This window comes from Telmatherina bonti (assembly GCF_933228915.1).
Source record: "Telmatherina bonti genome assembly, chromosome: 8".
Taxonomy (NCBI): domain Eukaryota; kingdom Metazoa; phylum Chordata; class Actinopteri; order Atheriniformes; family Telmatherinidae; genus Telmatherina; species Telmatherina bonti.
In genome coordinates this window covers 34681244-35204347 of record NC_136626.1, presented here as the reverse complement: position 1 = coordinate 35204347, position 523104 = coordinate 34681244, and the positions used below count along the sequence as shown (strand labels likewise).

The following is a 523104-nucleotide window of genomic DNA, read 5'->3' as shown; positions in this document are numbered from 1 at the left end:
TAAGAGATGGGGAGCAGAAAATAATGATAGACAACAAGAGCAATTTCTATACCGCTAATCAAACTCAGGTTTTTATTCTGTATTTACATTCAAATCTGCCTTAAATGGATTTTTAATTAAGGAAAATTTAAAAGAAAAAAGGTAAAAGAAGGAGGAGATGCACTGCTATAATTACATGTTAACGATCAAAAGTAACTCTTAAACATGAATACGTGAAAGAAGTTTAGTAAATCTCCTTCCAGCTGGGGATAAAAATGTTTTTTGTTTTTTCATCTGACTCTTATCTGTGGTCAGAATGGTCTGAACCCATTACAGCCACCCGTTGAAGCAGTCGCATTGTGAGGCGGATTGTTCTGGATGCTGATTGTATCACGCCTGCGTGGCGGCAGAGGCTCCATCCAATATTTACCACCAGGAGTCTGCTGGGGGTGAGGAGGGCAAGGCCACGTCCCACGTGTCCGACTGGGGAGCAGATTAAAGTGTTCTGAAAAGCCGCAGACTGCTGCCCGCAATGAGAAAAATAATAATGTGGACATGGCCTTCCCTTTATGACAGTAACAACACATTCTCCTGGGACCAATCTTTTTTTATCAATTTCAAAGCGTGAAAAACAGCACACACCCAAAGCCCTGATTGTGTGAGAGGATGTATGGAGTGTTTATGATGCTTGTGCATCCTGAAGGTGGAGATGACAAAAGCAGTCGGACAAACTTATGTTACTATCCGACATTTTTCTTCTTTTCTTTTCTTTTTTTTAAGTCCAAACAGGTACGTTGTATGTTGCTTATTTCTTTGAAAATGAATGAGGCACATCTTGTACCCTCCAGAAAGTCCTTGGATAAAAGACACAGCTGGAAGAAAAACATCACAAAAAATGAAACCATGATGGGAATAAAAAGAAAAACTTTTATTTCTTACAGGAAGCTAATTGAAACTTGGTTGTACTCACTTTACTTCGGGAAAAGTCACTTAAATCTCATTTCTTCTGATGCTCAGTTTGACCTCCAGCATGTCCACATTACTAGATGATGCTCGCATGTGATTGGCTGATCAGACATTTCAGGTAAACTATTGATGAATGAAGTCAGAAGTCTGTTCATACCAGCTGAATTAAGCACAACTCATGTATACATTATTATTTTCATGTTAATCAGTGGGTGTTAATTGGACGTAATTCACTCTTCAAAAGTCCTGCTCGCCTGCTTTTATTTTTAATTTGTTTCTAAATTTAATTAATGATTAACACCATATTACTGGTGGTATTTGGAAAATATAACAATCCTTTTAACATTTGGATTTATTAGATTTTTGTTCCCAAAAGCAAATGTAAAGTTGAACTTTATAACTTAGATGAAGTTGCACAAAAAGAAACCTTTTTATCATGTTTTGCAGGGAAAACTGAGGCGCTCTGATGTCTGTGCACGCTCCTAAATGGCTGAAAAAAACAATGAAGACATTTACAAGACAAAAGCTGAACATCTCTGTGAGATCTCTTCACACCAAACACAAAAGCACTTTATCCTCCCCTCATAGCTGCGATCACAGAGCGCCGCGAAGTAAACAGAAAGCACGGTGAAAGAGTATAAATAGACGCTGTTATTCTGCACCATCTAATAAAACAACATCATTTTCCTGACAATGCTTTCCAGCTCTTTTTAAAACAAACACAGCGAGTCAATGCAATCTTTTGTCTCGCCTGTCTTTCTGTTCTATTATTGAAAAGAATTGTTGCCCCAGATCTACAGAGGAACTCACATGCTTCAGATTAAATTGGTCACCATAATCAGGCTACAGATTTTAATTGTAAAAGCCTCCGCTGGCACTGTTTTCCCTCTTATTCTGTCCTCCTTGACAAAAATCTGACAGTGGCTTTGCATGGCAAACCTGTTTAATGAATGACTAATCCAGAAAGAGCGCATTATGGCAAACTGTCAAACGCACATTGTACCAATATTAACTTGAATTTACATTATCATCCTCTGGTAATGCTGGAATATTTGGATTTCCATTAATGTATGGCCTTTCTGTGTGAAAAGCAAACAGCAGTGAACCAAATCTGTTTTTTTTTTCCCTTCCTTTGCCTGGATGTTGGTGTTAACACCATACAGAGGAGCTTTCTTTATTGGGATGACAGCTCCAAGGCTTCCCCACTCCTCGCAATCAAGCTCACAAACAAAAGACCCCACTTGAATTACTCAAAACCTCTTCTCAAGCAGCAGAGCCAAACTCCTATTACACCATTGTGCTGGTGCTGTAAATCAACAGGAACAAAGCGGAGGAGCACAATCACACGGGCCGGCACCGTCGTCCTTATAAAACATCCTCCCAAAGAACAATGAGTCAGACACTCATGTGAAAAGTATTTTCCTCCTCCAGTTATTTATTGTGTTTATCCTTTAGCTCTCTATTCACATAGTTTATATTTTTATTATCCCATTTCTGACATGGCAGACTCAAAGCCGCAAGACATCCAAAAAGCAGACATTCAGTCTTCTCTGGGTGGGCAGGGACCACAAGAGCCAGCAAAAGGCAAAGCTGCAGAGGAAATACGGATGCACACAAGGATTTATGAGCCGAACGTTGAGACTCCTGCAGACCCGATGTCAACAGCTTCGACCCTTTCAGTCAGACATTCAGCCCTGATTTAAAGAAAAACACTCAGGTATGCAGAACAGCTGCAAATTTAAACAACATCAGCGCTAAAATCTGCTTTTCATCATTACACCACCTTTAAAATGAATTTAATCATCACATAAATCAGAATTTGTCTCCAGAAAATATCACACACTGAAAACAGTAACAGTGAAGCAACAAACAACAACACTGCACAATTTAAAATTTAACATTGTACATTAAAAAAAATAAATAAAAATAAAAGTAAAAAAAAATTAAAATACACAAAGAAAAAGCTCAGGTCAAGTTACATTAAGGCTTGCTCATCCAATAAAAGGGCCGAAGGAGAATCATCATCATCAGGTTTACTGTTTCAGACATGTTGGGAAACGGATTAAATTAGATTCTTTGATGATGTTTTACTTGAGAAGGTGGCGGTGTTTGGACAGATTCAAGTGTAACTCTTAAATCAGCTGCTAAAGATTCATTTTGTTTTGTGTAAATTGATCTGCACATAGTTTAACCCTTCATGACATGAGGGTAAAACTTATGTCTCTGATGTTTGTTTTTATTGTGATTATTATTTCATCCATGACTTTTGTAATGAGTACCTGACAGGTAATATCTGTGTATCTGTAGACGGACGCAGCCTGTAAAACAGGAGAAAAATACAACATTTAAATTAGGAAATCATGTGAATTATTTTCCCAAAGACAAACAAAGTTAACACTTACCTGCAAATATACCTTTTTTTTTTCTCCTGTGCTTCTGCAAAATGAGAAAAAAGAGAAGATTAAAGAAATTTACTCCAAATCTACATGTCTGTTGTAAAAACATGTAACTGTAAAAATACATAACACTTCCAAGTAAATTTATGTTCAATTTATCATAATTTCACTTTAATTACCATAAAGCATAATAATAATGTCATAATTTCATAAAAATTTAAAAAAACAAGTGAAAAAAAAGTGAAACACTATAATTCAGGTTTGATGCCATTAAACATTTGTTATTTTATTGTAAATATTTTATTCTGTCATATCGTGTTTATCCAGGACAGAGGTCTTCTACTCGGTGCTACGAAGGTCGCAATCCTGCTTTTCAACGTCTCCCTGCTCCAACACACCTGACTCTAAGTAATGACTCATTGTGCAGAACCTCATAGGCTGTTGGATCCATTTCATTAGTTTAATATTTAATCTATTTAATCTGAATCAGGTGTGTTGGAGCAGGGACACAATAAAAACCTGTAGGACTGCCGGTCTCATGGGACTGAGCTGAACAGACTTGGTCTACAAGTTGAAGAGGCGAACGTGGGACTGGAAGACCCAGTTCCAGGTCGTCGGACTGGCAACGGCGGCGCGTTGAGCAAAGATCTAAACAGTGATTTATAGGTGATTTGATTGGATTGATTACGCGTTGCATTCAATGTAAAAGAAAAAAGCTGAAATGAAAATTATTCCAGTGAAAGGAAAGGCACTAAGTCTATAATATTAAATTTTACTCCCATTACAAATTTGTTTATTTACTTGCTTGTTTGTTTGTTTGTTTATTTAGTTATTTATTTAGTTAGTTAGTTATTTTTTAGTTTTTTGTCGTACTTTCCTGCCCAGCTACCAAAACATTAAAATTTTATGTTGTTTTTTTGTTTTTTCATGTTGGGGGGGGGCTCATATAATAATTACAGAGGCAGAAGAATTATTCGACCACTCCTGTTTATCAAACTTTCATTTTTATTTCTAAAGCCTGGAACAAATAACAAGGTACGTTTGTGTGGAAAACAAGGGCTTAATAATGTTTTTCTTTGGCTGTATCCAAACAAGGCTTTAGGCAGAGATGGCCGGCAAACTAAAGGAAATATCGAACCAAAACCAACAAATGGAGATTCCTCCACACAAGACATCAGAATCCAACTCTCCTCTGTTGTTTTTCAGCTTTCAGCAGAAAACCTTTGTTCTGATTTTCTGTGAAGACAGCAAAAGGAAAAGATGTGGGTGACTTTGAACACATCTCTGTTAAAACCTTTGTCACAGCTCAGGTGTCAAACTCCATTCCTCGAGGGCCAGTATCCTGCAGGTTTTTGTTGTCTCCCTGCTCCAACACACCTCACAAGTTCATAATTAGGTTGACAAGAAGCTGCTGGGTCCATTTGATTTGAATCAGCTGTGTTGAAAGATACCGGCCCTCGAGGACTGGAGTTTGACACCCCTGGCCCCAGGACATTCAGCTGATTGTATTCATGTGAATTTTACAGGCTTATGTCTGACAATAACGACACATAAAAAACAAAAAATTACTGTTGTGAAACAATGTCTGCTAATTTCAAAGTTTTGCTTTGTTTTTGTGAATACTGTGATTTGGGCTTTTGACATTTTTTTCTTGTCACGTCGTAATTCTGTACCTTTCTCTTCACTCCTTTCTTTCTTACATTTTTAACTTTATTTATTTTTTTATTTATTCATTAGAAAGAAAGCATTGCCATATCAGTACTGACAATTATAACAAAAAGAATAATTAAAATATTGAGAATATCAAGGGCAGTCAGATTATGTCACACAGCTAAATATGTCAGACTGCTGTTCTGTGTTATCCTGCTGGACAGGACGGGCTTAAAGCATAGAGAAAAAGGGGGAAAGAAAGAAAAATAATTTCTGTATTTTCAAACATGATCCAAGCAGGATTTCCAGTTTGAAATGAAGAACAATCTGCTGTTTTAGACGAGCTATTAACACCCTTCATGACAGATCCTGTATTATCTGTGTAAGTAAACGTTTCGTTGCTTTAAACCATCATGATGTGTGATTGATGTGAACAAACCAGGACCAGTTGTTTCCCGCAGCATCCCGAGGCTGAGGATCTGCAATTAACTTTTTTTTTTTACTGTGTTGATGCTCATCAGTGGAAGTAATGAAAAGAGAACATTCAAAGTGACTTTTTCCGTATGGAGAGGGCTCAGAGACGAGACAGGATGCAACACGGATGCAGAATTTGCCATCATTAGGAGGCGCCAAAGTGTGAAAATCTACCATAATCGATATTAGATCTGTGTGGGTTTGTGTGGTGCTGATGAGCAGAGTGAGCGTCTTCGTTATGACGGACGGCAGCGTTCAACGATATCTGCGAGTTCAGCGGTGCGTCGCTTCAACTCAACTCCAAGCTGTTTGGTTTTGAAGAAACGCCTCCATCCTGACGAGACCGGCCTCCTTTCGGTCAGCTCTTCTGTCTGCAGTAAACAGGAAATACCTGAAGAGTTTAATGTGGATGGAAAAGGCTGTGAATAAGTCGCTGTGACCAGATTTCAGCCCCAACTGGCACATTTTTCATGCACAAACATCCAATTATCAAAGGAGAACTGACACACAGTGAGGTTTTATTCAGCTTCTTACTGCGTACAGTTCAAGTAAGACTGTCCATACAGACTGTAAACGGTGCGTTATAGTGCTGTTAGCTCGTGGTAGAAGACTGTAAATATTGGTTATTATAACCTGAACTACTTGGTTAATAATGCTTGCACTTATTTCAGTATGGAGGCAGCTTTTCACTGGTCACACATAATGAGGAAGGAGCAGGTGTGGAAAGGACATCCGTAAGCCCGAGACAAGCGAGAGTGGTGCTGAGGAGACGGAGGAGCAAAGCAGCCGGTTCTGAATATTACTGACCCAGCACTTGGGAAAGGCAATGCACAACAAGACGAAAAATGAATGCTTTATAGTTGGAAAATCCTTTCACCCTCTCACATTCGACAGATCAGATTAAGAGAGAGGTTTAAGAAGATTTTGACACGCACAAAAAAAAATAAATAAATAACTTCTGAGCTACGGGAGAGGGGGGGGAGGTAGGGAAGGTGGTAGGGAGCAGTTTGTAATTCAGTGGCTTCAGGCAATTCATCACAGAAATTGAGTTTCTAATGCAGCATCTTGTGAATCCCTTTTGCCCCGTCAACGTTTTAATACATTACATTGAGAATGTGAATCGTGTTTTTAAATTTGGCACAAACTGCACAGCTTCTCCTCAGCTCACCCTTTACTGTAGAACACATCCTATCCTCACACTACACACACATACTGTACAGCGTGCGTACATGTATGCATCATACTGGCATTCACAACCAGCGTTTATAGACCCAGCAGGCAGAATATTCCTCATGTTCTGCAGTTTAATACCAAAATTCTTGCTGGGAAATATTCTTACATCTAATATTAAATGTGGATTTTTGCATAAAAACACAACAAAATGTCATTTTTTATCACTGAAGTAAATGAAGATGAAGAAATTTCTGAAAAAATGCAATGCAATAATAATAATAATAATGATGATGATGATAATAATAATAATAATAATAATAGGCCCAAAGCCAGCTGGGATAGGCTCCAGCTTCCCCGCGACCCTGAATTGGAATAAGCGGTTCAGAAAATGAATGAATGAATAATAATAATAATAATAATAATAATAATAATAATAATAATAATAATAATAATAATAATAATAATAATAATAATAATGGCCTTATGCATAACTGCAGGGTTATTTCCATCACCGTTTGCTCCATTCAGTGGCTTTCAGATAACTCGTGCAGTTCTGTCACTCAAAATGCATCTGCCTAGATTTTCACACACACTGAAACCTGAGAGACATCTCTGTACCTTCCTGTTTGTTGCACATTTCTCATATTCTGTTCAAGTTTTTACCTGTTTATAAACTAAGAGGATAATTTACAGAGATGTTACAGAGGAGAAGCTGACACACCTAGCGTCGACTGCATGTGTTTTCTAGCTGCAGAGCATCCGACTAGCGATGAAGAGCTAACTCAAGGATAGCGCTAGTTTATTTTCAATACATCATGGTAATATTTTAATCCCCATAATTAGAACGGCTGGGAATTCAGGACTGAGCAGCAGCTTTTCCTGTCAGTCTGAACTTAAGTTGTTCGCTAATGTTTTGTTTGCTCAGCAGCTAAAGTGGCCGCTGAACAGGATCCATTCAGACAAAGTTTGATATGTTCAGCTAATTTCCACTTAAAATTAAAGGAGTAAGTTTGAATATGCTGAAAGAAAATACTGACCATCTAGTTAAATTCCTTGTGAAATATCCACTCAAAGTTCAGCTTTGTCACTTTAAATGTAGCAACAATTAAAACATTAATATGCATGCAATCCTCAAAAAGTTGGGACAATGTGTGGAATATAAATAAAAATAAAATGCATGCACCGCATGGCTCAAATCTTCAGCCTTCTATCCTGAGCTGCAGGAGATGACAGTGGAGAGAAAACCTCCATCAGAACCAGAACCAGAGAGGTTGGGGGCTCTACAAGCCAGGGATTCTTACAAACAGGTTACTTTAACCCTTTACAGGGCAAATGACCCTGTTTGTACTCTTCACTGCACATAAAAACACTTCCGTATGCTACATTACATCATCCAACCACACTGAGTTCTGCTTTCAGGCCAGGCTACATCCCAGGTCAGCCTTCAGCTCATACATTAGACAAGCTGTTGTCTAATGTATGAGCTGTGGACTGACCACTTAGTAGTCTACAAGTTTTATTTTAAAAAACAATCCAAGTCTCATGATGTGTTCCACTATAAATACTTTAATTACAACCTTTTCTATGGTGTTTTTCGTTGGAATAAAGTATTAAGCAGATATTTTCATTTTGATGACACATATTTTTTTTATTTATTTTTTTTTAATCTAAAAAGATGAAGCATAAACACAACTTTCACCTCTGAAAATGGGACATCTAGTGTTTATTTAGTTTTCCTCCAGAGGTATTCTTAGTATTAAAAAAAAAAAGAAAATGTCTGAATGTTAGACAAGTCTGTCAGATGACAAAAGTCAACAACTTCTCATAGATGAAAGCTGCCCCACAGAGGACCCTCTCTGGTTATCAACGATCAATACTCACATTAGGGTTTTCTCTCACATACTTGATTAAAAGCCACAACAACACATTTCACTTCCCGGTCCTCCCAACTCTAAACTCTTCCTGAGGTATGCCTTCTTTATTGATTTGTTGTTGTTATTTCTTTTACTTTGTAGCTTTGGCTAATTAATTGTTTGCTATTTACTTTTACAGTCTGAGAAAATAGAAATTAGAAAGGAGCATCGAAACACAGAGAGATCCACAAACACAGACGGACTGGTGATAGAGATGGAAATATCACAAACTGACTAATTAATCTAATTAGTTAGTTAGTTAGTTAGTTAGTTAGTTAGTTAGTTAGTTAGTTAGTTAGTTAGTTTTGTTTTGTTTGTATCAGTCACAATCAGTTTGTCCATTTAAAGAAAAAACAATCAAGTAAAACAAAATAGGCAGAAGCAAAGCTTGTATGCCTGCTTTAGATAGGTAAACGTTTCCTTGACGAAACTTGGAGCATCAGTCAACTCCAATCTTCTCTCATCCTGAACGTTTATTTTCTCTTCCTGAATTCCAGAGATGCTGTTGCCAAATATTGTGACAGCAACGAGTCACAAAAACCATGAAAACAAGTCGGTTATCATGAGCAGATCAGACATCGCCACAGATTAGAGCAAGGATCCTTGACCCTGGTCTTCTACCGCCAGTGTCCTGCAGGTTTTAGAAGTTTTCCTGCTGCAACAAACCTGATTCAGACTTATGTGCAGAGCTTGACATCAAGTTCTGCACCACCATGCTAATAACCCACTGATGTGAGTCAGGTGTGTTGCAGCAGGGAAACGTTTAAACCTGCAGGACCCGGTTCTGCTGTGGTCCATGAGCGACAGGATGTGCTGACAAGCAGCAGTGTCTGCTAGAAGTTAGAAGTATTGCTGCTAAACGTCCAGGAAGATGTAATACTGTGATTCAGGTGGATATTTAGCTCCATTATTACTCAGTTCAACATGTTCTGAGTGGCTTCATTCATTCATTCATTCATTCATTCATTCATTCATTCATTCATTCATCATCCAAACCGGTTCGTCTAAGCTGGAGCCTATCCCAGCAGTCTTTGGGCGAGAGGCGGGGTAACCCTGGACAGCTCACCAGTCCATCACAGTGGCTTAATTCAGTTTAGGTTTATATTCATATTATCTTACTTGGTCATTTAAGAACAGTATTTAGAAAATTCAAGCAACAAAGTCAAAAGCTTTTTGTTTAAATACATGCAAATTACCATAGCTGTCATACAATTCAGCTGGATGCTACTAAAAGAACACGCTAGCTCTGACGTTGACCATGTGTTTTGGTCGCTGTCCAAGTACAACTAGCATGAAGCTAGCTAGCTAGCAGCGCTAGGAGTCATACGTAGCAACATGCTAACACTGAAATAGATTTAAAATAATGTGGGGAAACCATCTTATAGCTATTTAAGCATTTCTCGACAGCCAATCAGCTTTGCTGAATCTGAGCAGAAAGTAAATCTCTGAAACTTCAGATTTAACCTGCCGTCACATCATCAGTAACCAGAAACCAAGAGCTGTTGGAAGTACCATCTAACTGCCTCCACCATGTTGGACTAGATTTCCAGTCTTCTCCATACCTTCTTCTTCCCATCATTCTGGTCCAGGTGGATGTTAGTTCAGCTTCTTTAGATTCCTCTTGGTAAAGTCTAATCTGGATTTTTAAGTCTTGATTAACTCATTGGCTGCCAGTCATTGTTATAGTAAGTAAGTAAGTAAATGGTTATTTATAAAGCGCCCTTCAAAACAAAAATCACAGAGCGCTTCGCAACAAAACACAAAAACTTTAAAACAACATAAAACATTGAGGAAAAAAAACACTAATAAAACTAATTAAAAGCAAGTTTACAAAAAAAAAAAAAAAAAAAAAAGTGTCTTTTAAAAAGAGATTGCTGACTCAGATGATCTCAGGCTGAGAGGTCCATAAAGCGGGGGCCATTGCTGCAAAGGCTCTGTCACCTTTTAGTTTTGAACCGCGTATGTAAAATAGCCAGCAGACCCTGTTCAGCACATCTCAAGGATCTTCTAGGTCCGTACACACTCAGAAATAGAGGTGCCAGCTTGTACCTAAAAAGGTACAAATGCTTGTCGCTGGGGGTGTACTCTTTTGAGAGACATTCCTGTACCCTTCAGTTCTGGTCTATTTTTGTACCTTATCAAGTTCAACCTCACCTTATCAAGTTATGTTTTTTATGTTTTTCCCAGCATTAGGCCTGGTCCATTCCACTTAGCAATATTATCTTATCTTTAATCTAGAAATAATCTTCAAAATCTCAAAATACTGTATGTATGGCTTAAAAGGTCCCTACTATTACCCAGTGCTTGGTCATGTAGGGTTCTGTAAGTTAGAACCAAGGTTTTAAAGTGTACTCTGTAAGTAATGGGCAGCCAGCTGGGTCAGTAGCGCGGCAACAGGGGTGAATTTTGATGATCTAGTAAGTAGCCTTGCAGCGGCATGGTGGACAATCTGAAGACAGCCCAGTGATTTCTTTGTAAGGCAAGTAAAGGTGGAGTAGTTGAACCTGGTGGAGAAAGCAGATGTCACAGACTGTGAGTTAATAGCTTGTGGTAAACCTCTATTTGTCTTCTCTTTATGGTAGATGTAGATACTGATGCACCTGTTTTCTGAAGAGTTCTTCTCTTTGGTGGATTTTGTGCAGAGATTTTTCATCAATATGGATAAAGTCCTGCAAACGGGCACTTCTGTGCTCCTGCATGGACGTCCAGACTTATTTCAGCCTCATCTGTCTGTGTCATTTTAAACAGAAAACAAATACATATGGCACCGCTGGAATCAACTCCAGACCTGCTGGATTGATGATGAATTAATGAGAGAACAGCCGATGAAGCACATTAAACAGCTTTAAAGTTACTTTTGGTTCCCTGACAAAATGCAGTAATGGTTTCACCCGAACCTCCAACCCTACAGAACTGTAATTCCTAAACCTTTCCTCTGATATGGATGTAAATACTAAAGCTGAGTCTGCACTTAAAGCTCATTTTGAAGAGATGACTGTATCGTGAATGTTGTCGTTTCCCTTTCGGCTCGTCCCTCTGAAGGAGTCACCACAGCCAATCATCGCGTGGGTAAGTCGGTTCCCCACTGGATGCCCTTCCTTACACAACCCTCTCTGCATTTGTCCAAGCTTGGGACCAGTCCTCAGAAAACAATCGTATCCCCCTCAGGGCTGGACCAGCATAGAGGAGCAGGACCCAAACAGCAGACTGTCACAAGACAAGTAGCTCTACCTCCCCATAGATGACTGTATCCTCTGTAAACCTCTGTCAGCTTCCAAATACAGGATATATGTGGACCTGACTGTAAGTTATGATGGTCTACCACCATCATCAGAGTGTAAACCAGAACCGATCCCCTACTACTCCATCAAGCTTCGCATACTGCACCCTGAAACATTCGACTCAGCTTTCTGAACTGGCTCGTTCATCTGGATTATTAAACCGACGACATTTTATGTCTCATGTCTCTCTAACGCAGGGTGTCCTCGAGGAGGTTTTTTTCTGTTGTTTCCCTGCTCCAACACACCCGACTGAAATGAACGGGTCATTGTGAAGAAGTCGACAATAAGCTGTTTGATCCATTTGATATGATTCAGAAGTGTTGGAGCAGGGAAACAATGAAAACCTCTTTAAGGGCTGGAGTTTGAGACGCCTGCTCTAATATCTCCATGGCAGCAGTAGATGTGAGTTTGTGTTGGAGAGATGAACAGTCATTTCCAGTCTTAGTATAAGGTTCCTCCCAGTGGGAGAACTGGAACAACCACAGGCCCAGTTCACTTTTAGTTCCTCCAACAGAGATTGTCTTGAATCAGCCATTATTCATAATTCTTTTTCTTTTTTTTTTTAATACAAGTAGCAGTTGTGCACATACAGCACTGCTAGCATGTCTTCTTTCTGTGGAGTGTGCCACTCATGCTGCTCCGCGAGGTAAAGTGCACAACGAGCACATTCGCTTCAAATACGCTACTATCATTTTCAGAGTGGGGGATCATAATATTCAAATCCGTATTTAACCTTTCAAGGCAGGAGGATTATGCAGCAAAGTCTCCATTCCGAGCCGTTTCCTCGCCCCCTACTCCCCTGCCATAATAATGATCATTATCATCATTGTGTGAAAAGAGGATTATCATATCGTTATATAAACCCAGGAACACCCCTACTATTATGAAGTAATTTCACTCTCATCAGTGGACCGGCACTGTGTATGACAGTCAGCTGGGCTGTCGCAGGTGACCATGGCAGTCTTCCATCACCCTGAGCTGGCAGACGCTGCACTGAAGGAGGATAGGAAGGCGGTTTCATTTTAACCCTGAAATGGAGACGATGTCAAACAAAAGTTTAATTATTTCTGCGAGTGTTTTCCTTTGTTGATGGAAAATAAAAACCAACACTTTCAGCAGAGTGAGTCATTTATTGTTTTTCTACTGTTTAGCCATCAAGCTAATGATGTTGGAATGAGAATTTCTATTTTTTTTCTCACACAGTTAGATAAAAATTGGTCACATAACAATTGCAATGCAGCCATTTTCATTTCTGGATTTTTTTTTTATTACTGTATCTTATAACCAGTGGCTAAATAGATTTTGTAAATTAGCTGCATGTGCTGCTAAATCCTGCTCTATTTGTCATTTAATAAGTTAAGGTGAGATCCAGTCTGGCAGCCACTAATCACCTTTCAGACCCAAACGCTTCTGGTCAATGTTTTGCTAATTAAAGCGGTCATTTTCTTCCCAACGCTAGGATTGTACCGGACCTGCACAGTACATCGCTGTAAGTTTCCAGCTTGTCTTTTATCTGAACTGATCATATAGGCTAGTTGTGAATGTATAGCACACACACAAGATAGTGTGAATCCTCATAAAAATGAAGCCACAGGATGGATGCTGTAATGGGCCCAGCTTTGCTTCATGTGCGTTTAACATGCATGAAAGCTTCTGAGTTACATAAATAACACAAAATGTCTCTAAAACACTTCTGTCACTGTTTAGTTTGATGCAATATTACTTGGATAGGGTCAGAAAAATACCACGGTTAGGGCTTAAATACATTCTTTTTACAAGGCAGCATCATGAGTGCTATTTTCCTGGTTGGCTTCAGGTCAGGTGACTTTATTCGTACCGTAGCTAGAACTGGTTTGCAGTTTGGAGTTGGCGTACCAACATTAAAACATCTGACACATCAGACATCATCATCATCACCAGACCTCATTTAAGATCCTTCAGGTCTGATCAAAAGATATAGCTGGAAAAAAAAACACACACAATCACATCTTCTTAAGCATAAAAAACAGCACTTAAAATCAGGGGTTGCCTCGGATACAAACACAAGACGTTTCTTCAAAGATTTATCATTTACTGGTCGGTTTAGACAAAAACTTCACTTGAAGAGGGTTAAAAGTAAATTAATTTATACTCCATTTTTTATTAAATACATTATTTTTACAACATGGAGTCACAACATTCATGTTCTCCAACGTTAATAATTTCCGCCTGCTTGATCAAAGTCCCACTGAGATGTATTATGGATGTAGGAACACAACTTTCAGAGATCAGTAGTCAGTTCTTAAATATGTTATTTAACTAAATCTGTTCAAGAACAGTCAAGAAGATTCCAGTTTAGGTCTTATAGATCAGCGATTACCAACTCCAGACTTCTAGACCGGGTGTCCTGCAGGTTTTACATGTTTCCTCGCTGTAAAACATAATGTTTCTCTCACAGTTTGCTGTCAGGTTCTGCACAAGTCTGGAAATGACAAATAATTTGATATAAATGTGTTGCAGCAGGAAAACATCTAAAACCTGCAGGACACCTGGTCTAGAAGTCTGGAGTTGGTGCTCGATGAGATAAATCACCATTTCAGTTCAGTTTAGTTTCACTTTGTTTAAATAGCGCCACTTCACAGCAACACACACCTCGGGGCATTTCACAGAGAAAATACACACAAATCATTAAAGTCCAATAAGATGCGGTCCAGTTCAAACCCAGATAGTAAAGCTGAATCTTGATCAGAATAATTGACTCTGGTGGAAAGCTGCTCTCAATTGTTCTTACATTTCAAATAAGCAAAGAATAAGAACAAAAAAGAGAGAATTAGATTAAAAAAGAAAACATAAATACAAAGTAGAAATAGAAGATAAAATCTGCAGCTTCCCATTTTAAAAGAAGAAACTCCCAGTAGCACCAGACTCAGGGACTCAGACACCTAACGGAGGGTGAGATGGGAGGACAGCGACATGGGAAGGACTGGACTGGTCCTGATGTTCAGAGGTTACCATCAGAGCTCCTCTCTGCCAATCCTCCTCCCATCGTTGGATAAATACCACAAATCCTGAAACCTTTAGCTGTAAGAGACAACTTTCAAGTGACATTTGACAAATCTGCACAGTCAGTGTAATAAAAACAAAACTAGTGAATGATTTAAAGTTATAAACTGCAGAATATCTTTTACCCTTGGAAACGTGCAAAGCGCCCCGTTTATGACGTATTCGCTCCTCATTGCAGCTAGTTTGCATATGGAAGCAGCGTCTTTCCTTAAAGGGACACTAGCACCATATTGTGGATAAAGTCAGCATTACTGGACTCTGATTACAAAGACCACCTCACGCTAGTGACAAGAAAGCAGGCACTTTATTCAACGTGTGCTTTTCTTTCACTTTTCCCGTCTAATTATTTACACTGTGCCGCGTGTCATTTTGACAGTCAATAGCAAGGTCGGTCCCGTCACTCCCAACAACCCCAATGTTTCTGCTCCTCCGTAGGTACCGTTTTAAACATATGGACTCTTTTAATTAAATCATACTTTGACTCAGTCCTTCTCAGTCTTACTGACAGCAAGGTCATTAAACTATTAAAGGGAGTCACGGGCAAAATTGTTGTGAGCATACTGAGGCAGGAAAGGTTAATTAAATGGCCATTGCTTCTCTTTACCTCAAGCAAAGCAGCATTCTTCCTTCCCAGACAGGCCAGTATGAGAGAATGTGGCTTTTTTTTCTTGCTTTTTTTTATATTCAGGACAAGATGTGTGAGCATGCTGCGTTTTTTCCTGAGCTGAGGTGAAATAAAAGGTTTTTCTTTAAGAATAAAAAGAAAATCTCCCACAATGCTGATAAAAAAAACAAAAAAAACAGTGACCTCTCCCTGCAAACTTTGCAATACGGTAAAACTAAGGAAACAAAAGCAGAGTGAAAGAGCCTGTGTGTCTCCCGTGGTTAAGGACAAATCGTTTTAAAGTACCTTAGAGATAAAATACAAACGCTTTCAGATACTGTGCACATACCTTCCTTATTACCATTTTTCCAAAAGGGTTAGGGCTTGTTACATTAAGCTCATTTAAAATAATTAGCATATATTGGCATATTAGTCATGTTTTCATTCTCTTGTGTCCTTGCAAAATTCTTTCCAGTTAAAAGGCGTACAGAGTACAAAACATTGTATGAAAAACACCTACCTACTGTATATCTACATATTCTTGTAGCTTAAGATATTTTTCACTGAACAATCTTTTCTTCGCTCAGATTTTGCAGCGTTACATAAAAGACGATCTTTCCTTTTCAGAATCATTACAGCATTTTTCTCCACGCTGCATCTTCCTGGTTTAGATTTTGCGGTAGATTGCAGACAAGATGGAATCTGTATTGTGGCTACAATCATTGCTCTCTATTATAACCACCTTTGCATCAGACAATACAATGAATTAACTGTAGACAGCTCTGATGGGTTTAACAACAGCTGGAAGTGATACTTTTCAGATCTGGAGAATTTTATCTTCTTGCTACCTGCTGCAGGAATTCCACAACAATGCGCCGGTGTTTTGTCTTCAAGTCATCTTCAAAAGCTCAGCACTCTTTTAATCTCCACCTTCAGTACTGTATATATGCTATGCAGACAGACACTGGTGACATTTAGCTAAGTGGGATTTGAAAAAGAAACCTAATGAAAGATTTTCCTGCATTGCACATTGTGTTGGTTGTAAAAGTACAAATATGTTCCCCGAGATGATGACGTCACGTGTGTACACTAAACATGACAGAGTTTCCTAAAAGAACACTGGAAGAAGTATTTCATTATATATTAGGGGTGGGAAATGGATTAAAAAAAAAATCTCATTTCGGGAATTTTTGCTTCACAATTTTAAAATCTTTTTTTTTTTTTTTTTAATTCGTTCAAATAAATAAAAATAATCTATGAAAAAAAATGTGTCTTTTTTTTATTTTTTTTAATTGATTTTTTTTTACTTGTCATTTTGGGCATTATAGCAACAGAATGATGGTCTGGTTAATGTGTTGTTTTTTTCCTTATTGAATTAAGAAAGATGACGAGCAAAAAAAAGTTTTGTACTTTTTTTTTGTTTGTTTTTTTGTCTACAAAAACCAGCAACATCGAAGAATCGTGAGAATCACAATTTAAATCGAGTCAGCACCCAAAAATTGTAATCAAATCTAATCATGACAAAAGCATCTCGTTGCAGCCCGATTACAGTAAGAGACTCTGTAGGCTAACAGGGAATTTTATATAGAGGCCTTTATTTATGTATTTATGTATTTATTAACTTATTTATTTATTGACTTATTTATTTATTTATTTAAATATCATTTAACTGTTACTTTTGCATTAAGTTTCACACAGTGCACCACCCCAACCCGCCAATAGATGCTTTTTTTTTTTTTTTTTTGCATCTTGTCTCTTCTTTGAGATCTCGCCAGCCAGTAAAAGTCCATCCCATGTGAACCTTTGTGTTATTTCTTGTTCTGTCACCGTCTCCCTTTTGTTTCCTCCCTTTCCTATGACAGTGTTTACTTGCATTTCTTAGCTGGATCAGCCATAGAGCGGCTTTAAAACAGCCGCCGCGTTGATATGTAGTTGCTAGCGTGTGACGCTGTGGTGTAAAGCAAAATATAGCGGTCACATGATGTTAAAGGACGGAAAAAAGTTTTGTGAGGTGTGGTTTAATCCTCGGATGCTGCAGGGAAACAATGGTATTAAAATCTGTCCCAAACATGAAATGGCATGGGTTTGTGTGTGTGTGTGTGTGTGTGTGTGTGTGTGTGTGTGTGTGTGTGTGTGTTTATGTGGATGCAGCAGTTGTTTCATTAATTACATGTTTTTATATGTTAAAAACCAGATTCATGACCCAAAAATAAATTTGTATTAAATCTCCTCTTTTTGTTCGTCTCAATCTTTCATCATCAATAATTATTTTTTGTTTCTTCTAGGTCCACCGGACCAGCACCACGTTTCTGGTTTTCCTTCTGCACGTAACTTCCTTTAAAGGGGTCCTATTCTGGTATTTGGAGTTTTCTGAGTTTTCTACAGTGTTACAGTGTTGAATCCTCATCAGACATGTGAACGGCACTGTTTTTTATCACCTAAACGCATGTTTGAGTTTGAGTTCCAGCACGCTCTCCATTCGGTTTCCGTGGCGACGAAAAACGCGTCGTTTTAGAGAGTTTTTTCTACTTCAAAATCCTTGTGACGTCCCGGGGGATAAGGTTCGGTGATTGGTTACTTCTACTGGTTAACAAGGGCATGTACAAATACGTCAGGCGGGTGGAAAACGTGGGATAAAGTTATTTCCAACGATGGCTGGTGAGTTTACCAAAGAGAGACATCCTGCTGCATTCGTTGCTGTGGGTTGCTGTTTTCCACTTCGTTTTCAGGCTCTGATTCAGGTTCCAACATGTAGGGCTGCATGCTATGTGTTGACATTGTATTTTGTTTAGTTTTATTGAGTTCATATCAGCCTAATCCTTCTGTTTATGAGATGTTACAATGACGGTGAAAGCAGGTGCGGTGCGCGCTCCCGATGTAGTACAGTGGCGGGAGGCGGGGCTTAATGCGGAAGAGTCTCAATCCACTCGTTTTGCCCACAGGCTGATCTGACAGCCTACGGAGAGGGTCAGTCTGAAGTAAATAAAGCCATTTGTGACAATAACTCCATCAATCCCAGCCCTTCTGGTCTCAGAAATAAAAATAACTTAGCCTGAAATGCACAGAATAGTTCCACTTTAAACTTCACTCCTCATTGAGCTGCACTTAGTTCAGGCAGCTCATAAACGCCACAAACACACGATGAATGTATGAATGATGCATCGTGGCATAGAGCTCAGGGGAATGAAGCACTGCCATGACAACTTACTGAATGTTTGATTTATTCAACACCTGCTGATATGTACAGTAAGTTTTCATTTATACACACGACAAAATGAATTTTAACCTGCATTTAGTGGGTTGGAGGGGGTTAAATTTTCAGTGGGAAATTGCAAGCTGGAAAATCAAGCTGCAGGATGTTCCATTTGACTGGGAATTTCAGAAACAGGCTGTGGGAATCCTAAGGGGATGATACTACAAGAACACCATCTCCTCAACCTGTAAGCACTTAGGAACCGTAAGCTTCGATTTCCACTCAGGGTTTGCAGGACAATATGACCAACAACTTTCTACCTAGACAACCTGGAACTGACTGCACACGACCGGTTTCACAGGGCTGCCAGGAGGCCTGCCAGGACTGCACATGACATGTGTTCATGTAGAGGAACCAAAGAGTCCAGGTTGTGCCTCCAGCAGGTGGAGCATATCAAACGGTGGAGAAGACGTTGAGAACACAGCGCTGATTGATGCACCGATAGGTCAACAGTTCCTGGTGGAGGCAGTGTGATGGTGTGGGTCTCCATCACTGGGAACACAAGGCTTGTTATCATTGCAGGGAGATGTGGAGATGATTCAGCAGCCAGTGACTCCTTATCTCCACAGCCTGGGACCAAACTCCCCAAGATGACAATGCTGGACCCCACAGAGCAGGTTGATCTGAGTCCACATCCAGAGGAGGAAGACCTGCCTGCAGTCCCGACCTCAACCTCAACAGATGTGGGACCAGTTTGGGCTGCTGTTGGTACCAGAGTGACCAACACAACCACACTGACCCGCAGTGTGTGACCAACCTGGTGACCAGCATGAGGAGTTACCAGGCTGGTGTGGACGTGTGTGGATCTTCCTGGTGATCCTGAAGCTTCTGTTTGTTAAATGACCAACATTTCCTAAGATTTCAGTCCTTCGATCTAATAAATACCAAACTGAAGTCAACAGCTGAATCAGCTGTTTGGCTGAGTAGATCTGGCAAGTTCTCCATGGACACAACCCACAGACTCTGCTGCTCAGCCATTACATGCATTTTCCTTACAAATCTGCCTCCATTTCAAAGGCAAATAAACAGATTTTCCAGAAGATTTACTGACAAGAAACATTCCTACAACAATAAATTCATCAAGCAAACAATCATCTTATTATTTATGCTAAGTTAACCATAATAACAACAAGTATGTGCTGTCATATGGTTTGTTTGTTGTTAAAATATTAACAAACCTAATCTGAAAAGCAACAAATCCATCTAAGGTCTAACCATCGTCACATTCTCTACAGCCAACCATTAACTTAGTGTCTCAAGTCCAGCGTTTACATCATCCAGTGTCCATAATGAACCTTAGCTTACAGTCAATGAAGGCTGTCTCTAAAACAGCTGGTTTTGGTATGAAAATAAAAGTATGACAACATTTGTAAGTTTATATGATGGAAGATATGAAGACTTGTTCTGTGTAAAATGGGATTCAACCAGTTAAGAAGGATCAGCTCAAGACATTAAGCATCATCTGGGGGGTTCAGATGACATGTCAGAGCTGATGTTCAAGTAATTAAAGAGAAGGAAAGTGTTGGACCCAGTTATTAGCAACAAGACCATGTTTAAGGGACAGTGTGGTAGTTAACGTGGTCATATGGAGAAGATGAAGTCAGCAAGGCCTCAGCTTTTGTGCCCACATGGCATGCAGGCATGATCAACAAATTACTTTGTCAGAAGGAGGTACCAATGCTGCAAACAGCAGCAGCGCAGCTGAGGAGCCATAGGCTGAGTCTGAACCTCCAGTTTTATCTGGAACGCATGAGAGGAGAGTCATGGATGCACTAAATTAACATTAAACCACTTTGGATGCCTTGAAAAGCCCGATAGAAATCTGATCCATCGTTATCATTATTAAATCTGGTTTATAATCTTGTCCATGTTAAGTTGCCACTGCAAGAAACTTCTGGAAACACACAGGAAGCTGATGAGTTTTCCTCTTTTTTTCCAACAATCAGTGTAATTCATTTGTTTCCTTTTTATCCAGCTGCTCTCTGAAGCTGAAAAAGAAAACGCGATCGCGTGTCAGCTTCCTATGAGCATCGTCTCCATTGTTAGTTGTGAATTGGGCCAAGTTAATGTCAAATAAAATTAATACAGCTCTCTCAAACTGTGAAAACATGATGTTCCTCATTTATAATTACCAGTCATAGATGTCAGTTTTCAGAGTTCTCTATGTTTCAGGCCTGGTGTGATCTGTCTGACTTTATATGAAGAATCTGCAACATTTAATTCAATATAAGGACAAATAAAAAGAACCCTTCTCATTTTTTTTTAAACTAATTCCTGTCAGACTACAGTGTTAAATTCATGTTTAAATGAAAAATTATGCAAATTTAATTGAGGTTTTCAACAACTCTGATTGACATTTAAGTTTTTCAGCTAGCCTTTACTTTATTAGGTCAACTTTCTGGTACTGATCAGGACCCCTTTTTGTCTCAATTCTTGGTGTCATAGAAACGAGGTAATTGAAACATTCCTAAGAGATTTTGCTCTAAATTGACATGAAGCATCACACAGTTGCTGCTCATAAATGATGAGAATCATCATTTATGAACGGGAGATTCACGATGAGAATCTCCCGTTCCACCTCATCACCATGAGAATCTCCCGTTCCATCTCATCATGATGAGAATCTCCCGTTCCACCTCATCACCATGAGAATCTCCCGTTCCACCACCACATCACCATGAGAATCTCCCGTTCCACCTCATCATGATGAGAATCTCCCGTTCCACCTCATCACCATGAGAATCTCCCGTTCCACCTCATCATGATGAGAATCTCCCGTTCCACCTCATCACTATGAGAATCTCCCGTTCCACCTCATCACGATGAGAATCTCCCATTCCACCTCATCATGATGAGAATCTTCCGTTCCACCTCATCACCATGAGAATCTCCCGTTCCACCTCATCATGATGAGAATCTCCCGTTCCACCTCATCACATTGAGAATCTCCCGTTCCACCTCATCATGATGAGAATCTCCCGTTCCACCTCATCATGATGAGAATCTCCCATTCCATCTCATCATGATGAGAATCTCCCGTTCCACCACATCATGATGAGAATCTCCCGTTCCACCTCATCACCATGAGATCTCCCGTTCCACCTCATCACCATGAGAATCTCCCGTTCCACCTCATCATGATGAGAATCTCCCGTTCCACCTCATCATGATGAGAATCTCTCGTTCCACCTCATCATGATGAGAATCTCCCGTTCCACCACATCATGATGAGAATCTCCCGTTCCACCTCATCATGATGAGAATCTCCCGTTCCACCTCATCACCATGAGATCTCCCGTTCCACCTCATCACCATGAGAATCTCCCGTTCCACCTCATCATGATGAGAATCTCCCGTTCCACCTCATCATGATGAGAATCTCCCGTTCCACCTCATCATGATGAGAATCTCTCGTTCCACCTCATCATGATGAGAATCTCCCGTTCCACCACATCATGATGAGAATCTCCCGTTCCACCTCATCATGATGAGAATCTCCCGTTCCACCTCATCATGATGAGAATCTCCCGTTCCACCTCATCACCATGAGAATCTCCCGTTCCACCACATCATGATGAGAATCTCCCGTTCCACCTCATCACCATGAGATCTCCCGTTCCACCTCATCACCATGAGAATCTCCCGTTCCACCTCATCATGATGAGAATCTCCCGTTCCACCTCATCATGATGAGAATCTCCCGTTCCACCACATCATGATGAGAATCTCCCGTTCCACCTCATCATGATGAGAATCTCCCGTTCCACCTCATCATGATGAGAATCTCCCGTTCCACCTCATCACCATGAGAATCTCCCGTTCCACCTCATCATGATGAGAATCTCCCGTTCCACCTCATCACATTGAGAATCTCCCGTTCCACCTCATCATGATGAGAATCTCCCGTTCCACCTCATCATGATGAGAATCTCCCATTCCATCTCATCATGATGAGAATCTCCCGTTCCACCACATCATGATGAGAATCTCCCGTTCCACCTCATCACCATGAGATCTCCCGTTCCACCTCATCACCATGAGAATCTCCCGTTCCACCTCATCATGATGAGAATCTCCCGTTCCACCTCATCATGATGAGAATCTCTCGTTCCACCTCATCATGATGAGAATCTTCCGTTCCACCTCATCACCATGAGAATCTCCCGTTCCACCTCATCATGATGAGAATCTCCCGTTCCACCTCATCATGATGAGAATCTCCCGTTCCACCTCATCACCATGAGAATCTCCCGTTCCACCTCATCATGATGAGAATCTCCCATTCCACCTCATCATGATGAGAATCTCCCGTTCCACCTCATCACATTGAGAATCTCCTGTTCCACCTCATCATGATGAGAATCTCCCGTTCCACCTCATCACGATGAGAATCTCCCATTCCACCTCATCATGATGAGAATCTTCCGTTCCACCTCATCACCATGAGAATCTCCCGTTCCACCTCATCATGATGAGAATCTCCCGTTCCACCTCATCATGATGAGAATCTCCCATTCCACCTCATCACCATGAGAATCTCCCGTTCCACCTCATCATGATGAGAATCTCCCGTTCCACCTCATCACCATGAGAATCTCCCGTTCCATCTGTTTAACTAAGTGTTTAAACAAAACCAACTTGTGCTAGATGCTCTTTTTATATCCAGTCCTGGCACAGTTCACAGACTGCTGTCCTTATTTTACATTAATTTGTTTTCTTTTTTTCTAGATAAACATAAATTCATGTCTGTAAACACAAGAGACGGTTGTGACTGAACTTGTCAGGTCTTCTGTCTTAATAAAACAATCTGAACACTTTACTGCAGCTTTAGTGAAACTAACATGATTACATCTAAGTGTGCAAAGTGTTTTGTACCTGGAGCAGCTGCAGTTTGCACATCCACATGACTGGTGTTATGTGTGTTTGGATTCTTGCTGCAGCTGTTATTGGACCATTTCTAGAAGCTGTATTTGTTTTAAACCTCAAACACCTGAATGAAGTGTCTGTTACATTAATTATGACTGTGATTAAGCTCCACAGATATGGCTATACAGTTGTTGTTTCAGGGTTTTCCACTAGGATTCTTGGCCCTTCAGGGTTTCCATGCTGTTGGCTAACTTCAGCTATCTGATTGGTTGGTTTTGGGGAAGTGTTGGCGGCACTGCTGAATGGCATACAAGTGGCCTTTTCCAGAAAAAAAGTTCAAATAATTAGGTTTAAAAAGAAACTCAGGATTAACTCAGGCTGAAGGAACTCTGAGTTTTCAGCTCCAGATCAGTAGACCTTTTTTTCATTGGCCGGGCTTTAAAGGATTAAACAGTTCTAAAAACAATAATAATTTTATTACAGGCGGTCCTTGGATTATGCGGTTCTCGACTTACATTGTTTCGGCTTCATGACGCTCTTTAAATAAATGTAAATCAAAAAAAAAAAAAAAAAAAATAGAGCAAGTTTCAAAGTTACGAGGGTCCAGATAAGCTCTTGCGAAGCGTGACATGGAGGCTGAGACTACGCCTCTGCACTGTGTTTCTATTGTTATGATGTATAATAGAAGTAATTAGATAGTTATTTAGTTATCCAGGGGGCAGTATGGGGTATATAAAGAATAAAAATCTGACTTACATGGAATTTCGGGTGACGTTGCAGCGGTAGTAATGGAAACTCGTTCGTAAACTGAGGATCGCCTGTATTTATTTCCCTGTTGATTGTTTTACTATTTTTTTCCTCTGTTTCTTTGTCTATTGATGCATAGCACATTGTTTCAGTTGAGGCTGAGTTGAGTTGTTGATTACCATGGTAACAGACTCAGGTTAGAAGAACTCTTTCTGGAATGAACTGATCTCAGGTACAACAGATCCAGAGCTTCTACAATCCCCGTCTTACCGGACCCCCGATGGCCCATCACGTTTTCTGTTTTGTGTCAGACTGTCCCTTTAGGTGAACTCTGTACACTCGATATACTCCACAAATTAAAATTATCCATCCATTTTCTGGCGCATATCCGGGGTCAGGTCGTGGGGGCAGCAGCGTAAGCAGGGAAGCCCAGACTTCCCTCTCCCCAGCCACATTTGCCAACTCTGCGGGGGGGATCCCGAGGCGTTCCCAGGCCAGCCGAGAGATGTAATCCCTCCAGCGTGTCCTGGGTCTTCCCCGGGGTCTCCTCCCAGAGGGATGTGCCTGGAACACCTCACCAGGGAGGCGTCCAGGAGGCATCCTGACCAGATGCCCGAGCCACCTCAACTGGTTCCTCTCGATGCGGAGGAGCAGCGGCTCTACTCTGATCTCCTCCCGGATGACTGAGCTCCTCACCCTATCTCTAAGGGAGAGCCCGGCCACCCTGTGGAGGAAACCCATTTCAGCCGCCTGTATACGAGATCTGGTTCTTTCGGTCACGACCCACAGCTCATGACCATAGGTGAGGGTAGGAACGTAGATCGACTGGTAAATTGAGAGCTTCACCTTCTGGCTCAGCTCCTTCTTCACCACGACAGACCGGCGCAGAGTCCGCATTACTGCAGACGCTGCACCGATCCGTCTGTCGATCTCACTCCATCCTTCCCTCACTCGTGAACAAGACCCTGAGATATTTAAACTCCTCCACTTGAGGCAGGACCTGACTCCCGACCCGGAGAGGGCAATCCTCACTCTTCCGGCTGAGGACCATGGTCTCAGATTTTGAGGTGCTGATTCTCATCCCAGGCGCTTCACACTCGGCCGCGAATCGCTCAAGCGAGAGCTGGAGATCACGACCAGATGAAGCCAACAGGACCACGTCATCCGCAAAAAGCAGGGACCCAATCCTGAGGCCACCAAGTCGGATCCCCTCAACACCTCGGCTGCGCCTAGAAATTCTGTCCATATAAGTTATGAACAGAATCGGTGATAAAGGGCAGCCTTGGCGGAGTCCAACCCTCACCGGAAACGAATCCGACTTACTACCAGCAATGTGGACCAAGCTCTGAGATTAAAATAAGATCAAATTAATTTTACATGCATGCTGTAGCCATAAATTTCCAGGCACAACTAACAGTTTATGATCTTGTTCCACTGTATTATTAATCTGCAGCCACAGATCAATATATTTTCTATCAGTGTCACCAGACAGGCTATGTAGTTATCTTATCCTAAATCTGCACCGTCTTCCCTTAAAGTCCTGTTTTCATCAAGTTCTGATGTTAGGAAAAGACTGCAGGATTTAATTCCTCTCTTTTCCAGCCTCAGTCCTGTCTGCAAAGGTTGTGTTAAAGGGCTCTGTAGAGCTTCTGGAACAATCCTCTTCCCTGCCGCCAGGCCGAGGACGAAAAACTCACAAGCTCAACATGTTTTTGTTTGTTTTACTATCAGATGAACGATCAGATTTCATTTTGCTGTCATGGGGATTGAACATGGAGCTATTATGTGTCTGATGCTTCATAACCTGACTTTGTCATGAGTGATGTGGTCTGATCACAACTGATGAAAACATCTGAAAACATGACTCAGCATTTGCACTTGGTTTGTTTCAGACATTCATAAAGCTGCTTTAATAAATGTTCTCCTATGAAAATATGTATCATGATGATTCATGACAAAGTTGCTTACAGAAAGCAGATTTGTCATGTTCTTCTCACTCAGATCAGTGGTTTGGTTCCACACATGAATCCTTTCCAACCTGGTTTCTGCTTGGTGACAGAAAGGTGGAGAACGTTAGGAAATTAACTGAGCAGCACAGCGGAGCGTGAGCAGTTCAGTCGGGTGCGTTTGTGGATCGGGGAAGTCTAACTCTGGTCCAAAGTCATCCTGCAGATTCTGCATGTTTATCTGCTTTAATAAACTCAAATAAATGGGTCAACAAACAGGTTTGAGATCAGTTCTATAACAATTAAATTAATGTTTGTGTCTGTTAGATGTTTTAGTTTCAAAGATCCATTCCAGAGTATGATTCCTACTGAAATGTGAGCGAAAGGACCAAATCTTATTGTACCTGAACGGCTGGAGCAGATTACCATGAAAGTAAAAATTACTATCAGTACAAGTTGATTTTCCAGAGACTGATCTGACAGATATTTAAAGGACCTTTGTACTCGAACCGGCCCTTTTAAAGAGCAAAAAACAGCGAGTCTGTGAAACAAGCAAAGCTCAGCATAATTTCCCGCTACAGCGTGAAGAAGAGCCTGATAATTTACTGGGCCTCAGCGCTCATAATTACATACAATGAAACCTGCCACCCGTCTCTTTCTTAGCCAAGGGACAGTGGTCAGAGTGAGGGACTTAAATGTGAGGAGGTAAAATTGCCTTCATTGCTGCCCTGGCATTACCCATGCAGATCTTTATCAGTAAGCCCGGTGACTCTATTGTGACTATTTTGCTGGCCTTACAATGGCTTTCTGTGCACCCATGCTAGCAGGAGATTGACTGAAATTATATTCTCTTCATGCTTGGCTAGGTTGCAGCTTAGAAACAAGCTGCTTATGGAGGCTGGGGAAGATTGCTGATAATAGGAGCTTCACATCCAGCTGACCTTTTTCCTACTCCTTTTCTCACCTCTTTGGCAACAGCTCAGTTGCAGTGGCAGGAGAAACGGAAACAACCTTTTTCTTTAGAGGATGCACCATCTAAGACAGGGCCGAGGTGCGGTGGATGACAGAGGTTTGCCTCCGTGTTACTGAAGGTTTAGGTATCCGGTAGGTCTAATGGGGATTGGTTGGTGTTCCTCATTATTTGTCACTTTCCACATGTACCTGCAGAGCTGGTTTTCAGGCTTCTGGAGCTCCACCGAGCTGCTTGTCAAAACATCTGAAAGTCCTTCATTTCATCTTTATGTCATTGGACATCATGAAAGTTTTCCATTGCTTCAGAGTAATTTCTGTGTTCTGTCGGAAAGTTTAAAAGTCTGTTTTCTCCATGAGACTAATCAATGCTTTTCATAAAGCGACAGAGCTGTTTGGTCCCATTACATGATTTATTTGGTTTGTGCATGTGGAAAAACTCATAACTAAATCTAGTAAACATTACTGTGAATTCAGTCTGATGTAAAGTACAAGTTTGGTCATATTATAATATTATTAATCCATTAAACTGAAAAGAATTTAATGTTATCACAGTTCTGCCACACATAGTTGATTTAACACGATCACATCGTTCACAGCTAATTACAAAAAGCAACTAAAGTATTTCTTATTTCTGAACTCTTTAAATGAAAAAAAAATATAAACATGCTTGAAATTTACATGTTCAAGTACTAATTAATATAAATATCTAACCAGCCAATCACATGGCAGGACCATCTAGTCATGTAGACATGATAAAGATGACTTGCTGAAGTTAAAACTGAGCATCAGAATGAGGAAGAAAGAAGATTTAAGTGACTTTGAACGTGACATGTATTTCAGAAACTGCAGCTCTACTGGAAATTTCACACACAACCTTCTCCAGGGTTTCAAACATTCATTTATGTTTATCGTAAAAATGCAATAAAATTAAAGTTAAATAAGAATACCTGTGATGAGTGAAGGTGCCAGGACCGGATATATAAAACAGTCCTCTACCAAAAGCTTTAAAAAAAAAGACATTCCTCTGGTTCCAACCAAGATCTGCAGAAAATCATCTCTGAACACACAACACGTCCTGCCTGGAAGCAGATGGCCACAGTCACCAGATCTACATCCAACAGAGCAGCTTTGGGATGAGGTGGAACGGGAGATTCTCATGGTGATGAGGTGGAACGGGAGATTCTCATGGTGATGAGGTGGAATGGGAGATTCTCATGGTGATGAGGTGGAACGGGAGATTCTCATGGTGATGAGGTGGAACGGGAGATTCTCATCATGATGAGGTAGAACGGGAGATTCTCATCATGATGTGGTGGAACGGGAGATTCTCATCATGATGTGGTGGAACGGGAGATTCTCATCATGATGTGGTGGAACGGGAGATTCTCATGGTGATGAGGTGGAACGGGAGATTCTCATGGTGATGAGGTGGAACAGGAGATCTCATGGTGATGAGGTGGAACGGGAGATTCTCATCATGATGTGGTGGAACGGGAGATTCTCATCATGATGAGATGGAATGGGAGATTCTCATGGTGATGAGGTGGAACGGGAGATTCTCATGGTGATGAGGTGGAACGGGAGATTATCATCATGATGAGGTGGAACAGGAGATTCTCATGGTGATGAGGTGGAACGGGAGATTCTCATGGTGATGAGGTGGAACGGGAGATCTCATGGTGATGAGGTGGAACGGGAGATTCTCATCATGATGAGGTGGAACGGGAGATTCTCATGGTGATGAGGTGGAACGGGAGATTCTCATGGTGATGAGGTGGAACGGGAGATTCTCATCATGATGAGGTGGAACGGGAGATTCTCATCATGATGTGGTGGAACGGGAGATTCTCATCATGATGTGGTGGAACGGGAGATTCTCATGGTGATGAGGTGGAACGGGAGATTCTCATGGTGATGAGGTGGAACGGGAGATTCTCATCATGATGTGGTGGAACGGGAGATTCTCATCATGATGAGATGGAATGGGAGATTCTCATGGTGATGAGGTGGAACGGGAGATTCTCATGGTGATGAGGTGGAACGGGAGATTATCATCATGATGAGGTGGAACAGGAGATTCTCATGGTGATGAGGTGGAACGGGAGATTCTCATGGTGATGAGGTGGAACGGGAGATCTCATGGTGATGAGGTGGAACGGGAGATTATCATCATGATGAGGTGGAACAGGAGATTCTCATGGTGATGAGGTGGAACGGGAGATTCTCATGGTGATGAGGTGGAACGGGAGATTCTCATGGTGATGAGGTGGAACGGGAGATTATCATCATGATGAGGTGGAACAGGAGATTCTCATGGTGATGAGGTGGAACGGGAGATTCTCATCATGATGAGGTGGAACGGGAGATTCTCATGGTGATGAGGTGGAACGGGAGATTCTCATCATGATGAGGTGGAACGGGAGATTCTCATCATGATGAGGTGGAACGGGAGATTCTCATGGTGATGAGGTGGAACGGGAGATTCTCATGGTGATGAGGTGGAACGGGAGATCTCATGGTGATGAGGTGGAACGGGAGATTCTCATCATGATGTGGTGGAACGGGAGATTCTCATCATGATGAGATGGAATGGGAGATTCTCATGGTGATGAGGTGGAACGGGAGATTCTCATCATGATGAGGTGGGACGGGAGATTCTCATCATGATGAGGTGGAACGGGAGATTCTCATGGTGATGAGGTGGAACGGGAGATTCTCATCATGATGAGGTGGAACGGGAGATTCTCATCATGATGAGGTGGAACGGGAGATTCTCATGGTGATGAGGTGGAACGGGAGATTCTCATGGTGATGAGGTGGAACGGGAGATTCTCATCATGATGAGGTGGAACGGGAGATTCTCATCATGATGAGGTGGAACGGGAGATTCTCATGGTGATGAGGTGGAACGGGAGATTCTCATCATGATGTGGTGGAACGGGAGATTATCATCATGATGTGGTGGAACGGGAGATTCTCATCATGATGAGATGGAATGGGAGATTCTCATGGTGATGAGGTGGAACGGGAGATTCTCATGGTGATGAGGTGGAACGGGAGATTATCATCATGATGAGGTGGAACAGGAGATTCTCATGGTGATGAGGTGGAACGGGAGATTCTCATGGTGATGAGGTGGAACGGGAGATCTCATGGTGATGAGGTGGAACGGGAGATTCTCATCATGATGAGGTGGAACGGGAGATTCTCATGGTGATGAGGTGGAACGGGAGATTCTCATGGTGATGAGGTGGAACGGGAGATTCTCATCATGATGAGGTGGAACGGGAGATTCTCATCATGATGTGGTGGAACGGGAGATTCTCATCATGATGTGGTGGAACGGGAGATTCTCATGGTGATGAGGTGGAACGGGAGATTCTCATGGTGATGAGGTGGAACGGGAGATTCTCATCATGATGTGGTGGAACGGGAGATTCTCATCATGATGAGATGGAATGGGAGATTCTCATGGTGATGAGGTGGAACGGGAGATTCTCATGGTGATGAGGTGGAACGGGAGATTATCATCATGATGAGGTGGAACAGGAGATTCTCATGGTGATGAGGTGGAACGGGAGATTCTCATCATGATGTGGTGGAACGGGAGATTCTCATCATGATGAGATGGAATGGGAGATTCTCATGGTGATGAGGTGGAACGGGAGATTCTCATGGTGATGAGGTGGAACGGGAGATTATCATCATGATGAGGTGGAACAGGAGATTCTCATGGTGATGAGGTGGAACGGGAGATTCTCATGGTGATGAGGTGGAACGGGAGATTCTCATGGTGATGAGGTGGAACGGGAGATTATCATCATGATGAGGTGGAACAGGAGATTCTCATGGTGATGAGGTGGAACGGGAGATTCTCATCATGATGTGGTGGAACGGGAGATTCTCATCATGATGAGATGGAATGGGAGATTCTCATGGTGATGAGGTGGAACGGGAGATTCTCATGGTGATGAGGTGGAACGGGAGATTATCATCATGATGAGGTGGAACAGGAGATTCTCATGGTGATGAGGTGGAACGGGAGATTCTCATGGTGATGAGGTGGAACGGGAGATCTCATGGTGATGAGGTGGAACGGGAGATTCTCATCATGATGAGGTGGAACGGGAGATTCTCATGGTGATGAGGTGGAACGGGAGATTCTCATGGTGATGAGGTGGAACGGGAGATTCTCATCATGATGAGGTGGAACGGGAGATTCTCATCATGATGAGGTGGAACGGGAGATTCTCATGGTGATGAGGTGGAACGGGAGATTCTCATGGTGATGAGGTGGAACGGGAGATTCTCATCATGATGAGGTGGAACGGGAGATTCTCATCATGATGAGGTGGAACGGGAGATTCTCATGGTGATGAGGTGGAACGGGAGATTCTCATCATGATGTGGTGGAACGGGAGATTCTCATCATGATGAGGTGGAACAGGAGATTCTCATGGTGATGAGGTGGAACGGGAGATTCTCATGGTGATGAGGTGGAACGGGAGATTCTCATTATGATGAGGTGGAACGGGAGATTCTCATCATGATGAGGTGGAACAGGAGATTCTCATGGTGATGAGGTGGAACGGGAGATTCTCATCATGATGAGGTGGAACGGGAGATTCTCATGGTGATGAGGTGGAACAGGAGATTCTCATCATGATGAGGTGGAACGGGAGATTCTCATCATGATGTGGTGGAACGGGAGATTCTCATCATGATGAGGTGGAACAGGAGATTCTCATGGTGATGAGGTGGAATGGGAGATTCTCATCATGATGAGGTGGAACGGGAGATTCTCATCATGATGAGGTGGAACGGGAGATTCTCATGGTGATGAGGTGGAACGGGAGATTCTCATTATGATGAGGTGGAACGGGAGATTCTCATCATGATGAGGTGGAACAGGAGATTCTCATGGTGATGAGGTGGAACGGGAGATTCTCATCATGATGAGGTGGAACGGGAGATTCTCATGGTGATGAGGTGGAACAGGAGATTCTCATCATGATGTGGTGGAACGGGAGATTCTCATGGTGATGAGGTGGAACGGGAGATTCTCATCATGATGAGGTGGAACGGGAGATTCTCATCATGATGAGGTGGAACGGGAGATTCTCATCATGATGAGGTGGAACGGGAGATTCTCATCATGATGAGGTGGAACTGTATGATGTTGCACGTTAATGTGGAGAAAAATAAATATTCACCCCCTGCAACTTGGTATCAAGTAGCCTTTAGTTGTAATCACAGCTTAGTGGACAGCTGGACTTATTGCACATCTGGACTCTGTAAGTTTGCTCCATTCTTCCATCGGGTCCCCACGCAACCTGACAAGTCCAACTACAAATTCTGTATCTGACTTAGATCTGGGCCTTGACTTGGCCACTCCAGAACATCCATCTTGTCGTCTCATTTAGCTGGATGCTTTTCGTCACTGTCTTACAGTAAAATAAATCTTATTCCCAGCTGCAGTCCTCCAGCAGATGGCATCAGATTGTCTCCCTTCATTTTGCTGCATTCACCTACCATATACTTTTACAAGCCTTCCAGCCTTCCTGCTGCTGAGAAGCATCCCCACACCATGATGCTTCTGCCACCGTGCTTCACAGTAAGGATTGTGTGTTTTGTGTCCACTAAACATAGCGCTTTGTCTGAGGGCCAAAAAACTCCATTTTGGTCTCATCAGACCAAAGGACCTTCTTCCGCTTGACCATGGACATGTCCTTTGGCAAAATCGTGTTGAGATTTCATGAGTTTTCTTCAACAGTGGCTTTCCTGTTGCCCCCCTCCCCAAAAGCTTTTACTGGTGAAGATGCAGAGTCTCTCCCATCTCAGCTGCTGAAGCTTGTAACTTCCTCAGGTTTGTCATAGTTGTCCTGGTGGGCGCTCTCACCAGTCTTCTTCCTGCACGATCACTCAGTTTGTGGGGACGGCCTGGTCTTGGCAGATTTACACATGTGCCATGTTCCTTCCACGTCTGAATGATGGATTTCACTGAGCTCCAAGGTGTGTTCAATGCCTTAGAAATGTTTTTGTATCCATCCTCTGGCTTTAGGCCTCACACACTGAGACAGACGCGAATAAACAACACAAAATTGTAAATAATTCAGAGGTGGATTATCGACTTTTCTGTTTATAAACAGAAAAATTGCTGCAAATCTGTGAGAAAATTATGAAAATTCAACAACAAACTTAGAAGGTTTATTCCACATAAAGCCACAACAACAATGTGGTGATGAAAGTAAACAAAGCAGCGCCGGGTTCAACCTGTTTTAGAGAAGAGAGGAGAACTTGGGGATTTTCATCGTTTAATCCAGGATCTGAAGCGGGACCACGACCACTTCAGGACGGACTTTAGGACGTCCATGGGGCAGCTGGAGGATTTGCTTCAGCAGCTAGCTGCTCGCCAGACGTTCGGCCATGAAGATACAAAGTCTGAATGAAACGGCATCGAAAGTGACGCCTGCAAAACTCGCAACCACTGATCGTTCAGTTAACACGCCTACTCTGATTGGTCGATTAGATATCTATTGGATACCAATATTTAAAAAAAAAAAAAAATCAACCTCACTTCAAAACCATAAAACTAACACTGCTGAAAGGAATTTTGTTACTGATGTGGACGCTCACAATGATTTTACTCTGATCCGATGGAAAATATTGCAGTGAAATTATTGTTATGAAATATTCAGAGTAGGTGTGTGAAGGCCTTTTGACTTCTCGATGATGATCCTGATTTTCTTCCAGTCTTTTATCTTGGTGTTTTAGTGATAAGCAGGAATACTAATGAAGATGGATCTTCCAAACACAGGTGATGATTTATCCTGCAGTCATCTGAGACACAGTCATTGCACTCAGTTGACCTCCGTCCGACTAACTGTGAGACTCGTAGCAGCTGACTGAATGTTTGTAGAATTTAGGGTGTCACATTAAAGGGGGTGAATATTCATCCAATCGCTCATTTTACGTTGCATATTTTTTTTAACTGTCACTACTATGTAGAAATAAGTTTTCAATTTGATATTAAAGAACGTTATTTACTTTTTTTGTCATAGAAGCCAAATTATGAATCACATGACTGATTTACAAAAGCAATAAAAGAGTAAAAACATTGCAGGGGGAGGAATGCTGTTTATAGACACTGTATGACACCAAGAATTAAGGCATTTCTGTAAATAGAGGCCTGTGAGTGTGTATTATCTGTCATAATTATCGGAATTCCCTTTGGGCATTAATAAAGTATTTTCATTCATTCATTCATTCATAATCAATTAGTTTACTTTTTTATTTTGAACAAATGAAAGAAAAAAAACTGTGGGCAAGACTTTAACGCGTTAATTACAATGAATTAATTACAGAAACATTAATACATTTTAAAAAATTATGCATTTTAATTGCAGGACCTGCGTTAGAGCCCACGTTGCTGGTACGCCGATCACACTGATGCACACGGTACCGCGGCAGCTAACTAAGCCACATTGGTGCTATATTTAGTAATGTTTCAGACCGTTCAGTGACAAAAGGAGCATTAACAAGTCTAGCATCCTTTTGGTGGTCTTTTAGTGAGTAACATTAAAAGAATGTTTAGTTTTATCTTCTCTGTTAACAACCTCCCCCCCCATATCCACACCTAAACCTACCTGTGAAGCTGCTTTTACAGTTAAAACATCCCAACAATCCCCATGCCTGCTGGTGCAGTTAGCTCCGTTAGCTTTAGCCTGGTCATATGCATAATAAAGATAAATGTATTTATGTCCATGAGGCTGAAGCAGTGCTTTTCTGAGCTACTTTTTCTTTCTTTTTGTCTTTTTTTTAGAAAAAAAACAAAATTTGAGAGAATCCCCGCTTCTTGAGGGACCACTGCATACATACAGTCGTCCTAAAAGTCGTAGTAGTTATTGTTTTTAAGTCTCCAGTTATATGACTGACTGCTGTAAATTCAGCCTTTTCTTTAATGAAAGGGGATGAATACATTTGTGTGTATGTATGTCTACAAACACAATTACTTTACTTACTTTATTGGTGGAGATGCTGCTTACATCTCTCTGCATTTTTGGTGATGTTTCATGTTTTTCTCTACGAATCAACTTTAGATCCACTCTGTCAAATCTTCATCTAGCTACAAGAATTTTGCTCAAAATCTGAAAGAGTTAAACCGAGTCTCACATTTTTTTCCCCCCTTTTAGATAAAAAAAGAGGAGGAAGGATAGAGGTGATGCAGAAGATAGCTCTGGCCCTCATGTGGGGGGCAGTAGTTGCAGGGGATATGTATATCTGCAGATAAAGCCTTCTGTTCCGAAACAGTATTTGCCAGGCCTTTTTAGATACACATCAGCTGTGAAGCCATGGGTCCAGCCTTCATTATACTGTGTGAATCTTCCCTCATTTAGCCTGGATAGCATCTTCTTTCTTCCACCTCCAAATACCCCTATCCACATTCTCATTCGCTCTGCACAGCTAACAAGCAAGATGTTGCTGCTGATGGTGGCAATATAGCTGGAAACAAATGTCTTTGTTGGCTCTTTCTCTCAGACCCCCTTAGTCGACTTTTTTCTTTCTTCTTTTTTTTTGGCAAACCTCGAAAGAGCCGGATAAACGAAAAGGTGCTCAAGGAGACGACACAAAACAGGTGGACAGAGGTGCAAAGACCCCCTCCTCAGAAGATATGGAGGTGAGATAACCTTCAGAAGTTATCAGAAGAGGGAGAGAAAACAATGAGGCACAAACATATGAAGCAGGGTTTTTTTTTTTTTAAAACAATACCTCTAGAAACGTGTGTTTTAGTTCACAAAATCCTGCTTTTAGCTGTGACTTGCTAAAGCTAAGAGGTGTGTAGTAATCCTGCTGATGAGCACCGTTCATAAGGGTCGCGGGGAGCTGGAGCCTATCCCAGCAGTCAGGCAGGAACACCCTGGACTGGTCACCCAGATGACCATCATCACATCTGTAATTACAGATGCTCAGTGCATCTGTCATCCTGCGGGGTTTTCACATTCCCAGACTCGCTCAACAAGCCGTGAACACCTACATGCAGGCCTTTGTAAGCATATTTTATATGATTAAACATCCAGAGAAGGACCAATCTGCTTAAACAGGCAACTATTCAAGCTTATGTGTCCAAACAAGACGGCTGTCCACAGATTTAAAAGCTCGCTGCACAGGTCAGAAGACTCCCTCTCGTTGGAAAGATGCTCCCCCTGACACCATATTGACATTGTTTCCTTGTGAACACAAGGCCTGGGAAGCGTAAACATCAGCTCGCTAGGCGTGCACTTGCGCTGATGTTAAGATGGGACCGTACCCATATCAGATTTCCGTCATATTTCTCCGGCTGACTAGACTAAGCACAAGTCAGTGGTATGAGCCGATAAAGGGTGTCTTTCACACAGCAACAACACGTACCAGTGTGCTTATCACCTCAGTCCCTAACATGCAATCACAACGAGGACAGGAGGAAGATTGTTACATTTGTTGATTTGTATTTTGTTGGGGTTTTTTTTCTTTTTGGACTGATAAAGATTGTGGAATCTGAGCAGGAAAAGCTCATCTCTGCGGGCATGAGCCGCTGCTGAGGCAGGCCTAGATCTGTTCCCTTATGTCTTAATGGAAATAAAATGCTTTGTGGGCTGGAAACTGGAGAAAAGTCAGAAAGGTGAGAACCGAAGCAGATGGAGCACAACGAAATACTGACAATTAGCTAAAAAAAAAAAAGAGAGAGAAGGAGCTTCAGAAAGGTGTTTGGCTGCATCTGAATTCAGGCTTTTCAAAGGAACAAGGAGACAAAGAGAGAAGAAAATACTCTGAGTATCATGCATGTCTTTTTTCATATTTATCATTTATTAAAAGGCATTTAAGAGGTTTTCTGCAAGCTGCTCAGGCTCATTCAGTCCTTCAGCTGTAATGGCAGCAATTAAAATATATAAGTTAAACTTTTAAAGAGCCTTTTCTCCTGCATGAAAAACACTGTGCAGCAAAATGGTAATAATATATTCATCCCTGGGTAAACATCCCTGCCATGTCCTTTATAAACAACGGTGGCGAACAAAATGAAAGTGATCATTTCTCTGCCTTTGAGAATTCTCTTCTTTTAATTCTGACAGTAAACTCGTGGCTGTTACGGGGTGTTAAGTAGGATTTAAAACTTGTCAGACAAGACATGTTTGAAATTGCTTTAAATAAGTGCACTGTGTTGCTGTCAACCACAGGCTTAGAGGGAAATATCCCCTACAATTGAAGCACTCATCTGGGCTCACAGAGCTGTGCCCCAGCAACCGGCGCCAGATTCTTCCTCCCCTCTCCGGCTGGAAGCGCTGTGAGCCGGCAGCACACCCTGCTGGATGAGGGGGGACCGTCATGTACAGGCTTCTTTCTTCTGCACGGATGACTGGGAATCGTGACTTCTGCCAATAAAACAGCCTTGCATATCTAAAAAAATCTTTTGTTCACCATTTGGAAAGTTTTTCTTCACATTTTTGGGTGATTTTTGTCCTTATTTCCACCTCAACCACAACATGTTTTAATGCATTTACACAGAGATCCAAACATGGTGAAATGAGTTATTAAGCCTCATGAAACATATGATTAGCCAAGAATTTTCCTACATATTGCAGTAAATGTAGAGTTACTGAGGTGAGTAAACACCAGACGTTTTTAAACTGAGCCTTGATTCCTGCAGGTCAGATTTAGCAAATATCTATTTATTAAAACCAGCCAGCAGCTAAAAGTTGTCATAAAATAGTGCAAAACTGTGTAGACTGTGAGGACTTATAGCTGATAATGTGCCAGTAAAAATAATAATAACATATCGAATTAGAATCGTCTCTATTATAGGACATAACAAGGCATATTTGACTATTTTCTAATATAAATGTATTTAACAATCTCACTCTTATATTACAGAGATTATTTAAAATGTTTACTAGCTGCAACCCCTATCTTAAAACTGCACCTTGTTTCCTTTAATTTCCTGCAAATGCTCATTTAACACCATCTAATCTGCTGTAAGCATGAAGGAGGCCACGACAAGGCCGCATTAATTTCCCCTGCCTGCTGCAGGAAAGGGTTAAATTAGCTGTCATCGCACAACTTTGTGCATCTGAGCAGCAACTTGGGCTGCTGGGTCTCATATTGCTTGTATGAAAAGAGGAGGGAAATAAAAGAGCAGGGTTGTGATTTGAGGGACTAAACCTCCGCAGCACCTTGTCCTATGATCTGGCACACTCTCCTGCCAAGACGAGTCTTTATCATACAAAGGGATTAGATTGCCCAGTGTAAATGCCTTCAAGTTATTAGCACCTTCTTATACAAAGTATAACAGCAAACCCAAAGACATTGATTGCAGGGAACAGTTCAAATATGATTTCCTTATAGCTATTAATATGTATGCCTTAAATAGAAGCACACCGCTAAGCAGCTTATGATATTATGAAAAGAATGTTCCCTCAGGGGCATAATATGCCAGCAGTGACAGCAAGGAGAGATTCGCATTTACCCAGATTGGCTGTACTTACGTCAAGCATTCTCAGAGCTTGTGGGAGGGAAGATGGGGCAGTGGCAACAGCTCGCTTTCGATAAGCACTTACCGTGAATAAAAGACAAGCATGAAAGTGAGGTTTAGCCTCTTTAAAGATTCCCGACCAAATGTAGAGGCAGATAGGGCAGGTGCCTTTGGTTCCGGACGTGATTAGCTGTCTGTGCAGCACTGTTCCCACAGAAATGAGACACAGCAGAGACATTGTCCAAGCTTGTCCAGGTGGGGGACCTGTCATCCCAAACCAGAGCTTAGCAGTGCTGTGCTTGGAGCGAAAGATTAGGACCCACAAATTCAGATTTGTCTTCTTTTTTTCAATGAATCCTTAAGTCAAAACATTTTTTTTTCTTTTTCTGCTTCTGGTTGCCTCGTTTTATTTTATTCAGCTCTACCTTCATATTATATCGATTATAAATGCATGTCTTTTGTGCTTTCTGATGGCTTCATAAGCTTCTGCTACACACACGGTTTTAGATGCAAAAAACTGTGTGTGTAGTCTTTATCCTGCTTTGTTGAGACAGTATAATACACACCGACACTGATCTATAGAACTGGAATAATGATTTCAGCTGAGAGGGGAATGATTCTTCCAACACAAATCTGAATATCTGATCATAATGTTTGATTTGTTTTTGAGTCAGGACAAATTCAGAAGCTAAACGTGGAGAATTGTGGCTTCATTCAGGTGGTGTCACTGGTTAAATATGACAGTAGAAACTAGATCTCTGCTAAAGAAAGAAAGTTTCTCCTCCTTCTCTCGCTCTTTTTCTCTCTATGAGGTGTTTTTCTGTCTTCTCTTCTTCTCCATTCTCTTTCTGTCCCTCTTTTATCCTCTCTGGTCCGGTCCAGCAATACAAAATTTGTAATATAAAAAATTATGCAAAATAAACAGAAAAATAAAATAAGAACCCAGATTATCAAGGGGACCATTATATCTATGATGCTTCCCTTGGCAAAGTAAATTTATCCAGCAGAACACAGCATCCAGAAAATCATTCTGCCTGCTTAAATACTGGACAAGACAAAAAATAAATAAATAAATAAAGTTTCTCAGGTATTGTTTTAATGGGAGGTCTATAGAATATTTATTTGAACATTCTGAGGGAAAAAAAACAGGTAAATCACTTTACCTTTTTTTAAGGTAAAGTGATCCCTTAGCGAGGCTTTAAGGAGCGATGTGTCAGACTTACTGCTTCACTGCTCAGAAGATATCTGTGAAGGATTGGTTGAATTATTGATCAGTACCAATGAGTCAATGACTCAAGTTCACCTTCCATTCCATACAAGTAGAGACAAGACCCCCACCCCCCTCCAGCCTAGTGCCGCTGGGGGTGTACATGTTTAACAGAAGCATGAAAAACTCCTTCATTAGACAGCATATTACATTTAATTATCTTTTCAGGTTGGTAGAATCATATGAAGTTTATAAATCTCAGTCCTGTGTCACCGTGTTGCTCACGACGTTCTGGATGATTAATAATATCGATGATGCATAAAACCTTCGTGGGTGTGACATGCCGGCTTTTTGCAGTGAGGCATCCGATGCGACTGTGAGTGTAAAAATCCAGATTATTATGACAACGTGCACTATGTGAATTATTATCGGGTCCATTAACAATTCCCATGAAGCAAAATATTAGGACGAGACGTGCTGCTGAAGTAAATGTAGCAATACCTGAAAAAACTGCATGTCAATGTACTGCTTTACTGTATTTCACCATGACAGATTAAACACATGCTTGAGTGTTATTTTAACCACTTAATATGAGGTTGGGTGTTATTTATCAAACCACCAGCTTCACCGTGACATTTCAGTCCAGAACTGAGTCCTACAAGCTGTTTGTTTTATTTTTTAGAAGAAATGTGACTTCATTTTACTCTAAGTTACATTTACAGCACAGACATCATCGAGACTTTTACCATCTCTTTAGAAAGCACATCTAAATATTTATTTTCAGTTTTCAAAAGGTTTTCCATCTGTATCTACTGAAACACATGACATTAACTGTACTTTCTACAGCTGTTTACAGAAGAAAAACTCTTTTATGCAGAATATGTCACATCAGTCTCTTCAGAAACAAAGAGATCATTTCAACAAATGGAAATAAAGACAAAGTCATTTACATCTAAGTGACATCTAAATAAGATACAAAGTATGGTTGCATAATATTGATGCACAATACAAATATTAACCTTGAAAAAAAAATAAAATAAAATAATAATAATAGAATAAAAAAAAGAAAAAAACCTTGAAAATATGTCATCATTTCATCTTGACAATAACAGTGTGACCCAGTGATACATTATAAGAATGTCATTGTCTGTCCTTCACAATGCATAGCTGCAATTATATATATATATATATATATATATATATATATATATATATATATGTATATATATATATATATATATATATATATATATATATATATATATATATATATATATATATATATATATATATATATATATATATTCTCAGGCAAGCTCCTCTCTGTACTATGTATCAATGTATGGGTATACTTACAATTGCAACCATTATCTGAATTGTTTTCTTGTGCTTTATCTTTTTTTTTTTTTTTTTACCATTTATATTTATTCTTATCTCTATTTTATTCCTGTGTTTTTTCCTGTGAATTCCCTTTTGCTTCTTTACACAGTAAATATCTCCAATGTGGGTCAAATGAAGAAATCTTGAATCTAGCCTGAAATGAGCATCACATAAACCGTCCAGACGGAGAAATTGTGCCAGCGGAACTTGTTTCAGGTCACTTTGAGGGAAGTTGGTTCTGAAGGTTTCCCAGATCAGTGAGCGTTGCAGTAAAGCTGTGTAGCCTTCAGCATACCGGCTAAATTTCAGACCTCTGTTAGCAGCCAGGTGTTTGATGTGCCACTAAAAGGCTAAAGGCTGAAGTGAGGGAGGTGATGAAAATGTGAACAAGCAGTTTAAAAATAACACCAGCAGACATGTTAGGAACCATTTCTAACTGTTTATGAGCAAACCAGCACGTTGTGTGATTTAAAAAAAACACATGGACAAACAGCCATCAAGTCTGCTGCATATGAAAGCACATAAAATCCAGTTTTCTAATATTTACTGTATAACTGCAGTTTCAGAAATTCAAGCACCCATAAGCTGTGTATGCCAATTGCTAATGTTAGTTTCAAACAGAAGTAACTCATTGTGTGTATTTCTACTGTATAATTCTGTTTTTTTATGTTTAGAAGATTAATTGTATGCTAAATTGTTGGCATAGCCTGAACATTTCAGAGATAACTTGATTAGTACACAGAAAAGATTCTGTGCTACTGCTATCAGACAAGCTAACTGGGCAGCTAACTGGACTCCATTTTGGAAGATGTTAGCAGAGGTAGTTGTAATTAAAGGTAAAATTATTCAGAAAAAATATTATTAACAGAACTACAAAACAGTGATTAACCTCTTCCTTGATATTTGTCACACAGCAGTTTCTAGCTAAGATTTGCTAACAGTAGCTAGTAAACCATACATTTTAAATAGTACGTGAGTTCCCCTTCATCACTATTATGGATCATTTCAATGCTAAAAACTAAAGATAAAGAAAAAAGAAAAAACAAACTCTGTTTGCAATACTGATCTCTGCATTTCAAAATTAAAAATATAAGTGTCAAAAGGGGCTAGCTAACTGGATTATATTTCAGTTACAAACAACCCAGACACCACTAGAAACATTAGATAGATAGATAGCTAGATAGATAGATAGATAGATAGATAGATAGATAGATAGAAGTGGTGGGAAAATCAAATAAAAACAATAAAAAAATCTGGATTTTTTTTGCTTCACAATTTTAAAATCAATTTTTTTGTTTGATTTTTTTGTCTGACGGCTCAATAAAAATACCAACACTTCGTTAGCTAATTTGCATAAATAAATTGGTACATAAAGTTGTAATGGATGATGCCGTGGAAAGCAATAACATCGTAGAAGACACAAAATTGACGATTTGAGACCCTAAATATGTCACATTTTCAGTCTGATCATGGAGCAGAGGTAATCGCCTCCCGCTGCATAAGGACCAAGCCTCTTCTGACTGCTTTTGGATGCAGGAGGAGCACGTGCAGCGATACCTGCATTCACATCAGTCTCCAAAAGCCTCCAATAAAAGCAAAGAAAATCAGTATATTGTTTGTCGCTTTTCGGAAAATAGTGTCTGAAAACTTGTTGAATGTAGCGATAAAGTTGCTAAGTTAGCTACACTGGTTGCAGGATGAACGCCGCAGGTAAGTATGAAACCAGTGATGTCTGAAACAGATGTACTTGTATGCAAACAGAGCATAAATAATCACCTGTACATGAATTTATTATGGCTGTTTTGTGTATTTTACATTTGTTAAAAACCATAATTTTTTCCAACAATGAACCATCTGACCAATGAAAGCTCACCGACTAGAAGAATATGATTGAAAGTTGTGAAGAGAAGACGTGTCAAGCTTGGTTTCTTTAATAACACTGCTGTCTTAAAATTCACCAAATGGCAACCCCTATTTTTGCCATGTTTGTCATTTTATTCACAACCTAAAACTTCAGAAATGGCCTCATTTTGAGCATACCGCTGCCGCTATTAAATACACGCAGTAGAATTGTTTGTATTTGGTCTGAAAAATGTGCTTCAGAGCAGAGTAAAACAGGCAAGTGGCAACAATGAATGATGTAAAATCACAGGTTACTTTGCATTGAACCTGCGTATTTAATGACCCACCCAATCTGCTGCACATTTCTAGACCCAACTAAGCCCGCGGACAACCTGCAGGTCAGCCTTTGCATCACATGCTTTGCCTGAACATAAAACGCTCGCTCTCCCAGGGCTGCAAAAAGAGAAAGACATACGTTGGTTTGCCTGTTTTTACAGATTCTTCTCAACAACCGTGTTATTGGTAAACAAATTCAAAGTGGGGGTGGTTTATAGCAAAAATGAAAAGTTGTCATTTCTGTATTTTGATGCAAAAGGTTCAACAAGGTTTAGAGTGTTGTGCATAGACTGTTTATAAAAGATGGGCGAGGCCTCCGTGGCATCACCCGAAAGGTTTCTGAAGAGCTGAACTAAAGTTAACTGGGCGGTTCCTACCTTCGCCATCTTGGCAGCGTCACGTGTATCGTCTCTCCCAGAAAAAACAAAAGTGGGCAAAAAAAGGTAGAGCTGAGAGGGGGGCTGTGAGTGTCATGGTGGATGATTGACATCTGGCAAACTCTGAATTTCTGTAGCTAAGAGCTATCCGAGCTATGTCGAAGCGAACAGGAGCTATCCAGCTAACAAACCATGGTTGCTCTACATTCCTCCTTCTTGCAGTGGGATATTGGGTACCTGTCAATCGAAAGGACACGACTTTAATTGATGTCGAACTTTGAGATTAAATCACTTCTGAATGGGGGATTTAGAAAAAAAAATTCACTCCCCCCACAGTTGTCACGAAGGTACCCCTGACCTATGAGACTTTTAAAAAAAAATGTACCAGGCTGTAAACATGGTTATTTCTGTTGTAAACATGTTTATTTCTGCTGTAAACATGTTTATTTCTGCTGTGAAGTTGGTCTTTTTAACATGGGAGTCTATGGGGATTTCCTCTGTTTTGGAGCCCCTAGTGGCTGAAGGGGGAACTGCAGGTTTTAGCTTCACTTTTAACCTCCGGAGTTTCCTGCTTGGTGTTTTGTGTTGTTTGAAGAAGTATGAAGATCTATCATGGAAGGTATTAAAGCATCATAGGGAGTTCTGAAACAACTTTGTTCTTCACCAACCTTAAAATGTCGAACAAATAAGAACAGGCCTGGAGTTTTTGAATGCGCCCCCTAGTGAAAACGTCCGGGAACAAGCAAAGCACACGTGTATGACAACAATTACAGTCATGACGAGCTAGCTTCCTACGCAAAATGTGACGTTAAAAAACAAGCACAGTCCCAGATTAACCCAGTTCACATACTGGAAAGGAAAAAAGAAATAAAGTATTTACAAATGAGTGTAAATGACAGAAGCTGCCACTCACACATGCACAGTTAGGAACTGTGTCATAAAAGAAATGTCAGCATGCAATTTCTACTGTCTGACTCACTCTATTTAGTCACAAACATGAGCATATACTGTAAGAAAACCCTCTTTTTTTCCTATTCTTCTAAAAAACAGATACTGGATATTTGCCAAAGGTTTTACGTTGACACGACATATTTATTAGGGATTACTGCAGCCACCGTGGTGTGTGTTTCTCTGAATGAGCTGCAAAAACAGCATTTTCCTTCACAAGGCGGCGTGAACCTCCATTAGAAGGAGGCTATAAATCTGCCTGATGAATGTCTGCACTCTTTGAACAAACTGAATCACACAGTGGCCACTGTTTTACATAACGTCATTACTCATAAAAAAAAAAACATCCATTTCACTTTAAATGCAGAGAATTTAATGAAAATATATTTGGTGGACTTTCAAAAGTTACACTTGGAATTGGTCAGAAGAGTTTATCAGCAGCTTTTACAGCAAATTTATCACTTGGTCCTTTAACATATGAGTTCATTTAAAAAGTAGACCAACACTTGTGGATATATTTTCACTGTACTGGGTGAAAGCATGTTTGCTGATTGAAAATTAGCTTTTATTATGTGCAAAATGATACGATAATGTCACATTTGTGCATGTCACAGTGAAACTCAGCATGATAACCGTATCAACACACACTTATTTAATCAACACAGCTGACATGGACATCCAGCGAGCATCTGCCGTGCGTCTTTTGCAATCTATTTCCAAATAAATATAAATATATATACACATATATATACTCCCAGGACATGGAACAGCATTAGCTTGTAGCTGTCACCCCTCCACCCACACACACCCACTCCAATTTAGACGGAGATAACTCATCATTGAAGCCATTTATTCATGCATCTACAGTGCTGAAGCAAGTAAAAACACATTATGGTTTTCTTGTTCACTGCTTAACCTTTCATTTTAGTGCGACCACGCTACGATTCCTCCGCCAGGAGTACCGCTGTGTGTTCTGCACATGCAGTTCCAGCCAGCCCTGCTAAAGCGCGGGTGACCAACAGCGAGGGCTCCAGGCGTTCAGGCTGATGTGCATACTTGTAACCAATCACATCTGTCACGGTTTGCAACATTCTCCGGGGTCAGATCAAGGCACATTGATATTTCATGTGGCCTATTTCTACTGAGCATGTCGCAAATTATACAAATTTTCACATCATAAATGTGGTCTCCGGCAGAATTAGAGCGGTCATACTTCTTCAATTTTTCATCTCGAATATCAACATAAAATGCACAGCGGTTGCAGGTTGCATTATCTGATGCAGCTGCTTACAGGAAAAGCAGGCGGGCCGTCGCAGCGTGACCCCGGCTGTCCGGTTAAATGTCCACACAATCACGGCTTCGCAAAGTAGCCCTTCCCGGGTCAATCCTCCTTGTTGTGGAAAATAACTAAATATGATAATACGCACATTGATTTGGGACTAAAGACTTCCTAAGCAGGCCTGAACAATGATCACACCATGACCCTAATATTTATTGACTCAATTATCCTTCTATCTCCACATTTTTGACCGTACACTTGGACTACTTATTTGTCCTGCGTAAAAGATGAAAGCAGGTGAAAAGTGTGGTGAGGAAAAAATGAGGGATTGGAGAGTGTCAAAGAGTTTCATTTAGAAGAGGAGGGAGGTATTATGAGCACATTTATCCAAAATTGGAAAATAATGAAGAAAGATTAAAGCCCTCCCAGTATTTTAGATGTTCCAAATGGACAACCAGTCCTGTACTTGACAATGGGCCACAGAGACTTCCAGACACCATTATGTGCCACAAATGAGAGAGAGCGACAATGTGAAAGCCTTTTTGCAAGATAGAGGGAAGGAAACTTGAATAAGGTCTACTTTTTGCACATCTCCTTTCATGCATTTCTGTGTTGTGGTTGCAAGACGGGAGATAAGTAGTCAGTGTCTTCGATTAAGCAGGAGGTATAAAGGCTTTTCCTTCGCACATTAGTAGGACTGTTATTAGTATCAACACGGACAAGTGCAGCAGCTCCGGCTAGGCTTGTCATGCTGACCTCTTATTCCTCTTTTGCCCGGAAAAACATGCCGCTAACACAAACAAACAAATAGACTTGTGTATTCAGTCGCTGCTGCCTCTGATTGGCTTATAAAAGCTGAAAAATCGGCTTTATTGACTGTTTTCTATTGCACTTTCATGAATGAATCGGCTGGTGTGAACTGCAGGTGCAGTTTCAGCTACACCTGACAGGTTGAGGATTTTGTTCAGGGGAGCCAGATGAGAACTACAGCCCCCCATCACCTTCACCTAAGCTGAGAAAATACAGACAACCAGGTCACAGAAATTCTGTCACAAGTTATTGGGCACCTAAGAGTGTGGGAAATCCTACGGTGCAATATTATTCTCTGTAAATCTCAAACTGTGAATAACACAAGCCAAGCAATTTAAGCAGGAAGGTCATAGCAAAGTAAAGCAGGAAAATTGCCAGGAGAAAAAAAAACAGGCTTTCTGAGAGAGTGAAATAGATGAGAGATGAAGGGAGATGAAAAGTTGACGGGCTACCCAGGCAGGTCTACAAAAAGTAATGAATATCCCTTGGTGTGGAGCGATTTTGAGGAACTGTCATTCTGAATGAAGTGAGATAAAAATTATATTTCACCCAGATAAAAAAAAAAACTAACCATTACAAAAGTAGAAAGGACATATGTCTGCCTGATGCTGCCCTTAATCCAAGACAAGGCCTGACAGGCTGCACCATCAAATGTCAGAGCCGGCGGAGCATCAAAACACTGTGATTATACAACACATGTGGAAGACATGAAGACACAGCATTCTGTGGGAAGACACCGACTTTATGGAACAGGGAATAAAAATCCGCTGGGATTGGACAATTCCAGCTTTTTTCTGAGAAAAAGTAAAAGAATCATTAAAAATAAGAAGTAATTATAAGCATCAGTTCAGCATGCAGGTTTTTTTTTTGTTTTTTTTTACTGGTAAGAAATTTGCTTGCATGAAGTCCTGGGATGTAAAATGAAATGGGAGGGCAGAGAGATGTTGGGGGGGTGTGGAGACGGGGGGGGGTTCTACATACAAGGTTGCATCTTTTTTTTTATCAAACAGCCCAAAATAGACGAGAAGACGTTTAAATTTGCATCCCAGCTGTAACTGGTCAAACATGGGAGCCGATCTGTGAATTCAGGCAAACTTTTTTGTTCCTTTACCCCCTCCTTCCCTTTTTATCAGTTCAACTTCTTTTGTTCTGCACAGAATGAACTGAGCAGCCATAGATTTCTGCCTTGTGTTGTAGAAAATAACGTGTCCTTCGCAGAAGAATACACTCATGCTTCTCATTCCAAAGTCTTAGTGCTTTTTCCTTGAATAAATCATCCACATCTATTGAATCCTTTTCATTCTGCTACACAAGCCCACCATTCAGAGCGGAAAGAAAAGAGTCTGAATTACTTGGAGCTACAGAGTTACCTTGCATAGAGAGGAATTAAGAACCATTTGCCAATATTGTGGATCAACTATGTCGAGAATAAAAGCAGCATTCTTGTGTTACCTGGATGGGGAATATAGCCACAAAGGACTTCAGACAAGGACCAGCATACAATCCACGGACTGATTTTTACTTCAGGGACCTTGGACTTTTCACAACAAACAGTTTCCAGCAAAGACAAGCATAAAGGGAAGCATTTGAATAGTCGTTGTATTACCCTCTTGCCCTTTGTCAGGAAGAATGTAGGCTGTTCTTTGTATGTCAATGGATGACCTCAATCTTATAATTTATCACTGTGGTGCTGCAAAGTAAATAGCTGCCTTTGGAGACGGTTGTTGTGCATTGTTCATGAGCCGCTTCACGCGGTTTATAATTCTGAAAGTTTTCTTGCATATTTGTGCGGCGGGCACCTTCACCTGCCCTTGTCTGTTGTACAATGAGCTACTAATGCAGAATGGCTTGGATAACAATGACGAGCATGAAATAAATAACGCGGAGACGGATGCATGCTTCCTTCCTTCCACGTGCTCCAGAGATGTCTTCAACATTTTCAGCTTCTGGTTTCAAATAAATCCTTCAGGAAGGTTCAAAGGGAATTTGCAGGTCTGATGTTTGTACATGAGTCGCCTGACTAACTCCTGCACTCTTAAAGGTGCCCACACTCCCACCTGAGTGACACTCACTTGAGCTCTGCTCCAGTTTCCAGGCCCTCTAACAGCAAGATAAGACTCTTATCGCCTCCAAGAGCCAAGATTTGGCCTCAATCCAAGAGAACCAGCGGAGCAGGAAAACCACTGTCTAGACACTTATAGTGAACTAAAAGCAACAATGCTCTGTTTGACAGGAAACACTAAAGGGCTGTCGCTGAGGCTCGGCAGGTTGTGGAGCCTGTCGTTCAGACAATGTCATTGTGCGAAGGCGCTTCAGCAGATCCCCTTTGCTGCCATCATTTTTCATCACCAGCTAGCATGAACACGTTTCCGGCCACAGCTGAGGAGATGTGATTCAGCAGCGGATCAGACTCTGGAGAGCTCTACAGCAAACATACATGATGAGCCAAACACATTTACATAACTGTGTGGTTTTCTTCGTTTTAAACCAACTTTCACGTCCTTTAAGTGTTTTTCTGTTTCCCATTTTGCTGCTGAACACACAGTCCAGGGGAAAAGTTTGGACACATTTAGTTATCAAATGCAACAGATAGTTGTGTCCTTTTGACAGGTGTTGTGCGTAAGCCCCGTCATGGAGTCTGCAGACTCTCAGCAGTTTTTGGGGGGTTTTCAGGTTTTTGGAGACACTGTCTCTGTTTGTTGCTGTTCAGCTTGAATCCAGTAAGTTCACAGACATCATCACAATCCAGCTAAAATTTTTAATGAAATGGAATTAAATCAAAATAAATGCTGTTGCATGTGAGCTAAAATGATAAATTCCCATCTAACCCACACATGAAAGCTCCGCCCTGTTTCCTGCAGGCTGCGTCTGATTGGTCAACTGCTAGGAGTAGTTATACTGAGCAGAGAAGGTGGGCGTGGCTTTCTTCTCGTGAACGTGCACAACCTAGAGAAGATGACCAATCACTGAGTCCCTCCCGGGACGTCACTAAAATTCAAAGTAGAAAAAACTTTCTAAAACCAATAGTTTCCGTATCCATGGAAACTAACGTAGAGAGTGCTAGAAAACTCAAACTTCTGTTTAGGTGATAAAAACGGCGTCGCTCACATGTCTGATGAGTATCCATCACTATAACACTGTAGAAAGCTCAGAAAACTGGAAATAGCATCATAGAGTCGCTTTAAATGAACAGAAATTTAAGTCATTTAGAGTTGATTGATAACTGATGATCAAAATGTTATAAAAGGAAAAAAAAAACAGCAGCCTATATGCATCTTCTGACCACGTTTAAAATATTTTAAACAAATCACATAAATTACCTAAATTACCTACATGCAACATGTTGCATGGTGCTAAATGTAAAGAAAATATTAAGCTACTGTAAATTGTTTTTTCTTTCTTAAAGATGCAACATCACCCAGACTTGTTAATATTGTTGCTTATAACTTTATTTGAAGATATTTTCTGTATGTTATATCTATAGATTCCATCTGTCTGGGACCTACATGGCCATAAGTAAACAGAGGAAAAGGAAATTAAGAGCGTTGTCATCTGACTTGATTCAGTCTAACCTGGAGTTTAAGCCTTTTTCAAGTTTGGGCAGACTTCATGTTAAACCCCAGGAAAACTTGACAATCATCAGGTTTCTATTCTTTTCTGGACAAATTCAGCTGAACTTGCATCCCATTCTCACTGCAGCGGTTATCAATAACCTCCTGAACCCTGAGGTCCAACATCTGAGGGGATGTTGAGAACAGATGGTGCAAAAAAGCCCGTTTTGGACACGTGTGCTAAACATGTCACATTTTCTTCTGCTCGGTTCTATAAGAGCTGACCTGTGATGAATCATCTTCATTTACTCTTCCCCAGTTCCACACATGATGATGTTTACACATCACATGCAGGTTCTTCATGGGTTTACCTTTTGTTTTTTAGCACCAGGCACAAAAGGAGCCAAAGGTTTGGTAGAAACGTGATCATTTCTTTAGATTTTATTGGACTGAATTCAAGTCAGATGCGATTCAACAAGCGATAGTCGTGTTGCGTTCGATCTTGTCTGAACATCAGGTTGTCTGTAGTAAGGTTTGTCTAAAAACAAGGCTGAGCAGGGGGAGATAGAGACATCAGCCGGCTGAAGCATGCGGGAATACAAGGCTGTACATGATATCTAACACCTTTCTACATAAAAACACACCCAAAGTTTCCCTCTTTCTTCCTCTTTGTGTTTCGCTGGAGTGGAAAAGCAACAAAACCCAGCTGTGCAGCAGCAGCGGTGAAGCAAGCAGTGCCTTGAACTCAGAGGAGCAAACACCTTGAAACTTTCTCCTGCAGTTTCCACTTTGTTTTTCATCTCCACACATGGCAGAGGAGCTGCTTAGAAACACAAAGTGTGGCTGTGAAATGCAGGAGATTGTTGTCTGGAGCCATCCCACTGACAGTCATGTAGATAAAATGCAAACATAACGACGACCTGAGTGTGAGGAATATGGATGGTGATGACAAGTTGCCTTTTTGTTTACATTTTGATGGAATTAAAATATATTTAAATGAAAGGAAGGCAACAGATGACCCCTACTGGTCCATATAGCGACGGCTTTAACCGTGGAAGTGCTGACACAGTCAGAGCAACATAAACCTGGTGTGGACGGACTGGTTTTACACCAACCATGTAGAATGACCTCAAAGCAAAATTATTTACATGTTTTTTTCTTTAAATTTAGCAAAAATATGCCGTAGCTAAGCTAACGTAGCGGCTGGCAGCCTCTGCAGTCCACCAGAGCTCCAACCTGGACCCACAGCCTGACACCGTCTTCTTTATTTATCCTTCTTTTGCAACTAAATTATAAAGATGGAAGCATCAAGCTATCATTTTATAATTTATGAATAATTCATCTCACAGTCTGAAACTTAAGTACACTGTGTTATTTTCCCAACATGCCTGATGAACCTTTTTTTATTCAGTACTTTAATTTCCCCAGGATTTCTCTGGATTAAAGAATAAATGTCTAAATATAAAAGTTATATTATTAAATCATATTATGTTATGTATGTGTCAGCAGAATAAAATGTTCAGTAAATTATGGTCTTTTAAAATCACATGCAGCATCACATATAGTAACAATTTGCACTGCTAAATGTATACTCTTGTTTTCATGTGGAAGTTACCAGAAACTAATGATCAAAAATTAACTAAATGTGTTTTTTTTTTTTTAACAAAAATAGGATGAGAAATATAATAAATTAAATATTTGGATAAAATGCTCATTGTGATTTTCCATTGAAATAATAAAAACAACTGAAAACAGGTCAGGTACAGTAAACATTTGCATGGTTTATGTAGTTGTGCAGCTTTGTTCGGTGTGATGTTTTGGTTGAGCTGAACATTAAATCCAAGTCTGTCAGTGCCATCTAGTGGATCGACATGTTCCCTCCCCTCCTGTTGGCTTTTCATCGACACAGGCTCCATAAATATCTGAATGTTGATTATGATTACTTCTGCTGAGGCTGGGGGGGGGTGTTAACCTGGAAATGGTCCTCTGTGGGAGCACAAGAAATATTCAAATGCTCGATATAAGCATGTTGTAGGCTTTATTAAAGGAAATGAGCAGACAATGAAGGATATAAAGAAGTTAAAGTTATGAATAACAGTAAGATGATAAAAGCCGTCTGTTATTGATGTGTTTGCTGGAGATGCAGCTGATGCTGAATGACGTTTTGATCTTTTTAACTGTATCGAGCAGAACATGTGAAGTGTGTGTGTGTGCTGCTGTGTGTTTGTCAGGTCTGCTGAAGCCTGGCAGCTTACCTGACCATCAGGCAGGTAAAACATCCAGCATTACAGGCTTGTTGTCCTGGCTAAAATACTTTCCAAAGTGTTTCAGAAATTACTTTTAGATCAGCTTCAGGAGTACATGACGACCACCGACACTCAGTTTGGTTTTAAACTGAAGCAAACTACAGATCTTTCTGTATATGTACTGAAGGAAATTGCAAAAAAAGAAATAATACTACAGTATTCGTGTGTTTTCTGGAAGTTTCCAAAGTATTTGAGAGTTGATCAGTGTGAAGTGTTTACCAGTATGTACAGGAGTTTTACAGTATTGGTATTGACATCAGCTGAATGGAACAGCTGCGTTTCACAGAACAAAAAGTCAAGTCAGTGCACTCTTCTTTTCTACGGCCTTTGGTACACCTCGGCTCTTATACTTTTTATTATTTTATTTATTTCAGTATCGTTATTCTAGTTTAGGTTTTATTGGTCTATTGTTGTTATCTTATTTGTGATCATTTTATCTGTATTTTTTTGTTCTGTGAAGCACTTCGGGGCTGTTTTTAAATGTGCTACATGGATAAGTTGAATTGAATTGAATTGAATTGACGGCTGCACAGTGGAATAGTGGTTAGCACTGTGGCCTCACAGCAAAAGGTTGCTAGTTTGATCCCCAGCTGGGGCGAGGTTTGGTCAGTGGCCTTTCTGTGTGGAGTTTGCATGTTCTCCCCGTGTATCCATGGGTTCTCTCCAGGTTCTCCAGCTTCCTCCCACCATCCAAAGACATGCATGTTAGGTTGATTGGTTACTCTAAATTGCTCCTAAGAGTGAGTGTGAGTGGTTGTTTGTCTCTGTGTGGCCCTGCGATGGACTGGCGAGCTGTCCAGGGTGTACCCTGCCTTTTGCCCAAAGACTACTGGGAGAGGCTCCAGCTTCCCTGGGATCAAGCAGATAGGATAATGAATGAATGTATTTGTAAGTAAGGAGATGTAACCCCGCCTGCGTGGGAATCACGCCTCTCCACACGCGGTTACTCTGCGTTGTGTTTGTGGTGTTGCGGTGTAAGGCGGAGAGACCAGTCAGACAAAGGCGGCTGTCTATTTGTGGCTCGGACCGGGTCGTTTATTCATCGCGTCGTATCGGCGGCTTCACCCTTATGACGGGACACAATACACATAAACTCGAGATCAAAATGTAATCATAACAAAGACTCACAGTGGGCCGACAGCCCAGCAACCTACAAGAGCTAATGTTGTAGCCGACATGAAGCTAGCGAGAGCCACAGCCAACACATTTATGCAAACACAAATAAAATTAACATTTTTAACCCTGAACATCTTGCTGAACATCGCATATGCGTGTTTAAATACCCCAGCCTAACAGGCTGCCAGGAGGATAGGCTACCCATCACAAAACATCCACATTTTAACAGAGCATTATTTCTGCTGCTCACCTTATGACGGGACACAATACACATTAACTCAAGATGGCGCTCCTACGGAAGCATACTAAACAGTCAGGGCAAACGACTAGACAGTATCAGCGCGCCATCTACCGGCCTTCTTAGGCAACTGCCCTACAGAGACATTTCAAAAGCGAGTCTGCATAATTTAAATTCATCTCATTTAATTTAAATATTCTGTATTTCATTTCATTTAAATAATCTGAATTGAATCTAATTGAATAAATCTGAATTTAATTTAAATATTCTGAATTTAATTTAATTTAATTTAATTTAATTTAAATAATCTGAATTTCATTTCATTTCATTTCATTTAAATAATCTGAATTGAATCTAATTGAATAAATCTGAATTTAATTTAAATATTCTGAATTTAATTTAATTTAATTTAATTCAATTTAATTTAATTTAAATAATCTGAATTTAATTTAATTAATTTTAATAAATCTGAATCTGATTTAATTTAATTTAATTTAAATAATCTTAATTTAATTTAATTCATTTTAATAAATCTGAATTCAATTAAAATATTATGAATTAATATAATTTTTTATTTAATTCAGTCAATCTGGATTTAATTGAATTGAATCAAATTGAATCAAATTTCTATTAACTGATGGGGTTTAACAGAGCTCACGTTGTCACCTGTGCTTTTTACATATACATGAATGATCTCAGTAGAAAATGAAATGAATAAAGTGGGATTGTCTGATTGATCGTCCAATGCATGCAGACAGCGTGGTTATTCTCCCCACAGTGCTGGTCTGCAACAACTGCTGCAAGTTATGCCGTGCAGTATGACATCACGTATGATTCTGAAAAGAGTGTTGTCATGATTACCAGAACCAACCAGACATTAAAATGTCCTTTTTTTTATTTAGCAGACCAGGAGTTAAATGTTGTGAACAAAGTCGGATACTGAGGGCATATGATCAGAATATATAATCAGCTGTGCTGTGAACTGTATTCACAAGCAAATATGTTTACATGCAAGTTTAATATGTGTGTGAAAAGATGTGAAAATAAAGCTGGGCCACCTGTTGACGTCACATTATCCATTGTTCGACGTCCATTATAGTCTATTTCCTTTGGCAATGTTTACCACAGACCAATAAAGCCGTGTAGAATCTGAAGAGTATTCAGTTTTATTATAATAGCAACTTGTCAGTCCATTTAAAACGTGTTTAAACCACCAAGCAGAACCTGCTCTGGCAGTGATACACTTATCCTTGTCATGCAGCAAGAAAAACAATGTTATTTAGGGATTTATGTTTAATAACTGGTTAAAATGTGAATAAATATTCCAATTAAGAACTAAATAGTAGTTGCTAACATTAACAATAAGTCACACTGTTATTTTTAATTGTATAATTTTTTCTATGCTTTCCGTAGTGCGGTCTTTCTGCTCTCGGCAGTTTTAGAAGTGATGTTCAGGCTGTGATAAGTCCTGTTCAACTGGTAATGATGGATTTCTTTACAAATGCTTTCAGTGTATCCGAACAAACAGAACTACAATCCCACTTTGCTGAAAACCTACTTCTGTAAGTTCAGTCCAAAAGGATCAACGTCAACAGTGTACCCAATGTCCAGCCTGCGACATCATCAGCAGGTGCCGGGCCCCGGGAAGATCTGGTACCTACAGCGCGACTCTATGGGGATATGATCTGTTTTGGAGCCCCGAGTGGATGAGGGAGGAACTGCAATTTTTGGCTCTTCCTCATAGACTTCACTTTTAACCGCCTGAGGTTGCCGCTTGGCAGCAACACTGCTTATAAAAATTAAATAAAGGATACCTGCTTTCATGTTAACACTTCAAGGCCCAACCCAGGAAAAAAAACAAAGAAAGTCATGTTTTTATATATATGTATATATATATATATATATATATATATATATATATATATATATATATATATGTATATATATATATATATATATATATATATATATATATATATATATATATATATATATATATGAGGTTTTTTTTGGCCCTTTTACAAAATGTATCATATTTAGCATTTATAACCATGTAATATGTCAGATTTGTTACTTCTGATTCCTGTTATCTGTGTGGGGATAGAAGGCAAGAGTCAGAAATTGCTTTTTTTCCCATAAAGTGATGCAAATGTGCCAAAAACTGTATCAAATATGTTACATTGGGCTTTAAAGGGTTAATGTTCTAGCATTTTCCTTTTGACAGATTTGGTCAGAACACACGGCAGCACCATCAAGCACGGTGGTGGAGGGTGATGATCTGGGCTTGATCTGCAGTCACAGGACCGAGACAGGTTGCAGTCATCGAATGAACTCCTCCCAACAGGAACATGAGACCTTCTGTCGGAAAGCTAAAGTCTGGCTGAAACAGGCTCAGGCTATTTATCCTAACTAAAGCAGCAAATCTGCAACAGAATGACAGCCTGGCAAGCCAGATTCTCTCTCTGTACCAGCGCAGAGTCTGGGGACTCACTCGTATCAACAGATTTCTAGGGCGGGACCAAAGACTGTATAAAAAAAGATTCTTTCTGAAGAGCTGAGTTGAAGCTCGGTGGGCAGTTCCTACTATCGCCATCTTGGCAGGGGAATGCATGTCTTCTCATCTGGAAAATACAAATATTGTCAAAGAGGCAGAGTTGAGAGGGGGGCTGTGAGCGTCATGGTGGATGATTGACATCAAGTGAACTCCAAGCTTTCTGTAGCTAAGAGCTAACCGAGCTAACCAGGAGATAACAGGAGCTAACCAGCTAACAGAGGTAAGCGGGCTAAAGCTAAGTCACGTTGTTAACCCGCGAAAAACCACGGTTGTTCTACGTTCTTCTTACTTGAAGCGGGAGATTGGGTACCTGTCAATCAAAAGGAAACACCCCTAAATATGTCAAACTTTCAGATTAAATTACTTTTAAACAGGCAATTTAAAAAATTAAAAAAAAATTCACTCCCCCACAGTTGTCATGAAGATAAACCTGACCTATTAAACTGAAAATGGATTTTTGTACCAGGCTGTAAACATGTTTATTTTTGCTGTAAACATGTTTATTTCTGCTGTGAAGTTGGTCTTTTTAACATGGCAGTCTATGGGATTCGCTTTGTTTTGGAGCCCCAAGTGGATGAAGGGGTCAACTGCAGTTTTATGCACTTCCACGTAGGCGTTTAATCGCAGAAGGTTGCCGCTTGGGCGGGACAAACAAGCGCAGAGTAAACCAATCAGAAAAATGGTGGATGTGACGTCAGTAAAGCAGCAGCCTATAATGTCCAGAAGTGTTCAGAGGGAACACAACAGAAGAAAATAGACATGGCGTAAAAACATTTGATGTGTTCCTGGTCATTTAAAACATGATTTGCGGCAAGAAGAAACAAACTCCAGCTACGTTAGCGCGCCATCTTGAATGTTTTGATGAATACAAGGTGACACGAGGCAAGAGTCTCCTCAGATTAACCAATCAGAGCGGCCGGTTTGTTTAAGACCGATGCAGATCTCTGTGAAGGGGAGCGACTCCAGACTCAGTAGCTCTGTAATGAATATATAGAGCACTCCAGTTTGGCATGCCAGGCTAACAGAATGACTGAAAAAGAAAAGAATGACATCTTCCAGTTGTTTGTTTATGAGAAACAAATCAGTTTTTAAATTCTTATTTTGTTTAAAAACCTCTCAAGTGCAGAAAAATTCTTAATCTTTCACCAGCCATTCATCTGTAGGAAACTTTACAACATCGAGCACAAAGCAGAGCTGCAGGACGGAATTGTGGAGCTGTCATCCTAATTTTTAAAAAAAGTGGGGCCTTATCATGTTATAACGTGATAGTTTTATTATAAAAACGTGAAACGTATCATGTTATAACATGATTGTTTTATATAAAACGTGAAACATATCAAGTTACAACATGATAGTTTTATTATAAAACGTGAAACATATCGCATTATAACATGATAGTTTCATTATAAAGCGTGAAATGTGTCATGTTATAACGTGATAGTTTTATTATAAAAACGTGAAACGTATCACGTTATAACATGATAGTTTCATTATAAAGCGTGAAGCGACTCATGTTACAACATGATAGTTTTATATAAAACGTGAAACATATCAAGTTACAACATGATAGTTTTATAATAAAACGTGAAACATATCGCATTATAACGTGATAGTTTTATTATAAAACGTGAAATGTGTCACGTTATAACGTGATAGTTTTATTATAAAAACGTGAAACGTATCACGTTATAACATGATAGTTTCATTATAAAACGTGAAACGTATCATGTTATAACGTGATTGTTTTATATAAAACGTGAAACATATCAAGTTACAACATGATAGTTTTATTATAAAACGTGAAACATATCGCATTATAACGTGATAGTTTTATTATAAAACGTGAAATGTGTCACGTTATAAAGTGATAGTTTTATTATAAAAACGTGAAACGTATCACATTATAACATGATAGTTTCATTATAAAACGTGAAACGTATCATGTTATAACGTGATTGTTTTATATAAAACGTGAAACATCAAGTTACAACATGATAGTTTTATAATAAAACGTGAAACATATCGCATTATAACGTGATAGTTTTATTATGAAACGTGAAACGTATCATGTTATAACGTGATTGTTTTATTATAAAACGTGAAACATATTGCATTATAACGTGATAGTTTTATTATAAAACGTGGAACGTATCGCATTATAACGTGATAGTTTTATTATAAAACGTGGAACGTATCACGTTATGACGTGATAGTTTTATTATAAAAACGTGAAACATATCAAGTTACAACATGATAGTTTCATTATAAAACGTGAAACATATCGCATTATAACATGATAGTTTTATTATAAAACGTGAAACATATCACATTATCACGTGATAGTTTTATTATAAAAACATGAAACATATCAAGTTACAACATGATAGTTTTATTATAAAACGTGAAACATATCGCATTATAACATGATAGTTTTATTATAAAACGTGAAATGTGTCACGTTATAACGTGATAGTTTTATTATAAAAACGTGAAACGTATCATGTTATAACGTGATTGTTTTATATAAAACGTGAAACATATCAAGTTACAACATGATAGTTTTATTATAAAACGTGAACCATATCGCATTATAACGTGATAGTTTTATTATAAAAACGTGAAACGTATCATGTTATAACGTGATTGTTTTATATAAAACGTGAAACATATCAAGTTACAACATGATAGTTTTATTATAAAACGTGAAACATATCGCATTATAACATGATAGTTTTATTATTAAACGTGAAACATATCGCATTATAACATGATAGTTTTATTATAAAATGTGAAACATATCAAGTTACAACATGATAGTTTTATTATAAAAACGTGAAACGTATCAAGTTACAACATGATAGTTTTATTATAAAACGTGAAACGTATCACGTTACAACATGATAGTTTTATTATAAAACGTGAAACGTATCACGTTATGACGAGATAGTTTAATTATAAAAACGTGAAACGTATCATGTTATAACGTGATTGTTTTATATAAAACGTGAAACATATCAAGTTACAACATGATAGTTTTATTATAAAACGTGAAACATATCGCATTATAACGTGATAGTTTTATTATAAAACGTGAAATGTGTCACGTTATAAAGTGATAGTTTTATTATAAAAACGTGAAACGTATCACGTTATAACATGATAGTTTCATTATAAAACGTGAAACGTATCATGTTATAACGTGATTGTTTTATATAAAACGTGAAACATATCAAGTTACAACATGATAGTTTTATAATAAAACGTGAAACATATCGCATTATAACGTGATAGTTTTATTATAAAACGTGAAACGTATCATGTTATAACGTGATTGTTTTATTATAAAACGTGAAACATAATTGCATTATAACGTGATAGTTTTATTATAAAACGTGGAACGTATCGCATTATAACGTGATAGTTTTATCATAAAACGTGGAACGTATCACGTTATGACGTGATAGTTTTATTATAAAAACGTGAAACATATCAAGTTACAACATGATAGTTTTATTATAAAACGTGAAACATATCGCATTATAACATGATAGTTTTATTATAAAACGTGAAATGTGTCACGTTATAACGTGATAGTTTTATTATAAAAACGTGAAACGTATCATGTTATAACGTGATTGTTTTATATAAAACGTGAAACATATCAAGTTACAACATGATAGTTTTATTATAAAACGTGAACCATATCGCATTATAACGTGATAGTTTTATTATAAAAACGTGAAACATATCAAGTTACAACATGATAGTTTTATTATTAAACGTGAAACATATCGCATTATAACATGATAGTTTTATTATAAAATGTGAAACATATCAAGTTACAACATGATAGTTTTATTATAAAAACGTGAAACGTATCAAGTTACAACATGATAGTTTTATTATAAAACGTGAAACGTATCACGTTACAACATGATAGTTTTATTATAAAATGTGAAACGTATCACGTTATGACAAGATAGTTTAATTATAAAACGTGAAACATATCACATTATAACGTGATAGTTTTATTATAAAAACGTGAAATGTGTCACGTTATAACGTGATAGTTTTATTATAAAAACGTGAAACGTATCACGTTATAACATGATAGTTTTATTATAAAAACGTGAAACGTATCATGTTATAACGTGATTGTTTTATATAAAACGTGAAACATATCAAGTTACAACATGATAGTTTTATTATAAAACGTAAACCATATCGCATTATAACGTGATAGTTTTATTATAAAAACGTGAAACATATCAAGTTACAACATGATAGTTTTATTATAAAACGTGAAACATATCGCATTATAACATGATAGTTTTATTATTAAACGTGAAACATATCGCATTATAACATGAGTTTTATTATAAAATGTGAAACATATCAAGTTACAACATGATAGTTTTATTATAAAAACGTGAAACGTATCAAGTTACAACATGATAGTTTTATTATAAAACGTGAAACGTATCACGTTACAACATGATAGTTTTATTATAAAACGTGAAACGTATCACGTTATGACGAGATAGTTTAATTATAAAAACGTGAAACGTATCATGTTATAACGTGATTGTTTTATATAAAACGTGAAACATATCAAGTTACAACATGATAGTTTTATTATAAAACGTGAAACATATCGCATTATAACGTGATAGTTTTATTATAAAACGTGAAATGTGTCACGTTATAAAGTGATAGTTTTATTATAAAAACGTGAAACGTATCACGTTATAACATGATAGTTTCATTATAAAACGTGAAACGTATCATGTTATAACGTGATTGTTTTATATAAAACGTGAAACATATCAAGTTACAACATGATAGTTTTATAATAAAACGTGAAACATATCGCATTATAACGTGATAGTTTTATTATAAAACGTGAAACGTATCATGTTATAACGTGATTGTTTTATTATAAAACGTGGAACGTATCACGTTATGACGTGATAGTTTTATTATAAAAACGTGAAACATATCAAGTTACAACATGATAGTTTCATTATAAAACGTGAAACATATCGCATTATAACATGATAGTTTTATTATAAAACGTGAAACATATCACATTATAACGTGATAGTTTTATTATAAAAACGTGAAACATATCAAGTTACAACATGATAGTTTTATTATAAAACGTGAAACATATCGCATTATAACATGATAGTTTTATTATAAAAACGTGAAATGTGTCACGTTATAACGTGATAGTTTTATTATAAAAACGTGAAACGTATCATGTTATAACGTGATTGTTTTATATAAAACGTGAAACATATCAAGTTACAACATGATAGTTTTATTATAAAACGTGAACCATATCGCATTATAACGTGATAGTTTTATTATAAAAACGTGAAACATATCAAGTTACAACATGATAGTTTTATTATAAAACGTGAAACATATCGCATTATAACATGATAGTTTTATTATTAAACGTGAAACATATCGCATTATAACATGATAGTTTTATTATAAAATGTGAAACATATCAAGTTACAACATGATAGTTTTATTATAAAAACGTGAAACGTATCAAGTTACAACATGATAGTTTTATTATAAAACGTGAAACGTATCACGTTACAACATGATAGTTTTATTATAAAACGTGAAACGTATCACGTTATGACGAGATAGTTTAATTATAAAACGTGAAACATATCGCATTATAACGTGATAGTTTTATTATAAAAACGTGAAAAATATCAAGTTACAACATTTATAAAGTTTGGCTTCATGTTTGGGTTGAGAAATGGTGAATTTTTGCTGCTTTTGAACACTTTGGATTACATTGTAATAAATATGTGTACTTTAAGATACATTTTAAAAGGTTTGGGTCTGTACAGAATGAAGAATGAGTCCTGTCCTCTTGACATGGCATAATTTCTGATTGATCAACGATGAATAAAGACTGCATCATTTTAGCTGCATTCAAGTGGTTTTACGTTTTTACAATAAAAATCATCGTGTTATAACATGATACGTTTCAAGTTTTTACAATAAATTATCATGTTATAATGTCAAAGGGCCCCCCACTTATTTTTTCATTTGGATGACAGCTCTGTTCAATTCATCTTTATTTGTAAAGCGCCACTTCACAACAATGTTGTCACAGGGCACTTTACACACACAAATCAACATACACATTTCATACATACACCCAATTCATACATACCCCATAACAGAAACCAACTGATCGCATCGAGTCATGACTTCGATGCAATCCCCCATCCTGAGCTGCACGCGGCGACAGTGGGAAGGAAAAAATTCCCCTTTAACAGGAAGAAAACCTCCGGCAGAACCCGGCTCAGGGAGGGCAGCCATCTGCCTCGACTGGTTGGGGTGGAGACGACAGGAAAGACAGATCAACATGTACCACTGCACTTAATCAGGAAGACCTGCAGAAAAAAGGAGAAATAAGTTAGAGACGGCAATATTGGCATTTATTTACACATAAATACATTAGAGAAATGGAGCGAGGTACTTCTCAGTGCATCAGGTGACGTCCCCATGCGACATAAGTAATGGTTGGCCAGATTCTACGCTCCCGTACCGAAGAACATTGTGACAAAAACAGTAAAATTGTGTTTTAATGTAAATTATGTTACGGCTACAAAGGACAGCAGTATTTTGCCAACTGTTTGCTTTCTATTAGTTACATAAAGCCCTGAAAGATTTATTGTCTACTCGCTTAGGTTTGCTTAGGTTCATGGATGCCCTGATGAAGGGAATGAATGAACTAGAGATAAATAATTAACACAATAAAAAAATAGATCATACAAGGAATAAAGCAAAATAAATAGTAAATAAAATCAATAACACCAAAATTAGAACCAAAATATAGCACCCTGACCAGAAGCAGACTCACACTGGGTTAAAAGCCAACGAATAAAACTGGGTCTTAAGATGAGTTTTAAACATGAACTATGAAGAAGCTTTTCTAATGTGGGGCGGGGGGGGTGATGGTGGAAATCAATGTAGCTGTTGTGGAAAGTAAGATGTTATGTTAGCAGCTGGATGTACCTCATAAATGAACCCGGGAGTGTAGCTCTGATAGAACCCAGCATATGTGACAAAACTACACTGAATCAGGTGGATCAGGGGATTTTAGCTGTCTGCTAATACAGTAAGTGTGTTGGAGGTAAACATCACGTCCCACAGAAGAAAACCCAACCATCAATCAACAACATGAAGCTTAACCTAGACCTCACTGTTGGGCCGCCTGATGATCAAATATAGTGAAAGGAATTAGTACAAGAATAGCGAAATACAGATGACCAGAAAACCTGAGTAAACCTTCTGGTTTGGAAAAGTAAATTAAAGCCAGAAGCTGCATTTCCAGACCCACATATGGTAATCTCATTGAGTACACGTTGAGTTTGAAGTTCGTCTCTGGATTCCAGGTGAAAGAAGGAAAAAGAAGATGGAGAAAGAAAGTGAGACAAGATAAGAGGCGACTTGGCTCTTTCATGTCATAAGATGCAGGAGTAGATGGCAGCAGAGGCAGGTATTAAGGCGACAAATGCTCAGAGACACAAATCCACCGCTCAAATGTTTCTTTCATTTTTAAAATCAAAACTGCAGGACCCTCCGGGCAGCCTGGATGGGCAAAGAGCTACCTGAGGCCACCTGGATCCCGCTCCCAACAAGCTCGCCAAGTGAATTTCCCTTAAATCACCTGCTATCTTAATCTGACAGCCAGACTCGATTACAAGGCGTAAAAATTGCTTTTCTCGCCACCAGCAGTCGTTGGGAAATTATCTTAATTGTGTCGTGATTATGCCTCAAAGCTCTGGAGAGAGCTTTGCGATGCTCCTTTCAAACACAGCGTTGAAAGTGTGCCCGTATCAGCTCTCAGGGGAAGAAGGGATGAGAGCAAAACACGTTTATCTGCTCTCGTTTCTGTCCGTTCGAGTGTTTCACAAACATGTTCCCATGGGAACCGCAGAAAGGGAGGAGGATTCAGAAAGGCAGGTCACCTTTCAGGAATAACAGGTGGGGTTTTCAGCAACTACCTGAACAAAGTAAGTTCATAATTAAAATTAGAGTCAATCAGTTAGGATCATTTAAGTCAGGGGGGAGGAGAGGGGGGGATGCTGGTGTGAGTTCCTGTGTGGAGGTAATTAAATGGGCTGCGTTTGAGGCTGACATGCTGGAAAGATGAAACAATACGAACACATCTCCTTGGGCTCAGGAATTTGAATAAATCCTTGTTTAAATGAAATTTTAAAGTACAGATTATTAACTGAGGAAAAATAATCAGCTGATTAACAGTAAATACAGAAAAAATAATCAGAGTACACACAGTACTCATTAAAAATACAGACATGTTCAGTTAAAATGGACGGAAAGAGAAATAAAGGATTTATTCAGGTTTAGCAGGGGTGTCCAGCTCCAGTCCTCAGAGCCACAATCCTGCAGGTTTTCCATGTATTCCTGCTCCAACAGACTCAGACTAATCAGTCATTGTGCAGAACTTCATGTTGGATCCATTCAATGGAAGCCAGGTGTGTTGGAGCAGGGATACATGGAAAACCTGCAGGACAGCGGCCCTCAAGGACAGACTTTGGACACCCCTGAAGGTGTGTCTTACTTACCAGATAAAACTTGACATGACTGTAGATCTCAGATCAGCTGTGATGCTAATAAAAAATAAAGTTTGCTTTATTTCAAATGAAAACTTGTCAATGAGTGGATCAGAACATTAAATAACATCACTCTTGTGTAAAAAATAAAAAAAAAAGGCTGCAGTGTTTCATCATCTCACATGCTGCCATGAGTGAAGGAAGCTCCTCCTCTCTACAGAGAACCTGATAAACTATGTTAAAGCAGAATTATGCGCAGTGGTAACTTCTCCTTCAGCCTAACAAGCAGAGACACCATCTGTACGTAGTGTACAGAACGACACCTCTTCTACAATTGCTCCATTGATTCTTATTGATTCTTAACACCATCACCTTAGTAAGGTCCACCTGTTCAACTGCTTGGTAACGCAAACATCTAACCAGCCAATCACAGAGCAGCATCTAGTCACGGTGAAGACGACTTGCTGAAGGTCATACTGACCATAAAAATGAAGAAAGCAGATTTAAATTACTTTGAACATGGCATAGATGTTGGATTGAGTTTATATCTGGGATTTTCTCCTAAAACCATCTCCGTTTACAGACATTTAATAGAAAAAATGCTAACAAATGTAAAATAAAACAATTTTGTGGTAGGTGAGGGTGCCAGGACTCGGTATAAAAGCCAAAAGCTTAATTTTCTTAAAAACCTTAAATGAAAAACAAACTAAGACATCCCTCTTGTTCCATCCAAGATCTGCAGAACATCATCTCTGAACACACAACACGTCCAGCCTGGAAGCAGATGGTCTCCAGCAGCAGAAGACCACAGCGGGTTCCTCCTGTCAGTAAGAACAGGAAACTGAGGCTACAATTCACACAGACTCACCAGAACTGGACAATAGAAGATGGAGAAACGTTGCTGGTCTGATGAGTCTCCAGTTCAGCTCCACATTCACATGGTAGGATCAGAATCTGCTGGAAACATCATGACAACATGGATCCATCCCATTCATGGATGATAAAGGGTGCTTTAAGTGGAAATGGGATGACACACAGGTCATGTTTTTTTTTTTTTTTAATATATTTACAACATAGCTCAAACAGTCCTTAAGCGACAAGTTACTAAAAACCAGTGATACCTCCAGGGCCGAATTAAAAGTGCAGAGGCCCCTGGGGCCAGTGTTCCAGGGCCCCCTTCCCCACCGCAACATTGTGAAAATTGTGAATGATACACTGTGAAGCATTTCTAACATCTCTCAGCCAGTGGTACCAGTAGCAATACACTAGACACTGTGGTAACTATCTGGCTTTTATGTACATTTTGTTTCATGTCCAAACTGCTGGTGTTTGCCCTACGTGGGCCCCATAATGCCAATTGGATAATCCAGCTATGGATACATCCCTGCAAACTGGGTAGATCAAGCACACCAAGATAGGCGAATTATTTGGTCATATATCCGGACTGCTGGGAAGATATAAAACACGACTCCATCCCCTGCCAGATACATGCACGCAATTGTCATTTTACATTTCCTATATAAAGATCTCAGATATGAAATTGCATTTGCAGGCTTTTCATCCTACATCAGCACCAGTGTCAGCACTAATAAGGCCAAAGACGTCGTGAAATGCTGAATTTCTGAGTGTGGTTCACATTTTTCCCCCCAAAAAGACTCATTCCACAGCAGGACATTTTCTATTTTTATTGACTTTTTGGACATTTTTTTTCCAGTGTCATCCATAACCGTTCATCTCAATGGTGTTTTGCATATTCTTTCATTTAACACTAGAAGGATACAAACCAAAAGGTAGGTTGATGATGGACGTTAACTTAGCAGCCAGCAAGCTAAACGTGCACTCCAAGCAAAGTTTTATCCATAGCCACCATGACGGGACAGAAAACTGTTCCTGGGGCTTTTAAAAAAGGGAACAAACACGCCTTTCCAGCTGGTTAAACGCACTTTGACATCATCGCTACCTGGTTTGTATCCATCTAGCTGTAAGGCTGATAAAAAAATAAAATAAACAAAAAGAAGGGACATTGCTATTGAACAGAGGATTCTGCATAGCAACTGGAAGACAAAAGAACTGGACACTGACCCAATATGGAGGCTGAGTAACACAGGACATCACTAGACAGTTGGCACACAATGGTCTGCTGTTTTGCTCACAGTCATTCTTCTGTAGAGTAAATTTACTTCGATGGTTTAAAAAAAAAAAAAAAAAAAAAAAAAAAAAAAAATTCATTCAACAATTAGTGAGGTTTGATGCGTTGGAGCTCTACGCCTAGTGTTGTACGAGGTTTAGTTGTGGTCATGATCTCCAAGCATCTGGCAGTTTGAGTGGGTGCCATTCTGCAGTGGCTAAAAGCAAGCCGCTCCCCCCGCTTTGCACGGTTTAACCCATTCATAAGGCTACAAGTAGGTGCCACTACTTGATCATAGTCACAGAAGCCCAGTTACAAGCAGATGGAAGGACATTACATAGAGCCACCACTAGTGTGCTTTGGGGCTGATGACTGACGGTTTACACTCAGCTACATGGAAAGAGCAGGAAGGGGTGGGTTACTGAAACAGCTGGCCTCACTGGTGAGGCATAATATCTGAACGGCAGGGATTCAGTCCCTTTACCACCTCCTGCAAAAGGCAACAAAGATAAGGGCAGCTCAAATGAAAGAACCAATGTCTGGCCACCACAATTTGGTATAACAGTTCAAACCACGATGAATTGTCAGGTCTGGTCGATGTTGAAGGATCAGTCTGTTGCAGACTGCTAGATTTCACCGCAACACCTGTCACTTTTTAAGCGTAAGACTGTGTTTAATGCAGATACAAAGCTCACAAGTCAATTACAGTATCTGAAAGCACTTAGACTGATGACTCTGGAGGAGGAGACCAAGATAAACAGAGAAGGATGACATTCTCAGAACTGAAGACTTTGAGGGTCAGCGGTCAGTCCATGCCAAGGTTGGGATGATGACAGGGTAAGATTGTGACCGGTTTAACTCTGAGCCGCTTGTAGCAGCAGTTTAGAAGCGCTTGGGTCCCCAGGGGGAGGTCTTGGTTGCTACCGGGGCTCCAAAACTTGGGAAATCTTCAGAGCTACTCACATCCGGGGCCTGATGGTGAAGACAAACAGGGATCAGTTTTTAAAGAAAGGTGCAACCCAGTGCCATTTTCAGACCATCCTTGCAGGTAAACTGACCTTCTCATTGGTTGAAGCCCAGGGAGCCTCTCTCACCACAAAACCTTTGGACGGGCCACGCTGTTCGTCCATGGAAGCAGCGCTACCACTTGGTGGCCTCATGTAAGCCATCTTCGCCTCGTTTTCAACAACATCTACCATCTGAAGGCAAACGCAAGGTTCATAAGCTCAGATTGGTCAACATTTGGGAATTTGATGCTTTGTGTGTAAAGAGGCTTACATATTCCTCTTCTAGGTTTAGGAGGTGGTCAATGGCTTCGTCCACAAGCTCAGGGCGACCAATGACTGTGACAAGGTTTGGGTCTGCAGCTCCACTCTGCGGAAACCTGAGATCAACCTATAAGACAGATAGAAAGATGGAAAAGTGGATATTTTCCTAAATAAAACCGATTGAATGGGAAGAGGTTTCCATCTTTCCCCTAAAACTGCATCTATGTTGGTCTGAGGAATTCTCCGACTGCGACTTTGTAGGTTCCGTGGCCAGAGTGGCTAACAGACGGCAGTCAGCAGACATCCTCCAACAAGTTGAGAATTTATTGTGCAATGGTGCATGTTGTCTTAAAATACATAGAAAACCACAATGGAAATTATTACACTCATTACATTTTACCCACTAAACATAACTGAAATCAAATAAACCTAAAGTAATCTAACTTGCACCCTGCTACCTCAATATCGGCTCTCGCAGACAAAATGCCCACCAAAAATACCCTCACACCTGAACATGGCCGCCCCCAGCATCTTCCACCTTTCTAAATAATGTCTTAGTCATTCTTTCCCCGTTACCACAGATAACTCTCTAAACGGTTTCCCCATCCCCAAACATCTGGTACAATACATATCCTATAAAAGTCTAACCAATTCCTGTGACACAATACAACTCCCCCCCCCCCCCCTTATGATGAGCAAGTCAAGAACACTAGCAATTCATTAACAAAGCAAAGAGAATATTAAACCAAATTATTTCTATTGGTCTGCATCTTTATGGTTGTATATTTTAACTACTCAAATACAAAACACAAACAAACCCAGGATAGTTGGTGTCTGCTTACCACTGAGAAGATAAAGAAAAGTATCAGTTACTCAAACACAAAATGGTTAGCTGTTTTTGTGTCAAGCAACAGTGACAAGTGGTGGCACCTTACCCACTTTGTCACAGACTTTATCAGGGTCCAGCCAACAACAAAACCAAAAGCTGGTAATTCCAGACCTGGAAGGAGACAAGCGCGTTGCCAAAACATTGTATAAAAGCAGAAGACGGTCCTTCCCATCTGTGTTTTTGTCACTGATAAAGCAAAACTCTGCACTCGCTAACACGCCATGTTACCTAAAACAACCACTGGCCAAGAAGATAAAGCAGTGAGGAAGAAAATCCAGTTGGTTTGGCCAGGACAGAAAACAACTCGTTCACTGATCAACACCAAGTTTACACAGACTGAAAGTTGGATTTGACTTAAACGTTTCAGCAGAATCTGTTGAGTTGGAGCAGCAGGAGAAGCTGCCAGATGGCCGTCATGTTCTACATCACGTCATCTTTGGCCTGCTGACTGGACAGTTTGCTTTCACACTGCAAGCGAACCGCACCAAGGTTCACTTGCACATGCACCGACGGACACCGCTGGTTTCAGGAAAACCAGAGTCTCCTTATTCAACTCCACACAATAGACCGTATAGGAAAGATGGACGGAGTTTTCGGCGGTAAAAAGTCTGTGGAAATGTACAAAACTGCAGTTCCCCCTTCATCCACTAGGGGCTGCAAAACAGAGCGAATCCCCATAGACTCCCATGTTAAAAAGGCCACCACCAAATTAACACTTCTGTCAGCAGTTACTTAGTGACGAGGCGATAAAACCAAAAGCAGTTTGGAGTGGACCGCTTAAAGCTGGGGCAGTCAGGTTGGGCAGCTTGTAAGACATGAAAGTGCCTCACCTTAAACTCATCCATGATCTTGCGGATGCCCTTCCCACGAGCTCCAATAATGCGAGCATGGACCCTGCTGTCCAGGGTGATGTCCTCAGAGATCATCTCCTCCAACTCGTCCACGATAGCCTGGATGGCGTCTCGTGCAGCTATGGCTTTGTGCTCATACCCTGTAATAGTTATCTGATCCTGCAGACACAACAGTTTGTTTTAATTCCTCACCAACACCTGAACCACACCGGTACCCGGTCGAGTTTATACCTGGTTTTCATCGTTCTTCTCTGGGAACTGGATGTTAACATCATGCTCCGTGCGGATGCTGGTAATAATGGCACCCTTGCGGCCTATGATTTTGGGGTGATACTTGGGGTCCACAGTGATGGTCAGCTTGAAGTTCCTGAGTGCCTGCAGAGGGTCAAAGTGGAAACATGTTGGAGTTTCAGGCTGTTTCCCCCCATAGTGCATGTTCATCCCTCCTACTGAAAGTAGGTGATTAAACATGTCCTGAGCTCAGTCCTGGACTTCAAGTTATTCTGAAGCATATTTCTCCACATGATTACAAGTCATCAGAACAACTATGTAAAAATATTAAAGGGCTGAAGTATATGTAAGAAAACCCAGACTAACCCGATCTTCCTGCTCTGCTTGCAGTTCCTTGACTCGCTCCAACAGGCCCTCTTTAGCCCGGTCCAGGTGATTGGCCAAGCCGGTGATTGCAATTTTATCAGACTGCTGTTCAGGACCAGGCACTTGAATATTTACCTGGAAGGAGAAGATGAGGTTGCATCAACATGACACGTCTTCTGCAAACCTTGTTGCAACATTAAGTTTGTAACACACCTCAAATTCATCCATCATCTTACGAATCCCGCTTCCCTTCTGTCCAATGATGTATCGATGAAGCTCAAAAGGCACTTCCACCTCAATGGTGACGGGAACCAGGGCCTACAGGAAGAGAAGCCATTAGGAGCTGATCTGAGTTGTAATAATTCCAGTTTACTTTTACGTACCTTCAATGCTTCCACAGCTGCCTCGCAGCGCTCTTTTCGGCCAGAAATCACGATCACGTCACACTTCTTGGGTGCGTTTGGATCGACTGGCTCCTTCACTTCACCGTTCGCCTCCCCGTTCTCCTGAACTGGAGCTTCTGCTGGAGCAGCTGCTGAAATGCAGAGGTTAAATAAATAAAATAAATCCTTCAGGATTTTCCACTAGAGGGAAAAATGTGTTACTCAAATTATCTTTTTTTTTTTAAATTATAACTAGAGATCACCCCTTAAACTCATCTGCCATGTTTGCACACATTCATACCCAGAACAGTCAGCAGGGGGCAGAAGTATCCATTAAAGCAGGGCACTATAATCTTTAACAGGACCAGAGGCCTGTACAGCAAAGCATGATTAGCATACCATGGATAACTGTTACCTAGGTAACATACAGGACGTGAATAAGTGATACAACATCTTTGATCAGTGCATGCTCAGTCGTGTTTGAAGAAGCCTCTGATTGGTCAGACACTGCAGTTTCTTCCTTTCCGTTGTATTTTCCAGTCAGTTCTCTTGAGTCTTAGCACGCCGTCTCAGGACGTTTTGTCCTGGAATCGCCATAACGCACAAGTAGTTATTCCATAAAGCCATGGAACAAAAACGGCGACAAGTCTTCATTTCTTCACCATAAAAGCTGCATCCGAACTCCCTTCTGTTGCGTGTCATCTCATGAGTTGCACACCGGTGTCGACAGGAAATTGGACAGCCATTTTCCAAGAGCTGACTGGTCAGAGGTGGTGCCTTCATGCTCAGTTCCTCATCTAGGACATACCCTGCTGCGGAGCAGGTTAGTTGCTCAATACAAGTTACCATGGTGATTTATCTTGGTAAGAAGTGAACAAGCATCGTAGCACGGAGAAACTTGGGTTAACCTGAAAGGCTACAGGTCTGATGACAGGTTTCTCAACCCTGATCCTCAGGTACCACTGCCCTGCATGCTTTAGGGACAACCCTACTTTAAACACCAGAGTTAAATGAGTGGCTCATTAGTAGGCTTACAAAGAACTTGGTGAGGAGGATCATCAATGTGACTCAGGTCTGTTGGAGTAGGAACACATTGAAGGCATGCAGGGCAGTGATACTCGAGGACCAGTATTGAAGAAACACTGGTCTAGATACAAACATTAAATTTTTTAATTGAGTCTTGTTTGCAGTTTCATAAGTCAGAAGCTGCAAGTTCATCTTCATGCTCTGTGGAATAATTTAATCTCAGTCTGATTTCAAGCCTTGTAGGTTTCATCATCTAATGTCTAATTAGAGACAGTTGGTTCAAGGCTGGGACAACTAGAGCCGACTGTCCAGGAAAAAATGCAGCTGAAGAGGATTCATCACATCCTCTACACAACACAGTTAAGAAAGTGTGTTCAGTTTGAGACTTTGGGCACGTTCACATCAGCCTTTTTCATTCAAATCTAAGTGTTTGCTTGGAAAGTCGCTTCGTTTGGGGAAATGTGAACACGCCAAACAAATTCTGATTTAGACCAAAGAAGCGACTCGGCCCACCTACAAACGCAGGTCTCGGTCCGTTTCAAGCAGCCCAAATACAGAAAGCGGACTACAAAAAGGTCCCTTCCTGCATGTAGCGTAGCATTGCATTGTGGGTAAATCCATAGCGATGGCGTTAAGGGTCCTCTGCCTCGTCTGGTGTTCATACTGCGTCCATTGTTGCAGTGTATTTCTGCAGTATACTTGCATAAGACACAATAAAAACCCAAAACAGCCATAGTTTCATCTCCATGTTTAACTCCGTTTTCTTCTTCACACTGGTCTTGTCCTCTCCTCTGCTAAATACTAGTGCAGCGCCACCTCTGGTGGGAATGAGGATATAATATTATTCTAATGGTTTGGCTGGTTTAATCAAAGTGCAGCGTGAACACGATCTCGGTCTGCATGGATACACCCCCCTACAACTGAGCCGGGTCCCCGATCGGACCGAGTCTAGCGGACTATCCTGATGTGAACGCACCCTTTGTCAAGTCCAATACAAGACAAAAGCACCAGAGATCATTCCTGCCAGCAGCATCACCCCCAGAACAAGATAACGAGTTAACAAATGTGATCTTCAGGTAAACAACCCTGGTTTGATTGCCGAGACTAAAACTCGTAACTCGCACCTTGAGGGTCCTCCCGTTCTGGGAATTTAATCTGCACATTGTGATCTCTTGTGATCTGCTGAATCCGCGACCCTTTCGGACCCATGATAGAACGGTGGAACTTCTGAGGAATCACACACTCAACCGTCACTTGAGCATCCTGGAAAATCGAGAACAAACAAGTTAGAGTCTAAAAACATGAATAAGACTAAAACCATCATGGCTGAAACTTTATATACGAACCAAGTCCTCAATAATCTCCAGCATTCGCTTTTTAGCAGCCTCCACACACTCTTTGGCTCCTTTGAGGGTGACCTTTTCGCTCTGAGATCCTGTGCGAGGAAAGCTCACCATGACGCCGCCGTACTCGTCAGCAAGGTCCCTGAGAACCTGACCACGGCGGGCCACAAAGTAGCGATGATGCTTGGGGTCCACGCTCATCGTGTCCTCCACAATGTTGTCCTGCAAACCAAGCAGTGAGCATTTTTGAAGAAATCCGGGTGCAGTTTGACCGTTTCAGAAAGTCATTTCGAGCCTTACCAAACTCTTGATGAGTTCCTCCAGCTCCTTCTGGGCCTCCCGCACCGCTTCCTCTGTGCCGACCACAGTGATCAGTTCCTGGTCTTTGTCGTCAGGTGTAGGGAAGATAATTCTGGCCCCAGTGCTGTCACGCACCTTTCGGATGTTTCCACCACCTTTTCCGATGAGAAATTTGTGGTATTCTGGCTTTGCGTGCAGCTCGGCAGTGTGACTCTTTGTTTGCTGAAAAATAAAATGTTTACAGAGAAAGTTTATCATCAGGACAAAATCTTACCAACGATTAGATTAAAGATGCTTTAAATAAAAGTAATTTGTAGCTCAATTTCTGATGCTATATTACCCATTTTTACCCTCATCGATCTCTTCACCGCTTTAAAACATTTTCCCAGGAACGAAGAGATGAGAGACTAAGAAGCTCAACTTAACGAGAGCCGCAGATACAGCAGCATGGGACATGTGTAGCACAGAAGATGTTTGTACACACCAGGAAGCAGCAATGCTAACATGTAGCATAGCTACATGATGGGGAGAAACTCAGCTGAAAGAATACCAAGCACTTGACTGTCCTCATTACAGCTTCTGATCATTTGTCCACACAAACACAGAGTCATGTGAACGTCATGAGACTGCTGGTTAAAACAGACGTCTGTCTCGTCACGGCAGGACAGAAAGAAGGAAGCTGGCAGCCACAATCACTAGGGTTGTGACAATATGCTTTTGTCCCAATTCAATTCAGATTTTTTGGGTGGAGATTAGATTTAAATTGCAATTCTCATAATTCTTTGATATTGCTGATTTTTGTAGGCTTAAAAAGAAAAAAGTGGAAAACTTATTTTTGCTAATCATTTTTCCTAATTTTGATGAGGAAAATACAACCCAGTAGCCAGACCATCATTCTGCTGCTATAATGCCCAAGAAGACAAGTTAAAAGATTAAAATAAAAACAATTTTTACAACAACAATTTTTTAAAAACTATTTTTAAAAGCTGTAAAGCAAAAACTTTTTTTTAAAATTTGATTTTCCCAACCCTAACAATCACACATCATGTCTTACTTTTACCGTTTTTATTCCAGCTCAGAAACTCAGCTAATGTGTCTCCTGTGACTCTGCCTTTGTTTGAAATCATGAAGGTCCTGCCGGTTTCCATGGAGATGAAGGAGGTTTTACAGTGAAGTATTTTCTCCTCCTATCATAATCTATCTTGGGCTTCATGTCTTTCTGGGTCTTGGTAGTCTTTCTAAGGTGAATATGGGGTCTATCCCTAGATTCTCCTGACTCTGACCTTTGATAGAGATGCCCGTCATGACTTCCTCAGATGTTAATTGGCGTAACACTTCTATTAAAACATCTGGAAACTGTTCAGGACACTTATTTGACCTTCTACTATAACACAGCTCCTCAGGCATTACTTTACCACCGGACCAACTGGGATGCCATCTTCTGGTTTTTACTGAGAGTAATGTGGTTTTATTTTAGGAGGAGATAACTTTGACAAGTTCTGTGTTCCAGTAAAACATATGATTCTGACTCGCCTTTAGTACTCACATGTCTCTGCTTTCTGTAGAAAGCAGGATAATACATACATCTCTTGTAGTTGTGAACATATTCATGTATTTTTGCATAAAAATCCTTCATCAAGAAGGTTAATGCATCAGAGCCAACCTTTTCCTCTGCCAGGGCCAGAAGTTGCTGCTTGGCTTTCTCCACCTCCTCCACAGGGCCTCTGATGGTGACCTTATCAATGCCTGAGCCCTCTGTGGGAAAGTGGATGTGCACGCCACCACACTCCTCCATGATGGAGCGCACCAAACGGCCCTTCGACCCAATCAAGGAGTTGTGCAACTTGGAGGGGATGGACACATCGACTTCTGTGATGTTAGCCTGGATGCAAGGACATTCATCAGACAAGCCGTCCAGACGTAAACGGCACGTCGAAGAGCAGGAAGATGCAACATTCAGGTGTGTTTACCAGCTCCTTCTGGATGGCCAGGATACGGTTACGTGCCACTTCACAGTTTGCCTTCTTCCCAGTGATGACAATCATCTCAGAGTTGCTGTTCTCAGCAGGAAGGTCTATTTTGGTGTTTGTTTCCTCTCGAATCTAAAAAGAAAGGATTGTAGGAATCAGATCTCAGATTGTCTGATCATACTGCAGGACTTCTGGTAAACGAAGCAGCACCTTCTTAATATTTGATCCTCCTTTTCCAATGATGTTTCTATGAAACTGCTTGAAGATGGGGACAGAGACGGAGTAGCTGTTCTCCACCTGAGCAGAGAAGTCGCTGAAGGTTAGAAGTCAAACGCCGACTGAGCAGCATTTAAGAACCGACACAAGCCGTCAGGGTTTACCATCTCAGCCACCATCTTTTGCATGAATTTGGAACATTTCTCCACTTCAGTTCGCGGACCCCGAAGCTGGACGATGTCACTTTTCTGCGCTGGGTCCGGGAAATTGATGATGACCTGGAACAAATATTATAAAGTCAGTTTTTTTGGCTAAATGAAAAACCAAAACGTCGACGGGCACCAGTTAGTTCCAACTCACCTCTGGGAATTTGTCCCTCACTTCTTTTATCTTCTCCCCTTTTTGGCCGATGATGGCTCTGTGAAAACGCTGTTCAATGATCAGGTCCTTTGTACGCTCATTCTCCTGCCAGACAAGATGTTCAAAACCATGTTATTATGGAAATGTGACCAACATCTAACCAGTAAACTCAAACTTGTACCAACCATGCGTGACGCAAGCTCAAGCAGCTCCTTCTTGGCTTCCTGCACACCTTGGGGATCGCCCTCGATCCGGATCAGGTTGCTCTTCTCGTTGTCAGGGGGGATGCGGACAGTCACCTTGTAAAGCTCTTTAATGCGGTTGACTGAAGATTGAAGAAGAAAATAAAGTTGATTGTACTGATGAAAACTGCGGTCGGATCGTGACAGAAACACTTACTGTTAACGCCTCCTTTTCCAATCAGGTGCCGGTGGAATTTGGGATCGACGCTGATCTCTGTGTAGTCCATTCGGTTCACCTGTCCAGTTAAAAAACATTTTAGTCATTCACCTGGATGCTGAAGTGTCATCTTGACATCAAACCTTTTGTGATGAACTTTAAACCAGTTTCTGAAAAAGACGACCAGTTTGTTTCAGAGGTCGAGAACATTTTTATCGTAAAACTTTACTCTTATGTGTATTTTGTATTTTGTAGGGGTGGGAAAATCTAATCGAAAATCGGGATTTTTTTGCTTCACAATTTTAAAATCGATTTTTTTGTTTAAAAAAAAAAAAAAAAAAAAAAAAGATTTTTCTTTTCAAATAAAAATGCATTACAAAATTTTTGTCATTTTTATTGATCTTTTAACTTGTCTTTTTGGGCATTACAGCAGCAGAATGATGATCTGGCTACTGGGTTGTTTTTCCCAGTTGAAATCAAGAAAAAGGAAGAGCAAAAAAAAAAAAAGTTTAAACATTTTTTTTGTTTTTAATCTACAAAAAAATAGCAATATCGAAGAATTGTGAGAATTGCAATTTAAATCGAATCGGCACCCAAAAAAAAAATCGGAGTCAAATCAGGACTAAAAGCATATAGTCACAGCCCTACATGTTATTGTTCCTAAAGGGACTGACCAAATCACACTGCCAGTCAGGATAAATAAAGTTCAGTCCTACACCTGTACTCACCAAATCTGTAACAATGGCTTCAATCTGACTCTGCACTATTTGCACATCTTTGGTTGGACCCTCCAGGGTGATCCTGTCTTCTCCTTCGGTGAACTCGATGTGCACCTAAGTGCAAAATAATCGAAATAAAAAGTTAATGCAACAAGAAAAAAAGCTTTTTTTTTTTTTTTTTTTTAACAGCACGATAATAAAGATAATTGAGACCTTGGGCATCTGCTGGGTAATCTTGGCCAAGTTCTGCCCCTTCTTGCCAATAATGAAACGATGAAGCCAAGAGGGAGCCGACACCGAGGAAACATTGTAACTGTTTGCCTGCAAATGGAAATCACTTTAATTCACTTCACTTCACCTCCTTCCTTCTGATTGAACGTGTCAGGAGCTCCTTCTACCTTGGCGTAGACTTCAGTGAGGGCCTGACCCAGACGGTCCGGCTCCCCGCGAAGGATGACGGTTTCTGAGCTGCTGTCAGAGGGTGGGATCTCAACCGACACACCAGTTCTCTCCAGGATCTCCTGCAGGGTGTTTCCCTTGGGGCCAACCACATACTTGTGCTGAGACTTCTTCACCTCCACCGCAATGGTGGTGGCATTCTTCTTCTACAACAGGAAGGACGGATTGGGAACTCGCCGCATGTGACGTTTTAACACATATGTGAAAAACTCAGATTGTTTGCGTACCTTCTCCTCATAAATCTTCTTGATCATAGCCACAGCAAGGGCCACCTGCTCCTTCTCCCCAGTGATGACAATCTCCGTCTTATTCACACTCGGAGGGGGGACGTTGATGCGGGCACCGGTTTCCTGCATCATCTCTCCAACCAGCTTATTGTAGGCACCGGTAATGAAGGGGTGGTACACCTTGTCGATGTTTACCCGCTCCACCGCACGCTTGTCCTAAAAGCAAGATGAAAGTTTAGTAAGAGATAAACGGCAGCATCAGGAGAGCATCAAAACGAGGATGTTCAGTCACCTGTTCTGCAGAGATCAGCAGGATCTCATGCTTGGCCTTCTCCAGACCCTCCTTAGTGCCAGAGATCTTGATCTGGTTGCTGGGGTCATCGGGTCGTGGGATCTGGATTTTGGTGGCGGTTTTGAGCTCCAGCTCCTGAAGCTTCTCCCCATTTTTGCCAATGACAAAACGGTGGTGCTCCTTGGGGATGGCGACAGTCGCTGAGGCCTGTTAGTATTCAGAAAGACAGACAGTTGTAACGCCGTCCTGAAAAACCAAGTTTCAGAAAACAGAAGACCAACAAAGGGAATCCCTTCACCTGAGTCTGCAGTCGGGACACAATCTCCTTACGGGCCTTCATCACAGCATCCAGCTTCCCAGAAACCATGATGGAGAGACCCTGATCTTTGGCCAAGGAGAGTTCCAGATGGGCTCCGGTCTTATGCATGATGTCCACACAGACCTTTGCTTGGTCTCCTTCCCCAAACTGGTTGATGTCCTTGTACTTGCGCTCCTCTAGCGGCACATGGAAAACCTTTTTCACACCAGAACAAAGAACTGGATTAGGGGCCGAAACCAACTAAAAAAAAGAACCCAAGCAGATCAGAATAATGAATAAAAGTAAAGCTTGTCACAACATCAGGGTTCATACTACATGTAAATGATGGTGGCGCACCAAAACAGCAAAATGAAAGCCAGATGTTACAGGTGTTTTTCTAGATGTTAAATGTAACTTCTACTGTATGAACGGATCCATTAAAAAAAAAAAAAAAAAGTGACACTGCTCTGCAAATAACTACTTTGAAGCGGGGGGGGGGGGGGGGGGGGGGGGGGGGGGGACACTGGAGTCTCAACTTTCGTCCGGCTTGCTCAGAGAGGCAGCAAAGAGCTGACAGAGTGGAGAAAAGGGAGACGGAAAAGACTGAGGAGGAAAGAGGAAAAGTTTGACAAATATTCCGCTGAAGCCTGTGAAAATGTCCCGAACCTTAACGTAACGTTAGAAACATTAACGCTTCGCCTTCACACGTTGTTCCAGTGACGTTCCAGTTAAACTGGATTTATACCGATGCAGCGTCTTTAGGTTTCGAAACACAGGAGATGTCCAGCTGTTATCTGTAATAACTGGTTGCATTTTCAAATGAGTGAGCTGATATAAAATTAATTTCAACGGAAGGATGAACCCGAGGGAGTCATGATGCAAGATAACCGAAAGGTTCCTGATTTATCGTGACTGAGGTTCTGAGGAACAGAAGGGACAGTGAAGTACTGATGTTAAATATCAAACGTTAACTGTGTAGTAATATGGATGTCAGGCTTGTTGTCCGTTTACTAAAACAGAAGTGAAGGAGTGGTGGGAGATTTTCAAATAATCCTGGGTTAAATCCTGAACATCTGTTTAAACTCAATCCCAGGTGAAGAGGTGAAGAATCCAGTCAACAACTGGTCATCACTACTGGAAGTCCAGAGAGAGGTCACATGATGAGGCTAGAGTAGATTACCAGCTGAATTTAACCATCATTAACCTGGAATGAAACGTGTTGCTAATTCTGCAGATCTGTGATTCTTTTCCCATCTGGTTGATTTTTCCAACAAGGTGACTGGATGCACCCAGGATGATTGAGTCGTCACCTCACTGGGAGTTCAGGTCTGGAGACTGTGCTCCAGTCAGCGTCCTGGCTGCTCATTCTTTAGATATTATAGACATATTGTCACTGGGTATGGCATGGCGCCGCTATATCCTGTAACAAAAAACCTTCCTTCAAGGTCCCTTCCATGCCAAAACTACTTTTTACCAAATCACCAGCAGACCATCCCACTACCTCCACTGTGTTTGATGGTACTGAACCCTGTTCCAGCATCTTTTCATGTGTTCTCAGTCTTACAGTTCATTCCAACACTGAAAGGCCAATTAATGCGATTTATTCAGTGTGGTCTTATGGGTCCACAACCCCTTCATCCACTGTCCAATGTCGAGGCTCCTTCTTCCATATCAGTCTTTTCTTATTGGCCAGTCTGAAATGTTGCATTTTCTTGGTAATTCTGCCATGTAGTCCAGCATCCTGAAGTCTCCTCGTCCCTGTTCATGCCGACACCGGTGTTTGACAAGTAGGAATGTTTGTAATTTATCGTCACAAATGCTCCACCGCAGTAAGGATTTGCCATCCCACAATAAAGACAAACTCCCATTAGATCACGTGTATATGTCTGCAAAACACTGATGACGTAGGTGTGGACGTGACGCTTGCAACCCAACACCTGTGGGGTATTGACAAACATGGCAAAAGGAGAAGCGGACACGCCGGTTAGCAAAGAGTTCATTCCTCGATGAGGCGCTACCATCTCCGTAATCTGCAACTGGTTGGTGTTCAGAAAGTCGATCACGGAGCACAAATTTGCAAGGTTTGCAGACAAATAGTGCCAACGAAGTACAGCAACGCCACCGATTTATTCCACCACCGCAAGCACAAACCGGCGTTGTGCCATAAAGGGATTGCCTGTGAGAAACTGATTAAAAGGTCGCGGGAGAGCGTGCAGCTGTTAAATCCATGTCTATCAGATTCTCTCTGTGTCTCCACTCTGCTGCTGTTCCTCTCACCACAAAACCGATGTGACAGGTGACATCAGGCCCATTTTAACAGAGAAAGTTTGTTTTTGCTGCACGTTCGTGCTTTAACTCAGTGTTTTTCCAACCAGTGTGCCGTGGAACATCAGGTGTGCCATGAGAAATTATCTGAAATTGGTCAAAAAAGCAGCTTTGTGTTCATTCAACAGGCCCCGGTGAAAGATAATAAAATTCCTTTTTCTTGTGTTTATCTGATTTATTTCAAGACACTTTAACAGGATGGATTTTATATTAAAAATATAGACTTTAGAAAATTGTTTGTGGTACGCCTAGTGATTTTTTAGTGGGAAAAAACTACCTTGACTCAAAAAAGGTTGAAAAACACTGCTTTAACTGATTAACAAGTGAAAGACATGAAACAATATTCATGCATGTTGCTGCTTCACTCTTCTTGTTTTGCATTTGCCTTATGCTTGTTTGTGTTTAGGATGTAAAGACCAAATAATGTGAATTACTCATTACAGAAAGTTTTATATGGAGAAAGCTACAGTATCATTCATAATGATGTTAATGCATTTTTACTGAAAGAATCAATGATTGTGCATTTCTGTCAATAAAATGAGGAATCTTCATAAATCCTCAAATGGCTTTATTTCATTCAAGAGTCAGCTGTTACCAACATCCACCCCCACACCCTCTTAAGGTGGAATTTGACCTCAGAAATTGAGTGTCTCCCAAAAAGTGATTACAGCTTATACATATCTTAAATAAAAACTATTTTCATTTACATGGCTGCAGTTCATATAAGAGAATCATATTATACAGTTTTTGGGCCAACTACTTCCTTATGTCCACCCCCGTGTCTTTTAAAAGGTGGAATTTGACCTCAGAAATGAAGTATTTAGTGTTATTTTGGGGATTTATTGGGAAAAAAATTAGTCTAAATTTATCTACCATCATTTTTATCGTTACCATTACAAAACGGCAGGAATTATCGGGTTACATTTTTTAGACCAAGTTGCCAAATTGACAAGTATCGGGCAGCTGAGGACCTGTAAGACATCTTTGTCTTTGACTGCGCTCTCAGATATTTGTCTTCTTGCAGAGTTGTGCATCAAGGCGTCCCCTTCCGTTTCCTTCCTCGTACGAGCCTGTTGAACGGAGAACGTAAACCGCACGAACAGAGATTTTACAGTTATCTGCACTGAACGGAGTTCCTTAATAAGCACAATGACAGACTGGCAGGTGTCTGAATAAATTTCTCCATTTTTAACCTGTAAACAGTCAAACTGCTGGTGCCTCAGATACTAAACTACTATAAAGAACGCCATGCGCCATTATTAATACTATGAATCTTTACTGTAACTGTCAATGAATTCCTGCTATTCTGGTATTTGGAGTTTTCTGAGCTTTCTACAGTGTTACAGTGTTGAATCCTCAGACATGTGAACGACACTGTCTTTTATCACCTAACCTAATGTTTGAGTTTGAGTTCCAGCACTCTCTCCGTTTAGTTTCCATGGAGATGAAAAACGCGTCGTTTGAGAGTTTTTTCTTCTTGGAAATCCTTGTGACGTCCCGGGGGATAAGGTTCGGTGATTGGTTACCTTCTACTGGTTAACAAGGGCATGTACAAATACATCAGGCGGGTGGAAAACGTGGGATAAAGTTATTTCCAACGATGGCTGGTGAGTTTACCAAAGAGAGACATCCTGCTGCATTCGTTGCTGTGGGTTGCTGTTTTCCACTTTCAGGGTCTGATTCAGGTTCCAACATGTAGGGCTGTATGCTATGTGTTGACATGGTATTTTGTTTAGTTTTATTGAGTTCATATGAGCCTAATCCTTCTGTTTATGAGATGTTACAATGACGGTGAAAGCAGGTGCGGTGCGCGCTCCCGATGTAGTGCAGTGGCGGGAGGCGGGGCTTAATGCGGAAGAGTCTCAGTCCACTCGTTTTGCCCGAAGGCTGATCTGAGCCTACGGAGAGGGTCGGTCTGAAGTAAATAAAGCTCAATCCCAGCCCTTCTGGTTTCAGAAATAAAAATAAATTAGCCTGAAATGCACATAATAGTTCCACTTTAATACTATGGATTTTTACCGTAACAAATAATTTCCTAAACATTATTGAGCCTCAGACAGATTAAGTTGAATCAGCAGCCATACCAGAAAGATGAGACGTCTACGTAAAAATGTAGATCAGACATTAAATATGATTTTATGAATTTTTTGGGGACTTGCATATAAAAAAATTTAAAAAAAACAAACCTTTGAAAGCGACCCAAAAAGTTCTGTTCGGTGATGTACTTCAACATAAGGAGCTCATCCAAGTTGTATTAATGAGAACAGAGCTCCTTTCTGCTCATCCAAATGTTGGCAAGTTCTGCTTGTGTGCATGTTCTACCGATGCACATCATAATTACACCTGAACAGTCACTTCCAATCAGTGTCTGAATTATTCCAACCTGTGCTATACTGTTAAGATATTTTAGCATAATTAGACATGTGTATGCATTACATAGAACCACCCAGGTCCATACTCTACAACAAATCTGTTTTTCCTGACATGATCACGTCGATGCAACTAGAACACATAAAACCAAATCAAACATGCAGTTTCAGTCAAAGGTTTCGAACTGATGAGGTTTTCACCAAACTAAGTGTACAGTGCAGCTACCTTCATGGCAATGAAGCCAGGCAAAATCCAAAATTACAGGAATAGTTTTAGAACACCTGAAACTGGGAATGTCCCAATCCAATTGCATGATTAGACTCAAACAGAACCGGATGTTCGATTCCGATCAGTGACTGGTAAAGTATGCGGGGAATGTAGTCACATTGTATTAATCTTCTCTAAAATATTTCAATACAAATTGACAAAAAAAGATTTTTTTTTAAAAAAATCAGCTTAGTAGGGGTTGGAGAAAAAAAAATCGTTTAATATAAAAATCTGCCATTTTTTTGGTTTACAATTTTTAAAAATAGATTTTTGTGGTCAAATCAATCCCCCCCCCCCCGATTTTTAAATGTTTCTATGTTTAGATGCACGATAGAGAAGAAGTCACTGCTTTTCTCCAGCAGGGGGCGACATGTTTCTCTTCAACTGTCTAGTAGCATGACGTTTTATCTGAAACGAATAGAACAGAAAACAACAACCTGCAAAACAGAGAGAAAAATCCTCCATCACATTTTAAGTCAAAAGTGTGGACAGTTTTAGGATTTTTTGCTTCAAAGCAGAGCTGGACATGTCGCATACTGCGGTAAGATGACTAGCATTACTGCCCACCTAGCCAGACGGCATCCTGAGGTAAATGTAGAGCTAAAATCCAAACGCAGCAACAAGACAACAGACACTCAAAGCAGCATTTTTATATGCAGTTCAAGCTCCTAAAACAAGAGTAGAAGTTCAAACAGTTGGTTCAGAAATATGGCTGCCGAATAAATGTTACAAACGGACTGTTGAGACAGAGATATATATATATACATACATATATATACACACACACATATATATATATATATATATATATATATATATATATATATATATATATATATATATATATATATAATTTTTTTTCAAGTGGTCTAAAAATCGGAAATACTTACGAATCGGCACCAAAAAAGTTTTTTAAAAATCGAATCGTGAGAAAAGCGCATAGTCTCAGCCGTGAAGCTTAGCATTTATTTATTTATTACATTTATATGGGCAGCACATGCAGCATGACATCACTTTGATGCAGCGACACCGTTGGTTTGATGCCGTAAAGCGAAGCAAAGGACACCACAGCAGAGGTGTGAGCGGTGCAGATGCTGAAAAGTGCGTCACATCATAACAATGAGGCACTTTTAGTTGTTTACACGCCTGTTGCGTATTAAGTCGAGCTGTTGTACGTTTCCTTTGTGATCAGACATTTTTATTTAATATAATCCTTCACTATACAAAGAATTCTTACATTAATACTTAAATGTTAAAAAAAAATTTCAATTTTCTGCACACAAAAGGGAGTTTTTTCCTTCCCACTGTCGCCAGTGTGCTTGCTCAGGTTGGAGGTCCAACTCAATCTGTTGGTTTCCTTATATAGGCTATTATGAATTGGCTTTCGTTGTGTTTTTTGTTTTTTTCCCTGTCTGTAAAGCGTCTTGAGATGGCATTGCCGTGATATGACGCTATATAAAGTTGAATTGAATATTGCTTGATTTTTATTGATCAAGCTCCTGAAGTGTTCAATGGAAATAAGATGAATAAAACAAATTTTGAGGGGCATCTTGTATCAGCTTCTTTGCTCTTTTATACATTAAAAATTGAAAAAGTATCAGATCAGGACTCGATCAGTCGAAACCTAAAATCAAAAATGTCTCAAGAGGAAAATAAATAAATAGATAAAAATCTGATCAGGACATGTCTACCTAAAAACACAGCCATATTAAAATTAATTTTTAAAAAATCGGATTCGGTTGGCTATTTTTGAAAACACAGCTTAACATCGGTGAGAAGGCTTTAATTTAACTCCACTTACATGCAGGTGTTGATATGAAACAAAATGACGTGTACCTGGGTGATGATGGAGGACTTGAGGGGGCGAATCTTTGAAGTCCAGGCATTGGTAGTTTCCTGGGTACCCTCATTTGACGCCACCTTCTCAGGCAGAGGTGGGAAAGCTTCCTTGTAGGTAGGAAGGGCATCCTCCTCCTCTCCAGCACTGGGTCCTGCCACAGCACCTGGACAGAAAAATTCCAACATGAATGCTTCAGTTGCATTTTGCACATCAAGCACAGCCTCAAACATTTACACACACACACACACACACACACACACACACACACACTCACCCGCATTCTGCTCTGGCAAGAGCCCACTGCGATGCTCGTTGAAGCTTTCCTGCGTAAGTACAGCGACTGAGCTCATGGTTAAAATCCCACGTCAACAGAGTCCGAGTGTGTCACTGAAAGGAAAACAGGCATCATCTCACAGGTGGAGCAAGAGTGGAAGCAGCAAATAGAAGTGCATTAAATCCAAAAACACAACTCTTTAAAAACCACGTTGCTAAAATTCAGCTGGTTCACATGAGACGTAAAACCAGCTCATTTTTTAAAATTCTGCATTCCTGTTATAGCATTCTGGAGATGGAAATGACGTTCTCTACCAACACCAGAGCAGGAAAAATACTCCGGCTGCTCCTTGCTGTACAGTGAAAGTTTCTAGATTCAGCTTCCTGACAGAGTTTTTAAAAAAAAAAAAAAAAAAAAAAAAAAAAAAAGCTGGTTGACATGTTTTCCAACACACACCCTGTTTGCTAATGGAAGTCTGGTCACCTGTGTGTGTGCGAGCGCGCGCATGTATATTGCGTGTGGCATCAGGGAGCAACACAAGAGTAGCCATGACACACCGTCAATGTCTTGATCATGATAATGATCAAATGCAATCATTACATGTATTAAAATGAGCTGCAACGCTGTTTAAATAAAATAAAATAAAAACAAAAAAGGCGCACTGAAACTTTTGCTGGCAAGGTCAAACTACAAAGTTAGATGCACCGGTGCAACCAATGCAGAAAGTTAGCCTGGAGCCCTGAACGGGGAGGAGAATGATGATTTCAGGGTTGCAGCTACAGTGCACCTTGTGTATTAATTCTGATTGTGCTTATTGACCTCAAACTGGTTTTATGGGGTACACTGCGCTCTAAAAAGCTGTAAAAATGTTTTCGTACGACTTTGGTAAGCTACGAAGCTGCATCACTATGGGGCATTATGGCTGTCAGCAGCCTCTCTGAGTAATGCGTACGGCGTCAACGTACTTTACTGTGTGGGACCATGGAATAGGTGCATTAAACAACATGGACCCGTGCATTCCGGCACAGTTTTAATGCATTACACAGAGTCTAGAACACCACAATGTACAGATCCCAGTTGTTTTATCTGCTTATACCCCCATGGTCCCACACAGTAAACGTTTTATAGCAAAATGTTTATTTCTCTTTTCCAAAACCTGCTAAATATGCTTAACTTTAGGAACTATTTTATGTTGGTCTCCATGTAGTTTTTATGCAAAACAACTTGTCAGGCTACAGCGAGTTTGTTTTATTCACCTGTCAAAAGCCAGCTGATCTGAACCAGCTGATTACCGTGTTGCTATGATGACACCCGCAACAGAGTGATATACAGGTGATTTAACATGCTGAACTACGTGTGCATTCGAAAATAATGCACGCCAACTGGCATTAGAATCAATGAACATGATGCACCTTGTGTTTGTTTATTAAAAAAATATATATATTGATATTAAAAGATCATTGATATCATTGATATTGCTCCTTTTGGTCCAATAAAAATACGGTAATATACAAGTCTTACATGTAACAGATACAAATACTTCATATCTAAAAAGATAAATACTTCTTCAGGTGTGCGTCTCTCCAAACCTTTGCTAGAAAATAAAGTAAAATTCAAGGTGGTGCATTAATTTTTCCCCAATTTGTTGCTTATAAAGCTTAGTTTTGCACACATTCATGGCTGTCCTTGTCACATTATTTAGCAGGAAAGAAAAAAAGTCACATGCTCAGGCGGCATAAAAGCTTATCATACCTGGACTTTGGGATTTTTACTCTTATCTAATCTACCTTTATCGAAGAGAGTCATGGTTTAATTCAGTAAATCAGCGTGTTAGCACTGCATTACGGCACAACCAAGATGAAAGAAATAAAACCTTCATACCAGAAAGAAAACCACTAGTGTGAGCAAGCTGCAGCAGAGTTAAATTAATTTACCTACACGACACTCAACTGTGTTCAAGTCTCTGTCAGTGCTATTCTAAGAATTGTAGCTAGGTGAAGGTTAAGAGGATTTCCCCCACTGACCCTTCTCTATGTCCACACTGGATAGGATTAAAGTAAAAATCCACCCGAAGTCCTCTGGAAGGTCTTTGTACCACACGATTACTTCCAAGAAAGACGACAAGGGAAACCGTCTCATGTAAACACTGAGAATGTTGCGTTGCAGCCATTTAGAGGGGGTTGTATGAACGCCATGTCCAACGTTTAGTTAAACTTGATATCATGGTTTGTCTGGTTGGGAAGGAAACACAAAAATTTGCAGTTTTACCCCCAAAATTCAGCTGAAAAGGTTTTTAAAAAAAAAAAAAAAAAAAAAAAAAAAAAATCTGGTGTCAGAACGAGCTCATGTTTTCGTTTTCCAGGCAGCTGAGGGGGGAGTTTGTTTTCAGCCTCAACATGGTGGTAGTAATCATAGTCTTCCTCTGCTCTCCGCACGACACAGAACGTCCTTTCACTGGCCTCCTCATCAGGCTTTATAAACCCAAGTCTGCTCTGTACAGTCATTCATACATTCACTCTAAGGTTAAAGCATCGTTCTGTAAGACTTAACAGAAATATTCACGTGTTTTTTTTTTTACATTTTCTCTGGATTTAGACTTTGAAAAAGTTAAAATTAAAGTGCATGCAGAACAAGTTATTTGGCAACTTAAACTGACATTTGTTCAAAAATATGGTCCAGAAACAAAATATAAAAAAGTGTCACCCACTGCCGCTTAATTCAACAAAAATATGACAGTTTCCATGAAACCAGTTTGGCTTTCTTTAAAACGCAGCCTTGTACTTTGAGACCTCTGATTTCAAGCTTTAATGATATGATTAGACGAGGCGGGCACACATACATTTATGACCACTCCAAACAATGTCAACACATGGGAAGATAAACAGGCTTGTGTGTTAGTTTCCTCCCCACGTGCTCCAGGAGTGTGTTTGAACAGGAGCGCTTAGCTATGTGGTTAAAAGTAGCTTTACGCATCTACAAATATTAGCAAAGCCGGTTATGGTAAAAGGAAAAAGATTTACACAGACTGCAAATGGTTACTAGATGGGTTAAGTACAGTTATGGTAAATGGACTTGTGCTTATAGCACTTTTCCAGTCACGCCGGCTCCTCAAAGCGCTTTACACTTCATGTCACAGTCACCCCTTCACACCTCATACACACACACAGGCACGTTTGGGGGATAAAGCAAGGTGTTCTGCAGAATAACACTTCAGCATGTCATCTTTCAGTGATCTTTTTGGTTGAAAGACGACCGCTCTTCCTCCTACAGCTACAGACGCTCAGCCAAGTTAGACTTAAGTTAATCTGCACCAATGTTTCCTGGACTAATAAACACATTAACACCTACCAGCTAAATGGTCAGTTACCAGATAATCCGTCCTGTAAAAATGCAAGTTCCCGTCAGCCTGCCAGCTTTTGCCTGAAAAGCAGAGAGAAAAACATTAGTTAAGCAGAAAACAGCTGGGGGTCTTACTGGATCTCAGCAGTCTCAGTGGGCAAAAAAAAAAAAAAAAAAAGTGGTCCAAGCTGTGGCTTCCCTGCAGTCTGACATGGACTTGGATAGAAAAGTAAATACACAACAGACTCCTGCAGACAGTAAACTCACATGTAACAAAAATCCCAAAAAAATTTTCGGGTCAGGTTTGCTAATCTCCTTTAATATTTGTTTTACTGCAACATAAAAGTTGAAGTAAATGCGACGACTAGTCAGCATTTAACAGTTACACAAATGATCTCACATCTGGGGGGGGGATACAAAAAAGCCCACTGCCAAAGATGGCTATGAATGTCTTTACTGTAAAACAATACCAGTACACATTACACACGCATACAGTCATGTGAAAAATAGGCCGCAGTTAGCCAGTTTTAAAGACCTGTAGGGGATCAGATATTTGAAAAAACATGATCTGCCAGCAAAACCTTAAATAAAGGCCAGTGAGGTTTACCAGTAAGGGGTGTGTGGGTGGGTGTGTGTGTGTGTGTGCGCATTTGACAGATTAACACAGAGCTAAGGGCAGTCATTCCCGAGATGCAACTTGTACATTTCATAGTTGCAGTTTTAAGATAAGTAGCAAAAACAAAACAAGCAGGAACAAAGTAAAACAACAGAAAGGATTACAGTCAAAAAAGTCGAAGCCCGGATAGTCTCTAAACATCTGGCCAGCATGACTGGACACCACCCTTTTCTACAGAAAGACAAATAGTTGAACAAACTACTACGGGTAGATAAGTTTTCCCATTTAAGCTGTAGCACAACTAACAGCGACTTGCTCATTAAACCTATACTGACACTGACAAAACCAGTTCCATCAGCATAGATGCAGCTTGCTTTCTAACATCCAGGTGCTGTTGTGTAAGGCAGTGTTTTTCAACCTTTTTTGGGGCAAGGTACACTTTTTTTTTTTCCCCACAAAAAATAATAAATAAATAATAAAAATTACAAGGCACACCACAAACCAAAGGGGTTATGTTTTTTTTGTTTTTTTTTTTAAAGTTCATTTTGTCAAAACCTCTTAAATAGAAATCAGATAAACACAAGAGGGAATTTTATTATCTTTTCACAGCAGAGGCAGATGGCCACCTGTCCTTGAGTTCTGCTGAAGGTTTCCTTCCTGTTACAGGGGAGTTTTTTCCTTCCCACTGTCACCAGTGTGCTTGCTCAGGATGGGAGATTGAGTTGGAGCCTCCAACTAAATCTGTTGGTTTCCTTATATAGGCTATTATGAATTGGCTTACATTATGTTTTTTTCTCTAAAATGTTTTGAGATGGCACGCCGTGATTTGACGCTATATAAATAAAGTTGAATTGAATTTTACTGGGGTATGTTTGAACACAGAGCTGCTTTTTAGACCAATTAGGGGAAAATGGCTAATTTCTCAGGGCACACCTTATAATCTCCAGTGTGCCACAGCACAGTGGTTGGGAAAACACTGGTGTTAAGGGGTGCGTAACTTATCTAGTGATATAATGCATTTCAAAATGCATAAATGGTTATGCATGCTCCAACTATGGGATGTTTGCAGGCTTCCTTCCAGTTCAGTGCAGTGGAGAGGCCACCAGTGACAACACGTGGCCTGTTCAATTTTAACCGAAACCAATGAAGCCCTGATACTTCAGCAGCAATATGCAAATGGCTTACAGAATACCAGCACGGTAAAGCCAAGGTGTTGAATCACCTGGTCACGTGCGCGGTTCTGTCAACAACAACGTGTTCTTGTTTAAATTAGCACATATTTAAGTTAGCTACGTGACACTTAACGCTATATTCTCCAACACTGACTTGTTCTGCATGCTAGTGAAACTCAAAGAGCCTGACAACCTTCTGGTCTTTAAAACATTACAGCCAAATCCCAGCTTACAGACTTAAGCAGCTAGTTAGTGCAAGCGCTAACTAGCTAACACCAAGTTAACTAGCTGCCAGCTGACACTTAATGCTAACAGTCACGTTGGCTAACCTTCTTCAACCTTACATATAATGTACCCAGACCGAGTAAAACTAGCATCATCTCCACTGGCAAGGACACAAAGATAACGTTAAATATACGTGTCATTAGGAAGAAGTGCTAGATCACGTGGGGGTTTATTAGCTTGTGAGCCTGTTAGCTTGTTAGCAAAGTTGCTAAAAACTTTAAGTGTGGTGCGCGCGACTGTGACACGTAGCTCCTTAGCTCAGTTAGCTTGGACTACTTAAAGACCCACACAAAACTTTACGTTCTACCTCGTTTAAAGTTAATCCCCTTGACTTATCGGTTTATTTAAACTGAAAACCATTAAAATAACTCTAACACGCATAGTCTCTGGACGTGTCACGTTTATATGATTTTGTTAAAGTCAGCACGTTGAGGTAAAGTAAGAAAGTTGAAGCCTGACTAGCGTGCTAATGTTAGCCAGCTCCGTTAGCAAGCTAAGTCCACGTAGGCAGACAGCTGAGCAGGGGAGGAATGACACGGAGTCAGGCCAGAACACACGGGAACATTCAGACAAACTGGCCTCAAACAACTATCACAAGGTCCGTTAAGGAGAACCACGGAAGCTGGACGCAACGGGAAGAGAGTTGTGCTCGACTAGAAAGGAGAAAGTACTTACTTATTTTATGTTCTCGTCTGCCCTGAAGGTGCAGAAGCTGAGATGAAATTCCACTGGCGAGAAGGTGGGAGTGAAGCCTGACGGATATATACCACTGCTGGCCACCAATCATGTCCTCCAACGTCACGCCAAACACTCTGGTTTCACATAACTTATTTTCATCTCCTGAAGCGACTGACCCTCATGCAACTTCTACACTTTGATCACACACTGCTAGAAATTATCATTCTGTGTTCCGTCGATTAGAGATTTCATTCATCCTAAAGTATAGATATGTAAAAATCACATTATCCTCAATAATTTGTTTTTTAGATGACTACTGAATAGCTTTTATTTATTTTATTTAAGAAAATATTAATCTTCCAGAGGGCTGCACGGTGGCGCAGTGGTTAGCACTGTGGCCTCACAGCAAGAAGATCGCTGGTTCGATCCTTGGCTGGTTTGGTCAGTGGCCTTCCTGTGTGGAGTTTGCATGTTCTCCCCATGTATGTGTGGGTTCTCTCCAGGTACTCTGGCTTCCTCCCACCATCCAAAGACATGCATGTTAGGTTAATTGGTTAATTGGTCACTCTAAATGGCCCCTAGGAGTGAGCATGAGCACAAGCATGAGTGTGGTTGTTCATCTCTCTGTGTGTGGCCCTGCAATGGACTGGCAAGCTGTCCAGGGTGTACCCTGCCTGTCACCCAAAGCCAGCTGGGATAGGCTCCAGCTTCCCCACAACCCTGAATTGGAATAAGCAGTTCAGAAAATGAATGAATGAATGAATTAATCTTCCAGTTTTATGCATGTGGAGAAATACAACATCCAAAGTCTGTAAATGATATATACATGCAAAGGTTTTTATTGCACTCAGCAGATAGGATGCATTGCCCATGTAGCTTCTGCACTTTGATCACACACTGCTGGAAATCAGCAGTCTGTGTTCATCCATCCATCCATCTTCTGCCGCTTATCCGGGGTCAGGTCGCGGGGGCAGCAGCTTAAGAAGGGAAGCCCAGACTTCCCTCTCCCCAGCCACATTTTCCAACTCGGCGGGGTGGGGGGGGGATCCCAAGACGTTCCCAGGCCAGCCAAGAGATATAATCCCAGCGTGTCCTGGGTCTTCCCCGGGGTCTCCTCCCAGAGGGGCGTGCCTGGAACACCTCACCAGGGAGGTCCAGGAGGCATCCTGACCAGATGCCCGAGCCACCTCAACTAACTCCTCTCGATGTAGAGGAGCAGCAACTCTACTCTGAGCCCCTCCTGGATGACTGAGCTCCTCACCCTATCTGTAAGGGAGAGCCCAGCCACCCTGTGGAGGAAACTCATTTCAGCCGCCTGTATATGAGATCTCATTCTTTCCGTCACGACCCACAGCTAATGACCGTAGGTGAGGGTAGGAACGTAGATCAACTGGTAAATCGAGAGCTTCGCCTCTGGCTCAGCTCCTTCACCACGACAGACTGGCACAGAGTCCGCATTACTGCAGACGCCGCACCGATCTCTCTGTCGATCTCATGCTCCATCCTTCCCTCACTCGTGAACAATACCCCAAGATATTTAAACTCCTTCACTTGAGGCAGGACCTGACTCCCGACCCGGAGAGGGCAATTCACCCTATTCCGGCTGAGGACCATGGTCTCAGATTTGGAGGTGCTGATTCTCATCCCAGCCACTTCACACTCGACCGTGAATCGCTCAAGTGAGAGCTGGAGATCATGACCAGATGAAGCCAACAGGACCACGTCATCTGCAAAAAGCAGGGACCCAGTCCTGAGGCCACCAAGCCGGATCCCCTTAACACCTCGGCTGTGCCTAGAAATTCTGTCCATGTAAGATATGAACAGAATCGGCGATAAAGGCCAGCCTTGGTGGAGTCCAACCCTCACCGGAAACGAATCCGACCCACTACCAGCAATGCAGACCAAGCTCTGACACCTGTCGTACAAGGGGGTCCGGTACCCTATTCTCCCAGAGTACCCCCCACAGGAGCCCCCGGGGGACACGGTTGAACGCTTTCTCCAGGTCCACAAAGCACATGTAGACTGGTTGAGCAAACTCCCATGCCCCCTCCAGGACCCCAGATAGGGTATAGAGCTGGTCCACTGTTCCGCGACCAGGATGAAAAACACACTGCTCCTCCTCAATCTGGGATTCGACTATCCGGCGGACCCTCCTCTCCAGGACCCCTGAATAGACCTTACCAGGGAGGCTGAGGAGTGTGATTCCCCTGTAATTGGAACATACCCTCTGGTCCCCTTTCATATCCTCCTGACTCCCAGGAAAAAAAATGTGTAACTACAAATGTCCACTGTGGAGGACATTGCTTGAACTTTTAAATATTGTGGTAAAATATAGCTATATTTATCTAAGAAACAATTTTATGTGTTTATAAGATATTCAATGAAAAATATAACTACAAAATTTCAAGTAAAAATCAGCACAAAGAAAAGTATTATGCACTTTTGCTCTTCCCATAAAACATGCTTGTTGCAGTGGAGGCCATTTTTGTCCTCCAAAGAGGACAAATTTGAACTACAGGTAGTCAGGAGGTTAAAAAGGGGGACCACCACCCCAGTCTACCAGTCCAGCGGCACTGTCCCCGATGTCCATGTGATGCTGCAGAGGCATGTCAGCCAGGACTGCCCCACAGCATTAAAGAACTCGGGGTGGATCTTATCCACCCGCCAAGGAGCTTTTTAACCACCTCAGCAACTTCAGCCCCAGAGATAAGAGGGGACCCCTGAGTCCCCGAGCTCTGCTTTCTCATTGGAACGCATGTTGGTATGATTGAGGAGGTCTTTGAAGTACTCCCTCCACCGACCCACAACGTCCTGAGTTGCAGTCAGCAGCTCCCCATCTCCACTGTACACAGTATTGATGGAGCACTGCGTCCCCCTCCTGAGCCGCTGGATGGTGGACCAGAATCGCTTCAAAGCCGTCCAGAAGTCTTTCTCCATGGCCTCACCAAACTCTTCCCACGCCCGAGTTTTTACCTTGGCAACAGCCGAAGCCGCAAGCCGCTTAGCCTGTCGGTACCCATCAGCTGCCTCCAGAGTCCCACAGGCCAATAAGGCCTGACAGGACTCTTTCTTCAGCTTGACAGCATCCCTCACTGCTGGTGTCCACCAACGAGTTCTGGGATTACCGCCACGACATGCACCAACGACCTTACGACCACAGCTCCGGCTGGCCGCCTCAACAATAGAGGCACGGAACATGGCCTATTCATACTCAATGTCCCCCGCCTCACTCGGGACATGTTCGAAGCTCTGTTGAAGGTGGGAGTTGAAGCTCGCTCTGAAGGGGGACTCAGCCAGACGTTCCCAGCAGACCCTCAAGAAACGTTTGGGCCTGCCAGATCTGACCGGCTTCCTCCCCCACCATCTGAGTCAACTCACCACCAGGTGGTGATCAGTTGACAGCTCCGCCCCCTTCTTCACCCGAGTGTCCAAGGCATGTGGTTGCAGGTCTGATGATATGACTACAAAATCGATCATCAAACTGCGGCCCAGGAAATCCTGATGCCAGGTGTACATATGGACACTCTTATGTTGGAACATGGTGTTCGTTATGGACAATCCATGACGAGCACAGAAGTCAAATAACAAAACACCAGTTGGGTTAAGGGGGGACCATGCCTCCAAATCACTCCCCTCCCGGTCTCACCGTCTTTGCCCACGTGAGCTTTGAAGTCCCCCAGCAAAACTATGGAGTCCCCAGAAGCAGCATCCTCCAGCACTTCCTCCAAGGACTCCAGAAAGTGTGGGTACTCTGAACTGCTGTTCAGTGCATAAGCACAGACAACAGTCAGAATCCGTCCCCCCAACCGACGGCGGAGGGAAACTACCCTTTCATCCACCGGGATGAACGGTAGTGCAGGCACCAAGCCAGGGGCTGATGTGAATGCCCACACCTGCTCGGCGCCTCTCACCATGAGCAACTCCAGAGTGGAAGAAGGTCCAGCCCCTCTCGAGGGTACTGGTTCCAGAGCCAAAGCCATGTGTCGAGGTGACTCCAACTATATCTAGCCAGAACCACTCAACCTCGCACACAAGCTCATGCTCCTTCCCCACCAGAAAGATGACATTCCACGTCCCTAGAGCCAGCTTCTGAAGCCGGGGATCGGACCGCCAGGGTCCCCGCTCCTTGCTGCCACCCAGCTCACATTGTACCCGACCCCTACGGCTCCTCCCACCGATTATGAGCCCACGGGAGGTGGGGCCCATGTAACCCTTTCGGGCGGAGCCCAACCGGGCCCCATCGGCAAAGGCCCGGCCACCAGATGCTCGCTCTCATGCCCCACCCCCAGACCTGGCTCCAATACAGGAATACAACATCCAAAGTCTGTAAACATAATATAGACATGCAAAGGTTTTTATTGAACTCAGCGGAAAGGATACATTAAAAGAAAAATTAACAAAACCACAGACAAAAATTCAGATTTGGTACAATGATTTTAGGTCATTATTAATCCTGCACCATACCAGGTTTTTTCAGTTCAGTCCTACATGTCCTACAGGCTTTATGTGTGTCCCTGCTCCAACACACCTGATTCACCATGCAGAACTTTGTGGGCTGTTTGATCCATTTAATTTGAGCCAGGTGTGTTGGAGGAGGAAAACAGTGAAAACCTTTAGGACTGTGCCATGCTGGTATGGACATGGTCAGCAGCAACACTCAGGTAGGCTGTGCTGGTTAAACCATGTCATGTTGGTACTAAGGGGACCAAAGTGGGACCAGAAAACCTCCCCCCATCATTCCACCAGCAGCAGCCTGAAGCGTTGATCCTGACGGCAGGATGGATCCATGTTGTCATGATGTTTCCAGCAGATTCTGATCCTACCATGTGAATGTGGAGCTGAACTGGAGACTCATCAGACCAGCAACGTTTCTCCATCTGCTCCATCTGCTGCTGGAGACTGTCCAGCTGGATATTTTCTCTTCTTCAAACCTTCTCTGGAAACACTAGAGATGGTTGTGTGTGAAAATCCCAGTAAATACTCAGACCAACAACCATGCTGCGTTTAAAGACTCTTAAATCTCTTTTCTTCCTCATTCTGATGCTCAGTTTGACCTTCATCAGGTCATCTTCACCATGTTGCTGCCTTGTGATTGGCTGATTAGATGTTTGCGTTCACAAACAATTGATTTGGGGGCTCCTGACTGAGTTGATGGTGAGTATATGTCACATCATTCAACCAGACTCGCATTTTTTTTTACAAATAAGTGACTTTGCTGCTTAAAGCCGACATATATAACTGCACAGAAAATCGTTTTTATCTTCCCAAACAATGGATTACACATATTTCCCAAATCTGTTGGTTCTGGTTCATTTGGGCGTAAAATCTCAAAACAGTTTGAAAACTGCGTAATGTTACTAAAAACTACCACAAGAGCCAATAATTTTTGCAAGTACTTTTACTTTTAATACTGCAAGTACATATAAAAGAAAGTGCTTTTGCTAGCATACAGTATTGTCTGTTTACTTATACCTTTACTTTTAAGTACAGTGTTTGAGTTCTTCCTCCTCCACTGCTACTTTTACATTGACCCTGTGAGTGTTTGCATGGTTGTTTGTCTCATGTCCGTAGTTTATAGGTTGCGTGTAATTGTGCTCTCTTACAGTGATGCAGTGTTGTGTTAGTTTGTGAAGTGAAAGTTCTTAAATCATATGACAGCAAACAGATAATTTTTTTTTTACTATTATTATCTTAAAACATAGCAAATAAATAAACTGTGGCCTGTACAGAAGTTTTATTAACATATCATTTTGATTAAATGGTTCCAGAGCAGATAAACTCAATTGCACTCTTTTATTCCACATTAGTGATGAACAAACATGCTTTACAAGACAGAATCATCAGAAGAAGTTTATCTTTACTATGTGCAGCATGCAAAGCAACATCTGGATGGGCAACGAACGTTTAGGAAAGAAAGAGAACAGATTAAGTTGTGAAAGTGAAACTGAAAAATACTGGTTTCTACCACCGGACAGTTGTGTGATTTTATGAAGCATTGGTTTGTGTCAAAGAAACAAAAAGCTGACGACCCATACTCTGTAAGTCCAGAATATGAAAAGCCTTTATTGGAAGTAGCTAACATACGGAAATAGTTAACATTGTCTGATTCGTCTGGATTTGTCACCATGATGAAGTTGTCTGAAAGATAGACTCACATTTGACTGGAGAACACTGATATGCAGAGAAGGTCATGATCTACTAAATGATTGCAATATAATCTCATAGAAAAAAAATCTAAATTTTTGACAAGTGAAAACCATTTCATCAGATGGTGAAACAGTCTTTTCAAGTCCTTTATTGAATAAAAATAAAACAAAACCAGTGCATCAGTAGGTTTTAAGTATAATTTATTTCTTACTTTAAGAAGAAAATGTCTTAAAACCAGATAAACTAAACAAGATATTCATTATAAACTCAAGAAATTCTGTTGATAGTAAAGGATTAGATTTATACAGCACTTTTAACCCATTATTAATTCACTCCAGTTTACCAGTCTGTCTGCCTTCAGAGAGGTAATTGCAGTTCCAAATCCCAGCCAGCGACAAGGATCAAACCAGTAACAATCCAGTTACTGAGCAAGCTGCTAGTAGCTGAGCCACTGCCACTACAACCGTACTGTCTGCATTGTCGTAGAATCACTTCTTCAGTTCTTATTTAGTTGCTCTTTTTTAAGATCTTTTAAGATTTTTTTCTCCCAAACTGAAAAAGAAGCAAAAATTATATTGGCACATTGAAAACAAGTTTTCACTGATCCAAGTATTAAACCTATATAAAATAAAATATAAATGTATAAAATATAAATGAATGAGTTTATGAAAACAATGTTCTTATTAAAACAATACAGTAAAAAAAAATTACATAATTTGGTGGTTTTTAAAATAAATAGAAAAATATATCCTTGATAAATAAGAAATAAATCGATAGAGCATGGGCTTCAAAAATAAAATTTAATTTAATTTTAAAATTAGTTTTAAGATATTAGTGATAAAACCTGGAAATGTTTTTTAAAGACAATATTTTAAAGTGCATTAGAATTATTATAATTATGACAATATAATCATTATAATTATTATAATTATTATTAGTATTATTATTATTATTATTATAAGTAGTAGTAGTAGTAGTAGTAGTAGTAGTAGTAGTAGTAGTAGTAGTAGTAGTAGGAGTAGTTGTTGTATTTCTTTATAACGAGAAAAATATGTTTGCCATGTGTGAATTTGTGCTGGGAGATCTTGAAAGTTTTTTCAAATTTGATAAATGAAATTGAAAATAAAACAATTAATAGTACTACTAATACTACTACTACTACTACTACTACTACCACTACTACTACTAATAACAATAACAATAATAATAATAGTAATAATAATAATAATAAAATTTAAATTGAACATGCACGTACAAATTTTAGCATTTAGTAATTGAGTAAATCGTAGATCGACTGGTAAATCGAGAGCTTCGTCTTCTGGCTCAGCTCCTTCTTCAGGTATGGTATGGTATGGTATGGTACGCTACGGTACGGTATGGTATGATATGGTACGGTACGGTATGGTATGGTATGGTACGGTACAGTATGGTATGGTATGGTATGGTATGGTATGGTATGATACGGTACGGTACGGTACGGTACTGTATGATATGGTATGGTATGGTACGGTATGGTATGGTATGGTATGGTATGGTATGGTACGGTACGGTACAGTACTGTATGGTACGGTACAGTACGGTATGGTATGGTATGGTATGGTACGGTACAATACGGTACGGTATAATACGGTACGGTACGGTATGGTATGGTACGGTATGGTACGGTATGGTATGGTATGGTATGGTATGGTACGGTACAGTGCGGTATGGTATGGTACGGTACGGTACGGTACGGTATGGTATGATATGGTATGGTATGGTATGGTATGGTATGGTACGGTACAGTGCGGTATGGTATGGTATGGTATGGTACGGTACGGTATGGTATGATATGGTACGGTACGGTATGGTACGGTACAGTGCGGTATGGTATGGTATGGTATGGTATGGTATGGTATGGTATGATACGGTACGGTACTGTATGATATGGTATGGTATGGTAGATATGGTATGGTAGATATGGTATGGTATGGTATGGTATGGTACGGTACTGTATGATATGGTATGGTATGGTAGATATGGTATGGTATGGTATGGTATGGTACGGTACGGTACAGTACTGTATGGTATGGTACGGTACGGTACGGTACGGTACAGTACGGTACGGTATGGTATGGTATGACAGCATAACTAAAGTGAAACCACTCTTAAATACAAGTTCAATCACTAAGGAAGTTTTTTAGTCTGATCTTAAAGGTAAAATAAAGGTGTCTGCCTCCTGAACTGAAACTGGGAGTGGGTTCTACAGAGAGGGGCCTGATAGCTGAAGGTTCTGCCTCCCACACACTTAGGAGCCACAAGTAAACCTACAGTCTCAGAGTAAAGTGCTCTCTTTGGAAAATGTGGAACTATGAGAGCTTTAATGTACATTAGAGCTTGGTCAATAAGAGCTGTAAGGAGAATAATTTAACATTTTTTTCTGGGTGTACCAGGAAAAATCTCTGCTAGTAGTTTTAATGCACTTATAGAAAGTTTAATGTCACTTTGGTCAGTAATGTTCACACAGCTAAGTGTCAGACTGAGCACAGTTTACGGTTAGATCCCTCCAGTCAGGTTTGACCAGTCTGTTTTCCCTGCATGTGTGTCATTGCTCAGAAACAAAGCAGTGTCTACATTTCACAGATTTAAAGTTAAAAAATAAAGGTAGTATCAAGTTCACAATCGGTGCTCACTCATGCACATCAGCTGCAGTGATCAAACCATGAAATTGTGTATTACACTTCATGAGAATAAGTTACACATACAGTATTCAGTATTCATACTCCTTGGACTTTTCCACATTTTGACACATTACATGCCACAAGCATGAATATATTTTATTGGACTTTTATGTGAATGACCAACATAAAGTGTCTCACAATTGTGAAGTACAATGAACACTACACATGATTTTTCACAAATAAAAAACTGAAAAATGCAGTGTGCAAAAGTATTCGGCCCCTGTAAGTCAATCCTTTGTGGAACCACCTTTTGGTGCAATTACAGCTACAGGTCTTTTGGGGTATATCTACCAGCTTTGCACATCTACAGACTGAGATATTTGCCCATTCCTCTTTGCAAATCAGCTCAAGCTCAGTCAGATCAGCTGGAGAGTGTTCGTGAACGACGGTTTTTAGACCTTGCCACAGATTCTCGATGGGATTTAGGTCTGGACTTTGACTGGGCCATTCTAACACATGAATATGTTTTGTTTTAAACCGATCCATTGTAGCCCTGGCTTTATGTTTAGGGTCATTGTCCTGTTGGAAGGTGAACCTCCGCCCCAGTCACAAGTCTTTTGCAGACTCAAACAGGTTTTCTTCTAAGATTGCCCTGTATTTGGCTGCATCTAACTTCCCATCAATTCTGACTAACTTCCCTGTTCCTGCCGAAGAGAAGCACCCCCTGAGCATAATGCTACCACCACCATGTTTAACAGTGGGGATGGCGTGTTCAGGGTGAATAGGTGTTTGGTTTCCGCCACACATAACATTTTGTATTTAGGCCAAAAAGTACCATTTTGGTCTCATCTGATCTGAGCTCCATGGCTTTTGGCAAACTGCAAACTGGATTTCTTGTTGTTTTCTTTTAACAATGGCTATCTTCTTGCCACTCTTCCATAAAGACAAGATTTGTGGAGTGTATTATGTATATTGTATAGTGGAGTGTATAGTGATGAAGTGGATGGTTAGTGTATAAAGTGTTTTTCATCATCATCTTTATTATCTTGTCCTGATATGTAAAACGTTACTAGTGAAAATTATTTTAAATTGCATGTCAGGAGTATTTCAATTCCTGTGAGTTGGGTGAATGTATGTTCTCTTTTATAGAAATTAAGAGTTATAATTGCAGATGCCATCATGTACGGGCTTGTTGGAGTGTGGCAGTGGGTCACCGAAGCATTCCTCCTGAAACCTGTTGTACTTTGCATGTTTCTCCTGAAAGTTTCTTAAAGCCCTTCATTTTTGCTTTGATATCGGTACAATTAAGCTGCATCTCTTGGTTTTATCATAAGTTATCATTGGTTTTATCATTACTGTGACAGCAGATGTCATATATATTACATGTATATACAGGGTAATGAACAGGTGTGGTGATTCCTGTTCCCTGGTGGGCGTGGTCAGCTGGGACCTGGAGGCACAGCTGATCCACATCTCAGCAATCAACGCACCACCTATTTAAGACCAGCTCTGCCTGCTATCCAGCGCCAGATTGTTGATTGCCCTGCGGTAAAACAGCTCTCGGCCTCAGCTTACGTTGTTTGTGCTTGACCTTGATTCGTAACCTGTCCTGTCTTCCTCCTGCCAGTGAAAGCCTGCCTGCCTGCTCGTTCGTTTGCTCCCCTGCCTGCCTGCCTCCTGATGCTCGCCGGTCTGCCAGTCTCTGAAGGTTCCGCTGGAAGAATTCACAGGAATCTGTGGGAAATCAATAAATCTCTCTCTATACTCAAAGTGTCCGCTCTTTGGATCCTACTAGCCCCTCACCTACAACAACAGGATATGAAAAACAAAATATAATGCAATAAAATCTACTGCGTCTCAAGAGCACTTCTTCTTTTAGATATAATACAGAAACATCACAGTCTCAGATTATTACACAACCATCTGTTGGACTAATTTCATTACATGTGGACACTGTGAGGAGCTCCTGGGCTCTTACAGGATAATAAACACAGATCAAAAGATGCTTTGGAAAACAGCCAGGTCTGTCAAGAGTCCATCCCTAACTATTCTGTATGGGTACCATCGTTTTCTCCCTCTCATATCTTGCACACAACATGGCTATATATATATATATATATATATATATATATATATATATATATATATATGCTACATATATACACATATATATGTATATTTATATATATATATATATGTGTGTGTGTGTGTGTGTGTGTGTGTAGGTGTATAGTGAAAAGAAAGTAAAACAATTTTAAATGTTTCGTTCTTTAATTAGAGGGCAGTGGGCTACCATGTTTCAGCACCTGGGGTTCAGAGCCTCACTCAGGGGCTGTTGAAACAAATGAAACTTTGTTTAGGAAGCACTTTTCATGAAATAAAATGTAGCACAAAGTGTTTTACAGATTTAAAAGTGATTAAAACAATAACCTATTTGATTGAATTACAGCAATCTGTCTTCATGGGTAGGAGTCAGTATAATATAGACTGGCTGCTGCAGAAGCCATGGTTCATACAGGACTTCTAAACCATCTTCACAATATTATAGTTAAAATGTGTCAGAAGAAAAGCCCAAAATCATTTCTAGCACTGGATAAGCCACGAAACGCTGTGAAGAACATTTGACAGCAAGAGGAAAAATATCAGACAACAGGGATGTTGACAAGGACTGCATGTCAACCCAAACAGCTCAAAGAGACCAGGTAAAAACTGGTCTGGGAGGTTGCTTAGAGACTTACACTGAAGCAGCTGCAGGAAGGTCTGGTAGCGATCTCCATGTGACAACAGGGTAGGGTCCAACCCCAGCTACAACCTGGAATGACATAAAACCGCATGAAGCATCTGGAAAATGTGCTCTGGTCTGATGGGACACAGGTTGAGCTTACTAGTCACATTCCAAAAGAAAAAGCACTTTGCATCACAAATCATGAACACACTCACAGTGAAGCATGGTGGTGGCAGTATCATGCTCTGCTGTTGCTTTCTCCAGCTGGAACTACACTTTAGTGAAGGTGGAGGAAGTTCTGACCAGTTCTAAATATTAGTTACTTTTGGTCCTAAACCTTCAGGCTGCAGCTGGAAATCTGAAGATGAAGAAGAATTTTGCGTTTCATCACAACAATGACCTCAAACACGCATCCAGATCAACAAAATACAACTTCATCAGAAGAAAATAAAGTTCTGAAGTGGTTCAGGCAGAGACCAGAACCTGAACCCATCAGAAGATCATCTGAAGAAGACTGGGAGCAGGAGATGTCCTCACAAACTGACAGGTATGGAGGAAACCGGTGAACGTTGTCTGGTGAAAAGCTTCCATGTGGGTAGACTCCGGCCCAGGAAGACTGAAAACTGGGATTTAGGCTAAAGCACTTCAACAAAGTGGTACTTTGCAGCATACTGCAAAGTACTACATACTGCAGCAAACTGGTGCAGCCAGTTGTTGTTTAAATTTTACTTTTATATATTTTCTCATCACAGATTTAACAGTTTATTTTTTTATCATTCATCTTATCAATATTATATCTATTTCCATCTTTTAATAATTTGACATGTTTAAGAATTATAAATAACCAATGATTGATTGCTTGCTTGCTTGATTAATTGATTCTCTTTTTCCAACAAAAATGGACACAACAGATTAAATAAAAAGTAACATCTTCCAAAAAAGAAGTTTAAAAAAAAAACAGGATGAAGCAACAACTTGTTTATTCCTGCCCCCATCCCGCCGGCCCCCTCCCCTACATGATAATCAATACTTTATCTTCCTTACAGTTGCTACATAAATCCTTTAATTATTAGTTAAAGAAAGAGAAATAATGAATACAGAAAAGAATAAATTAATATACATATGGATGCATACATACTCATGTACACATTTGTATATATAAATACATGTGTACACACAAATATGTACATACACATACGAATGCCCACATACAAGTACATATGTACACATGCATGTATCTTTACACATACATCTACATTCTGCATACTCTTACGCGTGTGTATATGTTCACACATACAATACATATACATTCATATTTATTGACAAGTATGACTTCATGTACACATTTAATGTACATATATATATATATATATATATATATATATATATATATATATATATATATATATATATATCATCTTTATATTTTTTAATAACTTTTCTTTCATGTTTTTCTTAAACTGAACAATGTTTAGTCAGACTTACATGTCCATTACAAATAAAAATCACCAGGGATCCACAAAACCGCCAAACATTTAATCACAAGTATCTCAAACTGAAATATACAGTGTTGCACAATAATATGAGAGTAACTTGCACAAGAAGTTTACGTGAACATGTGTACATCTCGACATCTGTCGTAATAAAGAGGCCTGAACTGACTCATAATACAAACTGAAGTTACATCTAAAAATATAAAAGATATAACAAGTTACTCCCCTGCTTTGTAAATGTTTTACAGTTTTTACATCTCTTATATTGACCTAATTCAACCTGGGGGCCAGATGGACCCTCGGAGAGCCAGTTTTGGCCCCTGGGCTTCATGTTTGATATGTGTGATCCAACATAAGAAGACATTTACAACCATGTGGAAAATCTCTCCTTGTCATGTCTACATGTTTGACTGAGTAAATAAATAAATAAATCACAATCACTAACTTCCTGATGACAGTGCGTCTGATGTTGAACTGACTGAAACCAGTATAAACCAGTATGAACCAGTAGGGGGCGCTCCGCTACAAGATGAAAATCTTTTGATCTTTGAGTCATTGAACTTATCAATATTTGAGTCTGCGTAGGAACTGTTTAACTAATCCTTCAATATGTATGTGACTAATGGTGTAAAAATGGCCTAACTGTGCAGAAGGTCTCGTGGTGGTCGCGCGCACTTTGTGCAGCTGTTCACAGCTATGTGTGTGTGTGTGTGTGTGTGTGTGTGTGTGTGTGTGTGTGTGTGTGTGTGTGTGTGTTAAATGTTGATGTCTTTTTTGTGGTTAAAGGGAATTTTATCCCTACTTGATACAATCTCCACGTACACGACCAGTGGGCCCCAAATTTCAGTTAAATATCACAAAAGTCAAACTTTTTCTGTCGTCATGGTGATTTTAAAACATTAAACTTCGACGGATGGCGACTTAAAAGCTTTCCTCCTTGTTTTTTTGTTTGTTTGGTTGGTTGGTTTTCTTAAGGAACAACGCCGCGTTTTCCGTGGAAACATGTCTTTTCTCTGTCCGTGGAAGAATATATTTAAAGTACAAGAAGGTAAATCTTGGCCCCGCGGCTCAGCCAATAGCAGGACGACGGGGACCACTTCAGCCAATTGCAGGACGACTGGGACCGCTTCAGCCAATAGCAGGACGACGGGGACCACTTCAGCCAATAGCAGGACGACGGGGACCACTTCAGCCAATCACAAAGCAGTATGTGTGCGCACTCGTTCGGGCGACGACGACCATGGACTGGAGTAGTGACCTACTCCGTGTTTCAAACTTTTAGCGTTTTTCTGGCCTTTTGGGGCAAAACGGTGAGTTTATTTCTGCTTTACGTGGCATGTTTTGGTGTTTTTTTTGTTTTAATATTGTTATGTGATGGGGGTGAAAACTAATGTAAGGGTTCAAACTTCGGTTGTGTCGGAGTTTCGCTCCTTAAAACGAAAATAAACTTCGCCTCGGTTATTTATAAGCGCCTGTTGAATGGCCTCACCTTCATCTCATTCGCTGTAAGAAGGTGGGTTTTATGGATTGCAGCTCGCACTGACTGAGATATGTAAGCAGAAAGTGGGAACGCAGAGGTTTCAGGACGTTTTCTCTGCAAAGTTTCCCTCAGACTGATCATAGGTTTATGCAAATAATCCCTACTGGCCATGTGAATGTGTCCACAAACTGCTTCACACAGGCAGGCTACTGTTTGCATGCAAAAAGAAGACATTTTCTGTCCTCATAATTTGCATTGATTTGTTACACCTTCTGTGTCTGCAGGAGGCAGCAGCTCTGAAGTGGAATGGGGGAAATAGAGGGTTCCTATCGGGTCCTGCAGACCCCTGGAACAAGACTGGGAGCCCAGTTCAACGCTGGTATCAGCACTCTGGAACCAGGCCAGAGTCTCAGTGCTAACATGGTCGGTGGGAATAAAAGACATGAGCGAGGCCTTCAGATCCGTGTGCAGGGACTGGATGACTCCCAGGAGTTCTTTGACATGGATGTAAGTTTAAACAATTGCAGGGCCTCGTTGTGCCTCCTTCCCCCTCCTGTCTTGCTGTGGATGAAGCTGCTGTTTGGGACACAGCAGGACACATGACATCTTCCAGGCCTTGGTTATCCTGCTTGCGTGTGGCTTGGGTTGGTGACAGCTGCCACATGGCTTTGGTGCTGAAATCCTTTCCTCCTTAAGGCTTCTTATTAGGGCATCTTAGTGTAATTCAGTGGAGCACTTTAAAGTTTCTTGGCTGTGATTTCTAATAATACGAAGAGTGTTGGTTTTCCTGACCTGCTGTCACACGTAGAGATATCACTGCTGTTTTCTTCTTATTAATCATGTATTTTTCTCTCCTAATTTCAAATTTGTCTTCTGATTGTTTTTAAATTTTTTAAAAAGTCTCCTTTTTGTCCTTTTAAAGAATTTCTTAGTTTTTTTCTTCATTATTTCTGTTTAGTTTTTTGTCCAATTTTCTTCTATATGTTTTGCCCTTTTTTAAAAGTTTTTTTCTTTTCAAATTTTTCATTTTTCATTTTTTTTTTTTTTTTAAATGTTATCCCTTTTTAAATATTTTTTCTTTGAGTATTATCCGTCATGTATGTTTTGTCTTTTTGTTTGTTTTTTGTATTTTTTGTTTGGTCTTTTTTTTTTCAAAAAAGAAAAAACTTCAGGTTTTCCTTTTTTCTTTCATAATTTATGTTGATTTCATTTTTTAATAATTGCCTTTGTTCATATTTTATTTTTTTCTCAATTTTTCCATCACATTTTTTTAGTCTTTCTCCTAAATTATTGTATTTTTTGTCTTTATAATTTTTTTTGTTCTGGTTTTTCTTTTTAAAATGTATATATTTGTTTTCAATTATGTCCAACCACTATTTTTAGAAAAAAAAATCAAACAAATTGCAGGCACTAATATTTTTTTAATTATTTAATAAAATTAAAAAAACAATATTTTATTAATCCTGTTGGGGAAATTGTAAAAAAAAAAGACTGTCCTAAATATTTTCCTTTTCATAGTGACCACTCTACCGGAGAGTTGGCTTCCTGTTTCGTAATTGCTTTGGGTTTAAAAAACTTTAACGTCCACTGCTTTTCCTGTTCTGACTTGCCAAGTTGCAGCGGGACTCTTTCAGCAGGCAAATAGGAAGCAATAAGGAAGCCACTATATCAGAGCGCGTTTCCGGCTGTTTCCTGTGGCGAGAATATCCACGTGCAGCGATTAAACACCCAACTCAATGGCTGACTGAAGGAGAAGCACACTAGCTGCTAATTGTGTTAGAATAAACAGGCAGTTTATTTATACTGGGCTATATCTGTCCTAAATCCTTGTGCAGCCACAACAATAACTGCTCTGGCAGATGCAGTTTGGGAGTACTGCTGAGACAGACATTTCATAATCTTATGCACCATATGTTGTTTCAGAGTCTTAAGCTAGTAGCAGATACAAGTTTCACAGTGCATGCATATGGATACCTGTGTTTCAGTTCACACAGACATTAGTGTGTGTGTGTGTACATAAAGTTTAAAGAAAATATTTCACCTCGAGTGCTGAGGGAGGGCTGAACTTGGCTCTGCAGAGTGTTGATAGGAAGGCAGAAATATGTGGATGTAAAAGGAGAGTGATGGCAGTCTTGTTGTCAAGCAGACTGTCGGCCGAGAGCAAGACGTCTCTCTGAGAGGCTCTGTTGTTCAGCAGCAGTTCTTCCTATTTTTTATTCATTCATTCTGAGGAGTCGTGGGCTGCTGGGAGAATAGTGTTAATGTGTGCAGAACAGCTGCATTTCCAAACACATCAGCTCTGAGTGTTCATGGTTTCATTCAGAGGAACCAACATAACGCTGCTTTATCATTTCACCACAGTTGCATCAAACGGGTATGAATCAAGCTGCAATCGTTCCCACATCAAAACTGTACGCTTTTCTCTCTCTCATGGAGAACGTATGTAAATATAGTGAGAAATGTGGAGTGTGAGGCGTTTGCAGTTTGGTTGTAGCCTCAAAGTGACTCCCTGGCTCCACTTTTGGAGTTCTGTTGCTCAGCAACCCAGAAGTCTTTGTGAACACCCCTCTCGGTGGAAGGTGGCCCTTTTCTGTGCTTGCAACACACTTTGTCTCATCTTTATTCTGTGTTTTCACTGTTGCTGTAAAATGTGTTTTATTGTTGTATTTGTAGATGGTAGAAACACAAATTTGGAGGTGGTCGTTGCAAATGTGCAGCTAAGTTAACCCGTAAAACTCCGAACCAGTTGTAGCTAGATACTGCTTTTTTTTTCTTCTTTTTTTAAAAATTAACTTTTGTTTTGTCAAATTTAACGTGGAAAGTCAACACTCAGACATTATTTTTTCAGGACAGCCTCAGCTGTCAGATTCTGAGACTAAAATGATGTAAAATGAACGTATGAATAGATATAGCAGCATAAAAAGCAACCAGAAGATAAATTACACACAGATCAACAGTGACCAAGCCTTTTGTCATCTGCACATCAAATAGCCACGTTTACGTGAGTTTTAATTCCTCTTAAACTCTGAATAAAAGTTAATTTAGCTTTAAACTGGCGGATAATGACCATGTAAACACATCATTCCCAATGCAAAAGTCAATTCAGAACTTAATTCCAAAGTAAGTAGTTGGTTTGTTTTCATTTTAAATCAAAACTGATTAATTCTCCGTCATGTAAACCTTAATTTCCCTCTAAGTTAATTCTGATTGTTCTGCATTCTGTCCCATCCCGATGACTTACATTCCGCGTGTTGTTTTGCCTCCCGTCTTTGGTCGTCTATCTTCCTTCTACTTCTCAGTTGCTTAAAAAAAGTGAGGTAGTATGCTCGCGTCGAGATGGTGCTTCAAAATTCTATTTTAAAAAAATGGCGAACATTGTACTTTTTATGTAGTTTTCTACTGAAAAGACTAGAAGCAGAAAGCGAACTTTGTTTCCTGTAGACGTCCGTACGTCACGCCTGCCCTCTGTCCAATCAGAATCCTTCCCAAACCGCTGATCTAAAGAAGAATTAAACAAGGACGTGTTTCCATGTGAGCCTCAATTCTGAATAATTTCCATGTGAACATGTAGAATACTGTTAATTTGGAATTATTTAATGCTGAATTATAAATTCCAAATTAAAGAAACTTCATGGAAACATACCCATTCTCTCACGTCTGAAACACACACAACACACACTGTTACCATGTTTCCACACGTCTTCCTGCTACTATCTACCTGCTGTCCTCACTGCAGCACCTCCACCTCAGCTGCATCACAAACCTCTTCTTTGCTTTATTCCAGCCATAGAGGATCATTATTTTCCTGCTTTTCTCATCACTTGTTGATCTTTGGCTGCTCCTGATTGGATGTTACTGTCAGTTTAAGCTGTTTATTCTTAAACTAATATCTGTGGCCTCATTTATAAAGCTGTCGCACAAAACCCGTCGGACGCCAATTATAGTCAACTTGGATTTATAAAAACATAACTTGGCGGTAAAATGTCGCCAACTCTGACCCTGCCGTACGCACAGAATCTGGAGAAACAGGAAACGGCGACATCTACGGCAGAAAATAAAATGAAAGAAATGGTCTGAAATTTCAGACAAGTGTTCCAAACCAAATATAAACTTTTACACAGAATGGTGTAGATTAACAGCATATGCAAAAAATAAAGAAAGTGCATGTTTGATATTTTCCACATAAAAAATCTTCAGATATCAGATATGCAATAAGAACATCCACAACTAAAATATGATGTGAAACGAAGTCGTTCTCCATGGTTCACACAAGAAGTCGTCCAGAAGCTGCTATACTAATAAAGTTATAAATGAATAATACAGGGGCTGTAACGATATGCTTTTGTCCCAATTCTATTCTGATTTTTTAAATTTAAATTGCAATTCTCACGGTTTCTTGATATTGCTGTTTTTATTTTTTATATTAAAAACAAAACTAAAATGTATAAAACTTTTTTTTTTGCTCATTTTTATTGGTTTCAATGAGCAAACAACCCAGTAGCCAGACCATCATTCTGTAAAAAGATCAATAAAAATAATAAAAATGACCATTTTTAAATGGATTATTTTTATTAATTTGAAAAAAAAGGTTTTTAACAAAAAATTGTTTTAAAATTGTGAAGCAAAAATCCTGATATTTGCTTTTTAATTGAATTTTCCCAGCCCCTAATAAGTACTGTGAAATTGACATGTTCTTCGTGGAGAATTGCCCATCATCCGGCGGATCAGGGTGTTTCCTCCACCTGCAGATACAGAACATGAAGTGATGGTTGGATATAAAATGCTCCCCAATGTGTAAAGGCGCACTGTGTCTTATCTGTCCCTGCTGGTGGACATGGAGACTCTGGAGTCAAGCCCGTTGCTGTTCAGGGCAGCTCACGCCTTTTCCCAACCCAGAACGCAGAGTAACAGGACTATGTGCGGCACAGCCAGACACGCCGTGGTGTAGCGGCCATCAGGCAGATGGAGAGCAGGCGGAGGTGCCTCCATGCTCAGGAGGAAACCTGTTGTACAGCTGTGCAGAAAGTGGAGGCGCTACATAACATGGTACTAAATGGTAACGTGTCGCGTTCACCTGCGATAAGCGCTGTTGTCTCCGACCTCCAACCATCACGTTGGAACCAAACCGCTGCTTTACGTCTAGAAGTGATGCAACACATCAGAGGTGGAGAATTCGGATTTATTCACAAGATTTTTTTTTTGTGTCGTTTCACGCCTGCTGGGGGGCACAAGGAACCCAGCAGGGACACAGGAACACCAGTATTTTCCCAGGAAACAAACTGGCGTCAGAGACGTCTCATTTTATAATGTAAAAGAAAGGATTAAACACCTGCAGCATCATCCGGGGCCTCCAGCGCTTTTGGTTCATGCCTGTCCACGGACTCGCTCATTTTCCCCACCAGTTTATAATCTGCGAGAGTGGGCAGCAGCCCCCCCTTCCCCTCAGGCGAACATCCTCCTCCTGTGGACGAAGATGCACGTTCTCCTTACATTTTAACGTCTGACCACTTTCTGGACAAGTCCGGTCGTCTGTTGACAGCATCTGTCACCTCCTCAGCCTTTCAGGCGGTGGAGATGTCCATCCAGCGTCCAGAAAATTCAATATTTTCACATTTTCACAACATTATCAGGATTTCCACCTCATTCCAGAAAATGTCTTTTGCTTTTTCCTGCTGAGCATCATGGAAAGGAGATGGATTAATGTTTATCAGGGGCGGCGTTCGCCTGACCTCTTACAGCCAACATGTGGGCGTGACGAGATGCTCCCTCACGTGCACAAAATTTCGTGTTGATCCTGATTTATAAAGCGGAACAGACATGCGCACTGCTTCATAAATCAGGCAGTTTTTTTGTGCCACGTTCCCTGTTTTCCGTTCGTACGCCACCCGGAGTCCCCGTTGCTGCGTACAGGTTTATAAATGAGGCCCCTGGCTTGTGACGGTGTGGTTCAGTGAACGCTGATCTCTGATGCGGCTCCAGGTCACCGGACCCTCACCTGGTGGGCCGCGTATTGGCCTGATAGTGTCAGACACAACAGGTGTGTGAAAGCGTGATGTCATGCCGGTGTGATGTAACCTCTGTAACCCTGTGATGTGACCTCTTTTCATGATGACGAAGAGGAGGAGAATGGTTTGTTTTTTCTTCTCAGCATGTGACTTTAAACCATTTTTTTTGCCTTTTAAGCACCTGCTTTGTCTTCTTGCTGAGTTGTACACGAAGCAGTGATTCTTCAGACCAATCGGTGGATTGATGTGAGTGAGGCTCCGCCCTTTAGGGTCGGCTTGGCAGAGTTCGGACCCCGGGATAATGGGTTGGCTCAGATATGTTGGTACCCTTCCCTACTTCTGTCTGTGGAAATGCAAAAAGCCAACCTGGATCTGTTGGTGGGAACGGGGCTTTATTGGTCAGCTCCATCACAACTTCCAGGTCAAAGTAGAGGTTACCTAGCAACATGGTGGTGGTGGTGGTAATCTTTTATTGATGATGAAAATGTGATAAATAATGGTGTCGTTGTAGATTTACCATCTAGAGTCTCTGAATAAACACAGCATGTTGCGGCTGGATTGTAAACCTCCTGGACGGGACAGAAATGCTGGAAAACATCCGTAGATGTTTCCTCCATAGAGTTACACAGTAAATTTTTGACATTTAAAACGATTGCGGTGGAGTTTCTAAGAGTTAAACAGGATCAAATCTTCTGCACAGTTACCTGACATGGCTCGTCGTCAGCGGACATTTGCTTGCATGGCTCCCAGCCACAGACTCCTCCTCCCACCGCCAGCGCAGGAGAAAGCTCAGCCTTGTGGTTTCTGGACGGGGAGGAAGGTCCATCGTTGCAGGGAAACACAGGCTTCTTTTATCCAGCACTGCCAGCCCCTCCGCTGGCCTTAACTTCCAGCTCAGGGCTTGCAGAATAGGCCGAGGGTGGGATGGGGGGGGGGGGGGGGTAGAGAAGAGGAGCAGTTTTTGGTGTTAAAAGAGCAGTTCAGAGGGGGCCAGGACAAAGTTTGAGCTGGGGGTGTGGGGGAGGGGAGCCTTGTTAAAAGTTTGGTCGAGGAATTCCAGCCTGTCCTGTCGGAGAAATCACTCTTAGATTCTTCTGTTTGAGACGCAGTGAAGACTTGTGTAAATCAGAGCTAGTTTATATTTAAAGTCTGCTGGGAGTGAGAGGCTACTGGCTGAAGTGGACACACCGATAATGTTCTTTTTCTTTGCTGTGGAGGCCAGATAACGATGGAAAGCCTCTAGTTTACACGGCTGACCTGAGAACATTACAAGGAAATGGTGTTTATCTGACAACAAATGCTGCTACCAACCGTCCACAGGCATCGTCTTCAGCAGAGAAGGATTCAGTCGCTGATGTTCTTTCATTTTGAATTTATTCGGAAATAATGTATTCTCCTACAAGTTACGATGTTTAAATTAAACACGTCCTCACTTAATTCCTCTTTGGAGCGGCGGGTTGGGAGGGGTTCTGATTGGACAGAGGGTGACGTGACGTATGACGTATACCGGAAATAAACAAAGTTGGCTCCCTGCTTCTCGTCTTTTCAGTCGTAACTTGTAAAAACTACATAATAAGTTCCAGTTTCACCACTATTTTTATTCTAAATGTGAAGTAGCAGCTCAACACCAGCATACTACTTCACTTTCTGCAGCAACTGAGAAGGAGAAGAAAGATAGACCACCGAACACGGGAGGCAAAACAACGCGCGTCATCGGGACAGGACAAGGTAACGAGCATGCTCAGAACGACCGGAATTAACTTAGAGAGGAATGAAGGTTTACATGACAGAGGAATTAAATAGTTCAGAATTAAACTGCGAACAAACCAGACACTTACATCGGAGTTAAGTTTGATCCTAAGTAGAAATTTGCATTAGGAATTAAGTGTTTACATGGTTGTTTTTTTTCATTAGTTTAAAGTGGAATTAACTTTTTTCAGAATTAAAGAGGAATTAAAACTTCCTTGAAAACGCATGGAAAGTCACCGTTAAGTGGAAGAAAAGCAAAGATGTTTGAAATGTCCCTTTAGATACATGTTAAAGTGGCCTTTTCTCATGTATATGAGCAGGGATATCTGTATAAAGTAGATCCCGCTGTGACAAATACAAGCCCCAACACACCCCTGCTGTCAGGAGGTTCTGCTGCTATTCGCTTGTAGGTTCCAACCATGCTGAACCAGTCTTGCAAGTCACACCCAGGCCTTGGATTTTAACTGGGTTCAGCTATATCTGCGATCAGTGATGTTTCTTTTTTTTCGTTTATACTCGTTTTCATTCTTGTTGCACAAGCGGAGCCAGTCCTCCCCCACAGCTTGCATCTTGTCAGGCTCTTGTATTATTCCCAAGCATTCACACCACCACCAGGAGAAGATTTGTCTCCCAGAGAAACATCTGTTTGTCATAATCCCTGCTGCTGCCGAGGCTTGATTGGGCGACCTACTGACCTTCGTTACAGCTCGGAGATGAGACCGTGGTCTGAACCACAAGTTGGGTGTGAACAAACCAAACGTGATCTCACGGTTGCATCACAGACGAGCCTCAAACTAAAATAACTTGCCGAGTTTCTTCTTTTTTTATGACACGTGGCTACAGCAGAGATTAGATTTACATGCCTTTTAGTAGTTAAAACTTTAAATATTGGACAGAAATATACTAAAAATCTCTTCTAATCATGAGTGACTATTGGAAGGATTAATTATGTCAGGTTCTGGATCAACATTATACTTTGTCAGTTTTACTTTTCATAAAAATGTCTGGATTAATGCTCAACCGTCTGATTTTATTCCAGTAAACATTTTACTTACTAGTCAAAACGAATCGGATGGAGATGGTGGCGTTGGGGCGCTTTTACGTCACCTTAAAAGTCTGATATCTGGGACACTGACACTGATTTGACACATCTACATGTACTTCTGCAGTATGAAAGTCAGATTTCTCAGTCCAATTATCAGATTAATTTTGGCGTTTCTACACAATGCTGTGACTTTTTCTAAACATTTCATCTCTGTTGAATTTAGCCGTGCCTGCGATCTAATATTAACTGCTTATTAAGGAGCTAATAAGCTGCAAAACAGAACAAATGTCAATTTATTTCTTCATTTACAGCCTTAATGTCCTGCTGATGCACATTATGGTTTCCTTTTGTGTTTCTTTTAGTGAAATACATCAAAAGATGCAAGTAACACTTTTGTACATGCACAGATTAATGATAAAAAAACCAACTAAATAAATCAGATATGCAGGTAACCTGGACAAATACATCAGAATATTGGGAGGAAATCTAGATGTGTTAATCTGATTTCCCTTAATCAGATAACTGCTTTATCTTATAAAGCATAATCAGATTTTAATGTCTGTATGACCACTAGAATTATCCAATAACTCCAGAAATCAGGTGATGATCAGATCCTGGTGTTCATGGAAACAGGTTCATTGTGTTTTTAGTTTTCGGGCACATTCAGACGTTGGACATTGACTTCCAGAGATGAGATCTTGCCTGAATGGAAAGGTGCTAACACTAAGTGGCCTCTAAGGGCACATCAGCCTTTCTGATCCGAATCAGAGTCCTTTTGCACGGAAAGTCGCTTCATTTGGGGAAACGTGAACATGCCAAACGAATTCTGATTTGGACCAAAGAAGCAGACTTGGTCTGCATACAAACACAGGTCTTGGTCTGTTTCTCACGGTCCAAATACAGGAAGCAGACTACAAAGAAGTCCCTTCCTGCATGTGACATAGCATTGCATTGTGGGTAAATACAGACCCTAACAATGGCGTTAAGGGTCCTCTGCCTCGTCTGTTGCAGTGTATTTCTGCAGGATACTTGCATAAGACACAATAAAATATCCAGAGGAAACATAGACTATATATGAAAGAACGACAGAGCTTTAGTAACGTCAACGAGGTTAAATTACTTTTAAACGGGCAAGTTAGAAAAAATTCTCTCCCCCACAGTTGTCATAAAGATAACCCAGACCTTTTAAACCTAAAATGGATTTTTGATCCAGGCTGTAAACATGTTTATTTCTGCTGTAAACATGTTTTATTTCTGCTGTTAACATGTTTATTTCTGCTGTAAACATGTTTATTCCTGCTGTGAAGTTGGTCTTTTTAACATGGGAGTCTATGGGGATTTGCTCTGTTTTGCAGCCCCTAGTGGATGAAGGGGGAACTGCAGTTTTAAGCACTTCCGCATGGACTTCACTTTTAACTGTCGGAAATTGTCGCTTGGGAAGGAAGAGTTTTCTTTTTCATTTATGATTTGTTGTCTTTTGCTAAATACTAGTGCAGCGCCACCTCTGGTGGGAATGGGGATATATTATTCTAAAGGTTTGGCTTGTTTCACCACAGTGCAGCGTGAACACGATCTTGACCCGCATGGATACACCCCCCTACAACTGAGCCGAGTCGCCACTCGGGGCGACTATAAAGAGCTATACAGGGTCAGCGTAAAATCTGTTGTAAAATCAAAAACCCAGAGGACAAAAAGGGCGGATTGTCCCGTGGACGGCGGGCTGATCGGTTCGGTATTTTCCACGTTGCATCCCTAAATCGGGATGTTTCATCGCAGCATCACAGCAGTTGTCTGCCTCGGTGGATCTTAAATTTCTCGTTTATCTCGAACAAATTTCATGTTTTGTTGAATTTAAATGCAGAAAGTAGCCTGCAGTCTTCAAATTCTGTTTTGAGTTGACATGTGAACATACAAAAAAAAACACGTCTGTAGCATTGTTGCAGATTTGTGGCATAGATTTTGTTTGCATTGCTAAAAGTATGTGCTTTAAATCATTCAGAAGCCTGGCTATTGATGAGATGTGATCGACTGATTTCCACCACATTGACGTACTTTCAGCTGACTCTTCCTCTCAGTTTTAGCTGTGAAGTGGACAAAGTTGTATCAGAATCTCTGGAAAATTGTTAGTGAAACAACTTGAGGATTAAAAATGAAAAGGAGAAATGAAGGAGCATACAAGTAGCCCTGTTAACAATGTTTTATGACCTACGAGGTGTGTCTGTGTGTATTTCTACGCAGCCCTCTGCTTGCATTTATATTGTATATTGGTTTGGAGACACCCACCACTGCACAGGTATGAGGGCGGTAATGTTGTCAACACTTCCTAGCAAACACATAAACAAGTGATATCCTCCTCATCCTTCAGCTTTTTCGGTTTCACCAGAGGATGAAGACGATACTGACCTTACTTTTAGACGTACATTGTTCTCATCATGTTTGTGTCTGAGGTAGTGCAGCAAACTGCTCGTGTTTCCACCTCTGGCTGCACATTTTATTCAAACCAAAGTATTTCCAGACAACAGATGTGGATTTTTTTCATTTGTCATGTTCAGCTTCAACAAACACTAAAGTGGATTTAGTGGTGCAGCAGTGAAAGGGTCCCCCCTCAAACACATTCAGAACATTGTACAAACTGTTTAATCCTCAAACTCCAGGGCAGTTTTTTGTTGTTGTTTGGTCTGCTTGTTTGTTTTAATGTGAAACTGCACGGGGAAACTGGCTCTTTTTAACCCCAGTCAGCATGCAGACATGCTTCAGCCTCAGCTGTCAGATTATGAGTGTAAAATTATGTAAAATGAATGTATGAATAGATACAGCTGCATAAAGAGCTAAAAGAAGAAAACAGAAAACATTTACTGTAGAAATACACAGATCAACAGTGACCAAGCCTTTCCTCATCTGGACATCACTCTCTCACGTCTGAAACACACAAACAGCACACATTGTTTCCATGTTAGGACTGGGCGATGAATCGGATTTTAATCTCAACTACGATCTGGGTTTTCAACGATGATAAAAATAAAAGGGTGTGATTATTTTCCTCTCTGCAGTTTCCTCTCCTGCTGTCTTCAGCTGCTAATCGAGCGTCTCTGGCGTTGCAGCGCTGTGCTGTAAACTCCTCCCACAGCCGCTTTGCTTTCATTCAGACACTGTTGCCAACTTGGAGACTTTCTCGCTAAATCTGGAGACTTTTTTTGTTAAAAGCGACAAATCTAGCAGCTTTTACTGGAGTTATTAGAGACTTTTCTGGTGTTTTGGCGACTGACTTGAAGGCACATATTGTTCTGCAGTTACTGTAAGGAAGGAGCAGCGGGAGCCTCTCCCGTCCTAAAGCACTCCCAGGCGGCCAGTCTCAGTCGGCTCCGGCTGCAGGTCCATGTAGAATAACTGCAGTAGGTTGTGGAAGTTCACCTAAACATAGTTTATACCATTGTCAGCGACAACTGGCTGCATTATTTTCCTATACATAGTTCAGCGAGTTAAATACTGTAATATCCCTCTGTTACGGGGCGTTACCATAGCAACGCGTTAACCGGCTGGTTCAGATCAGCCGTCTTTTAACAGGTGAATGAGAGAAACGCGCTGCAGCCTGACAGCGGTTGTTTGGCATAAAATGTACATCCAGGCCAACGTAAAATAGTTCCTATATAAGCGGTAAAAGCAGATTAAACAACTCGGAACCGTGCATTAGAAGGTTATAATGCACGACACGGAGTCTAGAACACCACGACGTGCAGCGTTGTTTAAAAATACTGGATAATTGTGTTAAATAATCGAGATCTTGATTTCAGTCAAAATAATCGGGATTTTAATTTTTGCCATAATCGAGCAGCTCTTCTTCTTCCTGCTACTATCTACCTGCTATCCTCACTAAAGCACCTCCACCTCAGCTGCATCCCAAACGTCTTCATGGCTTTATTCCCGCCATAGAGGATCATTATTTTCCTGCTTTTCTCATCACTTGTTGATCTTTGGCTGCTCCTGATTGGACGTTACCGTCAGTTTAAGCTCTCTGATTGGTTGACAGGAAGTGGCTTCATTATTAATTCTCGGTAAACATAAAGGCCTCACAGAAACATGACAGTGAAAATGTGAGAACTGATGGTGTCATCATGGATCAGTCATTGTTAATATAGTCTGTGAATAAACGCTACATGTTGTGGTTGGATTGTAAACCTCCTGGATGGGTTATAAATGCCTGGAAACTTCTGCATACAGTATCCATCAGTTAACTCCAAGACTTACACACTACTGTTCCTGAGAGGTTGTTGACAATACAGAGGCACTTGAAGCTGTTGGCGATCCAGCAGCGATTTTAACGGTTCTCATGATGTTTTCAGTTTAAGATGAATTCATGGAACAAAAGCAGGTTTCAGACTGAACCAGTATACCCAGTGCTGCTGTCTTTTTAACTATTCTGCATGTAGTAATACCAATATCAATGCTGAAATAATATTTCATGGAGTCCTGATCTGTCTAGCTGGTTCGTCACATACTTTCTGTGTTTGTGCAGCTGAGAGTCCAAAGTTGTACCTTGCCAGCTGTCTGGCTGCTCTTAATCCTCTTTCCTTTGTATGCTGTAGTAGATAAAGCTGATTGTATACGTTTGTTCAGCCTGTCCCGTCAGCCTGCCGTTTCTCCTGAAAGTTAATGACTAATATAAAGGAGAGGCCTCAGATTCAGTCAGTTCATGGCTATGAACTTCTTTCATTTAATCCAGCTGCCTTTATGTATTGCTTGACGGTGGAAGCTTATTGCTGTGTAACTGACTGACTCTGGTTACATGACTCTGCAGATTAAACCTTAAATCTGCAGTTTTTTTTTTTTTTAATTTTATAGTCGATCACAACCGATTGAGATGCACGTTGGACATTAACCTAAAACCTTTACTCATTAGAAATGGGTGTGAAGTCCTGAAAGTGTTTTGTTAATTCTATTCTCCAGTCATTTGGCTTTTGTCCTGATTCAATTCCTATTTTTTTGGGTGCCGATTCGATTTAAATTGCTATTCTACTGATTCTTCAATATTACTAATTTGGTAGACTAAAAACAACAAAAATTGTTGTTTTGATCGTCATTTTTCTTCATTTTAATTAGAAAAAAATACCCCAGTTGCCAGTCGGGCTGTGACGACATGCTTTTGTCCCGATTTGATTCAATTCCGATTTCTTGTGTGCCAATTCTATTTAAATTGCAGTTCTCACAATTCTTTGATATTGCTGATTTTTGTAGATAAAAAACAAAAAAGTGTGTAAAACTTTTTTTTTTTTTTTTTTTTTGCTCGTCATTTTTGTTGATTTCAATGAGGAAAAAACACTATAGCCAGACCATCATTCTGCTGTTATAATGGCCAAAAGATAAGTAAAAAGATCAATAAAAATAATAAAATTGACTAAAACTTTATGAAAGATTTTTATTTATTTGGAAAAAAAAATTGTGAATCAAAAAATTCCCAATTTTTCAATTCAGTTTCCCCACCCCTAGAAGCCAGACCATCATTCTGCTGCTATATATACATCATGCTATAATATATTAAAAACGGCAAACAAAAATTTGTAATTGGTTATATATATTTATTTGGAGAAAAAAAATTTAACAAAAAAATATTTTAAAATTGTGAAGCAAAAAATCCAGATATCTGATTTGTTACGGTTCCACCCCCCCCATACCTAAATGTCACCATGCAGCAGCAGCATCAACAAAGCTCCGCCAACAGCTCCGTTTCTGGTTGTATTGACTTTTTACTGACTAAATCTTGTTGGTTTGTGACGTCTCAGATTGGATTGAAAGCAGTGACTGATGTTGCGGCTCGTCTTTGGCTCGGACTCCGCGGAGAGTCAGATTTAAGTATTTCGTCACACCGGGTCTGTAGACATCAGCTGTAATCAGATACTGTGACTGTGTGGAAAAAGAGGCATTTTACAGCAGATTCCTACTTTTATGGACATTCTCAGTTGGTATCACCTGTCATTTAGATTTTTTTCCAGAAAGCAGAACATATTGCATCAAAGTAATGAAAAGATTAACTAACAGTAAATCTCCTGGTGCTCTGAGTCGCAACGCTTCACTCGAGCCGATGCAAAGCGTTTCTTTTTTTAAAAGGCTTTTAAAAATACTACTTTACATTACAACCAGATGTTTGAGGCTGTAATTTTCTCAAAAAGACACAGGCTAGGATTCCAACCTCAACTGCAGTGTGTTCTTCGTATATAGTAATTAGTCCTTCGTTTAGTGAAAACAAACCCCGGAGTGCTGAGAAGGTAAAGCTCTGCAGATTTCCAGCCTGGGATTTCGCTGCAGAGCTGTTCAGTAGGACGCTTTCTTAGCAGTTCACCCGCTCGTCATCCGTGTCCAGGAAGCTATTTAAATCGACAGATGGGAACGTGCACAGCCGTAAAACAGACTGCAGACCGTTTCAGGCCACAGACTTTCTCCCTGCTCAGCCTGATTAAAGATCTGTTGGCGGTGGTTCGTCTCTGAATCAGCCATGTTCTTTCCCCACTTCAACAACAAGCATTAATGTTGCAGCAGATGTAAGAAAGGCCTGGAAAATTCTCTTGTCTTGACAAAGTTATAAAAAGGATTCAATCTATTGTTTTTCTCCTCCCTCTCCCCCTCTCTCCTCCTCTCTTTTTGTTTTTAGCCCAAAGCTCTTGGACAGGTCCTCCTCTCTGACGTTTTCCACAGAGGCAACCTCATGGAGAGCGATTACTTTGGCCTCGAGTTTCAGAACATGCAGATGAACTGGGTATGTACGCCATCAGCACACGCTGAACGCCGACACGCACGGGAAAGGTCAAAGGTCACAGCTTATTGTCAGCACATGACCGCAGCCAGAGAGCAGCGAACACTCCGAGTTGCTGCTGTTTAGCTCTCGGCTGGTGTTGTTTTCACTGGACATGAAAGCGACGCGATCGCAGACGAATATTTTTAACTCGTCTGGCACAGATTTCTAAACTCAACTGTTGGACTCACCGATGTTTTCTTCTTCCAGAAACATAAGAGGAATGTAATACCACCCAGTAGTTTTTAGAAACCAGCTCCAGAGCTATAAAACTCACCTCTGGTCTTCCTTAAAAAAGAACCCTTTGATACGTCCAATGTCTCTTTTTTTTTTTAATCTCTGACTGTAACACAAAAGCTGCATTTGGTCCCTGTGAACATAAACCAGAGTAACATTTATTCAGCATTATATTACGACGGTGTAAACATACTGTAAAGTGAGTAGAAGCGTTATTTCAGAGTGGAAACATCACCTAATGTGAATTTCTCTGCATATCTAGGATGTTGCGCGTACCTCCGTCAATCAGGCCCAGATGTAGCGTGTTATTAGAGTGAGGCGGTGGAAACACTAGTTATAGCAAGTTGATGATTTGTCATTGCTTTATAAACCAAAGAGGGGGGGTTGATAAGACCTGTGGTTCTTTCTTTAGGTTTGGCTGGAACCCACCAAACCCGTTGCAAAACAAGTCAGACGTAAGTACGCTGAAGTTTGGGCTCATATGGCAGCTGATGGAATGTGAGCGTGCATTTATGAGCTGCTTTCATGTCTTCAGGACCGGCCAACACACTGTTTAGACTGTCGGTGAAATTCTTTCCCCCCGACCCCGGTCAGCTGCAGGAGGAGTACACCAGGTCGGTGACTGTAATTTCCTACTGGATATTGCTTCCATGCCTCTGTAGAGGAGCTTTAAAACTAAACCACTTTTATTCTTCCTGTCAAAAGTTCACCATTTCCAATTCTAAAGCATTTATTATAAACTCCTGTTTATAGTACAGGCTTGTCTGTTCCTGAGTTAAAATGTAGTGGGATTTTTTTTTCTGATGGTTTAGTTAGTTGAGTTTTGCAGACATTTAAATGCTCTGTTGTGTTTAAATAAATCTGAAACTAGTTTACTGCTCATGTGGGGAAAGGGAGACCAAAGTGACTCATTTAGAAACCTTCCCCACCTTTAATGTGACCTAAAACCTGAGAAACCAAGAGAACATCACAAAGCATCAGGAGTGGGGATCATTGGATCTACCATGGAACACAGTGGAGACTGTCAAGCGACTTGGACAAAAGCTGGTCATGGAGGGGCCGACTGCATCACGGAAGGAGCTGCAGGAAGTTCTGGTTGTGTTCTACATGAGACAACAATCTCACACGTTCTCCGTGTGTCTGGGTTACGGGGTGGGGTCGAATGTAGAAGCCTTTTCTGACCAAGAACAACAGAGCTCCACTGATGTGATCTGGGTCTTTTTTGTTTGTTTTTGTTGACAAGGTCGTGCAAATCATGCAGGATGATGAAACCAAAGGCTGAACTTGCCCATAAGTCCAGAAGAAAAAATACTTTGCATCACCAAACGAACAGTTTACCCTTTGAGAAGCATGGTGGCGGCAGTATCATGCTGTCTGGTTTTTTTTCTCCAGCTGGAACTGCAGCTTTGGTGAAGATGAAGGAAGTTCTGACCGGTTTCTGCTGGAAAGCTGAATGTGAAGAAGAATTTTACCTGTAGCTTGACTACATTTATCATGTCCGTTTTAATTTATGAACAGGTTTTTCTTTCAGACAAAGGCTTAGAAAGAAGATTTCATTCTTTCCCTCAACATGTTTAGACTGTTAGCTGCAGTCAGGAGCGACCTGGCGGATCTCAAGCTTGGTCTCATCTCGGAGTAAGAGCTTATAAACGACACCTGTCGGGTGAGGCTTCTGACAGCTGTGATGGGTCGTTTGCCTGAAAGAAACATTTTTATGCATGAAGAATTTCACCTTCAACATGACAATGACCCCAAACAAACATCTGGTTCGGGTTCGCCTGAAGAAAAGGTTCTGGAGGGGTCCAGCCAGAGACCAGAACAGAAGAAGGGCTGGCCTGCAGAGCAAGTGATGCCCTTACAATATGACAAAATGTTTCATCCTGATGGACTCAAGAACTGTTGCTCAAACCAAAAGGTGTTTCAAGAAAGTATTACTTCAAGAGTACTACTACTACTACTGCAACCTGGTTACTTTCCAATGTTTTCTGCAGCATTGAGGAAATATTAGCAAAGTAACTGAAAAAGTTATGGATAGATTTTGATCCAATATTCAGGAAATGTCAGAAATGGAATAAGGGAGGAGGTGATTAGATTTTAAAGCGGTCTGGATCATCATCTGGAGAAAGGACTCTTTACAGCGGGGAGATGGGATCATTTTGTCACTTTAGCGTCTAAGAAAACAAATGTGCAGAATCATGGTGTGAAAGATGTTAAATACACCAACAGCTCACCCAGGCTGCAGCTGGGAGAGAAAATATCATAAACTTCAAGACTATTATCACCATTTGTTTCATTTGTTACAGTTGCATTAGGAAACTTTCTGACCTTAAAACTCCACGTCCCGGACTTGATGATGACGAAAAGTGACATCTATCATGTGCATTTCTAGAGCCACGGCTGAGAAACCACCTCTATAAAACCTTTACATCCAGGACGATGCAACGTTGCAGAAGAGTTTTACTTCATGGTATAAACACAAGAAACGCAAGAAGTTTAAAAGAGACTAAACGAGTCATCCTGAGATCATCTTCTGCTGGCTGGAGAGAGCTAACAGGTCAGGGAGGATGCAGGATGGAGGCTGGGTTAGCCGTCGATAGGGGGGCTTGTCACGGGAAAAATGGTAAAAGTTCTGTCGTGTCTTTAAGGCCCAGTTCTGCAGAAGACTGATATCCAGCCGTCACTTCATGCAGATATTGCAGCAACCCCACCAGAAATTGTGTGGAGTCGTGTATCTGACACACAACCTGCAAAAGGAAACAACCAGAGAAGAAGAAGATGGTTTAGAAAGTGTGTGTGCTGTTGGGCCTTGTGGGGTTTTTATCAGGTGAATGACCTGATGGCCTGGCGGAGGTCTGCGCTCCCAGAATGCTTCTAGTTTTCTACATGTCCTTTTAGAATTGGTTTTTATTTGCATTTCCCGATCAGAGGTCACATTAACGGTGAGAATTAAGGTTTTTAGATAATTAATCGTAGTTAATTTCTTAACAAAAACCTGGAATTTTAAGTGTTTGTATCCACAATAAACTGCTTATTTCATACACTAAACTTTCACTTTCTTTTCTTCAGGTATTTGTTCTCCTTGCAGATGAAAAGAGATCTGATGGAGGGCAGGTTGATCTGCACGGAGAACACCGGAGCCCTGCTGGCGTCTCACCTTCTTCAGTGTATGTTTTTATTCGTGATTTACATGATTAGCTTCAGGTTTTTCTTGATGTAGACGATGCATATGTTGTTAGGGAGTAAATACTTTAATTCACCTTATTGCTTTAAAAGTAAATGTTGGATGACTGATATGAGGAATAGTTTAAAGTCACTGCAAGTCTAATGTTCAAAAGATGTTTTAGTAAATAGAAACTCATGTTTTCCTCTTTTTAATGTAAACGCCAGCGGAGATCGGTGACTATGATGACGCGGCAGACAGGGACTTCCTGAGGATAAACAAGCTGCTGCCTTACCAAGACAAAGTGCAAGAGAGAATCATGGAGTTCCACCGCCGACATTTGTAAGTCGTTTTCTTTCTGGTCTTTGTGACGCTGTCTTTACATTTCTGGTCCAGGTCTTCATCGTCTGATTGCACCTTTTCCTCGGTTCCTTACTTCACCGAAGCGTTTCTGATGAAACATGGCGACTCTGATGCCGTTAAATCAGACATACCGGTGGACTTTATGCCATCGTTGCCACAGAACAGACTCAGACAGGAGCTTCTGTATTTCTCTTGTGCAGCTTACAGGAGTTGATTACCGTCTTCACATGATCATGTTAACTCAGTTTGCTGTGACGCTTACATATCCCTTAGTTTGACCCCGCTTAATGCGGTGTCCGTAACACCTCATCTAGTTATTTTTTTCTTTACGAGTCATGTGTTTTGACTTCTTTTTTTTAATGTAGGCACACAGTCTGAAACTTCAGCATTGCAGTGTTGGCTCTTGGTGTTTGGGCAGAAAAATAGAGAAAAAGCCTGGAACTGCCATCTAAAGCAGCCCCAGGTTATCTCGGTGACTCAGGTTAATGAATCTTTATGCAAAACATGACAGCGTTTTGGATAGATTTGATTTAAACGGGATATGTTGTAGCAGGGAAGCATCTAAAACATGGAGGACCAGTGTTGAAGAGCCCTGATCTAAAGCAATGGCATCTCACTGCATCTACAGGCTGCATTTGACTGCAGGGTCTAATAATCACGGCATACTTAGGCTTGTTTATCATGTTTGAATGGAACTCGCGACATTACTGGACATGGATTCTATTCAGCTTTATTTGTATAGCTCCAGTGTTCAATAAGTTACTTTACCAACATAATCAGTTCAAGCCTTTTCATTTGTGATCCAATAAAAATAAATTACATTAGTTCAGCTCTGAATGACTTTGTTCATATAAAATAGCCTAGCTAAGGAAGACCAATGGAAAATTCCTCCATTCCATCCCGACCATGCACAGCTCTCATATATTCAAGACATGTTGTCTGACAAACACGTGTCCTCAAACTTCATGGAGTATAGTTGAGTATCTTCTGTTTAGAAATGAAAATTTACGCAACGCGCTGTCAGAATATTACCAAAAGGAAGCATGCGCAACATGAAAAGTATCAGTCCAAATACAGAACTCTGAGGAACTCCAACGGCTTTTTGAAGCTTTTCTCCTTCGGTTTCTTTTTCTAAAACTCTAAAATTCGCTGTTGTTTGTGTCAAACCACGCTGTCTTTACCGGAAATGAACTGGTCACATGACACACACACACACCCACCTCACGTCACGTCCGGGGACACGAAAATGCTAAAAAAGTGTTTCTATTACACTTTGTGATATGTTTCTATATTAAAACATCCAAAAAAAACACCTCATGAGAGTGTAAAGACTTTTTAGCGATATTTGAGACTTTTTCCGTAATGTGTTTCCAATAGTAGTTTTTTCTTGCGATGTTTAATTTTTGCGCAACTCTAGGTGTGATGGAAACGCACTCATTGGATGGCGAGTAATTTCCCCTGTCATTTGCCGTGTCTCAAGCCCATAATTGCAGCTGTCCAATAACAAATATTCTACTCATGTGATATATTGTATGGTGACCAAACTAGTGATTTATTCCTTGAATAGCTCCGCCCATCAAATCAGTGTTGCACCCAGGCATTGTGTTGTCATTGACGCTAATCAGAGCCAATGTACAAGAAAACCTGCATTTATTTTATATGGAAATGAAAACCGCTTTTACTCTAAAGCTACATACTTTGGTCCAATAAGGGCTGCACTTCAGCAGGTTTTCCATGTCACCTTGCTCCAACACACCTGATTCAAATGAATTGTGTTGGTTTCATCCAATGGGAATATATTGAAAACCTGTTGGATTGCACCCCTCGAAGGACCGAACTGAGTCACCCTGGGCTAGATACTGGTGGATGTTATCAGGCTTGCAGTCAGCTGGACAGATTCTATTCTATTCTATTCTATTCTATTCTATTCTAGTCTAAAGTCATTTAGCAGACCCTTTTATCCAAAGCGGCTTGCATACACACTCATAGCCCGATAGGCACATCGGGGGGCAACTTGAGGTTCAGTGTCTTGCCCAAGGACACTTTGGCACATTGTCAGGGGAAGCCTGGAATCGAGCTCCTAACTTTCCAGTTGCAAGCCAACTGTTCTTCCTCCCAAGCTCCAGCCACCCATGAAGAAAGATGGTGACACGCAGATGAACCAAACCAGTCGATGTGTCATATTTGGCATCTAACATCAAGGTTGATGATAATCTAGTTGTTGCTCTGACCAAGTAAGATGGTTACCGTGGATTTTTGTTTGAAAAGTGACTGGATTGTAAATTCAGACCAGCATGCCTAATTGCAGGGCTGCGTATATGAAAGTTGCCATTAACTACATGTGGCTGCTTCCAGTCTTCAGCACACCTCATACTCACCAGGCCATTATGGCAACTCAAAATCACAGTGTTGAGAATTTATAATGCAGTGGCACGTCCTTGCTCTTTTATGTGGTCACTGATGAGCTGACTTTACTGAGACAACCATGTGTTCTACCAATACAACCACATGAAGGCTTCCTCCAGTTTTCCCACCTTCAGCCTCCTTGGAAGCACAGTGCTATCTGATGGCCAATAGAGGCTCTAATTAGGCAGCTCTGAAGACCTCAGCTAATCTCTTCCCTCTGTTGGTTGTGTGGAAGCACAAGCAGCGAGTTCGCTGGTCTAATCCCTTCACTTTGGCCAGTCTATTAGCCATACGGCCAGTGGGGCAGGGGAGGGCTGTAAGGAGATTTTGCCGCTTAAAGGATGAACAAATTTAGAATGGAGTGATGATTGGATGGATATGTCTTCCTAACATGCTGTTTGGTTGTAATCACATGGTTTTAGATAATGCGTAGGATTTAAGGTCACACTCTCTGGCACCCAAATCACAATATCATGTTGCTTTATTATGTATTTTGTGTGTGTGTAATCTGTAGATTTACAGTTCCCAGTATCAGCCACTGTTCAGTTTTCTAAATGAAAACCAGTCAGCCTAGGTGCTGTATATTCACAGTAAAACCCTGTGTTTCATCCAAGAGTTTAAAAAAAAATATTAAACTTATTTTAACATTTTTTGGCCAAATTTAGGGGACAGGGGTAGAATGAAAGCAGAATTTTCAGATTTTATTACATGGTTTCAACAATTTGAGCTCAGTTTCATGACCTGAGAGCTGTTAAAATATTTTCATTAACCACACAAGGTCCACTATAATTTACAGTCTTTCTGTTTTATGTCTCAGTTTTTGTTGTTTTTTGCAACAGAACCCTTTTTTAGACCCCTCTCCTCAGTGATACTTGATCATAAATCTGTGCTTTTGTGATTGTACAGTCGCTGACAGATCTTGGTTCATTTGATTGGCTTTCATTGTTTTGTATAGTTTGTGGAAAACTCAGGTTTTAAAAGTGGCCTAATAATTAACCCTCTACCCGTCACATCATTCCACGAAGAGGGCAAGTTGCAACCCGCTGAGTGTTAATGGCATTTCTTCTGTTTTTGTTGAAATCCAGTGGTCAAACTCCAGCTGAATCAGACTTCCAAATCCTGGAGATTGCCCGTAAACTGGAAATGTACGGCGTCCGCTTCCATCCAGCAGCTGACCGGGAGGGTACCAAGATCAACCTGGCTGTGATTCACATGGGGCTTCAGGTTTTTCAGGTGATGACTGTTCCTTTACCTGGTGTCCTCTGTGACTGAACACCCCCACCCCTAATGGTGTTACCAACCATTATGTGTCTTTTTCTCTCTTAGGGCAACACAAAGATTAATACTTTCAACTGGTCCAAAATTCGCAAATTGAGCTTCAAGAGGAAACGTTTCCTGATCAAACTCCACCCGGAAGTCCACGTACGTTTTCATGTTTTCATCTTGGCTGTTGTATCTGCTGTGAAGACCTCCAGATTACTGTGTACTTTTTCTTTTAGGGTCCTCATCAAGATACCCTGGAATTTATGATGGCCAGTCGAGACCAATGTAAAATCTTTTGGAAGATCTGTGTGGAGTATCACTCATTTTTCCGTTTGTTTGATCAACCACAACCCAAATCCAAAGCAATCCTCTTCACCAGAGGGTCTTCCTTCAGATACAGGTATTAACTTGGCACCAGCAACTACATACGTGTCCTCTTTCTTTTTTTTAATAGACTTTCAGGCTTTTTTTTGTCTAAAATGTTGAATATGTTCATGTTATTAATACAAAACTCTGTCTGTCAGTGGAAGAACTCAGAAGCAGCTTGTGGAATATGTCAGGGAAAATGGAGCAAAGAGGACCCCCTACCAGAGGTGAGTGTTTGGAAATATACTTAGCATCCACTTTTATCAGGTCCTCCTTCCAGCGCTGCGTTGGCTCATCCTGAACTGCTTTAGTGTCAAAGGTTTAACAAAATTTTGGAAAAATTACTCTGAGATTTTGTTCCATATTGGAATGAGGCATCACGAAGTTGCTGCAGATCATGATGAGAATTTCCCGTTCCACCTCATCATGATGAGAATCTCACGTTCCACCTCATCATGATGAGAATCTCCCGTTCCACCTCATCATGATGAGAATCTCCCGTTCCACCTCATCATGATGAGAATCTCACGTTCCACCTCATCATGATGAGAATCTCCCGTTCCACCTCATCATGATGAGAATCTCCCGTTCCACCACATCATGATGAGAATCTCCCGTTCCACCTCATCGTGATGAGAATCTCCCGTTCCACCTCATCGTGATGAGAACCTACGGTTCCACCTCATCACGATGAGAATCTCCCGTTCCACCTCATCATGATGAGGATCTCCCGTTCCACCTCATCATGATGAGGATCTCCCGTTCCACCTCATCGTGATGAGAACCTACGGTTCCACCTCATCACCATGAGAATCTCCCGTTCCACCTCATCATGATGAGAATCTCCCGTTCCACCTCATCACCATGAGAATCTCCCGTTCCACCTCATCATGATGAGGATCTCCCGTTCCACCTCATCATGATGAGGATCTCCCGTTCCACCTCATCGTGATGAGAACCTACGGTTCCACCTCATCACGATGAGAATCTCCCGTTCCACCTCATCATGATGAGACTCACATTCCACCTCATCATGATGAGACTCACGTTCCACCTCATCACCATGAGAATCTCCCGTTCCACCTCATCATGATGAGACTCACGTTCCACCTCATCATGATGAGACTCACGTTCCACCTCATCACGATGAGAATCTCCCGTTCCACCTCATCACGATGAGAATCTCCCGTTCCACCTCATCATGATGAGGATCTCCCGTTCCACCTCATCATGATGAGAACCTACGGTTCCACCTCATCATGATGAGAATCTCCCGTTCCACCTCATCATGATGAGGATCTCCCGTTCCACCTCATCATGATGAGACTCACGTTCCACCTCATCACGATGAGAATCTCCCGTTCCACCTCATCATGATGAGGATCTCCCGTTCCACCTCATCATGATGAGACTCTCCCGTTCCACCTCATCACCATGAGAATCTCCCATTCCACCTCATCATGATGAGAACCTACGGTTCCACCTCATCACGATGAGAATCTCCCGTTCCACCTCATCACCATGAGAATCTCCCATTCCACCTCATCATGATGAGAATCTCCCGTTCCACCTCATCACCATGAGAATCTCCCGTTCCACCTCATCATGATGAGAATCTCCCGTTCCACCTCATCACCATGAGAATCTCCCGTTCCACCTCATCATGATGAGAATCTCCCGTTCCACCTCATCATGATGAGGATCTCCCGTTCCACCTCATCATGATGAGGATCTCCCGTTCCACCTCATCACGATGAGAATCTCCCGTTCCACCTCATCACCATGAGAATCTCCCGTTCCACCTCATCATGATGAGAATCTCCCGTTCCACCTCATCATGATGAGAATCTCCCGTTCCACCTCATCATGATGAGAATCTCCCGTTCCACCTCATCATGATGAGAATCTCCCGTTCCACCTCATCACCATGAGAATCTCCCGTTCCACCTCATCATGATGAGAATCTCCCGTTCCACCTCATCACCATGAGAATCTCCCGTTCCACCTCATCATGATGAGAATCTCCCGTTCCACCTCATCATGATGAGAATCTCCCGTTCCACCACATCATGATGAGAATCTCCCGTTCCACCTCATCATGATGAGGATCTCCCGTTCCACCTCATCATGATGAGGATCTCCCGTTCCACCTCATCGTGATGAGAACCTACGGTTCCACCTCATCACCATGAGAATCTCCCGTTCCACCTCATCATGATGAGAATCTCCCGTTCCACCTCATCACCATGAGAATCTCCCGTTCCACCTCATCATGATGAGAATCTCCCGTTCCACCTCATCACCATGAGAATCTCCCGTTCCACCTCATCATGATGAGAATCTCCCGTTCCACCTCATCATGATGAGAATCTCCCGTTCCACCACATCATGATGAGAATCTCCCGTTCCACCTCATCATGATGAGGATCTCCCGTTCCACCTCATCATGATGAGGATCTCCCGTTCCACCTCATCGTGATGAGAACCTACGGTTCCACCTCATCACCATGAGAATCTCCCGTTCCACCTCATCATGATGAGAATCTCCCGTTCCACCTCATCACCATGAGAATCTCCCGTTCCACCTCATCATGATGAGGATCTCCCGTTCCACCTCATCATGATGAGGATCTCCCGTTCCACCTCATCGTGATGAGAACCTACGGTTCCACCTCATCACGATGAGAATCTCCCGTTCCACCTCATCATGATGAGACTCACATTCCACCTCATCATGATGAGACTCACGTTCCACCTCATCACCATGAGAATCTCCCGTTCCACCTCATCATGATGAGACTCACGTTCCACCTCATCATGATGAGACTCACGTTCCACCTCATCACGATGAGAATCTCCCGTTCCACCTCATCACGATGAGAATCTCCCGTTCCACCTCATCATGATGAGGATCTCCCGTTCCACCTCATCATGATGAGAACCTACGGTTCCACCTCATCATGATGAGAATCTCCCGTTCCACCTCATCATGATGAGGATCTCCCGTTCCACCTCATCATGATGAGACTCACGTTCCACCTCATCACGATGAGAATCTCCCGTTCCACCTCATCATGATGAGGATCTCCCGTTCCACCTCATCATGATGAGACTCTCCCGTTCCACCTCATCACCATGAGAATCTCCCATTCCACCTCATCATGATGAGAACCTACGGTTCCACCTCATCACGATGAGAATCTCCCGTTCCACCTCATCACCATGAGAATCTCCCGTTCCACCTCATCATGATGAGAATCTCCCGTTCCACCTCATCACCATGAGAATCTCCCGTTCCACCTCATCATGATGAGAATCTCCCGTTCCACCTCATCATGATGAGAATCTCCCGTTCCACCTCATCATGATGAGAATCTCCCGTTCCACCTCATCACCATGAGAATCTCCCGTTCCACCTCATCATGATGAGAATCTCCCGTTCCACCTCATCATGATGAGGATCTCCCGTTCCACCTCATCATGATGAGGATCTCCCGTTCCACCTCATCACGATGAGAATCTCCCGTTCCACCTCATCACCATGAGAATCTCCCGTTCCACCTCATCATGATGAGAATCTCCCGTTCCACCTCATCATGATGAGAATCTCCCGTTCCACCTCATCATGATGAGAATCTCCCGTTCCACCTCATCATGATGAGAATCTCCCGTTCCACCTCATCACCATGAGAATCTCCCGTTCCACCTCATCATGATGAGAATCTCCCGTTCCACCTCATCACCATGAGAATCTCCCGTTCCACCTCATCATGATGAGAATCTCCCGTTCCACCTCATCATGATGAGAATCTCCCGTTCCACCACATCATGATGAGAATCTCCCGTTCCACCTCATCATGATGAGAATCTCCCGTTCCACCTCATCATGATGAGAATCTCCCGTTCCACCTCATCATGATGAGACTCTCCCGTTCCACCTCATCATGATGAGAATCTCCCGTTCCACCTCATCATGATGAGAATCTCCCGTTCCACCTCATCATGATGAGACTCTCCCGTTCCACCTCATCATGATGAGAATCTCCCGTTCCACCTCATCATGATGAGAATCTCCCGTTCCACCTCATCACCATGAGAATCTCCCGTTCCACCTCATCATGATGAGAATCTCCCGTTCCACCTCATCACCATGAGAATCTCCCGTTCCACCTCATCATGATGAGAATCTCCCGTTCCACCTCATCATGATGAGAATCTCCCGTTCCACCACATCATGATGAGAATCTCCCGTTCCACCTCATCATGATGAGAATATCCCGTTCCACCTCATCATGATGAGAATCTCCCGTTCCACCTCATCATGATGAGAATCTCCCGTTCCACCTCATCATGATGAGACTCTCCCGTTCCACCTCATCATGATGAGAATCTCCCGTTCCACCTCATCATGATGAGAATCTCCCGTTCCACCTCATCATGATGAGACTCTCCCGTTCCACCTCATCATGATGAGGATCTCCCGTTCCACCTCATCATGATGAGGATCTCCCGTTCCACCTCATCATGATGAGGATCTCCCGTTCCACCTCATCGTGATGAGAACCTACGGTTCCACCTCATCATGATGAGAATCTCCCGTTCCACCTCATCATGATGAGGATCTCCCGTTCCACCTCATCATGATGAGACTCACGTTCCACCTCATCACGATGAGAATCTCCCGTTCCACCTCATCATGATGAGGATCTCCCGTTCCACCTCATCATGATGAGACTCTCCCGTTCCACCTCATCACCATGAGAATCTCCCATTCCACCTCATCATGATGAGAACCTACGGTTCCACCTCATCACGATGAGAATCTCCCGTTCCACCTCATCACCATGAGAATCTCCCGTTCCACCTCATCATGATGAGAATCTCCCGTTCCACCTCATCACCATGAGAATCTCCCGTTCCACCTCATCATGATGAGAATCTCCCGTTCCACCTCATCATGATGAGAATCTCCCGTTCCACCTCATCATGATGAGAATCTCCCGTTCCACCTCATCACCATGAGAATCTCCCGTTCCACCTCATCATGATGAGAATCTCCCGTTCCACCTCATCATGATGAGGATCTCCCGTTCCACCTCATCACGATGAGGATCTCCCGTTCCACCTCATCACGATGAGAATCTCCCGTTCCACCTCATCACCATGAGAATCTCCCGTTCCACCTCATCATGATGAGAATCTCCCGTTCCACCTCATCATGATGAGAATCTCCCGTTCCACCTCATCATGATGAGAATCTCCCGTTCCACCTCATCATGATGAGAATCTCCCGTTCCACCTCATCACCATGAGAATCTCCCGTTCCACCTCATCATGATGAGAATCTCCCGTTCCACCTCATCACCATGAGAATCTCCCGTTCCACCTCATCATGATGAGAATCTCCCGTTCCACCTCATCATGATGAGAATCTCCCGTTCCACCACATCATGATGAGAATCTCCCGTTCCACCTCATCATGATGAGAATCTCCCGTTCCACCTCATCATGATGAGAATCTCCCGTTCCACCTCATCATGATGAGACTCTCCCGTTCCACCTCATCATGATGAGAATCTCCCGTTCCACCTCATCATGATGAGAATCTCCCGTTCCACCTCATCATGATGAGACTCTCCCGTTCCACCTCATCATGATGAGAATCTCCCGTTCCACCTCATCATGATGAGACTCTCCCGTTCCACCTCATCATGATGAGACTCTCCCGTTCCTCCTTATCCTAGATGTTCTAAAGATTGAGATCTTGTGACAACCCCCCCCCCCCCCCCCCCCCCCCCCCCCCTGTGTGTTCAGAGATGATGCTCTGCAGATCTTGGATGGAACCAGTGCTTACTGGACTTCCTGTTGTCTTTCCATCATCTCCAACCAGTCTGTCCATTCTCCTCTGACCTCTGACATCAACCAGACATTCTGGTCCAGACAAACTGCTGCTCGCTGGATATTTTCTCTTCTTCAGACCTTCTCTGGAAACACTAGAGATGGTTGTGTGTGAAAATCCCAGTAAACACTCAGACCAACAACCATGCTGCGTTCAAAGTCACGTAAATCTCCTTTCTTCCTCATCCTGACGCTCAGTTTGACCTTCATCAAGTCGTCTTCATCATGTCTACATGACTAGATGTGTTGAGTTGCTGCAGTGTAATTGGCTGATAACAGTTTTAACAAGCAGTTAAACAGGTGGACTTGATAAAACAGATGCTGAGTTCTTAATTTTCCTTTTTTAATCCAAATAAAAATCGTTTCATGTGTCTCTCTGACCTTCTGGACTCTTCTTTTCTGTTTGTGGTTCAGGAGGAACAGTAAAATAAGAATGTCTGCTCGCTCCTTTACATCAGATGTGCCAAAACCGGTAAGCAGAGCCACGATGTGAAACGGAAACTTGGCATGAATTTCACTGATTGACAAGCTAACCTCTTCCTCTTCTATCTTTTTCTTCTCTTCTTTCATTCTGTGTTGTCCTTTGTCCTTTATGTGTTTTTTCTTCCAGAGTTTGTCGTTCAATGACAGTTTTAGGGCTCCATTCTCTCCTTCCTCCTCTGTGTCCTTCCACCCAGCTCACATGTCCGGCGTTCTTCCACGAACAGAGCTGCAACCTCAGCCCCAACCTCTGTCCACATTGAACCTGTCTCCAGCACCTCCCCAGCAGCAGCAGCAGCTTCAGTCCCTTCTGCAAGCTACTAGACCCCCCAGCCCTCCGAAGGAAGACCCTGTCAAGGCTGCTCCCCCATCAAACTTCTCTTTTCAAGGTGCCCCTAGCAATCAGGCAGCAGGACACTGCAGCTCCTTGTTTGTGTGTGTAGAGAGCAGCACTTCCCAAATGCAACCCTCCAGAAATGGCAATGAGGATAATGAGCATGGGGGGAGAAGGAGCACCGGGTGCTCAGTGGGAGGGGGTGGAAGGAAAAGGAAGGGGGTTCTTTCACCTGAGGCTTTTGAAGCAGAGCTTTTGTGCACAAAGCAGAATCCCATGTTCTCCATGTGCAGCTCGCCGCTGCAGGTCACAGAGGAGTTCATCGACGATGACCCCACTCAGATCTCTTTTTACGGCGGGGGGGCCGAGGCCTATTCTTACAGGCTTAATGATAAACTACATCAGTTTGATTTTGTGGAGGAGTCTGACCTTAGCAAGGACAGGATGTTTAGTGTCGGAATCGAGGACATGAACGGGAACCCCAATATGTTCCCCGACAGCCTTGTCGGCCACTCTGAGACCAGCTCGCTGGTTAACAACCGCTCAGAGTGCAGCTCCTTGGACAACCTGGGGCTGAGCTCGGCGGGCGAGTCCATGTCGGTCGGTTACGGAGGCCCCGACTCTTCCTCGCTTCGCCTGCCGGGGTCTGACATCCAGTCGGAGGCCAGCTCCATGGTCAATTTCCCAGCGTACTCGGTGCGCTCCGAGAGCAGCTCCGCCGTCCAGTTCAGTGACCTGGTGGAGCAGATGGAGCAGCTCAGCTGCCCGCCCACTGCCACCGAGGGCTCTGGCAACGGCAGCTCAGATTCAGACTCCGACTGGGGCTCTGACAGCGTCCTTCCTCCTGAGCAGAACCTGTTTTATAGCAATCCTCTGACCGGGAGCAGCGGGATAGAGAACTTCCTCCTTCAGTGCCACGACCTGCAGACCCTGGCGCTCTCAGACCCGTCTGCATCCCCGCATGTTCAAATGTAAAGTCCTTAGAGCACCTGAAGCCTTAATCCAGGGTTGTCCAGTTACAGAGAACATAGTCTGAGTGGTTAAAAACATTTCACGATGTAGGAGGGATCAGGGATCCTCATACAGATACTCGAGGACCGGTGTCCTGCAGGCTTTCCCAGTGTCCCTGCTGCAACAGACCTAATTCATATCAATATGGTTGTAGCAGACACATGCAGAGCTTGTCAGAGTCAGGTGGGTTCCAGCAGCGATGCTTGGAAAACACAGCCGGACACCGGTCCTCGAGGATCCCTGATGTAGTTTAGTCTCTTCAACACATCAGATTATTTTTAGCCGGCGTTCAGCCATCTTGACGGTTGTATCCACGTTGTTTCTGTGCACTATTTTACGGTTTGAAGGCATGTGCATGTAGATGCTGCCAGCTGGAATAACATGGACACAAACATCCACTACTCTGACTACTTGGTTTCGAATCGGAGTGATATTCGTCAACGCCATATCTCTTATATCTCAGAGAAAATCTTTAACATGCATTCAGCTTATTTCCTGAGCAAATGCCAACTTTGAAGCTTTATATATTTTTATACATATTTTTCCCTGAAACAGTGTACAGATCAGTATAGGAGCATCTTACTGTGTTTACATCCCATCTTTGTGTACATAATACAGCCATCTTTGGAAACAATCGCCATTTTACTTTGGATTCCCGCACATTATAGTGTCAATTTAAACTAAGTATAATAGGTAAGGAGGCTTGTTAATGAGGTCATTTTTTATTATTCATAGTTAGAATTATCCATTGATCCATTTGTGAGATAAAAGAAAAACAAATCCTAACATACAAACTTGCTTTATTGTCATTATTACCATTAGAGGTTTTTATATCTCATTTATTACATGGATTTTTCCATTTGATGTCTGTAATCTCAGGGTAAAAATGAAACCAGTAACTTTCCTGCTTCAGTGATTCTTTATGGGCCCCTGTCATTTAAAAAAAAAAAAAAAAAGGAACAAAAACTATGAAAACAGGCCATCCTGGAGTCGGTTTCCATTTTCACGTCTGCACCCCGCTGACACCTGCTGGCAGAGACCGGTGTCTGCAGTTCTGGCATCCCGACCGCCAGTCAGCTGCTTTGTTTATTCTGCTCGCGGTGTCTGAAAAATTCAGCATAAAAAAAAAAAAGAAACTGCAAAAATCCCCACATCTGGCTCGAATGAACGGTGTTGCTTCATATTCAGATGAATCAAAGAATGTAAACAGTGCACTCTTGAGCCATTTGGTGCCCTCTTGACTCGTTTATTCTCAATGAATGTATCATCTTACATCTCTGCAAGGCTGCAGGAAACCATGTACACTCACTTTTTTCTGCTTCATGAATAAAAAGTAGAAGGAAATCAAACTTTTCCATTTCCAGAAAATGCTTCTGGTTGTCACCATGTCCTGCTGGTACAACCTCTTGTCTCTTTTGCACATTAGATATGAATAACTTTGGCGTGTTTGGCATAGGAGCGGCTGCTTTGCCCTCACTAATTTATTGATATTTGCCCGTCTCTCCAGACCCTCGCAGACGTCGGTGGTTTTCTCTGTTAGATTCTGGTGTCGAACATGGTGATCTAATAGTTTGTACAGTTCAGGTCAGGTGGCTTTTATTACTCGGCTGATGTCATCTCTTCTTCTGGACAGTCTGGACTTGCCGATTTTAAATTCAGACTTTGCTTTGATTTCACAGAGTTTTCTGCACTTTTAGTTTCCCTGTCTGCAGCAGTTGCACCGCGTCGCCTCGTAGCACTTATCCCAGTTTCTCATGCTTTACTCTCAGGTGTTTTTATGTGTGGGGGGCATGTATTACATGGGGAATCACGCCAGCGGTCCCTCATCTGTTCTCATTGTCATTTTGAAGGCTGGCAAAAGGCCAGAAACACAGCAGAAGTGGATTTGCAGCGTCTCTACAGTCTCATGTGTGGAACGTTACTCCGACTCAGATGCCTTCTTTCTGCCATGTGATTCTTCCCACTTTCTACTAAAGCTTAACTAATGACGGGCTGATAACTAGAACCAGCTAACTGCACTTAGGCACCAAGTAACCATTACTTAATCCTGAACATGTGTATTTGCTAATTACAAACCAACCTGTACTTAATGTTTGTATGTTTTGCTCTTAAGAATAAAGTAATTACTTTTGGGTACCATAACTGTCAGACTTAAACTTCTTTTTGAGATGGAGACCGAGGTTAAAGGTGCAGAAGTGATGCAAAGCTTTTAAACAAGCCCCGGCGGTCTTAGAAGTGGAGAAGAAATTCAGAGAAGGGGGTAAAAAAAACCCAAAAAAACTTCCCAGTGAAGAACTGTGAATGGATGTAATGTTTTTTTTCTTTTGGTTGAAATAAGGTGCAAATGAAACTCTAAAGGAACCCGTCTGGATCTTCTCCGTCATTCTTAGAGATATCTGAAATGATTTAAAGTCCTGTTTTTGTTCCTTTAATAATGTCCCCCCCCCCTTCAGGACCCAGTTAGCTGTCCAGTAAACAAACAAGGCGGCGCGCAGCAGTTTTCTCTCTGTTTGAGGCCGCAGACTTCCATGCTGGTGGGTGGGAGGGAGGGTGTGGGGCTGGGGTGGACGTGTACATCACATTCCTCAGCCTAATTCCAGCTGAGTGTGTGTGCGTGTTTCCAGTTTGGTCAGGCCTCGTGCCAAGCCATTCCACAGCAAACCCCCGTCCGTCCCGCTGCCTCCCAGCCCGACATCCCGTCGTCTCCCCCCCCCCCCCCCCCCCCAAGCTCGTGTCGCTCCCTGTAAGGCACTTTCAGATAAACGATTAACAAGCGTTTGCCCTCCAGACAAGCTGCATTCCTGTTAAGTCTTTCCGAGAGCAATTATATCCGGGTCGAGTAGAGAGCCGTCTGTTTTTGTTTTGGGTTTTTTTTTCCCTTTTTTTCAGGCTTCCCCCTCAGTTTTCCCCCATCCTGATAGAAGTGGAAGAGCAGCTGTGGTGATGCTTGTAGTGTTTTTTTTTGTTTTTTTTTTACTTGAGTAGAAAAGTTGTGATATGATAGAAAGTGTTGAAACAGACTTGCTGAGGTCAGATTTGCAACCTGGATGTCTCGTGTTTGACGGTGTTGTGCTGCTTTGTTGTCCAAAAGAAATGAAGTAAACATGCTGGGGGGGTGAGTTTCAGGCATATCTGACTTTTCGCTGCCGGTTGCAGAAGCATGAATCTGCTGCTGCTTGTCTGTTTACGTGAACTCACACGTTAAAGGATCACGTTTAGCCGGTTTGAGGAGAAAGTTTACCTTTCACCTTCTTTCTGCCTGGATAACTGAACCGCTTCTTTCTAGTTTTCTAATTTCTCCTCTTCTCTCCTAGATTCAGTGGTGGACGGTCTTCAGCTTTCGCCTTTCAACTCCAAGGATCCCCTCTGCCTGTCGCCCTCCTTCCAGATGTCCACCCTCAGCCTGCCCAGCCAGGCGCCGTCGCCCCTGCAAAGCCCCATCCTGAGCGAGGTGGGCAGCAATGCCAGGCTAGAGGAGGATGAGGAGGGCAGGAGGAAGGTACACTGCGTGCATGCCCACCCTTCCAACCCCCCACCTCACAACCACAAAGCACATAGATTTAGTTTATCATTATAACTGGACAGGACGTTTTGTCAGGACAGAGGAGGGAGGGAAAGTTGTGTTGTTTAGCATTTTTCCTTTCAGCGTTTTTAAGTCGACGTCCATCTGTCTGTCTCCGCTCAGCGGTATCCCACCGACAAGGCCTACTTCATTGCCAAAGAGATTCTGACCACAGAACGAACGTACCTGAAAGACCTGGAGGTCATCACCGTGGTGAGTTGTTCTTTTCACGTTTCATTCAACACAAATTCAGTCTGGGTTGCACGGTGTTATAAACACGCAGCAACCAAAACCATCTTGGCTTCAGGACATTCGTTATGACTGCAGAGCGGCATTTAGGAAACAGCATCCAGCGCTCGCAGCTACCACCAAATGTACAGCTAATCAAAAAAAAAAAAAAAAAAATCCTTATCAATGTGACGTCACCATTCAGCACAGTTACAACACAAAATAGATCAATGACAAAAAAACAAAAAAAAAAGTCACTTCTATACACCCCACCATCATGTTCGGCCAGTTTGTCGCTATGGAAACGGATAAAAACTAGTTTACTGTAACTGATACAGAGACAGATTTCTGCATTAACGCATTTTAGATGATTTGATGAGGATTCAGGAAGCTACTATTCAATTATTCAGGTTTTTCATGCATCTTTTTTCTCACTCTGGATGTTTTATACAACTTTATACTCCATTAAAAGAACCAAACAAATGTGTCTCCACCATTTTTTATTTATCTAGAACCATAAATAAATCCAGCACATATAAAACATATTTTCATATTAAGTTCAGTAAAAGGTGGCAGTGGCTCAGGTGGTAGAGCAGCTTGTCTTCTGAGCTGACGGTCTGCAGTTTGAGTCCTGCTGCCCTACGCTGCTGCAGCCGCGAGGAGACACAACTGTTCTCTGAGGCCCGGATAAATGCAGAGGGTTGCATCAGGACGTGCACCGGCAGTAAAAAAAACAAACAAAAAACATCATGTGCCATTTCACCTGTGCAATGATTCGCTGTGGCGACCTCTTCAGAGGGACAAGCTGATGGGAACAGTGGGCTCCTTTAACTGGCTGCAACGGAGCTGCTGTCACGGTTCTAGTTTTATTATTAGGTTTTATTCTGACTTGAAACAGCTTTCATATGCAGTAAAACTGCTGGCTTCCTTGTTAGCTTCCTTCTGGCTATTGTCTATTTTTATTGCCTGTAATGTTTTTGCATTCATATAATGAATAATATGTGTATGTACATAGTTATTAAGTGATTAAGGGGGTATTTAATGATAAAACTCCGACTTATATGGAATTCGGGGGTTACACCGGTTTGTAGGAACGGAACTCGTTCGTAAACCGAGGACCGCCTGTGTGTGTGTGTATATAATATAATGTGTGTGTATATGTATGTATAATATATGTATGCACTTGTGCAGATTTTGAGTGGAATTTGTTAGATGAAATGATGAAATTTAGAACATTTTCTGAGAAATGCTTGTAAATGAAAGCGCTGGTTTGTGTTTTCGCTGCTCTCAGTGGTTTCGCAGTGCAGTGATCAAGGAGAACGCCATGCCCGAGGGCCTCATGACCCTCCTCTTCTCCAACATCGACCCCATCTACGAGTTCCACCGTGGCTTCCTGAAGGAGCTGGACCAGAGGCTGGCTCTCTGGTAGGTGGGATCTGATGCTGTGACCCTCCTGACTCATGATTCAGTAACAAGAACTAAATGTCTTTACTTTCTACAGGGAGGGGCGCTCGAACGCTCATGTGAAGGGTGACTACCAGAGGATCGGTGATGTGATGCTGAAGAACATGTCCTCTCTGAAGGTAACGGTTTACCGACATATGAAGCAATGCCTCCTGTTTGGCTGAAACAAACATGGTCCTGTTTGCTTTGATGGGCAGGAATTCACCAGCTATCTTCAGAAGCACGATGAGGTGTTAACAGAGCTGGAAAAAGCCTCCAAGAGGCTGAAGAAGTTGGAGACGGTTTACAAGGAGTTTGAACTGCAGAAGGTGTGCTACCTGCCCCTCAACACGTTCCTCCTCAAGCCCATCCAGCGCCTCATGCACTACAAGCTCATCCTGGAGAGACTATGCAAGCATTATTCCCCGGCCCACCGCGATTATGACGACTGCAAAGGTGAGCATTTAACCTCCCGTCAACAAAGTGTGACACTGATGATGATCAAGGCCGGATGATGTGCAGTTTATGGACCATTAAAACCCAGATTATCTTTTTTTTTTTTTTTATCATAAACTCAGTCTATTTAGCAAGCTGGTGAGTTTTTGGACAAAACTTGAAGGAAGTGCCTCAGGACGTATATTGTGTCCACCTATTGTGTGAAGGTGGGCTGAACCAACTTTCATGTTTATTTTTTATGTAAATGGAACTTAAATCAAATCAAACACCTTATCAAACATTAAATCTGTTAAATCAGGGTTACTGACCTCATTAATATTTTAGATATGTGTTGTAAAATATGGACATGAGATCGGCTTTATTGGGGATAAATCAAACTGTAACATGCAAATGATCCCTGTTTTTTCCAGTTCTGCGTCCCTCATGACATCATAGAACCATTGTACATTATTATGATGTATGTTGTCCCAGTTTGTGTATGTTTATTTCATCTAAAGTAAAACATAAGAGTATATTTTATATCTGTATAAGTATTTGTGTGTAGCTCCAGCGATTTGGTGACATTTTTACTAATTTGAGACACGCTGGGCAGATGTGGAGGTTTGAACCAGGCAGTACAGGACTAGTTATACCGAAGCACATCTCTTACACTGAGGCCTTGTCCACGCGTAGCGGGTGTCTCACAAAACAAAGATATTTTCCTCTGATTTGGCCTGTCTTCCACACCAAAACACAGATTTATGCATAAAAAACGATGGTTTTAAAAAACTCAGGCCAAAGTTAAGATGTGTGAATCCTCTGTTTGCACGTCTGCATATGGACATACAACCGGGTTTTAGATTCTGAAACATGACCGCCACAGAAAATGTTGTGACGCAACACGTGCTACTTTGTTTACATAACCGAGGGTCTTGTTCACGTCTCTTCTTTTATAAAACATAAAACACAAAGAAGTTCTGCAGAACTGACAGCTTTTTTTTTTTTTTTTTTTTTTTTTTTTTTAAACTAGTCGGCACCATCAAACTTTCACCAACAACACAGACTTCCTGTTTGGCCTTTTCAAAATAAAACCGTAGGCACACCTCTTACTGAAGACATGAACTCTTTTGCATTTCCAGCAGCATGAACGTCCTCAAAACTGTGATGGCGTCATGTTGTTCATGCACTTGTCTTTGTTTTCCACATCAACTACCAACAGCAAAGGACGACATTAAGGACAATTATTTTTAGAGGTGGGAAATTAAATTAAAAAATTGAATATCAGGATTTTTTTTGCTTCACAATTTTAAAATAATTTTTTTTAGTGAAAAAAAACTTCTTTTTTTCCAAATACAAAAAAATAATCCATAATAACATTTTTGTCATTTTTATTGTTTTTTTTTGTTTATTTTTTTTTTATTATTGTTGATCTTTACTTGTTTTCATGGGCATTATAGCAGCAGAATGATGGTCTGGCTACTGGCTTGTTTTTTTCCTCATTGAAATCAAGAAAAATGACCCAAAAAAAAGTTCTCTTTGTTTTTATTTTTGTTTTTAGTCTACAAAAATCAGCAACATTGAAGAATTGTAAGAATCACAATGTTGAATCAAATCAGCGCCCAAGAAAATCTGAATCGTATCGGGACGAAAGCATATCGTCAAAGCCTTAGTTATTTTCCACCACCTAACAGATCACGTTGGAGGCATGTTTCCTGTTTTGCTTTGGAAAAACGAGGTGGTGAAGCCGAGGCAGCGATGGCGACCACGGGTCTGAAGCTCCCGACAGAAAGAGATGAGTCACGAGACTCACGAGATGAGTTGGGTAAATAAAAATGCCCCACAAAGGAAACTAAAGAAAGAAACTAAACCTAAAAGTCAGGAATATATTTGCTATCAGTAATGCAGTACAGGACGAGCGCAACTGAAGCACACCGCTTCCACTGAGTGCTTTCAGTCAGAGCAAAGATCTAAAGGACGTCTTGAGTCAGCGTCCTGCAGAGAAACAGAGGAAACTCTGGCTCAGGAGGTCTGGAGTTTCTGCTCCCTCGTCTAAAGTCACAGAAGAGTCTTCATGCATTGAGACCAAATGTTTTCCCTTCATCAGCGTTTGGATTGTCGTTGTTTCCTCACAGAGGCCCTGAAGGAAGTGGCAGAGATAGCCACGCAGCTTCAGAGCAGTCTCATCCGGCTGGAGAACTTCCAGAAGCTGACGGAGCTGCAGAGAGACCTGATCGGGATCGAGAACCTGACGGCTCCGGGCAGGGTTAGTGCACCGCCACGGATCCGGGGGTAGAGGGAGCAGGAAAACCGATGCTGACAGTTTCTGCTGCTTTTTGTAGGAATTCATCCGGGAAGGCTGTCTGTACAAGCTGACCAAGAAGGGGCTGCAGCAAAGGATGTTTTTCCTGGTTAGTACGCTGACAAAGGGAGGTCCAGCTTCATGTTTGTACAGAAACAACTCCTCATGTTTGTCTTTTTCCCTCTTCAGTTCTCCGACATGCTTCTGTACACAAGCAAAGGCGTCACAGCGACCAACCAGTTCAAAGTGCACGGACAGCTGCCGCTTCATGGCATGATTGTGAGTCTGTTAGGCGTCCCTCTTCAGCCTGAGTCAGGCCGGCGCAGGCCCCCCCCTCTGACCCTGTTTACTCTGTTAGGGGTGACCTAGTGGTGAAACGGCAGCAGTTAGATCAGGATGTAAAACATACTGAGCATGTTTGGAAGGGAGGGCACAGGTGTCTTAACTCTGCATGTCTCTGCTTCATTCCTGGCTGCAGCTCATAGTGCTGGACGCACCGGTAAGTCCTCTGAGCTCTGCCAGCGGATGCCAAAACACCCCCACCCCCCCTTCTCCCACGCCTGCATAGACCAAGCTAAACCGCCATCCTGCACATTGTTAAACATGCTGATAATCTGGTCATTCTGCAGCTTTCCCTGCATCTCAGTGCTGATGGGACACAAGTCAGACATGCTTATCTGTCTTTGATGTGAAAATGAACAGATCTGTAACGGAAAAGAAATCCTCTCCATGCGGAGATGCTGCAGTTTGCCAGATCTCTGTGTGGAAACTGGATTTTTAGTGTTCCCATCTTTTTGTCCCTGATGTTAAAACATGTCGAATGTTGGAGGTTCATAACTGTTTCTTCCAATTTCTTTCTTCTTCTGTGCTTTTCTTCTTCTTCTCTAGGTTGAGGAAAGTGAGAACGAGTGGTCGGTGCCGCACTGTTTCACTATTTACTCTGCTCAGAGGACCATCGTAGTGGCTGCAAGGTGAGCACAGCTTTGCTTTTACTCATCCACAGAGACGCTTTCAGCAAATCTAAAATGTGTTTATTCTGATTAAAATGATCACAAAGTCTCTGTACGAAACAAAACACCCCAAATTCACCTTAGAGACACCATGAGGACCCAGATAGTTTGACAGGAAGAGACAATACTTCAATGTAAAACCTCCTTCATCTCCTTGGAGACTAGCAGGACCTTCATCTCCATGGAAACCAGCAAGACCTTCATCTCCATGGAAACCAGCAGGAGTTTCATGGTTTTAAACAAAGGCAGAGTCACAGGAGACACATCAGCAGAGTTTCTAGAGCTGGAATTAAAACAGTAAAAGTAAGACATGATGTGTGATTGTGGCTGCGAACTTACAGAGTTTCTGTCCCACCGAGACGAGACAGACGTCTTCCAGAGTTTCTGTCCCACAGAGACGAGACAGACGTCTTCCAGAGTTTCTGTCCCACCGAGACGAGACAGACGTCTTCCAGAGTTTGTCCCACCGAGACGAGACAGACGTCTTCCAGAGTTTCTGTCCCACAGAGACGAGACAGACGTCTTCCAGAGTTTCTGTCCCACCGAGACGAGACAGACGTCTTCCAGAGTTTCTGTCCCACCGAGACGAGACAGACGTCTTCCAGAGTTTCTGTCCCACCGAGACGAGACAGACGTCTTCCAGAGTTTGTCCCACCGAGACGAGACAGACGTCTTCCAGAGTTTCTGTCCCACAGAGACGAGACAGACGTCTTCCAGAGTTTCTGTCCCACCGAGACGAGACAGACGTCTTCCAGAGTTTCTGTCCCACCGAAACGAGACAGACGTCTTCCAGAGTTTCTGTCCCACAGAGACGAGACAGACGTCTTCCAGAGTTTCTGTCCCACCGAGACGAGACAGACGTCTTCCAGAGTTTCTGTCCCACCGAGACGAGACAGACGTCTTCCAGAGTTTCTGTCCCACCGAGACGAGACAGACGTCTTCCAGAGTTTCTGTCCCACAGAGACGACACAGACGTCTTCCAGAGTTTCTGTCCCACCGAGACGAGACAGACGTCTTCCAGAGTTTCTGTCCCACAGAGACGAGACAGACGTCTTCCAGAGTTTCTGTCCCACCGAGACGAGACAGACGTCTTCCAGAGTTTCTGTCCCACCGAGACGAGACAGACGTCTTCCAGAGTTTCTGTCCCACCGAGACGAGACAGACGTCTTCCAGAGTTTCTGTCCCACCGAGACGAGACAGACGTCTGTAGATTTTTCAGCTGAGTTTCTCCCCAACATGTTGCTAAGCTACATGTTAGCTTTGCTTCTTTCTAGTCAGTAAAAAGACCGTTTTTACTGCATGCATCCCATGCTGCCTCTTTTCAGGGGGGTCTAGTCAAGAAGAACTTAAAACGGTTGCATCATGGAAAAGAAAACAGACTAAATTTCTATTTGTAGACATGAAAGCAGACCCCTCCAGTACGTTGTCCCAGACGGACCACTGGTGTTTAACAGCAGAGACGTACAAGCAGTGTAATAATGTAGACGACAGATTTACCTCCTTATCTGTTTGTTTCAGTTCAACTTGACTCAAAACATTACAGACGGATTTTCATTAAATTTTCAGGACTGGTTGGAAATGTGAAAAGGAAGAACTGGTTTAATGTTGGTGCTGATCCGGATCACCGCTTGGATCCAGGAATTTCTTAAAGGATTCTTTAACATTGTGACAAAGGGCCATTTTTAACATTTCTGCACGTAATTCCAACAAAAATGGTCGGCGCTCTTAGGAAAAAAACAAAAACAGGACAAGCTTCTAACTGGTTGTAAAATAAATACAGAGGTGGCAAATCCTGGTCCAGAAGGTAAAAGTCCTGTTCCGACCCGTCACCAAACCAGCTCAATTTAATGAGCAGAGTTTATTTACCAGGTAAACCAGCCTGTTAGTGAAAACACCTGTTCTAAATGTACAGGTAGATCCAGAAATATGGCAGGACTTCTACTTTTTGCCACCTCTGAATGTATGGAAGACTGATCCAGGTAAAGGAATCATTCCGGATAATATGATGCAGAATATGAAAAAAATATGGCGACTGTGGAAGTTTCATCGTAGGAAGAGAAGAAATTATTACAACACGGGGAGAACTGTGGTGCTTGGCAGATGTTGGCGCTCTCCGAGTGCTTTTTCTAGTTTTGTTTTACTTACTCCTGCAAGTGATGTGCAAGTCTGGATGTGAGGAAACCATAGACCGTACATTAACCGCCTTCAGCGGTTAAAAGTGAAGCCTATGCGAAGTGCATAAAACTGCAGTTCCCCCTTCATCCACTAGGGGCTGCAAAACAGAGCAAATCCCCATAGACTCCCATGTTAAAAAGACCAACTTCATGGCAGAAATAAACATGTTTACAGCAGGAATAAACATGTTTACAGCAGGAATAAACATGTTTACAGCAGAAATAAACATGTTTACAGCAGAAATAAACATGTTTACAGCAGGAATAAACATGTTTACAGCAGAAATAAACATGTTTACAGCAGGAATAAACATGTTTACAGCCTGGTTCAAAAATCCATTTTAGGTTTAATAGGTCAGGTTTACCTTCATGACAACTGTGGGGGGAGTGAATTTTTTTCTAACTCACCCGTTTAAAAGTAACTTAATCTTGAAATTCAGCATATTTAGGGGCGTGTCCTTTTGATTGACAGGTACCCGATCTCCCGCTTCAAGTCAGAAGAACGTAGAACAACCGCAGTTTTTAGCCGGTTAACAATGAGACTTAGCTTTAGCCCGCTTACCTCCGTTAGTTGGTTAGCTCCTGTTATCTCCGGGTTAGCTCGGTTAGCTCTTAGCTACAGAAAGCTCGGAGTTTGCTCGATGTCAATCATCCACCATGACGCTCACAGCCCCCCTCTCAGCTCCACCTCTTTGCCCATATTTGTATTTTCTGGGCAAGACGACACGCATGCCCCTGTCAAGATGGCAATGGTAGGAACCGCCCACCGAGCTTCAATTCAGCTCTTCAGAAACCTACGGGTGACGTCACGGAGGCTCCGCCCATCTTTTATATACAGTCTATGGAGAAAACGGAGCAGCGCTGTAGATAATCTGATTTCTGTTTCATTCAGGATTAAAAGGATTTACACCGTCATGTAAACCATTTTCCACTCTGACATGCGCTCTCATTCCAGCTCCAAAGTGGAGATGGGGAAGTGGATTGAGGACCTGAACATGGCTATCGACATGGCCAAGAAGTCTCAGGAGAAATCCAGCATCTTCCTGGACGCTGGTCTGACGGATCGCTCCAACCGTAAGAAATCCTGCTGAGCTCCTCCGCTTCTCTCATCGTAGTGGAAAAAGAAATTCCTAAAGATACAAGCAGCCCGACCGTACAGTTAATCCCTGTCCTCCACACAACTTCCTGTTTCCCCCTTCCTCCTCCTCCTCCTCCTCCCTCAGGGTCGTCCGATGAGGTTTCTCTGGAGCAGGAGTCGGAGGATGACATGAACTCCTCTCACACGTCTCTGGACAAGCAGACGCATCACCGTGCCAACACAACCATGCATGTGTGCTGGCACCGCAACACCAGCGTGTCCATGTCTGACCACAGCCTGGCTGTGGAGGTACTCCTCCTCAGTGACAGCCACACACACACACACACACCCACCAGAACAGAAGACCGAAGCAGTCCACACACACTCTCACGCTGCACAGTTTATCAGTCGCTCCACAGAGAGGAAATCCTTCATCCTTTACTTTAAACTCTGCAGGTTTCCTTTCAGGCTCTTCTCCCTCCCTCCCTCCCCTCTTCTTGCCTCCCCTTTTCCAGGAAGTGTAAACTCTGTTCTTGCCAGTGATGTGCATGTTTAGAGACGTCTCTCACCGCTGACATGTTGTCTCTGCAGACCTGGAGGACTTTTCTCTCCCCTCCCCGTCCCCCTCCGCTAAGCTAACACGCTAACACTTTCTCTCTCACTTTCTCTTCACCCTCTCAGTCTTCGGCTCTCCGACCGCCTCTCCGGAGCTTCCTCCTCGGTATCTCCTCGGTCAGGGACAGCGACCAAACACCATCACACACGTTTGCTGGTACCGAAACCAGAACCTGTCTCTCACTGATTATCTGCGCATGAACCAGGTACTACGGCCGGAGGAAGAACCGCTTCCCGCGCAGCCGCGTGAGGCGTAGGTAGATGGAGAATCAAAGCAAAGCTCCGGTGTGCGAACAAGTCGTTACCATGGAGATGCGTTAGCGTTGCAGGAGAAGATGGCAGCTGTGGAGGGGTTTTCAGGTGGACTGTAGCGGAGGTGGAAGCTGTCCATCATGGACTCTGGTCTGGATGTTTGCGAAGCCGTGAATCCTGACAGATACTGTCTCATCAGGCTCCATGTGATCAATATGTGATGCAACGTGATCAGCGTGCCGTGCTGGCAGCTGATGGAGGCGTTGGGTGGGAGACATCAGCAGGTGGAGGTCCTGCTCGCTGCTTGTTGATCTGATTCATTAAAACGATGAGATAACACAGCAGTCAGACGTAACATTAAGACCACCTGCCTGACATCGATGAATTGACCCACAAAACGGATCCGATCAGCCGGTTTGTGAGGATGTCTGGACCCTCATTGATCAGCTGTAGTCCTGTTTTTTTTGCAACCTGTTACCTGGATTCTTTATTTAATTTACTAAATAATAATAACAATTAGTACATAAATTGTAAATTAGTAACAGAAACGCAGCTGAAGTAGTTTTAAAACTGAAAAGACTCGTTTGATGGAACCGATCGCATGTTATGATCAGGCAGCTGATCACAGCCTCAGATCAGATGCTGATTCTGTTGTGCTGCAGATTTTTATTAACGACCGTTCTGGTGACTGTCCAAGCAGGCATGTGGTCCCGATGGGAGACAAGTCAGACATCTCTGAACCCAACGGCACCAACCATGCTGGTCGTTTCTTTCACCATCAGCCGAGGTTAACCACAGATGATACGGCGTCCAAGTTTCTTCAGCTTTTATACGTTTCATTTCATGAATGCAGTCTCAGAGGTTTGTTAGGTTAATTTATCTCCTGTCTCCTGTCGGAACGGAGCTTCAGGTGTATTTTTAATGAGTGTTAACCTGAACCTGAGTGAACTGAACATGTTTAGTTGGCAGAAATGGATTTCCTGGTTTACTGAAAGTGTTTCTGAATCTAAGTGGGCTTGACTGGGACCAATCAGGTGTGATTTCATACCCATCACTGCGCACTCGACTGGCCTTTAAACAGGGATGTTTGAGCCTGAAAATATGATCAGCTGAAGGCGTTCATGTTAGGGCTGTGACGATATTTGTCCCGATTCAGTTCCGATTTTATGGATGCCGATTCGATTTAAATTGCGATTCTCAAAATTCTTTGATATTGCTGATTTTTGTAGATTAAAAACAAAAAAAATTATAAAAACTTCTTTTTGCAAATAATTTTTATTGATTTCAGTTCGGAGAAAACAACCCAGTAGCCAGACCATCATTCTACTGCTTTAACGCCCAAGAAGACAAGTAAAAAGATGAATAAAATCAATAAAAATGACAATTTTATTTTGGATTAATTTTATTTAACTGAAAAAAATCTATTTTTAAATTGTGAAACAAAAAAAACCCGATTTTCGATTTTTCGATTAGATTTTCCCACCCCTAGTTCCTGTGCATGCTGGATAAAGGACGGCACTGGAGTGGCTGCTACCTGGACATATGGGCTCTGTGGGGTCCATCTGGATCTGAACTGGTTTTCTTCAGACCTTATCACCTCTGGTACATACAAACTGGTCTGTACTGGTCTGGAAGGGGGTATGTGTCTGATAGGATCCGTGTTCGAGCCAGGATGCAGTTTTTCCAGCAGGAAACAGAATCACAGGCGATCCTCGGTTTACGACCGAGTTCTGTTCCTACGCCGCGGCGTAACCCCAAGTTCTCCGCAAATCAGATTTTTACCCTTAAATACTCCCAAAGTACTCCTTTAATCATTAAATAACAAAATAAATATACACATTCTACATCATATTAATGGAAAAACAGTACAGGCAACTAAAATAGACATTTCTATTAGAATAAACTAGATCTAAACACACCGAGGCGTCTCCTCCGCCTCTGTGCCATTCGTTGTAGGAGCTTATACAGAACCTCGTAACTTCAAAGCTTTTTTTTTTTTTTTTAAATTAACATTATTTAAAAAGTCAAAACGATGTAAGTGGAGAAGCGCGTAACCCGAGGACCGCCTGGATTCACTTCACCTGCTGGTGGTCGTGATGGAACGGCGGTCTGGTGGAAGGCGTCTGTCACAGGCCAACTTCGCTGCATGGTTCTGTGTGAGATGCTGTCAGGTACGTCGTCTTCTGGGCTCAAACCAAGCGGGTTGGCTCAGAAGTGGCGCTGAACCCGACCTGGTTATAAACATCCAGGTTGTAGAGCAGCGTGTGCAGACACCAAGAACTTTTCTTCAGCAATATCTTCTTTATTTCAGCAAGACGATGGTGGTACTGCTTGTTTCAGACCAGCATGGCTCACTGGTCCATGTCCCCCCCTCCAGTCCAGACCTCCTTCCACTGGAGACATGCAGCCAAGCACTGATTCCCCCCAGTTCCTCTTTTCTTTTTGTTCTTTGTCTTTTTCTTTATTTTAAACAGTCTGGTTTGTACGTCACACCCCGACGTAGCTGGAAACGGCATAACAGCATGAAGCTGAAAGAAAACATTAATAATGTTTGTTTGTGTTGATAGTATCACTTTGTCCTTCCCAGAAATACGTCTCTCTCTCTCTCTCTCTCTCTCACACACACACACACACACACACACACACACACACACACACACACACACACACACACACACACACTCAAGTTTCCGTTTCAGTTTGGACCAACCTAAAGAAACAAACACCATTTAAAAATAACTAGAACTAATAAAACGAACTAAACACAAAACCTCCAGCAGTTCCTCGTTACAATCAACCAGAAGCAGTCATGGCTGATGAATGCTGGTTATTTAGGAGTCCAGCTTTAAGTTTTTTTCTTTTAAAAAGACGCAGGTAAAAGCTGAACACATCAAAAACTTCTTTTCTTCCAGACACACATCAAACTTTCGGCTCCTTGTTGATCTTTGGCTGCTCCTGATTGGACGTTACCATCAGTTTAAGCTCTCTGATTGGTGGAAAGTTTGACATTAAATGGCTTTGACACCATTTATGGGTCAAATAGTGGTTGCTTAGCAACAAAATAATGATAGCCATCTCTTTTTTAGAACAAAAATGTGAGAAGTAGCGGCATTATGGTGTGGATTTACCGTACAGACTGTCTGAATAAACAGTACATGTTGTAAACATCGTGGGAATGTCTCCTTCATAGATCACATCCAGGAAAAAACATCACATCACCTTCATGTTAGAAACAGAAAAAGATTCTCCAGACACAGTTCTGACATTCCAACCAGGCGTCTGGAAAGCCAGAAGGGAAATAAAGGGTCATTATTCTGACAGAAACAAAGTGAAATGTTGCTGATTATCTCGTACGGAGGGACGTGTGCGTGTAGCGGCGAGTAGAATCAGACCAGACCCAGATGCTGTGGAACTGGACTTTAACAGGCCAGCGTTTGGTTTGGAGATGGCTCTGCGTACGAGACAAACTCTCCTCCGTGACACTCACACAGCTTTAGTTAAAAACACAGGTTTTTATGTGCGTTCCATGTTTGTAAAGTGTGTCCTCTCCTGGTCCGGACAGAACCAGCTGTCGGGCTACCTCCTGAGGAAGTTTAAAAACAGCAACGGCTGGCAGAAACTTTGGGTCGTGTTCACCAACTTCTGCTTGTTCTTCTACAAGACGCACCAGGTCAGCCTCCTCCTGTCCGCATGTTCCTAAAAGCTTCTGCGTGAAAACGAGTGTCTGAGGCGGGGTGTTTGTCCGCAGGACGACTTCCCGCTGGCCAGCCTGCCGCTGCTCGGCTACACCGTCAGCACCCCGGAGGAGTCGGACAGCATCCACAAGGAGTACGTCTTCAAGCTGCAGTTCAAGTCCCACGTTTACTTTTTCAGAGCGGAGAGCGAGTACACCTTTGACAGGTACGTCTGAAGTTATTTTACTCTGACGATGTAGTTCACACACTCACTACTGGTTCTAAATACAGTAATCTGATCAGCCAATCACATGGCAGCAACTCAATCATGTGACGGATGAGTAAGAAAAGATCTGGTAAAGATAATTAGTTGTTTTTGGCTGAAGAGGTCAGGAAAGAGCTCCAGGCCGGGATTTGAACCTGCAGCCGCTGCGTGGAGGAGCAGGAGTCTCTCTTTAACTATTTTATCATAATAAATATGATGTTTATGCCCTGCAGTCTGTCCTGCCTGCAGGTCTGTTTACATGGACAGTTTATTCCAGCTGCATCTCACACTGTGTTTTTCTGAGTTTTCCTCCATGTTTCCAACATTTCACCGACAAAAGAGGCAACTTTCTGGTTTTTCTAGACACACTTTGGCTGCATTCAGGTTGTTCCGTCCTCCACCAGAAACGAGAACGTTGTTCTTGCTCTCAAGGCTGGAAGAAGAAGAGAAATTCTTCTACGTCTGATCCAGTCACCCCCAGGAGAAGCTTCCCTGCAGGCTGCGATGCTTTATGTGCAATGAACCTGTTGTTTCATATTCAGCGAGCAGCTTGGTCCACGGCAGGGCGTGTTGTGCATGCGGCTTCATCCGTGTGTTTTAACGCCACATGTTGTAAACATGTTGGTACTTTCTCAATCAGCTGTTTTATCAAAACAATCCTTTTTACCTGCAACTTCCTGCTTTTCCATTTTGACCACGCCCACCTCAAATGTCCAACCAATCACACGATACTTCTCAGAGCTCCACAAGAAAAAAGTTCTGCCAGTCGAGAACTGTGTTTAAACACGTCCACAAGAAGAAAATGACGTCATTTTCTTCTCGTTGTTCTGGGCCTCCAGAACAAGAAAGTTCTCACGTCTCGTGGAAACAAGTTTTATAGTCCCTCCAGAGCGTCACGTTTCTCATGGCGTCGCCACTGCATGCTCCAGATTGGTTCATAGAGAATTGGCGCTCATTTATTCCATACCTGATGTGCAGTCTGATGTTCAGCCTGTCTGCAGCGAGGTCAGTCTGTCTGTCTGTCTGCAGCGAGGTCAGTCTGTCTGTCTGTCTGCAGCGAGGTCAGTCTGTCTGTCTGCGGCGAGGTCAGTCTGTCTGTCTGTCTGCGGCGAGGTCAGTCTGTCTGTCTGTCTGCAGCGAGGTCAGTCTGTCTGCAGTGAGGTCAGTCTGTCCGTCTGTCTGCAGCGAGGTCAGTCTGTCTGTGTCTGCGGCGAGGTCAGTCTGTCTGTCTGCGGCGAGGTCAGTCTGTCTGTCTGCGGCGAGGTCAGTCTGTCTGTCTGCGGCGAGGTCAGTCTGTCTGTCTGTCTGCAGCGAGGTCAGTCTGTCTGTCTGTCTGCGGCGAGGTCAGTCTGTCTGTCTGTCTGCGGCGAGGTCAGTCTGTCTGTCTGTCTGCGGCGAGGTCAGTCTGTCCGTCTGTCTGCGGCGAGGTCAGTCTGTCCGTCTGTCTGCGGCGAGGTCAGTCTGTCTGTCTGTTTGCGGCGAGGTCAGTCTGTCTGTCTGTCTGCGGCGAGGTCAGTCTGTCCGTCTGTCTGCGGCGAGGTCAGTCTGTCTGTCTGTCTGCGGCGAGGTCAGTCTGTCTGTCTGTTTGCGGCGAGGTCAGTCTGTCTGTCTGTCTGCGGCGAGGTCAGTCTGTCCGTCTGTTTGCGGCGAGGTCAGTCTGTCTGTCTGTCTGCGGCGAGGTCAGTCTGTCCGTCTGTCTGCGGCGAGGTCAGTCTGTCCGTCTGTCTGCGGCGAGGTCAGTCTGTCTGTCTGTCTGCGGCGAGGTCAGTCTGTCTGTCTGTCTGCGGCGAGGTCAGTCTGTCCGTCTGTCTGCAGCGAGGTCAGTCTGTCTGTCTGTCTGCAGCGAGGTCAGTCTGTCTGTCTGTCTGCGGCGAGGTCAGTCTGTCTGTCTGTCTGCGGCGAGGTCAGTCTGTCTGTCTGTCTGCGGCGAGGTCAGTCTGTCCGTCTGTCTGCAGCGAGGTCAGTCTGTCCGTCTGTCTGCGGCGAGGTCAGTCTGTCCGTCTGTCTGCGGCGAGGTCAGTCTGTCTGTCTGTCTGCAGCGAGGTCAGTCTGTCTGTCTGTCTGTCTGCAGCGAGGTCAGTCTGTCTGTCTGTCTGCAGCGAGGTCAGTCTGTCTGTCTGTCTGCAGCGAGGTCAGTCTGTCTGTCTGCGGCGAGGTCAGTCTGTCTGTCTGTCTGCAGCGAGGTCAGTCTGTCTGTCTGTCTGCGGCGAGGTCAGTCTGTCTGTCTGTCTGCGGCGAGGTCAGTCTGTCTGTCTGTCTGCGGCGAGGTCAGTCTGTCTGTCTGTCTGCGGCGAGGTCAGTCTGTCTGTCTGTCTGCGGCGAGGTCAGTCTGTCTGTCTGTCTGCAGCGAGGTCAGTCTGTCTGTCTGTCTGCAGCGAGGTCTGTCTGTCTGTCTGTCTGCGGCGAGGTCAGTCTGTCTGTCTGTCTGCGGCGAGGTCAGTCTGTCTGTCTGTCTGCGGCGAGGTCAGTCTGTCCGTCTGTCTGCAGCGAGGTCAGTCTGTCTGTCTGTCTGCAGCGAGGTCAGTCTGTCTGTCTGTCTGCAGCGAGGTCAGTCTGCCTGTCTGTCTGCGGCGAGGTCAGTCTGTCTGTCTGTCTGCAGCGAGGTCAGTCTGTCTGTCTGTCTGCGGCGAGGTCAGTCTGTCTGTCTGTCTGCGGCGAGGTCAGTCTGTCTGTCTGTCTGCGGCGAGGTCAGTCTGTCTGTCTGTCTGCGGCGAGGCCAGTCTGTCTGTCTGTCTGCGGCGAGGTCAGTCTGTCTGTCTGTCTGCGGCGAGGTCAGTCTGTCTGTCTGTCTGCGGCGAGGTCAGTCTGTCTGTCTGTCTGCGGCGAGGTCAGTCTGTCTGTCTGTCTGCGGCGAGGTCAGTCTGTCTGTCTGTCTGCGGCGAGGTCAGTCTGTCTGTCTGTCTGCGGCGAGGTCAGTCTGTCTGTCTGTCTGCGGCGAGGTCAGTCTGTCTGTCTGTCTGCGGCGAGGTCAGTCTGTCTGTCTGTCTGCAGCGAGGTCAGTCTGTCTGTCTGTCTGCGGCGAGGTCTGTCTGTCTGTCTGTCTGCGGCGAGGTCAGTCTGTCTGTCTGTCTGCGGCGAGGTCAGTCTGTCTGTCTGTCTGCGGCGAGGTCAGTCTGTCCGTCTGTCTGCAGCGAGGTCAGTCTGTCTGTCTGTCTGCAGCGAGGTCAGTCTGTCTGCAGCGAGGTCAGTCTGTCTGTCTGTCTGCGGCGAGGTCAGTCTGTCTGTCTGTCTGCGGCGAGGTCAGTCTGTCTGTCTGTCTGCGGCGAGGTCAGTCTGTCCGTCTGTCTGCGGCGAGGTCAGTCTGTCCGTCTGTCTGCGGCGAGGTCAGTCTGTCCGTCTGTCTGCGGCGAGGTCAGTCTGTCTGTCTGTCTGCAGCGAGGTCAGTCTGTCTGTCTGTCTGTCTGCAGCGAGGTCAGTCTGTCTGTCTGTCTGCGGCGAGGTCAGTCTGTCTGTCTGCAGTGAGGTCAGTCTGTCTGTCTGTCTGCGGCGAGGTCAGTCTGTCCGTCTGTCTGCAGCGAGGTCAGTCTGTCTGTCTGTCTGCAGCGAGGTCAGTCTGTCTGCAGCGAGGTCAGTCTGTCTGTCTGTCTGCGGCGAGGTCAGTCTGTCTGTCTGTCTGCGGCGAGGTCAGTCTGTCTGTCTGTCTGCGGCGAGGTCAGTCTGTCCGTCTGTCTGCGGCGAGGTCAGTCTGTCCGTCTGTCTGCGGCGAGGTCAGTCTGTCCGTCTGTCTGCGGCGAGGTCAGTCTGTCTGTCTGTCTGCAGCGAGGTCAGTCTGTCTGTCTGTCTGTCTGCAGCGAGGTCAGTCTGTCTGTCTGTCTGCGGCGAGGTCAGTCTGTCTGTCTGCAGTGAGGTCAGTCTGTCTGTCTGTCTGCGGCGAGGTCAGTCTGTCTGTCTGTCTGCAGCGAGGTCAGTCTGTCTGTCTGCGGCGAGGTCAGTCTGTCTGTCTGTCTGCGGCGAGGTCAGTCTGTCTGTCTGTCTGCGGCGAGGTCAGTCTGTCTGTCTGTCTGCGGCGAGGTCAGTCTGTCTGTCTGTCTGCGGCGAGGTCAGTCTGTCTGTCTGTCTGCGGCGAGGTCAGTCTGTCTGTCTGTCTGCGGCGAGGTCAGTCTGTCTGTCTGTCTGTCTGCGGCGAGGTCAGTCTGTCTGTCTGTCTGTCTGCGGCGAGGTCAGTCTGTCTGTCTGTCTGTCTGCGGCGAGGTCAGTCTGTCTGTCTGTCTGTCTGCGGCGAGGTCTGTCTGTCTGTCTGTCTGCGGCGAGGTCAGTCTGTCTGTCTGTCTGCGGCGAGGTCAGTCTGTCTGTCTGTCTGCAGTGAGGTCAGTCTGTCTGCAGTGAGGTCAGTCTGTCCGTCTGTCTGCGGCGAGGTCAGTCTGTCTGTCTGTCTGCAGCGAGGTCAGTCTGTCTGTCTGTCTGCAGCGAGGTCAGTCTGTCTGTCTGTCTGCAGTGAGGTCAGTCTGTCTGCAGTGAGGTCAGTCTGTCCGTCTGTCTGCGGCGTGGTCAGTCTGTCTGTCTGCGGCGAGGTCAGTCTGTCTGTCTGTCTGCGGCGAGGTCAGTCTGTCTGCAGTGAGGTCAGTCTGTCTGTCTGTCTGCAGCGAGGTCAGTCTGTCTGTCTGCAGCGAGGTCAGTCTGTCTGTCTGTCTGTCTGCAGCGAGGTCAGTCTGTCTGTCTGTCTGCAGCGAGGTCTGTCTGTCTGTCTGCAGCGAGGTCAGTCTGTCTGTCTGTCTGCGGCGAGGTCAGTCTGTCTGTCTGTCTGCGGCGAGGTCAGTCTGTCTGTCTGTCTGCGGCGAGGTCAGTCTGTCTGTCTGTCTGCAGTGAGGTCAGTCTGTCTGTCTGTCTGCGGCGAGGTCAGTCTGTCTGTCTGCGGCGAGGTCAGTCTGTCTGTCTGTCTGCGGCGAGGTCAGTCTGTCTGTCTGTCTGCCGCAAGGTCAGTCTGTCTGTCTGTCTGCGGCGAGGTCAGTCTGTCTGTCTGTCTGCGGCGAGGTCAGTCTGTCCGTCTGTCTGCGGCGAGGTCAGTCTGTCCGTCTGTCTGCGGCGAGGTCAGTCTGTCCGTCTGTCTGCGGCGAGGTCAGTCTGTCTGTCTGTCTGCGGCGAGGTCAGTCTGTCCGTCTGTCTGCGGCGAGGTCAGTCTGTCCGTCTGTCTGCGGCGAGGTCAGTCTGTCCGTCTGTCTGCGGCGAGGTCAGTCTGTCCGTCTGTCTGCGGCGAGGTCAGTCTGTCCGTCTGTCTGCGGCGAGGTCAGTCTGTCCGTCTGTCTGCGGCGAGGTCAGTCTGTCCGTCTGTCTGCGGCGAGGTCAGTCTGTCCGTCTGTCTGCGGCGAGGTCAGTCTGTCTGTCTGTCTGCGGCGAGGTCAGTCTGTCTGTCTGTCTGCAGCGAGGTCAGTCTGTCTGTCTGTCTGCAGCGAGGTCAGTCTGTCTGTCTGCAGTGAGGTCAGTCTGTCTGTCTGCAGTGAGGTCAGTCTGTCTGTCTGCAGCGAGGTCAGTCTGTCTGTCTGTCTGCAGCGAGGTCAGTCTGTCTGTCTGTCCGCAGCAAGGTCAGTCTGTCTGTCTGTCTGCAGCGAGGTCAGTCTGTCTGTCTGTTTGCGGCGAGGTCAGTCTGTCTGTCTGTTTGCGGCGAGGTCAGTCTGTCTGTCTGTCTGCGGCGAGGTCAGTCTGTCTGTCTGTCTGCGGCGAGGTCAGTCTGTCTGTCTGTCTGCGGCGAGGTCAGTCTGTCTGTCTGTCTGCGGCGAGGTCAGTCTGTCTGTCTGTCTGCGGCGAGGTCAGTCTGTCTGCAGCGAGGTCAGTCTGTCTGTCTGTCTGCAGCGAGGTCTGTCTGTCTGTCTGTCTGCAGCGAGGTCAGTCTGTCTGTCTGTCTGCGGCGAGGTCAGTCTGTCTGTCTGTCTGCGGCGAGGTCAGTCTGTCTGTCTGCAGCGAGGTCAGCCTGTCTGTCTGTCTGCGGCGAGGTCAGTCTGTCTGTCTGTCTGCGGCGAGGTCAGTCTGTCTGTCTGCGGCGAGGTCAGTCTGTCTGTCTGTCTGCGGCGAGGTCAGTCTGTCTGTCTGTCTGCGGCGAGGTCAGTCTGTCTGTCTGTCTGCGGCGAGGTCAGTCTGTCTGTCTGTCTGCAGCGAGGTCAGTCTGTCTGTCTGTCTGCGGCGAGGTCAGTCTGTCTGTCTGTCTGCGGCGAGGTCAGTCTGTCTGTCTGTCTGCGGCGAGGTCAGTCTGTCTGTCTGTCTGCAGCGAGGTCAGTCTGTCTGTCTGTCTGCGGCGAGGTCAGTCTGTCTGTCTGTCTGCGGCGAGGTCAGTCTGTCTGTCTGTCTGCGGCGAGGTCAGTCTGTCTGTCTGTCTGCAGCGAGGTCAGTCTGTCTGTCTGTCTGCAGCGAGGTCTGTCTGTCTGTCTGTCTGCAGCGAGGTCTGTCTGTCTGTCTGTCTGCAGCGAGGTCAGTCTGTCTGTCTGTCTGCGGCGAGGTCAGTCTGTCTGTCTGTCTGCGGCGAGGTCAGTCTGTCTGTCTGTCTGCAGCGAGGTCAGTCTGTCTGTCTGTCTGCAGCGAGGTCAGTCTGTCTGTCTGTCTGCAGCGAGGTCAGTCTGTCTGTCTGCAGCGAGGTCAGTCTGTCTGTCTGTCTGCAGCGAGGTCAGTCTGTCTGTCTGTCTGCGGTGAGGTCAGTCTGTCTGTCTGTCTGCGGCGAGGTCAGTCTGTCTGTCTGTCTGCGGCGAGGTCAGTCTGTCTGTCTGTCTGCGGCGAGGTCAGTCTGTCTGTCTGTCTGCGGCGAGGTCAGTCTGTCTGTCTGTCTGCGGCGAGGTCAGTCTGTCTGTCTGTCTGCAGCGAGGTCAGTCTGTCTGTCTGTCTGCGGCGAGGTCAGTCTGTCTGTCTGCAGCGAGGTCAGTCTGTCTGTCTGTCTGCAGTGAGGTCAGTCTGTCTGTCTGTCCGCAGCGAGGTCAGTCTGTCTTTCTGTCCGCAGCAAGGTCAGTCTGTCTGTCTGTTTGCGGCGAGGTCAGTCTGTCTGTCTGTCTGCAGCGAGGTCAGTCTGTCTGTCTGCGGCGAGGTCAGTCTGTCTGTCTGTCTGCGGCGAGGTCAGTCTGTCTGTCTGTCTGCGGCGAGGTCAGTCTGTCTGTCTGTCTGCGGCGAGGTCAGTCTGTCTGTCTGTCTGCGGCGAGGTCAGTCTGTCTGCAGCGAGGTCAGTCTGTCTGTCTGTCTGCAGCGAGGTCAGCCTGTCTGTCTGTCTGCGGCGAGGTCAGTCTGTCTGTCTGTCTGCAGTGAGGTCAGTCTGTCTGTCTGTCTGCGGCGAGGTCAGTCTGTCTTTCTGTCTGCAGCGAGGTCAGTCTGTCTGTCTGTCTGCGGCGAGGTCAGTCTGTCTGTCTGTCTGCGGCGAGGTCAGTCTGTCTGTCTGTCTGCGGCGAGGTCAGTCTGTCTGTCTGTCTGCAGCGAGGTCAGTCTGTCTGTCTGTCTGCGGCGAGGTCAGTCTGTCTGTCTGTCTGCGGCGAGGTCAGTCTGTCTGTCTGTCTGCGGCGAGGTCAGTCTGTCTGTCTGTCTGCAGCGAGGTCAGTCTGTCTGTCTGTCTGCAGCGAGGTCTGTCTGTCTGTCTGTCTGCAGCGAGGTCTGTCTGTCTGTCTGTCTGCAGCGAGGTCAGTCTGTCTGTCTGTCTGCGGCGAGGTCAGTCTGTCTGTCTGTCTGCGGCGAGGTCAGTCTGTCTGTCTGTCTGCGGCGAGGTCAGTCTGTCTGTCTGTCTGCGGCGAGGTCAGTCTGTCTGTCTGTCTGCAGCGAGGTCAGTCTGTCTGCAGCGAGGTCAGTCTGTCTGTCTGTCTGCAGCGAGGTCAGTCTGTCTGTCTGTCTGCAGCGAGGTCAGTCTGTCTGTCTGTCTGCGGTGAGGTCAGTCTGTCTGTCTGTCTGCGGCGAGGTCAGTCTGTCTGTCTGTCTGCGGCGAGGTCAGTCTGTCTGTCTGTCTGCGGCGAGGTCAGTCTGTCTGTCTGTCTGCGGCGAGGTCAGTCTGTCTGTCTGTCTGCGGCGAGGTCAGTCTGTCTGTCTGTCTGCAGCGAGGTCAGTCTGTCTGTCTGTCTGCGGCGAGGTCAGTCTGTCTGTCTGCAGCGAGGTCAGTCTGTCTGTCTGTCTGCAGTGAGGTCAGTCTGTCTGTCTGTCTGCAGCGAGGTCAGTCTGTCTTTCTGTCCGCAGCAAGGTCAGTCTGTCTGTCTGTTTGCGGCGAGGTCAGTCTGTCTGTCTGTCTGCAGCGAGGTCAGTCTGTCTGTCTGCGGCGAGGTCAGTCTGTCTGTCTGTCTGCGGCGAGGTCAGTCTGTCTGTCTGTCTGCGGCGAGGTCAGTCTGTCTGTCTGTCTGCGGCGAGGTCAGTCTGTCTGTCTGTCTGCGGCGAGGTCAGTCTGTCTGCAGCGAGGTCAGTCTGTCTGTCTGTCTGCAGCGAGGTCAGCCTGTCTGTCTGTCTGCGGCGAGGTCAGTCTGTCTGTCTGTCTGCAGTGAGGTCAGTCTGTCTGTCTGTCTGCGGCGAGGTCAGTCTGTCTGTCTGTCTGCAGCGAGGTCAGTCTGTCTGTCTGTCTGCGGCGAGGTCAGTCTGTCTGTCTGTCTGCGGCGAGGTCAGTCTGTCTGTCTGTCTGCGGCGAGGTCAGTCTGTCTGTCTGTCTGCAGCGAGGTCAGTCTGTCTGTCTGTCTGCGGCGAGGTCAGTCTGTCTGTCTGCGGCGAGGTCAGTCTGTCTGTCTGTCTGCGGCGAGGTCAGTCTGTCTGTCTGTCTGCAGCGAGGTCAGTCTGTCTGTCTGTCTGCAGCGAGGTCTGTCTGTCTGTCTGTTTGCAGCGAGGTCTGTCTGTCTGTCTGTCTGCAGCGAGGTCAGTCTGTCTGTCTGTCTGCGGCGAGGTCAGTCTGTCTGTCTGTCTGCGGGGAGGTCAGTCTGTCTGTCTGTCTGCGGCGAGGTCAGTCTGTCTGTCTGTCTGCGGCGAGGTCAGTCTGTCTGTCTGTCTGCGGCGAGGTCAGTCTGTCTGTCTGTCTGCAGCGAGGTCAGTCTGTCTGTCTGTCTGCAGCGAGGTCAGTCTGTCTGCAGCGAGGTCAGTCTGTCTGTCTGTCTGCAGCGAGGTCAGTCTGTCTGTCTGCAGCGAGGTCAGTCTGTCTGTCTGTCTGCAGCGAGGTCAGTCTGTCTGTCTGTCTGCGGTGAGGTCAGTCTGTCTGTCTGTCTGCGGCGAGGTCAGTCTGTCTGTCTGTCTGCGGCGAGGTCAGTCTGTCTGTCTGTCTGCGGCGAGGTCAGTCTGTCTGTCTGTCTGCGGCGAGGTCAGTCTGTCTGTCTGTCTGCGGCGAGGTCAGTCTGTCTGTCTGTCTGCAGCGAGGTCAGTCTGTCTGTCTGTCTGCGGCGAGGTCAGTCTGTCTGTCTGCAGCGAGGTCAGTCTGTCTGTCTGTCTGCGGCGAGGTCAGTCTGTCTGTCTGTCTGCGGCGAGGTCAGTCTGTCCGTCTGTCTGCAGCGAGGTCAGTCTGTCCGTCTGCCTGCGGCGAGGTCAGTCTGTCCGTCTGTCTGCGGCGAGGTCAGTCTGTCCGTCTGTCTGCGGCGAGGTCAGTCTGTCCGTCTGTCTGCGGCGAGGTCAGTCTGTCTGTCTGTCTGCGGCGAGGTCAGTCTGTCTGTCTGTCTGCGGCGAGGTCAGTCTGTCCGTCTGTCTGCGGCGAGGTCAGTCTGTCTGTCTGTCTGCAGCGAGGTCAGTGTGTCTGTCTGCAGCGAGGTCAGTCTGTCTGTCTGTCTGCAGTGAGGTCAGTGTGTCTGTCTGTCTGTCTGCAGCGAGGTCAGTCTGTCTGCGGCGAGGTCAGTCTGTCTGTCTGTCTGCGGCGAGGTCAGTCTGTCTGTCTGCAGCGAGGTCAGTCTGTCTGTCTGTCTGCGGCGAGGTCAGTCTGTCTGTCTGTCTGCGGCGAGGTCAGTCTGTCTGTCTGTCTGCGGCGAGGTCAGTCTGTCTTTCTGTCTGCGGCGAGGTCAGTCAGTCTGTCTGTCTGTCTGTCTGCGGCGAGGTCAGTCTGTCTGTCTGTCTGCGGCGAGGTCAGTCTGTCTGTCTGCGGCGAGGTCAGTCTGTCTGTCTGTCTGCGGCGAGGTCAGTCAGTCTGTCTGTCTGCGGCGAGGTCAGTCTGTCTGTCTGTCTGTCTGCGGCGAGGTCAGTCTGTCTGTCTGTCTGTCTGCGGCGAGGTCAGTCTGTCTGTCTGCGGCGAGGTCAGTCTGTCTGTCTGTCTGCAGTGAGGTCAGTCTGTCTGTCTGTCTGCAGTGAGGTCAGTCTGTCCGTCTGTCTGCAGCTAGGTCAGTCTGTCTGTCTGTCTGCAGCCAGGTCAGTCTGTCTGTCTGTCTGCGGCGAGGTCAGTCTGTCTGCAGTGAGGTCAGTCTGTCTGTCTGTCTGCAGCGAGGTCAGTCTGTCTGCGGCGAGGTCAGTCTGTCTGTCTGTCTGCGGCGAGGTCAGTCTGTCTGTCTGTCTGCAGCGAGGTCAGTCTGTCTGTCTGCAGCGAGGTCAGTCTGTCTGTCTGCGGCGAGGTCAGTCTGTCTGTCTGTCTGCAGCGAGGTCAGTCTGTCTGTCTGTCTGCGGCGAGGTCAGTCAGTCTGTCTGTCTGCGGCGAGGTTAGTCAGTCTTTCTGTCTGCGGCGAGGTCAGTCTGTCTGTCTGTCTGCGGCGAGGTCAGTCTGTCTGTCTGTCTGTCTGCGGCGAGGTCAGTCTGTCTGTCTGTCTGCGGCGAGGTCAGTCTGTCTGTCTGTCTGTCTGCGGCGAGGTCAGTCTGTCTGTCTGTCTGTCTGCGGCGAGGTCAGTCTGTCTTTCTGTCTGCGGCGAGGTCAGTCTGTCTGTCTGTCTGCAGCGAGGTCAGTCTGTCTGTCTGTCTGCAGCGAGGTCAGTCTGTCTGTCTGTCTGCGGCGAGGTCAGCCTGTCAGTCTGTCTGTCTGCGGCGAGGTCAGTCTGTCTGTCTGCGGCGAGGTCAGTCTGTCTGTCTGTCTGCGGCGAGGTCAGTCTGTCTGTCTGTCTGCGGCGAGGTCAGTCTGTCTGTCTGTCTGCAGCGAGGTCAGTCTGTCTGTCTGTCTGCGGCGAGGTCAGTCTGTCTGTCTGTCTGCAGCGAGGTCAGCCTGTCAGTCTGTCTGTCTGTCTGCGGCGAGGTCTGTCTGTCTGTCTGTCTGCAGCGAGGTCAGCCTGTCAGTCTGTCTGTCTGCGGCGAGGTCAGTCTGTCTGTCTGCGGCGAGGTCTGTCTGTCTGTCTGTCTGCCGCGAGGTCAGTCTGTCTGTCTGTCTGCAGCGAGGTCAGTCTGTCTGTCTGCAGTGAGGTCAGTCTGTCTGTCTGTCTGCAGCGAGGTCAGTCTGTCTGTCTGTCTGCAGCGAGGTCAGTCTGTCTGTCTGTCTGCAGCGAGGTCAGTCTGTCTGTCTGTCTGCGGCGAGGTCAGTCTGTCTGCAGCGAGGTCAGTCTGTCTGTCTGTCTGCGGCGAGGTCAGTCTGTCTGTCTGCCTGCGGCGAGGTCAGCCTGTCAGTCTGTCTGTCTGCAGCGAGGTCAGCCTGTCAGTCTGTCTGCAGCGAGGTCAGTCTGTCTGTCTGCAGCGAGGTCAGTCTGTCTGTCTGCAGCGAGGTCAGCCTGTCAGTCTGTCTGCAGCGAGGTCAGTCTGTCTGTCAGTCTGTCTGCAGCGAGGTCAGTCTGTCTGTCAGTCTGTCTGCAGCGAGGTCAGCCTGTCAGTCTTTCTGCAGCGAGGTCAGTCTGTCTGTCTGCAGCAAGGTCAGTCTGTCTGTCTGCAGCAAGGTCAGTCTGTCTGTCTGCAGCAAGGTCAGTCTGTCTGTCTGCAGCGAGGTCAGCCTGTCAGTCTGTCTGCAGCGAGGTCAGCCTGTCAGTCTGTCTGCAGCGAGGTCAGTCTGTCTGTCTGCAGCGAGGTCAGCCTGTCAGTCTGTCTGCAGCGAGGTCAGCCTGTCAGTCTGTCTGCAGCGAGGTCAGTCTGTCTGTCTGCAGCGAGGTCAGTCTGTCTGTCTGCAGCGAGGTCAGCCTGTCAGTCTGTCTGCAACGAGGTCAGTCTGTCTGTCAGTCTGTCTGCAGCGAGGTCAGTCTGTCTGTCTGTCTGCAGCGAGGTCAGTCTGTCTGTCTGCAGCGAGGTCAGCCTGTCTGTCTGTCTTCGGCGAGGTCAGTCTGTCTGTCTGTCTGCGGCGAGGTCAGTCTGTCTGTCTGCAGCGAGGTCAGTCTGTCTGTCTGTCTGCAGCGAGGTCAGTCTGTCTGTCTGTCTGCGGCGAGGTCAGTCTGTCTGTCTGTCTGCGGCGAGGTCAGTCTGTCTGTCTGTCTGCGGCGAGGTCAGTCTGTCTGTCTGTCTGCGGCGAGGTCAGTCTGTCTGTCTGTCTGCGGCGAGGTCAGTCTGTCTGTCTGTCTGCAGCGAGGTCTGTCTGTCTGTCTGTCTGCGGCGAGGTCAGTCTGTCTGTCTGTCTGCAGCGAGGTCTGTCTGTCTTTCTGTCTGCGGCGAGGTCAGTCTGTCTGTCTGTCTGCGGCGAGGTCAGTCTGTCTGTCTGTCTGCAGCGAGGTCAGTCTGTCTTTCTGTCTGCAGCGAGGTCAGTCTGTCTGTCTGTCTGCGGCGAGGTCAGTCTGTCTGTCTGTCTGCGGCGAGGTCAGTCTGTCTGTCTGTCTGCGGCGAGGTCTGTCTGTCTGTCTGCGGCGAGGTCAGTCTGTCTGTCTGTCTGCGGCGAGGTCAGTCTGTCTGTCTGTCTGCAGCGAGGTCAGTCTGTCTGTCTGTCTGCAGCGAGGTCAGTCTGTCTTTCTGTCTGCGGCGAGGTCAGTCTGTCTGTCTGCGGCGAGGTCAGTCTGTCTGTCTGTCTGCGGCGAGGTCAGTCTGTCTGTCTGTCTGCAGCGAGGTCAGTCTGTCTGTCTGTCTGCAGCGAGGTCAGTCTGTCTGTCTGCAGTGAGGTCAGTCTGTCTGTCTGTCTGCGGCGAGGTCAGTCTGTCTGTCTGTCTGCGGCGAGGTCAGTCTGTCTGTCTGTCTGCGGCGAGGTCAGTCTGTCTGTCTGTCTGCGGCGAGGTCAGTCTGTCCGTCTGTCTGCAGCGAGGTCAGTCTGTCCGTCTGTCTGCGGCGAGGTCAGTCTGTCCGTCTGTCTGCGGCGAGGTCAGTCTGTCCGTCTGTCTGCGGCGAGGTCAGTCTGTCCGTCTGTCTGCGGCGAGGTCAGTCTGTCTGTCTGTCTGCGGCGAGGTCAGTCTGTCTGTCTGTCTGCGGCGAGGTCAGTCTGTCTGTCTGTCTGCGGCGAGGTCAGTCTGTCTGTCTGTCTGTCTGCAGCGAGGTCAGTCTGTCTGTCTGTCTGCGGCGAGGTCAGTCTGTCTGTGTCTGCGGCGAGGTCAGTCTGTCTGTCTGTCTGCGGCGAGGTCAGTCTGTCTGTCTGTCTGCAGCGAGGTCAGTCTGTCTGTCTGTCTGCAGTGAGGTCAGTCTGTCCGTCTGTCTGCAGCTAGGTCAGTCTGTCTGTCTGTCTGCAGCCAGGTCAGTCTGTCTGTCTGTCTGCGGCGAGGTCAGTCTGTCTGCAGTGAGGTCAGTCTGTCTGTCTGTCTGCAGCGAGGTCAGTCTGTCTGCGGCGAGGTCAGTCTGTCTGTCTGTCTGCGGCGAGGTCAGTCTGTCTGTCTGTCTGCAGCGAGGTCAGTCTGTCTGTCTGCAGCGAGGTCAGTCTGTCTGTCTGCGGCGAGGTCAGTCTGTCTGTCTGTCTGCAGCGAGGTCAGTCTGTCTGTCTGTCTGCGGCGAGGTCAGTCAGTCTGTCTGTCTGCGGCGAGGTTAGTCAGTCTTTCTGTCTGCGGCGAGGTCAGTCTGTCTGTCTGTCTGCGGCGAGGTCAGTCTGTCTGTCTGTCTGTCTGCGGCGAGGTCAGTCTGTCTGTCTGTCTGCGGCGAGGTCAGTCTGTCTGTCTGTCTGTCTGCGGCGAGGTCAGTCTGTCTGTCTGTCTGTCTGCGGCGAGGTCAGTCTGTCTTTCTGTCTGCGGCGAGGTCAGTCTGTCTGTCTGTCTGCAGCGAGGTCAGTCTGTCTGTCTGTCTGCAGCGAGGTCAGTCTGTCTGTCTGTCTGCAGCGAGGTCAGTCTGTCTGTCTGTCTGCGGCGAGGTCAGCCTGTCAGTCTGTCTGTCTGCGGCGAGGTCAGTCTGTCTGTCTGCGGCGAGGTCAGTCTGTCTGTCTGTCTGCGGCGAGGTCAGTCTGTCTGTCTGTCTGCGGCGAGGTCAGTCTGTCTGTCTGTCTGCAGCGAGGTCAGTCTGTCTGTCTGTCTGCGGCGAGGTCAGTCTGTCTGTCTGTCTGCAGCGAGGTCAGTCTGTCTGTCTGTCTGTCTGTCTGCGGCGAGGTCTGTCTGTCTGTCTGTCTGCAGCGAGGTCAGCCTGTCAGTCTGTCTGTCTGCGGCGAGGTCAGTCTGTCTGTCTGCGGCGAGGTCTGTCTGTCTGTCTGTCTGCCGCGAGGTCAGTCTGTCTGTCTGTCTGCAGCGAGGTCAGTCTGTCTGTCTGCAGTGAGGTCAGTCTGTCTGTCTGTCTGCAGCGAGGTCAGTCTGTCTGTCTGTCTGCAGCGAGGTCAGTCTGTCTGTCTGTCTGCAGCGAGGTCAGTCTGTCTGTCTGTCTGCGGCGAGGTCAGTCTGTCTGCAGCGAGGTCAGTCTGTCTGTCTGTCTGCGGCGAGGTCAGTCTGTCTGTCTGCCTGCGGCGAGGTCAGCCTGTCAGTCTGTCTGTCTGCAGCGAGGTCAGCCTGTCAGTCTGTCTGCAGCGAGGTCAGTCTGTCTGTCTGCAGCGAGGTCAGTCTGTCTGTCTGCAGCGAGGTCAGCCTGTCAGTCTGTCTGCAGCGAGGTCAGTCTGTCTGTCAGTCTGTCTGCAGCGAGGTCAGTCTGTCTGTCAGTCTGTCTGCAGCGAGGTCAGCCTGTCAGTCTTTCTGCAGCGAGGTCAGTCTGTCTGTCTGCAGCAAGGTCAGTCTGTCTGTCTGCAGCAAGGTCAGTCTGTCTGTCTGCAGCGAGGTCAGTCTGTCTGTCTGCAGCGAGGTCAGCCTGTCAGTCTGTCTGCAGCGAGGTCAGCCTGTCAGTCTGTCTGCAGCGAGGTCAGTCTGTCTGTCTGCAGCGAGGTCAGTCTGTCTGTCTGCAGCGAGGTCAGCCTGTCAGTCTGTCTGCAACGAGGTCAGTCTGTCTGTCAGTCTGTCTGCAGCGAGGTCAGTCTGTCTGTCTGTCTGCAGTGAGGTCAGTCTGTCTGTCTGCAGCGAGGTCAGCCTGTCTGTCTGTCTTCGGCGAGGTCAGTCTGTCTGTCTGTCTGCGGCGAGGTCAGTCTGTCTGTCTGCAGCGAGGTCAGTCTGTCTGTCTGTCTGCAGCGAGGTCAGTCTGTCTGTCTGTCTGCGGCGAGGTCAGTCTGTCTGTCTGTCTGCGGCGAGGTCAGTCTGTCTGTCTGTCTGCGGCGAGGTCAGTCTGTCTGTCTGTCTGCGGCGAGGTCAGTCTGTCTGTCTGTCTGCAGCGAGGTCAGTCTGTCTGTCTGTCTGCAGCGAGGTCTGTCTGTCTGTCTGTCTGCGGCGAGGTCAGTCTGTCTGTCTGTCTGCAGCGAGGTCTGTCTGTCTTTCTGTCTGCGGCGAGGTCAGTCTGTCTGTCTGTCTGCGGCGAGGTCAGTCTGTCTGTCTGTCTGCAGCGAGGTCAGTCTGTCTTTCTGTCTGCAGCGAGGTCAGTCTGTCTGTCTGTCTGCGGCGAGGTCAGTCTGTCTGTCTGTCTGCGGCGAGGTCAGTCTGTCTGTCTGTCTGCGGCGAGGTCTGTCTGTCTGTCTGCGGCGAGGTCAGTCTGTCTGTCTGTCTGCGGCGAGGTCAGTCTGTCTGTCTGTCTGCAGCGAGGTCAGTCTGTCTGTCTGTCTGCAGCGAGGTCAGTCTGTCTGTCTGTCTGCGGCGAGGTCAGTCTGTCTGTCTGCGGCGAGGTCAGTCTGTCTGTCTGTCTGCGGCGAGGTCAGTCTGTCTGTCTGTCTGCAGCGAGGTCAGTCTGTCTGTCTGTCTGCAGCGAGGTCAGTCTGTCTGTCTGCAGTGAGGTCAGTCTGTCTGTCTGCGGCGAGGTCAGTCTGTCTGTCTGTCTGCGGCGAGGTCAGTCTGTCTGTCTGTCTGCGGCGAGGTCAGTCTGTCTGTCTGTCTGCGGCGAGGTCAGTCTGTCCGTCTGTCTGCAGCGAGGTCAGTCTGTCCGTCTGTCTGCGGCGAGGTCAGTCTGTCCGTCTGTCTGCGGCGAGGTCAGTCTGTCCGTCTGTCTGCGGCGAGGTCAGTCTGTCCGTCTGTCTGCGGCGAGGTCAGTCTGTCTGTCTGTCTGCGGCGAGGTCAGTCTGTCTGTCTGTCTGCGGCGAGGTCAGTCTGTCTGTCTGTCTGCGGCGAGGTCAGTCTGTCTGTCTGTCTGTCTGCAGCGAGGTCAGTCTGTCTGTCTGTCTGCGGCGAGGTCAGTCTGTCTGTCTGTCTGCGGCGAGGTCAGTCTGTCTGTCTGTCTGCAGCGAGGTCAGTCTGTCTGTCTGTCTTCGGCGAGGTCAGTCTGTCTGTCTGTCTGCGGCGAGGTCAGTCTGTCTGTCTGCAGCGAGGTCAGTCTGTCTGTCTGCAGTGAGGTCAGTCTGTCTGTCTGCGGCGAGGTCAGTCTGTCTGTCTGCGGCGAGGTCAGTCTGTCTGTCTGCGGCGAGGTCAGTCTGTCTGTCTGTCTGCAGCGAGGTCAGTCTGTCTGTCTGTCTGCGGCGAGGTCAGTCAGTCTGTCTGTCTGCGGCGAGGTTAGTCAGTCTTTCTGTCTGCGGCGAGGTCAGTCTGTCTGTCTGTCTGCGGCGAGGTCAGTCTGTCTGTCTGTCTCTGTCTGCGGCGAGGTCAGTCTGTCTGTCTGTCTGCGGCGAGGTCAGTCTGTCTGTCTGTCTGCGGCGAGGTCAGTCTGTCTGTCTGTCTGTCTGCGGCGAGGTCAGTCTGTCTTTCTGTCTGCGGCGAGGTCAGTCTGTCTGTCTGTCTGCAGCGAGGTCAGTCTGTCTGTCTGTCTGCAGCGAGGTCAGTCTGTCTGTCTGTCTGCGGCGAGGTCAGCCTGTCAGTCTGTCTGTCTGCGGCGAGGTCAGTCTGTCTGTCTGCGGCGAGGTCAGCCTGTCAGTCTGTCTGTCTGCGGCGAGGTCAGTCTGTCTGTCTGCGGCGAGGTCAGTCTGTCTGTCTGTCTGCAGCGAGGTCAGCCTGTCAGTCTGTCTGTCTGTCTGCGGCGAGGTCAGTCTGTCTGTCTGTCTGCGGCGAGGTCAGTCTGTCTGTCTGTCTGCAGCGAGGTCAGTCTGTCTGTCTGTCTGCGGCGAGGTCAGTCTGTCTGTCTGTCTGCAGCGAGGTCAGCCTGTCAGTCTGTCTGTCTGCGGCGAGGTCAGTCTGTCTGTCTGTCTGCGGCGAGGTCTGTCTGTCTGTCTGTCTGCAGCGAGGTCAGCCTGTCAGTCTGTCTGTCTGCGGCGAGGTCAGTCTGTCTGTCTGCGGCGAGGTCTGTCTGTCTGTCTGTCTGCGGCGAGGTCAGTCAGTCTGTCTGTCTGTCTGCAGCGAGGTCAGTCTGTCTGTCTGCAGTGAGGTCAGTCTGTCTGTCTGTCTGCAGCGAGGTCAGTCTGTCTGTCTGTCTGCAGCGAGGTCAGTCTGTCTGTCTGTCTGCAGCGAGGTCAGTCTGTCTGTCTGTCTGCGGCGAGGTCAGTCTGTCTGCAGCGAGGTCAGTCTGTCTGTCTGTCTGCGGCGAGGTCAGTCTGTCTGTCTGCCTGCGGCGAGGTGAGCCTGTCAGTCTGTCTGTCTGCAGCGAGGTCAGCCTGTCAGTCTGTCTGTCTGCAGCGAGGTCAGTCTGTCTGTCTGCAGCGAGGTCAGTCTGTCTGTCTGCAGCGAGGTCAGCCTGTCAGTCTGTCTGCAGCGAGGTCAGTCTGTCTGTCAGTCTGTCTGCAGCGAGGTCAGCCTGTCAGTCTGTCTGCAGCGAGGTCAGTCTGTCTGTCTGCAGCAAGGTCAGTCTGTCTGTCTGCAGCGAGGTCAGTCTGTCTGTCTGCAGCGAGGTCAGTCTGTCTGTCTGCAGCGAGGTCAGCCTGTCAGTCTGTCTGCAGCGAGGTCAGTCTGTCTGTCAGTCTGTCTGCAGCGAGGTCAGCCTGTCAGTCTGTCTGTCTGCAGCGAGGTCAGCCTGTCAGTCTGTCTGCAGTGAGGTCAGTCTGTCTGTCTGCAGCGAGGTCAGCCTGTCTGTCTGTCTTCGGCGAGGTCAGTCTGTCTGTCTGCAGCGAGGTCAGTCTGTCTGTCTGTCTGCAGCGAGGTCAGTCTGTCTGTCTGTCTGCGGCGAGGTCAGTCTGTCTGTCTGTCTGCAGCGAGGTCAGTCTGTCTGCAGCGAGGTCAGTCTGTCTGTCTGTCTGCGGCGAGGTCAGTCTGTCTGTCTGTCTGCGGCGAGGTCAGTCTGTCTGTCTGCAGCGAGGTCAGTCTGTCTGCAGCGAGGTCAGTCTGTCTGTCTGTCTGCGGCGAGGTCAGTCTGTCTGTCTGTCTGCGGCGAGGTCAGTCTGTCTGTCTGTCTGCAGCGAGGTCAGTCTGTCTGTCTGTCTGCGGCGAGGTCAGTCTGTCTGTCTGTCTGCGGCGAGGTCAGTCTGTCTGTCTGCAGCGAGGTCAGTCTGTCTGCAGCGAGGTCAGTCTGTCTGTCTGTCTGCGGCGAGGTCAGTCTGTCTGTCTGCAGCGAGGTCAGTCTGTCTGTCTGTCTGCAGCGAGGTCAGTCTGTCTGTCTGTCTGCGGCGAGGTCAGTCTGTCTGTCTGTCTGCAGCGAGGTCAGTCTGTCTGCAGCGAGGTCAGTCTGTCTGTCTGTCTGCGGCGAGGTCAGTCTGTCTGTCTGCAGTGAGGTCAGTCTGTCTGTCTGTCTGCAGCGAGGTCAGTCTGTCTGTCTGTCTGCGGCGAGGTCAGTCTGTCTGTCTGTCTGCAGCGAGGTCAGTCTGTCTTTCTGTCTGCGGCGAGGTCAGTCTGTCTGTCTGTCTGCGGCGAGGTCAGTCTGTCTTTCTGTCTGCGGCGAGGTCAGTCTGTCTGTCTGTCTGCGGCGAGGTCAGTCTGTCTGTCTGTCTGCGGCGAGGTCAGTCTGTCTGTCTGTCTGCGGCGAGGTCAGTCTGTCTGTCTGTCTGCGGCGAGGTCAGTCTGTCTGTCTGTCTGCAGCGAGGTCAGTCTGTCTGTCTGTCTGCAGCGAGGTCTGTCTGTCTGTCTGTCTGCAGCGAGGTCAGTCTGTCTGTCTGTCTGCGGCGAGGTCAGTCTGTCTGTCTGTCTGCGGCGAGGTCAGTCTGTCTGTCTGTCTGCGGCGAGGTCAGTCTGTCTGTCTGTCTGCGGCGAGGTCAGTCTGTCTGTCTGTCTGCGGCGAGGTCAGTCTGTCTGTCTGTCTGCGGCGAGGTCAGTCTGTCTGTCTGTCTGCGGCGAGGTCAGTCTGTCTGTCTGTCTGCGGCGAGGTCAGTCTGTCTGTCTGCGGCGAGGTCAGTCTGTCTGTCTGTCTGCAGCGAGGTCAGTCTGTCTGTCTGTCTGCGGCGAGGTCAGTCTGTCTGTCTGCGGCGAGGTCAGTCTGTCTGTCTGTCTGCAGCGAGGTCAGTCTGTCTGTCTGTCTGCAGTGAGGTCAGTCTGTCTGTCTGCGGCGAGGTCAGTCTGTCTGTCTGTCTGCGGCGAGGTCAGTCTGTCTGCAGTGAGGTCAGCCTGTCTGTCTGTCTTCGGCGAGGTCAGTCTGTCTGTCTGCAGCGAGGTCAGTCTGTCTGTCTGTCTGCAGCGAGGTCAGTCTGTCTGTCTGTCTGCGGCGAGGTCAGTCTGTCTGTCTGTCTGCGGCGAGGTCAGTCTGTCTGCAGTGAGGTCAGCCTGTCTGTCTGTCTTCGGCGAGGTCAGTCTGTCTGTCTGCGGCGAGGTCAGTCTGTCTGTCTGTCTGCAGCGAGGTCAGTCTGTCTGTCTGTCTGCGGCGAGGTCAGTCAGTCTGTCTGTCTGCGGCGAGGTCAGTCTGTCTGTCTGTCTGCGGCGAGGTCAGTCTGTCTGTCTGTCTGCGGCGAGGTCAGTCTGTCTGTCTGTCTGCGGCGAGGTCAGTCTGTCTGTCTGTCTGCGGCGAGGTCAGTCTGTCTGTCTGTCTGCAGTGAGGTCAGTCTGTCTGTCTGTCTGCAGTGAGGTCAGTCTGTCTGCAGTGAGGTCAGTCTGTCCGTCTGTCTGCAGCGAGGTCAGTCTGTCTGTCTGTCTGCGGCGAGGTCAGTCTGTCTTTCTGCAGTGAGGTCAGTCTGTCTGTCTGTCTGCGGCGAGGTCAGTCTGTCTGTCTGTCTGCAGCGAGGTCAGTCTGTCTGTCTGCGGCGAGGTCAGTCTGTCTGTCTGTCTGCGGCGAGGTCAGTCTGTCTGTCTGTCTGCAGCGAGGTCAGTCTGTCTGTCTTTCTGCGGCGAGGTCAGTCAGTCTGTCTGTCTGCGGCGAGGTCAGTCAGTCTGTCTGTCTGCGGCGAGGTCAGTCTGTCTGTCTGTCTGTCTGCGGCGAGGTCAGTCTGTCTGTCTGTCTGCGGCGAGGTCAGTCAGTCTGTCTGTCTGCGGCGAGGTCAGTCTGTCTGTCTGTCTGCGGCGAGGTCAGTCTGTCTGTCTGTCTGCAGCGAGGTCAGTCTGTCTGTCTGTCTGCAGCGAGGTCAGTCTGTCTGTCTGTCTGCGGCGAGGTCAGTCTGTCTGTCTGCGGCGAGGTCAGTCTGTCTGTCTGTCTGCGGCGAGGTCAGTCTGTCTGTCTGTCTGCAGCGAGGTCAGTCTGTCTGTCTGTCTGCAGCGAGGTCAGTCTGTCTGTCTGCAGTGAGGTCAGTCTGTCTGTCTGCGGCGAGGTCAGTCTGTCTGTCTGTCTGCGGCGAGGTCAGTCTGTCTGTCTGTCTGCGGCGAGGTCAGTCTGTCTGTCTGTCTGCGGCGAGGTCAGTCTGTCCGTCTGTCTGCAGCGAGGTCAGTCTGTCCGTCTGTCTGCGGCGAGGTCAGTCTGTCCGTCTGTCTGCGGCGAGGTCAGTCTGTCCGTCTGTCTGCGGCGAGGTCAGTCTGTCCGTCTGTCTGCGGCGAGGTCAGTCTGTCTGTCTGTCTGCGGCGAGGTCAGTCTGTCTGTCTGTCTGCGGCGAGGTCAGTCTGTCTGTCTGTCTGCGGCGAGGTCAGTCTGTCTGTCTGTCTGTCTGCAGCGAGGTCAGTCTGTCTGTCTGTCTGCGGCGAGGTCAGTCTGTCTGTCTGTCTGCGGCGAGGTCAGTCTGTCTGTCTGTCTGCAGCGAGGTCAGTCTGTCTGTCTGTCTTCGGCGAGGTCAGTCTGTCTGTCTGTCTGCGGCGAGGTCAGTCTGTCTGTCTGCAGCGAGGTCAGTCTGTCTGTCTGCAGTGAGGTCAGTCTGTCTGTCTGCGGCGAGGTCAGTCTGTCTGTCTGCGGCGAGGTCAGTCTGTCTGTCTGCGGCGAGGTCAGTCTGTCTGTCTGTCTGCAGCGAGGTCAGTCTGTCTGTCTGTCTGCGGCGAGGTCAGTCAGTCTGTCTGTCTGCGGCGAGGTTAGTCAGTCTTTCTGTCTGCGGCGAGGTCAGTCTGTCTGTCTGTCTGCGGCGAGGTCAGTCTGTCTGTCTGTCTCTGTCTGCGGCGAGGTCAGTCTGTCTGTCTGTCTGCGGCGAGGTCAGTCTGTCTGTCTGTCTGCGGCGAGGTCAGTCTGTCTGTCTGTCTGTCTGCGGCGAGGTCAGTCTGTCTTTCTGTCTGCGGCGAGGTCAGTCTGTCTGTCTGTCTGCAGCGAGGTCAGTCTGTCTGTCTGTCTGCAGCGAGGTCAGTCTGTCTGTCTGTCTGCGGCGAGGTCAGCCTGTCAGTCTGTCTGTCTGCGGCGAGGTCAGTCTGTCTGTCTGCGGCGAGGTCAGCCTGTCAGTCTGTCTGTCTGCGGCGAGGTCAGTCTGTCTGTCTGCGGCGAGGTCAGTCTGTCTGTCTGTCTGCAGCGAGGTCAGCCTGTCAGTCTGTCTGTCTGTCTGCGGCGAGGTCAGTCTGTCTGTCTGTCTGCGGCGAGGTCAGTCTGTCTGTCTGTCTGCAGCGAGGTCAGTCTGTCTGTCTGTCTGCGGCGAGGTCAGTCTGTCTGTCTGTCTGCAGCGAGGTCAGCCTGTCAGTCTGTCTGTCTGCGGCGAGGTCAGTCTGTCTGTCTGTCTGCGGCGAGGTCTGTCTGTCTGTCTGTCTGCAGCGAGGTCAGCCTGTCAGTCTGTCTGTCTGCGGCGAGGTCAGTCTGTCTGTCTGCGGCGAGGTCTGTCTGTCTGTCTGTCTGCGGCGAGGTCAGTCAGTCTGTCTGTCTGTCTGCAGCGAGGTCAGTCTGTCTGTCTGCAGTGAGGTCAGTCTGTCTGTCTGTCTGCAGCGAGGTCAGTCTGTCTGTCTGTCTGCAGCGAGGTCAGTCTGTCTGTCTGTCTGCAGCGAGGTCAGTCTGTCTGTCTGTCTGCGGCGAGGTCAGTCTGTCTGCAGCGAGGTCAGTCTGTCTGTCTGTCTGCGGCGAGGTCAGTCTGTCTGTCTGCCTGCGGCGAGGTGAGCCTGTCAGTCTGTCTGTCTGCAGCGAGGTCAGCCTGTCAGTCTGTCTGTCTGCAGCGAGGTCAGTCTGTCTGTCTGCAGCGAGGTCAGTCTGTCTGTCTGCAGCGAGGTCAGCCTGTCAGTCTGTCTGCAGCGAGGTCAGTCTGTCTGTCAGTCTGTCTGCAGCGAGGTCAGCCTGTCAGTCTGTCTGCAGCGAGGTCAGTCTGTCTGTCTGCAGCAAGGTCAGTCTGTCTGTCTGCAGCGAGGTCAGTCTGTCTGTCTGCAGCGAGGTCAGTCTGTCTGTCTGCAGCGAGGTCAGCCTGTCAGTCTGTCTGCAGCGAGGTCAGTCTGTCTGTCAGTCTGTCTGCAGCGAGGTCAGCCTGTCAGTCTGTCTGTCTGCAGCGAGGTCAGCCTGTCAGTCTGTCTGCAGTGAGGTCAGTCTGTCTGTCTGCAGCGAGGTCAGCCTGTCTGTCTGTCTTCGGCGAGGTCAGTCTGTCTGTCTGCAGCGAGGTCAGTCTGTCTGTCTGTCTGCAGCGAGGTCAGTCTGTCTGTCTGTCTGCGGCGAGGTCAGTCTGTCTGTCTGTCTGCAGCGAGGTCAGTCTGTCTGCAGCGAGGTCAGTCTGTCTGTCTGTCTGCGGCGAGGTCAGTCTGTCTGTCTGTCTGCGGCGAGGTCAGTCTGTCTGTCTGCAGCGAGGTCAGTCTGTCTGCAGCGAGGTCAGTCTGTCTGTCTGTCTGCGGCGAGGTCAGTCTGTCTGTCTGTCTGCGGCGAGGTCAGTCTGTCTGTCTGTCTGCAGCGAGGTCAGTCTGTCTGTCTGTCTGCGGCGAGGTCAGTCTGTCTGTCTGTCTGCGGCGAGGTCAGTCTGTCTGTCTGCAGCGAGGTCAGTCTGTCTGCAGCGAGGTCAGTCTGTCTGTCTGTCTGCGGCGAGGTCAGTCTGTCTGTCTGCAGCGAGGTCAGTCTGTCTGTCTGTCTGCAGCGAGGTCAGTCTGTCTGTCTGTCTGCGGCGAGGTCAGTCTGTCTGTCTGTCTGCAGCGAGGTCAGTCTGTCTGCAGCGAGGTCAGTCTGTCTGTCTGTCTGCGGCGAGGTCAGTCTGTCTGTCTGCAGTGAGGTCAGTCTGTCTGTCTGTCTGCAGCGAGGTCAGTCTGTCTGTCTGTCTGCGGCGAGGTCAGTCTGTCTGTCTGTCTGCAGCGAGGTCAGTCTGTCTTTCTGTCTGCGGCGAGGTCAGTCTGTCTGTCTGTCTGCGGCGAGGTCAGTCTGTCTTTCTGTCTGCGGCGAGGTCAGTCTGTCTGTCTGTCTGCGGCGAGGTCAGTCTGTCTGTCTGTCTGCGGCGAGGTCAGTCTGTCTGTCTGTCTGCGGCGAGGTCAGTCTGTCTGTCTGTCTGCGGCGAGGTCAGTCTGTCTGTCTGTCTGCAGCGAGGTCAGTCTGTCTGTCTGTCTGCAGCGAGGTCTGTCTGTCTGTCTGTCTGCAGCGAGGTCAGTCTGTCTGTCTGTCTGCGGCGAGGTCAGTCTGTCTGTCTGTCTGCGGCGAGGTCAGTCTGTCTGTCTGTCTGCGGCGAGGTCAGTCTGTCTGTCTGTCTGCGGCGAGGTCAGTCTGTCTGTCTGTCTGCGGCGAGGTCAGTCTGTCTGTCTGTCTGCGGCGAGGTCAGTCTGTCTGTCTGTCTGCGGCGAGGTCAGTCTGTCTGTCTGTCTGCGGCGAGGTCAGTCTGTCTGTCTGCGGCGAGGTCAGTCTGTCTGTCTGTCTGCAGCGAGGTCAGTCTGTCTGTCTGTCTGCGGCGAGGTCAGTCTGTCTGTCTGCGGCGAGGTCAGTCTGTCTGTCTGTCTGCAGCGAGGTCAGTCTGTCTGTCTGTCTGCAGTGAGGTCAGTCTGTCTGTCTGCGGCGAGGTCAGTCTGTCTGTCTGTCTGCGGCGAGGTCAGTCTGTCTGCAGTGAGGTCAGCCTGTCTGTCTGTCTTCGGCGAGGTCAGTCTGTCTGTCTGCAGCGAGGTCAGTCTGTCTGTCTGTCTGCAGCGAGGTCAGTCTGTCTGTCTGTCTGCGGCGAGGTCAGTCTGTCTGTCTGTCTGCGGCGAGGTCAGTCTGTCTGCAGTGAGGTCAGCCTGTCTGTCTGTCTTCGGCGAGGTCAGTCTGTCTGTCTGCGGCGAGGTCAGTCTGTCTGTCTGTCTGCAGCGAGGTCAGTCTGTCTGTCTGTCTGCGGCGAGGTCAGTCAGTCTGTCTGTCTGCGGCGAGGTCAGTCTGTCTGTCTGTCTGCGGCGAGGTCAGTCTGTCTGTCTGTCTGCGGCGAGGTCAGTCTGTCTGTCTGTCTGCGGCGAGGTCAGTCTGTCTGTCTGTCTGCGGCGAGGTCAGTCTGTCTGTCTGTCTGCAGTGAGGTCAGTCTGTCTGTCTGTCTGCAGTGAGGTCAGTCTGTCTGCAGTGAGGTCAGTCTGTCCGTCTGTCTGCAGCGAGGTCAGTCTGTCTGTCTGTCTGCGGCGAGGTCAGTCTGTCTTTCTGCAGTGAGGTCAGTCTGTCTGTCTGTCTGCGGCGAGGTCAGTCTGTCTGTCTGTCTGCAGCGAGGTCAGTCTGTCTGTCTGCGGCGAGGTCAGTCTGTCTGTCTGTCTGCGGCGAGGTCAGTCTGTCTGTCTGTCTGCAGCGAGGTCAGTCTGTCTGTCTTTCTGCGGCGAGGTCAGTCAGTCTGTCTGTCTGCGGCGAGGTCAGTCAGTCTGTCTGTCTGCGGCGAGGTCAGTCTGTCTGTCTGTCTGTCTGCGGCGAGGTCAGTCTGTCTGTCTGTCTGCGGCGAGGTCAGTCAGTCTGTCTGTCTGCGGCGAGGTCAGTCTGTCTGTCTGTCTGCGGCGAGGTCAGTCTGTCTGTCTGTCTGTCTGCGGCGAGGTCAGTCTGTCTGTCTGTCTGCAGCGAGGTCAGTCTGTCTGTCTGTCTGCGGCGAGGTCAGTCTGTCTGTCTGTCTGCAGCGAGGGCAGTCTGTCTGTCTGTCTGCGGCGAGGTCAGCCTGTCAGTCTGTCTGTCTGCGGCGAGGTCAGTCTGTCTGTCTGTCTGCGGCGAGGTCAGTCTGTCTGTCTGTCTGCAGCGAGGTCAGTCTGTCTGTCTGTCTGCGGCGAGGTCAGTCTGTCTGTCTGTCTGCAGCGAGGTCAGCCTGTCAGTCTGTCTGTCTGCGGCGAGGTCAGTCTGTCTGTCTGTCTGCGGCGAGGTCTGTCTGTCTGTCTGTCTGCAGCGAGGTCAGTCTGTCTGTCTGTCTGTCTGCGGCGAGGTCAGTCTGTCTGTCTGCGGCGAGGTCTGTCTGTCTGTCTGTCTGCGGCGAGGTCAGTCTGTCTGTCTGTCTGCAGCGAGGTCAGTCTGTCTGTCTGCAGCGAGGTCAGTCTGTCTGTCTGTCTGCAGCGAGGTCAGTCTGTCTGTCTGTCTGCAGCGAGGTCAGTCTGTCTGTCTGTCTGCAGCGAGGTCAGTCTGTCTGTCTGTCTGCGGCGAGGTCAGTCTGTCTGCAGCGAGGTCAGTCTGTCTGTCTGTCTGCGGCGAGGTCAGTCTGTCTGTCTGTCTGCGGCGAGGTCAGCCTGTCAGTCTGTCTGCAGCGAGGTCAGCCTGTCAGTCTGTCTGCAGCGAGGTCAGTCTGTCTGTCTGCAGCGAGGTCAGTCTGTCTGTCTGCAGCGAGGTCAGTCTGTCTGTCTGCAGCGAGGTCAGCCTGTCAGTCTGTCTGCAGCGAGGTCAGTCTGTCTGTCAGTCTGTCTGCAGCGAGGTCAGTCTGTCTGTCTGCAGCAAGGTCAGTCTGTCTGTCTGCAGCGAGGTCAGTCTGTCTGTCTGTCTGCAGCGAGGTCAGTCTGTCTGTCTGCAGCGAGGTCAGCCTGTCAGTCTGTCTGCAGCGAGGTCAGTCTGTCTGTCTGCAGCGAGGTCAGTCTGTCTGTCTGCAGCGAGGTCAGCCTGTCAGTCTGTCTGCAGCGAGGTCAGTCTGTCTGTCAGTCTGTCTGCAGCGAGGTCAGCCTGTCAGTCTGTCTGTCTGCAGCGAGGTCAGCCTGTCAGTCTGTCTGCAGTGAGGTCAGCCTGTCAGTCTGTCTGTCTGCAGCGAGGTCAGTCTGTCTGTCTGCAGCGAGGTCAGCCTGTCAGTCTGTCTGCAGCGAGGTCAGTCTGTCTGTCTGCAGCGAGGTCAGTCTGTCTGTCTGTCTGTCTGCAGCGAGGTCAGCCTGTCAGTCTGTCTGCAGCGAGGTCAGCCTGTCAGTCTGTCTGCAGCGAGGTCAGCCTGTCAGTCTGTCTGCAGCGAGGTCAGCCTGTCAGTCTGTCTGCAGCGAGGTCAGCCTGTCAGTCTGTCTGCAGCGAGGTCAGCCTGTCAGTCTGTCTGCAGCGAGGTCAGTCTGTCTGTCTGTCTGCGGCGAGGTCAGTCTGTCTGTCTGCAGCGAGGTCAGTCTGTCTGTCTGCAGCGAGGTCAGTCTGTCTGTCTGTGGCGAGGTCAGTCTGTCTGTCTGTCTGCGGCGAGGTCAGTCTGTCTGTCTGCGGCGAGGTCAGTCTGTCTGTCTGCGGCGAGGTCAGTCTGTCTGTCTGTCTGCAGCGAGGTCAGTCTGTCTGCAGCGAGGTCAGTCTGTCTGTCTGTCTGCGGCGAGGTCAGTCTGTCTGTCTGCAGTGAGGTCAGTCTGTCTGTCTGTCTGCAGCGAGGTCAGTCTGTCTGTCTGTCTGCGGCGAGGTCAGTCTGTCTGTCTGTCTGCGGCGAGGTCAGTCTGTCTGTCTGTCTGCGGCGAGGTCAGTCTGTCTGTCTGTCTGCGGCGAGGTCAGTCTGTCTGTCTGTCTGCGGCGAGGTCAGTCTGTCTGTCTGTCTGCAGCGAGGTCAGTCTGTCTGTCTGTCTGCGGCGAGGTCAGTCTGTCTGTCTGTCTGCGGCGAGGTCAGTCTGTCTGTCTGTCTGCGGCGAGGTCAGTCTGTCTGTCTGCGGCGAGGTCAGTCTGTCTGTCTGCGGCGAGGTCAGTCTGTCTGTCTGTCTGCGGCGAGGTCAGTCTGTCTGTCTGTCTGCGGCGAGGTCAGTCTGTCTGTCTGTCTGCGGCGAGGTCAGTCTGTCTGTCTGTCTGCAGCGAGGTCAGTCTGTCTGTCTGTCTGCGGCGAGGTCAGTCAGTCTGTCTGTCTGCGGCGAGGTCAGTCTGTCCGTCTGTCTGCGGCGAGGTCAGTCTGTCCGTCTGTCTGCAGCGAGGTCAGTCTGTCCGTCTGTCTGCGGCGAGGTCAGTCTGTCCGTCTGTCTGCGGCGAGGTCAGTCTGTCTGTCTGTCTGCGGCGAGGTCAGTCTGTCTGTCTGCAGCGAGGTCAGTCTGTCGGTCTGTCTGCAGCGAGGTCAGTCTTTCTGTCTGTCTGCGGCGAGGTCAGTCTGTCTGTCTGCAGCGAGGTCAGTCTGTCGGTCTGCAGCGAGGTCAGTCTGTCTGTCTGCAGCGAGGTCAGTCTGTCTGTCTGCAGCGAGGTCAGTCTGTCTGTCTGTCTGCAGCGAGGTCAGTCTGTCTGTCTGTCTGCAGCGAGGTCTGTCTGTCTGTCTGTCTGCGGCGAGGTCAGTCTGTCTGTCTGTCTGCAGCGAGGTCAGTCTGTCTGTCTGTCTGCGGCGAGGTCAGTCAGTCTGTCTGTCTGCGGCGAGGTCAGTCTGTCTGTCTGTCTGTCTGCGGCGAGGTCAGTCTGTCTGTCTGTCTGTCTGCAGTGAGGTCAGTCTGTCTGTCTGCAGTGAGGTCAGTCTGTCTGTCTGTCTGCAGTGAGGTCAGTCTGTCCGTCTGTCTGCAGCGAGGTCAGTCTGTCTGTCTGTCTGCAGCGAGGTCAGTCTGTCTGTCTGTCTGCGGCGAGGTCAGTCTGTCTGTCTGTCTGCAGTGAGGTCAGTCTGTCTGCAGTGAGGTCAGTCTGTCCGTCTGTCTGCAGCGAGGTCAGTCTGTCTGTCTGCGGCGAGGTCAGTCTGTCTGTCTGCGGCGAGGTCAGTCTGTCTGTCTGTCTGCGGCGAGGTCAGTCTGTCTGCAGTGAGGTCAGTCTGTCTGTCTGTCTGCAGCGAGGTCAGTCTGTCTGTCTTTCTGCAGCGAGGTCAGTCTGTCTGCAGTGAGGTCAGTCTGTCTGTCTGTCTGCAGCGAGGTCAGTCTGTCTGTCTGTCTGCAGCGAGGTCAGTCTGTCTGTCTGTCTGCAGCGAGGTCAGTCTGTCTGCAGCGAGGTCAGTCTGTCTGCAGCGAGGTCAGTCTGTCTGTCTGTCTGCAGCGAGGTCAGTCTGTCTGTCTGTCTGCAGTGAGGTCAGTCTGTCTGCAGCGAGGTCAGTCTGTCTGTCTTTCTGCAGCGAGGTCAGTCTGTCTGCAGTGAGGTCAGTCTGTCTGTCTGTCTGCAGCGAGGTCAGTCTGTCTGTCTGTCTGCAGTGAGGTCAGTCTGTCTGTCTGTCTGCAGCGAGGTCAGTCTGTCTGCAGTGAGGTCAGTCTGTCTGTCTGTCTGCAGCGAGGTCAGTCTGTCTGTCTGTCTGCAGTGAGGTCAGTCTGTCTGTCTGTCTGCAGCGAGGTCAGTCTGTCTGCAGCGAGGTCAGTCTGTCTGCAGCGAGGTCAGTCTGTCTGTCTGTCTGCGGCGAGGTCAGTCTGTCTGTCTGTCTGCGGCGAGGTCAGTCTGTCTGTCTTTCTGCAGCGAGGTCAGTCTGTCTGCAGTGAGGTCAGTCTGTCTGTCTGTCTGCAGTGAGGTCAGTCTGTCTGTCTGTCTGCAGCGAGGTCAGTCTGTCTGCAGCGAGGTCAGTCTGTCTGCAGCGAGGTCAGTCTGTCTGTCTGTCTGCGGCGAGGTCAGTCTGTCTGTCTGTCTGCGGCGAGGTCAGTCTGTCTGTCTGTCTGCGGCGAGGTCAGTCTGTCTGTCTGTCTGCAGTGAGGTCAGTCTGTCTGTCTGTCTGCGGCGAGGTCAGTCTGTCTGCAGCGAGGTCAGTCTGTCTGTCTGTCTGCAGCGAGGTCAGTCTGTCTGCAGCGAGGTCAGTCTGTCTGTCTGTCTGCGGCGAGGTCAGTCTGTCTTTCTGCAGCGAGGTCAGTCTGTCTGTCTGTCTGCGGCGAGGTCAGCCTGTCTGTCTGCGGCGAGGTCTGTCTGTCTGTCTGTCTGCAGCGAGGTCAGTCTGTCTGCAGGGTACCGCGGTAGAGAAACAACAGAATTCCTTTATTAAACGGTTGAGCACCTTTCGCCGGCGTCACTGACCTCAGGTGACTCCACACGAGCAGGAAGCTGCAGCGATCAGAATGCATTCTCTCATCCTGTTTTGCTTGTTCAGTTTTCTCAGACACATAAAAACCTGCCGGATTAGCAGGGAAAGCAGTGAACACCCTGATATGACGACATTCCACGATATTCCATGTTTTCTAATGGATTCTGTGCTTACGAGAGATTCTGGGATTCTGTCGGCGTTGTTCACATTGGAAAGGTGGAAAGGTCCTGTGTCTGCTAAGAACGGGACTCTGGGGCTGTAATCCACCTTAGTACCAACATGACATGGTTTAACCAGCACAGCCTACCTGAGTCCTGCTGCTGATCATGTCCATCCCTTTCTGAGCACAGTGTAGCATCTTCTGATGGCGTTCTCTTCTCTTCCCAGGTGGATGGAGGTGATCAAGAGTGCAGCGAGCACGACGGGCCGGATGAGCCTGCTCATCCCTAAGGGTGGTCCCGTGGAGATGAACGGAAACTGAATCAGGAGTTGTGTACCTGGAGGCTGGGCCTCTGGGAACCATCTGGACATTAACAACTGGAAGCTGAGTGATGCTGCCAGATGAAGTGTTTGTGTTTGTCAGCTCCCCTCTAATCCTTGCTGCATTTTCCTCTTTAATAATGATATAAAAGATAAATTGTGAGGCGATGTGATGAAAGGGATCGTGGACGTTTTATCACACGTTGTTTTGCATGTGTAGCTCGGTTTGGTTGTTCACATAGACTGATGAGAAAAGCAGTTTTATGGGACCAACCGCAACACAAAGGGCTTCCGTTCAGGCTTTTCCTGAAGGACTGAAGCGCATCAGGTACGTTGTTGGGATGCAGGCGAGACGCCGTATGTGGGACGTGAAGGTACAGCCGCTCATCGTCATGTGAAGGAGCTGAGATGTTGGTGGGGTGGAGGCGAGCAGGAAGGTGATGAAATGTTGAATCGTGTTGGAAACTTGAAGTTGGGAAGTCATGCTGCTGTGCCGACGGGTTTCGGTGAAGACAACCTGCTGCTGTGGACAGGAGTTACCGGACACCACAGCCGTTCTCCGTTTAGTTTGCCTCCTGGTGGAAGGATGCAAGCAGTGTTTCACAAGCTAAAAAGAGACGTTCTGCTTAATACTCCTGATTAGTTAGACGTAATTATGGCCAGTTTGGTGATATATTTCTCTTTAATATCAATTGTAATCAAATGTATCCTGTTTTATTTCATGTAAGAATTACAGCTTAAGGATATAATGTGGAGTGCTTTTCACTTATTCCTCAAACCGAAGTGAAGAACATATTTTGAAGTATTTTTGAGATGTTTTCTTGTATCAGCCTGTTTAATGGGAGCTGACTTTGTGAAAGTACGAGTTAATTTACATTAAATGATGGTATCATTTGGTATATATTTTCTATAAAGACTGGAATCTTTATCCTGTGTGTGTTTGTGTATGCGTGGAGACCCCTTCTAGTCCTGCCTGCACCTCCCCCTCCTCCGGAGCTGTAAGAGCGAGTAACGGAGGCCTTTTCCAGACCTTCTGTGTCTGCTGCAGTTAACATCCAGCTACGTATTTCTATTTATTGTGTCGTCAACACCCATGCTCCTCTTCCTGTCAGTACATTCACAAGCTAACAAATAAACTCAGTTTGACTCGTCAGAGACTTTCTGCATCGTGTCGTTCATTTTAATGGATTTTATCACATCTTGAAATGGTCGCAACGAGACACGTTCAGTTTAACTTTATCTGTACCGCAGCAGTTTACAACAGCCACGTTTATATGTGGAACATTTCACATGTAGGATTATTTAAAGTGTTTTACATAAAAGCATGAAGAACATTCCAGTAAGCAGTGGTGTAGTCCAGAGTATACGCGGGTATATACGGAGTATACACACTTCTTTTTCAGTCAGCATAGAGTATACCCACTTCTAACCCCCTGAGATGCTGCTTTTACCGTTACAAACATCGCTACACGTGTCTCTACCTCACCCAGCAGCTCAGATAAGGTTACTGATACTACACTCTGAGCCTCTCACCAGTCTGTTCCAGTACTGGTTTCATAACTCTTCCTCCCTGAAACCGAAGACATACGGATGGATTTTTAAAGTCAGCTAAATGGAGTAGTTTTACGTGTCACGTTTTCTGAAACAGCGTTTTTCTGGGCTACTTCTTTGTTTTTTGTTTTTTTTTGTTTTGTTTTGTTTTTTTTTTTTTTAAATAAAAGTGCAAAAAAATTGAGCGTAAACCCACTTCTTAAGGGTCGACTGCCAGTCAGGTGCTGAATATTCCCAGGAGGAGATTTCTAATGGGAAAATCGATCTTCCACTGCTAACCACATCTCCTCTACTGGGCCTCTCACTGGTTTATCATCACACAACAGTTTCTGTTCCCGTCTCAAAGCTGACCGCAGAAACCAACAGTTCCCTCACCGAACTCGTATTAACTCCTACATGTAGAGTCCACAGTGGACTTCTGTTTAATAACTGCTGTCAAGAATCTCCATGGGTACGGATGCTGCATGACGGGGATCCTCAGTCCTGGTCCTTAAGGACCGGTGTCCTGCAGGTTTTCATAGTGTCCCTGCTTCAACACACCTGACTCAGACAAGCTCTGCACACATTGATTTGAATCAGGTGAGTTGCAGCAGGGAAACCTGCAGGACACCGGTCCTCAGGGACCAGGATCCCTGGTGTATTGGTACTTTTGCAACTTAGGAAAACATCAGTCATCAGATGCAAGGATGTGGTTGAGAAATTGTGTTCTTGTGGTCTGCAAGATCCTGAAAGATAATCACGCTGCCAGTCAGTCGAACTGAAGATATGAAAAGACGTGAGACTGGTTTATAGTCCATGAATGAGTACCACACTTTATTTCCATGCAGACACGGATCATCACATCACATTCCACAAAGTAAAGCAGGCTTTTATACCCTCCTGCTGCCAAACCGTAAGAGATCAGCCCATTGAGGTGGGGCTACAATCACAAAACCACAAAATATTAACACACATTAACAACCATCAAACGCAATAATAACAGCATATACAGTTGTGCTCATATGTCTTCGTCCCCTTTCATTAAAGAAAAGCTGAATTTACAACACTCGAATAACTGGAGGCTTAAAAAAGGAACAAGAACTAAAAATTTGCAAAAATATAATTTAGTAATATAAGACACTGTTTTTTCATTTAATTGAGTTGAAGAAAGAAAACAAACAAATGTGTCCTGGACAAATGAGAGACTTTTCTGTTGAACAGTGGGACAAAATACCTGTCAACAGGTGCAGAAGTCTGACTGAGAGGAACAGAAAACACCTGACTGGAGCGGAAACATTAAAGGATTCTTCAACTAAATATTAGTTTATGAGTGATGGAATATGTAATAAATTATCTTGGTTTTTTGCTTTTTTAATAAAAAATATTTCTATTGAACCAGAATTAGAAAATGTCATGATTTTCATAACATTATTTATTATTACTTTAGTCAATTTCAACTTATTTTACAGGCAGCTGTTTTTTTCCTTTAATGAATGATGAATAAATATGAGCAGAACTGTGTGTGTGTGTGTGTGTGTGTATATATATATATGTATGTATATATATATATATATATATATATATATATATATATATATATATATATATATATATATATATACATACATACACATAGATATATAGATAGATAGATAGATATCTCTTCACATAAGTTAATAACTATCTAACCTCATTCTGTGCATAAAACTAATTTATCTTTGCTCTACATCCGCCTCCTCGTTAACATGGTACGCTCCTGCAGCTCTTAAGCAGATGGTTGGACCTGTTTCCATCTTTCAGCTCCTGTACCCAGCCAAGAAGACAAGAGGTAAGTATTAACATGAGCTGCTGAGGGTTTAAAGTTACACACAAGTAAAACTGTATAGGAAGTTTTTCAATCTACCAATGTTAATTAAAACTCTCTTCCCAGAGGAAGGATGGCCAGTCCCCCTCCACAAATGCATATCAATATTCGACTTTGAACAATTTCAATAAACAATAACTCAGTGTGCTTCCTTATTGCCATTATTCAGCATCTGCATGAACCATAAAGCAATACTTGGTGATGGAGCCACACATCTCCATCACACACACCCTCATGTACAAGTTTATATATTTATTTACAAGGTGAGAAATATGCAATGCAGATCTGGGTTCAGTATTCTCTCCCTGTTGCAGACAGAAGTGGGTCAGTTCAGGCAGTCTGAACCCGACTAATCGGCCCTCGAACCCAAATGTGCAAACATGCCGTTTGATCTGCGCCCCTCCCTCCCTGCAGCTGGATGACCTGAGAGCTTGGAAGAAGAAAGCAGGAAGGACTGAAAGTGTTGAGTCATGAGAAAGTAACGAGCACAGCATTCTGCTGGGCCTTGAGAAGGAAGTGAAACCTGTTGAGCTGAAAAGAAGTCTTCATCAATTTAAATAAAATGCCCAGGATCTCCAGTCTGATGTATCCCAGTCCGCACTCCTCAACAACCTGCAGCCTCTGCTGTGGAGAGAAACTCGTATGAAGTTCACACCCATTTATCATACATTTATAAAGAGAAACTGAATAATGGGAATGAGTAAATATGAACAAAACAGTAAAAATGAAAATATTCCTTCAATGTTCACTGCAGGATAGATGTGATGGATGGATACATGAATGCTTCAGGCTCTAGATTAAAGTCTTCTCTCCTTTCCTGAACGTCATGTTAATGTCTTTATACCCAAACCTCATTGCCAGAAAAGTAAAGTATTTTACTTTGCGTTTATTAAAGCTTCTTAGAAAATATATTTGTTAAAATTGACACGTTTTCCTGTTAAAGCCGTAAGTGTACTCAGACTTTTACTGCTACTGTTTATAATGCTTTTACTACAATATGCTTAAGAAATAAAAAAAAATTAATGTAGCCGTGAAAGTAAAACGTGTGGAAAAATGTGATGCTGTTTTCCTCTACAAACCAATGTGGCGCATGCAGTGGTGACGCCATGAGAAATGAAATGGATAAAACATGGCTGTCCAGGTTTTGGAAATGGTTTCATTCATGCTCTTCATTTCCAACAACAAAGGACCAGAATCTGCACAGCACTTAAGCAATTAATTAGTTTTATCACATATGTTAGATATTGTCTATTTATGACTGACTGGCGATCTGTCCAGATGTACCTGCATCTCGCCTGCATGTGGCTGCAGCCCTGATGTGGAATAGGAATAAAAATATATGCTTCACATTAGTCCAATTTATGGACTGTTCATAAAAACCAAAACAAACACCCACCGAGCTAAAACAAAAAAAGAACAAACTGCATTAAATCCTCAGTTCTCCATCCTGAGCTGAAGGGTGACAGTGGAGAGAAAGATCTGCCTTTTAACAGGAAAGAAAACGACCAGAACGAGTGAACAACCAGCATAAGCAGAGATTTCTGTTGAGAAAGAAAAAGCAAATTAATAATGATGGCACAAATACGTGGAAAATAGAGAGTAAACTTGTACCTTTACTACACATGTAACTTATGTACCTACAAACTCTGTAGAGAAATATGGGTCACAGTTACAGGATGTCACAGAATCATGAGTTTAGCATAATTTGAAAGAAATTATATGGGAGAATTCTTATACATCACTGACTCTCATTATTTAACTATCAGACCTTGAATCTAGATTGTTATCCGTGTTTGACAATCTATGTCAGGCACACGTAAACACAGTGTGGCATTCCTCAGGCTTGTCCAAACAGCTGCAGTGGTGGGTGTGGTGGCTTCCCCAGAAATGCATTAATGAACCGTCTGCCAAGAAGAAAATCAGCTCAAACTGTTTTCTGTGTAGGAGTGGAGAGGGTGTGGATCTGATCACTGTGGGCTGTTAGGTCCAAACTACATGTCTGCACATTCATCAACAGGGTTTTGTACTGGTCAAATATATGATGACTCCAAGTTTTTCATTCAGATTAATAAACCATTGTCACTAAAAAGAATTTAAGTGGACTCATACATGGATTTTAAACATCAAAGTAACAACTTTTATCAAACCAAATTATACTCTCACACAAAGCATGTTGTGTTCTTACAGAGACATGATGAATCCTGAGCAGAGCTGTCTCTTATCTCCAGTGGATTAACATGACAGAGAGGCCATACGATTACTGATCTCCTTCACTTAAATGCATCATAAGGAAGTGGACTCCACGTGACTAAGATCATTTAATCTTATTAAAGGTACAATACTGGCAAGGAGTGTGCAGACAATTAGGTCGGTATAGCATAGATCCTTAATCCTGGCCCTTGAGGACCGAGGCCCTGCAGCTTTTATAAGTTTCCCTGCTGCAACAAACCTGACTCAAATCAGAGGGTTATTAACAGACTTTTGCAGAAAATTTTAAAACCTGCAGGACCCTTTGAGGACTAGGATTTAGAATCATTGATGAATAGTCTTGGACTTCAAGAGAAAATAATGCAAAAAAAAAAAAAAAAAAAGTTAAAGAGGAAAAAAGAAACATTAAAGCTTATGACTATACATTCAATAAAAAGCAACAACTAGGACTTAGCTTTGTTTGGCATGCTAGGTTTAGCTTGAGTCATTTCCTAGGTTTTTCTAGTTTAGTATGCTAGTTTTAGAAAGTTAGGGTTTCCTTGATTAAGTTGGTTGAGCTTGATTAGTGTCTTAGGTTTAGTTGCTTGTTTAGTATGCTGGGTGTAGCTTGATTAGCATCTTGGGTGTTGCTTATTCAATATGTTAGTTTTAGCTTGGTTAGCATCTTGGGTTTAGCTTGTTGAGTATGTTAGGTTTAGCTTGATTAGCATCTTGTGTTTAGCTTGTTGAGTATGTTAGGATTAGCTTTATTAGCATCTTGGGTTTAGCTTGTTGAGTATGTTAGGTTTAGCTTGATTAGCATCTTGGATTTAGCTTATTTAATATGTTAGGTTTAGCTTTATTAGCATCTTGGGTTTAGCTTGTTGAGTATGTTCGGTTTAGCTTGATTAGCATGTTGGGTTTAGCTAAAGTACTTTGCTAGGTTGCATTACATTGCTACGTTTAGTTTGCTTGCTTAGTATGTTAGGTGTAGCTGTAACATGATTAGAATCTTCGGTTTAGTTTGTTTAGTATGCTAGTTTGATTAGCCACTCAGGTTTAGCTTGATTAACTTGTTAGGTTGAGCTTGATAAGTGTCCTAGTTTGCTTGTTCAGTAGGCTTGGTGTATGATCAGATAATTGAGATAATTATGTCATTATCTCAAGATAACAGTGATAAACAAAAAACATGCTCACACACCGCTCTCAGCTTCCATATGAATTTTCTGAGTTGAGAAAACAAATGTCACAAAAACATGACTTGACATGGATCTGTCCCTGTCCTCTCTTAATCTTGTTGTTTCTTCCAGATGAAGAAATTTCTGATTATAGAGCTGATGTGGAGGTATAGTTAAGTTGTTAACAGAGATGTTCATTTTAGTGTGATGTTTGCAGATAGTTTGCCCATGCTGCAATAACATTAAATGTAGAAATATTCATATATTTAAGTCTTTCAAACATTCATCTATTCCAGATGTCTATATTTACAATTTAACGGGAAGATGGAAAACATGTTATTTTTCATTTTAAAAAAAAAAAAAAAAAAAAAAAAATCACAAATCAGTGTGGTCAGTCTGAACTCTGCTAGGGGTGACAAACTCCAGTCCCTGAAGGCCGGCGGCAGGATTTTATTGTTTCCGTGCTCCAACACACCTGATTCATATTAAATGGATCCAACAGCTTCTTGTTGTCCTGCTCATTCATTTTGATCAGGTGTGTTGGAGCAGGAGACAACAAAAACCTGCCGGATATCGGCCCTCGAGGAGTTTGACACCTGTGACATGTCAAATATGTTGGGAGCAGATGTATTCCTCTCTCTAATATGTAAACATTGCCATGACAACTGTTTTCACGTTGAAGAGACATGAGAATTTAAACATCTTTGCATTAATAATCTGGATCACCAAGTGGAGATACAAGGCCACAAAGGTCTGCATTAAGGCATTGGGTTATTTCAGTGCACTAAGCACTTAATGTGGAAGTATGATGATCAGTCCTGGTTTACTGTCTGGAGGTGGGAGACTGGATCCTTGAGTTGGGAGCTTTGGGACTGCTGGTGTTGGCATCTGTTTCAGTATAATATGTTCTTTACTTAAAAAGTCAGGAATAAATATCTTCATGTCTCCACATTCTTACATCTTTAATCCATTTTCTTAAGTGCTTAGACCAATTCAGGGTAGTAGGAAGCTGGAGTCTATTCCAGCAATCACTGGGCGAGAGGCAGGTCCACCTGGACAGGTCGCCAGTCCATCACAGGTCCAACACAGAGAGACAAACAACCATTCAGACTCACACTCACTCCTAAGGTAACCAGTTGAAAAGTTTTGGTATCACTTCTCCCTACTGGAAAGACTTTTCTGTTCTCCTGCTCCAGTGAGCTGTCAATCACCTGACTTGGCCCCTGGAGTGTCCAATCAGATTTCTGCTCCACCCCCTTGATAAACACACCTGTTGAAATCCTTTTAGCCATTTTCCGTTTTTATTTCCAGCAGTTCATAAACTATCAACGAAAAGTCATCTTGTAGACCTCCACGATGGACTCATTCAGGGTCTTGTTCCTGGACGTACTGGCCCTGAAGTTACCCAGCTCAGACATCCTACTGGTCCACTTGGTTTGCCGCTCTTCGGGCAACTTTCTTGTCTCGATGGACTGCGGTGTAGGAGCTGAGTTTTAAAGACAATAAAGAATAGCTGGAAAACTTTTCCATGTGCTGTTTGAGGTAAACAGATTGCGATGATACACACCTGGAGAGCTGAAGCAGGATTTTTTGGGAGATGGCGGCTGGTTAGAGCTGCTTGATTGCAGCGCTCCTTTTCCAAAGCAACTGTCCAACTCCAGGTTACCGACCCAGTTGTTGATAAGAACAGGTTTTCTTCTGCTCTGCTCGGTTTTCACCTTAAAAGTCACAAATGTTTTCTCTTCATCTTCTTTTCCTGCTTGGTGACTCTGAGGTTCCACTTCAGGACATTTTTCTGCCCATTCTTCCTTCACTTGCCTCAGGTCTGCAGACTTGTTAGCCCTGCGTTGGCTTTGGAATTGTGACATGTTGATTGCTTTTTAAGGAGGTTTCAGCTTTTTATGGATGTTTCAATTCTACCTGTGGTAGATTTTTTTTAAACTCATTTGTTGCCTTTTATGAAACAAATCGCTACAGATTCATAACATGTGAGTTCTTAGCTTGCTGCCTAGCAACCACTTCATGGATAATCTTCTGTCAGTTGATGGAAACGCTGAAGGTGTTTCGAGTTCTGGAACAGGACTGGCTTCCACAGGGCTGTTTTAGAAAAACACACCTTTTTATTCTGTACCATGTGTCATGGCTTGCTCCTGGCAGTGGCGTTTTCTTTTTCTCTCCTGGGTTTTTAGGTGGGGCTGAGCAGGTTTCCTGGAGGCTCAAGGTGGAGTCTGGAGTGCTAATGGAACACACCTGCAGCTCATCTGGAACTTGCTTAAGCACCTGCAGGAGCTCCAGTCTCTGCCAGATTATCTCATAGTACCTGTGGTAAATCTGGCTCCTTGAGGAGTCCATGTTCTCTAAGTGTTTGTTAGCCATTGTTTTTGCTCCTTCTTGTGACTCAGTGCTGCCTTGCTTCACTGGATCCACTCCACCAATTCCAGAGCAGCTGATTCCCCCCCCCCTTCTCGCCCTGCCATCTTGCTCACCACTCCTGAGATCTCGACCACCCCCACCAGCCAATCAACCACCTTCCCCTGGACTCAGTAAGCCTCATTGTTCCAAAACCATTTTCTCAAAGACTTCATTTGTTTGGACTCCGCTAATTATCTTTTCCTCCTAGAGATACTACCTGGACAGAACAACCACTTAACTCAAGAAATAAATTGTGCTTCATTCTGACTCTTTCTGCATTTTGGGTCTCACAGAGTGTGGCAGTTTTTCAGTGTCATGACATGTCTTTATTTCTCTTTTATACCTGATTTTATGTCCTTTTTAATGTTTTAGTAGTTCAATACTTAGTTGCTGTTTTAAAATGCCTTTTTATAAATAAAGTTGGCTTGACATCAGTGGTTCCAATCCTGATCTTCTCCAAGCAGGACTAAACAGGCTGAAAGATTAGATAAGTATTTTCAGAAATGTTTTGTCACTTTTTTAATCACTTATAAATTCATGTCCTTTTGAGAGTATTTACACAAACAGAATCTTAGAAATTCAGACACCTTGAAAAATTCATAGACTTTAGGGTTACAGAATGGATGACAAAAAGATTGTTTGAAAAAAAAAAAAAAAATTTCATTTGTCGTCCATCCTGCTGCCTGTAACCCTAAAGTCTATGAACTTTTCAAGGTGTCTAAATTCCTAAAAGTGTTGCTGGAAGAGAGAGGAGTAATGGTGCGGGGGCACACCATGATAGATGTAAGAGAACATCAGTGTCCATGGAGATTGAGGTTTTATAGTGAAATATTCTCTTGTATCTTAAACTATATTGTGCTTCTCTTCTTCCTGGATCATCTTGGTGTCTCTAAAGACCCATTGGAGGTGTGTTGGAGCAGGTATACATTGACAACCTGCAGGACTGTGTTGACTAGCTCTGCTCTAAAGAGAGGTGTGAAGACTTCTGTCCTGTCCATGACTTGGTCCATTTACAGTTCTTAGCTTCTACCTTTGCGCAGTTCCTCACCAGACTCTACGTGTTCCTGCATGAACTGGCTGCTATCTTCTGGTTTTCACTGAAAAACACTTGCGGCTTTCTGATGTACATATTCTGTGTTCCAGATGAATTTATTCTGACATAGTAACACATCTCGAGTGACACTAAATCACTGGAAGGGACCAGTTCAGATCCTGCTCCTCCAGTAAATCTGCTGTTGCATCCTTGGACGAGGCATTTTTATTTTGGGTACATCATTCCCAACAGGAGGCTGAGAAAATCGGCCTCGTAGGGAGGAGGACAGACAGAAAAGGCTGACGTATGCCACATGATGCAAGAAGTGGATACAAAACAAAGGTAACAGGCCTGATGGAGGGATGGATTTGTCCCAGAACCCAGATCTCATGCCTGAAGCCATGTGGGATCATCTGGACAGAAAGTGGGGAAAAAAGGCAGAAACGTCAAAAGGACAGACATTTGAAGTCTTTAGAGTCTTGTTCAGCTCTGATCCGGGTGATGCCAGCTTGTTCCCTCATACACTGAATTAGATTATTTTACAGGTTTTAGTAAATCTCTGCAGTTGTTTCCAGTTTTCCTGGTGTAGCAGGGTGTTGAGTAACGCTTTGCTGGTGTCGCAGTGAAAACTGAAGTGGGATGAGTCTAATTTCTGGACATCTTTAGTGAGCTGCTGAGACAGGTTATGAAAGTGTGCATGTTGCTGGAGATGGGACGGGGCGGAGCTTAGGTTGGGGCTGCCTATCTCCGCCTTTGGAGTCCACAATAAGTGCCCTTAGAAGGAAAGCCTGTCAGGCTGGAAACTGGAAGTATTTCTGGATGAGACAGTCAGTAAATCCTCAGCTGTTAAACAGTCAGTGATCCAGGTTTCATCTGGGGGGAAAACTTTCCTCCTGCTGGGGATGATGATTGTCTCTGGGGCTGCCAGTATTCTGGGTAAGTGCAATTTCTCATTGTTTATTCTAAAACTTCTGCACACTTCCATTGCTTCATGCAGAACTTTTCCATCCCAAACTTTTCCCAGCATTTCTCTGCTAGACTTCATCCAGGCTGTCAAAACATTCCCATAACCTAATCCGTCTGTTTGCTCTGCAGGATAATCTCCACAAATCTTTCTGTTTCACACAAGCGAAGAGGAGGCGGGGGTGTCAGCGGGAGAGAAGCGGCCGCGGAGCGTCGCCTGAGGACGGGGAGGTGAGCTGCGCGCGGCGCGGCAGCATGGAGATGCTCCGTCGCTCCTCCGTGTTTGCCGCTGAAGTGTTTGACCGCTCGCCCACCGACAAGGAGCTGGTGTCCCAGGCCAAAGCACTGTGCAGGGACTACATCTACTCCAGGCTGAACCGTGCCGGGATCGGGTGGTCTAAGCCTGAACACGGACTGGCTGCGTCTGGTGGGACCCTTGGAGAGGTTTCATCCGTCCTCCTGTGGCTGGGTGAGATTATTTCCCTCCTCTCCTGATGCCTTCTGGTGACAATCAGCCTCAAATGTGTGTCTGCTGTCATTTTGAGAATTAAACATTTAATTTAATTTTTATTTTATTTTTTTTGCTGTAATTGAAACATAAATTATATTTTTGGTTATTTCCTGTAGAAAAATAGATCTTTAGAAAAGTTATATTTAATATTCTAACTGGATTCCAGTTAAGTTTTGATACACGTATTGCGCAATAGTTATGAAACCGAGAAGCAGGTCATATTAGTGAAAAACTGTATGACCTCCTAAATTCTCTGAAGTGTCTCTGAAGCTGTAAAGGAGCCTAAAATCTGGGTGTTGTATAAACTTTCTGCGTCATTTTCAGAAGAACTCCTGGGTGTGATTCCCTGGAATCTCTCAGGTAGATTAAATGTTTTTTTTTCTTTTAGTCCACCTCCAGTTTAGCAAGAAATTCACTGGAAGCTCAAACTGAACAGAATCTGGAACTGCAGAGTACGTGAAGTTTGGCAGAAATGTTTGGGGGGGGGGACGTGCCAATTTCTGAGTGAAAAGAGAGAAAATCGTTTGTGTCTGAGTTTAAAAGAAGATTTTCTGAAAGTGCCCTTTGTTGATTTGCTGGGTGTTTGTTGAGATGTGTATCAGACGTGTGTTGGAGGTAAGTGCCTGCAGCCAAATGTAGCTGACAAACTGGATGCAGGAAAACCAAGCTGGTTCTGGTCAATCCCAACTAAATCCTGCTCAGCCCACCGTGAAAAAAGCTTGCTAACCGATTAATTTCTCTTGTGCAGGTGATGAGTTGGAGTTCCTTCGTCCCAATGTGTACCGCAACGTGGCGCGACAGCTGAACATCACGGTGGCATCAGAGAACGTGGTCTCTGATGCCTTCCTGGCTGTTGCAGCAGACATCTTCTCCACAGGTATGTCTGCTTGTGAGGATTTAAGTCTTTTCGAGCAGCTTTGCATCATAGAAACTAACTTAAAGGGCTTTCTTTGGTTGGCATGAATGCAGACTTGAAAACAAAGCATGATGCCCATCCTTTTGAGGAAGCCTCTGTTATCTTTCGGAAGGAGGAACTTCAGAGTTTGAAACAAATATAATAAAGATATTGAGAGTTTGGGGAACTTGTGATGATTCCTCTTTTACTTGTTCACTGAATTACATAATCATTTTCACCCTTTAAACTTTTTTTTCCCAAGTAAACACCTCCTGTGCAGGCTGCCCTTAGGATTCCTCATTAGTTAGAGGTATTTTGGTTCTGCCATCCCCTGACAGGAAAGCAGCTGGGGGGAAAACATTCAGTCCATATTAGGATAACATGTTGCAGAGTGTGTGATTGTTACAGACAGTTTGGACCCCACCCAGCGACTTCAGTCATGAGTCTCAGCTGGCTTCTTCCTCTGGGAATGTAACAAAGAGATCTGCTGCTAATGTAATTAAGAGTCCAAATGGTGGGAATCAGGTTAGTTTAGTCCATGTTAACATGTAGAGCTGGTATAAAAATAACAGCCAGTTAATAAATTTGATTAGTGATGTAAGTCAGATGTACTTAAAGAGCTGTTGCCAGGCTTCAGTTAGTAGGTTGTAAATTAAATATTTAATGAATGAAGTGTAAATATGGATAAACACCAAAGTTGACAGTGTCGAAGAGCCACTGTGTGAAGAGGAAGTCCTCAGACGCTGCAGATTATGACCACAAATGTGTCTGAACTGCATGATGCAGCAATGTCATGCTGCTTTCTACATTTCAGAGATAAACTGCTGCTAATATGTCCTCTGGTGTCCCACATGCAAGTTGTCTGAGGCCAGATAAAACTGTCAGCTCATTACATTCTGTCTCCAGTTTCAACTTTCTACATATAGAGGACACATAAGGTCTAACTAAACATTTTACAGCCACGTGCTACAAGGAGATAGTCGTACGATGATCTGGTTATTGAACATTCAGAAATTGGGTAACAACCAGAAGTTTATGATCAATCTGTAAATGATTAAAACTTCACTCTTTGCTCCCATTAGCTCTTTGAGTTTTGTTATTTAAATGTTTGCTGCAGAGTTGTAAACAGGCTAGCAAACACAAAAGCGCATTTAGCTTCTTTGTCACGGAGCTTTTGGCCTAATGTCCACATGTCAGTGTTTTTACTCAGTCCTTTGATCTAGTTATTTTTAACCAATGGGGAAAAATTGGAACAAAATAAAGGATATATTTTCTGTTCAACACCAAATACTTGACAAAGTTAGCAACCAGTTAGCAACCAGCTAGCAAACCAGATTAGCATTAAATAAATATTAGCACTTAACTGTTTTTATGTTTCTTTGCTCTTATTTTTTTAATTTCAGTGAAAAATGTTCATAGCGTTTATTTTCTGTTCAGCACCAAATGCTAGACAGATAGCAAGCAGCAAGCTAGTTAATGCAGAGAAGCATTTAGTTTTTTTGTCATTTAGCTTCTAGATTTATTTCTGCTGTCCATCACATATCTATTTTAGTTTCCTTGTCTCCTTGTTCTCATTATTTTAATTTCAGTGAAAAACATTCAGATTAATTTACATATTTTCTGCAGCTCCTAATGCAAGACAGACAAAGCTAGCAAGCAGCTAGTTAGAGCTCAGGAGTGTTTAGGTTCTACTTTGTCATCAAGATTATAGTTTAAGTTCTGCTGTCCACATTCCTAACTTTCTTTATCAGTTTTCATCATTGTAATTTCACTGAGAAAACACCTATTTCGACTTTATGCATAGCTTTTGTTCAGCAACAGATGCTAAGTAATAAAACCGGCTAGATAAGTAGCAGAACATTTCAGTGTTTGGTTGAGAATATACTTGTTGAAGTAAACGTTATGTTTTTTTTTGTTTTGTTTTTTTTTTTTACTGATAATCGGCTCTTTTAACTATAAATGTTTATATATTTGCTTGTGAATTACTTATTCCCAGATGATTCCACAACATTAGAAAACTCTGATTGGATATAATGGCTGAATTTGTAGTGTAAACAAGTTAATAAACAGTAGAGGAGGTTAGCATTTGGTTATTTTTAGATCACAGCAGAAAAAAATTACATAAAAAAAATTACATTGTAGATTTTATGTCAAACCCCCTAAATCAAGCCCACCATGACGATGGCGAGTATGTCGCAGTCACTTAGTGAAGGCAAGAAATTGATTATGGACTTCTGGTTAATTTCTCGGTGAGATTAGTTCTTTGATTTCACACAGTGATCATGTCAGTTCAATTATGTTACCTCTGTTTCCCAGTTATTTGCATGCATCTCTAACCAGCTATTGTGAAAAACACGTTTGTACGGATGTAGCAGCTATAAAATATTATAAAGATATGGGTCATTTTGGACTTAGTAATAACAAGCTTGTCATTTAAACAATTACTTCCCAAATAGTAAAAAAAATATTCATTGGATGGATTAAAGTTCTGATAATTACATCTTGGACTGGCATGTTTAAGCATTTATTTACTTGTGCAAAAGTTAAACTTGATTAAAATGTTAAAAATGTAAAGAGATAAGAATAAATCTGATACGCAGACGATGAAAAAAGAAGGTCCCCTTCATCCTTATGATCCATATTCTGCAGATATTTAGATAATGTTTGTGTGTCCTGTTAATCCTAAATATGCACCCTTTAGTGCGTTTAACCCCAGTCAGCATGCAAACGTGACGTTTCCATGCAGACGTGACGTTTCCATGCAGACGTGATGTTTTCAGCCTCGGCTGTCAGATTATGAGGCTAAAATGATATAAAAATGAATGTATGAATAGAAAAAGCAGCATAAAGAGCAACCAGAAGAAGAAAACAGAAGTTTGCTGAAATAACACATAGATCCGCAGTGACCAAGCCTTTTCTCATCTGCACATCATTCTCTCACATCTGAAAAACACACAACACACACTGTTACCATGTTTCCACACGTCTTCCTGCTACTATCTACCTGCTATCCTCACTGCAGCACCTCCACCTCAGCTGCATCCCAACGTCTTCTTTGCTTTATTCCAGCCATAGAGGATCATTATTTTACTGCTTTTCTTATCACTTGTTGATCTTTGGCTGCTCCTGATTGGACGTTACCGTCAGTTTAAGCTCTCTGATTGGTGGAAAGTCTGACAGGAAGTGTCTTCATCATCATGTCCAGGTGAAAATAGAGATCTCTTAGCAACATAGTGGTGATGGTAAAGAAAATTGGGGTTTTAATGACCCAAAAAATCTACAGATGCAGATTTAAATAGGCAGCAGGTGTCGAAAGGTCTGTTAGAAAGGTCTCATTGTTTATTACTGATTTCTCTAAACTTGATTTGTTTTTCTATTATTGTTGATGCAAAAGACTTCATGAAAGATGGGAAACCATATCTTGCTTTCATACTTCTGCATTTACTAATCCATTCATCCAGTGCAGACACCTTGTAAGTGTTGGAGTGTGGTGGGAATCCACTGGGACAGTATGCAAACTCCAGCAGGTCTAACTCCTGGATGTTGTTTGTGAAGCAACAGTGTTAAACGCTGCATAACTCTGCACCAGCATTATGATATACAGAGTGATCACAAATCATTAAAAAAGACTTGATGTGGACTCCATCTGGGAAATATTTCCCCTGCGGGAGCCCCATCAGAGCAGGAAGCTCTAGAAATGAGGGCAAGCTTCTTTTTTTCTTGTTCAAATCCACAAAATACCTTCACAGATGACTCCCCAGGATGGTTAAACTGGCACAGTCTTCCTTTCCAGTCACAGAATACTCTTTTTAGGAGTAATTTAAACAACTATTTAGGTGTCATACATGTTCTTCTTAACTCCCTGAATGCAGTTTCCAGATTTCCCTGTTGAAGAGAAACCTGACCTGCTTTTCTGAGTCTGAGACGAATCAGCAGACAGTTGCAGATGATGGATGGAGCTTCGGCTCCGTTTGTATGTGTTGGACGTATAAACACCACAGAAATAGACTGAAGTTTTGACTGCAAATGGCGTGGCAGTGGAGAGCTGCACTCCACACACACACAGTCGGAAAACTGCTGGCTGATGTAGCGACGCGGACCGCCTGCCTGTTTAGCTTTCCTTCTTTGTGGGACAGAGGAGCACGCAGGCCCAACGCCTGGCGGCTCCTGAGGTTTTATAACAAGTCTTCCCATCCATTCAGAGCACTGATGACAGAGAAATGTTCTGCTTTAAGGTCCGGCTCTAAATACCGTAAAACCTCATGTCATTTTGTGTGTTTTCATGGCAGACTGCAGGATCTAGAAGAGCTTGATGTTAAAACACATCTGTGTCTCCCATCAGGTGTGACGTGGGGGAAGGTGGTTTCCTTGTACGCCGTAGCAGGAGCCTTAGCAGTGGACTGTGTACGCCACGGTCACCCAGCGATGGTCCACACCATTGTGGACTGCATGGGGGAATTTGTCCGCAAGAGTCTGACCGCCTGGTTGAAAAGGAGAGGGGGCTGGGTAAGGAAACACACCTGATGATGTGTTTGTGTGGCTGGTTTAGTGAGTGTGTGAATGTTACTGATGATTGAACGTCTAGAAGAAACAAAAAGGAAGAGATTTAGTCACTTAAATAAGTTAAATGTTTTCAATCTGAGGTTTTATATCATAGTTTTAAAAAAAAGTAAAGCTGCAAACAGGAAGCAGAAAAACAAGAATTTCGAAAAACAAACAGGAACCCAATAAAAACTGAACCCAGTAAAGCTCACAAGGTAAACCTGTTGGGATGTATGCCGAGGGAGGTGGTGACCAGTACAGAATCATGAAACTGAACCCAGATCAGATGGAAAACATGAAGCAAAACTCAGCAAACCATGAAGAGCAGAAATGTTCAAGAGGGATAACACGGAACCCAGACCATAACTAAAACCTGGTCCTGTGATGGACCGGTGGCCGGTCCAGCTGGATCCTGCCTCTCTGGAAGCTGGAGGTGGACTCCAGCTTCCCTGCGACCCTGAACCCAAAGCAGTTTAGAAAATAAATGAATGAATGAATGAAACCAAAGACCAAATGTGTTAACCTCAGATTAATTCTTTCATTTTTACTTCAGGAAGTGTGGATTTGATGCACGTGACCTCCTAGACAGCAGTGGGTTGTCATGTTGTGGCAGTTCAGTGCCTTGCTCAAGGGCACACAGTGGCTCATCTCTGTTGGCATGCCTGGGACTTGAACTACGGGTGTAATCAGCCAGTTTGATCATGATACAATATTCTGTTGGATAGCAATTTGATGTTTGCTGATGTCTCAGATTCAGTTCGATTATTAAACAATATCAGAGGAAATTGAACACTTTGAGAAAAACAATGAGAAGACGATTTAACATTTTTATTCCTGAGCTCAGGTATTTAAATGAATCAATATAAATATAAATAAGTTCTTAGAAAAACACAAACAAGTGAAAAATGGAAACTAGATAAGCTGAGTAGCTGCCATTTTCAAAACAAAAGCACATTTAATAAATGGTTATTTTATTAGATTGTGAACAACGTTTGCGTTTTGGATTGACGTCACTGGCTCACAGACCATATAATCATTATATATCGATGTATGCAGTGTTGATCATTGTCTTGTAAAAGCAGGGATTTGTCTGCCTCAGGGTGCTGCTGGGCAGCGTTTGCTCCAGGAATGCACCGTACCAGTCAAGAGTTTGACACATTTTCCCACTATATCTAATGAGACTTTTGACTGGTGCTGTACAAACTAGATGTCACTGTGCCATCAACATGAGTCAGATAAGTGTATTTTCAAAGGTCAGGAAATTACATAGTGCTACAGTAGGAACACTGTGAACCTTTCTGACCTTAAAACTCTGTGCTTCTAATTCACTTTGAGGGTACACTGACATTTATCTGGCCCAATCCTGGAGCTCCTGTTGCTCAGCAACATTGTAAGGCTGAGAAACCACTCCTTTAATACTATCTTACCTTTTTACTTCAGCTAGAAATGTGCACCATGTCGGGTTCATCAGACATAACAGGATAATATCAGAAAGAAGGAAAGAAAGACAGATGAGATAAGACTGACTTTTACTTTTACTAAAGAACCCAGAAAAGAAACAGGATGCAAATTAGATCTGAATTACATTTCAAAAGGGGGTGCCAAAAAGTGAAAGTGAAATAAGTTTAGTAGTGTGACTTTGAACAGCATTTTGGTTTAAAAAAAGGAAAAAGTTATTTTCGTTAATTCATTTAATTCATTTATGCATTTATTTGATCTTACTGGTGAGTTCAGTGAACCTTTGTACTTTCCGCCAGTGTTTTAAGCTACATAGTTGCCACAAAAGGGATTAAGCTGTTGGAAAAGTGTAGGACGAATTTCTGTCAATGCTTTGTAACGTCTTCTATAAATGATTTTATGTTCTAAATGATGCAGAAACAGATTCAGAAGCTAAACTGGAATAAAAAGCAGTTTGCTTCCCAACACCACAGAGAGCTGCCTTACTGGAAAAAGTCTCCTCTGTCACGTCGTCCAGAGCGTTAACCAGAGGACGCTTCATGGAATTTAGATCAGGCAGATGAGGGGGCACTCTGCAAAACTGATGAATAATTTGACAGATTTCATCGTAATAATTTGACATACAGGCCCTCGATCCGGTGTAAATCTATGTTTCATGTAGATCCAGAAGAGCAGGATAGTTGTATCTCATCTAACCAGAAGTTTCTAGAACATGCAGACATAAACCGGATGCTTTTCTGAGACCTACACACTAAAAGCCTGCCTGATAATAAAGAAGAGAGTAAAATACTGGGCATAAAGTCCGACTGACATCTGACGACGTGTTTCTGTCTGAACAAATGAGCTCCAGCATGCTCGGGAACACGGCGCCCAGGCCTGCAGCGTTTTCAGGACAAGCGGAGTGTGACGAAACGAACGGCGAGGCATCGCATGACTGACCGCACAAGCACAATCGAAAGACCTGTTTATCCCGGTCCATCACTGTCCAGGAAGGTGGTTTTATGAGACTTGCAGAACATTCTTTGGCTTTGAAACTCTCTTGTGGGTTAGTCGCACGTCTTGTCAAAGCAAATTCTCTAAGTGTTAATATATTGGAAACAGATGTTGGAATTGTTGGGTGTCTTTAAGCACATAGACAAGAGAGATATTAAAGCAATAAGTTCTGTTTGTTTCCAAGAGCGCCAGTGAGTCCTGGCAACTCGGCAAAACATCTCTGGAAGTCCATTAAAAGGGTTCAACGTCATTCTTCTTCTTCTGTTTTTTAACTATCAATCATCTGGAGCCTGCAGAGGCTCTGGCATACGATTCAGACCATTTTCAGATCCCTAATGTTTCCCCAATGACGAGGGGGGGGGGGCTTTGAATTTCAAGCCAGTGTGTGAACCATAGACTGTATATAAAGAGAATGAAATCTGAGATGGGAGATGGTGGAGTTTCAGGGTTTGGTGGGTAACCCTTAAAAAAAGACCCAGACCTCCACCAGCTGCATGAAAATCTGTTAAGTCGACGTCGACCACTTGCCTTTCTGTGACTTTGCCGTGATGTCTTCCTTTCCTCTATGAACAAAAAGGCCTTTTTATGCTTGTAATCTCCATCATCTCTTTTTAAAAGTTCACACATGTAAGTAAGTAGGTTTTATTTATATAGCACATTTAGGCACAGTACATACTGACCAAAGTGCTTTACAGAGTTAAAAATACCATAAAAGAAAGAAAAAGAGCCGGCAAACACAACAGTTAAAAAGGACAAACATACTGAAATGAACCCTACTGACAGACATGATAGTAATATGTGGAGAAGGCCAGGGAGTAGAGGGGAGGTTTTAACCGGGTCTTAAAAGCTGAAATGAAGGAGGCTCATCTGATATCAGTTGGTAACTGGTTCCACAGGTCCTCTCTTTCCTTTTTAACCGTGTCGGTGGAACATGTAAAAGCCTGGTGCCTGAGGAGCGGAGGGTCCTGGGAACTGAGTGAAGCTGAATGAGCTCGGAAATGTACCATTTTAGTACCTTTAAAAACAATTAAAAGAACCTTAAACTGAATTCTAAAAGAAACGGGCAGCCGATGGAAGGAAGCGAGCGTTGGGGTGATGTGCTGGAACATCACGGTGCCAGTCAGCAGCCTTGCAGCTGCATTTTGAACAAGCTGCAGCCGAGTCAGGGAGGACTGGGGAAGTCCGAGGTAGATGGAGTTCCAGTAGTCCAGCCGTGATGTTACGGAAGCATGGATGACTTTTTCCAGAGCCTGATGCGACAGAATGGGTTTGAGTTGAGAGATTGTTCTTAACTGATAAGAGCTGTTCTTCACAGCTTATCTGGGTGCTGAGGCAGAGTTCAGAATCGACACCCAGAATCAAGACCCAGCATGTGGTCTGACGGATGGAGGGAGATGGGCTAGTTTTGGAAAAGTGCAATGCTAGATTCAAGTGGTCCAAAAATGGTTACCTCTGTTTTTCGTCATTTAGCTGGAGGAAATTATTTGATGTCCAGCTCTTGACATCCTGTAGAGCAGCGGTTCTCAACCTTTTTGCAACACAGTACCCCTTGTAAAATATTTTTTCAGCCAAGTACCCCCTAACCAGTCCAAACTACTTCTGGTTCAGAAAAAAAACACGAAATCCAGCATTTTGTCGTTTGTGTTTGGCCTTTTAAACTTTAATTGTGTTTTGCACATCTCTACTATGCGCTTCAACCAGGACTCCATTGTTTTTTGTTGTCAAAGCGACAGTGGGGTTCAGTTCACATCAGAATGTGGGATTTTGGGAGGAATGAAATGATGTAAATCTAAACGTAAATTCAGTTTATGAATGTACACTTAATTTATTAGAATACATTAAATATTTATATAATACATTTATATTATTTTATTTAAGGATATTTTAAAGAAAACATTAAAAAAAAGAAAAAAAAATTCACATACCCCTTGAAATGCGTTGAAGTACCCCCATTTGAAAAACATTGCTGTAGACAATCCAGAAGTGACTGACATGTTCTAATATTCTTTTAAATAAAAAGTGAGTTTAACTTGGCTTTCAAAAAAGCTCCAAGTTGTTTTTTACGGGTTTCCAGACAGCCACAAATCCCTGGATTTATCTTATTCTAGCCAAGATTAATGATGATCCTGCTGAGTACAGTTGTCAAAACCAATGGAATAAAGAATAAAGTCGATCACGCTGAAAGCTTTTGATTGATTTACAGCTACTCTTCCCTCCAATGGGACAAGCACAACAGAGGGACCTGATGTCTTACTGCAGCGGACAAGGTTTCAGGTTTTACCTCTACCTGTTCTTAGTGAGCCTCATGTCGTCTCTCGTTCTCCCTGACAGGTGGACGTTACAAAGTGTGTGGTGAACACTGACCCCAGCTTCCACTCTCACTGGCTGGTGTCTGCCGTCTGTGGCTTTGGACACTACCTGAAGACCGTGGTGTTGTACCTGCTCAGGGAGAAGTGAAGGACTGAGCTGCACACTGGACCAACACGCCGCCACTCAAGCATCCACTGCTTCTGGATTATGTTTACACTCATTTGCACTGAGCCTTCGCCGACACATTTAGCAAACACTGAACTCTCTTTGCTCCACTATTTATTATTAATGCTTATATTAGGTAGACCATTTGAAGCCCATGGTTGCAGAGCTGTCCCTTTGCTGCTTGTGTGTGGTGACTTGCACTCCCTCTAGTGGCAGCAAAGAGTTACTGCTTCTCCACTTTTCACCTGGATGACTGATGTTTGTAGTCCAACAGTATTTACAGGTTTAAGAATACTTTTTTCACTGAAAGGACACAGATTGAGAAGATGTCTGAGAAGACCTCACCTCTTTAGTTACCTGTGATACGTCCCGGGGGTCATCTGTAACAGTTTTAGGAATCATACCAGACAGAATTGTAAAGGTAAATGTACATATTCAGCCTGTATGTGATGATAATTACTAATTTTCTTCTTCTGAATATTAAGAAAAAATTTCAAAACTGATCTATTGACTTGCGACTGATTGAACTGGGCTGGTTGTGCTTCCTAATGGTAGTAACTCCTTTATACTGGCTCATTTTTTGTGCAACCCAGAGCAAAAAAACATGGAAAGTCTACTCCGGAGAAGCCAAAACTATTTTATTTGTAAAAACACACTTTTGCAAAGAAAATGAAGACAAATAGTTCTGTGGTTCAGGAGAGGGGAAAAACTAAATGTCTTTAATCATGGTGGAAAAACGATGGAAGAAGAAACAGAAAATATTAATCATTTGTGTTTAAAGTCAGCACCAAAGGTCAGAAAATCTTTGTGGTTGATTATTCTTTTTTATTCACGAGTTGTGACCTTGAAAGATGTTTAGAAAAGATTTAACAAGTTTTCATGGGTGCAAACTCTCAAACTAAACTCTGCTCATCCAGTAATTTTCCATTTAGAATGAGAATCAACAGGCTTCCATCAGTACAATGCCAAGAAGCATCGTTACAACAAGCAAATAATCAGCACAAAAAGTTCGTAAATGTGTATTTGACTAAGTTATCTGGAAATTGTCTGGGGGTTTTTTTTTTTGCCATATTGAGCCATTTGAGGTCTGGACGTCCATCATGAAAGACAATATTCTTTGTTAACAAGCTCCAGTTTTCTGGTTTAGTTGTTAACAGATCTGCTTTTCGCCTAATTTTGAGCTCCAAACTGTTTGCTGGCTGTGTTACTAAACAGATTAGCTCCTCATCTTTAAATGTTCTCCCACATCAAGGAAGATTTCTGCATCATTTCTTTTCCCGAAGCAGATGAAGTGAGTTTCTATAACCCACTGGAACCTCATTTTCTTTGGTTTCACAGGTTTTTATGCCTCTTGTTAAAAAAGACACGTCTGTCCTGACACTTTGACGTCTTTCTTCGTCTTTCCCTTTTACAACCTTACTCCAGACCCAGCAGACAAGATACAGTGACATGACTCTGAATAAGGTGCAGGAAGGAGTTTTATGATTCCTTCCTTTGTTTCCTGCTAAACGCAGCATCTGCAAACACTCCATTTTAACTGCAGATTAATGTGCATATTAAAACATGCTTGTGTAAGTGTTTTAGAAATGCAAATTACAAGATGAGTCCAGTTCATTTTTTCTCTTTATTATGTTTAGCTGTTTAATTTGATATATTTTAAATAAATGAACAAATAAATAAAACTGAATGTCCTCCAAGACTGATGGTGCCACAGCATGAAGAACATTTAATTTCACTTAAAAAGAAGTGCATTATCTCTAACTTGTTATTTAAATCAATGTTTCTTTCATCTTTTTAAGCTGTGTGGTTTGTTTGTTAGACCCTTTGAAGTGTAATTACAGGAAATTTGTTTCACCATTTTTTAAAAATGAATTTATTCTATGAATGATATTTGGTATATATTTGGTATATAGCGCTGATCAATCTGCCCAACAGCCAAGTGTTTGTCAGCCATCTGCACTTGTTTATATTGACAGTGATAAATGGTTCCAACAGTTTGTCTTTATTTGGTGAAATAAGGGGGACATTTGGTCTGCAGCCTTTAATCGGGGAAAAAAAATGTTGCAAACCGAGAAATGATGTCTGGCCTTTGTAGAAAGCTGCACCGTGTGGTCCATTTATACGTCAACGCTTCTTCATGCAAAGCAGCAAAGCAATCTTCAGTTTGAACTATTCAGATTAATTAGTGAAATGTCAGCTAACTACATTTTTAATTCATGTTTCGGAAGCATTTCACAAATAGAAAAGGTGATATTTGGTATTTATAAGAGACAAATACATTCAGTATTATCTTTGAGAAAGGAAAGTGTGAAATACAGTAGATTGAACAATGTGTGTGATCAGATGTATTCCTATTATTTCTGGTTTCCACTTCCTGCAGCACTAATTCCACCCTGACGTGCATCAAAAAAACACGAATCTTCATGTCACTGTTTGTAGTTTGAAGTTCCAAACATTAACTAATGAGAGGAACGATGATGGTGGTATGTTACCGCCTGGTGACTGAGCTGGCATCACTGAGCCCAACTGGACCACCAGACGGACAAACCATCAGCATGACATGAGGAAATCTTATTTAACTGGGAGGATAAATAAACTTGTCTCCAACAACAGGTGGACGTTTCTGTCAAAGCATTTCTCAGTCAATGTAAAATCTAAATCGTTTGGGGAATATTGGAGATGGTAATGGTATGGTAATGGACAATGGTATCCAAAGGTGAGCTCGAGATGATTATCCACGCCTTTGTGTCTTCTCGTTTAGACTATTGTAACGGTTTGTTTTCTTGTCTAAACAAAAAAGAGTTGTCTCATCTGCAGCAGGTCCAAAATTCTGCTGCGCGGTTGCTGACTCGATGCAACCGAAGGGCTCATATCACGCCAATTCTGAAAACTCTCCATTGGCTCCCTGTCTCTTTTCGTGTGAATTTCAAAATCCTGGTGCTCACTTTTAGAGCCTTGCATGGCCAGGCCCCTTCCTACTTAAGAGACTTGTTGTGTCCATATACCCCCATGCGGAGGTTGAGATCGTTGGATCAAAACTTACTCATGGTCCCTCGTTCTCGTTTTAGGACCCGAGGAGACCGATCTTTTCAGGTTGTTGCGCCGAGGCTCTGGAATGATCTTCCACCCTCCCTATGTTCGCTTGAGTCTGTTGATGTGTTTAAGTGCAATCTTAAAACCTTCTTGTTTCGGCAGGCAAACCCAGCTGTGTATATTAGGGGTGTTATGACCAGCAGTTTCTGTGTCTATTTTTATATACAGTGTTTTTGTTGTATCTTTTTATATGTATTTTATTTTTGTATTTTGCTTTTTTGTGCAGCACTTTGTGACTTCTGTCTGTGAAAGGTGCTATATAAATAACATTTACTTACTTACTTACTTAGATAAAATCCTGTCCATTAACAGAAAAACTCATCCGGTTAGCCAACCCGTCCTCACGATGCTGCAAGTAATTTTATTACCATTAATATTGATATGCATTTGTGCAGACCAGTGTGTGTGTAGGGAGGAGACCCCCCAGACAAGGACCGTTTAGAAAGAGCTAACAGTCTTCCGTGTTGGACTCTTTGCTGTGTTGGATGTTCATCTAACTTACAAACTTCTCAGATACTGACTGATGGGGTCTGTGGAAACCAATCTTAATCCACATAAACCTCAGCCCACAACCCACAGGACTTAGTTTTTCCAAGGTTTTCCAGTATCAGACACTCTGGCCCACTCTCAGAAGGTCTTTGTCTACAAACTGGCTTTCAGAGACACTTTGGTGGTATGAAGTGGACCTACTCAGTTGGCATGTGGTCATGATGTTATGGCATGTATCACATAGATAACATCAATGTGAAGATGTGTCACGCTGTGTTGCATTCAGAAGAAGGATTCCAGCTTGAAAGGAATGGCTTTCCATGACCTCCTTTTCATTGTTTACTGGTTAGATTTGGGTTTATTGGACTGAAAACCATAAAATCCAGTGTGAGAGGGAAGAAATGAAGATTGATCCAGGTGTAACTGAATCTCACTACTGAATGCAAGATCTGTTTACGACCAAAATGTTATTGTCCCAGAATCTGAGACCAGTTCTTTAGCAAAATTACTGAACTAAATAAATGATAGCCCTTTAAAACATAATCAGTAATTTTTCAGTCATATGTAGCTGATTTTATAGAGAACTTCAAAGAAAACTGAAATCTGAAACTCATTAAAATATTTTGGTATATTTTTTTTTCTATTGCAGTGTAAACCTAATATTTAGTTATGAGAATAGAAAATAAACTGAGATCTGGTTTTATGGCTGATTTGACTAATTCAGTGCTCAAAAACTGTCATAAAATTAAAATTTTCAGGTGTGTACACAGGATCTACATGACAAAAAATAAAAGCAAGTTAAGCTGGTTTCTCAAAAAGATGCTAAATAATTTTGCATGAATCCATTTTACTTTAATGACGAGGAAGAAAAAAGCTGATGGAACCTGCGTGACAAGCTCCTATGCAGAGAGGAAGTTCATAACCTGAAATGAAAAATCCAAGTCCCCCTTAAAGTTCTACTTTAATATGTGTTTTTCTCCTTTGTTAAAATAGATTTAAATGAAGTGTTTATTAAAAAAACAAAACAAAACAAAAAAAAAACAAGGTAAAATGTTTAGATGTTTTACTTTCTTTTCCTTTAGTCAGAAACTTTCAAACTATAAGGTCTAAAGATGATTTTTTTTTTTTTTTAATCACAAAATTGAACAAAAAATACAGAACATAAACTGATATGTCAGGGGGTCAAGAATTAAATGAAAATAGGTACATAAAGAACATACAGGCCATGGAAAATACATTTTTTAAATAAAATTGAGCATCTTCACCTGTGTATACGTCTATACACATACATGTACAAATTATCAGTGAGACCATATCAGTGAAATAAGAATTGTCCATTATGCCCGTAGTTTATAAGGCCTAAGGATTTTCAAGATCTTTAATTATGGTGCTGTATTGAAAAAGTTCTTGTGAAAACATTGCAAAGTTCGGCTTGCCATCAGCCCATGTCCTTTTATGAATATGAAACTTTCCCATGAGTATGACAAGTTGTACAAAAATGTCTAATCCTTTTCCACTTTTTTTTTATCTTCAAAATAAAAAAAATGTTCTTCTCTTTTAAATGTATGCATGTTCTGTTTTCCTTTGAATAAAAGTTTGTACATTAATCCAGAACACTTTACTGAACAAACAGTGATAAAATAGATGATCAATAGTTTCTACATCCAGGCTGCAGAAGGTGCAAAAGTAATCCATCTCAAAATGAAATCTTTCTAAATGTTTTTGGCTGGAATAACTTTGTGTATAATTTTGTAAGAAACCTCTCTAATTTTATTGTTAAGAAAAAAAAAAATCATTCATCAACCATGCCTTTCTCCAGTCAATATTATTAAAGAGAGATGTCCAAACATATTTAGCAGAAGGAACAGTTACATTTACCAAAAGATTTCTAATGTATTTCATACAACATTTGTCCTTTGTAATATCTACATTTTCAAGAAAATATTATTGACAGGAGCCATCATTTAACGCTCAGATCTAGATCCTACAAGTAACTGTAAAACGTTCCTTGGGATAGCAGTAAAAACATTATCATATTCCTTTGGTGGGACTGTTATGTCAAATTTAGATGTAAATCTTCATAAGGTAACAGTTTACCATTTGCTTTCATAAATTGTGAGACCACTAATGATGAACTTAGTACAAGAACCTCCGTTCTTGTCCATTCTAAACATCAATCTGTTGTTTTCACACGTCAGCCAATAGGGATTAAGCACTAAGCAAAAAAAAACAAAAAAAAAAAAAAACAAAAAAAACAAACTCCTTCAGAACAAGTTCTATTGGTTGCTTTGAGGGACGCCCCGCCTTTTTCCGAATTCCCCAGCAGAACTCGCATCCCATTGGTCTAGCCGGTTGGAGCGCAGACAACAACAAACAAGATAGGGTGAAGATCGTCGGGATGGATGCAGGTAAGCAAGATTTTATAGCATTTACAGCATTTAGATATTTTCTTTACTCTTAACAGCACCCTCTCGTGACAAAATATTCACAGCGTCACTGTCCCATCCATAGCAGCTTTATAATAATGGCATTGTCAAGACTAAGCGCGAGTCCAACACAGACTTTGTAGCGACGATGACGTTAGCTTGGCTAAAGCTAACTGCTAACTAACATTAGCTTGTTGTTTTGGTGAAAGGTGAGAAAAAACAACACTGACAGCCTGTTCTACCACCGTGTAATTTACAGCCCAGTGTCCTGCTGTAAAGTGTGGCGATGCCATGTGTTGTTGTGAAGTTTCGTTTTCTATAAGTTACCCCGACTCCTTTCTTTGTGGCTGTTCCTGCTAGCATGACGTTACACCCAGAATGAGCATCTCTGTCGGGTGTTTTCTATCTGTTAGCAACGAGGATGCTAAAGGAAAGCTGACATGTGATAACTTGTTCTGCAAGGCTCATGTTCAGGAGCAGCATCACTCTGCTTTCCCATTTCATTTCCTTACTCTGCCACCATAAAGCCCCTGAAGATATGAGCCTGGAAATCTCAGCTCCTGGCTCCATAACCATCTATAGAAAATAGTTCTGAAGACTTTATAAACACCGGCCTCTATTGAATATTATGATTATTTAATGCAATTTATATCTATGTTTTTTGTCTTTCGTTTTTTAAAAGATGAGCTGGACACTTTGTCCAATGCTGCTGTGCTGACTGACTTCTGACAAACTGGTTTCACTGTCTGAAACTGGAATTCTTAAACATTACAATCACAGGAATAAAGTTGCCTATGTATTCATTGCATGTTGTCCCATTTCAATTCCGATTTCGATTGAAATTGCGATTCTCACAATCCTCCGATATTGCTGATTTTTGTAGATTAAAAACAAAAAAAATGTATAAAACTTTTATTTTTACTCGTCATGTTTCTTCATTTCAATGAGGAAAAAACAACACAGTAGCCAGATCATCATTCTGCTGCTATAATGCCCAAGAAGACAAGTAAAAAGATCCATAAAAACAATAAAAATGACATTTTATAGTGCATTCGTTTTATTTATTTGAAAAAAAAGATTTTTTTAACAAAAAAAAAAAATCTATTTTAAAATAGTGAAGAAAAAAAATCCAGATTTACGATTTTTCGATTCAATTTTCCCACTCCTATAAAAACACATATACTTATCATTCTGCACCAAGATGTTGCATATGTTCTATAAGTCTGTTGTGGAGAGTGCAGTCAGCTTTGCAGCATCTGCTGGGGTAGTAGCATCAGAACCAGAGACTTGAAGAGAATCAACAAACTGATCCAGAAAGCTGCTTCTGTGCTTGGAGTAACTCTGGAGCCGCTGGAGCTGATTGTCCAAAGAAGAATGCTACACAAGCTGATAAGAGGTTGGAGGATTCTTCACACCCTCCCCACAAACACAGTGATGAAACAACAAAGTGTGTTCAGTGAGAGGCTTCTTCAGGTCCGATGTAAGACTGAAGATTACAAAAGATCATTCCTGCCAACAGCCATCAGCCTCCGGATCTCCTCAAATTAATAATCATATACTACAATATTGAATTTCCCTTTGGGGATTAATGAAGTATTTTTTTATTTAATTTCATTCTATCTCCAAGCTAACTTAACAAGCATTTTATGGCTCTAAAAGGTGTTAAAAGCCGTTATGCAATATGATAAGTTATTTTGACAAATCTTTATTAACTCATGGACAGTCGTTTGTGATTTTTTTCTTCTTATACATAATAAAAAAAATCTACCAAACATACATTTTAAGTAAATGTCTTTTAAAATACCCAAATATCATGAACAGGAGAACTATTTTCCAACTCTTGATGTCTGAAATGTATTTGTTTCACGTTGAAATTAGTTTTAAAATGTAAGTGACTCCTATCAAAAATTTAAATAAGTTAATTGCACATAAGAAAATGTGATCAGGTAACTTTAGAGTTGTTCACGTTTATTGGCATTAAAAAAAAAGAAACCAGATTCTAACATCAGTAAAGATTATAACCTGCAGCATTTGCTTCTTTGAGGTTTCCCGAATCCTTAGCATTGTCTGTTTTTGCAGCTACCTTGACGTACGACACACTTCGCTTTGGAGAGATAGAAGATTTTCCTGAGACCTCGGAGCCTGTGTGGATCCTGGGGAAAGAATACAGTGCACTCACAGGTAGAGCTGTGTACGACATTATACATCAGGGGTGTCCAGATCCGCTCCTCAAGGGGCCACAATCCTGCAGGTTCTACATGTATCCCTGCTCCAACACACCTCACTCAAGTTAATTAGTCATTATACAGAACCTCATTGGCTGTTGGATCTATTTAATGGAAGCCAGGTGTGTTGGACCAGGGACACATGAAAAACCAGCAGGACAGCGGTCCTTTGGACACCCCTGGTATGCATCCTGTAAAACTGTCCTGTTGTGATGTGGATACTTTCTAATGCATTGCTCTCTTCCTTTGATATAGAGAAAGAAGATATTTTGTCAGACGTCACTTCGCGACTTTGGTTCACATACAGAAAAAACTTTCCACCTATTGGTGAGTTGATACAGTAGCTGTGAGGGTTTTCACTTCTAGTTGCAGGGAGGAACTCATGGTCGACTCTTTAATATGTTACAGGTGGAACTGGACCAACATCAGACACAGGATGGGGATGCATGTTACGGTGTGGACAGATGATCCTAGGAGAGGCCTTGATGTGCAGACATTTAGGCAGAGGTAGGACACCTTAAAGATAAGAAAACAATGACATGGACATCTCTTTTGTTTGCATGTAAAGTAGATTTAATCACTGTGTGGTACTAATAATTTCTCTACAGTAATAAATATTGATGGTGAAAGTGGCTCGGAGGACATTACTAAGATGAAGCAACACTACTGAGCTATTCAGCTGTGTTAAAAGTGCCTCTTTAGTAGTGGATAATACTGATGAAAACAAATGTAAGAACTTTATAATGTGGTCATAAAGGGCAACAAGCCAGGTGGTGTGCAGGACATTAAAGTGATGTAACTTTGCAGGATGAAAACTTTCTTCCACTTCCCTTTTAATTTTCTTGGTTTCCTGATTCTTTTGCATCAGTTTCGTAAGGATTAAACAACGAGGAGCTATGCATTACACGGTTATAACGCACGATGCACAGCAGAGTGGTGTTCCTCCGTCTAATGCATGGATCCCAGTTGTTTAATCTGCTTCTACCATGGTCCCACACAGTAAACAGTTTATAAAAAATTTGCATTTCTTTTTTACAACACTTGCTAAATATGCTAAAATATGTTGGCCTCTCTGTATTTTTTATGCCAAACAACCGCCATCAAGCTGCAGCGCGTTTCTCTCATTCATCTTTTAAAAGACGGCTGATCTGAATCAGTTGATTAACGTGTTGCTACGGCAACGCTACGTAACAGAAGGATATAACAGTGATTTAACTCACCGAACTATGTGTGTGTATATAGGAAAATAATGCACGCCAGTTCTGTTTAAAGTTCTTAGTGACCGTGGTATTATGTATGTTATTGCACGTTTATAAATGATAAAGATGGCCACATAAATATCAGGGATTATCATCAGCCTGTAGCTTTAGCCAGCATTTCATCTAGTTTTGGAAAAGATGATACTAAACAGGATGGAAGATTTTGTACTGACCTCAGATAACCCGTTTGTTTATCAATTATGATTCATAGAAGAATTATTTTCAGATTATAATTTTAAAGGAGGATCGTAAACAAACATGTCATGACTTCCAATTTCTCTGCCGTTGTTCTGAAAGTTTGTACTGTGACCTTGGACATAATATAACCCACGGCCTGACTGATGATTGGGATATCTGCAGGTATTGTCATCTTATGTATCCAACAAGCTAATATGCTGATGAGTAACTTTATCATGAGCTCTGCATGCATATTGTATCTTTATGCACGCTGGCGTTTGTGGCAGTGCTGCAGGAGAAGCAGTTCAACGAACTCGCTGTATGGAGTGAGGCTGCTGAAAGGTGCAGAAATAGAGCCGTGCAAGCCAAAGTTATGTTGGCATAACCACCTTTAGTAACGTGCTGTGAAACCTTATTGTGTATACATATGAGTAGTTTCTGCAAGCATCACTTTATCATTGACGGACCCGGCTTTAAACTCACTCTGGTTTTATTATAATATGTGGAACCATTGCCATGACACGTTTCTCCTTTTAGCTGTGGACCTGCATGTCTTTTATTGAGTAACGCATTGTAAGCGGTACCAGACAGAGCTTGTTTAAGCCTGACTTGGTTATTGCTGCTTTGTTTTCAGACTGGAGATGGGCCAAAGGCCAGAAACAAAGAGAAGAGTATACCAGTATCCTCAATGCCTTCATTGACAAAAAAGACAGCTATTATTCCATCCATCAAATTGGTGAGTGAGTCTTTTCCGATTAAATCAAGCGATCTCGTGGGATGTCCAAACCGAGCTGGCATAAAACTGCACTTGTTGTTTACAGCCCAAATGGGAGTTGGAGAGGGAAAGCCTATCGGCCAGTGGTATGGACCAAACACAGTTGCCCAGGTTCTAAAGTAAGTATGGGAATTAAAAGGTCTTCATGGGGTATCTGTGCCATGTGTGAATGGATTAAGGGGTTTAAATCTCTGCTGATGCATCTCCGTGTTGGTGGGGGAAGTGGTCCCTCTGAGCCCCTCCATGGTTGACCATACGCCGAGTGCATCGACTGCGTTCTCCTGGATCAGTCTCAGTTCAGAAACCTGAATAGAAGCAGACAAACAGCAGGGGTGCTTGTTTTAAGGACCGGGAAGGGAAGCATTATAGATATAATGCTCCCCTTGATGTTCTGGATTTTTATTTTATTTTTCTATTTGTTTTGCATAATTGTTTGTATTACAAAGTTTGTATTGCTGGACTGGAGAGGATGGAAGAGGGACAGAAGGAGATTAGAGAAGAAGAGAAAACAGAAAAACACCTTCTTAGAGAAAGAGAAACACAAAGAATGAGACAGAGAACAACCAACATACATATGTACATACATAAGCACACATACACACCCGCATATATATACACGTATCCACTTTGGTCTGCGTGGATTCTTTTTAACTGAAATTACACGACGCAACCACTGCAGTCTTCCCATTATCTTTGACTGATTCGGCATCCATCTTGGGTCCAACCTGTTCTGTGAGGTCGCTCCAGCCAGAAGTCCTCCTCAGAGATTTTGCTCCATATTGGCATGATAGGATATTTGCTGCACATCACCATGAGAATCTCCCGTTCCACCTCATCATGATGAGAATCTCCCGTTCCACCACATCATGATGAGAATCTCCCGTTCCACCTCATCATGATGAGAATCTCCCGTTCCACCTCATCATGATGAGAATCTCCCGTTCCACCTCATCATGATGAGAATCTCCCGTTCCACCACATCATGATGAGAATCTCCCGTTCCCCCTCATCATTGGAACCAGTGCTTACTGGACTTCCTGTTGTCTTTCCATCATCTCCAACCAGTCTGTCCATTCTCCTCTGACCTCTGACATCAACCAGACATTCTGGTCCAGACAACTGCTGCTCGCTGGATATTTTCTCTTCTTCAGACCTTCTCTGGAAACACTAGAGATGGTTGTGTGTGGAAAATCCCTGTAAACACTCAGACCAACAACCATGCTGCGTTCACAGTCACTTAAATCTCCTTTATTCCTCATTCTGATGCTCAGTTTGACATTCATCAGGTCGCCTTCATCATGTCTACATGACTAGATGTTGCTGCCATGTGATTGGCTGATTATCTAATAAAGTGAGCAGTGAATGTATGCCTCATTGACTTCATTGTCTTCATCTCATTATCACCCATATTGTTACTGCTGTTGTTACGCGAAGTTCATCTAGTTTGTATTCACAGTAAGGAAAAATTACATCTTTATAATATTTATATTTTGCTGTGCTGCAAATCGATGATGAATGATTTAATCGATGAACTTGCTTTTCAGCTCAGTTTGTATCGATATCTTTCTGTCAAACATCTAAAACTCTGAACTTGCTCTAAAAAGATGCCATTTTACCCAGCTGAAATGTTGTCTCACTTTCAGGAAGCTGGCCGTGTTTGATACATGGAGCAGATTAGTTGTACACGTGGCGATGGACAACACTGTCATCATCGAAGAGATCAGTGAGTGCAGCTGTGTTGTAACACAGTGTTTCAGCTGGTTTATTAGCATAACCCATTTAAATGTCCCTTCTCTGCTTCCATTGCACTTTTTATTGTTTGCTTTGATTCTTTACAAAAGTTATGTTTGGACTAAATGTCACTGCTGGAGCAGGAAACAGCCCTTGTAAAATGATACAGTGTTTCTCTGCAAGGCCAGTTTAAAGTAAAACAATAAAGTTAATCTTAATACTTAATTGTGGTCTAACTCAGTATGCTATTATAGATACTACTAGATTTTAAAGCATGTCCATGCCTGTCCTCTCTTTGCTGATCTGGTTATGTTCTCTGCAGAGCGTCTTTGCATGCCCTGGCTGGACATTGCAGGCGCTTGTGGAGACCCAGAGGGAGTCGGGGAGCTCAACGGCTGCCTGGAGGGAGCGTGCGCCCTGGCTGAAGAGGAGACGGCTCTTTGGAAACCTCTGGTTCTGCTCATCCCCCTCAGGCTGGGCCTGAGTGATATCAATGAGGCTTACATCGAAACCCTCAAAGTAAGAAGTTTCCTCTGTCCATCAGTGCTGCTTTTAAATGAAGAATTTCTTTTTCTAGCCTTTTTATGGTGAGCGATGACGATCATTACGGATGTAATTTACAGGAAATTGGTTTATATATATGTATGTATACATTCCCACCATCAGTACAGCTGCTTCATTTACATAAATATTCTTATTGATTTCATAATTCAGCAAATTAAAAATGCTGTACTGTTACATGACAATGTTATTATTAAGTAATGTATTTTAGTCTAATGGATCAAATAACACCAATTAAAGAATGTAATGAAAGTAATATTGGAAAGCTAAGTGTTTTACCGAAATTATGTCAGATAATCCATCATCGTGGCTTTGGATTAATAACCCCCACTGCATGCATTTTCTTTTATTAACCTGCAGCTTCACGGCCAATATTTTTTTAAAGTGTGCAGGTGAAACCCGACTTCACGTGTTGGAAGTTACCTTTTGTTACATCAGAGGAAGCTGCATGAGGCTGCAGTTGTAGCTGTGAGCATAAGAATCACCCAGAAATTAGCTGTGGGTCATGTTGTTGGAAAGTTTTAAAACATTAAATAGAAAGAAATTGCTTTTAAAATGTGCTTATAAACCATTGGAGGTCTGTGATTTAATCAGCGCTGTGGTCAGTTTCTCTCAAAAATGCAGATTTGAAAAATTTCTCCCAGTTTTTAACATAGATTGAACCTTGAAAAATACTGAAAAAGATGTGATTGTTTAAACTTGATCGCCCATTGTTCCTGTATCAGTGTAAAAGTGGGATGATCTTTTTATGTATGAAATGGTTGAATCAGCTGATCCTATTGGCTGAAATTATTTATCCAGGTTTGATTATTTTTGTGAAGATTTCAGTCAATTGTGTTTATTAAAGTTGGTAAAAATAAATAGATAAAAGAAAGCAAAATGAAATTATTGGATGACAGAGGAAAAGCTGTGCTGAAAAAGACACAAAACATGGAGATGATAACCCTTTTCTATGGCATATCAAAGTATTTGATGAGTGTAGCTGGGCCGATGAACGTTTATTTAGCCAATATTGATTCCTAAGACTCAGATTGATCCGATCTTATGTTTGCTTTTCCGATGAAAACTACATTTATTCATCTGATTCCAGATGAAATGTTCCATGTCACAAGATAAATTGACCTGATCAGTTGTAGTTACATGGTGGACAGATTTATAACGATCAGCCTTTGTTTAGTGAGCTGGGCCCTCACATTAGCAGCTAATGCTAAGACAGTGGACTCTCATATTAGCAGCTAATGCTAAGATGGTGGACTCTCACATTAGCATCTAATGCTAAGACAGTGGGCTCTCACATTAGCAGCTAATGCTAAAACAGTGGACCTTCACATTAGCAGCTAATGTTAAGACAGTGGGCTCTCACATTAGCATCTAATGCTAAGACTATGGACTCTCACATTAGCAACTAATGCTAAGACAGTGGACCCTCACATTAGCAGCTAATGCTAAGACAGTGGACTCTCACATTAGCAGCTAATGCTAAGACGGTGGACTCTCACATTAGCATCTAATGCTAAGACAGTGGACTCTCACATTAGCAGCTAATGCTAAAACAGTGGACTCTCACATTAGCATCTAATGCTAAGACAGTGGACTCTCGCATTAGCAGCTAATGTTAGGACAGTGGGGTCTCACATTAGCAGCTAATGCTAAAACAGTGGACTCTCACATTAGCATCTAATGCTAAGACAGTGGACTCTCACATTAGCAGCTAATGTTAAGACAGTGGGCTCTCACATTAGCAGCTAATGCTACAACAGTGGACTCTCACATTAGCAGCTAATGTTAAGACAGTGGGCTCTAACATTAGCAGCTAATGCTAAGACAGTGGACTCTCACATTAGCATCTAATGCTAAGACTGTTGGCTCTCACATTAGCAGCTAATGCTAAGACTGTGGGCTCTCACATTAGCATCTAATGCTAAGACAGTGGGCTCTCACATTAGCATCTAATGCTAAGACAGTGGACTCTCACATTAGCAGCTAATATTAAGGCAGTGGGCTCTCACATTAGCATCTAATGCTAAAACTGTGAGCTCCCACAATTAGCAGCTAATGCTAATACTCTTGACTCTCACATTAGCAGTTAATGCTAAGACAGTGGGCTGTCAGTATAATAAAATGAATTAGTATAATAACACCCAGCCTGATTGATGGCCTAATTCAGCTCAGACCTTTAAGTATGTCGCTGGTTATTTTGAGTCTGAGTATTGTTAAACTCAGGCAGCCTCAGAGGAACTGTCCTTGAATAAAATCTGTTTAAACTTCATATAAGCTCAAGCGTAAACATGATTTCCTTCCTCAGATCAAATACTGCCAGTTTTTAGGACAGGTGTGATATCTGATGCTTAAGACTTGGAAGGACTGAAAGAAGTTTAAGATTTGACAGGAACTTTATCATTTATTCTAAGATAAATAGATAGATAGATAAACTATGATGTCTCTTCACAGCAATGCTTCATGCTGCCTCAGTCCCTGGGTGTCATCGGGGGGAAACCCAACAGTGCCCATTACTTCATTGGTTATGTCGGTATGTCCTCTGATTATGAAGCTGCGTTTTGCCATCATCTCATACACATCCTTTTTTTCCCCCTCTTTCTTTTCTTAAGTGTGTTTGTCTTTGTCTCTGTCTCCAGGAGAGGAGCTCGTCTATTTAGATCCACACACCACACAGCCTGCCGTGGAGCCGTGTGAAGACGGCCAGGTCCCCGATGAGACATACCACTGTCAGCACCCGCCCTGCCGCATGCACATCTGTGAACTGGACCCATCCATAGCAGCGGTAGGACATCCACGGTTCCTCCAAGTTGACCGAGTTCTTAAATAAAAGTGAGAAACTTCATGTTCTGTAGCTGATTGTTTCTGGTGTTTGACAGGGTTTCTTCTGCAGGACGGAGGACGAGTTTGATGACTGGTGTATGCGCATGAGAAGGGTACGGCTGCCATATTTTCTTGTGTTTTACTAAAAGAAATTATCACTTTGGTTTTAGGGATGTCACGATTATATCAGGATATCTCTGTTAATTTCCTCACAACAGATGTATGAACCCACATGGACACTCCTGATAAGTCTGTAAGTAGAGAAGTTAGAAACCCAGGAGAAACATCTGTCTAGCTTTAACTTCCAGCTGTCCTGCAGCAGAATATCTGCGGTTTTACACATAAATGAAGCTGCAACAGTGGACATAAAGAAACAACTTATAAGGAAATAAATATGCTTCCTTCTTTATAAACGACAAAATAGAAGGGAAGATATCAAGGTCATGGAGTGAATGTTTGAACAGTGAACTATTTGTCCATGTAACATTCAGTAAATGACGCTTAACTTATCGCATTTCGCTGTTGGCCAAACCAGTCGTGGATATTTACAGAAGACACTAACCTTGATTTAAATTTATATTAGGTACAAGTCTGGTACATGTGTGTTTAGCTTTAATGGATCGTACAAAAGCTCCTGGTTACCATGCAGGTACATTCTTTATCCAGGAGGATAAGTGGGGCTGGACTTAATCCCAGTCGGTACTGGGTTGGAAGCACCTTACAGGTTGCCAATCCATCACAGGACTGTGATAAAACATATTTGGTTTCTTTCCTCTTTTCGTCTCAACTTATTATGTCATGCTTTACAGTCTGGCTAACCGTCCTATAATAGCTACAACAAATATGTCCAAACCAAGCAGCAACCTGCGGCGGTTAAAAGTAAAGCCTGCGCAGAAGCACATAAAACTGCAGTTCCCCCTTCATCCACTAGGGGCTCTAAAACCAAGTGAATCTCCATAGACTCCCATGTTAAAAAGACCAACTTCACAGCAGAAATAAACATGGTTACAGCAGAAATAAACATGTTTACAGCCTGGTACAAAAACATTTTAGGTTTAATAGGTCAGGTTTACCTTCATGACAACTGTAGGTGGGAGTGAATTTAAAATTGCTGCATTTAAAAGTAATTTCATCTCAAAATTCAGCATACTTTGGGACGTGTCCTTTTGATTGACAGGTGCTCAATATCCCGCTGCAAGAAGGCAGAGTGTAGAACAACCGCGGTTTTTAGCTGACTAACAACTTTAAATAGCTTTAGCCCGCCTTCCTCCATTAGCTGGTTAGCTCCTGTTAGCTCAGTTAGCTCTTAGCTACAGGCAGATCGGAGTTCGCTTGATGTTATTCATCCACTCCCACACTCACACCTTCGCTCTCAGCTCCACCTTTTTCCCACTTGTGTATTTACCGGGAGAGACGACACGTGTGACGCTGCCAAGATGGCGACGGTAGGAACCGCCCTATGGCTTTCAGTTCAGCTCCTCAGAAACCTACGGGTCCATCGTGTACATACAGATCATGATCCTAATCAATCGGATCAGGGATTCCAGCGATCTGATCAGTAGTGTGTTTACATGATGGAAGGATTTTATATGGCGGGAACACTTTACACATGCGTATTGTGGCCTTTAGAACAGCAAGAACTTTTTTTTTATTTTTTTTTATTATTCTTATTTTAACTTTCTGACTTGAGATGCCTCATAATCCTGAACTTTTTACAGCAAAATAATCCTGTCTGCTACGGTCCTCTTTGGGACTGTTGTCACTTTTTTTTCCAAGTCTTTCCTGAAAGTCATTATGTCACCTGACCCCCCCCCCCCCCCCACATGCGTCAGGCTTGTTCAGAAACAACACAAACCATCAGAATGATTGTAGATATGGTTGTTTTTCCCTGCTGGTCCCATCATGACAAGGTCGAAACCACCTTTCTGACCAAGGTCAGTGGGATGAGCTGAGACGTGATGCAACTTTATTCTGATTGGTGGTTCGACCAGATCAGACGTTTTTCATAGAAACGCAGCTAATGTCAGTATAACCGTAAATTTAATCTGATTGCTTGGAAGGAACAACTTTCTTACGTCTCATTATGCAGCCGACATGGAACAAAGCAAAGCAACACGAGCAGTAACACACCGGTGTTTCCATTCCTGTGGGACTTACGCTGTGCCTAAATGTTAAAAAGTCCTGAATGGAAAGCGACATTGTGCTGTTTAATAGTGTGATTAATATCAAATAATTGTGACATCCATGTTTAGGTTAAAGGTGGAGTATGTAAGATTTTCAATACTTTCAAAATAAATTAACTAATTAAATAACTACAATCATAATTAGATAGTTTAGGTTCCAGTCTGTCCATATTTGATGTTATTAAATTACAAGTTTAATTAATGACCCTTCTTAAATGTTTGCCTACCAGTAAAAAAATGTGCTTCTTGTCATTTGTCATTAATTAAACTTGTAATTTTTTTTTTTTTTTTTTTTTTGTCTTGTCCAGCATTTAGGCAAGCAGAATGATGGTCTGGATGCTGTGTTCTGCTGAGCAAATTTTCTCTGCCAAGGGAAGCTTTATAGATATAATGATCCCCTTGACTTTCTGAATTTTTATTTTATTTCTATGTTTATTTTGTATTGTTGTTTGAATTGTAGAGTTTGTACTGCTGGACCAGAGAGGACAGACAAAAGACAGAAAGAGAAAGGAGAAGAAACACCTCATAAGAAAAGGGAAAGAGATAAAGGGAGAGAAAAGGGAGAGAAAAAAACAACTAAAAAATAACCCAAAAACAAAAAGAAAGAAAACAACCTACAGATGTATACATACACACATACAGGCACACACATACATATACACACACATACACACGCATACATACACATACATATACACACACGTATACACCCATAATATATATATATACACAAATATATACATATGTACACATATACATATACACATACATACATTTACACACACACCTCTATGCACACACATACACACACATACATACGTACAAACATATACGCACTTGCCAGTATTAACACATATACATACACATACAAGCCAACTTTAGATCATAGTAACTAAACTATGAATCTAAAAAGTTAAATATAAATGAGAAACAAACAGAAATGAGAAAACTAGCTGCTGTTAGTGAATAAACCTGCAGACGACTCGGTGACTGTGTCACATGCAGAACATGCAGAGTGGAACGTGTTCCGGAAAAGGTGATCATGCCAGTGTGACCCTTCCCACACAAAGGCAAGAGGCACGCCAGGAGTACCCCCGAGACCAGGGCCATCGGCAGCCATCCCCAGGCACAGACCCCAACCGCCCCACCCCGGAGCCAGCCATGCACCGACCCAGGAGGAGGCAGAGGGGGGTCCCAGCCAGAGTCCCCCGCAGTCAGGGGGAACAGGCCCCAGCAGGCCCGGACCAGCGAGGACCGGCCCCGCCGGGCACCGGCCACCCAGGGCAGACAGAGCGCGGGCCCCACGGCCCCAAGAGCCCAGAAGCAACCCCCCACCCCCGCAGGCAGAGGGCCCAGCCCACACCGACGGAGGGCCGGGATCCCCAGACCGCCACCGAGCGGCAGCCAGGCCGCACCCCAGCGCACCAGCAGCGCTCCCCGAGCACCAAGACCCTCCACGCACCCACGCACACAAACACACACACATACGCACACACGTGCACACACACACACACGCGCACACACACACACACACACACACACACACACACACACACACATGCACCCACCCACCTACCCCCACCCACACGCATCCACACTTCCTCCTTAAACACACCCTATACACCCATTCTCTTACACACGCTCAAACTCACACTCTCCTACCCCCGTTCTTTATACACACACACCCCCTCACACACACATCCCTGCTCCCTCTATAATCACCCATTCTTCCATACACGCATACCCCACTCTACACACACACACACACACACACACACACACACACACACCTCCCTACACCCCTCTATCCACATTCATGTTTGCCTACCAGTAAAAAAATGTGCTTTTTGTCATTTGTCATTAATTAAACTTTAATTTAATAACGCATCAAATATGGACAGACTGGAACCTACATGTTCAAAAAACTAATTATGATTGTAGTTATTTTATTAGTTAATTTATTTTGAAAATATTGAAAATCTTACATACTCCACCTTTAAAGGAATAAAAATGATGTAATTTACTTTTTATCTTCTAGCTGTCCTGCAAGAAAGGCGGCCTGCCCATGTTTGAATTAGTGGACAGTCAGCCTGCTCACATGGTCAGCGTGGATGCTCTGAACCTCACCCCTGGTAAAACAACGGCATATTTAACTCAGTCTAAAAGCTGTGTTCATGTCATTTTAATGTTTGTTTTATTCATTTCTTCATAGATTTCTCAGACTCGGACAGGTTGGAGCGCTTCTTCGATTCAGAAGACGAGGAGTTTGAGATCTTGTCCCTGTGAAGAACTCAATGAACAATGATTTACCGTTCTCTGCAGAAGACCCTCAGTCTCTTCTCTGTGTCAGAAGGGAAGCCTGAGGGGGGGGATGAACATTTATTGGAGAGCTTTTGAGCCAGTCCAGCTGCAGCGGTGTGAAGAACACAGCGTTCTTCCCAACAGCCTCTGTTCTTTGTGTCCAACATCCAGACTGCCTGGTGGGAGCTGTAGCAGGAGCTCAGGATCAATTCTGTATGCACATCTTCACATACACGTTTCCATTCGAGTCTTAACACTTTCAATGTTTATTCTGAAGTGATATGGTGCCTTTCCCTGACTCCATAAGTAAAATTGCCATAACGGTTTTATGTTGTGTAGAAATACAAACGGATCATGACGGCTTGCGCGGTTTGTCACTAATAACTTAAGTCTGTAACAGCCTGCAATGAAACCAAATCCACTCAAACCTGAAGACAAGTTTTAATTATTGTTGATGCAAAGTATCCTTGCCAAGTCAAAATACAGTAGTCTGTTAAAAGATGATTTATTTAATCAGAAACATGTAGGCAGGTGACAGAATAGACGTGTAAAAGGAATAAGAGTTAAATAAAGACAGAATCTGATATTTGACAGCTGTTTATTTCTTCAGTCTTAAATTTGATGTTATATTACATGTGATACAGAAACAAAGGTAAGTAAAGTGTGTGTGCTGAAGCATCACTTCCACAGCTCTCCAAGCGGTGTGTTCTCAGCAGAGTTGATGGCGTCGTAACTGCAAGCTGTGATGTTGCTGTGAACGCTGTCCACGCTCTGCGAAGCATCAATTACCTAACAGGGAAATGTAAATGTTTCCTTAAATCAGGGATTCTCAATCCTGGTCCTCGAGGACCGGTGTCCTGCAGGTTTTCCAGCTGCAACACACCTGATTCAGATCAATGTGTATTTAGCAGACGTATGCAGAGCTGGTCTGAGTCTGAGTCAGGTGTGTTCCAGCAGGGACACGAGGAAAACCTGCAGGACTACCGTATAGAGAGAAATTTGTGTCTTTATTATCCAATCAAAAAAGTTAGATTTGAAACCAAAAATGATTTTTGAGAGCAAAAAATAAAAGATAAAAACAGAGATAAAAACAAATTAGGTTCCAATTAAAAAATATATATATTTGAGAAAGCATACTTCTCCAACTTCAATCAAAACTAATGTTTATAAGTCAGAAATTACAACCACTGTGCATAAAAATAAGTCATTTTCTCTTTACAGTTAAAAACATTTGGTTACAAGTTGTAAAGTTTTGTTTGCAAATCAGTCGTCTTTGCTTGCAACTTCTAAAGTTTTGGTTGCGAGTTTAACTGCATTTGATGGGTGGGGCTTGCGCTGGTGAATGAGAGCAGAATTCCTATTGGTTGGTTTCACCTGGCTCCAGCGCCAGCTACACCTTCTGCATTTCAGAAGGATTAAGCTTTCTCAAATACATATATTTAGGCCCGAGCACCTTGGCGGTGCGAAGGCCTATTGTAATTGCAGTGTTTATTATTATTATTATTAGGCCCGAGCACCTTGGCGGTGCGAAGGCCTATTGTAATTGCAGTGTTTATTATTATTAGGCCCGAGCACCTTGGCGGTGCGAAGGCCTATTGTAATTGCAGTGTTTATTATTAGGCCCGAGCACCTTGGCAGTGCGAAGGCCTATTGTAATTGCAGCGTTTATTATTATTAGGCCCGAGCACCTTGGCGGTGCGAAGGCCTATTGTAATTGCAGCGTTTATTATTATTAGGCCCGAGCACCTTGGCGGTGCGAAGGCCTATTGTAATTGCAGCGTTTATTATTATTATTATTAGGCCCGAGCACCTTGGCGGTGCGAAGGCCTATTGTAATTGCAGTGTTTATTATTATTATTATTATTATTAGGCCCGAGCACCTTGGCGGTGCGAAGGCCTATTGTAATTGCAGTGTTTATTAGGCCCGAGCACCTTGGCGGTGCGAAGGCCTATTGTAATTGCAGCGTTTATTATTATTATTATTAGGCCCGAGCACCTTGGCAGTGCGAAGGCCTATTGTAATTGCAGCGTTTATTATTATTATTATTTTTATTCGGACACTTCGCGTGCTTTTTTGGAGGCCTGAACGTGCTCGAAAACTCACCAAATTTTGCGTACCCCCCCAAGGGAATACGAAAAATTTGATATTTTGAGGTGCTCCAGAATGTTTGGGCGAAACTGAATGAGAGCGCCACCTATTTTAGGTGCCCCGCCACTGCATGTCGTTAATCTTTATGAAAATTCATACACATGATCTACATGCTAGGGCGAACAAAAAATCCTCTTAATGTCATGGTGAAATGTCGACAGGAAGGCGGCCATTTAAGGTCAAAGTCAATATTTTGGCGTTTTAGCACCTCGCATTTTAACGAACTCGTCCTAGGGCTTTTATCCCACTGAGCCACAAATTGCTCAGGATGTTCAGGAGGCATGTGTGATTAAATGTTGTGTTATTTCTTCTAATAGGAGACTTAGTTTACGAGGGGCGGGGCCTCAAAGTTTGATGTCTCGCCATGAAAAATTAAACGGATATAACTCCCACACAAAGCAACATTTCTGCACCAAATTTGCTAGATATGATGGCAGTCCCCTCCTACAGAGTTCTATATGTCAATATTTTGATTATGAAATAGCCACGCCCCCTGGAGGTCTAAAGTGTTGTTTTTTGCTCACACACCCAGAACTCTGGCTTGGTGGACACCACATGGCCCAAATTCACTCAGGCATCACAAAACATGTCGGTGAAGAGATCTGGTAAAGGACGTTGCTCTACGCTGCACGGCGTGCCCGTGACGCCATGGCGAAGTTCCATGCGGCGGCGTGACATCATAAATCACTATAAAATTGTCAATTTTGATCTGAGCACCCTAAAACTTATAGGGATTAATAAGGGATCAGTCCTGAACAGATTAATGTGACCATTGCTGGTCTAGACCTAAGCCCCGCCCACTTACAACAGGAAGTGGTTTTTTCCACGTTTGAGGGTCATGCTTCTAAGCAAATGGTCCCAAACACTTGAGCCTCCTCCAAAACATGTCAAACCCTTTCATGATGCCACAATAAAAACCTCAAGTCGCTACGCTAAACGGGACATGGCGAATGGCGGTCCAACGCCATGAAACAGGAAGTACCTGTGACCAAGCCATGGAACCTTGGACCGCCACCATACTTGTCATGACTGATGACAGTAAGGCCCTGAACTAAGCCCCATTGAAACATTATGGAATAAATGGAGCATGTCTCCATAGCGCCCCCTACAAAATTTCAATCAATCAGCCCCGCCCACTACATGGACCGACATGGATAAAATTCAGCACAGTTGGAGAACCTTCCAGTACCTTCAAAAAAGTCTCTTGGACATATGGGCCAAAACCAACAGGAAGTCGGCCATTTTGAAAAAGGTGCCATTTTTGGGGTCATTTCTTTGCCATGCATTTTAAACAACTCCTCCTAGGGATATTGTCCAACTGACACCCAACTTGCACAGGATGCTCAGGAGGCATGTGTGATTTAAAGTTGTGTTATTTCTTCTAATAGAAGATTTAGTTTAGGAGGGGCGGGCCCTCAAAGTTTTATGTCTCATTAACAAAGACTTATTGCTAATACTCCCACATAAAACAACATATCAGCACAGGAATCGACACATTTGATGCCAGTCCCATGATGAACAAAATCTGCAATGCAATAATGGGACTATGAATTAGCCCCACCTCTTGGCAACAAGAAGTGTCTGATATCATGAACCAGGAAGTACCTGTAACAAAGCCATGGAACCTTTCATCTTCACCATACTTGCCATGAGTCATGAAAGTTATGCCCTTAATAGAGTAAAATTAAAATATAGTGGAGAAGATAGTAAATGGCTCCATAGCGCCCCCTACAATATTTTAATTAATCAGCCCCGCCCACTACATTGACTGACATGGATATGATTCGGGAAACTTGTAGACCCTCCCAGTACCTTCAAAAAAGTCTCTTGGACATATGGGCTAAATCCAACAGGAAGTCGGCCATTTTGAAAAGGGTGCCAATTTTGGGGTCATTTCTGTCATTTTCTTTGCCATGCATTTGGAGGAACTTGTCCTAAGAATTTTGTCCAACTTTAACCCAAATGAGTCAGGATGCTCAAGAGGCATGTGTGATTAAAAGTTGTGCTATTTCTTTTAATAGGGGATATCGTTTAGGAGAGGCGGGGCAGCAAAGCAGATGTGATGCAATGAAAAGGAAAACTGACATAACTCCCACAAAAAACAACCAACCTGCACCAAATTTGCTACAGATGATGCCAGTCATATCCTTCACATTTCTGTATGTCAATAATTAGATTATAAATTAGCCCCGCCCCTTGGTGACAGGAAGTGAACGTTCATAAGGTCTAAATGGCCTGAAGTGCAGTCTGGCTGCACTTTAGGTTGAGAGAGGCATGGGAAGGATGTTGCCAGGGGAGGCGGTGGCATTATGCCGAGTGGCGCCATGGTGCGAGGGCCTATATCACCGCTTGCGGTTTTAATTATTATTATTATTATTATTCTCCTAATAAATGAATTGCTTTTTTGGAGGCCTGAACATGCTCAAAAACTCACCAAATTTTGCGTACCCCCCCAAGGGAATGCGAAAAATTTGATATTTTGAGGTGCTCCAGAATGTTTGGGCGAAACTGAATGAGAGCGCCACCTATTTTAGGTGCCCCGCCACTGCATGTCATTAATCTTTATGAAAATTCATACACATGATCTACATGCTAGGGCGAACAAAAAATCCTCTTAATGTCATGGTGAAATGTCGACAGGAAGGCGGCCATTTTAGGTCACAGTCAATATTTTGGCGTTTTAGCACCTCGCATTTTAACGAACTCGTCCTAGAGCTTTTATCCCACTGAGCCACAAATTGCTCAGGATGTTCAGGAGGCATGTGTGATTAAATGTTGTGTTATTTCTTCTAATAGGAGACTTAGTTTACGAGGGGCGGGGCCTCAAAGTTTGATGTCTCGCCAGGAAAAATTAAACGGATATAACTCCCACATAAAGCAACATTTCTGCACCAAATTTGCTAGATATGATGGCAGTCCCCTCCTACAGAGTTCTATATGTCAATATTTTGATTATGAAATAGCCACGCCCCCTGGAGGTCAAAAGTGTTGTTTTTTGCTCACACACCCATAACTCTGGCTTGGTGGACACCACATGGCCCAAATTCACTCAGGCATCACAAAACATGTTGGTGAAGAGATCTTATAAAGGACGTTGCTCTACGCTGCACGGCGTGCCCGTGACGCCATGGCGAAGTTCCATGCGGCGGCGTGACATCATAAATCACTATAAAATTGTCAATTTTGATCTGATCACCCTAAAACTTATAGGGATTAATAAGGGATCAGTCCTGAACAGATTACTGTGACCATTGCTGGTGTTGACCTAAACTCCGCCCACTTACAACAGGAAGTGTTTTTTTGCACGTTTGAGGGTCATGCTTCTAAGCAAATGGTCCAAAACACTTGAGCCTCCTCCAAAACATGTCAAACCCTTTCATGATGCCACAATAAAAACCTCAAGTCGCTACGCTAAACGGGACATGGCGAATGGCGGTCCAACGCCATGAAACAGGAAGTACCTGTGACCAAGCCATGGAACCTTGGACCGCAACCATACTTGCCATGACTGATGACAGTAAGGCCCTGAACTAAGCCCCATTGAAACATTATGGAATACATGGAGCATGTCTCTATAGCGCCCCCTACAAAATTTCAATCAATCAGCCCCGCCCACTACATGGACCGACATGGATAAAATTCAGCACAGTTGGAGAACCTTCCAGTACCTTCAAAAAAGTCTCTTGGACATATGGGCTAAATTCAACAGGAAGTCGGCCATTTTGAAAAAGGCGCCATTTTTGGGGTCATTTCTTTGCCATGCATTTTAAACAACTCCTCCTAGGGATATTGTCCAACTGACACCCAACTTGCACAGGATGCTCAGGAGGCATGTGTGATTTAAAGTTGTGTTATTTCTTCTAATAGAAGATTTAGTTTAGGAGGGGCGGGCCCTCAAAGTTTGATGTCTTATTAACAAAGACTTATTGCTAAACCTCCCACATAAAACAACATATCAGCACAGGAATCGCCACATTTGATGCCAGTCCCATGATGAACAAAATCTACGATGCAATAATGGGACTATGAATTAGCCCCACCCCTTGGCAACAACAAGTGTCTGATATCGTGAACCAGGAAGTACCTGTAACAAAGCCATGAAACCTTTGATCTTCACCATACTTGCCATGACTTATGACAGTAAAGTCCTTAATAGAGTAAAATTACAATATAGTGGAGAAGATAGTAAATGGCTCCATAGCGCCCCCTACAATATTTTAATTAATTAGCCCCGCCCACTACATTGACTGACATGGTTATGATTCGGGAAACTTGTAGACGCTCCCAGTACCTTCAAAAAAGTCTCTTGGACATATGGGCTAAATCAAACAGGGAGTCGGCCATTTTGAAAAAGGTGCCATTTTTGGGGTCATTTCTGTCATTTTCTTTACCATGCATTTTGAGGAACTTCTCCTAAGAATTTTGTCCAACTTTAACCCAAATGAGTCAGGATGCTCAAGAGGCATGTGTGATTAGAAGTTGTGCTATTTCTTTTAATAGGGGATATCGTTTAGGAGAGGCGGGGCAGCAAAGCAGATGTGATGCAACAAAAAGAAAAACTGACATAAATCCCCCAAAAAACAACCAACCTTCACCAAATTTGCTACAGATGATGCCAGTCATATCCTTCACATTTGTGCATGTCAATAATTAGATGATAAGTTAGCCCCGCCCCTTGGTGACAGGAAGTGACCCTTCATAAAACCTAAATGGTCTGAAGTGCAGTCTGGCTGCACTTTAGGTTGAGAGAGGCATGGGAAGGATGTTGCCAGGGGAGGCGGTGGCATGATGCCGAGCGGCGCCATGGTGCGAGGGCCTATATCACCGCCTGCGGTTTTAATTATTATTATTTTTATTCGGACACTTCGCGTGCTTTTTTGGAGGCCTGAACGTGCTCGAAAACTCACCAAATTTTGCGCACCCCCCCAAGGGAATACGAAAAATTTGATATTTTGAGGTGCTCCAGAATGTTTGGGCGAAACTGAATGAGAGCGCCACCTATTTTAGGTGCCCCGCCACTGCATGTCGTTAATCTTTATGAAAATTCATACACATGATCTACATGCAAGGGTGATCAAAAAATCCTCTTAATGTCATGGTGAAATGTTGACAGGAAGGCGGCCATTTTAGGTCAAAGTCAATATTTTGGCGTTTTAGCACCTCGCATTTTAACGAACTCGTCCTAGAGCTTTTATCCCACTGAGCCACAAATTGCTCAGGATGTTCAGGAGGCATGTGTGATTAAATGTTGTGTTATTTCTTCTAATAGGAGACTTAGTTTACGAGGGGCGGGGCCTCAAAGTTTGATGTCTCGCCAGGAAAAATTTAACGGATATAACTCCCACATAAAGCAACATTTCTGCACCAAATTTGCTAGATATGATGGCAGTCCCCTCCTACAGAGTTCTATATGTCAATATTTTGATTATGAAATAGCCACGCCCCCTGGAGGTCAAAAGTGTTGTTTTTTGCTCACACACCCATAACTCTGGCTTGGTGGACACCACATGGCCCAAATTCACTCAGGCATCACAAAACATGTTGGTGAAGAGATCTGATAAAGGACGTTGCTCTACACTGCACGGCGTGCCCGTGACGCCATGGCGAAGTTCCATGCGGCGGCGTGACATCATAAATCACTATAAAATTGTCAATTTTGATCTGAGCACCCTAAAACTTATAGGGATTAATAAGGGATCAGTCCTGAACAGATTAATGTGAACATTGCTGGTGTAGACCTAAGCTCCGCCCACTTACAACAGGAAGTGGTTTTTTCCACGTTTGAGGGTCATGCTTCTAAGCAAATGGTCCCAAACACTTGAGACTCCTCCAAAACATGTCAAACCCTTTCATGATGCCACAATAAAAACCTCAAGTCGCTACGCTAAACGGGACATGGCGAATGGCGGTCCAACGCCATGAAACAGGAAGTACCTGTGACCAAGCCATGGAACCTTGGACCGCCACCATAATTGCCATGACTGATGACAGTAAGGCCCTGAACTAAGCCCCATTGAAACATTATGGAATAAATGGAGCATGTCTCCATAGCGCCCCCTACAAAATTTCAATCAATCAGCCCCGCCCACTACATGGACCGACATGAATAAAATTCAGCACAGTTGGAGAACCTGCCAGTACCTTCAAAAAAGTCTCTTGGACATATGGGCCAAAACCAACAGGAAGTCGGGCATTTAGAAAAAGGTGCCATTTTTGGGGTCATTTCTTTGCCATGCATTTTAAACAACTCCTCCTAGGGATATTGTCCAACTGACACCCAACTTGCACAGGATGCTCAGGAGGCATGTGTGATGTAAAGTTGTGTTATTTCTTCTAATAGAAGATTTAGTTTAGGAGGGGCGGGCCCTCAAAGTTTGATGTCTCATTAACAAAGACTTATTGCTAAAACTCCCACATAAAACAACATATCAGCACAGGAATCGACACATTTGATGCCGGTTCCATGATGAACAAAATCTACAATGCAATAATATGACTATGAATTAGCCCCACCCCTTGGCAACAACAAGTGTCTGATATCATGAACCAGGAAGTACCTGTAACAAAGCCATGAAATTGTTGATCTTCACCATACTTGCCATGAGTCATGACAGTTATGTCCTTAATAAAATAAAATTACCATATAATGGAAAAGATAGTAAATGGCTACATAGCGCCCCCTACAATATTTCAATCAATCAGCCCCACCCACTACATTGACTGACATGGATAAAATTCAGCACACTTATAGTCCATTCCAGTACCTTCAAAAAAGTCTCTTGGACATATGGGCTAAATCAAACAGGAAGTCGGCCATGTTGAAAAAAGCTGCCATTTTTGGGGTCATTTCTGTCATTTTCTTTGCCATGCATTTTGAGGAAGTCCTGCTAAGAATTTTATCTAACTTTAACCCAAATGAGTCAGGATGCTCAAGAGGCATGTGTGATTAAAAGTTGTGCTATTTCTTTTAATAGGGGATATCATTTAGGAGAGGCAGGGCAGCAAAGCAGATGTGATGCAATGAAAAGGAAAACTGACATAACTCCCACAAAAAACAACCAACCTGCACCAAATTTGCTACAGATGATGCCAGTCATATCCTTCACATTTCTGCATGTCAATAATTAGATTATAAATTAGCCCCGCCCCTTGGTGACAGGAAGTGACCCTTCATAAGGCCTAAATGGCCTGAAGTGCAGTCTGGCTGCACTTTAGATTGAGAGAGGCATGGGAAGGATGTTGCCAGGGGAGGCGGTGGCATTATGCCGAGCGGCGCCATGGTGCGAGGGCCTATATCACCGCTTGCGGTTTTAATTATTATTATTATTTTTATTCGGACACTTCGCGTGCTTTTTTGGAGGCCTGAACGTGCTCGAAAACTCACCAAATTTTGCGTACCCCCCCAAGGGAATACGAAAAATTTGATATTTTGAGGTGCTCCAGAATGTTTGGGCGAAACTGAACGAGAGCGCCACCTATTTTAGGTGCCCCGCCACTGCATGTCGGTAATCTTTATGAAAATTCATACACATGATCAACATGACAGGGCAAAAAAAAAATCCTCTTAATGTCATGGTGAAATGTCGACAGGAAGGCGGCCATTTTAGGTCAAAGTCAATATTTTGGCGTTTTAGCGCCTCGCATTTTAACGAACTCGTCCTAGAGCTTTTATCCCACTGAGCCACAAATTGCTCAGGATGTTCAGGAGGCATGTGTGATTAAATGTTGTGTTATTTCTTCTAATAGGAGACTTAGTTTACGAGGGGCGGGGCCTCAAAGTTTGATGTCTCGCCAGGAAAAATTAAACGGATATAACTCCCACATAAAGCAACATTTCTGCACCAAATTTGCTAGATATGATGGCAGTCCCCTCCTACAGAGTTCTATATGCCAATATTTTGATTATGAAATAGCCACGCCCCCTGGAGGTCAAAAGTGTTGTTTTTTGCTCACACACCCATAACTCTGGCTTGGTGGACACCACATGGCCCAAATTCACTCAGGCATCACAAAACATGTTGGTGAAGAGATCTGGTAAAGGACGTTGCTCTACGCTGCACGGCGTGCCCGTGACGCCATGGCGAAGTTCCATGCGGCGGCGTGACATCATAAATCACTATAAAATTGTCAATTTTGATCTGATCACCCTAAAACTTTTAGGGATTAATAAGGGATCAGTCCTGAACAGATTAATGTGACCATTGCTGGTCTAGACCTAAGCCCCGCCCACTTACAACAGGAAGTGGTTTTTTCCACGTTTGAGGGTCATGCTTCTAAGCAAATGGTCCCAAACACTTGAGACTCCTCCAAAACATGTGAAACCCTTTCATGATGCCACAATAAAAACCTCAAGTCGCTACGCTAAACGGGACATGGCGAATGGCGGTCCAACGCCATGAAACAGGAAGTACCTGTGACCAAGCCATGGAACCTTGGACCGCCACCATAATTGCCATGACTGATGACAGTAAGGCCCTGAACTAAGCCCCATTGAAACATTATGGAATAAATGGAGCATGTCTCCATAGCGCCCCCTACAAAATTTCAATCAATCAGCCCCGCCCACTACATGGACCGACATGAATAAAATTCAGCACAGTTGGAGAACCTGCCAGTACCTTCAAAAAAGTCTCTTGGACATATGGGCCAAAACCAACAGGAAGTCGGGCATTTAGAAAAAGGTGCCATTTTTGGGGTCATTTCTTTGCCATGCATTTTAAACAACTCCTCCTAGGGATATTGTCCAACTGACACCCAACTTGCACAGGATGCTCAGGAGGCATGTGTGATGTAAAGTTGTGTTATTTCTTCTAATAGAAGATTTAGTTTAGGAGGGGCGGGCCCTCAAAGTTTGATGTCTCATTAACAAAGACTTATTGCTAAAACTCCCACATAAAACAACATATCAGCACAGGAATCGACACATTTGATGCCGGTTCCATGATGAACAAAATCTACAATGCAATAATATGACTATGAATTAGCCCCACCCCTTGGCAACAACAAGTGTCTGATATCATGAACCAGGAAGTACCTGTAACAAAGCCATGAAATTGTTGATCTTCACCATACTTGCCATGAGTCATGACAGTTATGTCCTTAATAAAATAAAATTACCATATAATGGAAAAGATAGTAAATGGCTACATAGCGCCCCCTACAATATTTCAATCAATCAGCCCCGCCCACTACATTGACTGACATGGATAAAATTCAGCACACTTATAGTCCATTCCAGTACCTTCAAAAAAGTCTCTTGGACATATGGGCTAAATCAAACAGGAAGTCGGCCATGTTGAAAAAAGCTGCCATTTTTGGGGTCATTTCTGTCATTTTCTTTGCCATGCATTTTGAGGAAGTCCTGCTAAGAATTTTATCTAACTTTAACCCAAATGAGTCAGGATGCTCAAGAGGCATGTGTGATTAAAAGTTGTGCTATTTCTTTTAATAGGGGATATCATTTAGGAGAGGCGGGGCAGCAAAGCAACTGTGATGCAATGAAAAGGAAAACTGACATAACTCCCACAATAAACAACCAACCTGCACCAAATTTGCTGCAGATGATGCCAGGCATATCCTTCACATTTGTGCATGTCAATAATTAGATTATAAATTAGCCCCGCCCCTTGGTGACAGGAAGTGACACTTCATAAGTCCTAAATGGCCTGAAGTGCAGTCTGGCAGCACTTTAGGTTGAGAGAGACATGGGAAGGATGTTGCCAGGGGAGGCGGTGGCATACTGCCAAGCGGCGCCATGGTGCGAGGGCCTATATCACCGCTTGCGGTTTTAATTATTATTATTATTATTCTCCTAATAAATGAATTGCTTTTTTGGAGGCCTGAACATGCTCAAAAACTCACCAAATTTTGCGTACCCCCCCAAAGGGAATGTGAAAAATTTGATATTTTGAGGTGCTCCAGAATGTTTGGGTGAAACTGAACGAGAGCGCCACCTATTGTAGGTGCCCCGCCACTGCATGTCGTTAATCTTTATGAAAATTCATACACATGATCTACATGCTAGGGCAAACAAAAAATCCTCTTAATGTCATGGTGAAATGTCGACAGGAAGGCGGCCATTTAAGGTCAAAGTCAATATTTTGGCGTTTTAGCGCCTCGCATTTTAACGAACTCGTCCTAGAGCTTTTATCCCACTGAGCCACAAATTGCTCAGGATGTTCAGGAGGCATGTGTGATTAAATGTTGTGTTATTTCTTCTAATAGGAGACTTAGTTTACGAGGGGCGGGGCCTCAAAGTTTGATGTCTCGCCATGAAAAATTAAACGGATATAACTCCCACATAAAGCAACATTTCTGCACCAAATTTGCTAGATATGATGGCAGTCCCCTCCTACAGAGTTCTATATGTAAATATTTTGATTATGAAATAGCCACGCCCCCTGGAGGTCAAAAGTGTTGTTTTTTGCTCACACACCCATAACTCTGGCTTGGTGGACACCACATGGCCCAAATTCACTCAGGCATCACAAAACATGTTGGTGAAGAGATCTGGTAAAGGACGTTGCTCTGCGCTGCACGGCGTGCCCGTGACGCCATGGCGAAGTTCCATGCGGCGGCGTGACATCATAAATCACTATAAAATTGTCAATTTTGATCTGATCACCCTAAAACTTATAGGGATTAATAAGGGATCAGTCCTGAACAGATTAATGTGACCATTGCTGGTGTAGACCTAAGCTCCGCCCACTTACAACAGGAAGTGGTTTTTTCCACATTTGAGGGTCATGCTTCTAAGCAAATGGTCCCAAACACTTGAACCTCCTCCAAAACATGTCAAACCCTTTCATGATGCCACAATAAAAACCTCAAGTCGCTACGCTAAACGGGACATGGCGAATGGCGGTCCAACGCCATGAAACAGGAAGTACCTGTGACCAAGCCATGGAACCTTGGACCGCAACCATACTTGCCATGACTGATGACAGTAAGGCCCTGAACTAAGCCCCATTGAAACATAATGGAATACATGGAGCATGTCTCTATAGCGCCCCCTACAAAATTTCAATCAATCAGCCCCGGCCACTACATGGACCGACATGGATAAAATTCAGCACAGTTGGAGAACCTTCCAGTACCTTCAAAAAAGTCTCTTGGACATATGGGCTAAATTCAACAGGAAGTCGGCCATTTTGAAAAAGGCGCCATTTTTGGGGTCATTTCTTTGCCATGCATTTTAAACAACTCCTCCTAGGGATATTGTCCAACTGACACCCAACTTGCACAGGATGCTCAGGAGGCATGTGTGATTTAAAGTTGTGTTATTTCTTCTAATAGAAGATTTAGTTTAGAAGGGGCGGGCCCTCAAAGTTTGATGTCTTTATTAACAAAGACTTATTGCTAAACCTCCCACATAAAACAACATATCAGCACAGGAATCGCCACATTTGATGCCAGTCCCATGATGAACAAAATATACAATGCAATAATGGGACTATGAATTAGCCCCACCCCTTGGCAACAACAAGTGTCTGATATCGTGAACCAGGAAGTACCTGTAACAAAGCCATGAAATTGTTGATCTTCACCATACTTGCCATGACTTATGACAGTAAAGTCCTTAATAGAGTAAAATTACAATATAGTGGAGAAGATAGTAAATGGCTCCATAGCGCCCCCTACAATATTTTAATTAATTAGCCCCGCCCACTACATTGACTGACATGGTTATGATTCGGGAAACTTGTAGACGCTCCCAGTACCTTCAAAAAAGTCTCTTGGACATATGGGCTAAATCAAACAGGGAGTCGGCCATTTTGAAAAAGGTGCCATTTTTGGGGTCATTTCTGTCATTTTCTTTGCCATGCATTTTGAGGAACTTCTCCTAAGAATTTTGTCCAACTTTAACCCAAATGAGTCAGGATGCTCAAGAGGCATGTGTGATTAGAAGTTGTGCTATTTCTTTTAATAGGGGATATCGTTTAGGAGAGGCGGGGCAGCAAAGCAGATGTGATGCAACAAAAAGAAAAACTGACATAAATCCCCCAAAAAAGAACCAACCTGCACCAAATTTGCTACAGATGATGCCAGTCATATCCTTCACATTTGTGCATGTCAATAATTAGATGATAAGTTAGCCCCGCCCCTTGGTGACAGGAAGTGACCCTTCATAAAACCTAAATGGTCTGAAGTGCAGTCTGGCTGCACTTTAGGTTGAGAGAGGCATGGGAAGGATGTTGCCAGGGGAGGCGGTGGCATGATGCCGAGCGGCGCCATGGTGCGAGGGCCTATATCACCGCTTGCGGTTTTAATTATTAGGCCCGAGCACCTTGGCGATGCGAAGGCCTATTGTAATTGCAGTGTTTATTATTAGGCCCGAGCACCTTGGCGGTGCGAAGGCCTATTGTAATTGCAGCGTTTATTAGGCCCGAGCACCTTGGCAGTGCGAAGGCCTATTGTAATTGCAGTGTTTATTATTAGGCCCGAGCACCTTGGCGGTGCGAAGGCCTATTGTAATTGCAGTGTTTATTATTATTATTATTATTTTTATTCGGACACTTCGCGTGCTTTTTTGGAGGCCTGAACGTGCTCGAAAACTCACCAAATTTTGCGTACCCCCCCAAGGGAATGCGAAAAATTTGATATTTTGAGGTGCTCCAGAATGTTTGGGCGAAACTGAATGAGAGCGCCACCTATTTTAGGTGCCCCGCCACTGCATGTCGTTAATCTTTATGAAAATTCATACACATGATCTACATGCTAGGGCGAACAAAAAATCCTCTTAATGTCATGGTGAAATGTCGACAGGAAGGCGGCCATTTTAGGTCAAAGTCAATATTTTGGCGTTTTAGCACCTCGCATTTTAACGAACTCGTCCTAGAGCTTTTATCCCACTGAGCCACAAATTGCTCAGGATGTTCAGGAGGCATGTGTGATTAAATGTTGTGTTATTTCTTCTAATAGGAGACTTAGTTTACGAGGGGCGGGGCCTCAAAGTTTGATGTCTCGCCAGGAAAAATTAAACGGATATAACTCCCACATAAAGCAACATTTCTGCACCAAATTTGCTAGATATGATGGCAGTGCCCTCCTACAGAGTTCTATATGTCAATATTTTGATTATGAAATAGCCACGCCCCCTGGAGGTCAAAAGTGTTGTTTTTTGCTCACACACCCATAACTCTGGCTTGGTGGACACCACATGGCCCAAATTCACTCAGGCATCACAAAACATGTTGGTGAAGAGATCTTATAAAGGACGTTGCTCTACGCTGCACGGCGTGCCCGTGACGCCATGGCGAAGTTCCATGCGGCGGCGTGACATCATAAATCACTATAAAATTGTCAATTTTGATCTGATCACCCTAAAACTTATAGGGATTAATAAGGGATCAGTCCTGAACAGATTACTGTGACCATTGCTGGTGTAGACCTAAACTCCGCCCACTTACAACAGGAAGTGTTTTTTTGCACGTTTGAGGGTCATGCTTCTAAGCAAATGGTCCAAAACACTTGAGACTCCTCCAAAACATGTCAAACCCTTTCATGATGCCACAATAAAAACCTCAAGTCGCTACGCTAAACGGGACATGGCGAATGGCGGTCCAACGCCATGAAACAGGAAGTACCTGTGACCAAGCCATGGAACCTTGGACCGCAACCATACTTGCCATGACTGATGACAGTAAGGCCCTGAACTAAGCCCCATTGAAACATAATGGAATACATGGAGCATGTCTCTATAGCGCCCCCTACAAAATTTCAATCAATCAGCCCCGCCCACTACATGGACCGACATGGATAAAATTCAGCACAGTTGGAGAACCTTCCAGTACCTTCAAAAAAGTCTCTTGGACATATGGGCTAAATTCAACAGGAAGTCGGCCATTTTGAAAAAGGCGCCATTTTTGGGGTCATTTCTTTGCCATGCATTTTAAACAACTCCTCCTAGGGATATTGTCCAACTGACACCCAACTTGCACAGGATGCTCAGGAGGCATGTGTGATTTAAAGTTGTGTTATTTCTTCTAATAGAAGATTTAGTTTAGGAGGGGCGGGCCCTCAAAGTTTAATGTCTCATTAACAAAGACTTAATGATAAAACTCCCACATAAAACAACATATCAGCACAGGAATCGCCACATTTGATGCCAGTCCCATGATGAACAAAATCTACAATGCAATAATGGGACTATGAATTAGCCCCACCCCTTGGCAAAAACAAGTGTCTGATATCGTGAACCAGGAAGTACCTGTAACAAAGCCATGAAACCTTTGATCTTCACCATACTTGCCATGACTTATGACAGTAAAGTCCTTAATAGAGTAAAATTACAATATAGTGGAGAAGATAGTAAATGGCTCCATAGCGCCCCCTACAATATTTTAATTAATTAGCCCCGCCCACTACATTGACTGACATGGTTATGATTCGGGAAACTTGTAGACGCTCCCAGTACCTTCAAAAAAGTCTCTTGGACATATGGGCTAAATCAAACAGGGAGTCGGCCATTTTGAAAAAGGTGCCATTTTTGGGGTCATTTCTGTCATTTTCTTTGCCATGCATTTTGAGGAACTTCTGCTAAGAATTTTGTCCAACTTTAACCCAAATGAGTCAGGATGCTCAAGAGGCATGTGTGATTAGAAGTTGTGCTATTTCTTTTAATAGGGGATATCGTTTAGGAGAGGCGGGGCAGCAAAGCAGATGTGATGCAACAAAAAGAAAAACTGACATAAATCCCCCAAAAAACAACCAACCTGCACCAAATTTGCTACAGATGATGCCAGTCATATCCTTCACATTTGTGCATGTCAAAAATTAGATGATAAGTTAGCCCCGCCCCTTGGTGACAGGAAGTGACCGTTCATAAAACCTAAATGGTCTGAAGTGCAGTCTGGCTGCACTTTAGGTTGAGAGAGGCATGGGAAGGATGTTGCCAGGGGAGGCGGTGGCATGATGCCGAGCGGCGCCATGGTGCGAGGGCCTATATCACCGCCTGCGGTTTTAATTATTATTATTATTATTATTATTATTTTTATTCGGACACTTCGCGTGCTTTTTTGGAGGCCTGAACGTGCTCGAAAACTCACCAAATTTTGCGTACCCCCCCAAGGGAATACGAAAAATTTGATATTTTGAGGTGCTCCAGAATGTTTGGGCGAAACTGAACGAGAGCGCCACCTATTTTAGGTGCCCCGCCACTGCATGTCGTTAATCTTTATGAAAATTCATACACATGATCTACATGACAGGACAAACAAAAAATCCTCTTAATGTCATGGTGAAATGTCGACAGGAAGGCGGCCATTTTAGGTCAAAGTCAATATTTTGGCGTTTTAGCACCTCGCATTTTAACGAACTCGTCCTAGGGCTTTTATCCCACTGAGCCACAAATTGCTCAGGATGTTCAGGAGGCATGTGTGATTCAATGTTGTGTTATTTCTTCTAATAGGAGACTTAGTTTACGAGGGGCGGGGCCTCAAAGTTTGATGTCTCGCCAGGAAAAATTTAACGGATATAACTCCCACATAAAGCAACATTTCTGCACCAAATTTGCTAGATATGATGGCAGTCCCCTTCTACAGAGTTCTATATGTCAATATTTTGATTATGAAATAGCCACGCCCCCTGGAGGTCAAAAGTGTTGTTTTTTGCTCACACACCCATAACTCTGGCTTGGTAGACACCACATGGCCCAAATTCACTCAGGCATCACAAAACATGTTGGTGAAGAGATCTGATAAAGGACGTTGCTCTACGCTGCACGGCGTGCCCGTGACGCCATGGCGAAATTCCATGCGGCGGCGTGACATCATAAATCACTATAAAATTGTCAATTTTGATCTGATCACCCTAAAACTTATAGGGATTAATAAGGGATCAGTCCTGAACAGATTGATGTGACCATTGCTGGTGTAGACCTAAGCCCCGCCCACTTACAACAGGAAGTGTTTTTTTCCACGTTTGAGGGTCATGCTTCTAAGCAAATGGTCCAAAACACTTGAGCCTCCTCCAAAACATGTCAAACCCTTTCATGATGCCACAATAAAAACCTCAAGTTGCTACGCTAAACGGGACATGGCGAATGGCGGTCCAACGCCATGAAACAGGAAGTACCTGTGACCAAGCCATGGAACCTTGGACCGCCACCATACTTGCCATGAATGATGACAGCAAGGCCCTGAACTAAGCCCCATTGAAACATTATGGAATAAATGGAGCATGTCTCCATAGCGCCCCCTACAAAATTTCAATCAATCAGCCCCGCCCAGTACATGGACCGACATGAATAAAATTCAGCACAGTTGGAGAACCTGCCAGTACCTTCAAAAAAGTCTCTTGGACATATGGGCTAAATTCAACAGGAAGTCGGCCATTTTGAAAAAGGTGCCATTTTTGGGGTCATTTCTTTGCCATGCATTTTAAACAACTCCTCCTAGGGATATTGTCCAACTGACACCCAACTTGCACAGGATGCTCAGGAGGCATGTGTGATTTAAAGTTGTGTTATTTCTTCTAATAGAAGATTTAGTTTAGGAGGGGCGGGCCCTCAAAGTTTGATGTCTCATTAAGAAAGACTTATTGCTAAATCTCCCACATAAAACAACATATCAGCACAGGAATCGCCACATTTGATGCCAGTCCCATGATGAACAAAATCTACAATGCAATAATGGGACTATGAATTAGCCCCACCCCTTGGCAACAACAAGTGTCTGATATCATGAACCAGGAAGTACCTGTAACAAAGCCATGAAACCTTTGATCTTCACCATACTTGCCATGAGTCATGAAAGTTATGCCCTTAATAGAGTAAAATTAAAATATAGTGGAGAAGATAGTAAATGGCTCCATAGCGCCCCCTAAAAAATTTCAATCAATCAGCCCCGCCCACTACATTGACTGACATGGATATGATTCGGGACACTTGTAGACCCTCCCAGTACCTTCAAAAACGTCTCTTGGACATATGGGCTAAATTCAACAGGAAGTCGGGCATTTTGAAAAAGGTGCCATTTTTGGGGTCATTTCTTTGCCATGCATTTTAAACAACTCCTCCTAGGGATATTGTCCAACTGACACCCAACTTGCACAGGATGCTCAGGAGGCATGTGTGATGTAAAGTTGTGTTATTTCTTCTAATAGAAGATTTAGTTTAGGAGGGGCGGGCCCTCAAAGTTTTATGTCTTATTAACAAAGACTTATTGCTAAAACTCCCACATAAAACAACATATCAGCACAGGAATCGACACATTTGATGCCAGTCCCATGATGAACAAAATCTGCAATGCAATAATGGGACTATGAATTAGCCCCACCCCTTGGCAACAAGAAGTGTCTGATATCATGAACCAGGAAGTACCTGTAACAAAGCCATGAAACCTTTGATCTTCACCATACTTGCCATGAGTCATGAAAGTTATGCCCTTAATAGAGTAAAATTACAATATAGTGGAAAAGATAGTAAATGGCTCTATAGCGCCCCCTCCAATATTTCAATCAATCAGCCCCGCCCACTATATTGACTGACATGGATAAAATTCAGCATACTTGTAGACCCTTCCAGCACCTTCAAAAAAGTCTCTTGGACATATGGGCTAAATCAAACAGGAAGTCGGCCATTTTGAAAAAGGTGCCATTTTTGGGGTCATTTCTGTCATTTTCTTTGCCATGCATTTTGAGAAGGTCCTCCTAAGAATTTTCTCCAACTGTAACCCAAATGAGTCAGGATGCTCAAGCTGCATATCTGATTAAAAGTTGTGTTATTTCTTTAAATAGGGGATATCGTTTAGGAGAGGCGGGGCAGCGAAGCAGATGTGATCCAATAAAAGGAAAACTGACATAACTCCCACAAAAAACAACCAACCATATTTATAGACATGTATGTACAGATGAACATGCAGGTCCATCTGAAGGAATTATTAATTATGTGAATCAGTTTCATATGTGTTTTCTTGTTTAGAAGCAGACTGATTGCTCTTTGATTTATAGACATTTGTTCGGATTCTTGGATAGAGTGGTATTGGATCAGCTCTGTTGATGGATTGATTAAAACATCCAGTGCGGCTAATACTTACAACAATAAGTTACTGAAAACTATATTTATGTAAATGATGTTAACAGTTTTTAACAAATGTCACAGGCATGTTAATAAGCATAATGAATTAAAACTAAACTTGAAGCATTTATGTATTATTCCTCCCTGTTGCTCTTTGTCTGTACTGTGGGGGATTACATGAAAAAGAAAAAATCTGAGGCTTTGGTTCTGAGAATGAGCAGCTAATTCTTGTTTTGAATAAAGTAAAAATAATGTAACATCCATTTATGGAAAACTGGTGGGATTTTTTTTTCAATTTCATTAAACACTGTGGCATATTTGATCCACTTTTAGATTATTTTTTTCAATTTATTGAAGCCAGAGTATGTAAGATTTCAAAGTGATTCTTTCCAACACTAGGTGGCAAACACCATGTAGTGAGCAAAACCACACAACTGCTACCTCTACAAACCACCACAGGGCGGAAGTAGTGAGCTAAACTTGCTCCTCACCCCTCCCATCCTCTAAATACAGCGGAACCGTCACCGTCCACAAGACTCAAAGTTTATTTACAAACTGTGTGATGACATCCAGTATTTCAGCTCCACATGAACCGGTAAGTAACTGTTAACACAACAGGCTCTTCGTCATGCTGAAAATGATACTCTCTTATGGTGTTTTTTTTGCAAAGTAGTGCGTAAAAATGACAATATCGCGTATGGAATAAACGGTGGTACTAAGAAGAGGCTAAGCTACGTGCTAAGCTAGCTATAGTTGTTAGGCTAATTCTAACTTTATTAATATTTCTGCATATATTCAGCTGATGTTAGACTGAATCAGCCTAACACAGGCAGTCAGACACTGACATAATGCAGAATTTACATGTTTGAATGTTGTTACAGCGATGATCCGTGTACACACTTGTTTTCAGTGATGAATATGACATGTTAAGGTTGCCAGGAAGGCCGAGGCAGGGCTGGTGGACGGTCCGAGGACAAGCGGGTCAGTCTGAGGAAGACGAGCTGCAGCTTCCAGAGATGTGACTGGCTAGCTGTAGTACAGGTAAAATGCAGTTTCATGTTCACTGTTTTGTCTCAAGATATTACTGATAAAAAACATTTATTACAGGAATTCCACAGTATTCCAATAACCAACAATGGTAAACGAGGCTGAAGTTAGCTTCCGATTCGCAATATGTGTAAAGGGCAATTCCACTGAATTTTTCGGAAACACCACATTAGACCAGGTCCTGACAAAAAACTACAACACTTGGACTCTTAAAACCTGGGTTAAAATATTCCACATACTATGCAGATTCAATAAAACATAGTGTCTGATTTGTGAAATCTTTATTCTATTTGTGAAAATGCAAATAAGGGTCATTTCATGACTTTTTTGGCATCTGGACCACATTACATCAGGTCCTGACAAAAAACTAAAACACTTAGACTCTTCAAATGTGGGCTAAAATATTCCACATACTATACTAGTTTTTTGTCAGTACCTGGTCTAATGTGGTGGTGTTTCCAAAAAATTCAGTGTAATTGCCCTTTACACATATTGCAGCCATAAGCTGCGGATCGGAAGCTAACTTCAGCCTCGTCAATGGTAACTGTTTTATGTATTATTTGTTGTTGTAACATAAATGTAATTTTATATTTGAGCTTGTTACCTACTGCTCTGTCTTCCATATGTTACTTGTTGCTTTGGCATCCAGACATTAGTTTTAGATATTACAGTAATATATTAACTTAGTCTCTGAACAAAGTTGGTAGACACAGACCTTCACTAAAAAATCTGATCTTTCACTTTTCACTTTGTTTTCCATCAGTTAGTAAAATGTGGCTCTATTTATCTAACCAATCTTTTGTATAATTTTGCAGAGACGTCTTGATGACATAAATGTGAAGGACCTAAGAAGACTCACATCCCAGCTCCTCAGAAGGAAACAAGGCTTGATTCCCAGTTGCTGTGTGGCTACTGAAGAGCAGTTTCCTGATCTGCACAGACACAACATTGGTTTTATTTTTGGTGTTTGATTCTTTTTTTTTTCTTCTAGTAAACCACAATTTAATAGCATTTCTGTGGAATCTATTGTTTACATGTTCGTTGATTGTATTGTTTCTTACTTATAACTTTGTGTTACTAATTAAGTAATTTGAGCTACTTTGTACACTTTGAAGCGTTTTTAAAATAAAGAAATTTAAATGCTTTTCCCCATTTATTCAATACATTCAAGTCATCTAAATAACTGCAGTAGGATGTGATCATACAGGAACAAGATAAAAGTTTATTACAATTTATGACTGTAATAAATACAGATCTAACAGTGTATAAACAGCACAAATCCCACAGAGAAAAGTCTATGATCCACAAACAGAAGACACAACTATATACAAAAGTTCAACCAACCTGCACCAAATTCACTACAGATGATGCCAGTCATATTCTTCACATTTGTGCATGTCAATAATTAGATGATAAGTTAGCCCCGCCCCTTGGTGACAGGAAGTGACCGTTCATAAGGCCTAAATGGCCTGAAGTGCAGTCTGGCTGCACTTTAGGTTGAGAGAGGCATGGGAAGGATGTTGGCAGGGGAGGCGGTGGCATTAGGCCGAGCGGCGCCATGGTGCGAGGGCCTATATCACCGCTTGCGGTTTTAATTATTATTATTATTAGGCCCGAGCACCTTGGCGGTGCGAAGGCCTATTGTAATTGCAGCGTTTATTATTATTATTATTATTATTATTATTATTATTCTCCTAATAAATGAATTGCTTTTTTGGAGGCCTGAACATGCTCAAAAACTCACCAAATTTTGCGTACCCCCCCAAGGGAATGTGAAAAATTTGATATTTTGAGGTGCTCCAGAATGTTTGGGTGAAACTGAATGAGAGCGCCACCTATTTTAGGTGCCCCGCCACTGCATGTCGTTAATCTTTATGAAAATTCATACACATGATCTACATGCTAGGGCGGACAAAAAATCCTCTTAATGTCATGGTGAAATGTCGACAGGAAGGCGGCCATTTTAGGTCAAAGTCAATATTTTGGCGTTTTAGCACCTCGCATTTTAACGAACTCGTCCTAGAGCTTTTATCCCACTGAGCCACAAATTGCTCAGGATGTTCAGGAGGCATGTGTGATTAAATGTTGTGTTATTTCTTCTAATAGGAGACTTAGTTTACGAGGGGCGGGGCCTCAAAGTTTGATGTCTCGCCAGGAAAAATTAAACGGATATAACTCCCACATAAAGCAACATTTCTGCACCAAATTTGCTAGATATGATGGCAGTCCCCTCCTACAGAGTTCTATATGTCAATATTTTGATTATGAAATAGCCACGCCCCCTGGAGGTCAAAAGTGTTGTTTTTTGCTCACACACCCATAACTCTGGCTTGGTAGACACCACATGGCCCAAATTCACTCAGGCATCACAAAACATGTTGGTGAAGAGATCTGGTAAAGGACGTTGCTCTACGCTGCACGGCGTGCCCGTGACGCCATGGCAAAGTTCCGTGCGGCGGCGTGGCATCATAAATCACTATAAAATTGTCAATTTTGATCTGATCACCCTAAAACTTATAGGCATTAATAAGGGATCAGTCCTGAACAGATTAATGTGACCATTGCTGGTGTAGACCTAAGCTCCGCCCACTTACAACAGGAAGTGGTTTTTTCCACGTTTGAGGGTCATGCTTCTAAGCAAATGGTCCAAAACACTTTAGCCTCCTCCAAAACATGTCAAACCCTTTCATGATGCCACAATAAAAACCTCAAGTCGCTACGCTAAACAGGACATGGCGAATGGCGGTCCAACGCCATGAAAGAGGAAGTACCTGTGACCAAGCCATGGAACCTTGGACCGCCACCAAACTTGCCATGACTGATGACAGTAAGGCCCTGAACTAAGCCCCATTGAAACATTATGGAATAAATGGAGCATGTCTCCATAGCGCCCCCTACAAAATTTCAATCAATCAGCCCCGCCCACTACATGGACCGACATGAATAAAATTCAGCACAGTTGGAGAACCTTCCAGTACCTTCAAAAAAGTCTCTTGGACATATGGGCCACATCCAACAGGAAGTCGGCCATTTTGAAAAAGGTGCCATTTTTGGGGTCATTTCTTTGCCATGCATTTTAAACAACTCCTCCTAGGGATATTGTCCAACTGACACCCACAGAGCACAGGATGCTCAGGAGGCATGTGTGATTTAAAGTTGTGTTATTTCTTCTAATAGAAGATTTAGTTTAGGAGGGGCGGGCCCTCAAAGTTTGATGTCTTATTAACAAAGACTTATTGCTAAAACTCCCACATAAAACAACATATCAGCACAGGAATCACCACATTTGATGCCAGTCCCATGATGAACAAAATCTACAATGCAATAATATGACTCTGAATTAGCCCCACCCCTTGGCAACAACAAGTGTCTGATATCATGAACCAGGAAGTACCTGTGACAAAGCCGTGAAATTGTTGATCTTCACCATACTTGCCATGAGTCATGACAGTTATGTCCTTAATAGAGTAAAATTACAATATAGTGGAGAAGATCGTAAATGGCTCCATAGCGCCCCCTACAATATTTCAATCAATCAGCCCCGCCCACTACACTGACTGACATGGATATGATTCGGCACAGTTTTAGAACCTTCCAGTACCTTCAAAAAAGTCTCTTGGACATATGGGCTAAATCCAACAGGAAGTCAGCCATTTTGAAAAAGGTGACATATTTGGGGTCATTTCTGTCATTTTCTTTGCCATGCATTTTGAGCAACTCCTCCCAAGAATTTTATCTAACTTTAACCCAAATGAGTCAGGATGCTCAAGAGACATGTGTGATTAAAAGTTGTGCTATTTCTTTTAATAGGGGATATCGTTTAGGAGAGGCGGGGCAGCAAAGCAGCTGTGATGCAATGAAAAGGAAAACTGACATAACTCCCACAAAAAACAACCAACCTGCACCAAATTTGCTACAGATGATGCCAGTCATATCCTTCACATTTCTGTATGTCAATAATTAGATTATAAATTAGCCCCGCCCCTTGGTGACAGGAAGTGACCGTTCATAAGGCCTAAATGGCCTGAAGTGCAGTCTGGCTGCACTTTAGGTTGAGAGAGGCATGGGAAGGATGTTGCCAGGGGAGGCGGTGGAATTATGCCGAGCGGCGCCATGGTGCGAGGGCCTATATCACCGCTTGCGGTTTTAATTATTATTATTAGGGTCCTCGCCATACGAAGTATGGCAGGGCCCTATTGTTATTGTAATGTTTATTATTATTATTTTTGTCAGCACAACTCGGCCATTTTTGACCCCCTTAGGCCCCGTGAAAAGTTGCGAAACTTGGCACATACCTCAGTCCCGGCGAAAATAGCAATATTCTGGGGTCCGTGTGCACGCCAATGTAAAAATGCCTCGACGGCGCCCCCTAGAAACGCCAAAAATGGCCTCTAGAATGGGGTCAAAAAAATTTAGTTTGACGTAGGACGACGAAATTCGGTACACATGTCTATCACATGAAGACAAGTAAAAAAGTCATTGAAACGTCTGTTGTCATGGCAACGGGCTGTCCGCCATCTTGGCGTTTGCGGCCATTTTTTTGCCCGTTTTTTCAATTTGGGCGCATCGTATTTGAACGAACTAGTCTGAGGCGATTCATGCTATTGGCTCCACATTCGCCATGGAGCTTCGTGACAAGATGGGGACCAAAAGTTATTCAAATCTTTTTGATAGGCGAAAGCGTGTTACCGTGGCAACCCATGGAAAAAAGCGATCTCGCCATGAAACACGGTTCACTCATATATTCGCAGAAATACATCCGATCGGAACCAAAATTAAAATAATTCATGTTTGGTAGGTCTTTCACGCATTGTAATATGTATTGTGGGGGGGGCGCATTTTGGGGGGGGCCCCTAGGGGCCCGATAGTCTACTTTGACCTAGGGCTACGAAATTCGGTACACATGTATAAGTAACCAAGACGAGCAAAAAACTCTATTGACAACCTGTTACCATGGCAACGGGGTGTCCGCCATCTTGGCGTTTATGCCCTTTTTATCACTTTAAGCACATCGTATTTCAACGAACTAGTCTGAGGGGATTCAGGCTATTGGCTCCACATTCGCCATGGAGCTTCGTGACAAGATGGGGACCAAAAGTTATTCAAATCTTTCTGATAGGAGAAAGCGTGTTACCGTGGCAACCCATGGAAAAAAGCGTTCTCGCCATGAAACACGGTTTGCTTATATTTCTGCAGAAATACATCCGATCGGAACCAAAATTCCAATAATTCATATTTGGTAGGTCCTTAACGCGTTGTAATAGGTATTGTGGGGGGGGCACATTTTGGGGGCGGCCCCTAGGGGCCAGATCGTCTACTTTGAGCTAGGGCTACGAAATTCGGCACACATGTGTATCAGCCCGAGACAAGCATAAAACTCAATTAAGCACCTGTTACCATGGCACTGGAGTGTCCGCCATCTTGGAAAAAAGCCTTCTCGCCATGAAACACGTTTTGCTTATATCTTTGCACAAATTCATGCGATGTGCACCAAAACTTTAACTATTCATATTTGGTAGGTCCTTGACACATTACAGAATGTATTGTGGGGGGGGCAGTTTTTTGGGGGAGGCCCTCAGGGGCCCGATCGTCTACTTTCACCTATGGCTATGAAATTCGACACACATGTGTAACAACGCAAGGCGAGTAAAAAAAGTGCATTGACCACCTGTTACCATGGCAACGGGGTGTCCGCCATCTTGGAAAAAAACCTCGCCATGAAACACGGTTTGCTTATATCTTTGCACACATTCATACGATGTGCACCAAAACTGTAACTATTCATATTTGGTAGGTCCTTAACACATTATAGAATGTATTGTGGGGGGGACACTTTTTGGGGGGGCCCCAAGGGGCCCGATCGTCTACTTTCATCTCGGGCTACGAAATTCGACACACATGTGTAACAATGCAAGGCGAGTAAAAAAGTGCATTGACCACCTGTTACCATGGCAACGGGGTGTCCGCCATCTTGGCGTTTACGCCCATTTAGCACTGTATGTGCATTGTTTTTGGACAAACTACTTTTGGATTCGTGCCTTTTACTTCACATCCACCCGGAAGCTTTGTGGCGAGTTCGGGTGGAGGGTTCGGCATGAGGCGAGGACCCGATGGATGCCGCTTGCGGCTTTAATTATTATTGTTATTCTCCTAATAAATGAATTGCTTTTTTGGAGGCCTGAACATGCTCAAAAACTCACCAAATTTTGCGTACCCCCCCAAGGGAATGCGAAAAATTTGATATTTTGAGGTGCTCCAGAATGTTTGAGCGAAACTGAATGAGAGCGCCACCTATTTTAGGTGCCCCGCCACTGCATGTCGTTAATCTTTATGAAAATTCATACACATGATCTACATGCAAGGGCGAACAAAAAATCCTCTTAATGTCATGGTGAAATGTCGACAGGAAGGCGGCCATTTTAGGTCAAAGTCAATATTTTGGCGTTTTAGCACCTCGCATTTTAACGAACTCGTCCTAGAGCTTTTATCCCACTGAGCCACAAATTGCTCAGGATGTTCAGGAGGCATGTGTGATTAAATGTTGTGTTATTTCTTCTAATAGGAGACTTAGTTTACGAGGGGCGGGGCCTCAAAGTTTGATGTCTCGCCAGGAAAAATTTAACGGATATAACTCCCACATAAAGCAACATTTCTGCACCAAATTTGCTAGATATGATGGCAGTCCCCTCCTACAGAGTTCTATATGTCAATATTTTGATTATGAAATAGCCACGCCCCCTGGAGGTCAAAAGTGTTGTTTTTTGCTCACACACCCATAACTCTGGCTTGGTAGACACCACATGGCCCAAATTCACTCAGGCATCACAAAACATGTTGGTGAAGAGATCTGGTAAAGGACATTGCTCTACGCTGCACGGCGTGCCCGTGACGCCATGGCGAAGTTCCATGCGGCGGCGTGACATCATAAATCACTATAAAATTGTCAATTTTGATCTGATCACCCTAAAACTTATAGGGATTAATAAGGGATCAGTCCTGAACAGATTAATGTGACCATTGCTGGTGTAGACCTAAGCCCCGCCCACTTACAATAGGAAGTGGTTTTTTCCACGTTTGAGGGTCATGCTTCTAAGCAAATGGTCCAAAACACTTGAGCCTCCTCCAAAACATGTCAAACCCTTTCATGATGCCACAATAAAAACCTCAAGTCGCTACGCTAAACGGGACATGGCGAATGGCGGTCCAACGCCATGAAACAGGAAGTACCTGTGACCAAGCCATGGAACCTTGGACCGCCACCAAACTTGCCATGACTGATGACAGTAAGGCCCTGAACTAAGCCCCATTGAAACATTATGGAATAAATGGAGCATGTCTCCATAGCGCCCCCTACAAAATTTCAATCAATCAGCCCCGCCCACTACATGGACCGACATGAATAAAATTCAGCACAGTTGGAGAACCTGCCAGTACCTTCAAAAAAGTCTCTTGGACATATGGGCCAAAACCAACAGGAAGTCGGGCATTTAGAAAAAGGTGCCATTTTTGGGGTCATTTCTTTGCCATGCATTTTAAACAACTCCTCCTAGGGATATTGTCCAACTGACACCCAACTTGCACAGGATGCTCAGGAGGCATGTGTGATGTAAAGTTGTGTTATTTCTTCTAATAGAAGATTTAGTTTAGGAGGGGCGGGCCCTCAAAGTTTGATGTCTCATTAACAAAGACTTATTGCTAAAACTCCCACATAAAACAACATATCAGCACAGGAATCGACACATTTGATGCCGGTTCCATGATGAACAAAATCTACAATGCAATAATATGACTATGAATTAGCCCCACCCCTTGGCAACAACAAGTGTCTGATATCATGAACCAGGAAGTACCTGTAACAAAGCCATGAAATTGTTGATCTTCACCATACTTGCCATGAGTCATGACAGTTATGTCCTTAATAAAATAAAATTACCATATAATGGAAAAGATAGTAAATGGCTACATAGCGCCCCCTACAATATTTCAATCAATCAGCCCCGCCCACTACATTGACTGACATGGATAAAATTCAGCACACTTATAGTCCATTCCAGTACCTTCAAAAAAGTCTCTTGGACATATGGGCTAAATCAAACAGGAAGTCGGCCATGTTGAAAAAAGCTGCCATTTTTGGGGTCATTTCTGTCATTTTCTTTGCCATGCATTTTGAGGAAGTCCTGCTAAGAATTTTATCTAACTTTAACCCAAATGAGTCAGGATGCTCAAGAGGCATGTGTGATTAAAAGTTGTGCTATTTCTTTTAATAGGGGATATCATTTAGGAGAGGCAGGGCAGCAAAGCAGATGTGATGCAATGAAAAGGAAAACTGACATAACTCCCACAAAAAACAACCAACCTGCACCAAATTTGCTACAGATGATGCCAGTCATATCCTTCACATTTCTGCATGTCAATAATTAGATTATAAATTAGCCCCGCCCCTTGGTGACAGGAAGTGACCCTTCATAAGGCCTAAATGGCCTGAAGTGCAGTCTGGCTGCACTTTAGATTGAGAGAGGCATGGGAAGGATGTTGCCAGGGGAGGCGGTGGCATTATGCCGAGCGGCGCCATGGTGCGAGGGCCTATATCACCGCTTGCGGTTTTAATTAGGCCCGAGCACCTTGGCAGTGCGAAGGCCTATTGTAATTGCAGCGTTTATTATTATTATTATTATTATTTTTATTCGGACACTTCGCGTGCTTTTTTGGAGGCCTGAACGTGCTCGAAAACTCACCAAATTTTGCGTACCCCCCCAAGGGAATACGAAAAATTTGATATTTTGAGGTGCTCCAGAATGTTTGGGCGAAACTGAACGAGAGCGCCACCTATTTTAGGTGCCCCGCCACTGCATGTCGTTAATCTTTATGAAAATTCATACACATGATCTACATGACAGGACAAACAAAAAATCCTCTTAATGTCATGGTGAAATGTCGAAAGGAAGGCGGCCATTTTAGGTCAAAGTCAATATTTTGGCGTTTTAGCACCTCGCATTTTAACAAACTCGTCCTAGAGCTTTTATCCCACTGAGCCACAAATTGCTCAGGATGTTCAGGAGGCATGTGTGATTAAATGTTGTGTTATTTCTTCTAATAGGAGACTTAGTTTACGAGGGGCGGGGCCTCAAAGTTTGATGTCTCGCCATGAAAAATTAAACGGATATAACTCCCACATAAAGCAACATTTCTGCACCAAATTTGCTAGATATGATGGCAGTCCCCTCCTACAGAGTTCTATATGTCAATATTTTGATTATGAAATAGCCACGCCCCCTGGAGGTCAAAAGTGTTGTTTTTTGCTCACACACCCATAACTCTGGCTTGGTGGACACCACATGGCCCAAATTCACTCAGGCATCACAAAACATGTTGGTGAAGAGATCTGATAAAGGACGTTGCTCTACGCTGCACGGCGTGCCCGTGACGCCATGGCGAAGTTCCATGCGGCGGCGTGACATCATAAATCACTATAAAATTGTCAATTTTGATCTGATCACCCTAAAACTTATAGGGATTAATAAAGGATCAGTCCTGAACAGATTAATGTGACCATTGCTGGTCTAGACCTAAGCCCCGCCCACTTACAACAGGAAGTGGTTTTTTCCACATTTGAGGGTCATGCTTCTAAGGAAATGGTCCCAAACACTTGAGACTCCTCCAAAACATGTCAAACCCTTTCATGATGCCACAATAAAAACCTCAAGTTGCTACGCTAAACGGGACATGGCGAATGGCGGTCCAACGCCATGAAACAGGAAGTACCTGTGACCAAGCCATGGAACCTTGGACCGCCACCAAACTTGCCATGACTGATGACAGTAAGGCCCTGAACTAAGCCCCATTGAAACATTATGGAATACATGGAGCATGTCTCCATAGCGCCCCCTACAAAATTTCAATCAATCAGCCCCGCCCACTACATGGACCGACATGGATAAAATTCAGCACAGTTGGAGAACCTGCCAGTACCTTCAAAAAAGTCTCTTGGACACATGGGCTAAATTCAACAGGAAGTCGGCCATTTTGAAAAAGGTGCCATTTTTGGGGTCATTTCTTTGCCATGCATTTTAAACAACTCCTCCTAGGGATATTGTCCAACTGACACCCAACTTGCACAGGATGCTCAGGAGGCATGTGTGATTTAAAGTTGTGTTATTTCATCTAATAGAAGATTTAATTTAGGAGGGGCGGGCCCTCAAAGTTTTATGTCTCATTAACAAAGACTTATTGCTAAAACTCCCACATAAAACAACATATCAGCACAGGAATCGACACATTTGATGCCAGTCCCATGATGAACAAAATATACAATGCAATAATATGACTCTGAACTAGCCCCACCCCTTGGCAACAACAAGTGTCTGATATCATGAACCAGGAAGTACCTGTAACAAAGCCATGAAATTGTTGATCTTCACCATACTTGTTATGAGTCATGACAGTTATGTACTTAATAGAGTAAAATTACAATATAGTGGAAAATATAGTAAATGGCTCCATAGCGCCCCCTACAATATTTCAATCAATCAGCCCCGCCCACTGCATTGACTGACATGGATATGATTCGGCACAGTTGTAGACCCTCCCAGTACCTTCAAAAAAGTCTCTTGGACATATGGGCTAAATAAAACAGGAAGTCGGCCATTTTGAATAAGGTGCCATTTTTGGGGTCGTTTCTGTCATTTTCTTTGCCATGCATTTTGAGGAAGTCCTGCTAAGATTTTTATCTAACTTTAACCCAAATGAGTCAGGATGCTCAAGAGGCATGTGTGACTAAAAATTGTGCTATTTCTTTTAATAGGGGATATCGTTTAGGAGAGGCGGGGCAGCAAAGCAGATGTGATGCAATAAAAAGGAAAACTGACATAACTCCCACAAAAAACAACCAACCTGCACCAAATTTGCTACAGATGATGCCAGGCATATCCTTCACATTTCTGTATGTCAATAATTTGATTATAAATTAGCCCCGCCCCTTGGTGACAGGAACTGACCCTTCATAAGGCCTAAACGGCCTGAAGTGCAGTTTGGCTGCACTTTAGATTGAGAGAGGCATGGGAAGGATGTTGCCAGGGGAGGCGGTGGCATTATGCCGAGCGGCGCCATGGTGCGAGGGACTATATCACCGCTTGCGGTTTTAATTATTATTATTATTTTTATTCGGACACTTCGCGTGCTTTTTTGGAGGCCTGAACGTGCTCGAAAACTCACCAAATTTTGCGTACCCCCCCAAGGGAATACGAAAAATTTGATGTTTTGAGGTGCTCCAGAATGTTTGGGCGAAACTGAATGAGAGCGCCACCTATTTTAGGTGCCCCGCCACTGCATGTCATCAATCTTTATGAAACTTAATACACATGATCTACATGCTAGGGCAAACAAAAAATCCTCTTAATGTCATGGTGAAATGTTGACAGGAAGGCGGCCATTTTAGGTCAAAGTCAATATTTTGGCGTTTTAGCACCTCGCATTTTAACGAACTCGTCCTAGAGCTTTTATCCCACTGAGCCACAAATTGCTCAGGATGTTCAGGAGGCATGTGTGATTAAATGTTGTGTTATTTCTTCTAATAGGAGACTTAGTTTACGAGGGGCGGGGCCTCAAAGTTTGATGTCTCGCCATGAAAATTTAAACGGATATAACTCCCACATGAAGCAACATTTCTGCACCAAATTTGCTAGATATGATGGCAGTCCCCTCCTACAGAGTTCTATATGTCAATATTTTGATTATGAAATAGCCACGCCCCCTGGAGGTCAAAAGTGTTGTTTTTTGCTCACACACCCATAACTCTGGCTTGGTAGACACCACATGGCCCAAATTCACTCAGGCATCACAAAACATGTTGGTGAAGAGATCTGGTAAAGGACATTGCTCTACGCTGCACGGCGTGCCCGTGACGCCATGGCGAAGTTCCATGCGGCGGCGTGACATCATAAATCAAAATAAAATTCTCAATTTTGATCTGATCACCCTAAAACTTATAGGGATTAATAAGGGATCAGTCCTGAACAGATTAATGTGACCATTGCTGGTGTTGACCTAAGCCCCGCCCACTTACAACAGGAAGTGTTTTTTTGCACGTTTGAGGGTCATGCTTCTAAGCAAATGATCCCAAACACTTGAGACTCCTCCAAAACATGTCAAACCCTTTCATGATGCCACAATAAAAACCTCAAGTCGCTACGCTAAACGGGACATGGCGAATGGCGGTCCAACGCCATGAAACAGGAAGTACCTGTGACCAAGCCATGGAACCTTGGACCGCCACCATACTTGCCATGACTGATGACAGTAAGGCCCTGAACTAAGCCCCATTGAAACATTATGGAATACATGGAGCATGTCTCCATAGCGCCCCCTACAAAATTTCAATCAATCAGCCCCGCCCACTACATGGACCGACATGGATAAAATTCAGCACAGTTGGAGAAGCTTCCAGTACCTTCAAAAAAGTCTCTTGGACATATGGGCTAAATCATACAGGAAGTCGGCCATTTTGAAAAAGGTGCCATTTTTGGGGTCATTTCTTTGCCATGCATTTTAAACAACTCCTCCTAGGGATATTGTCCAACTGACACCCAACTTGCACAGGATGCTCAGGAGGCATGTGTGATTTAAAGTTGTGTTATTTCTTCTAATAGAAGATTTAGTTTAGGAGGAGCGGGCCCTCAAAGTTTTATGTCTCATTAACAAAGACTTATTGCTAAAACTCCCACATAAAACAACATATCAGCACAGGAATCAACACATTTGATGCCAGTCCCATGATGAACAAAATATACAATGCAATAACATGACTATGAATTAGCCCCACCCCTTGGCAACAACAAGTGTCTGATATCATGAACCAGGAAGTACCTGTAACAAAGCCATGAAATTGTTGATCTTCACCATACTTGCCATGAGTCATGAAAGTTATGCCCTTAATAGAGTAAAATTACAATATAGTGGAAAAGATAGTAAATGGCTCCATAGCGCCCCCTACAATATTTCAATCAATCAGCCCCGCCCACTACATTGACTGACATGGATAAAATTCAGCACACTTGTAGACCATTCCAGCACCTTCAAAAAGGTCTCTTGGACATATGGGCTAAATCCAACAGGAAGTCGGCCATTTTGAAAAAGGTGTCATTTTTGGGGCAATTTCTGTCATTTTCTTTGTCATGCATTTTGAGAAGTTCCTTCTAAGAATTTTGTCCAACTTTAACCCAAATGAGTCAGAATGCTCAAGAGGCATGAGTGATTAAAAGTTGTGCTATTTCTTTTAATAGGGGATATCATTTAGGAGAGGCGGGGCAGCAAAGCAGATGTGATGCGATGAAAAGGAAAACTGACATAACTCCCACAAAAAACAACCAACCTGCACCAAATTTACTACAGATGATGCCAGTCATATCCTTCACATTTCTGTATGTCAATAATTAGATGATAAGTTAGCCCCGCCCCTTGGTGACAGGAAGTGACCATTCATAAGGCCCAAATGGCCTGAAGTGCAGTCTGGCTGCACTTTAGGTTGATAGAGGCATGGGAAGGATGTTGCCAGGGGAGGCGGTGGCATTATGCCGAGCGGCGCCATGGTGCGAGGGCCTATATCACCGCTTGCGGTTTTAATTAGGCCCGAGCACCTTGGCGGTGCGAAGGCCTATTGTAATTGCAGTGTTTATTATTAGGCCCGAGCACCTTGGCGGTGCGAAGGCCTATTGTAATTGCAGTGTTTATTATTATTATTATTATTATTTTTATTCGGACACTTTGCGTGCTTTTTTGGAGGCCTGAACGTGCTCGAAAACTCACCAAATTTTGCGAACCCCCCCAAGGGAATACGAAAAATTTGATATTTTGAGGTGCTCCAGAATGTTTGGGCGAAACTGAATGAGAGCGCCACCTATTTTAGGTGCCCCGCCACTGCATGTCATTAATCTTTATGAAAATTCATACACATGATCTACATGACAGGGCGAACAAAAAACCCTCTTAATGTCATGGTGAAATGTCGACAGAAAGGCGGCCATTTTAGGTCAAAGTCAATATTTTGGCGTTTTAGCACCTCGCATTTTAACGAACTTGTCCTAGGGCTTTTATCCCACTGAGCCACAAATTGCTCAGGATGTTCAGGAGACATGTGTGATTAAATGTTGTGTTATTTCTTCTAATAGGAGACTTAGTTTACGAGGGGCGGGGCCTCAAAGTTTGATGTCTCGCCATGAAAAATTAAACAGCTATAACTCCCACATAAAGTAACATTTCTGCACCAAATTTTCTAGATATGATGGCAGTCCCCTCCTACAGAGTTCTATATGTCAATATTTTGATTATGAAATAGCCACGCCCCCTGGAGGTCAAAAGTGTTGTTTTTTGCTCACACACCCATAACTCTGGCTTGGTGGACACCACATGGCCCAAATTCACTCAGGCATCACAAAACATGTTGGTGAAGAGATCTGATAAAGGACGTTGCTCTACACTGCACGGCGTGCCCGTGACGCCATGGCGAAGTTCCATGCGGCGGCGTGACATCATAAATCACTATAAAATTGTCAATTTTGATCTGATCACCCTAAAACTTATAGGGATTAATAAGGGATCAGTCCTGAACAGACTAATGTGACCATTGCTGGTGTAGACCTAAGCTCCGCCCACTTACAACAGGAAGTGTTTTTTTCCACGTTTGAGGGTCATGCTTCTAAGCAAATGGTCCCAAACACTTGAGACTCCTCCAAAACATGTCAAATCCTTTCATGATGCCACAATAAAAACCTCAAGTTGCTACGCTAAACGGGACATGGCGAATGGCGGTCCAACGCCATGAAACAGGAAGTACCTGTGACCAAGCCATGGAACCTTGGACCGCCACCATACTTGCCATGACTGATGACAGTAAGGCCCTGAACTTAGCCCTATTGAAACATTATGGAATAAATGGAGCATGTCTCCATAGCGCCCCCTACAAAATTTCAATCAATCAGCCCCGCCCACTACATGGACCGACATGAATAAAATTCAGCACAGTTGTAGAAGCTTCCAGTACCTTCAAAAAGGTCTCTTGGACATATGGGCTAAATTCAACAAGAAGTCGGCCATTTTGAAAAAGGTGCCATTTTTGGGGTCATTTCTTTGCCATGCATTTTAAACAACTCCTCCTAGGGATATTGTCCAACTGACACCCAACTTGCACAGGATGCTCAGGAGGCATGTGTGATTTAAAGTTGTGTTATTTCTTCTAATAGAAGATTTAGTTTAGGAGGGGCGGGCCCTCAAAGTTTTATGTCTTATTAACAAAGACTTATTGCTAAAACTCCCACATAAAACAACATATCAGCACAGGAATCGACCCATTTGATGCCAGTCCTATGATGAACAAAATCTACAATGCAATAATATGACTCTGAACTAGCCCCACCCCTTGGCAACAACAAGTGTCTGATATCATGAACCAGGAAGTACCTGTGACAAAGCCGTGAAATTGTTGATCTTCACCATACTTGCCATGAGTAATGACAGTTATGTCCTTAATAGAGTAAAATTACAATATAGTGGAGAAGATCGTAAATGGCTCCATAGCGCCCCCTACAATATTTCAATCAATCAGCCCCGCCCACTACATTGACTGATATGGATATGATTCGGCACAGTTTTAGAACCTTCCAGTACCTTCAAAAAAGTATCTTGGACATATGGGCTAAATCAAACAGGAAGTCAGCCATTTTGAAAAAGGTGACATATTTGGGGTCATTTCTGTCATTTTCTTTGCCATGCATTTTGAGCAACTCCTCCCAAGAATTTTATCCAACTTTAACCCAAATGAGTCAGGATGCTCAAGGGACATGTGTGATTAAAAGTAGTGCTATTTCTTTTAATAGGGGATATCATTTAGGAGAGGCGGGGCAGCAAAGCAGATGTGATGCAACGAAAAGGAAAACTGACATAACTCCCACAAAAAACAACCAACCTGCACCAAATTTGCTACAGATGACGTCAGTCATATCCTTCACATTTGTGCATGGCAATAAATAGATTATAAGTTAGCCCCGCCCCTTGGTGACAGGAATTGACTCTTCATAAGGCCTAAATTGCCTGAGGTGCAGTCTGGCTGCACTTCAGGTTGAGAGAGGCATGGGAAGGATGTTGCCAGGGGAGGCGGTGGCATTATGCCGAGCGGCGCCATGGTGCGAGGGCCTATATCACCGCTTGCGGTTTTAATTATTATTATTATTATTAGGCCCGAGCACCTTGGCGGTGCGAAGGCCTATTGTAATTGCAGTGTTTATTATTAGGCCCGAGCACCTTGGCAGTGCGAAGGCCTATTGTAATTGCAGTGTTTATTATTATTATTATTATTATTTTTATTCGGACACTTCGCGTGCTTTTTTGGAGGCCTGAACGTGCTCGAAAACTCACCAAATTTTGCGCACCCCCCCAAGGGAATATGAAAAATTTGATATTTTGAGGTGCTCCAGAATGTTTGGGCGAAACTGAACGAGAGCGCCACCTATTTTAGGTGCCCCGCCATTGCATGTCGTTAATCTTTATGAAAATTCATACACATGATCTACATGCTAGGGCGAACAAAAAATCCTCTTAATGTCATGGTGAAATGTCGACAGGAAGGCGGCCATTTTAGGTCAAAGTCAATATTTTGGCGTTTTAGCACCTCGCATTTTAACGAACTCGTCCTAGGGCTTTTATCCCACTGAGCCACAAATTGCTCAGGATGTTCAGGAGGCATGTGTGATTAAATGTTGTGTTATTTCTTCTAATAGGAGACTTAGTTTACGAGGGGCGGGGCCTCAAAGTTTGATGTCTCGCCAGGAAAAATTAAACGGATATAACTCCCACATAAAGCAACATTTCTGCACCAAATTTGCTAGATATGATGGCAGTCCCCTCCTACAGAGTTCTATATGTCAATATTTTGATTATGAAATAGCCACGCCCCCTGGAGGTCAAAAGTGTTGTTTTTTGCTCACACACCCATAACTCTGGCTTGGTGGACACCACATGGCCCAAATTCACTCAGGCATCACAAAACATGTTGGTGAAGAGATCTTATAAAGGACGTTGCTCTACGCTGCACGGCGTGCCCGTGACGCCATGGCGAAGTTCCATGCGGCGGCGTGACATCATAAATCACTATAAAATTGTCAATTTTGATCTGATCACCCTAAAACTTATAGGGATTAATAAGGGATCAGTCCTGAACAGATTAATGTGACCATTGCTGGTGTAGACCTAAGCCCCGCCCACTTACAACAGGAAGTGTTTTTTTCCACGTTCGAGGGTCATGCTTCTAAGCAAATGGTCCAAAACACTTGAGACTCCTCCAAAACATGTCAAACCCTTTCATGATGCCACAATAAAAACCTCAAGTTGCTACGCTAAACAGGACATGGCGAATGGCGGTCCAACGCCATGAAACAGGAAGTACCTGTGACCAAGCCATGGAACCTTGGACCGCCACTAAACTTGCCATGACTGATGACAGTAAGGCCCTGAACTAAGCCCCATTGAAACATTATGGAATAAATGGAGCATGTCTCCATAGCGCCCCCTACAAAATTTCAATCAATCAGCCCAGCCCACTACATGGACCGACATGAATAAAATTCAGCACAGTTGGAGAACGTTCCAGTACCTTCAAAAAAGTCTCTTGGACATATGGGCTAAATTCAACAGGAAGTCGGCCATTTTGAAAAAGGTGCCATTTTTGGGGTCATTTCTTTGCCATGCATTTTAAACAACTCCTCCTAGGGATATTGTCCAACTGACACCCAACTTGCACAGGATGCTCAGGAGGCATGTGTGATTTAAAGTTGTGTTATTTCTTCTAATAGAAGATTTAGTTTAGGAGGGGCGGCCCTTCAAAGTTTTATGTCTCATTAACAAAGACTTATTGATAAAACTCCCACATAAAACAACATATCAGCACAGGAATCGCCACATTTGATGCCAGTCCCATGATGAACAAAATCTACAATGCAATAATGGGACTATGAATTAGCCCCACCCCTTGGCAACAACAAGTGTCTGATATCGTGAACCAGGAAGTACCTGTAACAAAGCCATGAAACCTTTGATCTTCACCATACTTGCCATGACTTATGACAGTAAAGTCCTTAATAGAGTAAAATTACAATATAGTGGAGAAGATAATAAATGGCTCCATAGCGCCCCCTACAATATTTTAATTAATTAGCCCCGCCCACTACATTGACTGACATGGTTATGATTCGGGAAACTTGTAGACGCTCCCAGTACCTTCAAAAAAGTCTCTTGGACATATGGGCTAAATCAAACAGGGAGTTGGCCATTTTGAAAAAGGTGCCATTTTTGGGGTCATTTCTGTCATTTTCTTTGCCATGCATTTTGAGGAACTTCTCCTAAGAATTTTGTCCAACTTTAACCCAAATGAGTCAGGATGCTCAAGAGGCATGTGTGATTAGAAGTTGTGCTATTTCTTTTAATAGGGGATATCGTTTAGGAGAGGCGGGGCAGCAAAGCAGATGTGATGCAACAAAAAGAAAAACTGACATAAATCCCCCAAAAAAACAACCAACCTGCACCAAATTTGCTACAGATGATGCCAATCATATCCTTCACATTTGTGCATGTCAATAATTAGATGATAAGTTAGCCCCGCCCCTTGGTGACACGAAGTGACCCTTCATAAAACCTAAATGGTCTGAAGTGCAGTCTGGCTGCACTTTAGGTTGAGAGAGGCATGGGAAGGATGTTGCCAGGGGAGGCGGTGGCATGATGCCGAGCGGCGCCATGGTGCGAGGGCCTATATCACCGCTTGCGGTTTTAATTATTATTATTATTATTATTTTTATTCGGACACTTCGCGTGCTTTTTTGGAGGCCTGAACGTGCTCGAAAACTCACCAAATTTTGCGTACCCCCCCAAGGGAATACGAAAAATTTGATATTTTGAGGTGCTCCAGAATGTTTGGGCGAAACTGAATGAGAGCGCCACCTATTTTAGGTGCCCCGCCACTGCATGTCGTTAATCTTTATGAAAATTCATACACATGATCTACATGACAGGGCGAACAAAAAATCCTCTTAATGTCATGGTGAAATGTCGACAGGAAGGCGGCCATTTTAGGTCAAAGTCAATATTTTGGCGTTTTAGCACCTCGCATTTTAACGAACTCGTCCTAGGGCTTTTATCCCACTGAGCCACAAATTGCTCAGGATGTTCAGGAGACATGTGTGATTAAATGTTGTGTTATTTCTTCTAATAGGAGACTTAGTTTACGAGGGGCGGGGCCTCAAAGTTTGATGTCTCGCCAGGAAAAATTAAACAGCTATAACTCCCACATAAAGCAACATTTCTGCACCAAATTTGCTAGATATGATGGCAGTCCCCTCCTACAGAGTTCTATATGTCAATATTTTGATTATGAAATAGCCACGCCCCCTGGAGGTCAAAAGTGTTGTTTTTTGCTCACACACCCATAACTCTGGCTTGGTGGACACCACATGGCCCAAATTCACTCAGGCATCACAAAACATGTTGGTGAAGAGATCTGATAAAGGACGTTGCTCTGCGCTGCACGGCGTGCCCGTGATGCCATGGCGAAGTTCCATGCGGCGGCGTGACATCATAAATCACTATAAAATTGTCAATTTTGATCTGATCACCCTAAAACTTATAGGGATTAATAAGGGATCAGTCCTGAACAGATTAATGTGACCATTGCTGGTGTAGACCTAAGCTCCGCCCACTTACAACAGGAAGTGGTTTTTTCCACGTTTGAGGGTCATGCTTCTAAGCAAATGGTCCCAAACACTTGAGACTCCTCCAAAACATGTCAAACCCTTTCATGATGCCACAATAAAAACCTCAAGTCGCTACGCTAAACGGGACATGGCGAATGGCGGTCCAACGCCATGAAACAGGAAGTACCTGTGACCAAGCCATGGAACCTTGGACCGCCACCATACTTGCCATGACTGATGACAGTAAGGCCCTGAACTAAGCCCCATTGAAACATTATGGAATAAATGGAGCATGTCTCCATAGCGCCCCCTACAAAATTTCAATCAATCAGCCCCGCCCACTACATGGACCGACATGAATAAAATTCAGCACAGTTGTAGAAGCTTCCAGTACCTTCAAAAAAGTCTCTTGGACATATGGGCTAAATTCAACAGGAAGTCGGCCATTTTGAAAAAGGTGCCATTTTTGGGGTCATTTCTTTGCCATGCATTTTAAACAACTCCTCCTAGGGATATTGTCCAACTGACACCCAACTTGCACAGGATGCTCAGGAGGCATGTGTGATTTAAAGTTGTGTTATTTCTTCTAATAGAAGATTTAGTTTAGGAGGGGCGGGCCCTCAAAGTTTTATGTCTTATTAACAAAGACTTATTGCTAAAACTCCCACATAAAACAACATATCAGCACAGGAATCGACCCATTTGATGCCAGTCCCATGATGAACAAAATATACAATGCAATAATATGACTCTGAACTAGCCCCACCCCTTGGCAACAACAAGTGTCTGATATCGTGAACCAGGAAGTACCTGTGACAAAGCCGTGAAAATGTTGATCTTCACCATACTTGCCATGAGTCATGACAGTTATGTCCTTAATAGAGTAAAATTACAATATAGTGGAGAAGATCGTAAATGGCTCCATAGCGCCCCCTACAATATTTCAATCAATCAGCCCCGCCCACTACATTGACTGACATGGATATGATTCGGCATAGTTTTAGAACCTTCCAGTACCTTCAAAAAAGTCTCTTGGACATATGGGCTAAATCAAACAGGAAGTCAGCCATTTTGAAAAAGGTGACATATTTGGGGTCATTTCTGTCATTTTCTTTGCCATGCATTTTGAGCAACTCCTCCCAAGAATTTTATCCAACTTTAACCCAAATGAGTCAGGATGCTCAAGAGACATGTGTGATTAAAAGTTGTGCTATTTCTTTTAATAGGGGATATCATTTAGGAGAGGCGGGGCAGCAAAGCAGATGTGATGCAACGAAAAGGAAAACTGACATAACTCCCACAAAAAACAACCAACCTGCACCAAATTTGCTACAGATGATGCCAGTCATATCCTTCACATTTGTGCATGGCAATAAATAGATTATAAGTTAGCCCCGCCCCTTGGTGACAGGAATTGACTCTTCATAAGGCCTAAATGGCCTGAGGTGCAGTCTGTCTGCACTTCAGGTTGAGAGAGGCATGGGAAGGATGTTGCCAGGGGAGGCGGTGGCATTATGCCGAGCGGCGCCATGGTGCGAGGGCCTATATCACCGCTTGCGGTTTTAATTATTATTATTATTTTTATTCGGACACTTCGCGTGCTTTTTTGGAGGCCTGAACGTGCTCGAAAACTCACCAAATTTTGCGAACCCCCCCAAGGGAATGCGAAAAATTTGATATTTTGAGGTGCTCCAGAATGTTTGGGCAAAACTGAACGAGAGCGCCACCTATTTTAGGTGCCCCGCCACTGCATGTCGTTAATCTTTATGAAAATTCATACACATGATCTACATGCTAGGGCGAACAAAAAATCCTCTTAATGTCATGGTGAAATGTCGACAGGAAGGCGGCCATTTTAGGTCAAAGTCAATATTTTGGCGTTTTAGCACCTCGCATTTTAACGAACTCGTCCTAGGGCTTTTATCCCACTGAGCCACAAATTGCTCAGGATGTTCAGGAGGCATGTGTGATTAAATGTTGTGTTATTTCTTCTAATAGGAGACTTAGTTTACGAGGGGCGGGGCCTCAAAGTTTGATGTCTCGCCATGAAAAATTAAATGGATATAACTCCCACATAAAGCAACATTTCTGCACCAAATTTGCTAGATATGATGGCAGTCCCGTCCTACAGAGTTCTATATGTCAATATTTTGATTATGAAATAGCCACGCCCCCTGAAGGTCAAAAGTGTTGTTTTTTGCTCACACACCCATAACTCTGGCTTGGTGGACACCACATGGCCCAAATTCACTCAGGCATCACAAAACATGTTGGTGAAGAGATCTGATAAAGGACGTTGCTCTACGCTGCACGGCGTGCCCGTGACGCCATGGCGAAGTTCCATGCGGCGGCGTGACATCATAAATCACTATAAAATTCTCAATTTTGATCTGATCACCCTAAAACTTATAGGGATTAATAAGGGATCAGTCCTGAACAGATTAATGTGACCATTGCTGGTGTAGACCTAAGCCCCGCCCACTTACAACAGGAAGTGGTTTTTTCCACGTTTGAGGGTCATGCTTCTAAGCAAATGGTCCAAAACACTTGAGACTCCTCCAAAACATGTCAAACCCTTTCATGATGCCACAATAAAAACCTCAAGTCGCTACGCTAAACGGGACATGGCGAATGGCGGTCCAACGCCATGAAACAGGAAGTACCTGTGACCAAGCCATGGAACCTTGGACCGCCACCAAACTTGTCATGACTGATGACAGTAAGGCCCTGAACTAAGCCCCATTGAAACATTATGGAATACATGGAGCATGCCTCCATAGCGCCCCCTACAAAATTTCAATCAATCAGCCCCGCCCACTACATGGACCGACATGAATAAAATTCAGCACAGTTGGAGAACCTGCCAGTACCTTCAAAAAAGTCTCTTGGACATATGGGCTAAATCCAACAGGAAGTCGGCCATTTTGAAAAAGGTGCCATTTTTGGGGTCATTTCTTTGCCATGCATTTTAAACAACTCCTCCTAGGGATATTGTCCAACTGACACCCAACTTGCACAGGATGCTCAGGAGGCATGTGTGATTTAAAGTTGTGTTATTTCTTCTAATAGAAGATTTAGTTTAGGAGGGGCGGGCCTTCAAAGTTTTATGTCTCATTAACAAAGACATATTGCTAAAACTCCCACATAAAACAACATATCAGCACAGGAATCGACACATTTGATGCCAGTCCCATGATGAACAAAATATACAATGCAATAATATGACTATGAACTAGCCCCACCCCTTGGCAACAACAAGTGTCTGATATCATGAACCAGGAAGTACCTGTAACAAAGCCATGAAATTGTTGATCTTCACCATACTTGTCATGAGTCATGACAGTTATGTCCTTAATAAAATAAAATTACAATATAATGGAAAAGATAGTAAATGGCTCCATAGCGCCCCCTACAATATTTTAATTAATCAGCCCCACCCACTACATCGACTGACATGGATATGATTCGGGACACTTGTAGACCCTTCCAGCACCTTAAGAAAAGTCTCTTGGACATATGGGCTAAATCAAACAGGAAGTCGGCCATGTTGAAAAAGGTGCCATTTTTGGGGTCATTTCTGTCATTTTCTTTGCCATGCATTTTGAGAAGTTCCTTCTAAGAATTTTATCTAACTTTAACCCAAATGAGTCAGGATGCTCAAGAGGCATGTGTGATTAAAAGTTGTGCTATTTCTTTTAATAGGGGATATCATTTAGGAGAGGCGGGGCAGCAAAGCAGATGTGATGCAATGAAAAGGAAAACTGACATAACTCCCACAAAAAACAACCAACCTGCATCAAATTTGCTACAGATGATGCCAGTCATATCCTTCACATTTGTGCATGGCAATAATTAGATTATGAATTAGCCCCGCCCCTTGGTGACAGGAAGTGACCCTTCATAAGTCCTAAATGACCTGAAGTGCAGTCTGGCTGCACTTTAGGTTGAGAGAGGCATGGGAAGGATGTTGCCACGGGAGGCGGTGGCATTATGCCGAGCGGCGCCATGGTGCGAGGGCCTATATCACCGCTTGCGGTTTTAATTATTATTATTATTATTATTAGGCCCGAGCACCTTGGCGGTGCGAAGGCCTATTGTAATTGCAATGTTTATTATTATTATTATTATTATTATTAGGCCCGAGCACCTTGGCGGTGCGAAGGCCTATTGTAATTGCAGTGTTTATTATTATTATTATTATTATTATTATTATTATTATTATTATTATTTTTATTCGGACACTTCGCGTGCTTTTTTGGAGGCCTGAACGTGCTCGAAAACTCACCAAATTTTGTGTACCCCCCCAAGGGAATACGAAAAATTTGATATTTTGAGGTGCCCCAGAATGTTTGGGCGAAACTGAACGAGAGCGCCACCTATTTTAGGTGCCCCGCCACTGCATGTCGTTAATCTTTATGAAAATTCATACACATGATCTACATGCTAGGGCGAAGAAAAAATCCTCTTAATGTCATGGTGAAATGTCGACAGGAAGGCGGCCATTTTAGGTCAAAGTCAATATTTTGGCGTTTTAGCACCTTGCATTTTAACGAACTCGTCCTAGGGCTTTTATCCCACTGAGCCACAAATTGCTCAGGATGTTCAGGAGACATGTGTGATTAAATGTTGTGTTATTTCTTCTAATAGGAGACTTAGTTTACGAGGGGCGGGGCCTCAAAGTTTGATGTCTCGCCATGAAAAATTAAACGGATATAACTCCCACATAAAGCAACATTTCTGCACCAAATTTGCTAGATATGATGGCAGTCCCCTCCTACAGAGTTCTATATGTCAATATTTTGATTATGAAATAGCCACGCCCCCTGGAGGTCAAAAGTGTTGTTTTTTGCTCACACACCCATAACTCTGGCTTGGTGGACACCACATGGCCCAAATTCACTCAGGCATCACAAAACATGTTGGTGAAGAGATCTGGTAAAGGACGTTGCTCTACGCTGCACGGCGTGCCCGTGACGCCATGGCGAAGTTCCATGCGGCGGCGTGACATCATAAATCACTATAAAATTGTCAATTTTGATCTGATCACCCTAAAACTTATAGGGATTAATAAGGGATCAATCCTGAACAGATTAATGTGACCATTGCTGGTCTAAACCTAAGCTCCGCCCACTTACAACAGGAAGTGTTTTTTTCCACGTTTGAGGGTCATGCTTCTAAGCAAATGGTCCCAAACACTTGAGACTCCTCCAAAACATGTCAAACCCTTTCATGATGCCACAATAAAAACCTCAAGTCGCTACGCTAAACGGGACATGGCGAATGGCGGTCCAACGCCATGAAACAGGAAGTACCTGTGACCAAGCCATGGAACCTTGGACCGCCACCATACTTGCCATGACTGATGACAGTAAGGCCCTGAACTAAGCCCCATTGAAACATTATGGAATAAATGGAGCATGTCTCCATAGCGCCCCCTACAAAATTTCAATCAATCAGCCCCGCCCACTACATGGACTGACATAGATAAAATTCAGCACAGTTGGAGAACCTTCCAGTACCTTCAAAAAAGTCTCTTGGACATATGGGCTAAATCCAACAGAAAGTCGGCCATTTTGAAAAAGGTGCCATTTTTGGGGTCATTTCTTTGCCATGCATTTTAAACAACTCCTCCTAGGGATATTGTCCAACTGACACCCAACTTGCACAGGATGCTCAGGAGGCATGTGTGATTTAAAGTTGTGTTATTTCTTCTAATAGAAGATTTAGTTTAGGAGGGGCGGGCCCTCAAAGTTTGATGTCTCATTAACAAAGACTTATTGATAAAACTCCCACATAAAACAACATATCACCACAGGAATCGACACATTTGATGGCAGTCCCATGATGAACAAAATATACAATGCAATAATGGGACTATGAATTAGCCCCACCCCTTGGCAACAAGAAGTGTCTGATATCATGAACCAGGAAGTACCTGTAACAAAGCCATGGAACCTTTCATCTTCACCATACTTGCCATGAGTCATGACAGTTATGTCCTTAATAAAATAAAATTACAATATAGTGGAAAATATAGTAAATGGCTCCATAGCGCCCCCTACAATATTTCAATCAATCAGCCCCACCCACTACATTGACTGACATGGATAAAATTCAGCATACTTGTAGACCCTCCCAGTACCTTCAAAAAAGTTTCTTGGACATATGGGCTAAATCCAACAGGAAGTCGGCCATTTTGAAAAGGGTGCCATTTTTGGGGTCATTTCTGTCATTTTCTTTGCCATGCATTTTGAGAAGGTCCTCCTAAGAATTTTCTCCAACTGTAACCCAAATGAGTCAGGATGCTCAAGCTGCATATCTGATTAAAAGTTGTGTTATTTCTTTTAATAGGGGATATCGTTTAGGAGAGGCGGGGCAGCGAAGCAGATGTGATCCAATGAAAAGGAAAACTGACATAACTCCCACAAAAAACAACCAACCATATTTATAGACATGTATGTACAGATGAACATGCAGGTCCATCTGAAGGAATTATTAATTATGTGAATCAGTTTCATATGTGTTTTCTTGTTTAGAAGCAGACTGATTGCTCTTTGATTTATAGACATTTGTTCGGATTCTTGGATAGAGTGGTATTGGATCAGCTCTGTTGATGGATTAATTAAAACATTCAGTGCGGCTAATACTTACAACAATAAGTTACTGAAAACTATATTTATGTAAATGATGTTAACAGTTTTTAACAAATGTCACAGGCATGTTAATAAGCACAATGAATTAAAACTAAACTTGAAGCATTTATGTATTATTCCTCCCTGTTGCTCTTTGTCTGTACTGTGGGGGATTACATGAAAAAGAAAAAATCTGAGGCTTTGGTTCTGAGAATGAGCAGCTAATTCTTGTTTTGAATAAAGTAAAAATAATGTAACATCCATTTATGGAAAACTGGTGGGATTTTTTTTTCAATTTCATTAAACACTGTGGCATATTTGATCCACTTTTAGATTATTTTTTTCAATTTATTGAAGCCAGAGTATGTAAGATTTCAAAGCGATTCTTTCCAACACTAGGTGGCAAACACCATGTAGTGAGCAAAACCACACAACTGCTACCTCTACAAACCACCACAGGGCGGAAGTAGTGAGCTAAACTTGCTCCTCACCCCTCCCATCCTCTAAATACAGCGGAACCGTCACCGTCCACAAGACTCAAAGTTTATTTACAAACTGTGTGATGACATCCAGTATTTCAGCTCTACATGAACCGGTAAGTAACTGTTAACACAACAGGCTCTTTGTCATGCTGAAAATGATACTCTCTTATGGTGTTTTTTTTTTGCAAAGTAGTACGTAAAAATGACAATATCGCGTATGGAATAAACGGTGGTACTAAGAAGAGGCTAAGCTACGTGCTAAGCTAGCTATAGTTGTTAGGCTAATTCTAACTTTATTAATATTTCTGCATATATTCAGCTGATGTTAGACTGAATCAGCCTAACACAGGCAGTCAGACACTGACATAATGCAGAATTTACATGTTTGAATGTTGTTACAGCGATGATCCGTGTACACACTTGTTTTCAGTGATGAATATGACATGTTAAGGTTGCCAGGAAGGCCGAGGCAGGGCTGGTGGACGGTCCGAGGACAAGCGGGTCAGTCTGAGGAAGACGAGCTGCAGCTTCCAGAGATGTGACTGGCTAGCTGTAGTACAGGTAAAATGCAGTTTCATGTTCACTGTTTTGTCTCAAGATATTACTGATAAAAAACATTTATTACAGGAATTCCACAGTATTCCAATAACCAACAATGGTAAACGAGGCTGAAGTTAGCTTCCAATTCGCAATATGTGTAAAGGGCAATTCCACTGAATTTTTCGGAAACACCACATTAGACCAGGTCCTGACAAAAAACTACAACACTTGGACTCTTAAAACCTGGGTTAAAATATTCCACATACTATGCAGATTCAATAAAACATAGTGTCTGATTTGTGAAATCTTTATTCTATTTGTGAAAATGCAAATAAGGGTCATTTCATGACTTTTTTGGCATCTGGACCACATTACATCAGGTCCTGACAAAAAACTAAAACACTTAGACTCTTCAAATGTGGGCTAAAATATTCCACATACTATACCAGTTTTTTGTCAGTACCTGGTCTAATGTGGTGGTGTTTCCAAAAAATTCAGTGTAATTGCCCTTTACACATATTGCAGCCATAAGCTGCGGATCGGAAGCTAACTTCAGCCTCGTCAATGGTAACTGTTTTATGTATTATTTGTTGTTGTAACATAAATGTAATTTTATATTTGAGCTTGTTACCTACTGCTCTGTCTTCCATATGTTACTTGTTGCTTTGGCATCCAGACATTAGTTTTAGATATTACAGTAATATATTAACTTAGTCTCTGAACAAAGTTGGTAGACACAGACCTTCACTAAAAAATCTGATCTTTCACTTTTCACTTTGTTTTCCATCAGTTAGTAAAATGTGGCTCTATTTATCTAACCAATCTTTTGTATAATTTTGCAGAGACGTCTTGATGACATAAATGTGAAGGACCTAAGAAGACTCACATCCCAGCTCCTCAGAAGGAAACAAGGCTTGATTCCCAGTTGCTGTGTGGCTACTGAAGAGCAGTTTCCTGATCTGCACAGACACAACATTGGTTTTGTTTTTGGTGTTTGATTCTTTTTTTTTTTTTTCTAGTAAACCACAATTTAATAGCATTTCTGTGGAATCTATTGTTTACATGTTCGTTGATTGTATTGTTTCTTACTTATAACTTTGTGTTACTAATTAAGTAATTTGAGCTACTTTGTACACTTTGAAGCGTTTTTAAAATAAAGAAATTTAAATGCTTTTCCCCATTTATTCAATACATTCAAGTCATCTAAATAACTGCAGTAGGATGTGATCATACAGGAACAAGATAAAAGTTTATTACAATTTATGACTGTAATAAATACAGATCTAACAGTGTATAAACACACCACAAATCCCACAGAGAAAAGTCTATGATCCACAAACAGAAGACACAACTATATACAAAAGATCAACCAACCTGCACCAAATTCACTACAGATGATGCCAGTCATATTCTTCACATTTGTGCATGTCAATAATTAGATGATAAGTTAGCCCCGCCCCTTGGTGACAGGAAGTGACCGTTCATAAGGCCTAAATGGCCTGAAGTGCAGTCTGGCTGCACTTTAGGTTGAGAGAGGCATGGGAAGGATGTTGGCAGGGGAGGCGGTGGCATTATGCCGAGCGGCGCCATGGTGCGAGGGCCTATATCACCGCTTGCGGTTTTAATTATTATTATTATTAGGCCCGAGCACCTTGGCGGTGCGAAGGCCTATTGTAATTGCAGCGTTTATTATTATTATTAGGCCCGAGCACCTTGGCAGTGCGAAGGCCTATTGTAATTGCAGCGTTTATTATTATTATTATTATTTTTATTCGGACACTTCGCGTGCTTTTTTGGAGGCCTGAACGTGCTCGAAAACTCACCAAATTTCCCGAACCCCCCCAAGGGAATACGAAAAATTTGATATTTTGAGGTGCTCCAGAATGTTTGGGCGAAACTGAATGAGAGCGCCACCTATTTTAGGTGCCCCGCCACTGCATGTCGTAAATCTTTATGAAAATTCATACACATGATGTACATGCTAGGGCGAAAAAAAAATCCTCTTAATGTCATGGTGAAATGTCGACAGGAAGGCGGCCATTTAAGGTCAAAGTCAATATTTTGGCGTTTTAGCACCTCGCATTTTAACGAACTCGTCCTAGAGCTTTTATCCCACTGAGCCACAAATTGCTCAGGATGTTCAGGAGGCATGTGTGAATAAATGTTGTGTTATTTCTTCTAATAGGAGACTTAGTTTACGAGGGGCGGGGCCTCAAAGTTTGATGTCTCGCCAGGAAAAATTAAACGGATATAACTCCCACATAAAGCAACATTTCTGCACCAAATTTGCTAGATATGATGGCAGTCCCCTCCTACAGAGTTCTATATGTCAATATTTTGATTATGAAATAGCCACGCCCCCTGGAGGTCAAAAGTGTTGTTTTTAGCTCACACACCCATAACTCTGGCTTGGTGGACACCACATGGCCCAAATTCACTCAGACATCACAAAACATGTTGGTGAAGAGATCTTATAAAGGACGTTGCTCTACGCTGCACGGCGTGCCCGTGACGCCATGGCGAAGTTCCATGCGGCGGCGTGACATCATAAATCACTATAAAATTGTCAATTTTGATCTGATCACCCTAAAACTTATAGGGATTAATAAGGGATCAGTCCTGAACAGATTACTGTGACCATTGCTGGTGTAGACCTAAACTCCGCCCACTTACAACAGGAAGTGTTTTTTTGCACGTTTGAGGGTCATGCTTCTAAGCAAATGGTCCAAAACACTTGAGCCTCCTCCAAAACATGTCAAACCCTTTCATGATGCCACAATAAAAACCTCAAGTTGCTACGCTAAACGGGACATAGCGAATGGCGGTCCAACGCCATGAAACAGGAAGTACCTGTGACCAAGCCATGGAACATTGGACCGCAACCATACTTGCCATGACTGATGACAGTAAGGCCCTGAACTAAGCCCCATTGAAACATAATGGAATACATGGAGCATGTCTCTATAGCGCCCCCTACAAAATTTCAATCAATCAGCCCCGCCCACTACATGGACCGACATGGATAAAATTCAGCACAGTTGGAGAACCTTCCAGTACCTTCAAAAAAGTCTCTTGGACATATGGGCTAAATTCAACAGGAAGTCGGCCATTTTGAAAAAGGCGCCATTTTTGGGGTCATTTCTTTGCCATGCATTTTAAACAACTCCTCCTAGGGATATTGTCCAACTGACACCCAACTTGCACAGGATGCTCAGGAGGCATGTGTGATTTAAAGTTGTGTTATTTCTTCTAATAGAAGATTTAGTTTAGGAGGGGCGGGCCCTCAAAGTTTGATGTCTTATTAACATAGACTTATTGCTAAACCTCCCACATAAAACAACATATCAGCACAGGAATCGCCACATTTGATGCCAGTCCCATGATGAACAAAATCTACAATGCAATAATGGGACTATGAATTAGCCCCACCCCTTGGCAACAACAAGTGTCTGATATCGTGAACCAGGAAGTACCTGTAACAAAGCCATGAAACCTTTGATCTTCACCATACTTGCCATGACTTATGACAGTAAAGTCCTTAATAGAGTAAAATTACAATATAGTGGAAAAGATAGTAAGTGGCTCCATAGCGCCCCCTACAATATTTCAATCAATCAGCCCCGCCCACTGCATTGACTGACATGGATATGATTCGGGAAACTTGTAGACGCTCCCAGTACCTTCAAAAAAGTCTCTTGGACATATGGGCTAAATCCAACAGGAAGTCGGCCATTTTGAAAAAGGTAACATATTTGGGGTCATTTTGTCATTTTCTTTGCCATGCATTTTGAGCAACTCCTCCTAAGAATTTTATTCAACTTTAACCCAAATGAGTCAGGATGCTCAACAGACATATGTGATTAAAAGTTGTGTTATTTCTTTTAATAGGGGATATCGTTTAGGAGAGGCGGGGCAGCAAAGCAGATGTGATGCAACAAAAAGAAAAACTGACATAAATCCCCCAAGAAACAACCAACCTGCACCAAATTTGCTACAGATGATGCCAGTCATATCCTTCACATTTCTGTATGTCAATAATTAGATTATGAATTAGCCCCGCCCCTTGGTGACAGGAACTGACCGTTCATAAGGCCTAAACGGCCTGAAGTGTAGTTTGGCTGCACTTTAGATTGAGAGAGGCATGGGAAGGATGTTGCCAGGGGAGGCGGTGGCATTATGCCGAGCGGCGCCATGGTGCGAGGGCCTATATCACCGCTTGCGGTTTTAATTAGGCCCGAGCACCTTGGCGGTGCGAAGGCCTATTGTAATTGCAGCGTTTATTATTATTATTATTATTTTTATTCGGACACTTCGCGTGCTTTTTTGGAGGCCTGAACGTGCTCGAAAACTCACCAAATTTTGCGTACCCCCCCAAGGGAATACGAAAAATTTGATATTTTGAGGTGCTCCAGAATGTTTGAGCGAAACTGAAGGAGAGCGCCACCTATTTTAGGTGCCCCGCCACTGCATGTCGTTAATCTTTATGAAAATTCATACACATGATCTACATGACAGGGCGAACAAAAAATCCTCTTAATGTCATGGTGAAATGTTGACAGGAAGGCGGCCATTTTAGGTCAAAGTCAATATTTTGGCGTTTTAGCACCTCGCATTTTAACGAACTCGTCCTAGGGCTTTTATCCCACTGAGCCACAAATTGCTCAGGATGTTCAGGAGACATGTGTGATGAAATGTTGTGTTATTTCTTCTAATAGGAGACTTAGTTTACGAGGGGTGGGTCCTCAAAGTTTGATGTCTCGCCATGAAAAATTAAACGGATATAACTCCCACATAAAGCAACATTTCTGCACCAAATTTGCTAGATATGATGGCAGTCCCCTCCTACAGAGTTCTATATGTCAATATTTTGATTATGAAATAGCCACGCCCCCTGGAGGTCAAAAGTGTTGTTTTTTGCTCACACACCCATAACTCGGGCTTGGTGGACACCACATGGCCCAAATTCACTCAGGCATCACAAAACATGTTGGTGAAGAGATCTGGTAAAGGACGTTGCTCTGCGCTGCACGGCGTGCCCGTGACGCCATGGCGAAGTTCCATGCGGCGGCGTGACATCATAAATCACTATAAAATTGTCAATTTTGATCTGATCACCCTAAAACTTATAGGGATTAATAAGGGATCAGTCCTGAACAGATTAATGTGACCATTGCTGGTGTAGACCTAAGCCCCGCCCACTTACAACAGGAAGTGGTTTTTTCCACGTTTGAGGGTCATGCTTCTAAGCAAATGGTCCAAAACACTTGAGCCTCCTCCAAAACATGTCAAACCCATTCATGATGCCACAATAAAAACCTCAAGTCGCTACGCTAAACGGGACATGGCGAATGGCGGTCCAACGCCATGAAACAGGAAGTACCTGTGACCAAGCCATGGAACCTTGGACCGCCATCAAACTTGCCATGACTGATGACAGTAAGGCCCTGAACTAAGCCCCATTGAAACATTATGGAATAAATGGAGCATGTCTCCATAGCGCCCCCTACAAAATTTCAATCAATCAGCCCCGCCCACTACATGGACCGACATGAATAAAATTCAGCACAGTTGGAGAACCTTCCAGTACCTTCAAAAAAGTCTCTTGGACATATGGGCTAAATTAAACAGGAAGTCGGCCATGTTGAAAAATGTGCCATTTTTGGGGTCATTTCTTTGCCATGCATTTTAAACAACTCCTCCTAGGGATATTGTCCAACTGACACCCAACTTGCACAGGATGCTCAGGAGGCATACGTGATGTAAAGTTGTGTTATTTCTTCTAATAGAAGATTTAGTTTAGGAGGGGCGGGCCCTCAAAGTTTGATGTCTCATTAATAAAGACTTATTGCTAAAACTCCCACATAAAACAACATATCAGCACAGGAATCGACACATTTGATGCCAGTCCCATGATGAACAAAATATACAATGCAATAATATGACTATGAATTAGCCCCACCCCTTGGCAACAACAACTGTCTGATATCATGAACCAGGAAGTACCTGTAACAAAGCCATGAAATTGTTGATCTTCACCATACTTGCCATGAGTCATGAAAGTTATGCCCTTAATAGAGTAAAATTAAAATATAGTGGAGAAGATAGTAAATGGCTCCATAGCGCCCCCTACAATATTTCAATCAATCAGCCCCGCCCACTACATTGACTGACATGGATAAAATTCAGCACACTTATAGACCATTCCAGCACCTTCAAAAAAGTCTCTTGGACATATGGGCTAAATCAAACAGGAAGTCGGCCATTTTGAAAAAGGTGTCATTTTTGGGGCAATTTCTGTCATTTTCTTTGTCATGCATTTTGAGAAGTTCCTTCTAAGAATTTTGTCCAACTTTAACCCAAATGAGTCAGGATGCTCAAGAGGCATGTGTGATTAAAAGTTGTGCTATTTCTTTTAATAGGGGATATCGTTTAGGAGAGGCGGGGCAGCAAAGCAGCTGTGATGCAATGAAAAGGAAAACTGACATAACTCCCACAAAAAACGACCAACCTGCACCAAATTTGCTACAGATGATGCCAGTTATATCCTTCACATTTCTATATGTCAATAATTAGATTATAAATTAGCCCCGCCCCTTGGTGACAGGAAGTGACCCTTCATAATGCCTAAATGGCCTGAAGTGCAGCCTGGCTGCACTTTAGGTTGAGAGAGGCATGGGAAGGATGTTGACAGGGGAGGCGGTGGCATTATGCCGAGCGGCGCCATGGTGCGAGGGCCTATATCACCGCTTGCGGTTTTAATTATTATTATTATTATTATTATTCTCCTAATAAATGAATTGCTTTTTTGGAGGCCTGAACATGCTCAAAAACTCACCAAATTTTGCGTACCCCCCCAAGGGAATGTGAAAAATTTGATATTTTGAGGTGCTCCAGAATGTTTGGGTGAAACTGAATGAGAGCGCCACCTATTTTAGGTGCCCCGCCACTGCATGTCGTTAATCTTTATGAAAATTCATACACATGATCTACATGCTAGGGCGGACAAAAAATCCTCTTAATGTCATGGTGAAATGTCGACAGGAAGGCGGCCATTTTAGGTCAAAGTCAATATTTTGGCGTTTTAGCACCTCGCATTTTAACGAACTCGTCCTAGAGCTTTTATCCCACTGAGCCACAAATTGCTCAGGATGTTCAGGAGGCATGTGTGATTAAATGTTGTGTTATTTCTTCTAATAGGAGACTTAGTTTACGAGGGGCGGGGCCTCAAAGTTTGATGTCTCGCCAGGAAAAATTAAACGGATATAACTCCCACATAAAGCAACATTTCTGCACCAAATTTGCTAGATATGATGGCAGTCCCCTCCTACAGAGTTCTATATGTCAATATTTTGATTATGAAATAGCCACGCCCCCTGGAGGTCAAAAGTGTTGTTTTTTGCTCACACACCCATAACTCTGGCTTGGTAGACACCACATGGCCCAAATTCACTCAGGCATCACAAAACATGTTGGTGAAGAGATCTGGTAAAGGACGTTGCTCTACGCTGCACGGCGTGCCCGTGACGCCATGGCAAAGTTCCGTGCGGCGGCGTGGCATCATAAATCACTATAAAATTGTCAATTTTGATCTGATCACCCTAAAACTTATAGGCATTAATAAGGGATCAGTCCTGAACAGATTAATGTGACCATTGCTGGTGTAGACCTAAGCTCCGCCCACTTACAACAGGAAGTGGTTTTTTCCACGTTTGAGGGTCATGCTTCTAAGCAAATGGTCCAAAACACTTTAGCCTCCTCCAAAACATGTCAAACCCTTTCATGATGCCACAATAAAAACCTCAAGTCGCTACGCTAAACAGGACATGGCGAATGGCGGTCCAACGCCATGAAAGAGGAAGTACCTGTGACCAAGCCATGGAACCTTGGACCGCCACCAAACTTGCCATGACTGATGACAGTAAGGCCCTGAACTAAGCCCCATTGAAACATTATGGAATAAATGGAGCATGTCTCCATAGCGCCCCCTACAAAATTTCAATCAATCAGCCCCGCCCACTACATGGACCGACATGAATAAAATTCAGCACAGTTGGAGAACCTTCCAGTACCTTCAAAAAAGTCTCTTGGACATATGGGCCACATCCAACAGGAAGTCGGCCATTTTGAAAAAGGTGCCATTTTTGGGGTCATTTCTTTGCCATGCATTTTAAACAACTCCTCCTAGGGATATTGTCCAACTGACACCCACAGAGCACAGGATGCTCAGGAGGCATGTGTGATTTAAAGTTGTGTTATTTCTTCTAATAGAAGATTTAGTTTAGGAGGGGCGGGCCCTCAAAGTTTGATGTCTTATTAACAAAGACTTATTGCTAAAACTCCCACATAAAACAACATATCAGCACAGGAATCACCACATTTGATGCCAGTCCCATGATGAACAAAATCTACAATGCAATAATATGACTCTGAATTAGCCCCACCCCTTGGCAACAACAAGTGTCTGATATCATGAACCAGGAAGTACCTGTGACAAAGCCGTGAAATTGTTGATCTTCACCATACTTGCCATGAGTCATGACAGTTATGTCCTTAATAGAGTAAAATTACAATATAGTGGAGAAGATCGTAAATGGCTCCATAGCGCCCCCTACAATATTTCAATCAATCAGCCCCGCCCACTACACTGACTGACATGGATATGATTCGGCACAGTTTTAGAACCTTCCAGTACCTTCAAAAAAGTCTCTTGGACATATGGGCTAAATCCAACAGGAAGTCAGCCATTTTGAAAAAGGTGACATATTTGGGGTCATTTCTGTCATTTTCTTTGCCATGCATTTTGAGCAACTCCTCCCAAGAATTTTATCTAACTTTAACCCAAATGAGTCAGGATGCTCAAGAGACATGTGTGATTAAAAGTTGTGCTATTTCTTTTAATAGGGGATATCGTTTAGGAGAGGCGGGGCAGCAAAGCAGCTGTGATGCAATGAAAAGGAAAACTGACATAACTCCCACAAAAAACAACCAACCTGCACCAAATTTGCTACAGATGATGCCAGTCATATCCTTCACATTTCTGTATGTCAATAATTAGATTATAAATTAGCCCCGCCCCTTGGTGACAGGAAGTGACCGTTCATAAGGCCTAAATGGCCTGAAGTGCAGTCTGGCTGCACTTTAGGTTGAGAGAGGCATGGGAAGGATGTTGCCAGGGGAGGCGGTGGAATTATGCCGAGCGGCGCCATGGTGCGAGGGCCTATATCACCGCTTGCGGTTTTAATTATTATTATTAGGGTCCTCGCCATACGAAGTATGGCAGGGCCCTATTGTTATTGTAATGTTTATTATTATTATTTTTGTCAGCACAACTCGGCCATTTTTGACCCCCTTAGGCCCCGTGAAAAGTTGCGAAACTTGGCACATACCTCAGTCCCGGCGAAAATAGCAATATTCTGGGGTCCGTGTGCACGCCAATGTAAAAATGCCTCGACGGCGCCCCCTAGAAACGCCAAAAATGGCCTCTAGAATGGGGTCAAAAAAATTTAGTTTGACGTAGGACGACGAAATTCGGTACACATGTCTATCACATGAAGACAAGTAAAAAAGTCATTGAAACGTCTGTTGTCATGGCAACGGGCTGTCCGCCATCTTGGCGTTTGCGGCCATTTTTTTGCCCGTTTTTTCAATTTGGGCGCATCGTATTTGAACGAACTAGTCTGAGGCGATTCATGCTATTGGCTCCACATTCGCCATGGAGCTTCGTGACAAGATGGGGACCAAAAGTTATTCAAATCTTTTTGATAGGCGAAAGCGTGTTACCGTGGCAACCCATGGAAAAAAGCGATCTCGCCATGAAACACGGTTCACTCATATATTCGCAGAAATACATCCGATCGGAACCAAAATTAAAATAATTCATGTTTGGTAGGTCTTTCACGCATTGTAATATGTATTGTGGGGGGGGCGCATTTTGGGGGGGGCCCCTAGGGGCCCGATAGTCTACTTTGACCTAGGGCTACGAAATTCGGTACACATGTATAAGTAACCAAGACGAGCAAAAAACTCTATTGACAACCTGTTACCATGGCAACGGGGTGTCCGCCATCTTGGCGTTTATGCCCTTTTTATCACTTTAAGCACATCGTATTTCAACGAACTAGTCTGAGGGGATTCAGGCTATTGGCTCCACATTCGCCATGGAGCTTCGTGACAAGATGGGGACCAAAAGTTATTCAAATCTTTCTGATAGGAGAAAGCGTGTTACCGTGGCAACCCATGGAAAAAAGCGTTCTCGCCATGAAACACGGTTTGCTTATATTTCTGCAGAAATACATCCGATCGGAACCAAAATTCCAATAATTCATATTTGGTAGGTCCTTAACGCGTTGTAATAGGTATTGTGGGGGGGGCACATTTTGGGGGCGGCCCCTAGGGGCCAGATCGTCTACTTTGAGCTAGGGCTACGAAATTCGGCACACATGTGTATCAGCCCGAGACAAGCATAAAACTCAATTAAGCACCTGTTACCATGGCACTGGAGTGTCCGCCATCTTGGAAAAAAGCCTTCTCGCCATGAAACACGTTTTGCTTATATCTTTGCACAAATTCATGCGATGTGCACCAAAACTTTAACTATTCATATTTGGTAGGTCCTTGACACATTACAGAATGTATTGTGGGGGGGGCAGTTTTTTGGGGGAGGCCCTCAGGGGCCCGATCGTCTACTTTCACCTATGGCTATGAAATTCGACACACATGTGTAACAACGCAAGGCGAGTAAAAAAAGTGCATTGACCACCTGTTACCATGGCAACGGGGTGTCCGCCATCTTGGAAAAAAACCTCGCCATGAAACACGGTTTGCTTATATCTTTGCACACATTCATACGATGTGCACCAAAACTGTAACTATTCATATTTGGTAGGTCCTTAACACATTATAGAATGTATTGTGGGGGGGACACTTTTTGGGGGGGCCCCAAGGGGCCCGATCGTCTACTTTCATCTCGGGCTACGAAATTCGACACACATGTGTAACAATGCAAGGCGAGTAAAAAAGTGCATTGACCACCTGTTACCATGGCAACGGGGTGTCCGCCATCTTGGCGTTTACGCCCATTTAGCACTGTATGTGCATTGTTTTTGGACAAACTACTTTTGGATTCGTGCCTTTTACTTCACATCCACCCGGAAGCTTTGTGGCGAGTTCGGGTGGAGGGTTCGGCATGAGGCGAGGACCCGATGGATGCCGCTTGCGGCTTTAATTAGGCCCGAGCACCTTGGCGGTGCGAAGGCCTATTGTAATTGCAGTGTTTATTATTATTATTATTATTTTTATTCGGACACTTCGCGTGCTTTTTTGGAGGCCTGAACGTGCTCGAAAACTCACCAAATTTTGCGTACCCCCCCAAGGGAATACGAAAAATTTGATATTTTGAGGTGCTCCAGAATGTTTGGGCGAAACTGAATGAGAGCGCCACCTATTTTAGGTGCCCCGCCACTGCATGTCGTTAATCTTTATGAAAATTCATACACATGATCTACATGCTAGGGCGAACAAAAAATCCTCTTAATGTCATGGTGAAATGTCGACAGGAAGGCGGCCATTTTAGGTCAAAGTCAATATTTTGGCGTTTTAGCACCTCGCATTTTAACGAACTCGTCCTAGGGCTTTTATCCCACTGAGCCACAAATTGCTCAGGATGTTCAGGAGACATGTGTGATTAAATGTTGTGTTATTTCTTCTAATAGGAGACTTAGTTTACGAGGGGCGGGGCCTCAAAGTTTGATGTCTCGCCATGAAAAATTAAACAGATATAACTCCCCCATAAAGCAACATTTCTGCACCAAATTTGCTAGATATGATGGCAGTCCCCTCCTACAGAGTTCTATATGTCAATATTTTGATTATGAAATAGCCACGCCCCCTGGAGGTCAAAAGTGTTGTTTTTTGCTCACACACCCATAACTCTGGCTTGGTGGACACCACATGGCCCAAATTCACTCAGGCATCACAAAACATGTTGATGAAGAGATCTGGTAAAGGACGTTGCTCTACGCTGCACGGCGTGCCCGTGACGCCATGGCGAAGTTCCATGCGGCGGCGTGACATCATAAATCACTATAAAATTGTCAATTTTGATCTGATCACCCTAAAACTTATAGGGATTAATAAGGGATCAGTCCTGAACAGATTAATGTGACCATTGCTGGTGTAGACCTAAGCCCCGCCCACTTACAACAGGAAGTGGTTTTTTCCACGTTTGAGGGTCATGCTTCTAAGCAAATGGTCCAAAACACTTGAGCCTCCTCCAAAACATGTCAAACCCTTTCATGATGCCACAATAAAAACCTCAAGTCGCTACGCTAAACGGGACATGGCGAATGGCGGTCCAACGCCATGAAACAGGAAGTACCTGTGACCAAGCCATGGAACCTTGGACCGCCATCAAACTTGCCATGACTGATGATAGTAAGGCCCTGAACTAAGCCCCATTGAAACATTATGGAATAAATGGAGCATGTCTCCATAGCGCCCCCTACAAAATTTCAATCAATCAGCCCCGCCCACTACATGGACCGACATGGATAAAATTCAGCACAGTTGGAGATACTGCCAGTACCTTCAAAAAAGTCTCTTGGACATATGGGCTAAATTCAACAGGATGTTGGCCATTTTGAAAAAGGTGCCATTTTTGGGGTCATTTCTTTGCCATGCATTTTAAACAACTCCTCCTAGGGATATTGTCCAACTGACACCCAACTTGCACAGGATGCTCAGGAGGCATGTGTGATTTAAAGTTGTGTTATTTCTTCTAATAGAAGATTTAGTTTAGGAGGGGCGGGCCCTCAAAGTTTTATGTCTCATTAACAAAGACTTATTGCTAAAACTCCCACATAAAACAACATATCAGCACAGGAATCGACACATTTGATGCCAGTCCCATGATTAACAAAATCTACAATGCAATAATATGACTATGAATTAGCCCCACCCCTTGGCAACAACAAGTGTCTGACATCATGAACCAGGAAGTACCTGTAACAAAGCCATGAAATTGTTGATCTTCACCATACTTGCCATGAGTCATGACAGTTATGCCCTTAATAGAGTAAAATTACAATATAGTGGAAAAGATAGTAAATGGCTCCATAGCGCCCCCTCCAATATTTCAATCAATCAGCCCCGCCCACTACATTGATCGACATGGATCAAATTCAGCACACTTGTAGCCCCTTCCTGTACCTTCAAAAAAGTCTCTTGGACATATGGGCTAAATCAAACAGGAAGTCGGCCATGTTGAAAAAGGTGCCATTTTTGGGGTCATTTCTGTCATTTTCTTTGCCATGCATTTTGAGAAGGTCCTCCTAAGAATTTTCTCCAACTGTAACCCAAATGAGTCAGGATGCTCAAGCTGCATATCTGATTAAAAGTTGTGTTATTTCTTTTAATAGGGGATATCGTTTAGGAGAGGCGGGGCAGCGAAGCAGATGTGATGCAATGAAAAGGAAAACTGACATAACTCCCACAAAAAACAACCAACCATATTTATAGACATGTATGTACAGATGAACATGCAGGTCCATCTGAAGGAATTATTAATTATGTGAATCAGTTTCATATGTGTTTTATTGTTTAGAAGCAGACTGATTGCTCTTTGATTTATAGACATTTGTTCGGATTCTTGGATAGAGTGGTATTGGATCAGCTCTGTTGATGGATTGATTAAAACATCCAGTGCGGCTAATACTTACAACAATAAGTTACTGAAAACTATATTTATGTAAATGATGTTAACAGTTTTTAACAAATGTCACAGGCATGTTAATAAGCATAATGAATTAAAACTAAACTTGAAGCATTTATGTATTATTCCTCCCTGTTGCTCTTTGTCTGTACTGTGGGGGATTACATGAAAAAGAAAAAATCTGAGGCTTTGGTTCTGAGAATGAGCAGCTAATTTTTGTTTTGAATAAAGTAAAAATAATATAACATCCATTTATGGAAAACTGGTGGGATTTTTTTTTCAATTTCATTAAACACTGTGGCATATTTGATCCACTTTTAGATTATTTTTTTCAATGTATTGAAGCCAGAGTATGTAAGATTTCAAAGCGATTCTTTCCAACACTAGGTGGCAAACGCCATGTAGTGAGCAAAACCACACAACTGCTACCTCTACAAACCACCACAGGGCGGAAGTAGTGAGCTAAACTTGCTCCTCACCCCTCCCATCCTCTAAATACAGCGGAACCGTCACCGTCCACAAGACTCAAAGTTTATTTACAAACTGTGTGATGACATCCAGTATTTATGCTCCACATGAACCGGTAAGTAACTGTTAACACAACAGGCTCTTCGTCATGCTGAAAATGATACTCTCTTATGGTGTTTTTTTTTGCAAAGTAGTACGTAAAAATGACAATATCGCGTATGGAATAAACGGTGGTACTAAGAAGAGGCTAAGCTACGTGCTAAGCTAGCTATAGTTGTTAGGCTAATTCTAACTTTATTAATATTTCTGCATATATTCAGCTGATGTTAGACTGAATCAGCCTAACACAGGCAGTCAGACACTGACATAATGCAGAATTTACATGTTTGAATGTTGTTACAGCGATGATCCGTGTACACACTTGTTTTCAGTGATGAATATGACATGTTAAGGTTGCCAGGAAGGCCGAGGCAGGGCTGGTGGACGGTCCGAGGACAAGCGGGTCAGTCTGAGGAAGACGAGCTGCAGCTTCCAGAGATGTGACTGGCTAGCTGTAGTACAGGTAAAATGCAGTTTCATGTTCACTGTTTTGTCTCAAGATATTACTGATAAAAAAACATTTATTACAGGAATTCCACAGTATTCCAATAACCAACAATGGTAAACGAGGCTGAAGTTAGCTTCCGATTCGCAATATGTGTAAAGGGCAATTCCACTGAATTTTTCGGAAACACCACATTAGACCAGGTCCTGACAAAAAACTACAACACTTGGACTCTTAAAACCTGGGTTAAAATATTCCACATACTATGCAGATTCAATAAAACATAGTGTCTGATTTGTGAAATCTTTATTCTATTTGTGAAAATGCAAATAAGGGTCATTTCATGACTTTTTTGGCATCTGGACCACATTACATCAGGTCCTGACAAAAAACTAAAACACTTAGACTCTTCAAATGTGGGCTAAAATATTCCACATACTATACCAGTTTTTTGTCAGTACCTGGTCTAATGTGGTGGTGTTTCCAAAAAATTCAGTGTAATTGCCCTTTACACATATTGCAGCCATAAGCTGCGGATCGGAAGCTAACTTCAGCCTCGTCAATGGTAACTGTTTTATGTATTATTTGTTGTTGTAACATAAATGTAATTTTATATTTGAGCTTGTTACCTACTGCTCTGTCTTCCATATGTTACTTGTTGCTTTGGCATCCAGACATTAGTTTTAGATATTACAGTAATATATTAACTTAGTCTCTGAACAAAGTTGGTAGACACAGACCTTCACTAAAAAATCTGATCTTTCACTTTTCACTTTGTTTTCCATCAGTTAGTAAAATGTGGCTCTATTTATCTAACCAATCTTTTGTATAATTTTGCAGAGACGTCTTGATGACATAAATGTGAAGGACCTAAGAAGACTCACATCCCAGCTCCTCAGAAGGAAACAAGGCTTGATTCCCAGTTGCTGTGTGGCTACTGAAGAGCAGTTTCCTGATCTGCACAGACACAACATTGGTTTTGTTTTTGGTGTTTGATTCTTTTTTTTTTTTTCTAGTAAACCACAATTTAATAGCATTTCTGTGGAATCTATTGTTTACATGTTCGTTGATTGTATTGTTTCTTACTTATAACTTTGTGTTACTAATTAAGTAATTTGAGCTACTTTGTACACTTTGAAGCGTTTTTAAAATAAAGAAATTTAAATGCTTTTCCCCATTTATTCAATACATTCAAGTCATCTAAATAACTGCAGTAGGATGTGATCATACAGGAACAAGATAAAAGTTTATTACAATTTATGACTGTAATAAATACAGATCTAACAGTGTATAAACACACCACAAATCCCACAGAGAAAAGTCTATGATCCACAAACAGAAGACACAACTATATACAAAAGATCAACCAACCTGCACCAAATTCACTACAGATGATGCCAGTCATATTCTTCACATTTGTGCATGTCAATAATTAGATGATAAGTTAGCCCCGCCCCTTGGTGACAGGAAGTGACCGTTCATAAGGCCTAAATGGCCTGAAGTGCAGTCTGGCTGCACTTTAGGTTGAGAGAGGCATGGGAAGGATGTTGGCAGGGGAGGCGGTGGCATTATGCCGAGCGGCGCCATGGTGCGAGGGCCTATATCACCGCTTGCGGTTTTAATTATTATTGTTATTCTCCTAATAAATGAATTGCTTTTTTGGAGGCCTGAACATGCTCAAAAACTCACCAAATTTTGCGTACCCCCCCAAGGGAATGCGAAAAATTTGATATTTTGAGGTGCTCCAGAATGTTTGAGCGAAACTGAATGAGAGCGCCACCTATTTTAGGTGCCCCGCCACTGCATGTCGTTAATCTTTATGAAAATTCATACACATGATCTACATGCAAGGGCGAACAAAAAATCCTCTTAATGTCATGGTGAAATGTCGACAGGAAGGCGGCCATTTTAGGTCAAAGTCAATATTTTGGCGTTTTAGCACCTCGCATTTTAACGAACTCGTCCTAGAGCTTTTATCCCACTGAGCCACAAATTGCTCAGGATGTTCAGGAGGCATGTGTGATTAAATGTTGTGTTATTTCTTCTAATAGGAGACTTAGTTTACGAGGGGCGGGGCCTCAAAGTTTGATGTCTCGCCAGGAAAAATTTAACGGATATAACTCCCACATAAAGCAACATTTCTGCACCAAATTTGCTAGATATGATGGCAGTCCCCTCCTACAGAGTTCTATATGTCAATATTTTGATTATGAAATAGCCACGCCCCCTGGAGGTCAAAAGTGTTGTTTTTTGCTCACACACCCATAACTCTGGCTTGGTAGACACCACATGGCCCAAATTCACTCAGGCATCACAAAACATGTTGGTGAAGAGATCTGGTAAAGGACATTGCTCTACGCTGCACGGCGTGCCCGTGACGCCATGGCGAAGTTCCATGCGGCGGCGTGACATCATAAATCACTATAAAATTGTCAATTTTGATCTGATCACCCTAAAACTTATAGGGATTAATAAGGGATCAGTCCTGAACAGATTAATGTGACCATTGCTGGTGTAGACCTAAGCCCCGCCCACTTACAATAGGAAGTGGTTTTTTCCACGTTTGAGGGTCATGCTTCTAAGCAAATGGTCCAAAACACTTGAGCCTCCTCCAAAACATGTCAAACCCTTTCATGATGCCACAATAAAAACCTCAAGTCGCTACGCTAAACGGGACATGGCGAATGGCGGTCCAACGCCATGAAACAGGAAGTACCTGTGACCAAGCCATGGAACCTTGGACCGCCACCAAACTTGCCATGACTGATGACAGTAAGGCCCTGAACTAAGCCCCATTGAAACATTATGGAATAAATGGAGCATGTCTCCATAGCGCCCCCTACAAAATTTCAATCAATCAGCCCCGCCCACTACATGGACCGACATGAATAAAATTCAGCACAGTTGGAGAACCTGCCAGTACCTTCAAAAAAGTCTCTTGGACATATGGGCCAAAACCAACAGGAAGTCGGGCATTTAGAAAAAGGTGCCATTTTTGGGGTCATTTCTTTGCCATGCATTTTAAACAACTCCTCCTAGGGATATTGTCCAACTGACACCCAACTTGCACAGGATGCTCAGGAGGCATGTGTGATGTAAAGTTGTGTTATTTCTTCTAATAGAAGATTTAGTTTAGGAGGGGCGGGCCCTCAAAGTTTGATGTCTCATTAACAAAGACTTATTGCTAAAACTCCCACATAAAACAACATATCAGCACAGGAATCGACACATTTGATGCCGGTTCCATGATGAACAAAATCTACAATGCAATAATATGACTATGAATTAGCCCCACCCCTTGGCAACAACAAGTGTCTGATATCATGAACCAGGAAGTACCTGTAACAAAGCCATGAAATTGTTGATCTTCACCATACTTGCCATGAGTCATGACAGTTATGTCCTTAATAAAATAAAATTACCATATAATGGAAAAGATAGTAAATGGCTACATAGCGCCCCCTACAATATTTCAATCAATCAGCCCCGCCCACTACATTGACTGACATGGATAAAATTCAGCACACTTATAGTCCATTCCAGTACCTTCAAAAAAGTCTCTTGGACATATGGGCTAAATCAAACAGGAAGTCGGCCATGTTGAAAAAAGCTGCCATTTTTGGGGTCATTTCTGTCATTTTCTTTGCCATGCATTTTGAGGAAGTCCTGCTAAGAATTTTATCTAACTTTAACCCAAATGAGTCAGGATGCTCAAGAGGCATGTGTGATTAAAAGTTGTGCTATTTCTTTTAATAGGGGATATCATTTAGGAGAGGCAGGGCAGCAAAGCAGATGTGATGCAATGAAAAGGAAAACTGACATAACTCCCACAAAAAACAACCAACCTGCACCAAATTTGCTACAGATGATGCCAGTCATATCCTTCACATTTCTGCATGTCAATAATTAGATTATAAATTAGCCCCGCCCCTTGGTGACAGGAAGTGACCCTTCATAAGGCCTAAATGGCCTGAAGTGCAGTCTGGCTGCACTTTAGATTGAGAGAGGCATGGGAAGGATGTTGCCAGGGGAGGCGGTGGCATTATGCCGAGCGGCGCCATGGTGCGAGGGCCTATATCACCGCTTGCGGTTTTAATTAGGCCCGAGCACCTTGGCAGTGCGAAGGCCTATTGTAATTGCAGCGTTTATTAGGCCCGAGCACCTTGGCGGTGCGAAGGCCTATTGTAATTGCAGTGTTTATTAGGCCCGAGCACCTTGGCAGTGCGAAGGCCTATTGTAATTGCAGTGTTTATTATTATTATTATTATTATTATTATTTTTATTCGGACACTTCGCGTGCTTTTTTGGAGGCCTGAACGTGCTCGAAAACTCACCAAATTTTGCGTACCCCCCCAAGGGAATACGAAAAATTTGATATTTTGAGGTGCTCCAGAATGTTTGGGCGAAACTGAACGAGAGCGCCACCTATTTTAGGTGCCCCGCCACTGCATGTCGTTAATCTTTATGAAAATTCATACACATGATCTACATGACAGGACAAACAAAAAATCCTCTTAATGTCATGGTGAAATGTCGACAGGAAGGCGGCCATTTTAGGTCAAAGTCAATATTTTGGCGTTTTAGCACCTCGCATTTTAACGAACTCGTCCTAGAGCTTTTATCCCACTGAGCCACAAATTGCTCAGGATGTTCAGGAGACATGTGTGATTAAATGTTGTGTTATTTCTTCTAATAGGAGACTTAGTTTACGAGGGGCGGGGCCTCAAAGTTTGATGTCTCGCCATGAAAAATTAAACGGATATAACTCCCACATAAAGCAACATTTCTGCACCAAATTTGCTAGATATGATGGCAGTCCCCTCCTACAGAGTTCTATATGCCAATATTTTGATTATGAAATAGCCACGCCCCCTGGAGGTCAAAAGTGTTGTTTTTTGCTCACACACCCATAACTCTGGCTTGGTGGACACCACATGGCCCAAATTCACTCAGGCATCACAAAACATGTTGGTGAAGAGATCTGATAAAGGACGTTGCTCTACGCTGCACGGCGTGCCCGTGACGCCATGGCGAAGTTCCATGCGGCGGCGTGACATCATAAATCACTATAAAATTGTCAATTTTGATCTGATCACCCTAAAACTTATAGGGATTAATAAGGGATCAGTCCTGAACAGATTAATGTGACCATTGCTGGTGTAGACCTAAGCCCTGCCCACTTACAACAGGAAGTGGTTTTTTCCACGTTTGAGGGTCATGCTTCTAAGCAAATGGTCCAAAACACTTGAGCCTCCTCCAAAACATGTCAAACCCATTCATGATGCCACAATAAAAACCTCAAGTCGCTACGCTAAACGGGACATGGCGAATGGCGGTCCAACGCCATGAAACAGGAAGTACCTGTGACCAAGCCATGGAACCTTGGACCGCCATCAAACTTGCCATGACTGATGACAGTAAGGCCCTGAACTAAGCCCCATTGAAACATTATGGAATAAATGGAGCATGTCTCCATAGCGCCCCCTACAAAATTTCAATCAATCAGCCCCGCCCACTACATGGACCGACATGAATAAAATTCAGCACAGTTGGAGAAGCTTCCAGTACCTTCAAAAAAGTCTCTTGGACATATGGGCTAAATTAAACAGGAAGTCGGCCATGTTGAAAAAGGTGCCATTTTTGGGGTCATTTCTTTGCCATGCATTTTAAACAACTCCTCCTAGGGATATTGTCCAACTGACACCCAACTTGCACAGGATGCTCAGGAGGCATGTGTGATGTAAAGTTGTGTTATTTCTTCTAATAGAAGATTTAGTTTAGGAGGGGCGGGCCCTCAAAGTTTGATGTCTCATTAACAAAGACTTATTGCTAAAACTCCCACATAAAACAACATATCAGCACAGGAATCGACACACTTGATGCCAGTCCCATGATGAACAAAATCTACAATGCAATAATATGACTATGAATTAGCCCCACCCCTTGGCAACAACAAGTGTCTGATATCATGAACCAGGAAGTACCTGTAACAAAGCCATGAAATTGTTGATCTTCACCATACTTGCCATGAGTCATGAAAGTTATGCCCTTAATAGAGTAAAATTAAAATATAGTGGAGAAGATAGTAAATGGCTCCATAGCGCCCCCTACAATATTTTAATTAATCAGCCCCGCCCACTACATTGACTGACATGGATATGATTCGGGAAACTTGTAGCCCCTTCCCGTACCTTCAAAAAAGTCCCTTGGACATATGGCCAAAATCCAACAGGAAGTCGGCCATTTTGAAAAAAGATGTCATTTTTGGGGTCATTTCTGTCATTTTCTTTGCCATGCATTTTGAGGAACTTCTCCTAAGAATTTTGTCCAACTTTAACCCAAATGAGTCAGGATGCTCAAGAGGCATGTGTGATTAAAAGTTGTGCATTTTCTTTTAATAGGGGATATCATTCAGGAGAGGCGGGGCAGCAAAGCAGATGTGATGCAACGAAAAGGAAAACTGACATAACTCCCACAAAAAACAACCAACATGCACCAAATTTGCTACAGATGATGCCAGTCATATCCTTCACATTTCTGCATGGCAATAATTAGATGATAAGTTAACCCCGCCCCTTGGTGACAGGAAGTGACCCTTCATAAGGCCTAAATGGCCTGAAGTGCAGTCTGGCTGCACTTTAGGTTGAGAGAGGCATGGGAAGGATGTTGCCAGGGGAGGCGGTGGCATGATGCCGAGCGGCGCCATGGTGCGAGGGCCTATATCACCGCTTGCGGTTTTAATTATTATTATTATTATTATTATTATTATTATTATTTTTATTCGGACACTTCGCGTGCTTTTTTGGAGGCCTGAACGTGCTCGAAAACTCACCAAATTTTGCGTACCCCCCCAAGGGAATACGAAAAATTTGATATTTTGAGGTGCTCCAGAATGTTTGGGCGAAACTGAACGTGAGCGCCACCTATTTTAGGTGCCCCGCCACTGCATGTTGTTAATCTTTATGAAAATTCATACACATGATCTACATGGTAGGGCGAACAAAAAATCCTCTTAATGTCATGGTGAAATGTCAACAGGAAGGCGGCCATTTTAGGTCAAAGTCAATATTTTGGCGTTTTAGCACCTCGCATTTTAACGAACTCGTCCTAGAGCTTTTATCCCACTGAGCCACAAATTGCTGAGGATGTTCAGGAGGCATGTGTGATTAAATGTTGTGTTATTTCTTCTAATAGGAGACTTAGTTTACGAGGGGCGGGACCTCAAAGTTTGATGTCTCGCCATGAAAAATTAAACAGCTATAACTCCCACATAAAGCAACATTTCTGCACCAAATTTGCTAGATATGATGGCAGTCCCCTCCTACAGAGTTCTATATGCCAATATTTTGATTATGAAATAGCCACGCCCCCTGGAGGTCAAAAGTGTTGTTTTTTGCTCACACACCCATAACTCTGGCTTGGTGGACACCACATGGCCCAAATTCACTCAGGCATCACAAAACATGTTGGTGAAGAGATCTGATAAAGGACGTTGCTCTACGCTGCACGGCGTGCCCGTGACGCCATGGCGAAGTTCCATGCGGCGGCGTGACATCATAAATCACTATAAAATTCTCAATTTTGATCTGATCACCCTAAAACTTATAGGGATTAATAAGGGATCAATCCTGAACAGATTACTGTGACCATTGCTGGTGTAGACCTAAGCTCCGCCCACTTACAACAGGAAGTGGTTTTTTCCACGTTTGAGGGTCATGCTTCTAAGCAAATGGTCCCAAACACTTGAGACTCCTCCAAAACATGTCAAACCCTTTCATGATGCCACAATAAAAACCTCAAGTCGCTACGCTAAACGGGACATGGCGAATGGCGGTCCAACGCCATGAAACAGGAAGTACCTGTGACCAAGCCATGGAACCTTGGACCGCCACCATACTTGCCATGACTGATGACAGTAAGGCCCTGAACTAAGCCCCATTGAAACATTATGGAATAAATGGAGCATGTCTCCATAGCGCCCCCTACAAAATTTCAATCAATCAGCCCCGCCCACTACATGGACCGACATGGATAAAATTCAGCACAGTTGGAGAAACTTCCAGTACCTTCAAAAAAGTCTCTTGGACATATGGGCTAAATTCAACAGGAAGTCGGCCATTTTGAAAAAGGTGCCATTTTTGGGGTCATTTCTTTGCCATGCATTTTAAACAACTCCTCCTAGGGATATTGTCCAACTGACACCCAACTTGCACAGGATGCTCAGGAGGCATGTGTGATTTAAAGTTGTGTTATTTCTTCTAATAGAAGATTTAGTTTAGGAGGGGCGGGCCCTCAAAGTTTGATGTCTCATTAACAAAGACTTATTGCTAAAACTCCCACATAAAACAACATATCAGCACAGGAATCGCCACATTTGATGCCAGTCCCATGATGAACAAAATCTGCAATGCAATAATATGACTCTGAACTAGCCCCACCCCTTGGCAACAACAAGTGTCTGATATCATGAACCAGGAAGTACCTGTAACAAAGCCACGAAATTGTTGATCTTCACCATACTTGCCATGAGTCATGACAGTTATGTCCTTAATAGAGTAAAATTACAATATAGTGGAAAAGATAGTAAGTGGCTCCATAGCGCCCCCTACAATATTTCAATCAATCAGCCCCGCCCACTACATTGACTGACAAGGATATGATTCGGCACAGTTGTAGAACCTTCCAGTACCTTCAAAAAAGTCTCTTGGACATATGGGCTAAATCCAACAGGAAGTCGGCCATTTTGAAAAAGGTGCCATTTTCGGGGTCATTTCTGTCATTTGCTTTGCCATGCATTTTGAGGAAGTCCTCCTAAGAATTTTATCTAACTTTAACGAAAATGATTCAGGATGCTCAAGAGGCATGTGTGATTAAAAGTTGGGTTATTTCTTTTAATAGGGGATATCGTTTAGGAGAGGCGGGGCAGCAAAGCAGATGTGATGCAATTAAAAGGAAAACTGACATAACTCCCACAAAAAACAACCAACCTGCACCAAATTTGCTACAGATGATGTCAGTCATATCCTTCACATTTGTGCATGTCAATAATTAGATGATAAGTTAGCCCCGCCCCTTGGTGACAGCAAGTGACCCTTAATAAGGCCTAAATGGCCTGAAGTGCAGTCTGGCTACACTTTAGGTTGAGAGAGACATGGGAAGGATGTTGGCAGGGGAGGCGGTGGCATTATGCCGAGTGGCGCCATGGTGCGAGGGCCTATATCACCGCTTGCGGTTTTAATTATTATTATTATTATTATTCTCCTAATAAATGAATTGCTTTTTTGGAGGCCTGAACATGCTCAAAAACTCACCAAATTTTGCGTACCCCCCCAAGGGAATGCGAAAAATTTGATATTTTGAGGTGCTCCAGAATGTTTGGGCAAAACTGAACGAGAGCGCCACCTATTTTAGGTGCCCCGCCACTGCATGTCGTTAATCTTTATGAAAATTCATACACATGATCTACATGCTAGGCCGAACAAAAAATCCTCTTAATGTCATGGTGAAATGTCGACAGGAAGGCGGCCATTTTAGGTCAAAGTCAATATTTTGGCCTTTTAGCACCTCGCATTTTAAAGAACTCGTCCTAGGGCTTTTATCCCACTGAGCCACAAATTGCTCAGGATGTTCAGGAGGCATGTGTGATTAAATGTTGTGTTATTTCTTCTAATAGGAGACTTAGTTTACGAGGGGCGGGGCCTCAAAGTTTGATGTCTCGCCAGGAAAAATTAAACAGATATAACTCCCACATAAAGCAACATTTCTGCACCAAATTTCCTAGATATGATGGCAGTCCCCTCCTACAGAGTTCTATATGTCAATATTTTGATTATGAAATAGCCACGCCCCCTGGAGGTCAAAAGTGTTGTTTTTTGCTCACACACCCATAACTCTGGCTTGGTGGACACCACATGGCCCAAATTCACTCAGGCATCACAAAACATGTTGGTGAAGAGATCTTATAAAGGACGTTGCTCTACGCTGCACGGCGTGCCCGTGACGCCATGGCGAAGTTCCATGCGGCGGCGTGACATCATAAATCACTATAAAATTGTCAATTTTGATCTGATCACCCTAAAACTTATAGGGATTACTAAGGGATCAGTCCTGAACAGATTAATGTGACCATTGCTGGTGTAGACCTAAGCCCCGCCCACTTACAACAGGAAGTGTTTTTTTCCACGTTCGAGGGTCATGCTTCTAAGCAAATGGTCCAAAACACTTGAGACTCCTCCAAAACATGTCAAACCCTTTCATGATGCCACAATAAAAACCTCAAGTTGCTACGCTAAACAGGACATGGCGAATGGCGGTCCAACGCCATGAAACAGGAAGTACCTGTGACCAAGCCATGGAACCTTGGACCGCCACCAAACTTGCCATGACTGATGACAGTAAGGCCCTGAACTAAGCCCCATTGAAACATTATGGAATAAATGGAGCATGTCTCCATAGCGCCCCCTACAAAATTTCAATCAATCAGCCCCGCCCACTACATGGACCGACATGAATAAAATTCAGCACAGTTGGAGAACGTTCCAGTACCTTCAAAAAAGTCTCTTGGACATATGGGCTAAATTCAACAGGAAGTCGGCCATTTTGAAAAAGGTGCCATTTTTGGGGTCATTTCTTTGCCATGCATTTTATACAACTCCTCCTAGGGATATTGTCCAACTGACACCCAACTTGCACAGGATGCTCAGGAGGCATGTGTGATTTAAAGTTGTGTTATTTCTTCTAATAGAAGATTTAGTTTAGGAGGGGCGGCCCTTCAAAGTTTTATGTCTCATTAACAAAGACTTATTGATAAAACTCCCACATAAAACAACATATCAGCACAGGAATCACCACATTTGATGCCAGTCCCATGATGAACAAAATATAATATGCAATAATATGACTATGAACTAGCACCACCCCTTGGCAACAACAAGTGTCTGATATCGTGAACCAGGAAGTACCTGTAACAAAGCCATGAAACCTTTGATCTTCACCATACTTGCCATGAGTCATGACAGTTATGTCCTTAATAGAGCAAAATTATAATATAGTGGAAAAGATAGTAAATGGCTCCATAGCGCCCCCTACAATATTTCAATCAATCAGCCACGCCCACTACATTGACTGTCATGGATAAAATTCAGCACACTCATAGACCATTGCAGCACCTTCAAAAAAGTCTCTTGGACACATGGGCTAAATCAAACAGGAAGTCGGCCATTTTGAAAAAGGTGTCATTTTTGGGGTCATTTCTGTCATTTTCTTTGTCATGCATTTTGAGAAGTTCCTTCTAAGAATTTTGTCCAACTTTAACCCAAATGAGTTAGGATGCTCAAGAGGCATGTGTGATTAAAAGTTGTGCTATTTCTTTTAATAGGGGATATCATTTAGGAGAGGCGGGGCAGCAAAGCGGATGTGATGCAACGAAAAGGAAAACTGACATAACTCCCACAAAAAACAACCAACCTGCACCAAATTCACTACAGATGATGCCAGTCATATTCTTCACATTTGTGCATGTCAATAATTAGATTATAAATTAGCCCCGCCCCTTGGTGACAGGAAGTGACCCTTCATAAGGCCTAAATGGCCTGAAGTGCAGTCTGGCTGCACTTTAGGTTGAGAGAGGCATGGGAAGGATGTTGGCAGGGGAGGCGGTGGCATTCTGCCGAGCGGCGCCATGGTGCGAGGGCCTATATCACCGCTTGCGGTTTTAATTATTATTATTATTATTATTTTTATTCGGACACTTCGCGTGCTTTTTTGGAGGCCTGAACGTGCTCGAAAACTCACCAAATTTTGCGTACCCCCCCAAGGGAATACGAAAAATTTGATGTTTTGAGGTGCTCCAGAATGTTTGGGCGAAACTGAATGAGAGCGCCACCTATTTTAGGTGCCCCGCCACTGCATGTCATCAATCTTTATGAAACTTAATACACATGATCTACATGCTAGGGCAAACAAAAAATCCTCTTAATGTCATGGTGAAATGTTGACAGGAAGGCGGCCATTTTAGGTCAAAGTCAATATTTTGGCGTTTTAGCACCTCGCATTTTAACGAACTCGTCCTAGAGCTTTTATCCCACTGAGCCACAAATTGCTCAGGATGTTCAGGAGGCATGTGTGATTAAATGTTGTGTTATTTCTTCTAATAGGAGACTTAGTTTACGAGGGGCGGGGCCTCAAAGTTTGATGTCTCGCCATGAAAATTTAAACGGATATAACTCCCACATGAAGCAACATTTCTGCACCAAATTTGCTAGATATGATGGCAGTCCCCTCCTACAGAGTTCTATATGTCAATATTTTGATTATGAAATAGCCACGCCCCCTGGAGGTCAAAAGTGTTGTTTTTTGCTCACACACCCATAACTCTGGCTTGGTAGACACCACATGGCCCAAATTCACTCAGGCATCACAAAACATGTTGGTGAAGAGATCTGGTAAAGGACATTGCTCTACGCTGCACGGCGTGCCCGTGACGCCATGGCGAAGTTCCATGCGGCGGCGTGACATCATAAATCAAAATAAAATTCTCAATTTTGATCTGATCACCCTAAAACTTATAGGGATTAATAAGGGATCAGTCCTGAACAGATTAATGTGACCATTGCTGGTGTTGACCTAAGCCCCGCCCACTTACAACAGGAAGTGTTTTTTTGCACGTTTGAGGGTCATGCTTCTAAGCAAATGATCCCAAACACTTGAGACTCCTCCAAAACATGTCAAACCCTTTCATGATGCCACAATAAAAACCTCAAGTCGCTACGCTAAACGGGACATGGCGAATGGCGGTCCAACGCCATGAAACAGGAAGTACCTGTGACCAAGCCATGGAACCTTGGACCGCCACCATACTTGCCATGACTGATGACAGTAAGGCCCTGAACTAAGCCCCATTGAAACATTATGGAATACATGGAGCATGTCTCCATAGCGCCCCCTACAAAATTTCAATCAATCAGCCCCGCCCACTACATGGACCGACATGGATAAAATTCAGCACAGTTGGAGAAGCTTCCAGTACCTTCAAAAAAGTCTCTTGGACATATGGGCTAAATCATACAGGAAGTCGGCCATTTTGAAAAAGGTGCCATTTTTGGGGTCATTTCTTTGCCATGCATTTTAAACAACTCCTCCTAGGGATATTGTCCAACTGACACCCAACTTGCACAGGATGCTCAGGAGGCATGTGTGATTTAAAGTTGTGTTATTTCTTCTAATAGAAGATTTAGTTTAGGAGGAGCGGGCCCTCAAAGTTTTATGTCTCATTAACAAAGACTTATTGCTAAAACTCCCACATAAAACAACATATCAGCACAGGAATCAACACATTTGATGCCAGTCCCATGATGAACAAAATATACAATGCAATAACATGACTATGAATTAGCCCCACCCCTTGGCAACAACAAGTGTCTGATATCATGAACCAGGAAGTACCTGTAACAAAGCCATGAAACCTTTTATCTTCACCATACTTGCCATGAGTCATGAAAGTTATGCCCTTAATAGAGTAAAATTACAATATAGTGGAAAAGATAGTAAATGGCTCCATAGCGCCCCCTACAATATTTCAATCAATCAGCCCCGCCCACTACATTGACTGACATGGATAAAATTCAGCACACTTGTAGACCATTCCAGCACCTTCAAAAAGGTCTCTTGGACATATGGGCTAAATCCAACAGGAAGTCGGCCATTTTGAAAAAGGTGTCATTTTTGGGGCAATTTCTGTCATTTTCTTTGTCATGCATTTTGAGAAGTTCCTTCTAAGAATTTTGTCCAACTTTAACCCAAATGAGTCAGAATGCTCAAGAGGCATGAGTGATTAAAAGTTGTGCTATTTCTTTTAATAGGGGATATCATTTAGGAGAGGCGGGGCAGCAAAGCAGATGTGATGCGATGAAAAGGAAAACTGACATAACTCCCACAAAAAACAACCAACCTGCACCAAATTTACTACAGATGATGCCAGTCATATCCTTCACATTTCTGTATGTCAATAATTAGATGATAAGTTAGCCCCGCCCCTTGGTGACAGGAAGTGACCATTCATAAGGCCCAAATGGCCTGAAGTGCAGTCTGGCTGCACTTTAGGTTGATAGAGGCATGGGAAGGATGTTGCCAGGGGAGGCGGTGGCATTATGCCGAGCGGCGCCATGGTGCGAGGGCCTATATCACCGCTTGCGGTTTTAATTAGGCCCGAGCACCTTGGCGGTGCGAAGGCCTATTGTAATTGCAGTGTTTATTATTATTATTATTATTATTAGGCCCGAGCACCTTGGCGGTGCGAAGGCCTATTGTAATTGCAGTGTTTATTATTAGGCCCGAGCACCTTGGCAGTGCGAAGGCCTATTGTAATTGCAGTGTTTATTATTATTATTATTATTATTTTTATTCGGACACTTCGCGTGCTTTTTTGGAGGCCTGAACGTGCTCGAAAACTCACCAAATTTTGCGCACCCCCCCAAGGGAATATGAAAAATTTGATATTTTGAGGTGCTCCAGAATGTTTGGGCGAAACTGAACGAGAGCGCCACCTATTTTAGGTGCCCCGCCATTGCATGTCGTTAATCTTTATGAAAATTCATACACATGATCTACATGCTAGGGCGAACAAAAAATCCTCTTAATGTCATGGTGAAATGTCGACAGGAAGGCGGCCATTTTAGGTCAAAGTCAATATTTTGGCGTTTTAGCACCTCGCATTTTAACGAACTCGTCCTAGGGCTTTTATCCCACTGAGCCACAAATTGCTCAGGATGTTCAGGAGGCATGTGTGATTAAATGTTGTGTTATTTCTTCTAATAGGAGACTTAGTTTACGAGGGGCGGGGCCTCAAAGTTTGATGTCTCGCCAGGAAAAATTAAACGGATATAACTCCCACATAAAGCAACATTTCTGCACCAAATTTGCTAGATATGATGGCAGTCCCCTCCTACAGAGTTCTATATGTCAATATTTTGATTATGAAATAGCCACGCCCCCTGGAGGTCAAAAGTGTTGTTTTTTGCTCACACACCCATAACTCTGGCTTGGTGGACACCACATGGCCCAAATTCACTCAGGCATCACAAAACATGTTGGTGAAGAGATCTTATAAAGGACGTTGCTCTACGCTGCACGGCGTGCCCGTGACGCCATGGCGAAGTTCCATGCGGCGGCGTGACATCATAAATCACTATAAAATTGTCAATTTTGATCTGATCACCCTAAAACTTATAGGGATTAATAAGGGATCAGTCCTGAACAGATTAATGTGACCATTGCTGGTGTAGACCTAAGCCCCGCCCACTTACAACAGGAAGTGTTTTTTTCCACGTTCGAGGGTCATGCTTCTAAGCAAATGGTCCAAAACACTTGAGACTCCTCCAAAACATGTCAAACCCTTTCATGATGCCACAATAAAAACCTCAAGTTGCTACGCTAAACAGGACATGGCGAATGGCGGTCCAACGCCATGAAACAGGAAGTACCTGTGACCAAGCCATGGAACCTTGGACCGCCACTAAACTTGCCATGACTGATGACAGTAAGGCCCTGAACTAAGCCCCATTGAAACATTATGGAATAAATGGAGCATGTCTCCATAGCGCCCCCTACAAAATTTCAATCAATCAGCCCCGCCCACTACATGGACCGACATGAATAAAATTCAGCACAGTTGGAGAACGTTCCAGTACCTTCAAAAAAGTCTCTTGGACATATGGGCTAAATTCAACAGGAAGTCGGCCATTTTGAAAAAGGTGCCATTTTTGGGGTCATTTCTTTGCCATGCATTTTAAACAACTCCTCCTAGGGATATTGTCCAACTGACACCCAACTTGCACAGGATGCTCAGGAGGCATGTGTGATTTAAAGTTGTGTTATTTCTTCTAATAGAAGATTTAGTTTAGGAGGGGCGGCCCTTCAAAGTTTTATGTCTCATTAACAAAGACTTATTGATAAAACTCCCACATAAAACAACATATCAGCACAGGAATCGCCACATTTGATGCCAGTCCCATGATGAACAAAATCTACAATGCAATAATGGGACTATGAATTAGCCCCACCCCTTGGCAACAACAAGTGTCTGATATCGTGAACCAGGAAGTACCTGTAACAAAGCCATGAAACCTTTGATCTTCACCATACTTGCCATGACTTATGACAGTAAAGTCCTTAATAGAGTAAAATTACAATATAGTGGAGAAGATAATAAATGGCTCCATAGCGCCCCCTACAATATTTTAATTAATTAGCCCCGCCCACTACATTGACTGACATGGTTATGATTCGGGAAACTTGTAGACGCTCCCAGTACCTTCAAAAAAGTCTCTTGGACATATGGGCTAAATCAAACAGGGAGTTGGCCATTTTGAAAAAGGTGCCATTTTTGGGGTCATTTCTGTCATTTTCTTTGCCATGCATTTTGAGGAACTTCTCCTAAGAATTTTGTCCAACTTTAACCCAAATGAGTCAGGATGCTCAAGAGGCATGTGTGATTAGAAGTTGTGCTATTTCTTTTAATAGGGGATATCGTTTAGGAGAGGCGGGGCAGCAAAGCAGATGTGATGCAACAAAAAGAAAAACTGACATAAATCCCCCAAAAAAACAACCAACCTGCACCAAATTTGCTACAGATGATGCCAATCATATCCTTCACATTTGTGCATGTCAATAATTAGATGATAAGTTAGCCCCGCCCCTTGGTGACACGAAGTGACCCTTCATAAAACCTAAATGGTCTGAAGTGCAGTCTGGCTGCACTTTAGGTTGAGAGAGGCATGGGAAGGATGTTGCCAGGGGAGGCGGTGGCATGATGCCGAGCGGCGCCATGGTGCGAGGGCCTATATCACCGCTTGCGGTTTTAATTATTATTATTATTATTATTTTTATTCGGACACTTCGCGTGCTTTTTTGGAGGCCTGAACGTGCTCGAAAACTCACCAAATTTTGCGTACCCCCCCAAGGGAATACGAAAAATTTGATATTTTGAGGTGCTCCAGAATGTTTGGGCGAAACTGAATGAGAGCGCCACCTATTTTAGGTGCCCCGCCACTGCATGTCGTTAATCTTTATGAAAATTCATACACATGATCTACATGACAGGGCGAACAAAAAATCCTCTTAATGTCATGGTGAAATGTCGACAGGAAGGCGGCCATTTTAGGTCAAAGTCAATATTTTGGCGTTTTAGCACCTCGCATTTTAACGAACTCGTCCTAGGGCTTTTATCCCACTGAGCCACAAATTGCTCAGGATGTTCAGGAGACATGTGTGATTAAATGTTGTGTTATTTCTTCTAATAGGAGACTTAGTTTACGAGGGGCGGGGCCTCAAAGTTTGATGTCTCGCCAGGAAAAATTAAACAGCTATAACTCCCACATAAAGCAACATTTCTGCACCAAATTTGCTAGATATGATGGCAGTCCCCTCCTACAGAGTTCTATATGTCAATATTTTGATTATGAAATAGCCACGCCCCCTGGAGGTCAAAAGTGTTGTTTTTTGCTCACACACCCATAACTCTGGCTTGGTGGACACCACATGGCCCAAATTCACTCAGGCATCACAAAACATGTTGGTGAAGAGATCTGATAAAGGACGTTGCTCTGCGCTGCACGGCGTGCCCGTGATGCCATGGCGAAGTTCCATGCGGCGGCGTGACATCATAAATCACTATAAAATTGTCAATTTTGATCTGATCACCCTAAAACTTATAGGGATTAATAAGGGATCAGTCCTGAACAGATTAATGTGACCATTGCTGGTGTAGACCTAAGCTCCGCCCACTTACAACAGGAAGTGGTTTTTTCCACGTTTGAGGGTCATGCTTCTAAGCAAATGGTCCCAAACACTTGAGACTCCTCCAAAACATGTCAAACCCTTTCATGATGCCACAATAAAAACCTCAAGTCGCTACGCTAAACGGGACATGGCGAATGGCGGTCCAACGCCATGAAACAGGAAGTACCTGTGACCAAGCCATGGAACCTTGGACCGCCACCATACTTGCCATGACTGATGACAGCAAGGCCCTGAACTAAGCCCCATTGAAACATTATGGAATAAATGGAGCATGTCTCCATAGCGCCCCCTACAAAATTTCAATCAATCAGCCCCGCCCACTACATGGACCGACATGAATAAAATTCAGCACAGTTGTAGAAGCTTCCAGTACCTTCAAAAAAGTCTCTTGGACATATGGGCTAAATTCAACAGGAAGTCGGCCATTTTGAAAAAGGTGCCATTTTTGGGGTCATTTCTTTGCCATGCATTTTAAACAACTCCTCCTAGGGATATTGTCCAACTGACACCCAACTTGCACAGGATGCTCAGGAGGCATGTGTGATTTAAAGTTGTGTTATTTCTTCTAATAGAAGATTTAGTTTAGGAGGGGCGGGCCCTCAAAGTTTTATGTCTTATTAACAAAGACTTATTGCTAAAACTCCCACATAAAACAACATATCAGCACAGGAATCGACCCATTTGATGCCAGTCCCATGATGAACAAAATATACAATGCAATAATATGACTCTGAACTAGCCCCACCCCTTGGCAACAACAAGTGTCTGATATCGTGAACCAGGAAGTACCTGTGACAAAGCCGTGAAAATGTTGATCTTCACCATACTTGCCATGAGTCATGACAGTTATGTCCTTAATAGAGTAAAATTACAATATAGTGGAGAAGATCGTAAATGGCTCCATAGCGCCCCCTACAATATTTCAATCAATCAGCCCCGCCCACTACATTGACTGACATGGATATGATTCGGCATAGTTTTAGAACCTTCCAGTACCTTCAAAAAAGTCTCTTGGACATATGGGCTAAATCAAACAGGAAGTCAGCCATTTTGAAAAAGGTGACATATTTGGGGTCATTTCTGTCATTTTCTTTGCCATGCATTTTGAGCAACTCCTCCCAAGAATTTTATCCAACTTTAACCCAAATGAGTCAGGATGCTCAAGAGACATGTGTGATTAAAAGTTGTGCTATTTCTTTTAATAGGGGATATCATTTAGGAGAGGCGGGGCAGCAAAGCAGATGTGATGCAACGAAAAGGAAAACTGACATAACTCCCACAAAAAACAACCAACCTGCACCAAATTTGCTACAGATGATGCCAGTCATATCCTTCACATTTGTGCATGGCAATAAATAGATTATAAGTTAGCCCCGCCCCTTGGTGACAGGAATTGACTCTTCATAAGGCCTAAATGGCCTGAGGTGCAGTCTGTCTGCACTTCAGGTTGAGAGAGGCATGGGAAGGATGTTGCCAGGGGAGGCGGTGGCATTATGCCGAGCGGCGCCATGGTGCGAGGGCCTATATCACCGCTTGCGGTTTTAATTATTATTATTATTTTTATTCGGACACTTCGCGTGCTTTTTTGGAGGCCTGAACGTGCTCGAAAACTCACCAAATTTTGCGAACCCCCCCAAGGGAATGCGAAAAATTTGATATTTTGAGGTGCTCCAGAATGTTTGGGCAAAACTGAACGAGAGCGCCACCTATTTTAGGTGCCCCGCCACTGCATGTCGTTAATCTTTATGAAAATTCATACACATGATCTACATGCTAGGGCGAACAAAAAATCCTCTTAATGTCATGGTGAAATGTCCACAGGAAGGCGGCCATTTTAGGTCAAAGTCAATATTTTGGCGTTTTAGCACCTCGCATTTTAACGAACTCGTCCTAGAGCTTTTATCCCACTGAGCCACAAATTGCTCAGGATGTTCAGGAGACATGTGTGATTCAATGTTGTGTTATTTCTTCTAATAGGAGACTTAGTTTACGAGGGGCGGGGCCTCAAAGTTTGATGTCTCGCCATGAAAAATTAAACGGACATAACTCCCACATAAAGCAACATTTCGGCACCAAATTTGCTAGATATGATGGCAGTCCCCTCCTACAGAGTTCTATATGTCAATATTTTGATTATGAAATAGCCACGCCCCCTGGAGGTCAAAAGTGTTGTTTTTTGCTCACACACCCATAACTCTGGCTTGGTGGACACCACATGGCCCAAATTCACTCAGGCATCACAAAACATGTTGGTGAAGAGATCTGATAAAGGACGTTGCTCTACGCTGCACGGCATGTCCGTGACGCCATGGCGAAGTTCCATGCGGCGGCGTGACAACATAAATCACTATAAAATTGTCAATTTTGATCTGATCACCCTAAAACTTATAGGGATTAATAAGGGATCAGTCCTGAACAGATTAATGTGACCATTGCTGGTGTAGACCTAAGCCCCGCCCACTTACAACAGGAAGTGGTTTTTTCCACGTTTGAGGGTCATGCTTCTAAGCAAATGGTCCCAAACACTTGAGACTCCTCCAAAACATGTCAAACCCTTTCATGATGCCACAATAAAAACCTCAAGTCGCTACGCTAAACGGGACATGGCGAATGGCGGTCCAACGCCATGAAACAGGAAGTACCTGTGACCAAGCCATGGAACCTTGGACCGCCACCAAACTTGCCATGACTGATGACAGTAAGGCCCTGAACTAAGCCCCATTGAAACATTATGGAATAAATGGAGCATGCCTCCATAGCGCCCCCTACAAAATTTCAATCAATCAGCCCCGCCCACTACATGGACCGACATGGATAAAATTCAGCACAGTTGGAGAACCTGCCAGTACCTTCAAAAAAGTCTCTTGGACATATGGGCCAAAACCAACAGGAAGTCGGCCATTTTGAAAAAGGTGCCATTTTTGGGGTCATTTCTTTGCCATGCATTTTAAACAACTCCTCCTAGGGATATTGTCCAACTGACACCCAACTTGCACAGGATGCTCAGGAGGCATGTGTGATTTAAAGTTGTGTTATTTCTTCTAATAGAAGATTTAGTTTAGGAGGGGCGGGCCCTCAAAGTTTGATGTCTCATTAACAAAGACTTATTGCTAAAACTCCCACATAAAACAACATATCAGCACAGGAATCGACACATTTGATGGCAGTCCCATGATGAACAAAATATACAATGCAATAATATGACTATGAATTAGCCCCACCCCTTGGCAACAACAAGTGTCTGATATCATGAACCAGGAAGTACCTGTAACAAAGCCATGGAACCTTTCATCTTCACCATACTTGCCATGAGTCATGACAGCTATGTCCTTAATAAAATAAAATTACAATATAGTGGAAAATATAGTAAATGGCTCCATAGCGCCCCCTACAATATTTCAATCAATCAGCCCCGCCCACTACATTGACTGACATGGATAAAATTCAGCATACTTGTAGACCCTCCCAGTACCTTCAAAAAAGTCTCTTGGACATATGGGCTAAATCAAACAGGAAGTCGGCCATGTTGAAAAAGGTGCCATTTTTGGGGTCATTTCTGTCATTTTCTTTGCCATGCATTTTGAGAAGGTCCTCCTAAGAATTTTCTCCAACTGTAACCCAAATGAGTCAGGATGCTCAAGCTGCATATCTGATTAAAAGTTGTGTTATTTCTTTTAATAGGGGATATCGTTTAGGAGAGGTGGGGCAGCGAAGCAGATGTGATCCAATGAAAAGGAAAACTGACATAACTCCCACAAAAAACAACCAACCATATTGATAGACATGTATGTACAGATGAACATGCAGGTCCATCTGAAGGAATTATTAATTATGTGAATCAGTTTCATATGTGTTTTCTTGTTTAGAAGCAGACTGATTGCTCTTTGATTTATAGACATTTGTTCGGATTCTTGGATAGAGTGGTATTGGATCAGCTCTGTTGATGGATTGATTAAAACATCCAGTGCGGCTAATACTTACAACAATAAGTTACTGAAAACTATATTTATGTAAATGATGTTAACAGTTTTTAACAAATGTCACAGGCATGTTAATAAGCATAATGAATTAAAACTAAACTTGAAGCATTTATGTATTATTCCTCCCTGTTGCTCTTTGTCTGTACTGTGGGGGATTACATGAAAAAGAAAAAATCTGAGGCTTTGGTTCTGAGAATGAGCAGCTAATTCTTGTTTTGAATAAAGTAAAAATAATGTAACATCCATTTATGGAAAACTGGTGGGATTTTTTTTTCAATTTCATTAAACACTGTGGCATATTTGATCCACTTTTAGATTATTTTTTTCAATTTATTGAAGCCAGAGTATGTAAGATTTCAAAGCGATTCTTTCCAACACTAGGTGGCAAACACCATGTAGTGAGCAAAACCACACAACTGCTACCTCTACAAACCACCACAGGGCGGAAGTAGTGAGCTAAACTTGCTCCTCACCCCTCCCATCCTCTAAATACAGCGGAACCGTCACCGTCCACAAGACTCAAAGTTTATTTACAAACTGTGTGATGACATCCAGTATTTCAGCTCCACATGAACTGGTAAGTAACTGTTAACACAACAGCCTCTTCGTCATGCTGAAAATGATACTCTCTTATGGTGTTTTTTTTGCAAAGTAGTACGTAAAAATGACAATATCGCGTATGGAATAAACGGTGGTACTAAGAAGAGGCTAAGCTACATGCTAAGCTAGCTATAGTTGTTAGGCTAATTCTAACTTTATTAATATTTCTGCATATATTCAGCTGATGTTAGACTGAATCAGCCTAACACAGGCAGTCAGACACTGACATAATGCAGAATTTACATGTTTGAATGTTGTTACAGCGATGATCCGTGTACACACTTTTTTTTCAGTGATGAATATGACATGTTAAGGTTGCCAGGAAGGCCGAGGCAGGGCTGGTGGACGGTCCGAGGACAAGCGGGTCAGTCTGAGGAAGACGAGCTGCAGCTTCCAGAGATGTGACTGGCTAGCTGTAGTACAGGTAAAATGCAGTTTCATGTTCACTGTTTTGTCTCAAGATATTACTGATAAAAAACATTTATTACAGGAATTCCACAGTATTCCAATAACCAACAATGGTAAACGAGGCTGAAGTTAGCTTCCGATTCGCAATATGTGTAAAGGGCAATTCCACTGAATTTTTCGGAAACACCACATTAGACCAGGTCCTGACAAAAAACTACAACACTTGGACTCTTAAAACCTGGGTTAAAATATTCCACATACTATGCAGATTCAATAAAACATAGTGTCTGATTTGTGAAATCTTTATTCTATTTGTGAAAATGCAAATAAGGGTCATTTCATGACTTTTTTGGCATCTGGACCACATTACATCAGGTCCTGACAAAAAACTAAAACACTTAGACTCTTCAAATGTGGGCTAAAATATTCCACATACTATACCAGTTTTTTGTCAGTACCTGGTCTAATGTGGTGGTGTTTCCAAAAAATTCAGTGTAATTGCCCTTTACACATATTGCAGCCATAAGCTGCGGATCGGAAGCTAACTTCAGCCTCGTCAATGGTAACTGTTTTATGTATTATTTGTTGTTGTAACATAAATGTAATTTTATATTTGAGCTTGTTACCTACTGCTCTGTCTTCCATATGTTACTTGTTGCTTTGGCATCCAGACATTAGTTTTAGATATTACAGTAATATATTAACTTAGTCTCTGAACAAAGTTGGTAGACACAGACCTTCACTAAAAAATCTGATCTTTCACTTTTCACTTTGTTTTCCATCAGTTAGTAAAATGTGGCTCTATTTATCTAACCAATCTTTTGTATAATTTTGCAGAGACGTCTTGATGACATAAATGTGAAGGACCTAAGAAGACTCACATCCCAGCTCCTCAGAAGGAAACAAGGCTTGATTCCCAGTTGCTGTGTGGCTACTGAAGAGCAGTTTCCTGATCTGCACAGACACAACATTGGTTTTGTTTTTGGTGTTTGATTCTTTTTTTTTTTTTTTTCTAGTAAACCACAATTTAATAGCATTTCTGTGGAATCTATTGTTTACATGTTCGTTGATTGTATTGTTTCTTACTTATAACTTTGTGTTACTAATTAAGTAATTTGAGCTACTTTGTACACTTTGAAGCGTTTTTAAAATAAAGAAATTTAAATGCTTTTCCCCATTTATTCAATACATTCAAGTCATCTAAATAACTGCAGTAGGATGTGATCATACAGGAACAAGATAAAAGTTTATTACAATTTATGACTGTAATAAATACAGATCTAACAGTGTATAAACACACCACAAATCCCACAGAGAAAAGTCTATGATCCACAAACAGAAGACACAACTATATACAAAAGATCAACCAACCTGCACCAAATTCACTACAGATGATGCCAGTCATATTCTTCACATTTGTGCATGTCAATAATTAGATGATAAGTTAGCCCCGCCCCTTGGTGACAGGAAGTGACCGTTCATAAGGCCTAAATGGCCTGAAGTGCAGTCTGGCTGCACTTTAGGTTGAGAGAGGCATGGGAAGGATGTTGGCAGGGGAGGCGGTGGCATTATGCCGAGCGGCGCCATGGTGCGAGGGCCTATATCACCGCTTGCGGTTTTAATTATTATTATTATTATTAGGCCCGAGCACCTTGGCGGTGCGAAGGCCTATTGTAATTGCAGTGTTTATTATTATTATTATTATTAGGCCCGAGCACCTTGGCGGTGCGAAGGCCTATTGTAATTGCAGTGTTTATTATTATTATTATTATTATTATTAGGCCCGAGCACCTTGGCAGTGCGAAGGCCTATTGTATTTGCAGTGTTTATTATTATTTTTATTCGGACACTTCGCGTGCTTTTTTGGAGGCCTGAACGTGCTCGAAGACTCACCAAATTTTGCGTACCCCCCCAAGGGAATACGAAAAATTTGATATTTTGAGGTGCTCCAGAATGTTTGGGCAAAACTGAATGAGAGCGCCACCTATTTTAGGTGCCCCGCCACTGCATGTCGTTAATCTTTATGAAAATTCATACACATGATCTACATGCTAGGGCGAACAAAAAATCCTCTTAATGTTATGGTGAAATGTCGACAGGAAGGCGGCCATTTTAGGTCAAAGTCAATATTTTGGCGTTTTAGCACCTCGCATTTTAACGAACTCGTCCTAGGGCTTTTATCCCACTGAGCCACAAATTGCTCAGGATGTTCAGGAGGCATGTGTGATTAAATGTTGTGTTATTTCTTCTAATAAGAGACTTAGTTTACGAGGGGCGGGGCCTCAAAGTTTGATGTCTCGCCAGGAAAAATTAAACAGATATAACTCCCACATAAAGCAACATTTCTGCACCAAATTTGCTAGATATGATGGCAGTCCCCTCCTACAGAGTTCTATATGTCAATATTTTGATTATGAAATAGCCACGCCCCCTGGAGGTCAAAAGTGTTGTTTTTTGCTCACACACCCATAACTCTGGCTTGGTGGACACCACATGGCCCAAATTCACTCAGGCATCACAAAACATGTTGGTGAAGAGATCTTATAAAGGACGTTGCTCTACGCTGCACGGCGTGCCCGTGACGCCATGGCGAAGTTCCATGCGGCGGCGTGACATCATAAATCACTATAAAATTGTCAATTTTGATCTGATCACCCTAAAACTTATAGGGATTAATAAGGGACCAGTCCTGAACAGATTAATGTGACCATTGCTGGTGTAGACCTAAGCCCCGCCCACTTACAACAGGAAGTGTTTTTTTCCACGTTCGAGGGTCATGCTTCTAAGCAAATGGTCCAAAACACTTGAGACTCCTCCAAAACATGTCAAACCCTTTCATTATGCCACAATAAAAACCTCAAGTTGCTACGCTAAACAGGACATGGCGAATGGCGGTCCAACGCCATGAAACAGGAAGTACCTGTGACCAAGCCATGGAACCTTGGACCGCCACCAAACTTGCCATGACTGATGACAGTAAGGCCCTGAACTAAGCCCCATTGAAACATTATGGAATAAATGGAGCATGTCTCCATAGCGCCCCCTACAAAATTTCAATCAATCAGCCCCGCCCACTACATGGACCGACATGAATAAAATTCAGCACAGTTGGAGAACCTTCCAGTACCTTCAAAAAAGTCTCTTGGACATATGGGCTAAATTCAACAGGAAGTCGGCCATTTTGAAAAAGGTGCCATTTTTGGGGTCATTTCTTTGCCATGCATTTTAAACAACTCCTCCTAGGGATATTGTCCAACTGACACCCAACTTGCACAGGATGCTCAGGAGGCATGTGTGATTTAAAGTTGTGTTATTTCTTCTAATAGAAGATTTAGTTTAGGAGGGGCGGGCCCTCAAAGTTTTATGTCTCATTAACAAAGACTTATTGCTAAAACTCCCACATAAAACAACATATCAGCACAGGAATCGCCACATTTGATGCCAGTCCCATGATGAACAAAATATACAATGCAATAACATGACTATGAACTAGCACCACCCCTTGGCAACAACAAGTGTCTGATATCATGAACCAGGAAGTACCTGTAACAAAGCCATGAAACCTTTGATCTTCACCATACTTGCCATGAGTCATGACAGTTATGTCCTTAATAGAGTAAAATTATAATATAGTGGAAAAGATAGTAAATGGCTCCATAGCGCCCCCTACAATATTTCAATCAATCAGCCCCGCCCACTACATTGACTGACATGGATATGATTCGGGAAACTTGTAGACCCTCCCAGTACCTTCAAAAAAGTCTCTTAGACATATGGGCTAAATCCAACAGGAAGTCGGCCATTTTGAAAAGGGTGCCATTTTTGGGGTCATTTCTGTCATTTTCTTTGCCATGCATTTGGAGGAACTTCTCCTAAGAATTTTGTCCAACTTTAACCCAAATGAGTCAGGATGCTCAAGAGGCATGTGTGATTAAAAGTTGTGCTATTTCTTTTAATAGGGGATATCGTTTAGGAGAGGCGGGGCAGCAAAGCAGATGTGATGCAATGAAAAGGAAAACTGACATAACTCCCACAAAAAACAACCAACCTGCACCAAATTTGCTACAGATGATGCCAGTCATATCCTTCACATTTCTGTATGTCAATAATTAGATTATAAATTAGCCCCGCCCCTTGGTGACAGTAAGTGACCGTTCATAAGGTCTAAATGGCCTGAAGTGCAGTCTGGCTGCACTTTAGGTTGAGAGAGGCATGGGAAGGATGTTGCCAGGGGAGGCGGTGGCATTATGCCGAGTGGCGCCATGGTGCGAGGGCCTATATCACCGCTTGCGGTTTTAATTATTATTAGGCCCGAGCACCTTGGCGGTGCGAAGGCCTATTGTAATTGTAGTGTTTATTATTATTATTTTTATTCGGACACTTCGCGTGCTTTTTTGGAGGCCTGAACGTGCTCGAAAACTCACCAAATTTTGCGTACCCCCCCAAGGGAATACAAAAAATTTGATATTTTGAGGTGCTCCAGAATGTTTGGGCGAAACTGAATGAGAGCGCCACCTATTTTAGGTGCCCCGCCACTGCATGTCGTTAATCTTTATGAAAATTCATACACATGATCTACATGCTAGGGCGAACAAAAAATCCTCTTAATGTCATGGTGAAATGTCGACAGGAAGGCGGCCATTTAAGGTCAAAGTCAATATTTTGGCGTTTTAGCACCTCGCATTTTAACGAACTCGTCCTAGAGCTTTTATCCCACTGAGCCACAAATTGCTCAGGATGTTCAGGGGACATGTGTGATTAAATGTTGTGTTATTTCTTCTAATAGGAGACTTAGTTTACGAGGGGTGGGGCCTCAAAGTTTGATGTCTCGCCATGAAAAATTAAACGGATATAACTCCCACATAAAGCAACATTTCTGCACCAAATTTGCTAGATATGATGGCAGTCCCCTCCTACAGAGTTCTATATGCCAATATTTTGATTATGAAATAGCCACGCCCCCTGGAGGTCAAAAGTGTTGTTTTTTGCTCACACACCCATAACTCTGGCTTGGTGGACACCACATGGCCCAAATTCACTCAGGCATCACAAAACATGTTGGTGAAGAGATCTGATAAAGGACGTTGCTCTACACTGCACGGCGTGCCCGTGACGCCATGGCGAAGTTCCATGCGGCGGCGTGACATCATAAATCACTATAAAATTGTCAATTTTGATCTGATCACCCTAAAACTTATAGGGATTAATAAGGGATCAGTCCTGAACAGATTAATGTGACCATTGCTGGACTAGACCTAAGCCCCGCCCACTTACAACAGGAAGTGGTTTTTTCCACATTTGAGGGTCATGCTTCTAAGCAAATGGTCCCAAACACTTGAGACTCCTCCAAAACATGTCAAACCCTTTCATGATGCCACAATAAAAACCTCAAGTCGCTACGCTAAACGGGACATGGCGAATGGCGATCCAACGCCATGAAACAGGAAGTACCTGTGACCAAGCCATGGAACCTTGGACCGCCACCATACTTGCCATGACTGATGACAGTAAGGCCCTGAACTAAGCCCCATTGAAACATTATGGAATAAATGGAGCATGTCTCCATAGCGCCCCCTACAAAATTTCAATCAATCAGCCCCGCCCACTACATGGACCGACATGGATGAAATTCAGCACAGTTGGAGAACCTTCCAGTACCTTCAAAAAAGTCTCTTGGACATATGGGCTAAATTCAACAGGAAGTCGGCCATTTTGAAAAAGGTGCCATTTTTGGGGTCATTTCTTTGCCATGCATTTTAAACAACTCCTCCTAGGGATATTGTCCAACTGACACCCAACTTGCACAGGATGCTCAGGAGGCATGTGTGATGTAAAGTTGTGTTATTTCTTCTAATAGAAGATTTAGTTTAGGAGGGGCGGGCCCTCAAAGTTTGATGTCTCATTAACAAAGACTTATTGCTAAAACTCCCACATAAAACAACATATCTGCACAGGAATCACCACATTTGATGCCAGTCCCATGATGAACAAAATATACAATGCAATAATATGACTATGAATTAGCCCCACCCCTTGGCAACAACAAGTGTCTGATATCATGAACCAGGAAGTACCTGTAACAAAGCCATGAAATTGTTGATCTTCACCATACTTGCCATGAGTCATGAAAGTTATGCCCTTAATAGAGTAAAATTAAAATATAGTGGAGAAGATAGTAAATGGCTCCATAGCGCCCCCTACAATATTTTAATTAATCAGCCCCGCCCACTACATTGACTGACATGGATATGATTCGGGAAACTTGTAGACCCTCCCAGTACCTTCAAAAAAGTCTCTTGGACATATGGGCTAAATCCAACAGGAAGTCGGCCATTTTGAAAAGGGTGCCATTTTTGGGGTCATTTCTGTCATTTTCTTTGCCATGCATTTGGAGGAACTTGTCCTAAGAATTTTGTCCAACTTTAACCCAAATGAGTCAGGATGCTCAAGAGGCATCTGTGATTAAAAGTTGTGCTATTTCTTTTAATAGGGGATATCATTTAGGAGAGGCGGGGGAGCAAAGTAGATGTGATGCAATGAAAAGGAAAACTGACATAACTCCCACAAAAAACAACCAACCTGCACCAAATTTGCTACAGATGATGCCAGTCATATCCTTCACATTTCTGCATGTCAATAATTAGATTATAAGTCAGCCCCGCCTCTTGGTGACAGGATGTGACCCTTCATAAGGCCTAAATGGCCTGAAGTGCAGTCTGGCTGCACTTTAGGTTGAGAGAGGCATGGGAAGGATGTTGCCAGGGGAGGCGGTGGCATTATGCCGAGTGGCGCCATGGTGCGAGGGCCTATATCACCGCTTGCGGTTTTAATTATTATTATTATTCTCCTAATAAATGAATTGCTTTTTTGGAGGCCTGAACATGCTCAAAAACTCACCAAATTTTGCGTACCCCCCCAAGGGAATGTGAAAAATTTGATATTTTGAGGTGCTCCAGAATGTTTGGGTGAAACTGAATGAGAGCGCCACCTATTTTAGGTGCCCCGCCAGTGCATGTCGTTAATCTTTATGAAAATTCATACACATGATCTACATGCTAGGGCGAACAAAAAATCCTCTTAATGTCATGGTGAAATGTCGACAGGAAGGCGGCCATTTTAGGTCAGAGTCAATATTTTGGCGTTTTAGCACCTCGCATTTTAACGAACTCGTCCTAGAGCTTTTATCCCACTGAGCCACAAATTGCTGAGGATGTTCAGGAGGCATGTGCGATTAAATGTTGTGTTATTTCTTCTAATAGGAGACTTAGTTTACGAGGGGCGGGGCCTCAAAGTTTGATGTCTCGCCATGAAAAATTAAACGGATATAACTCCCACATAAAGCAACATTTCTGCACCAAATTTGCTAGATATGATGGCAGTCCCCTCCTACAGAGTTCTATATGTCAATATTTTGATTATGAAATAGCCACGCCCCCTGGAGGTCAAAAGTGTTGTTTTTTGCTCACACACCCATAACTCTGGCTTGATAGACACCACATGGCCCAAATTCACTCAGGCATCACAAAACATGTTGGTGAAGAGATCTGGTAAAGGACGTTGCTCTACGCTGCACGGCGTGCCCGTGACGCCATGGCAAAGTTCCGTGCGGCGGCGTGGCATCATAAATCACTATAAAACTCTCAATTTTGATCTGATCACCCTAAAACTTATAGGCATTAATAAGGGATCAGTCCTGAACAGATTAATGTGACCATTGCTGGTGTAGACCTAAGCTCCGCCCACTTACAACAGGAAGTGGTTTTTTCCACGTTTGAGGGTCATGCTTCTAAGCAAATGGTCCAAAACACTTGAGCCTCCTCCAAAACATGTCAAACCCTTTCATGATGCCACAATAAAAACCTCAAGTTGCTACGCTAAACAGGACATGGCGAATGGCGGTCCAACGCCATGAAACAGGAAGTACCTGTGACCAAGCCATGGAACCTTGGACCGCCACCAAACTTGCCATGACTGATGACAGTAAGGCCCTGAACTAAGCCCCATTGAAACATTATGGAATAAATGGAGCATGTCTCCATAGCGCCCCCTACAAAATTTCAATCAATCAGCCCCGCCCACTACATGGACCGACATGGATAAAATTCAGCACAGTTGGAGAACCTTCCAGTACCTTCAAAAAAGTCTCTTGGACATATGGGCCACATCCAACAGGAAGTCGGCCATTTTGAAAAAGGTGCCATTTTTGGGGTCATTTCTTTGCCATGCATTTTAAACAACTCCTCCTAGGGATATTGTCCAACTGACACCCACAGAGCACAGGATGCTCAGGAGGCATGTGTGATTTAAAGTTGTGTTATTTCTTCTAATAGAAGATTTAGTTTAGGAGGGGCGGGCCCTCAAAGTTTGATGTCTTATTAACAAAGACTTATTGCTAAAACTCCCACATAAAACAACATATCAGCACAGGAATCGACACATTTGATGCCAGTCCTATGATGAACAAAATCTACAATGCAATAATATGACTCTGAACTAGCCCCACCCCTTGGCAACAACAAGTGTCTGATATCATGAACCAGGAAGTACCTGTGACAAAGCCGTGAAATTGTTGATCTTCACCATACTTGCCATGAGTCATGACAGTTATGTCCTTAATAGAGTAAAATTACAATATAGTGGAGAAGATCGTAAATGGCTCCATAGCGCCCCCTACAATATTTCAATCAATCAGCCCCGCCCACTGCATTGACTGACATGGATATGATTCGGGAAACTTGTAGACCCTCCCAGTACCTTGAAAAACGTCTCTTGGACATATGGCCTAAATCCAACAGGAAGTCAGCCATTTTGAAAAAGTTGTCATATTCGGGGTCATTTCTGTCATTTGCTTTGCCATGCATTTTGAGGAAGTCCTGCTAAGAATTTTATCTAACTTTAACCCAAATGAGTCAGGATGCTCAAGAGGCATGTGTGATTAAAAGTTGTGTTGTTTCTTTTAATAGGGGATATCGTTTAGGTGAGGCGGGGCAGCAAAGCAGCTGTGATGCAATGAAAAGGAAAACTGACATAACTCCCACAAAAAACAACCAACATGCACCAAATTTGCTACAGATGATGTCAGTCATATCCTTCACATTTCTGCATGTCAATAATTAGATTATTAGTTAGCCCCGCCCCTTGGTGACAGGAAGTGACCGTTCATAAGGCCTTAACATCCTGAAGTGCAGTCTGGCTGCACTTTAGGTTGAGAGAGGCATGGGAAGGATGTTTGCAGGGGAGGCGGTGGCATTATGCCGAGCGGCGCCATGGTGCGAGGGCCTATATCACCGCCTGCGGTTTTAATTATTATTATTATTATTATTATTATTATTCTCCTAATAAATGAATTGCTTTTTTGGAGGCCTGAACATGCTCAAAAACTCACCAAATTTTGCGTACCCCCCCAAGGGAATGCGAAAAATTTGATATTTTGAGGTGCTCCAGAATGTTTGGGCGAAACTGAATGAGAGCGCCACCTATTTTAGGTGCCCCGCCACTGCATGTCGTTAATCTTTATGAAAATTCATACACATGATCTACATGCTAGGGCGAACAAAAAATCCTCTTAATGTCATGGTGAAATGTCGACAGGAAGGCGGCCATTTTAGGTCAAAGTCAATATTTTGGCGTTTTAGCACCTCGCATTTTAACGAACTCGTCCTAGAGCTTTTATCCCACTGAGCCACAAATTGCTCAGGATGTTCAGGAGGCATGTGTGATTAAATGTTGTGTTATTTCTTCTAATAGGAGACTTAGTTTACGAGGGGCGGGGCCTCAAAGTTTGATGTCTCGCCAGGAAAAATTAAACAGATATAACTCCCACATAAAGCAACATTTCTGCACCAAATTTGCTAGATATGATGGCAGTCCCCTCCTACAGAGTTCTATATGCCAATATTTTGATTATGAAATAGCCACGCCCCCTGGAGGTCAAAAGTGTTGTTTTTTGCTCACACACCCATAACTCTGGCTTGGTGGACACCACATGGCCCAAATTCACTCAGGCATCACAAAACATGTTGGTGAAGAGATCTTATAAAGGACGTTGCTCTACGCTGCACGGCGTGCCCGTGACGCCATGGCGAAGTTCCATGCGGCGACGTGACATCATAAATCACTATAAAATTGTCAATTTTGATCTGATCACCCTAAAACTTATAGGGATTAATAAGGGATCAGTCCTGAACAGATTACTGTGACCATTGCTGGTGTAGACCTAAACTCCGCCCACTTACAACAGGAAGTGTTTTTTTGCACGTTTGAGGGTCATGCTTCTAAGCAAATGGTCCAAAACACTTGAGCCTCCTCCAAAACATGTCAAACCCTTTCATGATGCCACAATAAAAACCTCAAGTCGCTACGCTAAACGGGACATGGCGAATGGCGGTCCAACGCCATGAAACAGGAAGTACCTGTGACCAAGCCATGGAACCTTGGACCGCAACCATACTTGCCATGACTGATGACAGTAAGGCCCTGAACTAAGCCCCATTGAAACATAATGGAATACATGGAGCATGTCTCTATAGCGCCCCCTACAAAATTTCAATCAATCAGCCCCGCCCACTACATGGACCGACATGGATAAAATTCAGCACAGTTGGAGAACCTTCCAGTACCTTCAAAAAAGTCTCTTGGACATATGGGCTAAATTCAACAGGAAGTCGGCCATTTTGAAAAAGGCGCCATTTTTGCGGTCATTTCTTTGCCATGCATTTTAAACAACTCCTCCTAGGGATATTGTCCAACTGACACCCAACTTGCACAGGATGCTCAGGAGGCATGTGTGATTTAAAGTTGTGCTATTTCTTCTAATAGAAGATTTGGTTTAGGAGGGGCGGGCCCTCAAAGTTTGATGTCTTATTAACAAAGACTTATTGCTAAACCTCCCACATAAAACAACATATCAGCACAGGAATCGCCACATTTGATGCCAGTCCCATGATGAACAAAATCTACAATGCAATAATGGGACTATGAATTAGCCCCACCCCTTGGCAACAACAAGTGTCTGATATCGTGAACCAGGAAGTACCTGTAACAAAGCCATGAAACCTTTGATCTTCACCATACATGCCATGACTTATGACAGTAAAGTCCTTAATAGAGTAAAATTACAATATAGTGGAGAAGATAGTAAATGGCTCCATAGCGCCCCCTACAATATTTTAATTAATTAGCCCCGCCCACTACATTGACTGACATGGTTATGATTCGGGAAACTTGTAGACGCTCCCAGTACCTTCAAAAAAGTCTCTTGGACATATGGGCTAAATCAAACAGGGAGTCGGCCATTTTGAAAAAGGTGCCATTTTTGGGGTCATTTCTGTCATTTTCTTTGCCATGCATTTTGAGGAACTTCTCCTAAGAATTTTGTCCAACTTTAACCCAAATGAGTCAGGATGCTCAAGAGGCATGTGTGATTAGAAGTTGTGCTATTTCTTTTAATAGGGGATATCATTTAGGAGAGGCGGGGCAGCAAAGCAGATGTGATGCAACAAAAAGAAAAACTGACATAAATCCCCCAAAAAACAACCAACCTGCACCAAATTTGCTACAGATGATGCCAGTCATATCCTTCACATTTGTGCATGTCAATTATTAGATGATAAGTTAGCCCCGCCCCTTGGTGACAGGAAGTGACCCTTCATAAAACCTAAATGGTCTGAAGTGCAGTCTGGCTGCACTTTAGGTTGAGAGAGGCATGGGAAGGATGTTGCCAGGGGAGGCGGTGGCATGATGCCGAGTGGCGCCATGGTGCGAGGGCCTATATCACCGCTTGCGGTTTTAATTATTAGGCCCGAGCACCTTGGCGGTGCGAAGGCCTATTGTAATTGCAGTGTTTATTATTAGGCCCGAGCACCTTGGCGGTGCGAAGGCCTATTGTAATTGCAGTGTTTATTAGGCCCGAGCACCTTGGCGGTGCGAAGGCCTATTGTAATTGCAGTGTTTATTATTATTATTATTATTATTAGGCCCGAGCACCTTGGCGGTGCGAAGGCCTATTGTAATTGCAGTGTTTATTAGGCCCGAGCACCTTGGCGGTGCGAAGGCCTATTGTAATTGCAGTGTTTATTATTATTATTATTATTATTAGGCCCGAGCACCTTGGCGGTGCGAAGGCCTATTGTAATTGCAGTGTTTATTATTATTATTATTATTATTTTTATTCGGACACTTCGCGTGCTTTTTTGGAGGCCTGAACGTGCTCGAAAACTCACCAAATTTTGCGTACCCCCCCAAGGGAATACGAAAAATTTGATATTTTGAGGTGCTCCAGAATGTTTGGGCGAAACTGAAGGAGAGCGCCACCTATTTAAGGTGCCCCGCCACTGCATGTCGTTAATCTTTATGAAAATTCATACACATGATCTACATGACAGGACAAACAAAAAATCCTCTTAATGTCATGGTGAAATGTCGACAGGAAGGCGGCCATTTTAGGTCAAAGTCAATATTTTGGCGTTTTAGCACCTCGCATTTTAACGAACTCGTCCTAGAGCTTTTATCCCACTGAGCCACAAATTGCTCAGGATGTTCAGGAGGCATGTGTGATTAAATGTTGTGTTATTTCTTCTAATAGGAGACTTAGTTTACAAGGGGCGCAGCCTCAAAGTTTGATGTCTCGCCATGAAAAATTAAACGGATATAACTCCCAAATAAAGCAACATTTCTGCACCAAATTTGCTAGATATGATGGCAGTCCCCTCCTACAGAGTTCTATATGTCAATATTTTGATTATGAAATAGCCACGCCCCCTGGAGGCCAAAAGTGTTGTTTTTTGCTCACACACCCATAACTCTGGCTTGGTGGACACCACATGGCCCAAATTCACTCAGGCATCACAAAACATGTTGGTGAAGAGATCTGGTAAAGGACGTTGCTCTACGCTGCACGGCGTGCCCGTGACGCCATGGCGAATTTCCATGCAGCGGCGTGTCATCATAAATCACTATAAAATTGTCAATTTTGATCTGATCACCCTAAAACTTATAGGCATTGATAAGGGATCAGTCCTGAACAGATTAATGTGACCATTGCTGGTCTAGACCTAAGCCCCGCCCACTTACAACAGGAAGTGGTTTTTTCCACGTTTGAGGGTCATGCTTCTAAGCAAATGGTCCCAAACACTTGAGACTCCTCCAAAACATGTGAAACCCTTTCATGATGCCACAATAAAAACCTCAAGTCGCTACGCTAAACGGGACATGGCGAATGGCGGTCCAACGCCATGAAACAGGAAGTACCTGTGACCAAGCCATGGAACCTTGGACCGCCACCAAACTTGCCATGACTGATGACAGTAAGGCCCTGAACTAAGCCCCATTGAAACATTATGTAATAAATGGAGCATGTCTCCATAGCGCCCCCTACAAAATTTCAATCAATCAGCCCCGCCCACTACATGGACCGACATGGATAAAATTCATCACAGTTGGAGAACCTGCCACTACCTTCAAAAAAGTCTCTTGGACATATGGGCCAAAACCAACAGGAAGTCGGCCATTTTGAAAAAGGTGCCATTTTTGGGGTCATTTCTTTGCCATGCATTTTAAACAACTCCTCCTAGGGATATTGTCCAACTGACACCCAACTTGCACAGGATGCTCAGGAGGCATGTGTGATTTAAAGTTGTGTTATTTCTTCTAATAGAAGATTTAGTTTAGGAGGAGCGGGCCCTCAAAGTTTTATGTCTCATTAACAAAGACTTATTGCTAATACTCCCACATAAAACAACATATCAGCACAGGAATCACCACATTTGATGCCAGTTCCATGATGAACAAAATCTACAATGCAATAATACGACTATGAATTAGCCCCACCCCTTGGCAACAGCAAGTGTCTGATATCATGAACCAGGAAGTACCTGTAACAAAGCCATGAAATTGTTGATCTTCACCATACTTGCCATGACTCATGACAGTTATGTCCTTAATACAGTAAAATTACAATATAGTAGAAAAGATAGTAAATGGCTCCATAGCGCCCCCTACAATATTTCAATCAATCAGCCCCGCCCACTACATTGACTGACATGGATATGATTCGGGACACTTGTAGACTCTCCCAGTACCTTCCAAAAAGTCTCTTGGACATATGGGCTAAATCAAACAGGAAGTCGGCCATTTTGAAAAAGGTGTCATTTTTGGGGCAATTTCTGTCATTTTCTTTGCCATGCATTTTGAGAAGTTCCTTCTAAGAATTTTGTCCAACTTTAACCCAAATGATTCAGGATGCTTAAAAGGCATGTGTGATTAAAAGTTGTGCTATTTCTTTTAATAGGGGATATCATTTAGGAGAGGCGGGGCAGCAAAGCAGCTGTGATGCGACGAAAATGAAAACTGACATAACTCCCACAAAAAACAACCAACCTGCACCAAATTCACTACAGATGATGCCAGTCATATCCTTCACATTTGTGCATGTCAATAATTAGATGATAAGTTAGCCCCGCCCCTTGGTGACAGGAAGTGACCCTTCATAAGGCCTAAATGGCCTGAAGTGCAGTCTGGCTGCACTTTAGGTTGAGAGAGGCATGGGAAGGATGTTGCCAGGGGAGGCGGTGGCATTATGCCGAGTGGTGCCATGGTGCGAGGGCCTATATCACCGCCTGCGGTTTTAATTATTATTATTTTTATTCGGACACTTCGCGTGCTTATTTGGAGGCCTGAACGTGCCCGAAAACTCACCAAATTTTGCGAACCCCCCCAAGGGAATACGAAAAATTTGATATTTTGAGGTGCTCCAGAATGTTTGGGCGAAACTGAACGAGAGCGCCACCTATTTTAGGTGCCCCGCCACTGCATGTCATTAATCTTTATGAAAATTCATACACATGATCTACATGACAGGGCGAACAAAAAATCCTCTTAATGTCATGGTGAAATGTCGACAGGAAGGCGGCCATTTTAGGTCAAAGTCAATATTTTGGCGTTTTAGCACCTCGCATTTTAACAAACTCGTCCTAGAGCTTTTATCCCACTGAGCCACAAATTGCTCAGGATGTTCAGGAGACATGTGTGATTAAATGTTGTGTTATTTCTTCTAATAGGAGACTTAGTTTACGAGGGGCGGGGCCTCAAAGTTTGATGTCTCGCCATGAAAAATTAAACAGATATAACTCCCACATAAAGCAACATTTCTGCACCAAATTTGCTAGATATGATGGCAGTCCCCTCCTACAGAGTTCTATATGCCAATATTTTGATTATGAAATAGCCACGCCCCCTGGAGGTCAAAAGTGTTGTTTTTTGCTCACACACCCATAACTCTGGCTTGGTGGACACCACATGGCCCAAATTCACTCAGGCATCACAAAACATGTTGGTGAAGACATCTGATAAAGGACGTTGCTCTACGCTGCACGGTGTGCCCGTGACGCCATGGCAAAGTTCCATGCGGCGGCGTGACATCATAAATCACTATAAAATTGTCAATTTTGATCTGATCACCCTAAAACTTTTAGGGATTAATAAGGGATCAGTCCTGAACAGATTAATGTGACCATTGCTGGTCTAGACCTAAGCCCCGCCCACTTACAACAGGAAGTGGTTTTTTCCACGTTTGAGGGTCATGCTTCTAAGCAAATGGTCCCAAACACTTGAGACTCCTTCAAAACATGTCAAACCCTTTCATGATGCCACAATAAAAACCTCAAGTCGCTACGCTAAACGGGACATGGCGAATGGCGGTCCAACGCCATGAAACAGGAAGTACCTGTGACCAAGCCATGGAACCTTGGACCGCCACCAAACTTGCCATGACTGATGACAGTAAGGCCCTGAACTAAGCCCCATTGAAACATTATGGAATAAATGGAGCATGTCTCCATAGCGCCCCCTACAAAATTTCAATCAATCAGCCCCGCCCACTACATGGACCGACATGGATGAAATTCAGCACAGTTGGAGAACCTTCCAGTACCTTCAAAAAAGTCTCTTGGACATATGGGCTAAATCCAACAGGAAGTCGGCCATTTTGAAAAAGGTGCCATTTTTGGGGTCATTTCTGTCATTTTCTTTGCCATGCATTTTGAGGAACTTCTCCTAAGAATTTTGTCCAACTTTAACCCAAATGAGTCAGGATGCTCAAGAGGCATGTGTGATTAGAAGTTGTGCTATTTCTTTTAATAGGGGATATCGTTTAGGAGAGGCGGGGCAGCAAAGCAGATGTGATGCAACAAAAAGAAAAACTGACATAAATCCCCCAAAAAACAACCAACCTGCACCAAATTTGCTACAGATGATGCCAGTCATATCCTTCACATTTGTGCATGTCAAAAATTAGATGATAAGTTAGCCCCGCCCCTTGGTGACAGGAAGTGACCGTTCATAAAACCTAAATGGTCTGAAGTGCAGTCTGGCTGCACTTTAGGTTGAGAGAGGCATGGGAAGGATGTTGCCAGGGGAGGCGGTGGCATGATGCCGAGCGGCGCCATGGTGCGAGGGCCTATATCACCGCTTGCGGTTTTAATTATTATTATTATTTTTATTCGGACACTTCGCGTGCTTTTTTGGAGGCCTGAACGTGCTCGAAAACTCACCAAATTTTGCGTACCCCCCCAAGGGAATACGAAAAATTTGATATTTTGAGGTGCTCTAGAATGTTTGGGCGAAACTGAAGGAGAGCGCCACCTATTTTAGGTGCCCCGCCACTGCATGTCATTAATCTTTATGAAAATTCATACACATGATCTACATGCTAGGGCGAACAAAAAATCCTCTTAATGTCATGGTGAAATGTCGACAGGAAGGCGGCCATTTTAGGTCAAAGTCAATATTTTGGCGTTTTAGCACCTCGCATTTTAACGAACTCGTCCTAGAGCTTTTATCCCACTGAGCCACAAATTGCTCAGGATGTTCAGGAGGAATGTGTCATTAAATGTTGTGTTATTTCTTCTAATAGGAGACTTAGTTTACAAGGGGCGGGGCCTCAAAGTTTGATGTCTCGCCATGAAAAATTAAACAGATATAACTCCCACATAAAGCAACATTTCTGCACCAAATTTGCTAGATATGATGGCAGTCCCCTCCTACAGAGTTCTATATGTCAATATTTTGATTATGAAATAGCCACGCCCCCTGGAGGCCAAAAGTAGTGTTTTTTGCTCACACACCCATAACTCTGGCTTGGTGGACACCACATGGCCCAAATTCACTCAGGCATCACAAAACATGTTGGTGAAGAGATCTGGTAAAGGATGTTGCTCTACGCTGCACGGCGTGCCCGTGACGCCATGGCGAAGTTCAATGCGGCGGCGTGACATCATAAATCACTATAAAATTGTCAATTTTGATCTGATCACCCTAAAACTTATAGGGATTAATAAGGGATCAGTCCTGAACAGATTAATGTGACCATTGCTGGTGTAGACCTAAGCCCCGCCCACTTACAACAGGAAGTGGTTTTTTCCACGTTTGAGGGTCATGCTTCTAAGCAAATGGTCCCAAACACTTGAGACTCCTCCAAAACATGTCAAACCCTTTCATGATGCCACAATAAAAACCTCAAGTCGCTACGCTAAACGGGACATGGCGAATGGCGGTCCAACGCCATGAAACAGGAAGTACCTGTGACCAAGCCATGGAACCTTGGACCGCCACCAAACTTGCCATGACTGATGACAGTAAGGCCCTGAACTAAGCCCCATTGAAACATTATGTAATAAATGGAGCATGTCTCCATAGCGCCCCCTACAAAATTTCAATCAATCAGCCCCGCCCACTACATGGACCGACATGAATAAAATTCAGCACAGTTAGAGAACCTGCCAGTACCTTCAAAAAAGTCTCTTGGACATATGGGCTAAATTCAACAGGAAGTCGGCCATTTTGAAAAAGGTGCCATTTTTGGGGTCATTTCTTTGCCATGCATTTTAAACAACTCCTCCTAGGGATATTGTCCAACTGACACCCAACTTGCACAGGATGCTCAGGAGGCATGTGTGATTTAAAGTTGTGTTATTTCTTCTAATAGAAGATTTAGTTTAGGAGGGGCGGTCCTCAAAGTTTGATGTCTCATTAAAAAAGACTTATTGCTAAAACTCCCACATAAAACAACATATCAGCACAGGAATCGACCCATTTGATGCCAGTCCCATGATGAACAAAAAGTACAATGCAATGATATGACTATGAATTAGCCCCACCCCTTGGCAACAACAAGTGTCTGATATCATGAACCAGGAAGTACCTGTAACAAAGCCATGAAATTGTTGATCTTCACCATACTTGCCATGAGTCATGACAGTTATCTCCTTAATAGAGTAAAATTACAATATAGTGGAGAAGATAGTAAATGGCTCCATAGCGCCCCCTACAATATTTCAATCAATCAGCCCCGCCCACTACATTGACTGACATGGATATGATTCGGGACACTTGTAGACCCTCCCAGTACCTTCAAAAAAGTCTCTTGGACATATGGGCTAAATCAAAGAGGAAGTCAGCCATTTTGAAAAAGGTGCCATTTTCGGGATCATTTCTGTCATTTGCTTTGCCATGCATTTTGAGGAAGTCCTGCTAAGAATTTTATCTAACTTTAACCCAAATGAGTCAGGATGCTCAAGAGGCATGTGTGATTAAAAGTTGTGTTAGTTCTTTTAATAGGGGATATCGTTTAGGAGAGGCGGGGCAGCAAAGCAGATGTGATGCAATGAAAAGGAAAACTGACATAACTCCCACATAAAACAACCGACCTGCACCAAATTTACTACAGATGATGCCAGTCATATCCTTCACATTTGTACATGTCAATAATTAGATGATAAGTTAGCCCCGCCCCTTGGTGACAGGAAAGGATCCTTCATAAGGCCTAAATGGCCTGAAGTGCAGTCTGGCTGCACTTTAGGTTGAGAGAGGCATGGGAAGGATGTTGCCAGGGGAGGCGGTGGCATTATGCCGAGCGGCGCCATGGTGCGAGGGCCTATATCACCGCTTGCGGTTTTAATTTAGTTTGTTTTGCTTACAAAAAAGCGTTACTTTGTATCCTCCTAAAATGTGAATATTTTACATCAGTTTTGAAGTTTGTTTTTCTTTAAATTACCATTTGTTTTTTTATATAATGGGAATATTAACAGGAATGAAATGATAAGTTTATATATTAGATTTTTCGGTGCTTTTTGTGATTTGATAGAAATGGAGATGACTGATACAATCCACATTTGGTGTTGTCCCATTTTGATCAATAGCTCTTGATTTAGATCAGTTCATCATTTTATTATGGTACAGTCTGAGATATTGGCAAACATCAAACTGCTTTAACTGAAGTGATATAATATATTAAAGTGAACCTTGTGATTTGCAGCCTGGAAACTACTTTAAATTTAATCATAAAAACTAAACCAATCAGAAGCCAGTAAGTCTGCTACTTTTATTTGAAATTCAACATTTCAAGTTATGATCGTTGGCAAACTGGCTGTTCTGTATCACCATGGATACCAGCAATCAATGATAAAACGTTCAATAAAGTGAAAAAAGCTCATTTAGTTTGGGTTACCAAATCATTCGTTTAACATCATATAAGTTTGGTTTTTAGTCTCTATTATGAAACATTCAAAAGAATTTAGACCTGATCTGATTGTCAAAACACACTGTAAACTTGTAAACAGCTACTAGACAAGCAACAAATGCCATTTAACATTCCTTAACAGTTGTGCATAAAACAATGTCTGAGATTATCTGCCCTGACATGGTTGACTTAACTCGCCTCTTTCTTCATATTTCAGCTTGTCATTCACAGCAGCCTGGTAAGTATCTAAGAACTAGTTATTCAATTTGTCACATTTACAATAGACACACTCAGTACATTGTATTCACATCCAGTGTTGTACCAACAACAGCCTTTCTTTGGAATTCAAAGAAAAGACTTAAACTGGGAGGGATGGTTGTTTAGATTGGGCCACTGCCAGGATCTGACACGTTCTCTGCCAGCATTGACTTTAGTGACCATGAAAAAAATAGTACAAATACTTTTATGGTCATCTATGTTAAAATCTGTAAAAGATTTTGATGCAGGGTATCAATGAACCCAGAGGTTTTTAAAGAACCATGATGCTCATGAACACTGCCATGGTCTTAAACCTTCTCTTATGATTAAATGGCTTTTATTTTACCTGCATGTGCAGAAAAAAAAAAACACTGGGAAACACACACTTGTTACACTGAAGAAGGATGTGCACTTCTTCCACCTTTTCATTTTGACCTATTCTTCTTCTGTTTCTCCAGCCTGTATCAGAGCTGTAGCTAACAACCATCGGATTGTCGGGGGCCAGGATGCATCCCCAGGAAGTTGGCCCTGGCAGGCTGTTTTGAACAAGCATGGCAGCTTTTTCTGTGGAGGGTCACTGATCACTGACCAATGGGTGCTGACGGCAGCTCACTGCATCACATAGTGAGGAGTCAATGTTGCATGTTTACATTTTCAGACGAGACAAGGAAACTTTCCAATGTCCTTATTTTAAAGATGCATTACATAAGATTTGCAGTTTTCTCAGTGATGTGCCTCCTATCAACAGCTAGTTTGGCATCCATCTTCATCTCACATGTGTTGTCAGCTCTTTCAAACCAGTAAAAGACCATTAGTCCAGACTAATCCAAAGACAACCCATCTATAAGTATCTCTAACGATTTCTAATGAATGTCAAATAAATTTAGCCTAAACCGACCACAGCATAGTGAGGGAAAGACGTTGATTGTCTTATCTTGTGACAATTTAAATATTAATGAGCTTTCTTTTTCCATTCAAGTTCTGACCTCAACCAAACAGTCGTCCATCTTGGTCTCCAAAACCTAACTGGTCCCAACCCCAATGAAATGGTTAAAACACTTGAAAACATCATCTGCCATCCTCAGTATGATTCCCTCACCATGGACAACGACATTTGTCTGCTGAAGCTTTCCTCTCCTGTCAGTTTTACTGACTACATCCAGCCAGTCTGCTTGGCCTCGGCAAACAGCACTTTCCATGACGGGACTTCCAGCTGGGTCACTGGATTTGGCGCCACTGGTAAGACGCAAATATTCTTTTTTTCTAGCGTGCCTACAAATGTCTAAGTTTTAAAATCTTCCCTTTTAGATTCTGGTTCCCAGCCTGAAACCCTGCAGGAGGTAGAAGTGCCCATTGTGGGAAACAACAGATGCAGATGCAACTACAGGGACAACACTGAAATCACAGAGAACATGATATGTGCAGGACTTGCAAACGGCGGGAAGGATTCATGTCAGGTCATTATACCTTTTTGTAATTTATATTTTCTTACTGTTTTGTCTGTAATATAATGCTAAAAAATCCTTGAACATTATACAAAGTTGCTTTTGGTGAGATAGTTAGGAAATGACGTATTGGCCTTTTATCTTTATATTTCGTTTACTTCCTGTAACCGTCCTCAGTAGGGTTACATGATGTTGTCAAGTGTACTGTATGAGCTTTCTTAGATTTTCAGCAGCAGACAACTCTGCCCCATGTTGTCCTGTAGAGGATGGTATCCCAGATGTGTGACAAGGTATGAGATCTTTCATGATGACAGTCATCCACTCAGAAAACAATACATACCCCTGTTGAAAATATTGAGACGGGTCATGATGACCATCAACAGCGATGACAGACCTTATACCTTGGAAAACACAAGTTCATTTCTTATCTGTCTTATCAAAAGTAACATTTATGTACTTCAACCTGAGGACAGTACACATGTCACTTGTTACCTTTCGTCTACACATTTCATTAATAAGCGCTAATATCTGACGGTAAACCAGGGCTGGGGACAACTTTATGCATTTAATTTCAGTCTGGTCATGCAGAGCAGAGATGATCACTTCATGTTCTGACTGCAGCTTTGAGTCCATTTGGACTGAGGTGGGCAGTGGCAGCGGCTGCTCCTCGGAGTTGCTAGAAGGGTCTTTAAATTTGCTACGTATAGCGCCAAAGTCTCAGTTGGCCAAGTTCTGACATGTGCATCAGTGTACCAGGAAACTGTGCACTTCCAGGCTGTTTGGAAGGCATACTTCAATATGTATATTATGGGGTGTAGTTTGACTCGTTAATTACAATTAATGAATTCAGAGAAATGAAGGCATTTAATCCCAGAACGTTTGTAGGTGGTCAGTTTCTTCATACACCGATTACACTGATGAGATTTCCACTGAAAACTTAGCACTTTGGTGTCATATTTAGTGATTTTTCAGAACCCTCTAGAGCAGTGGTTCCCAAACTTGTATTGCAGGGTCCCCTTTTCATCTACGACAACAATGTCAACCCCCCCGTAAAATAAGAATGGATAGTAAAACCGTGTCAGTTTTACTATCCATTCTTATTCTATGGTGTGAAACATTTTAATCCAGGAATCTCTGCAAACTACTTCAGGTGAGCTTTCAATGATTTTAACAGATTTCAACAGGTTTTATTTTTCTTTTCACAATGAAAAGTCTGTCAGTTTGGCTTCATACTTTATAGTGTCAGATGGTTACATACAACACACTGTGGTAAGCGTTTCTGTGGCGAGAGCCAAGAAACGCTTAAATGGTTAATTCAACAATGATATCACCCCGGTCACCTTGATCAAAACATAGGTTTAAAAAGAATTCACTGGATCAAATGGATTCCATACAAATTAATAGTAGTATTTTATTTAACAATTATTTAAAAAACCTATCTCCCCCCCCCCTTTTTTTAGCACAAGCAAAATGGCACAAGCAGGTTACTACCCTGTCAACAGATAGGAAGCTAAAAGGAACTCCAACACTTCACACACCCATATATATGAATATTCTTTTTGTCCTACACACAGGGAGACTCTGGGGGACCACTGGTGTCCAAACAAGACTTCTACTGGGTCCAGAGTGGAGTTGTGAGCTTTGGTATTGGCTGTGGCCTTCCTATGAGACCTGGGGTATACGCTCGTGTGTCTCAGTACCAGCGATGGATCAGTGACCATGTCACTGGCATGGAGCCAGGCTTTGTTTCCTTCGCTTCTTCAGGCTATGATGCCGACATGTTCTTTGTGTGTTCAACATCAACACCGCCCACCACCACCACTGACGGCAGCATATTTGGGAGAGGTGAAAACCTGGGCCACTTCACTCACTTCACCTCTCTCTCCGTTCTGGTCCTGGTGCTACACGTCTTTGTCAGCAGTGGTGGGATGTAAATGTAGGATGTTGACTCAAGCACTGTGCACAGCTCAGAAATACTTGTTCTATGCTGTACTTTGCTGTCATATCGCTCCATTACTCCTCTACAGCACTATAGTACCAGTTACTTCATTGGATGTCAGATGATTATTTCTATTTTAAATAGCATCAAAGTTTTCGCTATAGTTCAGAGAATAACACAAACACGGAGGGGTAACTAGAATGCAATCACTTCCTTGTTTTTCTGTATTGAATCAAACCATTTAGATCTGTTGTCGGATTTGAATTGATGTGCAATGATGTCCTGTTAGCTGCTTCATGTTCATTTGTCATTATCTGAAATGCACTGATTGTAATCTTTAAATAAATCATGTTTTGTGGGGGATTTCACATGCGGGCAACAGAAGAAACTGGAAAATCCAGTTTGTATGAGGTTTCACACAGAAGGAAAGATGAACAAGTTGGGTTGAACGATATGAAAGAACAACAAGGCTGATTAATATCCATAACTAAACAAAAGCACAGCAGGAACATCATTAAATCTCTTTTTAAAGAAGAGATCAGGGTTTTATGATATAATTTCTGACTTTAAATATCTTTCTTGCCGCTTGAATTGCAGTCTAATTCTTCTGCTGAATAATTTTTAGTTTTTCATGAAAATAGCTGTGGAAATAATGATCAAGTCTTTAAAATGGGATATCACTAGCAGTGTTGGGCACATTACTATAAAATAATTAACTTACTATAACGGTGTCACAGCATAATAAAACCAAAAATGGGAATAAAATAAAGACAAAGTCAAGTTTATCTGTACAGCACAGATCAACAACAGGCTGATTCAAAGTGTTTCACAGAGAAAATAAAAAGCATAATTAAAACTAAATCAAGAAAGTTAAAGGAGCCGATTTCTTTATTTGTGTTCTCATTGGTGCTGTTAGGGGTGTATTGTTACCTGGGCAGGTGACACATATAGGAGGAACACGTCACTAGTTGGGTAGATGTTTGGCCCAGAAGCCAAATGGTTTTTGACCGCAGGGCGCAACGTGTAAATGCCACAAGAATTTTGGAGATGAAATAAAAGATGGATGAACCTGAAACTAAGCAATCAGAATGAAGTCAATCACGGCACGTCAAAACATTCTCGGGCCAAGATGTCTCAGTGGCTTTGATTAGACTTAGCTCCTTCAAAAGTAAAGAAACTGAAAAAACATGAGATAAAAACTGAAAATAATGGCTAATTCCAGCTTAAACATGCAGATTTGAACGTAAAATGAACTTGAAATAACTGAATAAAAACTATGGAAATGCAGCTGAGAACTAGGGCTGGGTACCGAACTTTGGTTCTTTTATTACACCGACCGAAAAACTTCGATACTAAACAGTATCAAAATATGATGTGTCTGTCGGTGCCAAGTTTCGGTGCCTTTAAGGGTTAATAACAGGAACGAGAGCTGACAATGCTGCCGATGATTGGCTGTAATGCCACATGTGGTTCGGGCACATAGAGACAATACCGTGTGGTTACGCCCACAACAAGGTTCACGTGTATTTGTGTTGCTAACTATAGCGCGTGTGTTATCAAAGCAGGGAAAAAATGCCTCCCAGGTCAAAAGTGTGGCTCCATTTTAGCAAGATTGATGCCAACAGTGCGCGGTGCAATATTTGCCAAAAACAAATATTTGCTAAGGCTGGTAACACGACGAATTTGATGAAGCATTTGAATGTGCACGGAATCAATTTAAGGGCAGAAAGTTGCTCCGTGTTTGACTGCAAGAAGAGTGGACCGCATGCGTCGTCCTCACATCATTCAAGTCCGCCTGAGGACGTTGAAGAGACTGGGGGGCCTCCAAAACTTGCACCACCGGACCCCGTTTTACCCGAGCGGACCGACGACGGCGCTGTGTCTGGGATTTCAACAGGTAAGTTAACGTTTAGCAAAACTGGGCCAACGTTATGTTTGTTTACTTACGTTAACGTTACTGCAACTAAAAAGATGCACCGAGATGACTAAAATGTTACTTTATCACGTTCTGGATATATTGTTGTGTAGCTTTATTTTATGGCTATTGAGCTAGAAAGCTAACAAATGAACGACAGTGACTGATATTAGCATCTTTATAAGAGGTTATCTGTTAGGTCGGTCGATTGGTTGAAGAGTACATCTTATTTTAGGTGTGTTGTTTATTTTCTCCTCACAGAAACTGCTGATCCAGTTCACCATGGTGGGAGGAAGACAAGGCCAGCCAATGTGAATCCTTTCACACTGGCTGAAAAAGGAAAACTGTCCAAAGAAAAACAAGATGAGTGCCACAGGGCAGTTACAAACTTTATTGTTAAAGGTTTGCTGCCTTTTTCCACAGTGGAGGCTCCATGGTGGAGGTAAGTAAGCCTCAAAAGCTATTGTTGATTAGTTATCTCTCAGCTACAGCTTAGATAATGTTTTTTTTGTTGTTTTTTTTTACTTTTATAGTAAGCAGTAATAATAATACAACCATACGATCATTGATGTTTTGTGTTCCAATTTCAATTTAGGGAGATGATAAGGGCCCTAAACCCCAGATATCAGTCCCCCAGCAGAGACACTCTGTCAAATACACTCATACCTGCATGGTATGCAGTAGAGAAGGGAAATGTCAAGACAGAATTGCAAGACGTCAGGGATGTAGCTGTGACTGCAGATGGCTGGACCAGTGTGGCACAGGACCACTACCTGACTGTTTCAGTCCACTACGTGAGAGAGGGTGCCATGAAGGAGAAAATCCTGCATACCAGGGCAGTCTACACATCACAGACAGGGGCTGTAATAGCTGAGGAAATAGGGGATATTCTTGATGAATTTAATATCAAGGAAAAAGTTGTTGCCATTACTGTAGACAATGCAGCTAATATGGATGTAGCAGTAAAAAAAATGAGCATTCGAAAAATTGGCTGCTTTGCTCATACTCTAAACATTGCTGCTCAAAAGTTGTACACTATACCAGCAGTCTCCAGGTGGGCAGGAAGGATCAGAGCTATGGTGGTGTGGTTAAAGAGGTGTAGCTTGGCTAAACCTGTCCTAAAAGAGAAGCAGCATCTTCTCGGTAAGTCTGGAAATGGAAACAGACTAAAGTTGGAGCAAAATTCCATGGCTAAATCAGTTATTGAACTACTACTACTACTACACAAAGACAACCTATTTGACAACCAAACACATGCTCTCTCTAGGTCTTCCACAACATGCTGTCATTCTGGATGTGAAGAACAGGTGGAACAGCTTGTTTCTGATGGTGGAGCGATTTCTGGAGCAGTTCCCTGCTATCCAGGCAGCTTCCATGGACCCTCGTTTAAAAAAACCAATGGAGAAGGACAGGTATTGTAGATAAGGAAGTACATTGATATTACCTTATTCCATTTTCAATGTAAGCTAAAGTGCTCAAAAGGCTGTAGCTACAAAAAACAATGTGTACTTTTTTCAGACTGGAGAGACTTTCTGATGACGATTACAGAAAAGCAGAACAGTTTGTCAAAGTTATGAAGGTCCTCTATACGTCAACCATCTGCATCTCTGCTGAAAGGAGTCCAACTCTGGGCCAGATTCTACCCATCTTGGGGAAGCTCCAGCAGCACTTTACAGTCACTGATGAGGACTCTTCCTTTACACAGTCCATAAAGGAGAAGATCTGGGAAGACCTCTCAAAACGATACCGAGTGTGTAACAAAATTCTGATTTCTCTGTTGTTTTCATTAAATATACTCAAACAGACATAACTACTATAGCATGTTTTTGCTGTGCAGGATGAGAGCATCAAGCAGTTCTTAGAGGAGGGCACAGCCTTAGACCCGAGATTCAAGTCTAAAGTGGCCGATGGAGTGTGGACCAGATTGGAGGAGGAGCTCATGAGCAGAACCTCACAACAGGTGTTTATTGTTGTTGGTTGTATTCCTTTCCTCTTCCATTGTAGTATATCAGTGTATATGACTCATATAATCTATTGAATACAGAATGAGGGTGTAAAGACCAGGGTCCAGGCCCAGAACTTGAAACAGAACCTTGAAGACACCATTGCTGGTGACCATGTTAATGATGACTCCTCTGATGAAGACTGTACAGCTGCAGTAGCAACAGTGGTAATATAGCATGAATGTGTGTATGTATGTGTATATATATATATATATATATATATATATATATATATATACACATAATGTTATATATATAATTCCCCCATTTATTATTTTAAGGAAATTGACTGACACCAAGGCTGATTGTCTTTTGCTTCTCTTTTTTTTCCTTTTTTTTTTTTGTTTCCAGAAGAAGCCAAAGCTCTCTGCCCTTGAGGAGCTATTTGCTGACGAGGACATGGCAATTGAAAGGAGACAAGAGGATACTCTAACCACTGCACAGACAATTCAGAGAGAAATACAGCATTACAGGGATCTGCCATCCACCCTAACCTCAGTGAATCCAGTAACCTGGTGGTGGAATGTGAGGGATACTTTGCCAATATTATCAAACTTGGCAACTAGGTATCTTTGTGTGCAAGCATCATCCACACCCTCAGAGCGTACATTCTCTACTGCTGGGGACACCATCAGCCTGGAGCGTGCATGTCTCCTACCTGAGAAAGCAGACATGTTAATTTTCCTGAAAAAGAATTGCTAAGTAAAGCCTCACTAAAATTTGAGGGTGTTTAGTCTGCAGCAATGAGCACCAGATGCTGCTTTGTAACTTGTTTGCAACTGTTCTTTTGCACAAAAAATTTGCATTTAAATTGATGTTGGAAAACTGATTTTTGAGTGTGAGAAAGCCAAAGCTGAAAAATAAAACTCAGAATTTATTGATAATGTGTAATTTTATTTTTAAGTATCGAAAAAAGTATCGTTGATGAACCGGTATTGAAGTGAAGGTATCAGTACCGGTACCAGTATCGAAAAATTTTGAATGATACCCAGCCCTACTGAGAACATGAGGGTCTTTAAACAAATGGAGTGTTTCAGCTGATCTGAGGCTTACTAGGAGTTTGTTCCAGACATGTGGAGCAGAGAAGCTGAATGCAGATTCTCCATGTCTGGTTCTAACTCTGGGAGCTGATAAAAGACCAGATCCTGATGACCTGAGGAGACTGATAGTGGGACAGGAGGTCTCTGATGTATTTAAGGGTGCTTTAAAGGTTGGGGTTCTGTCTGGGTACTCCCGCTTCGTCCCACCGTCCATACCGGTTTGGTTGATTGGTGGTTCTAAATTGTCCCTAGGAGTGAGTGTGAATGGTTGGTTGTCTAGCCAAGGATTGGTAGGATGAGCTTGGACTAAGCAGTTGAGAAAATGACTGATGACCAAAATAATGTTTCCAAAGCAAGACTGAGCACAATTTCATTTTCTAAACAGCTCTTTATAAATACATTACTTCCTTGAAAAAATGTTTAATTTCAGAAAAACATTAATATTCCCATTTCTATTACACTGTATAAGAACAGTCTCACTGGGTTAGGGGTTAGGGGACTGTCTTATTTCAAAGCATGAAAGTAGGAAGCACTTAGTCTCAACAAAAACAGGTTTGACTGCTCCTTCTAAATAAAAAATTAGTACCTGTCTCACGTGGAAGAGTTTAAATATCTTTGGGTCTTGCTCACACCAGATGGCAAACTGGAACAAACTGGCCCTGGGCCAATTGGCAAAGCTTGTTAATGCTAATTGCCTGGTTTTTTTTTTTCCAAAGATCACCTATGGTCATCAAAATGAATTTATCAGAAGAAATATTACACTTTAAGTATCTTTGTAAAGTTTTTCAAATAGTATTTGACACTTCAGATAATAAATTATACCTTAAAATACTTAGAAAATAGGGTATAAGAGCGGTGGAATATCACTGGAGAAAACATTACATGGTAGACAGGAAACCATATGTTTAATCACAATAACATGAAATCAGAATTCAACAATATAATGAGGTGTAACTCGGGGGTCTTTTTTTTTGCTAACCAAAACATTTAATTTAGTATCTTAATAAAATTGTCTAATGACGATGTCAATTTGTTCAAAGGTTTTCTGCTTGCAGATGACTCTACGTTGCTTTTGTTTTTGGGAGAGGATTGCGCAAGTGTTAAATATCGTTTCTAAAGAGTTAGGAAACATTAAAAGATGGTTTTACTGCAATAAATCATGACTCAATCATATTACATTATATTCAGTATATCCAGTATATTCGGACAAAAGTATGCAAATAAAGCATCTGACCTAGAAATGTTAAAATGTAAGAGTAAACGAAAGTTTTAGGTGTTCGGACTGATCAAGTTTTGATGTATTATTTCTCTCTCTACAGAATAAAAGTTTCAGTGCATGTTTGTCTCATTCCTGTCTTCTCCACCCCAACCAGTTGAGGCAGATTACTGCGCGCCCTGAGTCATGTTCTGCCGGAGGCTTTTCTTTCCCGTTAAAGGTTTTTTTTTTTTTCTTTCGGCTGTCGCCTCGTGTATGATGAGGATGGGGGAGGGGACTGAAGTCATGATTTATTGCAATCTGTTGGTTTTCCATTTCTAGCTATTGATTACAAATTGGCTCGTATTGACGTGTCTGTAAAGTGTCATGCGATGACATGAGGCCACGCCAAAAAAATAAAGAAGGAATAAATTTAATTGAATAGAAATAATTTATAAATCATGTCAAATTAAAAATATTTATCGCAATTGCCATTCACAAACAAATTTATTAGATTGTAAAAATTATTCATTGTTTCATATCCAACCTCTTGTGTTGAAGTCTCGGGAAGTGCATGTAAAAGTTAGTATTTCTGTTAAACGAATTATTTTAATTGTCGGGACAAAGATGTTAAAAACTATTATCTTAAAAAAAAGAGGTATACATTATTTTCTAAAATAAATATATGTTGTAGTGATGCTTCTGTTGTGCTATGATGATTTAAAGCAGGGATTACAAACTCTGGTCCTCGAGGGCCGGTGTCCAAGTGTTCCTGCTTCAACACACCTGATTCAGATCAATTTGTACAGAGCTTGTCCAAATCTGACTTAGGTGTGTTGCAGCAGGGTCACTTGGAAGACCTGCAGGACACCAGCCCTCGAGGAGCAGGATTTGGTCCAGACAATGGATGAATGGGCTTTCAGCGTTTGGCCACTGCAACTTTGTGTAAAATTTGCACTTTAACAAGTCATACAAGTTTTAAGCATAGTTATGTGTCAGCTATTTTGACAATAGCAATGCATATGAATGTTTATTTGTTAGTGCTCAGGAATTTTTGCCTCTTCTTACAGAACAGGCGAAGTATGTAAATATATTCATGCAAACATCTCACTTGACTCTTTTATCTTGGTGTTATCTTGGATTTAATTTCTAAAACATTTCATCATGCCAATTTAGCATTAAGTTTACTTTTAGGGGAGCAGCCCCACAGTATCCAGTAAACTCATCTTTAATGAGATAAAACGGCCGAAAACAAGTGAATGCAGCGTGAAATGTCCTAACAGAATATGCAACCTTGTAAAATTTGTTTATTTTGTCAGGTATGAACCACAGTTTACCGGCCCAATATGTATGACAGGCAGTTGGAAAGTTATGAGAATGAGATTAGATATGTGGGAAAGCAAAGCAACTCTTAGATTTGGGTACATTGCATTTAAATATGTGTAATAAAAACAACAACAACAACAACAAAAAAAGTAACAAAAACACAGAAAAAATAACCACACCGAAAATGGTGCTGGGGAGGTTAAAATGAGAAAAATACTTAATGGAGAACGAGACCAGCACATTCATAAACAACTTTGGTGGCAGATGATCTTGTTATGTCAGCAGTAACACTGCACTGCATTGACTGCTCCTAAACCCAGCCTTCAAGACCAACATGTCTGACCTGATTTCTTTTCTGCTTCATGCTGCGTCTGTCAGGAAATGTGTTGATGACGATTGTTCAATGGGTGGAGCTGATCAGATTTTTAGTGTTTAATACGAGCAACACTGAACAGCTGTCAGTTAAAAATGACTCTCCAAAGCTTGGTGTGTGGGCTCACTGTGATCACCCTTCTGTTATGCAAAGGTAGGATCCAAGCTCCATTTTTATTCACATTCTTACACATTAATCTGTTTAAATGAGAAAAACATTGTTAAACTTGTTAAAATGCAAAGAAAGTTCTCAATATTCTGAACAATTATTTCTTTCTAATAGAATAATATATTATTTGATCTTGTAAAGGCTGATTTAAATGTGATTAAATCATAATAATGCAAAGGTCCGTTCAATATGGATAGAAAAAAAACAGGTGAAAGGTGAACTATTGTTTTTCATGCATTCAACATTTAGGCATAAAGTATATTGTATTATATATCATTATACTATACTATTATACTATCATTATCAGATGACCTCTGACAACACCCCCTCCCTCGCAGGAGCTCTAGATAGATAAACAGGGGTCTGCCAAGTTAACTTGTCATAAATGTAGCATGCATCGTCTGCATAGTTTCAGTAAGCAAAACAAAACAAAGGTGTGTTTCTAAAACAGAAGTAAACACAGTATAAGTATTTTACACCGACTATTTGGCTTTAAAGTCCTGCAAGATGGTTTCCTGAACATTTTTTTGAAAGATGCTGTTAATTACCACGTAGTTGATTCAGAGAGCCACCCTTCTCCTTTAAAGACAGTTTGTGATGGACAGCTTCTGTTATGACCTGCTGTCTTTGTGTAACGTAGAATCAAAAGCTGTGCAAGAGCTGCTAGCATGTTTATTATCTGTTTATTACATACTAAACAATGCTGCTTTGGGCTACAACATCTGCAGCCATTCAGCAGCAGATCTGGATGCTATTTGGCCACAAATGATATTATATATTTCTTCCAAGCTAGTTTTACATTGCTGTTGTTTTTGTGTATTTGTTGACAATCAATCACTAAAGAAAGAAAGAAGGAAAGAACATCTTTAACCAGACATGTGGAGGGGAAATTTCCTTTAACAGATAAAATTACTTCAACATTATCAGCAGAAACTTTCACTTGAAGTTTGCTTTGGCCGTACTGAACATTTGCTTGAAAAGAAAATCCTGTGAAGAAAACTAACTTGCAGGATATTTGGGGAAAGTCTGAATGAGAATTCTGTACATTCAAAGATTTTATCCATCAGTAGAGTTTATACATTTGGACAAGTGAACGTGTCGCAGAATGTTGTTTTGTCACTTTCTCTCTGGGCACGCGCTTGAAAATGCAAGTCATCATTGTTTGGCATGTGTGTGTTTGTGTTTCAGGTGGTAACGCTCAGCAGCCTGGTAAGCATCTAAAAGTTTTCCGTGTATTTTCATCTCAGTTGTTTTCTGTTTGCCTTCCACGAAATGCCGAGAACACCGGGTCTCATTCACCGCTGTTCTTACAAACAGTTTGGATTTGCTCTGAGTTAAGAACCAGAACAAGTGAACATGTTATGCTGATGACAGACGAGTCTACATAGACGTCGTCACCCCCCCCCCCCCCCCCCCCCCCCCCCCCCCCAGCCTATCGTCCAATCCAAACTCTGATCAAAAGAATGTGCCAGAACTTCCTTCAGTTAAATTAAGACAAAACAATCTTTACTTTTGTCGCCAATGAAGAAAACTTCAAATTCAGCACTTGGTTTCAGACAGCTTCAAGTTCAAACCCGACAACAAAGCCAGAGATCTGTTGTAGTCCTGGACTCAGACCTGGAAACCAGCAGTCCCATCGAGACAGTTGTGAAATTGGTTTTATTACTCAAAGAACATTTCAAGGATTACAGGATAAATTTATTGGTAGGATTTAGATTAAAAAAGAAAAACTTGTCTATCTTCAGTAGACTAGACTACAGGTCTCCCACAGCTGTGGTTAGTCCAGAACTCTGCTGCTCAAGTCCTCAGTAAGACCAAGAAAGTGGATCATGTAACTCAAGTCTTCAGATCTTTATGCTGCTTTTCCGCCTGTCAAAGAACTGACATGAAAATCCTGCTGGTAGATTAAAGCTCTGAATTGTTTGTCTGACATGACTTTATTCTGTTATCATCACAGGCATTCCTCATTTTTAACTGTTTTTATTTCTATTTATTTAGTTTGTTTTGCTTACAAAAAAGCGTTACTTTGTATCCTCCTAAAATGTGAATATTTTACATCAGTTTTGAAGTTTGTTTTTCTTTAAATTACCATTTGTTTTTTTATATAATGGGAATATTAACAGGAATGAAATAATAAGTTTATATATTAGATTTTTCGGTGCTTTTTGTGATTTGATAGAAATGGAGATGACTGATACAATCCACATTTGGTGTTGTCCCATATTGATCAATAGCTCTTGATTTAGATCAGTTCAATCATTTTATTATGGTACAGTCTGAGATATTGGCAAACATCAAACTGCTTTAACTGAAGTGATATAATATATTAAAGTGAACCTTGTGATTTGCAGCCTGGAAACTACTTTAAATTTAATCATAAAAACTAAACCAATCAGAAGCCAGTAAGTCTGCTACTTTTATTTGAAATTCAACATTTCAAGTTATGATCGTTGGCAAACTGGCTGTTCTGTATCACCATGGATACCAGCAATCAATGATAAAACGTTCAATAAAGTGAAAAAAGCTCATTTAGTTTGGGTTACCAAATCATTCGTTTAACATCATATAAGTTTGGTTTTTAGTCTCTATTATGAAACATTCAAAAGAATTTAGACCTGATCTGATTGTCAAAACACACTGTAAACTTGTAAACAGCTACTAGACAAGCAACAAATGCCATTTAACATTCCTTAACAGTTGTGCATAAAACAATGTCTGAGATTATCTGCCCTGACATGGTTGACTTAACTCGCCTCTTTCTTCATATTTAGGCCCGAGCACCTTGGCGGTGCGAAGGCCTATTGTATTTGCAGTGTTTATTATTATTATTAGGCCCGAGCACCTTGGCGGTGCGAAGGCCTATTGTATTTGCAGTGTTTATTATTTTTATTCGGACACTTCGCGTGCTTTTTTGGAGGCCTGAACGTGCTCGAAAACTCACCAAATTTTGCGTACCCCCCCAAGGGAATACGAAAAATTTGATATTTTGAGGTGCTCCAGAATGTTTGGGCGAAACTGAACGAGAGCGCCACCTATTTTAGGTGCCCCGCCACTGCATGTCGGTAATCTTTATGAAAATTCATACACATGATCAACATGACGGGGCGAAAAAAAAATCCTCTTAATGTCATGGTGAAATGTCGACAGGAAGGCGGCCATTTTAGGTCAAAGTCAATATTTTGGCGTTTTAGCACCTCGCATTTTAACGAACTCGTCCTAGAGCTTTTATCCCACTGAGCCACAAATTGCTCAGGATGTTCAGGAGGCATGTGTGATTAAATGTTGTGTTATTTCTTCTAATAGGAGACTTAGTTTACGAGGGGTGGGGCCTCAAAGTTTGATGTCTCGCCATGAAAAATTAAACAGATATAACTCCCACATAAAGCAACATTTCTGCACCAAATTTGCTAGATATGATGGCAGTCTCCTCCTACAGAGTTCTATATGTCAATATTTTGATTATGAAATAGCCACGCCCCCTGGAGGTCAAAAGTGTTGTTTTTTGCTCACACACCCATAACTCTGGCTTGGTGGACACCACATGGCCCAAATTCACTCAGGCATCACAAAACATGTCGGTGAAGAGATCTGGTAAAGGACGTTGCTCTACGCTGCACGGCGTGCCCGTGACGCCATGGCGAAGTTCCATGCGGCGGCGTGACATCATAAATCACTATAAAATTGTCAATTTTGATCTGATCACCCTAAAACTTATAGGGATTAATAAGGGATCAGTCCTGAACAGATTAATGTGACCATTGCTGGTGTAGACCTAAGCCCCGCCCACTTACAACAGGAAGTGGTTTTTTTCCACGTTTGAGGGTCATGCTTCTAAGCAAATGGTCCAAAACACTTGAGCCTCCTCCAAAACATGTCAAACCCTTTCATGATGCCACAATGAAAACCTCAAGTCGCTACGCTAAACGGGACATGGCGAATGGCGGTCCAACGCCATGAAACAGGAAGTACCTGTGACCAAGCCATGGAACCTTGGACCGCCACCAAACTTGCCATGACTGATGACAGTAAGGCCCTGAACTAAGCCCCATTGAAACATTATGGAATAAATGGAGCATGTCTCCATAGCGCCCTCTACAAAATTTCAATCAATCAGCCCCGCCCACTACATGGACCGACATGGATAAAATTCAGCACAGTTGTAGAAGCTTCCAGTACCTTCAAAAAAGTCTCTTGGACATATGGGCTAAATTCAACAGGAAGTCGGCCATTTTGAAAAAGGTGCCATTTTTGGGGTCATTTCTTTGCCATGCATTTTAAACAACTCCTCCTAGGGATATTGTCCAACTGACACCCAACTTGCACAGGATGCTCAGGAGGCATGTGTGATTTAAAGTTGTGTTATTTCTTCTAATAGAAGATTTAGTTTAGGAGGGGCGGGCCCTCAAAGTTTGATGTCTCATTAACAAAGACTTATTGCTAAAACTCCCACATAAAACAACATATCAGCACAGGAATCGACCCATTTGATGCCAGTCCCATGATGAACAAAAAGTACAATGCAATGATATGACTATGAATTAGCCCCACCCCTTGGCAACAACAAGTGTCTGATATCATGAACCAGGAAGTACCTGTAACAAAGCCATGAAATTGTTGATCTTCACCATACTTGCCATGAGTCATGACAGTTATGTCCTTAATAGAATAAAATTACAACATAGTGGAAAAGATAGTAAATGGCTCCATAGCGCCCCCTACAATATTTCAATCAATCAGCCCCGCCCACTACATGGACCGACATGGATAAAATTCAGCACAGTTGTAGAAGCTTCCAGTACCTTCAAAAAAGTCTCTTGGACATATGGGCTAAATTCAACAGGAAGTCGGCCATTTTGAAAAAGGTGCCATTTTTGGGGTCATTTCTTTGCCATGCATTTTAAACAACTCCTCCTAGGGATATTGTCCAACTGACACCCAACTTGCACAGGATGCTCAGGAGGCATGTGTGATTTAAAGTTGTGTTATTTCTTCTAATAGAAGATTTAGTTTAGGAGGGGCGGGCCCTCAAAGTTTGATGTCTCATTAACAAAGACTTATTGCTAAAACTCCCACATAAAACAACATATCAGCACAGGAATCGACCCATTTGATGCCAGTCCCATGATGAACAAAAAGTACAATGCAATGATATGACTATGAATTAGCCCCACCCCTTGGCAACAACAAGTGTCTGATATCATGAACCAGGAAGTACCTGTAACAAAGCCATGAAATTGTTGATCTTCACCATACTTGCCATGAGTCATGACAGTTATGTCCTTAATAGAATAAAATTACAACATAGTGGAAAAGATAGTAAATGGCTCCATAGCGCCCCCTACAATATTTCAATCAATCAGCCCCGCCCACTGCATTGACTGACATAGATATGATTCGGCACAGTTGTAGAACCTTCCAGTACCTTCAGAAAAGTCTCTTGGACATATGGGCTAAATCAAACAGGAAGTCGGCCATTTTGAAAAAGGTAACATATTTGGGGTCATTTTGTCATTTTCTTTGCCATGCATTTTGAGCAACTCCTCCTAAGAATTTTATTCAACTTTAACCCAAATGAGTCAGGATGCTCAAGAGGCATGTGTGATTAAAAGTTGTGCTATTTCTTTTAATAGGGGATATCGTTTAGGAGAGGCGGGGCAGCAAAGCAGATGTGATGCAACGACAAGGAAAACTGACATAACTCCCACAAAAAACAACCAACCTGCACCAAATTTGCTACAGATGATGCCAGTCATATCCTTCACATTTGTGCATGGCAATAAATAGATTATAAGTTAGCCCCGCCCCTTGGTGACAGGAAGTGACCCTTTATAAGGCCTAAATGGCCTGAAGTGCAGTCTGGCTGCACTTTAGGTTGAGAGAGGCATGGGAAGGATGTTGCCAGGGGAGGCGGTGGCATTATGCCGAGCGGCGCCATGGTGCGAGGGCCTACATCACCGCTTGCGGTTTTAATTTTTTAATTGGAACCTAATTTGTTTCTATCTCTAATAAAAAATTTGATTCTTCCCTTTTTTTTGCTCTCAAATAATTTTTGGTTTCAAATATAACTTTTTTGATTAGATAACAAAGATACAAATTTCTCTCCATACTCCCAGCCTTGAGGATCCATGCCTTAAATGACATAAAAAAATCTCTAAATCTGCAACCCAAAGCATCCTCGTACCTGCCAGTTGACCGAAGGGTCCTCCATCAGCTGCTTAAATTTCTGCTGGACGGCGTTTTGGAAAACATTCGTCTCGTATCTCTCGTTTCCAAACTGGCCTCTGAGAGCAGCCTCCGCTGGACTCAGCTGCAGAAACATCACCAGGTCGGGCTTCGGCAGCCCCACATCTGGCTGCTTGCACCACTCCAGAGAAAAACCCTGGAAACGGGAAAACACACCCTTCAGACACAAACTGATGCCAGCATTGACTGAAAGAAACCAACAACACTCACAATTTTAGCGCCGGTGAAAGCAGCTCCAGAGAAGGCGTAGCGATCCACGACGAGAGTGATCCCCTGCTCCAGCTTCTTCTTCATCGCAGGCCTGGAGGTTGGTATGAAAGGTTCCATTATAGATATTCTACCAACGTTAAAGAGGAAGCTTTCAGGATCAATAAGTCTGTGCATCTTAGTTTTAATGTCAACTGAAATAAAAGGAAGAATTTACATCCCAGCTGCAAAGGTGTGAAGCACCAACAGCCTTAACCATGGCTGTTGGTGCAACTCATTCTTAGTGTGGCTTGCATCTTTTCAAACTAAGCTAAATAGTTTCCCTGTAAACTTTAGACAAAAATACACAACTTATCAATACATAACTGGTAATCAAGCATATAAGCAATAAGTCAATCGCACAATAAGAAAAAATGTGTGCAATAAGTTTGCCGAACGCAATAATTTTTATTTGTCTTTCTTTTCTCTTGCTTATTCTCTCACTCTGGGTCAGAGTGAGCGTATACTGCTTTTGTTTTAAGGCAATATTAACTAAACATGGCAATACAACAATGTGGATTTGATATAGAACTTGCTGTGTTTATTTTTGTCATTTCTGTGCTGTAAAACTATTAATCTACAGATTGATTTATAGATCTACATGTAAGTATCAGCCATGTTTTTGTCCCATATTTGCATAATAAAATGACAACAAGTCATGGAGTACCACCACTTGTTTGTTCCACTTAAAGTACTGACTAAATGTAAACAGTTTCCAGTCTGAACTGTATCCCGTATTTTCCCACACCAGTTAAACAGACTGGTCTTACACCAGTTAAACAGACTGGTCTTACACCAGTTCCCAGCGGTTGGCAGAGAACAGCAGGTGCACCGTGTGGTCCTCCAGGTCGCTCCTCTTCTCCAGGTAGGAGCTGATCAGCTGTCCGATCTTTGTTGTCCTGTCTGTGAACACATCGTTAATACGAATTATCACACGCAGCAGGTTCATGTTGAACCCTGTCCAACAACAGTTCATGTTCATGTTGAACCTCCTCCAACAACAGTTCATGTTCATGTTGAACCCTCTCCAACAACAGTTCATGTTTATGTTGAACCCTCTCCAACAACAGTTCATGTTTATGTTGAACCCCCTCCAACACCAGTTCAGGTTCATGTTGAACCCCCTCCAACAACAGTTCAGGTTCATGTTGAACCTCCTCCAACAACAGTTCATGTTCATGTTGAACCCCCTCCAACAACAGTTCATGTTGAACCCTCTCCAACAACAGTTCATGTTTATGTTGAACCCCCTCCAACAACAGTTCATGTTCATGTTGAACCTCCTCCAACAACAGTTCAGGTTCATTTTGAACCCCCTCCAACAACAGTTCATGTTGAACCCCCTCCAACAACAGTTCAGGTTCATGTTTAACCCCCTCCAACAACAGTTCAGGTTCATGTTGAACCCCCTCCAACAACAGTTCAGGTTCATGTTGAACCCCCTCCAACAACAGTTCATGTTCATGTTGAACCCCCTCCAACACAGCCACCTACAACGACAGTTCATGTATAAACCCCCTCCAACAACAGTTCAGGTTCATGTTTAATCCCCTCCAACAACAGTTCATGTTGAACCCCCTCCAACACAGCCACCTACAACGACAGTTCATGTATAAACCCCCTCCAACAACAGTTCAGGTTCATGTTTAATCCCCTCCAACAACAGTTCATGTTGAACCCCCTCCAACAACAGTTCAGGTTCATGTTTAACCCCCTCCAACAACAGTTCAGGTTCATGTTGAACCCCCTCCAACAACAGTTCAGGTTCATGTTGAACCCCCTCCAACAACAGTTCATGTTCATGTTGAACCCCCTCCAACACAGCCACCTACAACGACAGTTCATGTATAAACCCCCTCCAACAACAGTTCAGGTTCATGTTTAATCCCCTCCAACAACAGTTCATGTTGAACCCCCTCCAACACAGCCACCTACAACGACAGTTCATGTATAAACCCCCTCCAACAACAGTTCAGGTTCATGTTTAATCCCCTCCAACAACAGTTCATGTTGAACCCCCTCCAACAACAGTTCATGTTCATGTTTAATCCCCTCCAACAACAGTTAAGGTTTATGTTTAACCCCCTCCAACAACAGTTCAGGTTCATGTTTAATCTCCTCCAACAACAGTTCATGTTTAATCCCCTCCAACAACAGTTCATGTTTGTTTAACCCCCTCCAACAACAGTTCATGTTCATGTTGAGCCACCTACAACACAGCCACCTACAATGACAGTTCATGTTAAACCCCCCTCCAACAACAGTTCATGTTGAACCCCCTCCAACAACAGTTCATGTTCATGTTGAACCTCCTCCAACAACAGTTCATGTTTGTTGAACCCCCTCCAACAACAGTTCATGTTCATGTTGAGCCACCTACAACACAGCCACCTACAACGACAGTTCATGTTTAACCCCCCTCCAACAACAGTTCATGTTCATGTTGAACCCCCTCCAACAACAGTTCATGTTCATGTTGAACCCCCTCCAACAACAGTTCAGGTTAATGTTGAACTCCCTCCAACAACAGTTCAGGTTCATGTTTAACCCCCTCCAACAACAGTTCAGGTTCATGTTGAACCCCCTCCAACAACAGTTCAGGTTCATGTTGAACCCCCTCTAACAACAGTTCAGGTTCGTGTTGAACCCCCTCCAACAACAGTTCAGGTTCATGTTGAACCCCCTCTAACAACAGTTCAGGTTCATGTTGAACCCCCTCTAACAACAGTTCATGTTTATGTTGAACCCCCTCCAACAACAGTTCATGTTCATGTTGAACCCCATCCAACAACAGTTCTTCTCACCGGGAAATCTCATCATCTCCGCCGGTCGGCCGCTTTCCTGCAGAGCTTGCACCAGTTTCTGACACTGCGTGGTTTTTCCAGCCCTGTCCATCCCTTCCAGCACAATAAGGGCGCCTCTTTTACACGCCATAAACACCCGCACTTTGCTTCAGTTTGAAAAGAAAAAGGGAATATAAACGTAGCTTCAGGCTTCGTCTCACAATTTGCCCGCCATCTGGAAGCGGAAGCGGAATGACGTACAATCATAGAGACCGTTATACATAGATTGTATCACGCTGCCTATACGAGCTGACGTCTCATCGCGCCGCCATATGGCATGGGTCTCCCATGCGCCTCCAATGGATTTATTTGTAAGGTGGAGGCCCAACCACACCAATAATTGCAGTGTTTATTATTATTATTATTATTATTATTATTATTATTTTTATTCGGACACTTCGCGTGCTTTTTTGGAGGCCTGAACGTGCTCGAAAACTCACCAAATTTTGCGTACCCCCCCAAGGGAATACGAAAAATTTGATATTTTGAGGTGCTCCAGAATGTTTGGGCGAAACTGAATGAGAGCACCACCTATTTTAGGTGCCCCGCCACTGCATGTCATCAATCTTTATGAAAATTCATACACATGATCTACATGCTAGGGCAAACAAAAAATCCTCTTAATGTCATGGTGAAATGTCGACAGGAAGGCGGCCATTTTAGGTGAAAGTCAATATTTTGGCGTTTTAGCACCTCACATTTTAACGAACTCGTCCTAGAGCTTTTATCCCACTGAGCCACAAATTGCTCAGGATGTTCAGGAGGCATGTGTGATTGAATGTTGTGTTATTTCTTCTAATAGGAGACTTAGTTTACGAGGGGCGGGGCCTCAAAGTTTGATGTCTCGCCATGAAAGATTAAACGGATATAACTCCCACATAAAGCAACATTTCTGCACCAAATTTGCTAGATATGATGGCAGTCCCCTCCTACAGAGTTCTATATGCCAATATTTTGATTATGAAATAGCCACGCCCCCTGGAGGTCAAAAGTGTTGTTTTTTGCTCACACACCCATAACTCGGGCTTGGTGGACACCACATGGCCCAAATTCACTCAGGCATCACAAAACATGTTGGTGAAGAGATCTGGTAAAGGACGTTGCTCTACGCTGCACGGCGTGCCCGTGACGCCATGGCGAAGTTCCATGCGGCGGCGTGACATCATAAATCACTATAAAATTCTCAATTTTGATCTGATCACCCTAAAACTTATAGGGATTAATAAGGGATCAGTCCTGAACAGATTAATGTGACCATTGCTGGTGTAGACCTAAGCCCCGCCCACTTACAACAGGAAGTGTTTTTTTCCACATTTGAGGGTCATGCTTCTAAGCAAATGGTCCCAAACACTTGAGACTCCTCCAAAACATGTCAAACCCTTTCATGATGCCACAATGAAAACCTCAAGTCGCTACGCTAAACGGGACATGGCGAATGGCGGTCCAACGCCATGAAACAGGAAGTACCTGTGACCAAGCCATGGAACCTTGGACCGCCACCATACTTGCCATGACTGATGACAGTAAGGCCCTGAACTAAGCCCCATTGAAACATTATGGAATACATGGAGCATGTCTCCATAGCGCCCCCTACAAAATTTCAATCAATCAGCCCCGCCCACTACATGGACCGACATGGATAAAATTCAGCACAGTTGTAGAAGCTTCCAGTACCTTCAAAAAAGTCTCTTGGACATATGGGCTAAATCATACAGGAAGTCGGCCATTTTGAAAAAGGTGCCATTTTTGGGGTCATTTCTTTGCCATGCATTTTAAACAACTCCTCCTAGGGATATTGTCCAACTGACACCCAACTTGCACAGGATGCTCAGGAGGCATGTGTGATTTAAAGTTGTGTTATTTCTTCTAATAGAAGATTTAGTTTAGGAGGGGCGGGCCCTCAAAGTTTTATGTCTCATTAACAAAGACTTATTGCTAAAACTCCCACATAAAACAACATATCAGCACAGGAATCGACCCATTTGATGCCAGTCCTATGATGAACAAAATATACAACGCAATAACATGACTATGAATTAGCCCCACCCCTTGGCAACAACAAGTGTCTGATATCATGAACCAGGAAGTACCTGTAACAAAGCCATGAAATTGTTGATCTTCACCATACTTGCCATGAGTCATGAAAGTTATGCCCTTAATAGAGTAAAATTACAATATAGTGGAAAAGATAGTAAATGGCTCCATAGCGCCCCCTACAACATTTCAATCAATCAGCCCCGCCCACTACATTGACTGACATGGATAAAATTCAGCACACTTGTAGACCATTCCAGCACCTTCAAAAAGGTCTCTTGGACATATGGGCTAAATCTAACAGGAAGTCGGCCATGTTGAAAAAGGTGTCATTTTTGGGGCAATTTCTGTCATTTTCTTTGCCATGCATTTTGAGAAGTTCCTTCTAAGAATTTTGTCCAACTTTAACCCAAATGAGTCAGAATGCTCAATAGGCATGAGTGATTAAAAGTTGTGCTATTTCTTTTAATAGGGGATATCATTTAGGAGAGGCGGGGCAGCAAAGCAGATGTGATGCGATGAAAAGGAAAACTGACATAACTCCCACAAAAAACAACCAACCTGCACCAAATTTACTACAGATGATGCCAGGCATATCCTTCACATTTCTGTATGTCAATAATTAGATGATAAGTTAGCCCCGCCCCTTGGTGACAGGAAGTGACCGTTCATAAGGCCCAAATGGCCTGAAGTGCAGTCTGGCTGCACTTTAGGTTGAGAGAGGCATGGGAAGGATGTTGCCAGGGGAGGCGGTGGCATTATGCCGAGCGGCGCCATGGTGCGAGGGCCTATATCACCGCATGCGGTTTTAATTTTTCCTAATTTTTCTCACAGTTTGGTTTGTTACAAAGGACAGAGATTTTGTTATGATACAGATCACCGTAAAACGTTAAAAAACAATGTGCTTTTATGCTAAAATATTTTATATGCCATTTAACTAAGACATAAGGTAGCTACAATATAAATAAATGTATAAATGAATTTGATACTAACATGTTTGATTGTTTATTGATGCATTTGGATTTGTCTATTGTGTTATGGTCAAATAAATTTTTATTCAACCTTGTGAAATGTAATTCCAGACGATCTAGTTTCAATATTTTACCGGTTATTCCAACCGTATGCTGAACAAAATCTGGTTGACTCTTTCTTTTATTTACACTTATTAATTTATCAATATAGAGATACATTTTTACAAAGTCTGAAAATAAAATATTGTAGCAAAACTTTGCAATTTACAAGTTACCCAGAAAAACACTCGGAGAATGTAAACCTCTTCCAAGGCCTGTAAAAAGTTCCTGGATCCAAACAGTGATCTGGATCACCACCAAAATTAAATTAGTTCTTCCTTTTCACGTTTTCAACAAGTCCTGAAAATTTTATGAAAATCGGTCCATAACTTTAGTTATCTTGAACACAAACAGATAAAGCCGGTAAAAACATAACCTCCTTGGTGGAGGTAATCATGCTACCATGTAAAACTCTCTTTGTGAAGCATCAATATCATATTTTTCCATAAACATCTCATAGGAGTAAAATTTATTATTTGTATTTATTAGATTATTCACTGTGTTAACATTATTTATAAACCAATAATGTAGAAAAGTGTTTTGTTCGAGTGTTTTATACACGTGTTGTTCTACAGAAAACAGTTCTGTGGGGAAACTACATTGACTCTGCAGCAAGACTCGAAAGCGGAGACCCATCCAATATGGCGGCGACGCTTGTTCACTCTCCAGCGCACAGTGAGGCGTCTATGTATATATGTATATGTCTATGACGCGTACAATTACGTGCTTCTTCTTCTGGTGTTTATTGGCGGTTGGCAAACAACGTGTTGGTGGATTACCGCCACCATTTGGTAAAGCGTGTGGATAGAGACAGCAATCAACGACCACAAATAAATACTCATGTCTTTATTAACGGCTATTATTTATTTATTTATTTATTCAAGCTAAATGTTTCCAGATTGCATGATATGGTTTTATAATGAAAGTTTTCTTCTTTTTTATCCCTCTAAAATATTTAAATCACCTGTTTTTTGGTTTCAAATTTATGACACTTTACCATCACATGTTCTCTTGTTTCCTCCTGATTACAAAATTCACATTTGCCAGTCATGTTTCCTCATTATTGTTATGTATTACATAATGTGTAATGTTTATGCTTTTCTTAGTATTTTACAACTCTCAGATTTTTAAAGAATTTGTAAACTATGAAGTGATATTATTGACATCTTCTGGGATAATAAGAAACTCGTATTTAAATAAAAAAAAGGAAAACAAAACAATATGAATGTTTGTAACCACATAGAGTTGTTTTCTTCTTCTTTTAGAGGAATTTTTATTTTTGCTGTTTTCTTGCTGGAAGATAAATTATGCAGAACTAAACTGAAAATATTTGACCGACTTTGAAAATGTTTCGTATTATTTTAAAGAATCAGAATACATCTTTAACTAAAGGTTCTAAAACAGTAAAGTTCTTTTGTTGGTGATGTTATTTTATTCTTTTTTTGAGCCAAGTGTACCTGTAGCTCTGTTTGATACGCTTAGGGTAAATCCTTTGCAGTTAGCAGGTATTTTGCAGCATTTTGGGGTAATTAATGTCTGTTTGATGTCATTATAAACTTCCCCCCTACTTCAGAGCTTTGCCAACTTTCTCCAGTTGATGTCTAAACACACAAAGTCAATGTTAAATTAGTAATGAATGGTGTGGTTGCAGGTTTAATACATCCATTAATTGCTTGATGATAGAGACTCACTTGTCTGTTGTCTGTTGGAGCAGATATGCTTTGATTACAGTGAACTCAAAAGCAGCTTCTGAACAATGGAGAATTGTTCTGTGATGATGAAAGTGAAGACGAGGAAAGATGATTTGGGGGATGAAGAAAAGCTTTAGGATTCAGAGAGAGACAGAAGCAGAGATTGAGGAGGAGGAAGATTATGGAGAAAGCGATGACACAGATGAGGGATGCTTCATAGTTGGACCACATGGGATGTTTTTATTCTCTGTATAAATTCTAGTGCTGAGACATGTTACACAATATATCATGTTATATCATGTTAAAAGGTTAGAAATGTGAAACTTTGCCAGTAACTAGATTATTTTATCAATAATTAACATCAAACTAAATAAGATGTAAATCCTACAACAGAGAAACTCAGAGGAAAAGTAAAATATGCTGTAAATGTTCTTGTCAGTGCTGGTTTTTACAGACAAGCAAAGTCAGATCATTTGAGGAATCCTGCAATGAGAAACATTGTGGAAAAGCACCAGATTTGGCTGTTTGAGACGTGTTTGTTGTCTTTAGCTCTAAAAGAAATGGCAGGTATCTTTCCTGTACTTTAGTTTAAGTTCTTTTTCTGCACTTATTTCAAATTAGAGCCTAAATATAGTCTGTTTTTCCTAAGAAGTGATAATGTTAGAGTAGTGTAAAAACTTGTCTTTGTGGATCTCTATGATTATATAAAGGATTTTGTGATGCTGCCTTGAGCACGTCTAACACCACCCTGCCAAGACCTGTTGCCTGAAAACCCTTATCAGTTATAACCCATTAAAGTGGAGCTGCACAACAGTTTTCCAAGAATAATTATTTATTTTCCTACTTTTTCCCACCATGGAGCAGAAACATGTTAAACTTTGCTCTTGTGACAGTGTTTCAGAGCGTCTCTCAGCGCTGCCAGCACCATGTCCACATTAGCCTTGCTGCTGTTACATCCCATCAGTCCAACACGAAGCACCTGGAAAGAACAAAAACGTTTGTTCATACAAGCAGAAACAAGGATCAACTGATCGTTCACTCCATGGACATGATTTCCCCTTTTTTCTCACCAAACCAACTGAAGGTCCCAGGCCTCCAGAAATCTCTAGATTGTGAGTTTTCATGATGTAGCTTGTGATCTCTTTCCAGTCGTATCCATGAGGAGCAACGATGGTGGTAACCGTAGGCAACCTGGCATGCTGTAAAGAAAAACATTTCGTTTTATATTATTAATAGCAGGCTGTAAAATCCTTCTGTAAGGGAAAAAAAACCCAAATTTCTTTGTTAAACTCACCTTTTCTTTGACAAAAAGTTTGAGACCCATGCTCTCCAGACCAGCGTGGAAATATTCAGCCACATTTTGATGTCTTTTCCAGGAATTCTCCAGACCCTAAACATCACACATTTTTATTTTATGCATTTTCAGGATGGAAATCATGAGAGTCTAGAGCCCCAAGAGACTGAAAATAAGCTGAATACTTCCATTTAAACTGTTAAAGAGACATTACGTAAGTTTCTGACTTTAAGACTCTGCACCCTGGACTAGTTCTCTGACACAGTGACATCTATCATGTGCATATCTAGAGGCTGGGAAACCAACACTATACAACTTTTACATCCATAGCATCACGCAACATTGCATCAGAGTTTTGCTTCACGGTATAACAAGGAACTGGCTGTTCAGAACACGCAGCGTCCTGATTCAGCAAAGAAATGCAACAAGATTAAAAGAGAGAAAGAGACAAAACAAGAGTCATAAGATGGTCTTCTGCTGGCTGGAGAGAGATAACAGGTCAGGTAGGGTGCAGGATGGAGGCTGGATTAGCCGTCGATGGGGGGGCGGGATGGGAACTGGTAAAAGTTCTGTATTGTGTCTTCAACACGCTGGTTGGTGAATTAATCCTTAAAAGACCAGTGTGTTGAATTACTGCCATCTATTGGTAAAGATGGGTATTTAAATCCCAAATGTAGTTGTGAATGGACGGTGGCTGTCAGTGGCCAAACTTCTTCCAGACATAAACATGTCTGTAAGTGGGTCCAGTGGCCTCAGGTGCAGCTACAGGTGACTACTTCCACATTATATACACGTGTGCTGTCTTCTTCTATGGTCCTTTTAAAGACTTATGCCCAGCACAGACGGACAGACGTGTAATGTAATTTGCTCCATTTTCAAGGACCTTAACTATCCATCACTTGATGCAGAAAATACCACAGGAAGTCACGGGACAGTGTTGTATAACTGACACGCAACCAGCAAAAGGAACAAACCAGAGAAGAAGAGGAACAAGGAGACGATGCAGAAACTGCCAAATTAAAAGCACCAAGAAAAAGATGCAGAAGAAGTTGAGAACAGAAAAAAAAGTGGTTTTAATTTTTCACTTTTTGTGCCGTTTTTGAATGTTTGTAAACATCTTTATATTGATGCATTACCGCCACCAACCGGGGGCAAACACTGAAGTTAACTCTGAACTCAGTGCTGCCCACTAGTGGATGAACTGTCTCAACAACTATATCAATATAACAAAACATTTTCTGTACGTACGGCAGCAGAAATGAGACTGAATATGCTACTTATCCCAAACACTGCTCCAGCACCTAAAATACAAAGCTGATGTGGTTTTTATTGACTGCGAGTCGCAAATAAACTCAACTGTAGAAGTTTTAGACCCTTCATGTGTCCTCCCACAGACACGGTTCTGTGTGAAATGAATAATTCTAGTGTTTGATCATCTCCGCCAGCTGATCTGAACTTTTATTTTCTACTGGTGCTCAGTCGTCCTCCCACTGCCTCCATCTGCTGGAGGACCAAAGGATGGGAGGCGGTACTCGTTCTGCTTCTTCAGTTTCAGCTGCTACAGAGAAGAAGGTCATGTGACATCACATCCAGCTGAATCTGATCATCATTGATCATTTGGTCAGGCACTGTTTTATGTTCTATTTTCTGTCTTTTCTTTGTTTTGTTGTAACATCGGTACTACAGCAGCCCGCTGTTTGGGGGAATCCAGCCTTTAACCACTGACGACATCCCAGTTTGTCAAGAAGAGCCAGTATGTATTGGTGACTGATGAGAACCAGCTTTTCATGTTGCTGTGCATCTTTTTTCCCAGCTGGTTTAAATTTAGATTCAGGCTGAAATAGCTGTATGTTCTTCAGAAACACCGTGGTAAAAATGGGCACAAATATGGCAGCAGCAGCATGAATGTGGACCCACAGCAGCAAGGCCGAATTATCCAGGGGGCCCACGCCCACTTGGGCCCATGTAGGACAAACACCAGCAGTTTGGACATGAAATAAAATGTACATAAAAGCCAGATAGTTACACCACAGTGGCTAGTGTGTTACTATTGGTACCATTGGCTGAGAGATGTTAGAAATGTTTCAGTGTATCGTTCACAATTTTCACAATGTTTTGGTGGGGAAGGGGCCCCTGGAACACTTTGGGCCCAGGGACCTCTGCACTTTTAATCCGGCCCTGCACGTCAGGTAGATAAAAGTGGCTCATTCTAAGAACAAAAACTAAAGTTATTTTAGTCATGATTTGTCACAGATACATACATTTTAATGGAACATAAAATTTGTCATTTACCTTTGATTTGTATTCATTTACTTTTTTATACACGGCACCTTAAATTAAATTAATCAAAATCAAATGGATGAGAACAATATTTTCTTTGAAAAGAAAAAGTTTGTAAATGACAAATTCATATTCATGCCTCGATGTAACAAATTTATGATCATCACTAGAGTCAAGCACAGATCGGCTGAAGCTCCAAACAGATGCCAGATCAACACATCTGATGCCAGCACATATCCCACCTCCTCAGCGAGGACAGCCAGACTCTCCCTCAGGCAGTAGAAAGCCGTGACAGGACCCGTGTGGTGATATCTGCAGAGGAGACATGAAAAACACAAAGTTCAGCAGAATGAATTTGCCTCTGCATCAATAATCGTATAAAAAAACCCAAACAAAATAAAAGTTGTACACTCTCGATGGCTTGTCATCACATCCCCAGTAGTTTGCAAGCCAACTCAAATCCAAGAAGAACGACGCTGGTTTTGTCCTCCGGTTGAAAACCTTCTGACTGTGGACACATTGAACAGGTTTGTGTTTTGCTTTTAACAAGCATATGAAATATATCACAGCCACCTCTCACCATGCTCTGTCACTGAATGAGATGGGTGCTGTACCCGGAGGGGCATTCAGAACCTTTTGGGAGCCTGTGTACAGGATGTCAATCCCTGCAAGTAAAAATGTTATCAGAGAAACCATCCATGACGTGTTGGAAACATTTAGCTGAGTTTATCTGCAAACCTTGTTGGTCCATGTAGAGCGGAGCTCCTCCTATTGAAGCCACAGAGTCGACAAGAAACAGGCAGTTATGCCTGCACACACAAACCAAAACACGTCTGCAATCATCTGTTCATTGTTTCAGGGACGACTGACAAGTGAGCTCTGTGTCTTACTTATGACACAGATCTCCGATGCCATCTAAAGGATGCAGGACTCCTGTAGAGGACTCTCCTTGTGCGAGGAAGAACAGCACCGGTCTGTGACTTAACAAAGCCTGCAGCAGGTTAACACAATGATAACATGAACTGTGGCATTGGGGGTCAAGTTGATCGAAATCAGAGCTGCATTGTTGGGAAACCTTTTCAATGTCGGCGTTGGTCAAGTATCCACCAGGAGGCGCCACTAAGGTGTTTACTCTGGCACCTGTTGGGTTGATGCAGGAGACGCTCTGGTTAAATCCTACCCTCACTTCTGCCTTCTTGCCACCGATAATGGACTCAATGTGCATCAATCCATCAGTTTATGGATCCTGGAAACTGAATTATCTGTAGCCTTACCGATCCTCTCTGCCATGTCCGCTGCCCGCTCTCCCCAGATACCGTTCACCGCTGTCAGAACGCTGTCCCCGGGCTCCACCGTGTTGAAGATGGCACACTCCATCGCAGTGTGGCCAGTTCCACTCACAGCGAACGTCATCTTGTTATGAGTCTGGAACATGTACTGGATTCCACTTCTGATGTCACTCATGATCTGCAACGTAAAACCAGTTAAATTTACCTGCAGATTTCACTGAAAAACCGAAGATAAACTGCAGCCGCGGATTTGTCTAGTTGTTATGTGAGGCGTCGAAAACATTCTTCAGAGATTCATTCATTCATTTTCTGAACCGCTTAATCCAATTCAGGGTCGCGGGGAAGCTGGAGCCTATCCCAGCTGGCTTTGGGCGACAGGCAGGGTACACCCTGGACAGCTCGCCAGTCCATTGCAGGGCCACACAGAGAGACGAACAACCACTCACACTCATACTCATACCTAGGGGCAATGTAGAGTGACCAATTAACCTAACATGTATGTCTTTGGATGGTGGGAGGAAGCTGGAGTACCCGGAGAGAACCCACGCATACATGGGGAGAACATGCAAAATCCACACGGAAAGGCCACTGACCAAACCAACGACCTTCTTGCTGTGAGGCCACAGTGCTAACCACTGAGCCACCGTGCAGCAAATTCTTCAGAGATTTTGCTCCAAATTTGCTCCATCATGATGAGAATCTCCCGTTCCACCTCATCATGATGAGAACCTCCCGTTCCACCTCATCATGATGAGAATCTCCCGTTCCACCTCATCATGATGAGAATCTCCCGTTCCACCTCGTCACCATGAGAATCTCCCGTTCCACCTCATCACCATGAGAATCTCCCGTTCCACCTCATCACCATGAGAATCTCCCGTTCCACCTCATCACCATGAGAATCTCCCGTTCCACCTCATCATGATGAGAATCTCCCGTTCCACCTCGTCACCATGAGAATCTCCCGTTCCACCTCATCATGATGAGAATCTCCCGTTCCACCTCATCACGATGAGAATCTCCCGTTCCACCTCGTCACCATGAGAATCTCCCGTTCCACCTCGTCACCATGAGAATCTCCCGTTCCACCTCATCATGATGAGAATCTCCCGTTCCACCTCGTCACCATGAGAATCTCCCGTTCCACCTCGTCACCATGAGAATCTCCCGTTCCACCTCATCACCATGAGAATCTCCCGTTCCACCTCATCACCATGAGAATCTCCCGTTCCACCTCATCATGATGAGAATCTCCCGTTCCACCTCATCACCATGAGAATCTCCCGTTCCACCTCATCATGATGAGAATCTCCCGTTCCACCTCGTCACCATGAGAATCTCCCATTCCACCTCATCATGATGAGAACCTCCCGTTCCACCACATCACCATGAGAATCTCCCGTTCCACCTCATCCCAAAGCTGCTCTGCTGGATGTAGATCTGGTGACTGTGGAGCCGTTGGAGGACAGTGAACTCATCGTCATGGTGGAGATGATGTGAGCTTTGTGACATGGTGCATCATCCTGCTGGAAGTTTCCATCAGAAGATGCTACACTGTGCTCAGAAAGGGATGGACATGGTCAGCAGCAGGACTCAGGTAGGCTGTGGAGGTTAAACCATGTAATGTTGGTACTAAGGGGACCAAAGTGGGACCAGAAAACCTCCCCCCATCATTCCACCAGCAGCAGCCTGAAGCCTTGATCCTGACGGCAGGATGGATCCATGTTGTCATGATGTTTCCAGCAGATTCTGATCCTACCATGTGAATGTGGAGCTGAACTGGAGACTCATCAGACCAGCAACGTTTCTCCATCTTCTATTGTCCAGTTCTGGTGAGACTGTGGGAATTGTACCACCCTGTTTGGCATTTATATGACGTATATTTGTGTAAACAAGCAGTTGAACAGATGGACCTGAGAAACTTTTTACATGCTGCAGGTTCAGACTTGTTGGATGAAATATCTGAACCATTCATATCCTGTTGTGTAGTTTAATAAATGTCATTCAGTCATTCTTTTTTTGTCATAAACAGGTTTAATGTGTCCAAATTATGTCGGACCCAGACTACAGATGTAAAACAAAAGATCAAACTCATCCATCTCAACTAAACAAGCAGATCGGAAGAGAAAAGCTTCTACTGTCTGTCATGTTAGTTTCCTGCTAGTTGGGTTACACCATCTGTTAAGTTACCTCAAATATCTCTGGGTGCATGTGTCCAATGACAGGCTTGGCTCCAGCCTCCAGGATGCGTGGGGGAACGTTGGAAGGTCCTGGTCCAAACATGTGACGACTGGGAACCACCAGAGGCTTCTGCAGGCATTGTGGCGGCGGTATGGAGACGGGAAACATGCTCTCTACAGCTCAGGAAGGAAAGTAAAAACCAGACGAGCCGTGGAAGGAGGTGAATAAATGCCTTCCACCGAGCACACCCCCTAGTCTGACCAGTGATGTCCTCAGATCAGAGGTCTGTCCCAACGTCGTCTGCTTTTATCTTTTTTTCCCCTTCTGTAAACAGTCTGCTCTCTGTGTGCAATGAGCGCAGGTAGCTCAGAACATTCCCTTTTTTATTTTAAAATAAACAAGTCATGAAGCATGTCCTTAGATGTTAATTATTAACTGCAGGATTAACTGGGACTGCTGTGTTTTTGTATCTCTGTGCTTTCAGAGCAAATCCGTGTTGTTTGTGCAAACATGGTGTCAGTATGACCAGTAACGACTGGTGTGAAGCTCCATGCTTTTAAGTGCCTTGCAGAAACAGGTGTAGAGGCCCTGTGTCGTTCTATTTCTGGTGGAAAACCAGCTCATAAGTTTCTTAAAGGTTTAGTCAGCGTAACTGAAGATACAGTCAGCAAAGCAGAAAAGACTCAAAACTGAAACCTTATGTAGTGACAGGAAGCACTATTATAACACAGAAATGTTTAAAGCGTAAGAAAAAAAGGCTTGAATTGTGCCTCGTTTCCTGAAGAGAATTCAAAATCATCTTTTAAGAAACAAACCTCAATGACGGAAAATAAGAAAACTCTGCAGATTTCTATTCTAATTCCTCTGACTGAATAAAGGAAGAAAAACCGAAAATTTGCGAAACTATAATTTAGTGATATAAAGCACTGTTTTTTCATTTTAATTGAATTGAGGAAAAACAAACAAACAAACAAATCAATCCAAAATCCATTAAAAAAAAAAAAATTCTCAAACTAGAATTAGAAAACAATGTAATTATTTTAATAATTTTTTTTTTTTTTTTTTTATAATTACGTTTGTCAATTTCTGCTCATTTTACAGGCAGCTGTTATTTTCCTTCTTTAATGGAAGGGTATGAATACATTTGATGACAACTGTATGTAACATTTAGGTAAATAAAAGAAAGAGGTCAATAAAAACACTTTTTACAGAAAAGGCAGGTAAGGGTGCCAAGATTGGGTATAAATAGAGTGTTAGCCAAAAATGTTGTCTTTTCAAGTGAGGGTGGGTCATGGAAAGCTTTGTCAGAGAATCAAAGATTGTAAAGAACTTTAGTCTTTTAACCTCTGTAGTAAACAATCTATAGTGAACATCAACTGGATGTGACCTACCTTTGAGCCCTCAGACTGCACTGCATGAGAAACCATGATGCCACCATGATCAGTATACTCATGTTGGTTCTGGAGGACCTTTGAATACTATTTTCTTTCATTCAAGCCCCCCTATGATCCTAATGTATCTCTGTTTCTTATCTGTTATAGGGCGGTGCCTGTGACAAACTGGCTGCGTGGCCTAAGCTTAAGCTTAATTCTGTATTCTTCTGTGGTCAATAATGTTACATGTCTGTATGTCAAGCTGGCTTGAGCTTTGAATTTCCCCTCGGGGATGAATAAAGTATCTTTGATTTTCACTGATCACAGTTTGATGCTGCTAGATGCAGCAGGTTGCATCCCTAGATGGGACGTAACCCCTTCAAAACCCCTCATCATGATGCAATTACTTATTGTTATACTGACTGAGTGACACTGTGTTGTTGCTGTGAGGGCATTCATAAGTACAACACAACTTACCTACGGGGAAAATAAAGCATGTTTTATTGCCGTATCAATCCAATTCATTGTTGTCCACATATGATCCATCCAACAAGTCCATTACATGATTCACATTCATAGGATTTATAATTACTATGTTCAAAAAACCATTTTTGAAAAATAATGGCGTAGCTCTGGAAACCAAAGGATTGCATCAAATCTTCTCTTTGATTCTCCATTCTGAGCTCCATCAGAACCAGAACCAGGAAAAGCCGTCATCTACCTATTACGGTTTATCCTGGGATATCCTTTTAGGAAGCACAGCAACAGTGAAGAAAACTCCTTATAAAGAAGGAGAAGACGCATATTTACTTATTCATTCATGCATTTGTGGTTATAAATACTTTTGTGGTGCATATTCCCCAACAGTTATAAGTTTAATATAAGTTTTTAATTGACTCTGAAATCTATTTCTAGGCTTTATTATTTAGTTTATGAAATATCTGTAACTGTCTGCTGAATAAGACACATTCACTGTTTTTTTCCAAATGAAGTTAGCTATAAAACATAAGAACATATACGGAAAAAATGAAGAAAATCTTGAATTTAGTGCCATTCATTGGCAAAGCTTGTTGTCATGCTTCATAGTTGTGCTTGATTTGCTCTCTGAGGAATGAGAAGATGTTTCCCCAGAGGTTCAGGGCAGAAGCTGCCATCTTGGTACACCAGCCGTCCCCTCAGGATGGTGGCTCCTACCACCCCACGCAGCCTGAAGCCCAGGTAAGGAGTCAGCTGCACACACACAGTCGTTAAGTCATCCAAACATCTCAGTTCATAGTAAACATTTCTGAATGAGGTTATTTACCTTGTTTTTGTGATGTATACTTGCTTCTTCAATCTGTACAGTTTTAAAAACAGCTGATTAAACCTCTGATGATTACATAACGTAAGCAATCCTAATACTAACCACAAATTCTCTCTCTGGGTCCCATATGACCAAGTCGGCATCAAAGCCTGGGGCCAGGCTGCCCTTCCGGTTGCCAAGGCTACACAGCTGGGCCGTCTTTTGGCTGAGGAGCCTCACAACATCAGGCAGCTGAAAGCCTCTCTGACTGGCTGAAGTCCAGAAGAGAGGCAAGCCTGGAAAACGGTGAAAAAACCCAGTCGATACCAGTCAACTTTAAAATATGTCACAGGTCTTCATACTTTCTGCTGCTGCATTCAGCGTTTTTCTCTCACTGTGCAAACAAAATGCCAACTTCTGGCGGTAAAACATGAAGCCAATGTGAAAGTGCCAAAAACTGCAGTTCCCACTTCATCCACTAGGGGCTTCAAAAGGGAGTCAGTCCCATAGAGTCCCATGTTAAAAAGACCAACTTCACAGAAATAAATGTGTTTATAGCCTGATACAAAAAACCAGGTCAGGTTTACCTTCGCAGCCCCCCTCTCAGCTCCACCTCTTTGCCATATTTGTATTTTCCAGGAGCGACGGCACACATGACGTTGCTAAGATTGCGACGGTAGGAACTGCCTTTAATTCAGCTCTTCAGAAACCTACGGGTGACGTCACAGAGGCTCCGTCCATCTTTTACATCCAGTCTATGGACTCAGACTTTGACCGCTCTCTTTGTCACTGAAAACTGTAAATGATTGCTTTAAACTGGCACTCAGGGGTTGTTTACCGCTCCGTGAACTTTGCCTAGTCTGTTTTACAGGGAGTTATGGGAAAGGAAAGGGGGGAGCAGCTAAACTGCTACCCCACACATCACTATTAAATAGTGAATTTGATTCAGCATCTCTTACAGCAGAGAATCGCTCAGGTTCAGACTAATCCTGTAGGATGTAAATGAAAAAACAGCATTCATCATTAAGATGAATTAAAACTTTTAAAGCCATGGTCATGAGCTGTGGGTCGTGACCGAAAGATCAAGATCTCGTATACTGGCAGCTGAAATGAGTTTTTTCTCCTCAGGGTGGCCGGGCTCTTCCTTAGAGATAGGGTAAGGAGCTTGGTCATCCGGGAGGGGCTCAGAGTAGAGCCACTGCTCCTTCACATCAAGAGGAACCAGTTGAGGTGGCTCGGGCATCTGGTCAGGATGCCTCCTGGACCTCCCTGGTGAGGTGTTCCAGGCACGCCCCTCTGGGAGGAGACCCTGGGGAAGACCCAGGACACACTGGAGGGATTATATCTCCCAGCTGGCCTGGGAACACCTTGGGTTCCACCCGCAGAGTTGGCAAATGTGGCTGGGGAGAGGGAAGTCTGGGCTTTTACTGCTTATGCTGCTGCCCCTGTGACCCGACCCCGGAGAAGCGGCATAATCTAATGTAACCTAATAGCTTTGTATCCCAGGAAAATGCACGTTCGCTAAGTTTGTCCACATGTCCAGGGCATGGTAGAATCCCCATACTGGGTTTGAAATGGTGTGATCATTTCTGTAGGCCAAGTTTGTCCTTGAGGGCACTGTCATGCAGGTTTTTGATGGATCCCTGCTCCAACACACCTGGCTTACAGTAAATGGAAACGTCTTAAATTCACATTGACAATCAGCCATTTGGAAGATCTGGGGCAGTGATCACCAGCTACGGTCCTTGAGATCTACCATCCTGCAGGTTTTAGTGTTTCCCTGCTGCAACACACTTGATCCAGATGAAAAGGTTTGCCGACAACTTGTTGTCAACTCCTGCACCAGCTGGTTAAGTCATGTATGTTAAAGGGTTCCCTGAGGACCAGGACTAAAGAAACGTTGCATTGCTGAAAATCTGTTTCATGTTCCTTTGAGGTGTGACACGCTTGACACATCTTGATGTTACAGTTTTTAGCATGTTGAATCAGCACCAGGTGAACAAACAACAGTTATATGAGAATTAATAAAGCATTGCTTTGTTTATACGTTCTTTTTTCTGTCTTCTTTTTCTATTTTGTGGCTGTATTGGCTTTTATTGTAGAGTAGGTAGAAAGGAAAGTGGCGCAGGGGGTGGACACGAGGCTTGGATTTGAACTCAGGCCAGCCATTCAGGGGCTTTTGTCTTTGTCTAAGACTGGTCTAAGGTATTTCTGACCAACCAGGTGAGCTGGACACTGCCCCAAAACAAGCGTTTAGCCTCAACAAAACCAGTTAATTTTTTGTTGTCTTTCCATCCTGTCTTTTTTTTTTTGTAATGGTTTAGTAAGTGAACCTCATTGCGCTGCTAGAACCTAAACCGGCATGCTGCTCCAGTCCGTTACTTCCATTGCAACTGTAAACTCTGTCAGAAATAGCCGTTTACTTTTCCTGCTTCCACATCCAGACTGTGGTCAGCAGACTCAGGGGAGGTTTGGGGGGTGAAACTTGGCAGGCACGGGGCTCGGCTGGGAGGACGCTTGGAGCAAAAACTGGAAATCTGTCATGAAACGGGAAGTTTCTTGGAGTAAACTGTTACTGCTCCACTCCCACTCAGACATACACATGCCCTCACAGCACACACAACTTTAAGGAATTCCCCATCTAATTAAATCGAGTCCCCGGATGATCCTGGTTTAAATGAGATTTAATAAAAACCTTATAAATACGGGTCGATGACATGCACCAACCTAACTAAGCAACAGATGGATTAGTTATCATGCAGGTGTATATAGTATGTCCTATCTGTCAGTTCCTCTTGGTCTTCATTGCACGTGTGCCTTTCTCTTCTTTTTTGGCTGTGATGCTAACAATGTGAAGCCACTTTCTGTCAAACTTTCGACCAATCAGAGAGCTTAAATTGACAATAACGACCAATCAGAAGCAGCCAAAGTTCAACAAGCAAACAGAATGCTCTGTGTGTTTCTGAAAAGAAGAATAATGGTCCTCTGCGGCTGGAATAAAGCCAGGAAGATGTTTTCATTGCAGGGTGATGCCTAAAAGGCAGATGACAAAAAGCTTGGTCACTGTTGATCTGTGTGTTATTTCTACAAAGTTAGGAATAAAGTTTTAAGGGCTGGGATAAAATAAACGCAGTTCTGGAGATATTTCTCAATGACATAATGCTTGCAGGACTTTTCTGGATGTGTGTTACACTAAATAAGCTGTTCCTACTGAACGAAACCACCTGCACATATTTATTCAGTATAATTATTCTGTATTATTCAGTTCGGTACTGTGGTTCAGTTTGAAAAGACACGTACCAAACTACCAACATTAGTTTCCAGAGTAGCTCACAGAGTAAGAAAGGAAATGAAACTGTACCAAACTGTAAGGATGAAATCCCTCCCCAAGCCTGAGTGAAGTCTCCAATGTTGAGTTTCTTCAGATCAGGTGTGCAGGGGGAGTGATCAGACACCACCATGTCAATGTGTCCAGCTTTCAGTGCAGACCATAGCTGCTCCTGGAGGGGCAGAAAAACATCAGCAGACTAAATATAAACCAAATTATCTCCTTTTATGTCAACCAGGAACAATCCTCTGTGACTGTTTACTCTGTTAACAGAGCTTCGGATGGGAGGGCAGCACTTGAACTGTGTAGCCCCCTCAGGTATGTTTTCTGCACACAGGCTGAGGTAATGGTGGGTCGTCTCCACCGTCAAAGGGGCCCCCGCCTGCCGGGCCTCCTGGATCAGTTTCAGGGGTTTAGCAGAGGACAAGTGAACGATGTGGCATCGCACCCTTCAGCAAACAAAAAGCTTGTTGTTACTGCAGCAAACAAGTAAATCCTGAGCTGAAATATAAACTATCCAGATGTTAGTGGGCTGATGTTCTCACCGGTACTGCAGACAGAGGTCAGTGACTGTGCGAATCGCCTCGACCTCCATTACATCTGGCCTGGACTGCAGGAAGGTGGAGTAACGGCAAGGTTCTGACATGATGAGGGGAGTTGCAAACAAAAATGAAGAACAGGCTTACAGACAAAACAAAGCTGGATTTTTAACAGTATTTCTCTCTTTTAAAATGCGATTTATAAACGATATGAAACCATGCGACATTGTTACCACCAGCATCCTCTGTTGATTCCTGAACATCCCTCTCTGCATGAAACTGCAAGAAAGACAGAAAAGATCAGCAAAATGTACAACTAAAACCAAAATAGGTTTGAAAACATAGAAAATTAAACAAATAAAAACTAAATTAGTCATTTTTACATGTAGTTTAAACTCTTCTTTTAGAATTGCAGACACCATGAAATAAATGGCTCATTGACTGGCTTCCACAGGACTTGATAACAGAGCAGCTGATCTGAACTGGGTTTGGTGAAGGTGGAAACATCTGAAACAGTGATCCCAGGGCCTGGTCCTCAAGGCCAGCCATTCTGCTGGTTTTAGATGTTTCCCTGCTGCAACACACCAAATTCAAATGCAATGGTTCTCTGACAAGCTCTGCTGAAGTCTGGTAAAGAGACATTAACCAAAGGGTACTGAAAGTCTGGAGGACTTAGAGGACCAGAGCTGGGGATGCCTGATCTAAAGGGATGCAGGCCAGGAGTCCTCCAGGACTGGGATGAGAAACCCTGTTGTAAATGGTAAGGTCTCTATAATGAGTACACTGTGATAACAGCAAGTATGTGTTGCTTTCCTTCCTCATTAATTCAGTAATTTCACACAACAAACCAGTGATCCTGTAAACTCAGCAGAGCGCCTTGCTGTCATCCTCTGTATCCTAGCAACTGGATGTGGTTATCAAGCCTTGCCAAAAAGCTACAAACTTGGATGGACCCATAAAAATTAGTTTCAAATGAAGCTTGTTTACAGACATTTTGTCATTTTTAGAGTTGTAGACCCTGTTAGCTTATATCTGTTCAAATCTGTACCTGCACATCCCCTGCTGGGCTACTCGCATGTTGCCGCTTGTGAATGCATAGTGTTAATTTCTGACCAGCTGCAAAAATGAAGTGAATCAGTCATGACATAATCACGCACAAGCCTGAAATGAAAATAAAGTATATTGTTGGCATTAGTTATGTTCTTCCCATGTGTTATTAATCCATGGCCACGTCATATGACATATTTTCACCATACAGTCTATGGTTGCCACCCAGGATCTGTAGACTTGAGCTTGTAGCTCAGTTGCCGTGCAGTTAATGTGAAGTATTTAGCACTTAGAGTTACCAGCAGGACACTTCCTGTGCCTTGCAGCTGCTTCATAGCTGTGTGGAGGTCACCGTCAGCCACATGGGGGAACTCATCAACACCACTATGGATGAGGAAACACTTGAAGCCAGCCACACCAGCCTGGATCATAGGCTGAAGTTCCAGCTGTTAAAGACATTCATATTTAGTTTCTCACATCCAAGGACAAAACAACACAACTGGGTCATTTTTATTTTATCAAAGTTGTTTAACTGAACCTGATTTCCAGGGATAACACCTCCCCAGAAGGCCATGTCCACAAAACACTTCTCTGTCGCTTCCTTCAGCTTCTCATGCAGATTGTCAAGCGTTGTGGTTGGAGGGATACTGTTTCTGGAGGAATCATGACCAAAACATTGAACTGTTGTCTGCACTACAACTTCATGTCCATAACTAGGGTACTTCTGACAAACAATACTTCAAGATTGTCCTTTTCAGAGATTTACTGCTGAAGGTTAAAAGTATTGTCTTATCATTCTTTGCTAAAAGCAGAGTTAAGGTTTTATGCAGCATGCTAGCTTAGCTAGCTACAAGCTAATGATGGAGAGTTAGCTGGGCAGCAATCCATACACAAAAGCCTCATTAGATATTTCAGGCTTTTTAAAGTTGCATAATCTGCTAAATTTGCCCACACCAATAATAAAATATGAAAATATAATTTACTTTTAATATTAAAATTCATGATAATCCAAACAGTTAGCCAACTCACTACCATGACTGTAGTGAACTTAAACTAGAAAGAACAACAAAAGATATTTCAAGAAAATATAAAATAAAAAAAACATTAAAAGTCAAATTAACAACATACTTTACTTTATTCTTGTTTTGTTGTGATCTTTTTTTAATTGAGATGTCTGGAAACATGAGACATTTTACCATTTAATAGAAAATATGAGCTGATTTGAATCTGATGGCAGCAACATGTCTGTAAAAAGTTTGGAGCAGGAGGAATAAAATGCCAGAAAATAAATTGGTGCAAATAAGAAAATTACTAATAAGCAACAGGTCAGTAACGTGACTAAGGAGTATTTCAAAGAGGCAGAGTCTCCCAGATGGAAAGATGGATAGAGCTTCACCAGTCTGAGACAAACTTGATCAAAAATTGTGGAACAATTTTCAAAGTAGTCCCTCATCTTAAAACTATGAAAATGTGAAGAGACCACCATTAACAGTGTATATTATTATTAAAAGATTCAAAGAATCAGGAGGAATCTCTGTGTGCATGTGACCAGATTAAAGGTCAAACTGGACTCTGGGGATCTTGGAGTCTTCAGGCAGCACTGCAGTAAAAGCAGACATGATTCTCTACTGGAAACCAGTGCATGGACTCAGGAAGATTCCAGAAATCTGTCTGTGAACCCAGTTCAGGCTGAAATCCACACATGCAGGTTAAAGCTCCATCATATGTGAAGAGGATCCAGAAACACACCGTCTTCTCTGGACCAAAGCTCATTTAAAATGTTCTGAGTGGAAACCTGGATGAAGATGTGGAATAGTTTGTGGACAGCATGGACGGCGTGTCCTGCAGACTAAAGAGGAGAGGGAGCATCCAGCTTGTTATCAGCCTGCATCTCTGATGGGATGGGGTTGCATTAGTGCCGATGGCGTGGGCAGCTTCCACATCTGGGAAGCTCCATCAATGCTGAAACATCTGCTCCCATCCAGACAACGTCTCTTTCAGGGAAGACCTTGCAGGTTCCACCATGCTGGACCACATCCTGCATCATCACAGCAGCATGGTGGAACAGGAGAACTGGTCTGCTGCAGTCCAGATGTTATAACCAGTACAAAACATCTGGACCATCATGGAAGCAGAAATCCTGCAACAAGGTCCAGTAGAGCAGCTGGAATCCTGCATCAGACCAGAACGGGACGACATTCCTCTCCTGAACCTCCAGCAGCTGCTCTCCTCACTTCCCAGATGTTTCCAGACAGATGGAAGAAGAGATGCTAACGATGCTAAACATCATCCTGGAACAACTTTTTACAGACGTGTTGCTGCTTCAGATTCAACATGAGCTCATTATGTAGAGTAGAGATTAGGTTGTACATTGAAAGAAAAACCAGAAAATTCAAACATGAAATGTGTTAAAAACTGGCAGCTGGTATTTAATCTCCTAAATCAGTCAGTGCATTAAAAAAGAAAATAAAAAAAAGATTTAAATAAATGTTTAAAAACTGCATTAACATTTTGTAACTTGTTTCCATTTGTAATATACTGATCATTTATTTATTCTAACTTACAGGGGCATGTCCACTATCGTGGTCACCCCTCCAGCTGCAGCAGCTCTGGTTGCCGTCCAGAAGCCCTCCCAGGTGGTGCGGCCCGGTTCATTCACATGAACGTGACAATCTACAATGCCTGGCATCACCACACAGTCTCCCACATCCAACACCTGTTAAAGTGGATTTAAGGATAACACCATCAGTCACAGACTTAGACAAACAGCGTTAAATCACTGCGCTGGACAACAGAAACCTGCAGACTCTGGGAAACATGCAAACCGGCTTACCTCACAGCCAACCTGCTCAGTGAAGCTGCTGCTGGAGAGAATCTGGTGTATCTTCCCATCCTTTATTATGATGACAGCAGGACGCACTTCATCACCAACTAGTACTCTCTCACTCTTAACGGCATGAATCAACGATCCCAGCTCCATGTTGGTTTTATTTAGTATGAATGATCACAACAGAGAGGCCGAACTCTGCAGCTTCACTGGAGATATAATCTGGTCTGTTCAGTGGCTGGGAGCAGAGGCACCACCTCCTGCTATACAGGTCAAAGGACAACAGCTTGTTGACTTTGTTTTTCTCTTTTTTTAAGCCTTGCAACCTGCTGGATGATAAATGTAATCATGCACAGCGGTGCGACAGTGACTGAGGAGGAACTTCAGGTGTTACTGAGTGTGGCAACAAAGATTAAAGTAAAACAGACAAATAGCACACTTGGTTTATGCAAATAAAAAAGTCGTGACATAATCCTAATTATTATTATGTCACTCCAAAACAAAACCAGTTCATCCCTCATGAGCTGCAGAAAATTATGCAAATTAAAAAATAAATGAATAATATAAACACTGGCATCTTTCAGCTCACTTGTAGATAATAAAGTGGGTTCACAGCTGGTTCTCAGCAGGAACCCAGTTTATTTTGCAACTTCGTGCATTTCAATGCCTCACAGAAAGTCTGCATTTCAGTTAGAGACATTCACTCCTCAGCACATCAACTTTATGCAACAATGACCCGAAATATGTTAGATGTTTAGAGAGAAGTTGCATTTTATTTATGCAGATTCTTTATACTTACACATGGTGTAAATTCACCAGATGCTTTATCAGCTCCACCTGTTCAGCTGCTTGTTAATACAAATACCTAATCAGCCAATTGCATGGCAGCATTTAGTTATGTAGACATGATGAAGACGACTTGATGAAGGTAAAACTGAGCATCAGAATGAGGAAGAAAGGAGATTTTAGTGACTTTGAACGCAGCATGGTTGTTGGTCTGAGTGTTTACTAGGATTTCCACACACAACCATCTCTAGTGTTTCCAGAGAAGGTCTGAAGAAGAGAAAATATCCAGCGAGCAGCAGTTTGTCTGGACCAGAATGTCTGGTTGATGTCAGAGGTCAGAGGAGAATGGACAGACTGGTTGGAGATGATGGAAAGACAACAGGAAGTCCAGTAAGCACTGGTTCCATCCAAGATCTGCAGAACATCATCTCTGAACACACAACACGTCCAGCCTGGAAGCAGATGGTCTCCAGCAGCAGAAGACCACAGCGGGTTCCCTCCTGTCAGTAAGAACAGGAAACTGAGGCTACAATTCACACAGACTCACCAGAACTGGACAATAGAAGATGGAGAAACTGAATCCATCACATCCAGAATTAAAGCAGTTCTGGAGGAAAAAGTGGCTCCAACCGGTAAGGTGGACCTCATGAAGCAGGGGTGTCCAAAGTCAGTTCTTAACTGCCGCTGCCCTGCAGGAATTTGATGTATCCCTGCTCCAACACAGCTGGCTTCCATTAAATGGATCCAACAGCCTATGAAGTTCTGCATAATGACTGATTAGTTTGAGTCAGGTGTGTTGGAGCAGAAATACACAGAAAACCTGCTGGATTGTGGCCCTGGAGGGCCAGAGCTGGACACCCCCGTCATAAAGTGACTGGTGAGTCTGACTCAATCTTCTTCAGCTGGTCGAGTGTTGGATGACAACCTGATGGATCAACCTCAGAACGTATGCTCCTGTTTTTAGTACCTTAATTTGTTCTTTTTTACTAGATGTAGTTTTCTCTCCACGTTCCTTCTCAAAGCACAAAGCAAGCCTAGCCTGGGCCCCACTCCTCCTCCACTCCCCTCCTAGTGTAGTGGGGAGGCACTAAGCTGTGGATCCACTACCCTGCCCCCCCTCTCCCCCCATAACCTTCCCTGTGTGGGGATGGTTTTGGTTGCTCTCCAGATAATGGGCAGGGAAAGGCTTAGCTGCCCATCTTTTCACCTTTACATCTTTTCATCTCTCCCCTCTCTCTCCCTTTTTGGTTCCTGAGTGGCCATCAGCATCACATCCTCGCATTTTGTTGCTATATATTTAACTTGTACAGGTTTTGAGCATCAGTCGGAGGGTGGGGTTATGAGAATGGTTTGTGTGTGTGCGTGTGTGTGTGTGCGTGTGTGTGTGTTTGTATGAATATATGATTGATGATGACTATTACATGTATGTTATTTATTATTGTTATGTTATTTGTTATTTATTTTTATTTTGTTCTTTTGTTATTTATCTATTTACTTATTCTTTTTTTTCCTGTTTGTATTTTTCTTTTTCTTTTTTTTGGAGTCACTGCTGCTCTTGTTTTGTGTTGTAACTTTTATTTAGAAGACCCCTTTGAAAACAAGAAGGTGCATCTCAAAGGGTTATTCCTCTATCAATAAATAAATGTTAAATAATAAACTTAATCCTGCCTCCAAACTTTCATCATCATTTTTACTTATTGTCCCTAAGACTTTGTTCACCTGCAGGTCCACAAAACCATTACAACAATGAAATCTCCACTCACATGCATCAAACATAACTGTGTCCAATAAAATCACAAGGTAAAAAACACTGAAGTGAAAATAACTAATTGCTGATTTTTTATTAAATAATTGAGAGTAATATCTGTTGAAACTGAAATATGTTGCATTTTCCATCCAATACCTGATGGGAGGATTTTTCCTGCTTTTCCTGCTACTAGGGGTCAAGCTGAGGAAGAAAACCTGCTAAGTTGTTTTGACTAAAGAACTGAATCCGCTGATGAGAATTTGCTGTTAATAGTAAAGCAAATGGGAAAAGTGTTAAAAAAGTTCGACTTCTAAAGGAAAGTGAACGCAACATTATTTAAACTGGATGTTTGGTGGAGATAAAGTGTTTTAAGGTTGTTTTTTAAAAGAAAAAATCAGCATAACTTTGTGTGGGATTGTCACTGAAACAGATTAAATAATTCTTCAGAGATTTTGTTTATAAAATTGATTTTAGATCCAAATCAGGAATGTGTGAACTCATCCCTCCTTGTCGCACTCATCAGCCTGACTCCACGCTGTTTGTCACGTTAGGAGGAGGAGGAGGAGGCTGTCGTGGCGCCTCCGGACAGCAGGGAGTGTGAGCAGTGCCTTAAGTGGGCCGTACGCAGCGGTACGCCGGCACTTTCAAATTTTATCCCTTTGCGTTCCGGAACTATTTATTTTACAGCGTAATGTGTACCGGGACTTTTACCGGCTTTCTTCAGCAATCAGTACACCCTTTTACGACTTAACCACATATTACGACTTATATTTGTAAATTAAAAAAAAAATTTAAATTAAAAAGCCACCTTAAAAGAAATGTATTGTTAAGACCGGTTTAGATGCAGAACGCTTGATGTAGCCCACAACGTCACGCCGCACGTCACGTTGTTCACTCGCTTCTGTGTTTATGTCCACTGTGTCCACTTTGAAATGGACGTGCTTTGAATGAGAGGAAAGGTGGAGAAAAAAACCATCTCAAACTGGAAAAGAGCTGAGTGATGACAGTAGTACTACTAACAGTCATTTACTACAGTAGTACTACTAACAGTCATTTACTACAGTAGTACTACTAACAGTCATTTACTACAGTAGTACTACTAGCAGTCATTTACTACAGTAGTACTACTAACAGTCATTTACTACAGTAGTACTACTAACAGTCATTTACTACAGTAGTACTACTAACAGTCATTTACTACAGTAGTACTACTAGCAGTCATTTACTACAGTAGTACTACTAACAGTCATTTACTACAGTAGTACTACTAGCAGTCATTTACTACAGTAGTACTACTAACAGTCATTTACTACAGTAGTACTACTAGCAGTCATTTACTAGAGTAGTACTACTAACAGTCATTTACTACAGTAGTACTACTAACAGTCATTTACTACAGTAGTACTACTAGCAGTCATTTACTACAGTAGTACTACTAACAGTCATTTACTACAGTAGTACTACTAGCAGTCATTTACTACAGTAGTACTACTAACAGTCATTTACTACAGTAGTACTACTAACAGTCATTTACTACAGTAGTACTACTAGCAGTCATTTACTACAGTAGTACTACTAACAGTCATTTACTACAGTAGTACTACTAGCAGTCATTTACTACAGTAGTACTACTTAACAGTCATTTACTACAGTAGTACTACTTAACAGTCATTTACTACAGTAGTACTACTAACAGTCATTTACTACAGTAGTACTACTAACATTCATGTACTACAGTAGTACTACTAGCAGTCATTTACTACAGTAGTACTACTAACAGTCATTTACTACAGTAGTACTACTAGCAGTCATTTACTACAGTAGTACTACTAACAGTCATTTACTACAGTAGTACTACTAACAGTCATTTACTACAGTAGTACTACTAACAGTCATTTACTACAGTAGTACTACTAGCAGTCATTTACTACAGTAGTACTACTAACAGTCATTTACTACAGTAGTACTACTAACAGTCATTTACTACAGTAGTACTACTAGCAGTCATTTACTACAGTAGTACTACTAACATTCATGTACTACAGTAGTACTACTAGCAGTCATTTACTACAGTAGTACTACTAGCAGTCATTTACTACAGTAGTACTACTAACAGTCATTTACTACAGTAGTACTACTAACAGTCATTTACTACAGTAGTACTACTAACAGTCATTTACTACAGTAGTACTACTAACAGTCATTTACTACAGTAGTACTACTAACAGTCATTTACTACAGTAGTACTACTTAACAGTCATTTACTACAGTAGTACTACTAACAGTCATTTACTACAGTAGTACTACTAACAGTCATTTACTACAGTAGTACTACTAACAGTCATTTACTACAGTAGAACTACTAACAGTCATTTACTACAGTAGTACTACTAAAAGTCATTTACTACAGTAGTACTACTAACAGTCATGTACTACAGTAGTACTACTAACAGTCATTTACTACAGTAGTACTACTAACAGTCATTTACTACAGTAGTACTACTAACAGTCATTTACTACAGTAGTACTACTAACAGTCATTTACTACAGTAGTACTACTAACAGTCATTTACTACAGTAGTACTACTTAACAGTCATTTACTACAGTAGTACTACTAACAGTCATGTACTACAGTAGTACTACTAACAGTCATTTACTACAGTAGTACTACTAACAGTCATTTACTACAGTAGTACTACTTAACAGTCATTTACTACAGTAGTACTACTAACAGTCATGTACTACAGTAGTACTACTAACAGTCATTTACTACAGTAGTACTGCTAACAGTCATTTACTACAGTAGTACTACTAACTGTCATGTACTACAGTAGTACTACTAACAGTCATTTACTACAGTAGTACTACTAACAGTCATTTACTACAGTAGTACTACTTAACAGTCATTTACTACAGTAGTACTACTAACAGTCATTTACTACAGTAGTACTACTAACAGTCATTTACTACAGTAGTACGACTAACAGTCATTTACTACAGTAGTACTACTAACAGTCATTTACTACAGTAGTACTACTAACAGTCATTTACTACAGTAGTACTACTAACAGTCATTTACTACAGTAGTACGACTAACAGTCATTTACTACAGTAGTACTACTAACAGTCATTTACTACAGTAGAACTACTAACAGTCATTTACTACAGTAGTACTGCTAACAGTCATTTACTACAGTAGTACTGCTAACAGTCATTTACTACAGTAGTACTACTAACAGTCATGTACTACAGTAGTACTACTAACAGTCATTTACTACAGTAGTACTACTAACAGTCATTTACTACAGTAGTACTACTAACAGTCATTTACTACAGTAGTACTACTAACAGTCATTTACTACAGTAGTACTACTTAACAGTCATTTACTACAGTAGTACTACTAACAGTCATTTACTACAGTAGTACTACTAGCAGTCATTTACTACAGTAGTACTACTAACAGTCATTTACTACAGTAGTACTACTAACAGTCATTTACTACAGTAGTACTACTTAACAGTCATTTACTACAGTAGTACTACTAACAGTCATTTACTACAGTAGTACTACTAACAGTCATGTACTACAGTAGTACTACTAACAGTCATTTACTACAGTAGTACTACTAGCAGTCATTTACTACAGTAGTACTACTAACAGTCATTTACTACAGTAGTACTACTAACAGTCATTTACTACAGTAGTACTACTAGCAGTCATTTACTACAGTAGTACTACTAACAGTCATTTACTACAGTAGTACTACTAACAGTCATTTACTACAGTAGTACTACTAACAGTCATTTACTACAGTAGTACTACTAACAGTCATTTACTACAGTAGTACTACTAGCAGTCATTTACTACAGTAGTACTACTAACAGTCATTTACTACAGTAGTACTACTTAACAGTCATTTACTACAGTAGTACTACTAACAGTCATTTACTACAGTAGTACTACTAACAGTCATTTACTACAGTAGTACTACTAACAGTCATTTACTACAGTAGTACTACTAACAGTCATTTACTACAGTAGTACTACTAGCAGTCATTTACTACAGTAGTACTACTAACAGTCATTTACTACAGTAGTACTACTAACAGTCATGTACTACAGTAGTACTACTAACAGTCATTTACTACAGTAGTACTACTAGCAGTCATTTACTACAGTAGTACTACTAACAGTCATTTACTACAGTAGTACTACTAACAGTCATTTACTACAGTAGTACTACTAACAGTCATGTACTACAGTAGAACTACTAACAGTCATTTACTACAGTAGTACTACTAACAGTCATTTACTACAGTAGTACTACTAACAGTCATTTACTACAGTAGTACTACTTAACAGTCATTTACTACAGTAGTACTACTAACAGTCATTTACTACAGTAGAACTACTAACAGTCATTTACTACAGTAGTACTACTTAACAGTCATTTACTACAGTAGTACTACTAACAGTCATTTACTACAGTAGAACTACTAACAGTCATTTACTACAGTAGTACTACTAACAGTCATTTACTACAGTAGTACTACTAACAGTCATTTACTACAGTAGTACTACTAACAGTCATTTACTACAGTAGAACTACTAACAGTCATTTACTACAGTAGTACTACTAACAGTCATTTACTACAGTAGTACTACTAACAGTCATTTACTACAGTAGTACTACTAACAGTCATTTACTACAGTAGTACTACTAACAGTAATGTACTACAGTAGTACTACTAACAGTCATTTACTACAGTAGAACTACTAACAGTCATTTACTACAGTAGTACTACTTAACAGTCATTTACTACAGTAGTACTGCTAACAGTCATTTACTACAGTAGTACTACTAACAGTCATTTACTACAGTAGTACTACTAACAGTCAGTTACTACAGTAGTACTACTAACAGTCAGTTACTACAGTAGTACTACTTAACAGTCATTTACTACAGTAGTACTACTAACAGTCATTTACTACAGTAGTACTAACAGTCATTTACTACACCAGACATGAAGGTCAGATGCTGCAGACTAAGTGTATGTCTGGTCAGTATTTTGAGTTTTTAAAGATTATTTCTAGATTAAAGATAATATTACTAAGTCTTATGGACCAGGCTGATGCTGGGAAAAACATATCTCACAGAGGAAAGGTGTAACAGTACTACAATAATAATAATGATAGTAATCGTAGTACTACCCTGTTAAATTAGTCTGGTAAGAAGCTAAATAAGTCTAAATGTAGAACTTTGTTTGTTTTTAACCCTTTCATGCATAGTGACCCTGTGGTGTGCACCTATTTACAAGCTTTTTCTTGCATATTCATGAATGAGGAGAGTATTTTTGTAAATAAACCACTTCAGCGTTTTTTTTCTTTCCTAAAATGTGAAAAATGTTGCTTTTTTTAATTTTTTTTTTTTTTTTTTTTTATTAATTCATGCATGAAAGGGTTAATGAACTTTCAGTTTATGTATTTACTTTCCAGTGTTATGTTTAATGTCCAGCAATGAAGCTACAAGTTCATAAAAGTGTCTCCATGGGGATGAATAAGGGGATGGAAGAGGAGGAGGAGGAGGCGCCTCCAGACAGAGAGGGAGTGTGCGGGATGGGCACCGAGGCCCTGGTCTGATCCCCGCATCCTCCCGGCGTCCCGCTGCGTGGTGACGTCAGGCCGTTGGACGTTGCGTGACTCCGGCCTCCGCCTCGTTATGTAACGCACAGAGATGCTGCAGCACGGAGCAGATTAGCGGGAGGAGAAGGGATGAATTGCTTGTAGGGTGATGGACAGGCTCGTGCAGGTTTCTGAGTGAGCGCGCGCCTGTACGTCAGGGTGCGCAGGAGGACAATCCGAGTCTCTCCGGTCACGTGAGCAAGATCTATATAGTGGCGTGCTTAAAAAGAGAGAATGTGGTGAATAAATGAGACCCCCCCCCCCCAGGTGTTGTCTGTGCGCCATACCGAGCCTGACGCTGCAGACGTCTGGAGTCTGAAGCTGCGCATCCGACCAGAGGCGCGCGCCTGTTTCCACACCGCTTCCACCAGTGGAAGGAAACCAATGCGGGTTTGTTCCAGACAGGACCAAGGATCGTGTTTTCCTCCTGATTGTGCCGGTTTGCTCCGACCAGCTGAGCTGCAGCGTGAAGAATGGCGGGTCCCGAGCAGCAGCAGCAGGTAGAGGAGAAGGCAGAGCGCATAGATGATGCTGAGATGGCTCTGCAAGGCATCAACATGCTGCTCAACAACGGATTCAAGGAAAGCGACGAGCTTTTCAGGCGATATAGGTAAGTGCGTGTCCTTTCCACGCGCACGGTTCACGTTGCGCCTCCAGGTAGGAACCAAACATTTTCCTCAGAGAACAGCGTGTTCTCTGCCACCAACCTGATGCTCACATGCAATAAAGCAAGAAACAGCTTGTTTCACTTGTGTCTGTGGGCCTGTGGGAGATGGTCTGTGGGCCCCTGGTGTCACCTGCTGATGACCTGCAGCTTCCCACTGACACTCACAGAATCTTTACTATGAAAATTATTTATGGAAAATGTGAAGTTAAAACTGTAAACTATTCTTCAACCTATAAAATAACCAGATTTGCTGCTTGTTTATGTTTATCCAGGACTTTAACAATCAAACAGGGTACAAGCAGGGCCGGATAAAAAGTGCACAGGCCCCTGGGCCCAGAGTGTTCCAGGGGCCCCCTTCTCCACTGCAACAATGTGAAAATTGTGAATGAAACGACATTTATAACATCTCTCAGACAATGTTACCAGTAGCAACAAACTATTGTTAGTGGTGTAACTATCTGGCTTCTCTGTACATTTTGCTTCATGTCCAAACTGCTGGTGTTTTCCCCACATGGGCCCCAAGTGGGCGTGGGTCCCTTGGCCTGTGCCCATAATTTCCATTGGATAATCCGGCCTTGGATACAAGGGGCTCCTTTCTGTGTCCAAGCTGGATATTTGTGTTTCTCTTTGTTGCATGTTGGAGAAAAATCCGCCCTGACGGTGTCTTCTGAGCACGCTCTGTTTCCTGGATCTTTGCAGAACCCAAAGGGGGGGAAAAAAGTGGTTTGCATTTTCTTTTTATGCAAAGAAATGACAAGTTTACTCGTGTTTCTGCAGGACTCAGAGCCCGTTGATGAGCTTTGGAGCCAGTTTCGTCAGTTTCCTGGTGAGTTAACAAGCACATTTCAGGAAAGAAACACAAATCAATTTAAATAAATGATCCGGAAGCAGAGTTCAGGTCATAATATTACAGAGAGAGCACAAAAGATAACACGATCAGTCAAACAGGTTGACTTATTGTCACCACGGCTTCCTATGAATGTTTTGCTTTGTCCACCCATTAACATAATGGATGCATCTTCCTGTCATAAACAGCATTACCGGCGCTGCTGAAACGCATCTGTCAAAGATGAGTGAAAGGGAATCTTTTCATGCAGGGGTCTTGCACACACTTTGTCATTTACATTGAAATGCCAGCAATGATGTCATCCTCTGACCCAGATGCTAAGCGGGCCTGTGGCGACGGCGATGCTTGAACACTATCCTGACTCGCCCAGTCATCATTAAATGCAGCGCAGCACGCTGATATGAAACCACAAACACTCACACAATCCAGTCTTTTCGTGTGACTTCATTTGATGCCTTTACATTTTTTTTTTAAAGATCCCTTTTGGTCTGAGCTGCAGCACAGTGAAGGTTTCCTGCTTCAGTCAGCAGAGATGCATGTTCAGCCCCACACACAGCTGTGCAGATGTCACCGTGTTCCTCCGTTCGCCGCCACGCAGAAGGAGCCCTTTGTCCCTTCCTGCTAACTCTGTTGCATAATCCCGCTTCGCTTCTGTTGCAAAATCTCAAGTAAGCTCAGGCATGAATCTGTAACGAGACTTCTTCATATCAGGACTATCATGTTAGATCATGTTTCCAGATGGGAGGCCATGTTTCAGGCGTTAGGGCGTGCTGTCGGGTCATTTGGAGGCTCAGCCCGTCTCCTGCGGTCCAGATGGAAAGTTCTTACAACCAGATGATGACGAGACGCTGTGTGTGTTCACATCTTTTACATTTACTCATCACTGCACTGGAATAAAAAGTAAAATAAAAGCTGCGGTGGCAGAAAATTACTGTAGAAAGGAAACAAAACAAATCATAAAATTCCAGTAAAATTACATAACAATAGAAATATTAATACAGTTTTCCTACATTTTAATCCAGCTTTTAAATGTTTAATGAAAAACATTCATTCATTCATTTTCCTAACCGCTGAGTCCGATGAAGGGTCGCGGGGAAGCTGGAGCCTATCCCAGCAGTCTTTGGGTGAAAGGCGGGGTACTCCCTGGACAGCTCGCCGGTCCATCGCAGTGATGAAGAACATTTATAATAGAAGTTAAATTCCATGTAAATATGGTCAAATCTAAAAAAAACCCAAATATTTGTCTAACAGTGATAGAAAATCATGTTATTTTGATTTTATTACAACATTTTATGAGAGATTATTGTCTTTAGTGTTATCAAATTACACATCAATGATAAAAATGTATTTATGATATACTTTATTGATCCAAGTTGGGAAGTTTGACCTTCCTGTAAGCCATTCCTCTCTGGGATGTGCCGGGGTGCCTGGCGCTCTCGTGGCTGGGAAGCAGTTGGAGCGAGGGTGTTCAGCTCCATGTATCTCTGCTCCAACACAGCTGACTCAGATGAAAGAGTCTTTGTGCAGAAGCTGATAGGCTGTTTGATGCGTTTAGCTTGATTCAGGTGCGTTGAAGCAGGAACACATGGAAAACCTGCTGGATTGTGGACCTCATAGGACTGAGTTGGAGGGTTAAGGTCCAGTAGTCCAGCATCATCACCAGTCCTGAGACTTGAAGCCAGGTCCGCCAGCTCAGAGTCCACCTCTTTAAAGAGGTGCTATTCTGGTATTTGGAGTTTTCTGAGCTTTCTACAGTGTTACGGTGTTGAATCCTCATCAGACATGTGAACAGCACTGTTTTTTATCACCTAAACGCATGTTTGGGTTTGAGTTCCAGCACTCTCTCCGTTCGGTTTCCATGGCGATGAAAAACGCGTCGTTTTAGAGAGTTTTTTCTACTTGGAAATCCTTGTGATGTCCCGGGGGATAAGGTTCGGTGATTGGTTACCTTCTACTGGTTAACAAGGGCATGTACAAATACATCAGGCGGGTGGAGAACGTGGGATAAAGTTATTTCCAACGATGGCTGGTGAGTTTACCAAAGAGAGACATCCTGCTGCATTCGTTGCTGTGGGTTGCTGTTTTCCACTTCGTTTTCAGGCTCTGATTCAGGTTCCAACATGTAGGACTGTATGCTATGTGTTGACATTGTAGTTTGTTTTTTTTATTGAGTTCATATGAGCCTAATCCTTCTGTTTATGAGATGTTACAATGACGGCGAAAGCAGGTGCGGTGCGCGCTCCCGATGTAGCGCGGTGGCGGGAGGCGGGGCTTAATGCGGAAGAGTCTCAATCCACTCGTTTTGCCCGCAGGCTGATCTGACAGCCTACGGAGAGGGTCGGTCTGAAGTAAATAAAGCCATTTGTGACAATAACTCCATCAATCCCAGCCCTTCTGGTTTCAGAAATAAAAATAAATTAGCCTTAAAATGCACAAAATAGTTCCACTTTAACCTTCTGACAGACATTGCATAAATAAAAATCAGCTTCATAAATAAGCACATTTAAAAGAAAACAGACGCTGTTCAGTTTAAAAACACCACAAATGATTTAAACAAATACCAGAAAACACCACTGATGTGCGTTAGAACAGTTCTTTTATGTAAATAAAGAACAATAAATATTCAATGTATTTTCACAGAAGTATTTTTTGTAATACTTAATATTTGAACATAGTATGAACATAAAAACAGTGTCAGCAATGGCCAGAAAATGTGCATCATGTGCAGAGCTGTTGAACGTTGCCATGTGTACACACACACACACCTGTGTGTTTCCACACCTACACAGACACCATGTCAAGCATGCATGTGGACTGATGCACCTGCTCACATATGCTTCCATGCAAACATCTACATACAGCAGCAGTTTGTGGTGTAGCAAACACTGCAAATACTCCGCCTTAAAAAACAAGAAAAAATAAACAAAAATGAGGCAAATGTTGCTTAAAATAAAATAAATTATCTGCCAACAGAACAAGAAAAGGTTTCCCAAAACAAGTAAAAATACTCTTAAAACAAGAGGAATTCTCTGGCATAAAAACTAAGAATTATCTTACCTTTAACATAATAAGCATATGTGTACTCAATTTAAGATTTTTTCATCTTACTTAGATTTCAGTTTTTGCAGTGAACACTTTAAGATATTTATGTGGTTAAGAGTGTTTTTTATCTGACTTTACACCAGACATAAATTTTCTCCTGCCTGACATGTATTTTCACTTATTTCTCAAACAACTGAAATAATGAAGAAAAAAGTAATAATACAGTTTTTTAACAGGGTTCATGAAGGCTAATTGTGAGTTTTCTCGTGTTTTTTCATCACAGAATGCCATGATGACGTTTGAGGAGGAGAAGATGCAGACCGCCTGTGACGATCTGCGGACCACCGAGAAACTGTGCGAGAGCGACAGCGCTGGAGTGTTGGAGACAATCAGAAACAAGATTAAAAAGAGCGTAAGTGCCCTGAAATCCTGTAAACAGATGTGTTTAACAGTGAGAATCAGTTTCAGCTGAATTCCAGCGTGGATGGCACGGACGTATCTCACCGCCAGAGCGTGTTTCAGCCCGGATAATCATGTTAGGTTGTCCAGCGTTTGGTGTAATGCTGCAGACTGCAGTGAGATCATGCCAAACTCCCTCACAGATTCAGTTAGTGCTTCTCTGAAATTTAATCAGCAAATTGGTGGCGGAGTCATGCAGTCGCCTGGCGGCTTTGTGTTATTCAGGAAACTCCTCTTTCTGCATAGCAGATGTGTGGAAACCATGCTGAGCTGCATACACTACAACGGTGTTTATGTGTGTTTTAGATGGACTCCCAGAGGTCAGGCGTGCTGGTGGTGGACCGCCTGCAGAGACAGATCATTGTCGCTGACTGCCAAGTCTACCTGGCTGTTCTGTCTTTCGTCAAGCAGGAGCTCTCAGGTAATTCAGGTCCAGCTTGCAGGACAGGAGGTGTTGTGAGATGAGTTCTGACGCTTTCATCACTCTGTAGTTTCTGTTTTTAAAAAAAGACTCCAGACTTTCATGCCAACAGAGGCTCCAGCCTCTCTGAGAACCTGTGGAGGATGAAGAAATGAATTTGTGAGCTGTATTAGGTGTAGGGACATCACAATTACAGTTTTCCTCTGCATAATTGTCATCATGATTTCAGGATTATCATTATTATTCTGTGTTAAAGGATTTTATAACACTATAAATGTGTGAAATGAGATGATCCTTATAGGTCTTTTCATTTGATTTATTTACATCTTTTGATACCAAAATTATTTTATAGCAAAAAACACTGAAAAGTCTCACTGCAACTACAGCCCTTCTACTGTATAAAGAATAAATAAATCCTAAATATTACCTCTGGGTTTCTGTCAGAGAAAGAGATGTAGAGGCTACAGAACCTCCACCTGGACCTGAGAGGCTTCTTTCCAGAAACTTCATTATAAAAGCCTGACTGGAGAATTTCTAAACCCAGGAGAAACATCTGTCCAGCTTTTACTTCCAGCAGAATATCTGCTGTTTGACTCAGAAATAAAGCTGCAACAGAGGAAATAAAGAAACAAGACCACATTTCTGGAATTAAACACATCATTAAACACTGAGGACTAAAAAGCATCGACAAGTTGCAAGTTGGTCATGTTAGAACAGAGAAACTATTCTGGTTTTCCTCATCAGTGTGACGTAACGTTCAGTGATGCTGTAAACCCAACCAGTCGTACATGATTACAGAACAGCAAATAACACGAGGACCTATCAGTGTTACGTTGGATTTAACCAAACTACTAAACATTTAGCTTCACTTCAGGCTTATCCTGCAGGAGGTGAAACTTGTTGGCTGTCTTTCCTCTTTTCCCTGAAAATGTTATATCAGAGAAAACAGCGCATCAGCCTGTAAAACAGGCTCATCGGTCTCTTTCTTTTTTCTTGCATAACCCAAAAAATTTGCATAAAAAATTTGCTTGGAGAGAATAATTTCCTCTGCTCCAACACAAAAACAAAGCGACACATGCAGCAACACATGCAGCAGCAGCAACACAAGCAGCAACACATGCAGCAGCAGCAACACAAGCAGCAGCAACACATGCAGAAACACAAGCAGCAGAAACACATGCAGCAACACAAGCAGCAGCAACACATGCAGCACCACAAGCAGCAGCAACACATGCAGCAGCAGCAACACAAGCAGCAGCAACACAAGCAGCAACACAAGCAGCAACACATGCAGCAGCAACACATGCAGCAACACATGCAGCAGCAACACATGCAGCAGCAACACAAGCAGCAGAAACACAAGCAGCAGCAACACATGCAGCAGCAACACATGCAGCACCACAAGCAGCAGCAACACATGCAGCAACACATGCAGCAGCAACACATGCAGCAACACAAGCAGCAGCAACACATGCAGCAGCAGCAACACAAGCAGCAGCAACACAAGCAGCAGCAACACAGGCAGCCGCAGCAACACAAGCAGCAGCAACACATGCAGCAGCAGCAACACAAGCAGCAGCAACACATGCAGCAGCAGCAACACAAGCAGCAGCAACACATGCAGCACCACAAGCAGCAGCAGCAACACATGCAGCAGCAACACATGCAGCAACACATGCAGCAGCAACACATGCAGCAGCAGCAACACAAGCAGCAGCAACACAAGCAGCAACACATGCAGCAGCAACACATGCAGCAGCAACACATGCAGCAGCAACACATGCAGCAACACAAGCAGCAGCAACGCATGCAGCAGCAACACATGCAGCAATACAAGTAGCAGCAACACATGCAGCAGCAACACAAGCAGCAACACATGCAGCAACACATGCAGCAGCAACACAAGCAGAAACACAAGCAGCAGCAACACATGCAGCAACACAAGCAGCAGCAACACATGCAGCAGCAACACAAGCAGCAGCAACACAAGCAGAAACACAAGCAGCAGCAACACAAGCAGCAGCAACACATGCAGCAACACATGCAGCAGCAACACAAGCAAAAACACAAGCAGCAGCAACACATGCAGCAACACATGCAGCAGCAACACAAGCAAAAACACAAGCAGCAGCAACACATGCAGCAACACATGTAGCTGCAACACATGCAGCAACACATGCAGCAGCAACACAAGCAGCAGCAACACATGCAGCAACACAAGCAGCAGCAACACATGCAGCAGCAACACATGCAGCAGCAACACAGACAGAAACACAAGCAGCAGAAACACATGCAGCAGCAACACATGCAGCAACACATGCAGCAGCAACACATGCAGCAACACAAGCAGCAGCAACGCATGCAGCAGCAACACATGCAGCAACGCATGCAGCAGCAACACAGGCAGAAACACAAGCAGCAGAAACACATACAGCAGCAACACAGGCAGAAACACATGCAGCAGAAACACAAGCAGCAGCAACACATGCAGCAACACAAGCAGCAGCAACACATGCAGCAGCAACACATGCAGCAACACAAGCAGCAGCAACACAAGCAGCAGCAACACATGCAGCAGCAACACATGCAGCAGCAACACATGCAGCAACACAAGCAGCAGCAACACAAGCAGAAACACAAGCAGCAGCAACACATGCAGCAACACAAGCAGCAGCAACACAAGCAGAAACACATGCAGCAGCAACACATGCAGCAACACATGCAGCAGCAACACAAGCAAAAACACAAGCAGCAGCAACACATGCAGCAGCAACACAAGCAAAAACACAAGCAGCATCAACACATGCAGCAACACATGCAGCAGCAACACATGCAGCAACACATGCAGCAGCAACACAAGCAGCAGCAACACATGCAGCAGCAACACATGCAGCAACACAAGCAGCAGCAACACATGCAGCAACATGCAGCAGCAACACAGGCAGAAACACATGCAGCAGCAACACATGCAGCAGCAACACAGGCAGAAACACATGCAGCAGCAACACATGCAGCAGCAACACATGCAGCAGCAACACAGGCAGAAACACATGCAGCAGCAACACATGCAGCAGCAACACAGGCAGAAACACATGCAGCAGCAACACATGCAGCAGCAACACATGCAGCAGCAACACAGGCAGAAACACATGCAGCAGCAACACATGCAGCAGCAACACAGGCAGAAACACATGCAGCAGCAACACATGCAGCAGCAACACATGCAGCAGCAACACAGGCAGAAACACATGCAGCAGCAATACACAGAAGTTGTTTATCTTTGTTTTCCTTCCATGAGGAAGTTGCTCTGATCTGCGGTTCAGACGTGATTCTGCATGGAAAGTGATGACTTTTAGTGATCTCTACGAGTAATTACTAGTAGCACTTGACACTGTGAGTAATTGTAGGTAGAAGTGTACTTTGTATCAGTGTTTGTGGCCACACATGCTTGGCTTTAAGACGTTCTGCTGTTGCAATCTATCTCCCATCTTTAAGGTTCTGATCTCTGAACATTTCCACTGCAAACCTCTTCAACAGTATCTGTATTTCCATTAACAGCTTATATTAAAGGAGGCTGGATTCTCCGTAAAGCGTGGAAGATGTACAACAAATGCCACAGCGACATCAGCCAGCTGCAGGAGACCTGTCAGCGGAGATCGTCTGGCAGCCACGAGACCTTCTCAGCAGACAACGCCAACCACAATGAACCGGTGGAGAACGGTGTGACCGCAGAGGCCCTGGACCGACTCAAGGGCTCCGTCAGCTTCGGCTACGGCCTCTTCCACCTCTGTATATCAATGGTACCACCGCACTTGCTCAAGATCATCAACCTCCTTGGTTTCCCCGGTGACCGTCTCCAGGGCCTGTCCTCCCTCATGTACGCGAGCGAGAGCAAAGACATGAAAGCACCTCTGGCGACGTGAGTAGGCTCTCGTCTCATCAAATATTCTTCTAATAAAACCGTCTGCATTTACTGTTGTATGCTAAATGGAAACATTGATTTTAGGCTTATTACAGCGACGGGTTTTAAGGTATTTAAACTACTATAAACAATAGAAGCATACTGGTGGTTTCATGGTCTGCAGCTTCTGAGTTCGTTGCATCCTTACATACATAATGACATAATCATAGACGGCTAAGTAGGCGCCAAAACCAAACTAACTGGAAGGTTATAGAACACACCTATATAATGGGCTTTGTGAGCTTAGTGAGCTGTGTTTAAGTGTTGTGTTCATATCTTTATATCTATGCATCCAAATAAGACCTAAAAAGTTCATTTTAAGTTCAGTTTTTATTTTACAGATTAAAAGAACTGCTGGTGCTAATTTTTTTAACTTTGACGATGAAATAAAATAAAAAAAGAAATTGTAAAAACTTTGACAATGTCCTTCAACTACAGATTCAAAGAGGTTGGGACATGATTTAATATGTAAATGAACCAGAGTTGAATGATTTGCGCTTCTCGTAAATTATTATTAAAACAATATATTAAGATGATGAAAGATAAAATATAATTATTTTGGGATTTCAAACGGCAGCAATGTTTCTTCAAAAAGCTGTGGAGCATCTCCTCTTCCTCTAACATCTGTCTGTAAACATGTGGGAAGTGCAGCTGCTGGAGTTTTTCCTGGTCTGGTCCGATGTAGGATTCCAGCTGCTCTGCAGGATTTCTGCTTCCATGATGCTCCAGATGTTTTGTACTGGTGAAACTGGACTGCAGCAGACCAGTTCTCCTGTTCCACCATGCTGCTGTGATGATGCAGGATGTGGTTCAGCATGGTGGAACCTGCAAGGTCTTCCCTAAAAGAGACTTTTCAGCATGATGATGCCTTGCCAGATGTGCACATTGACTGTTTAATGTGCTCTAATGTACCTTCATACCAGCAGAGGAGCAGCTTTTGAACTGAGTGCTAATAACAGCTGCAAGGTTCCTTTTCCAAGAAGGATTTTATGCAGCGATTTCCCAGATAAAATCATGCCTGTTCTTAATGCAATGTTCCATGAAGGTCCCAAGATCACTCCATGTCTGGGTTTGTAGCTGAATTCCCGGCTAATAGAGATGTCTTCAGTCTGAAAGTCCCCTGAAGATATTTTATGATGCAAATGAAGGAATATTCAAAGTCTTTCCCATTTTAAAATTAGAAATTTTACTCAGAAATTGCTCCACAGTGTGTAGATGCAGTGCAGATAGCTGAATAGCTTTACTTCTGAGAGTCTCTGCCTCTCTGACATGCTCTTTCAGACACATTGCCATGTGATCGACCTGTTTCTAGTTAATCTAGTGAGCTGCAACATGTTCCTCTGGCTGTTTCTTTTTGGTAGCAACATGTCAAAGTTAAAGTTGGTGGTAGGTCATGTTGGGGAGTTCGCAAGATGTGAAAGTGGTGCCTTGTCTTGGCTCCTCCCCCTCTGGTTTTGCTCTTTGCGTGATCCAAGGCTTTTTTATTTCCACCGCCAAGGAGGTTATGTTTATACAGGCGTTTATCTGTTTGTGTTCAAGATAACTCAAAAAGCTATGGATGGATTTTGATTAAATTTTCAGGAGGAGTTTCCGAGTGTTTTTATAGTTCGCAGCTTTTTCCACCAAAGATTTTCTCTTTCTCGGCTGTTTAGCGGGAGGAGGTAAATAAACCGAGCCGGGTCGGAGAAATCCTTCCTGCATTTTCTCAGCCATGTTTGTCTTCTGAGTTTCTTCTTCACTACTTTGTATTTTCGCCCTAACACGCTGTTTATATGCAGGGTGTGGCTATCAGGTATGCGCTGCTGGAGGGGGAGGAGGGGAGCCAGGAGAAGAAGCATACGAAATAAAAGAAATGAACAACTCCATTTGCGTCCGTAGATTGGATTGTTCAGAGTTTTTACAGATTTACAGTAAACTGAGGGGTCTAACTATATTTCTTATTGTACATGATTACAGAATGTATAGACTACTATCAGGACGAGGAACCGCTTCACCCAGAGGAATAAATAAATTTCTTTGAGCAAGATTATCAACTATGGCTTTTTATTTTACACATATTGATGCTATGAGGTCATTTTTCTAATGAAACAATAACACATCTTAATTTTAACATCAGATTTGTTCACGATAAATGTGAATAAAATATAGGTTTATGGATGATTATACAGCTGTAGTCATGTAGTAATGAGCACATGACCATTGGAGATGCTACTTGACAAAAAGTGGTGTTGTATTTCTAAACTTTATTACTTTATTAAGGCACACAAACCATGCAGGTCCATAGAAGATACTAAGTAAGAATAAAACATATTCAAAAATTAAACAAACTACACAATGTCAAATATTTTCTATAAAGGTTGTGATTCCACAGACTAGAACCAGAAACTGACTGAGCTTAATACCATTTTAAGATATTAAATATATCTGAAGTTCATAAAGAATAGACAGAAAGATAAGATAAAACAGTGTATTCACTCTAAGCCTTGACAGGCATGCCCACTATCCACATTTTCACAGCTACATTTAAAAAAATTTCAGTTAAAACAGGAAAACTTGAAAGATTTTTTTTTTTTTAATGCTTCTCTTTAAAAATCTAATTTTCTTCAGTTTTTCATTTTTAAATATTCTAAAAAAATATTATGAATAAAATATAATTAGGATAAATAGATAAATAAACTGTGGAAGAATTTTAGGAAGTTGTTCCTCAGCCTAAAAGCAGCTGAGACTGCTTGTTGCAGTGTAACATGAGTGTAACACGGAGCTTCAGGAAGTGAGAAGCTGGGTTAAATCCCTCGTTTTGCTGCGCAGGTTGGCCCTCCTGTGGTACCACACAGTAGTACTGCCGTTCTTCGCTCTGGATGGCTCTGACACACACGCCGGTCTGATGGAAGCCAAAGCTATCCTCCAGAGGAAGTCGGTTGTGTACCCCAACTCATCCCTCTTCATGTTCTTTAAGGGACGAGTTCAAAGGTTAGAGGTACGTTAACTCAGTGTAAAGAGCTTGTGGCATGCAAGCCAAAGTCCATCACAGCTTCACATTGTTTGTTTGTATTATTGTTGGAGATGGTGGCTGAAAAGCAGGATCTGGAAAAATATTTTCATCCACCAGCACAGCAGCCTCTGTTCCAGCACATACAATTAGCACGTGTGTCACAGAGTCCATCAACTCACACGTCTGATCAACCATCTACCGCACTCATCCAGCATATGCATGTAGTCTGTCTAACATGATTACCGTTACCTGTGGGTGCGTGTGCTTTCTCCTCTGTCCCCAGTGCCATATCAACAGTGCTTTGGCCTGTTTCCATGATGCATTAGAACTTGCATCAGACCAAAGAGAGATCCAGCATGTGTGTCTCTATGAGATTGGTACGTGTTTTCTCACCAGGTTAGTGACATATTGACCTCTGGGCTGCAGTACAGAGAGTTACCCTCTCTGCATGTCTTTGTCAGGTTGGTGTAGCATGATAGAGATGAATTTCGAAGATGCGTACCGAGCGTTTGAAAGACTGAAGAACGAGTCGCGCTGGTCACAGTGTTACTATGCCTACTTAACTGGAGGTAAGGCTGACCAGCACTAACCAAAGCTCACAGGTTTATTCTCTGGTGTTTCTTCATGATCTCTCCTTTTTGGTTTGCTTTCAGTGTGTCAGGGTGCTTCAGGAGATCTGGATGGAGCAAGTGGAGTTTTTAAAGATGTCCAGAAGCTTTTCAAGAGAAAAAACAACCAGATCGAGCAATTTGCTGTCAAAAGGGTTGGAAATACTTCAGTTAATACGCTTTTCTGATTTTTTTTTCTCTGTTCTGAAAGATGTCACAAACTTTTCCTTCTGTTTGGTTCTTATTTACAGGCTGAGAGGCTGAGGAAGGTCTCACCCACTAGAGAGCTATGTATCCTTGGCGTCATCGAAGTACTTTATCTGTGGAAAGCACTTCCAAACTGCTCCTCATCGAAACTGCAGATAATGAATCAGGGTTGGTGAATCAGGCTGTATGATTCAGAGCATAACCAGATAGGCTGCAGGCCAATGTGTAAGAATTATATTTTCATCCTGCTTGACCATTTGCTGTGGTTTGAACTCAGTATTACAGAGTTTAGATGATGCATCGTGCAGAGGCCTGAAACATCTCCTGCTTGGTTCCATTCATAAATGCCATGGAAACATGAGAGATGCTGTTCAGGTAGAAACATACTCTGAGCAAGCAATGGCTTTCCACTTCATCTAAGATGCTAATTATACTAACCTTGCTATCTTTGTTTAACTTCTCTGATCCAGTCATTCCAGCTGGCTGCTAGAGATGAATATGGACGACAAATCAACTCCTACATTCAGCCTTATGCCGTTTATGAGCTGGGATGTGTCCTCATCGCAAAACCAGAGGTCAGTTATTTGCATGCTGCATTCAGATCTTTTATGATGATTTGTATTTGGATTGCTAATTGTAAACATGTTGTAATTCTGCACTTTCTTCTTCAATTCAGACGGTGGGAAGAGGAAGATCCTTTCTTCTTCAAGCCAAGGTAAAATGACAAGGAATTTGGTGAAAAAAACAAAGATAAAGTTTTTTTCTAAAATGTACTAACATTAAACAGATCTAGTATTTGTTACCAGCAGAAAGAGACAAAGGCTGCAAAATGAACAAGTAACAGTGATATGGATGATTCTATGATCATGTTAATTAGTAAAAGTAAGGGTGTCGGGATTGGGTATAAAAAGTTGATACACCTACAGCGAAGAGATTAAAGAAGGAAAAGCTAAGGCCCGAAAAACCAGTGCTGATATCAATGACCTTCGATTTCATGGACATTAACACTGCTTGAGAAACCAAAATACTACTAGGATCAATATAGCCACATAAACTTTTGAGTAGCTTAGAAAAGTATTTTCTAACTTTGCTTTGAAATGACGTCACACCAATAGCTGCCTGATGCATTTTTTTGTCCCGCTGCACTGCTTATAGACGTTTTGCTAAAAAGTCTAAAACTTACTAGCATCTGCAACTAGTAGTTTTGCATGTGGGAACATCTCACTATGCTTCTGTAAATATAAAGTAATACTTGGAATGGAGAGCAAGGAGGAGGAAGTTAAATAATTTTGTTTTTTAATCGTAATGGGGAGTATAAGAAACAGTAAATAAGCTGGCTAAGTTTGAAATTGGTTTGAAAGAATTTAAGTTTTGTGCAGACTTCAGGTTTTTCTGGTACTTTTTCCAGATGTTGGAGCAGAAAAACTTAGAGTGCATTTACATCAGGATAGTCTGCTAGACTCGGTTTGATTGGGGACTCGGCTCAGTTGTAGGGGGGTGTATCCATGTGGACCAAGATCGTGTTCACGCTGCACTTTGGTCAAACCAGCCAAGCAATTACAATAATATATCCCCATTAACCGATTTGATACTTTTCAAATTTAGCTTAGAGTCCTAAATGACAGGGTACACCCTGGATAGCTCGCCAGTCCATCGCAGGGCACACACAATAAAAATAATAAAAAATTGCTCTATTCTTTGGGTTTGATGCTGGTATCTGATTGTAGATTTGTACATGTTTTCTACATACAATGAACTTGGTGAAGACAACAATGAGTCATTTCCTTTGATAAATAAATAAAAATTCAACTGAATAAATCACAGATTTATGTTTGTGAAGCACTTTATAAAATTAGCATGTTTTTCTGGAAACTAATTTTGTTCTCCAGCAAATAGAAAATAACTTAGATTGTTCATGTTTAACTTAATGTGTTTATGTTGTTTGTCATTTATTTCAGGAGGATTTTACAGGCTACGACTTTGAAAACCGACTTCATGTTCGCATCCATTCAGCCTTGGCTTCTTTGAAGGAAGTGGTGCCTCAGTGACTCCAGGAAGGGAAGTTTCGATAAGCTAAGCTTTGCACAAAGTCTAAAGCTACACAGTCACTGTTCGACATCCTGGTTATCAGACTCCTGTGTTATTCATTCCTGAATAATTTAAAGACATATTGTACACGTGTTTGTCACCCCCTACCCAGTCAAGACTGATAAAACGGTGCCATCTCTGTGCATTTTGTACAACAACAGATGTACAAACTGTGTTAATATTAACACACAGTTGACATAGGGGTTGTCAGGGTTGATAGTGATTTCTTAAATCTCAAAAGTTAAACTGGTGCAGATGTGTTTTGTTAGCCAGCAAGCTAATCACCAGTGTAATTAACTAGCCAGCAAGCTAATCACCAGTGTAATTAGCTAGCTAGCCAGCAAGCTAATCACCAGTGTAATTAGCTAGCTAGTCAGCAAACTAATCACCAGTGTAATTCGCTAGCTAGCCAGCAAGCTAATCACCAGTGTAATTAACTTGCCAGCAAGCTAATCACCAGTGTAATTAGCATCACCAGCAAGCTAATCACCAGTGTAATTAGCTTGTTAGCCAACAAGCTAATCACCGGTGTAATTTGTTAGCCAACAAGCTAATCACCAGTGTAATTAGTTAGCCACCAAGCTGATCACCAGTGTAATTAGCTAGCCAGCAAGCTAATTGCAAGTGTAATTAGTTAGCCAGCAAGCTAATCGCCAGTGTAATTACCTAGCCACCAAGCTGATCACCAGTGTGATTAGCTAGCCAGCAAGCAAATCGCCAGTGTAATAACTGCTGGGTGAAAACTTGGCAAGAATTTTGTTGTTACACAACTAATGAGATTGTAAGGTGTGATCTAAAAAAAAAAGAATATTTGGCAAGTTTGGAGGTTTTAGAGGTTGTTTTATGAGTTCTTTGCTAGCTGTCTCCCCTCCCTTTTCTTTTTGTGCTAAGCGAAACTATTCACCATTGCAGTCAGATTCAAGTTTAGTTTCTGTTTGGTGCAAACCTTTCAAATATGTTGTTTCTTCGCAAGTATTGAGACTGTAAGGTGTGAAATGAATATAAAGCTGTATAGATATAGCAACATTGGAGGTTTTAGAGGGTGTGTCAGAAGTGTTTTACTAGCAGTCTTACCCTATTCCATGACAAAATTTAAACACAAGACTCACCATACTAAAAAAACAGACAACTGCTCCCAGTTTTTTAAAAATATATAATTACAGTGAAAAATGTGACTACTTTAAAAACCATTTGCAATAGAAAAATATGTAAATAAAGTTGATTTCCTTTGTAGTTCTATTTGGCCATGTGATGGACTGGCGACCTGTCCAGGGGAGTTTCTGCTTCTCACCTGATGCTTGATGGGATAGGCTCCAGCTTCCAAATGATCCTTAATTGGACTAATCAGCATAAAAAATTAATTCTATCACAGCTAAGGTCACAGACATCCCAGACGTTTACATTAATTTACATTGATTCAATGTAAATTTACACTTCTGGTACTTTCCAAACAAAGCATTGAATAAAGGTACCCCATTTAAAATTGGTTAACTCAGTTTAGAAAATGTATGACTTATGACTGAGTTATTGTAAGTCTTGTTCTACATGTAATTTGTGAGCAATTTACTTTTTCTGTTAATATTGTGTGCATGAAAAATTATTTTTTTCTTTTTAAAAATGAAAACAAAAACTGTTCTATTTATGTTTTGAGCACTTGTCTGTGCGCCATCCCCTTCCATTTGCTGTTATTGTGCTAAACTCAGCTAGTCACAACTGCAATTATACCAAATCTTAGCTACTCCAAATCTGCCAAATATTCTGTTGTTACATTACTATTGAGACTGTAAGGTCAGATAGGAATTAAAAAAAAAAATGTATAGCCTAAATATATATATACTTTATGGGTTTTAGAGGATGTTTTAGAAGCCAGCTGTCTTCTTCCATTTTCGGTTTTTGTGCTAAGCTAGGCTAACACACCCCAAACCTGTTTCTGGACTAGATGCACAGAGATTAAACCACTACAAACTTCAACCACAGACAAAATGAACATTTACATCTCATCAAATTTCCAGCTAAGAGTACCTTTAAATGTTTTCCTCACTGCTATGTGTTTAATGGTTTGTAACATCTTTAACTTTGCATTTAGAGGCTTTTAATTAATCTTCAGAGAGGAATTCAGCACAAAAAATTATTTTAGATTAGGATTTCTCTTAATAATGTTACAAAAATAACACAAAAATGTGTTGTTTACATTTATTCTTTCTCCAATAAATATTTAAGGTTTATAGCAGTTCTTCATAACATAAAATGGAAAAAAATTATTAAAAGTCTTGGTTAATATCAGGTTTTATATTTACCAATAGGAGACTCAGTTGTTTGAAAAAAGTTACATTTTACTAGTTTAGAAATGCTTTTTTGAAATTGAGTTTCTGTGGACAAAGAGAGGAATCTTGTACATTGTCCTTTTAGATTTATTTAGCCAATACATGCACAGGTGAGGCCTTTCATGGATTGTGTTATGTCCTGTAATCAGATGATCAGTGCCATAAATTAAGTGTGCATAATTACTGGAATTTCCCCCTTTGAGTGAGAAAAATACAAAGTAGAATATAAAGCAGCAAACATGCCAACATGAAGTGGCCAAATAAGAGAAAATTAAAAAGACAGTGTGCATAAGTTCTCTCTACTCTTGCCTGAGGATATTTTCATGTTTTCTCCGGTGTATCTGAGCTCTGACCATCCTGATCATATTCCAAAACATGCTTATAGATCACTAATCGTCCCAGTGGAAATAGACAGGCAGACTAAAAGTGTAATTACTCATCAATGGTCACCTTCAGTAACAATGATGTTGGACATTGTGCATTTGTAGTAAACATCACCACACTTCACAGTGCCCTGTAGTGTGTTTTAACATTTATATACCGTTTGGCACAGAACCTGTGCACTATGCATGGCATGGCTGGGTAACAGTGGCTTTAAAACTGTACTGCAGTCATACGTACTGGTATGTCCGTTCTCAAATTTACATTGAACAGTACATAGCGGTACATCCTGTACTGTAATGTTGCCTCTTGAAAGGTGCTGCTAAATGTCAGCAATGTACTATTACTGATTTATTTTAATAGTGTTTCAGTAACAGAGGCTTTTGGTTAAGTTCATAACAGCGATACGTCTATTTATGACACAAATGGGAGGTTTACTTTTACAGGCAATATCTACGCTGCTTTGTTTTCAACTAGTATTACTGAAATAATTCAGTATTGGACAAATTTTAAAAGCCTTTCTAAACTGTTTCAAGCTGTACATAGGAAATTTTTAGTGCAGCGTGTCTTTTATTAACAAGCACTTCCTGTTTTTCTCATCTCAAGGTGTTATTTGCCGTACAAAGGCTTTCTACGGTGGCTGGTAGCGTTTTTCCTTTCATGTTAAAAGTTGTGGACTTATGGATTTATTTTTCTTACAATGATCTCTTAAGGCAATGCTTGTCATCTCTTGTGACTGTGATGGATGTAAACTGTGGAAAATTACTGATGTGACTGCTGTGCAAGCAGTCGCTGCAATGAAAGTAATGTTGCGGCAAAATATGATGTTACCTACCTGCTGTACCAAATACCTCTGTCCCTGGAAGATTTTGTCATGAGGTTTTATTATAACTGAAGTTATAAATTAAGGAAATGATGTTCCCTTGTGTCACTAAATTGGACAATAAACTGTTCTCCATCAGTCTGGGCAAATTGTTGCTGTGTTTGTGTAACATTGAGTTTCCTTAAAGGTAAATGTGATATTTACAGGAAAACATACCAACCTATAGTTTGCAGTATCTGTGATTAAACCTCTAATGGAGAAATGACTGAAAAATGGTAGAAATGCTCATGTGGGTATCTTCTTTGTAGCCTAGCTGGATGGAGCAGAAGTCCACGGAGAAAAGCACCGACAGGTTTCATCTTGCATCTTTGCCAGGCTTGTTTTGCATGTCATCACCTATCAGGGTCTTTTGATTTTCAGCTGTAATGTAATCCACCCTGCTCTTTTGTCTTCATGCTCCAGCAGGGGGTGCTTTTCCCACTGACATAAGCCAGGATATGATGTGAGAGTGACGGTTAACACAGACACACCTTTACCAGATAAAGTAATGCCAACATGTTGATGTTACAGGGATCATGAAAGCATCATTTCACCTCTGGACTCAGCGAGCTTGTGGTAAATTTGGCCTTTTATGGGATTTTTTGTTGGTTCCTATGTGGCCCAGTATTCATACCTCATTGGTTACCAGTATATGGATAATGAATGGACATGGGCCAACCAGAGTAGCAGACCAGTATGTGGGTCCTGACTGGACCACTAGCGTCTTGAAATGGGCCGAAATGGGTCAGGAGTAAGCATAATCCAATGTCTATAAAACAATTTATTTATAATAATTTCATATGGAATCTACTTGTTCATTTATTATTCACATCAAATTCACATCAAAATGACAGCTGAGGTGCTGAAGTCTTTTTTTTTTAAACATAATTTATTTTGAAGTGACTTGTGTCTCTCTTGTGACATCTTCAGCTCTTTCAGGATGCTGGAGGAGAAATTTTATGTGACTCATCTTTCTCTTTATATCAAAAGATGGACGCACTGAATCACTTCAACACAGCTCTGCTCAGCCAGTTTTCTTGCTGTTTTTTTTTTAATTTTTTTTTAATTTCAAATACCTAAAGTCTTCCATGCAGCAAGACAAGCGGTGGTCTAGCTCTCAGATACTTCTGTCTCTCTACTTAAAAAATCCAACAGGAACAAATCATATGTAAGATGGGAAAAATGAGATGCTCTTTTTGTTGTTTTGTGGTTAAAATATAAGTAAAATCAGTGACAAAAGAAAACTAATAGACTCCAAGACCAACCAGGATCAGGTTTAGTTTTCACTCAGGTTATTTAGCAATCAAATGATCAATAACTGCAGACCTGTTGCCTTTACTTAAAAAAAAAAACCCAACAGGACCCCTAAGGGCCACGATCACAAGTTATTTCATGTTTCACATGTTAAATAGTAAAAAGGCTCCTTTGTTAATTTCTCTCTGACTGTATCGACTGCAATGGTCTTTTCAAAACAGAGGTTCACCTGTGGATGCTGAGAGTTTAAAGTCAGACCACGCTACCTGATCCTCCATTTCTCCAACAACAAAACTCGATTGGCTTTGGTTGCATACTGACATTCATCACGTCGTTGGCCTGCAGCATCCCAAAGGCTGTAAAAATCCACTTCATAACTACTGTTTTCCAGCCTAAAGCAGCTGTAGCTCTGCATCACAACCCGCCAACTGGATGTCAACGCAGTGGGCATTTTAAACGCGCTCCATGGCAGATTCAGCAAAGCAAACTGAGGGGAGGAAGGGACAGAGCAAGAGATGAGACAAGAGTCAACATCTGACTGACTTTTACTGGATGGACAGATCTCAGAGAAGAGACAGGATGCAAAACGGATGCCGAATAAGCCGTCAGTAGGAGGCGCCTCAGTGTGAAAAGCTGCCAAAGTTCAGTAATGTTGCTTTGAAAAGGGAAACCACCAGTTAGGTCTGCCAGTCCAGAGGCTCCTTCCTCCACTTCCACTTTATGTTGAAGGAAATGCCAAGCAGGACAGATCAACATCTACAATCTTAAAAACCTTGTTGTGAGTCATTTCCATGCCATGGGGTCTCCATAGGACAGCTAGAAAGCTGGACTCCTACATTCTGTCTCTGACAGAGAACTGTGGAAGTCTGATTGGATGTGAGACCTTCTGGTCTCCTGGTTCCTCCTGGTGCCTTCCTGGTCTCCAGGACCAAAAGCAAAGCGGATCCAACTGAACCCTCCCTTCACCTGAAAATGCTTTCAGCACCAAATCAAACCAAACTTCTTTGCTCAGTGTAAGTTTTTAAGTTAAAGGCAGGAGCAGATCTACAGCTTATCTCTGAATTTATTCTTCACTGATTGTTATTCTGGTCTCTGTCATTTCCGTGTTAAATGGTCGGGGTGGGAGTTTTGCTCTCCACGCTCTGACAGACACACCGAGAACGTCTCTTTAAGAAAACATGTCTGTCACAAGGCTCAGGCAACAGCTCACTCAGCCAATAAATTATTCAGAGTCCTGTGCCACTGAATTTAGCTATGGCAGAGCGGAGCTGGAACGCTGGACAGAAACAATATCATGTCTCTGCCTCATTGGCTCCCCTAAATGCCAACAAAACATTTATTTCCTCTGATAAAAGAAGAGTGCTCAGGTTGGCTAAAACTGAGATTGTATGCACAATTTACTATTTATACAAGATGATTAATGTGACTTACATCATTTTTTATCTGGAGTGATTCATCCCTCTTTTTCTTTTTTTCAATGTGGTGCATGGAAAATTGTGTTCGCAGCATTTTCTGGTGTGTGTGTGGATAAATTGTGAATGCTGGTAATTAAATAAAGCATAAAAGAGATGAAGAGGACACAGGAAGAGTCCAGATAAATGTTACCCATCAACTGAATGTGTGAGAGTCAGAGAGATAGGAGTGGCAGGACTAAGCAAAGAGCAAGGTCACAAACACACTTGCATTGTGTTTCACCGAGGCTGAAACCCGAGCAGCCGATGCATCCTACCACCAGATACACAGTTCCTGTTCTCCAGCTTTTATTGTACCAGAGCCTCTTAGAACAGACGCTGCAAAGCGTTCCCATTTACAGAGAAGAGATTGAATGTTTATGCAGCTGCAGCATCTGTGAGGGAAGCTGCTGAGGAAGGAGAAACTTCTTGTATTATAAAGTCATTTCTAATGCAGCTGTTTTACTTAAAAAGGTCATGGAGCACAAGATAAAACTGATCCCTTTCGGCCTTGACTAGGTTTATTTTATTTAACCTTTATTTTACCGGGCAGGTGCTTGAGATTAAATTATCTCTTGTACGAGCCCGACCTGGCCTATGTGGCAGCAGGAACACAGATGGGGGGGTGGGGTTACACGGGACAACATTATACAGTAAAACACACATTAAAACAGAACAGAAGAAAATCCATAAAGCCACATCACACAGCTGTGATTGTGCACCTTCACAATCCCATCTACATGTCTGTGTTTTAAAGTGACAGAGGCTAAAGACAACCAGAAGTTTTCCCAACCTGTTTTCCTTGAACCCCCTTCATGCATGTTCTAAACAGCCGTGGACCCCGTGCCCCACCTAGTGCTGAAGTGATGCTTGGGTTTATGCTTTTATTAGCAAGATTCTGAGTGCTTTCAATGAAGCTAAAGGTAAATAAACAACATACGTCCACATACATACCAGGGTCAAATCATTACTCATATTGTCTCTAAATGTTTACAGCGTTCAAACCCCCGTTGGACTGTCCTGGACCCCAGTTAAAGGTGTAAAATCCTGTGCTGGGGTATACATCAAACATAGAGAAAAACACTGACATTAATCAGTCTCATCTCTGCAGGCAGTTAAAAGCTTCTCTGTAAACGCTCTCTGCTAATCTGATCAGTTTACTCCAGAAAAGCCATTATTACATATGCTTTTCCCCTAATGTGCTGTAATTACCTGGAAATACATATATTTAAATATTAAATTCTGTTGTGATATTATGGATATAAACATCACATCTTGCTCAAAAATATGCTAAGATTGTTGCTATATGCAGAGATTTTTGTTTCATATGCTAATGAAACTCTTATGTGAGACATTTCTAACCGAATATCACCCATATAAACTATTCTGATCTCCCTTTAAGTGCTGATGTAATAACTAATGTAATATTACTGAGTAATCCTCCCCCTGCAACAGTCTCCCTTGGGACTGCCTCGCCTTCTCATTTCAAGGCTCTATTCTGCTGTCATGTTTCAAAATGTCTTTGTACTGGCAAAGTAGAGGCGTGGTCAGACCATCAAAACCAGCAGCGCTGCCTTTCAGAAAGTCAGTCGCAGGTCCTGATGCTGCTGTTGGATCATTGATGTGGTTTTAGCGTGACTTTTCACATGACCGAGCCACGGTGAAGAAAATGTTCCTCACTTAAAGTTTATTTTATTTTTAATAAGTAAATAATGTTTTTTTTTCTCATTGAATTTGAGTTGGTTTTGATCTGAGATAAAAATAAAAAGAGGAAGAAGATCTCTGGTTGTTTTGATTTGATTTAAGGTGGAACCATTGCAAATTTGTGCAGATCAGTCATGGGATATGGAGCTGAAGAGAATCTCCTGTTCCACCACATCGTGATGAGAATCTCCCGTTCCACCTCATCATGATGAGAATCTCCCGTTCCACCTCATCGTGATGAGAATCTCCTGTTCCACCACATCGTGATGAGAATCTCCCGTTCCACCTCATCGTGATGAGAATCTCCCGTTCCACCACATCGTGATGAGAATCTCCCGTTCCACCTCATCGTGATGAGAATCTCCCGTTCCACCTCTTCATGATGAGAATCTCCCGTTCCACCCCATCACCATGAGAATCTCCCGTTCCACCACATCATGATGAGAATCTCCCGTTCCACCTCATCATGATGAGAATCTCCCGTTCCACCTCATCATGATGAGAATCTCCCGTTCCACCTCATCATGATGAGAATCTCCCGTTCCACCTCTTCATGATGAGAATCTCCCGTTCCACCTCATCGTGATGAGAATCTCCCGTTCCACCACATCGTGATGAGAATCTCCCGTTCCACCTCATCGTGATGAGAATCTCCCGTTCCACCACATCGTGATGAGAATCTCCCGTTCCACCACATCGTGATGAGAATCTCCTGTTCCACCACATCGTGATGAGAATCTCCCGTTCCACCTCATCGTGATGAGAATCTCCCGTTCCACCACATCACCATGAGAATCTCCCGTTCCACCACATCGTGATGAGAATCTCCCGTTCCACCTCATCATGATGAGAATCTCCCGTTCCACCTCATCTTGATGAGAATCTCCCGTTCCACCACATCTTGATGAGAATCTCCCGTTCCACCTCATCATGATGAGAATCTCCCATTCCACCTCATCACCATGAGAATCTCCCGTTCCACCACATCGTGATGAGAATCTCCCGTTCCACCACATCGTGATGAGAATCTCCCATTCCACCTCATCTTGATGAGAATCTCCCGTTCCACCTCATCGTGATGAGAATCTCCCGTTCCACCACATCGTGATGAGAATCTCCCGTTCCACCTCATCGTGATGAGAATCTCCCGTTCCACCTCATCTTGATGAGAATCTCCCGTTCCACCTCATCGTGATGAGAATCTCCCGTTCCACCACATCGTGATGAGAATCTCCCGTTCCACCACATCGTGATGAGAATCTCCCGTTCCACCTCATCGTGATGAGAATCTCCCGTTCCACCACATCGTGATGAGAATCTCCCGTTCCACCTCATCGTGATGAGAATCTCCCGTTCCACCTCATCCTGATGAGAATCTCCCGTTCCACCTCATCATGATGAGAATCTCCCGTTCCACCAGATTATGATGAGAATCTCCCGTTCCACCAGATTATGATGAGAATCTCCCGTTCCACCTCATCATGATGAGAATCTCCCGTTCCACCTCATCGTGATGAGAATCTCCCGTTCCACCTCATCATGATGAGAATCTCCCGTTCCACCTCATCCTGATGAGAATCTCCCGTTCCACCTCATCATGATGAGAATCTCCCGTTCCACCTCATCATGATGAGAATCTCCCGTTCCACCAGATTATGATGAGAATCTCCCGTTCCACCAGATTATGATGAGAATCTCCCGTTCCACCTCATCATGATGAGAATCTCCCGTTCCACCAGATTATGATGAGAATCTCCCGTTCCACCACAAAGCTATTAAATCTGGTGACTGTGGAGCCGTTGGAGGACAGTGAACTCATCGTCATGGTGGAGATGATGTGAGCTTTGTGACATGGTGCATCATCCTGCTGGAAGTTTCCATCAGAAGATGCTCCACTGTGCTCAAACATTTGTTTGCATCTGGTAGTTAAGGGCTCAGGAAAAGCTTTAAGTTACTAAAATCCTGCTTGACTTTAGAGAGAAACATACGTTTACATGATCAGGAACACATAAACAATGAGAAATAACTGGAAAAATCTCCATAATGTTTGTTGTTTTGTTTCTGTTTCCAAGTCACGATAAATATTCTCCTTTTCCTGAACTGACCTCTGACTTTTAAAGATCCACCCAGTTGGTCTCCTGTCAGGATGGTGTCCCTGCTTTGACCCAATAAAACTTATCCAGACATCATGCAGCTCCATGGCACGACACCTCGCGCTCCCAAAACACGCAGTTTTCCCGGGAAAAACAAACGTTTCTTTGTGTCATCTGTTGTTTTTTTAAACTCTAAATAAAAAGGATTGCTTTACAGCAGCTTTTCTGCGTGTTAAGCAGGATCCTAATCCTCCCCTCACACACACACACACACACACACACACACACACACACACACACACACACTCACACACACACCCCTCCTCCTCTACCTCTCTTACTGCATTGATGCTTCCTCCCTCGGCGGTGACGTCACCGGCTCAGTGGAGCTCGAGCATCCTTGCCAAAGACTGGGAGACAACAGAGCCATTTTGACCGCTTCGGTTTAGGGTGGGAGAGGAAAGAAAGGAGGGGAAAGCGGCTGACCACCTGCCACCTTCACTGCTCTCCGACAAGGCGATGCTGGGCGGAGGGGTGGGCAGTTAGGGGGGGCGGCAGGGCGGACATTCAGCGTCTTCCTCCTCAGCGCGAGAAGCTGCCAGGACCAGGACCAGGACCAGGACCAGGACCAAGAGGTGGCCTCGGACGTTTAACCACAAGCACGACAAGCGACACGTCACAAGCAGCAGCCAGGTAAGAGGCTGTTTATTCATCCATTTCCAGCTGCCTTCCTCATCATCATCATCATCATCATCATCATTACTGGTAAAAGCAGGGACAGACGCATCCAGCCCAGTATGGAACCTCCAGAGAGATGTGCAAAGGGTGCGGCTGATGGAAACAGCTCAATGACACCAAGTTTATGAGTGACAGCTCCTGCGGTGTCATATTCCTCCATTACGTCTGTTTTATTCCATATTAACACTAAATAAGCCGCGTTTGACTTGTTCCAGCCAGAGGACAAGTAAAGGCAAATAACAGAAGAGGTGCTGCTTTAAATATGATTTCATGATGTCTCAAAATGACGCAAGGTGGATGTTATTTCCAACAGGCTCATGCAGGCTTGTGTTTGTACTTTTAGGCTCATTTAGACCTTTAAATCCGCGTGGTTTAAGTCGTGGTTTAAGGAAAGTATGGTGCAGAAATCACAAATGGACAAAAATGAGCTTTAAATTGTGTAATGCTCAGATTTAATGAGGTTGAATTGTGTTAAATAGTTGTCATCTTCCAGTAGTTCCATGTTAGCTTGTGTTACTGGGAAAATGGTGGCCGCCCAGCTGAGCTGCACCATCAGCTGATTGGGTCTGAGCTGCTGGGAGCAGATCATGGATGAGGAATTTAGGTGTATTTAAGGACCATTTTTACAGGCCAGATACTGCTTCACAGTACTGAATACTAAAATATGAATTAAACCCTACATTAGGTCAGTTTGGATGCAGAAAGCAGGATCATTTATCATTTATGACCAATCTTCCATCTATCAACACGTCCTGGTAGGATAGTATTTGTGTAAGTAAAGGAATCAGCTCGGGGGCTGGTGATTGACAGAGTGACACAGCACATTTACACTGAGATGACATCTCAGTTACAAACCGACCCTTTCAGTCCTGTGAGAAAATCCAGCATCAGCTCAAAGCTTGTGCATGAATTAAATCAGATAAATCAGCCCAATCATGGTGATTAGCTGCAGTCTGGGATTGTTAGACCTGCAGCAACGACAGCTCCATGGATGGCATTTTAATGAAAACATGAATGGATTTTAATGATGAGTCATGGTTGATGGCTTTGGAAACAGCCTCCATGGCATTGTAATGTTAACTTGTGGTGTTTTAGGAGAATGGCATGAGACGGGGCTGCTGCCCGGAGCCAGGTCCCGGATTTGGGGCTGGTTTCAGTGCCATTGTCATCCAGAGAAATATCCTGACATTTAGCTGCTGCTGCACTTCTTTTGTTACAGCCAGCTTTATTATCCATCTCCCTTGGCTACCGCTGACCGTGCACGGCCTTTTTACGCCGCAGCCCTGCCCTTTTCTATTGTCCTCATTGCATCATCCGCAAGAAATGTTCTTTTATTTCTTTTCGAAATGTTGGTTTTGTAACGCGGCATGATGTGATAGATCATACTGCTTCATCATGTTCAAAATGTTGTTTATATTAATTAAGATCTACTTCCTCCACCTTCTAGAGACCTACAGGCCCCACACCTGGGCACTAAAGAAGGCATCCAGAGGTGCTAAGAGGACAGCGCCATGGCGGGGGCTTCTGTGAAGGTGGCGGTGAGAGTCCGCCCCTTCAATTCACGAGAGATTGGAAAAGAAAGCAAATGCATCATCCAGATGTCCGGAAACACAACCAGTAAGTCCTCCAGCCTCTTTACTGCCCGACAGGGTGGATGTCGGCCGCTCTGCCAAATGATCTACATACATCACCTGTAAAGATCCTCCTCGGGCCGCCTAAAGATCTATGAGGGTTTAGTATAAGGACATTAGCAATAGATCCTCTGGGATGTGTGTGTTGTGGAGTGGGGTCTTTGTAAACTGGATTTACTTCCCAAAGATGCCGTTAAATTGCATTCTGGAGCATTTAGAGGCTGGATGAACACCTCAGACTCCTCGTCCTGTGAGCCCGCTGTGAGCCGTGACTCGGTTAGGCTGCCGATATGTTTAAGTAGATGGGAAGTGATTAAGTAGCTCCTATTTGCATACCAGGATGCAGATTTCACAGCAAATATCCCAGCAGTCACATGTTTGGGTGAGCTGGAGGATCCTTCTCCCAATCAGCTTGAGCTCAACTTTTTCCAGCTGCTCTGCCCCTCATGCTGACCTCTGACCTCTCCATACACAGGATTACTCTGCAGATCTCTGCAGCACCAGCAGGGTCTAAGCCAAGGCCAAAGCTGAGGAAATAAAGACAGTCTTCCGTTTTACTGTTCCGAGCTGCTAAACCCTTCTGTCGTCTTTGGGCTGCGCAGGTGACATAATCCCCAACAAATTTGATGGGCCGTTTATTTAGGATGCGGCCTGTTGTCATGTAAGCCGGATTAAAAAATGGCTCCTTATTCAACATTTTCTGATTAAGATTTCTCCAAAGGTGTCCAGATCTGGTCCTCAAAGGCTGTAGTCCTGCAGGTTTTCCATGTATCCCTGCTCCAACACACTTCATAAGCTGTTGGATCCATTTAGTTTGTGTTGGAGCAGGGATGCTGTGAAAACCTGCAGGACAGCGGTCCTCCAGGAGCGACTTCGGACTGTTCTGCTCTTTCTTTGGAGAAATTAGGAAGAAATATGATTTTTTACTTGATTAAAACTACATCACTTTATTAGTTTTTATTCACACATCATGATTATTGCAACAAATGGTGGCTAAGATCTAAAGTTTGGCGGTTTGATTCCTGCGTCGCCACCTACGCTGCAGCCCCACCTGTTCTCCTCTTTCAGTCCGAAGCCTGGATAAGGCAGAGGAATCCCGTCTTGATGCAACGGCATCCGGCATAAAATGTGCCAAAGCACGGCGTGCGAATTTAGCTTCCTGACTCGGTAGCTGGAAGCCGATGATTCGCTGTGGCGACCGCTTCAGGGGGAAAAGCCGAAAGAGAAGAAACTACAACGGTTGTTGCAACAAATTAGGTCTTTTTAAAAACTGTATTTATTTTCATTTCATTCAGGTGTTTTTTATGAGTTTTCATATCCAATCCACTCCATGTAAAGCAGATTTTAAAAGCAGAACGTCTCCAACGTGCTGCACAGAGTCAAATATCACAAAGTAAACGTTAAATGAAAAAAATAAAATAAAAATATCATTAAAATATTAAGAATAAGTAAAACAATTTACAATAAAATATACCTGATGAAATAACTAAAACAAACAAAATAAATAAAAGACCAAACACGTCACGCAGTGTTAAAAGCTAAAGAATCAAAGTGGGGCTATTTATGTTTACATGTTTTATTATTACATAGATTTATTTATTTAATAATTAAATGTATTTTATTTTAATCCAGTATTCTTTTTCCCATATTTCTTTTTAGTGTATTTGTTTTTGTATAACTGTAAACAAGTTGAGGTGTGAAGGGGTTAAAGACGAGCTCGAGCGCCTTACATCCATAGATTTTACAGAGCGCGGGCGATGAGACTGGAAAGACACTCGATATGTTGGTCTGCTTTGCAAGGTAAAGCCATTCGTCAATAATGAATGAAACGTCCTGAAATATTTACCGTTTGGCCTAATTTAGCCATCTCCCTCCTCCCTGCTCGTGTCATGGGTGACTAGAAAACAAGCGAGGTGGCCTTTATGGGCTTTTCTATTTCTGTTCATAGTTTCTGATCAAATGCTTATTTAAACGACGCCAGCTCTGTGACATCTTCCTCCGCCTCCTCCTTCACTGTAAACTCACATCAGAGGTGTTTTAGTCCACCGGGAACGGATGTTCTTCTGGTTAGTAAAGTCAAATCTTTTGACATTTAATAATCTGATGTATGACGATATCTAATGATAGAAAAGGTTTTACTGAGAAAGAAGTGAAGAGAATAGAAACAGCTCTTCTCATTTCTAATAAAATCCTGAAATAAAAGTGAATTGTTTGTGAACTTGGGTTTGTTCAGACTCACAGAGATGCCTTCAGTGAAACAGCCAGAGCAGATTGTTCCCTTGCAAGCAGTCAATAGCTCTGGATGTGGGCTGCAGGATATGAGCAGGCTGATGTCATGGAGAAGCCCATTGGCTGGAGTGTCTGGAGAAGGGCAGAGGAGAGGGGTATAAATGCCCCTCTTGTGTTTTTGTAGTCTTGACTGAAGAAAAGGAGAAGAATAAGGAGTTCTGGGCTTTTTGTGTATCTCTGGCGCTGCTTTGTGCTCTCCAATACTCGCGCTGCTCCCTCCTCACCCACTCCCACGCTGGACGGAATTAAGATGCAAGGGGCAGACCTGGAAGTGTCACGGCTCTCTCTGTAGACAGCTAGAAGATGCAAACTTTTCTGGTTTTGCTGCAGGGAAGTTCAGTTCAGTTCAACTTTATTTATATAGCGTCAAATCATGGCAATGCCATCTCAAGACGCTTTACAGACAGGAGAAAAAAAAACCACAAAGGGAAGGCAAGTTTATCTGTATAGCACCTTTCATGTACAGGACAATTCAAAGTGCTTTACATGAAACATTAAAAGCATTACAAAAAAAAAGCATAAAAGAAAATACAAATAGGAAAATCATAATAAAATTATAAATTAAAAGCAGAATTAAGTAAAAGTTACTGTGCAGATGTCATGCATAGGCGCATGAGAAAAGAAATGTTTTTAACCTGGATTTAGAAGTTTCTACATTTGGTGAAAGTTTAATCTCCACTGGCAGATTATTCCACTTGTTTGCAGCGTAACAGCTAAACTCTGGTCTGGTGTCTGGTCTGAACTCTGGTCTGGACTAGTGGACCTGAGTCTTTGGATCGAAGAGCTCTGCTTGGTTTATATTCTCTGAACATATCACAGATGTATTCTGGGAATTGTAAACAATCAGCAGGGTTTTGAAATCTATCCTGTGATTGACTGGAAGTCAGAGTAAAGATTTTAAAACTTTCATAATGAAAGCCAATTCATAATAACCTTTATAAGGAAACCAACAGATTGAGTTGGAGGCTCCATCTCAATCTCCCATCCTGAGGGGGCACATGGCGACAGTGGGAAGGAAAAAACTCCCTTTTAACAGGAAGTTGGGGATAGGTGCACCACATATCACCGTGACGTCTGTAAACACATCAGTAAAACTCTGTTGGAGTGTTTTCTGAGAGCTTGACCACCTTCACACCCACTTTGGCTACTTTTTTGCTCTTATATGAGTAACTAATTACTTTCCTTTTTTCTTCCCACTGTCGCCGCGTGCAGCTCAGGATGGGGGATTGGATCTAAGTCATGACTCGGTGCAATCAGTTGGTTTCTATTATAGGATATGTATGAATTGGCTGGAAATGATGTGCATTGTGATTTGTATATGTAAAGTGTCCTGTGACAACATTGTTGTGAACTGGCGCTATACAAATAAAGCTGAATTGAAAGTTGAATTATATGTTGCATTAATGCGATCCTCAGATAAGCTCGGTGCTTCCTGAATGCAGAGGATTTAGTGTGAAATGCAGTGACCAGCGAAGGTCACAACCATAAGTCAGTTTAGTTTGATATTCCTCATTCAGTCTCAGCTCCGATTCATGCTGCTTCTGTTTTAGCAAAACTGTTGACCCTCTTCGCGACGGGGTTTTCATGCAGAAGTGCATCTTGTCTCTTAGCTGTGCTTCAGAAACTCGGATAGAAATCAAGAGGCAGCTCGGAGCTGCTGACTATAGCATGTATGTGGCTGTCCTCCGGTGGCTGTCAGTGGGTTCACATCCCCGCCCGACCTGCTGACGCAGCCACATTTCCTCCTCTATTGACTGGGACAGGTCACCCGTGAAAGCCTGAGCGGGATCACTCAGTCACAGTTATGAAGCCCCAGCAGCCATGACGAAGACAAACATGGACTGCACCTTAACAGGATGCTGAAAATAAGAAGCACGGCAGCTTTCATCAAACTGCCACAGAAATAAATGTGTAGGGAAACCATTCCTGATGACCGGAGATGGACGTTTGTCACCTGGAAGACATGATATACAAACACCTATATAACAGCCGCTCCATCTGGTTCTCATGTTTAACTGCTTGTTATCTAACCAGCCAATCACGCGGCAGCATCTGGTCATGTAGACACGATGAAGACGACTTGCTGAAGTCCGACCAGAGGAAGAAAGGAGATTTATATGACTGAATGTGGCATGTTGTTGGTCTGAGTGTTACAGAATATGGTCTACAGTGTGTGTGTGTGTGTGTGTGTGTGTGTGTGAGGGGGGGTAGGGACCATTCCTCAAAGAAAGTACTTAGTTACTTATTAATAGTCACTTCTATAAATTGTAATGCGATTACTTTTCTAGTTACTGCATTTAAAAAGTAGCATTTATGACTTTACTATCCGCAGACGCTGCAATCTGCAGGAAGGAGCGTTTCTCACTGTGATGAGGTCACGCTGTGATGAGGTCACACTGTGATGAGGTCACACTGATGAGGTCACATTGTGATGAGGTCACGCTGTGATGAGATCACGCTGTGATGAGGTCACACTGTGATGAGGTCACACTGATGAGGTCACATTGTGATGAGGTCACACTGTGATGAGGTCACACTGTGATGAGGTCACGCTGTGATGAGGTCACACTGTGATGAGGTCACACTGATGAGGTCACATTGTGATGAGGTCACGCTGTGATGAGATCACGCTGTGATGAGGTCACACTGTGATGAGATCACGCTGTGATGAGATCACGCTGTGATGAGATCACGCTGTGATGAGGTCACGCTGTGATGAGGTCGCACTGATGAGGTCACATTGTGATGAGGTCACACTGTGATGAGGTCACACTGTGATGAGGTCACGCTGTGATGAGGTCACGCTGTGATGAGGTCACACTGATGAGGTCACATTGTGATGAGGTCACGCTGTGATGAGGTCACACTGTGATGAGGTCACGCTGTGATGAGGTCACACTGTGATGAGGTCACGCTGTGATGAGGTCACACTGTGATGAGGTCACACTGATGAGGTCACATTGTGATGAGGTCACGCTGTGATGAGGTCACACTGATGAGGTCACATTGTGATGAGGTCACGCTGTGATGAGGTCACGCTGTGATGAGGTCACGCTGTGATGAGGTCACGCTGTGATGAGGTCACGCTGTGATGAGGTCACGCTGTGATGAAGTCACACTGTGATGAAGTCACACTGTGATGAAGTCACACTGTGATGAGGTCACACTGTGATGAGGTCACGCTGTGATGATGCAAGCTACGAGAACTCCCTGAACTTGTGAACATCTTCATAAAGCTGTGGTCTGTTGTTGGATTTTACTGATCGCACTGAAGGAAGATTTGATTTAATTACCATCTTGTACACCATCAGTGCTTCCAGATCTCTGATAGCAGGATGATGTCACACAGCAGCTGATCAATCAGACTGATCAGCTGATATAACAGATGAGTTTCCTTCCACTCATGTCTCAAGTCAAATTAAAAGAGTTTCATTCATTCATTTTCCGAACCGCTTAATCTGATGAAGGGTTGTGGGGAAGCTGGAGTCTCTCCCAGCAGTCTTTGGGTGAAAGGCAGGGTACACCCTGGACAGCTTGCCAGTCCATCACAGGGCCACACAGAGACAAACAATCACTCACAGGAAATTTAAAGTACCCAATTAACCTAACATGCATGTCTTTGAACCATGGGAGGAAGCCAGAGTACCTGGAGAGAATCCACGCATACAGAACATGCAAACTCCACACAGAAAGGCCACTGTCCCAACCCCGCCCTAGCCAAGGATCAAACCAGTGACTTTCTTGCTATGAAGCCACAGTACTAACCACTGTGCCACCATGCAGCCCTAAAAGAGTTTCAGTAGAATAAAAACTCCAGCTTATCTATAAATGCAACATCCATGCATAAAATACAGAAACAAAAACTAAGTGTTCAATAACTTTCAATAAAACAAGTAAAATGATAAGATACTTGAAATGAGTGGGTAAAAATAAATTAAAATAAATAAAATGACTCAGAGGACCACACAACTCCTGGGGGCGCTTCGGACATGGGGTCAAAAATCCCATTTCTTCCTAACGCTGCAGTTCTGCACGAACAAACAGGACAGGGCCTCTTTGCAGAAGTCTGAGTAAAGAGCGTTGCAGCAGAGATACAAACATTTTGATCAGGTCTACAAGTGGCTGCAACACAAAGCTGGAAAACAAACTCGCAGGAGACGTCTGCAGCAGGAGAAGAGACCTGATCTGAGTGTCACAAAGGTTACCGACCCAAAGAGCAGACGGGGATCTGGAGCTGAGACACAAACTGTACTGAAGAGAAGCTGGTTGAGTTGCAGGCAGGCAGACCGGTGAATGGAGGTCATGACCTCTGGTGGATGCAGCTGCGGTTGACCAGGTTGTTCCAACAACTTGGGGATCAAAGACGGATCAGACGGGATTCTCCTGGAAAATAATTCACACATTAAACAGGAAACGATGGACAGACAGAATATCTCAGATCCCGCTTTGTTAACAGTCTGGCGTGGAATGCTGGATGGGCCCGGACAGACACACTGCTGGTGTGATGGCTTGATGAAGGACATCTGTGTCTTTGGAGTCTGGGAGAAAACCACACACACACACACACACACACACACACACACACGCACACACACACATAGTAGAGTCTGAAGACACTAAGCTGGTTATGACTTCTAACTAGTAGTTTTAGCCTGAATACTGTAGATTGTCATGACTATGACATGCGAGGTCCAGCTTCAGTCCTTAAGGGCCACAATCCTGCAGGTTTTCCATGCATCCCTGCTCCAACACACCTGCTTCCATTGCATGGATCCAACAGCCAATGACTGATTCGTTTGAGTCAGGTGTGTTGGAGCAGGGATGCATGGAAAACCTGCAGGAGCTGGACACCCCAGCTGTATAAATAGCATATTCTTGCCTTCTCGCCACCCTCATGTGCCACACACGGTGTGAATGTTGCAGACGGACGTTCCTCTGCCGCTGTTGCAAAAACACCTTCCACATGTTCGGGTTTCAGTGCACTTAGTGACGACAAGGACATTTATTCCTGCAAGGTCCCGTATGATGTTGTGGTGGAAATTATGCACATAGTGTAGTTTTAATATGTTACTCCTTTATTAAGCTTCTTTTATGTAGTACAGAATATATATTCTGCATAGTTTAGAGTAGTTCAGAAAGCTTGCTTTAGTAGGTTCATACATAAAACTGAATGTTCTGTTCAAGGCCTGTTTCAGCTTTGACTGTTCTTATCTTCAAGCTGACAGCTGTTTTGACTGGTGCTGCCAGGCTTGGTTGAAACACGGGGCCAAAGCGGCCCTTCACACAGAAGTCAGCTCGTGTGTAAGTTTGCTTATATGACGGCAAATCCCGTGAAAGATTTGCAAATGTTGAAGTGGTTGTAGGATCCGCATATCTGTTGTACCTAGCATCAAAATTATACACACAAATTGCTGTCCACACTAACTACTGATTCAGCAAATTTTCTCAAGTCAATGTCTAAATGTCTAAAATCCAGCTTGGATCCGTCTCTGCAGACAGAATCCTTCCACGTCGTCTGATCCAGAACGATGGGAATCTGAACACAGAACGGGAGTAAAAATGAGCCAAAATTAGTAGAAATGATATAAACATGCTGGATTATGGCTGGAGTCAAGATTTCCACCAATAATCCCAAAGCAGGAAAGAAAAACCATCACATATGAGGTCATGCAAGTAAGGCACGATGCCCGACGAGGTGTCCCTCCCCAGAAACGCCTGGACAGCACTTTATTACCGCTGCAGCCCAGCTGAAAATAACTGTCTGATTACGCCTGACTTCCACACCTGGCATCATCTGTCAACTCAACACCTAGCAACTGAAGAGCCTTTCCATCATAAAGCAAGAAAACGGGTAGTAAAATGGGGGGGGGGGGGGGGGGGTGCTGTGTGTGCTTTAAAGCGATGGAAAAAGCATCATCTAGTTGAGGTTAGCGGGCAGCTCTGCTCCGTGTTGGACAGCCACCTTCAAATACGTCCCGCTGTTCTGAAGTAATCACCTTTTTTTTAACTGCAAAAGCTTCTGCTTTTCTGCAGGAGAAGGGGCGAGGGGGGGGGGGGGGGCTTGTGTAGGGTGAATCAATCACACCACCATCAGATGACTAAGCATCCACAGGATGTCACACTGCTGCTTCTTACTCAGGCGTTTGGCGAAGTAATCCGTCTCTCCTTTTAAATGTAATTATCTGATGGATTTCCTCTGAGTCACAACATGGACAGAAGAGTCATTTATGAAGATTTACTCCTTCTTTATTGAACACAACTGGAACTGGTGCAAATTCTGTAAAAGCATTTATTCCCAGATAAGAGCAGTCCAGCCTGGTGATAACTGGTAACGGGGATGACGTCTCTGCTTCATCTCTCTGATGAATGGAGCTATTAATAAATTACGTAATGTTATAATTAATGCTGGTTGCTCATCCTGTTTGAAGCTGACGTTTACGTCTGACTGGAATTTCTAATGATGATGCCATGTTACATTACGATTCAGGCTGCTGTGGTTAGCAGGAACTTCCCGCGTTGGTTGACTTCGGTGTCTTCTTCCATCCAGAGTAGAGGGACATTCGCAGCCAATAAATGAAGTCTTTACTCTTTGTCAGGCTGAGAATGGACCTGAAATACAAAACCTTCGTGTGTCATACTGGCCTACATTTCATAGGCTGGAAACATGGCAGCGGTGCAGGAAGGAGATGGTAGCATGTCCTTCAGACGGCACTTAGCTCCAGACTTCCTCCTTTACTATCGACCACGACTGCATTAGGAGAGAAAATGGTCCGGAGTTCTGGCAGCGCAGAGGAAGCTTTTTATTGCTGTTATCACCACGTTAGATCCAGTCTGTTTTTACTGGGAGAGCTCACCAACAGGGGCTGTAGGGCAAAGCATCTCCAGTCTGCTGAATAATTAAATAATTAGTGTACCGCCAGAAAGAAACACAAACACTTTGGGAAAAACTAAATTTGTTATTATTATTATTATTATTATTATTATTAATAATAATAATAATAATAATAATAATAATAATATGATTATTATTATTATTATTGTACAATTGATGTGATGTTTTTGAAATTTTATTTTAGTAACTTATTTTTAAAAAAATTTAATTTCTACTTTTTTAAACTTCTATTCTATTTTATTTTATTTTTTGGTTTATTTTATTTTATTTTATTTTATTTTATTTTATTATGTATTCATACCATTTTATATAACAGTATATAAATTCAGGCATTTATGATTTGATGAAACTGCTTTGAGAGCAAAAATGGTTCCAGATGCGCAAAAAAAAAAGCATAAATAATAAATGATGTAATAATAATTATAAGAAATAATGCAATAAATAAATAAATAAATGCTTTAAAAAAAAAACTCTTCACTTCACAAATAAACTAATTCAGCCAGACTTTACCTCAGAGATCTAGAGTTCCAGTTCATCCACCGTCTTTATGCACCTCGGTCTCATTTGCAAGGGGGGGGGGGGGGGTGCGAAGCCTTTGTATCTGATGTGAGGTCAGTTCAGACATGGAGGGCTTTCATTTCTTTGCTCTGCATGCGTTATCATTGCTCTTTGCAGAAATCTGACTAAGCAGACTGGTATTTAACAAAAGTTTCATCTGTGCAGCAAAAGGGAAACACTGACTGCTATACATCAACAGATACATGATCAATAACTTGTTTTATGGTAGTAATTAAAGTATTTCCTGATAAGTAGACATGACAGCTCTCTTTGGAACTGGCCATACGGAGTTTTGTGATTTAAGTTCAGTAATGAAACATATAAAAAGACGTGCAAGAGGTGGAAAAAAGGAAAGCTGAACCTGATAAAGTCCAGTAAAACTTGTTTCATGATGAGCTGAAGCTGAACGTGGTAAACTTTGGGTCGTCCCAAAACGACTGAGCAGTTGACAAAATGTCCTTTTCAGCTGGAAATAGGAGAAGCAAACAGATTTTCTTTGGGTTTTGTGCTTTGTAAGGGTTGGAACAGCCTTGTGGGACCACCTGCAGATGTTTTACTTTGTTTTTATGTGTTCCTGGCAAACAAAGTGCACGACCATCAGCGATCAGCAACCAGTCTGTTCATTGTCTCATGTTAATGATGGAAACGTGTAACTTTATAGAAAATAAATGTTTTTTGCTTCTGTTTGCAAAATATTCAAAGCATCCAAAATAACACAAACTGTGTTTGAATAAAGTAATCTTTCATTTTTATTTAATTATTCTGCTTAAAGCACCTTTTTTCTTGCAGTGTGAATATTTTAAATCCAAGCCGAGGCTTTAAACAGCGTAGATGCAGAAAGATGAGGCAACGACGGCCTTCTGGCTCTGCTGGTGGCGCAGCTCAGATACAGTTTCACATGGGGGGTGCGCATCCTCCCTCTGACCCATGTACCTTGTCCTTGTCTTTCAGCCATCATCAACCCCAAGCAGGCCAAAGACAACAAGAGCTTCAACTTTGATTACTCCTACTGGTCGCACACCTCGGTAACTCATTCCTCACCACAACATGCTCATACGTTTGCATGACATCGCTCTGCTTTGTGACATCCTCGCCATGTTTACGTTACTGATCTCTGTCCGCAGCCCGAAGACGTCAACTATGCCTCTCAGATGCGAGTCTACAAGGACATCGGAGAAGAAATGTTGCTTCACGCCTTTGAAGGCTACAACGTCTGCATCTTTGCGTACGGTCAGACAGGTGCTGGCAAGTCGTACACAATGATGGGGAAGCAGGACGTCAAGGACCAGCAGGGCATCATTCCACTGGTAGCGTAACACGACTCTTAACCGCACAAACATGCATGAGAGCACGTGTGGAAACATGTTCATGTGGGCCACATATGGATCTCATGTGGTTATGGAAGATTTGCACGTGTTGCACATGTGACACATTTGGAAAAGTGGTTTTGGAAGATTTTCATGCGTGTCGCATGCAAGCGGCAACCTCCGGCAGTAAAAAGTGAAGACTATGCGAAAGTGCATAAAACTACAGTTCCCCCTTCATCCACTAGGGGCTCCAAAACAGAGCGAATCCCCATAGACTCCCATGTTAAAAAGACCAACTTCACAGCAGAAATAAACATGTTTACAGCCTGGTTCAAAAATCCATTTTCGGTTTATAAGTCAGGTTTACCTTCATGACAACTGTTGGGGGATTGAATTTTTTTCTAACTCGCCCGTTTAAAAGTAATTTAATCTCAAAGTTCGGCATATTTAGGGACGTGTACTTTTGATTGACAGGTACCGATTTCCCGCTTCAAGTCAGAAGAACGTAGAACAACCGCGGTTTTTAACAACGTGACTTAGCTTTAGCCCGCTTACCTCCGTTAACTGGTTAGCTCCCGTTTTCTCGGGGTTAGCTTTTAGCTACAGGCAGCTCGGAGTTCGCTCAATATCAATCATTCACCATGAAGCTCACAGCCCCCCTCTCAGCTCCACCTTTTGGCCCATATTTATATTTTCCGGGCGAGACGACACACATGACGCTGCCAACATGGCGATGGTAGGAACCACCCACCGAGCTTCAATTCAGCTCTTCAGAAACCTACGGGTGACATCACAGAGGCTCCGCCCATCTTTTATATACAGTCTATAGTCACATGTCATCTGCATGTGCAGCACGTGTGGCTCCAAAATGACAACGCTAGCACGGTTTCACAAGACGGGCGCTTTATTGTGGCTTAACAAACGGCGTGAAGACTACAGAAATAAAAGACAGTAGTTTCAAGCACCTTTTATAATCAACAGAAACATACAAATGTTAGCAAAGTATTACCTCGTGGTCGCCTGCCACTTTGGAGGTCTTAATCAGGTAAACTTGTGGCTTTGTGGCAGTCTTATGCAGCTAGCTAATTAGCCTAGCTGCTGTAGATGTGGCTTGATCAAAGTCCTGTATGTATGTCTGAGCGTATGCAGCTTTCGAAGCCTCCTACACTGAACCAAACCTCGCCATATTAGCAATACTACAATCAAATATTCTTATGAACACCATAATGATAAATTAAATGCCTTTTCATATTATGAAGAATAATAATTTCAGGCAAAACAGTAACAAAAAAAACACCTTAGCGTTTGGAACAGCAATAAAATGATAAGCTTCTTAATTGGCTTCTCTGTAATTTTAAAGACACTTACAACATGTATTCCACAAAACTTCATGTGAACACGTGTGGATCCGCATGAGGAAACATGGGGTGTTGCAAGGTGAGAAGCATGTCGAAATATTCCAAAACCATGGGTCCACATTTGCTATAAGAGCGTATCCATGTGTAAACACATGTAAGGTAAATGTGGAAATGTGTTTAAATACAACGAACAATGAATAAAACATGCACACACGTTTTATCCACATGAAAACACACCATCCCCAGGATTTTCCTGCAAGGACAGTAACTCTAGAAATGTTATTTTTTCTATTTTTTTTCCAGTTGTGTGAAGATCTTTTCACAAAGATCAACGATAACACAGACAACAGCATGTCTTACTCTGTGGAGGTAAGAGAGGGCAGACTCTGCCGCCTGCTTCGTACCGTAGATGCAAACCTCCACTGGTCATAAGTGTTCAAGCTGATGATATGTTTGCACAGGTCAGCTACATGGAGATCTACTGTGAACGTGTGCGGGACTTGCTGAACCCCAAAAACAAAGGGAACCTGCGTGTGCGCGAGCATCCTCTGATGGGACCCTATGTGGAGGACCTGTCCAAGCTGGCTGTCACCTCCTACAATGATATCCAGGACTTGATGGACTCTGGAAACAAGGCCAGGTGATGGAGCCTCTCATTCAGAGTCTGTTTAAACAGCCATAAAGGATCACATTCAGTTAAAGGGTTTATTCAGTTCAGTCATGACGGGTTTAGTGAAATTAAAAGATATAAGAAATCCAGGAAGGTTGAGGGGATGCGTAATGATTTACACATCTTATCAACACATATTTTACTCCCAGTAGAACATAACATCAGAAACTGAAACATTTTAGCAGCAACATGTGTAAAAAGTAGTTCCAGGATGATGTTTAGCATCGTTAGCAACTCCTCTTCCTCTAACATCTGTCTGTAAACATCTGCAGCTGGAGGGGTGACCACGATAGTGGACATGCCCCTGTAAGTTAGAATAAATAAGTGATCAGTATATTACAAATGGAAACAAGTTACAAAATGTTAATGTAGTTTTTAAACATTTATTTAAATGTTTTTTTATTTTCTTTTTTAATGCACTGACTGATTTAGGAGATTAAATACCAGCTGCCAGTTTTTAACACAATTCATGTTTGAATTTTCTGGTTTTTCTTTCAATGTACAACCTAATCTCTACTCTACATAATGAGCTCATGTTGAATCTGAAGCAGCAACATGTCTGTAAAAAGTTGTTCCAGGATGATGTTTAGCATCATTAGCATCTCTTCTTCCATCTGTCTGGAAACATCTGGGAAGTGAGGAGAGCAGCTACTGGAGTTTCAGGAGAGGAATGTTGTCTTGTTCTGGTCTGATGCAGGATTCCAGCTGCTCTACTGGACCTTGTTGCAGGATTTCTGCTTCCATGATGCTCCAGATGTTTTGTACTGGTGAAACTGGACTGCAGCAGACCAGTTCTCCTGTTCCACCATGCTGCTGTGATGATGCAGGATGTGGTCCAGCATGGTGGAACCTGCAAGGTCTTCCCTGAAAGAGACGTTGTCTGGATGGGAGCAGATGTTTCAGCATTGATGGAGCTTCCCAGATGTGGAAGCTGCCCACGCCATCGGCACTAATGCAACCCCATCCCATCAGAGATGCAGGCTGATAACAAGCTGGATACTCCCTCTCCTCTTTAGTCTGCAGGACACGCCGTCCATGCTGTCCACAAACTATTCCACATCTTCATCCAGGTTTCCACTCAGAACATTTTAAATGAGCTTTGGTCCAGAGAAGACGGCGTGTTTCTGGATCCTCTTCACATATGATGGAGCTTTAACCTGCATGTATTGATTTCAGGATGAACTTTGTGATTTCTGGAATCTTCCTGAGTCCATGCACTGGTTTCCAGTAGAGAACCATGTCCATACTGCAGTGCTGCCTCACGCAGCCTCTAGTTTTGACCTTCAGTCTTGTCCCATGCACACAGAGATTCCTCCTAATTCTGAATCTTTTGGTAATATTATACACAATTTCACATTAAGCAGTTTTTGTCAGAAATTCCACAATTTTTTCACCCAGTTTGTCTCAGATTGGTGAAGATCTTTCTATCTTTCCACCTGAGAGACTCTACCTCTCTGAAATGCTCCATTTGTTATGGATCTGTTGCGAGTTAACCTAATTACACATCTAAAGCTCACCTAGTTGTTTCTCATTTGTACCAGTTAACTTTTCCAGCCCTTATCAACGTTTTACAGGTGTGTCGCTGACATTAAATCCTAAATTAGCCTTTATTTTTCATGAGACGGTAAAATAATTTTACATATGTTCACATAAACTCTTAAATCTCAACATTGCTTTAATAAGCGTTGTCATTTAAACTTTTTGAATTCCATATAATTGTCTAAACATCACCTTTTAACCCCGTTCATGCTGTTCCATGAACGTATTTTGGTTTTAGACGTATAAACAGATGCGGCGTTGGGATGCTAATTAACCTGTGGTGTTTCTGTACAGGACTGTTGCTGCCACCAACATGAACGAGACCAGCAGCCGCTCACATGCTGTCTTCAACATCATTTTCACCCAGAAACGTCACGATGCAGAGACTGACAACACCTCTGAAAAGGTAGCAGATTTGTCCCGACCTGCGTGGATTTACTCAACAACCAGCTTTGTACTTCTGTTTGTTTTTAAACTGACTGATGACTCTGATATAAATCTTGTGGTTAAGAGGAAATCAATGACTGTTTGAAGGTCATTGTGTTCACATTTTGGAGAGGGTTTTAATTTGAAGCAGGCCTCCGGAATAAATGCCAACGCCTACAGATCTCTTTGGCAGCTCATGTGTTGCTTTTTATTTTTCTGCTGCAGGTCAGCAAAATCAGTTTGGTGGATTTGGCTGGCAGTGAGAGGGCAGATTCGACTGGAGCCAAAGGGACCAGGCTTAAGGTGAGATGTCTTTTGGAGACACATTTACTTGCCTGCAGTGGACGTTAAGAGTTCGCACACCTCTGTTAGGATGTCTGGTTTTGCTGAGAACCGTGTTTCACAGAAAGGTTACAAATCGTCAAAGGGGTCTCACCGAAGCTAGTCAGGCAGGAAAAGGGTACAAAACATTTCCAAGAAGCATGAAGCACAGTGAAGGCAGTCATCAGGAAGCAGAGAAGAGGTGGGACAGCAGGGATTAGCAAAGTGGATGAACCCCAAAGAGCTAAAAAAAACTGTCCAAGGAGGTTTCAAAGAGACCCAGAGCACCTCTGAAGGAGCTACACGAGGTTCTTATGTCGTACACATTACAACAATCTTCTGTCTGGACTGCGGGGTAGACAGACGCCTTCTCTAAACCATCCACCCCTGGCTTGATTTGCAAATCAGAGACAAACAAAAGCATCAGCTAACAGCAGGGCCGGATTAAAAGTGCACAGGCCCCTGGGTCCAGAGTGTCCTACGCGCCCCCCCGCCCAAGCGCAACATTGTGACAATTGTGAATGATATGCTGTGTTACGACCCCCGATGGAGTTTTTCCAGGGGTACAAAGGGGTGGCAACATTAACAAAAGAAAATCAGGAAGATGCACAAATGAAGGCTTTATTTAGGACCCGCTAGTCCTTAAAAAGCATCAAAAGTCAAAACCCAACTATAATCACAAAAATGTTGAAAACACCAAACAGTCAACCTCATTTACTGTCAGTGACTGAGTGGCAAGCTGTGGCACCAAGGCTCAACCAAACACAGCTGCCCCGAACAAAGGTCGTTGGCAGCCTTTATTCTGGTGCTCAGCAGAAGGTCCGGCCAATCAAGGGTAGGTGGGCGTGTAGGCAACCAATCAGCATCCAGCACATCAGTCTGAAGGCGGTGCCTGGAAGAAAACTAGTGCATCCAATCTCCCAGGTGATGATGGTTGGAATGATGATCAGCTGGATGACTGGCCATGGGCCGTAACAGCTGTGAGACGACATTTCTAACATCTCTCAGCCAGTGGTACCAATAGCAACACACCAGGCACTATGGTGTAACTATCTGGCTTTTATGTACATTTTGTTTCATGTCTAAACTGCTGCTGTGTGTTCTATGTGGGCCCCACTAGTCTCCGAATGGGCCCCAAGTGGGTATGAGCCCCTGGACCCGTTGGATAATCCGGCATTGGCTAACAGTGTTGTGTACGAAGGCGTTCATTAAATATGATCATTTTTCTGTGAATGCTGAACTGAATGCAACACAGATAAACAAGCTGAACACGACCTTGTGTCGATGCTGCACTGACTTCTCACTGTTACCCACCATGCATTGCACGCTCCAGCGTGCACTCCTGCTCTGAAATGGCAAGTGGAGGTTAAAGACAAGCTGCAGAAACAAGCGAGTCATGTCTGCCTGCAAGTAGGAAGCAAATGAGAACGTCAGTGTCGTCACAGGACCTCTGGGGGATGACTTCCTATCAACAGCAGCTCTGGTCCTGGAGGGCTGAAGTCCTGCAGGTCTTAGGAGTTTCCCTGCTGCAACACACCTGACTGATCAATGGGCGATTAGCAAACGCGTGCAGAGTTTGACGTCAAGCTCTGTGCAAGTCTGTTAATTAAATCTGACCTGTGTGAACTTCGTGTTCCTCCACGTCTGATGGTGAGCCGTTTCTCCCGACCAGAGAACATATTTCTGTCAAAGTTCTGATAGAAATGCGATCAATTCATGACCTCGAGGATCTGTAGCTTCAACGAAGAGTATTAGTTTAAGGGCGTCCAAACTTATGCAGCAAGATTATTGTATTGTTTTTTATCTTTCTGTTGAATTGTTTGTGAAGTAAAAAAAAGAGGAAATTTATTTATTGTGGTTTGACTTTTTCTTTCATCCCGAGTGTTTTGAATCAGCTGATCAGACTGATTGATTGGTTGTGGAAACATTCACAGTGTTCTCGTTGGTGTTAATCTGTTTGACAGGAAGGAGCAAATATCAACAAATCTCTAACCACGCTGGGAAAAGTCATCTCTGCTTTGGCAGAAGTGGTTTGTATTATTGTTTCTTCTTGTTGAACGTTAGAAGATAAAGTATATTTACTCTCCACTTAACTTTCATCTGTTTCATTGTTTATTTTTAGGATTCTGGGGCCAATAAGGTAACTGCGACTTTTTTTCCATCCATTATTTCGCTACTTTTTTAAAATCCAATAATTGTGTGACAATTCGGTTTCATTTCTATTTGATCCCAAGAATAAAAAGAAGAAGAAAGTGGAAAGCTTCATCCCGTACAGAGACTCGGTTTTAACCTGGCTGCTGAGAGAAAACTTAGGTATAAAAGCTGTTTGTCTGTTCTTATGCTTTACTTCTCCTCAAACTGAGACTAAAGTGTTGCGATCGTGTCTGTTCTGTGTCAGGGGGGAACTCTCGGACTGCGATGGTTGCTGCCCTGAGTCCGGCAGACATCAACTACGACGAGACCCTCAGCACGCTCAGGTAGACGGCCGCAGATGCTTTCCTCCCTCGCAGCTGCTGAACGTCACCAGACAAACCAAGTGTTGCTTCCAACCCGTTTCCTCTGCTGTTTGCATCGGTTTCACAGCAAAAGACCCTTCGTAGCGCTGCAGAGACCCCCTCGCCTTTGTCAGCATACTTTATATGGAATTAATTAATAATGTCTTCATAGTTTTGGCCCTTTTTTTTTCTCTGACCTGCTTTTACATGATTAGTCTGCAGACTGCAAGGAGTTCTGGTTCTGGGAACCTCGGGGCTGGAAAATGAGCTCAAGACTCTTAGTTAAGCTTTGACTGGTTCTCTGCACCAAGCAGGTTAAGTTCTGTCTGTCAGCAACTTGATGCAAAAAGTTCTGGGAAGATTTCGGGGGTTTTTTCTGAGAATTTGTCGCGTTCGCATGTGGAGTCCAGGGAATTTTGGGAATGATCTGGACGGAAACTTTTTTTAAAAAGTGTGGAAATGAGCTGCTATGCAGAGGTCTGTTCTCTCTGGATGCTTTTCTAGTTTGTTATTAGCAGGGCCGGATTAAAAGTGCACAGGCCCCTGGGCCCAGAGTATTCCAGGCCCCCCCTTCCCCACCGCAATATTATAAAAATTGTGAATGATAGACTGTGAAACGGCATTTCTAACATCTCTCAGCCAATAGCAACACACCAGACACTGTGGTGTAACTATTTGGCTTTTATGTACATTTTGTTTCATGTCCAAACTGCTGGTAAATGCCCTACTTTGGACCCTGGGCCTGTGCCCATAATGCCTATTGGATTATCCGGCCTTGGTTTTTAGTTGTTTATTTTGAACTAATTTGATAATACCTAATTGTTTATTTATTACCTTTATTTATTGCTTATTTATGGAGCTCTTTCTGCTCAGTTTGTAATTTTTATCTGTTTTACACAAGTACATGGTTTATATGAACTATATGTCTATTTTTATACATTGTTACTTTAATTGTTAATGTTTATTTATTTATTTATTTATTTATATTTTCTCCCCAGTGTTTTCTGTGTTTCTTGTATTGTTTGGTAATAAGACTGAGTGTGTGACAGTTTGTGTTTTGGAAAACATTTTGTGCAACTTGTTGAATGAAAAATGCTTCATGTATTCGATTCGATTTGATTTGATGACCCTGCTCCTGTCTCTCAGGTACGCTGATCGAGCCAAACAGATCCGCTGTAATGCCGTCATCAACGAGGATCCCAACAACCGATTGGTGCGTGAGCTGAAGGAGGAAGTGTCTCGTCTCAAAGACCTCCTCTACGCCCAGGGTCTGGGCGACATCATTGAGAGTAAGAAGCATCTTCACATATTTATGATTTCTAAAGGTTTTCACATGTTTTCTTAAGCTTACATTCCACGCAGCTCCCTTCATTTACTCCTTCTGACCACAATCTTTGTGCAAATGAAGAATTTAGGGCAACAAAGTGTTGCGTAAATGTGAACAAAGTGATCTGAAAGTCTTTTAGCTCCTTCTGTCAAGCCTTGGAGGTTTTGCCTGATTTGCTTTCAGCTGTTTGCAGTTTATCCAGAAAAAGCCTGTAATTGATTGGACCAGGACAAAGATCCATTAATAACAGGAAATTGATGCATCATGGTCCAACTCTTAACTTTGAGTCATATAAGTATTTTTTATATCATGGCTGAAACTTTGAACGCTTATTTATTAGCGAAAGGTCAAATCAAAGTTACACATTTTGTTCTGAACATATTTCTTTAGAAATGTGAACTTTACAGTAAGGAAACATTTTATCTAAAGGTTTTATATTTCCTTTTTCTCTCTCTGTCTCCTCTCAGCATATCGAGCATCTGGTGCTGATTTCGAGGGTTTGAAACGTGTGTTTCTGGCTTTTGCTTTTGCTCTGCAGCTTGTCATGACAGCCGCTTGTTGCAGCAGTGAATAGCAGCTTGTCAGTGTTCTCTGCAGCACCAACATACAGCTTTTTATCGCCAAGACTCATTTTAATGACTTCTGGTAATAGTTGAGCTGCTAAAGTTAACGTAACCAGCATGAAGCTAGTGTCTGTAAAGGCTTTATCATTGTGGCTTTTAACTGTGAAACAGCTGTGGACCTAATACCGTGATGGTGCTGCAGAGATCTGTGAATGGCTTCATGGATGTGGCATAAATGGGACAGAGCTTAACTTTTCATGAATCAGTGAATACAGGATGCTAAAGCCGGAAAATCACTCCCTGAAGCAGAAACTATTTTACACCAACCGGCCACTTTATCAGCTCCACCGCTTCACCTGCCAACATCTGGTCATGTAGACATGATGAAAACGACTTGCTGAAGCTCAAACTGAGCATCAGAATGAGAAAGAAAGGAGATTTACGTGACTTTGAACGCAGCATGGTTGTTGGTCTGAGTGTTTACTGGGATTTTCACACACAACCATCTCTAGTGTTTCCAGAGAAGGTCTGAAGAAGAGAAAATATCCAGCAGCAGCAGTTGTCTGGACCAGAATGTCTGGTTGGTGTCAGAGGTCAGAGGAGAATGGACAGACTGGTTGGAGATGATGGAAAGACAACAGGAAGTCCAGTAAGCACTGGTTCCATCCAAGATCTGCAGAACATCATCTCTGAACACACAACACGTCCAGCCTGGAAGCAGATGGTCTCCAGCAGCAGAAGACCACAGCGGGTTCCCTCCTGTCAGTAAGAACAGGAAACTGAGGCTACAATTCACACAGACTCACCAGAACTGGACAATAGAAGATGGAGAAACGTTGCTGGTCTGATGAGTCTCCAGTTCAGCTCCACATTCACATGGTAGGATCAGAATCTGCTGGAAACATCACGACAACATGGATCCATCCTGCCGTCAGGATCAACGCTTCAGGCTGCTGCTGGTGGAATGATGGGGGGAGGTTTTCTGGTCCCACTTTGGTCCCCTTAGTACCAACATGACATGGTTTAACCTCCACAGCCTACCTGAGTCCTGCTGCTGACCATGTCCATCCCTTTCTGAGGAATGTTTCCACCTTGTTGAATCTGTCACACTGTATCTTCCTTCATGATGGCATACAGTAAAGTCGCCCTGGTAATGGTGCTGAGAAGGGAAACAGTAACTGCAGGCTGGTGATGCAGCTTCCAGTCAGAGTGATCATTATCGTTAAGTTCTTTGAGGAAGTCGTCTACTTTAATACCACGGCTTTTTACCCTCCATTCATAAAACACAACTTCATTAACTACAAAGGAAATATTCTGTGATCCATCTCAGCAGGATGAAGCGTGTCCAGATGGGTGGTTGTGATACACTCAGCCAGATTGTTTCCCTTCGTCTCCATGGATACAGCTGACAGCTGATGTTCTTCATGGAGCAGAGTTTAATAAGGAGGAACAACAATAAAGTCCAGATGAAACTAAGACGAAAACTGCAAAGCTTATAAACTATTTTGTGTATTGTTTTGATAAACAGAAACCATTTTAAAGATGACTGAAAAGTTTCCAAAAAGGACTTTTAAGGCCGAGTGTGAGTCAGGGAAATGGATCCTCTCAGTAATTTGTATTAGCAAATCACTTCCTCTTTATTTTAGATCTTAATTCAGAGTTGTGGCTTCCTAATGGGCTTTCATTCTTTAATTTATTCCTCTTCTAATCCACATCGTTCACATCTGAATCACAGTAGCAAGAAGGATGCAGAAAAGTCCATATTCTTCAGCTCCTCCTGAGGGTCCAGTTTGGAGATTAAATCCTCCCAGTGAGCTCACTGTCAGCCTTGGAGACTGTGCCCAGCTGGCATTGCCTGGTAAAGCTCTACAAGGAACAGCCCAAACCAACTCAGATGGCTTCTTATCATGTGAAGAAGCAGCAGATCTTTTTCCTAGATCCTTCTTCTATGGCAAACTTCTACCAGATCTCTGAAAGATCTGATTGATCTGATAGATCTGACAGCGCAGCCATCTCGTGGGGTAAAAACATAGTAAAACGTTGTTGTAAGACGTGCTCACGTGACTGCATAGACTGCTGATACTTGGCTTAGACTTGTCCTGTACAAGTAAAGGGAGCATACCTGGCTGAGAAATCCTGTCAATCATAACCATGAACAGGATTAGAGACCAGCTGGGGGCTCTGAGCAGGTTGGACGTCATGCTAAGCACACTTCAGCAAACAGGAAGTGCCACCATGCTTCTCAAATATCACCATGAATACTCAATGGGAAGCCTTATTCCCCCCACAATGCAGCATCCCAGAACAAACCAGAACAGCAAACTTCCAGGTTCCTCTGATAATCTGAGCTCCATCCTGAGCATCAAGCTGATGCACATCTACATTGTTTCTCCTGTATCTGAGGCTTGACTCTCCAGCATGCCCGTGTAGTGCTTAGTGGGGGAATGAGTGTGAGTGTCATACTGAAATGCATACAAACCATCTCCATTTGGGAGGTATCCCATCCTGTCCTCTGAGAGGCTGAGCTGTTTTCCAGGAGGGTTTTTGGGCCAAACCTCAGAACACTTGCCAACCCCACACTAAGCAACGGTAAATCAATGCTTTTCTGACAGTCGCTGTGGAGTTGACATCAGTTAAGCTTTCTGATCTGATTATAAAACTCATGTCTCTGAGATAATCACTTCACTAAACCTAAAGTAGTTCCTGTAACAGGCCTTTTCTGCATATATCCTCTACATTACAGGAATAGATAAGAGAAAATAAACAAAACTGCACAAAACAATGTTTTTATCTGGCTTTTCGGTGACCTCCGAGAGCGTCCAAAGGTCTAACACCAAATACATGTCTGCTATCACCTTTACTCTGGAGATTTACCGGCACGGAAGTCCAACATCAACTTATCACTCAGGTTTAGATCAGGCTGGACCTTCTCAGTCCCTCCAGACCAGGTTTAAGCATCTCTGCCTACTTGCCATTTGTCAGCCATCGCAGCAGAGCTCTAATCCCAACCGAGTCACCGTCTACCTCTGCTGTCCCGGCCCAGATCCAGACGAGTGTCCATGTTTCTCTGTTCTAAGGAGGGCAGGTTTGATGGGCTTGGGTTTCATTTGGAGCATTCAGGATCCTGACCACACAAACCCATCTGCCATGACGAAAGACCAGTTCCAGAAAATGTGTTTCACATTGTTCTCTCCAGAAAATAAGACCTTATTCCAGTATATTTCTGTACGTCTCTGCACGTTGTCCCATCCCTGTCTCATATTTATTTCCACAACTTTCCTGCTGGTTAAAATGTTTATTTTTTCCAACATGGCTGATTAGTGGCATATGATGGGGAAGGGATGCATTGCCTTACGTTGGAATGACTGCATATGACGCTATGCCTGATGTTTTAGTGGCATGTAGTCTTGTTGTGGCTGGATGACATCTTTGCTGCGTCGTTTGAGCTGCTCTTCTCTGTGCGTGGTTTTCCTGCTGGCGCTGCCTTCACTTTTCTACAGATTTCTCTGTCTGACTTAGACGTGTTTGAAGCCACATCTCTTTTGTCTTTTCTATTTTCTCTTTTCTTCCTTTCTACATTTCTTCGTTCTTTTACTTTCTGTTATTGATTACCCCAACCCCCACTTCCCGTCCACTCCCTACGCCTCGTCCCACGCTGACAGACATATCCGATTACAAGAACAATAACAATAAAGGCCAAGCTGTGAATCAAAGGGATGATCTCTCCACAGTGACCAATGCCATGACGGGTATGAGCCCCTCTCCGTCCCTCTCAGCACTGTCCAGCCGAGCCGGGTCCATCGCCAGTCTTCATGACCGCATCATGTTCAGCCCAGGCAGCGAGGAGGCCATTGAGAGGCTGAAGGTGAGCGTCCACTAACATGTTTATAAAGTCAAACTACAAGCCTCAACCATCATATAGTTACTATTACATTGAAACAAATACATTTTGTTTTTTACAAACCATTTGGCATCAAAATTGTCTTATTACTGACTAGTTAAATGATGTGATCGAGACCAAATTAAGTTATTTCTTAACCTCATTTACTTCAAATTCATGTTAATTATGGGGATGTATGAAATCAGCTGGAAAGTTTTCCTCTATAGATTATCAAAGTATATCATTAGAAAACAGCACGACAAGTTCAGTTCAGCTTTATTCTTATAGCATCAGTTCATGACAAAGTCATCCCAGGACACTTCTAGGATACAGTCCGATCAGGTCAGTTATATGATCCACATTTAAAAAAAAACATCCATGAGAGCTGGAACCGGGAGAATAAGACCTCCATCAGAGCTGGAACCAAGAGAAGACCTCCATCAGAGCTGGAACCAAGAGAAGACCTCCATCAGACATGGAACCAGGGGAAGACCTCCATCAGAGCTGGAACCAAGAGAAGACCTCCATCAGAGCTGGAACCAAGAGAAGACCTCCATCAGAGCTGGAACCAAGAGAAGACCTCCATCAGAGCTGGAACCAAGAGAAGACCTCCATCAGAGCTGGAACCAGGAGAAGACCTCCATCAGAGCTGGAACCAAGAGAAGACCTCCATCAGAGCTGGAACCAAGAGAAGACCTCCATCAGACATGGAACCAGGAGAAGACCTCCATCAGACATGGAACCAGGGGAAGACCTCCATCAGACATGGAACCAGGAGAAGACCTCCATCAGAGCTGGAACCGGGAGAATAAGACCTCCATCAGACATGGAACCAAGAGAAGACCTCCATCAGAGCTGGAACCAGGAGAAGATCTCCATCAGAGCTGGAACCAAGAGAAGACCTCCATCAGAGCTGGAACCAGGAGAAGACCTCCATCAGAGCTGGAACCAGGGGAAGACCTCCATCAGACATGGAACCAGGGGAAGACCTCCATCAGACATGGAACCAGGGGAAGACCTCCATCAGAGCTGGAACCAGGAGAAGACCTCCATCAGAGCTGGAACCAGGAGAAGACCTCCATCAGAGCTGGAACCAAGAGAAGACCTCCATCAGAGCTGGAACCAGGGGAAGACCTCCATCAGAGCTGGAACCAGGAGAAGACCTCCATCAGAGCTGGAACCAGGAGAAGACCTCCATCAGAGCTGGAACCAGGAGAAGACCTCCATCAGAGCTGGAACCAAGAGAAGACCTCCATCAGAGCTGGAACCAAGAGAAGACCTCCATCAGACATGGAACCAGGAGAAGACCTCCATCAGACATGGAACCAGGGGAAGACCTCCATCAGACATGGAACCAGGGGAAGACCTCCATCAGAGCTGGAACCAAGAGAAGACCTCCATCAGACATGGAACCAGGGGAAGACCTCCATCAGAGCTGGAACCAGGAGAAGACCTCCATCAGACATGGAACCAGGGGAAGACCTCCATCAGAGCTGGAACCAGGAGAAGACCTCCATCAGACATGGAACCAGGGGAAGACCTCCATCAGACATGGAACCAGGAGAAGACCTCCATCAGAGCTGGAACCAGGAGAAGACCTCCATCAGAGCTGGAACCAGGAGAAGACCTCCATCAGAGCTGGAACCAGGAGAAGACCTCCATCAGAGCTGGAACCAAGAGAAGACCTCCATCAGAGCTGGAACCAAGAGAAGACCTCCATCAGACATGGAACCAGGGGAAGACCTCCATCAGAGCTGGAACCAGGAGAAGACCTCCATCAGACATGGAACCAAGAGAAGACCTCCATCAGAGCTGGAACCAGGAGAAGACCTCCATCAGAGCTGGAACCAGGAGAAGACCTCCATCAGAGCTGGAACCAGGAGAAGACCTCCATCAGACATGGAACCAGGAGAAGACCTCCATCAGAGCTGGAACCGGGAGAATAAGACCTCCATCAGACATGGAACCAAGAGAAGACCTCCATCAGAGCTGGAACCAAGAGAAGACCTCCATCAGAGCTGGAACCAAGAGAAGACCTCCATCAGAGCTGGAACCAAGAGTAGACCTCCATCAGAGCTGGAACCAGGGGAAGACCTCCATCAGACATGGAACCAAGGGAAGACCTCCATCAGAGCTGGAACCAGGAGAAGACCTCCATCAGAGCTGGAACCAAGAGAAGACCTCCATCAGACATGGAACCAGGGGAAGACCTCCATCAGAGCTGGAACCAAGAGAAGACCTCCATCAGAGCTGGAACCAAGAGAAGACCTCCATCAGAGCTGGAACCAAGAGAAGACCTCCATCAGAGCTGGAACCAGGAGAAGACCTCCATCAGAGCTGGAACCAAGAGAAGACCTCCATCAGAGCTGGAACCAAGAGAAGACCTCCATCAGACATGGAACCAGGGGAAGACCTCCATCAGAGCTGGAACCAGGAGAAGACCTCCATCAGACATGGAACCAGGGGAAGACCTCCATCAGAGCTGGAACCAGGAGAAGACCTCCATCAGAGCTGGAACCAGGGGAAGACCTCCATCAGAGCTGGAACCAGGAGAAGACCTCCATCAGAGCTGGAACCAGGAGAAGACCTCCATCAGAGCTGGAACCAGGAGAAGACCTCCATCAGAGCTGGAACCAAGAGAAGACCTCCATCAGAGCTGGAACCAAGAGAAGACCTCCATCAGACATGGAACCAGGGGAAGACCTCCATCAGACATGGAACCAAGGGAAGACCTCCATCAGAGCTGGAACCAGGAGAAGACCTCCATCAGAGCTGGAACCAAGAGAAGACCTCCATCAGACATGGAACCAGGGGAAGACCTCCATCAGAGCTGGAACCAAGAGAAGACCTCCATCAGACATGGAACCAGGGGAAGACCTCCATCAGAGCTGGAACCAGGAGAAGACCTCCATCAGACATGGAACCAGGGGAAGACCTCCATCAGAGCTGGAACCAGGAGAAGACCTCCATCAGACATGGAACCAGGGGAAGACCTCCATCAGAGCTGGAACCAGGAGAAGACCTCCATCAGAGCTGGAACCAGGAGAAGACCTCCATCAGAGCTGGAACCAGGAGAAGACCTCCATCAGAGCTGGAACCAAGAGAAGACCTCCATCAGAGCTGGAACCAAGAGAAGACCTCCATCAGACATGGAACCAGGGGAAGACCTCCATCAGAGCTGGAACCAGGAGAAGACCTCCATCAGAGCTGGAACCAAGAGAAGACCTCAATCAGACATGGAACCAGGGGAAGACCTCCATCAGACATGGAACCAGGGGAAGACCTCCATCAGAGCTGGAACCAGGAGAAGACCTCCATCAGACATGGAACCAGGGGAAGACCTCCATCAGAGCTGGAACCAGGAGAAGACCTCCATCAGAGCTGGAACCAGGAGAAGACCTCCATCAGAGCTGGAACCAGGAGAAGACCTCCATCAGAGCTGGAACCAGGAGAAGACCTCCATCAGAGCTGGAACCAGGAGAAGACCTCCATCAGAGCTGGAACCAAGAGAAGACCTCCATCAGAGCTGGAACCAAGAGAAGACCTCCATCAGACATGGAACCAGGGGAAGACCTCCATCAGACATGGAACCAGGGGAAGACCTCCATCAGAGCTGGAACCAGGAGAAGACCTCCATCAGAGCTGGAACCAGGAGAAGACCTCCATCAGAGCTGGAACCAGGAACTAGTTGGGGAAAGAGAGGACAGGAAAGAGGATCAACCAGCAGCATGACTAAGCCAGGGATCCTGCTGAGATAGAAGAAGAGAAACAAAAATGAAGAACAATGCCAGATGTTTCTACATGGAGAGTAAAGAGAGCAGAGAGGAACACAGTGCATGATGGGACGTCTCCCAGCAGCCTCGGCCTGTTGAAGCACGACTAGAAGGATGGATCAGGGTCACCAAGCCGGACCTGACTAGAAGATTTATCAGGAAGGGAAGTTTGAAGATGATCTGCTTCCTGAAGCCAGACTGGGATCCGGTTCCACAGGGAGGATCTAATAAGTAAAAGTTCTGCCTCCAGTTCTACTAGAAACCAGCAGTAAGCCTGCAGTCTGATGGGACAAGCTGAATATGTGTAGTTAGTATGATTGATGGTGATGGGTTTAGTTCAATAATAACCATAAGTTACATATTTTTCCTGGGATGTGAGACTATACAAAACCTGTTTACCAGAATGATCCCTTTAATGACTTAAATTATTGCTGTTTTTACTCTCAGGAAACAGAGAAAATTATAGCTGAACTCAATGAGACTTGGGAGGAGAAACTTCGTAAAACAGAAGCCATCCGAATGGAAAGGTAAGATTTTATTTAAATAACTTTATTGATCACTGATCCATCCTCTACAGCTGCTGGGACCTGTTCAGGGCCACAGAGGGGATGGATGCTAAATGCCTTTAGCATGCTTGTCCTAAACTAGTCGTACGATGGACAATATACTCCATACTGTGTGCCTAATCAATAAATCTGACTACACTAACTAAATGTAGGAGAGGAGCTTATTTCCATCATCTAACTTTGGTTCTGCAGTGTGTTGTGTTGAAAAACAAGCTATTGTTGCACTACAAGCTTGTGTAGGACAACACATGAGGTGTCTTTACAGACGAACAGCATGAAACGCACACGGTGTGTTTGTATTGATCCACAGAGAGGCCCTGCTGGCAGAAATGGGCGTGGCAATGCGAGAAGATGGTGGCACTGTTGGCGTGTTCTCTCCAAAAAAGGTACAAATAAAACCTTCTACTTAACACCCCCATATGTTCTTTGTGATTTCATGTTAATCACTTAAATTAATCACTTAAATGCTTATTTATTTACCCCAAAGCCCTCCGATAACCCCCGAAAGCCCGAGCCTGTGTTTATCGACACGGTCGGGCTGTTTTCCCCCAACGAGGTTTGTTGCTCTGAAGTGTGTAAAACATCTGTACTGTGTGCTTTGAGGGTTTTCTCAAAAGGACCCTCTACAGACCAGACAAGCCTTTCTCTTCTTTTCATTAATTGTTATCCTAAATCTACTAAACGACTCACTGCAAACGCTTCCTCACAGCCGTGAGGCAGCAACGGGTGTAAACATGGCGGGAAAGATAATGGTTGTGCTCCCATTCCAGTGATTTATGGCTCTGCCTCCAACCCAATTACACCCATGCTGAAATGCTGTGGGCGCATCTATCTGCATGGATTTAATGTTTCTTCACACTGAGTGTTTGCAGACCTCTGATCCATACGCTAGATTGTAAACAACATATGTTACCAAATGATTTTTTGCGTGACAGTAAGCTCCTCTTTCCTCTGTCAGACACCTCATTTAGTGAACCTCAATGAGGATCCCCTGATGTCTGAGTGCCTGCTGTACTACATTAAAGACGGAATCACCAGGTCAGACTCTGATGTTGAATTTTATGTTAATACACAATAAAATGATGAAGGAGAAAACCTGAATACAAACTGAGGCACTGTTACCTCTTTATGCCTTTTAGGGTTGGTCGTTTAGATGCCAGCAGTCGTCAAGACATTGTCCTCAGTGGACACTTCATCAAGGATGAGCACTGCACTTTTACCAGTTCGACTGGTCCAATGGGGGAAAGTGAGCTTATACAGCCAAGTAGCTCAGCAAAAAGCATTGCAATTAGTTTTTTTGTTGATTACTTTGATAATACCAGTTTGTGTTGTGTTATCCTTCATCGGAAAACCTTTACAATGAGGTATAACATATAAACTCTCTGTGTTTGTAGAACATGTCTGTAATGTCCCCAAATATCGTGTTAAAATCACCTTCAACATTCTTCTGCTGGGATTCACTCTGGTCAGGAGTTTCTGGGTGGATCGGTTGATAGAAAGCAAATCGGACTGAGATTTTAGAGCCAGTGGGAATACGGTATCTCCAGAATCTGGGGTTTAACTCCACCCTTTGGCAGGACAATGCATTCCCCTACAGAGCCAGGGTTATCATGGAGCAGCTGGGACTGGAGAGGATGGAGAGACCTGCTATGAGTCCAGCTGATCAGGCTTTACTTTATTTATTTATTTATCTATTTTATTTACCTTTAATTAACCAGATCAGAAATCTCTCTTACAAGGGAGACCTGGCCAAGGTAGCACCCATACAGAGTCAATACTATGTAAAACAAACATAAAACACATACAGAACCTTCAACGTGGATCATCATCAATGCGGTTTACATGGATCATCAACGCCTGGGAAAATTCAGTCATCCAACCCAGAAACTGAACCAGAGTAAATACCAACAGGAGATTTTGGCACATTTAGGGGGGGACTACACACATGTTTAGGTGCGTTGCTTATTCTGCAGAAGCACCATCATTACTGGTTCTACCTCATTGTGACTGATCAGGCTTTCCAGTGATATATGATGCAACATGAATTGATGTTATTAAAGAGGAAAAATAATCGTTTATAAAAGTTCATATTTGTGCATTGCAGTTCACCGTTGCTGCAACATTAAAATCTTGTCTGTTCCTGAGCAGCAGTGATCCTAGAACCCTGTGAAGGAGCGGAGACTTATGTCAACGGAAAGAGAGTGACTGAACCGACTGTTCTGAAGTCAGGTCTGACAGCGGTCATATTTTCTGTTTCCAAACAAACATAGCAGAAATATTGATGTAAATATTGAACTAACTCTTTATGATTTGCCCCTGCAGGAAACCGCATCATCCTGGGGAAAAGCCACGTTTTCCGGTTCAATCATCCCGAGCAGGCCAGGGCCAAGAGGGAGAGGACCCCCTGTGCTGAAACTCCTGCTGAGCCCGTTGACTGGGCCTTCGCTCAGAGAGAGCTGCTGGACAAACAAGGCATTGATATGAAGCAAGAAATGGAGCAAAGGTAAATAATACTCATATAGAAGAAGCAGTGATGACTTTCTTACCAGCTGTAGATCTGCAGCACTTTACACACTCACACACTGGTGCACTTCACCTTTTCCATCCCTCTTTCTCTAATTTTTTGTTTGCTTGGATTTATGTCCTCAGGCTTCAGGAGCTGGAGGATCAATATCGCAAAGAAAGAGAAGAGGCCAACAACCTGCTGGAGAAACAAAGATTGGTACAGTCATACTGGGGTTTTACTTTGTGGCAAGCTATACAAAACCAGATATAGATAAATTTAGCACAAAAAGGAAATGATTGTGTGGCTGATGAATTTATTGTTGTAGGAATGTTTCTTGTCAGTAAATCTTCTGGAAAATCTGTTTATTTGCCTTTGAAATGGAGGCATTTAGCAAGTTTTACTTGGGTTCAACACACATACTTATATTTAACAGCTCAACCCGCAAACACATTTTCCATGAGAAGCATCATTACAACAAAGAAATAATCCACTGAACATTAATTTACATACTTTTTGTACCACAAGTTATTTTCAGATATATCCTTTTCCTATTTCAGGTAAAACATCATAAACACCAGTTTTGAGCTCAGTTTTGACCATAAAAGGATGCAATTGGTCTCAGAAAGTGTAGCGTAATTTCCAGGCGACAGAGTGCACCGGCTTGTAAGCAGCACCTCCACCGGGCGTGCAGCTGCTCTATTTCCTTCTCCAACAGCTTTTAATCTGAAGGCTGCAACTTATGCATGTCTTCATGCGTTTCCCATGATGAGGGTGTGTGCAAGAAACGCAAAGTCATTCATTAGCCTGTAAAAACTCATCATTGTTTCAGCTGCAGGATTCAAAGAGAAAAGTAGCAGCTTATAACATGGATATTAGCCCTTAGGGGTAAAGCTGAAGAACATATATTTTGATGTCCTTTGTTATTTGTCCATGTCCTTCTACACCAACCAATGTTAAAAAAAAACAATAACTATTAATTGATGAAAAGATCATTTTTGACAACATATATTATGTGTGGATGAGCATTTATTATGATACCTGGTAGTTTATTCGGTGATCTGACAGTAAAGTCACCGAACTGCTAACATGGTGGTGAATATTCTGTTATCTAGGATTACGAGAGCAAACTGGAAGCTCTCCAGAAGCAAGTGGACCGTTGTTACCCAGAAGCCCCAGAGGAAGAAGAGGAACCAGAAGAAGAAGGTAACCTTAGCGACTGACAAGCATTCTCTGGAGATGTTGGTTGTTCAGACATTTTGTCAGCATGAAGATTTGTGATTATTATGTCCAACAGCTCAATGGACAGAGCGAGAAAGAGAGATGGCCGTGTGGAGCTTCCGTAAGTGGAGGTGTTACCAGTTCACCTCTCTAAGAGACCTGCTGTGGGGAAACGCAATCTTTCTGAAGGAAGCTAACGCCATCAGTGTTGAACTCAAAAAGAAGGTCTGGTATCTGGTTGCTATCCATACTTCCGCAGTAGATCTACATAGATCTATATATTTGATTCTGTATCCAGATGCTTCCTGTCCCCCTGCAGGTCCAGTTCCAGTTTGTGTTGCTGACAGACACCCTCTACTCCCCCTTGCCTCCTGAACTGTTGCCCCCAGAGGCAACTAAAGACAAAGAAAAGCAACATTTTCCTCGCACAATTGTGGCTGTAGAGGTGCAAGATCAGAAGAACGGGGCCACTCACTACTGGACGTTAGAAAAACTAAGGTAACTTCACACAAATGGTCTTTACTTCACAAAGACTTACATCTAAGGCAGATACAGCGTAGTGTCTGTAAACTATCATACACACAAGTTTTCATGGTATTGTAGTGTAATAGAAACTCCACTTTTTCAGGTCTAACTTGCTAGTAATGAGTCAAACCCTTTTACCTCCAGAACTGCTTAGATTCTTGGTGTCAAACATTTATAAAGGTGCAAACATTTCTCAGAGATTTTGCTCCATATTAACATGAAGCATCACACAGTTGCTGCACATTCACAATGATAATCTCTCATTCTACCACACTGTGATGAGAATCTCCCGTTCCACCACATCATGATGAGAATCTCCCGTTCCACCACATCATGATGAGAATCTCCCGTTCCACCTCATCATGATGAGAATCTCCCGTTCCACCTCATCATGATGAGAATCTCCCGTTCCACCACATCATGATGAGAATCTCCCGTTCCACCTCATCATGATGAGTATCTCCCGTTCCACCACATCATGATGAGAATCTCCCGTTCCACCTCATGATGAGAATCTCCTGTTCCACCTCATCATGATGAGAATCTCCCGTTCCACCACATCACCATGAGAATCTCCCGTTCCACCTCATCATGAGGAGAATCTCCCGTTCCAACTCATCATGATGAGAATCTCCCGTTCCACCTCATCATGATGAGAATCTCCCGTTCCACCTCATCATGATGAGAATCTCCCGTTCCACCACATCATGATGAGAATCTCCCGTTCCACCTCATCATGATGAGTATCTCCCGTTCCACCACATCATGATGAGAATCTCCCGTTCCAACTCATCATGAGGAGAATCTCCCGTTCCAACTCATCATGATGAGAATCTCCCGTTTCACCTCATCATGATGAGAATCTCCCGTTCCACCTCATCATGATTAGAATCTCCCGTTCCACCTCATCACCATGAGTATCTCCCGTTCCACCACATCATGATGAGAATCTCCTGTTCCACCACATCATGATGAGAATCTCCCGTTCCACCTCATCATGATGAGTATCTCCCGTTCCACCACATCATGATGAGAATCTCCCGTTCCACCACATCATGATGAGAATCTCCCGTTCCACCACATCATGATGAGAATCTCCCGTTCCACCTCATCATGATGAGAATCTCCCGTTCCACCTCATCACCATGAGAATCTCCCGTTCCACCTCATCATGATGAGAATCCCCCGTTCCACCTCATCATGATGAGAATCTCCCGTTCCACCTCATCACCATGAGAATCTCCCGTTCCACCTCATCACCATGAGAATCTCCCGTTCCACCTCATGATGAGAATCTCCCGTTCCACCTCATCACCATGAGAATCTCCCGTTCCACCTCATCATGATGAGAATCCCCCGTTCCACCTCATCATGATGAGAATCTCCCGTTCCACCTCATCACCATGAGAATCTCCCGTTCCACCTCATCATGATGAGAATCTCCCGTTCCACCACATCATGATGAGAATCTCCCGTTCCACCTCATCATGATGAGAATCTCCCGTTCCACCTCATCATGATGAGAATCTCCCGTTCCACCTCATCGTGATGAGAATCTCCCGTTCCACCACATCGTGATGAGAATATCCCGTTCCACCTCATCATGATGAGAATCTCCCGTTCCACCTCATCATGATGAGAATCTCCCGTTCCACCTCATCATGATGAGAATCTCCCGTTCCACCTCATCGTGATGAGAATCTCCCGTTCCACCTCATCATGATGAGAATCTCCCGTTCCACCTCATCATGATGAGAATCTCCCGTTCCACCACATCGTGATGAGAATCTCCCGTTCCACCTCATCACCATGAGAATCTCCCGTTCCACCTCATCACCATGAGAATTTCCCATTCCACCTCATCATGATGAGAATCTCCCGTTCCACCTCATCATGATGAGAATCTCCCGTTCCACCTCATCATGATGAGAATCTCCCGTTCCACCTCATCGTGATGAGAATCTCCCGTTCTTTAGCTATTCTTGATAACAGCAGGTGAACCTGATAAAGTGGATTGTAAAAAATCAGTTTTTTGTCTTTTTTAATTCATTAGACCCATCTTTAGTTACAAAAGTAAATGAAAATATCTGCATCTATCGTAAAATTAAGTCATGTTATCATTGTACTCATCATTATCTGGTAATAAACACACTTTTCACTCATTAAATCCTAGCTACGAATCTGTTTAACGAAATCTCTTTATGTGACTCTTGTTGCCGTTGCCTGCAGGCAGAGGCTTGATCTCATGAGAGAGATGTATGACCGAGCAGCCGACGTACCCAACAATACCAGCGAGGAGTGTGAAAATGTGATGACAGGAGGCGACCCTTTTTATGACCGCTTCCCCTGGTTCCGCCTGGTTGGCAGGTAAACCCTGTAGAGATTTATGGACTGAGCTCGTGCACCTCTGCAAGCTCAGACTCAAGACTTTCTGTCCTTTCAGTGTGATGGAGTGGATCAGCCAACATTATCGTTTGTCTTCTTTCAGTCTGCTGTTTGGTGGACTATTTTCCAATCACACCATGTCTTTGTTCAGTAAAATACTGGACATTGTTTTCTAATGATAAGTTCTGATTATAGAGCATATCAGCCCTTCGTCTTTAACAGGAGAATTAGAAGTGTGACATATGAGAATGACGTGTCTTCAGTCCTCCTACTCAAAGCTAATTGTACTCTTCTCCCATTTTGGCACAAAGTGTCCCAGTTTCTCTGTCCAGTGCTGCCTCGCTATCCACAGATAGATAGAAATCTACTCTATCATTTTCCATTACATAATACTCTGCTTAACAACCCAATTAATGTCGTCAATTCTTCTAAGACATGCAAGAACAGGAAGTACTTTAATTTGCTTACACGATTAACAATAATTAAATACTAAAACTGGGGACGATATGTAATATGACGACTTTACATTAAAGGTTAAACTTTATTTAAATGCAGACATGCAGAGTTTTACAGGCAGCGTTTTAACTTATCACTCCTGTTATTTTCTCTTCCTATATTTCTCCTGAATCATTTATAACTATAGCCGTTGCTTCCACAGTTTTACTGTGAAGAAACAATTTATTCTCTGAAAAAGTAATTAACTAAAATATACCAGATTTATTTTTAAAAAATTATCCAACAAACCAAATAAAGATAATTAAATTCCCTAATTAAAGGCAGAAGCTTGTATTTAACTGCTTGGGATGCCAAATCTTCATTACACTGGGGCCTTTTTTTGTATTTTTATATTATATGGAACTTCTCAAGTGGTATCATCTGAAAATTTCTTGTTGCATGACTGTGTGTCACTCGTATTTTAAGAACTTGTCCTAATCCCATCCACTCATAACTAACACATGGCCACAGGTTAATCATCTTGTTCCTGTATATTAGTAACAGCAAAGTGCATTTTCTTTAAAAGAACTTTGCTTGTTATTTTTCCAGCAGTTTTGATGTCAGTGTTGACTTTTCTTCCACAGACTGGAAAAGCCAAAATGTGGTTATAATTGTTGCCCACCAGTCAAGCCTCCAGTTAACATATTACTCAAACGCAACATTTTCAATGTTTTCCATTCAGTTAATCTCTAAACATTGTGGTGGAAACCTGTTCATGACTCAGCAAACATCCATGTAGACAGATATCCAGTCTAAATTTCTAATTTCCAAAATGCAAATCACAACTTTTAGCAGCGTATCTGCAAACACAGCATATCTGGAAACCGTCTGCAGAGAAAGACGTTTGACACGCTATTGCCCCCTCTGTTCTGGAGGATTAAAAGCTACACATGTTACGTTGAAACTACATGATTTAAAACTGTTTAAAAACATGATTTTATTTTGCTTAAGTTCCATTTTTTACTCAGAAATGGACACCTAGTTTGCTTTTTTTCTGTGTGTAAGTGACCCAGCTTGTATCAAATTCTGTTTTTTCTTTGTGGTAATAAATGTTCGCTGATTATTTATGTCATATTCTGATGGTGAAGTTGAATAAAAACAAATATTCATCTCATCTGCAGCCCACTTTGCTGCCGAAATTAAATGTTTTCTGCGCTGTAGCCATGTTCCATCAAGGTCTAAAACACTGAAATACAAACTATCTACTAATATTTTACCAGCACTGCCCCACCTGGTCCCTGTTATTCCAATAAGTCCCATTAAAACAAACAGTAAACATGGAGTTTGGCTCAAAGGGGGGAGGTTTTTCTCCCGTGCTCTGAAACAAGTGTGTTCTTTCTATCATGCTGTACTAACCTAGTTCCCATGTCTCTGGCTGCACCAGAAACCCTTTATTCACCACATGCATGAGCGAGCGCATGAGTGACCCCACCCCGTCCCCGACCCTTTCCAACTCTGAAATTACTGAGCTGGCTGACTCGCAGAGGGAGGGTCGAGGGGAGTTGGAGGAGTTGGAGGACCTGGATGATGATATCTTTTTGGACGACCCGAGCTCGGAGCTCGGGGGAGAGGATGATGATGATGATGATGATGATGATGATGATGATGAGGGAGAGCTCTGCCGAGGCTCCAGCGAAGGCCAGGATCCCTTTTACGACCGCTCTCCATTATTCAGTGTAGTGGGAAGGTTGGTGAGGTTTCAGGAGCATGCTGGTGGAGGAAACTAGCTCTTTCACGCTGAGACGCAGGGTCTGCTTTCCTTGAGAGACCAGCCACACTTCCCAGTACAGACAGTAATACCAGTTGCTACCATTACACCTTACTAACACATGAAATTAAGTTTTTATACGCAGGAGGGTTTTTGTTCTGTTTCCGACGTGGCAGCCACACATCTTCTGTTTGAATTCATTTTGGTTCGCAGATATTTTCCACTTTTCTGTTCATGAAGCTCAGAAAGGCAACTGGACTTCTTCTTCTGGGTTCACGTCTCATCCTGAAGGATTCTTCAGTTCTAACTAGACCAGAAATGTCTCTTCCCACTCCTCAACACGTCTGATTTAAATGAACGGGCCTTGACAAGCTGATGAGACGCCAGGTCGTTTGAAATCAGATTTAAATCAGGAGGATGTTCCAGCAGAGCAGCATTATAGGAAGAAGTCTTTAGTGAGGCGGGTGACGCTCTGCAGCGTTATCCCAGTAAAGATGAGGACCCCAGTCAGGAGGGATGCTCTCTGCAACATCTCCACACTGCTAGCAGCAGTTTGACACCCCTGGACAACCTGAAGCTCCGTTTCTCCACCAAAGGAAAAAAAAACACCATAATGGAGCCTCCTCCAGTGTGACATGTGGAAAACATCTGCTGTAGGATGCCCGTGTCATTCCCAGTAACGTATCAGAGAATAAAAGATTCCTCGTACAGATGGACTTTTCGTACAGAGGCCATCTTCCGCTTGATGGGCTGCAGCAAGATCTTTGATTTGGGGCCGAGCGTTGGGGGACCACCGGGATCTCTTACAGAACTTGAAGTGATCGTCTAACCTAGGGGTGGGCAACTCCGGTCCTTGAGGGCCGCAGTCCTACAAGTGTTGGGAGTTTCCCTGCTGCAACACAGCTGACTCACATCAGACTTGATGAGCAGATGAGCAGAGCTTGACATCCAACTGCACTAGTCTGCTAATTACCCACTGATTTGCTGCAGCTGAGTTGCAGCAGGGAAACTCCCAACACTTGTAGGACTGCGGCCCTTGAGGACTGGAGTTGCCCACCCCGGGTCTAACCTCTGCAACAACCCCTCCACGTTTCTGCCTTCACGTTGTGACCATGTGAATGCAGAAAGAAAGCCAGCAACCTGTTTCAGTTTCAGTGTCTGCTCTTTATCTTTCATCACGTTGCTGTTTCTGCTTTTTGCAAAGCTCTGCTTGCAACCTGGTGTAGTCACCGTTCAGAGATGTTTTTTCCACTTTAATTCCAGTCCACCACCATCAAACCATCCTTCCAGCTTTCCGCGTCCTTTCTTTCTGAGCTGCAGATGAGCTTCTGCATCTTGACGCGTAGAGCTGCTCTGCTGTGTTCTGCCATGTGTTTATGAACACACACCGCCGCTCTGAGTTAGAACTGGAGAAAAGTCTTTAAGAACCAGGAAAAGACATCCAGCAGCCTTCATTTGAGCTCTTTGGATTCCAACATTTTTATAGTGTGATAATAAGCGTTTTTTCCAACGCCTACCTGCTTCAAACCAACCACCGAAGTGTAATAATCTGGTTGCCATGGTCACCGTCTCCGCAGCGCCCGACACATTACAGATTTTTCTGATTTTCTTTCGTTACCAAAGAGACAACTGAGTAGACATTTCTGGGCTTTCATTATTTCTTTTGTTTACTTGTTTTTTTGTTGGTTTTTTTTTTTTTTATCTCATAATAATTAGATTTTTGTTTTATCTTGTTTTGTTGCTGTTTTTCATGTAAAAACTACGACGTTTGCTTTTGGCCAATGTGTCTCTTATACAAAAGAATTAATATAAAGAAAAGGAATTTAGAGGAAGAAAGAGCGTTTACTTTCCATATTTCATGGAGTATATTGAAATGTGATTTGCATAACATGTGGAGCCACAGTGAAGTGTTCTCAGTGCTGCGTGACCTTAATATGTGTGAAATTATTCATATGAATGAGCAAAGTGGCGTTCAAGGATGACTCAAAATCTCAAGATGAAAGAGCTGGTTTCTGCTGCAGCTGTCTCTTTTAGGCATGCCAGAGCACAAGTCTTATCATTTTGACCTTTTTTTTTGTCAACTTTTTACTTAAATACATCTGATGATGACGTAATCCCCTCTTCTGTACTAAAGCACTACTTTAATCCACGAGGTGCGCTTTGATTTTTGATGTCATTTGTTGTTTTTTTTTTAGTTGTTGGCAGTTTTTCTTGGAGCTGAGTCATGTTCAGTATGATGATTTCTGTTCCATTTGCTTTTGACAATTTGAAAGCATTTTTGTTCACCTTTTATGTCCTGAGCATGCCTTATTTGCACCTCACCAATCTTGTCATAAGTTTCCCTTTTTACACTGTCCGCCCTTCAATGTGTTCCCCTTCAGGCCTGCAGGAAGGATCAAGCAGGGCAGCTTGAAGCAGAAGACAGGAACATGTAGTATTTATTCACAGAAACAGATAGTCTGGATCAATCTGCTAAATTATATTCAAATGAAACATTAATGAAAAGTGCCTCGAGCGGTTTTTTTAAGTCAGTTTAGTGTTTACATTGGTAGTGCTTTTCCCACCGAGGCACATTAGTGATGCAGCAACACGTAATGCTTAAGCCGCTCATAGAAAACATCTGCTTACCATCCGACTGAAGAGCCGACTGCTTGTAGTTTAGTACCATATGCAAATCTTTAGCTAAACTCTTGCACACATGCTCCTTAGCCTCACCAAGGCTCCATCAGTCCAGTTCAGACGTCTAGGGATGCTGCATGCGACCCCTAAATGTCTTGATTATATAAAAATAAGCCCTATAAAGCAATAGTAAAGGGCAGCCATGGCCATCGCAAGAGCAGTCCCAGCTTCTGTTTGGTTGCTTTGCGGCTCTGTGTTCTGTTGTCCAGTCCAGTGAAAAATGTACAGAGTTGTGTCCTCAGCTTGTGTGTTTGTAATGTGTTTGTTGTTTCCCTCTCTGCTCTTTCTGCTCCATGCGCAGAGCTTTTGTTTATCTGAGCAACCTGCTGTACCCGGTCCCACTGGTACACCGAGTGGCCATCGTCAGCGAGAAGGGAGAGGTGAAGGGCTTCCTCCGAGTGGCCGTACAGGCCATATCAGGTAAGGCTCAGCTCTTCCGTCTCGTCTTCGCTTTGATCCAAACGGCGTGAAGCCATGGATGAGGCAAGCCGGGTGTGACTTCAGGGGGGAGTGAAGTGAAGGTGCTTTGTGTTTCCCTCCAGCGGACGAGGAAGCTCCCGACTACGGATCGGGAGTGAGGCAGTCGGGGACCGCCAAAATCTCGTTTGAGGATCAGCAATATGAAAAGGTGAAGAAAAAACACAGAGTAAGATGATTAAACTTGACATGGCTTACTGGTCTTTTTCCCCTCATCTGCAGTTCCAGTCCGAGTCCTGCTCTGCTGGACTGTCCCGCACTGAGATTTCCCAGGAGGAGCTTCGGATTGTGGAGGGCGAGGGACAAAATGCGGAAATGGTGCCATCAGCGGATGAGGTCAACAACAACACATGTGCGGGTAACTCTGTCTTCTGAGTGAATGGATTCATGCTTATCAGTGATACATACATGTGGATAACAGAATCGTCCCAGTCTGAGAAACAATCCCAGTTCAGCATCTCCAGTAGAGCTGAGGAAGCAAATTCCTCTGACTGGATCCACGCTGCTCTGGATTATCAAAACAAGCGTTAGCCTGCATGTTTTTGCTTTCCTGTGCTGCTCACAGCTGGTTCAGATGAGCTGGAGAATCCACTGAAAGCTGGTCTGGACGGAGTTTTGGACGCAACTCTGGATCACCTGCAGATTGGGGAGCTTTTCACCTTCAGGGTGACCGTCCTGCAGGCCTCCAGCATCTCTGCAGAATATGCTGACATCTTCTGCCAGTTCAAGTAAGAACTGTTTGTTTTTGTCTTTTAGTCACTAAGTTCTTTGTTAATGAAGCAGTTTCAGCCCTGAGTTGTTTTTCTGCTTTGATTTCAGCTTCATCCACCGACACGATGAGGCCTTCTCGACAGAACCTCTAAAAAACACCGGCCTCGGCCCTCCTCTTGGCTTCTACCACGTGCAGAATGTAAGGAACATCTGAATGTGCCTGGTGGTTCATGCTGGTCCAGTACATTGACGGTATATGAAAGATGGACGAAGCCTCCAGCGGTTAAAAATGAAACCTATGAGGAAGTGCATAAAACTGCAGTTCCCCCTTCCACTAGGGGCTGCAAAGGGACTACGGAGGAAATCCCCATAGACTCCCATGTTAAAAAGACCAACTTCACTGCAGGAATAAACATGTTTACAGCAGAAATAAACATGTTTACAGCAGGAATAAACATGTTTACAGCAGGAATAAACATGTTTACAGCAGAAATAAACATGTTTGCAGCCTGGTTCAAAAATCCATTTTCGGTTAATAGGTCAGGTTTACCTTCATGACAACTGTGGGGGGGAGGGAATTTTTTTTCCATTTAAAAGTAATTTATCTCAAAATTTGGCATATTTAGGGGCGTGTCCTTTTGATTGACAGGTACCCGATCTCCCGCTTCAAGTAAGAAGAACGTAGAACAACCGCGGTTTTTAGCCGGTTAACAACGTGACTTAGCTTTAGCCCGCTTACCTCCGTTAGCTGGTTAGCTCCCGTTATCTCCAGGCTAGCTCGGTTAGCTCTACAGAAAGCTTGGAGTTTGCTAGTGGCCAATCATCCACCATGACGCTCACAACCCCCCTCTCAGCTTCACCTCTTTGCCCATATTTGTATGTTCCTGATGACACGCATGCCCCTGCCAAGATGGTGATGGTAGGAACCGCCCACTGAGCTTCAATTCAGCTCTTCAGAAAACTACGGGTGATGTCACGGAGGCTCCGCCCATCTTTCTATATACAGTCTATGGTCCAGTACATAAACGCTCATGTATGGTTTTGTTTTGCAGATTGCTGTTGAAGTCACCAAGTCCTTTGTGGACTACATCAAGACCCAGCCAATTGTGTTTGAGGTGTTTGGACACTACCAGAAGCAGCCTTTTCTTCCTCTTTGTAAAGACGTAATGAGGTACCGTGTCGGCTTATTAGAGTTACTTCAGTGCCCACTTTGCAGTCATTATCGCAGTCATGTTTGCATAATAAAATGCAATTGTGTGTCGTTGCATCCAGTCCACTTCGTCCCTGCAGAAGACAGTTTCCACGAGTGATGCCTCTGTCCAAACCAGGTAAAAAACTCCGGACTGGAGATGCTTTCCTTCATCTCTTCTCTTCATTCACATTGCACATTTTGCACTTTGTCTTTTTATGCTGGCGAGTCATGTCATCTTAGCTTCATGTTGTTGGGTGTGAGCAGTGGATTCTGAAAGCTCGCCGGATCGGGAGAAGTCACTGGAGCTGATCCGATACCTGGTCCCAGATGTGTTCAATGGGGCACTAGTGGACTCGCTGTCAGGCCACGCTCTGTCTGCTGCTGGCTTGGCTGCTTCCTTCCTGCTGGAAGCGAACGACCGAGCTCAGCTGTCTGCGCCGCCCACCTCTATCTGTTCCGTTATTAAAGCTCAGAAGCCGGGTTGGTTGTTGTGGTCAGATCCAAGAGAATCCTGCAACAGGAAGCCTTTTCTTATATCAAGTCTTTATCTTGGTTTTGGAGAGACCAAAATAATTCTTTCACAGATTGGAGACTGCATTTTGTGGAGGCATTGCCAAAAATATACTACTGAATCACCCAAAAAGTCACCTTGTGGACAAAATATAAAGAATTAACACGCATGCTTTCTACTCTGTACACCTTTACCTTCCCGTAGTTTGTATCAGAAGTCAGTAAAATGGAATAGAAGAGAATTTAATTGATATAAAAAGAGTTTGTCTGTGTCAGGATTCTACGTTTGGATTTGACTCTGGTGCACCGTGTGTTTGCTGTTGACCTATGTGGTGAATTCTCCTAGAACCTCCTTTAAGCTTCTCTTGAACTCGATTGCAGCTCCTTTCTTCCACAGAAGACAATCATCAATAAACAAAACGTGTACTAAAAGTAAGGAAATTTATGTTCAGGTGATTATTTGTACCCTCTGATAATAGAAATTGGTGTTGGAAAGCCTGATTGGTCACCTTTACAACCAGGTGGAAGTGGTAAGCATGAGCCTGTCAGTCAGTCATTTTCTCAACCACTTGTTCCAATTAAGGGTTGTGGGGAAGCTGGAGTCTATCCCAGCAATCACTGGGCGAGAGGCAGGTTGACCCTGGACAGGTTACCAGTCCATCACAGGACCAACCAAAATATCTCATCATAATTATGCAGATAACACTCAGCTCTACATTACATGTAGATTACATGTACATTACATGTAGAGCTGAGTGAAATGTGCCAAAATACCCTTTAATATTCTCCTGTTGGTACCTTTATTTCTCTTTATTTATATTTAAATATGTTAACACCAGTAGATGGATGGATGGATGGATGGATGGGTGGATGGATGGATGGGTGGATGGATGGATGGATGGGTGGATGGATGGATGGATGGGTGGATGGATGGATGGATGGATGGATGGATGGATGGATGGACGGATGGATGGACGGATGGATGGATGGACGGATGGATGGATGGATGGATGGATGGGTGGATGGGTGGATGGATGGATGGATGGATGGATGGACGGATGGATGGACGGATGGATGGATGGATGGATGGATAAACAGTTGTCAGTATTATTTCTTGTTTAATTTTGCTCCATATCCTACTGACTACCAGTAGTTCAATTTGTGGAGGACCTCTGTAAATATCTAAATATTTTCATCTCCCTGAATACTACTAAACTAACACCTTTGGGTCTTTAAAGAGGACATTTAGTGCTTTTAAATGGTACCTCATTTGGGGGGGGGGGGGGGGCTTTGTGAACTTTCTTTCTCTCTTCAAGAAAAATGGCCTCCATTGCAACAAGCATGTTTTATGGGAAGAGCAAAAGTGCAGAATACTTTTCTTTGTGCTGATTTTTACTTGAAATTTTGTAGTTATATTTTCATTGAATATCTTATAAACACATTGAATCATTTCTTAGATAAATATAACTATATTTTACCACAATATTTAAAAGTTTAAGCAATGTCCTCCGCAGTGGACATTTTTAGTTACACATGTTTTTTCCTGGTAGTCAGGAGGATATCCTGATTGCCATTTCCAATAGATTTCTGTTCACATAAACCCAGTAAACTGACCAAAATATGGATTTACAAGTACATATGCACATACTGCATAAACATGTTCATATACATATACAAGATAGTTAATGAACACCTTGAAAAGGAACACGCTCGTAAATCTCTTCTTAAATGTTCTCATACCAGTTTGAGTCCTTAAACTCTTGTTTAGGGATTCAGTGCTGCCAGGTGTGTAGGAGTGCCACACACATAGCAGTAATTCTCCAACAGGAGAATATTATAAGGTATTTAGGCACGTTTAGGGGGACCCTACCCACACATTTAACTTAGTTTCTCATTTCACAGACGTACGATACCTTGTTGTAAAGGTGAGTAAAACCAATGACACAACACCAGCTGGTGTATAAAAGTGGGGAAATAATCAATGAAACATTTATTTCCTTATTTTTCATGTTAAGTTTATATTTATTTACAAGTATACACCTTCAGAAGGGAGCGCAAACTGCATTCTGTAATATCCTATTATTTCTAAATTATAGATATTATAATTTTACTAGATTAACCAGAGTGGTAAAAACACGACTAGCAGAGACTAGAGAGCAACCGGCTGCCTTATGTTGGCAGCCTGGGGAGCATCTGGAGGGTTAAGTGTGGTCCACCTCTGCTGGCAATCTGAGGACTCAAACCTGGAACCTCCAGACCTCAACTTATGGACTCACATTCAGTGGATTTAGAAAAAAAATAAAGAAAACAAAATATAATCAAGCAATCCATCGTTTTTCTAGACTGCTCAGTCCAGTGCAGGGTCACGGCTGTAGGCAAAATAAATAAATGTTTTGATATAACTATTTGTGGTAATACAATTTTTTTTTTTTTAAGCTATTAAACGTTATATAATACCTGTGCAATTTTTACTGAACTACATAATTTGTCCTAGAAATCATATTGTAGCTCCTGCAGGTTGTTCTTTATTCCTTTTTCAGCTCGTTCTGCAGGGCTGCATGTGGGTTTTGCCTGAAGTTAGAGGAGTAGTGCTACTGACTTATCTGTCAGTCCAAACTTAGTTTCAGAGCTGTGTGATGAGTTTCTGTATTCCTACTCCTGAGGCTTTAAAAGCGTTGTTTGTAAATCTGCTGAAGGAATTCAGCTCCATCTACAGAACTGAGTGCTTCCTCTTCTTCCTGATTTCCTGTCTTCATCCCTTTTTCTTTCCTGTGTAGGGTAGCTAGCTCTTATCCCCCCGCTAGCTGTTAGCTTTTCCTGTTTAACATCTCCAAAAATCTCTTGACACAGTTCCTGCCACCAAGCTGACGGCCGTGACCCGTCCACAGGCGGGACCCTGCCACCGTAAATACGACCTCATGGTATTCTTTGAAATCTGCGAGCTTGAGGCCAACGGAGAGTGAGTAGCTGGTGTCCTCTCACGAAGCATCAAACTCAGCTGAATTGAGTTGAAGTCTGTGGAACCGCTGAGTAGATGAATGGGACTCATTTCTCCACTTTTTCATCGTAGCTACATCCCTGCAGTTGTGGACCACCGAGGGGGGATGCCATGCCACGGCACATTCTTACTACACCAGGTATGTCACGGTGAAAAAACATATCTGGAATGTTTTTCTAATATTTTCCGCAGAAAACCATTAAACTGTATTTGCTCCACTTCCAGGGCCTCCAGAGAAGAATCACCGTCACCATTGTGCATGAATCTGGAGGCGACTTGGCATGGAACGACATCCGCGAGCTTGTCGTGGGTAGGTTGCATTTTCACACTTTTTAAAGCATGAAAACAAAAATGTATTAATAAATGTAGAAGAGCTGTTCTTACCGAGACACTTGTGCTTTGCCAGGGCGTCTTCGAAACACCCCTGAATCTGACGAGACCATCGTCGACCCCAATATTCTGTCTCTTAACATCTTGTCTGCCGGCTATGTGAGGCCCCTGCAGGATGACAGGTGTGTATCGGCGCAGACTTTGATGCAAACGAACATTGAAACAGTTAAATCAAAAGCCTGCCTATTAAATGTTCCAATATGCTCGATATGATGGCTGAGGTAGCTTGGCTGAACTTCATAAACCACAGCGCCATGTGGCTCTGATTTCTGCTAATAACGGTTTCATTTTGATTGCCCCACTTTACATAACTGCTGAGGAAGCTTCTGCACAGCAACAAGGCACAAAGGAAAATGCATGGCATGTTGTACAAGCTGTACTTGGCCACAAAACAAACAAAACGTCAGTCAAAAGCATGCCAACACACGCATAACTTGGATGTGAAAGAAAAGAAAAAGAAATTTCAGCAAGTTGTTTCTGTTCTTGTCGTTTTTTTTCTGCTTTGTGCATGAATCCAGTTCCCTCTCTTTAATTTAGGCTGGTCGCATTCAGAGTGACCAGAAACCCAGTAAATCAGACTTCCCCCCCAGTTACAGTGGATATAAAAGTCGCTTTTAAAATTCTAGGTTTTTATGATATATAAAAATTAAATTATAATGAATGATTTTGAAGCTTTTCCCACATTTAATGTGACATGTACAATTCCAATGAAAAGTAACTCTGTTAGGAGAAAAAAAAAGTAAAATAAGATGGTTGCATGAGTATAAACCTGACACGCTGCTGAAGTCATTTTAATTTAATGATCTCTCAACATGGAGGACAAGCCCAGTTCACCACAAACTGGCTCCATATCAGTCAGACTGGTTCCCAGTCGTCCAGAACTTTGCTTTCTTCTGGTGAAGTAACATTTATTTGGTTCATTTCTGAAGCGGTTGTTGCCCAGTAGCGTTCTGAAGCTGAGAAAACACACATTCGGCCTGAAACACCGTGTTGCAGCTGAGTTTGATTTTACACACTAGCAACTGGATATCAACACACACATTAAATAAAATGTAAGTACACGTACTCAGAGGAAAAAATAAAAAGAGATGGAACAAGAGATGAGATGAGCGTCGATATCAGACTGACTTTTCCTCAGAGATCTCAGAGAAGAGACAGGATGCAAGACGGATGATTGGTTAGCCGTCGTTTGAGAAAAGTTCAGCCGTGCTTCTTTGAAGGTTGGAAACGTTTTGAAGTGATTTATCTCGTTTCACTTTGCAACATCACATTTCAACGGGGGGGTGAATATTTTTATATTTTGAGTACTGAAGCATCAAATCTGCCACCAGTAGTTAAAATAAACAGTAATTCTCTTTTACCTGCTGGCTACGCGACCCTCTTGGTGTTTACATGTCTCTGTAATCACTGCATCTACATGTTGTGTCCCACTGTGTTTATCACCTCTGTGTCATGTTTCAGCCACGATTAACTCTCATCCAAGCACCCATTGACTTTTACTTGTTATGTCTTCACAGCGATGATACTAACCCCACACTGTTAATATTCCTACAAGATGAAACTCTGTGTTAACCAAGCATCTACATTTTTACTGTGTCTTGTTGTAGAATCAGGTTGGATTAATTTAAAATGCATGTCTTACTATTTTTCCCAACATGAACCCTGCTTAGACTTTATTTACATAAATTGGACAAGCAGCATTTCATCTTCATCTCATTAAAAACCTCAAATGACTCCTCATATAAAAAAGTCTGACTAAAACCAGCAGCTCATTTTGCTATTGAAGCAGGGAAATTAAGTTCGGGGTTATTTTCTACTAATGTGGTCAGATGTCCCAGTTAAAGTCAGTCTGAACATTTCACCCCAAGAGTCCACCGTTCTAAGACAAAGTTTTCTTCACCACGTCAACTCCACCAAACCTTCCAACATGGAGAAAGCATCAAATGGCACCAAACCTTGAAAGCCAGCAGAGGGCAGGTTTCTTTAAAAAATGTGTGTCACCAGAATGACAGTCATTGGCCACTTTATCATGTCCACCTTGGTGGTATCAGGTTGGACTAGGTGTCATAGATTCAACAGGTGTTGAACGGTGTTGGAAAAATTCCTCAGAAATCCTGCTCCATATAAACATGAAGCATCACACAGTTTCTGTACATCATGATGAAAAACTCCCGTTCCACCTCATTGTGATGAGAATCTCCCGTTCCACCTCATCACGATGAGAATCTCCCGTTCCACCTCATCACGATGAGAATCTCCCGTTCCACCTCATCATGATGAGAATCTCCCGTTCCACCTCATTGTGATGAGAATCTCCCGTTCCACCACATCATGATGAGAATCTCCCGTTCCACCTCATCACGATGAGAATCTCCCGTTCCACCACATCATGATGAGAATCTCCCGTTCCACCTCATCACGATGAGAATCTCCCGTTCCACCTCATCATGATGAGAATCTCCCGTTCCACCTCATCATGATGAGAATCTCCCGTTCCACCTCATCGTGATGAGAATCTCCCGTTCCACCTCATTGTGATGAGAATCTCCCGTTCCACCTCATCGTGATGAGAATCTCCCGTTCCACCTCATTGTGATGAGAATCTCCCGTTCCACCTCATTGTGATGAGAATCTCCCGTTCCACCTCATTGTGATGAGAATCTCCCGTTCCACCACATCACCATGAGAATCTCCCGTTCCACCTCATCACGATGAGAATCTCCCGTTCCACCACATCATGATGAGAATCTCCCGTTCCACCTCATCGTGATGAGAATCTCCCGTTCCACCTCATCATGATGAGAATCTCCCGTTCCACCTCATCGTGATGAGAATCTCCCGTTCCACCTCATCATGATGAGAATCTCCCGTTCCACCTCATCGTGATGAGAATCTCCCGTTCCACCTCATCATGATGAGAATCTCCCGTTCCACCTCATCGTGATGAGAATCTCCCGTTCCACCTCATCACGATGAGAATCTCCCGTTCCACCTCATCGTGATGAGAATCTCCCGTTCCACCTCATCACGATGAGAATCTCCCGTTCCACCACATCGTGATGAGAATCTCCCGTTCCACCTCATCACGATGAGAATCTCCCGTTCCACCTCATCGTGATGAGAATCTCCCGTTCCACCTCATCACGATGAGAATCTCCCGTTCCACCTCATCGTGATGAGAATCTCCCGTTCCACCTCATCGTGATGAGAATCTCCCGTTCCACCACATCGTGATGAGAATCTCCCGTTCCACCTCATCGTGATGAGAATCTCCCATTCCACCACATCGTGATGAGAATCTCCCGTTCCACCTCATCGTGATGAGAATATCCCATTCCACCTCATCACGATGAGAATCTCCCGTTCCACCTCATCGTGATGAGAATCTCCCGTTCCACCACATCACGATGAGGAACTCCCGTTCCACCTCATCATGATGAGAATCTCCCATTCCACCTCATCACGATGAGAATCTCCCGTTCCACCTCATCACGATGAGAATCTCCCGTTCCACCTCATCACGATGAGAATCTCCCGTTCCACCTCATCACGATGAGAATCTCCCGTTCCACCTCATCACGATGAGAATCTCCCGTTCCACCTCATCACGATGAGAATCTCCCGTTCCACCTCATCACGATGAGAATCTCCCGTTCCACCTCATCACGATGAGAATCTCCTGTTCCACCTCATCATGATGAGAATCTCCCATTCCACCACATCATGATGAGAATCTCCCGTTCCACCTCGTTGTGATGAGAATCTCCCGTTCCAACCCATCATGATGAGAATCTCCTGTTCCACCTCATCACGATGAGAATCTCCTGTTCCACCTCATCGTGATGAGAATCTCCCATTCCACCACATCATGATGAGAATCTCCCGTTCCACCTCGTTGTGATGAGAATCTCCCGTTCCACCTCATCATGATGAGAATCTCCCGTTCCACCTCATCATGATGAGAATCTCCCGTTCCACCTCATCATGATGAGAATCTCCCGTTCCACCTCATCACGATGAGAATCTCCCGTTCCACCTCATCACAATGAGAATCTCCTGTTCCACCTCATCATGATGAGAATCTCCCATTCCACCACATCATGATGAGAATCTCCCGTTCCACCTCGTTGTGATGAGAATCTCCCGTTCCAACCCATCATGATGAGAATCTCCCGTTCCACCTCATCATGATGAGAATCTCCCGTTCCACCTCGTTGTGATGAGAATCTCCCGTTCCACCTCATTGTGATGAGAATCTCCCGTTCCACCTCATCATGATGAGAATCTCCCGTTCCACCTCGTTGTGATGAGAATCTCCCGTTCCACCTCATTGTGATGACGTGTTGTGTCTTCATGCATTTCTTGGTTGGGACCAGTTAGTGTGAGAAAATCCCAGTAGATAAGCAGCTTCTGGAATACTCAGACCCACAACCATGCAGACTCCTTTCTTCCTCATTCTGATGTTCAGTATGAACCTCAAAGTTTTCCTCATCGTGTCCACATGACTAGATGTACTGAGTTGCTGCCACATCATTGGCTTGTTAGATATTAAAGCAGGTGAACTGGTGGACATGATAAAGTGAGTTTAAAGGCACATAAAGACACATTTTGCTGTAAAGTCGCTTTCTGTCCTCTCTCTGTTGACACTAGAACTGTAAAGTTGTGCCTTGTTGTGTAATAATTATTACTGATCATTATTTATGTGAACATGTCTCCAAATTGTGATGTAAAATTTGCCACATTACTTGTTTTTTTTTGGGTTTTTTTTTTGGCTTTGTGTTTAAACGCTCTGCTGTCTCAGTTACTTTCCAAAAAGTCCCACAAAAGCAACACCATCACCCAGATTTGGGTTTGAACAAAGACTCAAAAGCCAGTCCTCCTGCAGACCACGTGGTTTATTCAGCACTGTTACGACTCCACGGGCCTTCATACCAGTTTAAAACCTCAGCACCACTGTGGTCTCAGATAAATCTTAATAAAACCAACATCGATGTACATGAATGCTTACATTTTCCTCCCTCCAGTCCACTAACAGAATGTTGTTTTGTTTTGTTTGTTTTTGTTTTGCTTTTGCAGACAGTTTCTTGATTCGGACATGCCTAGGTATATTATTTGCCTCTCTTTCCATACTCCTAAGTTACATAAAACACCTCATCTTTCTAACTGTCTGTACACTCTCACCTCCTAGTGGATCTTCAGTGATCTGACTTCCTTCTCACCCACTATGTCATGACTGTCAGCAACTCCATGTGTGCCTCTTTGTTGTCCTCCCCTCATTAGAAGTGACGGATGTGCATGTCCCCGAGTTTCTTGCTGTGCTGGATGTGTGTTTGTGCTGTTGTCAGGCTTTGTGGTTGACGATGGACAGAGTCTGCACGGCTCTGCTTCGCTTCACGTTAAATGTCTTTGGCTGCATCTCTGCTGGAGGTGTCGTGGGGCCAGTTTTGAACTCCGTGTTTCCACCTGCGCAGTATATTACAGATTATTTCTACATTTTTGTGTTTGGACAAAAACGTTTAGTCTTAAAAGTCTTTTTACTCAGCGTTTGGTTTGTTTAACTTGACATTAGATGAAAGAGGTTGAAAAATTGCAGTGACTTACCCCCAGTTGGAAGCAGATGCAGTAGGACAGTTGGCCAGTAGGGTGTGGTAGAAATCCATTATTAACACCATGAAACAACAAAGACATGTATGTCATTGGCAAAAAAAAATGCTATCATCACTCTCAGTTTATTGTTTTCATTTTCTTTACTTTGAAAATGATCTGTTGCTTAGTTCGCTGTCCATCATGAAGGTGAGGGTGCAGCCCGTTGCAGCTACAGCAGATTTACAGGAATACCAATCATCTGCTTTTACTCAAATGCTGTTATACGGATCACATAATTTACAATATTCACCCTGGCACAGTATTCAAATGCAGCTATTAAAATGTAATCCGCTGAACTATTACCTCACCAGTAGCACTTTCACCCAGAATTGCTGCAATGTTGTGAATATTTTTAAATTTTGCCTGCACCTCAGAGAAACTCTGCCAAACGGCCAAAACAAACGGATCCTCACATGTTCGGCCAGCAGCATGACTTCAGCTCTGGCTCCCATACTTTTAGGGGGTAGTAAAGTGCAGAGAAGCACATGTTGGAGTAGTGCGAAGAGGAAATTGCTTCCTTGTAGTGTAAGCAGGCAGGTTTCTACTATTTGGAAAGAAGTGTGCATGTGTAAAAAGGGGTGGTGTGTGAATTTATGAGTCCACAGGAGGAGGCATCTTTGCACAGAGCTGGCTTAACGTTACTCCACGGCTGTTTTCAAGCTGACACATTGTTCGCTTTGCCACAAGGTCACCTCAGTCCATGACCAGCAGGCTGAACATCTGAACCTCATGAAGAGACTATTCAGCTGGTTCTTTTATCACTGAAACACTCATTTCCTTTTACAATTCTTGCTTGGATGATCTATTTTAGATTTAAGGCCGTACCGGGCTGCAGGCCAGAATAATAACTGCTTTCAGAGTGTGATTATTTTCCCTCAAGAGACACGGCGACATTTGTTTACATTAACATGTGGAGTAAATCAGTGGTGCAACAGAGAAGCAGCACTGTTGCAGCAGAAGAGTTGTGTACCGTTGCGTGACCTCCGTTAGGTTGAGCAGGATGACAGATCAGCACTGAGCGCTCTCAGATCGGGGGGGGGCAGAGTTCACATCATGAGATACGGTTGTGGAAAAAAAGACAAACACCATCCGAGTCACACAAGCGAACAATCACAGCATTCTTCCTGACTCTCACCTCTTTTCTTTTACTGATTTCTTCTTTCTCACAGTGTTTCCCTGGGAGTTGACCATAGGTATTTCACTGCCCTGTCCCCCCTTTCTCTGCCTTTCTCTCACCCTTCCCTCCATGTTTTTCTGTTCTCAGATTCATCCCTGCTGCATTTTGCTTCTCTGTGGTGTTTTGTGCAGAACTGAGCATCATCTCAGCCTGTTGCATGCAAAGAGAGACCCTGTCTCCAGTATCTAAATGTTTATTTTTCTGTATAAACGAGACATGAGCTTGATTTTACATCGGGGGTGTCAAACTCGGAGTTAAAAATGCGCGATTACATCATCAAGTGGTCCAGAGCAATAAAATAGCAGTTTTTCCTTTTTTTTTTTTTTTTTTTAGCACATTGTCAACATATTTACATATTTATTCTTTTCATAAGCATTTAAAAAGCTTGACATTTCTAAAGAAAAAGTGTTTTTTAACGATTAATTTGCATCAGTTACACATTTACATGATTTATTTTGTTGGTTTTATAGTTTATTTATATATTCTTCACATACATTTGTATTTTTTTAGTGATAAGTTTGTATAAATAATTTTTATAGTGGAATAGTGGTTAGCACTGTGACCTAACAGCAAGAAGGTCACTGGTTCAATCCTCAGCTGGGACAGTGGCCTTTCTGTGTGTATGTGTGGGTTCTCTCCGGGTTCTCCAGCTTCCTCTCACAGTCCAAAGACATGCATGTTAGGCTGATTGGTTACTGTAAATGGCCCCTAGGTGTGAGTGTGGCCCTGCGATGGACTGGCGAGCTGTCCAGGGTGTACCCTGCCTCTCGCCCAAAGACTGCTGGGATAGGCTCCAGCTTCCCCGTGACCCTTAATCAGACTAAGCGGTTAGGATGATGAATGAATTTTTAAATGTGATCTTTTTCATTTACACAGTTTGCTTCATATATAAACATATTTTTCTATTGTTTTATCACATTATTATTATTATTAAAATGAGATTCATTAGATTCATTTTCCTAATTTACACATTTATATGGACATTACAACTTCCACATCACAATGGATTTAACTCCTTAATGCTTGAATTTATTTACAATTTTATTAAAAACTAAAGAGATACAGGATAAAAAAAAAGAATAATTAACAAAAATAAAAGAAAAAATTATTAAAATAAAATTAAATATCAAAATAATTAGTAACAACTAATAAAAAAGAAAAATAAAAGGAAATAAGTACATGATAAATAAGAGTGTAAAAACAAAGAGATAAATAAAATAAATGAAATAAACAAACACCAGAAAATGTTGTGTGGCAGATTTGTGACAAGAGGCGTAAGAGATAAATCACGCCTATCTGGAAGGGAAAAATCCTGCATTTCTCATAATTTTCAGAATATTTTGTCAAGAATTAGAATGTATTTTACATGAACATGCGAACAAGTTTCCTCCTTTCTTACAATTTTTTTTTTTTTTTTTAAATGAAATGAACTTCTGATGTGACCTGCGCCACGTTTACATTCACCGACTGAATTCCTCTGAGCAGATTCGACCCTCTGGATCGTTTTCGCCGCATGTTTGACACCCCTGCTTTAAATAGAGCCGATGCGTTTTTTTAGAGGATGTACCGACTGATGCTCCTCTCCTGGTTTCTCGTTTGCTGGACCACCTCAGGACGTTCTACCGCTTTGAGGCTGCTTGGGATAGCTCCATGCACAACTCCCTGCTCCTAAACCGAGTCACTCCGTACGGAGAGAAGATCTACATGACCCTCTCGGCCTACTTGGAGGTTCTCTACAGTGTTTCCGTCGTTTTGAGGCAAAAATGTCTGATTTAATTTGCTTCAGAGGAAGAGTGTGTGAAATCTTTTACCAATTGCAGATCGAGAGCTGCACGCAGCCTGCAATCATAACCAAAGATATCTGCATGGTGTTCTACTCCCGAGACACAAAGCTCTCAGCTTCTCGTTCGATCCGCAACCTTTTCGGTACGGGAAGCCTGAGAGCAGCGGACGGGTGAGTTTAGACCACGGAGCTCCTGTTTTCTCTCCTCTCACATGCAGTAAAGCTTTCAAACTGATGATTAACTGATCTATTTTTTTTATCTTTTACCAGAAACCGTGTGACTGGCGTTTATGAGGTCAGCTTATGTCACCTGGCGGATGCAGGGAGTCCAGGTAAGAGCCAGGAACCATCGAGCATGGAGGTCAGTTTCCGGACACGTCTAGTAAACGCTGCTGTTCCCCACCAGGAATGCAGAGGAGACGCAGGCGGGTGCTGGACACCTCCGTGGCATACGTCCGTGGGGAGGAGAACCTGGCTGGGTGGAGGCCGCGCAGCGACAGCCTCATCATGGACCACCAGTGGGAACTGGAGAAACTCAGCCTGCTTCAAGATGTGAGGGCTGTATTTTACTTTTTATAGCCAGAAACCAGAAAATGCTGCCATTTTTCAAAGGTCAGCGAAGTCCACGGCACACACACCCCTCTGATTCAACTCATTACCGCGTTTAATGAGACACACATGACAGAGGTTATTTTATCCACATGCAGATAGTGATAAGACACAAATAATACAGGAACAAGCCATCTGCATGATTGTTTGGATTAGTTTGAGAAGCACAAACGGTTGGTCTAGTTTCACATTTCACACCATTCCAGATGATTCCTCATGGAGGATTGCAGTGAAACATTTTAGTTGTTCTTGTGTTGTTTCTCCGTCTGTTTAGATCAGTGATAACAACCTCAGACAGGTTTGATCTTTAGTTTCCAGCTGAGCTTCATTAAAGGGAAAGGACTGAAGGAGCTTGTTCCACATTATGAAGCCAGTTTTCATGCAGTCTGGGGAAAAAGAAGCATCTTTCTGCAAACCTTTCAGGGAAACTTCAGTGAGATCATGGTGCTGTTAAAGATGAGTGTGTGATTCAGAGCAAACGTGTGTGTTCAGATAAAGTCAGAAGAAGGAACGTCTCCATCAGGAAAAGGCATGGTGTTCAGAGATCAGCTGTTAAAAAGCCGCTGATGAGCAGCAGCAGGTATCTGAAGCTGCTGGTGAACCTCTCCATCAGGATCCTCCAGAGGCTGCAGCTGGACATAAAGCTGCATCTGGACCTCCCTTAACCAATGATCACACAGAGAAACGTCTGCAGAGACGCTGGAATACATGAAGACTCATTTTCTGACAGTTTTCTGCTCCTGCTGGACGCTCCAAGGTGGTGGTGGACTCATGGTTTGGGCTGGGATAGCGGGCTGCCCTTTAAGGCAGGGGTGGGCATCTCTGCTCCTCCAGGACCACGGTCCTGCATGTGTTCAGAGTTTCCCTGCTGCAACACGCCTGACTCAACTCAACAGGTAATTAACAGACTCATGCAGGGATTAACATCAAGCTCTGCACAAGTCTGCTAATAAAGTCTGATGTGTATCAGGTGTGTTGCAGCAGGGAAACTCCCAACACTTGCAGGACTTTGGCCCTCGAGGGCCGGAGTTGGTGACCCCCGCTCTGATAAAAAGGTCCAGTTTCTAACGGAGCCTTTCCTGTCGTGGTATAAAAGGAAGCAGCGTTCCTTCTGCAGGAAAGGCAACGCTCCATCCCATATATGTGGGTAGAAAGAGAGAAAAACTCAGGCTGGGACCTCCATCATCCCCTGACCTCCACCCTACGGAGAACAGGTGGAGCATCCTTAGAGGGAGGATGTATGAGGGGGGGGCAGCAGACCTCCAGACAGACACTTTGGGAGGAAAATCTGGTCTCCTCGCTGAGATCCAGACCGAAACTTTCCATGAACTTCCAGGTTTAATGATGAGAGATGTTAAAGCTCCGCGTTGACATGAAACTGAATCTGATAGAAACATGTTTTTATTTGTATCTCCAGTGTGACAATAAAAAAACATCATTTTCAGTTCTTTGAGAAACATTTAATGTTGGAAACTTTTATACAGAATCCTCTGGAACACTGGATTTACACTGACTGAAAATGTTTGCAATCAAATCCAGATTAAAATAACTGAATGATGTATTTTTGACAAGTAAAACGTCATGCTCAGTTTAAATGAGCAGAATCAGCAGCGTGTTTGAAGCAGATGTTCCTACTACAACAACCTGCACCTGATCCAGATGTGGGTGCATGTAGACGGAGGAGAAACAGGAGCCAACACTGGACCCTTCAGGAACTACAAACACATAACCGTCTGAGAAATGAGAGGAAAACCATCCAGGAGCTAAAGATCAACAACCCCACCTCCTCACATGATCTAATGTTTCTTCCATGACGGGGCATTCTGCGTTCAGGTGGAGAAGACCAAACACTACCTCCTGCTGAGGGAGAAGCTGGAGTCCACCCTGCTGATGGGCCAGGACTCCCTCCAGCCCTGCATCACCGAGGAGTCTCCTCAACACGCCGAGGCGGACCAGGAGGCCGCCTCCAGCTCGGAAATCACCACTGAGAGGCAGAGGGAGCTCGCTGCCAAGGTCAGACATCTTTATTTTGTTAACATGTCATCACATGTTCAGCTTGGGCAGTCTTTGCCGGATTCTGTCACCAGAGAAGAAGAAAACTTTCTGACATCCATCCCCGTGGAAATGCAGCCAGAAAGTTTTTATGCTATCTAACAGAGTTTCTCCTTGTTTCCTCGCAGTGCTTGCGGCTGCTCACTCACTCCTTCAACAGAGAGTACAGCCACGTATGCGTCAGCGCCAGTGAAAGCAAGGTGCCGAACTGGTTTACGAGACTTCCAGTTAACCACCGTGACGGTTTGCTGCTTGGCTCTGCGGACGATCACGTGTGTTTCATGTGTTTCAGATCTCCGAGATGTCCGTCACAATCCTCAGAGACTCCCCCTCCATTTCTGCTCTCAACTCGATCCCGCCTTCCTCCACGTGCCCATCGCTGGTTGAGGGTTGCTATAGCAATGCTGAACTCAGGTGCTGATTGTTCTCCTTTGTTGTCACGGTAATCTCTGCCCTGTATCGTGTGTTTCCTTTGGATGAAATGTGGAATAACTTGGTATGAGGTGCTAAAAGGAGCCTTTTGTTCTGTCCAACAGACCACCAACGCCGCGCTCTCGTGCTGCCAGCCCATGTCCTGACACGCAGCCGGACTCAGAGGCCAAGAGGTCCACCAGCGGAGACACCAAACCTCAGACCCGCAGATTTGTCCCCGACATCCAGGAGATCAGAGTCAGGTCAGTCTGGCGTCATTGATCTGAACTGCGTCGTCTCCTGGAGCTACGAAGACAACATTCCTGATCCCACAATCTCTTTTTCAGCCCCATCGTGTCGAAGAAGGGCTACATACACTTCCTGGAGCCGCACACCAACGGCTGGGTGAAGCGCTACGTTGTGGTCCGTCGGCCGTACGTCTACATCTACAACTCGGAAAGGGACACCGTGGAGCGGGCTATTCTCAACCTCTCCTCCGCTCAGGTGGAGTACAGCGAGGACCAGCAGGCAATGCTGAAGGTCAGTGAAACGCTGCTGATGTGTGGAGGGAGAAACGTGCCACAGCAACAAACATACACACCTGTTCATATACAGCTGTGCTCATATGTCTTCATCCCCTTTCATTAAAGAAAAGGCTGAATTTACAACGGTCACTCAAATAACTGGAGACTTAAAGAAAGGAACAAGAACTAAAAATTTGCTAAAATATAATTTAGTAATATAAGACACTGTTTTTTCATTTAATTGAGTTGAAGAAAGAAAAAAAAACAGCAAACAAATTGTTCCTGGATAAATGAGAGACTTTTCTGTTGAACAGTGGGACAAAATACCTGTCAACAGGTGCAGAAGTCTGACTGAGAGGAACAGAAAACACCTGACTGGAGCGGAAACATTAAAGGATTGTTCAACTAAATATTACTTTATGACTGATATAAAATGTAATAAATTATTTTATTTGTTAGCTTTTTGAAAAAAAAATATTTCTATTGAACCAGAATTAGAAAATAATATCATGATTTTCATAAAATTTTTATTTATGATTACTTTAGTCAATTTCAGCTTATTTTACAGGCAGCTGTTTTTTTCCTTTTACAGTGAAAAGGTATGAATAAAATGAGCACAACTGTATTAAGATTAGAATTACACAGATTAAATAAGTAGATGAAGTTATAAATAACTAACTAATTGTGGCTGCATTATCCACGAACTCCATCCAGGATGCTGCTTGTTGTTGCAGCAGTTTCACTTTATTCACCGAACCACAGATATAAACACACCGGCTTTGTGGCTGATTCAACAAAGACATGCAGGAAGACGTTATCAGAGGAAAAGAAACAGATACAAACAGAACAGGAGATGAAAAAGAGTCAAGTCGGACTTTTACTGGCTGGACATGTCTCCCAGTATAAGTAGGATGAAGCTGGCTCCAGTGGCTCCAGTGGCGTCTCCCTGAGAAAATCTTCCTAAGTTCAGCAGAGATGGGAGAAATTTGTAGAAGCTGCAACTTCCAGAGGATTTTGATTAATTAATTATTCTATGTTGTTTTAATATACTTTACTGTGGCACTGTTCTTCCTCCATATTTACCTGCCTTTCCCTTTACGTCGGTGTAACAAGCTCTCACGGCTCCCCCAACAGACCCCCCACACCTTCGCTGTGTGTACAGAACATCGTGGAATACTGCTTCAAGCTACTAATGACAAAGACATGCACGACTGGCTTTACGCCTTCAATCCTCTCCTTGCTGGGACGATCAGGTAGGAAAAGCAGTTTAACATCTCACGCAGGAGTAAATAAACACACACGCTGAAACTCACCCGACTGTCTCTGCTCCTCTCAGGTCGAAGCTGTCGAGAAGACGAGCTGGACAGATGAGGATGTGAGAGAAAGATGAATGCAAAGACTAAGATGTACTTACTGACCCCCCCTCCCTTCCCTTTATGCTGAGCCCCGTCCCACCGACACCGTCACCTCCCTCTGCGCTGTCTCAGTTCCTCATTCATGTCCTCAGAAAGCGCCCGTCTCGTGTCAGGGCTTCTCAGCCTTTCACTACTACTGTCTCTGTGCTGTACTGGAGTTCATTCGTAGCTGGAAGATGTGGAGGAAGCGGGGGCAGCAGCACCAGTTTCTTATCTCAGATTACATTTGTATGATAATGTACTGTAGTTGTTGTCAGTGACACATCAAGCCTTATACGTTTATTTCTTGAAAATGCAGTAGCGTGTATCTTTTCAGCTGCCATGTTAGTGACGATCACAGCGCTACATCAGTAAATAGATAAAAAAAAAAAAATCCAGATTCTTCTCTGCAGATATATATATATACAGAATCTAGACTGGTTCCTAACAAACAGTCAGGACATACATACTGCAAAGTGTCTCTTCAAAGCAGCTTTCTTCTCTCTGATCCGTGAATCTTGAGGTTCTGTTCTGTTCTGTTCTGTAAACCACATAGAGGCTTCAGCACACGCAGCCCTGCAAAGCAACAACTCGACCGAGAGCATCCACATTTACAAGCATCACAGCATTAAAGCCTCCTAGTTTAATCTCATTCTCTTCCCCAATTTCATTGTTTTAAAATGTGATATATTTAGATTTTTAACAGCTTTATTTATTTCTGCATATATTTATTTACAAAGACATTTATATTTCTAAAGTAGTAGTACAGTGCAATGTCTGCACACGGCACTTTTTAATGAGTTCCTTAGATGTTTGGATGATGCAACCTTGTCCCCACGCTGTCACGCTTTCTCAAACTACTGCATGACAAACATTGGCCAGTTTTTTAGTTTTCTTTTTGTGATTAACGTTACTTGAATAATTCTTTCCTCTTGTAAATTTAGACTAGTGAAATCTCTGATAGAGCTGATTTTAGCTGATATTAGGTAGTTGGATGGACAGAAAACCTCCTCCGCACCACACGCGGTGTGAAACTCGCTCTCTGAATGATATGTATATTGATTAAATGTAGTGCCTCTCTTTTCAAACATCCTGCACAGTATGCCTCTGCACCAACTACTTTAAGACTACATCCTCCATGCTGGAAGTGTCTTCATCAATTTCCTCCTCATCATCACTTGCATGTTCTGCCAATAGGTTCATATTTAATCGATCAAATCGATTTCCAAAACACAGAGCTTTTGCATAATTCAGCTGAATGGAAACATGTAATTCTGTGGACAATATTCAGATTTTGAGCTTATTTTCTGCTCAGACTGGTCATTTATCTGCATCTGAGCCACAGGCTGCAGCTTGTGAATCTGATGGATCAGCATGTGTCAGGTCAGCAAGCCTGGACAGCATGCTCATGGTAAGACAGACACAATAAATGCAGATTAACTAATGAGACCAGGTGATATTATGGGTTTGCCTTTAGAGTACCACACAGTTCCATTATGATTCTATTGTTAAACCATTTTTACTGTATCCTTTTTTGCCACTTAGGTTTTTTTTTTTCTCACTTCATGGCTACTTCATACTCCATTCAGTATCCATTAATTCAAGTATCCAAACAAAATCTCCATTTTGATTTTTGTCAAACAAACACATATCAAACATGTTTTTCATTTTATTTTATTTTTACTCCATGAAGTCGGAAGGAAAATGTGTTCGCAGTAGTTAGAAACAACAACCGGTGGCATTCTCCTCCTCTAACATGGGTTGGAACGGAGCTGCTCTCACATGTTTGTAGTATTACTTTTTTAAATTTTATTTAGATTTTAAACATATATGGAATTTTTTTTTCATGTCTTCTCTGTCTTTGTGTCCATAAAAACCAAAATGCTTCCAAACGCAAGCCTTCAAACCCATAGACCGTATATGAAGGATGGACGGAGCCTCCGGCAGTTAAAAGTGAAGCCTATGCAGAAGTACATAAAACTGCAGTTCCCCCTTCATCCACTAGGGGCTGCAAAACAGAGGGAATCCCCATAGACTCCCATGTTAAAAAGACCAACTTCACGGCAGAAATAAACACGTTTACAGCAGAAATAAACATGTTTACAGCCTGGTTTTAGGTTTAATAGGTCAGGTTTACCTTCATGACAACTGTGGGGGGGAGGGAATTTTTTTCTAACTCGCCCATTTAAAAGTAATTTAATCTTGAAATTTGGCATTTTTAGGGGCGTGCCCTTTTGATTGACAGGTACCCGATCTCCCGCTTCAAGTAAGAAGAACGTAGAACAACCGTGGTTTTTAGCAGGTTAACAACGTGACTTAGCTTTAGCCCGCTTACCTCCGTTAGCTGGTTATCTCCCGTTATCTCCGGGTTAGCTCAGTTAGCTCTTAGCTACAGGCAGCTCGGAGTTCGCTCGATGTCAATCATCCAGCATGACGCTCACAGCCCCCCTCTCAGCTCCACCTCTTTGCCCATATTTGTATTTTTCAGGCGGGACGACACGCATGCCCCTGCCAAGATGGCGATGTTAGGAACTGCCCACCGAGCTTCAATTCAGCTCAGAAACCTACAGGTGACGTCACGGAGGAGCCGCCCATCTTTTATATACAGTGTATGTTCAAATCCGATGAGTAACTCTCATACTTAGCACCTGCAAGGCTAGCTGTTAGCTATCTGTTGTTTACTTTCTGCTCCGTAGACATTTTAAGGGGACGTCTCCCTAAAGTGTCCAGTTTGTTTGTTCCTGGCAATTGTTGCCATTTATTAACATTTACAGATCATTTCACATTGCAATGAATTAATAAAATATGGAATCAGCCCACGCCTACATGTTACCTGCTGTATGTGTTGCAGGGGTTATCAATACAATATTTGGCATATCAAAAATATTCTGCGTTGTGGAAATACTTTGAAGTGATCCAGTCAAAGGTTTTTACAGCTCTGTGTGTGTGTGTGTGTGTGTGTGTGTGTGCGTGGGTCAGTAACTGCGATCAACTAAAAAATGTGTGGTTTTTTTTGTTGTTGATGTGTAATGATGCTGGGTCAGTCTTCTGATCCCAGTCTGCCATCAGACCTTCTTATCCACACCATCATCAGGGGCATTATAGTCTCTCTAACTGTTTATTTGTGTCTTGTTTCTTTTAAAAAACAGGTTTAAAAAAAAAAAAAAAGTCCATCTGGGATTGCTCCAGTGTGTGTGTCGAGATCATTCCTCTTGTTTTCTTTGGGCCTTTTAATATGCATCTTATTTGAGCCGACCAAAGTTAAGTTGGTGCACTCACAAAAAGTTCACACTGAATGTACATCGATATAAGAAAATAGCTAACCTGCTTCAATGATTGTGTAAACTTGTTCGTTCTGGTTCCGTACTGATTGTAGGATAGTTATTATCAGGGAACCATGTGGAGGTCGTAGGACACACCTGTTATAATCTGTCCATGGTTGGGTGGGAGGATCATGGCATTGCATCATGTACAGAGAACCGCTCTAGGTGACTTTAATATCACACTCTCAGTCTTGTGTCAGTATCTACCCCCACCGTCATCCTCCAGCAGCCTTCACACAAAAACTACTTTTCTCTCTTTTCTCTTGTGATGTCATAATCTAACATTTTCGTGCTTCCACATCGAACTTTTTGCTCTTTGTTATCTGATACATTTGGCTTCTTTCTTCAAAAGATTTTGCATTGTATATAAACATGATTGCTGTGAAGACTGTATTATAAAATTACACCCATTTATGAAATCTTAAATGGGCCGTAAGTAGTTCAGTCGGTGTCCGAGTGGAGTTTAGCGTCAGATGTTTGTGTACACTTAACACATTGTCATATAATAAATAAACATGGAAAATATACTACACACAAGTGACTCCTCTTTTTATTACAATATTTTCAAAGTTTTGGATCATATTTTTCCTTCAGAACTGCTGCGATTTGTGGTGTCATAGTTTCAATAGTTTTGAAAACTTTCTGCAGACATTTTGCTCTAATTTGACATGAAGCATCACAGTTGCTGCACATCACCATGAGAATCTCCCGTTCCACCTCGTCATGATGAGAATCTCCCTTTCCACCTCATCACCATGAGAATCTCCCGTTCCACCACATCACCATGAGAATCTCCGGTTCCACCTCTTCATGATGAGAAGCTCCCATTCCACCCCATCACCATGAGAATCTCCCGTTCCACCTCATCATGATGAGAATCTCCCGTTCCACCTCATCACCATGAGAATCTCCCGTTCCACCACATCATGATGAGAATCTCCCGTTCCACCTCATCATGATGAGAATCTCCCGTTCCACCTCATCACCATGAGAATCTCCCGTTCCACCTCTTCATGATGAGAAGCTCCCGTTCCACCCCATCACCATGAGAATCTCCCGTTCCACCACATCGTGATGAGAATCTCCCGTTCCACCCCATCACCATGAGAATCTCCGGTTCCACCTCTTCATGATGAGAATCTCCCGTTCCACCTCATCATGATGAGAATCTCCCGTTCCACCTAATCATGATGAGAATCTCCCGTTCCACCTCATCATGATGAGAATCTCCCGTTCCACCTAATCATGATGAGAATCTCCCGTTCCACCTCATCATGATGAGAATCTCCCGTTCCACCTCATCATGATGAGAATCTCCCGTTCCACCTCTTCATGATGAGAATCTCCCGTTCCACCCCATCACCATGAGAATCTCCCGTTCCACCACATCATGATGAGAATCTCCCGTTCCACCTCTTCATGATGAGAATCTCCCGTTCCACCCCATCACCATGAGAATCTCCCGTTCCACCTCTTCATGATGAGAATCTCCCGTTCCACCTCATCATGATGAGAATCTCCCGTTCCACCACATCATGATGAGAATCTCCTGTTCCACCCCATCACCATGAGAATCTCCCGTTCCACCACATCACCATGAGAATCTCCCGTTCCACCTCATCGTGATGAGAATCTCCCGTTCCACCTCATCACGATGAGAATCTCCCGTTCCACCTCATCACCATGAGAATCTCCCGTTCCACCTCATCGTGATGAGAATCTCCCGTTCCACCACATCACCATGAGAATCTCCCGTTCCACCTCATCGTGATGAGAATCTCCCTTTCCACCTCATCATGATGAGAATCTCCCGTTCCACCTCATCATGATGAGAATCTCCCATTCCACCTCATCATGATGAGAATCTCCCGTTCCACCTCATCACCATGAGAATCTCCCGTTCCACCTCATCATGATGAGAATCTCTCGTTCCACCTCATCATGATGAGAATCTCCCGTTCCACCTCATCATGATGAGAATCTCCCGTTCCACCACATCTTGATGAGAATCTCCCGTTCCACCTCATCATGATGAGAATCTCCCTTTCCACCTCATCATGATGAGAATCTCCCGTTCCACCTCATCGTGATGAGAATCTCCCTTTCCACCTCATCATGATGAGAATCTCCCTTTCCACCTCATCATGATGAGAATCTCTCGTTCCACCTCATCATGATGAGAATCTCCCGTTCCACCTCATCACCATGAGAATCTCCCGTTCCACCTCATCATGATGAGAATCTCCCGTTCCACCTCATCACCATGAGAATCTCCCGTTCCACCTCATCATGATGAGAATCTCCCGTTCCACCACATCTTGATGAGAATCTCCCGTTCCACCAAATCTTGATGAGAATCTCCCGTTCCACCACATCATGATGAGAATCTCCCGTTCCACCACATCACCATGAGAATCTCCCGTTCCACCTCATCATGATGAGAATCTCCCGTTCCACCACATCATGATGAGAATCTCCCGTTCCACCTCATCATGATGAGAATCTCCCGTTCCACCACATCCCAAAGCTGCTCTGCTGGATGTAGATCTGGTGACTGTGGAGGCCGTTGGAGGACAGTGAACTCATCGTCATGGTGGAGATGATGTGAGCTTTGTGACATGGTGCATCATCCTGCTGGAAGTTTCCATCAGAAGATGCTACACTGTGCTCAGAAAGGGATGGACATGGTCAGCAGCAGGACTCAGGTAGGCTGTGCTGGTTAACCTTTGTTCTTTCCTCATATGTACCACCCTCTGGTGACTTTGTGGCAAAAGATCTTTTAATGTCTATTTAGATTATTTCGGCAGGTGGTTCAGACTGTCTAAACACCGGCTGCCAAAACAGTGAAGCAGCAACTTTTTGATACATTTGTGATTACAGCAAACTCTACATCTGCGCTTGTAATTAATCAGTTTAATCACTATGGTACAACATGTTGACATGGACATATTGTCACATGTATGTGCTGTTACGATTACTTAATGCTGATTGCGCCAGATGCAGACCAGAAGCTGTACCACTATATATATATATATATATATATATATATATATATATATATATATATATATATATATATATATATATATATATATATATATATATATATATATATATATATATATATATAGGTATGTGCGGTTCTTTAGCTCAGAAACGACAGAGCAGCTTTAAGACCTGGCAACCCGGGAGATGGCGGAGCAGCAGACCTGGCAACCCGGTGAGGTGGCGGATCAGCAGACAAGCAGGCTAGCTGGCTAATCATTGTCATACACAGCAATAAAACCACTCAGGGCATCCTCACGTCACTTTCCAAGGTCAGACCAGGATTTCAGAGCAGCTATGTGACACAACAGAGATCATTTGAGACTGTCAGTTTGAGACGTTTTAACCCACAAAGATGACTGATAACCACGGTGTAGTCACGAGTTAGCTAAACTAGCTAGTTTCTCCTAATGTAAACAGACGGTATTCAGGGTTTTCTGATAAATAATCATCACAAACCAGAAGATATCACCAGAAAGAAGGACGTGTCTTCTTAATGGAAGTTTTAGAGCTTTTGTCAGTGTTTGACTTGAGCTGCAACTGGAACTGGAAAAGGGAAGCTAACAGCTAGTTTAGTAAATAGTTTCTCTTTCTGCTGGTGGTGACAGTGTGGAAAAAAGACAATAATAACAATAATACTTGTTATAAACATCCCAGGTGTGTAATAACATGCACTTATGTGTCGTAGTTACAGGGTTTGGTCATCACAAACAAATAATAGTTCTTAATGTCTTATACTTATGCTGTTTTAAGTAACAGCTGCTGTAGTAACGGAATTATTTCAGATACCTGCTACTTTTTCTGATTTATTAACATGTTTTTTCTTCTTCTTCTTTTTTTTATTTTTTATTTTTATTCTACATAGTATGGCCAACAAGTCTGGTGACTTCTCCTTGGTAGTGGGTCACACCTTCCCTGATCACAACCTCCACCCCACCTTGACCGATCACAACCTTCATCACTTTCCAGACATGAATCTAGAGAAGTAAAGACAACTTCAGCGCTGTTTTCTTCCTGTATCTTCCCATCTCAGCACAATGCATTAAGTGTGTTGATTGAATTATTTATATATTGCAGGATTTACATGGATTACAATGCCACAACCCCACCGGAGCCAGAGGTGATTCAGGCCGTCACAGAAGCTCTTCGGGATGCCTGGGGAAACCCGAGTAGCATCCATGTAGCAGGTGAAGAAGATTTTTATGCCAAAATGTCATTAAGCTCATGTTTTTTAATTAAACAGAAAATCCAGTAAGCAGCAGGGTCACCTGTAACTGTAGCTTTCATTTGCAATAAATAACGATGCATCAGCAAATCTCTTGTTCTACCAGGTGCATTGGCCAAAGCTGTCATCAATCAGTCCAGACAGAACGTAGCGAGAATGGTTGGAGGTAAAGCAGGGGACATTATCTTCACCTCAGGTGGAACAGAGGTAACGGCAGCTCTCTGCTGGTACTGAAAGGCGGCAACATGAATGTGATGCTTTAAAGAGAACAACTCATCTTGCAGGCCAATAACCTGGTGCTGCACACGGCCGTGGAGCATTTCAGGAAGAACTGCGAGGCTGCAGAGCAAGGTGAAGGGCAGCAAAATGGATGCTTAGGTCTTCCTCACATCATCACTTCCAATGTTGAGCACGACTCCATCAAAGTCACGGCTAAGCACCTGCAGATGGAAGGCAAGGCCGGTAAGAGACCTCTCTTTCATCCTTTCATTTTTTACTGAATGACTTCTTGCATTAAGTGTCTTCCTTCCATTCAACCTCTTTTTTTGACTTGTTTCGTAGACGTGACGTTTGTGCCGGTGTCTAAGGTGACAGCTCGTGTGGAGGTGGAGGACGTTGTAGCTGCAGTGCGCCCCAACACCTGTCTCATCTCCGTCATGCTGGCCAACAACGAGACGGGGGTCATCATGGTAGGAGGACAAAAAGAAGGCTTGAAAACATAAACTCTTATAAAACTGAGTCATGTTTGCTGAAAGTCCTTCCTCTGCTCAGCCAATCCAAGAGATCTGCCAAAGAATAAAATCTCTCAACAAGCAGCGGGAGCGACTCAGGATCCTGCTGCACGCGGATGCTGCCCAGGCGGTGGGCAAAATCCCGGTGGATGTCCAGGAACTGGAAGTGGATTACCTTACCATAGTGGGACACAAGGTCAGGATTCTGGGTTACGCTTTAGACTGAAAAACTTCCACAAAGATTTTTATTTTATCAATTTTTTAAAAAAAAAGTTTTATGGCCCTCGGGTTGGTGCTTTGTACGTGAACGGTCCTGGAGCCAGAACGCCGCTGCACCCGATGCTGTTTGGAGGTGGACAGGAAAGGAACTTCAGATCAGGGTAATGAAAGAGTCATCCGGCGAGTAAAACACAAGCGTTCAGGATATGAGTAAAAACAGAAACCCTGAGGTCTAAAGGTGAAAGATCTTTTTTTTCCTTTTGTCTTCTGCAGCACTGAAAACACAGCGATGATTGCTGGTCTGGGAAAGGTCTGTTTCCTGACTGATAAGTTGTACATGTTGCTGGAATGATAAAAATGTTGCTGGAATGATTCCGTTTCTCATGTAGAAATCTTCCTGAAACCCAAACGGCAGAAACTTTGGGAACTATAAAATGTAAATGAAGTCAGAATGCAAGGATTTATAAATCTCATCAGGTCATATTTTATTCCCAGTAGAACATAAACGACATATGGGATGTTGAAACTGAGACATTTTATCATTTCATAGGAAATCTGAGCTGATTGTGAATCTGAAGCAGCAACACGTCTGTAAAAAGTCGTTCCAGGATGATGTTTAGCATCGTTAGCATCTCCTCTTCTTCCATCTGTCTGGAAACATCTGGGAAGTGAGGAGAGCAGCTGCTGGAGGTTCAGGAGAGGAATGTCGTCCCGTTCTGGTCTGATGCAGGATTCCAGCTGCTCTACTGGACCTTGTTGCTGGATTTCTGCTTCCATGATGGTCCAGATATTTTGTACAGGTTATAACATCTGGACTGCAGCAGACCAGTTCTCCTGTTCCACCATGCTGCTGTGATGATGCAGGACGTGGTCCAGCATGGTGGAACCTGCAAGGTCTTCCCTGAAAGAGACGTTGTCTGGATGGGAGCAGATGTTTCAGCATTGATGGAGCTTCCCAGATGTGGAAGCTGCCCACGCCATCGGCACTAATGCAACCCCATCCCATCAGAGATGCAGGCTGATAACAAGCTGGATGCTCCCTCTCCTCTTTAGTCTGCAGGACACGCCGTCCATGCTGTCCACAAACTATTCCACATCTTCATCCAGGTTTCCACTCAGAACATTTTAAATGAGCTTTGGTCCAGAGAAGACGGCGTGTTTCTGGATCCTCTTCACATATGATGGAGCTTTAACCTGCATGGGTGGATTTCAGCCTGAACTGTGGGATTTCTGGAATCTTCCTGAGTCCATGCACTGGTTTCCAGTAGAGAGTCATGTCTTATGGTTTTAATGCAGAGCTACCTGAGGACCCCCAGATCACCAGATTCCAGTTTTGACGTTTTTTCTGGTCCCGTTTGCACAGAGATTCCATCTGATTCTCTGACATCGTGCATCGTAGACGGTCGGGTCTTTTACCCAGTTTGTCTCAGGTTGGTGAAGCTCTGTCCATCTTTTCATCTGAGAGACTCTGCCTCTCTGAAATGCTCCTTTTATACCCAGTTCCTAATCAACCTAATTACTGGTTTGTCCCAGTAACTTTTCCAGCCTTTTGTTGCTCCTCATTGGACGTTTTGCTGCATCAGATTCACAATCAGCTCATGTTGTCACGATGTGGAGGTGAGGACCCAAAAACGGAGACGGGAGCCAGAGACGCAGAGTCAGGACGTTTATTTCCAAAAACAAAAAACTGAAGGCAAGAAAACGGATGAGGCTTGACAAAAGACACCTGAACCAGCAGTGGGGAACAGAAACCAAGGGGTGCAGAACGACAAACAGGAGAAGTGAATGAACTAAAGGGACCCAGGTGAACTAAGGAACAGGAAAGTAAAACAGGAAACCAGACACTAGAAATAAACCAGGAGCACAAGATGAGACGCTGTCACACTTATTTTCTATCAAATATCTCAGTTTCATCCTCTGATTTGTTGTTTATCTTCTACTGGGAATAAAATACGACCTGATGATGATTTGGAAATCATTTCATTTAGTTTTTATTCACATTTTCTCCAGCATCCGGTCTTTTTTGTTGCTATGGTAACAAGACAATGATTCTCTGAAACACTTTGTGTGTTTTAGGCTGCAGAACTTGTGACTTTGAATCTGTCAGATTATCAGAGTCACATGCGAAGTATGACGGTTTACCTGGAAGAACGGCTGCAGGTGAGAGGATGGAGTTCAGGATCTTTGTTAGCGATGTTCTCTGTTCTCGGCTCTCAGTCTAATCAAGCTCATTGATTCATGAAGAAATGCTTGCTGCCCGCTCATGCAGTCATTCCAGTCATGTTTTCCTTCTCAGAGCGTCTTTAAAGACAAGATCCGCTTCAACAGCCACTACCCCGGCTCTGATGTCCTCCCTAACACGTGTAACGTGTCCATCATGGGCCCAGCATTACAAGGTAATGTCACGGCTCTGCTGTCGCCGTCCAGACAGCACGAACCGGTTCATGACCTCTGGAGAGCTGCTTGTAAATGGCGAAGCCTCTAAATGATTCATGTCTTTCCTGCTGTAGGCTGGAGGGTATTGTCCAACTGTAGGAGGCTGCTGGCCAGCATCGGCGCCGCCTGCCACTCAGACCGCGGACACAGGTAGAAGAGTTCCTCTTCACCTTCCTCCGCTCCCCTTATCGTCTGTGGTTACATAACCTTTCTCCCTCTCGGTGCTCGCCAGGCCTTCCCACATCCTCCTGAGCTGCGGCGTCTCCACCGAGGTGGCGGCGAACGCCTTGAGGTTGAGCCTGGGGAGGGAAACAACGAAAGCAGACGTGGATGCAGTTGTGGAAGACCTGAGGGAAACCGTTCAGCTGCTGGAAGACATGAACTGATGGACTGAATTTGCACCAGATGAGGATGAGGAGGGTTTAACTTGCACTATATTTGTGTTCATTGTAACATAAATTGATCCTGTCAAATCTCTGAGATGTTTAATATGATGAATAAAAGAGGAGAGCTTGGATGTTAGGAGCAGATTAAAGCTCTAAATGTCCAGAGTTGTTCTTTAGACTCGGTTTTGTGCAGATTATAATATTCGACGTGCATCAGCTCTCAATTCTCCTCCTCAGTGATTAATTTTTCAAACAGCTCTGAGAAAACTCTCATTGTCATCCCTCATGCCTCGGCTCTGACTTCTCCCGTTACTTAAGTTTCCGAGCAGCCTCGGCTCCCCCGTCTCCACCGAAGCGTGCCAACATATGGCCACCGCAGCACAAAGGGGAAGCAGGAGGCGGCGAGCTCCACGCCTCCACCCGTCTTTCATTACCTTTCTGTCCGGCTGGCGCTAACCCCCTCCTCTCTCCCCAGCAGCAGCAGCAGCGCTGGCCAGCTGTCTGACCTCCGGTGTCACTTTCCCTGCTCGGGAGGAGGCGAAAAGCACGTGAAGCCTTCTTTTCCTTATCGTATGGGTGTCACTGGGACGCGGTGAGCGTGCTACGTGTATGCTACAGCCCGCCGCTTGCAGCTGAGGATGGTGCTTCATCGTGCCATTCAAGCTGCTCGGGAAGGAGATCTGGCAGCCCTGAGGGCTCTGGCGTCTGCAGGCCTGCTCTCCTCAGCTGTTAGTGATGCTCAAGGCGCAGGCCCGGTCCACCACGCAGCCAGGTGTGGACGTCTGGAATGCCTGCAGTTCCTGGTCTGCAACCTGGGAATGGCGGCTGATCCTCGAGCCTCGAACGGCGCCACGCCGTTGCACGATGCAGCCGCCACCGGCTACGTCCAGGAGCTGCAGTGGCTTGTGGAGAGAGGAGGCTGCAACGTGGAGGTAAGGTTATCCTCAGAGAGGAACAAACACCTGCCTGCAGAGCTCAAGTGGCTTCAAAAGAAGCCGCGTGTGGAGATATGTCTGTCTTCTCATGACTTTCCTCACAGGAAACAGATTCCCATCTTGTCATGGTGTTTAAAAGGTGTGGACTCGTTGTAGACATACAGCGCTGCCTCCTCCCAGTGGTGTGATTTTCTCTTGTCATCCATCAGAACTGCTTGCTCCAGTTAAGGGTCTCTGGGAAGCTGCAGTCTGTCCCAGCAGTTTTATGCATTTTATTTTCTAAATACACTGAGATTCAAAGGTTTTGACACACTTTCACACTGAATCTAACGACAAAATGTGTCCAGACTTTTGAGTGTTTGTGTATTTAATTTGACAAATTTACTCATTTACATGCAACTTATGGATCACAATCTGTGTACAAAATTACAAAACATTTAGCTACAGGTAACATAGTATTTTACTCTATGATTAGAGTAACCTTTCTAGATCTAGAAGTTATTTTAAATGTACATAAATGTACTTTTCCACATGGGCTTTATGCCAGCTGAGCTGACTCACCTCACCTTACAAACTGAAGTGGCATCTATTAAGTAAGAAAGACAGAAAATATAGAAAAAGTTATGCTGCCTTAAAATGTTTTTATATTTAATATCTAAAAAATCAAACCTTACATGAAAAATGAGGGATTAGTTACTTTAATGAAAAAATTGCAGGTAATATCATTGTGCAGGCCAGATCAGACCCTGCAGTGGCTGGTTTTGGCCCGCGGTCCATGTGTTGATCCTCTTCAGGCTCTCAGAACAGCACCGACTCCCTCCGTGGAACCTCAGAGGCTCACAGATCGGTGGTGGTTTGGACCCAAATGCAGGACGGGAGGCGTGATGCTGACCAAGATGTTTTAATCTCTAAATCTTGACCAGGAGCACAGCGGTCGACTACAACAAACTAACACAATGAAGCAGCAAAGTCGAACTGAAACCACGAGCTATAAATACAGACAGAAACAGAACAGGTGTAATGGATCGACTGAGTGAGTCCAGGTGAACTTCAGGCAAAACAGGAAACGAGATGAAAGGGAACGAAACGGGGAAAACTACAAAATAAAAACAGGAAACCAGAACTTAAAAAACACATGAAACATCCCGTCACACTGAGGCATCTGGGTCCTGTCTGGCCTGCAGGGATGATGACACTGGGATTTCTATGCTGTGTTGTATTGAGATCATAAAAGTTTTCCAGTAAATCTGTACTGGTTCCAGTTCCAGCGAACTGTGTGTGGAAATGTTACCAACGCCCACTTTCTACCACTTCCACCTTAAATGCAAGGATGCATGACTTCTTTTTGACCAAAATATCATAAAAGTCGTCTTAATGAGGATTTCTGCAGCAGATTAGGGTAAAAAAACAAGATGCATTGTGAGTCTTTGTGGACGGTTCCAGGACAGGGATGCTGCTGGGGCCACGGCCCTTCACCTGGCTGCTCGCTTCGGCCGCGTAGGCGTGATCCAGTGGCTGCTTTCTGTCGGAGGAGAGGCCGGCGTGGAGACCAACTGTGGAGCTGTACCTGCTCACTATGCTGCAGCCAATGGAGACCTGACCTGCTTAAAGCTGCTCATTCAGGGGTCACCGAGGTAGGTTAGGATGCTGTTTCCTAGCAGCATCAGATGGTCCAGACTGTGTGGACTGTTATCTGTAATAAGATCCCCATTAGCCACTGAAATATCAGTAGCTGTTCTTCCTGGGGTCTCCTCTATATTACATTACAGTTTATATGAACAATTTTACACACCATGCACACCCACAATCACACATAAACACACAAACAAAACATAGAATACAACAGCTCAATATAAAAGAGAAAAAATATAAATAAAAGGAAAAAACATTACTAATCATTCACAAAATAGCTGTAATAAACTAACTAAACATGCTAAACATATTATCTACACCAGGTCTACACCACAGCTTGATAAAACACTGAAACTGATCTGGTCTGCCTGGAGGCAGAGCGCACCTCACCCCGCTTATTTGTCTCCTCCAATAACTGTGTTGATCAATCATTTCAGGACTTTTTGTAACCATAATATACAATACAATACAACTTTATTTATAAGGCTTTTTAAAAACAACAATGTTGACCAAAGTGCCACATTGTGGGGGATTAAAAAGAAACAGAATAAATAACATATATTAGGAAACTTTAAAAAAAAAAAAAAATTCAGACATCTAAAAGCGATCAAAAAAATAAAAGCAATCAAATTAAAACACTCTAAATAAAATCAGATGTAAAAAGTCAACTTATCGTGCAGAAAGCAAAGCTTAAACAAACGGGTCTTCAGTACAGATTTAAAAGCAGATATAGTGGAGGCCTGTGTAACGTGTAAAGGAAGCTCATTCCACCGTTTAGGTGCTGCAGCTGCAAAAGCCCGGTCCCCTCTGAGCTTCCGTTTCGTCCCCAGTACTGACAGAAGTAGTTGGTAGTATATATAGTAATATTATGAATAAATGATAATAAGGAATACTTCAGCCTGTATTTCACAGTTAACCATGCTAAATTATTATGCATTAAATGAGATTAGCTCTGTATGGACAACCTAAAACAATCCTTGCTGCTTTATTCTCTGCAACTTGTAATTTATGTAAAGTATTCTCGTTAGTACCTGACCAAACAGCTGATGCATAATTAAATAAGACAATACTGAGGATTGAGCTAATCGTTTGGTGAGCAATTAAGGAATAAATTTTTTGCCATTTCTTATTTCTCCCATACTCCGACCCATTTTATTGCAATATATTAATAATCTGTCTGTTCCAAGACATTTTATGATCCACAGTTACACCCAGTAAATTCTTTTCTTCTACGCTGAATCACATTCTCTCCTGTAGTTAAACACAATGATGGTGACTTTTCTTCTGGTACCATGAAGAGGCTGGCGTTCACAGCTGAATGTTTCCAGATTTATCAGATGGAAGGAAACTGAATTTACATAAAAGTTTTCCAGGGAATCACTTTTATAGGTTCTTGCAATCCTTTTTTTTTTTCTAGCATCATCATCTGGTCATTTAAAAAATTTTTCTTTTACCATTTTTTAAATTGTTTTTGACCAGACAAACATCAACCGTAGCCTCAACTGAGTTGTGTACTCTGAAATACTGTTTAAAGAAAAGACGTTTAAAGGTGCTGCATGTAAAAAAACGTAAAAAAATCAATGACAGAAATAAAAAATATATCACTAAAAGCTGTTTCCACTGATATCTAATCAATTTACCAAAATAGCTGCTCTTTTATTCTCCAAAGATCTCTTAATTTACATCTACTATAACCCTTTATATCAAATCCACACACAGCAGCTACGGTGGCTCTGAAAGGACAAACCTCTCTGTGTGTGAGGTTTGTATTGTATAGTAGCACCTTAAGAAGACTTTGCACATGTTGAAGTCGTTACCTGTAGTCATGGCTGCACCTGACGCCACTGGATCCATTCAGCGATGCAACGTCGTTATGACTGGAAGAATTTTGACCACTTGCAGTCTCATTTTTACCACTAGATGTCAGTATTTCTTACACACTGGACCTTTAATGAAGTACTGATATTCATTTCACTCAAATTCATTGTAGTGAAATTATAATCAAGTTAAAAGAAATATGTTTTATGATCCACATTAGCTTATTATTTATTATAATAATTGTGTTTAAAAAAAAAAAAAGAAAAAAAGAATAACATTACTAACCTACATAAGCTAAACCGACATGGTGCAGCAAATTGCTTTCTTTGATTAAATCCTCCATCCTGATCTGAACAAGGTCACAGTAGAGAGGAAAACCTCCATCTGGACCAGAACCAAGAAGGAAAACCTCCATCTGGACCAGAACCAGGAAGGAAAACCTCCATCTGGACCAGAACCAGGAAGGAAAACCTCCATCTGGACCAGAACCAAGAAGGAAAACCTCCATCTGGACCAGAACCAGGAAGGAAAACCTCCATCTGGACCAGAACCAGGAAGGAAAACCTCCATCTGGACCAGAACCAGGAAGGAAAACCTCTATCTGGACCAGAACCAGGAAGGAAGACCTCCATCTGGACCAGAACCAGGAAGGAAAACCTCCATCTGGACCAGAACCAGGAAGGAAGACCTCCATCTGGACCAGAACCAGGAAGGAAAACCTCCATCTGGACCAGAACCAGGAAGGAAAACCTCCATCTGGACCAGAACCAGGAAGGAAAACCTCCATCTGGACCAGAACCAGGAAGGAAAACCTCCATCTGGACCAGAACCAGGAAGGAAGACCTCCATCTGGACCAGAACCAGGAAGGAAAACCTCCATCTGGACCAGAACCAGGAAGGAAGACCTCCATCTGGACCAGAACCAGGAAGGAAAACCTCCATCAGGACCAGAACCAGGAAGGAAAACCTCCATCTGGACCAGAACCAGGAAGGAAAACCTCCATCAGGACCGGAACCAGGATGGAAAACCTCCATCAGGACCGGAACCAGGAAGGAAAACCTCCATCAGAACAAGAACCAGGAAGGAAAACCTCCATCAGGACCAGAACCAGGAAGGAAAACCTCCATCTGGACCAGAACCAGGAAGGAAAACCTCCATCACGACCGGAACCAGGAAGGAAAACCTCCATCACGACCGGAACCAGGAAGGAAAACCTCCATCAGGACCGGAACCAGGAAGGAAAACCTCCATCTGGACCGGAACCAGGAAGGAAAACCTCCATCAGGACCGGAACCAGGAAGGAAAACCTCCATCAGGACCAGAACCAGGAAGGAAAACCTCCATCAGGACCGGAACCAGGAAGGAAAACCTCCATCTGGACCAGAACCAGGAAGGAAAACTTCCATCTGGACCAGAACCAGGAAGGAAAACCTCCATTTGGACCAGAACCAGGAAGGAAAACCTCCATCAGGACCAGAACCAGGAAGGAAAACCTCCATCTGGACCAGAACCAGGAAGGAAAACCTCCATCAGGACCAGAACCAGGAAGGAAAACCTCCATCTGGACCAGAACTAGGAAGGAAAACCTCCATCTGGACCAGAACCAGGAAGGAAAACCTCCATCAGGACCGGAACCAGGAAGGAAAACCTCCATCAGGACCGGAACCAGGAAGGAAAACCTCCATCAGGACCAGAACCAGGAAGGAAAACCTCCATCTGGACCAGAACTAGGAAGGAAAACCTCCATCTGGACCAGAACCAGGAAGGAAAACCTCCATCAGGACCGGAACCAGGAAGGAAAACCTCCATCAGGACCGGAACCAGGAAGGAAAACCTCCATCAGGACCAGAACCAGGAAGGAAAACCTCCATCAGGACCAGAACCAGGAAGGAAAACCTCCATCTGGACCAGAACCAGGAAGGAAAACCTCCATCAGGACCAGAACCAGGAAGGAAAACCTCCATCTGGACCAGAACCAGGAAGGAAAACCTCCATCAGGACCAGAACCAGGAAGGAAAACCTCCATCAGGACCAGAACCAGGAAGGAAAACCTCCATCTGGACCAGAACCAGGAAGGAAAACCTCCATCAGGACCAGAACCAGGAAGGAAAACCTCCATCAGGACCAGAACCAGGAAGGAAAACCTCCATCAGGACCAGAACCAGGAAGGAAAACCTCCATCTGGACCAGAACCAGGAAGGAAAACCTCCATCTGGACCAGAACCAGGAAGGAAAACCTCCATCTGGACCAGAACCAGGAAGGAAAACCTCCATCAGGACCAGAACCAGGAAGGAAAACCTCCATCAGGACCAGAACCAGGAAGGAAAACCTCCATCTGGACCAGAACCAGGAAGGAAAACCTCCATCTGGACCAGAACCAGGAAGGAAAACCTCCATCTGGACCAGAACCAGGAAGGAAAACCTCCATCAGGACCAGAACCAGGAAGGAAGACCTCCATCTGGACCAGAACCAGGAAGGAAAACCTCCATCTGGACCAGAACCAGGAAGGAAAACCTCCATCTGGACCAGAACCAGGAAGGAAAACCTCCATCTGGACCAGAACCAGGAAGGAAAACCTCCATCAGGACCAGAACCAGGAAGGAAGACCTCCATCTGGACCAGAACCAGGAAGGAAAACCTCCATCAGGACCAGAACCAGGAAGGAAAACCTCCATCAGGACCAGAACCAGGAAGGAAAACCTCCATCAGGACCAGTGTTTTGGGAGGAAGGATAAAACAGTTGCACTCACCGCTCAGCACCTCCTCCGGCCCAGCAGGTGACAGTCTGTGGGGAAACTGGGGAAATAAAACAAACACCAGCGACAGCTTGTTGAAAGGAAGCCCCTAAAAGCAGCATTTTCTTCACACCAAGTCCTACAGAGTTCCCTACTTTAAGGTTTTCCAGTTAATCCACAGATCAGCATCACACTCCCAGTTTCTTCCCACTGGTTTACACCTGAGCACCTCATCACACACTTTATTCACTGCCTGATTATTTTTGGATGTAAAAGTTAAAACCACAGACTGTTTAAGTTAAAACAAAGATTTAGATGATTTGCTCTGGATTTTCCCCCACATGAAATCTTCGCCTCGTCTCTTAGAGCTAAACACCGACACGCTACAAGAAAGAGGCAAAAATACGTGGCTCCTCCTGCGGATTCTTTCTACAGGAGAGTCTGATTATAATTCACATGATGCACGTCTCAGATCATGGCATGAGACCAGCAGCAAGCTGTGAATAATACATACAGTAGCTAAACATGGCTGATCGCATGTCGGTCCTGCAGCTGTCGGACTGTAGGATGGACGTTGATGTATAAGAAACTCCGCAGGTCAAACTGGAGCGTTGATCTTTCATAAATATAAAGCAAATACATGAAAGGATGCTCTTCAAATGCAATTATTGTACGTTATTCCCAGAAATCAGGATCCAAAGTGGTTGTAATCAGTGTAACATGGAAACATTGATATATTGTTCTTATTTCTTTAATTGATTTATTTATCTTAAACTCAGTTTTTTTAGGTGTTAGACTTTTACCTTTAACCAGGCTGTAATTTGCTGGTTTACTCGGTTATTTTGATAATCGGTCATTTATAACCCAGATTCTAAATAATATTCTGTCAAATGTAAACAAAAGAAGATGAAACGATTAAAAAATATCATGAAACAACTTTTCATTCACAATAAAACAGGAAATATTCCAGACATTTTCCTGGTTTTACAGTTAGTTTTTTTGTTTTTTACACTGAGTTATTTTTATCACTGGGAAGCATGGAGGTGGGAAATCCAATCGAAAAAAATCAAATAAAATTTTAAAATAGATTTCTTTGTTAAAAACTTTGATTTTTTTCAAATAAACACAAATAATCCATTTTTGTCATTTTCATTGATCTTTTCACTCGTCTTCTCTGTGTTGTTTTTGTCCTAATTGAAATAAAGAAACGTGATGAGCAAAAAAGTTTTCTACTTTTTTTCTTTTGTTTTTAGTCTCTTTAAAAAATCAGCAAGATTGAAGAATTTAAATTGAATCGGCATCCAAAAAACTGGAATTGAATCGGGACAAAAGCTTGTCGTCACAGCCCTGTGAAGCATCACTTCTTTATTTAGGAGCACAGGAGAGACCTTTGACCTTCCAGGAAGGAAAATGGTCACTAATGCAGCCAAACAGAGATTATCTGAGGGCTGCTGCGGGATAAATGCCGTTATCTGCCTTTCCAAAACACTCCAAAGCACTTCTGTCAGCAGTAATACGCCGATTCCTTCCAATCATCCACTGTTTCAAATCCAAAACCAGTTAGTGGATAAAACAGTTTTCAAACTCACTTTGTCCAGTTCAGGGAATCTGGAATCCCAGCAATCACTGGGCGGGAGGCAGGTAGACAGAGAGACAAACAACTTCCATCCTGAGGCAGAATTTAGCAGAGGCATATAAAGTAGAAGCAGAAAGTAGAAGTCCTGTCCAGCAGCTCTTTCCAACCAGTCACTAAGCCAGGTGGATGCGATCAGCTCCACTGCAGGTAGACCAGCCTGTTATCTGTTCTAAATGCATCACTAGATCCACAAACATGGCAGGACTTCTACTTTATTTCTACTTCTACTTCTACTTTACACACCTCTGGAATTTAGAGTGATTAGTAAAGCTACGCAGACTCAGGGAGAACATCTGGCTGAGACAAATATGTGATCTTCCTCTTCCTCATGTATTCATTCTAAACACCAGTGTGTTTGTGCCTTTCCAACTTCGCGACAAGCACACACACACACACCTGCACAAACACACTCTCCAAGTGGGGATGGTGTGTGTCACCGCTGCCAGCTCCTACACGAAACCTGCTGGTTTCAGCTGCTCCACAGTTCTCCTGTTTTCTTGTGTTTCCTGTTTCATGATGCTGCAAATGTTTATGTAATGGTGAGAAGTCTGGACTGCAGGCGGACCAGTTCCTTCCCCAGACTGGCAACCACAGTGAACCACTGTGGGCCCCTGAGCAAAGCCCTTAACCTCTACCTGCTTCACGGGCACCACACCATTTATTTATTTATTTATGAAGTTATTTATTTGCACAATATAAAACCATAGATCTAAGAAAAAGAAAAAAAAGACAACAAGAAAACCGATTGTGTGGGTGAGATAGAAACACCTTAAAGGGTTATGAGATATCTCACCTCAATATTTTTAAAAAATATAATACAAAAACATTACACACGTTATAGAATCAGACATGCAATAATATCAAAACATACAATAAACTATAAAGGGCCCTACCAATAAACAACAATAGGGCCCTACCATTCTTCGTATGGCTCGGACCCTAAAAGTACCATCATGAATTAGCTTCCTTGTAAATGTGTTCACACCGTGACAGTCCACTGCTTCTTGTGTTAAAGCAGAGCTGGTCAAGTCTGGTCTTCACAATCTACGATCAGGATCTGTCCTGCAGCTTTTAGATGCACCGCTTCTCCAACACGTCGATCAAAAGGCTGACTCTCCTCACGTGCACGTGATCCAGCTCTGCAGGGGGAGAAGAGCTGCATCTAAGCGTTGCAGGATAGTAGATCTATCCTGAGTTCAACACTGACAAATTACTTCCAGGTTGCAATTAATAAAATATATATTTAAATCATTATTTTTCAAGATAAAGTTTATTTATAAAGAATATTTAAAAACTGCATACAAAGAACAAAAACACAAATAAAAGAGTATTAAATAAACATCTAAATTAAACTGAAATATACTGAAATAAAATACAGAAGATCAACCGATGTGAGTAGATTCAAAGTGTCATCACCAGGCTTCCGTAGCGCCGACTGAGGTGCAGATGAGGCGTGTCGTTTAGCCGTGTTGCAGAAGGGATGCATCTGAACGCTTGTGAGCTACAGGAGATCACAGATGCACACGTTCCTGCCTTAAAGGTTAACAACTTTACAGTCTGTCCTGAAACAGCCAGGGAGGCAGTAAAAGGAAAGGTGTACAGGAGATTTGTTCATGCTTGTTCCTGTTAACAGCTGAGCTGCAGCGCTCTGGTCAAACTGCAGCTGGACCCAACAGGCCTGACTAACACCAGCAGGGAAACATCCCGTTGGGACGTCACAGAAGCATGAATCACCTTTCAAAGTCAGATGTCGCCTTAGATGAAAGCCTCCACCTAAAAACAATCGCTCCTGTCTTTCCTGCTGAACAAGCTGCTTCTCAAAGTAACCTTCGGGTCAAGTATCACATCTGTATCTTAAACATGTGGCTGGAGCGGCTTCTAAGCACAACCAGACTCTTCTGCTGCAGTTTGATGTCTTGCTGGAATGTGCAAAGCTCTGCATGAAAAGCACATGAACTGTAGGAGAACATTCGGCATGCTGCATGAAAACCTGTTCATTTCTGCGCTGCCTCTCCTGGAGGCGTGAACCCATCCCTGTAGCATGCAGCCTGAAATGCAGCTCCCTAAGTTTAGGGGTTTTTTTTTCAATCATGAAACAGTCTCCATCTTACCTGAGTCCGTTTTAAATGAGTTTTTATCCAGAGAAGACCACAGTGTTTCTGGATCATGGCTTCTTTCCATGTTTTTGACCTTCCACCTGCGTTTGCAGACGGTAAACTCTGAGGAACATCACTCTGATTTCCACAGTTTATACGCATCTGTACTTCTGAGAGGCTCCGCCTCTTTAAGGTGCTCCTTTCAGGCCTGTTCCTGTACTGTTGACAAAAATCCAACAAGCTACAGTGTGTTCTTCCAGATGTTTCTCTGTACTACTGCTGCCCATGTTTCACCTTTTTAATAAATCTTACTGTGAGTCATATTTTCCCATAAAATACCACATTTTTCCTTTTCATCCTTATATTTGTGTTCTGTTTGTTGGTGAATTGTAGTGAAAATTACATGTTGTGTCTCACTGAATGTGGCTACATGTATTCACATATGTGTCATTCATACTGGAGATGGATTTCTTATGCATTAGTTCTATGGATGAACTAGTGATGAACCACTGTGGATGGTAAAAGGTTGTCGCTAAGTGCGTTTCTAAGCAGAGGTCGGGTCGACCTTCGTTACTTTTCTGAAGGGACATTATGTCTGTTGTAAGTTAGGATGACAAGCTTCCGGCTGTAATAGAACTACTCAGACGGAGGTGTGTGTCTATCGGAAGAGCGGCTGTCGGCTGAGAGGTGCCAGAGAGTCAGATTTGAATGGGAATAAAAACTAAAGTTTAAAACGGGTTGTAATCTGTTTTCAGATCGGACTTCTGCTCGATCAGACAGCTCCTCCAACTGCAAATGTAATACTTGTTAGTTTTTCTTTCTCTGTTCAATAAACTTGGTTAATCCTTTTTCACTTCAGTTCAGACTAAAGTCCCTCCTTCCACCATTTACAGCATGATTTTTGCTTTATTATACTTGCAAATCTTTAATTTATGTTTTTATCTACACTCTCTTTTGGAGAGGGAAGCTATAAATCTAGTCCCCTGTGCAGTTTATTAAAAACATCAATCAGTAAAATAACAGACACAGCTGCTGCTCTTGCATCCCTATCCGTTGTGTGTATGGAACACAGGTGTGTGAACCACCAGACAGGTATCGGAGCAACCCCACTGTACCTGGCCTGCCAGGAAGGCCATCTGCATGTTGCTGAGTACCTCATGAAGGACTGCGGCGCCGATGTCCACCTGAAGGCCCACGACGGCATGACGTGTCTGCATGCTGCTGCTCATATGGGCCACCAAGCCGTGGTGGTGTGGCTGGTCAGTAGAGACACACAGGATTATGTAACCTTTCTCCCAGGTGTTTTCTGCATGGCTTGTCCTTTCTGACACTCTGAACAGGTGACCTGCACCCAGGTGGACCTGTCCTGCCAAGACAGAGAAGGAGCAACTGCTCTGCACTTTGCTGCCAGCAGGGGGCACCGTTGCATCTTGGAGCAGCTTCTTCACATGGGTTCAAAAGTCATCAAAGATCACTGGGGAGGAACCCCTCTTCATGATGCTGCGGAGAACGGAGAGCTGGAGGTCGGGCACAACGCTCCATGTCATGTTTCCTATTATAATAAAATAAATAATGAAATGAAACGGTCACGTCCTGGTCCAGTTATTTTGTCCCGTTTCATCCCTCAGTGCTGTAAAATCCTGCTGGCCCACCAAGCAGACCCCACAGATGAAGACATTGATGGGTTCACTGCTGCAGACTTGGCAGAGTACAACGGACACTCTGAATGTGCCAGATATCTCCGTGCCATTCAGAAAAGCGTAAGTCTGTCTCTGCATGCCTGGTTTTGCAGACTGTCCTGCTGCTTCGTGTCCTCTCTTTGGGCCAAAGCTGTTTGACATGAAAAACAAAGCCTGGACCGGGGAGAGTCGTCAACAGCAAACATCTGGAAGATCTTTGAACCTCGGTGAATCATTGTCTTAATGTGTTGCGTGTTTTTGATTCAGGTCAAGCCCGTCATCCTCCTGAGCTGCTCTCCTCCACTCAGCTTGATTGCTTTGCTCTTAGTGTAAGAGGTCTGACAGGGTGGAGGCTTTGTGTTTAACAGGGCATTACAGGCGGTGATGGCGTGACTTCTGGAGAAGAGCCTTTCCTCTCTGGGATTAGCTCTTTTGTGTGTAAAGCTCGGCGCTCCTTAATGAAATGAATTATTTAGAGGTAAACACCTCCACAGGAGATCTTGTGTTTGTTTTGCTTTTAAAAAAAAAAAACTTCATGATGATTAGACCGGGAGGACCTCATGACCCTGGCACCAATCTGACCCATCTGTGTCCCACTTTAACCTGTTGATGAGGCTTTTTTTTCCCCTGCCCCCTGTCTGAAATGTCACACAAAATAAATGAAGCGTATCTTCACAACCACAAGAGATGTTTTATTATCTTGGTCTCAAACAAAAGCTGAGACATATGAGATTATTACAGATGTGTCAGAACACAGATATGTGTTACTGTGTCAGAGTAAATTCACCTGGAACACAGTAGAACATGTACATTTTTCTCCTCCTAAGAGAAAACCACTTTACTTCCAGTAAAAACCAGTAGATTTTTACCAGTAGTAAAGTCATGGTTAAAAAGGAACTGTGCAGAAGTAGAAGCTAAACAAGTTAGTTTCCCGGTGTTTTATTAGAAGTGTTACCAAGGTAACTGTGTCAGGACGCCATCAGCCGGTGTTGATGATCGACACCGATCAATGGTTGGAGAATCCAGAGACAGACCCCACGTTCACCATGGAAACACCATGAAGATGTGAAACCTGAGATAGTTTATGATAGGAAGAGGGAATACTTCACTATAAAACCTCCTTCATCTCCATGGAGACCAGCAGGACCGTCATCTCCATGGAAACCCGCAGGATCTCATAGCAGACTCATTCGCATTTTTCACCACAAAACAGCTAAAGTAAGACATGATGTGTGATTGTGGCTGCGAGCTTCAGAGTTTCTGTCCCACTGTGACGAGACAGACGTCTTCCAGAGTTTCTGTCCCACCGTGACGAGACAGACGTCTTCCAGAGTTTCTGTCCCACAGAGACGAGACAGACGTCTTCCAGAGTTTCTGTCCCACAGAGACGAGACAGACGTCTTCCAGAGTTTCTGTCCCACAGAGACGAGACAGACGTCTTCCAGAGTTTCTGTCCCACAGAGACGAGACAGACGTCTTCCAGAGTTTCTGTCCCACAGAGACGAGACAGACGTCTTCCAGAGTTTCTGTCCCACAGAGACGAGACAGACGTCTTCCAGAGTTTCTGTCCCACAGAGACGAGACAGACGTCTTCCAGAGTTTCTGTCCCACCGAGACGAGACAGACGTCTTCCAGAGTTTCTGTCCCACCGAGACGAGACAGACGTCTTCCAGAGTTTCTGTCCCACCGAGACGAGACAGACGTCTTCCAGAGTTTCTGTCCCACAGAGACGAGACAGACGTCTTCCAGAGTTTCTGTCCCACAGAGACGAGACAGACGTCTTCCAGAGTTTCTGTCCCACAGAGACGAGACAGACGTCTTCCAGAGTTTCTGTCCCACAGAGACGAGACAGACGTCTTCCAGAGTTTCTGTCCCACAGAGACGAGACAGACGTCTTCCAGAGTTTCTGTCCCACAGAGACGAGACAGACGTCTTCCAGAGTTTCTGTCCCACAGAGACGAGACAGACGTCTTCCAGAGTTTCTGTCCCACAGAGACGAGACAGACGTCTTCCAGAGTTTCTGTCCCACAGAGACGAGACAGACGTCTTCCAGAGTTTCTGTCCCACCGAGACGAGACAGACGTCTTCCAGAGTTTCTGTCCCACCGAGACGAGACAGACGTCTTCCAGAGTTTCTGTCCCACCGTGACGAGACAGACGTCTTCCAGAGTTTCTGTCCCACCGAGACGAGACAGACGTCTTCCAGAGTTTCTGTCCCACCGAGACGAGACAGACGTCTTCCAGAGTTTCTGTCCCACCGAGACGAGACAGACGTCTTCCAGAGTTTCTGTCCCACAGAGACGAGACAGACGTCTTCCAGAGTTTCTGTCCCACAGAGACGAGACAGACGTCTTCCAGAGTTTCTGTCCCACAGAGACGAGACAGACGTCTTCCAGAGTTTCTGTCCCACAGAGACGAGACAGACGTCTTCCAGAGTTTCTGTCCCACAGAGACGAGACAGACGTCTTCCAGAGTTTCTGTCCCACAGAGACGAGACAGACGTCTTCCAGAGTTTCTGTCCCACAGAGACGAGACAGACGTCTTCCAGAGTTTCTGTCCCACAGAGACGAGACAGACGTCTTCCAGAGTTTCTGTCCCACAGAGACGAGACAGACGTCTTCCAGAGTTTCTGTCCCACCGAGACGAGACAGACGTCTTCCAGAGTTTCTGTCCCACCGTGACGAGACAGACGTCTTCCAGAGTTTCTGTCCCACAGAGACGAGACAGACGTCTTCCAGAGTTTCTGTCCCACAGAGACGAGACAGACGTCTTCCAGAGTTTCTGTCCCACAGAGACGAGACAGACGTCTTCCAGAGTTTCTGTCCCACAGAGACGAGACAGACGTCTTCCAGAGTTTCTGTCCCACAGAGACGAGACAGACGTCTTCCAGAGTTTCTGTCCCACAGAGACGAGACAGACGTCTTCCAGAGTTTCTGTCCCACAGAGACGAGACAGACGTCTTCCAGAGTTTCTGTCCCACAGAGACGAGACAGACGTCTTCCAGAGTTTCTGTCCCACAGAGACGAGACAGACGTCTTCCAGAGTTTCTGTCCCACAGAGACGAGACAGACGTCTTCCAGAGTTTCTGTCCCACAGAGACGAGACAGACGTCTTCCAGAGTTTCTGTCCCACCGAGACGAGACAGACGTCTTCCAGAGTTTCTGTCCCACCGAGACGAGACAGACGTCTTCCAGAGTTTCTGTCCCACCGAGACGAGACAGACGTCTTCCAGAGTTTCTGTCCCACCGAGACGAGACAGACGTCTTCCAGAGTTTCTGTCCCAGCGTGACGAGACAGACGTCTTCCAGAGTTTCTGTCCCAGCGTGACGAGACAGACGTCTTCCAGAGTCTCTGTCCCACAGAGACGAGACAGACGTCTTCCAGAGTCTCTGTCCCACAGAGACGAGACAGACGTCTTCCAGAGTTTCTGTCCCAGCGTGACGAGACAGACGTCTTCCAGAGTTTCTGTCCCACCGAGACGAGACAGACGTCTTCCAGAGTTTCTGTCCCACAGAGACGAGACAGACGTCTTCCAGAGTTTCTGTCCCACGGAGACGAGACAGACGTCTTCCAGAGTTTCTGTCCCACAGAGACGAGACAGACGTCTTCCAGAGTTTCTGTCCCACAGAGACGAGACAGACGTCTTCCAGAGTTTCTGTCCCACGGAGACGAGACAGACGTCTTCCAGAGTTTCTGTCCCACAGAGACGAGACAGACATCTCTGTAACCAGCAGAGTCTCTGCATTGACATGACTCCTTGTTTATGAGGAGAAATGATCAGAAGTGAATAGTGATTTTCTCGTGTTTTCTGTTTGGGGTTTAAACTGTTTGAATTGGATGTAAATTCATCGTAGAGTCTTTCAGCTGAGTTACTCCCCATCATGATGCTACGCTACATGTTCGCATTGCTGCTTCCTGGTGTGTACAAACATCTTGTGTCCTCCACACGTCGTGCAGATCGCTTTCTAGGTGACTCTCATGAGGAGGAAGTTAACCTTAAAACCTCCCAGCTGTCCACCTGCAGCAGGTAGTTATTATTTTGCCTGTAATGCTTTACTGTGATGCCGACTAAACACCGATGCACACGGGGTAACCACAGCTGTCGGTCAATTGAATCCATGAATAAGTCAGCAGGGAAGGGGAGCACTCACACATAAAGAGGATGACGATAGAGCAGCAGCGAGGCGTGGTTGCCAAGCTCCCCCTTCAGAATTGATCCACCCATCAACAATGGGGAGCTAATTAGCGCAGGGGCCGCTGCAGCGTCATACGCAGCCAAAGCCGCCGCCAGCTAAGGGCCTATCAGTTACCCCTCTCCTGCGGCTCAGGTGGAGGGCCCACGGGCCGAGCCCGATATGAGATCCATGAGCTTAAGTTTCACATTTTCACCCTTCTGATGCCTGGGATCAGCAACTCTATCCCTCTGAGGAGCGGGAGAGCAGGATGTCGTGGACTTCAAAGACAAGTTCGACTGTGACTGAGTGTGTCACCTCTTTTTTCCAGTGACTTGAAAGTGTTATGATTGTCACCTCTGGGTAACGTTGGTAGCAGACATGATGTATCACGTTTCTTTAATTTATGAAGTGGATGCGCATGCTGGATGCAAACAAAGAGGTCACCTTGACAGTGAACCTGAAATAATGTGTGCTTGACTGATTCCTCCTCGGATCTGGAAAACAGACTCTGCAACGCCTGAAAAGCTGCTGTGCCAAAGATGAGCTGCACAACAAGACAGAAGACATTCCTTAATTACATCTGCCGGTGGTTCGTGTTTGCACAGATCACAGGTTTCATCGGTTCTAAAGTGTCAGCCAGATAATCTAATTTCCGAGCAGCGATGCTGACCGGAGAGGTCTGTGCGCTCACAACGAGGTCAGACCTCATCAGCGCTGTCAACCCACATCTTGTAAGTCGGGCACAGCTGCAACCCAACAAACCGTGTGCATGGTGTGAGCTTCAGACAACGATGGAGTTCTTCAAGGATTTAGGTGCTTTAGGAACACATGAAGAAAGGAAACTCTTGTCTTTACCATTTATCACAAGCTTATCTGGGACGTTAAAGACCAAGATAGTTTTTGCACCGAGAAACAAAACACATGCACTGATCAATCAGGCTTTATACGTAGGGTATTTTTAATTCATTTCAATGTAATGCAAAGTGCTTTACATCAAAAACATCATAAACAAGCCCCCATTTTTACCCATCAAGTTCCCCAGACCATAAACTTCCCAAGTCACACATATTCACATACACACATACAACTGTGGGGGGAGTGAATTTTTTTCTAACTCCTCCATTTTGAAGTAATTTCATATCGAAATTCAGCATATTTGGGGGCGTGTCCTTTTGATTGACAGGTACTCGGTCTGCTTCTAGAAGTAGGAACGCTGAACAACTGCGTTTTTTAAACCAGCTAACAGCGTAAGTTAGCTTTAGCCTGTCTATTTCCGTTAGCTGGTTAGCTCCTGTTAGCTCCGGGTTAGCTTAGTTAGCTCTTAGCTACAGGCAGGTTGAAGTTCGCTAGATGTAAATCATTGACCCCCACACTCACAGCCCCCCTCTCTGCTCCACCTCTTTGAACACCTCTCCTGCCAGCAGAAGACGACATTACGTTGACTTTTGTTTTGTCCCCTTCTGTCTTTTAATCTTGTCATGTTTCTTTTCTGAATCAGCGACGTTGCGTCTTCAAAGCAGCCAGTTTCTTATAACGTGAAGTACGTTGTGGACGTTCTTTCTGCACTTTTCAGCATCTTTACCTAAACATCCTTTCCATAAACAAATAATTTTTTTTCAGTTTCGGTAAATGGAGAAAAAAGAATCATAAAAGCAACAGAAACATGAACATGACATTTCTGATCATGTGATGATTCATAGTGGTTCAGATATGACTGCACACGTGCTGATCCACTCTGTACAAATACATCAACGGCAAACATGAAAACAATGCTGCATCCTCTCAAAAAGAAAAACAACACATATCAGCCACGCATGCCTGTACTGCAGACCACCTTTAACAGGAAGAACGAAGTATTGTTTTCTATCGGAGCTTATCAGGATGGAAATCTGGACTGAAGGTGATTTAAACACCTTGATTTTTTTCTTTTCTATTTCTTTTTCCTTTCTATAGATTCACGAGTCTGTTTGGGATTGACCAGTTTTGTTTATTTATTTTTTTATTGCATGGGCAGGTTAATCTAAAGTCCTTATTGGTGGTCAGTGGACGGTGAGCGCTTTGTTTGGAGGCTTAGACGATTCTTTGATGGGAAAACCAACAATTTTTCAGACATTTCCCATCTCACACAACTTCAACCTCTGAAAGTTTCATCGCAGATAGAACAAATGTCACAAGGTGGATTTTTACACCCGTTTCATGGACCCGAATGGCATAACGTGGTCTGCTTTGCAGCATGATGTTGTAGCCTGGATTATACTGCAGCAAACCACCGACGTGCTGCTGGAGGAGTTTTAGATGGTGAAGAAGTCGGACACTGACTGGTCATGAGGACTTCTATGACCTTGTTTAACCTTCTAAATCCTGAGGAATGGGGAACTGGGGTGCATTGAGAGCAGATGAGCCAGATTGAGCCAAAATGGCCATTTTTGATAACCTGTCTTGAACTGTCTGCACTAAAATCTCTCTAATTCTGTTCTGCTTCCCTTGATCAGATTTGGCTTTTGCAGATGATGTTCACATGTTCTTCTATGATCTGATAGAGCTGAGGGGTCAAACTCTGGTCTTTGAGAGCACCTGTCCTGCAAGTTTTAGATGTTTCCCTGTTCTAACACACCTGATTCAGATGTAATGCAGAAGTGTTAGTTTTGCATAATGACCAGGGACACGTATTCAGATGTTTCGGTACACAACAGAAGCCTACCAAGTTCCCACATGGAAGAGTAACTGCCTTGCACATGCTTCCTCTGTAAACAACAACACTAAGTGCATTTCAGCCTCTGGCTAGAACATGTTACTGTTAGCTAACAATATGGCTAGCAAAACATTAGCGCTAGCTACAGATTTAGAGAGAAACCAGAGCTTGAAGACACTCTTCTGTTGCTAAAATCAACTTCTTGGTAATGTATGTAAATATATGTAAAGATGCACAGTGGCATAGTAGTTAGCATAGCAGGAAGGTCGCTGGTTCGAGCCTCGGCTGGGGAAGTTTCGAATAGTGGTCTTTCTATGTGGCGTTTGCATGTTTTCGCCTTGTACGTTCTCTCTGGGTATTCCACCTTCCTCCCATCGTCCAAAGACATGCATGTTAGGGACTCTAAATTGTCCCTGTGAATGGTTGTTCATCTTTCTGTGTGATCCTGTGATGGACTGGCGACCTGTCCAGGTCTACTTACCTCTCGCCCAGTGATTGCTGGGATGGTCTCCAGCTTGCCTTGATCCTTAACTGGAGTAAGCACTTAAGAACATGGATGGATGTGGATAAGAGGAAAGCAGTGTTGTGCTGTGTTAGAGAGCCACTCTCACTATAGCCCCGCCCACATAGCCACCGAAGTCCTCGCTGAAACCTGGTTTGGATGAACTGTACTCACACCACATCACTGCTGGAAGCATGAAAGCTTTTTTTCTTTCTACAGCGTTTCAGTAAACGCCGTGGACTCCCATGTTAAAAAGACCAACTTCACAGCAGAAATAAACATGTTTACAGCCTGATACAAAAATAAATTTTAGGTTTAATAGGTTAGGTTTACCTTCATGACAACTGTGGGGGGAGTAATATTTTTTTCAAACGCACCCTTTTAATCTTAAAATTCAGCACATTTAGGAGCGTTTGATTGGCAGGTACCCGATCTCCCGCTTCAAGTCAGAAGAACGTAGAACAACCGTGGTTTTTAGCCAGTTAACAACTTGACTTAGCTTTAGCCTGCTTACCTCCATTAGCTGGTTAGCTTCTGTTAGCTCCAGGTTAGCGCTTAGCTACAGTTGGCTCGGAGTTTGCTCAATGTTAATCATCCACCATGACACCCACAGCCCCCCTCTCAGCTCCACCTCTTTGCCCATATTTGTATTTTCTGGGCAAGACGAGACGCATGCCCCTGCCAAGATGGTGATGGTAGGAACCGCCCACCGAGCTTCAATTCAGCTCCTCAGAAACCTACGGGTGATGTCACGGAGGCTCCGTTCATCTCTTTATATGCAGTCTTTGATAGAGACACAAGGTGTAAATTGTGCAATAAACAGAATGTTGAAAAAAAAAAAAAAAAAAACCCGCTAACAGAAACACCTACAATTTGAAAAAAAGTGTGAGATATTGCTACAAAGATTTTACACCCTCATGAGGGAGTTTTTTCTTAGACATTTCGATATAGAAATATATCTCAAAGAGTACCTAAAAAAAACCCCATTTTTTTCACAAATAATGCTACATGGCTACCATACATAAGCTGCAATTCTTGTAAAATCTCATCTGTCTCACGAGATTTTACGAGAACTGAAGCTTCTTCATCAAACACTTCAATGGAAACACCTGCAAATCGCAACTGTTGTTTGTCGAAACTTACAAATATCGCTTTTATTTTTGGAAAAAAATATAATGCAAAAGCAGCTACGGAGGAATCAAATCTGTTTATGGCATACTTTTATCTATTGAAGAATCTTTTACTGGAGAATTTACTGGAAGTATTTTCTTTGTAATCAAACATGTTCCTCTTTTCACAAAAGTTAAGCAGGTTTATATGTTCATATGTTTCCTTACTGTAAAGAAAAACCACCAACTTTAACCTTAAAACCAACATAGGTGCCGAACCGTCACCTGATAATGACATTGTGTATGATATAATTCATTGTAATCAGGTGATAAAGCATGGAAACATCTAAAACCTGCAGGATAGTGTTGTGGAATATTCTTTTCTATCGATGCTACGGAGTGGACACGGCAGCAGCCGATGATGGCAGGAAGAGACTACATTTATTACAGACTAACACAGCATCAGTGGCACAAAGGGGAAGGCCTCCTTCAGGAGAAACCTAGTCACTTATATAGGGCTTATCCCTACAGCGATACTTCTTTACATGGGCAGGCATGTCACAAGTTGCTAATTATACACTGTCCAAGCTGACCACTGGTGTTGATGTTACTTCAACAGATATAATTGTTTACCAGGTGTAGAAGTTGACCTTAGATCAAATCTAACTTCCACAATAGCAGCCTTCAACGACTAAGACTGACACCCCTGTGATGAAGGTTGGAGCGCTAGAGAGTCACATTCACCATGAAAGTGATGGTTTTATCTTTAGGTGAGCCTGAAAGACTTTTTTCATTTATGCTTTGTGCCATCTTCACACATATTCTAACATTTACACATCTTAACAAATCCCACAAGTTTTCACTTTAACCACGACTCCAGAAGTGTTTAAATCAGGGGTGTCCATATTCGGTCCTCGTTGCCGCTGTCCTGCAGGTGTTCGATGTATCCCTGCTCCAACACACCTGGCTTCCATTAAATGGATCCAACAGCCAATGAAGTTCTGCACAATAACTTATTAGTTTAAGTCAGGCGTGTTGGAGCAAGGATACATGGAAAAGCTGCAGGATTGTGGCCCCTTAAGGACCGGGACTGGACACCCCTGGTTTAAATAGACCTCATGGTTGCAGAAATCTTCTTATTTCATTGTAGGTTTCAAACTTTTAGAGAGAGGCTTAGAAATAGACACAAATGTGTTTAAAGGAAACAAATGAAAGGAATGTGGATGATCTTTCCTGCTTGGATGTCCATTCCTGGGAAAACGACCTAGTAACTCCTCCTCTAAACAACAGTAACGTCTCTGGTGTCTTCCCTTCTCGGCATTTTGTTGATTTTACAGAGGAACTCGCGCCGATGTGCTCTGTCAATCAAGTGCGTTTGATCGGCAGCACCTGGCTGCTACTTACCCTCCATGCAAGCAGTGAGGTTAGATTTAGTTTTTCACACACTGCTTCTTCATTTAGTCTTAACTGTTGCTGAATAAATAATGCCACATGCAATATGTAAAGTGTTGTAGTTCACCCGATACTGTGCTTCACTAAACTAAGACCTGATAGGGACCAGATTCCTTTTTTTTTTTTTTTGTTCAATCTTAATAGAAAAAAAGCTTTAGCATCAAAAGATGTTCTTTATTGTTTACACGGCTGTATTTATGTGTAGTAAAAAGCTGCACCCTCTAAAATAATCATAAATAAGATTTACTTTCAAAACAATGTTAAAACCTAGCTTTTGTGGACAAGACATTTACTGCATCGCTGCTGTAGTGAGAGCGTATTTATGCTTTATCATGCCTGTCTTATGATCACCGATTCTGGTCTTTAATGATCTTTTGTGCCCTGCAAACTGTTTTTTGCTTGTTAACAATGAAAAACATCCAATATTTTACACATAAAATGAGTAACCAATGAGCTAATCAGCAGTTTATTAAGTTAAATGACAGTAAATCATTTCAGGAATTGAAAAATGTAATATTTGAGTTTGGGTTTTTCCACTGAATGCAGTCAGGGTGGAAAAACATCACCTGAGCAGGCGTGGATAAAATGTCTTTTTTCCAGCTGCTCTGACAAGCTTTCAGCTGATACTTCCCTTCGTGCTACAACACGGCCATTTGTTTGTCCATGCATTAGTGACATTACCAGCCATCCTATCCTTTCCCTTAATTATTAAAAGCATTCTCCGATCAGAGTTTATTGTTTATTGGCCAGCGGCGGAGGTGCTGGCGATGGCCTTAAATAAGTGGTTGATGATGGTATTTGTAGTGTCACGGTGTCAGCGCGGGAGTGGCCCCTCAGGTACCTGGCTGCGTGAGTCCGTGGTCGTGTTGCTGTCCGGTGAAGTCCAGCCGGTGAGCGCCGGGAGAGCTGCATGAGGTCAGTGAGCTCCAGGGTGATCACTTTCACTTGCTTAGACCTTTGTGAGCTGCTTTTTCTTCTTCTTACTTTGTGTTTTACTGCTTTCTGATCTAACGGTGGCGACTGCACCATGAGCTCTTATTTTAGTTAAATAAAGAAAACTGTACTTTCTGTTCAAGCAGCCTCCACTGGCAGATGTTTTGGCAGCTTTTCGCCTGTTTTCTGATCAGTTATTACCTCTTACAGTCAGGGATGACTAATACTCCAGGCTCATGGCTGCATTTTATTCACTCGTTGTATTTCTTTTTTTTAAAGGGTACTTTTTATTATTATTTTTAAGCTTGCATCATTTCTAGATTAATTTTTAAACTCTGTTGCTCAATTATAAAGTAGAATAATGAAATCCATTCATTTCTCATTTATCTGGCTGCAGCAGATGGAAAAATAGATGTAAATGTTGGCAAAAACACGCATTGGCCTCCGTGGAGGCGAAACCTGAGAGCATATTGCCATGTGAGGGGACATGTATTTACACTATAGTGTTCTGTGTAATAATGTACACCCGTGGTATACATTCCACTTAGCAATTTATCACCATGAACAGGAATATCTCACATGGAAGCAGGTTGTTTCAGTGATTGATTCCAGAGTGCAGAATTACACGACATGTTTCTTAAACACACATGTTGCTCTGAAATGTTGAAAGTCTCTCGTGACGCCGACCCACCAGAGATTTCTGTTGCTGGATGTCTGACGCTGAGACAGCACTTAGTGGCTGTTTCTCAACTCTTGACTGCTAATCTGTCCTGATCCGGGTCTTTGTGCTCTTCAGCTGAGAGGGAGAGGTGGGGGTGGCTCCAGGCCAAACCAAGGGGTGGGTTATCTACGTGGTAATTGTGATGAGGGGGGGCGCTGATGAAAACCAAATGCTCTCTGGCCAATGAGTCTAATTAAGCACACACAAGGTTCACTGTAGCTTTCCGGACATTGAACTGTTGCGAGAAGGGTCACAAGACTCCCCCCCCCTTACCCCTGCCTTGTTCCCAGTCCTCTTGTTGTTTATCTATTTATGGATTGCACAACTTCTGGGAAGTTTATTCCTCCGCCAGAGCAGTGTCACAGCATATTTCATGTTGCTCCACATCAAAGTGCAGTGTGAGAGGAAATGGCACGGACCACCTCGTGGACATAAAGCACAACAGCATGCAGCAGCACGTTAGGTCTACCTTTGATGTTTCGGTTACTAATAATGTCCTTAGAGAGCTGAATTTGATATGCATTCTGTATGGAGCACATTAAGACATTGCAGGTTCATTAAAGGGAGTCTAAACGTTTCCATATATCCAGCTTTTTCCTGGGAGCAGTGTGAAATGCTGCCTCGTACGTCCACTTTCATTGTTTCACATGTCTTCAGGCTCATTTCTTAACTTCAGGCATGAGCTTTGCCTCATAAAATATGTTCTTTGTTGTGTGTTTGAGGAGCAGAAGGAAGGTGCTGTGGGGTGTGGCGCTCTGTCAGGTACTGGGAGGTATCACTGGAAGGTGAGCAGAGAGACCTTGCACTCAGTTCGAATGAAGACGGGAGGCCGGTGGAATGACTGGAGGATTGGGTGATGTGCTCATATTTCCACTCTCATCAGGATGTCAGCAGCGCTGGTTTGAATGTACTTTAGGATTCTACCAGGGAGGGTAAGACTGGGACAGAAATGGCGAAAGGCTTGCAGAGGTGTGTGATGTTAACTTCAGAGGAACTCCCTGTTAGTCAGATCTAACAGGGAGGTTGGTGACTGCTGATGGGAGGGGGGGTGTCCTGGCTGGGGGAAGCAGCTCTGGTTACGGTAGAGGCTCCGGTTTGGTGGGAGGTGCCAACTTGAACCACTTCAGGTTTGTAAGCTATAGGAGGTAGTGATATAAGAACATATTAATATGTTGAAAATCGCAATATTTTGTGTGACAATATATCGATATTCAGCAGTCTGTATCGATTTAATCAAACAAGAGATCTTTACTGACTGATCTATTCATCTTGTGCATAAATTCAGTGTTTTTATTCATTCTTCAGTGAAATGTAGATCCTCTGTTCTCATTCAGTAAGTTGACATAAAGGATGCAGCAGTGTTTGGTGTTTACTACTAGTAAAGGAAAACTGCAATATATTGTCTTGTCTATATTGTCTTCTTGATATATCGCAATATATCGGATTGTGATACATATCGTATTGCCACATTAACACCAAAAAAAACACCCCTAACAGGCAATAACCCCCGGCTACAGCCTGGAGAATGTGGCGGGACTGGATATTGGGCTGACTTGGATGTCGAGTGGGTGTGGTTGGGTATGAAATGGGCGTGTTTAGGGTTAGTGTCAGAGTTAGGGTTAATCCAATCAAAATGGAGAGGGGGCGGGATCCAGCCCCCTCTCCATTTTGATTGGATTAAGCCTAACCCTGACATTTCCCTTTATGTTTAAAGCCATGACATGTTCGCGATTAATTAATCATGTTGTTTCTTATCATGGTTAATTATGAAATGAAGCCATCCGGCATCCCTCGTGATGATGATGATAACAGGTGTGTATTTGTTTTAATGTATAGCTGTAAGTCATCAGCATAGCAATGGAATGAGATTCGCAGGTGACTGATGGCCTGGCCGAAGCAGGTCCAGCTCGCTGAGGGACCCGAAAAATGAGAGTTTAAGTCTGAAACCTTCAGCAACTCATGGAAACATATTTTGTTCTGTCAGAGAGGAGGGATTTGGTGTTACAGTGGTGCTTTGTTACTGGTCAGTGGAGCTGAATGCTGTAGACAAGGATTAGGAGGTTGAACCTGAATCGGTTGCTGTTGACAGGTCATTGGTGACTCTGATCACTCTGAGCCCTATGACTCTGAGCTCGGAACATTTCTGTAGACGGGACAGAAACCGGACTGATATTTTCCAAATACATAGCAGCGTTAAAGGTGACTCTGAAGCTGAGGAAAACACAGAATGTATGTTCAAAGAAAGTTCAAAGGCACATTCACATCGGCCTTTTGATTCAAATCCCTGTCTGTTTGCTCAGAAAGTCTAAATACCAGTGCAGCGCCACCTTCAGGGAGAATGGGGAAATATTATTCCAATGGTTTGACTCATTTGACTAAAGTGCAGCGGTCCGCATGGATACACCCCCCTACAACTGAGCCGAGTCCCCAATCAGACCGAGTCTAGTGGACTGTCCTGATGTGAACGCACCATAAGTGGTCATTTTCTGCCAACATGTGGAACAAAAACTTGAACTTAAATAACAATTTCTTACTTAGGACTTTATGATTTCTAATTACAAAAAGTAATTAGTTATTTCCCAAAATAAATCTTAAGTCTCTTCATGTGAGTCTGTGGTTGATTATCTTGTGTATTTCTGCTTTTTTATTACCAGTTAAAGTATGAAGTGATTAAACTTTGTTTGCATTATGATTATTGTTATTTTTAGGCAGCTTGCCAGGCAAATTACATCCTTTAACAGTTTCAGTGCAACTACTCTTCCATCTTCCATCAGAAAGAGTTGTGAAATCAACACTTGGTGACATCAGAACCAACCCAGACTGCACTGCTACTGGTTGCAGAAACTGGTTTGTACTCTTTAGCCCACCTGTACATGAAAACTGGATGAATAATTATCTGTAGTCTTCATAATCAGCTTTGAAAACCATGGAAAGTTGTTGTGATGGAGTGAAATAAACCACCTGAGTGGGAGCTGAGACCTCACAACAGTCACATTACTTTGTGTAAAATGAACTGTGGTGCGGTGCTCCTGATGATAGCCTGCTTTGTTTTCATACAGAGACTGTAGGATGGTGAGACTCTACAGGTGAACAGCTGGTTGTCTGGTTCAGATGTAAAGTTGTTGTTTTCTCTGTGTCTTCTTCTCTTCGCACCCCCCTTTATCTGTGTTTGCCCTGTCAGGTTCAGCATAAACATGTAACACAGCAAGAAGCACAGAACTCCAGCCTGAAGCCCATAAAGCTCCGGCAGCCGGACCGTCGTTCTGCTTGCTCTGATACTGGACGATTAAAAACAATTAAATGTGAATTTGCAGGCGTCCTGCACAGATAAAGCCATCGAGATAACCGCCCCAGTGGAGGAGGAGGTGAAGGCAAAGCCAGCTGTGTTGCTGCAGCAGAGCAGGGAGGACTACTACGGGAGCCTGAGTGTTGCATCCAGGGACGGTCAGAACTCCAGCACACAAATGGATAGCTTAAAGGTAAGTTTTAGTGGTTATATGAGGGGTGTGGGGGTTCTCATTTTCTCACTGTCTCATCAATCAATCAATCAAACTTTATTTGTAGAGCACTTTCACAGACCTCAAAGTAATCAAAGTCCTGTACAGGTAAAATAAAAGAAATCAACATTAAAAGCACTAAAATAAAAACAACATAATAGTTTAAAGACAAAATAAGACAGAAAAGACCTAGTGCTCCTGCTCTCCAGAGTTAAAAGCAAACATAAAAAGATGAATTTTCAAAAGAGATTTAAAACCACTTAAAGTCCCAGCAGACGTCACCGAAAGAGGGAGACTGTTCCAGAGTTTGGGGGCTCCTGCAGAAAAGTCTCTGTCTCCACGAGTCGAGTCCTCTGGACTACTAGAAGCATCTGGTCTTCTGATCTAAAAGCCCTAACGGGACCATGATGTTGCAATCGCTCAGAAAGGTACAGAAATGCCAGACCATTTAAATACTAAAAAGCCAAAAGTAAAACTTTAAAAACTATTCTAAATGAGACAGGCAGCCAGTGAAGAGATCGCAGCATGGGGGTAATGTGCTCGCACCGTCTTTTTCCCGTCTTGTCCCTGTTCTGGACCAGCTGTAGGCGGTGGAGGAGAGACTGGTTAATCCCAGTATAGAGTGAGTTGCAGTAGTCCAGTCTGGAGAAGAGAAAAGCATGAATGACCCTCTTTTAACATAAAGCAGCTTTTCCCAAACTAGTGGTCCCAAAATCACTGCAATGTTTGTTATTTTGACATTGTTGCTCAAATATAAACTTCTTTTTGTTTAAACCAGCATCCTGAGTGTGAGGAGCCCCCCCAGGCCAGATACCCCCAGCCTCCCCCAGCCACAGCGGCCCTGCCTGAGAGGACAGCGACCAGCAGAATGGAGCAGGTCCAAACTGCAACATCTGGTGAGAAAAACATTTCTGCTCCTCTTTTTTAAGGGTTGTCTGTTCAACAGTTACTCTAACTCATTACTCGGACTTTTATCAAAATATTTGTCTGGTTTTTTTGCAGTTATTAAAGGTTTTCATCAGTCCATGGCGTCTGGCAGCGCAGCAGCTGTCCCTGCTGACAAAACGTTTCCTGATAAAAACGTCCTGGCTGAAACTAAACTGCTTAACGACATGAAGTCCATCAAATCTTTGAAAGATTCGGGAATGTCAGGAGTCTTCACTGGACAAGCGGTAAGCATGCAGCTGCAGTACTTCATATCTTTCATGTATCCACACTTTTGATTTTGTTTTTCTCAGATAAAATGTGGATAACTCTGGCTTCTCTGTAGAATAAGATGGTGGTCCTTCCCACTGAGGAGGCAAACCTGTCGGACATTGACTACCTGGTACCCACGCACGACGAGAGAGGCCGCCCTATAGCTGAATGGAAGAGGCAGGTAATGGTGAGACAACTGCAGGCGAGGCTGCTGGATGAGGAGGATCAGAGGAGGAAGGTAACATCATCCCAAAAACTGATCATTTGATGTTTAATGCTGTCATTTCTTTTAAATCTGCCATTAATAATACTAAGAAGTTAATAACCTTTTCAGAAATTTGTTTCTCTTTGTGAATATTATCAGAAATATCAGAAAATCATCTAAAAGTACAAACACAATTCCTAAAAGCCGAGGTGTAAAATGTAAATATAACAGAAAGCAATGATTCTCCTATTGTAGACAGCAGAGATGCATCCTAGACTCATATTTCCTTCATTTCCTTGTAATCTTGGTCCTTTATTCCAACACTGCGATGTCTCTGGAGCATCGAATGAACTGGTTCATTGGAAACTGCTTTTTTTAGAGGCTGCATTCACATCGGGATAGTCCACTAGACTCGGCCCGATTGGGGACTCGGCTCAGCTGTAAGGGGGTGTATCCATGCGGTCCGAGATCATGTTCACGCTGCACTTTGGTCAAATGAGCCAAACCTTAAGAATAATATATCCCCATTCCCACCAGATGTGGCGCTGCACTAGTATTTTGCAAAATGGAGGACAAGACCGGCATGAAGAAGAAAACTATGAAGAAGACGAAACTATGGCTGTTTTGGGTTTTTATTGTGTCTTATGCAAGTATACTGCAGAAATCCACTGCAACAATGGACGCAGTAGGAACACCAGATGAGGCAGAGGACCCTTAACGCCATCGCTATGTATTTACCCACAATGCAATGCTACGCCAAATGCAGGAAGTGACTTTTTTTGTAGTCCGCTTCCTGTATTTCATCCACACGCAGTGTGTTTTATAGGCGGACCGAGCGTCTTTGATCCGAATAAGAAATAGTTTCCCCAAACGAAGCGACTTTCCCAGCAAACGGACTCGGATTCAGATCAAAATGCTGATGTGAACGTGTCCTAGAGACTAAAGATTATCTCAAAGGTCAGACCCCTGCTGTCAAAAAGTCCTGGAAGTTTTGATTTACCCATTAAGGTCTTGTCATTCGGGTACTGTAGGAGCCTTCTGACTCTGAGATGCCGAGCAGCTTTATTTGAGCAGCACATTTCATGTCTAAGAAAACTCAGTGTTTTGCATAAAACAGTTAAAGCATTTCAGCAGGATGAGGAAGAAATATTAAAAAGGAAAATTAAAACAAACCGAAAAGAGTAAAGAAATTTAAAGAGAATAAGCTGCAATACAGAGAAACAGACAGTAAGGTGCATAAGATAGAGCAGATGCCAACAGGAAAAGCATCATATTCATAATCATTGTCTCTCCTCCACCACGTCATAGTTCCTTATTCACTGATGAATTTATGTAGATTTACCTTAACAGGCATAAAAGAATCCACTGTTTAACTGTCAATATACAGAAATATATTAAAAAACGTCATCTAGAAAATCAAATTGCTCTATAAATGTACACAATTAAAGATAAGCAAACATACCTCACTGGCTGCACATAACCGAGAGGGAATGAAGGAGTGACAGAAAAGTCTTCATATTGACACCGTACATCATTTTTCATCCAGACAAAAACTCTTCTTCCTCGTGCGTCCAGAGCAGGTGGACATGACAAGAAAGGTCGCTGTGCAACGAGGAACGTCACTTTAGTTCCTACCTGAAGTTATTGTAAAATCTATTTCCAAAGTAAATCAAATCAACCATACAAATAATCTAAAAACATAAACAATATTACAGTTAAAATCATCATCATCATCATCCTCAGCGGTTTGACTCAGACTTCAGGTTTTCTGTTGTTCTTTCCTGATATCAGCAGCAGAAAAACTAAATGTTTACTTTTAACTTTTGGGATAAAAAGCAAACTGGATCCAGATGATCTTGAAGTCTCAGTAACTCAAATGGTGCCAGAACCAGAACCATTCAGTCTTACACACCAGCAGAAACATTTTATAATCGGTTCTTTGCCTTGAAGGACGTATCAGGAGTATAAATATGTGTGAACCAGAGTGAAATGTTCCTGCTGCTGGTGTTTGTGAGGAGACGAGCAGCAGCATTCTGGATTACTTTCAATCCTCTCAGTGTTTTTTTAGAGACCTGTAAAACCTGCATGACAGCAGTCTAGACGACTGAAAACAGATGATGAAGAAGATTTTATAAATCATGCTGAGTCATCAGTTTTTTTTATTCTACGTGTAACGGTGGTAAAAAGCAGGTTTGCTTACTGCTTTAAATGTGGCTGCCAAACTTTGCTTAGGTGTCCAAAATGACACCAAAGTGCTCATCTTTGTTTCCAAACTCAATCATTTCAGTCAGTCTTTATTTAGCAGAAGAAAATTCTGCAACATACATGTGTGGATTGTACTGAAGCGTTACACGGGGACCAGTTTCCTGGTGACACAGTAATATAGAGCTGAGTGTCACCAGCAGAATTATGGCAGGGCTGCATGGTGGTTAGCACTGTGGCCTCGCAGCAAGAAGGTTGCTGGTTCAGTCCTTGGCTGGGACAAGGTTTGGGCAGTGGCCTCTGTGTGTGGAGTTCTCTCCAGGTACTCTAGCTTCCTCCCACCATCCAAAAACATGTTAGGTGAATTGGTTACTTTGAATTGCCCCTAGGAGTGAGCGTGAGTGGTTGTTTGTCTCTGTGTGGCTCTGCCGTGGACTGGTGTATCCTGCCTTTCACCCAAAGACTGCTGGGATAGACCCTGAATTGGATTAAGCAGTTAGGAAAATGAATTAATTATTTGTTTTTCTGCATGGTGGCGCAGTGGTAAGCGCTGAAGGTCGCTGGTTCGATCCTGTATGGAGTTTGCATATTCTTCCCGTGGAAGGGCAGTACAGAGAATCTTCCTTTACAAACCAACAAACCAGCCTCCCATGTTTACCGCATGTTGTTTCTTTCCACGCTCCTGGAAGGCGGCGCCGGATAAAGCTGGCTGCGAGGCCTCAGCACTGCCCGGACCTGAGAAATGGTTCTACGTTTGTCTGTAAAATCTTGGACGGGTTGTATTTAAACCTTGATTTTCCCCTCGGGGATGAATAAAGTATTCTTGTATCTTGTAAGTATCTCAGTGCGTGGGCTCTCTCGGGGTGCTCCAGCTTCCTACCACTGTCAAAAGACATGCATGTCAGGTTAACTGGTTACCCTAAATCCTCCCTAGAAGTGGGTATGAATGGTTGTTTGTCTCACTGTGTGGCCCTGTGATGGACTGGCGACCTGTCCTCTCGCCACGTGATAGTTGGGATAGTCTAGTTCAGGGGTCGGCAGCCCAAAATGTTGAAAGAGCCATATTGGACCAAAAAACAAATATGTTCGGACCCGCAAAAAAATAAAAGCCTAATATAAGCCTTATCATGAAGGCAACACATGCTTTATGTATCTATATTAGCTATATTAGCCTACTATCAAAATGACTAAGATGGCAACAAATACATAATGAGCCTTAATAATAAAATATTTATTTTCCCTGCAGTGCATCCTGTAAAGAATGACGCACCACGTGACTACTCTGTTGTACGATGCCGCCTCATGTTTAACTTTATTGCTATATTAATGAATTATGTTTCGTTGCTTTGATGAAATTAAAAAAATGCAATATAGAAATCCGATTTTTATGTCATTTTTATTTTGAGGATTCGAAAAAAAAACAACAAAATGGAACGTGCATAACGTGTCCCTTATCAACAAACAGAGCGCAATAAAACGCTGCCTGCATTTATAAAAAGTAAACCAATAAATCAAATTAATACAGTTTGATTACTGTGCAAATGCCAAGCAAGTCAGTGCGAGGGTAAAACGCAGCAGCATCCTCTTCTCTTTAGACACGCAACCAACGCAGCTATCCTCCGACCTGAGCACCGTTACCAAGTGTCATTCCACATATATACTGACAAAAATCAGAAATCATTTTATATAAACATCCACTTTGTTACTCAATCTGTGTCTATGAAGGATTATGTTCTCCCCCGTTTAATGTGACTTCTGTTGTCGGACATCACTGGTCAGCTTCTCAACATGTAAGATGTAACTTGTGCTGAATTAATGTCCTTGATTTGCTGATCGGTGATGTTGCCGCCATTTTAATGGTCCTTTCCTTCACTGCCTTAGCGGAGAGGGGCATGTCTCGGATTTTCTGTATGATCTCGGTATTTTTTTTTAAGTCTGGGAATACGTGTTCTGATATGTTGATGACTGACTCCTTCGTGTAGTCACCATCTGTGAACGGTTTTCCACGCTTTATCTCCCGGGTTGCAACTAAACTTGCAGCAGCAGTGGAGTTTGGAGATGCAATCCACTTAAATCTATTTTTGCGCTTCTCTAATTTCTCCAGAAGTAATGCAATCGCACTTTTTGTGTCACTCCCAACTGGGTACTGGCTGCAAATGTAGCATGCTTTCCCTGGAAATGTCTTTCCACATAACTCTTTTTGTTATTTGACAACTTCTCGCTACAGAGCAAACATTCAGGCAATCCTTCCGCATTGGCAGTGAATGCAAATGATTCGGTCAAAGAAACGTTGAATCCTCTGTTCTCCTCGGTTATTTTTCTCTTTTTCCTTTTGGGATCCATGTCCCATCACACAGCCCCGGATTGTTTACAATGCCACCTGCCTCCTCCCGCCCTGCTGATAGGCTATGTGTGTCGCAGGCTATGACGCAGATCTTCCTTGATAGAAATGTTAAAATTTAATATTTATTCTACATATTTTTACAGCATTGGAAAACGTTAAGAATGTTTGTGTCATGTTTGTCCTCCTACAGAACCAGATCAAAACAAAAATATAGATCTTTTTCCATTTTTAAAAAAAACATTTTTGAAAAAGCTCCAGGGAGCCACTAGGGCGGCGCTAAAGAGCTGCATGCGACTCTAAAGTCGCGGGTTGCCGACCCCTGGTCTAGACGTTTCAGTAAGAAAAACAATTACCATTTATTGGTGCGTTAAGTTTTCTTTTTAAAAAAAGGGGCAGATATTACAAGAAATTTTCTTTTTTCTGCTCCTTTTCGAGTATGCTGCTCTGTTTGTTTTGTTTGTTTTTGTACTGTAAAGTCTTGTTTTATCTTTTGTATGACCATGTGAGAAATAAAGTAAAGTTATAAGTCTCCAGCTCTCCGGTGACCCCTAATCGGACAAAGCAGTTCAGAAAATGAATGAATGATTATTTGTTTGTGAGCGTGCGACCTTGTAGATAATAAATAATATGGATCCAGATGGAGCCTTGGATAACTCCACATTTCATCTTTGAGGAGATCTATAGGTATTAGTCTGGTCGCTCAGTTGTGCTAAACTCTAAGGTCAGACTTTTACCTCACGCTGTGCTGGAACACACATCACAGAGCCCTTTACTGGTTTCCAGTTCATTTTAGGACTCACTTAAAGCCATGGTCCTGACTTTTAGATCCTTACATGAGCTGCTAAAAAGGCAACCCATCAGATTCGCTCAGCTCTTCAGGCCAGTGTGAACCGGCCGTTCCCTGAATTCTGCACCGGAGGAGATTGTGAAGCGGCGGTCGCCAGATGTGAAACACTCTGCCGCCATCTTTAAACTCCTTACGCCATGTGGAGTCTTTTAAAAAGCAACTGAAGACATTTTTGTTCAGGCTTTTAGCTAAATGTGGGTTTATGACAGTTTTTATGTTTATGTTTATGGAAATGTGTCTCTTGGTACCGTTTTATTATTTTAGTTGGTATTTTCCTGAAATTGAAGGTTTTTGTGATGTTTCTCTGTGAAAAGGGCTGTATAAATAAACGTTACTTCCTTCCTTGCAGCTCTTTGACCATTTCTTTTCTGATAAGTACCAAAATGCAGAAGCTCTGATGTTTTTGGAAACATACTGGTCATTTTTCCATCTACATGGATCGACTTGTTGATCAACATAAACGGAAACTGGTTCATGAATGGATGAATTCTTTGGTTTGTGAGGGCAAAAATGTCAAATATTATTATTATATGCTGCAGCAGCTTCTTCTAAACAAATAGCAACTGAACCAAACCAGACTTTAATGAGAAAAGCACAAACTGTGGTCCAACTCAGTAAAGCCATTTTAAATCTGCATTACTGAAAAATTATAGTCACCATTAACTTTTAATTGCTAACAACAAATCATTCACACATAACCCGTTGCGAGGCAAGTCGTATTTTTGAGGTCTGGATTGGAGTTTAACTGCATTATTACTCTTTTCCTCCATTGCCAAAAGCATTTAAAATGTTTGACAAACTTTAAAATGACATTCTGCTTATTTATCTTCCTGCCCTGTCGTTGGTTTACAGGAAAACGGGAACAGCTATGCCAAAGTCAGCTGGAGATACTCCCAAGCCCACAATGCCATCCTGGGGCCCTCTGGTGAGCTGCTGACTGAGGATGACCTCATCTATCTGGAGCAGCAGATTGCCAACGTCTCCATGCAGAGGAACTGTGCAGGTTATGATCTGGAGCTGGCTCGTCTGGCCGAGGAGCTCAGGCACATCCTGCCAGCCCCCATCGTCAACATCACCGTCAACACGCAGTTCAGAAACTTCAAAAGCCACGTTCCGCTGCCTGTGTGGTGTGGCCGCATCTCCGGCATCGTGAAAAGCATGTCTCTGCTCATGACCAACCTGACCGACCTGCCCTACTGCAAGATGCCCAACACCGAGCTAATAACGGTGTTTTCTCAGGCTCCGGACCGGCAGCTTTCCACCAGGGTACGAAGGGAGAGCATCAAAGATGAAATTCATCAGTTCGGAGTATCTGTGAGGACTCTGAAGTCAAACTTTGAGACACAAAAGTCATCTCTGTCCGATGAGTCAGAGAAGAGCGTCACGCTGCCTTCTTCCACAAAGCCTGAGGGCGAGATTTCACACCACCAAGCCAATGTTTTAAAGCCAGCAGCAGAAACAGACCAGAACAGTGACTCCGGCATTGACTACGACGAAAATGTTGCAGACGTTCAAGAAACAACCAGCCTCAGAAAGGAGCGCATAGTGGTTCTGTTTTTAGGCCACTGGAAGAAATCTGCCTATACGGTGGCTTTAAAGAGCAGAGATCCAGTAGAGAGGAAGATGAGCGGCGGGAACCCGGAGATGGGCCACAAGCCTGGTTCTGGTTGTACTGGCAGCGCAGAGACTGAACAGTCAAAGATGATGAACAGCTCTCTGGGACATTTCTTCAAGCAGAGGAGTGCTGTAAACAAGATGATGGGAAACTGGAGGAAGATGATCTCCAGTGTTCCTTCCAGGCAGATACGCAGGTGAGGCTGTGGGACCGCCCCATCATCCCCAGTCTGCAACATGATCAGATCGAGAGGGGTGGTTTCTCTTTGAGAGGGCATCATCAGCTTTTTACACATTATACAAGTTTTTAGAGTTTAATGTTGAATAATTTATTTTCACTCATTATTCTAAGTTAAATCACTTATTAAAACACACACGTAGGTAATTAGATGCATATTTTAGTTTTTTCTGTTTATTTTTTCTTAATTCTTCAGTTTTTTCCTGTATTTATGAGACACTTCCAGGTTCCAGCTCTAGATGAGCAACAGGAATGTGATTTAGTATCAAACAGGACAAACTCCTAGCTACATCTGATCTATTATTTACTGTAGACTTTCAGTTCAACTAAACAGTCAGAAATTACCATTAGTCAAGTTTCTGCAGTACTGGAAGCTGCAGTTTGAGGATCATGACTGCAGTCTCAGGATCCTCTCCTCACTTTTAATAAATGAAAAACAATAAATAATGTTTCTATGAAGTAGCTGTTGTGAAAAGCAGACTGTGGTCCTAAAGCAGCTGCTTCTGGCTCTGTAGATACCCTCCATCTCATACAGTCAATTAAAAACAAATGGGGTGAAAAAACCCCAAAAAAGTTGCAGTTCTGCCCTCATTCTCTCAGTACGTCTGTCATTACTTGGTTCAGTGTGACCCAGAGAAGCAGGATGTTCACATGTCATTTGACATCTGCATCAGTAAGCATCTCCTATGCAAACATCTTGTGGTTTATCAGCCACACGGAGGCTCTGAGTGACTTAAATCATATCATGGAGGTTGTCTTTAATATATGGCACAGTATCTTTAGAAGAACAAACTGGGAACTTGAGGAATTTGGCTTTGGGACCTTATATGTGATGTGAGCGAGCGAACAAAAAAGGCCTAATAGAAGCTAAACTCATGTCTAAAACAAATATGAGGCCCTACACTTTTTAGAGTCAACAAATTTATTCCACCTTTTCATGCATTTCATTCATCTGCTGAACTGAAAGCTAGACAAGAAGTAGGTTTTCTTACAGTCATACGTGTCTCCATATCCTGTATGACACCTAAAAATTAGAAGATTATGTAATTTGTCTGACATGCCTGTTCCACTTTTTATTGAATGTGTGCTCACATGAATGAGTCTGAGATCTTTGCTTTTGTGCCCTCAAGAAAGGTAATCACAACTCCCCCATCAGCTGCCATCAGCTGTGTTTCCATTACATTTTTCAGCAATATATGTGATGTTTTTAAAATTTGTTTCCATTGAATTGTGTTAAGAACTTAAGTGAGTTTAGATTTTATGAGAATTGCTGCATATGCCCGGTGGCCAGGTAGCCAACTAGCCAGGTAGTCAGGTAGTTAGCTAGCCTGCTAAACAGGTAGGCAGGTAGTCAGGTAGCCAGCTAGCCTGCTAAACAGGTAGTGGGGTAGTCAGGTGACCAGGTAGCCATGTAGTCAGCTAGCCTGCTAAACACGTAGCCAGGTAGTCAGGTGATCAGGTTGCCAGCTAGCCTGGTGGCCAGGTAGCCAGGTGGCTAGGTAGCCAGGTGGCTAGGTAGCCAGCTAGCCTGTTAAACAGGTGGCCAGGTTGCCCGCTAGCCAAGTGGCCAGGTAGCCAGCTAGCCAGGTGGTCAGGTAGCCAGCTAGCCTGCTAAACAGGTGAGAGGGTCTTGGCTGCAGCCTGGAGAATGAGGCGGGGTTGGACCTCAACATTTTGATTGGATTAACCATAACCCTAACCCTAACCCTAACCACGCCCATTTGTAATCCAAACCCGCCCATTTGTAATCCAACCATGCCCATTGGACGTCCAACTCTGCCCAATATCCAGCCCTGCCTCATTCTCCAGGCAGCAGCCGGGGGTTATTGAAACAGGTAGCCAGCTATCCAGCTAGCCAGGTGGCCAGGTAGCAGGTTGCCTGGTTTCAGGTTTTCCACTTGCTGCAGAGGATTCTCCACAGCTTTTTAAAGCCCTTCTACCTCATATCCCTTCCTAATACTATGTAAAAACTCCACATTTCACTACTGTTTGCTATCATAATTATTTTTCTTTAATTTATAAATACATTTTTGTCTCATCTTCCGTCAATACATACGAATGAATTTGTTTATTTCAAAGATGTTATAGGCAAACAATAATTATACATTAATGGACGGCCATTCATAAATATAAATATTTAAATAAAGCAAACACAACAGACAACTACATGTTCTAACATACCCAAAATGGAGGAGGAGGAAGTACAAACTTAGATTTATACATCATACGTTGTATTTTAAAACCTACCAAATTGAACTTATTGTGTAACCCCCTATGTCAGGTTACGTGTAAATGCGATGGAATTGCTTGCTTTACACTTTTGTGATATAATTTTAACACAATAATTTCAACACATCTGAAAAACCACCTCATGAAGTGTAAGAATCATAAAGTGTGAGAACTTTATATCAATATTTGAGAATTAAGTTTAAGTTAAGTTTTTAAAAATGTGGGTATTTCCATTACCAGTTTGTATTGCAAGATTTTGGTTTTGTGTCTCTCTGATGGAAACTGAGCTATTAACCCATCCCCTGGCTGGCTGAGTCTGCCCTCTAAAGTTATGAGTGGGTGTCAGCGAAAGCTGCATCCTCTCTGTGAGACTGGTGTGGAATGGGCGTGGACAGACACAGCAGAGTCACTAGACACCTTTGGAACGTCTGAAATTAAGGACCAAGGCTAAACTTGGGGTAAAACTCTTTGACAACGATGTTGTTGGACCCCCAAATGAAATACTTGAGAAAATGTATCAAATGGGACATTTAAGTGTGTCTCAGTTATTGGATCTCCAGGGTTGTAAGGGTCGATCATGTGAAAACTGTAAAGTCTTGTACGAAATATCACAGCAGTCCATCCATTAGATATACACTTATTTAATTTGTACTATATAGAGTGAATTGTGTACCAACACACACTCTAACATTGTAATCCTTTGCCACTTCAATAAGATTATAATACCAGCTATGCTTTATATTCAATTCAGATAAATTCACTTCACTCAGCCTTATTTATGTAGCGCCCCTTCACAACAATGGTGTATCAGGGAACTTTACAGACCATCAATTCAAACCAATTTATAAATAGCCAAGTTAATAGAAACCAACTGATTGCATCGAATCTTGTTTTGATCCAATCTCCCATCCTGAGCTGCATGAGGCGACAGTGGGAAGGAAAAAACTCCCCTTTAACAGGAAGAAAACCTCCAGCAGAACCCAGCTCAGGGAGGGCAGCCATCTGCCTGGACTGGTTGGGGTGGAGACGACAGGAAAGACAGATCAACATGTACAGCAGCTTTTATTTAGGAAGACCTGCTGAAAAATATGTTGATGATGGAAATACTGTCATATTTTTATATATGAAGGAAAAGCAGGAAGGTACTACTCAGTGCATTATGGGACATCTCCATGGCTGCATAACTAATGGATGGCTAGACTACCCTAACATTCATAGCATGACCTGGACAGTTGATATGTTCATATGAGCTCAACATACTGATTTACTGGGTTTTCATACAGAGGAAAACAAATCTTCAAATAACCTTGGCCCTAATGGTAGACTTATTTTCAGTAATTTACAGCATTTTGAGGAATAACTGACAGCTTCATAATTAGCTTCTGTGAAGCTTTATAACCCGTTGTGTCATCTACAGGCTCCACAGACAGCAAGCCGTCTTCTCCCCGGAGCAGTTCTTACCTCGTCTGGATGGGGTGCCTGTAGCGTACGATACTCTGACCCTGGATCTCTTCATGCTGGGCTACTTCCACATCCTGGAGTTGGACCTGCCTGTGGACGAACGCAAAATGAGGCACCTGCTTTGTTTTGAGGTGTTTGACCGCGTTGGAAAGTTCCCCTGGGAGGTGGTCAGGGACTTTCATAAGGCTGTCATACAGGACATCGAAGCTGGTAACCGCGAGTGGAAGGACGGCTTTGAGGACATTAAAGTAAAGTTCTTTGGGAACACGGTGAGTCAGTGTGAAGACACTGCAGTTGTGGTGCAACACAAGCTCCCAGAGGTCAGACAGGTCCCTAAAGTAATAGTTCAGACACCTACGCCCGACGAGGGCATGCTCTGCAGTGGAACGGACATCTCCAGTTTCAGCAATGATGAAATCTGTCAGTATATTGACCGTAGTTTTGCTTTCTGGAAAGAGAAAGAAGCAGAGATTTTTGATTTTGAGTAGTGGCTTGTGTCATCTTTTTGATATTTTCGGATGCTTTGTAGTTAGAGAACATTAGGACTGGGTGTCCCAGCGTACGGGAACGGAACTGGAACAGAACTGGAACAGTTATCTCGGAAATGGAAGAGTAATTAGATCATTTTGCATGCTTCATCTAATATTGCCTGTTCTTAATTCTGCTTTTTAGAATTTTATACCATTTTAATTCATTTTGTTTACAGATGAGCCTCTCTGCCTTTGTTTATTTTATTTCCTTTTTATCTAATCAATTTTATTTATTTTCCAGTTATTCACTCCTAT

General features: G+C 43.0%; 12 protein-coding genes across 18 annotated transcripts; 8 read left to right on the top strand and 4 right to left on the bottom strand.

Annotated features, from left to right (window-relative positions):
• Nucleotides 1-66994: 66994 nt before the first annotated feature.
• On the bottom strand, nucleotides 66995-92290 carry hdlbpa (high density lipoprotein binding protein a). 2 transcript variants are annotated; one of them, XM_079245122.1, is made up of 28 exons: nucleotides 92213-92290; nucleotides 89474-89545; nucleotides 86126-86238; nucleotides 85848-86014; nucleotides 79050-79265; nucleotides 78752-78958; nucleotides 78460-78675; nucleotides 78172-78378; nucleotides 77987-78094; nucleotides 77783-77887; nucleotides 77055-77133; nucleotides 76841-76980; nucleotides 76656-76760; nucleotides 76460-76573; nucleotides 76290-76376; nucleotides 76080-76211; nucleotides 75773-75991; nucleotides 74110-74331; nucleotides 73813-74031; nucleotides 73591-73729; nucleotides 71441-71592; nucleotides 71271-71375; nucleotides 71058-71192; nucleotides 70692-70835; nucleotides 70440-70619; nucleotides 68731-68847; nucleotides 68511-68651; nucleotides 66995-68424 (listed from the first exon to the last, which is right to left on the bottom strand). In XM_079245122.1, exons 3-28 carry the CDS (start codon nucleotides 86199-86201, stop codon nucleotides 68335-68337), a joined length of 3822 nt encoding a protein of 1273 aa, XP_079101248.1. In that variant the 5' UTR covers nucleotides 86202-86238; nucleotides 89474-89545; nucleotides 92213-92290; the 3' UTR covers nucleotides 66995-68334. The 2 variants fall into 2 exon arrangements, with proteins under 2 accessions (XP_079101248.1, XP_079101249.1); XM_079245123.1 differs by having other exon boundaries at nucleotides 71441-71589.
• A 14172-nt stretch (nucleotides 92291-106462) lies between these two features.
• On the top strand, nucleotides 106463-185923 carry farp2 (FERM, RhoGEF and pleckstrin domain protein 2). 3 transcript variants are annotated; one of them, XM_079244869.1, is made up of 27 exons: nucleotides 106463-106550; nucleotides 107005-107227; nucleotides 122163-122267; nucleotides 122953-122995; nucleotides 123076-123154; nucleotides 125607-125704; nucleotides 125928-126042; nucleotides 129555-129702; nucleotides 129796-129891; nucleotides 129969-130132; nucleotides 130257-130325; nucleotides 136411-136468; nucleotides 136607-136865; nucleotides 141136-141320; nucleotides 141507-141596; nucleotides 142903-143036; nucleotides 143113-143194; nucleotides 143273-143510; nucleotides 145622-145752; nucleotides 145829-145897; nucleotides 145978-146067; nucleotides 146677-146759; nucleotides 149928-150046; nucleotides 150732-150871; nucleotides 154480-154587; nucleotides 154666-154817; nucleotides 184690-185923. In XM_079244869.1, the coding sequence occupies exons 2-27, from the start codon at nucleotides 107027-107029 to the stop codon at nucleotides 184781-184783; spliced, it is 3150 nt and encodes a 1049-aa protein (XP_079100995.1). In that variant the 5' UTR covers nucleotides 106463-106550; nucleotides 107005-107026; the 3' UTR covers nucleotides 184784-185923. The 3 variants fall into 3 exon arrangements, 2 of the variants coding, with proteins under 2 accessions (XP_079100995.1, XP_079100994.1); XM_079244868.1 differs by lacking the exon at nucleotides 150732-150871 and adding an exon at nucleotides 150196-150359; XR_013771418.1 differs by lacking the exons at nucleotides 150732-150871; nucleotides 184690-185923 and having other exon boundaries at nucleotides 154666-154804.
• A 9873-nt stretch (nucleotides 185924-195796) lies between these two features.
• boka (BCL2 family apoptosis regulator BOK a) lies at nucleotides 195797-206832 on the top strand. Its single transcript, XM_079245348.1, has 5 exons — nucleotides 195797-195922; nucleotides 196082-196418; nucleotides 197209-197337; nucleotides 201698-201861; nucleotides 206680-206832. The coding sequence occupies exons 2-5, from the start codon at nucleotides 196205-196207 to the stop codon at nucleotides 206803-206805; spliced, it is 633 nt and encodes a 210-aa protein (XP_079101474.1). The 5' UTR covers nucleotides 195797-195922; nucleotides 196082-196204; the 3' UTR covers nucleotides 206806-206832.
• Nucleotides 206833-212769: 5937 nt separating this feature from the next.
• On the top strand, nucleotides 212770-227419 carry atg4b (autophagy related 4B, cysteine peptidase). The gene is made up of 13 exons (XM_079245304.1): nucleotides 212770-212813; nucleotides 214911-215012; nucleotides 215312-215383; nucleotides 215465-215563; nucleotides 217127-217228; nucleotides 217314-217386; nucleotides 218911-218990; nucleotides 219321-219517; nucleotides 222011-222089; nucleotides 222196-222341; nucleotides 222436-222492; nucleotides 226601-226694; nucleotides 226775-227419. The coding sequence occupies exons 1-13, from the start codon at nucleotides 212804-212806 to the stop codon at nucleotides 226846-226848; spliced, it is 1185 nt and encodes a 394-aa protein (XP_079101430.1). The 5' UTR covers nucleotides 212770-212803; the 3' UTR covers nucleotides 226849-227419.
• A 65-nt stretch (nucleotides 227420-227484) lies between these two features.
• On the bottom strand, nucleotides 227485-353625 carry dtymk (deoxythymidylate kinase (thymidylate kinase)). 2 transcript variants are annotated; one of them, XM_079245305.1, is made up of 6 exons: nucleotides 353429-353625; nucleotides 351419-351527; nucleotides 350589-350679; nucleotides 350317-350514; nucleotides 313842-313914; nucleotides 312845-312965 (listed from the first exon to the last, which is right to left on the bottom strand). In XM_079245305.1, the coding sequence occupies exons 1-6, from the start codon at nucleotides 353556-353558 to the stop codon at nucleotides 312862-312864; spliced, it is 705 nt and encodes a 234-aa protein (XP_079101431.1). In that variant the 5' UTR covers nucleotides 353559-353625; the 3' UTR covers nucleotides 312845-312861. The 2 variants fall into 2 exon arrangements, with proteins under 2 accessions (XP_079101432.1, XP_079101431.1); XM_079245306.1 differs by lacking the exons at nucleotides 312845-312965; nucleotides 313842-313914 and adding an exon at nucleotides 227485-227652.
• On the top strand, nucleotides 332630-336110 carry LOC306759484 (serine protease 27-like; the record flags this gene model as incomplete). The annotated part of the gene is made up of 5 exons (XM_079245152.1): nucleotides 332630-332711; nucleotides 333190-333355; nucleotides 333711-333970; nucleotides 334040-334188; nucleotides 335751-336110. 5 exons carry the CDS (start codon nucleotides 332630-332632, stop codon nucleotides 336108-336110), a joined length of 1017 nt encoding a protein of 338 aa, XP_079101278.1.
• Nucleotides 353626-359133: 5508 nt separating the features above from the next.
• agxta (alanine--glyoxylate and serine--pyruvate aminotransferase a) lies at nucleotides 359134-365474 on the bottom strand (the record flags this gene model as incomplete). The annotated part of the gene is made up of 11 exons (XM_079244853.1): nucleotides 359134-359241; nucleotides 359333-359461; nucleotides 359557-359652; nucleotides 362079-362148; nucleotides 362246-362344; nucleotides 362417-362501; nucleotides 362575-362645; nucleotides 362727-362827; nucleotides 362912-362976; nucleotides 363111-363303; nucleotides 365316-365474. The coding sequence occupies 11 exons, from the start codon at nucleotides 365472-365474 to the stop codon at nucleotides 359134-359136; spliced, it is 1176 nt and encodes a 391-aa protein (XP_079100979.1).
• A 2285-nt stretch (nucleotides 365475-367759) lies between these two features.
• LOC306759694 (allantoinase, mitochondrial) lies at nucleotides 367760-375855 on the bottom strand (the record flags this gene model as incomplete). Its single annotated transcript, XM_079245408.1, has 11 exons — nucleotides 367760-367909; nucleotides 367983-368015; nucleotides 368085-368257; nucleotides 371323-371461; nucleotides 371552-371738; nucleotides 371835-371928; nucleotides 372062-372107; nucleotides 373175-373321; nucleotides 373414-373528; nucleotides 375440-375591; nucleotides 375709-375855. 11 exons carry the CDS (start codon nucleotides 375853-375855, stop codon nucleotides 367760-367762), a joined length of 1383 nt encoding a protein of 460 aa, XP_079101534.1.
• Nucleotides 375856-384392: 8537 nt separating this feature from the next.
• On the top strand, nucleotides 384393-399171 carry LOC306759577 (tetratricopeptide repeat protein 39C-like; the record flags this gene model as incomplete). Of its 2 annotated transcripts, none has more annotated exons than XM_079245257.1 (14): nucleotides 384393-384529; nucleotides 385364-385412; nucleotides 388759-388887; nucleotides 389241-389355; nucleotides 392914-393274; nucleotides 396125-396293; nucleotides 396592-396685; nucleotides 396770-396877; nucleotides 396962-397071; nucleotides 397168-397291; nucleotides 397401-397498; nucleotides 397594-397698; nucleotides 397800-397838; nucleotides 399082-399171. In XM_079245257.1, 14 exons carry the CDS (start codon nucleotides 384393-384395, stop codon nucleotides 399169-399171), a joined length of 1728 nt encoding a protein of 575 aa, XP_079101383.1. The 2 variants fall into 2 exon arrangements, with proteins under 2 accessions (XP_079101383.1, XP_079101382.1); XM_079245256.1 differs by having other exon boundaries at nucleotides 388759-388926.
• Nucleotides 399172-409909: 10738 nt separating this feature from the next.
• On the top strand, nucleotides 409910-471068 carry kif1aa (kinesin family member 1Aa). Its single transcript, XM_079245367.1, has 49 exons — nucleotides 409910-409973; nucleotides 411466-411635; nucleotides 422340-422413; nucleotides 422513-422695; nucleotides 424357-424422; nucleotides 424515-424693; nucleotides 426557-426668; nucleotides 426914-426991; nucleotides 428974-429039; nucleotides 429132-429149; nucleotides 429244-429322; nucleotides 429408-429486; nucleotides 430651-430793; nucleotides 435126-435259; nucleotides 439495-439574; nucleotides 439924-439999; nucleotides 440572-440651; nucleotides 440753-440859; nucleotides 441759-441842; nucleotides 441936-442116; nucleotides 442263-442335; nucleotides 443232-443322; nucleotides 443414-443562; nucleotides 443657-443835; nucleotides 446092-446229; nucleotides 448127-448429; nucleotides 451431-451549; nucleotides 451672-451757; nucleotides 451829-451964; nucleotides 452172-452334; nucleotides 452426-452516; nucleotides 453370-453488; nucleotides 453590-453645; nucleotides 456870-456978; nucleotides 457090-457156; nucleotides 457243-457327; nucleotides 457424-457529; nucleotides 462484-462510; nucleotides 465844-465958; nucleotides 466051-466184; nucleotides 466284-466345; nucleotides 466420-466565; nucleotides 468456-468635; nucleotides 468803-468874; nucleotides 468967-469088; nucleotides 469211-469348; nucleotides 469433-469625; nucleotides 470744-470862; nucleotides 470946-471068. The coding sequence occupies exons 2-49, from the start codon at nucleotides 411530-411532 to the stop codon at nucleotides 470986-470988; spliced, it is 5346 nt and encodes a 1781-aa protein (XP_079101493.1). The 5' UTR covers nucleotides 409910-409973; nucleotides 411466-411529; the 3' UTR covers nucleotides 470989-471068.
• A 6452-nt stretch (nucleotides 471069-477520) lies between these two features.
• On the top strand, nucleotides 477521-482503 carry scly (selenocysteine lyase). 2 transcript variants are annotated; one of them, XM_079244956.1, is made up of 13 exons: nucleotides 477521-477643; nucleotides 478237-478356; nucleotides 478449-478558; nucleotides 478703-478803; nucleotides 478881-479058; nucleotides 479158-479285; nucleotides 479368-479523; nucleotides 479601-479707; nucleotides 479820-479856; nucleotides 481623-481706; nucleotides 481843-481942; nucleotides 482057-482132; nucleotides 482215-482503. In XM_079244956.1, the coding sequence occupies exons 2-13, from the start codon at nucleotides 478238-478240 to the stop codon at nucleotides 482366-482368; spliced, it is 1350 nt and encodes a 449-aa protein (XP_079101082.1). In that variant the 5' UTR covers nucleotides 477521-477643; nucleotide 478237; the 3' UTR covers nucleotides 482369-482503. The 2 variants fall into 2 exon arrangements, with proteins under 2 accessions (XP_079101082.1, XP_079101083.1); XM_079244957.1 differs by lacking the exon at nucleotides 477521-477643 and adding an exon at nucleotides 477948-478028.
• Nucleotides 482504-483006: 503 nt separating this feature from the next.
• Nucleotides 483007-522807, top strand: espnla (espin like a; the record flags this gene model as incomplete). The annotated part of the gene is made up of 11 exons (XM_079245514.1): nucleotides 483007-483300; nucleotides 484747-484937; nucleotides 494296-494482; nucleotides 494564-494746; nucleotides 494852-494983; nucleotides 509800-509964; nucleotides 510761-510878; nucleotides 510985-511154; nucleotides 511253-511417; nucleotides 517630-518588; nucleotides 522276-522807. 11 exons carry the CDS (start codon nucleotides 483007-483009, stop codon nucleotides 522805-522807), a joined length of 3096 nt encoding a protein of 1031 aa, XP_079101640.1.
• Between the last annotated feature and the right edge of the window lie 297 nt (nucleotides 522808-523104).

Coding starts and splice junctions, on each gene's coding strand:
- hdlbpa (XM_079245122.1), bottom strand. CDS start 86,201: ATGAGCTCAGTCGCTGTACTTACGCAGGAAAGCTTCAACGAGCATCGC. Junction 74,332..75,772: donor TGGCCCTGGCAGAGGAAAAG/GTTGGCTCTGAT, acceptor TTTATTTTTCAG/CAAACAAAGAGTCACACTGC. Junction 73,730..73,812: donor TGGAGATTATTGAGGACTTG/GTTCGTATATAA, acceptor TCGATTTTCCAG/GATGCTCAAGTGACGGTTGA.
- farp2 (XM_079244868.1), top strand. CDS start 107,027: ATGGGGGAAATAGAGGGTTCCTATCGGGTCCTGCAGACCCCTGGAACA. Junction 146,068..146,676: donor TGCCGCTTCATGGCATGATT/GTGAGTCTGTTA, acceptor CTTCTTCTCTAG/GTTGAGGAAAGTGAGAACGA. Junction 150,047..150,195: donor TCTGACGGATCGCTCCAACC/GTAAGAAATCCT, acceptor CTCCTCCCTCAG/GGTCGTCCGATGAGGTTTCT.
- boka (XM_079245348.1), top strand. CDS start 196,205: ATGGAGATGCTCCGTCGCTCCTCCGTGTTTGCCGCTGAAGTGTTTGAC. Junction 196,419..197,208: donor ATCCGTCCTCCTGTGGCTGG/GTGAGATTATTT, acceptor TCTCTTGTGCAG/GTGATGAGTTGGAGTTCCTT. Junction 197,338..201,697: donor AGCAGACATCTTCTCCACAG/GTATGTCTGCTT, acceptor GTCTCCCATCAG/GTGTGACGTGGGGGAAGGTG.
- atg4b (XM_079245304.1), top strand. Junction 222,493..226,600: donor GGTGTATGCGCATGAGAAGG/GTACGGCTGCCA, acceptor TTTATCTTCTAG/CTGTCCTGCAAGAAAGGCGG. Junction 226,695..226,774: donor TGCTCTGAACCTCACCCCTG/GTAAAACAACGG, acceptor ATTTCTTCATAG/ATTTCTCAGACTCGGACAGG.
- dtymk (XM_079245305.1), bottom strand. CDS start 353,558: ATGGCGTGTAAAAGAGGCGCCCTTATTGTGCTGGAAGGGATGGACAGG. Junction 351,528..353,428: donor GGAGATGATGAGATTTCCCG/GTGAGAAGAACT, acceptor ATGTGTTCACAG/ACAGGACAACAAAGATCGGA. Junction 313,915..350,316: donor ACCCTTCGGTCAACTGGCAG/GTACGAGGATGC, acceptor GTGTCTGTGCAG/ATCAGGAAACTGCTCTTCAG.
- kif1aa (XM_079245367.1), top strand. CDS start 411,530: ATGGCGGGGGCTTCTGTGAAGGTGGCGGTGAGAGTCCGCCCCTTCAAT. Junction 452,517..453,369: donor GCTTCTACCACGTGCAGAAT/GTAAGGAACATC, acceptor TTTGTTTTGCAG/ATTGCTGTTGAAGTCACCAA. Junction 457,530..462,483: donor AGGCCCCTGCAGGATGACAG/GTGTGTATCGGC, acceptor TTGCTTTTGCAG/ACAGTTTCTTGATTCGGACA.
- scly (XM_079244956.1), top strand. CDS start 478,238: ATGGCCAACAAGTCTGGTGACTTCTCCTTGGTAGTGGGTCACACCTTC. Junction 478,559..478,702: donor GAGTAGCATCCATGTAGCAG/GTGAAGAAGATT, acceptor TTGTTCTACCAG/GTGCATTGGCCAAAGCTGTC. Junction 479,857..481,622: donor TGATTGCTGGTCTGGGAAAG/GTCTGTTTCCTG, acceptor TGTGTGTTTTAG/GCTGCAGAACTTGTGACTTT.